This window comes from Typopeltis vanoorti, chromosome 1 (assembly GCF_054136105.1).
Source record: "Typopeltis vanoorti isolate ZY-2024b chromosome 1, IOZ_Tvanoo_1.0, whole genome shotgun sequence".
Lineage (NCBI taxonomy): Eukaryota > Metazoa > Arthropoda > Arachnida > Uropygi > Thelyphonidae > Typopeltis > Typopeltis vanoorti.
This window is the reverse complement of record NC_143549.1, coordinates 50,824,881-51,401,596: the sequence shown is the minus strand read 5'-3', so window position 1 is coordinate 51,401,596 and position 576,716 is coordinate 50,824,881. Positions and strand designations below refer to the sequence as shown.

Sequence of the window (576,716 nt, the reverse complement as noted above, 5' to 3'; positions counted from 1 at the left end):
AGGATTAGATTACTTCTTAATGTCACTCCCCAGATGAACACAGAAATCGTATTATCAGCGTATCTTAAAATACTCGAAGATTTATCTTTGGCTGATCCCGTATACATCGACTATTCTAATAGTTTTGATGTATTGGAAGAATGGATTCTGATGATCAAAGAACGATGTTTAATGCCATCCAGACTGATGCTAATATGGTGATGCATCATTAGAAGCATCTTGTAAGAAAATGTCAAGCTTCCTGAAGGTATCTACAAACATGGCCTCCCACCAAATATATGCAGATACCTTCATTTTCTAGAGGATTAAGAAGCGCTGAGAAACTTTACCATTGTTGAGTATTTCACGCGATTCCTTGATCTGTTTCAAAATTCAGTATATTTTCATAAATTATAAGATATGTCAGTAAAGGGAATATCTTAACACTTTCTTTCTGCGATGTTATTAATCAGCAATATTCAGGAACATTTATACACGTTACGTGTTTTTCTGTAGAAAATATTTCTTGTTGCATCTTCAATGTTGTAGAACTTGTTGCATCTTCACCGTTTCTTCTGATTCGGTAATTCTAACCATAATTTGTGACCATAATTTTAAATAAGATTTTTCTTATGACTAAGTACATACTTTTGTGTGAAAACATATTTTTGTTAGATATAAATATTCTTTGCGTCTTCATTAAGGTATTTCTAACTAGAGACATTTTTCGAAATTAATTTTTGTCTTCTTTCTGATAAACCATTCGTAATCTGTAAGAATATAAAGGTGACTGAATGTTTCTTAAGTAATGTAAAATAAGGAACAATGTCCTTTATCATTGCGATCACACAAAAATAGCTTTGTAAAGATTGAATTCTGGCGAAAGCATCCATAACTGGTGTTTCATCTGCTCGCTGTTCTGCAGAATGGGAAACCCACGACTTTACGAGAGGACGAATGTTGCCACCTGCTTATGAGACTTCCTAAATTATCTTCAGAAAATTTCTGCAATTAGATAGGGCCCATGATTCGTATATGGGATTCGAACCCAAATCAAAAGAGCATCGAGCCACCGACAGAATTCTGGAAATCCCAAAAGGAGGAATGGATATTTTAAAGATTGATTATATATTATATATATATATATATATATATTAATTATATATTGATTATATATTGATTATATATTTTGATTATATATATTGATTATATTCAATTCAATATGGATTAGCTAAAGAATTACTGAATTCTATCGATGAATGGACGACTCTTCGATAGATGAATTTGATGACTGATGGCGTTGCATCCATTGCTCACCATTGGATATCACTTCAATAAATGGAAGTTCATTCATCTTCAATTCTGTAGAGACTTAAAGAATTATCTGCATCACGAACTCGGTTCTTTACTTGAATTAATATTTCAGGAAGTTTCAAATTCCTCATCCCCAAATTTCGAACAACAGATAAAGTGTGCGCTTACAAAAATAACTTCTGGCATTGGTCCTTCTGTCTTACCTCGGTTCAAAATCTGAAACAGAGGATCAGCGTGTCTTGTATTACATATCTGCATCACGAACTCAGTTCTTTACTTGAATTAATATTTTAGGAAGTATTAATATTTGCTGTGGAGATACCAGGTTAAACTAAATTTATTATAGTCTATCCAAATGAAAAATGAACTTTCGACGATTATTATTATTATTAAAGCGTTCATGGAAGGCGCATTAACAGCAAGTGGTAGCAAGCACGCTATTTCGATGCTCCCATATTTTAAGTTGCAAAGTAGATTTTTTTTTCTTGTGAACTAAAATAGAGAATTTCTTTCTTCTAGCCGAACATATTGACGTAAAAACTGCATGTATCTCTTAAGTAATAAGTAAATTATAAGTATTCAAAGTTCGAAGTATACGTTGGTCAATCACGCGTGAAGAGAACAAAGGAGGTCGCCATATTAGAGATTACAACAAGATCGTCAAAAAAGAAATATGAAGTGCTGCAAATGCCATGAAGACTTATCGGGGGAAGAAAACCATATAACATGCAGGAACTGCCAGAGAAACGTGCATTTTTCTATGTTCGGGATTGTCCGAGGCCACTTGGCAGCGAAAATGAAACGCGAAGCATGACGAGTGGAAGTGTCAGCATTGTAGAGAAATATACTCACCCAGGAACATTATAATTGCCACATTCTGAAATCAATAACAGAAAGTGACTATCCCAAAAAAGGACTATCTATTCTCCACATCAACATCAGAAGCATTCCAAAATACTGGCTGACCTTGCAAGCTTATCTGAAGGAAGATATAGACAACATAGACATTTTGGTAATGACTGAAGTAACTAACGAACGAAGAGGCAACCATCTACCAAATGCCACACTTCCAACAACACAAACACTGCAGACAAACTAAACGAGGAGGTGGTATAATACTATTTTACAAACATAAACTAGAAGTAGTAACAGAAATAAACAACAAATTAGAATATGCAAAAAACATATGCATCGAAAATAAAAACATCAATCAAGAAAACTCCTTGATATTAAATACAATATACAGACCACCCAACTTAACCACCACAAAATTCCTAGATGAACTAAACAGGTGGCTTTCAGCCACGTAAGAAGGCATATCAAAATACTTGATAATAATAGAAGACATGAATATAAACATTAGGAACATAAATAACAACACAGAACAATAGCTAGACCTCCTATCAGCATATAACATAATCCCATCCATACAATCTATACACGAGAAGAGATAGTTTTGCATACCAGGTACATCTGAAGAATACTTGGATTTTAGAAAATCATACCTCCGCGTTCGTGTATGCATCACTGACAATGATAATAAACCTATCGAAGATTCTTCAGTTGGTGTTGTGAATAATTTTTCCATTCCCTGTTCAGTTAAATTGACTTTTTTCTTCAAGATAAACTAGTGAATGTGGCATCAGACACGTATCCTTATAGGGCTTATATTGAAAACCTACTAAATTATGACAGAGATGCTAAAAACAGCCAACTGAAAAATGAACTATTTGTTAAAGATGATGTTGTTAATGTTAGTGATATGTTTACCAAAAGTGAATGTGAGATGCGTAGACGACAAGCTCGAATTAACCAATCGAAAAATGTCAAGATGCTTGGGCGAATATACGCTGACATCATCAATCAAGACCGGTACTTGATTAACGTTACTGTTCGTGTTCGTATGGTTCGCAGTTCTCCCGAATTTTGTTTACTGACTGCAAATGCTGATTCTAAGGCTAAAGTGAAAATTGAAGAGGCTACACTTTCTGTCCGCAAAGTCAAAATAAATCCAAAGATTCAACTGGCTCACCTGTCTGTGTTAGACAAGTCAAACATGGTATATCCTATCAATCGTGTGCAAGTGTCTTATTTTTCGATTCCCGAGGGAATGTTAGATGCCACACGAGAGACAATCTGTATTTAGATGAAATACCATCTAGATTAATTATTGGACTGGTCGCTAGTGATGGATTTAATGGCACTTTCAACAGAAATCCATTTAATTTTCATCATTTCAATCTGAATTTTCTTGTAGGGACAGCTGACGGTATTCAATATCCCTCACAACCTTTGACTCCGAACTTCAAAGAAAGGTACAGCAGATGTTATATGTCACTGTTCACATCACTAGGCAAACGGAACAGAGATTGTGGTAATGACATTTCTTATGAGGAATACGTAAAGGGAAACGTTCTCTATGGATTTTACTTATCGCCAGATCAAAATGCCGTTGCCCCCCCCCCCCGTCAGCCTATTAAGAAGCGGAAGTGTGCGGCTCGAAGTTAAATTTGCTCAACCTCTTCCTGAAAACATCACAGTGGTTCTTTATGCAGAATTTGCGTGTACGTTATCCGTAACAAAGGATCGTTCTGTGTTACTGGACTATGAATACTGAACAATTAGTAAACATACTAGAGTTAGAACCACCACAAGAAAAGTGAGTTTAGGAGTTTGTGCTCGTGATGAATTGCCACAACATTCGATCAGAAAACAACAGTCGATGTTCGTCGTGAACACAGGTCCGAGCTGGCTGCCAGGACAACATTGGCAAGCTATCTATATTAAAGACAAACACGGTGATTTTTTCGATAGCTTCGGTCGTCCACCCGAAAACGATATTGTTAACTTTCTGAATATCAACACTAATAAATGGCATTATAATTCTGTAGCTATACAAGCTAAGGAATCTATCGCGTGTGGTTTGTATTGTGTATATTTTTTAATATTGAGATATCGTGGTCTTTCTGTGCAAAATATTCTTAGCAAATGTTATTCTAAGGATTTGTGATTAAATGCTATTGTAGTAACTTATGCTGTTACAGATCATTTACTGAAAATAAAATTAAAAAATTTAAAAAAAAATTGTTTCTTTCACTTACAATTTTTTCCACACCAGTTTCTTATTCCCACGCAGCTTTCGGGGAGATAAAAAGACGAATTTGGTACTCCTTCTTCGAGCTCTCTTGCGAGCAGGGATTGGAGTGGAAGCATTTTCCTCACTGGGACTGGCTGACGTTGATGGTTGATGGGATGGTTCTGGGTATTTCGGTTTGTTCAGTGAAGGTTCTGGACGTGGCAGTCTATGTTTCTGTTGCTCTCCTTCTGTGTGAGCCAATTGGTTTTTCAAACCTAAATACTTTTGCAGAACATTTAAATATGCTTTTACTTTTTCATCTGCATGTTTATTTCTTATTTTCAAAATGGCACTCATTTCATCATCGAGTGTGTACAATTCACGCTCCTCTGGTAATTGGCGTAGTGTACATTTTTTAAACATATTCATTTTCTAATAAGTGAACTCAATAAAGGAACAATGATACTGCCTAATAATGGGAACAGTGCTCCCCCGTGCTGTAAAACCAGTTTTCTTCTAGTAATGAAGGGAAGCGATTTGTTACTTTGTGCTCTTATAATTTTTTTTCCTTCGTAGGCGTGACTTATGATTCTGTTTTAGTGGAATATTTCCACATAAAACATTTTTGTAGATTTCACAGAGTGTGGTGATTTGGCTGGAAGTGCAGTGTTTTAAAACATCATTTGCTTGTTTGGGAGAGGAATAGATAAGTACTTGATGAGATATTCATAGCGTTTGAGTCTATCAGCAATTCAGGAATAAACACTGTATCGAGATCGAGTTCTTATCCTGGTAAAATCCGTGACATTAACCGTAAAGTATCAGGTGTTTCCTGTCTAAAGTCTAAAACTAAATATGAGTGGGGTTTGCGTGTTGCATCTTCATAAATCTGAGCTAACAAGTTCGTTTGTCCTGGAAATACTTGGGAAGCTAAATGAGAAAACTGCAAAGAATCTCGGCTATTTTGAAAAGCAATAACATAATGGCTATTGAGAGAAATTGTACGAAAATGTGTACCTTTACAGAATACATTTTGTGTCAGTAGAATGACACTGAGGTTACGGTGATGATGTGAACCTTTTATGAAAAACATCAGCTATTTCCGTGCTGTCCTTAGCCTGGTGAACCAAATCATCAATTATGAGTAAATTTCTCACATTAGAATCAAATTGAGGTAACTTGAAACGATTCACGAATTCTATGTTGGTAAATGTTTTAAATTTATCCTGATTTTCACTGTAACAGTAAACGATTCGCTTTGGTGGTGGTTTGATTAGTTGATTACAACATTCTATGAGAGACAACACGAATGTTGTTTTTCGTGACTGAGTCTCTCCCGAAATAATGCATGTAAATGGATGTATGAATATATCGAAAATGATAACATAATTAGCCTGTGATTATCTTTATATAATCAGAGATCATGTAAAAACAAATAGATACTTGCTTTTAATATCAAAAATCTCCCCATCAAGAATTTATTTTTATCACACTCACCATGTAATCATGCCAACACGAATTTTCTTTTTAAATTCTAAGAAAGAAAAAAAGGCTATTGTGGAATAATAGTAACAATAACAGTGATGTGAAAACTGACCAAGAGAATGGTGACACTGCAAATTATCGTGTTGGGAAACAATCATCGATTTTTACCTACCAGGTAGAATGTTGTTTAGTTTTCTGTCCCATAGATGGCATGTTTTGCTTATGGGGTATGTGAGTGTAAGGAATTATCCTTTAAAATATCCATAGGGAAAAGTGCATGTGTCTGTTGACACTATGCGCTCTGCAAAAGTGTATCCACATCTTTTTGTTATGGAGGTCATTTTGAGTTGATAGCTCCATTTATCTCTATAGACAGAAAATGGTACAGGAATTTGGATGTTTTGTGGCTTACCCCTTAATGCTGCTATCATAGATTCCAGATTAATCTCAGTGGCCATGCAAGAATTTAAAGTAATGCGTTTGCATTTGGTCACAATCTTACCCCCCGCCATGTTCTGTAGGAATAAGATTTGGGGCCTGTGGTAACAAACTCAACTATAAAGTCACCGTCGAGTTCATCGCCTAGCTCCCCAAGGTAGTGGGCGATTACTCACCGACCAGTGGACGGTGAGTAATCGCCCGGTTTTTCACTGAAAATGACAGAATCAGTATCTGTGTATAAAAGCCATCTTTGCAACGGTTCCATGACCTCATATAACTTTATCCTAGCGTAGGCAGCTACAAATGAGGAGATGACAGCATTCCATTTCCTATTTTCAGGCTCAGTGCCTTCAATAGGAGAGTAGGCAACCATCATCTGCTCTTCTGAAAATAACCCATGGCATCTTAAATAACTTTATTGTTATCCAAAAAAGTTCTATGAGGTCTTCATAAGAGGAAATCACCTGGGTTTGAATTCTTAACATTCTCATCCCAAGCCTTCCCCATAGAGAATTCAAACAAAGCTTAGCAAGTGAACCTTTACCAGGGTTTTTACTAATGTGTTCACTATTTAACATAACACATTCCCTTAGCAAAAACTCGTCCAGATAAGACTGTTGGTTTTGACCTTCAGGCCATCCAGATGCTTCCTGTTTCAGCTTCAGAAAGGTATCAATGTAGTGAGCAAAGAAGTTTTCTTCCCCTTCAAATGTTTGAGAAAAATGCCACACCTCATAAAATTCTATAACTTTATATCCGCGAGCACGTGATAAATCTAATTGTGGAGTGCACCAATAACCTGTAAATGATCGGTCTGTATGAGAGCAAAATGGGGCCATTTCGGAAGCACACTTTACACCAGGGAGAAGATTAATGTTTCGTTAACTCTGATAGGAAAAACCGGTAAAAAGTGATCGGTAGGTGCTTCCACTTTTGCATGGCGAATACCAAAATATACCCCAGGAGAATAGACGAAATTATCGAGAATAACTTCGTGATGCCCCATAGGAAATACCTGGTATTTCATTACCCATGGATAAAGGCTATTGAACTCCAAATAGCGAATAACTTCCCCTTCTGACAGAATTTTGTGATACATTTTGTAGCAGTCGGTTCTGCCACCATCCAGAGCACTATGAGGTAAAATGGGATCTGGAATATTAAGAGCAGCAATAAAGTTTTCCAAGGCTGTGTTTTCAGAAATTTCTGCATTAAATTGGCATTACAAATTGAGATAACGTCGAATCCTTTGCTACGAAAATAGTTTTCGCGATCCTTCATTTGCTCAAAAAGGGAAATCATGTCTGTGTTTCTGTATGGTTGGAATGTACTTGGTCTGTAGCAATTTTGACACCCAGTGAAGAAGCAACTGTAATATTCATATAACAAGCTTCCACATTTCCCATCGACAAAATAAGTTCCGATGTGGACTTCTCTCCCCACAGAATGTGCATGTTGTATGGTTATGTTGTTCTTGCCATTTGAGCCAAGCCAAAGCCTTTCGACTTTGCATGTTTGCCCCTATGTAACCCCGAGCATAAAGTATGGCCAAAGTGTTAGGTTTCAAAGAGTTTTGAAGAAATACCCTCCAACATATTCCTGCAATTGTAATGTCATGGAGAAAGGGATCAATGTCATCTTTCGTATAAGCTAAAAGTTCTGCTTCCAGACAGTATTCAGTGTCTAGCCGATTTTCGTACTAAGTCTCGAACTCTGTACGAGTTTCTTTGTTCATAAATTCCGGCTGGAAATATGATTTTTCGGGGATGACTCCACGATAATCTAGAGAATCGGATGTGTGAAACTTATGAGAAAAAATACCCTTACGAACTTCTGGGAGATCGAACATGGCTGGTAGTTTCCTAAGAGCGACACTAATGTAGGAAAACCTGTCAAGAAATATGATGTTTAATCATATTTCTTGCTATGATTAAATATGATGATGATTGTGTGTGTGTTTTGGCTCTGTTCCCTTTTATTATGCCTTCTCTGAGACCTCGAACGAAGTTTGTAACGCCCCGAAGAATTCGACATGATTCTTTCATCTTAAGTTTCAAGTTCGGCCCGCTCTTTGTTTTCTTCTGTGCCATCTTTTGATTGTAAATTGCCGACCATCGGAAAGTTGTTTGAACCTTTCTGACTGACTTCGGAGGTGTTTACATGCAGAGCTTGTAAGCCTTTCTCATACACACAAAATTTAATAAACCACCTTTCAAATGCCGCCATGTAGATCTATTACATACAGCTCCATTGAAAAACATTGCCTTTGTTTTTAACACTCTAACATATTCTTATTAAAAAAGTATATGCAGTTAATTTCCAAAGGGCTATTTACAGAAATATCTAATAGAAAATATACAGAGACAAACAAGGTTATTTTTTAAAACATTCTTATGGGACTTGACCTAAGTAAAAAATCGATGTAATGTGCCTTTGAATATTTAAGCTAGAATCGAGTTTTTACAAAAGTGATAAGAACAATAGTCTAAAAGTCCAGGTAGTCCAGCGAAAACCATCTGTGACAAAATGAAACTAATTTATTTATTTAAAAACACAAAAATACAAATTTTTAAGTATATCTTTATAGAGTTCATAATTAAAAGGACTCTAATAATAATAATAATAATAATAATAATAATAATAATAGATTTCTACAGATGTATCTCATCTTCTTTTGGTATTATCAAAATTATCAAGTTATTCTGAAGCATTATGAATTTTGCTATTTTATTATTATGCCGCTAATATTTCTTCAAATGCGGCACTTTTACAACAAAACTGGCTAAGTTATGTTGATTATATCTGTTCGCAAATATACTCAAAATCCCTTTGACCTAATAAAAAGGCAGAATGCTGATGAAACTTCATCAGCATTCTATCTGTTAAAATGCAATTACCCTTCCTCCCCTCCCTGCCATTAACGGATTATTGTAGTCATGTACACTGTATTTCTTGGATTGACCCTTTTTTGCTGCACAATTTACTTATTGTGTCTCTTTCCAAATAAAAACGAATTTCACATGTGCGAAAATAAATAATCAAAACTTTTGTTTGCATTGGAAATATTATGTCAAATATTTATATTTTTTAAATAACATTTATTGAAATAAATATGACATTTTGCTTCCTTTCCTTGCAAAATAAGATTATATGGGTCGCACATTTCAATTTTAGGAACGATTTTTTTATTTATTTTTTTTTATGAACAACAAATGGTGTTAAACTGCATTACTCGGGGTTTTCGATTGAGAGTCTTTTTAATTTATATCCAATGGATTTTATCAGAGATTCTATGCCTTTGTCTTTTGCTTAAAACTGCAACAGTACAATTACTTTGGAAAAATAACGAATTCAAACAAAACGAAAGTGTATGTGTGTGTGTGTGTGTGGTGATAATTTTGGGAGGGGGGAGTTAGCCATTAAAGGCGAATTAATTCTGTTATGAAAATTTTGGAAATAAAATTTCATTTTGGCGCATGCACCTACATATGTTTCAAATGATAAACTGTAGGGAAAATATCACTACTTCAAAACTGCTGCATAATATCGAAATTAGCCGAAAATATGTACATAACAGTTGACTTCATAACTGCCGTTTATTTTGATTTGTAGTGAATGATTAGGGGGAAAACCAAGAAAGTTGAAATGCAAAAACCTACAGATTACGTTATAAAATTATGCATTATATGATATGATTCAAGATTCACGTATGATAACTAACCTTCGAACTAAGACTATGAATAAAATAGGAAACTTAATTTGGAACAGATGGAGGCTGTATTCATTTTTTTATAAATTCGGATTTTCATGAATTTATAAAATAATTGTTTGACAAAAATACTTATCTTCAATCAAGTTCTTGGAGAGTTTTAAAATGTATTGGCGATTAAAATAATTAGCAAAAAAAAATTGATAGTGACATTGATCTTCCAAAGTGATACAATATGAAGTACAGAAAGTATGAAAGGATTTCTTATTTTACGCTGGCATTAAAAACTATAATTATATGATAAAAACAAGCAAAATGAATATAACTCATACGTATTTAGTCTGATATAACTTAGATTCCGGTTTCCGAGCAAACGCAAGCAACTGCGTTCCTTGCTGTAGGCCACAGAACGAGCTACTACGTACGCCTGGTAATGTAGTTAAGTGTTTTTTTCAGCGTGATGGATTATCGCACCTTCTAATGGACATGACGGTCAAACACACACTTCTTATCCATGTTCTTTCGGTAGGTGGACAGAATATTATCCAGGTGTGCAGGACATGCATATACGTCCAGCAAAGAAATGGTACGCGCTTACATACATGAATTTTATGGAATACAGAGTTCCTGTTAGTTTTATATTCTATGGAAAGAACAATGTATTTCAAATGGAAGCGGGAAGCCTCACAAAATTTTCAGCAGCCTCTAATTTTTACATTATGAATTTAATATTTAAAAATAAGTATTTTATTTTGCAACTATAACTACGCTGTTTTTTTATTGTTCTTTGTGAGGAGTAAAGTTTTAAAATGAGCCCTTCCCCTAGAGAGTGAGGCCCCCATCTTGCGCTATGCCCTTAATGGTAAATGCGTCCCTGGAATAGGCTACGAAGATATATCATAGAACAATCATTCCCACAGATAAATAGGCACTTAAAAGATCAACGAACCAGGTTCGGTATGGATTAAAAGACCAGCGAAACCAACTTTGGAATAACATATACATTAAACACAGAAGACCAGTCAGTATGGAAATTTACGAAGTGACTTCGCTTGAAGCACAGTATACTCACTCCTATTCAAGGTGAATATTGAATAGCCTATAAAGATGAAGAAGAAGTTGAAAAATTACAGATAGCTTAGAAAGACAGTACAGTAGTAATTATTCCTAAGGTTGACTTATGCTTCATATGAAAAATCCACACCCAAGTGCACAAATAACTCATAACGCCAAGCTCCGTTTCAACTACAAACCCACATCACCAGTATAAATATACCAAATCATAAGAAAACGTAATAAGAAGAAGGCCACAAGATCGGATGGAACCACAGACAGTGCCTCAAGCTGCTCCATCGAAAAAGCATTATGCAATTAGTGCCATCAAAAATACCATCTTACTGCTAAATCACTATCCAGAACGATGGAAACTTGTAGACATCTTCCTAATCCCAAAACCAAGAAAAAACACACAACTTCCACAAAACGAATCTGCCTAATATCATGCGTAGGCAAGATAGCCCAACACGCTAACTATACTTGCACAGATTTAAGAGGCAGCAGAAAACGTCTCATTCGAAAAAATCATTTTTCTAGACATCGCCTTCTCAAATTAACAAAGTAAACCTTTGTAATTGATTCATTTACATTGCCACACCCATTAAAATAAGCTAGATTTAGTGTTAAAAATTGTTTTTTAGAACGATTCAAATAACTGCTACCACCAAGCCAGGCCTTCGTATTGAGAGACAAGGCGGAAAGCTTAAGAACTGTCTGTTGTTTTTTTTTGACTCCTGTATAAGTAAAGAATCTTCTCCAAAAAGTAGATGATCCTTCTAACATCAGTGAGTGAACCGAAGCATTTGTTTTAATTCACAGTTCATTGCTGGCTGATGCTTAGGAGGATTATTAATAAATGCTGTCCTTCTTGACTGGTACGATTTTTACTAGCTGGATGCCTAGAAATCCATTTTTGTTTATAATTAGGTGATAATATAATTTATCAAACCTTTGTATAAAGAAAAAAAAATCGATTGGGAATTTTACCAAATTATTTTACAACCGTTGTCAGATATTCATAATGCAATGCTTAAACGACGATAATTTTGATCTTTAAGAAGAAAATTTATAAAGCAACAAAAGCATATAATTATTTGGTCAGTTATATGCTTTGTGTAATTTGTCTATAAAATTCAGTAAACTACTCTCTTAATTGTTTATATCAGTTATACGAATCAGATAAATAGCTCTGCCTTCCAATAATTGGTTTTGCCCAGACATTTTGTGATGTATTTACAGATGAGCCTTGAACAATATTATAGAGATAAAAATGGACATCATCAATTCTAATAAAAGATAATGAGTTGTATTTAACATAAAATAAGATTCATTTTCGGGAGAGGGGGGGCTATTTTCTTCCATTCAGGTTTTAATCTCTTCTTTTACAAGCATATATATATATATATATATATATATTAATTATATTAACTGTATATTTTTAATTATTTATTAATTTATATTATAATTAATAATAATATATTAATTATAATATTAATACATAATACTTAATTTATAACAGCTCTCAAATGAGGCGAACAGAAGAGTTTTTAGTTCCTCACACCAGGAAATGGCAAATCAGAACATGCACAAATAACCAAAGTAATAAATGGCAACTTAGACTTCGTTACTTTTGTCGTAATTAAAAAATCCTCTGTTTTATAGGTTCAGTCTATTTATAGGAATCCTCTGCCGTCTACTTACAAGCGGTGTTTATATTCTAATTACATAACACGATTTCTGGTAACTTTTCAAGTATTTATAGTTTCTCAATCAGACCTCATCAATCCAACTAGTTTACCGTCTCTTATTCCTCATTTTACAAGCTTCGTTTCTCACAAAAATCACTATTTTACCTCATACTTAATATGAGAGAATCATAAGCTTAAAACAGCTGTCTGAAAGTCATAAAATATTTCAAAGAAACAAACAGAAATAGTCTTATATCCAATCAACGATTCAGCCTGAATGCCCTATTCATCATCCAAAAACTTTATGTAAATTTAATTATTGTTCTCATAACGCAGTTAATTCCAAATATGGAAGCTGCTATTCAAAGATCAATCTGTGTGGTCTCACTGATTTATTTGCATGGGAAAATAAAAAAAAATCTCGAATAATTTTAAACATAAAACTCTGAGGGTCTCTTATGAGAGTTGACATCAATCGTAGACTCAAAAGGACGGCAAATTGTGAACACTCCAAAGACGCTTAGAAACAAGGTGTATTGCCGAATTGAGTTAGCCATTTCTTGTGGTATATTCTCAGGTTGAAAAAATACGGAGTTTTTTGCCTCTAGTGAAATAATTTTCAAGCTACTCCTAATTCAAGATGCCATACAAATTTCAAGAATGAGAGTTTATTATTATTATTATTATTATTATTATTATTATTATTATTATTATTATTATTATTATTATTAAGAGAGATCCCCAGCGAGTCTGAGACTCATCGAGGTAGGTCACACAGTACACACACATTGAATTTATTCACACTTCTTGCACTCACAACATCCAATGACAATCCATTCCAATCACGTTCCACCCTCTGAGAGAAATATCTAGCCCTCACATCCTTCTTATCGGCATTAATTCATATATTCCAAGGATGCCCTCTTATCATTTCTACGCCCTACATAAATTGAAAAATTTCTTCAATTGAAATCCTGTATGTCCCTTTCAGAAGTTTGTAAGTCTCAATCATATCACCTCTCTTTCTCCTGTTTGCTATTGCATTCAGTACACAAATTCTCATTCTGTCTTCATAATCAGTATTCACAATTTTCATATCATTTTTAACACTCTCCTTTGCACTCTATCCAATATATCAGGATCACAACGGAGACCAACAGACCAGACCTGCGCACAATAGTCCAAGTGAGGTATTATCAAGGTCTTGTAAAGAGGCAAAATGACATCCGTATCTTTACATGTGAACGACTGTGAACTCAAAAAATAATTTCCAATTATTTTTTTGAGTTGTGTTTGCAATCTTTACCACATAGTCCCTACAGTTCAACTTCCTATCTACTAGCACTCTAAGATCTCTAGCCTCATCAGTTTCTTCAAGCATAATCCAAACAATATAATACGACATTGGATATCAAATCAAGCAATCTGAATGATTTTTACTGCTATTGAACTGACATCCATTTTCCCATGCCAACAATTTCAGCCTATTCAAATTATTCTGCAAAGATTGCATATCAGCAGCATTCCTGATTACCCTACCTATCTTTTGCATCTCCATCATATAGCTATATATCGCTTGTCGCTTATCAATATCACTAATGTAAAGATTGAATAACAATATTACCTGTTCTGCGACTCATATTAAACAGCCTCATCAATGGATTAACCATTTCAGCTGAAGACACATTTAACCCGATGCTGATATCACCTCCGTCAATATTGCAGAATTCTTATTCAGTTTATGCAACAGTTCGAATACCTCGTCCTCATACACCTGAGTTTCTTCGTACAGTGAAGAGGTAGCAGTGAGCTCAAAGTTGCGTACACCAGGTTGACAGTTTTAACAAAATGGGCAGTGGTCAGTTGAAAAGCCTTGTCTGCGTCTGTAACCCTCATGCCGTCTGCATTTAGAAGAGTTTTTCTTTGATATTATTTCTTCTTTTTATTTGCTGCATATCGATAGAGTTCCTTTGAGTTGTCTTATAGCACGCAGACCAAGTTTATTTTCATACTCAGACTTTGCATTACCTTCTACAGTTGTGACAATTCTAGTCTGCGGCTTATAAAGTCCATAACGGGCATCATCCTTATGTACAAGGTATTCCTTCCCCAACATTAGTTTCTTACGAATCTTCTACTTAATAAGATTACGCATCCATTTGAGCCCTACCGTATTTATTCTTGGAATTCTCGGACACACTCTGATATCACATCATTTAAGTAGTGTTTAAATGCTTCCCATGCACTGTCGATATTCTTTCCATCCACTAACCTATCCCATTGCACTTATTTATTTTTTTATTCGTATGGAGTTCCCTCCCTTTTTCCCCCCGTCCCTATTGGGGCGAGTTGAGCCACCTCATGGGGGATTAAGTATTCATGACTGTAAATCCGTGTGTGTGTTCAGGGGACCGGTTTGCCTGTTTGCGGGATGAAAAACCCCAGATAAACTGGAAAAAAAACCCTGCTGTCCACGCCCAAGACCGGATAACTTGGCTATGGCTGATCATTAAGTTCCTCACGTCGGCGATGGGAATCGAACCTGGGACACTCCTTCCGCAGGCATATGGTTGCGAAGCGCACAACCACTAGGCTAACGGCGCGGACCCCATTCCACTGAACTCAGTATACTTCTCAGTTAGTCATAATTTCCTGCTTGTAGTTCCGCATGCAACCTTTTATGAATGAAACATTCATAAACTTGAGAAAATATACCGCAAATAAAGCAAATAGAGACAATGGAGCAAAATATACCTGGCAATGGAAGTAATGCACACTCCAATAACAAAAATGACATGTTAGTTCAAACTTTTATATGAATAGGACTAAAAAGGTACTTTTGCGAGAAAAAAAGGCAATGAAAATAGATGAGGTGCAATAAGTGAATGGCATTATAAAGGCTCAGAAACAAAATCATATTGTATGGTCCACACGCGTTTTCATTTCCTATGCATATATTCATCTACTTTGACTACTGTATATATATAAAGAAAACATAGAAGATTCTTAAATGCATAGAAAATGACAAAGCTCGTTGACCAGACAATATGATAGGTATGTGCAAATAATAGTGGATAGTATTGTGGTTAATTACGAAGCTTTGTGAGCAGAAGTATTTTACGTAAATGTAGAAAAGGTTTAATAACTGAAGTAGGAAAAACAGGGTATAAATATCCTTAAACATGTTATTATTTTCAATGATTGTATGAATTAGGCGGAGCGTAATAAGAATACATTTACCGTGAACAAAAAAAAAAGAAGCTCAGAATACTTAATTAAATTGGAGCCAAAAACAATACGCAGCGAAAAATAGACAAATAATTAAATTTACTTGAAACATCACCGACTATTTTGCCATGCAATTCAAAATGGATTAGTTAAAGAATTACAGAACTCTATCGATGAATTGAGAACTCATCGATAGATGAATTTAATAACTTGATGAATGGTGGCGGTGTATCCATTTCTCACTATTGTATATCAGTTCAATAAATAGACCGTCATTAATCTTCAGTTCTGTATAGACTTAGAGAATCATCTGCACAAGGAACTCGGTTCTTTACTTGAATTAGTATTTTAGGAAGTTTCAAATTCCTTATCCCCAGATTTCGCACAATAGATAAAGAGTACGCTCGCAAAAATAACTTCTGGCATTCGATTGGTCATTCGTGTCATGCCTCAGCTGAAAATCAGAAACAGAGGATCAGCGTGTCTTGTATTACATATGCATGTTTTCTTCGATGATCATCAGAACCTTAACACTGCTAATATTCTTAACCTTGTAAAAACATTTTTACCAATGATCAAAATGCCCTAATTGAATTTATCCCAACTCATCCATCTGTGCCTGTACATCATTTGAAGTGTCTTGTAAGAAAACTGGCAGCTTTTATAAAGAATTTACAAAATTCGTAGAGCTAAGGGCAGCTTTATAATTGTTGAATTTTTAAGTAACACACACACAATTTCAGTGAAAATGTTTTTTTTTTTTTTTTTCGTTTTGAGACAAATTGAATTCGTATTTGAATAATTTCTTTATCTTTTATTGCAGGTCAACATCCTTCGTCCAATATTTATTTTCTTCCTATTTTAGTATTTCACTTCTAATTCGTAAGAAATTCGTAAGGTCATTACCCGAAATTGTTTCTGTAATAATTACATTAGCTTTAATTCCATTGGTCTAAAATACAATTTCATTTTGACTGGGGCAATACCGGATGTTAATAAATGAGATTCTCAAAAGAATCAGTTTTGGATTTGTAGATTGGAATTGCTACCAAAAGAGTACTCTCTCTCTCTCTCTCTCTCTCTCTCTCTTATTTTCAGGCAATGGGACAATTTCATCATCTGTTCATCCTCGATTCTCTCACTGATCTCTCTTCGTCGTTCTCATTTAACTTTCTAGTTTATTTTAATGTCTATTTTATCCTCGATATCGTTCATAATTTCCCTGTTTTCCCTTCACTATTCACCGATATAAAGGCTACATTTATTATAGACTACGTTTTGTGATACCATCATCACCACTTCCTCATGGGAGATCACTTAGCTTGTGGAACTCGCTTGTGGAACATTTTAATGAAAGGATTTGATGTTGAGATTACTGCTCGCCCTATTTGCAAGATAGTTAATCGAATCCATGAAAGAGATATTCGGAGCAAATATCTGTTCTACGGATTTTTTCAGTACTTGGTAATTATTTAATCTCTTCTTCTTCTTTTGTGTCAATTTCTATTCAGTTTAATATGCAAGTGCCTTAGGATGTTATTTTTATCACAGTGCTGAAACTCTACCCAACCTGTAACATGAGACAAGTACTTGCACTGCAATAAGGCTTCGCTCAGTGAAGTAGCAGATTACACCTTTGAAGTACAGTGGCTTACAGTTCTTTTTGGGTACCAAGCAATTTAATTTGTTCAAATTTCCAATTCGTAAAAACTCCTGACTGAACTCGATTGCTCCACTCCAGAACCAGTTACTATCCCTCAGAGTAATTGGATCTCCTATGAATGTCTGCTCCCACCTCATAAACTCCGGACAGAACAACCAAAAGCAAGTACTACAACAAGCCGCCAGGCCCTCGGTTGGTGACACCAGGCAGAATGCTTATCAGAACAAGATCCATCTGACTGTTCTTTTGAAGCATTTTAAGCAAAGATTCAGTATGTTATTTTGCAAGGTTCAGCTCCAAATACTACATATAACGAAATTTCAATATTAATGATGATAACATAGTAATAATTTACAGTGATATAATTCAGAGTTACACAAGTTATATAATATTACATGTAGTTTACTATTTTTTTAAATTTTGTTTATTTTATTTTTTCTTCAAAGTTTGCGAAAGAGAGATTATACACGGTATTGAACACCTAAAAGACCCCGTAATAGAATTAAGCCAAAAAAATGGCGTTCCCATTGAATCAAAAGATATCCAGTCAGTGCATCGGTTACCACAAAAAAGGAAAAGAGAAAATAATTCCCTTCCTCCTCCCATCGTGGTGCGACTCACCAATAGCCCAACAACAATTACACTTATAAAAGCTAGCATAATTAAAAAACCAATAGTCAGGGACGTGAAAGTAGCCCACGACGATACCCTAATATTCTTCTCCGAATACTTAACGCCATATTATCAAAAGCTATTCTACCATGCAAGGAAAGTAAAAGCAGAAAAAAATTACCAGTTTATGTGGATAAGAGACAGCAAAATATTCTTCAAAAAAAGGGACGACGCAAAACCTATCCAAATAAAATCCGTCGAAGACCTCAACAGGCTGCCACATTAAAAGGAATATTGACGATTCGTAAAGAAGGGAACAGCACACCAACCTAGATGAATGCAGACCATCAAGCAGATGTAATCCCCGGATCATGATAATTGCCACATTCTGAAATCAATAACAGAATGGAAACAAGTAACTCTCCCCAAAAAACGATATTCTATTCTCCACATCACTATCAGAAGCATTCAGAAATATTGACCCTGCAAGCTTATATGAAGGAAGATATAGACAACATAGATATTTTAATAATGACTGAAGTATCTACGATAAACGAAGAGGCAACCATCTACCAAGTGTCATCAACCTCATCCTGTATTGACCATATAAATATACGGGCCCCTCCAAACAGCCACACAGCAGCCGTCATAACATGCAAACTTTCACAGCGTTACAGTTACACACTGAACCAGAACCCATAAAAATCACTGAGACTACAAAACAGTATTATAGCATTCTAAACGAAACAATAGTAAACGATGAAATCAGAAAAACATACTGGATGAAGATAGAATCTTTAGACCCTGGTGAAGCTGTATATAATAATCTTAAACTTACATTTAACAAAATATATAACAAAGCATGAACAAAAATAAAAATAAGCTCCCACACGAAACAGAATCGATGGATAATAGACAACATATTAACAGACATACGAAGAAAAGATGCTTTATGGAAACAACTTAAGAAGTTGCCAAAAAATCGCTTTACAAGCTGATTAGGAAAGATAACGGAATCCCCTAACAACACAGATTAGAACAAAAAGAAATTACTACAGCAACAAATTAACAACAACTCAGAACGACATAAAGAAAACCTGGCACCTGATTAATGAAATGCTGGACAATATATACAGAACCACTGCCTCAAAAACCATAAAACACAGCTTTGCTTGCGACCCCAAATCCCTCAAAAAGTTGGCAAACAACGTTAATCAGAAATTCGTGAATTCTGTCCAAAAACTATAAGAAACAACCTTTCCTCACACAAGCGAACATTCCCCACTAGTTCCACGAACAACCCAGTCGATGCGGTTCCCCACAGTAACAAAAAAAGAACTATCACTGGCAGTTCAACAAATCAACCATAACAAAGGACCGGGGATAGACAGAATCAGACCAAAAGACAACAAGAAACACTCTACCAATCTACTTCCAGTTATTCAAAAACTGTTAAATAAAATCTTCGAAACGGGACACATACCTGAAACACTGAAGACTGCATTAATCACACCCATACACAAACATGGAAAAAGAAACATTATAATTAATTACAAACCCATCGCCACGTTATCTGTAATCAACCAAATCATTTAGCGCATCGTACATTGCAAACTCCACATACGTTGAAAAATTTCAAATCATACCCAAAACACAATATGGCTTTCAAAAATATAAAGGAACAGCAACACTCTTGGAAGATTTCACACATCTAATAAGCGCTGCATTGGATAAAAACAGAATAACATTAGTCTTACTCATTTATCTAACAAAATCACTTGACACATTAACACACAAAACCTTGTTAACTAAACTAACGAATATCGCAATCGCAGGTCGACTACTCCAGTGGTTTAAAGCATACATGAAAAACAGGAAGCACATCGGATCAGCGTACAGCAAAGAGGAAATGGTAATCTGTGGAGTACCGCAAGGAGCTGTCCTATCTCCCATTCTATTTAACATATACACACTCGACATAAGCCATCTTCCCCTAAAAAGCAAAATCTTCCAGTACGCAGACAACACGGCCTTATTATCCATCCACAACAACGTAAATATCTCTTTCACAAATACGCAACCACGACATCAATCAAATCACTAACTGGTTAACCAAAAACGGCATATATATATATATATATATATATATATATATATATATATATATATATATATATATATATATATATATATATATATATATATATATATAACCTTGCCCATAGAAACTAAATATCTCACTATCCAACATTCATCCTCCTATACACAAATAAGTGAAAACAACACGCTATCTAGGACTTCACCTCGATGCTGATCAAAGTTGGAATAACCATATAAACTACCTACAGACCAAGCTTAGGATAATAACAAGCAAACTATACCGATTAAAAGACATTGCCCCGACACACAGAAAAATACTAACCTATAAAGCATTATGTGAAAACATTTTAAGATACAAAATCATATGCATCATATGCATTCTGCGCAGACAACAGACTTAACAGGTAACAATTGTTGCAAGATAAAATTGTAAAACTGATATTATATTCTCGGAACAATCCACACTTATACAGGCAGCACGAACAGAACAAAAAACAATTAAGGTGTGTGTTAGTTATGTCAAATAATTAATTTAACATAACTACACAGTCATGTTAAAACCTTACTACAGTCAACCCTATAGAGTAAGAACAGAAACCTAGGGACATGCAGAGCGCTGAAACAGGCGCTACTTAAATATAGCGAGAATGAAAACTAGAGAAATTCCTGTTTCTCTCTCTCTCTCTCTCTCTCTCTCTCTCTCTCTCTCTCTCTCTCTCTCACACACACACACACACACACACACACACACAACAAAAAAAAAAACCTATGACAAACCCCTCTCAAAAAACACCACTACAAGGACACAAACAAACACCCCATGTAAAATCTAACCCTACTCGCAAAAAAAAGTTAAACTCTGTAATAGCAGTTGAAATCTTCCAAGCACGTACCAACAATCAGTAAAATCAACACCTGGCTTGCGACCGGTATAGAAACATAACCACGAAACCACCGCCATCTTTATCTTCCTCAGATAAGCTCTGCAAAGCTATGAAGAAGAAATCAGAAATTCCTCACAAAGAAACAATTATTATTATTATTATTATTATTATTATTAATTTGTATTATTAATTATTATATATTATATTATATTATATATAATATATAATAATTAATAATAAATATTATTAATTATTATTAAAGAGAAAATAACGACCTTATGTACATTGCAATATCAGAACACAAAATACTGACAGCAAAACATTTATGTTACTATGCAGCTTTGCTAAAACATTATTTCGATGCCAACTACAGGACAGTCAGAAATACATACCGTATAACAAGACCTCAGACAACTAATTATATCATATATAAATACAATAATCACTACGGAAAGGCCACGCGAAACTTCTACATCCCACATGTAAAAGTGGGATGTAGAAGTTTCGTGTAAACAAATGGTAAACAAATTACCTTTTGAATACAGAAACCTTACAAACTACAATAGCTTGAAAAGAGCTGTAAGAACATACTATGAACAAGAAGAAACACGCACCCAAAATACCATACAAACTTAATGAAACACAATATATTCGTTCAGGCTTCCAGTTCAGCGACGCATCAATACATTCCAATTTATTGTGTGTGTGTGTGTGTGTGTGTGTGTGTGTGTGTGTGTGTGTGTGTGTGTGTGTGTGTGTGTGTGTGTGTGTGTGTGTGTGTGTGTGTGTGTGTGCGTGCGTGCGTGCGTGCGTGCGTGCGTGCGTGCGTGCGTGCGTGCGTGCGCGCGCGAATGTCTCAATCATACATTTCGTAGCTTCCTAACACAGTTAAAAAAAACAATAAATAATAACTAACTGGTATCATCCGCAGATAAGCTTATATATAAGCTTCGAGGATGAAAGCAGAGAAATTACTTCTCATCCAAGATGTATCACATGTAAACCAACGTATGTAAACAAATGTATGTAATGTAAGTATCATATGTAATCAAATGTATGTAATGTAACTAATGACTGTAACAAAAATATGCATAGAGTGATTATATCCATTGATATTGTATATATAGAGTGTAAAATTGCAAAGAAACATCTGTAATAATCATTATTATGAATATTATAAAAATATAAGTTGTAAACAGTTGTTGTTATTATTATTATTTAAAATCACTTTATGTACGAGAAAGTATTTGTTGTGCATAATTGTGTTCATATAATGTATGTACTTTATCTGAGAAATAATAATAATAATAATAATAATAATAATAAATTTAAAAAAATGTGTATATGTATATAGGCTGTATAAAAATGATATTGATACTGAGAAAAAAATGTACATTTATATTAAAAAAAATCACTGTGCTGTACATTTTGTACTGAACAGAATTTGTAATAGTATGCTTCATTGAATATATGTAAATACCCTGTATTATGATAAACAAAATGTTATTACAGCTAAAAAATTTTTTTTAATTATTGATATTAAGCATATTTATATATTTTTCATATGAATGACCATATCATGTATATATGTATATATATATATGATCATATATTATCAAACTTTAAATTTCAACATGCAATGTTAACTTTAACAATAGTACACTTAAATTATGGTGGTATTATAATTGTAACTCTAATAAATAATACATGAATTACCCTGTTATAGCATTGCACATTATGCAAATTATGATATTAATTAGAAATTGTTCTTGAAACACGTAAAAGGAAATGTAGTATCATTGCTTAAATTCCATATCTTATGTATGCAGTTTATCAGAAACAAAATAAAGTATTAAACTAAAAAAAAATATTTTATTAATTATTTAAATTAAGGGGATATTAAATCCCACATTGTTTTAAACACAATAAGAAACTCAAAGATTGGAATCAGAGAATTTCATGCCGAATATAGTAAACTATAAAAGTTTCGGCGACCACTAGCGTGAGCCAAATGCAAGTGATCTTAGTGCGAATTTTAAATAATGTTTATATCGCCGAAATGAAGCCTATTGGCTCTTTATATTTAATCTATTTTATTAATGTTGTTGCTGTATTAGAACACTTGACGTGTAATGCATCATATTATCCAATGCATCACTTGAAGTTATCTGTATCAATAATTTCACGATGATGATCATATCATCAACATAATTAAATATGAACATTACAGTAGGATTTATACAAACGGGATGGATAAAATTCTATTTTGTTTTGTATTTTGGTGTATAATATAATTTAGCAGGAATTTGTATAAAGAAATGAAAAACTCAATTGGGAATTGTATGAGATTTCTTTTACACCTGATGTAGGATATTTATCAGCGAATAATGCAATGAATAAACAACGTACACCTGATACATTAAGACGAAAATTTATAAAGAATGAAAAGTATCGTTATTTGTTCAGTTGTATGCTTTGTGTAATTTGTCTGCTAAACTTGAGCACACTACTCTCTTAATGTTATTATATCAATTACGAGACAAATAAATAGCTCTGCGTTTCAATAATTTGCTTCCCTTGAATGTATTTATTTACAGATGATCTTTTCACTACATTATGGAAATAAAAAAGCACGTCATCAATTCTCTAATAAAAGAAACTCAGTTGTATTAACATAAAATAAAATACATTGGAAAAGTGGTAACTGATATTTTCTACAGGCATAAATATGTACCATCTAAATATACTTTACCATTCAAAATGCCTAACACTTGTTGCGTCATGCGTAGCATTTTGTTTTTATTGCATAAGATCATTAATCATAATATATTAATTCATTACATTTAATTTATAGCTGCTCTCATATGAAGCGGACAGCAGCGTTTTTAGTTCAACAAACTAAGAAACGTGGCAAATCAGAACGTGTACAAATAACCATAGTAAGTATCTGCTGAAATAGAGTTAATTGCTGTTGTCGGAATTTAAATTAAAAAAAAAAAAAGAAATCCTCTATTTTACAGTTCAGGCAGCTTATTTATAGGATTCCCTTATCAATCCAAGATGTTTTCTGCGTGCGCGATTTTCTTCTCATTTCTAACGAAAATCATTACCGCAAGATCGCTGGTAAATAATATCAGAGAATCATAAGCTTAAAACAGCTGTCTGAAATTCATAAAATATTCCAAAGAAAGAAATAAAAATAGTCTTATTCTCCATCAACGTTTTATTATGAATGCGCTATTCGTCATCCAAAAACGTTACGTAAATTTAATTATTGCACTCATAGGTTAATTTTAAATGTAGAAGATGCTACTCAGTTCAATCTGTGTGGGCTCACTCCTTTATTTGTATGGGAGCATTTAAAAAAATCTCAAATAATTTTAAAGTTAAAACCGTGTCAGCCCCTTAGGAGAGGAGACATCTATCGCAGAGTCAGAAAGACGACGAAATCTTAATATTCCAAAGATGCGTAGAAACGATATAAATTATGGAAGTAAGTTAGCCATTTCATGTCGTAAGTTTTACACCTTTACAAATGCTAAATTTGTTTCTGTAAATCAGGCAAACCGGTCAAATACACACAGTTTGCAAACGTAAAACAGTAGCCTTATATTTGTAATTTAAAGCAACTACAGCTAGAGAAAAAAATTTTTCAGAATGAAGGTTTATCGCTAACAATCCTCAAAAGATACTTAGAAAAAAGCATTTGATAGCATCCTACATGAATACTCACACCACAATCTGTGTAGGCGAAAAACAGTAAAGCAAAATATTTAAACACGTGTGATGCTGTAGAAACATCTCCGTTTTTCCTCGGGCACTTAATTAATCACATTTTCCTATCGAACGAAGTCCAATAGGATTTTCCATCGAGTCCACTTATCTTCACTAATTAAGACATTCTTAAAACGGGTAAGTAATATAAGTGTGATAAGGCGATATCCCTTGCCAGATAAATCAGAGAAATAATTATAAAATTGAAATAATAATTGCAATAAGAATTGTATGTACAATTCTTCTATTTTCCCATCACCAACGGATGCTACTTCAATCTTCCTGTGCTAAGGTACCAATCTGTAACAACCATCGTTAGAATTATTTTAGAGAAGCCTTTTCTCCTTATCTCTACTGGACTGAGCAAATATATATTATAATCACTAATATAATATTGCTTGTTAAAATTTGGAATATTTAATTAAAACATACACACGAAACGAAATGACTCAATTACTATAATAGTGTGTATGCGCTCATCAGATAAACTACATTGAAAGTAACTAATAGTCAAAACCAAGCTGGAAGAAATATACTGGGAGAAATTCGAGTAAGACAAGCAATAAACTCGGCAAGCCTTGAAACAATAATTTATTCTTTACTACATTATCTCACGCTGCATTCCATTAAAACAAGATCAGTCTTTGAGTAGAGCATGCCAAAGAAACCTCTATATAATGAAAAAAAAATCAACAGAGAAAAAAACACCGTTCACCGACTAGGAGAAATAGATAACTAAGAATTCTTGGAGAAGTAGGATTCTCGAAATACTAATGTAGTCTGCCGGTACCAGAAAGAAGAAAGGTTAGTATTATCCTTTAGTAGTATTGTCAATGTGCATTCTAAGTTGTAGCTGGAATGATAACAGAAGGGAGGTGCTAAGCAATCTTAAGCTGCGAGTTCGAACTCGAGATCGAAAATTCCAAGGTTTCTAAATACATAAAATAAACTGAATAGATCAATGAATTTATCTTTGGAAGATCATAGAACCAAACTGTAATGAAAATGAAACAGAGTGCATTTTTAATCTTTCAGAGTATATTTTTCTGAGTGTGATCAATCCCTTGACTAGCAGTACATCAACAGAATAGCCAACAGTAACTGAATGATAAATATATTTATTGAAAACCGAATTGGTGTAGGCAAAAGCAATTATGATTGTATTAAATTAACACTTTATTAGACTTAAAAGAGACAAGAAATAACTTAAATATTTCATTATTTTGCAAAATTATATCAAATCAGAAATTAAAGCATAGAATTAACATAAAATAAAACAATTAAATGAAGAACAATAACAAGATCACAATTACTAATTACATTCGAGCCAACAGTAACAAAGCAACAAAGCAGACGCAAGAATTAGGGAAAATATTTCTTGAAATATGACAGAACCAAGTACCAATCATTTATCCTCGCATTTGAAATAGATCACCTATCAAATTACGGCACTATGCCGATTAATGTAGTCAAAAGATTTTGTTTGGCCGTCGAAGAACTAAATACTCAAGAGGAAGACGAAAATCCGCAGAGAGAACTACACCTCATCCGAACCATTGTGGATCTCTACAACAAGTGGAAGAATGAAACTGGTATAGATTCCGATGATGCTGAAGTTCAAAGTTTGATTTATACCCCGGCTAAGGTTTGCTTTTTGAAGAGGATTGATGACATGAAACTGGCTGGAGATGTTTTGCTGTGTTTGTACCGGTGTGATCGGTTCAAAGGGCTTGCAGAACAGACTGAGGAGTACATCTCGGAGATTAATTCATTGTGGTTATTACCTGGAAAAGCAGTTTCGAAGACGAGATCAGAGTGGGAATCCCCTTTAGCTTATTACCATCGTGCCGCTAATGCAAAGAGGTTGGAATTCGAATTCGGTAAGCGGTTCATTGATGTCCTTTGTTGTTACGAAGAGGGTTTGTTCCCGTTAGCACCCTGTAATGTAGGCTTATTGCATCTATTGCTCACCCTTGGATATCATTTAAATGAAACGAAGTTTAATTGCCCTCATTTCCACCTCGACATAGAGAATCACTTGCATTCAGAACTGGAGGCTTTTTTTCGTCTCTTATTTTATGATTATTCAGACGATGAATCAACTGACATCAAGGATGACATAAAAAGTGATCTCAAGAGAGTTGCCTCGAGGATTCAATTACTACTTAACGTTACACCCCAGATAAACATAGAAATCGTATTGTCATCGTTTCGTAGTCTACACGATAGTTCCTCTTTCTACGATTCCGAGAACACCGGCTATGAGTCTATTCTTGATCTCTTGGAAGAATGGATTCCGAGTATCAAAGAACGATGTTTGATGCCATCCAGACTGACCCATCTCTGTCGATGCGTCATTAGAAGTACATTGTCTGAAAACTGGCAGCTTCCTGAAGGAATCTACAAACTTGGCCTCCCGCAGATTATATGCAGATTCCTTCATTTTCTAGAGGATTAAGAAGCGCTGAGCAACTTTAACATTGTTGAATATTTCACGCGATTCCCTGATCTTTTTCAAAATCCCGTATATTTTAATAAATTCCAAAATACGTCAGTAAAGCTAATATCGTAACATTTTCCTACTGCAGTATTATTAGTCAGCAATATTCATGAACATGTACACACATTACGCAATTTTCTGTAGAAAATAATTCTTCTCTACTCGAACTTGTTGCATCTTCAATGAACTATTTACTTTCTACAAACGTTCTGCCGTCACCATTTCTTTAGTATTTTTACAAATTTTGCTTCTTTAAAAATCACGTGTTTATATTTTCATAAGTACAGATGTAAGTGTTTTCTAAAAGGTACAACGAACCAACGCAGTTCCACCTTCTAATTTTTAAATCTTATTTTTCATAACCACGTTATGAAAGTCCTATTTGTTTTCAACCAGAAGAGAAATTAGACTTTACACTAGAAAAAATAAAATAAATATATATATATATATATATATATATATATATATATATATATGAACAAGGAACTCTATTCTTAATATAGCAGTACTTCAACCTCAGTTTTTTTTCATAATCTTCATCCAAACCGGACTAAAGATTTGTTCGAGACTCGTTATTCCAAAAAATGTTTCTTCTAATTCGGTAATTCTAACCATAATTTGTGACCATAACTTTAAATAAGGGTTTTCGTACGACAAAATACATAATTTTGTGTGAAATAAATAAATAGAAATAAATATTCTCTGCGTCTTCACACAGGTATTTCTATCTGAAGATATTTTTCGAAATTAATCTTTGTCATCTTTCAGATAAAGCGTTCGTAATCTATAAGAATCCCAAGGTGACTCAATATTCTTGACTAATGTAAAATAAGTAAAATTGTCCTTTTTCATTGCGGTCACACAAAAATAGCTTAGGGAAGATTGAACTGATAATGGAACATGCAGGACAGATAATCTAACGATTGCATTTCTAGAATAAATAGGAAATTAAGAATTCTGGGAAAACTAGAATTCTCGATATTTGGTTTAGCCCGCCAATAATATATAATTTTGAACAAATTAAACTTCGAATTAGGTTAACATTACATTTATCTAGACCATCAAAGTGTACTCTAAATTATAACCCAGATATTAACAGGAAAGAAAATCCTAAATAATCTTAGACAGTCATGGCTATCTTGAGGTGAGAAAATCAACAGAGTGATCCCATCTAGTTAATACGACTATCATCTATCAGCAGAAACAGTTTAAGAAAAGGATAAACATATCGTATGACTTCACTACTATTAATGAGATGTAGATTGTAATCAGAGATGTATTTGAACAACTTTACCAAGCGTGGTTACTTAGAGAAAAACACTCACCCATTCATAAAGAGTGGATTAAACTCTTCGTCTGATGACAACCTTGATTACTTCTTTTCGGTTGTTGGCCGAGATCCGAATTCCAAGTCTTTCCAGTCAAACTTCATCTTCCAAACCAATAGACATGCGAAGATTCATCATATATTGAACAGCTTGTAAATTAAACTATTCAGTCCTATCCTAAAGGAAGTGTTTCACCAATCTTTATGAAATATATACACACTCATCATTTCTTTTTTTTTAGTCTTAAAACCAACGTAAAAATAAATTTTTAATCAACCAATTTCTGCAATGACCGAGATCTTCCTTTTTCCTCTAATGATTGCCCAAAGGTTTTAATTCAGCACCACTTCTTTGATATATGTCACTCTGGGAGCATATTAGCGTAGGTCACTACACAATCCAAAACTTTGTACGGATCTTTCATTTTATCACTGAAGTCAGTGCTTTTTGTAAATACAAGACCTAGTGTAGCCATTTAGGTTACCAAGACTAAAAATATATTTTACCAGATGGAAAGTAGGACAGCCAGTATAATCGACTGAAGGATGTAATGGATAACCATCTTTATCAAACGTCAGAAGACCACAGCTACCGGAATTAAACTTACTATTAATCCCTAATATTTTTAGCAGTTGAAGCATCACATGAATCTACCAGTTTCAAAAAATTATTTCTTAATGTGGCTGTGAGTCCAGTATCCGTTGTATGTTGATCTGTTTCTCAGAATTAATATAAAGTTTACGATTATACTCCTTGGTTTCCATGAAAAGTGAGAGAAACTACATCAACTGAAATAAATATTTATCTTGATGTAGTTTCTCTATTATCAGCGTTACACATCGCGACTCTTCAATTCTTACAAGTTGATTTCACTGAGGATTGTAAATTTTAATCTAGCTGTACAAGAAGATTATACAGCTACATAAAGAAGCAGATCGCGGAAATAGTCTACGTGTTTACGAGAAAGACCGATGCTTCTTCAGTTAAGGAGACATTGGAAACTTCTTCATGTCGTAGACGGCATTTGAACCCAAGTGTTTAGGATTAATTTCAGTTCTCCATCTCCAGTTAGACCCGATAATACTAAAGTTCGTTTATAGTAACGAAAAATCAAATGCTTTAATTCGCTAACCTCAAATCAGATATTTCAACCCTAACTGGCCAGAAGAATACTCATTTAACAGATTTATTGCAAAGCCCTGGAAATCTTAGTTGGGTCAGCAACTAAGATTAAAATTCAAATAAACCGAACCCTTATTTTTCATTGTAACATGACGAAGTGTACTTTTGATACTTATATTCATACTCAGACTTTGCTTTAAGAACAGTTGTGAGTGCAATACTAATAATAATGAAAACTTATTATTAGTATTGCAGTCAGAGGTCTCAACTCTAACTGGATTCAAGACATTTGATATCATTACCAGCAGACTTCCGAAGGTTTCTGAATAGATAAAATATGAGAAGTCCATGTTTTATCTTGCTATTTTTCCAGTTGTTGTGATAATTTATACACCTGAAGAAGTCGGCGTTCCGACGGAAACTAGTTGTGTTTTAATTAAAGTTTTTATGATACATTATCTCTCGGTTTTCCTAGTCAGGAAAATTATGATTTTAATATATATATATATATATGAAATAATGATCATTGACTCGGCTAACATACATATTTTTATAAAAAGAATTCAATGACTAAAACCGAGATTTAAGTAAAGTGCGTGCTAGTAGCATCTCGTGAACGCCAGTACATGATTACAGCCGAATGACTATCTGGGAGGTTGTAGCTCAAGATATTATTTAGATGAACGGGATTGAAGATGATTTCTCTAGATTCCACGATCTTTCTCTCTAGTTCGTCACTGCAATGGAAGATGTTAGTTGATAATGCACTGGCTCGCTGTCTCTTGCAAGTAATGTCCCTCGTGTGTTCTTCCGTACGCAATTCGACAGATTTGTCAGTCTGTCCAAAATAAGGAATATCACAATCACACGATATTTTATACACACCAGGGTATTTAAGATGATGATGACAAGGTTTTGAGTGGCTTATTAAGAAACGGATTTTTAGAAGTAGAGTAGAGTAAACACAGTTCTGATGTTGTATTATCTTAGAACCTTTGCTAATTTATTGAAACTGTACTTATGCAAGGAATAGATATATTGCCTTTGAATCTATTTGTATCTTCTGAGCGATGTCTAGGAGGATGTGATATATATATATATATATATATATATATATATATCACATTTTCGTTAGCCCAGATTTCCAGTCTATTCAAATCATTTTGTAATTTCTGAATATCAGTAGCATCCCTGATTGCCCTGCCTATCTTTCAATCATCAGGAAATCTGATGATAGACCCTGCTTGATGACATTAATGTATAGATTGAACAATAATGGCCCAAGGACTGAACCCTGAGGTACACCACTGGTTACCTTAAATCTGGCAGATTTACACCCTCTGTATACCACTTTTTGATATCTGTCTGTCAACCATCCCCTGACAGACAGACAGACAGGGGATAGTTGACAGACAGATATCAAAAAGTGGTATATGTGTCTGTCAACCATCTCCTGATCCAAGTCAATAGATTATGTTCCCATATTCTCCAGTTTACACAACAAACTATCGCGTGGTATCCCATCAAATGCCTTAGAAAAATCCAACATTATCATAGTGTATACACTCCCTTTATCCAACTCGGCCGTAACATTGTTATAAAATATGAACAAATTGCTAAAACATGACCTTCCTTTAGTAAACCCATGCTGTTCCCTGCATAGTATAGAATGCTTGTCTACCCATTTCTGTATGCGACTTCTTACCAACTTCTCTGAAATCTTCACTGCCACACCAGAAATACTAATAGGTCGGTAGTTAGACACATCCGTTTTTGCACCACCCTTATGCAATGGAACTATATTACATTCCTTCCATTCCTGTGATATCATTCCTGAGCTGATACTCAAGTTATACAAATGTGTGAAAGGCCTAGCCAATTCAGCTGAACATTCCTTTACCACATGGGCAGATATTCCATCTGTCCCTATTGACAAATTCTTATCCAGGTTATGCAAGAGCTCTTCAACCTCATTTTCACGAACCCGTAACTCTTCATCCAACGTAGCAGTAGCAGCATGGACCATGCTACATACACCTGGTTGATATATCTTAGCAAAGTGAGCATTCATTATCTGAACAATCTCTTTAACTTCCGACATTTGTGTACCATCTTCATTCAATAAAGTTATTCTTCCACATTCATTCTTTCTTTTGCTTGAGACTAACGATAAAATTCTTTTAGGATGCCTTTAGCTTGCATGGCCAATTTCTTTTCATACTCCGTTTTAGCTTTTCTCACAATACTCGTTACTTTTCTTGCCTGAGGTTTATATATTTCATAACTCCTCTCACTCTTATTCTCACGATATTCTTTCCACATCAACTTCTTCTTGTGGATCTCTAGCTTAATAAGGCTGCACATCCATTTCACTCCCAACCTATTTATTCTTCGAACACTAGGGATACATTCAGATACCGCCTCATTCAAGCACTTTTTCAAAGATTCGCATGCATTGCTGACATTTTTAATTACGAAGATTTATAAGCACAAGTATTTATGTAAATGAGAAAAAATTTGCTGAACTGAACTAGGAAAAAGATAGTAGAAATATTCTTAGACATTTTATTATTTGCAATGATTCTATAAATTAAGGCGAACGAAATACGAATGCAGTTACCACGAACAAAAAACAACAATATAATCAGAATAGCTGTGGTAATTAAATTTGAGCCAAAAACAATACGTAGCAGCAATATTATATTAAGGGAACTCTTTTTTAAGTAACGAAACCTGTGGTGCGTTCATAATTAGAAGAAACACACGTATAAACCACACTGAAAATTATTTAATTGTAAATACTGATGATGTCCTAAGATACTTAGGATGAAATATTTACAATTAAATAATTTTCACTGTGGTTTATACGTGTGTTTCTTCTAATTAAGGGAACTCTGTCGGTGCATGTAGGATTCATCGATACATTTTTTGATGAATGATGGCGTTGCATCCATTGCTCACTATTAGATATCACTGCAATAAATGGATGTTATTCATCTTCAGTTCTGTATAGACGTAGAGAATCATCTGCATCACTAACTCGGTTCTTTCCTTTTATCAGTATTTTAGGAAGTTTCAAATTCCTCATCCCCAAATTTCGAACAACAGATAAAGAGTGCGCTCACAAAAACAACTTACGGCATTCAATTTTTCCTTCGTGTCTTACCTCAGTTGAAAATAAGAAACATAGTATCAGTCTAACATGTATTACATATGCGTGTTTTCTTCGGTGATCTTCACAACCTTAGCGCTGCTAATATTCTCAGCCTAGTGGAAAAATGTTTTTACCAATGGTCAAAGAACCCTAACTTAACTCATTAAAACTCATCCATCTGTGACGGTGCATCATTTGAAGTGTCTTGTTCGAAAACTGGCAGCTTTTGTACGGCATTTACAATCTTCAATGAGCGATGAGCAATTTTTATGTCACACACACGCACCCACACACACACACACACACACACACACACACACACACACACACACACACACACACACACACACACACACACACACACACATGCACCAGCAATCATACTTATTCTTGAATTCATTCACACTATTTGCACTCACAACAGCCAAAGTTAATCCATTCCACTCACATACAACGTAGTATTCTGTTGTTTTTTCTTTTAGGTAAAACTTGAAGTTGTATTTGAATAATTTGTTTTTCTTTTATTGCACGATAGACGCCTTTGTCCGATCTTTATTTTCTTCCTATTTTGGTATTCCAATTTTAATTAGTAAGAAACTTATGGTGCATTACCTGAAATTGTTTCTATATTAATTATATTAGCTTCAATTGCCATAGGTCTAAAATACAATTTAATTTTGGATAAGGCAATACCGGATGATATTAATAATTTTAAATAAGATACTCAAACAAATCTCTGTTTTGAATTCCTTTGATGCATGTTTTAATCGCTCTTCTTGGAAAGTGGTAACTGATATTTTTTTCAGTAATAAATACTTAGAATCTAAATTTACTTTACCATCCAGAACGCCGAACACTTTGTTTTCCGTTCTCCGCTGCATTTTGTCTTTTAGTGCATAAGATGAGAGTAATAAACACTCTTTAGATTAATTATAATATATTAATTTATATTTATTAATTATATTAATTATATATTTATTAATTATATTAATTATATATTTATTAATTATATTAATTATATATTTATTAATTATTTATTAATTTATATTATCATTAATATATTAATTAATGATAATATTAATACATAATACTTAATTCATAACGGCTCTCAAATGAGGCGAACAAAAGAATTTTTAGTTCATCACACCAGGAAATCGCAAATCCGAACATGCACAAATAACCAAAGTAATAAATGGTGACTTAATTACGTTTCTCGTAATTAAAAATTCTCTGGTTTACAGGTTCAGCTTATTTATAGAAATTCTCTGCCGTCGACTTACAAGCGGTGTTTATATTCTAATTACATAACACAATTTCTGGAAGCGGCTCACGTATTTATAGCTTCTCAATCAGACCTCATCAATCTAATAGGTTTACAGTCTCTCAGTCCGGATTTTACAAGTTTCTTTTCTCACAAAAATCACTACTTTACCTCATACGTAATATGAGAGAATCATAAGCTTAAAACAGCTGTCTGAAAGTCATAAAATATTTCAAAGAAACAAACAGAAATAGTCTTATATCCAATCAACGATTCAGCCTGAATGCTCTATTCATCATCCAAAATCTTTATGTAAATTTAATTATTGGTCTCATAACGCAGTTAATTCCAAATATGGAAGCTGCTATTCAAGGACCAATCTCTGTTGTCTCACTGGTTGATATGCATGGGAGAAAAAACAATCCGATTAATTTTAAAATAAAAATCTGAGAGTCTCTTATGATAGTTGACATCAGTCGTAGATTCAAAAGGACGGCAAATTCTATATCCTTAGAAACGCGGTAGATTGCGGAAGTGAGTTAGCCATTTCACTGGTATGTTCTCAGGTTGAAAAAATACGGAGTTTTTCCTGTTAAGCAGCCACACCGGTAGAAGAATAAACACAGTATATAGACATAAAATTCTAGTCTTCCCGATAGACAAATGATCTTCAAGCAACTCCTAATTCAAGATGTCATACAAATTTCAAGAATGAAATTATTTTATTATTATTATTATTATTATTATTATTATTATTATTATAGTGACTTAGACTTAATTACGTTTGTCGTAATTAAAAATTCTCTGGTTTACAGGTTCAACACCTAATGATAATTGGCGACATAAACATAAATATTGCAAATGAAAACCAGAACAACACTGTACAATACCTAGACACGCTATCCATGTATCATCTAATACGAACAATAACATCATGTACTAGAGAAGAAATATTCGGAAATACTATCACTGCCTCCTGTCTAGATCATATAAACGTCCGAGCACCACCAAATAGTTACACTGAATCAGTCATAAAGTGCAAAGTAGCAGACCATCACTTCACCGGTCTAAACCTGCACACCAAGACAATATTCATCCAATGTCCCACAGAAGAAAAGCGACAGAAAATAACAGACGAAGAAATAGCAACCACGAAATAAGAAACACAAACTGGGAACACCTGACATCAGATTCAGCAGATATCTTATACTACAACATTAAACTCACACTGGAAGAAATATATAAGAAAGCTACAAAGAAATGCGAATTCGATCAAAAACAACACAAAATAATTGGATAACACAAAACTTAATCCTAGAAATACACAGAAAGGACGCTTTATGGAAAGAATTAAACCGATATCCAAATAACACAGCTTTAAAAACTGAACATAAGATAACAAGGGATCGCCTTACAACACAAATCAGAAATGCAAAAAGAAGCTACTACAGAGACAAACTTACCTCTGCACAATACATGAAACAAACCTGGCATCTGATCAATAAGATGCTAGATTTTGTTCCCAACACCACCGCCTCCGAAACCATAAAACACAGCTTCATGAAAGACGCAAAACCTATCCAAAAACTAGCAAATGATTTTAACCAATACTTTGCAGACTCCATCGAAGAACTGCACAGAAATATTCCCCCAATCATAAAATGAGACCCTCCACTTGGACCACAATCAAAACAGACATTATGGTTCCCAACCATAAAAGAAGCAGAACTTCTCTCAGCAATACATCAAATCAAACCAAACAAAGGCCCAGGAATAGATGGTACCAGAGCTAAAGATATAAAGCAACATGCAACTACTTTAAATCCTATCCTACTAAAACTAATAAATAAAATATTTAAAACAGGACAGATACCAAGTATGCTAAAGACCGCCATAATCACACCCATATACAAACAAGAAAAAAGAAATTTAATCAGCAATTACAGACCTATAGAAACATTACCAATTATCAATCAAATTATGGAGCGGATCATACTGAAGAAACTCACAGCATACACAGAGACCTTTCATATTTTCTCCAAATCACAATATGATTTTCAGAAAAATAAGGGAACAACATCTCTCTTGCAAGACTTCACAGACGTAATTAATACCGCCTTAGACAAAAACAAAATTGCCATGGTAGTCTTTATAGATCTAACTAAAGCATTCGATACACTTACACATCAAACCTTGTTAGAAATGCTGAGGCATGTTGGAATAGACGGGCCTCTTCACAGGTGGTTTACAAACTACCTCCAAAATAGAAAGCATATCACACGTATAGGATTAAATCGAAGCAGAGAGCTACCAGTAACCTGTAGAGTGCCACAGGGAGCTGTACTCTCCCCAACACTATTCAACATTTACACGCACGATATTAATCAGTTACCACTCAAAGGTAAGATATTCCAATACGCAGACGATACAGCAAAATATCCATCCATAATAACGCAAGCATAGCCCAAACAAATATGCAACATGATATAAATCTGATCATAGACTGGCTCACGAAAAACTCCAGACACCTAAACTCAGAAAAGACAAAATTAATGATTTTCAGAAATCCACTGTCTCGACCAGTTGATAACAAATATATAACCATCCAACATCCACTTTCCAACATACAAAAACACACAGAACAGCAAAACCACTACAGTCACTCAGGTTGAATAAACAATACGATACCTTGGAATTTACTTCGATGCAGATATGAACTGGAATAGCCACATAAACCATCTACACAACAAACTCCGAACAATAAGTGGCAAACTCTACAAGTTAAAAGACATAGTTCCCATACGCCTAAAAACACTAATATCCAAAGCACTATGCCAAAATATACTAAGATTCGTTATAACAATGTATGCTTTCTGCGCACCCTACAAATTAAATAGATTAATGTCGCTACCGTACAAAATGACAAAAACTGATCTTTTGGGAACAAAGAGAAAATCACGACCTTATAAACATTGCAATGTCAGTACATAAAATACTGACAGCAAAACATTTATGTCACTATGCAGCCTTGCTAAAACATTATTTCGATGCCAACTACAGGACAGTTAGAAATACATACCGTATAACAAGACCTCAGACTACTAATTATATCACATATAAATGCAATAATCACTACGGAAAGGCCACGCGAAACTTCTGCATCCCAGACATGATAAATAAATTACCTTTTGAATACAGAAACCTTACAAACTACAATAGCTTGAAAAGAGCTCTAAGGACATACTACGAACAAGAAACACGCACCCAAAATACCATACAAACTTAATGAAACACAATATATTCGTTCAGGCTTCCAGTTCAGCGACGCATCAATACATTCCAAGTTATTGTGTGTGTGTGTGCATGTGAGTGTGCGCGAGCGAATTTCTCAATCATAGATTTCGTAGCTTCTCAACATAGAAAAAAAAACATAATAACCAACTGGTGTCATCCTCAGATAAGCTTACATATAAGCTTCGAGGATGAAAGCACAGAAATTAGTTCTCATCCAAGATGTATCATATGTAACCAATTGCATGTAATCTACGTATCACATGAAAACCAATGTATGTAATGCATGTATTATATGTAAACAAATGTATGTAATGTAAATATAACAAGTAACCAAATGTAAGTAATGTATCATATGTAAACAAATGTAGGTAATATATATAATAACTGTAACAAATGTATGCAATGTAAAAAAAAATATTTTAAAAGTAAATGATGAGTTTACACTGTATGTTGTGAGAATAAGGAAACATAATATTTAGATTGCATATGTGTAAATACTGTTGTATAATCACACCTTTCGAACTTGAAAAAAAAATAGTAAACCACAACATGTAATATTATACAATTTATGTAACTCTGAACAATATAATTGTAAATTAGTATTATGATTGTTATATATATATATATATATATATATATATATATATAAACTGTTATCATCATTACTATTTAAATCTCAGTATACTGTATGTAGCGCAAAGTGCTGAACCTTGTAACATAATATACTGAACAGATGATCATTGTACATATGTAAATATTTGAAAGAACAACAAAAAAAAATAATAAGGGAGACCTCCATGAGTCAGAGACTGATCGAAGTAGACCACAAGAAAACACACACCAGCTGTCATAATTATTCTTGAATCCCCATACAACGGGTTGATAGTTTTAAAAAATTGGGTGCTGATTAGTTGTAAAACCTTGTCTGCGTCTGTATCCCTCACGCCATCGGCATTTAGAAGAAATTTTCTTTGATATTCTTTCTTTCTTTTACTTGCAGCATATCGATAGATTTCCTATGAGTTGTCTTATAGCACGCAGAGCCAGTTTATTTTCATACTCAGCCTTTGCTTTACGTACAACAGTTGTGACTATTCTAGTCTGCTGTTCATAAATTCCATACGGACATCAATCTTATGCAGAGTGTATTCCTTCCACATCATCCTTTTCTTACGAATCTCTACTAAATAAGATTAAGGATCCGTTTGAGTCCTACCCTATTTATTCTTCGAATTCTCGTACACACTCTGATATCACAACACTTAAGTAGTGTTTAATGCTTCCCATGCACTGTCGATATTCTTTCCATCCACTAAGCTATCCCATTCCACTGAACTCAGTACACTCCTCAGTTGGTCATAATTTCCTGCTTTGTAGTTCAGCATGTAACTGTATCTGAATGGAACATTCATGAACTTAGTAACTTCCCAAGTGAGTACTGTTGGATAACTGTCACCAACTGGAGGTAGAATAGTTACTTCTTTAACCGAAATCTAATGTAATCAAATATAACACCCTTTGATATGGAGTTACTTCTGTCATATGCTGCTTGAAGAAGTTGTCCAGAAACATCTATAAATGCATTTTCATTCTTTTCATGAAATTCTACTGATACTCAATCAATATTTGATTAATTAAACTCTCCCATTATGATTACCTTTTTCGAGCTCATATTTTCTATTTGACGATGTATTTCTTCATCATTAGCAACCGATCCACCAGGTCTGTAACAACACCCAACTATGTAATTGATCTTGTTAGATTCAAGTTCACACCAGATGGCTTTAAACTCACTTCCACATGAAAAATTGTTAACAGTATTGCAGTCATATATCTCAACTGGATTCAAGACATTTGATATCATTAGCAGCACACATAGTTTATTCACAACAAGCCCGACAATATACTTAGAAAAAGGCATGTGAGAGCACGCCACATGAACACTCAGATCGTAATCTGTGTAGAGAGGAACAGTAAGGTAGTATTGAAAACATTTATGAACCTGCCGAAGAATGCCCGTTGTTCAATTTCTGGCATTTAATTAATCATATCGTCTCTGAGAAGGAAGTACAATAAGAATTACCACTGCGTCCACTTTTCTTTACACTAGTATTTGAGACATTTTTAAAATGGACAAGAAATATAAGTGTGATAAGAGGAAATCCCTTACTAGCATCAGAGAAATAATTATGAAATAGAAATAACAATTACAACCTCTGTTCCGATGTCATATGGAATATGACATCGGACCAGTCATATGGAATATACTGAATAACGACTCGTGGACGAACAGGGCCATAAGGGGTAATCATCTTGATTGTAAAGGAAGTGGCATCCCGTGGATCTAGTCTCTTCTTCCTCTACTTTGAGGCAGATCCGCTAACTTTAATCTTTCCTATAAGGCCTTATCAGCCAACCCTTCTTAGTTTATGACCCTTAGGCTATTAGATTACTGGAGGGCCATGGGGTCTTTCCATTTCTGGCCTGACAACTATGCCACTCTATAAATCTTTACTATAATTCTATTCCATTCTACTATAATCTACTTTTTCCCTTTCAATATACCCTATTCCTCCTATGGCTTTTAATTTGGAAGAATAGTTCAAAAGCCATGAGGTTCCAGCCCTACCACTGAACTATTTCATCGTCAGGCTAGTCACCTGACATGGAGAACATAATTTTACTTTTAAGCTGATAGAAAAAAAGGTAATTGGAATTAATATATGGAAAACGACCCTGGAATGGAAAAGGTAAAACGAAAATGGAAACGACAAAATATAATACACGTAGAAAACTGAATGTAACAGGAATAGCATATAAAGAAATAGAATTAGACCAAATATTAAATGAAAGAAAATTTAAAATAGCAATAATCACTGAAACAAAAAAGAGATTGAAAGGAACCAAGAGAACCGAAAATTTTAATGTGATATACAGTGGAGTCGACAGACACCAAAGTGCATAAGCAGGAGTCATGATTTGGATTCATAACTTCCTTTCAAAATAGTTAAAACATTATAAATCATGGAATGAAAGAATGACAGAAGCTAGAATAAAAATAGATAGAGGTTATTTAACAATTATTGGTTTATATGCCCCAGAAGAAGGAAGAGAACAGGATAATATTGAATTTTATAATCAACTACAAAAGATATATAATAATATAAATAAAAATGATTATGTAATTTAGCAGGAGACTTAAGTGCAAGAATTGTAAACTCGAAAATTAATAATAATATAGAATATGTGGAGAACAACATATGGAGAATGCTAAATAATTGATAGACTTTGTTTTTATAATAACCTTAAAATAATGATTTTTTTCTATAAACATAAAGACATACAATGTATACTTGGGCAGCAAGAGGTTGGAAATCAATATTAGATTACTTCATATTAAATGAAAAGACATCAGAATTTTCACTAGATGTTAGAGTTCACAGAGGATATGAAATAAGCAGTGACCACTTCCTTGTTAAAATAAATTTAGATTACCACCTAAATGGCTACAAGTAACAAGAACAGAAAGAAAATTTAAAGCATTTGTATATAAAACTAGACTATTAAATGACACAAATATACAATGGCTATATGAACAAAGAATTAACCAATATCTAAATAAAATAAAACAAAATGAAGAAATTGAAATCACTTAATATAAAAACAATACTAAATGCAGCAGCAAATGAAAGCTTAGGAAAGACCAAAAATTCAATAAAAAGTAAAAAGTGAAGATATGGTATGATGCAATCAAATAAATAATCAAAAAGAAAAAAGAAGCTTATCACAAATGGTTACGCAGTAAAAACTTAGAAGATGAAATAGAATATAAAAGAATAAGAGCCATAGCTAAAAGAGAAGTCAGAAAAAGACATAGATAATCATGGAACAAATTTGTTTCTAATTCAGAAGATGATTTATATAAAATAAGACCCAATGTATATAAGATTTTGAAACACTTAAATGCAAATACTAAAAAAACATAAAATTAAACGCCAATTTGAAATTAGAAGAATTTCTAAATTTCTACACAGAATTGTGGACAGATAAATATTTTAAAAAAGACAACTAGCAAACATTTAATGAAAATGAAAAGGAAATAACTAAGAAGAATTAGAAATCAGCCTGAAAGAAACAAGAAACCGAAATTCACCTAGAGATGATAAGCTAGGTTCAGAACTATATAAATACGCAGGAACAAGATTCAAAGAAAGACTTTTATTATTTTTAAATAAAATTTATTCAACTGGTATTCCTCCAATAGAATGTAAAAAAGCAATTGTGATTCCTATGTTTAAAAAAGGTAAAAGAGATGACTCTGAAAACTATAGAAGTATCAGTATACTAAATTCCTGGTATAAAATATATAGCAGAATTTTAAGTAGCAAACTAATAAAATATTCTGAAAACTTTATTTTAGAAGTACAAAATGGATTTAGAAAGGGACGATCATGTATATAGACCTGGCCTTTTGCCTAAAATTAATAATAGAGAAAAGAAGAAAATGCAATTTAGAAACGCATATTTCATTTATTGACTTTGAAAAAGCATTTGCCAAAGTTAAAAGAAGCATTTTATTTAACATGTTAAAAGAAAGACAAATACCGCGCGGTTAGCCTAGTGGCTTTGCGCTTCGCAACCGTATGACTGGGGAAGGAGTGTCCCAAGTTCGATTCCCGTTGTAGACGTGAGGAATTTGAGGATCTTCCTCAGTCATAGCCAAGTTAGCCGGTCTTGGGCGCGGTCAGTAGGGTTTTTTCCGCCAGTTTATCTGGCGTTTTTCATCCCATACACCTCTGCAGAACATACACCTCTACAGTCAAAAATATATCCCCCCCAGCGGCAGACCAGGCGACGGGTCGGTTGGGAGTAGTACTAACAAGTAGTCGCATCTAAGTAACACGCGGACCCTGCATATGAAGCGGGAATAACGCGAAGAAGAAGAAAAGAAAGACAAATACCAAATAATATCCTAAAAGCTATCATAAGTATATATTCGAAAATAATCAAATACAAATAAGATTAAATCATGAGCTATCATATACGAGAGAGAGAGAGAGGGAGATAAACCAAGGGGGTCTGATAGGGATGTCTCAGCAACTCTTTTTAATATCTACTTAAATGAAATAATAATTAAATGGAATAAAAATTTCCATCAAGGTATTAAACTTTCTCCTACTGTGAACTTAAACACTTTCCTCTTTGCTGACGACCAAATAATAATTACAAATTTTGAAGATAACTTACAGAAAGCTATTTTAGATCTAAATGAGGTTGCCAAAGATTATGGTATGATAATATCAACAGAAAAATCAAAAACTATGGCCTTTAAAGGACAAGATCCAGCAAGAATTAAGATAGTAATAGATAACAAGATCTTAGAACAGGTGAATTCATTTAACTACCTAGGATGTATGATCACATATGAAAATGAAAAAGATATAAACGTAAAAATTGCAAAATATTTAAAAATAACAGGAGTAATTAACTCTATATTTAAACCAAACCTGGTTCAAAAACAAACCAGGCTAAAAGTATACAATACATTAGCCTTACCGGTCTTAATGTATGGAAGCGAAATCTGGACAATAAAACAAAACGACAAACAAAGATTAACAATAGCAGAAATGAAGTTTATGAGAAAAACTTCAAAGTATACCCTATTTGATCACAAAAGAAACGAAGAAATTATGAAAGAATTAAAACAAGAAATAGTAATATAAAAAATTAAAAATTATAAACATAAATGGATGGAACACGTTCAAAGAATGAAAACAAAAAGATTACCAAAAGAAGCCTTAATGTACAAGCCATTAGGGTAAAGAAAACCAGGACGTGCTCTTAAACGATTCAACGATGACTTGTAAGGCCGGAACACGCCACGCCAGGCCTAAATCCTTGATATCCATGATGATGATAATGATGAACAATTACAACAAGAAGTATGTTAAAGTCTTCTAATTTTCCACCACCCAGGGAAGCGGCTTCAATCAGCCAGTGGTTACGGTACCAATCTGTAACAAACATCGTTAGCATTATTAAGAGAACCCTTTTCTCTACTGGACTGAGCAAATATATATTACAATCAGTAATATGATTGTAATATATACATTTGTTGAAATCTGAATATTTAATTATTAAATTAAGATTGAACTCATACTCCAAAGCAACGATCATAATGTGCGTTGCTCATCAGAGAAACTACTTTGCAAGGTACTAATATTGACAACCAACCTTCGACAAATATACCTGAAGATATTCGATAAAGACGACCTTTAATCCTGCCAGGCTTTGAAACAATAATTATTATTTGACGCATTATCGAAAATACGCTGCTATCCATTAAGACAAGATCAATCTTTGACAGCAAACCATAGAAATCCCTATAAAATGGGGGGGGGGGGAAATACTAAGACAGAAAACACAACACTCCTGTTCCTAGGAGAAATAGGAAACTAGGAATTCTAGGCGAAGTACGATTCTCGAGATAATGATGTAGTTCATCGGTACGAAATGAGGATAGTATTATCCTTTAGTAGTACCGTCAAAGTGCATTATAAATTGTAGCTGGAATTGTAGCCAGAACGGAAGTGGTAAATAATTTTAGGCTGCGAGGCTACCTCGAAATCGAAAATCCCAAGGTTTCTGAACATATTAAATAAACTGAATAGATCAATGAATTTATCTATCGAAGATCACAAAAACCAAACAGTAATGAAACATCTACTGTATTTTGAGCAATAAATGGTTTATTTATCTGAGTGTGGTCAATCCCTTGACTAGCAGTACATACAAGGAATAGCCAACTGTAACTGAATACTGTTTAGATGAAACAGTGAAAATATTCATTGAAATCTGAATTGGTATAGACAAGGATATTATTATGGTATTAAATTAACACTCTATTAGACTTATTTATAAGAAATAAGAAGTAACCATAAATATTTTATTGTTTTGCAAAATTATCTCGAATCATAATCATAATCATTATCTCGAATAACACAAAATAAAACAATTAAATGGAAAACAATAGCAAGGTCCCAATTATGTATTACGTTAGTGCAATCAGTAATAAACACAACAAAGCAGACTCAATAATACGTTTACTGGAAATATGACAGAACCAAGTACCAATCATTTGTCCTTGCATTTCATATAGATCAGCTACCAAATTACAGGACAATGTCGAGTAATGTAGGTGCGAGATGTAATTTGGCCATTCAAGAACTCCTAAATACTCAAGAGGAAGATGAAAATCCACAGACAAGACAAGAACTCATCCGAACCATTGTGGATCTGTACAATAAGTGGAAGAATGAAATCGGTACAGATTTCGATAATGGTAAAGAGCAAAGTTTGATTTATATCCCGGCTCAGGTGTGCTTTTGGAAGAAAATTGATGACATGAAGCTGGTTGGAGAAGTTCTGCGGGCTTTGTACCGGTGCGATCGTTTAGAAGGGCTTGCAGGTGAGATACTGAAATACTGGAAGAACGATGCATCGTGGGGGTTATTGATGAATCACTTTCGCAACCCGAGATCACATTGGGAATCGCCTTTAACGTATTTCCATCGTGCCGCCAATGAAAATATGTTGGAATTCGAATTCGGTAGGCGGTTCATTAATGTTATTTGTTGTAACAAACAGAATTCGATCCCAATGAGAGGGTGCTGTGATGTTAGCTTGTTGCATGTAATGCTCACCCTTGGGTATCACTTAAATGAAACGAAGTTTACTCGCCCTGATTTCTACATCGACTTAAAGAATCACCTGAATAACAAACTGAATTTTTTCTTTGATCACGCAATTTGGTATGGTTTCGATGTCCAATCACCTAACATCGTCGATCATGATAAAATGGTTCTCAATAAAAGCGTTTCGAACATTCAATTACTTCTTAACGTCATACCGCAGATGGACCTAAAAATCGTATTATCAGCATTTCGTAGAATATTTTTGTGTCCCAATTTCACCGAATTCGAGAACATCGGTTATGTTGATATTCTTAATCTCTCGGAACCATGGATACCAATGATCAAAGAACGATGTTTGATTCCATCCAGACTCACTCATCTGTGCCGATGTGTCATTAGAAGTGTCTTGTGCGAAAACTGGCATCTTCCTGAAGGAATCTACAAACTTGGCCTTCCACCGATTATATGCAGATACCTTCATTTTCTAGAGGATTATAAAATGATAGAGTAATTTCAAAATCGTTGAATATTTTAAGCAATTCGTTGAACTGTTTTTTCAAAATTCATTATGTTTTCATAAATTGTAAAAAATGTCAATAACATGAGTATCGTAACACATTCCCACTGTGATTTGTTAATCAACAATATCCATTCTCATGCACACCCACATTACGTATTTTTCTGTAGAAAATGTTTCCTCTCTACGCCGACTTGTTGCATCTTCGTTGATCTGTTTGTATTTAACGGAGAAGTTTAGCCATCATCATTTCGTCAGTATTTGTTGATTTTGATTATTTTTTTATGTCTGACTTTAAATGCTCATGAAAATCACTTAACTGTAACTGCTTGAAGACCAATTATTCGAATTTCATTCGCGATCGAGAATGTGATACACTTAATTTGAGCTTCGAGAAGATACTAATGATATTCAATAAAATGCCGAGAAGACCTTTCATTTGTAATCAACTCAACGCAAGAAATTGAAGTAAGTGCTTGCACACTGCATTATATACCCAGAGATTGTAGCGTTGTAATTATATATGCCGAAATGTATACAGTATTTCATTCTTCCTTCTGTAATTGAATTATCCTTGTCCAAGTTTTCGTTCTTTAAAACCATGCATTCATGTTTTTATATGTACAGATGCTAGAAGTGCATAAATGATAACGAACCAACGCAGTTCAACCTAGTAATTTTTAATATTTTCCTTCAACCACGCAATTAAACTCCTACATCTAGAATGCCTCAAAATGGCCTAGGGAATTTTGAAATGGAAAAATTACTAGTAATTGCGAAGACTAAAGATATCAACCTTGTGCAATTGCCCAAAAACAAGAGACATTCGTTGGAATGTAGTTACGAAGTGTTGTATCCTTTCTCTTGAACCAGAATATAAATAAGACTATATGAAATAAAGATTCTTTTAAGAACCCTATAATAAATAACAAGGGAATCTTCCTATTGATATAGCAGTACTTCGTCCTCAGTGTTTTTCATAATTTACATCCAAACCAGGCTAAAGAAAGTGTTCGGAACTAGTTATTCCAAAATCCATTTCTCCTGATTTGGTAATTCTAACAATAATTGGTGACCATTATTTTAAATTAGGTTTTTATTCCATCTAAGTGCATATGTTTGTGTGAATGAAAACATTTTTCTTAGATATAAATATTCTTTGCGTCTTCACCCAAGGTATTTCTATGTAAAGACCAATTTTGAAAGTAATCTTTGTCTTCTTTCAGATAAAGCATTCCTTATCTGTAAGAATTCGAAGGTCACTGAATGTTCTCTAAATGGCATAAAATGTCCTTTATCATCGCGGTCACAAAAAAATTGCTTAGGGAAGACTGAATTCCGGATGAACATCTACGAACTGGTGCTTGTGTTGTTTAATCTGCTCGCCTGTTCTGCAGAATGACAAACACCGACTTTCCGAGAGGACAAATGCTGCCACCTATTTATGAGAATTGTTAAATTACCCTCAAAAAAGTCCTTCCCCTTAGGAATCCTCTATGATTAGATGGGATTCAACCTAATTCAAAAGAGCATCGAGACACGGACTGAATTGTTGAAATCCCAAAAGGAGGAATGCATATCTTAAATATTGATTATTTCAACAGAGTATTATTCAGGAAGGTTTCTAGGGAAAAATGCAAGAGGTGAATAAGGTGTACAAATAACTGGAGGAAAGATTTCTCAAAATGGCAGAAGGGCAAAATATACTTGGCAATGGAACTAATTCAAATCACCATATGAATAGGACTAGGAAAGTACTTTGGCGAGACAAAACGTCGATGAAAATAGATGAGTGCAGTAATTGAATGGCATCATGAAAGCATAACTCAGAAACAAAGTAAGGCATGATTCTATTTATTGTTATATATGGATGCAATGAATAATAATGATTGTGCGAAAGAATCATACAGTTACCACGAACAAAAAACAACAACAAAACGAGAATATTTAATTAAATTTGAGCCAAAGACAAATACACAGCAGAAAAACATACGCAAAATTAAATTTACTTGAAATATCATCGACCGTTTTGCCATGAAATTAGATACATAATTAGGGAAGTCTATCGATGCTTGTAGGACTCATCCATAATAGAATTACATAACGTGATGAATTATGGCGTTGCATTATTGCTCACTGTTGGATATCACTTCAATAAAAGGAAGTTCATTCATCTTTAGTTCTGTATAGACTTAGAGAATTATCAGCATCACGAACTCGTTCTTTATTTTAGGAAGTTTCAAATTCCTCATCCCCAGATTTTGAACAACAGATAAATAGTGCGCTTACAAAAATGACTTCCGGCATTTAATTGGTCCTTCGTGTCTGACCTCAGTTTGAAAATCAGAAACATAGGATATCAGCGTTACATGTATTACATATGCGTGTTTTCTTCTGATCTTCACAACCTTAGCGCTGCTAATATTGTTAACCTAGTTGAAAACGTTTTTACTAATGATCAAAGACCCCTAATTGAACTCATCCAAACTCATCCATTTGTACCGATGCATCATTTGAAGTGTCTTGTACGAAACCTGGCAGCTTTTATAACTAATTTACAAACTTCGATGAGCGATGAGCAACATTATAATTGTTGACTTTTTAAGTAACACACACGCACACACACGCACACGCACACACGCACACACACATACACACACATGGAAACGTAGTATTAGTGGAAATGTTTTTCTTCTTTTTTCTTTTAAGGAAAACATGAAGTCGTATTTGATAATTTTTTTTTAATTTAATGAAGGATAGACTCCGTCGACCAATGTTTAGTTTCTTCCTATTTGGGTATTTTAGTTCTCATTCGTAAGAAAGTAATGAATTAATCCCCGAAATTGTTTCTATAATAATTACATTAGCTTCAATTGCGATCGATCTAAAATACAATTTGGGTAGGGCAATACCGAATGTTATTAATAATTTCGAATAAGATACTCAAAAGAATCTCTGTTTCTGATTTATAGCTTGGAATTACTACGACAAGCGAAGATAAATGTATCGTTATGGTTTGCACACTTCGTCTCTCATCCTGCTTCGAACTATTGTCAGTTGTTTACTATTTGTTTCGCCTATAAAAGTACCAAGTAATATCTCGGTAAAATGAAAAGTGGAACTTTTTTTTAAGTTGCAAATACTAAATCTACAACCTTTATTTCATTACGTGCGGAATTTATGAAATTAAAATATCCAGCATTAATCTCTCTCTCTTTCTCTCTCTCTCTCTCTCTCTCTTATTTGCAGGCAATGCGACAGTTTCATCTTCGGTTCATCCTCGATTCTTTCACTTATCTCTCTTCGTCGTTCTCATTCAACTTTTTAGTTTATTTTAAAGTCTACGTTATCCCCGATATCGTTCATAATCTCGCTGTTTTCCCTTCACTATCCACAGATATAAAGGGTACATTTATTATAGAGTATGTATGATGATACCTTCCCCACTTCCTCATGGGAGATCACTTAGCTTGTGGTTATCACTTCTGGAAAATCTCAAAGAAAGGATTTGATATTGAGACTATTGCTCGCGCTATTTGCAAGACAGTTATTCGAATCCATCAAAGATATATTCGGAGTAAACGTCTGTTCTACCGATTTCTTTCAATACTTTGTAATTATTTAATCTCTTATTCTTCTAGTTTAATATCTGTTTAATATTCAAGTGCCTTAGGATGCTATTTTTGTCAAGAGTCTTTTTCCTTCTCTTCAGCAGTGATCTTTTCACCATCACCTACACCTGATTCATGCAGTGTACATGACACTACTTATATGAATTTTGGCTACCTGATACAGTTAAGATACTTTGGGATATGCAAATCATAACTCTGAATAATATGCATATAAAACTCAAATGTGGTTTCCTATATAAAATAGTAATATTGAACCAGGTAAAATAACTGATTGAACTCTAATTCGTACAACTGCAATACAATGCCATTTTACTTTATGCAAGTTTAACAACAAAGAACGTTAGTATAACTTTCTTTGTTGTTAACCGCTTGCCGAGGGAGTCCCCACTTCTAGTTTCCCGGGAGCGAAAATTAAAAAGATGACAAACGTAATTAAAAAAAAAAACGTAAAAGAAATGGTAGTGGTGGTAGGTACTAATAATTTGGTGACAAACATAGTATGAGAGAAGATATGAAAGGTCTGTTGGAAGAAGCGAGAAAGAAATGTGAGAGAGAAAAATTGTAGGATTACTACCTAGATATGATAGTACTGAATTAAGAAGGAAGGCGATGATAGCAAATGATTTCACCGCAGGCTATGTAGAAGATACTCATGAGTTTTTAGACGTGTGGGGTTGCGTTTGATGGCAGAAAAGCTTTGTGTAAGGATGATGGCCTGCACTTGAATTCATTTGGCATCAGAAGCTTGGAAAAATTACTTCTTGGTATGAGACTTATTGCAGAGAGTCAGTGAAAGTAGATCATCAGGGGAGGAATTGGAAAAATGTGTGTGAAAGTTCAGCTATGGTATACAAACATGATAAAGATATAAATGTCTTTGAACATGGTTATGTATGTGGCGCAGGAGTGGTAAAATATGCTTTGGGTTCGGACCTATTAATATATATAGTATGTCTGGAGAGGGAAAAGAGAAAATTCTAGAACAAGACCAAATAGATTGCATATCTAATTATAAGAATAGGCTAGGTCGTAATTTATTATGTCTATACACATTTGCCAAAAGCATTAGAAACAAAGTGGTTGAGTTTGTTGCTTTATTGAATACGATGTGGCCTAAGATTGTTGGCGTTAGTGAAACCTGGCTATCAGAATCAGATATGATAAGTGGGATCGAGTGTAATGGATATACTATATTTAGGAATGACACAAAAGATAGGAGAGGAGAAGGAGTGCTACTAATGATATCAGATGACTTAAGTCCAGTTAGGGTAGAAATAAGAAAACAATGATGGTAACAATGTCCCATGTAGCGATGAATTAGAGTCTATTTGGTGTGAAGTGGAGGTTAACAGAATGAAATATATGGTGGGGGTGTTGCTACAGACTTGGCGGCTCAGTTGCAGGGGACGAAGAAATGGATCTCCAATTTAGCCTTATGGGTACCAAACGAATGCTCATTATGGGTGACTTTAATTTTCCAAACATTGATCCGGTAGAAGAAAAATCTCATGATCAGAAAGAACAGGAATTTATTGAATTGTTGCGGGATAACTTTCTCAAGCAGCAAGTGAAAGAAGGAACTCGAGGTCAAAGAGTGTTGGATTTGCTCATAGTGTCAGAAGTGAACTCTGTAAAGAATGTAGCTATTTTACCACCAATTATTGACAGTGATCATGCTGTTCTTTCTTGGGAAGTATCTGCTTGTATTGAAACTCCGATTAAATCAGTCTACGTGCGGAATTACAAAGCTGGAAATTATGATCAACTTAGAAGAATATTATCTTTGGTCTCATGGTATCAGTTATAGAATGGAAAAAATGTCAGAAATGCATGGGAATCTTTGAAAACATGCTTGAATAAGGCGGTATCTGAATGTATCCCTAGTGCTTGAAGAGTAAATAGGTTGGGTGTGAAATGGATGTGCAGCCTTATTAAGCTAGAAATCCACAAGAAGAAGTTGATGTGGAAAGAGTATCGTGAGAATAAGAGTGAAAGAAGTTATGAAATATATAAAATTCAGGCCAGAAATGTAACGAGTATTGTAAGAAAAGCTAAAACGGAGTATGAAAAGAAATTGACCATGCAAGCTAAAGGCTATCCAAAAGAATTTTATCGTTAGTCTCAAGCAAAAGAAAGAATAAATGTGGAAGAATAACTTTATTGAATGAAGATGGTACACAATGTCGGAAGTTAAAGAGATTGTTCAGATAATGAATGCTCACTTTGCTAAGATATATCAACCAGGTGTATCTAGTATGGTGCACAGTGCTACTGCTACGTTGAATGAAGAGTTAGAGGTTCATGAAAATGAGGTAGAAGAGATTTTGCATAACCTTTATAAGAATTTGTAAATAGGAACAGATGGAATATCTGTCAGTTTGTTAAAGGAATGTTCAGCTGAATTGGATAGACCTTTCACACATTTGTATAACTTGAGTCTCGGCTCAGGAATGATACCACAGGAATGGAAGGAATGTAATACAGTTCCATTGCATAGGGGTGGTGCAAAAACTGATGTGTCTAACTACCGACCTATTAGTATTTTTGGTGTGGTAGTGAAGATTTTAGAGAAGTTAGTAAGACCTCGCATACAGAAATGCGTAGACAGTCATTCTATACTCTGCAGGGAACAGCATGGGTTTACTAAAGGAAGATTGTGTTTTAGCAATTTGCTCATATTTTATAACAATGTTACGGCCGAGTTGTATAAAGGGAATGGATACACCATGATAATGTTGGATTTTTCTAAGGCATTTGATGGGATACCACACGATAAGCTGTTGCGTAAACTGGAGAATATGGGATTGGAACGCAATCTATTGACTTGGATCAGGGGGATGGTTAACAGACTAATATCAAAAAGTGGTATACAGTGGGTGTGAATCCACCAGATTTAAGGTAACAAGTTGTGTGCCTCAGGGTTCAGTCCTTGGGCCATTATTGTTCAATGTATACATTAATGACTTCAAGCATGGTCTATCATCAGATTTGCAATTGTTTGCTGATGATGCTAAGATAGGCAGGGCAATCAGGGATGCTACTGATATTCAGTAATTACAAAATGATTTGAATAGACTGGAAATCTATGCAAACGAAAATGGCTCTCAGTTTAATGATGGTAAGTGTAAAGTTATGCACTTTGGCGTTATTAGAGATCCAGCGGCATATTATATTAGCGGCGTTATGCTACAAAAAACTGAAGAGGCAAGGGATCTTGGTGTATTGGTGGATAAGAATTTAAAGTTCAAAGGTCACATAGCAAAAGTTGCAAATACAACTCAGAGGATAATTGCTATGTTGAAGCGAACCTTGACATGTAAGGATAAGGAAGTGATTTTGCCTCTTTATAAGGCTTTCATAAGCCTACATTTGATTTACTGTGCACAGATTTGGTCTCCGGGTTTCAAGAGGATAAAGAAGCTGTGGAAAGGGTGCAAAGAAGAGCTACACAGATTATATTCTGATTATGGGATTTAGATCATGAGGAAAGATTGCGAGTATGTGGATTACAACTCTGGTTAACAGGAGTAAGAGGGTGTGATATGATAGAAGTCTATAAACTTTTTAATGGATGTTATAGAATTTCAAATGATGAAACTTTTCGTTATATGGAAGGCGGGGAGAGAACACGGGGACATCCATGGAAGTTAAATTTATTCACAGTCAAGAAAGGAGTAAGAGCTAGGTTTTCCTTTCAGAGAGCAGTGAGTGAGTGGAATAATTTGCCCTCAGGGGTAGTGAGTGCATCTGGTGTAAATGCATTTAAGGGAACGTATGATAGCCGGGTTGGGTAATTTACAGCCTCCCTCGATGAGTCCTTGACTCCCTGGAGATCTCAAATAATAATAATAATAATAATAATAATAATAATAATAATAATAATAAGCTTGATTCCATCAAATTCGGTAAAGAGGATGCATCTCTGCTGTTTTTTTCTTTTTTTTTTTTGCTGATTTCATATATTCCATCTATGACTATCTTAGAATCAGAAAAGATTTTCTCATTCGTTCATCGTATTGTTCTTTGAGCATGTTTTGCTGGAACAAAAACAGTAATAGAACGCTAAACAAATATTAGAAACAACATACTATGGACCATCCATCGATATCTGAATGATTGAAAGATGAAATAAATTTGAAAAATAGTTAACACAGTTAATACGTTTTTGATATATTGATTAGTTCTGTTGCATGAAAACAAGCAATGAATGATAATTACACATTTGCTGATTGGAAGCAATTAGAAGAATATGGAAAGTCAGTAAAATGGAAACCCAACACTAATATATATTAAATTAAGACGTAAGTAAATTGGCAGTAATAGTAGTTTATTTATTTTATTAATTTGTGTGAGTCTTCTCTTTTGATTAATTTATCTTGAAAGACTTCTATTCGAGAAAATTTATTTCTATTAACAAAACACCAATTTAAATTACTCTTATACGATCAACTTAACATTATGTAGTTGATACGGTTCAGCTCTTTCTAAAATGCTAAGTTTCTAAGATGTATTCATGTATGTATGTTTATATATATACTAAGGGTATATATATAAACATACATATATAAATATAAACAAAGGCTACTCACCCCCCCCGGCTCTCCCAACTCCCCGATTTCCGGGCTGGTAGGTCATGACTGATTATATGCGGTTGCCCTTGTGTGTTGCACTACCTTTAGAAGAGAACTACTTACCCAATGGTAGTGCAACACAAGGGCGACTCACAGCAAAGGTGGTGGAAGCATCACGCATTTCGTCGCCTTCCAAAAGTCATGACCTACCAAGCTGACGTCAAATCCGTTTCGAATTTTATAACATCCGTCACATAAAAACGTTTCAAATTTCGGCTTACCTTAAATTCCTGTAAACCTTTAATTAAAGAAACTTTAATGGAAGAAAGATAAATAAAGTAAGCGAAAATAAAGAAAGAAAGAATAATTTCTTGAATATGTAGAGTAAATATTTATAATCCTGCATAATCATAAATAAACTATTTAAATCTTATAGCATCTTTTTATTTTACATAGAGTAGATAACAAAAAACGTGACATAAAAACATCTGAAATTTCGTGATATAATGAAAAGGATTCCCCTTGGACGGTAATGGATGGCAATGCTGTAGCCAATGAAGTTCGAACTGAGGCTCGGTTATTGCTGTTACCCTCCTGCCATGATCAGAGCTTTAATAGCTCAATAACACCTTATCCCTACACTGTCCTCTACAGATAACGGGGAAGATGAAAAGAATTCTTGTTTCGCCCCTTTAAGCCAGTCCTTACAAGGACTATAAGGATCTGAAATTTCGTCCTATCTTTTTATTTTCTGCATGAGTACTGTAAATAGATAAGAAGTTAATTTAATGCAGCAGATAACACGTTTCGTCAATAATGACTTAGAACGTTTTAGACTTAGAATGAACTTTTTAGAAATTTAATAGAAATTTAACATTTTAGAAATAAATGAAACGTATGAACTATATAATGTTATGTTGATCGCACACACGAGAAATTATTTAAATTTTAGAAATAAATGAAACGTATGAACTATATAATTTTATCTTAATCGTACACACGAGAAATTGTTTAAAAAACTGTATGTCGTTCATATAAATTGATATAATAAATATTCATTAGAAATTAGCCAAAAGGAAAGTTTTTTTTAATGAAACATGTAATCCCAAACCAATTTAAATCTCACATAGCTGTTCAATAAATTATTTAACACTCACGATGTAACAGAAGGGATTGGACCTGCAATGTTGTAGCCACTGAAATTTAACTGAGGCTAGGCTGTTGCTGTCACCCCATGAGACGTAGAGATTCGAGAGTATGAGTTCGCTCTCTTAAGGTTTTTGCCTTAAGGGAGTAATTTGAGTCTCCGGGAAAAGTATTCTCCTGCACGGCCTGCTGAGGAGCTTTGTCGGTGAATGGTTTTCTTCGGAATATGAGCGGTTCTGCTCGGTGTGGGTGGAAGGCCATCACTGAGTGGAGCCAACGCTGAGATGGACAGTCCTTCGGCCACCGTTGAGTGGTCTAGGATCGTCTTAATTTTTAGAGATTGGCTTTACTTACGCATCACCAATGGAGTTCTAACTGAGGCTCGGCTATTGCTGTTACCCTCCTGCATTATCAGAGTTTAATAGCACAATAACACCTTACACTGTCCTCTACAGATAACGGGAAATATGAAAAGCATTCTTGCTGCGCCCCTTTAAGCCAGTCCTTAAAAGGACGTAACAGAAGACATTAATATAATTGTTATCTATTATGAAAATGAATACGGCTGCAGCCAATGAAGTTCTAACAGAGGCTCGACTATTGCGGTACCCTCCAGCCATGATCAGAGCTTTAATAGCGCAATAACACCTTACACTGTCCTCTACAGATAACGGGAAATATGAAAAGCATTCTTGCTTCCCCCTTTAAGCCAGTCCTCATAAGGACGTAACAGAAGGTGGTTTCAGGGGAGGGTAATGGATGGCAATGCTGTTGCCAATGAAGTCACAACTGAGGCTCGGCTATTGCTGTTACCCTCTTGCCATGATCAGAGTTTTAATAGCTCAATAACACCTTATCCCTACACTACCCTCTACAGATAACGGGGAAGATGAAAAGCATTCTGCTTCGCCCCTTTAAGCCAGTCCTTATAAGGATAGGACGTAACAGAAGGCGATGCTATACCCAGTGGATGCTTAACTGAGACTCCACTATATTGCCGTTATCCTGCCATGACCAGAGTTCATAGCTCAATAACACCATAACCATGCACTTTGTTCCACAGATAACGGGGAATATGAAAAGCATTCTTGCTTCACCCCCCCCAAAAAGCACGAGTTCGATAACGGTTCAGATAGATATGGCATCAAGTGTCGGAGTTTTGATTACTGGATGAATTGTGACTAGTACGTTATCAATTATAGTGATAGTTTTTGCAGGATTAAATTGTAAATTGCTTTACAAGAGCAGCTACGATGAACGCAGGTCAGGAAAGCTTTTTAATCTTAACAAATAACCATACTGATAGACATATAGACATGGAAAAACTAATAGATGAAAGTAAATCGAGGATATATCGGTAATTTATCATATTAGGGGAAGAACTTAATAATTACTGACCAGAAAAATAAACCTCTATGAGACATTCCCACCCCCACGCATATACACAATCCTGACAGAAGTTAGTCTGAAAGACCGAAAGCACGAGAACATCTCAGCATTTGTTGACATCAGACTAGTCATCAAATCCTGAGGAATGCGGAAAATTTTCAAACCAATTCCTATCTTATATCGGATACAACTAACATAGAGGAGAATTTCCAAATAGTTAAAAAGAAAAAAAAGAAAAATCTCAGTTCTAGAAAACACACCCAAACCAGTGAAAATAGAGACTGATAATAATACAGATTCAAAGGAAATAATACCCCAAGTCATCCTAAGAGATAAAATCACTGGACATCTGTTGTCACTTCACAGCGTAATTAGGAATATCATTTCAGAAAGCCAAAAATATGGAAGAAGGAATTCGCATCCAAATGAAAACTTCCACCGATTACAGAAACTTAACCAAATTACTGGATAACAGCAACCTGGCTAATCCACACATTTGCACTCAATAGTGAGAACCTTAAAAAAAGGTAAGAGAATCACTTACAGCAGATGAAATTACATAAGACATTCAAAACAAAGGCTTCGGACCTGTTAAAGTCAGCCATATGCGCAGGACAGAAAAAACACCATATGCCCTAGTACGGGTCGAAGTCAGCAAAGACTAGTAACAAATCTACTATTTCCAGACTATCTCTGACTTAGTCATAAAGACTGAATCATTAAAACACAAATCAATAATGACGCAATGTCATCGCTGCCAAAAGTTTGGCCATGTACAACGCTGTTGCAAAGCAGATTACCGATGCGTTGAATGTGGTGGATAACATGCAAGGAGCGAATTCCAAAAACCTCTCATGCAACCTGCAAAGTTTGCGAACTGTGGAGGCCCACATCCCGCAAACTATAAGGACTGTACAGCATTTCCACAAAACAAAAACGGAGAATCACCAAACAGCCACGACCTCCGCAGCAAGAAAAAATGTTACGGAGAGGCAGCTACACCAAGACCAACTTGATCCCTAGACCTTATTCCACGTTCTAAATACTACCCCCCCCACAAAAAAAAAATTCAAGTAAATCTGACTCTTTCAAACTTAACAAGCTGCAATGCTATAAGAACTTCCACAAAACAATCTCACACAAGAAGCCAAGGATTTCATCCTTAGGCATACTCAGTTATTATTCTCAGCAATCTTTAACGGATAAACACAATAAGGAACCCACCTCACGACAGATTTTCAGCTGGAACACGAATGGACTGAGAAACAAGATTCTAGAACTACAAGAATTCGCAGCAGGGACCCAAGCTGATATTACAAATAAGCGAAGCAAGGAACCGATGACACACGCTTAATTTCTTTTGTTGTAATTCAAACAATCCTGTGTTTCACAGATTCACTTTACTTATACGAATCCTCTGTCGTCTATCAACAAGAGACGGTTATATTCTAATTACATAACAAGATTCTGTAAGCTTTTCAAGTATTTATAGTTGCTCAGTCAGACCTGATAAATAATTATAGGTTTACGGTCTGAGTGAATAATTTTTCATTCCTCTTTTCTCACGAATTTCATTATCGCAAGATCGCTTTGTCTCATAAATAATATCAGAGAATCATAAGCTTAAAACAGCTGTCTGAAATATAAAAAATATATTTCAAACAAACAAATAGAAATAGTCTTTTTCTCCATCAACGTTTAGGCTTTATGATTTCTCTTTTATAATTATTTCTCTGATGTAGGCTGTACAGGGATTACCCGGTATCACACTTAGATGGCTGTGAGCCATTTTAAGAATGGCTCGAAATAGTTGTGAAAAGAAGTTGACTGAATGGAAATCCTCGTTGGAACTTCGTTCTCTAAGAAGATTAAATTCAGGAAATTGAACAACGGACATGTTCTGGCTGCTTCATAAAAGTTTTAATATTTTGTCTTTCTATTTTTGTCTCCACAGATTTCGTTTTGAGTATTTATGGGGTATGCTATAAAACGCCGTTTTTTTTAAAGTGAGGATTGTTGGAGATAAACTTTGATTCTGAAACATTGTATGACATTTGAATTACGAGTAGTTTGCAGATTATTTCACTGGTGGAAATTGGTATAAATTACAAGTATAAGGCTAGAATTTTATGTCTGTAAACAGTGTACATTTTGACCGGATAATAAATCAACGTTAGATCCTACCACATGAAAGAGCTAACTTACTTCCGAAATTGACTTCCTCGTTTCTATGCATCTTTGGAATATTAAGAATTCTATCAAAGATCCATTTGAATATGTGATAGAATTCACCTCTCATAAGGGACTGAGAGAATTTTAACTTTAAAATTATTCGTGATTTTTTTTTTATTCTCCCATACATATAAACTATTGAGACCACACACATTGATCCTTGAGGAGCAACTTCTACATTTCATAATAAGTGCGCCATGAGATCAATAATCAAATTTACATTACATTACTTATTATTTACTCCTCAAGGATCAATGTGTGTGGTCTCAATAGTTTATATGTATGGGAGAATAAAAAAAAATCACGAATAATTTTAAAGTTAAAACTCTCTCAGTCCCTTATGAGAGGTGAATTCTATCACAGATTCAAAAGATGGACGGCGAATTCTAATATAACTAAGCATCTTTGGAAAATTATAATATTATAAAGATGCTTAGAAAGAAGGAGGTCAATTGCCGAACTAAGTAAGCTCTTTCATATGGTAGGATTTAACGTTGAAAAATACTGAGTTTTTTTTTCTAAATCAGGCAATGCCTTCGAAAATACATACAGTTTACAGACATAAATTTGTAGCCTTATTCTTGTAATTTATAATAATTTCGCCTAGAGAAATAATCTCCCAACCACTCCTAATTCAACATGGAATATAGAGTTTCAGAATAAACGTAACGTTCATCTCCAACAATCCTCACAAGACACTTAAAAAAACAGGCGTTTTAATAGCATACCACATAAGTACTCGCATTGTAATCTGTGTAGGAAAAAATAGTAAGCCACAATTTTAAAACATTCATTAAACTGCCGAAACATGTCCGTTGTTCAATTTCTGGCATTTAATTAATCAAATCTTCTTAGAAAACGAAGTCCAACAAGTTTTTCCATTGAGTCCACTTCTCTTCGCACTATGATTTGGACCATTCGTAAAATGGACAAGTAATATAAGTGTGATACCAGGAAATCCCTTTCCAGCTACATCAGAGAAATAAATATAAAAGTAGAATAATAATTACAACAAGAAGAATGTATACAATTCTTCTATTTTCTAATTACCGATGGATGTGGCTTCAATCTACTTGTGCTAGTACCAATCTCTAACAAACATCATTAGAATTATTGAGAGACGCCTTTCTCAAGTTGTCTGAGCAAATATATATTACTATCACTAATATGATATTTCTTGTTGACATTTGGAATATTTAATTATAACTGAAACAAGGAACACACACTCCAAATCTACCATCATTGTTTGTATGCGTTCATCAGACAAACTACGTTGAAAAGTACTAATACTGACAACCAGCTGCAAAAAATATACTGGGATAAATTCGATTAAGACAACCATTAATTCCCCCATGCCTTGAAACAATAATGTGTTCTTTACCACATTATCTAAAATACGTTGTTTTCCATTAAAACAGGATCAGTCTTTGAGCAGAGCATGTCAAGGAAATCCCTACGAAATCCCTATAGAAACACAACTGTTCCACTTTTGGGATATATAAGAAACTATAAATTCCACCAGAAGAAGGATTCTCGAAATACTTGTGTAGTCCGCCAGTACTAGAAAGACGTAAGGTTAATATTATTGTGAATTAGCACCATCAATGAGCATTCTAAATTGTAAAAGGGAAGTGGTAAGCAATTTTAAGCAGCGAGGGCTAACTCGAGATCGGAAATCTCATGGTTTCTGAATAGATAAAATAAACTGAATAGATGCATGGCTTTGTCTTCGGAAGATCGGAAACATCACAAAGTAATGAAACCTAGACTGCATTTTTCATCATTAGACGTTTATTTCTCTGAGTGTGGTCAGTCCCTTCATCAGCAGTACACAATTAGAATAGCGACCAGTAACTGAATACTATTTAGACGTACTGATGAATATATATTTATTCACAGCTGAATTATATCAAATCAGAAATTAAGGCATAAAATTAATACAAAATAAAACAATTAAATGAAGAACAATAGCTAGATCACAATTAATAATTACGTTCCAGCCAACAATAATAAACAGCAACAAAGCAGACGGTACATTTACTGGAGATATGAAAGCGATAAGTACCAGTCATTTGTCCTTAGATTAATAATAGATCAACTACGAAATTAAGGGACTATGTCGATTAATGTAGGCAACAGACTTTATTTGGCGGTCGAAGAACTTCATGTACAGGAATGATTTGAATAGGCTGGAATTGTGGGCATGATATCGAAATGAGTGTCAGTTCGATATCAGTAAATGTAAAGTCATTCACTTCGTCATGATTAAAACTGATGAGGCAAGGGATCTTGGAGTGTTAATAGATAGGAATTCGAAGTTCAGGGGTCATGCGGGAGGGATTGCAAATACAACTCAAGAGATAATTGCAATGCTCAAACGAACGTTCACATGTAAAGATAAGGATGTTGTTTTGCCTCTTTACAAGGCCTTGATGAGACTTCACTTGGACTATTGTGCGCAGGTCTGGTCTCCTGGTTTCCGTTGTGATTCTGATACAGTGGAGAGAGTACAAAGGAGAGTGTCAAAAATGATATCAGGATTGTGGAATACTGATTATGAAGACATATTGAGAATTTGTTGACTGCAGGGACTAGTAAACAGGAGAAAGAGGGGTGATATGATTGAGACTTACAAACTTCAAAAAGGGTCATACAGGATCTCAATTGATGGAATTTTTGAATCTATGCAGGGTCGGGAAAAGGACGAGAATGCATCCATGGAAGCTGAGAATGCAGGCCGCCAAGAAGGGTGTGAGGTCTGGATGAGTGGAATGGATCAACTTTGGATGTTGTGAGTGCAAGAAGTGTGAATGAATTCAAGAATAAGTATGATTGCTAGTGTGTGTATATGGGGGGGGTGAGTGTGGGTGTGGTATAGGCCTCCCTTGATGAGTCCCTGACTCCTTGGAGGTCTCTCTTGGTAATTTTAGATGGTAATTTATAGTTGCAGTTGAATAAGATTACATTTTTTCACAGTAATTATAGTATAACAATAAGTTATATATATTTTATAATTTTTGCTTTTAACGTATTTTAGTGCTTGATCTAGGTTGAGATGTAATGGCTCAGCTTGGATCCTCGAAGCTCTTTAATATGCTTATTTGACACCGTCAGATATTTTTATTGATTTGATTGCTGTGTTAGAAGTAGGCTAATGTTTAAGAGGACAAAGGAATGATCTGAAAGGTCTGATCAAATTGAAATTGTCAATATATTATGAAATTATTACATCTGTCTTGATGGTTCACATTCATTTTTGATTTGATCTTCTTTTTGAACTAATTAAGAGACCGTTTTGTACTGTGGGAGTCTTTCTATGTCTTCTGAGCTTTTGATTTGTATCGGCTTTGAAGTTTGTGACTTCCTCAAGAATATCTTGGCATCTCTGATCCACAGAAATTGGTAATTTTTTTCTGTTTTTGCTTTTCTTGCTTGGTACAATAGATTCTGGTTGAATGGTGTTAAATATTTGGATAGGAAGATTGGTGTATTGTCTTTCAATGGCTTCAACTCCTTGGCAACTGGTTTTTTCTCTCTGCTGGCTTTTATCAGATTTTCTCTTGTGGACTTGCTTGTAAGACGAACTATGATCGGTTCTGTTCGTGACAAGCTTTTATTTCAAAACTATGTCTATGAGGTTTTCTGTAGGTGCAGTTTCTGGAAGATCGTTTATAGTAAGATTTTCTTCACATTGTTGCTGATTTTAAACGTTTGTGTTGTACCTTTAGGGAATAATGTTCTTGACGAGTTCAGATGTCTCTATAATCAAACTGTGTTGTTGCCTGTCAGTTAGTGCGTTAATGCTGATTTTAGTCTTTTACCGTTTACAAGACTTCTTCCACTGCTAAATTATTATTTTTCACCAAATCCTCATATTTGCTAGATTTTTTTTTGTAATTTGTTTTCTGTTAATTAGAGAGTTCTTGCACAGGATCTACTAAGGTGGCTTTTTAGTCTCTAGACAGTTTTCTATTAGTATATTTAAGGAGTTCAACTTATAGGACTACCACTATTTTTATTGTCTGTTCAGTTCGTCTTGTAATTATGCCTCTGCTACAATTGACTGGGCTGCGGATAGCTGCCTTAGGTGCGTTTCTTTGTTCTCCTTGCAGAATAGGCACTTCCATTCCATTCCAATTGCACTGAATTTACGTTGCCAGGTTGTTTCGGAAAGGTCAGCACATGTAAAGTGTAGATTCCTACTGCATTTCTTACAGGTTATATGATTTCCGTCGGATGATAAATTCCTTTAGGCATTTCATGCACTTTGTGACTTGCCTCTTCCCTTGAGCAACTGTAGTGTGATTGTAAATATTGCGACGTCCTTTGTTCTTTGCTCACTGTTGACCACGTCCAAATCTGATCCCTTTTCAGCACTTCAAAATTTGGTTTCTTCTTAGCCGTTTTCGATGATTGTTTTATCACTGTCTTCGGCGTGATAAGTAGAGTTACATGGGAACACTTTAAAAATAAAACTATAAAAAAAGGAAACAGCGATATGATGATGCACCCATTTTTATATCGATATAACGTCCCCTCATAATAATAATAAGAATAATAATAACAATACTACTAATAATAATAATCTCCTCAAAGGAACACGGCCTTCTCGTGGCAGTGGGGCTTGTGTGCTTCAGTGATGTTGAGAGCCATTCTGACAGTTGCATAGCTGAAAACAGGGCCACACTTGTCAGACAGGTCTCAACTCAGGAGCCAGACTAACAGTGTTCCATCCCCCATCTTAATGGAGAAAAGGAAGAAGAGATCCATACCGGATCAGTGGACGCCCGGGTCATCAAGGACTGCATCAGATGTTGGGGATCCTGGGGATCAGGCGACAAGTGGGCTACAGGACCCAGTTTTCCTTGCAGGGCAATCAGGGCAGCAAGCTGAAAAGCGACTGGGAGAAACAAAACGGGAAAAATGGACTGTGGAAAAAAACAGAGAAATTATGAAATGTTTTTACAAATCAACACAGGAAAAAGAGGTTTCAGAAAGCGTATGCATTTAATTTGGAAACAAAAATTCTCAGAATCTGTAATAACAGAACAAAGACTTATGGACCAAAAGAATTTCATTTTCCGTATCAAATATTTGCTAAACTTGAGCTGCAAGAGTTACGTAATAAACCAGCAAATCATCAGAAGGTAGCTATATCAAACTTTGGAATTCATCTCAGTAAAAACCAAGCTGACGACATACCTCAGAATGTTTTGACAGAAGGGCAGTGTAAAATGAAGTCAGAGATATCAGAACATATGAACTACATAAATCACCGTATAAGATTACCACCATTAAAAGCTTTACAATCTAAGCTAAAACAGCTCCTCTAAGATGCAAATGCTGTAATTGAAACCATCACGACCATCAGTATAAAGGAAACAAATCAGCTCCAATACAGCACAGCCTACATCATTTCAGTGAAGCTTGGTTGCAAACCGAAAGACCAAAAGCCGTGGATGAAACAATGTGCACCATGGAAAATCCGGTTAGAACGAAAGGGCAACAGGCTTCGGGCTGATCTAAGTAACTTAAACAGTTTTAAAGAAGAACAGTTGAAAAATAATAAAATCAAAAACAAACTGATTAACACATATAATTTGGCCAACAAAACAATTGCTGAAGTTACCAAAGAGCTAAAACAAAGAATTACAGTTACTGCACAGAAACGTAAAAGATATGAAACAAGAATAAACTAATATGTACAAAATATCCAATTTACAGAACCAACGTCAGTTCTTTCAGTCTCTCCAGAGAAATACAAATGCAAACCATCTTTCACCAGGAAAAGAAGAAACACTCAAATTTTGGAAGTCAATCTGGGATAATCCTATTGAACACAATAAAGATGCTTCGTGGATTAAGGAAATAGAATCCGAAATGAAACAAACAAATGCAAAATGTTATTATCACTAAAGAAATGGTCAGTGCTGAAGCTAGTAAATTAAAAAACTGGAGTGCACCTGGAAAACACGAACTACATGGATTTTGGTTAAAACATCTAACCAGTCTACATGATTGAATGGCAGAACAATTTAATTATTTGTTGCAGTCAGACTCAGTGGAAGACATGATGATAGCGGGTGCACTTCTCTTCATGAAAGATAAGGATAAGGATCCAGACCCAAGTAACTATCGTCCAATAACATGCCTACCAACTATGCTTAAGCTGTTCACTGCAATCATAGCAAATTCCATAGACCCCTACTTATCAGATAATCTGATTTATCCGATTGAACAAAAAGACAATTTTCAAAAATCTAGAGGAACAAAAGACCAGATCCTTATTAATAAAATGATTCTCAGAAACTCAAAAAGACGAAAAACTAATTTAAACATGGCATGGAGAGACTACCAGAAAGCACTTGATTCTCTCCCACACTCCTGGATCCTAAAATCACTAAATATATTTGGAATTAGCAAAAACATATGTTCTTTTCTGGCTACTGCTATGAAATCATGGAAAACAACATTGATAGAAAATAATGAACGATTTGGAGATATCAGCATTAAATGTGGAATTTTCCAAGGTAATTCCTTGTCACCTTGGAAAAGATGACAAGGAATTTTATATTACATTTAATATTTAAATGTAATATTAAAATTTCTCATCTCTTGTATACGATGACTTGAAACTATATGGAAAATCGGCCCAGCAAATAGATTCTTTAGAGAACACAGTTCTCATTTTCAGTCAGGATATCAAAATGGAATTTGGTTTATTTAAATACGCAATTTTATCTAATAAACGAGGAAAAATTAACTACAGTAGCAATTTTAATTTTTTTTTATGATCAAGAGAAATATATAAGAGCATTTTCAGCTGAAAAATACTATAAATACCTAGGAATATTAGAAGTCAATGATATTCTCCACTCGAAAGTTAAACAACAGGCAGCATCAGAATGCATCAAAAGAGTTAGAAATATTCTGTAAACAAAACTAAATGGACTAACACAATTAGAGCAATGAATTCTTGGGCTATGTCTGCGATCCGACACACATCTGGAATAACAGATTGGACAAAATAAGACCTAGACAAACTGGACCGCAAAACTAGAAAACTAATGACTATGCATCATGCATTACATCCACGAAGTGATGTTGACCGGTTGTACCTACGGAGGAGAATAGGTGGACGGGGTCTACTTCAAGTGAGACAGACTGTGGAAGAAGAAGAAATTAGTTTAACAAGTTACATCGACAATAGCTCTGAGCCAATGCTTCAAGCAATTGCACAACAGGGCCTTCTAAAAGCAACAGTAAAAATCCGATTACAAAAAGGAACAAGAAAATAACCGATATGTGCGCTGGAAAAATAAACCCTTTCGTGGCCAATTTCTTAGAGATACTGAGGACAAAATTGAGGTGAACAAGACACGGCTATTGCTACAACACGGATACATTAAAAAGAGACAGAAGGATTTATTCTAGCAGCTCAAGAACAGGCATTACAAACTAATGCTATAAAAGCAAACATTTTCATCAATAATAACAGCAAATGCAGATTATGCGATCAGAAAGATGAGACTGTAGAATATCTAATCAGTGTCTGCAGCAAAATAGCTCAAACTGACAGTAAATACCGCCAAGATCAAGTGGCCAAAATAGTTCATTGGCATGTATGAAAAAATTTTTTTTTTTTTGCATACATGCTTTCCTGCTTCTGATAACTGATGGCAGCATAAAATAGAATCTGTATTGGAAAACAAAACAGCAAACATTCTCTGGGACTTTAGAATACAAACTCATCGGCATTTGGAACACAATAGACCTGACATTACACTGTCGAACATCGACAGGTTTCGGATTATTGATATTGCAGTACCCAGTGATAACAACATTAACAACAAAGAACTGGAAAAAATATTACTAAATATCGAGATCTGGCAATCGAAGTTGTCCGACTTTGACTTAAACACACCAAAGTCATCCCAATAGTTGTCGGTGCACTTGGTGCAACTTCAAAGAAGCTGTCCGACTATTTAGAACAATTAAAAATAAATGAAGTAACCCCATATGACCAACAAAAAACCGCATTACTTGGAACAGTGCATATTTTACGACGCTTCCCGACGGAATATTCTTGGATTCTTGGATAGAATTTGAATTGTTCTAAATCACCAGTCAAATTTTTATTTATATGATATCTTCTTTTGACTGTGTATCAATTTTGTGAATAAAATAATAATAATAATAATAATTATTATTATTATTATTATTATTATTATTATTATTATTATTATTATTATTATTGCGTGCTTCAGTGATGTTGAGAACTATTCTGCCGATAGCATATCTGCCATCCTTGTCAAAGAGGTCTCAACTGAGGAACTAGACTAACAGTGTTCCATTTCCCATCTCAATGGTGAAAAGGAAAAAGAGATCCATACCGAATCACTTGATGCCCAGGTCATCAAGGACTGCGGTAGATGTTGGGGAACCCCAGGAATCAGGCGACAAGTGGGCTACAGGACCCAGTTTTCCTTGCAGGGCAATCAGGGCAGCAAGCTGAAAAGCGACTGGAAGAAACCAAACGGGAAAAATGGACTGTAGAAGAAAACAGAGAAGTTATGAAATGTTTTTAAAGATCAACACCAGAAAAACGAGGTTTCAGAAAGCGTATGCATTTAATTTGAAAATAAAAATTCCCAGAGTCTGCAATAACAGAACAAAGACTTATGGACAAAAAAAAATTTCATTTTACATAACAAAATATTTACTAAACTTGAGCTGCAAGAATTAAGTAATTAACCATCAACTCCACTAACAGCAAATCATCAGAGGGTAGCTATATCAAACTTTGGAATTCATCTCAGTAAACATCAAGCTGACGACATACCTCAGAATGTGTTTGAGAGAAGTGCAGTGTAAACTGAAGTCAGGGATATTCGAACATATGAACTCCATACACCATCGTGTAAGACTACCAATATTAAAAGCTTTACAACCATGTAAGCTAAAACAGCTCCTCTTAGACGCAAATGTTGTATTTGAAACCATCACAAACAACAGTATAAAGTAAACAAATCAGCTTCTATACAGTACAGCCTATATTCATCAACCTTCCATGGAAAATCCGATTAGAACGAAAGGTCAACAAACTTCGAGCTAATCTAAGCAACTTAAACAGTTTTAAAGAAGGACGGCTGAAAAATAATAACATCAAAAACAAACTGATTAACACATATAATTTGGCCAACAAAACAATTGCTGAAGTTACCGAAGAGCTAAAACAAAGATTTATTGCGACTGCACAGAAACGTAAAAGATATGAAACAAGAATAAACTAATATGTACAAAATATCCAATTTACAGAACCAACGTTTTCAGTCTCTCCAGAGAAATACAAATGCAAACCATCATTCACCAGGAAAAGAAGAAACACTCAAATTTTGGAAGTCAATCTGGGATAATCCTATTAAACACAATAAAGATGCTTCGTGGATTAAGGAAATAGAATTAGAAATTAAACAAAAACATGCAAAATATCATTATCACAAAAGTAATGGTCAGCACACAAGCTAGAAAATTAAAAAACTGGGGTGCACCTGACAAAGACGAACTACATCGATTTTGGTTAAAACATCAAAGTCTACATGATCGAATGACAATTTAATTATTTGTTGCAATCAGGCTCAGTGGAAGACTGGATGATATCTGGGCGCACTTTTCTCTTCATGACAGATAAGGATAAGGGTGAAAACCCAAGTAACTATCGTCCAATAACATGCCTACCAACTATGCTTAAGCTGTTCACTGCAATCATACCAAATTCCATATACCACTACTTATCAGATAATCAGATTTTTCCGATTGAACAAAGAGGCAATTTTCAAAAATCTAGAGATACAAAAAATCGAACCTTATTAATAAAATGATTCTAAGAAACTTAAACATGGCATGGATAGACTACTAGAAAGCGTTCGATTCCCTCCCACACTCCTGGATCCTAAAATCACTAAAAATATTTGGAATTAGCAAAAACATATGTTCGTTTCTGGCTGCTGATAGGAACCCATGGAAAACAACGTTAATAGTGAATAATGGACGATTTGGAGATATCAGCAGTAAACGTGGAATTTTCCAAGGTGATTCCTTGTTCCATTGCTCTTCACCATTTCTATGATACCTTTATCTATGATTCTGAACAAAACAAAAATTGGTTATAAAATTCTAAATGGAATATTAAAATTTCCCATCTGTTGTATATGGATGGCTTGAAGTTATATGGAAAATCAGCACGGCAAATAGATTCTTCATTGAACGCAGTTCTTATTTTCACACTCATGACGTCAAAATGGAATTTGGTTTAGATATATACGAGGAAAAATTAATGACACTCGCAGTTTTCATTTTGATCAAGAGAAATATATAGAAGCAATTTCAGCTGACGAATGCTATACACAGCTGGACAAAATAAGACCTGGACAAACTGGACCGCAAAACTATTAAACTAATTGCTATGCATCATGCATTACATCCAGGAAGTGATGTTGACCGGTTGTACCTATCGAGGAGAATAGGTGGGGTCTGCTGAAAGTGAGACAGACTGTGGAAGAAGAAGAAATTGATTTAAGAAATTACATCGACAATAGCTCTGAGCGAATGCTTCAAGCAATTACACTACAAGGCCTTATAAAAGCAACAGGTAACAAATCTGATTACAAAAAGGAACAACAAAATATCCGATGTGTGCGCTGAAAAAATAAACCCTTGCATGGTCAATTTCTTCGAGATAATGAGTACAAAATTGACGTGAACAAGACATGGCAATGGCTACAATATGGATACATTACAAAAGAAACCGAAGGATTTATTCTAGCAGCTCAAGAACAGACATTACAAACTAATGCACTCAAAGCAAAAATTTTGAACATCAATAATAACAGCAAATGCAGTTATGTGATCAGAAAGATGAGACTGTAGAACATCTAATCAGTGTCTGCAGCAAAATAGCTCAAACTGATTATAAATACCGCCACGATCAAGTGGCCAAAATAGTTCATTGGCTTCTATGCAAAAAATATGGCTTCCCTATTTTCATCAGGTAACTGGTGTAGCATAAAATTGAGACTGTATTGGAAAACGAAACAACAAAAATTCTCTGGGACTTTCGAATACAAACTGATCGGCATTTGGAACACAATAGACCTGACATCACAATTATCGATCATCGACAAGTTTGGATTATTGATATCGTAGTATCCAGTGATACAACGTTAACAACAAAGAACTGGAAAAAATTACTAAATATCGAGATCTGGCAATCGAAGTTGGCCGACTGTAGCTTAAACACACCGAAATCATCCCAATAGTTATTGGTGCACTTCGCGTAATTTCCAAGAATCTATCCAACTATTCACAGCAATTAAAAATCAATGAAGTGACCCGATATGACCTACATAAAACAGCATTAACTGGAACAGTCCATATTTTACGACGCCACCTGACGGACTATTCTTAGATTCTTGGGTAGAATCTGAATTGTTCTGAATCACCAGTCAAATTTTTATTTATATGATATCTTGTTTCGACTGTGTGTCAATTATGTGAATAAAATAATAATAATAATAATAATAATAATAATAATAATAATAATAATAATAATAATAATAATAATAATAATAATAATAATAATAATTTTATTTATTTATTTTTAAAATTTTTATTATTTCTCAGATAAATTACATACATTATATGAACACAATTATGAATAACAAATACTTTCTCGTACATAAAGTGTAATGTTTAAATAATAATAATAACAATAACTGTTTACAACGTAGATTATTATAATATTCATAATGATGATTATTATTACACATGTTTCTTTGCAATTTTACACTTTATATATACAATATCAATGGATATAATCACTCTATATTGCATACTTTTGTTACAGTTATTATATACATTACATACATTTAATTACATATGATACATTACTTACATTTGTTTATATATAATACATACGTTACATACGTTGGTTTTCTTGTGATACGTACATTACATGCACTTGGTTACATATGATACATCTTGGATGTGAAGTAATTTCTCTGATTTTATCCTCGAAGCTTATATGTAAGCTTATCTGAGGAAAGACACCAGTCGGTTATTAGTTATTGTTTTTTCGCCGTTTTGGGAAGCTAAATCTATGATTGAGAAATTCGCGCGCACGCGTATACACACACACACACACACACACACACACACACACACACACACACACACACACACACACACACACACACACACACACACACACACACACACACACACACACACACACACACACACACACACACACTATAACTTGGAATGTATTGATGCTTCGCTGAACTGGAAGCCTGAACGAATATGTTGTGTTTCACTAAGTTTCTATGGTATTTTGGATGCGTGTTTCTTGTTCATAGTATGTCCTTAGAGCTCTTTTCAGGCCACTGTAGTTTGTAAGGTTTCTTTATTCAAAAGGTAACTTGTTTATCATGTCTGGGATGCAGAAGTTTTGCGTGGCCTTTCCGTAGTGATTATTGTATTTATATGTGATATAATTAGTTGTGTGGGGTCTTCTTATACAGTATGTATTTTCCGACTGTCCTGTAGTTGGCACCGAAAGAATGTTTTAGCAAATCTGCATAGTGACATAAATGTTTTGTTGTCAGTATTTTGTGTTGTGACATTGCAATGTTTATAAGGTCGTTATTTTCTCTCTGTTCGCAAAAGATCAGTTTATCATTTTGTACTGTAGCGACATTAATCTGTTTAATTTATAGGGTGCACAGAAAGCATACAAATAATAATACTAATAATAATTTATTGATTGCTAAAAAATTTATACATACAATAAACATCTTGTGTGACATTGCAACTTATAATTTTACAGAATTCAGCTCTAAGTGCTGCATTTTCTACATTGATTTCAACAAAAAAAATTAATAGTATTTTTTTGCCTTTATATTATGTATTTACAACACATGTTCTTCTAATGTTAACAATGAAGATTATTCAGAATTTTTTTATATAATAATTTTTTTTTGTTTATATAATTTTTTGATTATAAGAATAATTTATTACTAATAATAATTAAGGCCATTTGGCTTTCAATTTATGTTATAATAATTTATTACATTATTTTTTTTTCATGTTACATAGTAATATTATATTAATGATATTATCACATAATAATCAGTATATTCAGTATCTTCTTTATTGTTGTATACTTTACTTACTGCTTTATTACATAATCTGATTCTTTGGTTATAAGGATTACGTGTGGTTGAGTGAGACGTGTTAATCCCACCTACTTCGATGCTTGGGTTAGCTTTTGTGAAGAGAGTGGAATTTAGGCTTCACTATTTATGTTGTTGCTACTGTTTATGTATGGAATGTTGGCATTGGATGCTGGTGATTTGTGATGTGTATATTAGTGTTAACTTTGTTGGTATATTTTCCAGTGTTCGTGTTTTAATGTTCTATAGTTATCTATGTGTTTTGAATTTCTTCGTAGGTTGTTGAGTTGCGTGGGCATCTGATATGATCTCACAAAAGAACCGTATGAATTGTTGAAGGCTGTGGGAGTGTAGAGAGTTGTTGTGGGTCGTGTTATACGATATGTGTCTCTGTTGTTTCGATAGGTGATGTTGAAGTAATTCCTTGTTAATGTCATGTAGTGTTTCAGGTTTTTAATGCTCAGAATTCGGTGTACCGCCATGTGCTTGTCGGATATTGGATGTTGTGTGTAAGGTGTCCAGATCACTGTTGACACGATTTTCCTCTGTAATGTTTCTAATTTTCATAGGTGGCTATTTGTTGTCTTTGCATAGACTGTTATTCCGTATCTGAATTTATTCCGTATAATAATAATAATAATAATAATAATAATAATAATAATAATAATAATAATAATAATAATAATAATAATAATAATAATATAATGAAAAAAGTATGAAGATAGAAAAATCACCGTTCCCCGACTAGGAGAAATAGGAAACTAAGAATTCTTGGAGAAGTAGGATTCACCGGAAAGAATTAGGGTTAGTGTTATCCTTTATTAGTACTGGCACTGTGAATTTTAAATTGTAGGTGGAATAATAACAAGAGGGTAGAGCTAAACCATGTTAAGCTGTGAGGCCTTACTCGAGATCAGAAATCCCAAGGTTTCTCAACAGATAAAATAAAATGAATAGATTAATGACTTTGTCTATGGAAGTTCACAAACACAAAAAGGTAATGAAACATATACTGTATTTTTCATCATTAAACGTTTATTTCTTTTAGTGTGGTCACTCCCTTTACTAGCAGTACACATATTCAATAGCCAACGGTAACTGAATACTGTTTTTACGTAACAATGAAAATATTCATTGGATTCTGAATTGGTGTAGGGAATGGAAATTATGATGGTATTAATTAATTAAAACATTTTATTAGACTTATGTATAAGAAACAAGAAATAACCATAAATATTTTATCGTTTTGCAAAATTATCTCAAATCAGAAACCGAAACAGAGAATTAGCATAAATTAAAATAATTAAATGAAAAACAATAATAAAGTCACAATTATTTATTACGTTGCGGCCAAACGTAATACACAGCAACAAAGCAGATGCAAGAATACTTTTACTGGAAATATGAAAGAGATAAGTACCAACACTTGTCCTTACATTTGATTTGTAATAGATCAATTACCAAATTACGGCATTATGTCAATTTATGTACGCCTCAGATTTTATTTGGCCCTCGAAGAACTTTTAAATACTCAAGGGGCAGATGAAAATCCCCAGAGAGAACAAGAACTCATCCGAAGTTTTGTGGATTTGTACAACAAGTGGAAGAACGAATCTGGTACTGAATTTGATGATATTGTAGTGCAAGGTTTGATTTACACCCCAGCAAAGGTGTGCTTTTGGAAGAAGATCGATGACATGAAACTGGTTGGAGATGTTCTGCTGTGTTTGTACTGGTGTACATCAGATAATGATGTACACCAGGTAGATCAATTCATTGTGGTTATTGCCTGGAAAAGCAGTTCCCGAGAAGAGATCAGAATGGGAATCCCCTTTAGCTTATTTCCATCGTACTGCCAATGAAAATAGGTTGGAATTTGAATTTGGTATGCGGTTCATTGATGTTATTTGTTGTTACGAACGGAATATCATACCGTTACGTTTCTCTAATGTTGACTTGTTGCATCAAATACTCACCCTTAGATATCACTTAAATGAAACGAACTTTACTCGCCCTGATTACTACATCGACATCGATAATCACCTATATAACGAATTGCTGTTGTTTTTTAGTCTCTTATTTTGTGATTATTCAGATGATCCATCGGTTGACGACGAGGATCATATAAAAGTCGTCTTTAGGAAACTGCCTCGAGGATTCAATTACTCCTTAACGTCACACCCCAGATGAACATTGAAATCGTATTATCAGCGTTTCGTAGAATACATGTGAGTCCATATATCGCCTATACCGAATACATCGGTTATTCTAATATTTTTGATGACTTGGAAGAATGGATACCGATGATCAAAGAACGATGTTTGATGCCATCCAGACTAATGCATTTGTGCCGATGCATCATTAGAAGTACTTTTGTAAACTTGGCCTCCCACCGATTATATGCAGATACATTCATCTTGTACAGGATTAAGAGCGATGAGCAACTTTAACATTGTTGAATATTTCAAGCGATTCGTGATCTGTTTCTAAATTCAATATATTTTCATTAGTTATAGGATACGTCAGTAAAGGAAATATCATAACACTTTCCATCTGTGATATTATTAATCAACAATATTCATGAACATGTACAAACACATTACGTATTTTTCTGTAGAAAATATTTGTTCTCTACGAGAACCTGTTGCATTTTCAATGATCTATTAATAATATTCTAATAATAATCTAATAAGATACTAATGATATTCAATATAATGCTGAGAAGACCTTTCATTTGCAATCACCGCAACGCAGGAAATGAAGTAAGTGCTTGCACACTCCATTATATACGTGATTAAACTCCTATTTCTGTTGAACCAGAAGTTAAATAAGACTCTATGATATAACCTGTTCTTTTAAGAACCATATACGTATATATATTTACAGTATACATATATTGTTCGGGACTCGTTACACCAAAACCCGTTTTTTCTGAATCGGAAATTCTATCCATAATTTGTGACCATTATTTCAAATAAGGTTTTACTTAGGACTAATTACATACTTTTGTGTGAGCGAAAACATTTTTGTTCCATATTAATATTCTTTGCATCTTAGAAGGTATTTCTAACTAAAAACGTTCTCGAAATTAATATTTGTCTTCTTTCAGATACGCCATTCCTAATCTGTAAGAATTCGAATTTGACTGAATGTTCTCTAAGTAATGTGAAAATGTCCTTTATCACTGCGGTCACAAAAAAATTGCTTAGGGAAGATTGAATTCCGGACGAACATCCACGGTCTGTGGTGTTTGAGTTGTATAATCTTCTCGCCTGTTCTGCAGAATGACAAACCCCAACCTTCCGAGAGTACAAATGCTACCACCTCTTTATGAGAATTGTTAAATTGCCCTTAGAAAAGTCCTGCCCTTAGGTTGCCTCCATGATTCTTAGATGTGAGTCAACCTAAATCATAAGAGCATCGAGATACCCATTAAATTCTGGAAATCCCAAAAGGAGGAAGGCATATTTTAAATATTTCAGCAGTCTGTTATTTAAAAAAGTCTGAAGAAGAGTGGGCAAAAATGCAAGAGGTGAATATGGATGTACAATTGACTGGAGGAATGATTTTTCGATATTGCAGAAGAGCAAAATATACCTGGCAAAGGAACGAAGCACAGCACACAAAAAGTGCTTTGGCGAGACAAAAAGGCAATGAAAACAGATGAGGAGCAGTAACTGAATGGCATAGGAAGGCATAGCTCAGAATGAAAATCATATTGTCGGATCCAAAAGTTTTTCATTTCCCATGCATTTAATCATCTGCTATGTCTTCTGTATATATACAGAAGTAGATGTACAAAGAAGATGCTTAAATGTGTGGGAAATGAAAACGCCTGTGGAACAGACAATGTGATAGATATGTTCAAATAATGGTGGAGTATTTTGTGATTAATTTCGAAGATTTATGAGCAGATGTATTTATGTAAATGTAGAATAGGTTTGCTAAAGTAGGAAAAAGAGGGTAATAATATCCTTCGGCATTTTATTATTTTCAGTGACTGTATGAATTGGGGGGGAGCGAAATATAAATACAGTTAAAACGAACAAACTCAACAACAAATTCAGAGTATGTAATTAAATTTGAGCCAAAAACAATATGCAGCAGAAAAGCAGACGCAAAATTAAATTTACTAGAAATATCACCGTCCATTTTGTCATGCCATTCTAAATGGATTAGCTAAAGAATTACGGTATTCTGTCGATGCATGTAGGACTCATCGATAGATGAATTTGGTAACTTGATGAATGATGGCGTTGCATCCATTGCTCACTATTGGTCAATAAATGGAAGTTCATTCATCTTCAGTTCTGTATAGACTTACCGAATCATCTGAATCACTAACTCGGTTCTTTTTATTTTGAATTAATAATTTGGGAAGTTTCAAATTCCTCATTCCCAGATTTCGAAAACAGATAAATAGTGCGCTCATAAAAATAACTTCCTCCATTCAGTTGGTCCTTCGTGTCTTACCTCAGATGAAAATCAGAAACAGAGGATCAGCGTGTCTTGTATTACATATGCGTGTTTTCTTCGATAATCATCAGAACCTTAGCACTGCTAATAGTTTTTACCTATTGGAAACATTTTTACGAATGATTAAACAGCCCTGATTGAATTTTTATCCAAATTCATCCATCTGTGCCTGTGCATCATTTGAAGTGTCTTGTAGGAAAACTGGCAGCTTTTATAAGAAATTTACAAAATTCGATGAGCTATGGGAAAATTTCACTGCCATATAATAATGTTGGCATTGCTATAGTATTGCATATTTTCAAGCCTGTTTCTTTTTGTACTATATTTTGGTTAAATATTCTCTTTATCAGGCCTATAATCGGTAACAATTTTGAAATTTTTAATTTTATGTTCTTTTTCTCCTTCATATGATATCTCACATCCATTATAACTGAAACTATTTATCAGTTCTATTATTTTATCATTAATAACTATTTTAATTGAGATTGTCCACAAAATGCCATTGTTTTAGTTTTATCTATGGAAATTTTCATTCTAAACTGTTCTACTATAATGTTTAAATTATATATTGCTCCTTGTAAATTATCTTCCTTATCTAATATTATTACCTGATCATCTGCAAATTAAAGTGTATTTATTTTGTCATTCCCGAAAATTTCTAATTTTGAATGTTTAAAGTGCTCCAGTGTGTTAATATTTCATTAATGTAAATATTGAAAGGTGTTGGAGACAGAGAGCATCCCTGTCTTACTCCTTGGTTTGTAGATTGTTTTTAAGACAACTTTTCGTTTAGTTTTATTTTTATTTCATTATCTTTATATACATTCAATATTGCGTGTAGTAAAGTATTAGGTATATTTATTCTTTGTAATATATGAAACAGTATATATCTTTTTACTTTGTGAAATGCTTTTTCGTAATCTATAAATAAAAGATGAGTTTCCAAATTAAATTCTCTTCCTTTTTTTATAAGTTGTTTTAAACAAAACGTTGCATCCATTGTAGGCGTCCTTTTCTAAATCCATTTTGACGTTCTAATAATATGTTTTCACTGTATATTTTTAGAATTTTCATTACGTATTCTGCTATATATTTTGTCGCATGTATGCAAATGGACAAATACCAATAGAATGGAATACAAGCATAGTAATACCTATATTTAAAAAACGGTATAAAACAAAACTTGCTAACTACATTAGTTTATTAGTATTAGTTCACTGAATAAAAAAATGTCAAATCAGCAGTTTATCCCATCTTCTCCTGCTGATTTGCCATTTTTTATTTTATTTAGGTTGTCCTTTAATTCTTTCATTTTAAGGTATTTTGTAAAATTCTGGTGTGATTATTTTTCATGCCAGTATTATCCTTCTAAAGATATGTAAAGTAATAAAAGAATTCTTTTACATCTATTTCACAATTTATATTTGCAGTTCTTTTATTCCTGCATTCATGTGTTTTATTATTTTGTACTCACTGGGTCTTATTTTGTGTATGTCATTTTATAGATATGATACAAATTTTTCCCAGCTTTCTCTGTGTCTCTTTCTGGATTCTCTTTTGGCAATTGCACGTATTTTTTTATATTCAATTTCATCTTCTTGTTTTTTGCTACTTAACCATCGTTTAAAATCCAGCTTTTTATTTTCAATTCTTGTTTTTATTTCATTGTCTCATATATGTAATTTTTTATTTTTATGATATTTTTGTGTGCTCCTAGAATTTCGTATGCTGCTGATGCGATAATTTCTTTTATATTATTCCATTCTTTATCAATGTGTTCATTTTCTTGTATTTTTTTTAAATAGTTATTAATCCTCTGTTAATATAAATTTCTTATTCTTGATTCATTTAGTAGTCTTCTTTATAATTAGATTTTGTTTCTATAGTTTGTTTATTTGTTGATTTGTAGCTAGTTTGGTGGAAATCTTAGTTTTGCCTGTACAAAATAGGGATCTGTGTCAATTTCTAGCCCTCTTCTAACTTTAGCGTCTAGGAAGAGGTTGTTTGCTGCTTTTTCGTTGCTATAAAGTAGTCTATTATTAATTTTTGTCCTCTTGCACACACCACGTATATTTATGTATATTTCTATGTTTATAAAATGTATTCATTATTTTTAAATTATTATATATTGTATAATCAATGAGTCGCTTTCTATTTTTGTTTACTGTTGGTTCTGAGCATTAGAATACGATTTTTACAAGTGGATGACTAAAAATCTACTTTGTTTTGTAACAAAGTAGATAATAATGCAATGATTAAATTACGATACTTTTGATACTTTAAAATGACAATTTACAAAGCATCAAAAGTATCGTTATTTTTTCAGTTTTATGCTTTGTGTAATTTCTCTACTAAACTTGAGTACACTACTCTCTTAATTTTATTATATCAATTATACGAGTCACATAAATAGCCCTGTATTCCAATAATTTTTCTTCATCTTCATTTCCAGACATTTTGTGATTCATTTACAGATGAGCTTTTCGTAACATTCTGGAAATAAAAATGCACATCATCACTTCTCTACTAAAGGCAAATCAGTTGAACTAACATAAAAGGAGATTCATTTTAAGGGGGGAGCTACAGGAAGAAGACCCTTTCTTTCTCGGTAATTTATATATTTCATTCCATTCAGGTTTTAATCTCTCTTCGCAAGGTGGTAACTGATATTTTCTTTCGGCATAAATATGTAGAATCTAAATTTTCTTTACCATGCAAAACGCCGAACACTTCTTGTGTTCTGCGAATCATTTGTTTTTATAGTGCATAAGATTAAACTAATAATACTTTTAATACATTAATTATAATATATTAATATATGTATATATCATACTTGAATACCTGCTATTTTATGAAGCTAACAGCAAAGTTTTTTGTTCATCAAACTTAGAAACGTGGCAAATCCGAACATGCACAAATACCCAACGTAAGTAACTGGTGACATAGACTTAATTACTTTTATTGTAATTAAAACAAAAGCCTATGCTTTACAAGTTCAGCTTATTTACAGGAATCCTCTCTCTCTCCCATTACCAAGCGGCGTCTATATTCTAATTATATAACACGATTTTGTAAGCTTTTCACGCATTTATGGTTTCTCAATCAGACCTCATCAATCCAACAAGTTTCTCTGAGTGCTCAATTTTACAAACCACTTTTTTCACTAACTTGCTTTTCGTAATAAATAACATCAGAGAATCATAATCATAACCTCTGTATGTAATTCATAAAATGTTTCCAAGAAAGAAATAGAAATAGTCTAATTCTGCATTAAACGTTTCAGGCTTAATGCTCTAATCATCATCCAAGCCCTTTATGTAAATTTAATTATTGCTCTCATAGCGCAGTTAATTCCAAATGTAGAGGATGTCACTGAAAGATCAATTTCTTTGGTCTCACCGGTTTATATGTATGGGAGAATAAAAAAAATCACGAATAATTTTAAAGATAAATCTTTGACGGTCCATTATGAGAGGTGACATCATTCGTAGAGACAAAAGGACGGCAAATTCTGAATATTCCGAAGATGCGTAGAAACGAGGCATATTGCGGAAGTCAGTTAGCCATTTCATGTGGTAGGTTCACACGTTGATAAAGACGGAGTTTCTTTCTATATAAAACGTAGTCAAACTGGTCGAAGAATACACAGTTTACAGACATAAAATTCTAGCCTTATACTTGCCTTATATTTCCCGTTAGAGAAATGATCTTCAAGCTACTCGTAATTCAAGATGACATACAATTTCAAGAATGAAAATGAATTGTTATTATTATTATTGTTGTTGTTGTATTATACAACATGGAAAAAGAAATTTAATCAGCAATTACAGACCCATAGCAACATTACCAATTATCAATCAAATTCGGGAGCGGATCATACTGAAGAAACTTACAGCGTACACTGAGATCTTTCATATTATCCTCAACACACAATATGGTTTTCAGAAAAATAAAGGAACAACATCTCTCTTGCAAGACTTTACAGACGTAATTAATACCGCCTTAGACTAAAAACAAAATTGCCATGGTAGTCTTTATAGATCTAACTAAAGCATTCGATACACTTACACATCAAACCTTGTTAGAAAAGCTGAGGCATGTTGGAATAGACGGGCCTCTTCACAGGTGGTTTACAAACTACCTTCAAAATAGAAAGCATATCACACGTATCGGGTCAAACCGAAGCAGAGAGCTACCAGTAACCTGTAGAATGCCACAGGGTGCTGTACTCTCCCCAATTCTATTCAACATTTACACGCACGATATTAATCAGCTACCACTCAAAGGTAAGATATTCCAATATGCAGCCGATGCAGTAATAATATCCATCCATAAAAACGCAAGCATCGCCCAAAGAAATATGCAACATGACATAAATCTGATCATAGACGGGCTCACGAAAAACTCCATACACCTAAACTCAGAAAAGACAAAATTAATGATAATCAGAAATCCACTGACTCGACCAGTTGATAACAAATATACAACCATCCAACATCCACTTTCCAACATAAAAAACACACAGAACAGCAAAACCACTACAATCACTCAGGTCGTAACAATACGATACCTCGGAGTTTACTTCGATGCAGATATGAACTGGAATAGCCACATAAACCATCTACACAACAAACTCCGAACAATAAGTGGCAAACTCTACAGGTTAAATGACATAGTTCCCATACGCCTAAAAACACTAATATACAAAGCACTATGCCAAAATATACCAAGATACGCTATAACAACGTATGCTTTCTGCGCATCCTACAAATTAAATAGATTAATGTCGCTACAATACAAAATGATAAAACTGATCTTTTGAAAACAAAGAGAAAATCACGACCTTATAAACATTGCAATGTCAGAACAAAAAATACTGACAGCAAAACATTTATGTCACTATGCAGCTTTGCTAAAACATTATTTCGATGCCAACTACAGGACAGTTAGCAATACATATCGTATAACAAGACCTCAGACTACTAATTATATCACATATAAATACAATAATCACTACAGAAAGGCCACGCGAAACTTCTACATCCCAGACTTGATAAACAAATTACCTTTTGAATACAGAAACCTTACAAATTACAATAGCCTGGAAAGAGCTCTAAGGACCTACTATGAACAAGAAACACGCACCCAAAATAACATACAAATTTAATTAAACACAATATATTCGTTCAGGCTTCCAGTTCAGCGATGCATCAATGCATTCCAAGTTATTGTGCGTGCGTGCGTGTTTGTGTATGTGTGAGTGCGTGCGCGCACGCGAATTTCTCAATCACAGATTTCGCAGCTTCCCTACACAGCAAAAAAAAAAAAAAATCATAATAACCAACTGGTGTCATCCTCAGATAAGCTTACATATAAGCTTCGAGGATGAAAGCAAAGAAATTAGTTCTCGTCCAAGATGTATCATATGTAACCAAATGCATGTAATGTACGTATCACATGAAAACCAATGTATGTAACGTATGCATTATGTGTAAACCAATGTACGTAATGTAAGTAACACATGTAAACAAATGTAAGTAATGTATCATATGTAATCAAATGCATGTAATGTATATAATAACTGTAACAAATGCATATAATGTATATAATAACTGTAACAAATGTATGCAATGTAATAAAAAATAAAATTCTTTTAAATGTAAAAAAAAAAAATTAATTCCCGACACAGCAAAAAAAAATGTGTGTAATGTATATAATAACTGTAACAAAAGTATGCAATGTAATAAAAAAAATATTTTAAATGTAAATCATGAGTTTACACTGTATGTTTGTGAAAATTAGGAAATATAATATTTAGATTGCATATGTGTAAATACTGTTGTATAATCACACCTTTTCAAACTTGAAAAAAAAAATAGTAAAATACAACATGTAATATAATACTACTTTTGTAACTCAGAACAATATAATTGTAAATTATTATTATGATTGTTATTTAAAAAAAAACTGTTATCAGCATTACTATTTAAATCTCATTACATGTAGCACAAAGTGCTGAACCTTTTAAAATAATATACTGAATAGATGATCATTGTACATATGTAAATATTTGAAAAAAATTATTATGTATATTCTATATTCGAAAATTCTGTATAATCTTTATTGTAAATATTAGAAGAACATGTGTTATAAATACATAATATAAAGGCAAGAAAGTATTTTTAAAAAATTTAATTGAAATCCAATGTAGAAAATGCAGCACTTTATGCTGAATTCTCTAAAATTATAAGTTGCAATGTCACTCAAGATGTTTATTGTATGTGTAAATATTTTAGCAGATCAATAAAAATATTATCATAAAAAAAAATTATGTATATTCTATATTCAAAAATTCTGTATAATCTTTATTGTAAATATGAGAAGAACATGTGTTGTAAATACATATTATTGAGGAAAAAAAGTATTTTTCAAAATTTTAATTGAAATCCAATGTAGAAAATGTAGCACTTTGTGCTGAATTCTGTAAAATTATAAGCTGCAATGTCACTCAAGATGTTTATATTATGTGTAAATATTTTAGCAGATCAATAAAAATATCATAAAAAAAAAATTATGTATATTCTATATTCAAAAATTCTGTATAATCTTTATTGTAAATATGAGAAGAACATGTGTTGTAAATACATAATATAGAGGAAAAAAAGTATTTTTAAAAATTTTAATTGAAATCCAATGTAGAAAATGTAGCACTTTGTGCTGAATTCTGTAAAATTATAAGTTGCAATGTCACTCAAGATGTTTATAGTATGTGTAAATATTTTAGTAGATCAATAAAAATATTATCACATAAAAAATTATTATTATTATTATTATTATTATTATAATTAAAAAAGAAAAAAAATTAAGAGAGACCTGAAGTGAGTCAGAGAGTCTCATCGAAGTAGGCCACATACTACACATACACCAGCTATCATACTTATTCATTCGCACTGGTTGCACTCACAACATCCAATGGCAATCCATTCCAATCACGTATCACCCTATGAGAGAAAATCTAGCCCTCACACTCTTCTTGACGGCATTCTTAGCTTCCAAGGATGCCCTCTTGTCCTTCGCTCACCCTCTATAAATTCAAAAATTCCATCAATGATCCTCTTAGAAGTTTGTAAGTTTCAATCATATCACCCCTATTTCTTCTGTTTGCTAGTGTCTGCAGTCCACAAATTCTCAGTCCCACAAACACCCACACCAATATATAAGAATCACAACGGAAACCAGGAGACCATACATGCGCACGACAGTCTATGTGACGTCTGATTAAGGCTTGTTAAGAGGCAAAATAACATCCTTATCTTTACATCTGACCGCATTGCAGTTATCCTTTCAATTGTTTCTTCTGTAGAAAATATTTCTTCCCCACGAGAACTCATTGCATCTTCAAAGAACCGTTTACATTCTACAGAAGAAGTTCTGCTGTAGAATGTACATACATATATATATATATATATTCTTTGCGTCTTCACCCAAGTATTTCTACGTGAAGATCTTTTTCGAAATTAATCTTCGTCTTCTTTCAGAAAAAGCGTTCCTAATCTGCAAGAATCTGAAGATGACTCAACGTTCTCGACGTAATGTAAAATAGGGAAAAATGTCCTTTTCTATTGCGGTCACACAGAAATAGCTTAGGAAAGATTGAAAAGATTGAACATGCACGACAGAAAATCTAGCGATTTCATTAGTAGAAGAAAGAACAAATTAAGAATTCTAGGAAAACTAGAATTCTCGATATTGGTTCAGCACGGCAATAATATATACTTTAGAACAAATTAAACTTCGAATTAGGTTAACATTACTTTTATCTCTACACCATCAAAGTATATTATAAATTGTAACCCAGGTGATAACAGGAGGGAAACTCCTAAATAATCTTAGACAGTCATGACTATTTTGAGGTAAGAAATTCAACATAGTGATCCCATCTAGTTAATACGACTACTACCTTTTCCTTTATCAGCAGAAACAGTTTAAGAAAGGAATCTCATGACTTCACTACTATTACTGAGATTAAGATTGTAGTCAGTGATGTATTTGAACAACTTCACCAAGCGTGGTGATTTAGAGAAAAATACTCATTCATTTTTAAAGAGTGGATATTAAACTCTCCTTGTGATGAAAATTTTGATTAGGGTTTTTCGTTGGTTGAGCGAGATCCGAATTGGAGGCCTTTCTAACCAAAATTCATCTTCCAAACCAATAAACATATGAAGATTCGTCATTTATTGAATAGGTTGTAAATTAGATTATTCAGTCCTATCCTAAGTGAAGTGTTTTACCAATCTTTCTTAAATATACAGACTCGTAATTTCTTTTTTTCAGTCATCAAACCAACTTAAAAACAAATATTTTGTCAACCAATTTCTGCAATCACCGAGATCTTCCTTTTTCCTCTACTGATCTCCCAAAGTTTTAATTCAAACCTTTCAATACTTCAACACTTCTTTGGCATATGTCACTCTTGGAACTCAGCATATGTCACCAAACTCTGCAAAACTCTGAACGGGTCTTTCATATTATCTCTGAAGTCAGTGCTTTTTTTTTAATTTAAGAACTAGTGTAGCCATTAAAGTTACAAAGACTAAAATATATTTTATCAGACGGAAAGCAGGATAGCCAATATAATCACTAAAGGATGTAATGGATAAACATCTTTATGAAACGTAGGAAGACCATAGCCACCGGGAGGGTGCGTACTATTAATCCCCATTTTTTTAGCAGTCGAAGCATCATATGAAACTACCAGTTTCAAAAAAAGCATTTGATTACTAATTATATGAAGAGCCAAAGGCTTCAATTCGGCGACGTGAAATTATTTAAGTTAAGGGATATTACATCCTATATTGTTTCTTAGCCGAATAAGAAACTCAAAGAATTTCATGCCGAATATAGAAACTATATAAATTTCGGTGATTCCAAGCGATAGCAAATACCTGGATAGTGCAGCACCTGACCCATTTGGTAGTGCAAACTGAGGCAACTCATAGTAAGGGGTGAAGCTAGCTTCGATCGCTATTCTTGGTATTTACCAAGTCTTTGGCTCTTCATATAATTAGACACCTTCTTGGCAATTCTCTTAGAAGGAATGTAAGTTCTGTTCTCTATAAACTTGGTATTACTTAGGTCTACCTACTCACTGATGAGACCTCAATAAAGGTTGAAACTGGTTTGGGTAGTGACCTTCTCTCATAATGTAGAACAGTAATACAGCTCCTAGGAGCTAGTTCACAATATGAGTAAATACCAAGAATAGTGATCGGCGCTTGCTCCACCCCTTACTATGAGTTGCCTCAGTTTTTACTACCGAATGGGTCAGGTTGCTGCACTATCCAGGTATTTGCTTACGCTTGGAATCGCCGAACATTATGTAGTTTCTTTATTCGGCATGAAACTCTTTGAGTTTCTTATTCGGCAAAGAAACAATATGGGATGTAATATCCCTTAACTTAAATATGCATTTAATTATTTCTTAATGTGGCTGTTAGTCGAGTACCCGTTGTATGTTGACCTGTTTCTCAGAAATAATATAAAATTTACGATTATACTGCCAGATATCCATGAAAATGAGAGAAACTACATCAACAGAAATGAATATTTAGCTTGATGTAGTTTCTCTGTTACCAGCATTCCACATCGCGACTCTCTTCAATTCTTACAAGCTGATTTCACTGACTATTGTAAACGTGTTAACAATCTAGCTGTACAACAGATTTTACAGCAACATTAAGAAGCAGATCGAGGGAACAGCTTACGTGTTTACGAGAAAGACCTTGAGGAGACATTGGAAACGTTATGTCGTATACAGCATTTGAACGCAAGTGTTTAGGATTAATTTGAGTTCCCCATCTCCAGTTAGACTGTTAATAAGATAATACTAAATTCGGTATAGTAATAAAAAATCAAACTCTTTAATTCGCTAACCTCAAATCAGATATTTTAACCCTAACTGGCCAGAAGAACACTCATTTAACAGACTTATTGCAAAGCCCTCGTAATCTTAGTTGCGTCGGCAGTAATTCAAATCAACCGAACTCTTATTTTTCATTGTAGCATGACGAAGTCTACTTTTGATATAACTGATATCAAAAGTAGACTTCGTCATTTTTCCATATATACATATAGACATTCTATATGTCTATATGGAAAAACTAATAGATGAAACGAAGATTGAAGATATATCGTGAGTTTGTCAGATTAGGGGAAAATAATTAATAATAACTGGCCAAGAAAAATAAAGCTCTAGGAGAAATCCCCCAACCACAATCATTACAGAAGACGGTCTGAAAGACCAAAACCACGAGAACGTAACACCATTGAACAACATACCACAGAGCTAAGACTAGTCACCAAATCCTGAGGAATGCGGCAAAATTCCAAATCAATGTCCACCTTATGACACGCAGGAGGATTTCCAAATAGGTAAAAATAAAAAAGTGAAAATCACCCTTACTGGAGACACACCCAAACCAATGGAAATGAAGACGGATAATAATACAGATTCAAAAGAAACAATACACCTACTCGTGCTAAGAGATAAAAATCGCTGGACATCCGTTGATACTTCACTCCAAACATTAGAAATATCATTTAAGAAAGCCAAAAATGTTGAGCAAAAAATTCCATCCAAACGAAAACTTCCACTGATTACAGAAACGTAACCAAATTACTCGATAATAGCAACCTGTCCTACCACACATTCGCACTCAATAGTACTTTAAAGTAGGGTAAGAGAATCACTTGAAACATATGAAATACAACAGACATCCAAAAGAAAGGCTTCGGACCTGTTAAAGTCATCCGTATGCGCAGGGTTGACAAAACACCATACCCCCTCCCTAGTAGTAGTAGAAATCAGCAAAGATCAGAAACACATCTACGATCTCCAAATTATTTCTGACTTGGTCATAAAGACTGATTCATTAAAACACAAATCAATAACGACGCAATGTCATCTTTGCCAAAAGTTTGGCCAAGCACAACGATATTGTAAAGCAGGTTTAGGATGCTTTAAATGTGGTGGCAAATATGTAACGACTGAATGCCAAAAACCACGCACGCAACCAGCAAAGTGTGCAAACTGTGGAGACCCACAGCAAATAAATTACAGGGACTATATTCCACAAAAAACAGTCCACCAAAAATTAGTAAACCTCCACAAGAACATAGAACCACCATGCAAGCCACGACTTCCACAGCAAGCAAAAAATCTTATGGAGAGGCAGCTACCCCAAGACCTTATACCACGATCAAACAAACCCAAAATTCCAGTAAACCTCACTCTTTCAAATTTAGCAAGCTGTATTGGAACAATGCTATAAGAACTTCGACAAATCAATCTCACACAAGAAGTCAGGGGCATCATCCTTAGGCATACTCATTTATTGATCTCAGCAATCCTCAGTGGATAAACACAATAAGAAACCCACCTCACGAGAGATTGTCAGCTGGAACACAAATGAACGGACAAACAAGATTCTAGAACTAAAAGAATTCGCAGCAGGGACCCAAGCTGATATTATCCTCATCAACAAAACACATCTGCGCCCAAGGGATAAACCAACAATCAACAACTCTGTCACCTACACCTACCCCACGACAGCTCCTATACAAGACGAGGAGGCTAAGCCATCTTCATTAAGAAGGAATAAACATAATGAAATCGATAAGCTCCAAACTGACACATTGAAACAACAGGAATCGAAGTCAACATGGAAAACACAAACAGTCTCAAGATATTTGCAGCCCTCAATCCCCCAAATAAAAAAACTCCTAGATAAACTACTAAACAAAAGTAGAGCAGTGATCATAGCCCGAGATCCTAAGGCTAAACATCCAACTTGAACAGCATAAATTCAAACTTTAACGACAGAACACTCAACTCATATGCTACTACAAGAAATGTGATAGTAATAGAACCCATAGAGCTCATATACTATGGAGACACCGCCCGTCAGGTGTATTTGATATATTGCATATAAATATTGCAACTAGGCACCCTACATGACTCACCGAAAAAAACATCATCTATATAGAAACAACTCCCTTCTAGGAAAATCTAGGCGCAGCACCACACATAACAACTGAAGAAATAGAAAAGGCTGCGGGATCCCATTAAAAACAAATATTAGCAGCAATATCTTATGTAACAAACACAACCACACCTGCAAAGCTAAACAGACTCCCAGATGAAATGAAAACCATTTATCCTAGAAAGGAATGGGTTACGAAGACATATCATAGAACAGCGGACCCCATAGATAAATAGGTACTTAACAGAGCAACGAAACGAACCAGGTTCGGTATGCATTAAAAGACCAGCGAAACCAACTTTGGAACAACAAAATATAATATATACCTAAGTACAAAAGACTATTAAATATGAAAAATTACGAGATCCCTTCACTCGAAGCACAGTACATTCCCTCGTGTTCAAGGTGAATATTGAATAGCCTATAAATATGAAGAAAAAGCGTAAACATTTGCAAATAGCTTAAAAAGGCAATGCAGCCCCAATTATGCCCAAGTAAACTTATCCTTCATAAGAAAATTCCACACCCAAGTGCGAAAAATAACTCAGAATGCCAAGCTCCATTTCAACAACAAACCCTTATCACCAGCAGAAATATACCAATTCATAAGAAAACGTAATAAGAAGAAGGCCACAAGATCGGATGGAAGCACAGACAGTGTCACAAGCTACTTCCTCGCAAAAGCATTATGAATCTAGTGGTCATCACCAATGCCATCTTACAGCTAAATCACTATCCAGAATGATGGAAATTTGCTAACGTCTTCCTAATTCCAAAAGAAGGAAAAATTACACAACTGCCACAGAAATATCGACCGATCAGCCTACTATCATTCTCATTCGGCAAGATAGCCGAATCCGCCATACTTGCACGGATTCAAGAAGCAGCATAAAAGAACCACGTCTCATTCCAATAAATCATTTTTCTATGCATCGCCTTCTCAAATTAACAAAATAAATATTTTTAAGTGATCCATTTATATTGCCACACCGATTCAAATAAGTCTAGATTTAGTGGTAAAAATTGTTTATTAGAACGATTCAAACAAATGCTACCACTGAGCAAGGCCTTCGCTCGCTCAGTGTGACCAGGCAGAAAGCTTACGAATTGCCTATTGTTTTTTTGACTTCTGTATAAGTAAAGATTCTTCTCCAAAAACAAGATGATCCTTCTAACATCAGTGAGTGAACCAAAACATTGGTTTTAATTCACAGTCCATTTCTGGCTGATGCTCAGGAGGAATATCAATAAATGATATCCTTCTTGACTAGGCTGACAAGCGATCCAATATGGAAGAATTCTTTTATCTATTCAGCATTTTAAATGGAGTGAAGCACATTTAACCTGGACCATTAAGGCCTGTCCGGCCTTGGACGTCCCGTTTAATAATAATAATAATCCCCCGAACGAACGGCCTTGTGATGGCTGAGGGGCTTGCATGCTTCAGTGATATTGAGAGATATTCTGGAGGTAGCATAGCTGCCAGCAGAGCTACCCTTTTCAGACAGGTCTCAAATGAGGAGCCAGACTACCAGTGTTACATCTCCCATCTTAATGGTGAAAAGTAAGAAGAGATCCATACCGAATCAATCGCCGCCCGGGTCATCAAGGACTGAGACAGATGTTGCTGATTCTCGGCATCAGGCGACAAATGGCCTGACCACCAGAACCCAGCTCTCCTTGTTGGGCAATCAGGGCAGGAAGCTGGAATGCGACTGGAAGAAACAGAGAAGGTATGGTGGACCCGGGGTTCGATTGATCCGGTATGGATCTCTTCTTACCTTTCACCATGAAATGTTTTTACAGATAAACTAGGTTTTAGAAAACGTATGCATTTAATTTGGAAACAAAACATTCTCAGAATCTCCAATAACAGAACAAAGACTTATGGACCAAATGAATTTCATTTTTCGTAACAAAATATTTACTGAACTCGAGCTGCAAGAGTTACGTAATAAACCAACAACTCCACTAACAACAAATCATTAGGAGGTAGCTATATCAAATTTTGGAATTCAATTCAGTAAGCATCAAGTTGACGACATACCTCAGAATGTTTTGACAGAAGTGCAGTGTAAAATGAAGCCAGAGATATCAGAACATATGAACTCCATAAATCACCGTATAAGATTACCATCATTAAAAGCTTTACAATCTAAGCTAAAACAGCTCCTCTTAGACGCAAATGCTGTAATTGAAACCATCACAAGCAACATTATAAAGTAAACAAATCAGCTCCTATACAGCACAGCCTATATTCATTAAAGTGAAGTTTGGTTGCAAATCGTAAGTCCAAAACCCGAGGATGAAATAATATCCACCATGGAAAATCCGGTTAGAACTAAAGGTCAACAAACTTCGAGCTGATTTGAGCAACTTAAAGAATTTTAAAGAAGAACGGCTGGAAAATAATAACATAAAAAACAAACTGATTAACACATATAATTTGGCCAACAAAACAATTGCTGAAGTTACCGAAGAGCTGAAACAAAGATTTATTGCGACTGCACAGAAAATTAAAAGATATGAAGCAAGAATAAACCAATATGTGCAAAACATGCAATTTCGACAGATCCAACTTCAGTTCTTTCAGTCTCTCCAGAGAAATACAAATCCAAAAAAATCATTCACTAGGAAAAGAAGAAACACTCAAATTTTGGAAGTTAATCTGGGATAATCCAATTGAACACAATAAAGATGCCTTACGGATTAAGGAAATAGAACCAGAAATGAAACAAAAAGAAATGCAAAATAGTCTGCATCTAAAGAATTGGTCGGTGCACAAGCTAGAAAATAAAAAAAAAAAAAAAAAAAAAACTGAAGCTCACCTGGCAAAGGCGAACTACATGGATTTTGGGTATAAAAGCATCTAACCAGTCTACATGAACGAATGGCAGAGCAATTTAATTATTTGTTGCAGTCTGGGTCAGTGGAAAACTGGACGATATCTGGGGGCACTTTTCTCTTCATGAAAGAAGGATAGGGGTATGGACATCAAGTAACTATCGTAGATTAACATTCCTACCAACTCTATTTAATCTGCTCACTGTAATGAAAGCAAAAGCCATATATCACTATTTATCAGATTTATCCGATTCAACAAAAAACATAATTTCAAAAATCTAGAGTAATAAAAGAGCAGACCCTTATTAAGAAAATGATGCTCAGAAATTCAAAACCATGTAGAAGTAACTTAAACATGGTATAGTAGGCTATAAGAAAACATTCGATTCCCTCCCACACTCATGCTTCATGAAATCACCACAAATATTTGGAATTAATAAAAATATATGCTCGTTTCTGGCTGCTGCTATGAAATAGTGGAAAACAACTTTAATAGTGAATAAAGAACGATTTCGGAGATATCAGCATTAAACATAGAATTTTCCAATTTGATTCTTTTGCACCATTTCTCTTCAACATTTCTTTGATACCTTTGTCTATGATTCTTAATAAAACAAAACTTAGATATGAAATTCCTAAGTGTAATATTAAAATTTCCCATCTGTTGTATATGGATGACTTGAAGCTATATGGAAAATCGGCCCAGCAAATAGACTCTTTACTGAACACAGTTCGTATTTGCAGTCAGGACATCAAAATGGAATTTGGTCTAGATAAATGCTCAATTTTATCTATTAAACGAGGAAAAATTAATGACACTAGCAATTTATATTTTGATCAAGAGAAATTTATTAAAGTAATTTCAGCTGACGAACATTATAAATACCTAGGAATATTAGAAGCCAGTGACATTCTCCACTAGAAAGTTAAACAACACGAAGCGCCAGAATACACCAAAAGAGTTAGAAATATTCTGGAAACAAAACTAAATGGATTAAACACAATTAAAACAAAGAATTCTTGGGCTATATCAGTGGTCTCATATACAGCTAGCATAATAGATTGGACAAAATAAGACCTGGACAAATCGGATCGTAAAACTCGAAAACTAATGACTATGCATCATGCATTATATCCACGAAGTGATGTTGGCCGGTTGTACCTAGCAAGGAGAATAGGTGGAAAGGGTTTGCTGCAAGTGAGACAGACTGGAAGAACAAGAAATTAGCTTAAAAAGTTACATCGACAATAGCTCTCAGCAAATGCTTCAAGCAGTTACACAAGAGGGTCTTCTGAAAGCAATAGGAAACAAATGCGATTACAAAAAGGAACGGCAAAATAACCGATATGTCAGCTGGAAAAATAAACCTTTGCATGGCCAATTTCTTGGAAAAACTGATGACAAAATTGTCGTGAACAAGATGTGGAAATGGTACAATATGGATATATCAAAAAAGAAGCAGAAGTAGGTAAGCACTGGAACAGGCATTACAAACTAATGTAATGAAAGTAAAAATCTTGAACATCAATAATAATAACAAATGTAGATTATGCGATCAGAAAGATGAAACCCTAGAATATCTTATTAGTGCCTGCAGCAAGATAGCTCAAACCAACTATAAATACTGCCATGATGAAGTGACCAAAATAATTCATTGGCATGTATGCAAAAAAATATGGCTATCCTACATCTCATAACTGGTTGCAGCATAAAATAGAGACTGTATTGGAATACGAAACAGCAAACATTCTCTAGGATTTTCGAATACAAACTGTTCGGCATTTAGAATATGACATCACAATTATCGAACATCGACAGATTTGGATTATCGATATCGCAGTATACCCAGTGATAACAACAGTAACAACTAAGAACTGGAAAAAATTACTAAATATCGAGATCTGGCAATCGAAGTTGGATTAGGCTTAAACACACTTCGGCGTAAACAGGCTGTGGCTTAAATACAGTAAAGTTATCCCAATAGTTATCGGTGCACTTCGCATAATTTCCAAGAATCTATCCAACTATTGACAGCAATTAATCATCAACGAAATGATCCCTATATCACCTACAAAAACAGTATTACTTGGAACAGTCCATATTTCATATTTTACGACGCTACCTGACGGACTATTCTTAGATTCTTGGGTAGAAGCTGAATGAATTATTCTATATCAGCAGTAAAATTGTTCTTTAAATAATATTTGTTGTTTAAATAATGTTGTTTAAATCTTGTTTTGACTGTGTATCAATAATAATAATAATAATAATAATAATAATAATAATAATAATAATAATAATAATAATAATAATAATAATAATAATAATATTATTATTATTATTATTATTATTATTATTATTATTATTATTATTATTATTATTATTATTATTTCTCAAATAAATTACATACATCATATGAAGACAGTTATGCATAACAAATACTTTCTCGTACATAAAGTTTTTTTTTTAATATTAATAACAATAATAACTCTTTACAACATATATTATTATAATATTCATAATGATGATTATTTAAGATGTTTCTTTGCAATTTTACACTCTATATATACAACATTAATGGATATAATCACTCTATATTGCATACTTTTGTTACAGTTATTACATACATTACATACATTTGATTACATATGATACATTACTTACATTTGTTTACATATGATACTTACATTACATACGTTTGTTTACATATAATACATACATTACATACATTGGTTTTCATGTGATACGTACATTACATGCGTTTGGTTACATATGATACATCTTGGATGAGAACTAATTTCTCTGCTTTCGTCCTCGAAACTTATATGTTAGCTTATCTGAGGATGACACCAGTTGGTTATTATTTATTGGTTTTTTTTGCTGTGTTGGGAAGCTACGAAATGTATGATTGAGAAATTCGCGCGCACGCACTCACGCATGCACGCACACGCACACGCGCACACGTGCACACACACACACACACACACACACACACACACACACACACACACACACACACACACACACACACACACACACACACACACACACACACACACAACAACTTGGAATGTATTGATGCATCGCTGAACTGGAAGCCTGAACGAATATATTGTGTTTCATTAAGTTTGTATGGTATTTTGGGTGAGTGTTTCTTGTCCATAGTATGTCCTTAGAGCTCTTTTCAGGCTATTGTAGTTTGTATGGTTTCTGTATTCAAAAGGTAATTTGTTTATCATGTCTGGGATGTATAAGTTTCGCGTGGCCTTTCCATGGTGATTATTGTATTTATATGTGATATAATTAGTAGTCTGAGGTCTTCTTATACGGTATGTATTTCTGACTGTGCTGTAGTTGGCATCGAAATAATGTTTTAGCAAAGCTGCATAGTGACATAAATGTTTTGCTGTAAGTATTTTGTGTTCTGACATTGCAATGTATATAAAGTCGTTATTTTCTCTTTGTTCCCAAAAGATCAGTTTTATCATTTTGTACTGTGGCGACATTAATCTATTTAATTTGTAGGGTGCACAGAAAGCATACGTTGTTATAGCGTATCTTAGTATATTTTGGCATAGTGCTTTGTATATAAGCGATTTTAGGCGTATGGGAACTATGTCTTTTAACCTGTAGAGTTTGCCACTTATTTTTCGGAGTTTGTTGTATAGATGGTTTATGTGGCTATTCCAGTTCATATCTGCATCGAAGTAAACTCCAAGGTATCGTATTGTTTCAACCTGAGTGATTGTAGTGGTTTTGCTGTTCTGTGTGTTTTTCATGTTGGAAAGTGGATGTTGGATGGTTATATATTTGTAATCAACTGGTGGAGTCAGTGGATTTCTGAATATCATTAATTTTGTCTTTTCTGAGTTTAGGTGTATGGAGTTTTTTGTGAGCCAGTCTATGATCAGATTTATGTCATGTTGCATATTTGTTTGGGCTATGCTTGCGTTATTATGGATGGATATTATTGCTGTATCGTCTTCGTATTGGAATATCTTACCATTCAGTGGTAGCTGATTAATATCGTGCGTGTGAATGTTGAAGAGAGTTGGGGAGAGTACAGCTCCCTGTGGTACTCCACTGGTTACTGGTAGCTCTCTGCTTCGGTTTGACTCAATACGTGTGATATCCTTTCTATTTTTAAGGTAGTTTGTAAATCACCTGTGAAGAGGTCCGCCTATTTCAACATGCCTCAGGTTTGCAAACAAGGCTTGATGTGTAAGTGTATCGAATGCTTTAGTTAGTCAATATAGATTATCATGCCAATTTGTTTTGTCTAAGGCGGTATTAATTACGTCTGTAAAGTCTTCCAAGAGAGATGTTGTTCCCTTATTTTTCTGAAAACCATATTGTGTTTTGGGGATAATATGAAAGGTCTCTGTGTATGCTCTGAGTTTCTTCAGTATCATCCGCTCCATAATTTGATTGATAATTGGTAATGTTGCTATTGGTCTGCAATTGCTGATTAAATTTCTTTTTCCATGTTTGTATATGGGTGTGATTATGGCGGTCTTTAACATACTTGGTATCCGTCCGTTATTAATATTTTATTTATTAAGTTTAGTAAATACAAACTAAACAAAGGCCCAGGAATTGATGGTATCAGACCTAAAGATATAAAGCAACACGGAACTAGTTTAATTTGATTTGATGTATTGCAGAGAGAAGTTCTGCTTCTTTTATGGTTGGGAACCGTAATGTCTGTTTTGATTGTGGTCCAAGTGGAGTGTCTCGTTTTGTGATTGGGGGAATATTTCTGTGCAGTTCTTGGATGGAGTCTGCAAAGTATCGGTTAAAGTCAGTTGCTAGTTGTTGGATAGGTTTTTCGTCTTTCATGAAGCTGTGTTTTATGGTTTCGGAGGCGGTGGTGTTGGGAACAAAATCTAACATCTCATTGATCAGATGCCAGGTTTGTTTCATGTTGTTTTGTGCGGAGGTTAGTTTGTCTCTGTAGTAGCTTCTTTTTGCATTTCTGATTTGTGTTGTAAAGCGATTCCTTGTTATCTTATATTCAGTTTTTAAAGCTGTGTTATTTGGATATCGCTTTAATTCGTTCCATAAAGCGTCCTTTCTGTGTATTTCTAGGATTAAGATTTGTGTTATCCAAGGATGTTGTGTTGTTTTTGAACGAATTCTGACTTTCTTTTTAGCTTTCTTATATATTTCCTCCAGTGTGAGTTTAATGTTGTTGTATAAGATATCTGCTGAATCTGATGCCAGGTGTTCCCAGTCTGTTTTTCTTATTTTGTGGTTGACTATTTCTTCGTCTATTATTGTTTTCTGTCGCTTTTCTTCTGTGGGACATTGCATGGATATTGTCTTGGTGTGCAGGTTTGAAGCGGTGAAGTAATGGTCTGCTACTTTGCACTTTATTACTGATGCAGTGTAACTGTTTGGTGGTGCTCGGACGTTTATATGATCTAGACAGGAGGCACTGATAGTATTTCCGAATATTTCTTCTCTAGTACATGATGTTATTGTTAGTATTAGATTATACATGGATAGCGTGTCTAGTACAGTGTTGTTCTGGTTTTCGTTTGCAATATTTATGTTTATGTCTCCAATTATCATTAGGTATTCGGTTGAGCATATTTCTTGGTGTGAAAGCCAGCAATTGAGTTCGTCCAAGAATTTTATCATGTTTTCGTTTGGTGGCCTGTAAAGAGCATTTAGTATTATGGGATGCTGTGTGTTAGTGGTATTAGTGATTTCGAGGCAAAGGGTTTCAGCATGCTCAAACTGATAGGCCGTTTCTTTTGCTATTAATTTTTGTTTCATAAATATTAATATTTCACCCCCTCTTTTTTTTTGGCGGAATGATCTATGTTGTTGGAAGCCTGGAATTTGGAAAGCAGTCGCTTCGTCGTTAGTTATGGATACTTCTGTAAGAATCAGTATATCAATAATAACAGTGTGATTCCTCAGATAAGCCTGTAACACTAACCAATGTTTTCGGATGCTATTGATGTTAATATGCAAGATTGGGAGACCTCTTGCTTGTACTGTGTGTTGTTTCCATGCATCAATGATAATAATAATGCTATTATTGTTGTTGTTGTTGTTGTTGTTAGAACACTTGACATGTAATGCTATCGTATTATCCAATGCGTTACTTGAAGTTATTTATATCAATAATTTCACGAAGATGATTATTATAATAATTGGAGTCTGAGCATTAGAGTACGATTTTTCCATACTGGATGGCTAACAATCCATTTTGTTTTGTAATTAGATGAATAACATAATATATCGGCAATTATGTAAATAAACGAAAAACTCATTTGGGAATATCAAAAGATTTATTTTACATCCGCTGTCGGAGGTTTATCTGCAAATAATGCAATGAAGAAATGACGATACTTTTGATACTTTAACAAGACAATTTACAAAGCATCAAAAGTATCGTCATTTTTTCATTGCATGCTTTGTGTAATTTCTCTACTAAACTTGAGTACATTTCTCTCTTAATTTTATTATATCAGTTATACGAGCCAAATAAATAGCCTGCATTCCATTAATTCGTCTTCCATTTCATTTCCAGACAATTTGTTATGTACATATATACAGATGAGCGTTTCATAACATTCAGGAAATAAAAATGCAAATCATCACTTCTTACTAAAGGAAAATCAGTTGTATTAACATAAAATGAGATTCATTTTAGTTGGGGGGGAGGGGACTACAGGAAGAAGAACGTTCTCAGTGATTTAGATATTTCATTCCATTCAGGTTTTAACCTCTCTTCTATGGAAAGGTGGTAACTGATATTTTCTTTAGGAATAAATATGTAGAATCTAAGTAATGATACTACTTAATACATTAATTATAATATAATAATATATTAATACATAATACTTGATTTATGCCTGCTATTTTATGAAGCTAACAGCAACGTTTTTTTTATAATGATGAAAAGGTTATTTTTTTTTTGACCACGAGAACTATAGGAGAGATTGATGACCGACAAGTTTCGCCAACTTTAGCTGTTTGGCTTCGTCAGGGTAAAAATAGATGTAAGACAACTTAAACGCTAAAACTGTTACACTAAAACTATAAATGAAGGAAGAACCGGATACAATTGTATTTTTACAAAAAACAGAAGAACGCGTACTTCACAAGCATCGAACGTGTATGATCTCACTTGTTGTTATGTAGGAACGTTCTGTAATTGGAGCAAGATTTAATTCTGGCATGCTTAAAGATCTTATGAGGGTCTTCCAAACCTCAGGCAGAATTAATCCTTGGTTTCTATTTAGGTTTTGTTCTAAACCGATCACTGTTATGGCTTCTTTTTATGATTCGGGAGTGGAAATCCTCCTCTAAGTAGGGCATGGAGCTTTTGTCCCATTCTATGATATGGTTTGTCCTGGAGAAATGAAAAGCTAACCCTGATTTGTCTTCTCTATTATTGTTTACGTCTCCTACGTATTCTTTTTCTGATTTCAAAACTTCTAGAGGTGTGACCAATGTAGCTTAAGCCGCACGAACAGGGGATGTTGTAGACTCCGGCATATTTGAAAAAAGGATGGCTATCTTTTGGAGATCTTAAGAATTGGCGGATGGTCTTTGAAAGTTTAAAAGCCACTCCTATTCTATGTGGCTTGAGGAGTGTAGCAATCTTATTGGAGACTGTCCCCGTATATGGAATCACGATAGTGGAATTATAATGTATATCTTCAGGCTGTCTTTGTGGGTGTGGGGTCACAGAAAAGTGTCTTGTGGATCAATTTTATAGGATAACCATTGTTTATAAGGTTATTTGATATCATGGATAGTTCATGGTCTTTATCATCTGTAGTGATGAGAGAGACTCTATTTTTTTAGCATGTGTCAGATGCTAAGTTTCTGGGAAATGTAGTGTGAAGAAATGAAGTGCAAGTATCGACCAGTGTTGGTTGGTTTGCGATAGACTGTAAGGCTGATGCGTCCATCTATTTGTTTCTTAATTAAAGTGTCCAGAAATTACAATTGTTTTTATTTCTCTAGTTCTAAGTTGAATTTAATTTTGTGATGCAATGAGTTGCTCTTGCTGAGAAAATCGAACAGATTCTTTTCTGTGTTTTTTCCAAAAAAAATAAAAATGTCGTTCACATATCTCCACTACACTGTGGGTTTAGGGTCTAGTTGAGATAAAATTTTACTTTAAAGTTTCTCCATGAAGAGATCCGCACAAGGCAGTGAAAGAGGGCTTCCCATTGCAAAGCCTGTTAATTGTTGATAAATCAGGTTATTCCATAGGAAGAAATTAGATTTTAACCAATGATAGAACAGAGACGTAATGTCTTGAGGGAAAAGGTTTCTTAAAACGTCGATTATTTCATCTACTGGAATATTGAATAAAGATGTAACATCCAGGCTTGCCAGAAGGTCTGTATTGGAGATCGAGATGTTACTTAATTTCTCAACGAAATGTTGTGAATTTCGTATGTAGATATCCGAGTATTGCGAATATGTGCCTTAAGGAGATCTGCGAGGTGTTTCGATAATAAATAAGTGGGTGAATTAATTCCATGAACAATAGGGCGTATCGGTATTCCATTTTTGGGAACTGTGGGAGAGCCATATAGTCTCGGCGTTAGTGGATGCATTGACTTTAATCTTAGTTTTAAGTGTGTTGTCCAGCTATTCATATTACGTAACAAGTCGTTGGTATCATTGTGATTCTGTAATGTGGGGATCTGAATCTAAAACACAGTAGGTAGATGTATCAGAGAGTAAGTTAGTGATCTTTTCTTTGTAATGTCTGGTGTTTAAGATCACTGTAGAGTTTCCTTTATCTGCTTTTAAGGTGATGATTTTTTTATTTTTCTTCAACCTAAACATAGCGCTTTTCTCTAGAGGAGTGATATTCTTATTGGGAGCTCTTGAAGAAGAGAGAACGATAGTGATTTTTAGTCTGAGATCCGGTAACGATGAAACTGCCTTTTCTATGTTGCATATGATGTCAACTTTAGGAATTTGGTCAGGGATAATAGCAAAGTTGAAATCTTTTTTAAGTATACTAATTTCTGGTTTTGTTAAAATGTGATCGGAGAAATTGAAGATAACTGTCTTATCCGGCAGATTACGTTTTGACTGAAAACGTTTTTCATAAAGAACGTTACATTTTTTTTTAATTTGGCTTTGTTTGCTGATTGAAAAGGCCTTCTCAAAACTATTATTTATCCTTCTGTCTTACGTTCCTACATAACAACAAGTGAAATCATACACGTTCCATGCATGTGATGTTCGCGTTCGTCTGAAAATACAATTGTATTCGATTTTTCCTTCATTTATAGTTTTTGTGTAACAGTTTTAGCGTTTAAGTTGTCTTACATCTTTTTTTTTACCCCGACGAAGCCAAACAGCTAAAGTTGGCGATACGTGTCGGTATTTTCTAACTTATTTCTAACTTAATTTGAAATAAATTTTGACCTATATAAACTTAAATAGAAGTCAATCTCTCCTATAGTTCTTGTGGTCAAAAATAATCTTTTTATCATTAGTAATAGCCTCCATGGGGAAATAAAACACCGGGTACGTCGTTTGGAGCTACTTAAATACAAAAAAAGCCAAACTGTGAAATTAAAAATTACCTTACTTTTGTGAAAAAGATGCAGGAACCATAATATCATTACTAAGTTTTTCATTTTGAAAGAATGGTTCCATTCACGAAGAGCTAAGCATATATATTTTATATGCTTAGCTCTTCCATCCTTGGCACTTTTACTTGAGCGGATACAACATATTAGATTTGAATTAAGCCAAGCAGGTATGCAATGCTATCAGATTTACGAACATATCTCCAGCAATTTAGACCAAAACCTATGGTCACTTTTAGACAGAATGATAAATAATAGTTTTGACAAGGCCTTTTCAATCAGCAAACAAAGCCAAATTAAAAAATGTAACGTTTTGTATAAAATGTATTTTATATAAACATTTATATAAAATGTTTTCTTTAAGAAACAACTTGAAGTCCGAACTAAAATGACCTGCTTATCTTCTATACAGGAAAGGGTTTGCATTCTTTACTTCAATACTCTTTGATTGCTTGCTGTTGTATTATTTCTCCTCTGACTTATATCATCTAGAAACATCACTTATCAGAAATTGTTTACAGAAAAGGAATTTGACTTTTAATCGCGATCGGCAAGAATTACATTTTAAGATGGCGAAGGGATACCTGCAGGTGTTGAAAATATTCAAAAATGATACGGAAGTGACATTTTATTCTGGATGTGAAGTGAGTGTACCCAGACAACAATATTCTGTTTACAGAAGAGAGATACATTATAGAAATCATGTATCTCCATTTTACCTACTACATCCTCCATCCTGCTTGCTATTGCCTATTATCCAATTCTGGTTATTTTCTAATTGTACACATATAGAAGCATAATAAACAAACCCTTCATTTTTGTAGTTTCACCTTCTACATCACGATGGTTGTTTTTTTAATATCATCAAGCAGAAGAGAAACAGGCCTATCTGGCGAATTATTGTGCACTGTTCTCTACCATCCTCCAAACAGACCTGAAGTAAGGATTAATGATACGTTTTTCGAAAAATGTAGCCTTTGATTCAGTCTATAATTTCTGGTTTCCTCCAGAACATCGTTTTTCTAATACAGAATATTGTGTTTTATTTTTCATCCACTGTAGGATATTTAGAAACGAATAATGCAATGACTAAAAGACAATAGTTTTGGTATTTTAAGAAGACAATTCACAAAGCATCAAAAGTATTATCGTTATTTCTTCAGTTGTATGCTTCGTGTAATTTTTCTGCTAAACCTGAGTACACTACTCTTTTAATTTTATTCTATCAATTATACGAGTCAAATAAATAGCTCTGCATTCCAATAATTAGTTTCCTTCTTCATTTTTAGACATTTTGTGATGTATTTACAGCTTTTCACAACATTATGGAAATAAAAATGAACATCATCACTTCACGTATATAGGAAACAAAGCTGAATTAACATAAAATGAAATATTTTTAGGGGGAGGCACATTAAGAAGTCCCTTCCTTATTCAGTGATTTATATATGTACTTCTATTTAAGTTTTACTCTCTCTTCTTCTAATGGTGGTAACATGTACTTTACTTTCTTCAGGCATAAATTTACTTCACCATCCAAAACAACGAACACTTTTTTTGCTCTGCATAGCATTCGTTTTTAGTGCATAACTTTACAGTCACCAATAGTGGATTAGTGACTTGTAAACTATTCAACGGTAGGATATGAAATATTGTTTAATGTGCTAAATACTTATCACCCAACAGAGAAATCGACTTAAATACACTAATCACATTGGGGTATGATTGGTATCTATGCTTATCGTCTACTAACAAGCGTTGGTTATATTCTAATTATATAACAAGATTTCTGGAAACTTTTCACACAGATGTATTTGCTCAATCAGACCTCATCAATTCAAAAAGGTTTACCACCTCTGAGCGCGCTTTTATTTTACAAACATCTTTTCTCACGAACATCATTAACGCAAGATCGCTTTACCTCGTAAATAATATCAGAGAATCATAAGCTTAAAACCACAGTATGAAATTTATAAAAATATTTGAAAGAAATCAATAGAAATAGTCTCATTCTCCATAAACGTTTCGGGCTTAATGCTCTAATCATCATCCGAACACTTTATGTAAATTTAGTTACTGCTTTCATAGCGCAATTAATTCCAAATTTAGAAGATGTCACTGAAAGAAAAATCTCGGTGTTCTCACGAATTTATATGTAAGGGAGAATAAAAATATCTCGAATAATTTGAAAGTAAAACTCGAGTAAAACTCTGACAGTTCGATATGAGAGAAGATTTCAATCTCAGAGTCAAATCGCAGAGTCGAATGCTGGAAAATTTTGAATATTCCAAAGATGCTTAGAAACGAAGTAAATTGTGAAGTCATGAAAGAACGTTCACAAATACCGAGTGTGTTTTATGTAAAGAAGGTAAACCAGTCGAGGAATATATATAGTTTACAGACAGAAAATTTTAGCCTTATATTTGTCATTTATTCTAATTCCGCTAGATAAATGATCTTCAAGATACTCCTAATTCGACATGTCATACGATTTTTCACCATGAACTTGAACACGCACATCGTAATCTGTGTAGACAAACATAGTAAGGGAAAATATTAAATTATTTATGAAGCTGCAGAAATATGTCCGTTGTTCAATTTCTGTCATTTAATTAATCGCATCATCTTAGAAAACGAAGTCCAACAGGATTTTCCATTGAGTCCACTCCTCTTTGCACTAGTATTTGGGCCATTCTTAAAATGGACAAGTAATATTAGTGTGATACCAGGAAATCCCTTTCCAGCTACATCAAAGAAGAAATTAATTGAGAAATAGTTATAAAAGAGAAATAATAATTACAACAAGAAGAATCAATCTATCAATCAAAAACCAATCTATAAAAAACAACGTTAGAATTATTAATAGAAGACTTTTCTCCTTTTCTCTATTGGACTGAGCAAATATATATTACAATCCCTAATATGATATTTCTTGTTAAAACTTGGAATATTTATTTATGCAAGATAAAACGAACATAAATTCCAAAGTTATTATCATAATGTATATGTGCTTATCAGAAAAACTACATTAATTGCCAAACTAATATTGGCAACCGAGCTGCGAAAAATATACTGGGAGAAATTCGATAATGACAGCCAGTAGAAGCCTTGAAACAATAAGATATTCTTTACCACATTATCTATCGCTGCTTTCCATTAAAACAGCATTAATCTTTGAGTACAGCATGCCAAAGAAATCGCTATATAATGAAAACAAAATAAGAGAGAATAACCACCGTTTCCGGTGTAGGAGGAATAGGAAAATAAGAATTCTTGGAGAATTAGCATTCTCGAAATATTGGTGTAGTCCACCAACACCGGAAAGAAGTACTGTTAGTATATCTTTCATTAGTACTTCAATTGTGCATTCTAACTTGCAGGTGAATAATAACAGAAGGGAAGTGCTAAACAATCGTAAGCTGCGAGGGCTTACTCGAGAACGGAAATCACCAAGTTTCCGAATAGATAAAATAAACTGAATAGATCAATGACTTTTTCTATGGAAATTCACAAACACCAAATAATAATAACATATACTAAATTTTTCATTACTAAATTTATATCAATTTTTCATTTATCTTCATTTATTACTTTTAGTATGTCAATCCCTTTATTAACAGTACACATAGAATAGCCAACAGTAACTGAATACTGTTTATAAGTAACGATGAAAATATTTATTGAAAATTGAATTAGTGTAGGGCAGGGAAATTATGATGGTATTAAATTAACACATTTTATTGGACTTATTAATTAGAAACAAGAAATAACCATAAATATTTTATTATTTTATAAAATTATCCCAAATCAGAAATCAAAGCAGAGAATTAACATAAAATAAAACAATTAAATTAACAATAAAAGTCACAATTATTTATTACGTTCCAGCCAACAGTAATACACAGCAACAAAGCAGACGCAAGAACACATTGGCTGTAAAAATGACATAGCTAGTACCAACCATTTCTTCTTGCATTTAAAATAGATCAGCTACGAAATTACGGGACTATGTCGATTGATGTACGCCACACATTTTATTTGGCCGTCGAAGAATTTTTTGATACTCAACAGGAAGACGAAAATCCCCAGAGAGAAAAACTGCTCATCCGGACGATTGTGGACCTGTACAACAAGTGGAAGAACGAAACCTGTATAGATTTCGATGCTGCCCTAGTGCAAAGTTGGATTTACACTCCAGCAAAGGTGTGCTTTTGGAAGAAGATTGATGACATGAAACTGACTGGAGATGTTCTGCTGTGTTTGTATCGGTGTGATCGGTTGAAAGGGCTTGCAAATCAGATTCGGGTGTATACCAGGCAGATCAATTCATTGTGGTCATTATCTGAAAAATCCGTTCCGGAGAAGAGATCAGAGTGGGAATCACCTTTAGCTTATTTCCATCGTGCTGCCAATGCAAAGAGGTTGGAATTCGAATTCGGTATGCGGTTCATTGATGTTATTTGTTGTAACGAACGTGATTTGATCCCGGTAGATTGCTTTAATGTTGACAGCAATATTCATGACTTGTTGGATCTAATGCTCACCCTTGGATATCACTTAAATGAAACGAACTTTACTCGTCCTGATTACTACTTTGACCTCGATAATCACCTGTATAACAAACTGCTGTTTTTTTCTTGAGCAATTATTTTGGGATCATGAATGATCCCAAAATAATTTTTGGGATCATTCACAATAATTTTCTCAATTGATGGATGTTCTGAAGAACATCCATCAATTGAGAAAAAAACTTATAAAAAGTAATCTGGAGAAAACTGCCTTCACGATTCCATTACTCCTTAACGTCACACCTCAGTTGAACATAGAAATCGTATTATCAGCGCTTCGTAGACTATTTGAAATTTTCTCTTTAGCCGATCCCAAATACATCAGTTATTCTAATATTTTTGATGTCTTGGAAGAATGGATTCCGATGATCAAAGATCGATGTTTAATTCCATCCAGACTCACCCGTCTGTGCCGATGCGTCATTAGAAGTATCTTGTATGAAAACTGGCAGCTTCCTGAAGGAATTTACAAACTTGGTTTCCCCACGAATATATGCAAATACATTCATTTTCTAGAAGTTTAAGAAGCGACGAGCAACTTTAGCATTTTTGAGTATTTCACTCGATTCCCTGATTTGTTTCAAAATTCAGTATATTTTCATTAATTATAAGGTACGTCAGTAAAGGGAATATCTTAACACTTTCCTTCTGTGATATTATTAATCAGCAATATTCATGAACATGTACACACATCACATATTTTTCTGTATGAAATATTTCTTCTCTACGAACGTGCATCTTGTTGCATCTTCAATGAACTGTTTACATCTACAGGAGAAGATGTAACGTCACCTTTTCTTTAGTGTTTGTTCCATGTTTTGCTTCTTTAAAAATCATGTGTTTATATTTTCGTATGTGCAGATGTTAGAAATGCTTAAAACGTATAACGAAACAACGTAGTTCCATCTACTAATTTTTAATTCTTCTGCTTTAACCACGTGATGAAAGTTCGATTTCTCTTGAACCAGAAGAAAAATAAGACTTTATGGTAGAAATATTCAAAATTTTAGAAACATTATATATATATATATATATATATATATAGAAAATAAAGATTGGACGACGGAGTCTATCTTGCAATAAATTATCAAGATAGACTCCGTCCATCTTGATAATTTATTGCAAGATAGACTCCGTCGTCCAATCTTTATTTTCTTGCTATTTTGGTATTTCAGTAAGTCGTAAGAAAGTTATTGAACATTTCCATAAATTGCTTCTATAGTGATTATATTAGCTTCAATGTGCGATCGATCTAAAATACAATTTAATTTTGGCTAGGCAATACAAGATGTCATTAATAATGCTTAAATAATATAGTCCAAAGAATCTTTATTTTGGATTTGTAGATTGGAATTACTTCCAAAAGAGACCATAAATGTATCTTTATGGTGTGTACACTTCGTCTCTCATCCTGCTTCGAACTATTGTACATTGTTTATGATTTGTCTTATGATCCGCCTATAGAAGTACCAAGTACTGTGAAATCTCAGTGTAATAAAACGTGGAACTTTTTAAGTTGCAAGTACTAAATCTACATCTTTTATTTCTTTACGTGCGGAAGTTACGAAATTAGCAATGATTATTCTCTCTCTCTCTCTCTCTGTCTTATTTGCAGCCAGTGCAACAGTTTCATCTTCTGTTCACCCTCGAATCTTTCACTTATCTGTCTTCGTCCTTCTCATCAACTTTCTAGTTTATTTTAAAATCTATTTTATCCTCGATATCTTTCATAATTTTCCTGTTTTACCTTCATTAATCACCGATGTAAAGGGTACATTTATTATAGACTACGTTTGGCGATACTTTCATCAACACATCGCCACAACTTCCTCATGGGAGTTCACTTCGCTTGTGGTACTCACTTCTGGAAAATCTTAATGAAAGGATTTGATATTCAGATTATTGCTCACCCTATTTGCAAGACAGTTATTCGAATCCATTAAAGAGATATTCGGAGCAAACGTCCGTTCTCCCGATTTATTTTAGTATTTTGTAATTATTTAATCTCTTCTGTGACAATTTCTATTCTGTTTAATATCCAAGTACCTTATTATACTCATTTACTATACACGCTTTATTATATACTCACAATGGATATTTTCAGAAGCATTAAAAATGCTCGTCATCTCATCGTTTTGTATTTTGAGCATATGTTACTCAAACGAAACAATAATAGAACGTATAAAGAAAAATTAGAAAACAACATGCTATGTTGTTTTCTAACAACATACTTGGATTATACGAACCTAACAACAAACCATTGCAAGAATCTCTTGTTCTCCTATTGCCTATTTTTATCGTACAGCCAATAGAAAAAACTGAGGTTTAATTCCAGTAAGCCTGTTATTAGTGCTATTTGTTACAGTATACGGATTCTTGAGTGAATAAACTTACGTAGTTATCTTAATCGTGATCTTTTTTTCTAATTTTAAATGAAATCCTGCCTAATTATTATTCCTTCTCTGCTAGCATACGGAATCATTTTTAAATGAAATTCCCGTTTTCTATCACGAGAATTCTGAAGTAATTTGAGAAATATAGCAACTTGTGTTAAATGCTTCTTTATTCTTTATTTTAAATTCATCTGTACAGATACGTCATCAGACGTCATCAGGAGTCGTTTTCCATGAAAGCTAGCACTACAACGTGACCTTCCTCAAAGTGTCTTGCAGATATGTTGACCTTATAAACGATTAAGACGTTCCTCATGCCACAACTGTCTTTGAATTAGTGTGTGGTAGCTGATCTGTTTTAAAATTTGTCTTCGTTTTTCTATTATTAAGTAATGACAGAAGACGATATTAAAATGGTTAAATGTACTGTGCTGTGAATCTCGTTTTATTTCATGTATCTCTCATGATAAATCTGTTGTTTCTACTCAAGAATTCCAGATGTATACATTAATATTCGTTTACTCATTATCAACGAAAGGGACAATTTTCGCTAGTGATGGGGGATTTTAATGCCAAAATTGGGAAGTTCACGCCAGGCATGGAGGATGTGATAAGCAGGGTTCGGAATTGATAACAGAAATGAAAGAGGAGAAAGAATATTAGAATTTTGTAAAGCAAATAATCTATTTATCTGTAATATTCTTTGTTTCCATAGACCTTCCCACAAATACACATGGACCTCATTATTATTATTATCAATTATCAATAATTGTTAATATCAATACAATAAAGAACTGTATTGATTACATTCTAATCAAACGCAATTGGAAATCATCAATGCAAAATGTTAGAACTTTAAAAACTTCAGACTTCGACACTGACCATGAACTGATTGCTGCAAAAATTAAACTAAAATTCAAGTAGCGTAAATCACGAGCTCCTATCAACAAAATGGACCTGTCAAAACTGAAACGAACTCTATGCAAGACAACTATCAGACACCAATAGGAAATGAGTTTAGAAGATTATCCTATGAAAATATACAAAATGCATGGAATCAAGGTAAAAAAATTACAAGTACTGCAGGAAACATACTTGGTAGAACATCAAGACCAAATCATGAATGGATAACCCCTGAAATTCTAAATACTTTAGAAGAAATAAGAGCAGCAAAGCATATATTAAATATACCAAATACAGAGGGAAATAAACAACATCATAAGAATCTTAAAAACAAAATTGATAAAATGGACATTTCTGCCAAAAATAACTAGTTGGAGGAAAAAGAAAAACTGTGCGAAGAAGCTAATAAAAGAAATGATAAAAAAACAGTATACAAAATTATCAAAGAATTAACTAATATCTATAAAGATAAACCATTAACAATGAAAGATAAAAACAATCTAGAAACTGTGTCAATACAAAATATATTAATGTTTGATAGTAGTCCTTCCAAATATTAAATTTGGAAGGACTACTATCAAACATTATTTCAAAAAGACCAAGAGGAGGAAAGTATAACAGAAAAGATGATATACGAAAAGGCACCACCCATAACTCCAGCAGAAATTATAAATGCAATAAACCAAATGAAACTTTCAAAATCTACGGGTAAAGATGAAATATCTATAGAACTATTGAAAAATATGGTGGCAAGGACGCCATTAATTTCTTAGTGACTTTATTTAATCAAATTCTTTACACTGAAGTAGTTCCAACTGACTGGAAAACAGGAATTATTATTTCAATTCACAAAAAAAGGAGACAAAAGAATATGTGAAAATTATAGACCCATAACACTCTTAAGTCATAGTTATAAACTATTCATTCGGATTATAAAAAAGCGAACACAGGTGCTTACAGAATAATTCATAGAAAAAAACCAAGCAAGATTCAGGCCACATAGATCCACTGTAGACCATATCTTCACCATTAATAATATAGCAGAAAAATATTGTGAATACATCCTGCCCATATACTGTTGTTTTATAGATTTTAAGCAAGCCTTTGATTCAGTTAATAGAAATAAATTTATCACTATCCTAAAAAAGGTAAAAATAGATTCTAATATTTTAACATTTGTTACAAATTATTATGGACACATCAAAGCTTTTGTTAAAACGAACAACATTAAAACCGAGGATTTCAGAGTCGAGAAAGGTGTCACGCAGGGATGCCCTCTCTCACGTCAACTCTTTATCATCTTCCTAGAAGTCTATAAAACCATAGCTGATGAACCAGGTGTAAAGATCAATGGTACCAACATTAATCACATAAAATACGCGGATGGGTATCATTATTTTAGCAGATTCTAAACCACAGCTAGAAAAAAGTATTAATATTTTAAATGACTCTTGTAAAACTTAAGGTATGAAAATAAATCTTCATAAAACAAAAGTAATGAAGACAGGTAGAGAAGAAGAAAATATTTCTATAAATCTCGAAAATCACCTGATGGAACAAGTTAATAAATATGTTTATCTTGGCAGTCTTATATCCAATAACCTCAACAATAAGGAAACAGTAAAACACAGGCTAAACCTTGGACCAAAATGAATAAACTAAACAAAATACGAAAAAATAAAAATATCCCAACAAGTCTAAAATTGAAATTATATAAAACAATTATTATCCCATCGGCTACCTATGCTTCAGAAGCCTGGCGATTAACTCAACAACCAATCAAGAAACTTCAAGCATTTGAAATGAAATGCCTCATAGAAATTAATAACACCCACTGGATGCAACACAAGACTAATGATCAAGTCAGAACAGATTTAAACTTCCCAGATAATATAATAGACACAATCATTAAGCATCAACTGAGATGGTTTGGTCATATTCAGAGAATGCCCCCCCCTCATAGACTACCATATTTAGCTCTGAATGGATAATATATAGGAAGAAAAAGACCTAGAGGCAGACCAAGAAGTACTTGGATAAAGTTGCTGAAAGAACATTCCCATCTACCCAACTATAGAGTTATGATCGAGATGGCTAAAGATTGCGACAAGTAGAGAACCTTTCTTCTTAGTGGACTCAACCCCATTATCAAGTGGATGAGATGGATGAGATATTATTACTGTTGTTGTTGTTGTTATTATTATTATAATTAATATACAAACACCACCGCCTCCGAAACCATAAAACACAGCTTCATGAGAGACACAAAACCTATCCAACAACTAGCAAATGACGTTAACCAATACTTTGCAGACTCCACCCAAGAACTGCTCAGAAATATTTCCCCAATCACAAAACGTGACCTTCCACTTGGACCACAAGCAAAACAGACATTATGGTTCCCAAGCATAAAAGAAACAGAACGTTTCCCTGTAACACATCAAATCAAACCAAACAAAGGTCCAGGAATTGTTGGTATAATACCTAAAGATATAAAGCAACATGCAACTAGTTTAAGTCCTATCCTAATAAAATTAATAAATATAATATATAAAACAGGATAGATACCAAGTATACTAAAGACCGCAATAATCAAACCCATATACAAACAAGAAAAAAGAAATTTAAACAACAATTACAGACCCAGAGCAACATTACCAATTATCAATCAAATTATGGAGCGGATCATACTGAAGAAACTTACAGCATACACAGAGACCTTTCATATTATCCCCAAAACACAATATGGTTTTCAGAAAAATAAGGGAACAACATCTCTCCTGGAAGACTTTACAGACGTAATTAATACCGCCTTAGACAAAAAAAAATTGCCATGGTAGTCTTTATAGATCTAACTAAAGCATTCGATATCCTCAAACATCGAACCTCGCTAGAAAAGCTGAGGCATGTTGGAATAGACGGGCCTCTTCACAAGTGGTTTACAAACTACCTTAAAAATAGAAAACATTTCACACGTATCTGGTCAAACCGAAGCAGAGAGCTACCAGTAACCTGTAGAGCACCACAGGGAACTGTACTCTCCCCCAACTCTATTCAACATTTACACTCACGATATTAATCAGCTACCACTCAAAGGTAAGATATTCCAATACGCAGACGACAGAGTAATAATATCCATCCATAATAACGCAAGCATAGCCCAAACAAATATGCAACATGATATAAATCTGATCATTGACTGGCTCACGAAAACCTCCAGACACCTAAACTCAGAAAAGACAAAATTTATGATATTCAGATATCCACTAACGCGACCAGTTGATAATAAATATATAATCATCCAACATCCACTTTCGAACATACAAAACACAAAGAACAGCAAAACCACTACAATCACTCAGGTTGAAACAATACGATACCTTGGAGTTTACTTTCATGCAGATATGAACTGGAATAGCCACATAAACCATGTACACAACAAACTCCGAACAATAAGTGGCAAACTCTACAGGTTAAAATACATAGTTCCCATACGCCTAAAAACACTAATATACAAAACAATATGCCTAAATATACTAATATACGCAATAACAACGTATGCTTTCTGTGCACCCTACAAATTAAATAGATTAATGTCGCTACAGTACAAAATGATAAAACTGATATTTTGGGAACAAAGAGAAAATAACGACCTTACATACATTGCAATGTCAGAACACAAAATACTGACAGCAAAACATTTATGTCATTATGCAGCTTTGCTAAAACATTATTTCGATGCCAACTATAGGACAGTCAGAAATACACACTGTATAACAAGACCTCAGACAACTAATTATATCACATACAAATACAATAATCACTACGGAAAGGCCACGCGAATCGTCTACATCCCAGACATGATAAACAAATTACCTTTAGAATACAGAAATCTTACAAACTACAATAGCCTGAAAAGAGCTCTAAGGACATGCTATGAACAAGAAACACGAACCCAAAATACCATACAAACTTAGTGAAACACAATATATTTATTGAGGCTTCCAGTTCAGCGACGCATTAATACATTCCAAGTATGGACTGTATTGATGCATCGTATTGACACACACACACACACACACACACACACACACACACACACACACACACACACACACACACACACACACACACACACACACACACACACACACACACACACACACACACACACACACACACACACACAGTGGTTCTCAGATAAGCTTACATATAAGCTTCGAGGATGAAAGCAGAGAAATTAATTCTCCTCCAAGATGTATCATATGTAACCAAATGCATGTAATGTACGTATCACATGTAAACCAGTGTATGTAATGTATGTATTATATGTAATCAAATGTATGTAATTTATGTAATAACTATAACAAAAGTATTCAATATAGAGTGATTATATCCATCGATATTGTATGTATAGATTGTAAAATTGCAAAGAAACATCAGTAATAATCATCATTATGAATATTATACTAATATACGTTGTAAACAGTTATTGTTATTATTATTGTTTAAAAAAATTGATGTACGAGAAAGTATTTGTTATTCATAATTGTCTTCACATATAATGTATGTAATTTATCTGAGAAATAATAAAAATGTTAAAAAAAATAAATAAAAATAAAACAAAATTATAACAACAACAACATACTGGACTCTGACTAATTCTGGAGACACAATTTACTGGATAACAGGAAAGAAATTATATAATTTGAACATTTTATTTAGTAGAGGAGATCTAGGAGATTAACATGGAAGGAGTTACATATGCACAGAGATAAAAAGGGTACACAAGAATGAGAGGCCATCTTTGAGACTCCTGTAAAAATGCACCGAAGAAGGGAATGTGGAATTTGCTTACATTGCTAGTAATGGTGAATGCATTGCATGAATAGATAATGTAAGGAGGCGATAGGAGCACTGTGTTAGGCCTTGAAGAGATTACTCGTGTATGATTTACAATAACCTTTGTAATTATTTGACAAATAATTACAATGGATATTGAAATTATTTGCCATTATTTGTCATGTACTGATATGGGCTAAGTTTTGCGTTGTCACATAATCAACTGTAGCCATTTTCTCGGCCGATATTTGAGCAGTAAGCAATGTTTCAGTTGAATACAGACATTAGTCCTCTTGACTATAAACATACCATGAGTTAAAATTGTTCATCGTAGGTCCAACAAAATTCTATAAAGGGTTTCGGGTCAGTCAAATTTGGGCGCAAAATAAAGACATAACACTGCTGTGTGTTACGACCTTATAATAAGTAACAATTAATGTTACTCCACTTTTGAATTGTCAATGTTTAATTACAAAAAAAAAAAAAACAACCAACAATGAAGCAGTTGCAACAATAAAATTAGCTGAAATACAGCACATCACGCACAAATATATTCCATCCTTAGCCCAAATGGATCAGCTACTAAGTTATGGTACTCCATCTACCAGTTTAGACAGAGAAATTTCTCCCGCCATTGAAGATCTTTTAAATTATCAAAAAGAAGCTGAGAAGTCCCAAAGAGTTAAACAAACCATCCGAACCGTTGTGGATTTGTACAACAAATGGAAAGAGGAAACAGGTATAGACTTCGATGATGCCGAACTACAAAATATGATTTATATCCCAGCTAAGGTGTGCTTTTGGAACAATATTGAAGATCTGAAACTTGTGGGTGATCTTTTGATGTGTTTGTATCGGTGTGATCGTTTCGATGGAATTGTGGATCAGGAAGTATTGTATCCACAAAAGATCCTTCCATTATGGCAATTACCAGGATTAGACGTTCCCGAATGCACACCAGTGGAAGAGTCTCCTGTTGCTTATTTCAATCGTGCAGCCAATGAATGCAGGCTACAGTTTGAATCTGGTGATCGATTCATTGATGTCATCTGTTATAGCAGACAGCTTTTCGAATATGTAATTTCTTATGGTTATAGTAACCTTGATCTGATTTTTCGAATACTCAGGCTTGGAGGTCACTTAAATGAAAACAATTCTGATCATCGTCCCTTCTTTGTAGACCTACGGAGTCATGTGCATAATGAAATTATGCGTTTCCTCGAGGCCTTAATGCGTCCTGGAGAAACAGTCTTTCTATTGCTTGATGGTGCTGAACAAAACAAAAGAAATCATTTGAATAAAAGAGCTACCTGCATTCGGTTTCTTCTTCGTGTTATGCATCAGATGGACATCGAAATCTTGGAATCCGTTTGCGCTGACCTCAATAGAAGGAATGAGTGGAATGGAGCTCATCAGGATTTATCTACTATGGATATTCTTGATCAACTGGACGAATGGATACCGATGATGAAACAGCGATGCCTAAACCCATCCAGTCTATTCCATCTGTGTAGATGCGTTGTCAGACAACATTTGCATAACAACTGGCAGCTTCCAGAAGGCATCTATAAACTTGATCTTCCCCAGAACGTCTGTAAATATGTTGATCTTTTAGAGGACTAAGTAATAGTATTCTGACATTTACCTTAGAAGACGAAGGCTACCAAAAATGAATCCAAGTTTAAGTGGCTGATCCGTTTCGAAATTGAAATATTCTGTACTTTCTTTCTGATAAAAATATATATAACACTCAGTTAATGTAGAATGAATTAGTTAAAGAGCATTTTCACTTTTTATATAATTCAAACGTTGAATATTTGTATTTCAACAGTTAAGTACGAATGTATACCAAAGATAGTTAATACACTTTGGCTATTGCCCTTTTAAAAATGATGGGTGTACTGATATGGGTACCAGTGATCATAATATCTAGGAAATCATCTGCTGTGGATTGTTGACAGGCTGTCGCTCTAAGTTTAGGAACCAATGATCCCTATTAGTCAACTTGTTCTTTTCTTGAATTGGTCAATATATAGTCTACTAGTATGACTAGATGCTGTGGTGTACTCTCTCGCGATCTTATTGATGCGATATGGGTTTACAGTCATTATTTAAGCTGTAAATCATTATCATTACATTTTATTTTGAAATGTTTAATGTATTTCTGCTGTTCCTAGAAATAGAATGTCGCAAAGAACTATATATTAATTCTTATCTCGAATTCATAATTTCGCAGTCTCCATATCACAGTACGCAACATATTCTTTTTGCATGAAGGTAAAAAAGCGTGTAAACATTTTTAAATCAAAACAACCGGCAGGACATGCGTGAAATTGTCCAGCAGGCATGTTGAATAACTTTACAATACTTTATATTTTACTGACATACAGAGTGAAACATTCATCTATCAATGTTGTACATAACATACTACTTACTGAAAGATCTGAAGTGACTTAAAAGGTATGTTTTATCTTGAGTATACAGCATTTTCGTATACAGTCCTAAGGGACGGGCGAGGAACGGGAGCAACCCTGCACGAATAAATAAAAACCGATTTAACAGCAACCATCCCTTGCTAGTTTCAATACTAATATTGAAGTCATTTTAGTTTCGCATATTTTAGTATAGGTATAAAATATGATATGATTGGTGCCCACCAGAGGGCACACTGTCCATATCTCTCTCTTGCAATTTATAATTCTTTATAATTCTTACGATATATATATATATATATATATATATATATATATATATAAAGCGTATATTTACCGAATGAAGTCTTTCTCGTAAATCCAAGAAAGTGCAAGACTCAATTGAGAAGAGGCGACGTTTTCTTAATTTTCAGACAACGGCCAAAAGTTTTGACAGTTTTATAATGTGCAATCTTACGATCAATGATCATTAGTGAACATTGAACAATAAAAAACTACTCTCCCTCTCCACACATGATGGGTTTGGAGGGTAACTATGGGGGAAAAATCGAGAGACATATGAAATTGCAGACAATAAAACAATGCTATCAACTCATGGTCGCTCAGCTGCAGAAACAAGCCGTGAACGAGATTAAGAAGCGAAACATTTGTCATCCTTTCTTCGTGTGGGTCGTTAACATTATTCTAATTGAGTTGGTAGAAGACTTTAAAAAAATAAATTGACATTCACTGGAGATAGAATGCAGTTCAGATACACACATAGGAACGCCGTTTCCATCTTCGACACTCTGCTTTTATTTTTGCTTTCAGGAAACAGTGAGGCATTTTTTCCCACCGTACTGAACTGGTAACGAGATTAAACCCTAACAATGAAGCTATATATCACTTGCCTGTCTGCTGTTAGCCTGTCAAACTTGTTTTTACGCCACTTCCCGGGTACGGCTTTAATATACTAAAGCAATGTTGCAACAAAACTTTCTGATAACATTTAAGTGGATTGAAAAGAAATCCTGCTGCTAAATTCTCTGTTGGATTTACTTCGAACGACATTTTTTCTTCTTTGCTTTCAACCTCCTAGTGAATGACGCCTTTATGTTTTTTTAAACGTCAGATATGAGTTTCTTAAATTAAAATGAAAACAACAACAAAAAAAAAAAAAAAAAAAGCGCACAAAATACGGAAGATTTTAAATTAGTCTCTCAGAATTATCTACGCCTGTATATTCGCGCTTTCGAATTATAAAGTCAGTTGATGTCGGCATTGTATAATTGATAAAAGACCGATGGGCAAAATTAAAAGTACCAAAAAAAAAGCGTAAATGTAATTAATTTTGAAGAATTCAATGTTTCTCGAAAAAACGAAACGGCAGAGGGCGCTCCGAGTCAGACGAAAATTTGTCGGAATTCATCCAAGTATAAGTACTGATAAAAATAGCTGATTGTAGGTCTGATTTCAGTTAATTTATAATAAATGTCAAAATACACTTTTACCTCGAAATTAAAAATAATTATACTATCCGTAACAGAAAGAGGTAGATTAGATTTAGTTTATTTTTATCTATAGATAGATAATCATTAATTAATTAATCTCTCAAAGTTAATCATAGATAATGATAAATATCTGTTAAATTTATGTTCATTGAAATAAACAGAAATCAATAAAAAATAACAAATCAGAATTAAGAACTATAAAGACTAGCCTACTGTTGGGATAGCAATTCATGTAATATTCCTTGCACAATAATTATAATTCTAGTTATGCGCGCAAAATGTTTTATGTAATTCCCACTTACGAAATGTAATAGGCCTAGGAGTGAGTGGATTAAGGATTTGTTTTTCTATTTTATTATTTTATAAATTCTTTTTTTGTATTTTTATTCATTTTTTATAGTCCAAAATCCCTGCTCTAGAGCAGTACTGTCCAAACTTTTTTGATCGCGTACCCCCAAGAGAGAAAAAATAAATAGCGCGTACCCCCAATTGATTGAGCAAAAATCTATTGTAATAAGTATTATAAAGAGGAAATATGCCTTGTATCATTATATAATAATTAAAAACGCTAGACATTTTTACACATTATTTTTATTATTAACAGCTTACAAACATTTATTACAATACTTAATGTGAACAATGGCCTTGCATTTCTTTCATAATTTCTTGATATTCTGGTTTGATGGCTTCTGATACGGCGATACGTTGCTTCTTTAAATTATCTGCAATGATTTCTATACGTCTACCAATAGTATTTCCTGATAAGGGAATACATTTTAGTTTATCCGCATATTCTTTTCCATGGATTATTTCTACCATTTTTATGGTGGTTGGGAGTACAAGTATTTCTCCAATGGTGTGTGGCTTTTGGTCTTTTGCAATTGAGAATGCAATCTCAAGAAATGCCTCCAAATATTTATGGTTAATTTTAGTGAATTTTTTTTAAGTTGTTGAATTGAGAACTGCATGCCTTCAAACATCGTTCAAAGAATTGTAAAGATTTGTGTTCATGTTCAGGATGTTTAGATTTTAAGTGTCTTACTAATAATGATGGTTTCATACTACCATTACATAGCGTCTTGTGACACAATACACATGTAGGACGAGGTTCATTGTTGAATATCGTCGATGTAAATTCCCATTTCAAGTAGTCTTCTTGATGATTTCGAACTTTCTTGGGCAAGGTTTTGTTAAGTTTCAGATTAATGTCTTTATCACTTAATTTGACTGATAACGAACTTGTCTGAATAGAAGAATCAATCCTATCTTTTCCTTGTTGTTCGTCTAATGTAGAAGTACAATCATAATTATCTTCAATTCGCGGTTTCTTTGGAGGAAATTTTTTTAACCATTTATCCATTTTGTGAGGGTTAATTTGTAAAATTTAAATATAATTCATTTACTATTGATAATATCAAACACTTTTAAAAAATGTAGGCAATTTTGATAATATTAATTCACTATTTCTAGTGTAAACGTAAAAGTAAGCACAAAAAGACGTTGGAATTGCACAGAAACAATATATACTAAAAAACCGTTAAACTTACTACTAATAGTCAAATAATTAATACAACTGTGGTGTCATCTGTAGATGGCAGGCTAACTAAGCAGTTTTCCTAGTTGGGCTTATCAACACTAGGATGCTCTACAAACAATGGTAATGATAAGAAGTAAGAGATTTACTCCCTAGTTTTAAAAAACATGACAGCTTTGCTACGGACGATTACGTGTGCAAAGTCGCCCAATGTGTACGCTACTCAAATTTAAGTTTACAGGATCTTTATAACGTCTTTGTCTATATTATATATATATGTTTAATTGATGGAAGAAAGTAATATTCTTTATCTTTAATTAATTACTTAATCTTTTCCTATCAATATAAAACTTTTTTGACGTACCCCCACGTATCGACTCGCGTACCCCCTGGGGTACGCGTACCACACTTTGGAGATCGATGCTCTAGAGACCAAAAATGAAACTTTTTCCAAGCCACTTCAGTCCTCCAATAAACAGAGCGGTCATCATAAACCGGGCAATGAAATTCATCTCCCACCTAAAGACAATCGCTAACGTCCATGCCGTGAGTTCAAACCCACAGTCTGTGACAATTTACAATTTTTACAGTTACAAGTGAAAATTTATTACTTTGCGCTATAATGAGTACAGTTCAGCTATTATTATTATTATTATTATTATTATTATTATAAATTTTTATATTCTGTTAACGGTGTCGGAAGATGAAAGTAATTAATGTCTTCAAAAAAGCAATAAGTAATATTTTAAACAAAATTATATTATTTTTGTACGTACATATGTGTGGATGTAGATACATTCGTTATATTTGAAGTAATTAATTATACCTTTTATTAAAATAGCTTTTGATTTGTTTACAGAAGGAAAAGATATAAATAGCTTAAAGTAAAAAAAAAAATACATATATACTTTTTATTGAAAAAAAAATTTTAATTATAATAAAATTTAGAGTACTAAATAATACTTGGGTACTCTAAATTTCCTGAAAAATCACGATGCTCCTAAAATAATTGAAGTAGGAAAGAAAAAATAATTTATTTAAGGTTCAAGAGTTAAACTTAATAGTGGTGTAATTGAGGGATATCATCTGACATATCTGCATAAAAGTCTTAAAGATAATTAATTTATTTTTCCAACACCTTTTAGGAAATATCTGAATACCGTGATATGCGGTGATTGATTCATTCAGTCCAATACCGTTTGAGGGTAATGGATGGCAATGAAGTTCTAACTGAGGCTCGGCTATTGCTGTTAGCCTCCTGCCATTTTCAGAGCTTTAATAGCTCAATAGCATCTTATCCCTACACTGTCCTCTACAGATAATGGGGAGGATGAAAAGCATTCTTGCTTCGGCCCTTTAAGCCAGTCCTTATAAGGACTAGGGTGTTGAATTTTTTTTTCTATTTTCTATTTATTTTCCGTAAATTTACATGATATAATTTACCCTTGAACAACATGGATTTGAACTGCACAGGTACACTTATACTCTGATTTTTTTCAATAAATATATTGGAAAATATTTCGGAGATTTGCGACAATTGAGAAACTCGCGACGAAACGCGTAAGTAGTAGGGGTCTCACTCTGAACCAGATCAAGATCAAGATAAGATAAGGAATCGTGAAGTGATTGATTGTTGTTTTGATGACGTCATTGTGTGTGATGTCATAGGATTGGAATGTTTGGAATTTCCCTGTGGGCATAACTGTCAGTGAGGTGAGTTCTTGTGTTTTGGTTCGCTTATGGGTGATTGTAGAGATAAGGATTCGTGTTGTGATTGGTGAGACACTTTGAACCAGATCAAGATCAAGATAACATAAGGGTTGTGACGTGAATGTTTGTTGTTATCAGATGAAGATAAGTGATGTCATTTGTTAGTTGTAAATAAGTGATGTTATTGCTTTGAATGGAAAGGGAGATATATTACAGATAAGGATTTCTGTCGTGATTGGTGGTGCACTTCTGACAAGATCAAGATCATGATAAGATAAGGAATCGTGACGTGAATCTTTGTTGTTATCAATTGGAGATAAGTGACGTCATTTGTTAGTTGTAAATAAGTGACATTGTTGTTTTGAAAGGATACGATAGAGTGCCAAGGCAAGAAGTCTGGAGGTGTCTGAGGGAGAAGAAGGTGCCGGAGAAATATGTCAGGTTGGTGCAGGAAATGTACAGAAATGTGAAAACAAGTGTTCGGACCTGTTTGGGACAGACAGAAAGTTTTCAAGTAACAGTTGGCTTGCATCAAGGGTCAGCATTAAGTCCGTTTCTGTTTAATATTGTGATGGAGGTGGTAACAGAGGAGGTGAGAGAAGATGCACCTTGGACAATGTTGTATGCAGATGACATCTTGCTGTGTGTAGATTCAAGAGAAGAAGCGGAAACTAAACTGGAAAGATGGAGAAAAGTACTGGAAGAGAGAGGTATGAGACTGAGCAGAAGTAAGACAGAGTATATGTGTTGCGCAGTGGGAGGTGGCCAGGAGACAGACCTGGAGCTGGAAGGAAATGTCATCAGGAAGGTGAGAGACTTTAGATACTTAGGTTCGACAGTGGAAGAAGATGGAGGAGGTGAGAAGGAAGTGGGATGCAGGATACAAGCAGGTTGGAGGAACTGGAGGGAGATGGCTGGAGTGTTATGTGATAAGAGGGTGCCGATCAATCTGAAAGGCAAAATTTATAGGACAGTAGTGAGGCCAGCTATGACATATGCTATAGAAACTGTGGCCCTGAGGAAAAATAACATTAGCAGGATGGAAGTAGCAGAGATGAGAATGCTTAGGTGGATGTGCGGTGTGACCAGAAAGGATCATCTGAGAAATGACTATGTCAGGGGAACAGTGAAAGTTACGAACTTAGGAGCGAAAATACAGGAGGCAAGGTTGAGATGGTTTGGTCATGTGATGAGGAGGGAGGACGGATATGTGGGAAGAAGGGTCATGCAGATGGATGTGCAAGGAAGGCGGAAGCGTTGGCGGCCAAAGAAGAGATGGAGGGAGCTGGTAGAAAAGGACTTGAAGATGAAGAACTTGGATGTGGTGACAGCCCAAGACAGGAAGGTGTGGAGGAGACTCATAACAAACAGTGACCCCACTTAAGTGGGAGAAGCTGCAGAAGAAGAAGAAGAAGAAGAAGTTGTTTTGAAAGGAAAAGGAAGATATATTAGTGTATAAGGAATCGTGTCGTGATTGGTGGGACACTTCTGACCATATCAAGATAAGATAAGGAATGGTGACGTGAATGTTTGAATTTAATTATATGCTGATGTCACTCAAGCATACAGTTTTTTTCTTCTTCTATAGATGGCTGTACTAATTTTCCAATACATTTTGGGGTATTTCTTCTTTCCTGATAAAAGGTGGGAATTCTTAGAGAAAGTCGTGATTGCGGCAGTGTATCGAGCTTTTCTGAATAATTAATAAATACTGTTGTTACTTAAACACACACTTTTTTTTCCATAGCTCATCTGTATTTTCTTCTATATTCATATTCTAATTCAAGTTCATATTTTATTCATAATTTATCCAAATATTTTGAGTAGCCTAAATTAAGATCTTAAAGTTCAATAAATAAATAAATAAATCTTATGTGAATTCATGGTGATTTCAAAAGTGATCTTACTTAAACATACATAACACATAAACGACACTGATTGTATTGTATTGCAGTCTATTGTATCATTTGCTACCCTAAAATATACGCAAATCTATTATAAGAAGTTAAAATTTATCAAAGCGTATGCACAGAAATACTTTCGCTCATGGCTATTCGCAGACGAGAGAAATTTAAACAAATATAAAGATGCAGTAAAGCATAAAATTAACTGTTATCAATTAATTCGTTAGTTAAATTTAATTCATTAATTAGCATGAAATTAAAATTGTGTATCGAATCATTCTTCAGTGTATAGGCTAGATTACTACCATAAAGCAATCATATTGCTGCTTCTTCGTTATCAAAGCATGGATCGTTATACTTGTAAATAAAGATGAATTTCTTTTTTACATTATCTTTTCAATTTTGATGTCTAGTGTTAATAATATGTATAACATGTACTGGGTTTTGTATCATGTAAGACAATATTTATGTAGATATGGACAGACACACAGACAGACAACGATAAATACAGTAAAGTACTGTAGATGTATTTTCTCTTTCTGATGATTTTCTTTATAACATTTTCTGTTCTATAGCTTACTTTATTGTAAGAACACATAAAACATACCAGATATGTGTTAATTGACTGTCTATATTATCGGGTCAACTGTATATGGGAAATAATATATTGAATTTTCTGTTATATACGGAATATAGAAATGAAATACATTAGATATAATAAATATATGAATTTTGATAAACTTATTACTATTGAATTAGGATTTAGGATCTAAATCAAGAAATATGAAATTGTGTACAAAAATTGCTTATTTCTGTTAATAAATTATCGTGTTAATAATAAAAATAGAATGATATAGTGCTAAATTCAGAATTAAACCTCCAATCATAATAAATAAACAAAGTTGATAATCAATGAATTATATATCTGAATTACCTCAGCCTAAACTTTATTATAATAGATTTCATTTTCGTTCTTATTATTATGGTTCAAATAATATATTATGGTTATATTATTTTCCCATTCGAGATAGAATGAAAATTTGAAACCATTTCCACCAGTCCAAATAGAGACATTTTTAAATACAAAACTAACTGCTCTTTATAATCTGTTAAGGTGTGTTCGAACAGTTAGTTCCTGCTGTTTAATTAAGTTTGCGAAGATGAAACAAACACTCTTAGTTTCCATTTGCTATCACATTCATTTAATTTGCGTGTTTGTCTTGAATTCTACTCCCGTATTTTTAAGGTATAAGTAAATAAAGCAAAAAACGTGCACGTCGTTGGGCTAATTGTGAATAGTAATTAGAATCCTTCGATGGTTTTTCTCTTTATGTTTCTCTCTCTCTCTGGTTAAAAACATCCTTGCGTCAGAAGTTTTTTTTTTTTTTTTTTGTAGTATATCTTAATTACCTTTATTTGTTTCGTTAAAATGTGGGGAATAAAATGTGTTCACAAAAGATAATTTTCGCTCATTTCTAAAGCAAAAAAAGTCAATGGGGAAATAGAAATGAATTTTTGATATATAATATCGAGGGCATAATTTAAGTGGAACGCTGAAAGTAAAATTGAAAATGAACTGCCATCTACTGTAAAGAAAAAAAACCCAGTAAATTACACATCCATTATTTATAGATATAAATGAATTACAATTGGCATATTATAAAGTCTTTAAGAGAAGTCGAGTTGAGTTATAATTCAAATTTAATTATCACTGCATTTTAATTTTAAAAAATACAGTTAAAAAAGTTAATCGTCTTGTAAATAAATACAATCTAATGTATTCGAACTTACTCTCAGAAAGGAAAGAAAAAATAGCTAACTAAAATTGTCAAAATTATCACAACACAGGTACATTTGGCTATTTTTTAATGCTGATTATTAAAACAATGTTTCTATGAGCCCTTTTTATCATCTCAGCAATTGAATGGAATACCAGGGTGTATTTCGAAGTACTTCGAATACGTACAATTTTGGAAACCATTTGAAACCAGGTGAAAATGATGGAATGCAAATACTTCCAGAATATCATTTACGTTTTTTATCTTTTATTGCAAAAGATGAGAATAAAACATCGTAATATTCTATTGATGATTTCTAATATTTATCAAAAAGAAAAACAGCAGAAATATCAACACGTAATTTAGTACTAAACATCGATATACTATCTTGCTAAAAGTCACGAACTACATGCATATATCTAAATGTATCTTAAAAGATACATCTATACTGGGCTTCACGCATCCCTAAAAGTATTTGCCAGTTCCGCTACTGAAGAAGGGAGTCCTGGCAGTTCATTCAGTTAATTATGTATTTTATTACATTTCATCCAACAGATGATATCACAGTTAAAGTTGGAAGACTGTCGCAATCTTCGGATATTATTTTCTTCAAACCATCTGCTTACAATATTACAATCATTGCTCTGTGAAGTCAACCTTTATTTGTTGAGTTCTTTGATGAATCCATTCGACTATGATTTCTCTCTAAATCTCTATCGGTGTAAACCATCTTTTCGCATGTAAAATAAAACAGAACTGAGAGAACCACTGATTACTTTCATTGGCTCCAAAATTTGAATGTTGAGTAGTTGAATGTTGATTTGTGGTATAATAGTGTACACTAGTGGTTGTGCGCTTCGCAACCATATCTTTGGAAAGGAGTGCCCTAGGTTCGATTCCCGTCTGTGAGGTGAGGAGTTGAAGGATCTTCCTCAGCCATAGCCAAGTTAGCCGGTCTTGGGCGTGAACAGTTGAGTTTTTTTCCTCAGTTTATCCTGGGGTTTTTCATTCCGCAAAGCAGGCAAACATGCCTTAAGAACTCAACACTACAGACATAGGATACACAGGGGCATAGAACTGGCCACCTTATCCTGTGAAAGGTTTGAGGTCTGATGATTAATAAACCCTCGACACCGCAAGGGAAAGAGGGTAAAAGGAAGATGAGATGAAATAGTACACAACTTTACTAAGAAAAAAATCGGTGTACAACTTTTTAGATTATAAGAGAGTTAGTGAAACGATAGTATGGAATTGTATTTGCATTTTAAAAACAATCTATAGGGACGATGATCACACACACATATACACACAGACAGAGAGAGAGAGAGAGAGAACCTCCGTAGTGTACTGTTGAGATCATCGTGATATTTTATCTTCTGTTTGGAAGCTCTTGGTTCGAATCCCGTCTCGTTATCAAAAACAATTTCATCTGTAGGTGTGGGTTGTTCATCCCCACAAAATAGACAAACCGGCCAAAGAACACACATAAATTAACAGACATAATACGTTGTCCACTCCTCATATCTTTTGTATCGATCGTAATTCCGATGCACCCAACATACCGAGAATCATAAAAATCTGAAAATAAAATTATCTTCAAGTTATTCAAATCATTGAATCGCTATCATCATTCATATAAAGCTGTTGAAAAATTGATTTCAGTTATATATATGAATCGACCATCTAAATTTAATCCAACTATGGAATTGTATTTGCGTTTAAAAAAATCTGCACGAATGATGATCGCGCGCACACACGCACACACTTAGATGGCAACTGCACCCATCTATTCTACACTTTTTCAATACTCATACACATCACTTAATTTCCGTTAGAATATCAGAAAATGTTACACATTTCTGGCTTTGTTATGAAAAATCTGATGGCTCTAAGCAGTTATTCTTGCTAGTATACAATGCTTATCGAAATTCTGCAAAGCTTTTTTTGTAAACCTTACTATCGACCAGCGACAATGCCCTCCCACCCCCAAAGTGTCACAAATGTTATACGCGAAAATCCGACATGGCTCTTTTTTTTTTCAATCGTTACTGCAAATATTGACAGACATCTGCGATTTTAATCTGAACACACGGCAGCGGATGTGTATTTGATATCACTGGCATCTGACAGCTTTCGGAAAGTAGTTGGATGCTGAATGATCATAATGAAACCGGTGACAGACTCCTAGAGATGAGATGCGTTCAGCCTAATGAAATTCGTATTCGAACTGCTGTAAGAAAATAAGCTTCGCTTTACGGCATAAGGCAATGGATGTTTTTAGTTCGAATCAATGAATATATATGCGTGTACATACATCAGAGAGAGAGAGAGAGAGAGAGAATTTCCATGTGAAATATTGATGTGAATAATATGACAATATTTGTCATATAACGCATGCAATATTGAGTAATGAAATATAGTTTTCCAATAATTTTAAATTAACATTATTAATTAAAATGTGAACTGTAAAAAAACTTTTGAAAATACTTTTAAAAATTCGATATTTCAAAAATTAAAAAAATATTTCTAAATATTTGAAAGACACCATTTATTTCTGAGAGAAATAAATATTTAAAATAAGAACGAATGTCTTAAATTATATATATATATATATATATATATATATATTGCCGTTATTCAATCAGATGAAGGGATAAAGAGTCAAGGATTCAGTCTATTCCCCACCCCACCCCCAAAAAATTACATTATCTATTTTAATGGAAAGAAGAGTATGACAAGCCAGTAGACGGAGAAATAATTTCACAGGGAAGATGATAAATATTAGAAATGCTATAATTTAAAAGATGGTTATTTCTGACAAGTTTAGATATTTTGATAACGATGTGATCACATATATCCGTTTTTTTTTTGTTTTTTTTTTTAATTATATCTAAATTTGAATTTTCCTGAGAGTTGTGACCTTTGAAACAGTTGTAACCTTTCGGACCAGTGAAATCTAAAGTAACTGCTGACAAGAGTTTATGTCTGTTAGGTAGTGCAAACCAAGACAACTCATACGCCAAAGGTTTCATTTTCGCAAGCTCTCAGGAAAATTTAAATCTATCTATAATAAATACATGGATGTATAATATATTTATAAATAATCTAATATTTTCCAGAAAGAGATCTCTTTAGTTTTATATTATAGAATTTTATATACACACCTACTAACACTTTACGTATAAATATGTAACTTTTTGGCATTGAAAATTGATATTGTTGAGAGCAAATCGACCGTGAGATGCGGCGATTAATACCCTTGGAGGGTAATGGATGGCAATGCTGTACCAATGAAGTTTAACTGAAGTCTGTTGCTGTTACCCCTTTGGGCGCAGAGATTCGAGAGTTTGAGTTCGCTCTCTTAAGGTTTTTGCCTTAAGGGAAAAACTTTAAGAGAGCGACTGCTTCTCCGGCACGGCCCGGTGAGGGGATTTGTCGGTGAATGCTTTTCTTCGGAATATGAGCGGTTCTTCTCGGTGGTGGGGGAGCCCGTCACTCAGTGGAACCAACGCTGAGATATGGAGGGTTTTTCGACCACTATAGAGTGGTCTAGGGATCGTCCGAAATTTTAGAGTTCGCCTTTACTTAAATATCGGTAATGGATGGCAATGCTGTAGCCTATGAAGTTCTAACTGAGGCTCGGCTATTGTTGTTACCCTCCTGCCATGATCAGAGCTTTAATAGCTCAATAACACCTTATCCCTACACTGTCCTCTAGAGATAACGGGGAAGATGAAAAGCATTCTTGCTTCGCCCCTTTAAACTAGTCCTTATAAGAACTTGTTATTGTTGAAAATTGCAGAAAAGGGTTTGTGCTTTTCGGTTCATAATGTCATTTGTTAATGGAACAGTTATCAGGGTCTAATCAAAGGCAGATTTATGGACTCCTATGGAAGAGTTCGTGTGTTTTAATTGGTGTAAATCAAGACATGTATACTGAAAGTTGTATTTTCTCAAGCTGTCAACAAAATTTCAATTCAATCTGACTAAAATAAAAATGTATATAGAATATTTTTTAAATATATTTGGATTTTTACCTGATTCGGAACTGTTACAGTAAGTTGATCTTATTCTCATTAATGGAAAACTGAGTTCAACCTGTTACATTAAAAATGCCAAATAAGCTATGATGTTCTGTCTGTACCTTCTTCCTTGAAAGGCACATCCACAGATCTTCCAGATTGGTCTGCGTAAGATAAACTACAAGACCATGAAAAGTTAAAGAATGTGAACTTCTAATCTCCGAAGAACAGCAGAGGGCATTGCTAAATTCTTAGCACGGTTTGGCTGTCAATTTGCATTCTATTTGATCCAATAACTTCCTTCAATTTTAGTTTCTACGATAAGATAAGCTTCCTTCTCTGGCATTTTATAAATGAGATTTCTTGCGCCTGTGGTGGCTGATTTTATATCTTACTTTGGTCAATCTGGAACATATACGCCATATTTGCATGAAAAATATATAAAGTACCATGAAGTAGAACATCTTGGTGAAGAAAACATATTGCTTAAACACAAAGGGTGAGTGTTGGATAAAGTTTAGGTTGGTGATTAAGCTTGTACGATCCTCATGAAAGACGTGTAAGAAAGGGTGTGAAGTTTTAGGATTAAATATAATGTAAATTGACAGCCAAAAGTTCTAAGAATTTAGCAAAACTGTCTTGTCAAAATCCGATACTACTCATATCTATCTATTGTAAAAAAAAAAAAAAAAAAAAATATATATATATATATATATATATATATATACAGTATATATATATATGTATATTTAAACACTTCTCGTTAAGATATAGTTTAATTTTATTCATTTATTTTGATAAAATCAGATATAGAATCACAAATGATGGAATCTCGGCTATGATATCTCATCTTTAAATCGGTCATTTAATTCCACTTTTTTTTTATTTTTTGAACACTGTCGACCTGACTAGCCGAGAGGATGACTTCGTTGCTCTACAACATTAACATTAGCTTGTAAAGCAACGGAAGTCTTTAGGTTAGATGAATTTCATTAGCGATAGATTATCTTCACAATTTATTGGATATCTGAAATGGTTTTAGTGCATTCTTCCCATATGCACACCATTCAAAGTTTTAATTATAATGGTGACTTAATGTTCAGTGACATTTCTGAAGGGCGTTCTCATCATCGTAACTTAAGAGAAATGAAGACATTGTGGTATTCATTTTAGATACATTTCGTAAAATATATAAGAGAGGTTTTGTCCATCTAGTTATTCCAGAACTATGGCACCACAGATTTTACTAATATCTAGCGAATCCAGTTTGTCTTTAAAATATACCATTCTGGGGTGTAGGGTGTATAGGGATACAAACAAACGTAAAAATTATATCTCGGTTATTAAAATAGCTATAATCATTGCTGTAGCTTGTAAAGCAACAGCAATAATTATTGAATTAGATTGAATGAAATTCGATATAAGTCTCTATTCATTTCCGGCTTCCGCCGAACCATTTATAGTGGGAAAATTAATCGAAATAACTAATAACATGATACAGAATTGCAAAGAATTAATTATCAGATTACATAAAAAAATGATTTAATTTAAAAACTCGGACCACATTTACTCGTCGGCCATTATCACCGCCATCATGTACTTCAAGGATTTATCCTTATTATCACTTATTCCAGCCTCAGAGGGCATCATCCATAAATCTCTTCAGTGGATGATTTATCTTTTCCTTAAAGTTTATCATGCAGTACTTGTAGTGCATTCCTCAATATGCTCCATCCAGCTGTGCTTATATTGTTTATTTTTTTCTATTACTGTTTCCTAGTCTAATTATTTCATTAGGGTGTTATTTGAGAATATTTTGCTATTTTATTCATATATTCGTTCAGCTGCTATTAATATTTCTTTATCTTTTTGATTTGTTGTCCGAATATCGCTTCCATTATAGCAGAATTGATAAAGTTAGCGTATTATAAACTTATCTTCGAATTTACTTTTGTACCATGTTGGATTAAGCACAGAAGTTTTTATGTTGTTAATGTTTTAGGTGAAATCATGAATCCTAAGAATTAACATGTTCTAAAAGTTATTTATTTATTTCTATTTTTACTTTTCGAATTCGATCTTGAACTTTAAAATCCATTGAATTGGAATTTGGAATTTTCTAATCTCATTAGAAAATTCCAAACTCTTCGGCTATTTCTTTTAGGTTTGGCATAGCTTTCTGAAGATTATCTGCAGAGTCTGTAATTACTACGTAGTCATCAGAAAAGAAGTGTTTAAATTCCATACTGTGATAATTACACCTTGATGGTTTTTCTATTCCATTTTATTTATATGTTACGTAAATAAATAAAGTTGTAAATAAGGAACATCTCTTTTTAAGTCTTTGGTTTATTTCTCTCCATGTTAACAAGTTGAGAGTTGAATGACATCGCGATTTCATTACTTTCATATACACATGTGGATCGCCGAATTAGAAACCTTTGGTAGATGTACGTAAACGTCACTTACGCAGCGTCAGTAATTGTCAATATTGTTGAACAGAGTGAGAAAAACAAAGGATATTTACGGTTTCAAAAAGAGCTGATTGTTGGTGTCGTCTGGTTGAAGCGACGATTTTGAAAATAGCAGAGTTGACTGATTTCTCAAAAGGTGAGATATCTGAGGTGTTTAATCAGTGGAAACATAACCCGCCTTACTTGTCTAAGAAGTAATTGTGGTCCTTAGACAGTCTGTCAGGAGCAGGATCGCTGTCATTTGAGAAGGTACAAGAAGTTATGTTTGGAAAAACAAAATTTCTTGTGTAGCAACAGTTGACCGAAGCATTTAATGAAGCCTGATCCCGAACCGTAACTGATCGAACTATGCACAGGGAATTGAAGAGGATCGGTGATGGCATGCTTATACGTAAAGTAAAAATTTATAATTCAGTGGCGGGGTATGCGTGTAATAGTTCTTATAATACTATTTAATATTTATCTTCCTTGTAATATGTTAAATAAAATGTGCCTTTTAAATTATACATTTTTGGTCGTTTTATAATAGAAATACAATTTTATTAATACAGACCAGTATTTTACAATAAAAACAATTATTCAAACCTGCCAGTAAACTGTCTGGCTTTTTTAAGGCATTACGGAGATATGAAAGTTAGTAAATGCAAATTAAAAGGAACATAAAAAACGTTGTAAACCAAACTATTATCTATGGTTACACGTTTCGCGTAACAGAGATGACTTATTGTTCTTATTCATTATCACGCATGCGTGTTTGTTGTAGATTTGTAATGTGATTACTGGCTAGTTGTAGTTCAGATTGATTGAGAGAGAGGATCAAGTTTTTCCACGAACCGTTTAGAATTACACCCATTTCTGTTGAGGTTTCCACCAGTTATTAGTACTATTGTGGCTTCCTTAAATACACGATGCCTGTAGTCGTCATCGAGATATGGCATGGAGCTGTTTTGCAAATCTATCGTGTGGTTGGACGTGCAGAAATGATGTGCTAAGCCGGAAGAGATGCTTCTGTTGTGGTTTACATGACCAACATGTTCTTTTTGTATAATTTCTGAACTTCGTGAAGTTTGTCCGATGTAAGCAAGACCACAGGAGCAGGGAATGTAATATACTCCTGGATATTTGTAGAACGGAACTTTATCTTTTGGAGATCCTAAAACTTGTCTGATGTTGGTGGTTGGTTTGAAGACCACTCTGATGTTGTGGACTCTTAGTATTCTTGCTATTTGATAAGAAATTGACTTGATGAAAGGTATCACTACAGTAGAAATGTGCTGACGGTGGGATTCTTCTTGTCTGGGGTTGTCATTGTATAGATATTTTTTGACGATGTTTTGAGGATATCCATTTTGTGATAATGTGTTGGCTATTAGTGAGAGTTCATTCTGTGTATCCTCCTCTTCTGATATAAACTATTTGGCTCTATGTTTCGACATGTGGATAATACTCAGTTTGTGTGACGACTACAGGCATCGTGTATTTAAGGAAGCCAAAATAGTACTAATAACCGGCGGAAACCTTAACAGAAATTAGGGTGTAATTCTAAACAGTTCGTGGAAAAACTTGATCCTCTCTCTCAATCAATCTGAACTACAGCTAGCCAGTAATCACATTACAAGTCTACAATAAACACGCATGCATGATAATGAATAAGAACAATAAGTCATCTCTGTCACGCGAAACGTGTAACCATAGATAATAGTTTGGTTTACAACGTTTTTTATGTTCCTTTTAATTTGCATTTACTAACTTTCATATCTCCGTAATGCCTTGAAAAAGCCAGACAGTTTGCTGCGAAACTGGTAGGTTTGAATAAACGTTTTTATTGTAAAATACTGGTCTGTATTAATAAAATTGTATTTCTAAAATGTGCCTTTTCAAATATTTTAAATGAGATTCGTGTTTTTTGACTATTGAAATTCTTATTTCTGTTATTAATTTTTAGCAGATTGCTGTATATATAAATGAATCCTTTTTTTAAAAACGACCTGTGTTTCCGAACAAAGTCTTCAGAATATTATGTAATTTTAAGGTCTTCATTTTTCTTAAATTTTATTAAAGATGGTTTTTTTCATTTTTATCGCTTACCACTTCTATTATTATTATTATTATTATTATTATTATTATTATTATTATTATTATTATTATTATTATCCATCGTGCATCGTGCATCAGAAACTCTCCACATACGTTGAAAAATTTCAAATCATACCCAAAACACAATATGGCTTTCAAAAAAATTAAAGGAACAGCAACACTCCTGGAAGATTTCACAGATCTAATAAACGCTGCATTGGATAAAAACAGAATAACATTAGTGGTATTCATTGACCTAACAAAAGCATTTGACACACTAACACACAAAACTTTCTTAACGAAACTAACCCATGTCGGAATTGGAGGTCGTCTACTCCAGTGGTTTAAAGCACACACGAAAAACAGAAAGCACACCACACGTATAGGATCAGCATACAGCAAAGAGGTACATGTAACTTGTGGAGTACCGCAAGGAGCTGTCCTATCTCCCATTCTATTTAACATATACACACACGACATAAGCCAACTCCCCCTAAAAAGTAAAATCTTCCAGTACGCAGACGACACGGCCATAGTATCCATTCACAACAATGCAAATATCGCTTACACAAATATGCAACACGACATCTATCAAATCACTAACTGGTTAACTGAAAACGGCATATATATAAACCCTGGATAAACAAAGCTAATGGTATTCAAAAACCCCCAAACCCTGCCCATAGAAACTAAATATCTCATTATCCAACATTCATCCTCCTATGCACAAAGTGAAACACAGTTGAAAACAACACGCTATCTCGGACTTCACTTCGATGCTGATCAAAGTTGGAATAGCCATACAAACTACCTACATACCAAGCTTAGGATAATAGCAAGCAAACTATACAGATTAAAAGACATTGCCCCAACCCACATAAAAATACTAATCTATAAAGCATTATGTGAAAACATTTTAAGATATGCAATCACATCATACGCATTCTGCGCAGACTACAGACTTAACAGGCTACAATGGTTGCGAGATAAAATGGTAAAACTGATATTCTGGGAACAACCCACTCTTATGCAGGAAGCACGGACAAAACAAAATATTTAAGGTGAAACACTTATGCCACTACACAGTCATGTTAAAACATTACTACAGCCCAACCTATAGAGTAACCAGAACAACATATCAAATAACAAGACCACAGTCAACAAACTACATCACATATAAGTACAACAATCATCACGGCAAAGCCACCCGAAACGTCTACGTAACTGACATGATAAACAAACTGCCGTTTGACAACAGAAACCTAGGAACATACAGAGAACTGAAACAGGCGCTATATAAATATTATAGCGAGAATGAAAATTAGAGCAATGCCTGTTTCTCTCTCCCCACACACATGCACACACACACACAAACCTATGACAAATCCCCCTCTCAATAACCATCACTACAAGAACACCAAGAAACAAACAAACCATGTCTAAATCCAACCCTATTTGTACAAAAAAAGAGAAAAAAAAAGTTAAACTGAAATAGCAGTCGAAGTCTTCCAAGCACGTACCAATAAACAGTAATATCAAGACCTGGTTTGCGACCAGTATAGAAACATAACCATGAACCCACCCACCATCTATCATCTATTATCTTCCACAGATATGCTCTCTTAAGCTTCGAGGAAGAAAATTATTAACTTGCAAGTATCTGTTATTCACAATTGTAATGTGTTATATATATATATATATATATATATATATATATATTATTATTATTATTATTATTATTATTATTATTATTATTATTATTATTATTATGTATATTCTATATTCAAAAATTCTGTATAATCTTTATTGTTAATATTAGAAGAGCGTGTGTTGTAAATACATAATATAGAGGCAAAAAATTATTTTTTTTAAATTTTAATTGAAATCCAATGTAGAAAATGTAGCACTTAGTGCTGAATTCTGTAAAATTATAAGTTGCATTGTCACTCAAGATGTTTATTGTATGTGTAAATATTTTAGCAAATCAATAAAAAATATTATCATATCAAAAACAATTATTATTATTATTATTATTATTATTATTATTATTATTATTATTATTATTATTATTATTATTAAATATTCCTCTTTAATAATTTTGCGCCTGATTTTTCATTAAATAAACTTTATTTAAAATAATGTCCTATCTCTCTCTCTCTCTGTCTGTCTCTGAATTCTTATTTCTGCAAATTTATATAATTCTGAGCTTAAGCAGATATCTTTTACTTGTGTGGTTCCAATTTTTGTTTCTTACAAACTATTTCCCGTTCTTCCATGATTCCATCATTTCCATTAATTGTTACCATGTGTTTTGTAATTATTATCAGTCCATAATTGTGAATAAAAATTTAGAAATTCCTTTGTTTAGAGTTCACCGTTTATATATTAACTTCTTCTCTAAGATTTGTATGGAAAGGCGTCCAAAGTTTATAAGTATTGGGTCTTAGTTTTATATGATGTTTTAAATGATATACAGTCTGTTCTGTGAGTGTATTTGTTTTCTGTTCCCTTTCCGTCTGGTTATGGCTTTTAATATATTGTATTTTATGTCAACTTCAAATCTTTCGCTGCTTAACCATCCTCGGGAGATTTCTTTTTTTATTCTTTTCGATTATTGCTTTAATTTAGCATCCCGTATTTTAAATTATTTCTTTCTTTTCAATATCCTTCTAGACACTCTCGTTTCTAATTTTTTTTATTTTGTTTATTAATTTATTTTGATTCTTCATTAATTTATTGCCCTTTAATTGGCAATCTTAATTTATATCTTGGTAAGGAAGTGAGTAAAACCTTCACAGTTCAGTAAGCTACGACTATACTCTTTAGTTAGAAAGACGTGGATTAAAATCCCGTCCATTTTACATTTTTCATGTAAAATGGACTTAGCCGGTCTTATACATTGGTAGCAAAGGTTTTTCTCTCAAAGAAAGTCCGGCTTTTCATTTTATCTACAAAACAGTTAAATAGGCCAAAAGAACACAATTAACTGTTTATAGATTTCAAGGTTATCATCTTCTCTTCCTTTATATAGACCATATAATTCAGTTATTGTTAAATAACTTCTATTTATTTTTAACTTAAGTTCTATTATTTTTTATTTCCAATTGTTTTACAGATTAATATTTTGAAATAGATTTACGCAAACAAATCCTAATGCCATCTGTTTTTTCCTTTGATTTCCACTATATATTATATCATAGTCTCAGTTTTCATAGTTCTTTTAAATTTCATCTTTGATTGGATAATTATTCTAATGTTAAAATTTCCTGTATTTAATATTGTATCTAATTCTATTTCTTTACAAGGTGTTCCTTCTACGTTTGAAGTTGGATGTTCAATATAGTTGGTGGTCTCCATTTTAGGGTCATTTTCCGAAGAATTTCTGTGAATTTTCTTCTTTATTGGCTTAAAGTAAAAATTCCCATGTCAGTTTGTTTTCCACTACATTTAATCCTTTAGGAGAGATAGGGTATATGATTAGTATTTCATTGAACTAAATATGTTATTCTTGTACAAGTAATACTCAATGATCACAACTCCTTATTTTGTGAAACGGGTAATACCGCAAAGAAGATGGAATTGACAATTGATAGAGAATGGATAGATTTTGCGCATCTTCCAACACGTTTAACATTTTGAAGCCCCTTAGGACCTCTCAATAAGCATGGAGGGAGTCTCACACCGGGTGATGAATTTCATTTTCTACATAAAGAAAATCGCATACATACATTCCGACGGCTAACCTGCACGTGTTGGCTGGAGAGGGACATGTTCACCACTCTGTTAACCGAGCCAGCAATTGTGAAAAAGAAATCATACAAGGCTTCTATTACAAACTGTGCATCTATTTCCTTTCCTATATTCTTTCTATGACGATCGTTATTATTATGCTGTAGCTGACTGGCATGTCTCTGATTGGGTGGTACTGAAAATTCAGCAATACTCGCTAGAGATTTCAAGAAGCACAAGAGGATATAGGATCTATTTATATTTATGTTTATATTACTAACAATCGATCAGCAAAATAAATTCGGAATAAGTTGGAATATTTTATTTTTTACTTCAGCCTATTCCGGAGTCGATCTCTGGCACAAAGATAGCAAGATTTTCTTTTCTCATAACACCCGATGAGAATACACTTGGCTTCGGCAATAGTGAGAGGTGTGGACTAGCCGCTTGCCATTTTCCAAAAATAAGATAAATAAATTACTGGTTAAATCTGGTTTCTCCCATTAGGAATGGCGAAGAAGGGATTTATTTTATTTTATTAACATCTCCCTACCTACTAAAGGTTCTGAACTTGTTTTATAACTTGCCTTAATATATCCATGCTGTGGTTTTTTATTCAGTGAAACATGATTGTCTATATTCATGTATGAACATTTAAATGGTTATATTTTGCTCTTTTTTGAGATATTACTAATAATTTTAAATCAATTAAAATATTGATTGAATTGTCTTGTTTGTAAATTGATGAGAAAGTCTGATATCTTAAAGATTAATTCACAAGAATATTATATGAAAAGAAAAATCAGGAAGAAAACTGCATATAAGAAAACCAATTAAACTTAAATGTGTTCAAGAATCACCTACGGGCTGATTTCTTTGAAGTGCAGCCCGCACTTCAAAGAAACCTCATTCGATTCATTTCATGACTAGAGGATCTTTATATAAACTCCTTCAGTCGAAGGTCGGTTATACAGACTCATACGCAAGAGTGAAAAGATAACACAAGCAAAGACGAAAATGCTGTATAAAGTGGTGAGTGTGGATTGTGTATTACGTAATGTGTAGTGACCCTCTGAAATGCGTCCTTGAACTCCATAGACGTGGCAAATAATGTCATCATGCAATAATAATAAATAATCGTATATATCTTAGGATGGTTATGATGTTGTAAGAAAATTCTTGCGTCAAAGTTTTTTTTTTTATTCTGTTTAGAAATACGTTACAAAACTTTATTTTCACGAATCAGACAACCAAAAATATTTCATTATCTGCTTCAGATTTTTTCCAGTGAATAAATATTAATTTGCTAAATTTATATTAAAAAATTCTCGTAAGGGATCATTTAAGAATGATCCCTTACGATCGAGTATAGAAAGAAAAACACTTTTTTTTTATATATTTTTTTCTGATTTTTAGTTTTCTTGAAAAAAAAGTTAGAAACGGAGGGGGGGATGACATATGCTTATTGTTTCGTCATGCACTATATAATACAATACCAAAGTCGTGAATGAAAAATATTCCCGTAAGCAACTGGACAAGATTACTGAATTTTGAAATATGCAGAAATGTTTGCATTTTATTGATTTTCGAATATTTTAACCCTTTGCTAGGTCACTGGATAACGTGCGATGGATTTCCAACCTTTGTAAAATAATAGTTTCTTATTAGATATATCTTGCCAATTTATGGCAACCACAGCTAAATGACCGTGTGTGTGTGTGTGTGTGTGTGTGGATTTCATTACAGTTTAGTCCTCCTAACCTGGTTAGCATCAGAAAAGATGCCCTCCTAGCTATCTTCGTTATTTTATATTTCTTATTTTGTGAAATAAGCTGATATTACTTGAATTAGACTTTTAATGTTCTTTTGCAAATTTGACATACATAATTTAAAATAATAATTTTCTTTTCGCTTTACCACATTAAATAACGTTTGTCATTATATCAAGCTTTCATAGAATAAATTACATTTGTCATCAACAGATTTAAATCACAGTACGAATAAAATAAAATAAATAAAGCTCTGAACATGGCAGGAGGGTAACAGCAATAGCCGAGCCTCAGTTAGAACTTCATTGGCTACAGCTTTGCCATCCATTACCCTCCCAGGATGGTTTTTTCTCATTTCCACAAATCATAGCACACCTTATAAGGACTGACTTAAAGCGGCGAAGCAAGAATGCTTTTCATCTTCCCCGTTATCTGTAGAGGACAGTGTAGGGATAAAGTGCCATTGAGCTATTGAAGCTCTGATCATGGCAAGAGGCTAACAGCAATAGCCGAGCCTCAGTTAGAACTTCATTGGCTACAGCATTGCCATCCATTACCCTCCAAGGGTATTAATCTTCGCATCTCACGGTCGATTTTCTTCCACCTCGCCCACTACCTTATAGTCCTTATAAGGACTGGCTTAAACGGGCGAAGCGAGAATGCTTTTTATCTTCCCCGTTATCTGTAGAGTACAGTGTAAGTATAACGTGTTATTATGTTATAAAGCTCTGATCATGGCAGGATGTTAACAGCAATAGCCGAGCCTCAATTAAAACTTCATTGGCTACAGTATTGCCATCTGTTACCCTCCAAGGGTATTAATCACCGAAGTTTAAGTAAAGGTGAACTCTAAAAATTCGGACGATCTCTAGACCACTCCATAGTGGCCGAAAGGCCGTCCATATCTCAGCGTTGGTTCCACTCGGTGAAGGGCTCCCCCACCACCGAGCAGAACCGCTCATATTCCGAAGAAAAGCATTCACCGACAAAGCCCCTCAGCGGGCCGTTCCGGAGAACACTTTCCCCGGAGACTCAAATTGCTCCCTTAAGGCAAAAACCTTAAGAGAGCGAACTCAAACTCTCGAATCTAATCTATCTACGCCCAAGAGGTTATCCCCTCAGTTAAACTTCATTGGTACAGCATTGCCATCCATTACCCTCCAAGGGTATTAATCACCGCATCTCACGGTCGATCATTAAATCATATCTTATCTTACCCTCGCCCACTACAGTTAACCACGCTCAAATATATATTAGCATTTATATAAAAATGAAATGGTTTTTGTTTTAAATTATTACTAAACTTCGGAAATTTAAAGTTATTTAATTACCTTTTATTAATTTACATAGAATATTATAGTTATGATGATTTTCTTATTTAGTTTTTTAATAAACTCCAAATAAGCATCAAAAACGTGATATAAGAAATCTTTTATAAATCCTGAATCAGATAATAATGGAATATTTCACACATCGTAAATAATGCATATGTCTATTGTCATTCCTCAAGGTGGTTGAAAAAAAACGATTAAACACATTTGATGGACATCTTGATTCAGTTCATAGTTTATGGATGCGTCTGTAGGAAAATAACTTGCTTCGATACCGCTAGAAACAGTCGAAAAAGAACATCTATGAAAGGACTGTTGCGTCTTATGACGTATGTAATATGTGTTTGCAAATTGGTAAACGAAAAATTCTATTACGGAAGAAAGGTTTTGTGGATTAAATGAATTTTCAGTATGCCAAAATAGGACACAAACCATCATGCATAGAATATTTGATGTTTCTGTATGCCTGAATGGATGGAATGTTCTAAACATATTACATAAATCTAGCGGAATAGAACCCAATATATATGTAAAGCAAAAACGAAAGAATATTTTTTTTTTAAGAAATTTCGATTGGTTTTAATAATTTTATTTTTCTGAAGATGTGTGCTTGGCATTATTCCATCTAAAGGAAGTCCATCATCTCATAATTTTGTTTACAATACGATCAGAAACAAAGTGATTTATCAAAGTCTTGATTGCTTTTGATAAAACTTTCTTTAAACGAGTTTATATGTTAATAGAAAATTTAGGACAGAACGTCAAATATTATTATTGAAAAGAACAATTTTAAAAATATAAAGAATTTTTTTCCCATTTTCTTTGAAGCATAAAGTATGGAAATGTCTGAAAAGTTGTCTATTTTATATCTCACATGTTTTTTAGTATAAATCACAAATACATTGTTTATTTTTAATAAGAAACATTTCTTCTTTTAAAAATCGGCTTATATCGTGAAGGAATGCTGCAGAAAATTGAAACAAAAAAAAAATATTCGTCCCGGTTTTTGTCTTTTATTTCTAAGACCCTCTACAAAAGCGGCTTATTTCTGCGGAAGACAAACTATCCCTAATGACCGTAGCCTCCAACACGTTAGAATATTAATTAGTTAGGTGAAAAACGCTACATCCATTACCCCTACTCTTAGTGTATTTCAAAATCATTAAAGGAACAGAGTCTATTATTGAGAGTCATTAGGGCTTCATCGCTACCTGTTTTCTAGCGACTCGTTTTCTTTTTTGGCTACAGGAATATTTGGAAGTTTGTACATAATTAGTGTTGGCAATGAGCAAAACATTTTGCACTTGGCAAACCGAAAATAGCTTTCGTTTTAAAATGATTCTCATTTGAAAGTAATTTTTTTTTTGTCGGTGTTTTTTTAAATCATTTTCTTTAGTGTGAGTGTGCGCACGCAGTGTCGCAAACTTGGTTGTTGCACTTTTTATATAAGAAGCTCGTTCCATTTACACCGTATCGATTTCCAATACTTTCTCTAAAAGTATGAAAAAAAAAACTTTATCGGCCTTTTTTTTCAATAGCATTTCTATTTCGCTTCTTTTAACACGTAGCGAAAACGAGGTTTATTACAAAGTAGTTGCCTCTCAGAAAACTATATCATAAAACAAGAGTGTTTTATTAAATTGTAGATCTCGATACTTCATAATTTTTAGCTAAAATGTGTTTTGACTGTAATATTATGTTTAAACGTTTTACACCATTTCATTTATTAAACTCAAAATCTATTTGTGGACGAATTAAAGAGCAGAAATCAAGCAACCAATAAAAAGTAATTACTTTTATTTAGTTGGCATTTTTTTTTTTTTATTTCCCCGTTGCCTTGGTAATCGCGTGTACGAATGCAATTGTCGGCTTGACTTCCTCATTTCGTATTGCTTATCGAAAATCGCCCTCTATTGGGTTACAGCAATCAATTTAAGAATTAATATTAAATTTCGGTGAAAGCGAAATATACAAAGTTCATTTGGTGATGATTTATATTTTTGAAACAAAATAAGTATATAACTGTAATTATAATTAATTAATTAACATCATTCAAAGAACTTAGGATTTATGTTCGTTGCTGGTATAATATGACGCAGTTTACATGCTATAATTAAAATGTTGAGTAATTATCGTGAAAGGCTTTTATTATGAATTCACATGTGATGAATTTCATGATCTGCTTAGTTAAGCAGAGTGTAATAAGTTAAATAATCGATAAGAAATTCATTCTTCTGTAAGCAGGCAATCAATTGTAACATATATCAGCATATTATTTGTGTATAAAGCATAAATATGGACCAATAACGTGATCTGCGCACTCGCATATATACAGTATTGTACTTTGATGCGCATTTACCATTCAGTCCGTTAGGTGGCACTTGTAGTTCCTTTTGTAGCACAGGATACTTTTTGCTTACTGTTTAAAAATAGCATATTTATTAAAGCCTTTTATAATTGCAAATTAGCTTATTAACTATTAAAATTATGTATCCACAATAAAAACAACGATACGAGATGTATGAAAAATTAAATATCAGAAGGTAAGAATCCACGTTCAGATAAATATTCTGAAAAAAAAAAATTACAATTTCTTGCCATATATTTAAGCGGCAAGAAATTATAATTTTTTTTTTTCAGAATATTTATCTGAACGTAGATTCTTACCTTCTGATATTTAACTTTTCTTACATCTCTTATCGTTGTTTTTATTGTGGATACATAATTTTTAATAGTTAGTAAGCTAATTTTCAATTATAAAAGGCTTTAATAAACATGCTTTTTTAAACAGTAAGCAAAAATTATCCTGTGCTACAAAAGGAACTAGGAGTGCCACCTAATGGATTCCCATTTGTCACGCGTTAGCTAAGCTTTCGCCATGATCTTACGATTTTGATTTTGAAAACTTTATTAAGCTCTAAAATTATACCTAAATACATAAATATAATAAATAAATAAATAATATAAACATAAACAAAAAATATAAATATGAAAATAAAAATATAAAAATATAAATATAAAAATAAAAATATAAAAATAAAAATATAAAAATTGTAAATATAAATTTAAGAAATATAAATAAAAAATATAAATATAAATATAAATATATACAAATATATCTAAAAAATAGTATCCACCCAGAGTACTAAATTTTGAAATAGGATCACAGTTTTTCATAGTTAGGAATTTAAAAAAAAAAAATAGAAGGTTCCAATTATATCTTTATATCATGCTGTTCTATTGAACATGTTTCAACGTGAGATTCTCTTTTATTATCAAGATTCGGTTTATGATTTATTATGCTGCATCATCATCATCAGCATTTTCTTCAATGTTTACATAAGTCAGCGCTATTCTAATGAATTCCCCCTCAAACTCTTTGGTTATCAATTTAATCGCATACTATTTAATAATTTAAAACGAGAATCCTTAAATGCAGTGATCGCCTAATTTATAATAACATAGCTAATTAGATTACGACACTAAGAGTGAAGTCATAACAAGTCCAGATTAAGGTACGTAGCTCCCAGAATCCTTTCGTTAATCTGGTGAATTCACACTTTAGGGGAGAGGGAATCAACATTATAATTAATTCACAAATTGGGATAGTTAGCCTGGAACGCTAAACACTGAACTAAAGTACACTATCTAAAAGAATTCAGAGACAAATGAGACAGAGAATGGAAAAGAGACAACCATTTGGCGCTATATAAAGTTAGCAGTTTTAGATGATTTTATGATCAGCGGCCATTTAAGTCAAATTTCGTTAGTTCTAGAGTAAAACAAATATACCTTCTTAAATCAGTTATTACTCAGTGGTTCAAAAATTACGTATGATGAAAACTACACTTTCATATAACGACCAAGGAGGCTATAAAGAGATGATAACATTATGACAGTATTTACTCTGCAGACACAGAAGTCCTGCCTTCCCTTCAAGTTTTTTTTCATAATCATCGGGAAAAGAATTTGAACAGTTCTAAAGAACCACCGAAGAAACAATAGACTTATTAAAATAACAGATGCGATTGCAATTTCGCTAATCAATGTTTAAAATCAATGATTGGCAATTTCTAACACCGAACTTGTCACTATGGGGAAGAGCAGGGGAGAGAATCAGAGAGTGAAACTGGTCATTTATTGCGAATCGAGACGAGCTCTGAATGACAAGCTCTGCATGATAATTTAAGTAATCCGATGCTGCCTGCAATAGCTATTCATATACTAACAAGAGATTGCTCCTTGTTGTATCAGGGAACAATCTCTTTAAGACGTTGTATATTGGCAGAACGGGGACTTGATTTCATCGGCAGTCTGTAGAAAAGCTGCAATACTAGAATAAATACACCTCCTTTGCTTATGGGAAGAATCTTCATGCGTCCCTTTTGTTGGAAAGAGATATCAATTCAGATTCCAAAAGCAAACATTTTTAGCTATTTTAAGTGAATATCAGTAGCTATTAATGAGTATACTGGTCACCTCTTCCTCCACAACGATCTCTGGGAATGATTACTGCACTGTAAGAAACGTAAAGCAAAAGTCGGCTACTTTAATGGATGGAAAGTTTCCAAATGGATTATGAATATGGTCAAATTGAAATGTGGATTAAATGTTTTTAAGAGGCGAAATATTTCTTGAGATGAAGATCCATATAAAAGATACGTTCATAGATAGGAAAGACGCCTTTACACTTTTCTTCTGCTTTGTTATATTTTATCAAAAATCCAGATACAAATCACTACTTTCTAAGAGGTTGCAGAAGAAATAGGATCTGGAAGGTTTGAAAAGTAATTCAAACACCACACCAGTCATTGCTGTATTTTTTTGTTTAAAAAAAAAGGTACATTGCCACGACGCATGCGTAAATTGTTTGTCTGTGAAAACATCTCAACAATGATGCTAATTTGAGAGTTTTTTGATCACATTAGATTTGGTGTGAGGTGTCGGATGTCATCTTTTTGAATATAATCTTCCGTCAAAAAGTAGTTCCCATATGTGTTTCTTATACATAACGCTGTGTTAATGATTTACAATGTGTGATACAAAATTATACATTCTTATCTTTAATGTAATATACGCCATTTAGCGCATATATTACAACATATGTGCTGAATATTCAGATGAATTTCGATAGAATGAGATCTCATTTCCTACAGCAAGAGCATTGTGCATCAGAACGACACACAAAACACTTTTGACCGGAATTTGCTGCTCTTAATGTAAAAGACTTCAAAACATGCGAATCCATTTTAGCAAAAATAAACAGAAGAGGTGTAGGATTGAGAACAATTTTTAGTATATAGTACTGAAAAAATACCTTAAAAATTATTTCTTTCTGTTTCGCTCTTCGCTTCGTGTAAAAACTCACTTTCTCATTTTAGAAAATATTTTACACACAACACAATCTAAAGTATCAGTAAAGATTATTTTCATTATCTTACATTTTTTATATTATGCGAAAAATTATTTTTAAGTCATACGCTGTTTAAAAAATAGATTTTGGTATCTTTTGCAGTATCCTTCTATAAAACGTTTAGGAAAATAAACAATATGTCGTATTTTATATTTAACGACCATAATTAAAAAAAAAAAACTTAGAGTGAAATCTTGCTAATGGACTGCAGGAGATGCGAAAACAGAAGCTTTGTTCAATTGTTTAAATCGAAGTATTGGCATTTATTTGCTATATTTCGAATCACTTTTTCTCTAGAGATTTCATAGGTGTGACTTGTGTTTCGCTATTTTACTTAAACTACTTACTTCACTTTTACTAGCTTCCCTTACAAAGATAACAAGACAACTAACTTTTACAGTAGCTCAATTAATCTGGGACAAAATGATCTCAACAACAACGGTTTTATTTTCCAAATAAGAGCACCGTGACCTGAATAGAAGGAATAATTGCAAAGGTTACAGCGGTGCTTGATAAATAGTACTGCGATTTCCACAACTAACCCACATAGTGGCGATAAAGAAAAAAGCATATATTTAGCGGTCGTCTACCCTTCGCAAGTGTGCTAAAGAGGCTCCATATTGTCTCGCGGACAGACCTTAATGGACCTCTTACCTTTAGTCGTCAGTCTAACAGACCGTAAGCCACCCCTGGTAAATGGGTTTTCCAGTAGCCTCTAGCGCGCCACCTACACATCGCTATGATTAATGATGTTATTACTGACATAAATATTAATGGCGTTTGTTCGGTAAGAGAACCTAAAAAAAAAAATCAAGTATCCTTCGTTTTCGCATTTCATACGTTTCTTCTTCTAACTTTTGACAACCATTTTTTGTTCAGAAGACGATAAAAAAAAATTAGAGAATGAACAATGCGTAGAAAGAATGCTAAACCGTGATGCTGTGGTTGTTTAAGGTCATTGAAAGATGTAGTACTTTTAAATTAATGATATAAAAGAAAATGAAGAAAAAGTTATTTTATTCAAACCTGTTTGAATAAAATAACTTAATAAAAGAATATGTTTTATTTATATTAATTAAATTGCTTTCAAAAAACCTTTTTCTAGACTTTAAAGCAATATTATATATATATAAACTCTAAATTATTCTTCTGAAAAGTTAGTAACAACTCAAAAAAATTATTAAAATAATAAACGTAATTTATACACCATATTTTTATTTAAATAATGAACTTCCTAAAACTTCAAACGTGGTATGCAAAGTAGGGACGAGTGGGATGGATGAAACCCTGGGAGAGTAATGGGTGGCAATGCTGTACCAAAGAAGTTTAATTGAGGTTAGGCTGTTGCTGTTACCCTTCTGGGGCGCTGAGATTCGAGAGTTATGAGTAGGCTCTCTTAAGGGAGCAATTTGAGTCTCCGGGGAGAGTGTTCTCCGGCACTGCCCGCTGAGGGCTTTGTCAGCGAATGCTTTTCTTCGGAATATGAGCGGTTCTGCTCGGTGGTGGCGTGTGGGTGGAAGGCCATCACTGACCGTCCATCTCAGCGTTGGCATCACTGAGTGAAGCCAACGCTGAGATGGACGGTCTTTCGCCCACGATTGAGTGGCCTAAGGATCGTCCGAATTTTTAGAGACGGCTTTACCTTTAAATTTGAGTCTCCGGCACGGCCCGATGAGGGGCTTTGTCGGTGAATGCTTTTCTTCGGAATTTGAGCGGTTCTGCTCGGTGGTGGCGTGTGGGTGGAAGGCCATCACTGAGTGAAGCCAACGCTGAGATGGACGGTCTTTCGCCCACGATTGAGTGGCCTAGGGATCGTCCGAATTTTTAGAGACGGCTTTACCTTTAAATATGGCAATGCTGTAGCCAGTGAAGTTCTAACTTAGGCTCGGCTATTGCTGTTACCCTCCTGCCATGATCAGAGCTTTAATAGCTCAAAAACATCTTATCCCTACAATGTCCTCTACAGATAACAGGGAAGATGAAAAGCATTCTTGCTTCGTTCCTTTAAGCCAGTCCTTATAAGGACTATAAGGCAAGTAAGTAATTTCTTCAAATTTAAAGTTTGGCTTCAGTAACCTGCAATAGCAATTTGTAATTCCTTGAAAAAAGTGAAATGTAAAGATATTGTAATGCTTATAGGCGCCACATAATTTCCAATCATTGTACTTGTCTTGCTCTATAATTTCAATCTTGTATAAACAACTTTTGATCGTTTTACCGATCATATTTTATCAGAAAAAAAACCTCATGAAAGAGAGTGACAAAGAAAAAACACCAACTTTACGTTAGACGAGTCGAATCAAGCTACAGAAGACATCTATCAGTTTTATATCGTCATCGATTTTCTACGTGGACCTACGCATTCCTTTGCAATCCGCTCAGTACTGCATGGAATAAAACTATGTTAAGAGACAAGACGAGAGAAGAAGGTTCTTCTATAAAAAGTAACATCCAATAACTTGCGATGTGAACATGTTATCGCGTTTTCTTACGTTCCAAAAGATTGTAAGTAGCGCGTGGCATGCACAGTTCTGAGACTCTTTAAAAGCTTTTGAAGATGAAACTTTAAGATATTTCGTATATCGACATGTAACTAATCGGGCCTGTTTTCTATCATATAAAAGTTCTTTGATATTAGATTCTCTTGTTACTTGTATAGGTTTATTTTTTATTTTGTATAGTTGAATATTCGTCTTGTTAAGAAATATTCTCAAAGTGGAACATGTAAGCTGATTTTTCTTGAAATATTCAAAAATCTTTTTCTACGTACTTCTCCCCTATCGTATTTTTTATACATACCACATTTTAAATGCCTCGATTCACATGAAAATGCAACAGTATCGGATATTATACATTTGTTTGTATCCAAAAACCTTCCTATCGATATAAACACACATTTTGAAATGGTAGTGTAAAGAAGCAATTAGGAAGATCATTGATAATTTTCTCCGTGTATTGTTAGTTTATCTCAAAATTTCGTTAAAATCTGTCCTGAGAGATGTGATTTTCACTTATGTTTATTTACTAATGAATAAAGTGAATCTCATAGGTGTCAGAATTGAAGATCTGATACATTGAAGCAATTCTTTATGAAAAAACAATATAAAGATTCCTAGTTTCCATACACATGACGAAGACTGAAGAAAATGAATAGAATAAATAAACAAAATCGTTTACTTCCAGTAAACAGAATAAATATTAACACGTTTTAGTGCAGATTTCATGACTTACTTTATTTCTTCTTTCTTTCATTTTTTTTAAAACCATCTGAGAGACAATTTAATATTTTCAGAATTTGTATGAATCTACTACACGCGTTCTTGTCCCTCTCTTTCCTCCCAAGTCTATCTGTTCGACAATAATACAATAGTGTAAGCCAATAGAAGACTATACTGCTCAAATTAGTAATTGTCAAGTAGAGAAATCTGCAATGAGCTAGCAAATAATCACGTTTCCTTATTTTTTTTTTCTACTTCAGAACATTTTTCATCTTTTGTAGCACCTTTTGCAATTGGTTAAGCAGTGTGGTTGCATAATGCAGATTTCATTTGCGTTTGGTCTTTGTATTTCAATGGCGACCATCGTGACGAGGATGGAAATAAAAACTTGCTGTTTTGAAAAGGTCGTAACAAACAGCTTTCGTCCTAAAAATCAAGATGCCTTTATACCAAGAACATCAGTAAGATATCACGATGTCATTATACCCAGAAATATAATAACTTAGATTGGTTTGTATGCAGTTATGGTCACACCTCTCTGGATTAGAGGAGAAATCTAAAATACAAGATAAAAAAAGTATCAAACTATTGTTTATATTTTGAAAGAAGAACATTTTGGTCTCATAAATTATATAATTAAGTCATTCTAATGGGCAAAAATATTTTAAAAAAATAAAAACAATTCAAACATAAAGAGAGCTTTTCAAAGTCGATCCTCTCAAGAAACTGGAGGATGATAAATCTTGAAACGCGAATTAAATGTGATTTATCTTCATAAAAAATATCAGTCAAAATTTTTGACTGATAAAAATTTTGAATGATAAAGTCAAAATTTTTGACTTCATAAAAAATATCAGTCAAAAAGGCCGGAAAGATTTGAACAGACCTATTCGAACCTGTGAATAAAGAATCAAAGAAGACTGGTTCGGTGAAGAAGAAAACAATCATCATAGCTAAACACCCTGAACAAGTCTCAGCTACATCACACACACAAGATAATTAATTTGAATCAAGTGTAAGTTAACTAATCAACCATTTCCTTCTTAAGTTGCCAGGAATAATTAGGATTAATTACTTTTGCAATCCATGATCTATACAAACGTCGTTTAAATAACAGTATCAAATATATTATTAAGAAAGATATCAAGATGCCTTTCTACCTTTATTTTAATCCTAACCTATAATGTAAATGAGAACAAGTATTTTATAACAAGTCACTCAAGAATATACTTATTTCCAATAAATATCTCGAATACTGAATTCTGTTAGTCTAATTGATCGATTTTAATGTATATAAAAATAAATTTAAAAAAAATTATGTACCGATGACTTCTGATTAGCCTTACCGCTTAACAAGATGGATGTAGTCTTTTAAATAAATGTAAATTAGATGCAACTGTAGTCTTACGTTACACCAAATTCGAACTCATGTAGATTATTATAAAATAGATTTCTTTGAATAGGCATTGGCTTTGATATTAAAATATACTGAATGATATCCAAACAAATTTCAAGTATTTCAAAGGTATTTCAAATAAAATATTTCACAAACCACCAAAAAGTATAAAAAAAAAGTAGAAATGAGGTTGTCCCTCCGTAACTCAGTCGGTTTCGACGAAACCATTTGATTTGGAAAGACCTCGATTCCAATTCCTTTCTCGGGTCCGAGAAAGGAATTGGAATCATACTTTGTTATTGAAATCAGAATTTTTATCAGACTTTTCATTTGAAGGTGAATTAGTCTTGAACTCATATGGAGATGATAAGTTTTCCTCCTGAAATCTCGGGGTTTTTCAACCTGCATCAAGGTCAGGAGAACACAAGTAATTTACATAGGCATAAAACTAACCATCTTGCCCTATTATTATGGTTGTGTAATAACCCAAATATAGTTGGCAAGTTGTGGACCTTAAGGGTCTTTAAGTACCGCGGATTTGTAATATTAGAAATGAAGTTGTTGTTTGATAGAAATGTATTTGCGTGATTATTCCATAATATTAAGGCTTTCAAGAAGCCTGTGGAATGTTGGCTGTTAAATTAGTGACAATCATCATCTGTGGCAATAGTCACGTGCGAAATACTTCGTTTGGAATTCACTCATTTGTTTTTTCAATACAGTTAGTTGAAAATCATGCGATTTCTTCTATGAATTGCTGTTTTTACCACTTATTGAATTCATTTCTTGTAGGAATTCGTTTTCCATTAATGAAAGATAAGACCATTTCCGGAAAGAAGTAGTCTCACCTTCCAATACAGTTCAAGGTTCCGTATAGGTTTCGTTTCCGACTGACTAACCAATACGGAAATGAAGCCATCTACTTTTTTGGTATACTGCTTTGCTTGCTACGTATTTTATTTTATTTTATCTATTTATTTTTATATAAATAAACAAAACACGTATATTGTATTTTAATTAAATTCCGGATTTTAGGTGGCTACAGTTTTTTTTTTTTTAATTCAGCAGGGTAAAATATGTGCTGTATATACACGCATGAAGAAATGTAGTAGTGCATGCATATTCATTAAGGTATAGTATGCCTACTATGCCCTCTCTGGAATGCTCGCTTTGGTCGCGAGCATTCTGGAACGATGCCCAAACGACATATTTCTAGTAAAAGGAAATGCCAGCTAGATCCATTAGTTAGTAGATTACCTTCATCGGCAGGCAAAAGACTGACTGCAACCTTGCTTATTGGATTGATTGGTCCCATAGCAAAAGTTTCAGCGTCTTTTCCTCAGCCTTCAAATGATACTGAAAGGGAAACCAAACATACTGTAGACATCAAGAGTTTTCAAGGATACAGCAGAAAAGCGTGTCCTCAGGCAGTGAATAATAAATTGTATAGAACCTGACTGCAAGAAATGGGTGATGGCAGTGTATAATCCCGCTAACATGAATCCTACCAGATTGTTCCTGGAGTGAGTTCGAGTAATCACATGAATTTTACACTTGAAGCACCACAATGTCTGTAAATCCAAATACATGCAAGTGCAGGTAAGGTAATAAAAATAGATTCCTTGAAAAAATCCAAAAAGAAAAAGACAACTCAAACATCTCTTCTACATTCACTTCACCGATATTTGTGGCATAAACATCAACTTAAATGATGTCAAACACCACTTGAACACGTCCAAAGTTCATCACCTACTTTTGATTGAATCCCAAATTACAGTACAACAACCATGGTCTACTTCAGTTTTTCCAACTTACATTGTGTAAGTGTTTCTGTCACGAGGTACCCTTTTTTAAGTATACTATTCATTACAAAATATAACTAACAGTGAAATTTTTTCTTTTTTGATCATCTCTATCTTAGCTTTCCTTGACTCGGTATTACCATTCATATGCTGCGTCTACTGGCCCCTAATTAATTCAGAAAATCAATCATCTGCACTCTTTTATCTCTTATCACTGAAGCTTAATTTTCTGCAACTATCCAAACAGTGAAGGCATCTTTCCTGGTGACATTATCCATCTGGTTCACTTTTTCCACTTCTTTTGATTTTTCTGTAAACAGTACCTAAAAGAAATTATTAATATGCCAACCAGAATATCCGACAGCCTACTCCACTCGTACAGTAATGTAGATTTTCTCTTAACCTGCCAAAGTTCTGGGTATACTGTTGAGATTATTTCTCCTCTCGGACGTTTAGATCCTAATCTCATATTACTTCTTTCATCTACAGAGGACGTCCTTCTCTCACTTATCCAATCATCAGCATTAGAAAACTGTGAAACGGAAAGACCTCCGGAACTTGTATTCCTCATTTTCATGGTTTCACCACTGCTTATCCCTGCCCAGATTAGGATATTTGCCGTGATCGTGTTTTAAAAAGTATCCATGTTAGAATAAGGATCTTCATTCCCCCACTCTATACTGACAAGAAATCTTCAAACCAAGTATACCACGGCAGTAGGAAAGAAATTAAAAAACTTGAAATTAAATCTCCAGTTTATTTCTTAGCCAACACCAAAGTGCTCACAACAGTTAAAAAAAAAACTGCCTTTTACAAAGACTATCGTGCATAATTTCTGTCCAGCTGTGTTTCCACCTCTCTCTCTCTCTCTCTCTCACACACACACACACACACACACACACACACACACACACACACACACACACACACACACACACACACACACACACACACACACACAGAGAGAGAGAGAGAGAGAGAGGGAGAGCGAGAGAGGCTCTCTCCAGTTACTGTTTCATCACAGAGGGCGGACAGTTTCGCTTAGTTTCTGTTCTACATTTCTTTCCATTTTCGTTAAACCCACAATGACACCTATCATGCAGAACGCTGTTCTTTGGAACAGCGTTTCTGCATGAAATATTATTTAAAAAACTATAACTTCCTGTTATTCAAACAGAACATAAAATTCAGTTTATTTATTTATTTTTACGTAGTCCGATGATCATGCTCTAGAGACCAAACATGGAACTTTATCAAGCCACCTCAGGCCCCCAGTTTAGGGGAACAGTGGTCTCACACCTAAACTCTATCACAAACATCTGTTTTCGATGCGGGATTTGAGCTCGAAGCCTGTTGGCTCGTGAGTGAATAACTTAACCACTCTGCTAGCTAGACCAACTCATCTCGTGACCATGCAAGACAACGTTTACTATGAGTTCTGTAGCCTCCCAGAGTAATTAAAAATTACTGGGAGTAATTAAAAATCCACACATCCGTAGAAGAATGAAAATGAAATACAGTAGTAAGCTTTTCATGCAACAAATTAGTATATTTGTTTTCATTTTCATATTATTATGTTATGCTATCAAGTTCAAAATACTTTATGTATATATATAAATGTATAAATGTAATGTTTACCCTTAAGCAAGTATTCGAGATGCAATTCATTCCAAATGAATTCAAAATCAATTGAACCAGATGAAAGTAGCTTATTAAATTTTTGATATAAAAAATAAAATCGTGTATAATTTATTCTAAATTAATTCTCGAATATTTTGAAAAATTTTGGAAATTAATTTCAATTTTCACAGTATATTATTAGTTTCAAAGATGATTTCTTTAATTTAAAGGTAGTCAGACATTCATTAGTCGATCAATCAGAAAAACAAAACAAAACTCATTACTGTATTTGTCGTATGCATACCCCAAGAAAATATGTGTACTTTTTTTTTTTTGATACTTTCATATTTTATTCACAACTTGCAAAACGACGATGTTGCTTTATTCACTTTCCCTGCTCAAACGGCTAATATTTCTTCTAATACGAGTTAGAAATTACGAGTCACTTAAATTTGAAATAAGGCAGTAGAATTTATTACGTCACAGTTACGTCAAGAGAAACTGATTTACGGCAGAAGTATTAGTCTAGAACAATTTCCACAAACAGCTATATTACAGAAATGTCATTAATAAACCTAAAAAATCAGTGAAAGTTAAGTAATATTTCACATTGTGGTGTAATATTTTGAATGTTGAGAATTTCTAAAGAATATAGTAAGAAAATTATTGACTAAACATTTGCGCAATGAATAGTACAATATGAGATTCGTTATATTAATAATAATTTTTATATTAATAATAAATTGATTGAATAAATAAATAATTCTTCTTTTAAAGAGAAAGTTAAGTTTATCTTTCCAATATGAATGATACAAAAAGATTTATTTGGAATTTCGGCCCAGTTCAGAAAGACATTGAAATAGTTTAATTTCTTTAGAAAGAAACTGTATCTTATATTGTACTAATCCAAAAATAAAAAAATAAAAATAAAAATAAAATCTAGTGGAGTTACGTGATGCATCATCCATCAACTGTTGCAAGTTGGTCTGTTGAAACTTAGATCACGTTACTTATTCAAGACAGTGGTAGCCCATAACCTATTTAAACACAGACGAATAAATGCGGTTGCTTTTTAGTGGTCTCCGGTGTCATCTAAAATGAATATCACAAGCATAAAACTGAGGTTTGCCAAAATCTAAAGCCTCTGTAAATGGAAGGTATGAGTCATTTGCGTCAGGTGGAACTACTAAATATTAGATATGTCTGTTGTTCTTCTAAAATACTTCATGTAAATGGAGGAAAAACCATTGTAGGCTGGTCTATATGGTATAGAGTCAAACTGGACGTCACTCCTGGTGTCAATTTATATGTGGATATTTCGTTTCAAGAAGTGATACAGTCCTATTTATGAGAACCCTGAAATGTCATCAAAATTATTGATTTCCACAGCAAGATTTCTTATTTTTTCTTTGGTCAATCCAGGAATGGCAGTTACATAAATAACACAGAACAGTAACATTTTTCAGCGTAAAGGTTGGACGAACTAAAAAGCTGCAAGGAACAATATGTCCACGCGATAGCCTTCCTTGCACGTATCAATTAATTTTACAAAAATTAGAGCTGCAGATATTATGATTTCTAAATGGGGTATTTGCATCTTTGTTATTCCTCAGCAAGAAATTGTACCTCACACAAAGGATTAACATATGAAGCAAGATTTACAATAGAGCATAGTATTCGGATCATTCGTCTAGAATGGATGTCAAATCAAGTTTATTTTTGTTATGAAAGAGACATTTATATTAACATTGGAGTAGAGGAAGTTTTCTATGTGAAAATAGAAAGGAACCCAACTCCATTTGGGATTTTGCAGGTAAATTTAGTTTCCATGTTAACAATGACATCAAGACATCGACCGTGATGAGGTTGGGTGGATATCTGCAGCAGCTGGCATGGTGCCAATAGCAACAAGTCTGATATCGCTTGTAGAACCATCCCCAGGGATCGTCCCTTAGTCTACTTAGCTCACTAATAAAGGTGGTATGTTGTCACTGAGCAAGATTGCTAGTACGTCTCATCTCTAGATGATGGCGCCGCCTAATGTATTTCTGTATGCAGTAAAATACCGAAGGTTGACTAATCCATCCAATAATTCTAAGATTTTATTACATCAAATGTATTGATTGGGAATAACAACACGATCTTAAAATTTTCCTCATAGCAGTCAGAGTTTAAATTATCCATGTGGAATAAATATATCTGTATTTCTTTTCAAAACAAACAAAAAGGTGAAATAAACGAGTAAAACGTTTTATTTTATATAATTTTTATCAAAATAAAAAGCATATACCACATCCCAATTAAACTCTTTAATTTCCAAAAATTAATGATCTTAAAGTTCTTAAAAGCACTGGGCGATGGACTGAGTCCTTGACTCTTTATCCCGTCATCTGAATGAAGATAATCTGTGTGGATGGAGTGTTATTGAGCTAAAAAGCTCTAGTCATGGCTGGGTAACGGCAATAGCCGAGCCTCAGTTAAAACTTCATTTCATTGGTACAGCATTACCATTTGTTACCCTGGAAGTCCTCAATTTCAAAAAAATAAATAAAATAAAAAAAAATAAATCCTTATAAGGACTGGCTTAAAGGGGCGAAGCAAAAATGCTTTTCATATTCCCCGTTATCTGTAGAGGACAGTGTAGGAATAAGGTGTTATTGAGCTATTAATTAAAGCTCTGATCATGGCAGGAGGGTAACAGCAATAGCCGAGCCTCAGTTAGAGCTTCATTAGCTACAGCATTGCTATCCATTACCCTCCAAGGGTATTGGATTGAATGAATCAATCACCGCATCGAATTTATTCTGTCTTTTTTATATTTTTTATTTAGTTTTATAACTGGTGTATTTATGTTTTTGATAAGTAATATAATAAAATAGTAGTTAATTATTCATTTCTTCTAAATTTCTTCTATCATTTTTTTCTATTCACTTTATTGTAGAAGAATAAAGTTTCAAAAGATTATATATGTGAAAAAAAAGACATATTATCATTATTCCCAGCCCAGTTGAACATACCTTGAGTGTTGGTGTCTCAGTAGTAATTAATATTGCTGTGTGATTTGAGTGAGAGTGAGTGAAAACAGCTTACTTCTAAATAAGAATATCATTAAAAAGAGACAAGAAAGAAAGAAAAGAATAAGGAAACAACCTTATCATTATTTATTCTGTAGAAAACTGAGGTCTCAGCCACCATAGTAACTATGTAAACCTTTATTGATTTATCCATATCCTAATACTTCTTCACAAGCCAGGTAGGTGGCAGCACCTGTAGCCTACCTCAGTGAAATACCACCATTGTCAAGCATAAAGACTGTGAAAACTGTGACAAATATGCCATTTGTTTGGCTCTCGTTTCTCAAGAAATATGAAGTGTCGGCTACTTGAGTGCTTTCAAGTGATATTAAAAACAGGTCTATGTTTTTAGAATATTTGTTTCTTGTCCGTAATTCTTCTTCATCTTCTGCTTCTTCTTCTTCGTAATCAACGAAATTGTAACATTCTACTAAACTGACTAGCACACATGGCTTTTGAATTGGACATGGTGATTTAAGTAAACCCGCATCTTGTAGAGAGAGAGAGAAAGAAATTGTCATCTTTGATATTAGCATCACCTTTCGTAACACAGAAACAACTGGCATGGAGTACCTTATTTTATTTATATTTATTATTATTTGTTGTTGTTGTTAAAGAATTTGTACAGTCACCTATTGGTTAACTACAAACTCCCTTCATCCAATGGAACATGTCTTCTAAAAACGGTATTTTGAGAGAGAGATAAACAAAGAGAACCACTGATGTACTTTGATGAGAGAGAACAGAATGGCTGCTCGGTAGACTATGGTATTCGAAGTGATTGAATCCACAATTTGGCACCTCCATTACTCCGACTGACATGAAATAAAGGTTAGGGTAATCCTGTAGGGTTTACTAACATCACGAAACACACAATATTCCTCGATCTGTTGCCGACTTCGTAAGTTGCAGACGAACACAAAGTAGTGACCACCAACGCTCTCGGCAGGTGGTAACAGATTCGGGCGGTAGTAGTAGTAGTAGTAGTAGTAATGAAGGTCGAGCAGTCGGAGGAGTGGTTGTGTTCCTCCGGAGTCTCCGGTCACCCCATGTCGTCGTCTTCCTCCTGATCCTTTATGATGCCAATCCGACGACCACAATTGCGCACCTTATGGATCACCTCCTCCTGCATAAGGTTGAAACACATCGCAATCAGAGCCATGCCGAACAGAAGATACAGTGAACACATCACCAGCTTCTCCTGCGAGCCGCTGTCGCTCACTACGGAATCGCCCGGAACCAGATCACCGAATCCGATGGTGCTCAGAGTGACGAAACAGAAATAGGATCCGTCCAAAAAACCCCACCCTTCCCACAGAGAAAACAAGACGGCCCCTCCAGAGATGTACCCCACCAATATCACCAGACACAGAGTAATAGGCACAGACACGCGGGGTTTCTCGTAATCGCTGTCTTCGTGGATGTCGTCGGGAGCGGTCTCGATCCGTACTTCGTCCTCCGTCGGCACCTGGAGTTTCTCCCCGAGGGGTGGGTCGATAGAGTTTGCCCGGTTGGTGGAATTGTGCGCCACGATGTGGTGGACTCGATAATTCTCGGCATGTCGCCTGCGTTTGTAGTGATCGTTGGGAGCACATGAGCACATTCGTCCGTAGACGTAACGGAAGGACTTGGCCAAGATGTCGCCGATATTGGTGAGGTAAAGAAGCATCAAGGGGATGCCGACAATGGCGTAGAGGATAGTAGCGGCCTTCCCCCAATCGGTTCTTGGAGCGATATTACCATAGCCTGGAAAGATAAGAAATACAATTGATAAGATAATTAATTAAAAATAAATAAAATTGGAATTTAGTTTTAATAAACATTACGAAAACTTGTTTAATTAAAAAGATTAAAAATTAGTAGTTTCCAATAATAGCAGTCCGAATCTTTTGATTTCTATATAACCTTTCTCTGAGGAGTTCTATAAGTATGCAATCATGAAAAAAAAAAAACAACGAATAAAAGGAGGACATATCTGTCTATTTTGAGGTCACGCTTTTGCGTATACAATATGCTCTTTTACTGAAAAAAAATGGAATTTTATTCCTTTTATAGTCTACTATGCCGATGTCTTGTAAGGTACATTAATCGAATAATTTCGCTTTAAAATTACATTTAAATTTCAGTCCAGTTTTCTAACATGTAACTTAATGTTTCTAACATTATTACATTTCTCTATATAAAAATTACACAAGAAAATGAAACATTTCTGGATGAAATAAGAAATCAAGTTAATTGTTTCTCCCTTTGTATTATGGAATAAAATGTATCCAGGAAATAATAAGAGAAATTACGAAAAGCATTTATCCCATCAATCTGACCTTTACAGAGAGACAGAGAGAGAGAGAGAGAGAGATTAAATTCGAAGCTAATAATACTAATGATGAACTTTTAAATAAGAAGTGCACAAAGAATAAAGATGGAGAATAGAGATCCAAATCTTCTTGCATTGGATTATCTATTCTATCATGATTGCAGAGTTCCTTTGAATACTCTACCCATATATCCCTTATTTTATCTTTCTCCATTAAGATGTTTCCACTGGGTCTTCAATGCAATGAGAGCCTACCCTTTTGCGAGATTTGCTAGTTAGCTCCCTAACTTTTTCGTGATACTTGTTCTCAGTATCTTGCCATTCATCCAGAGTTTACTCATCTTCTTCTCAATTTGGGAATTGTTTGTTTTACTGCCTTTTTTATGCTTTCTTTAAATTTCTGCCATCTATCCTCAATCCATCTTTAGGGTAAGGATATTTGGTGGAATCAGGAACATTAACAGCAGTGGATTGTGCCAGTTCCTTTAAACATTTATCTTGTATTTCTTGATTTTTAATGGAGCGAAGATCATATTTTTCTATATTTATAGGTTCCATTGTTTTCTTTAATGGCTACTAACTCAGCCATTCCAGTCTTCAAGTGCAACAAGGAGGAGACACAATCTCCTTCACTACAGCATAAAATGCTGATATCCGCACTTAGTTTTGAATGCCAGTGAAGGCACGGTCCCAGAGTGTGGCCGCTGGTGTACTCTGCCAGCTACTTGGAGCCATAAGTGAGAGTTGCATGAGCAGTGAGGACCAATTCCACCCAGCCACCAAATATTTTGATGCGACTGCTGAGCAGGCAGAGGTACTACCCCTACTACCCATACCTTGCACCCCATGCCTTACATACCTTACACACCAATTAACTATAGTGCAATATTAAACAGTTTGCAATCTTCATTATATAATATGTGGAATTATATCATATATTTAAATAGTATAACAGAATTTTGCCAGTATGCAAAATGTGGTTATGAGATCCCATTTCACTGGAGTTTAGTTTAACCGAAAATTGCTCTATTAATGTACATTTAGTGATTGTGGGTTTCTACAGAAAGAAAGGAATATCTCATGAATGTCAGACAGTAGCGCATAGGGGAAAGAGTCAAAGAGAATGAAGATGAAAAGTAGGGTCATAAAGTTCTGCTCTTGGGGCTAGACCTATTTAATTTGTATATTGAAGGGATTATAGAGGGTTTCAAAGAGGTGGGGGTATGCAAGTGTTTGCTAATGATACAAAGGTAAGAAGAATAATAAACAAACAAATGACTAGGATTATCCAGGACTTGAGTAATTCAATAGTGTAGACAACGGAAAATGGATTCTAGTTCAATGCTATGAAATATTTATAATTTAGTGAGTATACACACACACATATCTTCACTCCTTAGATGCCTTGTCAATTTTATACAAGCTGTAACCGTTAATACGGAATTATAAACTTTAATGTGAAACCTACCACGGATATATTTCCACAGTGACCTTTATAATTTTCGTCGACATTGTTGATGAAAACAAAGATATGACTGTAAGATAAATCAGTGAATTGTTAAAAATAGTGACGCATTTTAAACTTTTTAGAGCAAACCTAAAAGAAGGAATACGAAATGAAATATTGTAAATATTGATCAAAAAAGGAATGAGTAATGTGAAACTCTTTTGAGTATAAAACAAATAAGACACCAATAATAATAATAAATTTAGTTTAATACTTTATCCAAGTGTGAGCAAACAGAGTTTGCGCCTAAAAGTATGTTCAGGACTGAGATAAGGTAGTACAACACCGGGAAACTAGTTGCAAAGGTGGAGCAAGCTTACATCACTCCTATCTCAGTATCTCCCATAATGCAAAACACATCTCCTTGCGGATATGTATAATATTATGCATTAAGGGAAGGGCCACTACCCCCAGGAAACTCCTATAGGTAGAGATGGCCTTGCTATTGCTTCTGCCTGGTATCTCCACATCTGGGCCTGGCTCCCACCGAAGAGACCTCAATAAAGGTCGAAACTAGTCTGGGTAGTGGCCAATCCCTATCGCAGGATAAAACTCAAATTCTAAAGGAAAAAAAAGTTATGTTATAATTCACTGAACCAATAAAACGGATGGATCATTTTGACGAATCATTATTAAAATTTGCTTGAGAACTAATTGTAATTTCTCATGTTCTGCAATCAGTTTTGTACAGCGAAATGATTTATTACCACTAGGTGGAGCCATTATTGTCTATACACTAAGCTTACTTGAACGATAGTTTTAAAATGTATTATCAGCCAGATAACGGCGACTTCATAATTAATGGTTCCTTGGATAATAATTTGCACAATTTCCTTTTCTCTCCTCGCCCAGATTTGGAAGAGCAATTACGCAGATGTGTTTACTTTGGATACTGTTAAATCACGTGTTATCCTTTCAAAGATTAAACGCACTCTACTTGCACCTGGACGGTTTTACCAAAACGAGAATAGCAATAATAGCGGACGTGCAGCTGCTCGATGCAAAGATTGTCATGTTAAGGAGATGAATCATTTAATTTCCTGATATTTTAAATTGGGTAAATTTCGAGTGTCATTCATTCTCTTAGAGAAACGAGTTTGGCATATTATGAAAGAATTATTATTATTATGATTTCAAATAGATGATATTATGTAATAAATTTATTGCTCGGTTATTTCATAGAATGAATGGTTAGAATACTTTCACCTGAAATAAAATGTCAGTTTAAAGTGCTTGTAATGCTGATGGCACAAAAATATAGTTATCAAAACCGGAAAAATGCATATGCACCCTACATAGTTTATGGAAATCTGAAACGCTTTAACAGTCATAAATAACACACACACACACACACACACACGGTATGCATGAAAATAGCAACTGTGTTCCTGTATTAGGAGCAGATTCGTTTCAGCATATCGCAAATTGTTTTTCCCAAACTAATAATTTATGGTGTTTTGTATCATTAGAATTATGTAGCAAATTTGCAATCGAATATAACGATGGATTTAAAGAGAAATACAAATGACAGGTGGCGTGAGTACATAAGTAGCTTGAACATCGCTGGGTCGTTCGTGCCATTATTTTCTTCTTATTTTTTTCATAGTGCAGACATTTTTCATTACGTTGTGGTATTTTAATAATGTTAAAAAAAAGATCGGCGTTACAAAATTTGTCAAAATGCGCCCTATTACACTAAACACACTGAGAGAGAGAGAGAGAGAGAGAGAGAGAGTGTGTAATTGTCGAAGATGATTTAAGAAAGAGTTGTGAATATATAAATAAAGATGAAGAAATAGAGGAAAGGACAAAGATAGATAGAAAATGCTGGAAAGAAGGATAGAGGTATTTTATATGAGTTCACCCTGAAAGTTTGTCAACCTGTGTTACATTTGTACCGGAGTAGTCCCCTTTTGTACACAGTCAAGCCACTTCAGGTCTTCATAGTAGGATAGTCGCAGGAATAGATGTTGAAGGAAATTTCTAGAGACATAGTGCTCAATAGTATGCTAGTACATACCTTGATGCAAGCCACACATCACATCACATTCTAAATGATTCTTAATTGTATTTTCTAACTTTTCAATGGAAAGCCTATTAAATTAGAATTGAATGCATTACAGGCATAAAACTGGGCATTTTCGAACTAATTGGTTTTTGATTTACAAACTAAGTTTGTAGCAGAATCTTTTTATATCAAGGTTATATCTCGTTTATAGCAAGTTGTAGTAGAATCTTAACTTTAAAATATTTATTCAAAATAAATATATTAAAGTTTACGGTTTTAGAAGAGGAATTGAAATTATATTATTAAAAAGGACAACTATTGGTATTTTATCCATAAACGTTCACAGCATTAGTGACGGCTCGTAAGAATTTGTAGTGGTGGGGCTGTAGCAATAAAAATTAAAAAAAAAAATGGATTGAAAAAATTATATAATTAACAAAAATAAAGTATAACAATATTTAACAGAATTCTTCTTTTTGTTGATTTCTGCAAAGATATAAATTAAATGCTAGAATTAAATAGAAAACAGAAAACCCGCACAAGATTTACCTATGATAACAACGTAATTTCTGTTGCTTGTGCTCGTCTAGTAGCAAAGTATCTTGGTCTGCAATGTTATCAGCCCAAACTGCACGAAATTCACGCGTCATCCCCACTACGTTATCACCCCACTATGTAGCGGTTTGGCGCGGTCTGCATTGAATGCAGCTCCAGCGTTCAACTATTATATATAAAAATACAACTATTGCTACAAAATGAATTATGTAAAATACGGTACTGTATTGAAAACAAGAAAATAACGGTTTTTAGATGAATAGATAAAAATTTAAGAACGGCGATAATAAAACAGGAACTTTCCGTTTACACTGGAGGGGTTGCAGCCCTTACCGACGAGCCGCCGCTGGGGTTGATCAGTGCAGGTGTAAACATTTTTGGGGTCTTTACTTTTATAGAAGCAATTTTTCATCACAAGCCGCTTATACCAGGAATAAATCCACAGTGAATTCTATTCGAAATCGTGTTTGAGTAATCAGAGATCCAAATTAATGAATCCACAAAATACATTGTACTCCCCGTTGCTGTGCTGTGGCAGCAACGCTGAACATAAAACCGCAATACAATATTTCTGAGACCTTCCTCCAGTCGTCTATTCAGTCTGATATTATTTCCTACCACTTTATTCATAGCCTCTTATATTTTGTTAGACAGAGACATCTCTTTGATTGTATGATCCTGTTGATTCTTTGTCTGTCTCTCGTGTCCTCCAGCTGGTTCTTTCCACATATCAACGTTTGATTTTATGTTTTCCGCACACACAAGACATTGTTGAAAGTGGTCATCCCCCAGTTGAAGTCGCAAAGGTCACGTCCTTTACCCATTATCAATCATCAACACTTGAAAGCAGACTCTCGTGGTTTAATTTTATTGTTCACTTATTGTGGTGGGTTAAGAGTTTCTTAGGGGTTCATTCCATTTTGCATAGAGATGTTTCTTATATTTTGGCCATTGAGTGTATTGCACTGTCGCCTAAAGAATATCATAAGCAATAGCAGTAAACATCAACAATTTATCTATTTAGCGGTCCAGCGTGATGAATGAGAAAATGCTTAATATGAAGAAAAATTTTACCGAACTCACTAAAATGTTGTTCAATTCTCTCACTAGATGGCTAAAAAGAATGGGAGATGGACTCTTGAGATTTAATCCAAAATGTTCGCTACAAGTTTTTTTTCTCTGTCTTATAAAATAATAATTTTTTTTCGTTAGAAGGAAAACTCACAAGAGAGAGAGAGAGAGAGAGAGAGAGAGAGAGAGAGAGCTGATGTACAGCCCATATATTACATATTCTAACGCTCGAAAACTTCGACCAGTGACGTGGGATTATTTCTTATGTTTGCGTAAGCCATTTTTCTAAAGTAATCACATTGAAGTTGTCAGGTGTGGATATCGTAGCCACTTCGAACGACATCTACCAAAAAACACGGGAGATTTTTTTTATATATTTTAGCTGACATGGTGACAAGGTTAAAATGAAATATGACTATCGTATTTTAGAAAGGGAAAAAAAGTGCAATTTAACTCCACTAGTAAAACTCTCGCTAGCGTTCACGCATTCCTGAAATTCCTATTAACACGGTGACATGTTTTCTTCATCTCATTACACCTTGAAAAATCCGAATATGTTTTAGAAGCTTTTTTCTTTTTTTTTTTTTAGTCTATAGATATACCGTCTGCTTTCACACGATTCCCCTTATTTTCTACCCACCCTCGTTGTGTGTATGTGTGGTAAAAGGGTCACGGCAGAATTTTCGATAATAATTCACAATGCTCCAGCAAGACGTACAACATATTTCCTGCAATCAAGTAACCTAGCGTGCCGCTGGCAAAATAAGCCTGATTATAGAGCTACGCACGTGATTTGACGGTCATCTATGCAACGAGAAATGGGAGGAATAAATGGAGCAACACCACGCAAGGCACACTTGCAACGAGTGCAAACATCGTCTTGTGGCGGAGGCACTTGGGCGGTGATTTAAACCTTGGGTGAAAATTTTGAGAGGTTATTAAGGGTAGCTGAGAGGAGGGTACGGCGTGGACAACAGGTGAGGGGAGATTGGGATACGATACTAAAGGTGATTACTAGTGATGTCAGTTGACTGTGGTGAGGAAACTCAAGAAAGAAAATGATTATTTGATGGGAATAGAAAACAGAGTGTGTGTGTCGCAATGAGAAAAGTGCAGAAATCGTTAAAGGAAAAAAAGATAGAAAGAAAAAAAAAGGATTAGTGGACTACAAATGCCACAGAAGAGAAAAACGAAGTGAAGCAGAAATCATAGATAAAGATGCAGAGAAGAAGGATTGAAGGTATAGAAAGAAACGGTCAGAAAGAATAAAAGCAGAACAATAAAGAAAAGAAATAAATATATAAGATTCACAGAAAAGTGTAAAGAAGAAACAAGAAAAAGTAGAGGAAAAACAAAGGAAGAAATATACAGAGAATGAAGAAGAAACACAAAGTAAGCAATTTAGAAAATAAAAACAAAAAAAGTTGCAAAGAAGGACAGACATAAGAAGAAAGTAAGAGAGAAAAAAAAGAGACAAAGTTAAAGAAGGAAAACATAAAACAAGATGAGAGAGGAATTCTAAGAGAAAGAGAGAGAGAGAGAGAGATCATGCAAACTTCAATTAGAAGTTAAAAATCTCTTAACTAATTATAAGAGCTTCCGTAGCTCACTTAGTATAGAAGAGCCTTTAGTTGGAAATATCTTGATTCAAATTCCATCTGTGATGTGAGGAACGTTTATCAGACCTTTTCAATCAAAAACACTGACAGGTGTTTACTCGGAATCACTAGAAGTTTGTTCCTCAAAAGTATTCCGGTGAACACCAGAATACTATTGAGAATTTTAATAAATGACTTCATTAATGCTATCAAACTGTGGAATAGCGTGGCAACCTAAATTAAGAAAATCATAAATTCACTAGAAACAAATAAACGTTTAGAAAAGAGAGTAATAACATCAAAACCAGGCTAAACACAATGTTCCACAAGGTTCTATCCTTGTGGAAAATTGTGTTTAGCATACGTTTAAAGACTTTAACATAATTTTAAAGAGAATCGTGTAGTGAAAGGTGTAAAAAATGATATCAACCTTAAACATAGCTAGGGGATGTAAACATAAATTTGCTTAAAATTCTAGAGCAGTGAATAAATTCGTGATATTTAATGCAAGCTGTTCTTTACACAGTATGTTTTACAACTGACCAGAAAAGTGGGAGATAAATATGATGATCATGTTCTTATTATTAGCACAATTGATACCGCTGCAAAGAAGTTAGAATATGTGAGTACCACATAACCGATCATTTCTCCATAGTCAAACTCATTATACACCAGAGGACAGAAACAATAATTCCTACAACAAACAGAAATAGAAATCTACAGAAATCAAAGACTGCAGCAAAAAAAGTTAATTGCACAAAATATGACTAATATATCAGGAGCGCAAACTCAATTATTCATCACATGAACAAGTGCATGCTCATGAGCTCTATAGGAAATGATTTGCAAGTTTGCTCTAACAGAAACGCGATCAACAATGGAGACCTTAAAGAGTGTGTGTGAGAGAGAGAGAGAGAGGGAGAGAGAGAGTTAACAGAAAACATAAATTACTAGGGACCTAATTAAGTTAATATAATAACTGGAAAGAAATACTCTGTAAAATATAAAAATAATATCGGAAATTCACAAACTGAAACTAAATTCAGATCTTTTAACAAGCTTGAGAAGAACGAAATCAAACAGGCAAGGGAAATGTTCTTCCACACCAAATTCGTGAACTGCGGCAACGATCCAAGAAAACAATAGAAATCCTTGAATTAACTTTAGGGTAAGCAGCGTGGATGACATTCCGCGATTACACCCATCTGAGAACAACGCAAACGAAATGAATGAATTCTTTATTAGAAGTGGAACGTCAATGTGGAAAATTAACAAAGAGACAGCTCTCAAACCTAATCTTTCGTTTGTAAAGATACTTAAAGTCTACATTCCTATAAGAAATCTCAGAACGAAACAAAGAAAGAAATCTCGTGAATGAAAAATTGTGATCAATCCTTGAAAAATGTTTCGGCGCGTTTTTCCCCGTCGATATTCAATGTTAAAAATTATCTAATGTGTAATCACTTTCTCTAATCATTTTGCATAGCAAGTAATATAAAAGAGCACAGATTTTAGATATATTTATGTGTATTTACTTTACTAAAATCTTGATTAATTATTATTATTATTTGACATCTCCAGGGAATCCATGACTTCGAGGGAAAACACCTACTCTACAGCTCTCCATCTTCACTACTCAACCTCATCCACGTATCCTCTACTCCAACGCCATCTACTGTTCCCCAGATTTTCACAAAAATGTTTATTCATTTATATATTTTTATAAATATAAATAATGTTTATTTAAATATATATATATATATATAGTTATTTATTTATTTGTTTTATTTATTTATTCATTTAAAAATGTTTCGAATGACAGTTTCCATCAACAGATATGAGTGAAAAAAAAAATAGAAATTGAAAATAATGAGAAAGATAAAACGAAGAAAATGTAAACATAAACAATAGAAACAGCCTTATATAAATTAGGGGAAAATACAAAAACACAAAATAGATGAGAAGTAAAAAAAAAAACGTTTTGTAAATAGTAGAGAAAGAGAGAGAGAGAGAGAGAAAAGGATAAGAAATAACGAATGAAAATAAGATAGAAGAAGAAAGCAATACAGTTGAAAATAAAGATGAAAAACAACGAGCAGTGATTCGAAAGGAAAACGTATGTTAAAAGATTACATAAACGAATGAGCTTATGAAATAGTGAACTCAATAGACCACGTGACTCACTCACACCTCTCGCGTTCTCGGAAGGTTTAATTAGAAATTGAGAAACGTCACAGGGGCGGCACTACTCACGCTACACTTACAAGCGATAAATCACTTCTGCCTTTTCTAAAAGGGCCGAGAGGCTTTTTGCCAAAATTTCTATAGATTATCTATAGTTCTCCGGAAGTACTAGCTCTATCTGGAACTTCTTTTCTTAAATACAGCTCCTTAAATCTCGGCTGTTCACAACCGAGTGTCGAATGTAAATATTTACAATCCATTAATCTTTCACTCTCTCTCTCTCTATCTCCGATGATTCATTAAGCTGCTCTCTCTCTCTCTCTCTCTCTCTCTCTCTCTCTCTCTCTCTCTCTCTCTGCTGGCTTTATGTCTAATACGTATTTTGTTCATCCAATGACTACATGATTTTGATTTCTATGATTTATGATGGTCTCCTCTTTTGATTAATGCCCAAAGTTTGCTTGGCCATGATTAATAGCTGACACTAATCCAGAAGGGACTTGTTAAATATTAGTGGACTCTCTATTTTCTAGTCTCCACCTACAAATAAATAAAAAAATTTGCATCGGCAATTATGAATAACCCGTTGTCAAGTCACTCTATATTTAGTGAGCATCAAACATCACAGCAGAGCCTTTACTGTTGAATACAATGACCGGTTTAATAGAAAGTTACAAGCTTTCGCGAAAATACGGTGGCGAATAGGGAATAAATAAAGCAAAGACCAATAGACTTAGCAAGCCATTGAAAACAGGATGAATGTTGCTCAACAAAAAAAAGAGAGAAGAATAGAATTTACAACAAGAAGAAAAGAGAAGGAAAATGAAATATGGAAATAATGAAAGAAAGAAATATAAGACAAATAAAAAAGTTGGGAAATAGATCAATTTAAAAATATACAGAACGAAGAATAGAAATAATATAGAAAGAAGAAGAGAAAAATTGAAGAAGATAAGACGAGGAAGAGTGACAAATAGAAATCAAAAGATAGAAAAATAGAGAAAGAGACTTACAATAAAAGGCAAAAAATAAGCAATCAACAATAATAGAAAGTAAACAGCTAAAGAGATAGCTGGAAAGAGACAATAATAATAATAATAATAATAATAATAATAATAATAATAATAATAATAATAATAATAATAATAATAATAATAATAATAATAATGAGCATAGATAAAAAGAAACAAAGATAAATAAAAATAAAAAAGGAAAAACCAAGAAAGTTTTGGGGAGAGAGAGAGAGAGTATAAGATGTTAAAATGTGGAAGAAATAGAGTTTTCTTGGAAATATCTAAGTTCATTGCTATACTACTTAAAGAAAATAGCCGAATTATTTATTGATAGAAAGTTTCGATCTCCCTTGAGTCTCATAAATAGCCATCAACTTTGGATTAGATCCCACGTGCCTCTTTAATATTCTATTGGGTCAATGACTTAGCTAAACAGATCCAAACTAATGTGCAAAAACTTTCAAAGAACCCATTAGATGAAGCATTAAGAGTCATCTTAGATGGTCATTTTATTTTGTCTTTGAATTACAGAATTTCTTTTAAAAGTTTACTAAAAACTAAGCAAAAAAGAACACACACACACACACACACACACACACACACACACACACACACACTTCAGTCTTTCAGTCTGGAATGCATCTCATCGCACTGACTACCGATGACCTCAGATATTCTTCATCATAGATATTTTGCATCATATTTCACGTTAATATTAATTCAAAATCCCTTTAACTAATCCATTTTAATTCAATTAATTTTAAAACTAGCATTCTATTGCCATTAAATAGTTTAATTTAAAATTCAGCGTCATTCTAGAATTGCCAAGTCCTAAAGTTCTTTAGCGATATGGTTTACAACAACCGACTATGTATGAATGGAAATTGGATGTCAGAGTAGGTATGCCATCGAAGTATTTTCATGTTCTTGCTTGCTTCTTCCTGCTTTCTTCTTTCCTTTCTGCATATTTTCCTGTACTTCCGTGCATCCTCTCTTTAAGGAACTGTTCTGAATTTTTATGTAAATTTTTGCACAATCCACGCCTCCTGAATGCCATAGTGAACATCTTAAAGTCATATGGCTACCTTTATCAACAAGGCAGAATGCTGTTCGACTTCAGTAATGTGAAGTTTCCACAAAGATTCACTTCGAACCTTCGATGTCATCAGCATTAACGACACTGACATGCAATGGCACTCCACCCCTTTTCTACATCTTGCACACAGAGTCTACCTTCTAGCCTCACTCTCTACTCCAGATTTTCCCCTGTGTTGTGAATGTTGCTTCACTGCATCACGTAGGAGTTCTGCCAAGTAACACTAACTGCTAGCTTACGGTGGAGTTGGCAAATAAACTCAAACCTTACCTTAGAATCTAATAACATTCACACCACCCCCAAAGTGCACTTACACAAAGTTAGAAAATATGTCATCGTGTTCTTGTTCCTTCTGTGTTTCTCTTTATTGAAATTCTAATAAGCTTTTTTAGAGATTCATGTATGGTGATGATATTCAAAGCGTTCACGTGCATTTTTACCCTTCGACCTGGTTGAACGCATGTCACAGAACCGCTAGTTTGGGACCCACAGTTAAAGATTTGCATTGCTAAATTTCAGGATGTTCCTTTTGTGTTTTTATCTTCTCGGTCGCTACTTTTCCATCTTCCAGTGACTGCTCATGGCTAGTGTTCTTGCACTTTGTCATACCTAGTTCATTGTCTTTTACATGATGGAAAGTTTTTCCATGCGAAAAACACTCGCTCAAGAACTATCCATATTGAGCATTTGTTAGGAGAAGAGACAAAGAAGATCTCAGACTGCAGTTGAGAAAGATAGCAGTTTATTATATGTCTAGAGACGCTATCCAACTTCTATTATCATGACCATACTTTTACAAAAAAAAAGTTTTCTATATTTTTATATAATACATATTTATCGTTTTAACAAACACTTATCATTTTCTATTTATTGATTTTGAATACTTTGCTATTGTTGCGATCAACATTTATTCATTCCTTTAGACTAATGCAATTCGACAGAATAGGAATTAGCAATTCACTCAAATATAAATGAACTTATGTTTTAGTACTCTAAAGGAAAATCATCCCTATATACACGTATATATATAAACTTATATGTTAAAATAAAATGAAAAGTATAATCATTAATACTATATAAAGGTTTATTTATCGGATAAAATGTTTATAAGTTATTTTAGTATATTCCAACACCTATTTAAAATTTAAATAATCCACACCTTACATTTAGATAATTTAATTTTATTCTTGCTTCGATGGAACACTTCACCCGTCCTTTTTAGGACTTACAGGGTAATGAATGGCAATGCTGTAACCAATGAAGTTTTAACTGAAGCTCGGCTATTGCCGTTACCCAGCCATGACTAGAGCTTTCAGCCCAATAACACCCCATCCACACAGATTTTCTTCATTCAGATGACGGAATAAAGAATCAAGGACTCAGTCCATCCCCCAGTTCTTTTAAGATAACACACACACCCCATCCACACAAATTTTCTTCATTCAGATGACGGGATAAAGAGTCAAGGACTCAGTCCATCTCCCAGTTCTTTTAAGATAACACCCCATCCACACAAATTTTCTTCATTCAGATGACGGGATAAAGAGTCAAGGACTCAGTCCATCTCCCAGTTCTTTTATGAACTTTATTCTTGCTTAAACTTCCATCTGTAGTTGGTTTGGTTCATCAATGTCGACATTAAAAGGGTTCAAACATAATGGCATTTCGATGCTAGTTTTATGAAAATCAACGAGATTTGTTGTACGGGCGATATCACGAAGTATAGCTATAAAATTATTTTTAATTTATTATTCATATTATGAAATGCATTATTTAAATAATTCAACATACCGGCCACATGCCATGTAAGTATGATCAACCTTTTATGGGTCGCCAAAAGTGCACGCAGGGCCGCCGGTTGCCGATCCGTGATGTATACCATAGATTGGACTATTTGATATTGAATAAAAATGTCGCGAATGAATGTTTTTCATCCAAATTTAGAAATAAATTGTGAACTATCACAAGGACATCTTTCAATACACCCAGTTTCTGATAAGCAACATAAACGTTACAGTAGGAACATACAGTAAGCCTATTGTATATTCCACCCTTCAGCGAATAAAACTTAGATTTATTTACTCTTATAGATCTTTGTAGTTATCTAGCCTAACGTTGAATATATGTTATTAATCTATATAAGAAAATTAGAAACAACAGTAAAATTGTGTTTAATAACTATATTTAATATTAAAACTAAACATTAGCAACTTGAAATCAATTTGATGAAGGTAATTATCCTATTTATAACATAAACAACATTTCAACTCATTATAACAACTAAAACCAGCCGACAGCTGATTTCAAAGATGAAACATTCTAAAAACATTTCGGCCGATACTACTAAATGATCTTAAATATTGCAAGCAGATTTCGTTTGAATTTTACTTTCTTCAAATGTAAAATAAAAAAGATATTCATAGCTTGAGTGACACTAGAATTGCAGATTCTTTCGTTTATACTTACATCGATCAAAATGTATATAACTTGTTATGAACGAAATTTTCTGAAGCGTATATACACACACAAAAACGCGCAAAAGATATCTTAAAGGATAGCATCCTTCTTAGAGTTGGTTGTAAACTTAGATATCTTTGTACCTCTACAAACTGTAATGTTCCAAAACAAAACATGCCTTCTTATCTCAGTTGTTTCGCCGTATATCACTTGTCTGAAAAATGGACCAGAATTTAAATCTTCTCTGCATGATTGGAAATGTATTGAGCCTTTTTATCTAGCTACGATAAGTTATCCACTTGAACTGAGATGGAAGTTTTTTAGGTTTGGTTTCCTTCCCATACAGAGCTGGAAATATACGCAGTTGACAAACACGTAGAAAGTAGGGATAAGGTAAACCCATATCCTATAAGAGTAACGATTATAAAAGGCGAAATTAGTTGTTCTCCATTAATCACAGGACCTCATACGACAATGCCATAAGTCTGTGCAGAAATATTCATCATACTTTTATACTTCCTTGTGAATTTCTCACTCTCTTTCACTAGAGGTCTCTGAATGCAGCAAAAAATTACAATCTGTAAAGAAAGTGATGTCAGTACGTTCACGAAACATCATGCAGTAGTTTCAGTCCCTGATCATAGAAAACATTCTGCCGATTGACATTTATCGGGCGAATGAAAGTTATTTATGGGAACGAGTTTATGCGTATCAATATTGTTCGACCTTGGGCTGCTTGTGTTCGGCAATGTAAACTTCGGTCACACTGGCATGAATACGAATCAAGGGAAACGTTATAGACTACAAATAACATCCGATGTCACTTACAACAACTGCGTAGATGAAATGATTTCTAAGTTCTGCAGTAGAACTCAGATATCATTTTTGTTTTCTGCTGATATTTCAGATGACAGTAGAAAAATCGAAAGTTTATTTTATACAAGCGATAGTTGCTGATCCAGAATATTCAGCATTTTTATAAACTTCAGTATTTCATTATCTCTAAGAGCTATTGGAGCAATGGAGAACCCAAAAATAACGATTCGATGATTGTATATGCAGCAGCTTTTCTATCAACAGCAAGAATTTGAGGACAACAATAACAACAACAACTGCAGAATTTCACTGCCTCACCCGAACTGACATGGGAACCATCAATGAAACTTAGGTGATAAAACTCTGCATTTGTTTTCCAGTAACTCAGACTTTATTCCATCTAACGTATGTCCATTCTCGCCTATAAAAAATGAAGGAATACTTTAGACTACATGTGATCTCTCTCTCTCTCTCTCTCTCTCTCTCTCTCTCTCGCTCTCTCTGATGCCGTATGAAAAAGTTAAGCAAGGTGAATGCTGAATATGAGTTTCCGTCAACCTGATTCTCAGTTCCATCATTACAAACTTATTTTTAAGTTTTATTATTCAAACATCGCATGTTGAGTTGTAATTTGTACAATTTCTGCTAATTTTGATTTATTTATAAATTGAAATGAAGATTTATGTTTCTTCATAAAAGCTTTAAAATAATGACGGACATTAATTGTAATGTATTAAGAGCCATTTCAAATATATTCCAAAGAAGTTAGCATGAAGAGTTTGGCAAGAGGATTATTTCTAAATGGTATTAAACGAGAAACCTAAGTAATGTAATATCCAAATGGTGTTTCATTTTTAAAGCGGTTGTTTTTTTTCTTCGAAGAAATAATAGTAAACTGGTCGTATTTTTTTCTACCTTTTTTCCAAGCTACTCGGTATATAAACGTCTATTAAAATATGTCTTGTGAGTTATTATTAAGTTTTTGCTGTGCCAAGAAAATCTTTAAAAGGCAATGTATTAACCATTTATCGAGTTGGTATTCCATCAGACCCAACACGCACGCACGAACACACACACATATCCCCAACCCTATATTTGATTCCGGAGTTCATTATATCTGCTTACTTTACTTAGTGTTATTCTTTCATTATTCCAACTGATGATAAGCTTTCTGCAGGCAGCTATTCTACAGACCAAGCTCACTTCCTGTGCTACTACAAACAGAATTTGGTAGTCATGGAAACGAGCATGGACATCCTTTGATCTGATTTGCGATCGAGTTCGTCGTAGTTGTCTGAAGATCGTGTGGATCTCAAAGAGCATCCCCTCCCCCTTTTTCCAACGAAAATATTCATTTATTATAAAGGGCTATTAGAATTAAATATTTTCACACACGTCTTTTTGTATATTACCTGCCTTTATTAATATAATCTACATCGGAATAATATCTTCTCATATTTACATGTAGTGCTATCAAACATTCCGAAAATTTAAATCGGATAACCATTTCTCTTTTTTTTTCCCCAGACATAAATAACTAAGATACAGTATTTGCTATTCAGATATGCTTTATCGTTTTGAACAGTTGATGTCTCAATCACCTTGGAGGCTGACAAGTGCAGACGTCTGAAGTTTTCTTTATCGAAATTTGGGAGCGTTTCATCACTTATTTGAATCATATTTAAAGACTTAGTTGAAAATAAAAGTATTATAGTATGTGACAGAAGGAACTCGAGGTCAAAGAGTGTTTGTTCTGATTATAGTGTCAGAGAGGATTAAAGTTAAAGACGTGGCTGTTCTGCCTCCGGTTGGTGACAGTGATCATGCGGTACTAACTTGAGAAGCGCTAAGTTTGGGAATATTCCATTCAGAAAAGATAACCTGCTGAATTACAAAGCAAAAAATTATGACTAACTGAGGAGTATGCTGGATTCTGTCCCACAGTATTAGTTGTGCACGGGAAATATCGACAGTGCAAGGGATGCATTTAAAAAATACTTAAATAATGGCATATGTTCTTACAATTCGAAGAATAAATAGATTAGAAGCTAAATTGATGTGCAATCTTATTTATGCAAGAAATTCTAGGAAAACGATTATGTAAAATGCGCACAAGGATGACGTCGGTTATGAAAATTATGAGAATCAGGCTACAAGAATTGCGACTGCGGTCTCAGAAATCTAAGTCTGAGTATAAAACGAAACTGACTCTGCAAGCTAAATCCCAACGAATTCTATTTATACTGCAAGCAAAAGAAAAAAATGAATTTGAAAAAAATAACTCTTCTGAATGCAGATGGTGTGAGGGTGACAGACGCAGAAGAAATTGTTCACTTAATAAATAGCCATTTTGCTAAAATCTATCAACCTGGTATATTAAACATTTAGCTACCTTTTTACTGGATGAAGAAACCCCTGTGGATGAGGAGGAAGTACTAGAGCTGTTGCACAAACTGAATAAGAATTTTGCAGGAGGAACTGATGGGATATCATCACGGATGCGAAAATAGTGTTCAGCTGAACTGACCCTTGAAAAAGCTATATAATTTGAGTCTCAAAACAGGGAAGATTTCACAGGAGTGGAAAGAATGTATCGCAATCCCATTGTACAAGGGTGGTGCAAAGACTAATGTATCCATTATTGATCTATGAGTATCTTTTTCGTGTTAAAAAAAGATTTTTGAAAAGTTAGTAAAGACTTGCATACGTATATATAGATTATAGATTAACCGATATACGTAGAATGGCAGGTAATGAAAACGTTAGCATTTTAAACCAATTTGATGGTTTTTATTAAACCAAAGTTAGTTCTTAAAAGAACTGGGCGATGGACTGAGTCCTTGACTCTTTATCCCGTCATCTGAATGAAGTAAATCTGTGTGGATGGGGTGTTATTGAGCTAAAAAGCTCTAGTCATGGCTGGGTAACGGCAATAGCCGAGCCTCAGTTAAAACTTCATTAGCTACAGCATTGCCATTTGTTACCCCGGAAGTCCTAAAAAGGACTTTCGGTCCATACGTGAGTAAATTAAATAATTTTATTTACAAAAGAAATAACTGGTGTATTATAATTTTCATCTTAAACTCTGAAATCGAGAAGTTTCTGTAAGAAATTCTAATTAAATAAGCAATATCTTATATGTTACAAGAAATATGTTTATCTTTATTACATTATTATTATTATTATGTTATTATTTTATTATTACCGACATAAGGGGAATATGGATACACCATGATACTTTCGGATTTTGCTGAGACTTTTGACAGAATACAGTTACATAAGTTTATACAATATTTTGAAATATTAATTTGTTGCAAAACACTCTGGTTTTATTATATTAGCGAACTTATAAAGTAGTTATATTAAAATTATTTTAAATATAAAATTATTTCTAAAGTAAATAAAAAACAACGCAGACCCGTTGTACACGGGCCGGCGTTGATTAAAGCCAAATAATAATAATAAAAAAAACTTTCATTATATTTATTATCTAAACACTAAAAATAATAAAAGCAGAATAATTGTTTTTGGTAAATATTCCCATACTTTATTCTGTTTATGGGGCGTATCTATCTTTCACTAGTATCTTTCTGAAGAATGTATTTGTTTTCGATATAATCTTATTATTTTTTATTTTTTTATGACACTGCTTGCAATCTTCTTCAAAATTGCATTTCATTAATAAATTTGAAAATGTTGACATTTTCAATTGAATCTTCTCTGCTGCAAGGCACCAGCGCCGAATTTTTCTCTCACCACCTAAAGGAGTTGGCTATCCCTAACCGCTCATGTTTGAACTTTAATAAAAAGCAGGTTCGTTTTATCAGCAAGAGCTCTCCATGCAAAACGAAATGTTAGTTACTTTACGCCGGGAAAATGTCATATATATATATATATATATATATATATATATATATATAAATATGTATATATATATATATATATATATATATATATATATATATATATATATAAATATGTATATATATATATATATATATATATATATATATATATATATATATAAGTTATATAATTTATCGAACCTCAATCGAATCGAATCTGAATCTTTCGATGCTGAATCGAACCTCAACATGTAAAAATAAGGATGTCCTTTTTTCCTCTTTACGAAACCTCGATGCGACCTCACGTGTATTATTGTATTCAGGTCTGGTTCCCTGGTTTCAGTGGTGATTCTGATACGTTGCAGAGAATGCAACGAAGATTGTTAAAATGATATCAAGATTATGGAATACTGATAGCAAACAGGAGGAAAGGGGGGGGATATGATTGAGACAAATTTCTCTAAGGATCATACAAGGATATCAGTAGATGGAATTTTTCATTTTATGTCGGATGAGGAAAAGGCATCCATGGAAGTTGAGCATGAATGCAGCCAATCAGGCAATCGGAGTTGTATATAGATACAATTGTATATATACACTAATGTGTAAAGGTTTACCACTGACAGAGCGATGCGTAATTGGAATGGATCGCCACTGGAGGTAGTGAGTGTAGGCAGTGTTAATGAATTCAAAGAAAAGTATGACAACTGTCACTGCTGATGTGTAACCTCTCTCAATGATTCCCTGGAGGTCTCTCTTAATAGTAATTATAATAAAATAATAATAATAATATAATAAAGATAAACATATTTCTTGTAACATATAAGATATTGCTTATTTAATTAGAATTTCTTACAGAAACTTTTCAATTTCAGAGTTTAAGATGAAATATTATAATACACCAGTTATTTCTTTAGTAAATAAAACTATTTAAATTACTCACGTATATCATGACTTTGGAAGGATTGATTCATCAATCCAACAATAACCTTTAACCTTGGAGGGTAATAGATGGCAATGCTGAACCAAGGAAGTAAACTGAGGTTCGGCTGTTGCTGTTATCCTGGGTGTGAGTTTTTGAGTTTGCTCCCTTAGGGTTTTTGCCTTAAGGGAGCACCTTGAGTCTCCGGGGAAGGTGTTCTCCGGCAGGGCCCGCTGAGGGGTTCTTGTCGGTGAATTATTTTCCTCGGAATTTGAGCGGTTCTGCTCAGGAGTCGGGGTGCTAGGATGGGGCGGCCGACACTGAGTGGAACCAACGCTGAGCGGTTCTGCTTAAACGGGGAGCCCGTCGGGGTGCTTGGACGGGGCGGCCGTCAATGAGTGGAACCAACGCTGAGACATGGACGGTCTTTCGCCCACTATGGAGTGGCCTAGAGATCGTCCGATTTTTTGAGATTTTACCCTTTACTTACTAATCAGGGTAATGGATAGCAATGCTGTAGCTAATGAAGCTCTAACTGAGGCTCGGCTATTGCTGTTACCCTCCTGCCATGATCAGAGCTTTAATAATAGCTCAATAACCTTATCCCTACACTGTCCGCTACAGATAACGGGGAATATGAAAAGCATTCTTGCTTCGCCCCTTTAAGCCAGTCCTTATAAGGATGACTTTGGAAAAGGATTTAAATCGAGACTTCCAGGGTAATAAATGGCAATGCTGTAGCCAATGATGTTTTAACTGAGGCTCGGCTATTGCCGTTACCCAGCCATGACTAGAGCTTTTTAGCTCAATAACACTCCATCCACACAGATTTTCTTCATTCAGATGACGGGATAAAGATTCAAGGACTCAGTCCATCGCCCAGTTCTTATAACAACTATGACTTTGGTATAAAAAAAATCATCAAATTGCTTTAAAATGCTAACGTTTTCATTATTTGCCATTCCCCAATCGTTTGCCTAGGCGATTATTGTTTTTAAATATTTAGAGTGAGAAATACCGTAAACTATTTCTTCTACAACTTGCAATAAACAGCCAGTTTTTCAAGAACTAATTCCTATTCCCGCAAAACCAATAAAAGCAGCTTATGAACACACAGTTCTGCGATATCTCACCGCATTAACTCTAATCAAGATAACACATTCAAACTTCTACGAAAGCGAACAGACGTCCAATAGCTACGATACTACTGTATCATGACTTTTATTTCATTATAAACTACACATAATAAACAATACAAAAAAGTGCAAAGTGATATATTTATATATATATATATATATATATATATATATATATATATATATATATATATATATATATATATATATATATATATATATAGTGTAAAGAAGACAAAAAATGAGAAATACTCTGACACTAAGAACATAATTAAAACAATTCACCAGAAAATTTGTTTTAATTTCTCGAATTATGTTGTCTGTCGTCGTTCATTAAGAAGCGCCGCCTGGTGTTCGTAGACTATATCAAGTGTGGGAAGCCCACAGGCCATGATGTTTCCTTGCGTCTATTTTTAGCCTAGCAAGAGCAGCCGACAATCGTGTCTTGCGTCGTTGCTATTGATCTAGCGCGCGCACGCGTGTGTGTGTGTGTGTGTGCGCGCGCGTGTGAGCTCTTGGAGTTATCGAAACTTCTATTTCCAAAACATATTTCTTACGGATTTCTCATTTCTTAAAGATTTTCAACGTATGATCTGTAAGAACTATGCAATTTGTTCCGGCGTATACCAAGGGATATTTCGGGAAGCAAATAAATTTCGTCCTTTCCTATCACCAAAAACGTGAGACAATTTATTCTGCATAAGGATTAGGGATGTGAGAGAGAGGAAGAGAAAAAGGAAAACAACTATTGTATCCCGCACCTATCTGTCGCTATAGCAACTATCCAAAATCTTTCGTTTAGATCCGAGAAACTGCATACAAATTTAAAATTACTCGAAAGTTCTATTGTTGGAAATATAGTTTTTAACTGAGAATTGCAATCTTCGGAATCGGAATTTTTTTTTTCTTCTTTGTAAGATGCCGACTCTATTTAAGCAGTTATTTATTGGAATGCACAGAAGAAAGGTCTCGCTGTTTGATCTGCCTTAGTGGACTGAGAAAGTTTTCGGATTACATTATTTCATTAATGTAATCGGCGTACAGTACCTGCAATAATATTTGCGACTAATACGAAAAAATGCAATAATTAAGAAGATGCACACAAAAAAGAAATTGAATAATAAGAATAACAAAATGGGATTTTTGGAATTTTACCAAAATGTTGACGAATAGATGAAGAGTTGGAATTGTAGACAATCTAAATGGAGACAAATGTAAACAACCCAGAACAAACAATGACCCCTTCGCCGATGATAAATGTAAAGATTCAAGTTGTAAATCTTCTGTGATGAAATATACAGAGCAAATCCTTTTGAATAATAGCACGCTATGAAAAACGGTGAAATAAACTATCCACAATAAATTATTCGGACAGTATTTGGTAACTAAAAGCTCGCAATGAATTAGAGAACTGAATAAATGAGACGTTAAAAAAATACTGTAGTAGATAATAGGAAAACGTAACCGCATAAAAATGCAGTAACTCTATGCACATTTTGAACAAACGCATTGTTTGGTAGAATTTATACACGAGTATAAATATAGATGGCGAACGTACGTTTCTAGAGATTTATATTGTTGAGGCTTGTTCAGAAAGAAAAATATAACAGAGCAAAAAAGCAGACGATAAGTAACTGGCATGAAATCTGAATGTATATTTCATTTTTACGTTTATACGATTGGTCGTATACTTTTCTCCATGATCCTTATATGGATCATGGAGAAAAGTATTCTCTCAGATTGTATTATATTTTGATTAGAATCATGACACGCTTTTTTTTTTCCATTTCGTTCGTACTTTGATTTCATTTTCCGCTTACAGTTGTGAGCGGTATATGCTAGACTGAGTGCATTGACCTAATGAACCGGTAATATAAAATGATAAGCGGGAGATTATAATATATTCAGTGATATATGTAATTTTACTAAAGAAATTTCATGTTGCGAAAAAAAATTCGACTGAATATGTTTGAATTTAGTTTATTGTATCATAAAAAGAGCAAAGGTTTATTTTTTAAAAACTTATCTATGAAATTAATAAAAACACTGACTTAAAAGAATTGTAAATTGTTTAATTACTTTTTACATTTATTTACAAAAAAAAACTTTTATATATTTTCTGCTTATAAAAAGAATCAAAATACCCACGCAAGAGCTATGACCACACCTAAAATGGGGATAACTGACTTTCCGATATTATTATTATATGACACCTCCAAGGAGTCCAAAGACTCATCGAGGAAGGGCACCTACTCCACAACTCTCTGTCTCCACCAACCGGACTATTATCATGTCTACACCAACGCCATCTACTGCCCATCACTAGATTTTCGCCGACAATCACAAACATCCATGCCCACGGTGGGATTGTAACAGAAAAGTTACATTAAGAAGCAGACATGCTTTTCATCAACGGAGAAGAGAGTCCTTATAAGGACTAGCTTAAAGGGGCGAAGCAAGAATGCTTTTCATCTTCCACGTTACCTGTAGAGGACAGTATAGGGATAAGGTGTTATTGAGCTATTAAAGCACTGATCATGGCAAGAGGGTAACAGGAATAGCCGAGCCTCAGTTAAAATTTCATTGGCTACAGCATTGCCATCCATTACCCTCCAAGGGTATTGATCACTGCATCTCATGGTCGATTCAACACCAGAATTCATTTTCCAACCCCAACATCAAGACGCTTCTGACTATAAGGATGAAGCAAAATGCTTTTATAATCCCTGCTATCTGATAGGGTTGCTGTGTAGGGAAAGGTTTATGAGTTAAGTGCTCTGCCCGAGTGGGTACGAGTTACAGATCCTCGTTAGGAATTAGGATGGCCTTAGGTCTCCTATATTTGGAGATGTCTGTTTCATCATAATTTGCTGCTTGTTTCACTAATTTATTTGGATGTGAAGAGGATGCTGAGAAGAACCTTACTGCTGAAGACCGCAGGAAAGAGTAGATGTAGGGGATATTTGTATCCCCGTGGAGTTGGACATTTCTGATATACCATGGTGCGTTTAAGATCATGCGGAAACATTTGTTTTGCACTCTCTGTAGTTTGAGGATATTTGTACTTGAGGTGTGGCTCCAGGCTGGGGATTCATAAGTAATAATGGGTCGAATCATCAACTGATAAAGGAGCAGTATTATTTTGGTATCCAGCTTGCTATTCCTATTGATAAGAGGGTAAAACTGTGCAATGATTTTTTGATGCTTTTGTACATGAGGCTTTTGTATGTGAGCTGAAGGTTAGTTTTCTGTCCAATCAGTACACCCAGATACTTGGCTTCTGCTTTCCAGGGAATCTTGATATTAAATAGGAAGATATCTTCTTTAAGAGATATTGAGTTTTTAATGAAGAACATGGCGATACTCTTCTGTGGGTTTACTTGCAATCTCCATTTCGAGAACCAGCGTTCTAATCTCTGTAGGTTTTCTTGCAGTTTGTTGGTGATAACGTACGGTTTAATAGATCTGGTTAGTATAGCTAATAACTAACGGAAATACTGGAACTCGTTAATAATATCAAATATATAATTTATCTTTTGGTGTCTATATATAATGAACATTTAATTGTTTAAAAATGAATAAATACTCAAATTTATTTTATTATTGAACTTCTAAATTTTGATTATATGTTTACTTATAAAACTTTATTGGTGTTTTTTGGAAAATCTCTGTTATCATAGATAATTATTATATTTAATAGCATGTGATATTTTTAGATCCATAGACACGGAGAAAATGAAAAATGAAAGTATAAAAACACGACGAATAGAGAAAAGGAGTGAAAAAAAAAAGAAAAAAGAAAAGAATCCAAAAGGATTAAAAGACGAAGAGAGTGACCAAAAATGCTAACCTTAAAATGAAAACAGAATACCAATGCAGACAACGCTAAGGAAACTGAAGGAAGAGAGTGAGGAAGACTAGACAAGTAATCGATTTCTTACACATCTTGCTCGTGCCAACAGAGCTCCCCGGACGATCAGCTAAATAGCCTCTCAAATCATCAGATACACAATAATCGATTATTCGTTCTTTGCGACTCTCTCCGGATGGGAAACTTTTTTTTTTTTTTTTTTTTTTCATTCTTAGAACTTAAATCCAACAACGTTTCCTTGCGAAGATGGTTTCACCTGGGTATCCTCTCGGAGAAGAGCTTTGAAAACAAACCTCAGAAGAAGGAAAACGTAACAGCCAGCTTACCGTTTTATTCTATAGAAGCAACTCCCAAGGATTTCAGTAAGTGCCAAAGTTTGGAGGATTGGTTTCCCCTGGTGTTCGGAATTTTTTTTTTTTTTTTTTTTTTTTTCGCCGATGCTGCCTTCCATTGATTTTTTTTTCCACCCGAAAAATGAAAGAAGGAATATTACTGGATTTAAAAAAAAATATTTTAATATTTCTATCTGAACACTGAAAACTTTATTCAGTAGAGAAATTATATACGTAAATATACGCGAAAGAAAAGAATGGAAAAGGAACAAAATAATTTAAATAAATTCATTTATTTGTCATAAAATGAAAAAAATATTTTGTTCAAGGAATATTTGTGAACTACTACCAATTACAACAATAAAATTTAATTAATAACTCAGTTATTAATAGTTTGCATAATCTGAAGAGTTTCAGCAGTCGCAGTTATCCTTACACTAATGAAATCCAAAGAACCCAACCAATTCCAAAACGCTCAGATTTCATATAGTAATTCCATTTAGTAATAATAGCATAGAAATAGCATTTACTTTCTGCATGAACTAATGATTCTCCATACCTTTGACAAGTCGAGAATCATGAATTATTGGGGATGTGACGTATGTTTGTGATCGAAAATATTATAGACCTAATAAAAATGCAGAATATCAATACCCCCCCCCAAACACTTCCTTTACATTATTCTGATATGTTATATATTCTGTAATCTCTGAAAAGTGATTAATATATTAAAAAAAAAACAAGAACGATAGGCCTCGTATGAGTATATAAATGGGTCCTGTATCGCTAGGATGTCCGTTTGGGTACCATTTTTTGAATTGAAACTTATTTTTGATTTTTAAGTTTCAGTTATTAATCATATCCTTAAGAGCCTGTGTAAATATTCCTGACATCTAGTTATATTTGTGGTAGTTTAGTAGTGAAAACAGGCAAGCAATAATATGTTCAAAATATTTATAATACATATTTTTGGATAAATCTTGGGAATCTAGATAAACTGTAGGTATCATATAAAGTTTGACACGCACGTAACAAATTGAGGAAATTAACCCAAATTGACTATAAGTTCCTTTCTCTTGGCACTGTCGTAGTGGAGGAGAATCAAAAAATAGCACCGAACAATATTCATATTTTCCCTAATCAACGGCAAAGTTGTAATACCGGCAATTTTGGGAATTTTATCCCATCTCATAAGGAAGAACTAGGTATTTTTCTTCCGTAAAGCAGATAAAAGAAAACATATAAAAATAGCCCCGTCTACTTTAATATCAGGCATTACTAATGCCAGGGTTGAGTATAGGGACCACAAGGCACTATTTAGTGTTTTATGGTCCCTATAACCAGTGGCGGCTCGTGGCTTGAAATTGTGGTGCTGCAACTTTCGAAATATACATACGCACTGTAAGTAAAGTGTATCCGTGTTTGGATAAAATATCAAAATTATGGGAAAAATTCCAAAAAAATGAAACATGAAAAAAATGTTGTTTATTATCGATAAAATTATACAGTTTGGTATAATTCAAAATGACCTAAAAATAAAATCCATTCCTTTAATTGTAATTAAAGGAATGGATTTACAATTTTTGGACATTACAATTAAATCCTTTAATTGTAATATCCAAATATTTAAAGAGAAGGACTAAACACGATAAGCACTACGAACACTCTACTACTGGCACAAACTGCATATAAACAACAGTGGAACTGCGCGACGGACAGTGCCGCAGTGCGCTAATAGCTCTCATCTCACTATGACATGAATATGCTTGCGGGCTTAGCAATATTTTTATTGCGACGCGCAATAAAATTATTAGAGTCTATGGATTTTTCTCGTTATGCAAAAATTAGAGAATTGTTGATGATAAAATTAAATATTACAAGCAAATATAAATAAATTAATAAATATATTTATATATCGAGAAAAATTGGGGGTGCTGCAGTTCCGCAGTGCCTATGCACGAGCCGTCCCTGTCTATAGCATATGAAGGGACCTTGCAGCAGGGATCACAAGGTTCCTGCAGCATATGAAGTTAGGTTCTACGTACTGTATGGAAGCTTATTTAACAGGTCTGGTAAATAGAAATGACGGGTTGCTTTTCCGTATGCATTTTTATAATTAATTATAATGTATGTTATTATGATGAAGTTTTATTCGATATGTAATTCTTACTCTTGTTCTGTATTTTTTGGAAAAGTAGTGTCTTAGCATGATTGGATAATGTCTAAAATTTGTTATAGTCAGAAGTTTGTTGTAGAAGAAAAACGTATAGAAGAAGATTGTTGTCATTGATGGACAAAAAAGTTTTTGACACTCCGAAGCTGCTAATACCATCAACCTGTTTAGGAATGCGTTTAGTACTGCGGACGGAAATATAGCGACATATGTACTATATCTCAGTATAGCCTCGCCATGGGAGCAGATTATATTCCTAGTATTTGTAGGTAAAATGTCTTGTAAGAAGCGAATTTTAAAGTGTAATATGCACACTGTTTTGCGTATATAATAATAATAATAATAATAATAATAATAATAATAATAATAATAATAATAATAATAATAAACATGAATAGGTAATTTCTGAATATTTGCTTCTGAGGCGTTTTTCAGTCGTACATTTTGACATTACTATAAGTTACTATTTATTATCAATTTACTACATTTATGTATAAGTACTGTCTGATATTCTTTCGTAATGAACAAAATTATTACTGTAGTTGTTTGAAATAATTTAATTGAAATAATTGACTCAGTGAACTTACAAATGGAGGAGATGCTACACAAGATTTAAAAACCCACATAATCTTTGATTCTAAACAATCAGAAATATGTAATTGTAAATGTAATTGTATTTACCTAATTTTTATCTACTTATATGGATTTTTGTTATTATTCTGAAGTGTAAATTAAACAAATAATCATAATGGATATTTTTACATTGTTATCGGAAAGTGCATCCTTCTGTTATAAATGAGTTCGTATGTTAAATTTGTTTTAGCAGCTTATAATAATACATTCATTGTAGCTAATAATACATTTGTTGCAGCTAATAATTCGTTTGTTATATATAGAGAGAAAACATCAGTGAATAATTGACATAACCCTACTTTTTTTAATAAGTCAAATGCTTCTTGGCTATGATTCAGTACTATCTTAGTTTTCATTGCTAGTTGATTATCCATATTTATTCATATACCGTAATTTGGCTATTTGGAAGGAGAGTACAAAATGATTATGAAAAATATAACATAATCTAATAAAAATTTTGATAATGCATATAAGAAGCCCTCCACAGTATAAATGTACTATAGGTTAAAAAAAAAACTAACGTGGCAAATAAAATAAAATTTATAAATGTTTTCGCCTTTAGAATAAGTCGCTTCCCGTAATAGTATTGACTAGGTCTCGCGATGTTGACATCAATTAATTCTAGTGAAAACACGCAAAGCGTAAGTTCAACCTATCAGGCATGTGGGCAGGGGAGAGGGGGGGGGAGAGGGGCAATAGTTGCAAAGTACATTTTTCGAACGAAATAACAGCTAACTCAAACAAGCATATAAACTTCGTTTTGCAACCCATAATGGAAAATTTCTTTTTAATGGATGGAAAAGATGAAGTGTTTCTCTTAGGGAGAATATATTGGGAGTTTTGCCCAGCAGCCACTGAGGTGCAAAATGACAACATCTTGCTAACCTCCTGGAAAATCAGGATTAAGTGGAATTTTTATCTTTGTCCCTGAAGCTCCATTTGCTTGCATTCCGGCAACCCAGTGAAGGACTGCTATCATTCTGTTAATGGGGATGGGTTGCCATAGGCAACAAATAAAAAAAAGTTCATACACGGATACATGCATAAGAATAAATGCGAAACAGTAAATTCTTTGGATACAAAAGAAAACCTACATGTTCGATTTACTGAATGAAGCTGCAGTCTCTGGAGACATAAAACATGAACCACTTGGTTATTTTCATCTAGCTAAAAGGAAACCAGTTGAAAAAACATTTTAATTTAGTGTAAATTGAAACAAGAATTATTACGCATTCATTTTATATGTGATTCTCTGTTCAGAATCGACTATATTCATCAGCATTACCAATTGGGACCTTATCAATGTTTTATTACTATGAATTTCCACCTTGCTTTAATCTCTGAACTTAAAACCCGTTCCTCTACTGTAGAATACTTATTATCTATAGAAGAAATTTGTCTTGCTCATTTGATATTATCGAATTAAGTCTAAAACCGATTTCTCTCTTTATTTTCTTATTTCATTGGAAATAATCGAACTCAAATATGGTGCTCCGTAATCATACTTGCAAAAGATTAATTAAATGTTGTTTGAATCGCCGCTAATGGAGACACAAAACCTCTTACTATTTACAAATACTGAACTAGTGGAGAAAACCTTTTTCTTCTTACACCTTCATAAAAACGAAGTACCGCAACAAGCTTAATGCAAGTCCGGATTTAAGACTGTATCTTGCATCTTTTGAGCCTGATTTATTTGTACTAATAATACTAGCACAAAAATGACTGATTTGCACTAATACATTCTTATAGTCCTTATATAATGACTGGCTTAAAAGGGCGACGCAAGAATGCTTTTCATCTTCCCCGTTATCTGTAGAGGACAGTGTAGGGATAAGATGTTTTTGAGCTATTAAAGCTCTGATCATGGCAGGAGGGTAACAGCAATAGCCGAGTCTCAGTTAGAATTTCATTGGCTACAGCATTGCCATCCATTACCCTCCAAAGGTATTAATCACCACATCTCCTTCCTCGCACTAATAATTTACATCTGCAAATAGGTTTTGAAATTCATTCATTATACTTTTTCATAAATGGTTTCTTCCAAAAAAAGCGATCTATTAATTTATTTCAAAAAAAATATTATTTTGGTACTAATTTTCAAGATTATTTTATTGACTTTATCTTTTTTATAATTTTTTTTCGTGAGGTTTCTTTTCGCTGTATACTTTTATATTTCTACATATTGTAATAAGCCAATAAATTCATGGTTGTCATTTCTTGAATATGTTTGTCCACATTTAACTATTCGCTGAATTTGGGGCATATTTGCATTACTTGATTCTCTGAAGATTTTAGTAGCAAGATTCAAAATTCTTTTTATCGTTTTCACAAACACACATTATATCAACTTACTTTTCGTTTGTATACTATACTAATGCAGTAGTATTATGTTCAACAGTCACACTTCTACAAATAACTACAACTAAACATTTTATTTCGCTGAAAATGATATTTAAATAGTTTATTTAAATATCATTTTCATATTCTATTCATCTATTCATTAGTTAATAGAATTGATATTTAAATATCATTTTCATATTCTATTCATTTCTATTCTATTCACTAGAAGTGATATTTAAATAGTTGTATCTATTTAAATATCAATTTAAATAGATATTTAAATAGATATTTAAATATTGATATTTTGATATCAATTTAAATTGATATTTAGTTCTTAAATTGAATTGAACTAAAAAGCTCTACTCATGGCTGGGTAACGGCAATAGTCAAGTTACCACGGTGTCCTTCAACTATTTTCCTTGATTTCTTTTATGGATTTCTATTTTTAGTTCTTAAAGTTCTTAAAAGAACTGGGCGATGGACTGAGTCCTTGACTCTTTATCCCGTCATCTGAATGAAGAAAATCTGTGTGATGGAGTGTTATTGAGCTAAAAAGCTCTAGTCATGGCTGGGTAACGGCAATAGCCGAGCCTCAGTTAAAACTTCATTGGCTACAGCACTGCCATTTGTTACCCTAGAAGTCCTAAAAAGGACTTTTTTTCTATTCCTCTCTAATAAGTTCTTATAAGAACTGGGCGATGGACAGTGTAGGGATAATGTGTTATTGAGCTATTAAAGCTCTGATCATGGCAGGAGGGTAACAGCAATAGCCGAGTCTCAGTTAGAGCTTCACTGGCTACAGCATTGCCATCCATTACCCTCCAATGGTATTGGATTGAATAAATCAGTCACCGCATCTCACGGTCGATTGATTTATTCATCCTTTTTCTCCTCTCTAATAGTCCTTATAAGCACTGGCTTAAAGGGGCGAAACAAGAATGCTTTTCATCTTCCCCGTTATCTGTAGAGGACAGTGTAGGGATTAAGGTGTTATTGAGCTATTAAAGCTCTGATCATGGCAGGAGGGGAGGGTAAGCAATAGCCGAGCGTCTGTTAGAACTTCTATGGCTACATCATTGCCATCCATTACCCTCCAAGGGTATTGAATCTACCAAGATTGCATTCATTCAACAACCTTCTTTTGACTTTGACAATTGACATTTATGTCTTTAGGGGTGAAGCAAGATGCTTTTCATATTCCCCGCTATCTGTTGTGGTTGCAGTGAAGGTAAAATTTATGAGCAGAATGCTCGCCCTGATTGGGCATGGAGATTATGCATCGCTAAAGGAGGCCAATATAGCTTTTGGTCTTCTATATTTGAATATGTCCGTTGGATCGTATGCTGTAGCTTGTTGAACCAAATCGTTGGGATGTGTGGACGTCTTTAGGAAAAACTTGGTGGCTAAGGATCGTAGAAAAGAGAAGATATAGGGAATATTTGTGTCTCTGTGGAGTTGAGTGTTTCTAACATACTACGGGGCGTTCAAAATCATTCTCAGGCATTTGTTCTGCACTTGCTGTATTTTGATGATGTTAGCATTAGAGGTGTGGCTCCAGGCCGGAGAGGCATAGGTGATTATAGGACGAATCGTCAACTGGTATACCTAATTTATGGAAGCTTTGTGTATCCGCATTAATAATGTATGGAAGCGTAATTGGTGAAGGCAGCGATGAAAGTAACGATACCTTCTTTTAAATAGATATAGATACAAACTATTTAAATATCAATTCTATATTAATTTTTGTATGGTGTTAGAAGGTTCTACCAAGTTTTTTAAATAATGCAAAATATAAAATAAAAAGAAATACATTTTTTAAATATGATATCTTTTTCTAAATAATAACTGATAAAAATATTTTAACATATTTTTATAATGGATCTTTGATGGAACAAATATGAACAATGAAAGAGACAAATAGATTTATGTGTTGCGTCCCTAAAATATCCAAAATATACTTAAAGAGTGTAATCGAATTTCTTCTGACAAGGAAATTTTTCATCTATATGTGGTAATAATGAGCAAGCACTATCACCCAGATTATATGTTTATATATACATTGACTATCTGGATCTTATTCGCAGCCTTTCAGTCTACCTTTCACTAATAGCAACATCTTAATATGTAGACGTTACGTAACTCTTGCCAAGTGCCACCTGCAGGCCAAATCTAGAACTAGTAAATGAATGTCTTTTAATTTTCTACAAGCACAATGTGAGTGTAGCATCAATATTCTTTCCTCTTAAAAAAGTTTTGGCACTCTGTAGTGGAGACAGCAAGATATTTATTCGTTTAATCTGTCTAGTACTGTTGAGAGAGGCAAAGCACTTTATTTCTGTCAGTGTTTCTAAGAGGAAAATGTTGACAGTGTGGAATGGTTGGTATCAGCACTAGAGGATTATGTCAGTGATGTTATTAGTGTTATTAGAAGATAGATGAAATGACTCCAAGTTCCTCATCCTTTCAGATGTGAAGCTGCAGTTTTTCATCCAACACACAAACATAGAGCCTTACTTCTTTTTAAACCTCGTTTACAATGGGTCTTTGATGGAACACAGCTGAGCAAGCGATAAGACGAATAGATTTATGTGTTGCGTCCCTAAAAATATACTCAACACCATCGCATAAAAAAAAAAATTAAAAAAATTACTTTCGGGCATCTATTGTCTCAAATATATATATATATATATATTGTATGGATCATGGATAACAAATTTAATATGGCTCAAATTAATTGTTTGAAACCGTATTTTATGAATTATCGCTTGGTATTCATTTTATAAATATTATATAATTACATGAACTGCACGGGAAAGATGTTATAGTTTTAATACTATACAAATTTCAAGTTTTTATGAAATCACCTTATTTTTATTTAATATTATATCTTTTATTATTTTTTTCAGACATGCAAGATTCAAGATTGAGAAATGAAGTAGAATGTCTTTATCATTCAATGCAATGATTATTTAAGTATTCAAAAATAATAATTTAAGTAATACAAGTGATTTGTCTGATCGTTAATAGAATAATAAAATTAAGCATATTATTGGAAAATTCTCTTACAAAATGGTCTGAAGAGCCACTATCTTAACATAAGGTAACTGTATATTAAGTCAATAAAAATAAAACACTGCTGTTTAAAATAAAACTAAATAATATACAATTCGTTTAACAGAAATAAATAGTGAATATCAACATTATTAGAATAAAAAAGAGTAAAAAAATTATTGATTTATCAAGGAAATCATATGGAATTCATAATAAACTAAAAATATATTTTATTTTAAGAAATTGTTCTTTTACTTCATAAAATATTTATTTTATAATATATGTTTAGTTTACACTATGAAATGTTTATTTTAAAATATTAACAACTGCTTTCAATTTCGAAAATGTAAACTATAGAAGAGCATTAAATTTAACGTATTCGAAGTGTTTCGGAAACCCCGAAATATGTTTTTGTATCGCAAACGTACAAACTCTCATCTTCGACGTCTGCATAAATAAATTACTCCACCTCCATTACTTTGACATTGCACATATTGTCAAGCAATGTCCCACCCTCCCGGTTTTTTTTCATATGCTTCGCTAACCGAATGGTGAAGCAAGATATTCCCTTACTTCCACTCTCCAAATGTTCTTTCAAACTATCCAACAGCTTCCGCTACCTGATTTTGGGGGAGGGGATTGAAAGTGAAAGACAAAGAAATCTCCCCTTCCATACTGGAGAGTTTATATGTTTCCCTCGGTAATTATACTGGGCTCAGATCGTGTGAACTAGAATAAAATGGCGCAAAAACTCCCATCCCCATTACTCCCTGTACGTTTTACGTCCTCCGAATGAGAAGTACGTAAAGCTTAAGTGCACCAGTTGAACAAGGACGGTAACTTTAGTGGCAAAAAATAAAAATAAAAAACTTCAAGAGTAAACCACGTCTGGAAGAAGGAAACACGTTCGAATTATGTTTTGTTTTGTTTTTTGTATGTTTTTTATTGAGATCCACATACACCAGGACAGATCCAAAGTCTCTTACCGCTTACCGTTTAAATATTTAGCTGTGCTGGTCTTATACATTCAATGTATACATTCAAACTTCTAATAACTTTCCAGAAAACTGTTCAAGAAAACATAGCACACAATTCTATGCGAACGATTTGCTATGCTTTGTGGCTAGAAAGAGAGAGAGAGAGAGAGAATGTGAAAACTTTTGATGTTTTTTTTTTATTTATTTTTTTAACTGCGGTCTGTGGAATAGAATGAGTAAAATTGTGTATATGGTCGGTACTTTTTCTTTGTTATTTATTAATCTAAAAGCTTAGTTCTTATCTTAGGTGTATGATGTCATGTATGCACACGTGGTGGAAAGCAGGGCTGCCGAATAAATAAATTATCTTTCGACTGTTTATATTACTGCACATAAAAAGGAATTCTCACTCTGTCGGATGAGATGCGTAAATATCTTTTACAAGTGTGATATTAAAAAAAAATGTGTACATAAAATATTTTATTAATTAAATTTTGTTAACAAAATTCCTTTCCTTAAAATTAAAATTGAAATAATTTTAATATACTAAATATTAAAATATCTAGTATATTAAAAGTTGGATTAATTTTGATGCACCGTATTGTCTGTACCGAGACACAAAGATACGAGAAATTCGAGCCCACCTAAAAGCCTCCTTTGAAGTATTATTCACAAATGCCAATAGCTTCTACAACTTTCACAAATGCCAATAGCTTCCATGTGATCGAAGACCAAATCCTTGCAAATTCAACAGCACCATCTACTACTGCTACAAGTTCACAAAGAGAGGGCCAAATGTCCACTCTCCCCCTTTCGTTGTCATCAATACAGACAATGGAATTGAGTTCATGACTCAATCCACGAACCAAAGAAGTTAACAGTTAACGTAACAACATTAAATAAATAATATGTAAATTAAATCTATTCAAGTTGGCTTAGCTCAAAAATATAAAATATTAGAAACCATTGCGAGATTAACATATTCTAGTGTTTAGTTAACTTATTTTTTAATTAATCCTAGGAAAGTCCCAGAAACAGTATTGAAAATTTAAATAATTCTCCAAATACTTACTTTACTACACTCATGAGTAGTAAAGAAAAAATCTACCAATAGCTTATAGTTCGAATCGGTAGTAAACGATTTTCGTGACCCTGAATGCTGACACCACTTCGCTCGTTGGAAGTCTGAGTAGCTTGTAAAATACCATGTTTGGTCTCTAGAGTGAAGGTCATCGGATTATCTACTCTCTGTCCATCCATGGTATTAACGCGCTATAGTTTTCTTAACTTCATAGTGGGATAAACGTAAATATAAAATATTTGTTTCGTAATATATGTTTTTATATGAAGGTATTTATAAACAATCGAAAAACTTTCATTATAATAATCTAATTAAAGTTAAATGCTCAAGAGAACGTAATATTTTATTAAAAACTAATATTTTTAAAGTTGTAATCAAAAATAAGTAATTGCATGCTTGGTTCTAATATTTAATTAGAAGCAATTTTTAATAAGTGCATTTAATCTAATTCAATTTTTAATAAGTAATATAATTTAATCTAAACCTATAGCGTATGTTTACATTCGAAATGTTCAAATGTATGGGTGATTAAAAAAATATCACAAATCACATCATCCAATAATTTTAACACGAACACCATAAAAAGGTAATCTCTCAAGATTTTTCCAGTGCGGTCAATAATACATATATATAGACGTAATGGATACGAACAAATTATTAATGAAAATAATCTGACAGAAGTCATTCAATCGGTGTGTAGTTTCATTGTACTTCCATATGTTAAAAAAAAAGGTGTCAACTAAAAAAAGAAAGTTTGATTTAGCAGTATTAAAAATAAATTTAATTGTAAACAATTTTTACTTCTTAATATATTTTCAACTTTTTTATATATGATTTTTGCTTGTTTATCTGAAATCAAGCCGCTGACAAAAAATTCTTGCAACTGATACAATTCTCAGCATGAGTACTAACATCCGTATTAAATTCATTCGTAATTGCAGCCTAGAACTACAATCAAATTATAATAGTACTACTCACAAAAGAATTACAACTAATGATATTTACAAAAGAGTGAGTATTATTTTAATATCTTGCTTTGTATTACTTAATTTGTATTATTGTCTTACTTTATCAATATTATGCATATTGATCTGTCCACTGAATATTTAAATAGTTATCTGGTAAATATAATATTGGTAGAACCACCAGGACCATCACACATTCGCAGCTAATCATGAAAATTACAAATTCATCATAATGACGTCCTTCTAGAGATCACGTTCAGATAAGAATCTTTTTTATTGAAACAATATCAGTGGGTTTCACTTTGGAGTTGATTTTAGAAAAATACATGCTGTTCTATAAGTTAAGGCTAACCATCTTATCCTAAAATTATGGTTACGAAATCCAAGGATACTTGGAAGGTCGTCGGCACTTAAGTATTTCCTGGAGCCACTGATGATGATGATGATGATGATGATGATAGTCTATAAGTCAGGATAATATAATTATCATACTTCGTTTTCTGTATTTCAATATGTATGTATTGAAATTGATATTTCTATCGTCTCTTTATCAAATTTCTATTCTTAATTTCTTCATTATTAGTGTGCAGAATTTTAGAACACTAATTAAATAGTCAATATTTAATTTAACAATCACTGTTTAATCAGCTCGTGAAGTAAAAGCTTAGACTTAAATGAAATATAAACTATGCTGTTATTATGTCAAATGAATAATATATGTTTTTATTACATAATATTATGAATAAGTTCCAATGGATCCTTATATAACATTGCATTTGATGCGCTTTTGTAATTATCTCGAAAAAAAACGCCAAATTATTTTTTCAATTTTCGAGTTTACTTGAATAATATTCTTTCGATTTTCATTATTCGAAAACCACATTCGTAAAATATATTAATGATTTAAAATATCAAAATCATTAATTTATATTAATTAATGATTTTCACATTTTCTTAAAATGTGTATATATATATATATATATATTGATGATATATTGATGATAGATAACAAATGAACAAATTGTAGTTCATGTTATTCATTTTGATGATAGATAACAAATTCATTTTCCTTATTATCAATAATTTGTATTGTTAAAATAAATAGGTGTATAAAATTTAAACAAATAAGCCAAAAAGAAAATAAAACTTTTTTGTAATATTTTCATAATTTATATTTTAATAATAATATACATGAATATATTATGAATAATTATCTAGAAATTCACATTTATTCTGGTAAAAAAAAGTAAAGCTATGCTAACTACTATGTTATATAATTTCATTTCGATTTCGGTTTTACACTGTGGATATAAACTGCTAAAACAGTTTATATATTTTAATATAAAACGTCCAGTTTTTCTCATTTTAATTTAAAGATTATTTCTTTCAAATAACTCTTATTCTCTGTTAGAGAGAAGCAAAACGTTGATTTTAACAATGAATTTTCCTTCCAGAATATATACACTGAAGATTCACTAAACCATCCTCCCAAATGCTTATTTAATATTCTTCTAGGAAATCTTTAAAATGGCCTAGTAATACAAGATGTTTCCGTCTGTGTCAACCATTGCAGTCTCCAGTGTGTTTTTTTTATGTAGTTTCTCCGTTGCAGTGGTAGAATGTGACGGTAAATAACACTAAGAAATTGCTGGCAACATCAATTATTCAAAAGTAACCGCTATACTGATGGTGGTATCTATTATGTGGGTCTCGTTTTGCCCAAATAGTGAACAAAATTTCTTAGTTTGTTTGTATCGCATTCTCTACACGTATCTTTGGTGACATTCAAAATCTCGCTTTAAGCTGGTGCAAATGCGTCCTTTGAACAAGTGATGCGTGCGAAACTTTGGGAAGCCATAAATATTCATTTGGCTTTCTGTCCGTGTTCTCCGAGTTGTGCCTTGAGTTTTAAAATTATGTTCTACTTCGAGTTTTCTTAGATAGCAAAGGCATTTTCGAGTGCTTATTTTTTATTATCAACGCTACTTTTCTTTACCAAATTTTATTTTTCCATTCGTGACTTTATCTGATGGAACTGTAGTTTGTATTCCTGGTGTTCCTATGGATGTGAAGCCGTTTGTAATTAGATTGTGAAAGAGGATTCCATGACTTTGGAGGATTACCGAGCTCTCAATGGCTTTTGTGATCATTGTATTACGGTGGCCTAGTTTAGTACAACTTACAGCGCATACAGAAAGGGACACACACACACACACACACACACACACACACACACACACACACACACACACACACACACACACACACACACACACACACACACACACACACACACACACACACATTCAAGCTGTCAAGGAACATGATCAACTCTCATTTTCGCAGACCTTCAAATAGCGGTTGGAAGAAGCAAATATCTTGGATGCATTCTAAGATGTCGCAAAATTTTTCCTGTTGATCTTGATAAATCGCCTAAGAACATACATGAAAAACAGTATGTAAGAACAACTTATGTCTTTAAATAATACATTTAAAAAATAAAAATAATAATAAGCTCTAGCAAGTGCATTTGGAAGAACCTGTTTCTACCTTTAAATTCCAGGCCTACGCTTAACAAAGATGTGAAACAGAACCTCTTAAGGACTCGGTGAACATTTTTAAAAGTTTTAACTAAATGCTGAATTATCCGTTCTCATGAGAGGTAGTAAAGTGTTCTCCATCATAAACTGGCTTACTTTTTCACTTTTGTGTAGCTCAGTGGGCATCGATGATCGAAAAGACTTGGGTTCAAATTCCATCTGGAATGCAAAGAACAGTTATAATAGTTTTTTGGGTTTTTTTAAATTGAAGATGATTTAGCGGAACTCACACGGAAGTAGAAGGGTCCCCGCCCCCTTTCGGAAACTCTAGTTTTCGAAGTCTTAGTTGCTACTGCTATAATTCCAAAGAAACAATCATTTTCTATCCCCAAGCCGCACTGATAACTTTCTGTTGGATTTTGCCAATCGGTTGATGACCTGTGTGGATTTTGAAGTTGATGTACCCTTCCATGTATGCATTTAACGGTAATCCTACATAGTCAGGAAATAGTCCGATTCGTCCTCCAGATTTTACGATAACCAAAGTCCTTCGTATTATGAACTAAGCCAACATGTCACTTGACATATGAAAAGTTTTCCTTAGGGTTCAAATGTTTTAAATTTTACACAATTTTGATTTTGTTTATTATAAGCACAAAAGTGCGCATTCACTAAAGAATACTAATAATTAAGAATAATTTTAATGGTCTTTGGACATTTTATTTGACAATGTGAACAGCATTTTGGATTATACAAATACAGGATGAACTCTTAATGTGTTTGTCTTTTTAAATCGCTTTTGGTGGCAGCAAAATGACATAGTCGCGGCATACAACATTGCATTTCTTCTGTAGATAGCCAAATCAGAGATGGAATGAAACATTGTTCAATTTTGGATTCGTTCGTGTTTCATTTGTATTTCCGTTCATATCAAAACTATGTACTAAATAAAATGTAATATTATATTTTATACCTTATATTTTGGGTCTAATTCCAGAATAGTATTCTCTACGATAAACAAATTTTAAGAAGAGAGGGCTGAACGTTGAGATATTAGCACTACCATTAATTTTTATATATGCATTCATGAATGTTTAGCAAACTGCTTTTTTATCTCTAGAGTGCGAATAATTTAACGTACACAAAACGCTGTATGAATCCAAACCAGTTTTATTCGATAGACCAGACGAAATGGCAAAACACACCTAAAGCGATACATTACAGTCACGAGTCGGTTATGAACAAAAAAAAAAAAAAAAAACAGAACAGTTAAAATTCGACTCCATCACAACCCTTTACCATTTATTTAAACAGACGTCATTGGAATAATGTTGATAATCAGTAGATATTTGTACATGTACTTCACTATTTTAGCAACTAATCTTGTTATGCAGACGACTAGAAATCTAGATGACAATAGAAATAATAACGATCCATAAATTCAATATTCGTTATCTATTATAAGATGAAATGACTGCGTTTAATCTATGACGTCACTGCACTGAATAAGATAACAGAGAGGAATTGGAAATATGGGATTCGCAACTACATGAAGATTTCGTGCACTTCCAATGATTACATGGTTTTGGGTTTAAGGCAGCGAACAAAAGCTTCGTCTTCCATCAGTTGTATTTTCATAATTAAATCGGGTGTGAATTAATTAGAAGATGCTCATATTCCGAAAGCTCTGTGTTCTCTGGTCCATGTTAATTGTAATGAACTGCATTTGAAGAGATCTCTGAATATTTATTTACGATGACAACAGAGTTTACATTTTAATAATATAATATGCTGCACTAGAATAAATTTGGTCTCTAAATAGATGTGTATTATTTAAATATACACTCATGGGCCAAAACATTATGGCAATCCAGTCTGTTTCCAGCCAACTAGGCTGCACGGTTGGCCAGAAATAATCGGTGATGTGGGTGTCCAGGGAAGGCGGTTGCTCTGTCATTGTCATCAATAGATCCTTTCATCCCCCACTGAACATACCTTGACTGCTGTGGGTCTGCCTACGGATTGTTTGTGAGTAGGTTTTGTTCTACATATCGACAATGTTGTCGAATGGATCTGAACTCTTCTCGAAGATAATGCCTAGTTCACAAGGCTAGCAACATGCAAACATGGTTCGAAAAACATATCCAAGGATTATGGGTGCTCCATTGGCCGTCTAATTGCCTTGATCTGATTTGAATTCCATCGAGCATTTGTGGGATCATATAGATTATTCTCATGAACATTACTTGTTCCTCTCATATCCAAAGAATACGTCTTGACCGCTAATTATTAACTGTCTTTTTTCGGACTAGATATTTCCCCACATGATGACGAAGTGTCCTAATGATCGTACTCTTACAGCCAGACAATGTCTCGTATCATAAGGCTAGCACTCTGCAAGGATGCTTTGAGGAGTATATTAGAGGAACGATTAACTTGAGAAACTGTGAGGTGCGGAAGTGACCATACAGCGTCCAGTGACGTCAAATATGAATACTAACTAAAGAAAATATCCTTATGTATTAATGCCTGTTGATGCAAGCTTTCCTGGCTACAAATCAGGGACGATAGTTACATTATGGATACTGTAAGAGTGAGGCTAAGGGACTCCATCTCGTAAACAATAATTATGTTATTAGAAAATCTGAAGCTTTAAAAGTGGAGAGCAACACAAAGCATGTAAACTTAAGAGTCGGAATAATAAAAATGTCAGAATAACAGCAGAAAAAAAAACATTCTTAGGAAATAATTACACTGCGCTGTTTGTAAACGTAAATTACTCAACGATTATTTTAGGACTTTCTCCTTTCGACCTTCTCAAGAGGCTAATTCATTCATTACGCTTGAACCTGACTTTATAATAAACAATGAGAGACCACCAAAAGATAACATTATCCATGCAGAGTGAAGAGCGCTTAAGAATAAAGACAACACTAACACAGTTATTCCCAGCCGATAAAGTGAATCCCACACTATCCCTCGATACAGAGAACTGTGATTATAAAATGATTCAATTCCTTAATACAAACACTTATCCAAAAACTCGAATAAGATCGTATACTAGAGTTCCAAACTTGGTATCCACAATACACTCAAGACGACAGTAGAAATCTCAAAAGATTTAAGACTGTCGTAGCGATCTCTTCATCCATTAATTCCTTGTCTGTATGATGTGCCCAAAATATACAACAAAACCACTATATTCTGAAATCAAATGTAGGAAATATGACTCGCCTACTTATAGGTTTTTTAAAAACTTAGCTAAGTTATTAAAATGATTTACACTCTCAACAGTACTGAACATTTTGCGTCTATGATCAGGAACATCAATTTGACAGAGTTGAGATCAAGGAAGATTCCAATCTTCCTTGATCTCCTATCATTTCACAAATGTTCTCGCTAACAATTACATTGGAATTGGAGTACAAATTCTCCAGAAACGTCACTCCTAGAGCATCACTTAAATTCAAGTATGTGTATGAAAACATTCAAATAAAGAGCCATAACAGTTATCCTTTACAATCTAAACTGTGGAACAAATACACTGTGGATGTTTTCTTTGTATGAAATTAAGGTAGGACACCCTGAAGAGTTTTATAACAACCAAAAGACCAACATTCAAAAAAAAGAAAAAAATCAAGTGTACGGCTGACCTAGAATGTAATGGTTCTCTTTCCCTTCGAAAAGTGAAACGTCTTGGTCTTCAGAAAGGCTAAACTTACAAATCACAGAAAACCAATTCACACGAACAAATATTTACATGCGAAGGTTCATCATTAAGTTCCTCAAAAGGTAAGGATCGTGTCAACATTGGAGTAGCAGTTCATTGTCTCATTAATGTCAGCAAAGAATTTGAGTTTGTGACACATTGAAGAAGACTACGTATAATGAAAGAACAGTCACAGACTTTCATTCCATCCAAAAATAGATCATGAAATTGATAATGGTCAAATAAGAAAATTCTTTCCCTCCCTCCCGTATATCAGCTCCATTACAACCAAATTAGCTAAAATTCTCAAGTAAAAATCCGAACTATATTCACACTTCTAACCAAACCACAATGATCACTTGGTCCCATTGAAACCGTAATTACAAAGGGAGTAAACCGTGTTTACTCCCTTTGTAATTTTCAATGCCCATATTACGGCTGCAAACTGAAAATGCCTTTGAACATGTATAGTAGAATACGTCAGATATATCGTATGAGCTTCCGTGCTTCATTTGTACTGTCTTCTGAAAATTCAAACAATAGCATTCTACATGTCATGAATAGCACCGAAGATCATCAATGTTATAATAAAATTCAAAGTTTAGGAACATCAGAATCCACAGAAATGATACTCGTCAAAACCATCTAAGCACTTCAGTCTTTAACAGCAATCCTTTTTTAAATATATTTAAATAATTACTATATTACTAACAAAAAAAGAAAATAACTCGTTAGTCACAAAAACGAATGAATTAACCTTAAAGTTCTTAAAAGAACTGGGCGATGGACTGAGTCCTTGACTCTTTATCCCGTCATCTGAATGAAGAAAATCTGTGTGGATGAGGTGTTATTGAGCTAAAAGCTCTAATCATGGCTGGGTAACGGCAATAGCTGAGCCTCAGTTAAAACTTTATTGGCTACAGCATTGTCATTTGTTACCCTGGAAGTCCTAAAGGACTTTAGGTTGTGAAGAGTTCTTCTCAACCGAAGTCTCCATTTCAATGAATTAACTTTATAAGGACTGGCTTAAAGGGGTAAAGCAAGAATGCTTTTCATCTTCCCCGTTATCTGTAGAGGACAGTGTAGGGATAAGGTGTTATTGAGCCATTAAAGCTCTGATCATGGCAGGAGGGTAACAGCAATAGCCAAGCCTCACTTAAACTTTATTGGCTACAGCATTGCCATCCATTACCCTCCAAGGGTATTGGATTGAATGAATCAATCACCGCACCCCTCACCACTTCCAGCGTCGTTACGATTTATTATATTATTATGATTTAAAAATAATAAAGGTGTTTGATATAATTTTAGAAAAGTTAAAAAGTTTTAGACGTTTTATTCAGATTACTAAACTATTTATTTAAATATTATTTTTTAAGTAAAATAAAATGTATATGATTATTATTTTGAAATATATATATATATATATATATATATATATATATATATATATATATATATATATATATATATACAGAGAGAGAGAGAGAGAGAGAGAGATTGTGAATAAGTGTATCATAAATCTGCATTTGCGCACATTTCTGATACCAGCTCTCGCGCGGTAGACTGATAAGATGATATTAAAACTGTATTATATATTATTAGCCTTTCCGACTACTGAAGTCACTGGACACCTGTGCTATAATTCCTGTGATGAACAGCAGTAGCCCAATGACTGCATTAACAGGAAAATTAGTGACTGAGGATGTGTTTATCTCTTGCTCATTAGCAGCACTGTAACAGATAGGAGATCCACCTACTGAATGCGTCTTGCTTCATTAACAAGATAAAACGAACTTGACAATGGATATGCGCTGATCCGTATTGCCCACAGATTTGATCGCATACAGCAATGGCTGGGCTATCTGTATGATGCTATCATCTTCGCTTGGAACTGGGCAAAACGGATTTTAGTCTGTCGTTTGGTCGCAAGCGAAAGTTTAATAAGCTTAAAGAGCCGACTGCTTACGTCACTATTCCTGTAACTGAACTTTGGATTTCAAGTAAGTCATTAATTAGTGATAGCAATAATAGCTACCTTTACAGTCTTAGTAGTGTCCAAGTTAGAGCCAATCTGGCGTTTCTGTATTCCTGAATTGTTCATTTGGTCATACGATGCTGTATTATCTTGCCTTATGTATTCATTTTAGGATTACGTTTAATAGATACGTATGTAGCCATCTTCGCAATATTTTACAAGATGGAACAAGCGTTTGTACATAAAGTTTTGCATCAGTCTAAAACTAACTAAATAAATAAATACGAAACAATTGCGAATCTGTAGCGTATTCATACAGAAAGAGGATGCCTTTTAGCTCATTCTAGAAATGTTCAAATTCCTACTATGTTCATCAAACTATTAATCCATAGTTTGGGCCAGTGTGTGGTAACATTTTGGCTCTATCACTACCTTACTACAATGCAAACATCATGTGGTCTACTTAATACTGATGCTCAAATCACTAGTAGAATTAAGTCTGGTTTCTTGTTAGATTTAAGATGGGTAACATCTGAGGGGAAAAATAGAAATAATAATGACAAAAACCTTTAAGCTATTCCCTCTCTATTAGTCTGTATAATCAGTGCATGTGTATGATGATGGGTTAGTATTACGTCTGAAGAAAGAATAAAGTGACCAGTCTAGTGTATATGAAATGTCGATTGCTTATATTCTCCTTCTTTGCCAACAAAAAAAAAAAAAAAAATTGCCACCAGCTTATAAGACATGTTAAATTTGACTTTAATAAAATGCCTGTATAAATGTAGATTTTAGTGCCCAAGACGAGATTCAGGTTTAGTTGAAAGGCCCGGATCTATCCGACCAAAGAAAGAGTAATTGTGGCAATGTATCAGTGTGATGGATGCACGTGTCGGATGATGAAATAAGTATCGAATTTCTTCCTTTGAGCTGTTGTGCTACTGTCTCCTTTTACAGTTGTGTCCAATACCCCACTGTAACCAAATATTATACCAGTTTACAAGTTTCGATATCATTACCTTCCTTATTTCCTATCTAATGATGCTGCAAACATGTACGTTCTAAACTTAGTCAATGTACAGTCACATGCAACTACTCATAGTAAATCTAAATAGTATAAATAGTGATGAAGAATTGGTGTCATGTGTGAAGTGAAAATACTAAATTATTTTAACAGGAAGAGATTAGAAGCAACCAATTGTTTTAGCAACTATTTCACAGGTAACTCTTGAGGCTGGTTCTTTTCTACATATATGCGTGAAAAACGATGGATTTATATCAAAATTCAAACGTGAAAATATTCTGAGTTTGATTTCTAGAGCAACATTTCTATTAAGTAACCATAAGCCCACTTATAAGTTTCTATCATTTTCCTTTTATCTATTGGATCATTAAAAGAGACTAATCGTAATCTGTGATCTTTTACGTGCTTCTAGCGACTAATATTGAATGCACCGAAAAGTTTGATTTAATATTTACCTCTAAAGACTTTAGCTATTAATAATTTCCAAAAGCCATGATCATGAAAAGATATCCGTGACTTTAATCTTTGTTTTTTTTTCTGATCTTTTCTTTTCAAGAGAATCTACAACTATTCTTAGCCAACACGTATAATTTTTATGCAGGTAGTAGTGTTTCTTATGTGAACCATTCCCGCAAAAAAGCTGTAAACCTATGTTAGTACCATGGGTGGATTAAAGATTACATAAGCAATACATGTTAATCCTTGTTTTACGGATCAAATGGATAAATGTTCAATAAGTTTATAGCCTCGGTTAATCGGGAAGCTAGTCTCATACCGAGATACTAAATTCATCTGGTATAAGCAAGCATTATACCAGATGAATTATACATTGAAATTCAATCTGAGATTAAAAATTTGAAAATATTCTAGATGAAAATTCTAATAGTGTAGTCCCTGAGACTGTCGCACTCTCCCAACACCTGACAATTATTTCGTTCTAAATCATGTTCCATCACTTGAGTTAAAATTAGACCATGGTATATATAAATAGACAGATAGATAGAGCCTAGCGTTACTAAAGTCAGCTTCTTAGCCATCCACTTACTTGAAGCATTCTATTAAAACGGAATTCAGCTACCTCTGGTCATTCAAGCATCTCCGAAACGTCAATCAAGGGTAGAATGTCTGATAAAACTTATTTTAGTGGCCTTTACTTTGATATAACCAATATCAGCTAGAATGCATGAGGAAAGTAAAGATATTGATTTATGTTACCTTACAGGCGACTACCTAAATATTTAATTAAACAAATTCCCGCTAGGAATTTCTGCACTTTTAGAGACCACAATCCGATGTCTCGTCAAAGTGATTAATTATACAGCTCTTTTCAGGTATGGAAAAAATCTATACAAAGAAGAGTGCAGTATCCTAGTTGAGAAGTATTTTGGGGACTACCACTTACCGTGCATGTTTAAATATCGATGGTGAATTGCAGGTCCATATAACAATCTACACTTTTCGTGTGATTCTTACTGCAGACTATTTCTTAGCCTGAGTCGTCAAGAAATTATTCAAAATACTTGAATACATTCGTAAAATCCGTTCTTTTCCCAAGAGACTGATGAATAAAAGTATAAAGAAAATTGTTAGGTATGCACCAGACTAAAGAAATCCTAGGATTACATAAACCGCTGTTGCATAGAAAGAGATTTTATATTGTTGCTTGGAACAATTCATAATTTATCCGCGTTGCTATGGAAACCAGAATAGGTAAGACTGAGAGATAATGAACAGGCATACAGAAGCAAGTAAATTACTACTTTGTTTCTGCTACACTGAAAGGCTGTAAATTTGCAGAAAAATAAAAAAAAAAGGAAGTATCGACTGAGAGAATTCCTAATATTGACTATAAATCAAATAAGACGACGGGGAAAAAAATTGCAAACACGTAAAGAAATAAAATCGAAAAGACTGATTTAGTTTGACAAAAATGCGTTTAGTTCTCCTGTTAACAATATCTTTTGCGCAATAAAGCACTCACTGGGGGAGGAAACAAATCTTTGTGATGAGTATGAGAAAGGACACTCATCCTCCCATACATACGTATGTAGGATGAACAAAGCTGTGAATGCAGCGAAAGACATTTCCGATTGCTCTTACATATTGAGATAGTGTCTGAGCTTCGTTCTACATGGCCATTGAGACTAGCATAAAGATCCCCGGTGTTGCACAGATAAGCGAGCTACAGCTATTCTCGATGTTCAGAGTCTATGGCTAGTCTGGGCTGTCCTGAGCCAATGGCTTTATCAGAAGCGAGAGAATGTCACTTCGCAATGGTGTCTAATTTATCTTCGCCGCCAAATGCCGTGATGGGCGATGCCATGACGGTAACACCTTCTTTGCTCTGTCCCAAGATGGCTCAGAAAAGTGCTCCGTTTGTCACGACATGGAAGTCCTATACCTATGCAAGGGATTAACTTTGGTGCCGTCGAGCAAATTCGACAAGAACATCTATCGAACACTCAGAATCATCGGGGTAGCTTTGCTTTCTTTTTTTCATCAAAGAAAAAGTTATTTTCGTTTCTGTTTTACCAGTAATCAAATATAAACCTAAAGGCAGGAGAGAATCCTGTTTCTAGGATTCTTAACACTTTATCATACACATCTAATTGCTTAATACTTTTATTTCATAATTTATTAAATTAAAAATAAATAAATAACTCTATTAATTTTCTATATATTATATTTATTACTTAATTTATACCTGTATCCTCAAAATTATATTATTATTCATATTATATTATATTATATTTATTATTTTAAATTATTAACTGTATTATATAGCTACTATATTCGTTTTATATCCATAATAAATTTGATTAATTATTCAAAAGCTATTTTAATTTTGATTGTTTCAATTCATTCAGTTAATTTCGAAACACATATCCTCTCTCTTGTGCATAATCTAAGTTTAAACTTACATGTATTCATTTAAAATAAGAAAGCCATGGTAATCAGATAGATAGAATTTAGAACAAAGGTTGGCAATCGTTTCTATTCTTCTATTTTAGCTTATTAATTTATTTTATACGTGAAAATACCATCTGCAGTATAGTTCTACGTAAAATTTTGTCATTTTCTCGACACTAACGTGCGATAGATATCTGAAACATCTTTGCACGTTGGGAGGAGATTGATATAAATATTACAACGAATAATATTTGTAAATGAAAAGAATATTTATTTAGCTGATTGGCTTAGTTAATAGTGTATGGTCTGTAAGCAACAAGCTGCAGGTTCGAATTGCAGATCAGAAGTGCCTTGGAAGTATATAACGCATGATCACCAGAAAACAGAATTTCGTAATTACACAAAATTGATTTAAAAATTTTAGTAAGGTTCGCATAAAACAATAATAATACCGCTGATAGAAATCATCATAGCTATTAAGTTTGCAGTTAGTAGATATATTCGTAAGTAATCCGTTTATCGTACGTATAGCGTAATTATAATGTTACGAATACAAAAAAAAAACCCTGAAAGGGTATATTTAATTTCACTAATATTAAGAGATCTATTGTAAAAATTAATAAAAATATTTATATTTATATAATTTCATATACATCATAGAAAATTTTATAATTAAATTTATAATGTATTATAAAATTAAATGAACAAAATATAAAATATTTAAATGATAAAGAATGACATTTACGAATGCACATTTTTCTCGACTTGCTGGATAAAGGAGAAGACGGATAAATAACTTAGTTGGTGTTATTTCCTGCACTGATCTTTGCAGATGTCAGTTAATTAGAAATTACACCGAATATGTGAGTTATATTTCATTTTGCAATATAACATACGTATTCATTGTAATTTCTAATTAATGATTTTGTGTCTTTTTCATGTGACTTCCACACATGAAATGATGTAAACTTATAGTATATCATTGCCGTTAACAGGCTAAGGATTCTTTGTTTTTGTAGATTTTAAAGTTTTATTCAACATTTAAAAACGTTTATTCCCCTCCCACTATGGGTTGTAATCGCCAGGAGAACAATAGAGGCGATAGCTGCGCATAGAATAATGGTGATGGAATTTTGGTTGTCTCTTGCGTAGAGCCACTTAGGAAACACTCTGAAACATGATTAGCTTGTCCTGTTTGCTGGAGGAAATACTGGAGTTTCAGGAGAAGATAGTAATGCCAGTAATATAAACAGCGAATCCCATAACCATATACACATAAAAATAGTTTATGTACATGGAATGTTTCACTAAATTAGGGGTTAATGCATAAACTTACTAGGGTGGATACATAACGAAATTAACTAAATTCTGACAGCAACTATTTAATGTTCAACTCTTTAAGTACATCAAAATATTGTGGTATCTTTCTGTTTTGGACAGTTAACATTATCAGTGTGTGGATCACTCATACATTTTACAAACGCTCGTGTAAAGGTTATTCAAAATAGAGTGAAGACAGCCAAAGATCTGATGTTTTATAAGAACTGACCAATCTTTTTTATAACATATCTATGCTGAAGTAAGTATTAGGCTTACAAGATGTACAACAGATATCTGTTGTACATCACTAAAATTTGATGGTGGAGGAGTGTTAGTCTGGAGCTATTTCTCCTTATAGATTACAGCCTCTGACCTCTTTGGTTGTGATACCTGGAAGAATAAACGCCAACGGATTCATCATTTGTGGAAAATGCAATATTACCATGCAATGGGACAAGATTGCGTGGTTCGTGGTCTGTTTGCCAGTAAACTGACTGAAAAATCCGAGCTTCTGGTATTAAAAATCTTTCCCACCTTCATATGAGATCTGCTAATTCACCTTCATTTGAAAAGACCTGACTGAGGTTCTTATCGTCCTATATGGTATTCGAACTAGGTTTATAAATCGAAGGGCATCGTCGAAACCAAGTCAAGTCTGGAGGCTGTTCATTCTATCATACTTCATATAATATTGTAACATGGTTTGAAGAAAATGTTTGATTCTATCATATATATAGTGCTATTTCTGTACTTATTTCAACATAGCATATGTAGCGATAATGCCCACATCGTAATATTGACTTAAATCACTTATCTCAATAAAGAACAGTAGTTACATAATTCAACGCAATATCAATAATTTTCTTAAATCTACTTAACGAAAATTATAAACGAAGGAATTCCATTATAATACAGTAGGTAATATTTACATTGGAAATGATTTTTCCACGTTCATCCTTTTCAATTTGGAAGATTACTTTTTAGTGTTTTATTTATGCTGCTTTCTTTATTATAAAGGTTGAACTATACTTTGTGATCTGGCAAGAAGCGACCTCTCAAAAATCTATAATGTTATATAAGCGCGTATGATTAGTTCATGAATGAATAATAACAAGAATCAGGCGGGATATACAGAGAAACATGATTTACAGGGGTACCAAATGTAATCACAAGAGGCAAAAAATCCAACTGCAGTGGAAAAAATTCATCGAATGGTTATTCCTTTAAGAGTACTTCGTCGTCTTGGCTATGCAAGTGTATGTATATCGTAAATACTTTATAGCTTAATGCGATCGTTTCTTTAATTATTTATAAAATTCATCTTGGGTTCAACAAACTCCTTAGTAAGAAACATCTATGGAAAGGGCTCGGGGAAGATGCACAGAGAAAGACATGATTACTTCGAATATGAAAGAAATGAGATTCTCTAAGGAAATAATTTAATAAAAGTCCCAGATAGGGTCCCTAATAACTAGCGAAACACGAAATTCAGAGCAAATGAGATTAGGTTTTGAAGCTTTGATTATATTATAGTTAAACGACAAAGATGAACTTGTTAACTTAGCTAATCTGTAAGAATAGTAATGGTCGCAGCCTTTTAACAGTTACGGTTATCATTTATTCATTTCAACTTTGGAATTTCTTGTTACGGAAAATAATTCTTATAGAATGCAACTAATATCTCAGATAATACCTAGGTTTTCGTTAAGATAAAAAAGTTAGAAAATATTATGTGCTACAGTAAGAATTATATCACACAAGAAAAATAATTTCAAAAGACAATCTTCAGTATAAAAAGTTCGATAAGAGGTATATAAAAATTATTAATTCGTTTTGCTTTGACTAAACGGAAGTATGAATTTTTATGCTTAAAAACCCATGAAAATCATGAGTTTAAATTTAAAGTTATTGTAAGATATATCTTTACAAAATAAATTCTGATCAGATTTAGTCGCATTTAATAATTACTTCCATGGATTAGTTACTTAGCATACATCGAAACATGAGTGACAACTAAAATACTAATATTCGTAAATTTTCACTTTTTTTTTTTTTATTTCGCCTGTGTATCTATAAAATGGAATTCTCTTCCATGCCACTCTGCAACCGGAAGAGAGACCGTTATGAGTTCGATTTTAGTCGCCGATTAGAGAAACTTCTTCTAGGCTTTTTTTTTTTTTCATTAGTCACTTTTTGCGGCAACTAAGGGTTTTTTTTTTTTTTTTTTTTTTTTTCCGGACGCTCGAATTTTAACCAAGTGACTCAAGAAATCGAACCTTAGCACTCACATTATTTCAGATGATACACAATATAACAGGGACAGAAAACCTTTTCAGACTCGCGGCCCACATTCAACTTTTATTTTTAATAATGGGGCCGCAAGCGTTTAACTAAGAGAAAATAATGAATCAAAAAATACTTAAGTTATCGATTTTTATTATAGCAATCTTAAAAAACACAGAAATATTTAAATTACAAGATTACGAGATAAAGTACGACATTCTTGTAATGATGTCTGATATTATATTCTTTCATAACAACAACACTCTTTATGACAAATAAGACAAAAGGACTTACTCCCATTTTCAGTAAAGAAGTACTTGCTGTTCCATTCAGCATTAAACCTTCTTCCTTCATCTGCAATTTTACATTTTCTTGAACCAATTTTTGACATTATTTTTAAGAAATATATATCCTCCGAAAATAATAGTTGATGTTATTGAATTATATTAAAAGATAGACGAGGAACGCGACTGCAAAAGTGCGCCAAAATCTCGGTTGTCGTTGGATGCAGTTGCCTTTGTTATCCCCACTCATAATGACTCGCGCTAATTTGCATATCAAGAAGTATAGGTATAAAATTATTTTTAACTTATTATTCACATTATAAAATGTATTATTTAAATAATTCAACATACGGGCCACATGCCATGTAAGTATGGTCGACCTTTTATGGGCCGCCAAAAATGCACGTCTGGGCCGGTTGCCACCCCTGCTGGTTAGGGTTAGATACCATGACATGGCGTTAGTTGTCTGCTGTATTTTCCTGCCCTAATGTCTTTGAAAATCATTGATAGCCTTGAGTTAGCTACTAGTAACAGCTAAAGATGAAGATTGGATGCCAACTAGTCTTTGTAAAATTATTTGAGCTAATCGGCCTCGTTTATCCACTTTGGAGAATAAAAGGCATTTTTAATTTCAAACATTATATATATTTTAAACGTTTTTTAAATTATTTCACAATATATATATATATATATATATATATATATATATATATATATATATATATATATATATATATATATATATATATATATATATATATATATATATATATATATATATATATATATATATCAGAGATAACAGATAAAACTATAAAATAAGAGAGAGAAAGAGGAAGATTGAAAAGGATAAATAGAAAAAGATAGAGCGGAAGAAAAAGAAAGAAAGTGAAGGATATAAACAAGAGAGAAAGAGAAAATAAAGAAATAAACAAAGTGCATGAAAAGGACAATATGAGTGAGAATTAACGTCCGATGGATAGTGAAGTAGTATATTATTGACAGAAAGTGTGAGGAACAGAAGGGAGTTAATACTCTTAATTTGGTGATAATAGAGTTTACTTACATAGTGTCATTTGATTTCCCACGAAAGAAAGGGGGTGGGAGGGGAAAAGATAACGCGCGTGCGATCCGCCTGCCCTGGCAAAGTGAACAGTACACATTCCCACGACGCACTTCGTGAAAGAGTTGTTTCTTAACCGAGTGCGTAGAGCAGATGCCAATACTTGCAGTCAACTCCAGGTTAAGGAGATTTTAAGGGTGTTGTATATGGAAGATAAAAGCATCGTAAACCCTCCGATAGTCTCTTGCAAGCAACATTTACAACTGCGGAGAAGATGCTTTGGCTCATTTCCTTGCCTTAAGCGAGCTTTTGCATAGTGTAGGTCATATAGGGCAGACGTCCTTGCTCGTGTTTTAGTGCGTTCGTATTATGATGTACATGGTTACCGAGATGGGCCATGTGTCACCCCGCACAGCTGCACATGCGGGCTGGCGTACACCGATCGCCTTATAAGCTAACTTCTGTTTACTTATGCATAACTGCAAGTATATCCAAAGGAAAGTTTGCTCCGAACCTATAATTTCTACGTAATTGTGTTTATCTTTAAGAACCCTCGCTTGGGTGTTCTGCTTTGAATAAATATCACCAGGTGGCAGTGTATTTGAAACGTCAAAGAAAAGTGTGAAGATGAAAAAAAATGGTTTTAAGAGGTTGACATTGGCATGGTGTGTGTGTGGGGGGGGGAAGCGGGGGATGACTGCCGGAAAAAAGAATTGACTTTACTGCTATCCCCCTTCACTTATTGTTCATCACATAATTTTTGCTTCCGTGACAGTTGCATCATCTTTTTACCCATTCCAACGTTCTTGGAGGTCAGGATTTGCCACCTGGTGATATTTGAATAAATATCACCAGGTGGCAGTGTATTTGAAACGTCAAAGAAAAGTGTGAAGATGAAAAAAAATGGTTTTAAGAGGTTGACATTGGCATGGTGTGTGTGTGGGGGGGGAAGCGGGGGATGACTGCCGGAAAAAAGAATTGACTTTACTGCTATCCCCCTTCACTTATTGTTCATCACATAATTTTTGCTTCCGTGACAGTTGCATCATCTTTTTACCCATTCCAACGTTCTTGGAGGTCAGGATTTTCCAAATTACCACAATTGCACAAACAAATACACATGGCTTCTTGTGGAATCACAAGAAAGGCTGTTTATTGTGACGTATTGCTAATAAATCTCTTATAATATACGTAGAAACGTAGAAACGTGAATGCATTAACAATTCATTTCAAAACCAAAATGGAGAATGTTATTAAAATTTTAGTTAGTGTTCCAGATAAATAGTAAAATTTCGTCTGATTATAGAATCAGTGGTATGGAGAGACACCGATAGGGGTGTGGGAGCTTAGAAGCGTCTGAACATATTTAACGATTATTACTATATTACTATTATAAATCAAGCTTTTTGATTTATATGAACCATTATGTTAACATGATTAACAAAAAATATTCTTTAAAACACTCTCGCAATTTTAGACTATTAGAAGAAAATATAAATATCTAAAACCGCTCTGTTCTATTATTTTTACTATGAAATGGGGTTGGGCTAAGAGTTAGATAATCCGATATCCCTGTTATAGAGACCAAACATGATACGTTTCCGAAGCCACTTTAAGCCTACATTTCTCCAGCGCAGACAGGTAGTCTCACAACGCGCGATTTAAATCTATTACCTTACTACTAGACATCTATATCGGATAGCATGATATTACGTAATCAAAGAAAGAGAATTTGTATTAAGTAACCATTAAGTGGAAAATACCTGGAAAAGTTCCTAAGATTAGAACCCTCTGGAAATTTAATATATAACCTAGCCTTTGTCTGCGGCGACGTCATAAACGTTTCTTAAAAGCAATGGAATTTTGATAAATTATTCTATTGAAAATTTTTATATTCTCCATGCAGTCGATTCTAAACGGTGTTAGAATAGGAACTGTTATTATTTTTTTTTTTTTTTGCTTTTATATGATAAAAACCAAAAAATTAAAGTATAACATGTTTTTTTTTTTTTTGTATTATAAATACTTTGATAATTATCAAATAAAACTGTTTGTCGTGACACTAGTTTGAAAGACTAAGGCCTGTTATTTTTAAAAAAAACTGTTTCCTTTTTTGGTGCTGTGTAACGTCAGTAACCTCTCGAACATCAATACAGAATACAAAACGTAACACTCGATTATATTAAACACAACCATCAATTTCTTAGTGCAAACATTACGTTTTAATTTGGGTGAATTTGCCATTGATGATACATTTTCACACTTCTCCAATTTCGAATTTAGAATCAAATCCTTTGGTGCTTTACCTGGGTGTATAATCGGAAAAGATTTAAGTGAGATCGTAAATTATGCACTTAAATACTCTCGTTGCATGGATAAGTACCAGGATTTAAAAGACAAGAAAAATAAAAACAAGGTTATTCACTTATATTAGCTTATTATTTTACCACCACACTACCAGATGGAGCTGTTGTCTCTACTCTGTGTGTATGTGTGTGTGTCATAAAATAAATATGTTGCAGAATATTGGAAAAATTGATGGAAATTTGTATAAAATCCCGAGAGCTGTTGGGTGCAGGCCAACCATCTTTCTTTGTGCATTAGCTATGCGAAGCACAAGTATTGGAGACTTTCTCTTGAGTTCACTAATCATTGACGCAGATTGCTTCCCCAAGCAGTTTTACGCTGGTCGGGTTTTTAAGGCCAGCAAAAACCTTAGAAACAGCATTTTGCCTTTACCATCCCACAGAAAGAAACACGCAAATAAAATCAAAATTTTTCGCATTAGAAGCCACTCCTGTATTAACCGTAATAAAGGCAAAAAAAGAAGAAAAAAAGAGGGTTATTTTCCCCTTACGTGCATGCAAGAACTGATGACACTGTGGTGCACACAGAAGCGGGAGATCAATACGACCGACAGTGAATGAATGTAAAAGAGAGAGAAAGCACAGGGGGAATTGACGGAGTGGCGGGGGGGGGAGACAGAGAAGAGATAGAGATGCGCGCTAGTGTTCTTGGCCTGAAAAGAGTCTGTAGAGTCATGGTCGTATATACGATCGTTTGTTGAGTATAAAACCGTTGTGGCTTCCGATGGTGAAGGAATTTAACTTTCTAACATTGGTGAGGCGTAACAAATGGCACGCGGACGAAATGCAAGCTGCATTTAGCACCGTTAGAGTGTGAATTTCGCATTGACGTCAACCTACACTCGGAAGTTGTGTTTAGCTTTCTTTGCAATCCTAAAGGATCTGCTAGAAATTGATATTTTTCACTGCTGTCGTCTGTATACGTGGTGTTAAGAGTCGTTTTAGATTTGGTAATAAGATACAATACTCTGGCGAGTTTTAAGATGGTAATAACGCAACGGTCATAGAAAGTTTGTTTTGGAAATTGTATTCGCCACTTGTAATGAGAAAACATACGGACAGATTTTATTTGTGTAAGTTTTCCCATTTCGAACTTCTCCAAAGTTTGTTTGTAAGCAGATGCAATTATGTATTAATTCTCATCTGTAGACGGGCATGAAATTGCAAAGCGTTTCGCACAGATACCAGAATAAGTTAACAACCAGGGTTGTTAACTTATTCAACAATACTCCCATATACAAATGACACTAGCAAGCGTGTGTTGTGAATTAGATAAAAGAGAATGTCTCACTGACTATTATTACTCTTAAGAGATAAATTTAATTAAGTTTAAATGCATAATTTACGGTATAACTTCATGACCGAAGTTGAGTTTAATTTCAAATTCAAACTTAATGAGTCTTGTATTAGGTACGTACGAAATATAAATGTAATTGAGGTTTAAAAGTGTCTAACTTTCGTTTTAATTATAAGATGTTCAGGTAGGCCCAACTCTATGTACCTAATCAGATCTACTTATATTACCTGAGGGAATTAAATATTACATATTATGTATCTAATAAACTAGGAATAGTGGATTTATGGTTCTTTCACATTGAATGTGAAAGCAGAAATGCAAGACTCATCTCTATCTAAACCCTTTTTCCAGTGACAGAGTAGGATGCAATAGAATCGAGGTTAACCTGTATCTGCTCTTTTTCGAAAGTTTAGTCTCTGATTTAGAGGCCAAAATCAGATCCCTCCTCATTAATTCACTACAGAAACTCTCGAATGGGGATCTCATTCAAAATCGTTTTTTGAACTACGAGTCGCTTCGACTCAAAGCAGTAGTAACATACGTGACGCAAGATGACGTCACTATCGATATCGTAAATATTGTAAATTAAAGCAATAGTAATATTACATTAATTAAACTACTGTGTAATTGCTATATAAAAATTAGGGTGTCGCATTGAACATAAAATGTTATATTTAAGGATCATTTTATTTTATTTTTTTATTTTTATTTTTTTGGAGATTTCAATGTTATGTTAATTTTATTAACAAGACTTTTAAAAAATACGGCTATCCTGTATTCTGTATGAATTCTTGACTTGATTTAATTCAATTACCTAATTTTCAGTGTGAGTAATTAAAACGCTTGTATATGATTTAAAATGAATTATAATTATAATTTGGAATTATAATAATATACACTATGATAAGTATAACCTTAATTTAAAGGATACGTTTTGAATACTTAATTAATTAAAATAAAATAAACACAATCTAAATTGAAACAGAAAATATAAAAAGCAATTTCTAATAACTGTTGTTTAAACGTAATATTTTAAACATTTGATTTTATTTATAGCATTTGTTTTAATGATTAAATAATTAATATAAAATAAAATTTAATGTAAACTAAAATAGAAAATATTTAATGGCTTTATTAAAAATTAATATTACATATTTAGCTAGCTAATGCTAAATGTGAAAAATATACCATAAAAAGATTTAGTTGCAGAAAGTAGAAGATAAATTTTAAAAGAAATATCAATTATTCAGACAAGCTTCCAGTTATAGTGAACATGACTATCACAAACAAATATAAAAGACCCAAGGCAATCCTGCTCTCAGCAGAACAGAGCTAACTCCATAGTTCACAAAGTGCGAGCATAAGGCTCACAACCTCCCCCCTCTCATCAAGCTTCTCGACACAGACAAAGGGGAAAACAAAGAGCATTTTATGCTTCAGCCAGTAACGTTGTTGTTGTATCAGTTATTATATATTCTCTGTAAGCTACTTGATTATGAGAGGAACTATTAAACTTATATATATATATATATATATATATATATATATATATATATATATATATATATATATATATATAGCAGTTTACGTCACCTATTCTTTGCTATAAAGGAAACGTATACCAAGTACCGTGAGCTTAACGAGATACTTCATATTGCAATACTTCTTTCTATGACTTAGATTTCGTTTTAATATCACATGAATTACGATTAGAGCAACTATGCTCATCTAATGAAGCGTTAGCAAATGATATAGCCGCCATTTCAAAGGATTGTGACTAATTTCCAAACAGAACACAACTTGCTTATGAACTCCAATAATTAACCGATCGCTAGGTAACAATTATCATTTCATAGTATTCCGGTTGCCTGCTAAAGTTTTCCGGCTCGCCAGCCTCCAAGAATCCAGAATGAGTTGCGCTGAACTAAGCAATGGGTGGTTCAGTTCAAAGCTATAATATGGATCCTCGCTTAACGCTGAAAATAATGGGTTTGGCAGTAGATAACCAAGTTTAGAAACCCTATTCATATTATTAACGTCAAAATGTTCATGGTTTCATACGGATATACAGAGGAATAAGATTATGAAGCCATATAAGGTTCGTGGTCTCAATGTAGTTTGTTTTGAGGCTAATAAATTCGAGTTTTTAGAAAGGGAAGTCCTATTTGCAGCCAATCCACCTAGAAACTCTTATTAAGATTCTAATTCCTTCGACTGGAAATTCCTTATAAGGCTTTTTCAAACGCGAGAAACAGGATTGTTTATAATGATTCTAGGTTGTTTGTCTTATTGATGAAATTTGATCCAACACTCTTTCTAACCAAATGTCAAGGTCGTGACAGCGGTAAAAAAATCTTTTTATGTCAAACGTGATCTCCATTAGAACCTTTTAGAGTCCTATATATTTTTCTTTTTCTTCGTATTCAAAACAGCAGTATATTTCTCCATCTCAAAGGGAATGGAAGATTAAAATACTTTAACAGACAAATATTCAGGTACAAAACAAAAACGTATACTATACCAATCAAAGTGAATTGAATTAAAATATGTTCTTAGTTTTAAAATTTACGTATTTTGTTTTTTAAATTTAAATTCGTGATTTCAATTGACAACACTTACGTTGACAAGTGAAGGACTTAAAACAAACAACATTCGGAAGTATTTTCGCATACTTGTTTCTTCCCAAGAAATAGCAATAAAGAAACAGTTGTCCTAAGAAGAAGTAACAAAACAAAAGTCAATCAACAAGACTGCTTACTGTGAGGGAAAATTCCTCACTCCATGAGGACCTTGGGACGTTCCGTACCATCTTTAATCATTCTTCGCCCGTCAGTTACCCAGAAAAAAAAAAAAGAAGAAAGAAAAAGAGGTCGTGACGGGCAACTTCTTCGCATCACTAGGTAAATGTCAGTGCGTTGTCGAACACTGAGAGACGATAGCTGCTCGTTCTGGTTGAACACTCCCCAGTTAGCCTAAAGTCAGGGTGTCTTCCTTTGTCAATGATTCTTCCTCATTCATCAGCGTCACTAGATCGATTGATGTGCAAGTTGCTTCCTCCCCCCCGCCTCTTACTGTGTGTGTGTGTGTGTGTGTGTGTGATACGTATAGGAAGTGTACAATCAGAGCGCTAGAGGTGCCAATATTGGTTGTCATGACGTCTTGTCTCATTTCCTGTTGAGAAAACACAGTTTCTGTAGCCTGCTTAAAAATCTTCCATCCTTTCTTGACATGCATGCAAGGATGATAAAACGACAGATAAGAACTGAGGAGGGTTTGATGCGCCCACTTGAAAACGCAGAAAAAAATTTGGGAGATATGCAAGATTGATCTAGAAATCCACTGACTATGCACTTGACATATCACTCCTTAATGAATTGTTAATAATCGAAACGTCACATATAACGTATAGACTCAGCAGTCTAACTTGTAGATTTTCCGATGTATCAGCTGGTCAGAAAATGCACAAATATTTTTGTAGTATGTGCAAGCTGATTATATTTAATCTTATAAATGCGGATGACTGGTTAAAAAAAAACATAAAGTTCGCTGTACGACTAAAATAAAGGAAATATGTTCATCTTTCGTATCCCAGAACCACATTTTGCTCAGAGAGTTTCGTGTCATTAAAGATCTATCTCTGTGTAGCTAATCAACTTACGATTACTGACATTTGGTGTGCACCTTATGAGTTGTCATTAGATAGGAGATGCTACGGGGAAGTCTCATTAACACCCACCATCGGCGTCATGGAGATAAACAGTGATGTCTGGCAGACATTAATTACTTAAGATAGCATAGAGATTGGTTTGGAATTTCGCCGACTTTTACTTTTGTTCTCTTATTTATCTGCATCTTCCAGGAAGAAGCGATCATTACAGTGGCTATCCCGTCTTCTCTACACTCCCACATTCCCTCTATAACTGGTGAGTGAGAAAGAAAAAAAATCTAGTACAGACTAGGTTCTTAAGAACTTTTTCTTCGAGACTAAGTGAAGGTAAGAATATCGTAAAAAATGATAATTAACATCCTACTTCTGCATTTCTTGAAAGTGTTTCGATTAGCTAAATAGCACATTATTTGTATAAAAAGAAAATAATTTCTAAGTTTGTAAATATTACTCTTGCATTTCCTTTTTTCTTATTTTAATTTTAATCTTTTAGATAAAGAATTACAAGTTTCTTTGTAGAGAAAAAAGTGGTTTTCTCCGTTTCAAATAAACCCTTCATTAAGAAATAATATGAAAAAACGATTAAATTATAATTTTTCACATTACAATGAAAAATTAATTACATTATTGTTTTTGTCAAGGTAAGTAAATAAGGGTCTAAATGAATCCACTAGTAATGGTTTTATTACTTTTAATTTTAGTTTAGTTATTCATTAATGGTTTCTATTTCTTTGGCTCATAACAGTGATTTATAATGAAAATTTGTATTACAAGCTTTGAGATAATGACACCTAATGAGAAATTGTCGTTAGGTGGCGTTTCATATTAATTCTAGTCATGCATTTAGTTCATAGGAGCCTATCACTAGTTTACATTATAAGAGTAGGTATTCTTCAAAATAAATACAGAACAATGAATAACAAATGAAAAGGAATATAAAATAAAACTTCGTTCGTCGTTCTTTTAAATGTTCATAGAAATCTTAATATATTTCTGTTTTATGACACTTTTGAATAATAATTAAGATTTCTTCCAAATTTAAATAATAACACTTATGATGCTGCAAAAGATATTATTCGATTTACATTGACTCTAAGAGTAATTAAGTTAAGAGTTTATATTATATTTTATTTCATATTATGACGTAATATTATATGTTATTATATTATAATACAAAATAATGCAATAGTATAACGTAATATATACTCGAAAAATGCATTATTTCAGTAATGTCTTACGAATATTGTGCTAAATAACATTACGTCAACTTTTAGTTGCATTTCGAATTACTCTTTCAGCAACAGATAGAGGGTGCATGACCACAACCTTACATAAACGCACTGACTTACTCTTAATGACTTCATTCTTTTGCTACACAAGGAAGGAAACGAAAATTTTACAGGGCCATTGAGTGGAACAAAGAGTCACTTGTACAATGCCAAGATACATCAACGGTACGGTGGTAAAGGCAGACACGTCTGACAGCTGATTATCGCTATACTCTCGAAACCAGAGCTGGGCGTTTTGCTCGAAATATGACAGGATAAAGTACGAGCACTGAAAATTTTTCCACAAAGATTCCCTTAATAGTTCCGCTTGCAGAAAGGAAGATACAAATCTTAGGTTCTTCAGAACTGATTATAAGTTTATTATTATACGAGTAGAGCTACATTCTTTTGGGGACGAGAGTTTAATGACTAAGGTTCACCATAATTAGAAAGGGTATTTGAACTTTGCTAAATGTTTATGCGTTGGATTAAACTACAACAGGGTTAACAGACGAAATCACATTCGAGGTAATTAAAGTTTAAAAAAATAATCCAGACAGCCTCATCAAATATTTTACTTTCTTCAAGTCTGTTCTTAGATAAGTATAGAAAGAAGAATAAAATAAAACTTTCATTGTTAAATGGATCATTCCATCCACCCCTGATTTTAGCCTCACTGGCGTCATTTTGTTACAGTTTTTTTTCCCTACAACTCATTTTTTTTTTAAATAAAATATACGTCACATAGCGTACTTGGTCACTCTTTAACACCATCAAAATGGATGGAGGAATGAGAAGCTTCAGAAAGACTTATCGATCAGTTTAGTTTTGTCAGTTCCCGGCTTTCTGCTGCCACATAGCACATAATCAACACTTCTCCGTTTCGTCAAAGGAATATCATCTATACGTACTAGCCTGACGGTCTTCCTGGCATCAGATGACCTCTGACATCGATGCTGACAGCAGAGGTCGGAGCAGGCAATGTTAGTGTACTGGATCTTATCAGCGAGCCTTGGCAGCTGGCCTTTAAGTAGAGACATCACACTCGCACATACCCATGCTCTACAGTAATGAACACCATTTCTTGTAAGCCAAGAAATGAAATCCCATCACCAATCCAACCCTCTCTATTTCTTTCACTGCTAAAAAGTTTCTGTTTGGTGTTTTTTTTTTTATTCCTCCCGGCTAAAAACACGCTGGCAGATTACAACAATGGATGAATGATGTGGAGACTTCCTCTTCTTACCGACTGATGGAAGGACATTTCTCAGTGAATCCCCATTTTCTCTTTTAAAGGACCACATTTCAAAGGAAAAATAATATCGGATGATAGCAGTTTGTAATATCGTTGCAAGGATTATTAACACTACTGGCTACCATCACAAATAGATTGCAGGTCATTCGTCTGGTTTTATTACCCTGAAATGTCGTAAAGAGATTTTTAGTAATGTCAGCAATCCCGTGAAGGATATTAGTGGAATAAGATATTATTTGCCTTAAAAGTACAAGATAGCCTATGAAACTAATCTACCTCGAATAAAACAAACCAAAATCCCCCCCCCTCCTCCTTTAATCCATAATGTTAATTATATTGTACTCTGCTATCCACAATGTCTTTATCTAAGTAAATTAAAAACAGTAAATTACTGTGTATTTCAATTAGTGCTGTGAAAAATAATATTTTCAATTTTTTTATTTTATTTTATTTTTTTACTTTACTCCTTCAATATGCTGTTCTTATCACTTTTGGATTAACGATTTCTTCACGTTAACGCTCTATCTTCTCTGCATTGGCCACTATAGGCGAAATTGCAGGAGTTAGCTTTAATGCTTTACGAACCCATCAGAAGCTCACCTGATTCTGCATGTAGAATCACTTCCATTTCCCCCTTAATTTGTTGTGTTTTTTAGCTAAGGAAGATTTTCAATAGGCTCTATGTTTAGACATTTTAAATTTATTGTTTAAATATTACCATTAGTAAAAGCTTTCACGTTTTTGTTGACCTTACACGGGGAATCAAAACGTAAACTGTTTTCTAATATCTACTATCTACTTTCTAATATCTACCTATTCTATAGCATTATTGCTAATGAATATGAAACAAATTGCAATTACGAAAGCTGCCAACATGCTGCGTTTATGCATTTGTTGTTTATGTTGATTTTGAAATGCTCGTTAATTTAAATATTTTTAAATAGAGGAAACGTAACATGAAGTCTTTAGACTGATTATTCTAATAATCATTAAGCAAGAACATGTTTTCTTATCCTGGTAAGCCTGAATACGAAAATAAACGTCTAATTACTACAATTAATTATTAATAATTGAATATTACACTTCTTATTTGAAAGGGTAAAATTATATATATAACTAACAATTGCTACACACGTGTACATACATTTGATAATTAACAACGCTATTTAAGACATACGTCGTATATAGCTTGTTAATATTATTAATAAATGTTTATGGCTACAAACTAACGCATAAGAATTACCACTAATTCATAAGCTCGATGGGTATTCTGAAATGATTTTTTATATGCAAAAGTAAAAAGCGTGTGTTAATATATTCTAATTTATCTCTCAATTCACACAAAGGTTCTGAAATAGCTTTTGCATAAATAATATATTATAATGATAATTTATATTATTATAATTACATATTTACAAAATTGTATTTATATTTATAAATACATATTAAGCTATATTTATATAATTTACATTATTATAATTTTATAATATATATTATAATAGCTAATTAATTTTTAAAATATGTTGACTATTTAATCTGAAAGGAAAAAAAATCTGTATATGAAATTTTTGGTAGGCCTTGGCTATATGAAAATGACAAAGGGAGAAAGAAGCTGTTGATGTTCTTTTTTTGAGCATCAGGGGTTGTAGACCTTGAGGAAAAGAGGTTAGTGGGATGAAAGACGAGTAGAAGCAGGTCCGTAGATTAGTAGCTCTACTGTAAATTGATGTTGATAAGCTGTTTGCTGGTGTTATTATAGGCTTAGCAGAAGCGCGGATGGAAAAGGAGATAATGGATTTCTATTTTGTGGAACAGCGCCTATGGAAATAGCTGCAGAAAGAACAATGAAGAAGCATTCGTTCTACAGTGAGACACGGGTTGGTGTGTGAGAGGGATCATCTTTCATGGAATAACTCAGAGAACATTTAGAGACGTTTAGAATACATTATCACAAATGTTATAGCAGTGTTCTAAGTTTAAATAGATTTGGGATTTGTATGGGGGGGTAAGCAAGTTGACAGATGAAAAACTTTAGTGAGAAAGAACACAACACTTTTAGAAGAAGAAAGACGTTTATGCCAGGAAGAGTACAATTAGAACAAGAAAAAAATATCTGGTCTTGCTAAATAGTAAAATATAATTGAAAGGGAAATGAGATCTTTTTTTTTCTCGAAAAGATAGGATTAAAATGTTGTGTTCTTTCTCATTAAATAAACTTTAGTGAGAAAGAAAGAAACTTCATCTGTTGTGACGAAGTCATCATCATCATTCCATTGTAGGATGATATGAATATCGGTGTTTAGTACACAGATTGTAGAAGATCTTGAGGCTTGGGTATGTTTGAGCACTATGAGGTTTGTCACTTTGGTAGAAAGAATGATCAGCGAGTGTAGATCATTCATATATATAGAAGAAAGTGGGAGATTCTAAAACAAAAACCCTGGAGTACTCACGCATTGAAGAGGAAGTGCGAAAAGAGAAAGCCACCTGTGATGACTCGCACTTGTCAACCAGAAAGAACAACAGCTACAAAGGATAGAAAACAGACCATACGATGGTAGTTTTCTGAATCATCTAATGCGGCCTTATTGAAAGTCTTGGAAATGTCAGGAACAACTGACATATTTCTGCAAACGTTTGTGGAAGGATTGCAGAAGTCGTTGATTTAGACAACGAGATCAGCTTTTAATCTTTAATGACAGATACCGCACCAGTAGTCATTGATTAACTAATGAGTATCAAGCTGATGAAGAAGTTGACCATCTCCATTATTTCAGATAGAATTGGCTTGGGGCAGTTCGACAGCAGACTTCTATTTTATTTTTGGAATGGGTCTGAATACGAGTTTTCTTTCATGCTGTGGAGTAAATAACAGATGATATAGAATAGATAGAAATTCTGGATCACATTACTTTCAGGTTAGAAAGTAATTTACTTCAAGGATATTACTTCAGATCAGGCTAGAAGCCATCTTTGTATCGGGGTTGTTCAAGATTTTTCTGGTGAAAGGCCACAGGAGGAATGTGTAGTATAATATTCCTAATATAGTTGGAGATTATTTGCCTTGTCACCACTGAAAAAATGGGGGGAAGGAGAAAAGATGAATGATTCTAGGAGATGAATTTTGTGTTTAAGCATTGCTACTGTAATATACTGTACTTTCTGATCCCTTGCAGAGGCCAAGATGTAGCTATCACTTTACAGGGCTGATAAATAATTTCTAACACCATTTGCTTTTAATCAGGAATCTTTCCTGCAGTTTAATCAGGAAGTTCTTTTTGTCTTTTTTTTTTTAGTCCAAATCCACCCATGGTACCAGCGCACTTGTATGTTCTTAAACTTTCGTGAGTGGTATTACTGAGTTCTACTGAACAAACAACAAAACAGTCACTAGGTTCTTACTTAGTTCTTTAATATATTCATTAAATCGACAATAACTCTATCGAAGGATTAAAATCACACATTGTGTTCATAATTGCTTCGTTAACCGTAACAAATCTGCTGTTATTCAGCCTGATTCACGCTGTAAACGATGAGGATCTTTCTACGACTAGCAGTTACCAAATGTTTTGTATCCACATTTTTTCATTCATTTCTAATCCCAAAATGATGGCGTGGGACCAATGAGGTCAGCGCAAGAATATGAAAAAACAGATGAGTTCACACGCTGCCTGTCATTACTTAAAGAAAGCACCCATATATTATAAAACGAGATTTTCTTCCTCTCAGTTGTTTATCATCTCTCTCTTTTGCTTTCTTCATTTTTTTCTTGTAAATCTTTTATTTTTCATATATATATATATACAGTATATGCACAGAATAAAACTAATTCAACACTATTCATTTAACTAATCTACTTCCTATATTTATTCATTGTCAATAATTAAGAACAATAAATATTAATAACACACAATACACATGAATATGTTAAGTAGTAGATTTTATGATTATTATTATTTATGAAGCGCGCTTGACTATAGAGGGCGTCACTATCTCTGGCTATTTGCGTGCTTGCTTTGGAATGTGGAAGCTGACTAAACTCTTTTGTTTTGTGGATATTCAAATGACTGTGTAAATGGAAGTTCTAATGTGACAAGTTGTTCACACTTGGTGGAAACGTCTCTGACTTCTGATCTTCAGGTGAGACCATATTTTAAATTAATTTAGACTTTATTTTGGATTATGGCCGTGTTGTTCGTAATGACATGACTTGAATTATATTCTACTTAAAATGGAATATGAATAAATTTGTTTTAAAGGAAAGATCAATAAAATTTAGACGTGCAGATTTTAACTTTGGCATTTAAAAGCATAAAATGAAAGCATTTTTGCTCCCTTGTAGAAATCATTTCTGACAATTGTTAAACAATGGATGGTGGTATTTCTTCAAACAAAATTGTCTTGGATAGAATGACAAAAGGGATTAAAAGGAAAATACAAAAAAAAAAGTTTGTAGACGGAGGGCAACAAAGAAAGAAACAGAAAAGGCAATAGCAAAGAGATCAATATCAAAAACAAAATATAAAAAGAATGCAGAATGTAGCCTTCGATATGATATTTAAATAAAACTTATTCTTTAAGCAAAATAAAGGAATGTTAAAGAATTAAATGTTAAGTTAAAGCTTTTGCTCTCTTACATTTTATGTAATGGGAATACTTGTACTAGCTATTTGAATAATGGATTTTATCTATTGGCGGGATTACTCGGACAAACGTGCTAAGGTTATTTGCATAAAAGTTTAAGACCATTCGGCAATGCAGAATTAAGGTCATTTTAAGTGCGGTTTTTTTTATTTTTTTTTATTTTTTTAAATGCTTACTCATCTATTACTTTTGTTTTGTATATATCCGCAGCACCAGTTATTCCAAGACTCGGGTGGGGGAGGAAGGGGGTGGAAGATTTTTTTAATTGAAATTTGGTATGTGATGCCCTTACAAAATTTTTTTCTTGCTATCCCCTTTTTTTCTGTTGAACAATTTTCAAGAAAATAAAGAGGTCAATTATATATAGCGATAACTCCGACCTGGCTAATTGAATTTAATAAAATTAGGGAATTTAAAATGCACACAAGATCCAGTGGTAAAAAATATTATTCTGATAGCTGCAATTACATTGTTTTAAACATCTCAAGATATGCACGAAAGATACGCTACAGAATTTGCTTTAGATAGACTCTAAAGATGTCTCTAGGGTATTTTTTAGTCGAAACTAAGCATTGTTGGGATGATATTTGGCTTGACCTAGCATCCTTTTCATACAAATTGAATCCGATTAGTAATTTGGCACAAATCTCTCTAGTGTTGAACTCTATGAACTTCACACGTGAAGAAAGAGAGAGAGAGAGAGATAGAGAGAGAGAGAGAGAATGCAGTGATCCACGACTGAAGGAGAGCATTACCTTTTTTCAGCCTTCATCTTTTATTAAAAAAATAACTGTTTTCCTTTAGTTGTTTTCACCTTTGTGTTTCTTTCTTTTAATTATGTTACCTTATAGGTGTCCTGGTTCAAATTGTGTTGCCATTGTATGAGAAATGGTGACTAATGATAGTCTATGAAAATACTCCACTGGATTGTAACTGTTACCCAACATAATATTTCAAGTATTTTACCAAGTACAGATATTAGTGGTGTACATGCTATTAGAGGTAAAAGTATTTCATGAATGTGCATAATTCTTACATTGAAGTAACTAGGTGCTATTTAGTTTAATCAGAATGGTGAATAGAAAATAGCCTATTCAAATTCCTGAAGAAAATATATTAATATAGTAGACAATCAAACAGAAGCGGTAATCTGATATTTTCCGTCATATCTTTAGTAGGAAAACAAAAAAAAAAGAAATTGTATGCAACTCCCAGTTACATAAAAATATAAGGCACCAAAATAAAACCTAAGAGGAAAAAAAATTGTTTCTTAAAAGTTACTCTGTAAAGCGTACAAATGTTGAACAGAATTTCTACATAAAACCTACCAGCGGTGGTGCAGAAAAATCGCACTTTCATGTTCTGTGTGCGGTTGTCATGGAGACAGTCATCCAGTCATTAAAAGGCGGCTTTAAATATCCCTGTGTGTGTGTGTGTGTGTGTGTGTGTGTGTGTGTGTGTGTGTGTGTGTGTGTGTGTGTGTGTGTGTGTGTGTGTGTGTGTGTGTGTGTGTGTGTGTGTGTGTGTGTGTGTGTGAAGAGTATGCATAGTGTGTGCTTGAAGTTCAGAGGAGGTTCAAACCTAACTTTCCCCATCATTCTTGATTCGTGCAAATTAGAAGTGGCGGGACTACGTTTCCAGTTAGTGCCTGATAAACAACTCGGCGACTTGCACTTGAAGGCAAACTCAAAGGCGTTCTGGATGTAACCAAGCCAATTTCGTAACATCTAGATAACAGGAGAGGCTGCATCACAAGGCGTTCCTCTACCACACTCTGCCGGATGGTATCACTCCATCCATCAAGAATGAGGTCGATAATAACATTGAGTAGATAGTGCGCGCGCGCGCACCTACACGTATGTACACCAATCCACGCATCACATATGCAGACAGAAAAAAAAACAAAAAAAACAGGCGAAGTATTTGGAGAGAGAGAGAGAGAGACGTGGTCCAATGAAATTCCCTGCACTTTAACTTCTACAGTAAGAAAGATGCGATACCGAAGTTGCACTAGATGGGCTTCAGTTTCTGTAATCTCGTTTATTCTCCTCCCCAGATATTGTTCGTGTCTCTAGTGTCCTTTTCTATCTTTTGCTTATCAGGTAAACACTAAATGGATTATTTTTCGAATGGATAGTTTCTTCCGCAGATTTGCACAGACCTATAAGAGACGGAAAGGGAGAAACTCGTAAATATTACAACCATATTTTGATACTAGCATAGAACAATCGCAAAAATGTGTGTGTGTGCGCACATTAATACTGGATTCTTTCTTAGCTTTCCTAGTATAGTGATTTGAATTAATCTAGTATTACTTTTGTGCAGCAGACCTTGCTTAATCGTTGCATTGATGGGAAGTCTGTTTTATATCTGCTTCAATAACGGTTAGCTAAAACACGACATAGCAAATAGAATTAATGGAAGAAGCATTAGCACAGCTTTGCAAAACGATATTAGAAACAGTATATAAAATATTTCGAGAAATAAAAAGAAGCAACTAACATTCAGCTCAGACAATATTACACTTTCCTAAAATTTAGTCATTGAGACAGATACTAAACCTGAAAGATAAATATAGAAAATCGGAGACAATCCCATAAAAGCACCACGCACGCACACACATAAAAATAATAGATAATAAATCTTGAATGCTTTATTATGTCAGTCAATGCGTAGTTAGGAGATCAATGAGAGGGGAGAATACTGTTTTTTTTTTCAATTACGTTTCAGTACAGTTAGCTACTCATTTCATTAGTTATCATAGTTAGAACTGATAACTATTAAGAGAAACTTGAAGCTCTTTGCAAGCGTTTGTTCTTTTTCCGACGCAACCTACATTATTTCCACATGCAATCGAATTTTCCTAAATATTCAGTCCAAGTGTTTTATCATTCAAATTTCTTTATCACATAAAAGCCGAGAAGATGTGAAAAATATTAGTACAAGGAGAGTGAGTTTTTGTTTCCTTCCACAAGAAACCTCTTTGAAGTACTTACTTCTACACCTATGTATTTCGCCATCTGTCACCAGAGGATGCAAGGTGCTATTTTATTGGCATATCGTTGACAAAAGCATCAACCAAATACAGTAGCGGTGAAACAAAATGGGCCGGGAAATATTCACCGATCTAAATCAAAAGTTATCGCAGGTAACGCAACTTTAGCTCTTTTTATGGCATCTGATTTCTTTTTTTGCTCAGATTTGCAAAAAAAAAAAAAAAAGCAAAGAAAATCTTTGAATTTTTAATGCTTCTATTTATAACAAGCTATAGTTCCAGTTTCGTCAAGAAAAGAAAACGAGACTTTCCATATTTCTGCCTAGAGAAGCGTATAATAATATCGCTCCATACGTATTCGTGTATGAGATATTATCATTGCTGTCATGCGTTCGAGGCTACACGTTGCCTTTTGCTTGAGCGCATGACAAGAATGACAAACGTCATAAATCTCGCGTATTCTTGTCTCGTGGTTGAAATCAGCGTAGAATACGTCATCCATGAAGCAAAATACAAATAACGGTCTACAGATCGTTTATAATCGAAATGCCGAACTCAGATATTATGAAATTATCTGATATCCATATAGAATATATATATAGCAATTTATAAATCTGATAGAATATCTAATATAATAATTTTACAGTCGAATATAACTATATTGCACTAGCATAATAAAAGAAAATAAATATAATAATAAATTATAAATAAATCTATTCATACGAAATATCACAATATTTATATTAAATAAAAAATTAGTATCGATTGTTGATAATATCTTCAAATAATTGCTGGAATTGGTTAATTAATTTATTTCAGATTAAGTAATGAAGAATTTCGATGCAATTATTAACTTCAGTTATTGATATTAGATTTTGGGGAATCTTTCTTGAGCACATTTTTCCCCCTTTAGACGGCATTCGATTATTTGTACGCTTCGGGGAGATGTGAAAGCAAAGTTAAGGAATGAAAGATGTTTGAAAGCAACGATTGGCGGCTGGTTCTCAAAATAGACTCCAGTCCACACTGCGTAAACTACATACATCGGTGTTTACCAATACTTTATATGAAAAAAACGAGTAGGAAGTGGGCAAATAAAAGGAACGATAGGGTTCATTGTGTAAGGTTCTGAATGCGAATCCTTTACAAATGGCAGTGGCAAATATAAATGACTAAGAAATTCAATACGATATTATGTGCATATAAATTTCGTGTTGGATTCGGTGACAATACAATCAAGCAACATTTTTTCCCCAAAAGTATGCGATATAACAATATTCAGACACAAACATGCATTTGTCAAATAATATAATAGAACGAAAAACGTAGGAATTAGTTAATTAGTTCTGATAAAACTTTCGATATCAGATAATTTGTGTGAGGACTAAATTCTGATTAAAAAAGTAAATAAACAAGATATACGTTTTATTGCATAAATTGATATAAATATATTGTATTTATTAATTATATGTAAGGACGTGCTGCAGAAGGATTTAAATCATGCTATAACACCATTTTAAAATCTCAAAAAATGATATAAATTTAAGAGTTAAAAATTAAGTGTGAAAAAGGGATTTATTGTAAAACATTTCAACTAATATATAATATAAATAATATAGTCTGATGGATAATGTCTCTTCTTTCCACCCTGTAGGCCGTGGACTCTAATACCAGTGTAGTATAGATGTTTATGATATTCATCAGATGGTATAGGATTTCGTTTAACTACTGTTAAACTACCGCCACAACTCGGCTTATTCTTGAAGGTTTCAAGTAATCTTGGATGAAATGAATCCTATCGTATTAGAGCATGGTTCCTGGATTATCTAACCTTATAGATTACATACGAATGCCACCTATAAAAGTGTGAATCTTTTTTATACATGGCATTCACATAAAAATACACAACTATTGCTTGATTTCTGAAAGCCTTTCCAAGATGCAGTCAGCTTGTCAAGCAAGTTTTCAAACTAACGGACATTTGAAAATACTAAAGAACAAGACGTCCTCTCTAACACTCCAATGACATCTCAGGAAAAAGCGTCTTCAGATATAAGAACCGAATTGGACATCATAAAAGCTAGAGACAAGTTCCTTGCGGGTATTCAGAAAACACTGCATTGCGAATAGAATTTGCCGATTTGCCTGTGAGAAAAATTTATCCGGATGTCCGTGATTATATTAGATGAATTTAAGCTATAAGTAGTATTTACCTCTGTCAGAGTATTTGTCCCGCTATCCATATCAAGAACAATAAACATTACATCAGATTGTGAAGAACAATAATCGGCTAATGTGTGATGTTCTTACAGAACTGTGTGTATTACGAATTAAATGCATACATGCATCCAGAAGAGCGCTTTGGAGGCAATAATGTTTAACTTGTTGTTTAAATACATTGAAGTTATAATATTAGCGCTCAGAATGCAAACCTTCAATCTCAATACAAACCGGAACACATGCAAACTAGTTCGCATTAATGCTAATAGTCACACGACGGTAGATCAGGCGGCTAAATTTTCGCCATTCTCTACGGTGATGCATACAGAGAGAGAGAGAGAGAGAGAGATCTATTAAATAGCATCACCTGGCTACGCAAAACAGATTCCCAAGTCCTGGTCGTTAGTGGAATTTATTTTTCCGCAATAGATGTCACTTAAGTAGAGGGAAAGAGAAAACAAGCTCTTTTACATCGTAAAGGCGGTGAGCTTTTATTACAAGGGTTATCACGTGGCCGTTTCTTCAGTCCGTCATTAGCAGGTTCGTAGCTCTGAGATCGCAGATGAATTCAATCATATTAAGCATTGATGAGGTGTTTAGTCCACCTCAGCTAAGCCTTTCTCGTCTTCCATTACCTAACATTAGCTTACCCTTCGAGACCAGCCATTTGAAGGCTGGAGGAGTTTAGAGAGAGGGGGGGAGGGGAGAATACTTAGAATGGTCATTTGCTGAACTCGCTCGTTCATTCACGCTAAGCAATGTGAATTTCAAATGGACTTAAAATGCTCGCGAGCTCCCGCGCACACACACATACACATGTGCCTACCCTCTATTCTTTACGACCCTTGATTCCATTTTAGACTGTGAAATGTAAGCACAGCCCTTAATGTGCTTACATCACATTTCCGGCTGAGTGTTGGTGAATAGCATGACGGGAAACACACACACATACACACATTTCATTTAGTATATCGTCTTTACGTTAACAACAAAAGTGAGAAACTCCATTAGTTCCTATAGCAACTGTCAAAGGCATTGCTGTAAATGATGACAGACTGTTCAACCCGATTGGTATTTCTAACAAACTGAACTACATGGCAAATATGCCCAGTGACGTCACCATGACAAATATGTCTAGTGACGTCACCATGGCGGGAATACCAAATAGCTGAAGGAAGGGTTGTATACAACTAGCACGTTCAGTAATGATGGCTTTATTATATATTTATATATTCATAAATATTATCCTGTTAATAATAACAATAAATAAATAAAAAGTTCGTTTTTAGAGCAAATACTGTGCTAATCATTATCTTCTCTAAAGGAGTTGTATATCATTTATTACTGAAAAAATCTAATCATACTGGAGCGTGATTCAGTGCTTTTACCTTTCACATTCGAACTGGATAATCAGCAATCAACAACGTAGATTACTGGATGCTTTATAATTAAAGTGAAGCACAAGTATGGGCAGTCCCCCCCCCCAGTTATAATATAATGCGGAAGTTTCGTTAAAGTAGCTAAATAATCAATGTAGTATCTGTTCTTTAGGGTGGAACGTCCGTTTCCTGCAAAAAAATTCAAGTGCAACTCTCTTTTAAGAGTAATTAAAAACAGCTTTTTCTGAATAAGCATAAATGTGATTACAAGTTTAGTTAAAAATAAATACATAATCTGAGTTTGATCCAAAATTATATTCTTGGCTGAATCATGATTCATCATAGGACTGCAATCGTATATGAAAGACCATTAAAAGGTGGATCATTAAATAGTGGAGACAGTGGGTTGTGTGGAGTGGAGTGCACTCCCACATAACATTATTCCTAATGCATAATTTCTCATGATATCATCGAGAGAATATAAAACCATTAGTGGATGATATCAGCTTAAATGGTCGTTCGTGAGGGTTTGATTATACCGATTAGTTACGGGAAAGCAATGAAGAAAACAGGCAAGTATATTAAGTCTCTAAATCGTGTATGTTCTCAAAAGGATTTGTATGTTAAGTTCAAGATTCCGGGAAAAAAAAAAAACACTTCTGCTTCCCTATGAGAATGACTTACTCATCTTTAATTGAAAACCCAATCAAAAATTTTTCCTGTTGGCAGTAAGAGAGAAATTAAACTTGTGTGTCTGTTATGATGGTGGTTATAGACAAAATGAAAGAATGCGCGTTTTATTTTATGGCAATTACCACAAAAATAGTTTATTGACAGTACACCATCTGTCGGGTTTAATGAGATGCACATATAATGAATAATAGTTTATTATACGAAAAAAAAAAAAAAACATGTGCCCTGCCATCTAACAAAAGGAAAAATATTCCGCAGATAAGTAGGGCGTATCTTGAGCGTATGCAAAAAAGGAAGAAGACAATTTTTTACCACCCATGACGGGACCTCATGGGTTGAATATACAACGAATTCAGTAACAGCAAACGTCGCGAACCGTAAATTTTAGTTTTTTCTGTTAATTATGATGGAAAAGTGAGTGTCATTTGTTCTCATTAAACTACTTACATTGACAATGGTATCTCAGTTGCAAGAACAAGTTATTTATTTGCATCTGTAAACTGAACGAGTATGTTCATTGTGAAGGCATTGGTACGTAAATTAAAAAAATATTTTCAGAAATATCTTTCAGGGTTTTTATTATTGGTCAAACAGCGGAGGTGATTCATGGGAAGGTACTTCAGCGCTTTACCGCCGCAAAACGGCGAATTTTGAGTAATAAGTGGATTTTTATAGAAAGTGAATTTTAACATTGAAAGAGAAGTCGGATATCGAAATGTCACAGAATATTCTTTGAAAAATGGAACGAATTTATCATCGTTTGCTTTCCTCATCTCTCTCTCTCTCTCTTTCACTCGCTCTCTATCCCTCACGAGTTGGCTTGCAGTCGTTGTCATCAACGTTCTATTTGGACTGGGTCCAAATGTTCGCACAAATGACCACCAAGAAAGCGCAAAAAAAGAAAGAAGTAAAAGAGAGAGAGGGCACGCCACAATCAGCTGAAAACAACGGTGACTCGTCATTTGGGAAGATATTTGAGCAAATCACGTCTTCAGCTGTGCTGACAGAGGACATCTCTACCTGCGAAACGATTGTGAAACCTTTGGCGTTCGACTTTAAGCCTCATGTAGACGTCAACTTTGATTAAATGCGACCTCAGTCACTTCTTTTTTTTTTTAGAGCTCAAACCGACATGCATTTGTTGATTTCAACTTACAATCACTCGTTTTTTCCTTGATCCACAAATACTTGTAGTCAATTTATACATGGCGTTTCTTATAGGAAATGTTCAAGAAGTATTGTTGCAATCGTGTAGTATGAGAAGTAACAAACTCGTAAAAATTATCCACTTTCATTTCATACAATAGGTGGCGCTTATGAAGGATAAATAGCACTACATTCAACATCAAAATCCAACATCTTCTTTCAGCTAATAAAGAATCTATATAATAATAATAAAGAATGTATATTTTGAGAAAAAAAATCCTTAAAAGGAGTCGCCTCGTACGACATGCATGAGCTACATTGATGCTATTCTTATCCCGGCAATCACACGGGTGATATTTTGAGATTGCGTTTTGTTTTATTATATAATGATTTTATTAGAAAAATATATGGGTGTTTTAAAAGAAAATATGCATTGCTATGTTTTACTGATTCTTATTTAGAGAAATCACATAAAAGATTTTCAGAAATATAGCACATAAAGTTTTATTATTTTTTAATATATAATCGCCTGCCATCAAGCAATTGCTATTAGTTTACATCTACAAATAATTACTTCCTTTCATATCGTATTAGCACATTTTGGATTGTTGATAATCTTCTGAATCGAAAATCGCATTCACCATGGCATTAATTGGAATGTGTAAAGTTTTTGGTTTAAGACGCGATTGCATTCCATAGTTATAAATTAGAATTTAATCCAAGCAGATTTATGTGCACGATGTTAATAGTAGGGCTTTGGTTATCCAAAGTGATACATTTAGAGATAAGAAGCACTTTACGATACCTGTCATTACCGTGCAATACTGTTAATTTACTAATTATAGTCGCCAACTGGAGATTAATGTTAGAAGTTTGGTTAACAATGAGATTACTAAATGGGAATTCAAACCGAACCACTTTGCTCTGTCATGATCACAGCATACATTCGGTATTATTGAATGTATGATGTGATATGCAATATGCAACACTGAGGTCAGTAACATTAAGATCAGTAACTACATTTAAGTATTTCTAATAAATATTATGGGTTAAAATAGTGTTATAAATATTGTATGTTGTAATAGTAATAAAATTGCAAATTGATTTGTACTTCATCTGTACTTCAAATATATTGATCATCTTTTTTTCTTTTGATGAATTTTCCATAAGGAAAGCTAAACAAGGGTGTGTAAAGTATTTATACATTTAAAATTGATTATATAAGTATATCTCCAAGTTTCTATTATTTAAAATATTTATAAAAAAATTATTTAATTTCTTTATACCATTATTTTAAATATTAATGACAACAAATTAGAAAAGTCAAAATTTAACAGACTCATTTGAAAATGGATATATTATTTTTATTGTTATCTTCTAAATTAATAAATTATTTATCAAATACTGTGCATGAGTAATAAGCATAACTGTGGGAGATTACAAAGAAGAATTTTTAAATATATATATATATACACGACAGAATGATCATTAACTCGGTTAACATACATATTTTAATGAAGAATTGAATGACTAGAACCGAGATTTAACTTATAATATATATATATATATATAGCAGCTTTTTTCATGTGACATTATAAAAGAAAGAAAAAACACTAAACATTGAAGGTTAAAAGACTATGAATAACATAGACAGTCTCTATACATAATTAGCATGAAACGTTGTAGTTGTATTTGATACATATATATATGTATCAAATACAATATATACATGTTACAACAATATATATATATATATTGTTGTAATTAGGATTGACTCGGGATGTATAGATTTATAAAATTAAAATTTAACTGACTAAAACCCGAGAAAGTATAATAAAAAACTTTAATAAATCACGGCTAGTTTCATCGGTGTTCCGACTTCTTCAGGTGAGTAAGAAATAGCATAAGACTTATAAAAATAACAAGGTAAAAAACATGGATTTTTCAGCTTAATAAAAAGAAGCAGAATAATAGTAACAGTCGTATTTGAATAGGTGACCGCGTGCTACTTATATATATATATATATATATATATATATATATATATATATATATATATATATATATATATATATATATATATATATATATATATATATATGAACTAGATTCTGCTAGATATAGTTTTCAGTGGTAAATATAATTATATATGTACATTATCGATGATTTCTTCAGGAATTTACAATTACTTTATAGTACTCTTTCAAAAATACTACTCTCGATCTCAGTGCACAATGTTGTTAAAGTAGCTTGCAATTTTAAAACAAAAGTAAACGTTTATCACGCTTCAGTCAATCCAGTTCATTGTAATGTTTCGTAACCTGCAGTTCATGGAAAATCCACCTTCCACCACCACCACCCCCGCCTTCTACAAAGGAAATAGAATAAAATCCATTACATATGTCTATTAATGTGAGTTATTGATTAAAATAGAAAACATTCGTTAGTCCTGTGATGGTACTAATATACTATAGATTTACAATTTTTCGTTGGTGGGAATTACATAAAAAATAAAATAAAAGCAGTTGTTTTTCGGTAATTGATACAACTGGATGAATATACCAATCGCATTAGATTCAGATCTTAAAATGCGCATTACCCTGATATTGAATTGCTTTGTGGGAGCAAATATCAGATTTATTTCAATTAACGATTTGGTTTGCCGAGTGCATAGCATTATATACATAAGCTCTAACCAACAGGCCATGGGTTCGAAACCCGCCTTAGTCATGTTGGTTTGTAAATATCTTTAAGTATGTTTTTTCTCATGCTGGTGGTTGGTGGAGTAGCAATGCTACATTACTAGGGAATTATCATAAAACAAGGTCGTTTCTGTAGCCTTTTTTGTTCAACAATATTTTATATTTGTAGATAGATATGTCCAGGGGGCCGGTTTGCCCTGATCAAAATCTTCCACTTCTATATGAGATCGGTTACCTCACCTTTGACTGAAAAGCCCTGATAAAGGCTTTTTGCGTCATAGAAAGGATTTGAATCCAGGTCGTGCCAACCAAACACTGCCGTCCAAAGGGCTCCAAGTTCCAAGTAAGTTGGTTTCGACGTCTCCAATGTGATAAGTTTATGACATTTCTTGAGGTTGGGTGTATATAAAAAAAATCGCTCCGTTTGCAATTATAAAGAATAAGGAAGTTAGAGAGTACACCCTTTCCCACTTCTAACTGAAGTACGTAAACAGAATAGACTGTATTTTATCTCTTAAATGTTGTGAAAAAACTCCTTATCTTTTTCTAATTCACTGTTGTTGACGTTTTAATATTGTCGGTTAGAAGGTGTAAAGTTGTCCTAAAACAGAAGCTATATTTGAAACCCTTGTATAATATTATTCAAATACTTTTCACCTTTTTTTTTTTAAAGTCCAAGTGCCAAAATTATTAGCATACTAATAATTTTTCGTTTCATAGCTTGGTGGCTATTTTCTACAGTATTGGATTAATATCAGAGTTTCTTTGTATCCGGAAAGACAACCTTTTATAGCCTTCCATCCTATCTGTTACTCCTCCAACAGACTTTATGTATATTTTACAGCCTTTGTCTTCCCGTTATTTTGTGATTCTTGAAGGAAATGACTGCACCTATAAGATTCGTTTCTGGTAGGGTTTCCTGTAATCGTGTTGTACATCGTTTGTTATCATCACACACAAATAAACAAAAAAATCATTCTTTATTATCCATTTTAATGCCCACTTGGACTTTTGTTGATGGCTAGCTAAGCTGTTTTTTGTCCTTCGCACAAGTCTCATATTTATGTACTCACCTTTAACATTGCTTGCCTTCTACTACCTCTCCTTCGAGGTGGTAAAGTTAAATTTTATTGGCTGTTATCTCAGAACACTGAAGCCATCGAATTCCGGTCCACCAGTGTAACCTCCATCCTTACTGTTGTCCAATGGCTTCTGTAGTTAGTCTTAAACCCACCAGGCGAAGGAAGTAATTTAATTGCCTTTTTTCCTTCGTGTCCCCCCCCTGCCTTCTTCACCCACTTTCTCTTGTAAGTAGTAAGACTCGTTGACTTGCCCGCAGGGAGAAAGTACCAGCGAGGATTCACTTTGGTTTGATGAAGCCATTATAACAAAGACAGAAGAGCTGGGAATTTTTTTTTTTTGTCTCTCGTGTTCACAGATGATGGCAGTTGAACACCTTTTTCTTCTACGAATTCCACGATATTAAATATTTTAACGGGTCTTATGTGACTGTGTGAACAATATATCATTCAATCACATTCCTAAACTGCAACGAATTTATATTAACAGATTTTTTTATGTGACTCCCAATCGTAATGGTATACCCCTACGGCGGATTAGTACCGTGAGGGGCTAAGATTTTTTCTATTTTTATTCATTATCTGGTCGTTGGAGAACTCTATATAAATAGAATTAGATATAAATATATCTAATATATTTATATAAAATCTAAGCAAAAATAAATAAAATGTAACCGTTCGTAGATGAGAGTCACACACACACACACACACAGTATACAAAGTATTTTCGAGCAATATTTAAATACTTCTTTTGATGATTTATTTAAACATATTTTATATATCTTATCTTTTTTATTATTTATACATTTTGCTTCGTTACCTCTCACCAAAATTCAGAATATTGAGTATTCTATTAGAAAGTAAGAGGACGGGATGAAGGTTTTAATATTGAATTTCAAAATGTGAAAGCAGCATGTTTAGAAAATGCAGATAGACCGCCGTTTTTCAAGAACCACATATGGATATGAAATGAAGTGACGGAGAACAGAGACAAATCGATGAGTTGGCAGTTGAACTGCGAATACACGCTTGTTTGAGCAAGTTTTGAACAAGCATAGAGCCACGGATTTGAAGCTGCCAACTTCCATAAAAAAACATCTAAAGTGAAGTGCGAAGCCAAAACCGAGAACGCGTACAAGGAACGGAGGGGGAGAGGAGTGTAAAATAAATCAAGTTCGGGATCGAGTCAGAGATTTTAAATCAGTACATTTCAGGAGAAGAGAGATAAACATCCCAATTCCATTCCTCCTATTCCTTTTAAACTACTGTTTCAGAAAGGAAAAAAAAATCGCAAAAATGGATAAGTAAAAATTGCAATTGCGTGTTGTACAAAAATATAACTTTCATTGAAAAGCTGGATATAAGAACGAGTTGATTGTGTGTGTGTGTGTGTGTGTGTAATAAATATGTTGAGGGAGTGTTAGTGAAATTGAACAGTTTAGCTTTTATCACTATTACTGGATCATTATTTATTAGATAATAAAGATATATAAAGATAAAATTTTACTATGATTGTGTTTCCATCCTTATAAATCCGGTCTCAAATACATTTCTGTTGCGTTATTTTTATTTATTATAATCATATCGCTGTGTAGAAGAGGATACAAATAAGATAATTCACAGAGGTTCAAGCAGCTGTTTACGCGCAGTAATGTTCATTTTAAATCACACAACAACACTTTATTTGAATTTCTCTTGAAAAAGGATAGTAGGTCATTTGTATTTCCTTTATGCACGGTAGTACGCCATGTATAGCATTTCTTTAATAGAGTCTGTTAAGACATAGAAGATTTCCTTCTAACACACATTTTTTGTCATTGAAATTCTTTTAAATTTTGAAACGATTCGATTGCCTTTCTTCTTGAAGGAATGTTGGTTAAAATAGGCGATGTCATTTTCCTTCTTTTTGCTTTGTGTAGTGGGCGAACATCTAGCATTAGACCTGAAACTAAAATTTAATGTACCTATTATTCTGTTACGAGATTAAACTATTGCTTCATTTACCAAGCTACAGTCAGGTTTTCTTGAAGTGTCCTCTTATTGCGTCTTTAACATTAAGTTGTGCTCCTTTTGTGTTACCCTTTTCTTTCTGAGCTTCTAGTATATCCCTGTCTGTACTATATCCATATAAAAATCGCTGTCTTGAAATGTCTGCTAAATGGATATATCCGTGTAATACTAAACTCTGCTATAATGCCTTCGGTGTTATTGCAAGTGGCAAAGCAATATTGGCTTGTGTCTGGAATGCCGAAATGGTCATTGTTTTCTCAACGATGATTTGTCATCCAGAAGTCGCGTATAGTGTTGGTATTTCTTCAGACGAGGAAATATAGATACGTTTTGCGCAACAGCAGGAGTACAATAAGGGAGAAACAGAAAAACCAGACATCTCTTTTGTTATATTCTATTGCTTCATTGTTTTATGTGTCTCGTATCCACCAAAGATTTTGAACCTATAGTACATTGGCAGTGTGGGAGTTCGAAGGTTTCTTATCTTTTATTAGTCTGTAAAAATAATTTTATTCATTTTAGAATAATACGGAAAATAACCCCTCTTATAGAGACTAAACACGGAAAAATGTCAAGCCACTTTAGGCCTCCAAATTTTTCTTATTCTTTTTTGAAATAATTGTTCAAAAAATATATTTTTAAAGATGATTGTCTGATGGTGGCCTAGTACTAGCTTTTTTCGCACGCCAAAAAAATCGATTTGTGATTTTTTTCAGAGCAAGCTTTGGCAGCAAAATTAATTATCCATCTGAATCGAGGTTTAAAGTCTACTGATAGCAATCAACAAAGCCCTCTCGAAAACAGTAATTTTATAATTCACAATTATATCCGAAAAAGTTTACAGCAAGCCAACAATCGCCAATTTACAGCAAATCAGTTTGCGGCATTTATCATGACCTATAATCAAAAACAAGCACACTAACTACACTTCTAAATTGCAACAAAAACTGGAGCATTTATCTTCAATTATCTAAAGTAGTGTGTTGTAGTGCAGACAGCTTCCCTCTGCAAAGGCGCAATTAGTAAAGAAAAATCACCTACCAGTGCTGTTGTATGTAGTTCATGAGTTTCCATGCAGTTGCCATAGCAATGTTGATTGAAAACAATTATTTAGCGCTTTCATGCAGATAGAACATAAATGAACAGCATAGCACGAGTCTACAGCTTTGTCCCCTACAGGAATGAACACAACTTAATCATTTATCTCTTGCATGGCGAACTCTTACGAAAGCGTTTACTTGAACATGCCTAAAATAGAGTTTGTTGCGTCCATACACGAGTCCTCATTCACGCTAAGTGGATGTTTCACTAGATGACTTGGAATTAATCAAGTGAACTAGTCAGATTTATAACCAGCTTAGTTATTCCAACGAAAACAATACAGTTCACTATTGAAGTAGTTTTAGACTTGGTTTATTCATAGCTGAAACACTTATCTCTAATATGACTTCTAATCCATGGCTTAGTAATGTTTCAAATAACATCTGAGCATTTCACATCCTTTTTTGATTTTTAAGAACGGAATGGGAATATACACTCATGAACAAAAACATTATGATCACCCAGCCAGTTTTTTGCCAGTATCCTGGTATCGAGATTGTTCTCGTGGACATCGCTGGGTTCTCTCATCCATCATGAACATCACTGGGTCCTTTCATTGTTGCAAGACTACAAATCCGATTGATCTGTACTCTTGCAACAACACAACATCCCCGTGTCATAAGGCTCGCATTGTGCAACCTCTTAGATACACTCTTGTTCGAAGTTATCTCAGCCAAGGCGGCCCAACATGCTACCAGGTAGGTGGTCATAAATGTTTGGCTCATGAGTGTAGGTTCTTATATAATATCCCTTTTTTTTTGTTTAGAAGAATAATGAGTACATTTTTTCGTTATATTTTAAAAGCAAATATAAATAATACTTAACAAACTGTTAATATAGATAAATAAATATAAATATAATAAGGAAGTAATGATAAATACTATTTTCACTATGTTAATAAGAAATGTTATCAGGTTGGTTTCATTGCATCTTCCACCCCTCTAAAAAAAAAGGAATCGATTTTTTCCACTGTTCCGATACATTTCCCTTAGTTGCAATAGAGCATGCGTTTCCTAGCAACCCCCGGACAGTGAGCTGTTCTGATGATACAGATATAAAGAGATTACCAGAGCCCAATGATCATCTTTTTAGGTATGATGATAGTCAAGGGGGATGGTTCCATGTTGGAAGTAATGGCTTTATCGACTAGAAGAGGCTCCAGTGTGGATAATTTGCACACACTTTTAATGTAAAAAGCAATACACAACATAGTGTCTTTTGCACACAACATTAGGTCCTCCAACTCACTATAATCCTTTTTACGGGTTTTTGTTTTTTTTTTCTTTCTGAAATGTAATGTTTTCTTTTCCTAGTGTTTTCAATAGATTAAACAAAGGTGTAGCAGTTAACTTGAGAAACCCTTTATTCTAGAAACAAAACTTAAGGTATAAATAATATATATCCATAATACTTACGTATCTCTCATTCTGTCTTTTCGCTCTTTTCTACGCGTGCGTGTGTGTGTGTGTGTGGAGAGAGAGAGAGAGAGAGAGAAATATGCTTTTTTCATGCCATTTCAGTAGCTTCTAGTTAATCCGTGACAATTTCCGAGTTTATTATAAAAAGTTTCTTTATTATTATTATTATTATTATTATTATTATTATTATTATTATTATTATTAAATATTTCGTTAAGTATTACTATTCGATACTTAATGACTGTTTTAATTCTGACTATACCTCGATTACTTATAGCACAACATTGTATTGATATATATTTTTCATAAACTGATATTTGAATGTAATAATGCGTAAAACTCTGTGCCTGCCAGATGTAAAATGGTTCTTTTTTTTACAGACAATTTAGTGATACTTTTTTTTACCACCCACCCATCTACACAGTAATACAATTTCTTTTCCCCATTTCCTTTTCTATATCTTATTTTCTCTTCCTCCATCTAGTGATGACACGCTGATCCCACATCTGTTATGTGATATGGAACGATACTGTTGTCAAGTTGTTTCCTACCATCTCTGCTCGCGCACATGGTAGGGGTAGGGTATCGCGCTATAAAAAGCGAACCACGCAATGTGAAATCCCCGACAAGAAAAGAGAAGAAAAGATATTTCTTTGGATGATTAGAAAGTTTTCTCTTGTGTATCGGGAGGGTGGACGATGTTGCAGAGTTCTCTAGAGTATTTGATGGCAAAATGAGATTTAGGAGACTTCTAAATTACAACACATAAGCGCGCGCGCGCACGCACACACACACACACACACACACACACACACACACACACACACACACACACACACACACACACACACAGAGTGAGCGAGATAAATAGAAAGAGAGAGAGAGAGATGAATTAAAATAAGAAGATAGAATAAAATACTAAGGCCAAAGAATAAAATAGGCGAAATTGATAACACAGTATTATAACTGTCATGCGTTGAGCAATTAAATATCCCACAATTTATATTGCCAGGAATATTTATAAGGGATTTTCATGCTAAAGTGTGTCAGTTCAAGGCACACAGAAATTGGCCGATGCGGTTAACAAGCAGAACGTACCATCCCCATAGCATTAGCTGCTTCTGCGTGATTAACAACATTGGAGTTTTCAAATGAATGCTATATGTAGTCATCTACTGTATTTTTTTAGCATTATACTGAAAACTAGAATGTTTCAACGTCAGTTATTTTTTTCCAGTAATTCCATTATGTTTTTCATTTGCCTTTTTCGAATTGATTATTTTCACTCCTTTTAAATGAAGGGTAATTTCTGTTGTTTTGGTTTGAATTTTTAAACATATTTCTATTCGATTTCTTCGTGTGAATTGTCTTTCTTCTAAACATGTTAGGACAACTCTGACAAATGACTGCACTCCATTAAAATCCAAAGAAAAATTTAACGAATTAACCACTCTTCTGTTTCCATATGCTTTGGAATAATTTCTTTATCCACATTTACGGAAAACGCTTCGTAAGTCTGAATTCGAATCCTATCGCAAGAATCCCTGTGCCTTTCAACCAATGTAGAGCAAACTAGTCTCGGGTGATGGTTAGACTATACAGATAATATTTTAATCTCAAATGTGAGGGGATCCCTTTAGTTATGATATTTCATTCACATAATTAATTAATGGAATATTAAAGTTGAATTTATGGTAAGACCAAAGAAAGTGTCGTTTTCTTATATTATAAAAGCTATGAAATCGATTATGTACGTGATTGTAGCTACAGGTATTTCGGACGTGAATTTCTCCACAAAGGCATTTTGCTTTTCAATCAGCACAAACTATGCCAGTTTACAAGCATATGTGACAGCTCGTATTTAAGCCTTCACAAAGTACATACTCATGCATTTCTGTGTTAGCGGCAATGGGTTTCGTTGCTAAGAGACAACACGCATTGTTGTACATTATCTGAATAATCAGACGCGCATGTCTTTAATCAAAAGATCTCTTGTAAGAAGACACTTGAGAATACTTTATAAAGAAAAGAAAGCAAGTCTTTTGTTGGAAGATAAAGTCTAATTGTGATATCTACAACTGCAGGCAATGTTGCAGAACAATGTGGAGCTCGTTACCTTTCTTGAAGTTTTATTTGAATACTAATACAGCGTATGTATGTGGACCAATCTTTTAAACTATAAATAGCCTTCTTTCGCAAGCAGATTTTGTATTTGATTTTAAACAAATTAATTGTCTTGAAATTTCAAAGAATTCCAATTAATTTGTCACAACCATAATTTTTTTTAAAATTATGATAACGAAGAAATAAGTTAGTTTGTGAATGATTTGAAATAATGGCCCTGTTTGCTTCTAGGAATTCAAAAGAAACGTTTCATTAACATCGCAATTATTTTATTATTTTATTCAGTTACTCTAACAAGTTACCATCCCAAAAATTTGTAGACCAAATTTTTATTTAGTTATTTATTTTATAATTAATATTTTGGAAATAAAATAATCTTTGAGAATACTTTAATAAACAAATAAAATCTTAATTATTTTGAAATTCGAAAGAATTGTATACATACACCTTGTTGTATTAAGCATAATGATAATACAAAAAAATATGTGGATATCCGAATGATAAAATATGAGGAGCAGTACAAAAAATGCTCTGTTTCGGCTGACTTTCGTGAATTGTGCGAAAAAATATCATTTCCCCCCCCCTCACACACATACACTCACTTTGAATAAGGATTGGTAAATACAATCTCAAGAACCATAATGATCACAAGAAAATCTCCGTGTGATACTGTCTTAAATGAGAATATGAGGGGAGGTAAGTACAACTTTTTTTTTTCTCAGAAAATATAATTTATTTAAGATGAGCTTTTACATGGATTAATCCTCCATTTTTCTAGAGTATTCTGTTATTTTTCCACAAAGTGTATATCATTTTCTATACACTTTTGCTATTATTGAGCGAAACGCGTATGCCAACCCCGTAGCAATGGCTTATTTCAGCTGGTCATGTCTTCCCAATAGTATCCTCGGAGCTCCTCCATAGGACTAGACTGGTAGCAGTCAGAGGATGCCAGAAAGTCGGCTATGGGGGAATAAGTCCCATGTTCTCAAATATTTAGTTGTTTTTTTTTAAATTCCACATGATTATTTGCCATGATGAATATTACTGTCTGCGAAGTACACAATTTATTAGACATGTCAGATTCGGATCATCCATAAATTACGGATGCTCTTAAAAAAATAATCTTGCTGGTGTGTCTGTGTGGGAGGGGAAAGAGATGATTAGCATTTTGTGGTTGAAGGCGGACTCCATTGTAGTACGTATATAGTAGTTTGTGTCGGGGGTGGGAGGTATAAAAATTCGATATCATTGCTTGATTTATGGAACCCTTCCGGGAATCTCTAAACAGATTACTTATCTAGAATCTCTTGTCACCCACATACACAGCGCAGATCTCTTCTGTCGGAGGGAATTTATTTAGACGTCCAGCCAGTCGTGTTGATGAAATTCCTAATTAGCGATGCCTTTTGAATGAACACCTCTATAAAGCAACTCAACACGCACTCTTTGATTTCAAAGAGTGCGTGTTGAGTTGCTTTATCAGACGAAGATGAATTACTGATCTCACATGGAGTGATTGAGTTCAGCACCCAGACAAAACTTGAATTTCATATCATTTTCAATTTTTTCTCAGCCTGCTGTTAAACACTTGAATATTTCATACGAAAAAATATAATAAAACAACTTCTATATATCAACTATTTTTCAGCCAACTATGTTAGTTTCACAATAACTAAGCGAGAAAAAAATCCAGGCCTACCTATATCTCATTATTCAACTTCAAGCTATTGTAAGCTCTGAAGTATTCAAAACCTCCTGGCTCCCATTATTCTGCAGAGCTTCTTGAAGCTCAAAACAATTATCAATTATATGCCATAGTCTCCGGTTTTATGATTAATATAAATGTTCTTTCGGAAACCAATTTTCACATCAACTACTTCATTTAAACACGTATTCTTTGTAAACTATTGTTTTTCGATATCTCTGCTAGACTATCGTATGTGCCTGTAGGTGTGATTAGGGAGAAGATTCTATCGAGCTTTATGCATTTTTACTGAGCAACACGCCTGTTGTGACATTTATTCGAAATATTTGGGATTAATATTTTATCAGCTAACACCTTCCCCAGCATCTGAGATCAATATTTCGGTTAAAAGTGGAAATATTCAGTCATTGCACAGTTATCGTTCTACAAGCTGTAAAACCTGATTTTTGCTCCCATTTTTTAATTCCCCAACGATTTCCATTGCCTTATGATGTAAGTCACAACATTCTATCCTTGCATGGATCCACTCAAGGGACTCACTAAAACGCGATGGGAACAACACTGAACGAAATATGGTATTTCATCTGTACTAAAAACTACATGTTGATATACTTCGAACAGAAGAATGAGACAGTAAAAAGGCTATTCTCATACGGTAGATATTAGGCTGTAGGTGATAGAGAAAACCATTTCTAACTTTATGATGACTGAAAGAGGCCAGATACGGACATAGAAAAGAGTTCGTCTACCCATCAAATTCCCAGTTAAATAATCCCAATTTCCCATAAAACAGAAGACACTCTCTAGTACCCGAATAAGATAAATACAGTAGGGAAAACACTTGGCATTAAAGCTGACACAAAAAAAAAATAACAAAATAGGCATAATTATCGCGGATTAAATAGTGAAACCTTGATACACTCGCGCCATCTTAACACAAGCGATCAGCCACATTATGGTTTTAGTGATAGGCGATTTTTATTTTATTTATTTATTTTTTTGCTATATGGGCGAAGCAAGAATGTTTTTCATATTCCCGTTATCTGTAGAGGACAGTGTAAGGGTAGGGTGTTATTGAGCTATAAGTTCTGATCATGGCAGGAGGGTAACAGCAATAGCCCAGCCTCAGTTAAAACTTAATTGGCTACAGCATTGCTATCCATTACAATCCCTAGGTACCCAGTTTCGTCGTCTCCTACGACATGCATGGGCTGCAGTGGAACTATTCTTATCCCGACCACCACACGGCGTGTGACACTTGTTATTTGTCTGAGTAATTAATATAAAAGTTTTATACATAAAAATTAATACTGTGGTTTTTATTATATATGTTTTGCTGGTTGAACTATAAAAAACAGTAAATGTTTTTCCAAAGTTAAAACTAAAGTTATAGTCTTACTTACTTTTATAAAAATAAATAAATATTGTAGAATAAATAAAATTTTTAAAAATATATTATTTATGAAATGAGAAGTTCGCGATATAAAATTTAATGTAGGTTAAAGTGTGTATTGTTAAATTAGTTTTTCAGCAGTTCTTATAAAGAAATTATCATATGCTAAAATTTTGCATAAATGTTTTCACTTTATATATTTGTCTTTATTATTATTATTATTTTCTTTTTTTCCTGTTAAGATTTCAGTAGTTTAAATAAAGTTTGGTAACACAAAAGGGCTAGTTTCATTTCTCTCTCTCTCTTAGAGTTTGACTAGAAGAAAAAATATTTCTTATTGTTTGAAACAAATTTAAACTAATACTGCAGCAGTCAAACTGAATTTACCCAACATGGCAAACATTCATTTATTTATAATCATCACGAGAACTTTATGGAGAGTGGATGAGCGATGAAACTAATAAGACACTAGGCGCTCTTTAGCACTTACCCCCCTATCAAATTTTGCACTCATCTCTGTTGGATTATGGAACGACTACAAACTGTATTGCGATACAAAATTTTGATCCTCTTGGGTAGATTTAATTTTGGTCTTGTAGCTTCTCTGTAATAATCACTTAAAGCGAATTACCTTTTAGGTAAATTTCAGCTTTTAGTATTCAAGGAAGGATTGTAGGACTTAGATTATGTTAAAAATGTTAATTAGTATGCACTTTTTGACTTCACAAGACTTTTCTGAAAACAAGTAATTTCAAGTACTGCAATATCTTTTGTCGTTTTCAAAACTTCATAGGAATTTTCCTAGAATTAATTTATTCTTCTTAAAATAAAAAAAATCTTAAGATAAAAGTATGCATCAATTTCAAGAAGTAAAATATAGTTAAAGAAATCTTCAGATACTCTATATTACTTCGAGTATTACATTAACACCATAAATTAATTTTAAAATAAACATTTAAAAAAGAAACTAAGTTTGGGAGATAGTATAGTATAGTATAGATCTGATTGTCCTCAGATACGTGAGCTTTGGTTTGTTGATGTTGAGAAATTCGTACCGTAAGTTAGATGAAATTCAGTGGTGATATCTGGTCTTAGAGCTATCGTGGGAACATGTAAAGACTTCATTTCTTATGAGAATTCGTAAAGTCTATATATATTTCCAAGTCGCGCTGTTTATTGTCATTCGAGTGTGTTTTGAGTGTTGATTGCGGTCTCACGGTAGTCCTTTAGTGTGATGTATTTTGTGTTTATACGATATACGGAAGTTCTTGAGATCCAGCTCAGGTAAGCATATATTTGAATATTTTAAACATGAACAATTTAAGTCCCGATGACTTTATCCAATCGTTGGATAAGAAGCTGGCGCTCGACCTCCTCAAAAAACTGTTGAAGAAATTTGAGGTAGAGTGGCCTGGGTTTCTAAACCTATATTCAGCGACAGACGACTCCACAGAAGGGGACAACTCAACACCAGGGGAAGAAGGGAAGACGAACCTGATAATCTCTGCTCCCACTCCAAAACATGATACAGAAACCCATGCTCGGAAAAAGCGTAAAACAGCGGAGACTCAGATAAACGAGGGCATGGAAGAAGATAATCCTAACACTGACCTCTCCACACCCAACAACGAAAAAGTTCCTCCAATTGTTTTACGGGAAAACGAACGCTGGACGGCCCTTAGGCCTGTTATGCAAAACCACCAAATTGCCTATTCATGGGCAAAAAACGTAGACGACGGAGTTAAAATCCAGCCTGCGACCACAGACTCCTCACAAAAATCATGGATGAGTCAAATATTAAATATCATACTTCCTCACTGAAGTCGGAGAAAAACCTAAACCTTGTACTCAGGGGAGTAACAGAAAACATCTGCACAGGTGAAATAACAGAAGACCTCTGCCACCACGATCTCCCACCTGCCAAGGTTAGCAGAATGCTACGGGCTGACAAGAGTCCAATGCCCATAGTACTCGTTGAGATACCCAAAACACACAAGAGCATATACAACATAACAACGATCTGTGGTCTGAAAATCACAACAGAACCACTAAAGAAAAGAGCCTCATCGGGCCAGTGCTACAGATGTCAGAAGTACGGACACGCACAGAAACTCTGCAGAGCAGACTACAAATGCCTCAAATGTGGGAAAAACCACCCCACAGCAACCTGCTCAAAACCCAGGACCTCACCAGCCAAATGTGCAAACTGCGGGGGGCCCCCACCCGGCAAACTACAGAGGCTGCAGTCACTACCCTAAGAATAAAACAGACAACAAAAGGAAACAGATCTCTCAACCCTGTCCACAGGCACCAGAGTTGACGGCTCCCCAGTTGCCTGACACCCAACAAAAGACAACAAAATACCAGCTCTCACAAATGGAAAATACCAACAGTCTGGAAAGCCACCGTCGAAACTACTCAGGGCGAGCTAAAATAGCTCACAAATCTCTCTCATCACTGCTCCCGAAACAGACAACAGGGAATATGAAAAGCGTCAAGCTTCACCCTCTGCGCCACATAAATCCTGTCTTGTCCTGAGATAGTATAACTCACTGTCGAATGTTTTTTTTTCATTTCATTGCAGGAAATGTACATACAGTGCAATATCAAATGTACTCTCCAAAATTTGAAGGTTAATGGGAAGCAATAAATATGACTTCGTTTGACTGGAGTCATTAAACATGAAAGAGACTCGGGGATGATGCATTTCTGTTCAGTGCGAATGCAATTAAGTCTTCCAATGAGGTAATCGTTCAGTCTAACCATCATCTATAGTGTATGGAGATTGCAACAACATTCGTACCTCTATACAACTTAGTGATAAATATTCTCCCATGAGAATATTCCTTGTGATCACTGCTTTACACTAGGGAATTAAACAGAGACATTTAAAGGAATGATTCCTTATCACTCTTTATTCACTCGGGAATTAACCACAGAAAGACAGCCAACAGAACGCCTCACAAGTTTTACCAACAAAGGAGTTCAAATGCGAAATGTTTGAAACTACCGTTTCACTTGTGTTAGCCAATTAACAGATTTAAATGGGGTTTCAGTAATGGATAGGTAGGCACGAAGTGAACAGCCATCTGCAAAATTTCTCTATCAGAACAGAACTTGGCGCAACTGCTACATCGGTACACATTATTCAAACGGAATATCACTGAAGTATTTAATATTTTAAATCACGATTTCATTAATACTTTGTGCATAAATGTATTGTTTTCATTACACAAATGTAGAAGATATTCTTCGTCAATTTGGTGCTTTTCCTTTATATTAATCCATTATTATTTCGTAACTGATTTTTATATTTTAATAATTAATATTAATATCTAGTTGCACTTAGTGTCCAATTACTCAGATGGTGAATTATACGAAACATCCAGTACACCATAGTCGATACTACTTGCTTGTCACGTGTACTACTGAATTTTCGTTCTTAGTTTTTAATACATGTTCAAAATTTCGTATTCATACATTTTATATGAATTTTATATTCACACACTTGCTCTTCCATTTCCAATTTCATTTTCCTGTGATCATATTTCTAATACGAATTTTATTTTTAATGATCTCAACTCTTTTAGTTTCGTACTAAAATAGATAAAGAAAAAATACATAAATGAATATTCTACTATATTATTAGCGTTTTTTCGTGTATATTTTAAATTAAAATAAACCTTATAATTTAAAATTAATATATTTATTTATTTGCCTTGATGGATTGGTTAATATTGAAGAGCTCCATTTCTATCAAATATATTATTTTTTTAGATGAAAGCTATATAAAAAGTTATATTTCGTAAATGATAATTAATACAATGCATGAATAGTTTCTTATCTGTCATAATTTCGAAATTTATTATATCTTTTTTTTAATTAAAATTTTATACACCTATATATTTTTAGATTGTTTTTTATATAAATTATACCAACGTCATTGCAAAATTGTTTTTATTGTCTGCGACTCTGATTGTTGGCGTGTAAATTGAGTTTTGTAACTATTGAATTAAATCACGCTATCCACAATTATAAGATAAGATAAAGTATACCCCAATCAGAATGTTCAAAATCCTTTGATGATATTGATAACAAATCTCTTTGAATATATTAACTGCAGATTAATTATAGGTATATATTTAGATCAAAATAAAGCTAAGAAAAGAAAAGATAACCACAGAGAGGACAATTTTTTTATTTATTTATTTTAATCAAGCCGTTTGCAAATACAGTAATACTCCACCTTACGACAATCCGCTCATATTATCATACTACGCTTTTCAATTATAACTAATGCACATTCATACGACGCTGTATTCACTCATACGACAATTTTCGATTATGATCAATGCCCAATTAAATGAAGCTACCATATTCTCTCCTACGATGATTTTAACGACGTGACCCTGCCTTGAATCAACCGATGCTCAGCATTCGTGAACTCAGTTTATTTACGACGTCATTACCTGCTGCATCTCTCTCTCTCTCTCTCTCTCTCTCGATATTTAGATGTTTCGCCGCTGGAATTATAAATTATAACTTTTATAACTATTATAGTTATATTTTACTGTTGTTAATAATGGCAGATAAAATTCAAAGTAAGGGTATAAAGAATAAGACGCGTAAAACTATTAACATGACATGCGAAGTTTAAAATGATTACAATTAGTGACGATGGTATATCGAACACTGAGATAAGCCTCCGGCTAATCTTACCTTCCACTACCGTTGTTGTAGTTGTTAAAAGCAAAGATAAAGTTCTAAGTGAAGTGAAAACTGCTACACATAAGTAAACTGACAGTCTTATTGCGAAATAGAAAAACTTAATGGCGTGGATTGATGATCAATCTGGTTGGTGTGTTCCTTGAAACCAAGCTATTCAAAATAACGTTTGCGAAAATTATTCTAAATTTTCGTGTGCTTTATTCACGTTAATTACGCACATATACAACCGCTTAAGAACGTTATTAAACCAATACATGCAACTAGAAGCAAAAAAGAAAGAAAAGAAAAAAGAAAACAGTGATTCGCTACTCGACAAAATTCGTTATACGATGCTGGTCCACAATCTTTTCTCGTGGTATGACCGGACTATGCCTGTATGTTTCACTATTTGTATTCACGGTTTATGTACACTGCTCAAAACAATTAGAGGATATTTTAGTTTCTGTCGGATAACTATAAATTTCTGCAAATAATTATAACTATTCGGTATTTCATACATTAATAAATATTCCTTACTTATGAATGGGGGTAATTGATGAGATATTGTTTAAATACTTGATATTTATTACAAATTGTGTTACATTTATAAAATATTTTTATAACTTTATAATTTACAAGAAAACCAAAATATCCTCTAATTGTTTTGAGCAGTATATATAATGTTTGAACATTGCTTCATACGTTATACTTGTAGATAAATGCCTTAGCTCTATCTTAAATGAAAATGAAACAGTAATACAAAATTTGACTAAATTTCAAACGCGCAATTTACAATAATGACACCTTTGTTGCTCACTCAAAGGAGATTATTGTCTTGATTTCTATCTGCGTATTAACAAACGGACAGCACAAGGAGGGAAAGAAGTTGTGATGCCGATAGTACTGTACCGTATATATTGCAAGAGAATGTCTTCATTCTGCGTACTCTTAAAGCATCATGATTCACCGAAGCAAGATGCTTTAAGAGATTTATCTACAAGTATAACCATCTCCCAAAAAAGAGAGTTGACGGGATTCAAGCCCAAATCTTTCCCATTAAAGGACAGTCGCTATCGGCAAAGCTACAGAGGTTCATTTAGGAAATATTAAATATTTCTTTTCAACAGCAGTATTATTGTGAGATTCTCATTAAGACGAAAGAATGGTTATTTTGAAACTTTATAGCCTAAAGTTAGATTGCATACGTCGTAAAAAGTTTAAATTTCATATCCTTATTTCTAAATGCAGTAGTTATTCATTTATTCTAGTTTTTGTAATAAAATGATAATTACAATGCTTCACCGTAATTATTAACGTATGGGTTCTTGAATAAATAGTCACACTAATCTCCTGCCATCATTCGGAATAAATAAAATCGTTCCTGTCCTTCGAATTGTTATGATAATCATCAGTCTTCTTCGCTTTCTCCCGTTGCCTTCGAAATAAATTTTATTCTCTACAAAAGTCAAATAATAATGTTCATTTTGTGAAGGCTAATTCTGCATACAGTCAGTGTTAAAAGTATTGTTTATCTTTATCAGTTCTACATCCTCTCTGCGCTAGAGTTATTTAGAAGAGAGTAAAAGCATCTCTTCTACCTGCGCCATTTCCTAGCGAACAACTTTTAATCAAAGAATGAAATGACCACATTTAGAAATTATTATGCAGCCATAATCTTCATGACTGGTGTAGGAAATAATTTGTGGCTAATCTCATGAAAGGGAGACTATCATGTTTCCACATTCTGTCTCAGTTTTGACCTTATCACTGGGAAGTAATTACCGATCTCTTCTACCGTCATCTTGCATATTTGTCTAGTGCATCAGACGATGATACATTACAGCTAATGTTACACATTTAGAATGCTTCATTAATCTGAACAATTGGGTCGGGGGGGGGGATGCTAAGATGTCGTACTTGAGGTAGCATCAGAATTTGCTAAGCCTTTTCAAATGAAGTTTTCAAGACCTGGACGGAGAGAGAGAGAGAGTAGTTGCCTATATTATTGAATGCTTTTAGCTAGACGATCTTTTAATACCTCAATTAGAAATCAGAGACAGTTATTAAATGATCTGACTGCAGTTAAAGTTAAATAACTTTAACTATTTAACTATAATGATGGTTAAGGGATTAAACTGTAAAATTAAATAAACTGTTCAAATAAAATAAAATAATAAATAAGTCAGTTTCGACAATGTCCTTTAATTGGAAAGACACCGGGGTTCTAATCCCAAATAAGATATGAAAAACCTTTATGAGACTTTTCAACTAAAGGTGAGTTAACCGGTCTCGTATGGAAGTGGAAGGCTTTCTCCCCCCCTCATGAAATCTCAAGTTTTTAATCATGCATAACAGACAAACCTACTAGAAGGACACAAGCAATATACGGATAAAGGAAACATCAGAAATAAGCTTAATCGCCATATTCTATCGGTTCTACTTTCGATAGCCTGCACATGCATGTTGCGGTATTGGTCTACGTTTAAGCGTAAAACTGAATAGAATTTGAAAACGCAAAGAGAGAGATTTGTTAAATAGCCGATTGTGAGTTGTAAAATAAATAACATAAAATACAAAATTTTACTACTATCAGGTGCTTCTTTGTAACCAGAGGGCTATTTAATAAGTAGGCTATTCCGAAAAACGCAATCTCAAGTGGCTTCCACTTTTTTTTTTTACTTTTTTAAAAATCAATAACAGGACCATTATGAGAACTATTTTTGTCTAATAAAAATTTTAAACAAAAACTCTTCTTAAAAGCAATTCAGTAAAGACTAAAATAACAGCATGGAACAGATAAATATTACAAAAACTTGGCCGATGTCCCAATGTTTTTTCTTTTAATCTTTTCTTTTACTCGGATGTAATATTGATACTAGAAGGTTGCTGAGCAATCTACTTGGGCGTTCTTTTATTTTACCTTTCCCCTATTTTTCCCAACTCCCCTAGAGAAACGAAGAGTCGAGTTCATCTACTAGAATGAATCTTTTAGAACATCACACTGGCTCTCCGGCAACCATCTCATCAAATAAGAGGTACAACATCTTTAGCAAGAACTCGCTCTCTCTCTCTCTCTCTCTCTCTCTCACACACACACACCACTTCTAACACGACATAAGAACAGCAAGATACAATAGCTAACAACGAAAAAAAAAAAGAATAAAAAACAGACGAATTCGTCTTTTCTCTACACAACACTGAATCCCGGATGGTGCAGCTAAATATCCCTCGCGACATCCAGTGACAGTCCGACTTCTCATCTGTCCGTTTGCAAAAGTTTGTCGCGCGGAAACAACATATGCGTCTTGACTGAGAGAGCTTTTCTGCTGTGCATATTTACATGAGAACGCAGAAAAGGCCTTCGCAGGACTTGTGATGATGTCAACGAAGTTTTCCGCCTACACTCTCGAGACTAGTTAAGAAAATGCCTTCTCTGTAAGGGTGTTTAGTGTCTGATGGGATGCTCGGCCTCGTTTCATAACTTTCTTTACTTCTTGCTTTTGGCAATAAAGGCACCGTCAAGTTATTCGCTGCTTTCTCTATCTCTTTCCACGGTTTCCTCTTTATTCAAACTATTTATATATTTTGCTTTCTCTCTCTCTCTCTGTACATATATATATATATTCTCTCTTTTATTTGTTTTTCATTTTCCTCTGTGCTCGATTTGTCTAACATGAGTCCCTGAAAACAAGTCCTTGTTTTTGTGTTTCCATCTTTTTACATTTTATTTTCTTTCTGTGATCTTTCTTTGCATATTTCTGTGACTGGGTAGCATCTTTATACATTATTTAGATTGATAAAGATACGTGTGTTCGAATTCTATACCTAAATTTTCTAAGCTTTTTCAGACAGAAGAAAGAGATGTCCATTAATGATCTTTTGTTGGTTTTGGTAACCACCAAGGCTGAGTGGGCGAAGCTTTTACTTTGCAAATAATAAGATAAGTTCGTATATTTCACTTCAGTATGGATATCCATGAACGTCATTACGAAGTAGATGTTTTTCATATAATTTATAGACTTGTAAGGAATCATGTCGTTTATATTTGGTGCTAGCGGTCTTTGTAAAAATTCTGTATTAAGGATAAGTCGTAGAGCATTTTTCCATACTTCTCGTACTGCAAATTATTTAATTTTCTCTATTCTTATTTGTTTATTTAATGTTCTCTTTTTCATGGCATTATTTTAAATATTCGTGTTTATCTTCTATCTGTTAAATGGTGGTTCAAATGAAAATTGAACAACTAGTACATTTCGTAACTAAGCGTACAGTCGTTGTTCCTCACGTAGAAAAATAATCGAAATAAGGCGCTCATCAAAGGTTCATTTGTAACTCTCGATATGAAATTCAGAGCCTGTGTGAATTGCAGTTGTCGAAATGTCTAAAGTTGAACAATGCATGGTAATTTGCATTTTTGATGACATTCATACAGAGAAAACATATATCGAATACTCTTTGGATAGTCCTCATCTTCCCATGTGTGAACAGGAAGATGACTACTTTCACTGTTATCCAACGTGGAGAATCAAGGTGCTGTTCATTTAAGTCCACAGACAAAACAAATAAATAATGGAAATATATACTAAGTAGCATGCACGAAGAAACAATGAATACCTGCAGGTCGAAAAAAATTATCACGATACTTTTCTCTAACTATCAATATTCGTGCAAGTTTCTGGATGCTAACATCATCGCGTTTTAACGACTGTGACAATTAATTGTATAAGTTAAATTGAGGGTGAGTCAACCGGTCTCATACGGAGGTGGAAGGTTTTCTTCCTAGAAACTGGGTCAACAGTCGAAGGCAAATAAATATACACGCAATTAAGAGCTTTGATCTTAATTGCTCGGACAGTAATCCAAAAGAACGACAAGTTAAAAAGAAGTAGCTGGAAGTGCCTATTTGGTAGTTCAACGATCGTGCACTGAACTCCTCCCTTGCCTACCAATGGAGGAGTTCAGTGCACAATCGTTGAACTCCTCCCTTCCCTTCTTCAGACTTCATTCAGCAGTATTTCAATTAAAATGGCGAATTCCTAAAGATAAATAAATGTTTTATATTTTCTTTCCGATTTATTCACTTTTCATTTGAACAGTCGTGTTGCTTATATATAGTATATACTGTTTTTCTTTCTTTCTATCTATTTCCGCAATTTTTTAGCATTGGTTTTTTTTTCGTGACTGTTTAAATTAAATTTGCCATTTCTTTCATTCTTCTTTTTTTTTAAAAAAAAAAAAAACTCATTTTCTAAATGGTTTCTTTGTATTTTTTTTCTCCTTCCACATTAGTTATCCGTTTTATTTTCAATGCATAAATTTTTCTGCGGTTATTAGAAACATCTAAACAAATTCAAAACAGAAACAGAGTAATTTATCACGCACAATTCCGTAGAGAGAGAGACAGCCTACGAATTTTAAAATAGCGAATTCCAGTTTCACGTTTCATCAGCATAGCTCTACAAAAGTCCGTTTTGTCTTAGCTTACATTTCAATCGAGACATCAAGTTCGTGTCAACAATTGTTGCCTAAGTAACACATTTTTGTGCACACTTATCTAATACTTTTTTGTCCTAACAAAACTCCCTCACACGTTTTCCTTGCTAACGCTTCATTCGTAAACCACTTACGTCCGTCTCATCTCCAGTGCGATCGCTAATTATCGGCCGACTTTCTTTTATCCTAACGATGCTTTCAGTCTTTCTTCGTTGTTCGAACTTTGTCATTACTCCTAATATTTATCCCACCTGAGGCTCACTCTGAGAAACGGTGTTCTTTGGATCATTATCACAGCAAACACACCCATACAGAAAAAAAGAATAGATTATCAGACATCCATAAAAGCAAACGGGGGGTAGAAAAAAAAGACAAGAACTTCTAGTTATTATGGAACCTGGGTTTTAAATGAGAAAACGCATTCAACTGAATGACTAAAATAATGTAAAATAATGAGATCCAGTTAAGTCTTCTGCCAGCTGATAACACTGCGTATATATTACTGTGTGATTATACAAGATGAAACTCATGGCGCCCCAACCACAGATAATAAGAGTAAGCAAATAAGGAAAGAATTAATGGCGAATTGCATTCAATAAAAAAGCAAGCAGCTAAAACTTACATTTGGAACATATCAGAGATCTCATCCGCATAATGTACTCGTTAGCTAATGAGAGTGAACAAAGTTCCATTTAGATAATCGTGAAATGGTTTATTTAAATGAAAAGACGAAGGCCTCGCTCGTATATCAATCATCAGTTAACCTATGAACTAAAAGACATTAATTTCGAAGACGCTGTTACTTAATAGAGATATTCAGAACTTTTATATAACGATAGGCTTAACAATAAGAAGTGCATAAAATCGTTTTTTATTCATTTTAGCAGGACAATTTAAATAATATACAATTCTAGATTGAACAATGTGGTACTTCTAATGTTTATTATATTTTCTAAGCGAAAGTATATTGCAAGGCATTTTGCTAATCAATATCTGATCTTATTTTTATCTTTAAAAAATCGATGCATAATATAAATGCTAGAAAAAGTCATAAAAATAGTTTCAGATTTGCAAAAATTAAAAGCAATGCTTAATTTTTTTGAATACACCTATTAAGAACTCATAGAAACTTTATTTATATAACTCAAAAAAAAAAAAAAAGCCGAGGAGATGTGGTGATTGATTCGTTCAATCCAATACCCTTGGAGGGTGATGGATGGCAATGCTGTAGCCAACGATGTTCTAACTGAGGCTCGGCTATTGCTGTTACCCTCCTGCCACGATCAGAGCTTTAATTTAATAGCTCAATAACACCTTATCCCTACACTGTCCTCTACAGATAACGGGGAAAATGAAAAGCATTCTTGCTTCGCCCCTTTAAGCCAGTCCTTATCCTTATAAGGACGTGCAATAATGAACGGATTGGGAGAGTTAATCGACCGTGAGATACGTTGATTAAAAATACCCTTGGTGGGGTAATGGATGGCAATGCTGCACCAATGAAGTTTAACTGAGGTTCGGCTGTTGCTGTTATCCCCTTGGGCGCAGAGTTTCGAGAGTTTGAGTTCGCTCTCTTAAGGTTTTTGCCTTAAGGGAGCAATTTGAGTCTCCGCGGAAAGTGTTTTCTGGTGAGGGGCTTTGTTGGTGAATGCTTTTCCCTGTAATATGGGTGGTGGGGAAGCCTGTCACTGAGTGGAGCCAACGTTGAGTTGGACGGTCTTTCGGCCACTATGGAGTGGTCTAGGGATTGTCCGAATTTTTAGAGTTGGCTTTACTTAAACATCACCAATGTAGGTAATGTATGTCATACGAGGCGACTAAAATTGATACCCAGGGAGAGTAATGGATGGCAATGCAATGCTGTAGCCAATGAAGTGCTAACTGAGGCTTCCCTATTGCTGTTACCCTCCTGCCATGATCAGAGCTTTAATAGCTCAATAACACCTTATCCCTATACTGTCCTCTACAGATAACGGGGAAGATGAAAAGCATTCTTGCTTCGCCCCTTTAAGCCAGTCCTTATAAGGACGTGCAATAATTTAAATAAAGTTAGATTGATTAATTTATTTTATGAAGGTTTTTGGAAATTCTGAGAGTTATGGAGCTATACAGGCATACGTTTGCGTTGCTGTCGTCATCCCTCAAATTAACCACAAGTGTATACCGGAGGTTCTCGTTTTCCTGTGAGAAATAGGTTTTCAATACTGTTATACGAAACTACAAATAGAGAAGTATATTGATAAAATTCTTGAATTTTTCAATTGAAGTCTGATCTTAAATATTCAGCTACTTAATCAAAATAAATTAGTTTGATTCATTAGCTGGAGATTATAATATGTAATCAGGCTATTTATTTTAATGATTTTTTTTTATGCAATTACGAAATCAAAGTCGATTTTGAACCGAAAAATATTCTGATAACAAAATACCAGAATTTGGTATTACTCTTGGGATTCGTATCAGTTTACGTGAGAGGCCAATGACCTGTCTTATGAAGGAGAGGAGACAAGCTTCAACGGCAGAGGATCTGTTTTGTTTATCCTGACATTCAAACATAATAATGGTTGAATGAAAATGCATGCGCTCGAAAAACAATTCTAGAAAACTTCCAGCCGATCACACCGTAGTCATTAACTGCACGTGTCTGTAAAGGAATACAAGATAAACTACTGGTGTATTTGACAAGGTAAAATTATCCGACTTAATAACAAGGACGGCTGTCAAATTCAAACTAGATGCTGCAGCATTATAATGAGTGGCTTTCATTCTATGCGAAGTGAGACTGAAACATGCCATACTCAGCCTCTGCTGTCACTAGGTAGAAGTGTGGGCGGAGTACGCAATAAATGATGGTAAAGTTTGACTCCAATTGAAGAAGGGCCCACATACGAAGGAAGAATAACAGTGTATGTGTGTTTGTGAGAGAGAGAGAGAGAGAGAGAAAGAGAGACAGTACTGAGGATGGACCAAGGGTGAGATAAGTTGGGAACTTCAGTGACTGCCCCGTTTTTTTTTTTAAGTTATTTATATATTGCTTACCATCAGTATTGTTGCCAATATCATTATTTTTAGGATTTCTATAAGTAAAGTTTATAGGAAAATTCATTTCTTTAATTATTTCCGAAATAGACATAATTGAAAAATATAAAAATAAATGAAAGAAATATACATGCAGAGGAGAGTTTGAAATCCACTCGGTGCAAAGTAAAGTTATTATCCACTTGGGCTCCAAGATTGGCAAATGTTTTATACATATCTTAATTAACACCGAATTCATTCGCATGTTTAATATAAAATAAATTATTTTAAAATATAAATGTGTTTAATGTATTAAATTTAATTGCCGGTCTGACTGACCGAGTGGTTAGCGTATCCGCTCTCCAGCCAAAAGGCTGCAGCTTCGAATCCTGCCGTGGGCATAAATATTTGTTTGTCTTTCATCTTCATACATTCATTCATACAAGTGAATAAACATCCTCTCAAGATGAAATGAACCACTATGGGAGAAGTAGACCCAACCCTCACGCAATGGGAAAGGCCTTTACCCAACAGTAAAGAATACATAGGCTGAGAAAAAAAAATATATTAATCAGTTAACTTTGTATTAATTGGTATAAAAGCTATCTGGCCTAATGGGCTGCATGTATTGTGCTCTGTCTCTCTCTCTCTTTCTTGTAGTTAAGTTACGGGTTCGAATCCCTGCCGTTTAGTGGAAGCCTGAAGCATATTGATTTTTGAACTGTATTGAACCTTAGCTCAAGATCCGGACTATATCCATTATGGTGAATAGCAAATGTCCTGGGCTATTCACTTCCACATCCGTTTGAATAGCATATGTCTGTTTGGCACTGCATGACATCGATTACATCAATCTAATCTGAATGGGAATGACGATATCTATGTAATTACGTATAATAAAATAATCTTCGTAATGATTTTCATGATTGCAATGAACTTATCTAACTCTTACTGCAACTTTTTAATCTTAACTCCGATGTGTGGATAATAAAAATATAAATAACAGAAAATGGGTACAAGAATCAATTCAGAATTCTTTTCTGTTCCACAAAATGCATATCAAACTCCGTCTTGATCACCATTAACATTGCTTATTAAATAATTATATCTAATCGATGATCTCGTATATTCATTAGCCAGAGTCGATCCGAATTATGTAACAAACTAATGGAACTTAATTGCACCAAAATCTATGCGGATAGAAAATGTATTATTATATTCTATTAAACAGTCATAGTGATGTTGTTATGTTTGTTACAAAAGGTGCCTGTGAATATATACCGCGCTTTAGAATTTTTCAAATGTTATAAATGCTTATTTTCTGTTAAAGTTTAATTTGATCGTTCATTGCAAGACAATTACCCTGCATGAAGGTACTTTGAGCACGGCTTGATTATTTAACCTTACCCATGCACCATACTGAATACAGTATATCACAAGTTTACAACCTTTTGTGAGTGTGATTCATATAAAAAAATATATGAAGCTACTTGTGTATTTTTACTGATAAGATATGCGAGATTTAATCAACATTTGTGATCTGGCATATAAAAAATGGATGGAAGTTCAGTATTTACACTAATAAGCATGTTAAGAATAAAAGCATGCAAATTTCCATTTCTCTTGTCTGGTATACCTTTTCATATCTAAAGATCAGATATACAAAGTTATAGATGGTGAATAAGTTTATATATGTTTAAAATTATATGCAGAAAAGAAATATTTAAATTTTTTATATAAAATAATATGAAAATTATTATTATTATTATTATTAAAATATAATGTTTTTAAGAAAATATACCAAACTGTGCAAAATATTATAGAATAAACTATACAGTAATAAAATTTTAGTATACGAAACTTTAAGTAATAAAAATAAAAGGCGAAATTTAGTACATAAAATAATAATAAATGTAGTATTTTAATTGAACTATTAAGATGTGGGGTCTGTGCGGTTAGCCCAGTGACAGTGCGCTTCGCAACCATACGCCTGGGGAAGGTGTCCTAGGTTCGATTTTCGTCGGAGACGTAAGGAGTTCAAGGATCTTCCTCAGCCATAACCAAGTTAGCCGGTCTTGGGCGCGGGCAGTAGGGTTTGCCCCCTTCCAGTTTAACTGGGATTTTTTCATCCCGCAAACCGGCCTCGTGAACACACAAGGACTACAGTCATGAATACTTCCAATAGGATGCAGCAGAGGATTAGCTGCATTATTTCGCCGTGACTCCTCATTAGGAGGAGACCCAACCCGCCTGAATCAGATGGAAGGGAGAGATAGATAGATTAAGATGTGATTTACGTTGACACGATTACGTTGTTCATCAGTTTCTAAAGGAATTTGTGATTTTAAAGTGAATGTTGGTGTGAAAGTGGGCTAAGATTGTTATTCCCAATAAGTTGATTTTAACGTTACTAATGCAGTGTAATGTAATTGCATAGATAAAGCATTTTGCGCATACTCACCTTTGAAATTAGACCAGTAAAGTTTTCGTATATATTTTCCCGTTAGGTAACATTTCGATTGGAGCGAAGAAAAAGATTAAAATTTGGGCATTACGTATATTTAAAGATTCAACAGAGACATTTTCGTAGAATAGAAGTGAGAGTCGGAATGGCTGCAATAAATTGGAAGTAGTGCAAAACTAGTAATCTCTTTGTTAGCATTGATGAACACTTTTAATAGGAAACTGCACTGAATGTATGGGGTTTACTTAATCCTTGGCCAGCCCATCAAAAATTACGGTTCACTTGTCCAACATTAGGCGTGTGATATTAATCCTCATCAATCAATTTGGATGACCTACTAGCACGCGCTCCGAACTATATTTAGTACCTTTTATGCAGCGTTCGCTATGGCCAAGAGAATTTGCTTCGTCAAGCGAAGCATCCAACCGTGTCTAATTTGGCGCTTCCCACTAGCGTTGTTTTAATGGCGAATTTTAATCCTTCTTGGAGTGATGGAACTGATGTTAGGCTCGTGTGCCTACGTAGGCTATTTGCGCGATCGGGAACATCTTGTGCGGTATCAGTGTATTATCTGCGGACTTAAGGTATGGAAATAATACGATTATCTCTTGGCTGGTATTTGGCTCTGTCTTCGAGTATGTCGGACGCTTTTCCCTTGATAGACAACTCTGCGTAGCAACAATAATAGGATAGAGAAGAGGATTACAGTAGGATTGCTGTATTAAAGAAGTATTTGATGAAGATCATGCTATGAATAGACTTACATTGACTCTTGTCAGTGTCTCGTTATGTTCCGTTTTTGAATGACAGAATAAGAGACGTCAGTGAGGCAAAATTCCAAGTTTCGTCATATTTAGTATGATGCAATGATGGATTTAAAAAAATTTTAAATACTTATTATTTCTAATCGTACGTAATACAGTATATTTATAACATTTCTGTGAAACAAAATGTTTGATCATTTCATTTGTACAAGCCCAATATATATATTTTTTTACATACTCCAAAAACCCTGCTTAACATACCAAACATGTAACTTTTTTTCAAGCCACTAGCAGCTTACTGGATGGAGAGTGGAAACACTAAGCCAACAAGTTAAACTTGTAAATAATATTATGACATTGGTGTACGTCCGTCTGATCTATTGTTGTTTTATGTTTTCGTAAGTTTTGTAGTTGGTTGTTGATGATGAAGGCAATTTTGTATTTACATATGAAGTGGTTGAATATTTGTATGCGTTAACGAATTGTGTTATTACGTTAACAAAGACAAAGAATTACACAAAAATGACAGAGACATGATAAAATTACATCAACAGATCTAGTATAAAAGACAATAGTGCATTTTAAAAACAGGAATGCGAGCTTGAGTTCCAAATTAAAGTTGACTACGTGCGTGAGCTGCCACGAGTGCGCCAATACTGAAATAACAAAACACAAAGGCAATGTGTGCGTCAGAGAGATTGAAGCTAAGGCTGTTGTTAATATGGGATGAATCTATTGAAATTTCTCTAGATTCGATGATCTTTCTTTCGAGTTCATCATAACACGCATGGATATTAGAAGTTTTTGGCCAGTTTACGCTAACTTCATCCGAGTTAACTCGGATGAAGGCCGCCAATACCTCGTTGACTGGCCAAAAACTTCTAATATCCATGCGTGTTATGATGAACTCGAAGTTCTTGGAGTTTTTTTCAGAAACAAGTTATTGATTGCTCTCTCTCTCTCTCTCTCTGGGGACTTACAAGCAAATGACACAAAAAAAATAATAAAAAGCAGTAGTGCACGTCAAGTGGCTGTAAGGCAGTAAATACTACATGATTATTACCGTTCGTCGAGACTTGACAAGAGTGGAGTTTAAGAATAAGGCACAGCGTCCCGCTGGAAACTTGGAGGGAGGGGGGGGGGAGTGCATGAAGAGTTGCCTGTAAAAGAACGCGCACACCAAGACTTCAACACACTTTGCATGCGCAAACAGGAAGAAACACAAACAAAAACTTCCGTTTGAGGATTTTCCTTTCAGTGAGCAGTAAGAAAGGCAAATTACGAAGCGGGGACACAATGGATTTCACTTTCTTTCCTTAGCTCCCCACACGCACGCACACACAAAGTTCTTTCTGGAGTCGCTGAAGTGAATCGTGATGCGCAAGGGAATCGGAATAAAAAATTATCCGAAATCCCTTGTCTTCGATGGACGTTTTCGTATAACGATTGTATTATCATAGACAAAGCAATAAATTGACTTCGTAGATCACACAGCTTTCATTTCAACTCCGGTTTAGGAACAAGGGCAGAAATCGTACATTTTAATTGGAGCGGGAATGTTAATAAAAATAGTAATATTTACATAGAACGAAATAATTCTCATATTTCACTTCTTATCCCTATAAGGACTAACTTAAAGGGGCGATGCTTTTCATCGTCTCCGTTATCTGTGGACTGTGTAGGGATAAGGTGTTATTGAGCTATTAAAGCTCTGATCATGGCAATAGCTGAGCCTCAGTTAAAACTTCATTGGCTACAGCATTGCCATCCATTACCCTCCAAGGGTATTAATCACAGCATCTCACGGTCGATTATACGCTCACCGATCTATTTTCTTAAGTCCTTAAAAGGACCGGCTTAAAGGGGCGAAGCAATAATGCTTTTCATCGTCCCCCGTTATCTGTAGAGGACAGTGTTAGGATAGGGTGTTATTGAGCTATTAAATTAAAGCTCTGATCATGGAAGGAGTGTAACAGCAATAGCCGAGCCTCAGTTAAACTTCATTGGTACAGCATTGCCATATTTAAAGGTAAAGCCGTCTCTCAAAATTCGGACGATCCCTAGGCCACTCAATCGTGGGCGAAAGACCGTCCATCTCAGCGTTGGCTCCACTCAGTGATGGCCTATAACATTTCTGTGAAACAAAATGTTTGATCATTTCATTTGTACAAGCCCAATATTTTTTTTACATACTCCAAAAACCCTGTTTAACATACCAAACATGTAACTTTTTTTCAAGCCACTAGCAGCCTACTGGATGGAGAGTGGAAACACTAAACAACAAGTTAAACTTGTAAATAATATTATGACATTGGTGTACGTCCGTGAAAATGAGCCACCCACCCACATGCCACCACCGAGCCGAACCGCTCAAATTCCGAGGAAAATAATTCACCGACAAAGCCCCTCAGCGGGCCGTGCCGGAGAACACACTCCCCTGAGACTCAAATTGCTCCCTTAAGAGAGCGAACTCAAAAACTCTCGAATCTCATCACCCAAGGGGGTAACAGCAACAGACGAACCTCATTTAAACTTCATTGGTACAGCATTGCCATATTTAAAGGTAAAGCCGTCTCTAAAAATTCGGACGATCCCTAGGCCACTCATTCGTGGGCGAAGGACCGTCCATCTCAGCGTTGGCTCCACTCAGTGATGGCCTTCCACCCACACGCCACCACCGAGCCGAACCGCTCAAATTCCGAGGAAAATAATTCACCGACAAAGCCCCTCAGCGGGCCGTGCCGGAGAACACTCTCCCCGGAGACTCAAATTGCTCCCTTAAGGCAAAAACCTTAAGAGAGCGAATTCAAAACTCTCGAATCTCAGCGCCCCTGGGGGGTAACAGCAACAGCCAAACCTCAGTTAAACTTCATTAGTACAGCATTGCCACCCTGATTAGTAAGTAAAGGGTAAAATCTCAAAAAATCGACGATCTCTAGGCCACTCCATAGTGGGCGAAAGACCGTCCATGTCTCAGCGTTGGTTCCACTCATTGACGGCCGCCCCGTCCAAGCACCCCGACGGGCTCCCCGTTTAAGCAGAACCGCTCAGCGTTGGTTCCACTCAGTGTCGGCCGCCCCATCCTAGCATACCGATGGGCTCCCCGACTCCTGAGCAGAACCGCTCAAATTCCGAGGAAAATAATTCACCGACAAAGCCGCTCAGCGGGCCGTGCCGGAGAACACACTCCCCTGAGACTCAAATTGCTCCCTTAAGGCAAAAACCCTAAGGGAGCGAACTCAAAAACTCACACCCAGGATAACAGCAACAGCCAAACCTCAGTTAAACTTCATTAGTACAGCATTGCCACCCATTACCCTGATTAGTAAGTAAAGGGTAAAATCTCAAAAAATCGGACGATCTCTAGGCCACTCCATAGTGGGCGAAAGACCGTCCATGTCTCAGCGTTGGTTCCACTCATTGACGGCCGCCCCGTCCAAGCACCCCGACGGGCTCCCCGTTTAAGCAGAACCGCTCAGCGTTGGTTCCACTCAGTGTCGGCCGCCCCGTTCAAGCACCCCAACGGGCTCCCCGACTCCTGAGCAGAACCGCTCAAATTCCGAGGAAAATAATTCACCGACAAAGCCGCTCAGCGGGCCGTGCCGGAGAACACACTCCCCTGAGACTCAAATTGCTCCCTTAAGGCAAAAACCCTAAGGGAGCGAACTCAAAAACTCACACCCAGGATAACAGCAACAGCCAAACCTCAGTTAAACTTCATTAGTACAGCATTGCCACCCATTACCCTGATTAGTAAGTAAAGGGTAAAATCTCAAAAAATCGGACGATCTCTAGGCCACTCCATAGTGGGCGAAAGACCGTCCATGTCTCAGCGTTGGTTCCACTCATTGACGGCCGCCCCGTCCAAGCACCCCGACGGGCTCCCCGTTTAAGCAGAACCGCTCAGCGTTGGTTCCACTCAGTGTCGGCCGCCCCGTTCAAGCACCCCAACGGGCTCCCCGACTCCTGAGCAGAACCGCTCAAATTCCGAGGAAAATAATTCACCGACAAGAACCCCTCAGCGGGCCGTGCCGGAGAACACACTCCCCTGAGACTCAAATTGCTCCCTTAAGGCAAAAACCCTAAGGGAGCGAACTCAAAAACTCACACCCAGGATAACAGCAACAGCCAAACCTCAGTTAAACTTCATTAGTACAGCATTGCCACCCATTACCCTCTAGGGGTATATAGGATTGAAGGAAACAATCACCTCTACTTTCATACTCTCCCTTTCATGAATGATGTCTTGATATTTTCTCAAATTTTTGGTGTTTGAAATTATTTCAAGTTTTTGTAAAAAAATATTTAAAATTCTTTTATTTTTTGAAGAAATTTCTAAAATAATTTCAAATCCATTATAATTTTATATATAAAGTTTATTTTTCGATGATTATTAGGAGAATTAACTCTAAAGGTGAACTTGTTTTTAGAGAAATTTTAGTCCCTGTTTTGTGTTGCTTTCTCCACCACTCAATTAATAGTAACTTTTCTCATTTCGAGAAATTTTATTTGGTCCGAAATTTCTTCATTTCTTTAGAGATCATCTTCGTACTTGCGTTAAGAGAATGCTTTATGATATTCTTTTTAAAATCTTATTGTTGCTCCTAAAAGAAAATTATCGAAATTATTACCCGTGATTATTTATACCGAATAGTGAAGACTTGGTTATAAGTGAATGAATATATTCTGGATTTATAAAGAAAAATACTAAACTGTGATAAAACTACTAAATATGATAAAACGGTACCAATACTTTTAATTGAGAGAGAGAGAGAGAGACTTCTTTAAAACGTTATCGGTCCAAATCAACGTAAAAATAGGATTGACATATCTTTAAGTTTAGTATGAGTTCTATCAATTTATGAAACAACTTTCAAACAATCAAAAACAACTTTCCCAGAAGCAAATCTGCAAACATTCAGATTAAGTCAATATCCTACATTTTCTATATATTTAGCACCTATTATACTGTAGTCATTGTACTATCGAATAAACCAGCGTTCTGAATACCATACTTAAATAATATCAGCTCTATTTTCCTGTGAGCTATTACGTTGTAGATGCCCCCCCCCCCTCCTCCCGCCATTAGCATCCGTACTTCAACCCATGGTATTCAATAGTGAAGTATTATGTTTCTTAAACCGCCAATTCAGTGGGCTAGCTAAAAAACCTGTCTTGTAATCTTGCGGAAAGCAAGATTTACATGAATTACAGCGAAAAGTTTTAACTTATCGCACAAGTAGAACCCAGAATAGCATGAGTTAAATTCTTGGTAAACGAGACCTAAGCATAACGGTAGTGTCATTCGCCACTTAATTCAAGAATTTCATAATCGGTACTCACGATGGTATTTAAACCCTCAGCTTGAACGTTATCCACTAGGCTAACCCGATTAACAATTACGACGATACTTTTCGTTGAATGGAAATAATAAAAAGCTAGATCCGTCGCTCAGGAAGAATGCCTACATTCCTTTAGAGTGAAATGGGGAACATTTTCCTGAGCACAGCACCTTTGTGACAATCGGTAAGAATTGACATTTGAAGTCAGGTTTATTGGCTGCGTATCGTTATAAAAGTCCTTGCTGTTGCAGTGTCGAGCGTAAGGTATGTATATTTCCACTGTAGTACAGGGGCTGCTATTGCACTACTGTTCTATTTTAGTTTCTGTTCTCTATGCAACGAAAATCTATCGAAGAAAAAAAATCTTTTTTTTTTTTTTAAAATTCAAATGAAGGATGAAGTTATGTCTCCCTATGACACGTGATCCCTCACTCCAGCTTACTTGTACAAATAAAACATAAATGTAGAGATAACATACAGACTGCCTATTACTTTATATTTATTATTTTAGTCAGATGAATAATTATTGTTCCTTTTATATTATTAAAACTCTTAACATCCATTGTTAACATCCTTAACATGAGCAGTGGCATAGAAACTGATCCTTTGGAACTCCTTGTAATCGTTTAAAATTTTCTTCAAGTAAAACACACGAGAAATTTAAAACGAAAATCCCAAGAAAAATAAAATAGAAATATTAAAATATTATTCAACTAGAAGGCAACAAATTTATGCTGTTACTTTCTTCCAGATTTAACGAAGTTAAACTGGAAATACGCAGAACCTTAGTCGTCAAAGATAGACAATAATGTGAAGGGCTGTTGAGAGACATAATTTGGGGAAAGGAAAGAGGAAGGGCGTCTAGTTTCGAAGTTGAATGAAACGAGACACCTATTGAGAATTATCTGTATTAAAGATCTTTGTCATCTCTCAGAAGCACTTCGCAAACAAGAAGCCATCTTACGATGAAAAAAGAAACTTGGAAAGAGAGGAGACTGAAAAATGACTTTGCAAGAAGAGATGCCTAAAAGACACTATAGAACTCTTACCAATCAGTCAGTCATTATTGATCTTTATGCCTACAGGAAAGAACAGCGAGGAGGGGCGTAGCGAGAAAGTCGGCCTTGAAGTACTGTTTATGAGGTAAATTTGAGTTTAAAATATAGTATAATAACAATCGGCTTTCAAGTAACAAAAAAAAAGTGACAAGAATGGCTACGTGTCATTTCTGGGAAAGAAACAAGCGAATAAATATATTAAAACATGTGGAACTTAAATGTTATAAATAATGTTTTTAACAGAAAAAGATAACAGAAATTATTATCTATTCATTTTAAAGTTTATTTTCTTTATTATTTAATTGATTTCCATGTTTCTACTCAGTTTAGCTCAAAACAGACCAGAGTTTAATCTTATGCATAAAATTCTTTCTAAACGGGTTATAACTGCAGTTTAACAACAATTAAGCTGCACGCGCTAAAGTTTTCATGTATTGTTAACCGGTCAGTTTACAATAATCGAGTCTCATACACGCTAAGTTTCATTCAATGTAGCTGGTCAATTTCAACAATCAAATTGCACGCGAAACTTGCATGCGTTGTTAGATGGTCGATTTCCTCTTTCTAACAAGGCTTAATTCCCCAGTCATTTCTGCTGCTTCCAGTATACAATATAACAAAACAAGTCCGGTTTACTTAAACAATGAGTGGCTTGGCGTCTTGCCACTAACTTCGGTACTCGTTCAAAACACGTAAGAATGGCAAAATTCTGCTCGTGTCTAGTAAGAAAGTCGGATGTAACTTTATTGACCTCTTGAGAATAAGTAGAAGCCATGTTGAGTAGTCGCTGGGACATAGTTGATCCCGCATGACAGAGTTCGAACAAAAATATGGCATTTATTAAAGTCGCATATTAAATGAACCTTAACAGAATAATGCAATAAGATTCAGCATAATTCTGACTCGGCAGAACTAATCTTTTTATTTATTACTTCTAGTAACTTTGAACAACTTCTTTAAGTTCAAAACAAACGAAATATGAAACACGTTTTTGATTTTTCAGCAAGAACCACAGATGACAAACATTCCTATTATTTGGGAATCTAATAAGTTTTTTGTTTTGTTTGTTTGTTTTTGTTTTGTTTTGTTTTGAGTCAATAAATAATATACATTTGAGTATAAATGTAGATATTAAAAGAATTGCATGTTAAAATAAATTTATAAATTTATTAAACAGATCTATCCTGCTCTCAGTTATACATCATTAAAAATCTAAAAAAAAAATCCTTTCCATCACTTAAAAAAATAAACACAACTTAATTGAGCTAGAACACATTACACGTACTAAACTTCGTCGGAAAAAATGTTCTTCTTTTTTTATCTTTGATGTAGTAAAGAATCAGTATAAAAAGTCGCATCTGAATAAGTGCAACATAAGAAACTTTATTTTTCTTGCAGAAACTGTTCCAATGAAAACAGCTGGGACCAACACGCGTACAAAAAAGAAGAAAAACTGACTATGAATGTCCCTTAATCCCTAGCCATATTATTTATATGGATGCCTTCTAGATGCACATCCATCACTCGATAGCGCCAGATTGTCACCATAATCCTGGCAAGACAAGAAAATATTCAACAGCTACTCCATTCAGAGAGAGTAGCTAGTGCGGGATTATATTAAGTTGCCTTTGAAACTTAACATAATCTGAACTATTAGCTGAAAGTTGTTTGACTTTCGACATAATATTTTATTATTCTTAAGCAATTATCGATTATGTATAGAATGTAATATAAACAACAGCCGGTTGATTTATCACGTCACTACAGATAATGTAATTAATTTAAGTTGAAAACATTAAATTTTAGAAACAATAATGTAAGTAATATATAATTGAGAAATTAAATGGATAAATTAATTATTATGAAATATTTTATAAACTTTTTGAATAAAATACAACACACCTTTAAATTTTATAAATTAACCTATTATATATAAATAAGGTCGAGGTTTTGTTATGTTGTTTTTATTTTTATAATTACTAGGAAAGTGGGGTATATTTTCCTTGATAATAGAAAGCGACGCAGGGTATACTTTCGAATAATAACAACAAGATGCGAGTTAGACGTATGAGTTTAATATTTTTCTCTCCTTATTACTCCCATTCAGCGACACAAACATGATTTCTCTTTTTTTCTCCCCTCTCGCTGTTCGCTAATCTTCTCTTTCCCCCACCCACTGATCCCATACTCTCGCAATCCGACTGGCATTAGCGAATGAAAATATATTCTTCGCTATTCAAACACATCTCGTGCGTTATAAGATTATTACAATGATCTTATAATGAAAACAAGTACAAAAATTAAATATTTTAATATGAGTAACCACTTTTTATTGAAGCACAGCATAATTTGGAGCCCATTGAAAAGATAAATCAAGTCGACAATGTCAGTTTTCAGACGTTGAAAATGTATATTAGGGGCGTTATGAAGAGCTTGATAGAGAATGGCAACTATTGAAGACTGTAGAAGCATGGAAAAAAGTCAAGAATTTATAGTGTTTCGGAATTAAGTTTGAAATGAAAAATGCTGTAGGAGAACAAATGTTTACTAATTTAATAACATTAGTTAAAGCTGTACTGTGCCACCCTCATTTATCGGCAGCAACTGAAAGAATATTTTCAGCAGTGACAATAAACAAGAATAAAATAAGAAATCAACTACAAACTCCCTTGATGAATGGACTCCTTTTGACAAAAAAAAAAAAAAAATTGAAACATTCATCACTTATTACAGATTTTACTATTTCTGAAGAGTTAATTAATTTAGTAAAATCTGTTAAAAATAATTAATAAATACTTCCAGTGTTTTTCTTGCGGGTGGAAACCCCTGTATATATGTAAATAGCATATTAAATAACTGAAAATTTATTGTTACATTATTTTAAACACTGAAATGAGGCAAAACTGATATGGTAAATTAATACACACATGTTAAGTGCTCGAGTTACAATTGGGACTTCTGTTATGATAATTGACAACTGCAGCTCTTGGACTCATAGATGACTACAGTAAAGTGAGTTTGACTTTTTTTTCTTTTCATATTTGTCGTACATGTGTTAATTTAACAGTTTTACATTGAGTTCATCTATGATAATAAGGTAGTAATATAGTAAAATACCTAAATAGAGTGAAACAAAGCAAATAAAAATTTAATACTTTTTTTTTTCAGATCTAGTACCTTTTTCCTGCATGAGTTAGTACGAAATATTTTTGCTCGGTGATCACCCTGGTGTGACGTGATTTGAGCAATTCATTAAATTAATTCACTTAAAATACAAATGAACTGAGCCTTATAAAAATACGTGCCAGTTCACCTGACCAATAGAGTCGAGTACAGTGAGAGATTGGAGATTTGAAGTGGCTTAGGTTTCTAGAGCAGGATTCATGGATCAATTAACGATGACAAGTTTCGAGGACTGAATTCGCTAAATTTGCTACTAAAAAGCGTCAAATATGGCTTTAGAAAAATTATTGCTACAAAGAAATCGAAATGAAATGTGTCTAGTTAAGATATTAAGATATGGACAATAACAATTTCTGTGTCCTAATATGGAACTCAAAATAATAATAATAATAAAGATCTGTAAGACACTTTGATGTGTGATTCATTGGGAAAAAAATCCAAGCGATAAGAACTTTTCAACTAAAGTAAGAGTTGTCCGATCTCGTACGGAAATACCAGGGTTTTCCTCCTTGAAACCCAGGTTTCTCTTCTCTCAAAGAGGAAAACCTGATAAAAGAACAAACGCACGATTGACAGATGTAATACACTTCCTCATAGCCTTTGCCGCTTCGCACTTCTTTCTTTCCAAGATTTACAAAAGGTTACTTAAGTTGTCCGAAGATTGTTGAAACATCGGACTTTCTCCCTCCTAAATACTAATGTTATCGCTCTCTGTGAAAGTATATCTAAAGTTGATTCAAGTTTGCACTATTAGAGAAGTACATATAGTAAATAGCTTAATCTCAGATATCCGGTGATCTACCTATACAAATATATGACTTGGAATTTCCAAGATTTGAATTAATTAATCATTGCTAGTATCGATTAGATTCTGATATTTTTTCTCTTGTACACAATAATACCATAAAGTAAGCTACACCTACCGGTCGCTGAATTAGAAACGGATTTAATACAGTTTTGGATCTCATTTAGCCTGAATTTGAGCACATGTACAGTTTGGCATAGATTCCACAAAGTATTGGATTTGGATTGTATCTACGTCTACAACATAGCAGGAGTTCACCACAGTTCTTTAACTGGCTCAAATTTGACGGAAGAGAGTTTTTCTCCTAGATCTGTTTTTCTAACACACATTCTCAATGGGGTTCGGATCTGGGCCTTGTGGTGGCCAGGGAAGATGGTCGAAGTCGCTGTTATGCTCGCTAAACCACTGCTGAACAATTCCTGCTCGATGGACAGTAGCATTGTCGTTCATGAAACACCCGCCACCTGCTGGATAAAAAGTGAACATTGCAGGATGGACTTAATCAGCAGCAATGTTCAAATATTCCTTGAAAGACAGCCAACCTTTCAACAATATCAGGAACACCCGTTACCAACATAACGTACCCCACACAGGACACTACCTCCAGAACCTTGAACTGTGTTTACAAGGTAAGTTGGGTTCATTGCTTCATGGAGCTCTCGGCAAACTCTTTCTCTGCCTAGCCACATGACTTATCCATTCTTCCATTGTCTAGTCACAGTGTTCCTGACACCACTGTAGACGAACTTGTTTGTTTTTCGCAGAAATAAATGGTTCCGTATAGACATGCGACTGCCAATACCTATACTCTTCAATTCCTTGCGCATACTTCGGTGAGATATGGATCGGGAACAGCCTTCATTAAAAGCTTCAGTCAATTGCTGCTCATAGAAAGTTCTGTTTATCCATAGTCTTCTGAGATGACGGCGATCTCCTTCCTGACAGACTGTCTTAGGACCACAGTTGCACCTCTTAATTCAAGAAATGTGAGTTATTTTTTCCCTGAATAAACGCCCCGGATATCTCATCTTTTGAGAAAACAAGTCAGCTCTGCTATTTTCAAAATCATTTTAAGACGGGCACCCACAATAAGCCCTTTATCAAACTTATAAAAAATCATTGCGTTTCCCAATGTAATCAATGCCGCTGATGATTGTTGATCAGCAGCATTCTTAAATAGTTGCCAAAAACACGAGGTGACTTACGAGACCATGTATTTCGCACATACGCTGCGTAAGTGACTTTTACGTGTATCTGCATAAAGGTTTCTAATTCAGTGACCGGCCTGTGTAATAGAAGAATATCTTCACTCAGAGAAGCTGAAAAAAAAATTGCGGAAGACATTATTATAAAACAAATTCTGAACCATAAATCCATTCTTTGGCGACGTTTGGTGGCTAGCTTAATATTACCGAGTTCGTGCAAAGACTAATTTTTATTTTTAGTTATTCTTTTTTTTCGACAAGTAAATGAAAAATTAAATCCGTTTTTCATTTCTTTTGCTCGCGTTAAAGAGAGCCTATTAGTGCTCTAAGTAGCGTGAATAATTAATCTTTTCTTCATTGCCTGAATAACTGGATACCCGTAATTAATCCTTTAGGTATAAATTAAAAAGCAGAAGAACAAAAAAAATCTATCTGCAAAATGTTTTCTGAACCGAATTATTTTCGAAATTCAACAGATAACACACATTCACTTCCAGAAGAAAAATTTATCTGTCAACAATGAAATAGATGAAACAAGCTCACATTCACCGAAATCTGGCACGCGGCACGCGTCGGCTGCCAGTAATGAATGTTTGAAATGTGAAATGTACAATTCTCGTGTCTTTACTACAGAATGAGTGGGTTTATAAATAAACAGATCTGCGTCATATTCATGCGTTTCTTCTGTCTCGATTTTTTTAAATTTAGATTGTGCAATTCGTTGGATATTTTAGGTGTAATTACTTTGGGCGCAAACCAGAGGCATACCTAATATATCATGTCATATCCGCTGTGGAGGAGGATAGTTTATTGGTGTTTACCTTGACGTTTGACACTTGCTCTGTCATTCTCTATCTTTACTAAATGAAAGGATCCTGTACATATTCCAAACCTCTCTCGCACGTAATATTAGCAGACTGATAACAGAACCATGTGTGAAAGCACACGAAATATGACGGAACGCAGCAGGGAATTGATTAAAAGCATTTTCTCGATTAGATCCATTTAGACATCGCTGAGCATGATAGCATTGATGGAAAACTCACTGTACTGTGTAACGCATCGTTCTGTTTTCTAACTCATAGCGCTCACAGTTTTCCTATGATGCTGAAGTACTTAAGTAATTTTTATGCAACATAAAAAAAGGGTAGTGATGCATAGCCAAAGTAGAATACTAACATTGAAAGTGGTTTAACGACTACTGAGCACACACACACACACACACACGTGACATCGATCATAATCCTAAACAATCGTTTAATAATAATAATAGTTCTGGATTAGTAAACTCTGAATCCTCCACATTGAATGACTGTGGATATGTGGTTTATTAAATAATCAAATCCGTGTCATCTAAGTGCGAACCATGAAATTCTTTATGATTAATTTTTGCCAGTGCGGTGATTAGCAGTGATATTTGCAAATCACCTCATTCTATCACTCACTAATGCCTTTTCCTGGATCTATTATTCAACGGAAGTAAATGCTCGAAATAGCGAGTTCGAGAGCTTACTCGTTCTTCTTATTATTATTCTTCCTCTTCCCTCAAACATGTTATTGTTGAATTCACTCGCTATACAATGAACATCCGAATTCGAAAGTGCAACTTTGAGTATCCTTGGAGTTATTATTAGGGAAAATGATATTCGAGCGAACGTTCACCATTGTTAAGTGATACGGAGGTTACTATGGCAACAGTACAGTCCTAAGGTTGCGAGTGTATTGTATCAGATCGCTTGGGGTGTGTTCAAATCTCAACAAATACACTGTGGAATTGCAGGCTAATGCCCGGTCTACATCGTAAAGCTTAATCCAATTTCTTTTTACAATTATACGAACACAGACTCGTTAACCAGAATCAATTAATTAATGCATTTCAATCAGAATATTTCTGACAACACACAAGCGTGATAAATTCTCAACAGGTTAGCGCATGTAATAGTAATCTGTATGAGCGTTACAAAATCTAAACCTCAATTCATCAAAATACTTTGCTAATTTAACATGCTGCATGCGTCAGATTTGCATACAATTAACACATGTATGTATGTATTCGTTAGTTTAGTGTCCAACTTACCAAAGAGGAAACAAGTTAAACCATATTGATTATATTTTTCCTGCAGCAGAAGGGCTATAAGAGCAAATTCAGCATAACATGTATATCTTTCCTACAAGTACATCAGTGAAAGTACAATATTGTTGTCGATAGATGGATTTAAATTTACAGTAGCATCATCGATGCTACTATAGATCTCAAATAGTACTACTTTGTTCCTCAAAATTATTCACTTGTTATTATAGTAATAGAAGTTTGAAGGTCCTCTTATAATTAGTTGTGTTCCCATTGAAATCACGTGCTTCATTTGTGAGAGATTTGAAATATATTTCAATCTTATGAACTCTAGCCTGTTCCGACCAATCAGGTTTCATTTCCTGGTTAGCCGGAGACAGATAGTTCTATTGCTTTCTCTATGACAGACTGTACAAGCTATGATATATTCAAATATGATCACGATTGAATTTATAGGAGTGCAAACAATTAATAAAATATCTAAAAACAAAATGAAATTATTATTTTTCTCAATGCCAAATTAAAATATTTTCCTTATATAAATAAATATTATAAAAATATACAAACTTTATAAAACACCATAATATTTGTTTAATAGAAAATATGGTAGTTGGCAGAAGAAGTGTTATTTTTCTTTATAAGTCCTTATAAGGATTATAATGACAGTATTTTAATTAACAGTTTAGGATAATAAACCAAAACGTAAAAAAATTTTTTAAATGAAACCATAGACTTCAATGTACAGAACTAAGGCATAAACAAGAATACGAATGGTATGTTTTGTGCGTCAAGTTGTTTTTATTATCAGGCTTTATTGGGTCCATGTACGAACAAAAAACGGAGTTCTCGCTGAGAACAATATAACTTTACCACTTCTAGGATGGCATACCTGATCCAAATTGAAAGAAAAAGGCCTAGCAATATTTTATGAAGCATTCAATTCACTTCGAACTCAAACTAAGACTTCTACTGCCGAAAGGCATGATTCCTATCGATCGTGCCACAGCATCATAAGTTACCAGTTGTTTTCTGGAAAGAAAACTTAATATGACGTGTGCTATCATTAATTAATTATGAGTGATGAAAAGGATTTCAATTAGTTCCATTAGAAGTAGATAATTCAATGGATTTCAATCAACCTTCGAATGCTAATATCCCGAGATCAATATAAGATATTGAAAGGGCAAAGTTTTGCTCGTATAAGAAAGAAAGATCTACGTAGCGAAAATTATCGATCGATTTCGTACTATTCATGCGTGTGCAAACATGCAAAAACATCCAATATTTTGATTATTAACATTTTCAGAAAATTAGTCGGTTAATTAATTTCTGTGAGGAACTCATAATAAATCTTTCTACTCTCTCGGTTCTGAAAAAACAACAGCTATAAATCAATCGCTCACAATATGTTAATTATTCAACTAAATTTAATTCATATCGACCTGCTAGTTAGTTTGTTTCCCAGCATCTGAACATATTACACGATACGTATTGATCTTGTAACGATTAAGACTGGACATTTGCAGGAGTACAACAGTTAATAAAATATTTTAAAATAAAACGAAATTATTATTTTTCTCAATATTCAAATAAAATAATTTCATTATATAAAAAAAATTATAAAAAGTGCAAAGTTTATAAAACACCATAATGTTTATTTAATAGAAAAATTATAATTGGTAGAAGATTTGAACAATCTAAAAAGGGGAAAGAGTGGAAAACAGAGAGTCTTTCTTAGGATTCCGAGGGTAACGAATGGCAATGCTGTTGCCAATGAAGGTTTAACTGAGTTCAACTATTGCCATTACCCAGCCATGATTAGAGCCTTTAGCTCAATAACACCTCATCCACACAGATTTTCTTCATTGAGATGACGGGATAAAGAGTCAAGGACTCAGTCCATCTCTCAGTTCTTTTAAGAACAGTCTGAAAAGTAAAAAAGCCATTTTCTATTTTTTTATATTGGTATCAATATAAAAAAATAGAAAATAGAAAAATAGCTACATCGCCCATGAAATGCGGTTAATACTCTTGGAGGGTAATGGATGACAATGCTGTAGCCAAAGAAGTCCTAACTGAGGCTCGGCTGTTGCTGTTACCCCCTGGGACGCTGAGTTTCGAGTTTCGCTCTCTTAAGGTTTTTGTCTTGAGGGAGCAAATTTGAGTCTCCGGGGAGGGTGTTCTCCGGTACGGCCCGGTGAGGGGCTTTGTCGTTGGATGCGTTTCCCTGGAATATGAGCGGATCTGCTGGGTGGTGGGGGAGCTAGTCACCAATTGTCAACTTTAAAAAACAAAATATTGAGTTGTTTGATAGTTTAAATCGGAGTTTCCATGTATGTTATTTTAATGAGTTCACAAATACAATGGAATTATTTAATCAGTAAGGTAATTTAAATTTTACTTTTTGTTTATTTTATTTCTATTTTTATTTTTCTGATTTTTTTTTTAAATTTTAGAGTTGCATATAAAACATTTGGTAACGCAGAACCCGTAAAAGAGAGGCTCACGTAAGTTCTGTTTTAGTTGCCGATGAATATAACTTTTTTTCCTGCCATTAGGTTCTTGATTAGTTTATCTTTATTGCTAGTAAGTAGAGACTACCCCCCCCCCCTTCCTGGTAAGTTAGGGTTTTAAAATGGCCTATAGAACTCAGTTTAGATCTGTTTGACGCATGCAAACAGATCTAAATTTAAGGAAATGTGCTATTTAAAAAATAGTAGCTAAAAAATATATGTGAAATAATGCTGTATTAAACAAGTTATAATACGACTTCTGCAAATATATATATTTTGGAAGTCATCTGTTTTATTTCATTTATCTTTGTTTATTTTTTCAAAAAGTTTTACAAACTAAAATTCCAGTTAGAATATTTTCCATTTGTCTGGTAATCTTTATTAAAAAATAAAAAAATACTATCATTATAATTTTAAAAGTCACACTATTTTTGTTATTTTGATGTGCACTTTTCAGTCCAGCCGTAAATTCTTGATAAGATAGTACAGAAAATGTTATCACGTAGTGAGTGAAGAAGCCTGGCACATGGAAGCATCATGGTAAGTTATTTAGATAGGTACTCTCGTAGCAGCAAGACGGCGGCAAGTAAAGGAAAGAAAAATGGCCTCCACGTATGAATTAACCGGACTGAGGGAAGGTGAAAGTTAAAAGAAAGAGTGGAGCAATTTCGTAGTGTTCACTCATGCCTGGAACTTGAACGATGCGACTTGTTCGTGCTAACATATCTTGTGATGGCGGAAGAATGTATTAAGAGGAGACTAAAAGTATTACACAGGACTAGAAAGTTATGCATCCGTATCCTTGCAGATGCTGAAGATAAATGATGCTCAACTACCAAGTACATTGAAACGAAGTTAGAATGTTGTCCTAACCTGCTTCGCTGGAAGCTTGGCTTTTTCTGCTACTCGAAGACTTCCCTACCGAGTTTTTTTTTTATTCCCCTCTTACTTCCATCTTCTCCATTTTCCATTAGGCGATCATTATGTCTTCCATTATCTTTTAGTTTTTATTACAACCAACAGCGGATTCCAGGCGGTCTCCAGTATAAAGTGTGTGTGCTAATGCTTTGGGACTTTATTAAAACTCCTTTTCTTTACAAAGCATTTTACCATCCTTCTGCAGAAACATAGTTCAGGAACAGGTTAACGACTCTGTGTCTAGGCTATTTTTTTTTAAACTGCTCATTCTTCTTGCTCTCTCTACCCCCCAATTCCCCTTCTTTATCAGTCAACCATCGAGGTTATATTTGCCTGAGAGACAGCCGCTTGCCAAACATTAAAGAGCATCGCATATATTTATGTACTGTCCCGGATAGAATAATGAGAATTTTATGAAAATATTATTCCAAAATTATTGGCCTTTTTCCATGAATAATGTACGACTTACTAAATAGAAAATTGAAAATAGCCCGTAGTTAACATCGCAAAGAAAACATTCGAAACCAAGTTATTAATTGTATTATAAAAATATTCAGATAATGGCATCGGTGTCAAGACGTACCTTTCGCAAATTGTCATACAGATAGCAGTTTTCCAGTTTGTTGCAAATTTAGACTTAGTTATTTTTCTTAAGTAAATTTATTTTCCCAAAACTAGTATTCACATTCTCCAAAGGAAGGAATTTTCCTGTGTAATATGTAATTGCCTAATTTTGCAAAGGAAGTTCCTATAATGTATAATATAATAACATAAACTAATACAATTGAAAATAATAACAATCTAATACAGATAACAACTAAATTCTCATTCATCAAAAAAAAAGAAGCAGCTAACCGACATTTTTTCAAGACTAACATCTGCTATTCTAAAGTTAAAAAGATTATTACTGTAGGTTGTAAAGTTATTTTATTTATTAATTTTTCTAAGTAATTATTTCAATAATTAAGACGTTTTATTATTATATTACATTATATTTATATTATATATTTATTATTATATTAAAAGTATACAGTATATATTTTGATCAAATATAATTATTAATAAAAAAGCAAACTTTTTATTGGCGTATTTTAAATATTTACAATTTAGAATTGTATTATATTTATCAGCAGACTATGTGATTGTTATACCATTCTACAAAAAAAATTAAATAAAATAAAAATGAACTTATAATTCGTTGTGTTATATAGTTCATCTGCACGTATACGAGGAATGTTCAAAAAAAGACCGAACGTTTTAAATAGCGCGCCAAATGGCACATAGAGCGCGCTGCGGTCACTGCGCGCACCTAGCGGACGGTTTTGACAACAAACTTCCATGTGCCCCATTCTGCTATGTGTATCAGTCGTCGAGTTACGTCCGCCGAAGTGGGCACGTGAACAAGCTGTTCGTCGGATGAGTGACAAAGAGCTTGAAGAACAATGTGTGTGAAATTTTGCTACAGACTTGGTAAAATTTTTACGGAGACATTTCAATGGCTTATCCAAGCATACGGGGAGGACTGTATGAGCCGAACGCAGTGGTTTAAGCGTCGATGGATAAGTCGGTCAAAGATCAAGATGATGTTGGTTCTGCTTTTATATTGGAAGGGCATTGTCCGTTAGGAATTTGTACCACGTGGTCAGATGGTAAACAGTGAGTTGTACCAGGGAGTTTTATAGCGTTTGAGGGATGCTGTGTGCAGGAAGAAACCTGAACAGTGGGAAAACCAGACTTGGATGTTGCACCACGACAATGCGCGGGCTCATGCGTTGCTCCTCATCCGCAGTTATATGACATAACATCAGACATCCGTTATGCCCCATCCACCCTATTCTTCGGACCCAGCAGACTTTTTCCTGTTTCCCAAACTTAAAACCTTTGAAAGGACGTCGTTTCCAAACCATAGAGGGGATTCAGGAAAATGCGATAAGAGAACTGCGCGCCATCACAGAAAGTGCGTCTCATGAAACATTTCAACAATTGGAAGAAACGTTGATCGGGGTATCGCCAGAATAGGGGAACTACTTTGAAGGGGGGACAGTGCTTAAAATGTTGTAAAATGAGCAATAGTCTTTACTGCAAAATTTTTTTTTTGAACTCGACTTGTATTTACATATGAAATGGCTTTAAATTATTTTGCTCATTTTGTGCTTAGTTTTCTTCTTCTTTTTCTTCTTATTATTATTACTGGCTCTGCAACAAAGTCTAAATCTTAATTCGTAGATTTGATTATTTCAAGCAGGCCACAAAAACTGATTCTGGACACCATTTGCGTGTCCAAGTGAATACTTTTCACTTGGACGTTTCATATGTAGAAACCTTATGTAACAAAATAAAGACATGCAAATTCTGACGAAAATGATGAAGTAGAAGATTGACACTAATCCATCAATTTTTTTTTTTTTTTTTTTTTGGCTAGAAGGTTGAAGCAAGAATGCTTTTCATATTACACTTTATCTGCAGAAGAAATTGGGATGCGGTGTTATTCAGCTATAGGCTCTGGTCTTGGCAGGGTAACAGCAAGAGCCGATCTTCAGTTAAAACTTCACTGGTTACAGCTTTGTCATCCATTGCTACCCTCTGCATCTTATTCCAGAGCGACCATTAAATCCTTAAAGTCCTTAAAAGCACTGTCTAGATGGCCGAAGCAAGATTTTTTTTCATATTCCCCGTTATCTGAAGAGGACAATGTAAGGATAGGGTGTTATCGAGCTATGAGCTATGATCATGACAGAAAGGTAACAGCAATAGTTGAGCCTCAGTTAGAACTTCATTGGCTACAGCATTGCCATCCATTACCCTCCCTGGATACCTATTTTAGTCTCCTCGTACGACATGCATGAGCTACATTGGGGCTATTCTTATCCCGGCCACCACACTGGGTGCGACCATCAAATACTCTTTCATCATCAACAACCATGGATGCAATGCCCGTAGGTGTCTGCTGCCATCTTGATATGATTCTTCCATTACATTCTATTTTGTGCAAGATGACTCAGTTTGTGTATAGAGTTTCCGCACCATTTGACGATGTCATCGCCCCATTCGCTGTTTGGTCTCTTCCTCTTTTGTTCTTTCCTTCAATCATTCCAAACAGCAACGTTTTTAATTTTCTCTCATCATTCATTCTACGTATATGGCCAAATAGATGTAGTTTCCTTTTGATTATTTTCTGGATCAGGTTTTCGTTTGGTTGAATTCATCTGTAGATTTTCTCATTGTTCACTTTCTGTATCCAGCTTATTCTCAAGATCTTTCTATAGCACTTCCTCTCAAATACTAATATCCCCTTTCAGATTCTTTCAGGAGTGCCCAGTCCTCGCATCCATAGAGCATGCTGCTGAAGACACAGGTTTTTACAATGTGCAGTTTAGTTTGCATCTTCGTAGCTCGGCTCTTCCATGTTTTGTCCATGGCTTTTAAAATAGTTGTTGCTCTGGCTATTCTAATTTTTATCTCTTTTTTTTGGGTCCGCGTTATGTGGCATCCAAGATGTGTGAAGAGTTCCACATTTTCCAGTTGAAATCTTTCTATGGTAACTCTGTTCAGTAACTCCTGTTGTCCGAATATCATTGTTTTAGTTTTTTTCAAAATTGACATTTAGTCCATATTTTTTTCCTTCTGTGTATAGTGTTTGCAATATCCGTTACAGCCTTGCTGCGTCTTCTTCAATCAGGACGATGTCATCTGCAAAGCAGAGGTAGTTTATTGAAATGCCTCCACCTTCTTCTTTAATCTTATCTAGTGTTCTTCCCAGATGTGTGATGAAGATGATTGGTGATATTGGGTCCCCTTGTTTTGTGCCTTGACTAGTGGCAAACCAATCTCCAGTCTCATCTGCTATTCTGTTGTTTGCTTGTGCTTGGCTGTTTATATCTTTCAGCAGGCGGATCAATTTATTGTCCACACCATAGGATTCCAAGACAGTCCATGTTATATTTTGGTCAATATTATCAAATATTTATAGCTCTTATAAGGACTAGCTTAAAGGAGCGAAGCAAGAATGCTTTTAATCTTCCCCGTTATCTGTAGAGGGCAGTGTAGGGATAAGGTGTTATTGAGCTATTAAAGCTCTGATCGTGGCAGGAGGGTAACAGCAATAGCCGAGCCTCAGTTAGAGCTTCATTGGCTACAGCAGTACCATCCATTACCCTACAAGGGTATTATGCAGATCTCTAATATTATCAAAGTTCTTAAGTTCTTAAAAGAACTGGGCGATGGACTGAGTCCGTGACTCTTTATCCCGTCATCTGAATGAAGATAATCTGTGTGGATGGAGTGTTACTGAGCTAAAAAGCTGTAGTCATGGCTGGGTAACGGCAATAGCCGAGCCTCAGATGAAACTTCATTGGCTACAGCATTGCCATTTGTTACCCTGGAAGTCCTGAAAAGGACCTTTTGGGAAATCACCAGACATTTCCCTCCCTCGACCTACATTTTCTAATATTATCAAACACTCTTTAATAAGCTTTTAATATTATTAATTAGTAAAACATTTATTGGGGTCTTTAAATTAATATTAACAATTTCAAAATACTTAAAGTACTAGAACTTTTGAAATAAATTTTAAAAAGTTTATTTCATTTACTATATAAAGATATATTTATTATTATTATTATTATTTTAAATTAGAGTAGTTAAACTATTCCTATTCAATCACCAGCCATATTGATTACTTGAAGTGAAAGATTGATGAAATTTGAGACTACTGAATAAGAGTTCAAGTCTATCGCTTCAGTAAGCTGACAGTCGCGGTGGGCGAACTCAGTGAGATAAGTATATACCTGGAAATATTATTATTAAAGAAAAATAATAATAATAATATGCATTCGTATATTGAAAGGTAAATAATTTGTGCTTTTAAATATCATCAATTTTAAATTGATATTTAAAAAATAATAGATTGATAAAAAGTAATACGAGAAAATATTAAAAAATACATGAAACATTTCATATAGTTTTACATTTTGAAGTTATTGTTTGTTAAGTGAATCATGAAAACGAAGGAAGGAACATAAACCAAGCATACAATTAGGCAATCTGATAAATTTATGCTTTCTTATGAAAAACTAGAGCCGTAGTAGAGTTATGTATTTCAAAAGGTTTCTGAAAATATACTTGCATCCACGATAAAGTAATTATCCTCTTAATTAGAATATACCCACTTATCATTTTGACAGAGCCTTTAAATATCGTTAGTTCATTAAAAATAAAGTGCCATCATAGAATACAGATTGCCCTATCTGCTGCTATAGCTAGGATGGTTGCTACAGTCAAAGAAGACAAATAAAACGAGGGAATAAATCCACAAGTATGATAGTAAACCCCCAATGACAAATACAGTACAAAATACCACAATGAAATCAATAAAACACTGCCTATTCCAAGTCGTTCTAAATGATACTGGCTTTTTTTAAACCCTTCTCTCCTGCCTCTGCCACATTGCTTCAAATATTTTTCTAATTTTATAACTTCCATAATTATAAATAATTAGGATTCTCTCCTGCATGCCTACTTCTTATTAAACATTTTTTTTAATAGACAGTTCTGCGCCTGACCCACTAATGGCTATTTTTATTTTTCTCCGAAAGGATTTATATTTCTACACAAGTAGGAAAATGTTTGGAGATTTGCTTCTAGTCTTAGATGGCACTGGAGTAATTTTATCTAGAGAGCGATTATCGATCGAAAATTAGTGAGTATTTATTTCCCTATCAGATTTGAAGGCAAAATGAATCTAATCTTGAAATTAAATATATCTGGAAATGGTTGGCACAGACATTTCAAACATTATCTCTGGTTTTCGATACTGATTTGAAATTTTAGATGACAGATGGTTTGCAGCGTCCAACATGAGACCGCAACCATTCTTATTGGAAGCTTGAAAAGAATCCTGTATGGTTTTTAATACACAAAACAAAACCATTTATGGTCCTTATAAGAACTGGCGAAGCAAGAATGCTTTTCACCTTTCCCGTTATCTGTAGAGGACAGTATAGGGATAAGGTGTTATTGAGCTATTAAAGCTCTGATCATGGCAAGAGGGTATAGCCGAGCCTCGGTTAGAAGTTCATTGGCTACAGCATTGCCGTCCATTACTCTCCAATGGTATTAATCATTAATTACTGCATCCTTTAAAACAAAACCACCTTTATAGTCCTTATAAGGACTGGCTTAAAGGGGCGAAGCAAGAATGCTTTTCATCTTCCCCGTTATCTGTAGAGGACAGTGTAGGGATAAGGTGTTATGAGCAATTAAAGCTCTGATCATGGCAGGAGGGTAACAGCAATAGCCGAGCCTCAGTTAGAACTTCATTGGCTACAGCATTGCCATCCATTACCCTCCAAGAGTATTGGATTGAATGAATCAATCACCGCATCTCACGGTCGATTGAAACCACAAACCCATTCGTAAGTATATATTTTTATTTTATACAAATATTTTATTAGTTTCTTATAATTTATGTAAATAATTTAAATATTTTAAAAATAAATTTTATATTTTATATTAATTATTCTCTATTTATTACTTATAACTTTTTTATTAATAAATAATATCACACAAAAAAACCTATCAACCAGATCAAGGTAAAAACAACTGTTCAGAAACTAAATATCACAAAACTTATCTAAACTGAACAGTGGATACTTCTCTAGAAATTCATGTGCTTTTCATCTCTTAAAAACTTGAACATTTAATTTCGCAAATAGATGATAAACCATCCGCTTATACCTCTCTCACTTGTGACTATTACATATTCGAAACCAATAATTACAACTGCATTATTTCTCTCTCTCTCTCTCTCTCTCTCTCTCTCTCTCTATTCCCGTCTTATAGTCGTTTATTTGCTTACCTGCTTGGCTGTTTTCATTTAATGCACTGTTTAAAGACTTCATCTGGTTCATTTAGCGGTCCCGTTGTTCTCTGGAGTATGGATGCGTATGTTATTCGCCATGACAGGCGAATAATTTAAATAAATATACGTCTCCTTTGGGTACCGCATCATTATCTCCAACATTCTTATATTTTCTCGGGCCCGTAATGGCTACTCTACCATTAGATAGGCGCGGGATGTAATTATGCGATACTGGATGACGCAGTGTCTTACAAAATAGACCCTGTAAGTGCCGGGTTTAAGTGAAGGATTCTAATTCTGTGTTAGGGGACTTTAGTCAAGAAAGCAAGGATGTAATTTAGCGCATCACTTCAACATCTTCCTTCCCCCGTTCTCATCCCCCAACAGGAAGAAGGCTAATGTTAATTATCCCTATGATGTAGTGACCCATTACAGATTGCTTTATCTTTTTCTAGTTTGTGTCCATGGTTCCATAATTATATCCGCTTGTTTAAGTTAAGGGAGGTATTTGACAAAAGATAGCTTTTGTGGAGGGCTATACAACTGGGAGGAGTTAAACGTGTTCGATTATTATAGTTTCACTTTAAAAACAAAGTGATACTTACCCTATTTGAATATCGAGTGTCATTAAACTTAAGTTTGATAGAAAAATGATAACTGGAATTAATAATGTCAAGTACTGAAATTATCTAATTTCGATATATATATATATATGCTGAAAGTTTTTTACCGTGGTTAGAGGCTAATGACTTCACATCACTTGCCTTAATACGTATCCCATAATGCAAAGCACATACATTTCGTATGTGTAAAATGCTATGCGTGATGACAAGGACCACTACCCAGACCGGTTTCCACCTTTATTGAGGTCTCATCATTGGGAGCTTTCCATTATGGGATGCATACTAAGGCAAGTGATATGAAGTCATTTGCCTCTATATACAAGTAGCTCAGATGTGAATCTATTTCACGCAAGCACAAAACATTGTTTTTGTTTTCTTGGGTAGAGAATTAAATCAAAGTATATAATTTCTTGGTATCTTTAACGTATAATAAAACCAAGGTAAAAAACTTTTAACATCTTGTCTTAGTATGTATCCCATAATGCAAAGCACATACCTTTCGGATGTGGAAAATGCTATGCGTGATGCGTGATAACCACCCGAAGTTATATATAAATAACTTCAAGTAGTAGATCGAGTAAGAAAGATCCACAGGGCAATGGTTGGAAATGCTGTAGCCAATAAAGTTTTTACTGAGGCTCGGTTATTGCCGTTATTCCACCAAGACCAGAGCTTATACCTCAATAACACCCCATTTATACATTTTCTTCGACAGATAAAGGGGAATATGAAAAGCATTCTTGCTTCACCCGTCTATCCAAAAAAAAAAATAAATAAATATATACAGGGTGTCTCAAAATTCACGCAAGAAGTACTTTTGATAGAAAACACAGATTTTTAATTAAAAATTGTAATTTCTTATTGATTCATAAAGTATAGGGTTATGCATGGAATAGCATATCGGGTCAATGGCCTCCACGGCTTTGCTGGCACATATGCACTCTTTTGTCGAAATTTTCCATGACCGTTTTGCATAAATGTGGCTGAATTTCGTTGATACAGCGCTCAATTTCCTCCTTCAAGGCGTGGGTGGTCGTGGGCTTGTTGGCATAAACCTTAGACTTCAAAACACCCCACAGAAAAAAGTCCAACGGCGTTAAGTCACATGATCTGGGCGGTCAATTCTGATCACCAAAACGGGAAATTACACGACCAGGATATGACTCATGCAGTAATTGAATTGTTTCTCGGGCTGTATGGTATGTGGCACCGTCTTGTTGAAACCACATGTCGTCCACATCCATATCTTGCAATTTAGGCAAAAAAAAAAAAAAAACTGGATTATCATGTCGCAATAGCGAGCACCATTAACTGTTATTGCAGTACCAGCCGCATTTTCGAAGAAGAGGAATGGACCGATGATGCCGCCAGCCCAAAATCCGTACCAAACAGTGACACGTTGTGGATGCATTTGTTTCTCAACAATCACTCGTGGATTTTCAGAACCCAAAATGCGACAATTTTGTCGATTAACGAAGCCATCAGGATGAAAACAGCCTCATCGCTGAAGATGATTTTGTTCGAAAAATAAGCATCCATTCAACGAACTCTCTTCGCTGTGTGTGGTCAGTAGGCTTCAGTTCTTGAGTCAATTGAACTTTGTAAAAGCATAAAGATGCAAATATTTCGTGAGAATACGCTGTAGAGAGCTTCTCGAAATGCCCAATTCAAGACCACGGTGCCTAATTGATGTTCCTGGATTCTCAGCAACACTCTCACGAACTGCTTCGATGTTTTCTGTTGAACGACTTGTTGAAGGAATGACAGAGTGTATAAGATCACTAATTGATCCAGTTTCCTTGAATTTTTTAATTAATCTTTTCACAGTTGATGAAGTTAAATTACTATTCTGACCATATTTTGTACGAAAATTGCGAACTGTAGGTGCCAAACCTTCATTATTTTTAAAATATTGCTCAACAATGAAAATGCGTTGTTCTCTCGTGTAGTGCTCCATTTTTAATAACCCTGAACTGTCAGCTGTCACGCTGTCTTTTTTATTCTCGTTGGCAACACTTTACTTGTATATATATATATATATATATATATATATATATATATATATATATATATATATATATATATATATATAGTAGAATCTCTCTTAACAGGTAACAACGGGACTTCACCGATATTCCGGATACGAAATTTTTGCCGGATAATTGAATATATATTTCGAGAACTTATCTGTTCATGTTTTGTGATGCCATGTGGAGAAATTCCAGCAAGCATGCGAAATTCGTTGGTCGTGTTTTCCGATCTGCCGGCGATAATTAAATAAATAACATAAAAAATCATGCGGATTTTTTAAAATTTAAAACACATACACATAATTTTATATTTTACAAAATCAAATTTAAAAATTACAGTACGTATTATCACATGAAAGTTGCTGTGAATTTCTTTCGCCCGAGCTTTAAAAATTCACTCTGTATACAATGAAGTTTCACAACATGATGTACTGACATACATCAACATTGCTCGGCAAATCTCCAGAATGCAAGCCCATTGCATATTTTTCTTATCTCATAGGCTTAAATTTCGGGGTTAAATTTAGACCCTCGAAAGTGCTGTTGTCTTGGTATTGCCGTTAATTGAGTGCCGGTTACGAGAGATTTTATTATATATATGTGTGTGTGTGTGTGTGTGTAGAAAGTTTTTTACGTTGGGTATAATATACGTTAAAGATACCAAGCTATTTTAAACCTGGTTTTAACCCAATTCCCAAGTAAGTCAAGTTTGCGCCTGCACATATTGCAAGTCTGGGTGACCCGTACGTAGTGCAAGTCTTAGGCAACTCGTGGTAAAGGTGGCATAAGCTGTGATCACTATTCTTAATATTTACCCTTAATGTAAAGGACATCTCCTTGAGGAGATGTGTAATGCTATGCATTAAAGGCAAGGGGCCACTACCCAGACCGGTCTCGACGTTTATTGAGGTCTCATCAGTGGGAGCCAGGCTTAGAAATACCAAGGTTTAAGTAATATAGATACCCAATTTATTTATTTATTTATGCTTATAGCTACATGAAACTGGTAAGTGAAGAGTGCAATCACAATTTCCAGAAACAAATGATGAAAATCTTAACATATAAAAGTTCATTACATAAAAGGCACAACCTGCTTACTAAGTCTTTTTTTTTAAATATAAAGCAAAAGTAACTTGTCATAATTAAGCCAGGGACAATTATCGTCCTGCTGCACCAATTATGACAAGACTGCATGGTCTCACAACACTTCACAACATAAAAGTGGCTGTATCCGACGTTTAAGTAGAGAGCAGTTGTGAGAAAACTTGATCCATTAGAAGAGGCCCATTTCACACTGTGTCATCATCTTCTAACATGAGGAGGAGTTCTGCTGATACTATGACGAGGACTATGAGAATGACTACAAGAATAACGTCTTCGTGGTGAGACTGAACCGTGAACTTCTGTTTCCTCCATAACCACTGCCACCACCATACCAACTACAGGTCAAGGTCCAGGCTAGAAAGCCAATTCAAGGCCTCACAGTCACCTTGTGGATGTCCTGTAAGCCACCACCGTGAAATTGGCGCCTTGGGCAGTCGTACACAATATGAATAATCATCTGAGCCACGGGAGAACAATCACAATAAGGGTGATCTGACACCCCCATTTATGTAGAAGATAGCCACATCTGCCCTCACTAGTTCTGATCCTGTTTATGGATGACAGATACCCAATACAGATATTATACCCAAGGTAAAAAACTTTCTACATCTATCTCTCATTCTGAGATTTTTATTTAATAAGGTCAAAGCACCTTATGGTAACTTGTTTTGGTAAAATACTTATAAGCTCTGTTTTACTTAAACCTTGGTATTTCTAAGCCTGGCTCCCACTGATGAGACCTCAATAAAGGTCGAAACCGGTCTGGGTAGTGGCTCCTTGCCTTTAAGGCATAGCATCAGACATCTCCTCAAGGAGATGTGCTTTACATTAAGGGTAAATATTAAATAATAGTGATCAGAGTTTATTCCACCTTTACCACGAGTTGCCTAAGACTTGCACTACGTACGGGTCACCCAGACTTGCAATATGTGCAGGCGCAAACTTGACTTACTTGTCTGTCTTGTCTGTTGGCTTACTTCGGAATTGGGTTAAAACCAGGTTTAAAATAGCTTGGTATCTTTAATATATATATATATATATATTAAAGCATACCTTTAGTAATTCAAAATTAAATGGATATTGAATACCAAATTATTTCTTAGCCGAATAAGAAACTCAAAAATAGGAAATATAATCTAAGAGTATCATGCCGAATATAGAAAATTATATATAAAGTTCGGCGAGTCCAAACGTAAGCCAATACCTGGTAGTACAATGCTAGGCAACTCGTAGTAAAGGTGGAGCAAGACCCGATCACTGTCCTTAATATTTTTCCGTAATGTAAAACACAGCTCCCAGGAGATGTATTACTGTTTTGCATTATGAGTGAAGGTCACTCATAATGCAAAAAAAGTCGAAACCAGACCGGTTTCGACCTTTTTTGAGGTCTCATCAGAGGTGAGACCTCAAATAATATTTTATATTACAATTATAAATCTTATATCTTACATTAATATTAATAACAATAATAACATAACAATCATATCCTTACATGCAATTTTATATTTTTTATAAATATATTTGATTAATGTTAATATATATATATATAATATCTTTAAAATATTGTCTAATTCTAAACATTATATTTTGATTTTCATATTTTTATATTAGTTTTAATTTTTTGCTTTCCTCTTGAATGAGAATAATTGTAGAATATGAGAGTAATGAAACAAATAAATTTACTGATTGATCCCATACCCGTTGAACTCAACTTAAGTATTCAAATAAGCAGACCGTTAGAAAGCCTTATTATTCAAAGCAAATAAATAAATAATTGTTTAGTCCATCCCAATTCCCTGACTCATGAAACCGTATTCAGAATAAAGTGTCCTTCTCAAGATAAAGTGTTCTTAAAAAGAGCAAACACAACTGGCTGACGGTTGAACCCTTACGTGTAGTGTATTCTCTAAAACACAGGCAGTTGTTTAGGGAAGAATAGCAGCACATAAAAATAAAATCTCAGATATATTCAAAGACCTCTCTCTCATTTTACATCTATTTTCTTAAATACATTAGACTATATTCTGTGAATAAGTCACTATCATTTTCTCCATTTTCTTCCAAAACTCTTTAATGTACTAGCAGTTAATGGTTACGATTCGTTTGTGGGCTTTTAATATAAAAATAGGAATCGATATGCATCTGTATATGTGTTTATGAAAGGTGAGTTTTAAAATACATTTGAATCTTTGCAAGATGTATCTGCGATTATACGTATGTATGTTTATGTATATAAATATGTTGATATATACTGTATGTTGGCGTATTTTCAGTAGATGTACGCCCCTAGTCACTTTCTTCTTTTTCTCCTGGATTTTATCTCAGTTATTTGGAAGTTCGTGTTTTCTAGTTTTTTCCTGAGCTTTATACCTTCTTTAGTTCATTTACTTATTCCAATTTCATGTCTATTCTCATCGCCCCTAACCATCTTTCTTGTTCTTCTGTTTCTTCATGTGCACCGTCATCAGGTACTGATCGGATTGGATCTGTCACTAATCTCTTCACATGAACAAACCATCTTGGACGGTTTCCTGCATCCTTCTTGTAACTATCTTCGTTATTTTTAATCGTGTCTTTCTTTACGACTCCATGCATCCAGCTCAGCATTGGCATCTCCGAAGCTTTCAGGTTTTTACTAATGTTTTTTCTATGCTGCCCAGCATTCTAGTTCGTACATTACAACTGGTTTTGTCACATTCTTACGAAATATTTCTCTGAGTATTTACTAAAATAAAGAGCCAAAAGACTTTACTTCAGCGATGCAAAATTTATAAAAATTAAGTGGATATTACATTTTTATAAATTTTGCATCACCGAAGTAAAGCCTTTTGGCTCTTTATTCTAGTAAATACTTTTACGCACCGACTGAGAGTTCGCTTACGAATAATACACCTCCCCGATGTTACAAGTTCCTTAGTACTGAGAGATTTTGCTCTCTCAAGGTTTCTGCCTGGTCAGTCTCTGACGAAAACCAACCAGTTCGAAACAGCTGTCAGGCCAGTAAAACTTTATCAAAATGGACCAATAGGAGGCGAATATATGGATGCTGTCATAGCGGTCATGTCTCCTATTAATGTCCGTCTAGGGCATTTCGTAAATACCGGCGAGTGTGTTCCCCAAAGCTCTCTGGTCAAATTTCATACAAAACTTCTATAGTTTCTGTATTCGGATTTGAAATAATGCTGGATTTAATATCCACTTGCTTTTTATAAATTTCTCTGAGTATTTGTGGAATTTATGCTCACATAATCCCTCATTGCCTCGTCTCCATTTAGTCCAGCTGTTCTCAATTCTAGTTTTAAACCATCTTCCCCATTCTCTTGCAAAATTGAACGAAGACATTTAAATCGATTCTTCGTAGTATGTTCAAAAATATTTAAATATCATCCAAGTCTTTTCCATCACAATGTATTTGGTTTTTTGTTGTCACCGCCAGAATGGTTACTCCTCCCCCCCCCCCAGCGACCATTCTGTTCAAGAGAGTACGTCAGTTCTTATGCTATGTTACTTTATTGACTTCAATCAACAGACAAAATGGTGTCGAGATATTTCTGCATTAGCCCAAATCCCCCGTATTTGCATTTCTTTATGCATAACCTTTTTTATATTTCCCTTTACTTAATCCCTCGCGCTAACAATTCCCTAACAATAACCCTATCCCTTCTACTGCACTTACCGAAATCAGAGCTACAGGTGAGTGACCTTTAGATGATATAATTCCAAATTAAACCTTGTGTTTTATGATCTCTGAAATAAATAGCCATGCTATTAACGTATGTAGAGTAGATTGGCTCTGCTAGAACCTGCTACTGGAAATTAACATATTAAACAAATACAATGCAAACTTTGGAAATTACTTTTAAGATATAATCTGCTGCTTTAGAATTGAATAAAATATTTAATTTTAGTTCACCATAATCTGTGAAAGATTTCATTCTACTTAACTAAGATGAATACGTATTATTTATAAATATTTGATTATAAGCTATTAATAAACTTCAGATTATTACTTAATCAATACTTTTTTCCCTTAATCATTTTGAAGATGTGTATAACAATGGAAAGAAAAACATAAATAACATAAGTAATGTAATTATAAACAGGTTTCTATTTTGTCTATCGTCGATTCGGGGGTCATACTGATAGATCTTTAAAGGTCTTGAGGTATTTATTTCTTAATGTAGCTATAACGCCAGAAGGAATTTAAAACTACATCTTTCAATTTCCCCTAAAGTACATCTGTAGTGTTTCTGCCTTCTTTAAACCTCTCTTGTACTTAACGCCGTTTTTACGGAAGCGAAGTTGAGAGCAGCCAGTTGGTCTATGCAATATTTATATCGGCATGTAATGGCTACAGAGTAGACCCAGAAAGTTACATTGGCCTCTAGTCTTTCATCAGAAATGCATTAACAAAATTGGAGCAATACAATCCCGAGTTTTTTTTTTTTTTTTTTTTTAGGAATCGAAAAGAAGATTTCATTTATGGAAGTGGAAGGTGCACTTAAAACACTTTCTTTAGTAGTTAGAGCCCTTAGTTTGGGTAAACAACTGCAAATGCATGATAGTAATTGCTTTACTCAGTACAAGAATGTGATGTTTGCTTATGCTAATGTGGTCTCTTTCTAATTAGTGCGATCAGGGATTATTAAATACTCCAAACTAGTTTCAAAATTCTGTAGGCGTACAAAATACACACAATGGAAGTTTGTTTTCTCTTAAATCACGTTTTAGACTTTGCTGTAAAAAAACAAAAGAGACATTTTTTATGAACAACCAAGGTGTACGGTTCAATTTTTGTTATCCACTTGTTAATTCGTTTGTTGAATTTTCTTTCACTCTTTAAAATGTGCACGTATTTTCTTTATCCCACTTGTTCACAGGAACATTAGTCTAAAGATATTTTAGGTAAGTGAATATATTTCAGTTGTCACTTCAACAAAATGTGAGAGGAAGCAGCAATCTCAAAACCTCCACTGACATTTCGATCACAATTCCATATTAGCTTAGGAAAAACTAAGGTTCTTAAAGAAATTAATAATAAACCATTTTTATAAGACGAAATGCAGCGATGTGTGATTAAGTTGCTTGAGAGAGAAGGAGTTGGGAGGGGGCTGATGCGTGCTCATACTAACAGAGGAAGTCCAATGCTAATAAAAACAGCTACAGATAGGAGGCGGTTGTTAAATAAAATGATGTATGTTAATTAAAACAGTTCATATTTTAATATTGAAGTGTATCATATAATATATTTGCCTTAAAACTTACATCTTTCCAATTTACAGTGGATAATAGAAGTTGCAAATGAACAACGTTATAAACATGAATTGAGTGCGTCGATATACCAAATTTTTCCCAGGTCTGAAATCAGAAAGTAATTATATTTTCCACCTCAAATAATATTGCTCTATTCATCTGCAGTCCGACTACTGCAGGTATGACGCAAAAAAGTACCTTATCTTTGACACTCCCTTCGGTACACGCGCAAAGAGATATCCCGTTCGACTACATTAATAGAAGAGCTCGTGTATAGTCTACGCCATTACATTTAGCTGTAACAATGGTGTCGACGTTGGAAGAAAAGACATTTATTGTTCAGCATTATTTTAGTTCATTAGATAGAGCAAATAGTCCAAGCCAACGACATCTTTGTGAGTAGTGTGTGTTCGTCGTTTCGGTAAGCCTTCCACAAGTAATAGTGTCATCATCGCCTTAATCGAGAAGTTCCGACGTACAGGAAATGTTCTGCCGCAATGCAAAGGGCATTCGAGGAGATTACGAACTGTTAACACGAATGAGAATCAAGGTAGTGTGCTGGAGCAAGTGCTACAATCTCCGAAACGCAGTCAACGCTGAACTGCTGTAAAACTTGGAATACCGAGGCATCACTACAGAGAATCAGTAAGCTGTTTAGTGACTTTTCGTACGTCATTCAGCTGGGTCAGTGTTCAACACCGACAGATTACGCTGCACGGCAGGAATATTGTGCACGCGTGCTGGCCAGTGTGTATGAAGGTCCGTGCTTCTTCCATAATGTCTGGTTGTAGGACGAAGCGCATTTCCATCTAAGCGGTCATGTAAACATACGAACTTACTTCAGGTTTTCCTCGAGACCTGAATTTGTCCAAGAGAAACCTCTTCACAGCGAGGACACCGCATGGGGTGCGGTTTCAGGCCATGGTATAATCGGGCCCTGCTTCATTGAAGAGGACGGTGTAACCGTGATCTTAAATAGCGAACGCTACATCGAGAATATGTTAGTTCCTTTCACCCAGGATTTAAGTAGAACGTGTGTCGTGCAAAAAACATTACATTTTATGCACATGTATTCCAACAGGACGGAGCATCCTATCGCACATCATGCTTTGATAGAGCCTACTTATCACAAACACTTTCCAGGGGGAGGCTCATTTCGAGGTTCACAGAATTCCCATACCCTTCACGTTCTCCTGATCTCCCATCGCTTGACGCCTTCATTTGGGGGAATGGGTATTCCATCAAGAAACTCGCCTTTAAGCCTTGATCAAATAAGGGATAAACTTACACGATATGTCCAGCAGATGATCCAATCCTTGTTCTCCAAGAAGACAGAGAACTTTTGCATGCGCTACGAAACCTGTCTTGAAAGACAGGGTGCTCATTTCCAGCAAGTAATCTACCCTCGTTATTGCTTTATTCGACCAAGATTCCACCGGTAAGTGTGAGGAGCTGTACATGCCATCATGTGTAAACATATATTTATTTTCTAAAATAAAGAGTCTAAAGGCTGCAATTCGGCGATTCAAAATTGCATACGTGAAGTGGATATTAGATTCAGCATCATTTCAAAGCCGAGTGTAGAAATTATGAAAGTTTCGTAAGCATTCTGTAGCATATTGAATCATCTGTTAGAGTTCTTGGCATTATGATTGCAACGACGAGATACATTGTGTAGTCCTTTGTATACGCACTGAAATTTCGTCTCGTTACTGAAATCTATATTTCGATATCATGGGTACATTCAATTACCGCTTTGCAGAATAGTAGGTAATTTTTATTTCCTTTATAATACCGTTACCACTCCTATTGGAGGAGTGTATCCGTAGATCACGCTGAAGCTCCAGTGTTGAACACGAAGAACCTTTCTAAGACTGAAGGTGATTTTTCCAGTCTCATACGGAAAAGGATGGTTTTCCTCCCGATGACTTTGGTTATCACCCCTCCAAAAAAACAGGCAAAGTGGCCAGTAGAACACGTGCAAATAACAAACATTAAACAGTCTATATCGTTATTTTAGTAATTTTATTATTTTTTACGTTCCTTATTTTATTCATAGTAACTAGTTATTTAACATTAAAACGGAAGCAACTAACTCAGAATTAATATTAATTTCTTATAGACTTTCTTGTGCTTGATTCATACAATAAAATAAATAAATAAATACCACTAAATAGGGAGAAACGTGGAAATGAATTTCGACTACACAGTGTATATTCACTATTCAATCTGTTTTGAGCAAGAAAAAACGTCTGAACTGATAATAAAAATTGTTTTGAGCGAGGAAAAAGCCAGACGTTTTTTCCCTCGCTCAAATCGATCTTTATTAGCATTCGTTTCCAGACGAGGATTAGGAACGGATATAACATGCGATTTTCAGCTGCCTCGGATGTCGCTAGGTAAACAACCTGTAACATCTTAATGGGAACACTTCTTTATTTTATCAAAGTAAAACAAATCAAAAATGTCGTAAATGAAATTATTATAAAATTTTTGAATAGTCGTAAAACGCATTACGGTAATTAAATGCGTCTTTCCTCATAAAAATAATGAAAATCTTTAACGCTAAGTAATACAATTCCAATGTCCGAGTGTATCAAAGAAAACGAAAAGTAGAGAAAATTGAAGAGAAATTGGAAATTGACAGAAAAATAATAATAATTGAAACAGAAGAGGAAATTGAAAAAGAAAAAATTGAAAATTGAAATTGAAAAGGAGAAAAAAAACAAAAAGCGAGATCATAAATGACAAGAGAAACGGCATGTACAGCATATTATTTTAATAATATCATGCAAGAGAAATCGAGTTCTAGAACTCTGTAAGGCTTAACATCCCAAATGCAAGACTATTGTGTTTCTTTCTTGTTTTATTGTTTCTTAGCAAATACATCGATGTTTTCGTATAGGTTTCCTCTTTTCTCTTGCTTGGTTGTCACCCTTCAGGAATAGATGAAATAAACAAACGCTTTCCGACTGTAACACCCCCTTTTTCCTTTCCCTTTATCCGTCCGTAACCTAACACTACATAAAAAAAACCAGTCGCAGCTGGCTTGTGGATGAAAAAATCAGATTGACAATCTCTACACGCTCCAAACATATGGCGTACTATCGACCACAACGTCATACCGTTGGAAAGGTTGGGGGGGGGGATGAAAGTGCGAGAGATAACAGACACATCGAGGCATTACGTTGAAGAATTCCGTGAGAGAGTGATAGATATATAAATATCCAGTACATCTATGTATGCATTTCTCGAGTTACGATGACAGTTGGCACTATGCAATAGTTCACTAAAGAAACTTTAGTTAGAGAGTTGCAATAGCTGTTGCAGTCAGTTCTCCAAACACAACACTCAAAAGTTGAAAAATACACTCATAGATAGGCAATGCGATTGACTAGACAGAGCCTAAGAGAGAGAGAGAGGTTGCTGGTGAAACTGGTGGCATGTCCTCCAGCGTTTCTATGGTAACAAATAAAATAAATTTCTTCCCAAGTTTGGCGAGCTATTTCGTTTATCTTGGGAGCGAGGTGGGAATTAACACCTGAAGACTGAAAAAAGGCGGGATATTCAACAAGATCAAGATGAGGTAAAGTAATTAAGCTGGCCAAAATCCACACACACACAGACTCACTACTGGGTAGGAGAAAAGAGTTGATTGTTAGCGTCTCCTCGCGCGCGCACACACAGGGCACCAATAACGAAGTAAGATCTCTGGAGACACCTGCCTACCTTTCTCAGAGAGACTTGGACACAGGATTGGCGGTAGCAGTGAAGAGAAGGGTGAATTCCTGCGGCTGTTGAAGAAGCAATCAGACACTGAGTACACTTTCATCGGCTTGTAATGAAGAAACTCCGGATTGCACATGATCGCCATCCCCGAGGCCACACCACTCGTCAAATCATTGTTCCACGGAGAGGTTAGAAAGTAGAAGCTAAAAGAACGAGACTTAGATTGGTGGCGCAGCAAAGAACACAGATTGCTCGGATTTTATTCATTTTCGTAAAAGTTCACTGCAGAGAAATACTCGATACAGATCCACATAGTTTGTTCTTTATTTTTCTCTCAGCTAGAAAGATTTTAACTTGGGTATATTATGTATTCAAGATACCAAATAATTTTATAGAAACTTCGTTTTTAATCCTATTTTCCAAGTAAGCAAACAGAGAAATATGTCAAGTTTACGCCTGCATGTAGTGCAAGACTGAGGCAACTGCTGCAAGTAGTGCAGGACCGAGGGAACCCAAGTTAAATACTTTCTACATGTATCTCTCATCCTGAGATTTTATTTAATAAGGTCCAAGCACCTTGTGGCAACTTGTTTAGGTAAAATTCATATAAGCTCTGCATTACTTCAACCTTGTCATTTTTAGGTCTGGCTCCCACTGACGTGACCCAGTAAAGATCGAAATCGGTCTAGGTAGTAACCCCTGCCTTTAATGCAAAGCACATCTCCTCAAGGGGATGTGCTTTGCATTAGGGGAGAAATACTAAGGAAAGTGATCTGACTTAATCCACCTTTACCACGAGTTGCCTCGGTCCTGTACTACTTGCAGGAGTTGCCTCAGTCTTGCAATACGTGCAGGCGCAAACTTGACATACTTGTCTGTTTGCTTACTTGGGAAATAGGATTAAAAACCAAGTTTATATAAAATTACTTGGTAGCTATACTTATTTATTTCATAGTCTACTTTTCTCTTATACTTTATCTGTCTTATACCCGTCAATATTTCTCTTCTATCAATATCTATTCGTTATGTTTCTTTTACTTCGATTTTCTTCTTTCTATTTTTTTCTTTTCTTTTTAATAGCTTCTCTTTCCCTGATTTCCCTTCATTTTTTTTTTTTTGGCCTTTATATTTCTGTGAATCAGATTTATGGCAGTTGCATTGTGCACATACATGAAATAATTGTCTAGACAGGTTAATTCGAGTTTATTTATTTATTTTTCCCTAATATTTCGTTGATGTAAAAACACATGACCTTCTTTTCCTTTATAAATATTATAAGAATTCGTTTAGATTTTTTTTTTTATTGATGGTGTGCTATGAGTATACTTAGGAAAGAAGTGGAGCGTCTTACAGCAGACAGCTGCGAGAAAGAATGGAAGAAGCATGCCGTGAAAAGTGTGTATGTGACAGCGCTAAGGGAAATTTCCGAGGCTCTCGATCATCCCGGCATTAATGTCTAGAAACGAGAGTGATCCGGAAAGTTGTTAGCTTCACATTCTGTTTATTCTACTCAAAAAAAAAAAAAAAGTTTTCCCAAAGATGCACTACTCAAAACGGTATTTTATGTTTCCTTCCAAGCTGTGTCAAGTTTCCTTGCATACTGTAAGCATTAGCATTGCTTATGTGTCCACAGTCCATTCTCGGATGAACCTGAATTCAAGTTTGCTATCGAAGGAAATACTTGGATTATTTAAGTTCATTAAACAAAGGATTTTTGCATCAGATGGCTGATGCAAAACTCACTGATTCGAGGTTTTACGTAAAACATTATTAATAAATCATTTAATTGAAAACAAATTACATAGATCTTTGTACGTATATTGCTTTTATCTCTTTTATCCGTTCAAAAGTAGATAAAAATAATTCACTTAGCTAGTTTTAATGTGTTGTAATATGTTTTAATGTTGTAATATATTGACCTGCATGCAACATTTATTGGTAAATTTACCTTTTTCAATCGCCAGCGGTGTTAGTCCAGATGATAATAAAATTTGAAATTTGCGAAATGAATCAATAATTTATAATACATAAGTTGAAATGCACTGATATAGTTTTCAGGACAATCTGGCTCATTTGCATTTAATAGCCGTTTATATAAAGAAGCTCTTATCACTATATTCATACTTCTGTATATGTATTCATATACAGTATTCATATATGTATACATATTCATATACATATGTATTCATATACATATAAACAGGCCAAGCTTATGATAATCATAAGAAAATAAAAGAAAAAATAAAATAATAAAAATATTTCTGATAGCTACCTTGTATAATTAAATTTTATTTGCGTATAATGATATTTTATCTATACACCATTTATTAAACAGTATCCAAATAAATTTATGAAAAGATGGCGCATTATTATTTTTATCTAACGAAGTGGGAGATCGACTGTGAGATGCGGTGATTGGTTTATTAATGCCCTTGGGGGTGATGGATAGCAACGCAAAGCTGTACCAATGAAGTTTAACTGAGGTTCGGCTGTTGCTGCTACCCCTTTGGGCGAGGAGTTTTTGAGTCCGCTCTCTTAAGGTTTTTGCCTTAAGGGAGCACTTTGAGTCTCCGGGGAAAGTGTTCTCCGGCACGGCCCGCTGAGGGGCTTTGTCGGTGAATTATTTTCCTCGGAATTTGAGCGGTTCTGCTCGGTAATCGAGTTTCACTGAGTAGAACCAACGCTGAGATTTGGACGGTCTTTCGCCCACGAATGAGTGGCCTAGAGATCGTCCGATATTTTTGAGATATCACCTTTACTTACACATACGGTGATTGATTTTATATGAGATGCCCATATAGGGTAACGGATGGCAATGCTGAACCAATGAAGTTTAACTGAGGTTCGGCTGTTGCTGTTATCCTGGGTAAATGAGTTCGCTCTCTTAGGTTTTGCCCTAAGGGAGCACTTTGAGTCTCCGCGGAAGGTGTTCTCCGGCACGACCCGCTGAGGGGTACTTGCCGGTGAATTATTTTCCTCGGAATATGAGCGGTTCTGCTCAGTGGTCGGGGAGCCCGTCACTGAGTGGAACCAACGCTGAGATTAGGACGGTCTTTCGCCCACTATGGAGTGGCCTAGAGATCGTCCGTATTTTTGAGATTTCACCTTTACTTACATAGTCGGTGATTACCCTTGGAGGGTAATGGATGGCAATGCTGTAGCCAATGAAGTTCTAACTGAAGCGCGGCTATTGCTGTTACCCTGCTGCCATGATTAGAGCTTTAATAGCTCAATAACACCTTATCCCTACACTGTCCTCTACAGATAACGGGTAAGCTTACCCAATATCCTTATAAGGATATTGTTTTTATCTAAAATTTCGATAGATGCTTTCTCGTTACGAATCGTAGGACTTTTATATGCAAGCTAGCAGTATTTTGTTCATTAATTAACAAATTATGTATCTCAAATATCACATTTCATAAAAAATTTAGGGAAAGTTCCCAGCACACGCTAAATTTCATGAAATTCCATCTAATTTAAAGTGGATGTAATTTTTGTTCCCACATTCTACATAATGCGTTTCCACTATTATATCTGATTAAATGAAACTAGAAATACAAGAACAAACATACTTTATTCCACTATTTCGAGCCTTGAAAGTGAGAACCATAGAAGTGTTTCGCAATTACACCATATTTATGGTACTTCAAGACAACTTCATAGCACCATAAAGCTTTATATTGACGTAATTAATTTCTTTAATATTTAATTAAATCTCGTAAGATCGCCACCTCCAAAGCTTTAACGTGTCTATGCTATTTCTGGAAACTTGTAGTAGCATTTCCGCCATTAATACGTCTCACTAAGTCTATTAACACAAAAGTAATAACTTTTACCATACATCACACAACGAAGTAATATTCTTAGCCCAGTACTTCCTGGCTCTGCTATTCTGGTCATTTATATCCTCGATACCAAACATCTATTCCGAAAGTAATGAATCATTAAACATATTTCCACTTCAGGTAGCGAACTTTGGCTCAGAAACTTGTTCAACGGATGCCGTTACTTTTTTCTTTGATTCTTTTCCAAAATATAAAATAGGAAAGCAATTTATCACTACAGAATAATTTATATTTTGTTAATATTCTTACTTTTTAAGATAAAAATCCTATTTCTTTTTAAATGAAATGTAAAGTGATAAAATATGGTAACACCTTTTAGTTTTATAAATAATTTAATTTGATAAACTTCCCTATATTTTAATTGTTAATTTTAAAAATAACGCAGGCTGGCAAACCTTGCAATAGAAATGCTATTCAATTTTAAGATAAAAGTGTTTTATAACAGTTACGTATGTTCTGTTTTCAACAGATAGTTGCGATTTTTATTTTATTTATTTATTTATTTTTATGATAACCGAAATGCAACCATCAGTTGCATTTCAAGAATAGGATATATTTTTTAATTATATAATTATAAATAATGCACAAATTGTTCATCTTTTCACAACGAAGGGCTATATATATAGCCAACAATTTAGTGTAAATCTAATAGCCATTCGACTTTTTTTTTTTTGCGAAATATGGTGATCAAGAAATACTAAGACTGATAAAAAGCTGCCTGAGACTTAATCATTCGCAAACACATATTTCTATTGCTTACCCTAATCAAATAGTCTTTAATGTTTTAATTCAAAAAGAATAAAAGAAAAGAAAAAAAAAACAATGAAAACGTATTTTAATGTTTTATTTGCATAGTTTATTCATTTGGCAACAAGTAATTCTTGTTAAATTAATGAACCGATGTCTCAACAACAGGTCGTTCGAGAGTAATTGCCTTTGCTATCATCCTTAAAAAGACATCTCATTCTGCTACAGGAGAAAGAGATCTTCCTATTGAATGAGGAAAGCTTTGCCATACTTCATTAGTCTGATTAGTCACCTGAATCTCAAAACAACTAAGCATTCTGTGAATTCTGCGATAATCTCTTCGCAACAGAAATTTGTTACGATCTAGCCTTAAACAACTGATGGAGGCTACTGATCCCGCATAGACAAACATTTCTGTTGAATACTTTGATTAGAAAAAAAAAAAAAACATGTCATAGTATATTTCACTTACAATAAGCAGTAAGATAAAATTTGCTTATGTTTTCGAGATGTTTATTAGGATTGCTTCATTAGTCTGCAAAAATAAATCTGTTTGCAGAGAATCCATGTGGACGCTGTCCTATTTTTTTTTTTTTTTTGTCTAAGTAACTTAATTATATGCTGAAATGGGGTATCACACTGTTGTTTCAAAGCTGCAGCTTTGTAAGCCAGAATTCAACAGTACACATATTTCATCAGTTTGCCTAATCTCAATCCGTCCAAGCATTTTGTGAAAAATGTTCGGATTAATTAAAATTAATTGAAAGTTCAATTAATTTTAAAACAACCTTCAATTAAAACAAAAGGACAAATCAAATAATGCCAAAATTGAAGAAAAAAAAAACTAACAATAGACATAAAACTAAGATAATTAAATTAAAAAAAAAGGAACGGAAACTGCTCAAACAAAAGAGATACATTATGTCACCAAGAGATCGTATTTGAAGGCAGTGTGGATGGATTAAGTATTGCCGGTGTTACGAATTGAGTGTATGCACACTACAAGTTGGAAAACAAGCAATAAAAATATTTTCGTCCATCCAGTGGAACGGAAGACAGTGCAATAGTTGTCATACGCATCCTTGTCACGGTTGTAGTCAGAGCGTATCAAAAAGTAAAAGTTAGACGACCGGTATCGTCAAAGAACATAGCTGAAGTAAGTCTTCTGAAAACACCATTAACGCTCGGCTTTGAAAGATAAATTAACTGTATAGCAATAGCAAAACTACCGAAAATACGTGGAGTTCTGTAGAATCACTGGTAGTGAAATATTCAAAAGATGCAAACTTCACTCGTGTATATGTAATTGCACTTCATAGTTCTTAAAAGAACTGGGAGATGGACTGAGTCCTTGACTCTTTATCCCGTCATCCCTGAATGAAGAAAATCTGTGTGGATGGGGTGTTATTGAGCTAAAAGTTCTGATCATGGCAAGAGGGTAACAACAATATCCGAGCCTCAGTTAAAACTTCATTGACTACAGCACTGCCATTCGTTACCCTGGAAGTCCTAAAAAGGACTCTTGCACTTCATAGTCCTTATAAGGACTGGCTTAAAGGGACGAAGCAAGAATGCTTTTCATCTTCCCCGTTATCTGTAGAGGACAGTGTAGGGATAAGGTGTTTTTGAGCTATTAAAGCTCTGATCATGGCAGGAGGGTAACAGCAATAGCCGAGCCTCAGTTAGAGCTTCATTAGCTACATCATTGCCATCCATTACTCTCCAAGGGTATTGGATTCTTCTACCCCCCCTCCCCTGCACTTCATATGAATACTGTACACATATTTCTAAGATATCTATATAAAAGACTAAATGGTGTGTTAAATTTTTGCAAATAAACCATGGTAGTTTTAAAGTGTAGTTTAATTTTTATATTTACCTTTGTAAAATATAAGATAAAACATGAAATATTATTGTGGTCTATAATTTAAATATTAGTTTTAGTGGGCTTAATTTTAGTGAGTAAAGAGTTTGTAGTCATTTATGCGAAAAGCCAGAGTTCGGTAGATATTTTGTGAATGATGCTGAAGGTGAAAGATTTTATATATATATATATATATATAGAGAGAGAGAGAGAGAGAGAGTCAATCATATTCTGTTGTCCCTCAACATTTTTTCCCCTTCTTCTTCCTCTGTTGTTCTCTCCTTCCGTATATTGCATTGTAGTTTCCTAAGGATACACCTAATGATCAACGCCTTAACATTTGCCATGAACACAGCTGTAATGCACTCTCACTCTTCCCCCCCCCCTCCCCCATCTGTTGCCATGGAACACATGTCCCTCGAGTGTGTTGTACTGAAACGTTAGGACAGAAACGAAGTTCGATGTAAGAAGTCATTAGTTTCATACTCCGTGTTGTAACGTTGGATCCCCTCTGTCCTCACGCAAGCAGGTTGTCGGTTTGAGCACCAATCTAACAACGGATTCTGTTGTGTTCAAACACTGTCGATTTTATTAACTTTCTACGAATGCCTGAGTAAGTCTGCGTTCCTATAAATCAGAAAAAAGGCGTGGCTATTAAGGATTTTTTTTCTCGCATCTTCCGTAATATGTAGTTCAATAAAGAACTTTATTTGTCATATTTTAGCAAGAAACATCTTAGATCGAAAGAAATGCAAACAATAAAGAAAACAAATGACGCTTGTTAAAGTGAACCATTCACATAAATGATTTTTATTTTTTATTTTTTACAAAGGAAACTTTATTATTATTATTATTTCCCTCTGTGACACGAATAACCTTTATCAGAGCTTTTCAACCATAATCCTGAAAATTGGAAGTTTACTGAAAATTGGGAGACCATACCCGTCAACAATCATATCCATGAACATTGGATACCACTGGATGAGAAACCTCCTTGTTCTATAAAAATTCACTAGTAATGTAGCATTGCTCTCCTATCACCGATTGGATTAAGGGGGAAACGCAACAAATGATTGTTGTTAAATTGAAATCTTAAATGTGTCAACGTGCTGTTAACCCTAAGATAACATTCATTTTAGCGAACATTGCTACTCATATGTTCAGTGAACATCCACAGATGCAGTATGGTCACTCTGATGCACCAAGTCATTGCCATATGGTCCTGTTTATGCTTTTTCTGGTTTCAATCCTCTGAATATCAGTCACTCCGCACACACACCATCCATCCATCTCATTGATGGTACACCCTTTCTCATTTTTTTAGGAACTTTACCTTCTAGTACTGTTCTGAGAGGTCCTCATTCCATCCTTTCAATGTGTCCAAAATATTTTAACATCTCAAAAGCAGATATAATTTTTCTTATCTGTCTTTAGGTTCCAGGTCTCACATCCATAAGTCGCTGTTGGAAAAAACTTTATCCAGAATTCTCAACTTTGTTCCCATGGAGATAGATCCATCCTTTCAGATTTTAGACAAGTCTCTGACTGTTGTTTTAGCCATTCCGAATCTTCTGAACACAATTCTTCACATTAATAATGGATCCCAGGTACTCACACTTGCTGACTTCCTCAATTCTCAAGAGCATCCCTGTTTGTATTTCCTTTGAGAACCAAAATAGTTGTCTTGCTAGGATTGAGTTGGAATGAAGTCCAACCATTGAATGACGTCCTCTATTATTACTGATCTTGTTAACTTTGTCAAGCATTTGTTCTGGTTCTTCCTTGTCATTACAGAGGAGTACAGTATCATCAGCATGCCTCAGGTTACTGATCAATCTACCTCCTATCCTAATTCCTGTCTTGAGTTTATCCATGCAATGCTTCACGCATGATGTCCTTCGCATATATAATAAACAAGTGAGGAGAAAGTAAACATCCTTGCCTAGAAGCCAATCAGTCAATTTTACACTTGTTCTTACCGTGGCTTCTTGCTCCCTGTACAAGTTGGCTATCAACCTTATAGTGTGTTGAGGAAAACCCATTCTTTTCATTACATCACACAGTCAAAATCACAGTCTATAAAACACATTCCCATAGGGAGTCTAATTTTTTTTCCTTTTCTGTGATCTGTCCAAGGCAAAGGATCTGATCTCTGGTGCCCTTGCCTTTCCTAAAATCTGTTGCGAACATTCTCAATCAGAAATAATAAATAATTATCCTCCCAGCTAAATGGATATTGACAATGTCTTTGGTTGGAAAAAATCGGGGTTCGAATCCCGCGAAGAATGTTTAAAATTTTTTTCAGCTGAAGAGGTGTTCGTTGTGCTTATACAGAGGTGGCAGGTTTATTTTCTCAAAGTTTTTTTTATCTTGAAAGACAAACAAAATCGGCCAGAGAATACGCTCAAACTGACAGACACCGCAGACTATGCACATGGAATTAACCACCCTATCACACCATTAATTGGATTTCTAAGAAACCGAGTTACTTGGCCTTGATAGACCATTAAGCTTAGTGGAAGGGAAATATGAAATTACTAAATAAACAAACAAAAAATGTAATTTCCTACAACTTAAATTATCGCTATTATTACTCACGTGATGTACAAAATAACATCAACAAGTCTGTAGGCTAACATTTCTCCAGTTATCCTAAATTAGGAGCCTCTGATATGAAAACCAGGTATTTTCAATTAAAGCGCTTCTCCTAATCCGACTGGATAAAGAGGCTCTAATCGGACACATTAATTATTTAGTAAAACAGATCCTCTCCTTTAACAAACATAGCGCAATAATATTATTATTCATTTTAACTTTATTAATAATAACAACAATAATTATGTACTCATCGAAATACTGACTGTTCCTTGCCTTTGTATGTGGGGGGATGCGGAGAATGCACCCCCCCACACACATTTCAGTAAGGCACGGTTAAGTAACGGTTTTATTTTTTTATTATTGATTTCAGTAAGGCACGGTTACTTAACCGTGCCTTACTGAAATCAATAATAAAAATAAATAAAAATAATAAAAAATGAATAAAAAAGCTAACGAAATAGAAGGAACACTGTCAAGATTATAACTCAATAATATGATTTTAAGGATTGATGAAGAATTAGCCAAAAATTGTATTAGATTGAGAAAGATATACTATCATATGTTTGAATAAGTCTTTTGATTAACATTTTAATAATCTTGCCCACAATTAATAAAATAAAATCGATATGATTTAAGTGATTTTTAAAGTGAAATAAATAAATAAATAAACAAACCATGATAAAATATAAAAATATATAAAATATTATTTCACAATATCTCGGAATTCTGCAGGCCTACCCAGGGTATAATTATGTAAATATCAGGTACACGTGATTTTTATTATCATCATTTGCAAAGGTGAAATGCTGGAATTAGTCAGTAGCGCTGTTATAGCTGGCTGTTTTTGAATTATGACATCTAAGTAACTTAAATCTATGAGGCAAATGTATTATGTCTCTTAATATATTCTTCTGACTGATTTCAGATGAAAAAAAAAATCGCGTTATGCAAGACACAGAACGCATAGAAAAAGTACGGTTAGGTTCCGAAAGCGCATTTTTTTAAGATTAAATAAACAATGACATATCCAACAAAAATGTATTTTAATTTAATTCAGGTAATTCAAGTAAGTTAAGAAAACAAATAAACTATGAAACAAATACATAGTATAAACTTATAAAATTAAAACTTGTACGTAAACTTCATTGCACATAATGCATACATATTTTAGGCAAAATAAAATAAAGCGTTATATTTTAATCGTCATCGCTCTCTTCGAAACTAACATTTCGTAAATGGTCTTTATTTACGAGTGGCCGGACGTCGTCATCACTTGAAATCTCTTGGACATCATTTGCATAATTCTCACTGCATACTTCGGCTGATTTAGTTATCAAGAAGTCAGTAATAAGATCTTCCTTACCACTATGCTGCAATTTTTTTTATTAAGCTCATAATATGGAGCTAAACAAATATCCCATTGTCTGGTGAATTTTCCGGAGCGCTCCATTGAGAGATCATTATCCGTAAAATAACTTTCTTTTCAATCAGTTTGAGATGAACACGCTTATGATTTTTAATCCACTTTCCTGGTAGAAAACAAACACAATTTTCAACAATAAATAGTTTATATGGTAAATAAACCATTGACGTACATGCGTGCTAAAGGGTATTTTTCCCCTAATATAAATTTGCTACTTAGAACTACATGCGCTATACGGGCAGACGCAAATTTAAAGAAGATAAAATTTGATTTTTAAGTCGTCCGTTGAAAAATATATGAAAAGATAAAGGGTTACTACAGTTTGTAGACCGTCTTATATCGAAACCGTGTTGTATAAGTACCGCGTTATACGAGGGTTACCTGTATTTTCACTGGCATAATTTCTTATGAATAATATAATCCCTCTTAGCAGTTAAAGTGAAGAGAATAAACGATATTGCCATTCTCAGCCATCTTCAATTCAAGATAATCAATTATTATTGCAACGTTGAATTTCAGGGAAATACAATATACACAAGTGGACAAAATTGTGGAAACCTTTTGGAAAAAGTGCATTACTGAGGTTTGATGGTTTATAACACCACTTTTTTTGATGTAATACCATAAAATTATATATCAATGGAGAAAGTTAATTTAATAATAGTGTAATGCAATAACGTTTATGAAGGATTTTTTATTAGAACAGCAGTTATAAAGAAGAAAAGTGAAACACATAAAAAAAAATGAGATATACTAAAATTCTCATAAGGTGAGTTAATACTTAGTTGGGTAACCTTTAGCGTTAATTACGGCCTTACAACGCCTTCTCATGGAGTGAACCAAGTTTTAGTTCTACAGCTGTTATAATGAGAAACCAAGATTGAATTATTGCTTCTATTAATTGGCTTTTATTGGTGGGTTGCTTCTGACTAACAAGTGTTTTTAGTCGGCTCCATAGATTTTCGATTGGGTTAAGGTCTGGGCTATTCCCAGGCCATTCCAGCAGTGGAATATGGTTATCTTGAAACCACTTTTTGCACACAGCAGCAACATGACATGGAGCTGAATCCTGTTGAAATATTAATGCTTCGTTATCTTGGAAAAGATCACATGCGGAAGGCTTCAGTTTGGGCTCAAATATTTCATTCATGTATTTTTGGGCATTTACATTCCCATTAATCACGCAAATTCTGCCAACACCTTTTGATGTCATACAACCCCAGATCATAACACTAAGTGGGTGTTTCACGGTAGGTGTAATGCAATCAGGATGCAAATCTTCTCCGATTCTCCTCCTTACGTATTTTATGCCATCTACCAAACAGGGAGATTTTTGGTCTCATCACTCCAAATAACACTGTCCTATTGTTTCTCTGTCCAGTTAACATGGGTTTTAGCCCAGTTTAATCTTTTCAACCTTTGTTTGAGAGATAAAAATGGCTTTTTTCGTGGAATTCTAGCATTTAGATCAAATTCCTGCAGTCTGCGCCGAACAGTCCTTGCACTCAACTTCACATTGTATTGCGTCATTTCATCTTGTATACATCCAGATGATTTTCTTCTGTCACGTAGGTACAGTCTCTCAATTCTTCTATCATCATTTGCTGTTGTGCATCTTTTCCTGCCTTTACCAGTCTGGTTTTGAAGTGACTGAGTCACCTTATACTTCTTCAAAAACTTAGAAATGCCACCTTTAGTTACGTTTGCACCAATTTTTCTTCTAATTTCTTCATAAATTTAGCCTTGTTCACTTAATAGCACTATTTTACATCGCTTTCTGAGTGAGAGTGACCAGTCAACTCTTTGCACCATTTCTTTAATTTTATTACGTTTTACAAGCTCACTAAATGAAAGAACACACACAAAAAAAAACCATCTTGATAGCAATCACATAACACACTGACAAATGTCCTACTCTCAGCTCCAATACATGACATCAATAGCTGAATCCTACTGTTACCTTATTGGCTCATCTACAAAACAAGATGACACCTGATTGGCTCTCTAAACACTCATGCTCATTGGCTATATTCAAATGAAGAAAAGCTACTTCATATCAACCTAAGCAAGTTGTGTTTCTTTTTTCTGGTTATTTGGCTATAACGTTTCATAGAATACAGATAATTGAACAATCTTTGTTGCATTACATTCTTGATTAAATTATCTTTGCACTGATATATAATTTTATGGTATTACACCAAAACAAAACAGTGGCGTTATGAGCCATCAAACCTCAAAAATACACTTTTTCCAAAAGCTTTTCACACTTGTGGCAACTAGTACGAAAAACAACATTCCAGATTTAAGAATATCTAAAAGAAAACAAACAGCGTAGTTTCTGTTAGCACTTTAAATATAAGAGTAATATATAAAAAACAAAAAGGTGTATTAAAAGTTGTTAATTAATAAACAAAACATTTAAATTCTTTACAATAAATAAAAATATATTACGTAGTTATTTATATAAGATAATTTTATATCAAATGAATTTTATTGCATTAAACTTATTTATTATAAGTAAATAAACATATTCACTCCCTCTAAAGATTATAAACTTACAGTACAATGGGCATGCTAAGAATTTGATATTTTTAATAGGGTGTATCTGTAATGAACCCCGAATAACAAACATCAAGTCTGCACGGTTAACCTAGTGGCTATGCGCTTCGCAATCATATGCCTTGGGGAGGTGTGTCTTAGTTCGATTCCCGTCGACGACGAGAGGAGCTTAAGGATCTTCCTCAGCCATAGCCAAGTTAGTCGGTCTTGGGCGTGGACAGCAGGGTTTTTCCACCAGTTTACCAGGGGTTTTTCATCCCGCAAGCAGGCAAACCGGTCCAGTGAGCACACACGGATTACAGTCAGGAATACTGACCCAGCCATAGGTCTAATTCGTCAGCTATGCCGGTTCCGCAGCCCTGATAAATTTTTTTTTTTGGGGGGGGGGGAGAGATGGTTCCGTACCATCATCATACGATTATTATTATTAAAAAACATCAAGAGGACAATGCCACTTTTAATTTTCTTAGTTTTTATATTATTCATTAATTTGCATAGCGCGGAAACCCCGCTCTATAGAGACTAAACGTGGAAATTTTTCAAGCCATTTTTGAACTCCAATTAAAAGGCAGCGCCCCCTGTATTAAGCTACGAAATTCATATCAATTTATTTTTCCGCAGATATACTGAAACTTTTTAAGACATTGACTAGTACAAAAGCAGAAAAATGTTATGAGATGTTCTGTAGTATTTTCACAATAAACTGAAATGATATATTTGATGATGATGATAAAGATTATTATCATCAGTTGTTAGAAACCTCCAGGGACTCATTAAAGAAGGTTACACATCACTTCCACCAGTAGTCGTACGTTCTTTTTCTTGAATTCATTCACACTACTTGTACCACCTCAATTACGACCTCTGTTTGAAAAAAAATCTAGTTCTGACCCATTTCTTGACTGAATTCTTTCTAAACTTCTGTGGATGCCCTCTCATCCTTTCTCCACCCTCCTAAAAACTTCCTTCAACAATATTTTGCGTGATAATTTCAAAAGTTTGTTAGTCACTCTATCATATCGCCTCCTTCTTTCTTTTGTTAGTACCAGCAGTCCACAAATTCTAACTTCATAGCCCCTATATCATCTTTGACGCTTTTCTTTTTATCCTCTTCGCTGTATCTCTATCACATTGGAAACTACGGGACCAGATCTGAGCACGATAGTCCAAGTGGGATCGTATCAAATCCTTGTAAAGAAGTAAAATAACTTCCTTATCCTTACAAGTGAATGTTCATTACATCATTGTTATTATCATCTACAGTAAATTTGTAATCTTTTCTATATGATCCTTGACCTGCAGCTTCTTATCAACGAAAAATTTCAAGTTCCCTAGCACGATCAATTTCTTTTAGAATGAAACTTACTACTGTAATATTCCACTGGATATCTCATTACACTAAAATGCATAACGCTATTCAATTGCTAATATCAAAAGTCCTATTCACTTGCCTACAATTCCAGCCTATTCAATCTATGCTGAATGTCAGTTATGTTCCTGATTACCCTGCCCATCTTTGCGTTATCACCAAATACCTGTATTTCTCCTGTATCCTTTCCAATGTAATTAATGTAAATAATGAAGAACAATGCTCCCAGGATGATCTGAGGGATGTACCACTGGTCACCAAAAATCTGGCAGACTCATCTTCCATATCACATTTTTCACTGATCGTTTATACCGGAATCTAGCATTCTTAAACTTATGCAACGATCTTGAATGCTGTAATGTTAAAAGCCTTGACAAAGTGTAAAAGTATCTGGCGCATACATTCCCCTGTCTAATTTAATCATAACATAATTATAAAATATGAGCAAGTTACTAAAACTGGATCTTGAGATTGAGGGAGGAATCAATCGACCGTGAGATGCGGTGATTGATTCATTCAATCCAATACCCTTGGATGGTAATGGATGGCAATGCTGTAGCTAATGAAGTTCTAACTGAGGCTCGGCTATTGCTGTTACCCTCCTGCCATGATCAGAGCTTTAATAGCTCAATAACACCTTATCCCTACACTGTCCTCTACAGATAACGGGGAAGATGAAAAGCATTCTTGCTTCGCCCCTTTAAGCCAGTCCTTATAAGGACTATATAAACTGGATCTTCCGATAATAAACCAGCACTGTTCTTTGCAAAGCATGGATTAGATTATCTGTCAATTAATTTCTATTTGCTATTTCTCATTATCTTTTCCAATACCTTTACTGAAGCTCCGTAGATAGATGGAATGGAATCAGTCTTTGCACCAACCTTGCGTAATTGAATTATCATGCATTGTTTTCTCCATGTGGAATCTTCCCTGTTCTGAGACTCAACAGCCAGGTCAAGAACACATCCATTTCTGCTGAGCACTCCGTAAGCATCTGTGCTGAAATTCCATCAGTTCTTATACACTTTATGCAACAGTTCTAGTACTACCTCCTCTTCATGCACCCGGGTCACATCATTCAATCGGGACGTAGCACCGAGTTCCATGTCACTTACTCCAGGTTGGTAACTTAGCAAAGTGAGTAGTAACTATAGCTGAGTAATGTCTACTGAATCTATAACCCGCATACACTCACATTCAGTAGGACTATTCTATCACAATCACTCTTTCTTTCTTTTACTCACAGCTTAACGACTGGGTTATTCTGGATCATTCTTAGCGTGCAGAGCCAGAATGCATTTCGTATCAGGTTCAGCTTTCCGTGTTAAAAAAGACGGTTAAAATAACATTTTGGCTGAGCTTTGTAATTTCGTAACTCAAGTCACCCTTATACTCACGATGTTCATTAGAAATTATCTTTCTTTCTTGCGATTGCCTTGCTTATATAAGATTACATCCCTATTCTTATTAATTTATGTGTATTGTATAGTATTGATCAACTAAGGAAAGAGTCTCTATATGCTTTGGTTCTATTTAGTGAGAAAAGACGGTTAAAATAGGATTTGTATAGTAGGTTTACTGGATTATATAATAAAATAAATGTATAAACACAAGAAAAGAGAAAGAAATAATAAAAGAATCCCTAGGGTGCTCACGCAGCAAATGTACTACAGGTGTTTATAACTTTTAACGGATAGGGCAGGTAACAGCAAAAAAAAAAAAAATAAATAAATAAATAAAATAAAAATACAACTATACGCTCAAACAGTTTATTTTGACACGCTCTGTGCATGGAATTTAATGAAAAAAATAAGAGTATAAGTTTATTAGGTTATTCTAGTGAACTTATAATTACCAATAATTAAATTTATATATATTATTATTATTATTATTATTATTATTACTATTTCATCACACCCTAGGGAGTCCAAAGACTCATCGAGGGAGGGCATCCACTCTACAACTCTTCGTCGCACTACTCCACCAAATTTATTTCATCATCTAACACCATTTAATTATTGGTAATTATAAGTTCACTAGAATAACCTAATAAACTTAAAATCTTTCATTCATAATTCATTCGACTCAATACTTTTTTATTTTTTAAAAAAAGTCTTTCATATTTCCTTTCTCTGGAAAATATACGCTGTGAATTATAGAAAAACCCAATTTAAACTTTGAGTAAGCCTTGCCTAAAATGCTACACCAAAGATTGTTTCGGATTGTGCTTCACAACATAATTTTATATTCCGAATGCTTATGTTTGTGCATCACAAAGAGTGCAACATTGGTCAACAATAAATAAACAGAATAAAAATAGAAATCAAAGGAGAATCTTGTTACTTTCAAACAGAAATGAGTAAGAGTCCTGTGTTTGAATAAATGCGTTTTATTTTTCTCGTTCTATATGGAAATGAATTTTTCTACAATGGCTTCCAAGAGACAATTTTGTTGAAGGAGATTTCATACGGGATACGTTGGTTTTAATATGGATATCTGACGCAACAATACAACTCTGATATTTATGGTGATAGGAAAGAAGAATACTCAAACCAAATGAATTAACAATAGTTTTTCATCATTTCACGCCTATGCTTGATAAATAATCATTTATTTATATAAACGCAGCCTGTTTTGTACTTTCCCAAGTAGTAGCAGTTCCAAATGACGTCACAGAAAATAATACAATAAAAATTTCAATGCGATTCTGAGCGAACTTCCTTTAATATTTTCATCAGATGTTGATTTTTCAAGTACGTTTCCTTTTGTATGATTTCTTAAATTCAAAGAATCGTTTGCATAATGTAGCCTAGTTTCCTAAATCGGAAACAGATGAGAAAAATGAAATATATCTATTTATTTAGCATATGATGATATGACGGCCCCTTTTACGAGGAGTACAGCACCTTCTCAATCCTCCCAAATTTTATCCGGGTTCGCAACAGGCATAGCTGACGAATCAGACCTAGGCTGGGTCTTAAGTATTCCTGACTGTCATCCGTGTGTGTTCACAGGGCCCGTTTGCCTGCTTGCGGGAGGAAAAACCCCAGAAAAACCCTGCTATCCACGCCCAAGACTCGTTAACTTGGCTATGTCTGAGAATGAGTCTTAAGCTCCTCACGTCGGCGACCAGAATCGAACCCAGGACACTACCTTCCCAGATATATGGTTGCGAAGCGCAAAGCCACTAGGCTAATCACGCGGACATGAAATATATCGAGTAGTAGTTACTACAACCGCTAGTTTACAAACCTATAGGCTCTTTGTTAAATCCTTTTGTCTACACTGAATCAAAAGCACGTGTGATTGCTCGGGATTACGAAAAAGATCGTCATAATACTTTCTTAAAATTATCTTATTTCTAATTACAATGAATTTATGCTAAATTTATATCTTCCATTAACTGATTTAATGATCATACAGACAGTGCTGTCGCCAGATTACATCGCGCTCTGAGGCAAACAATTAAATATCCCCCTGATGGATTATAAGACAAAAATATAAGAAAATCTCCAATTGCTATTTTGTTTTTATTACAAGCTTGGTCCCCATCTATCGATAGACGTGCTAGATCAACCAATCTTTCTTCGGTCATTGCTATTCGCAAATAATTTTTAATCGGTTTAAGCTTGGAAAAACTTCTTTCCGCACTTGTTACGCTAACAGGAATTGTTAGCGTAGCGACGACGCTTATAGCAATATGGCTGAACGAGCGCCCTTATTAAGTCGAGCCGTGAGGCACGCTGCCTCTATGCTATATCCTGTCGACGGTACTGAATACAGACCAGTGTTGGATTGTGCATGCCATTAAATCAAAACGTCTTTGTTTGCGAACTGGTTTCGAATCCGGTCTAAGAAACCAAGACCATTTATAAGAAGGTTTCTAAGCATGAATTAGTTGATATTATTCATGAGTGGTAGGGATTTCTCTCTTGAAAATGTGTCATTCCGCAAAACAGATAAATTGGTCAGAAGAACACACGCAAACCGTTATAAGAGATTTCATTCATAGGTGAGTTAGAAAGATTTCTCCCCTCCTCGTAATAGGGCAAACCGGCCAGAAAAACCCTCAGCTAAGAGAGATATACTTATTTGTTCCGCCGTAATTCAACAACATTCTTCTAATGAAAAATATTCCAACTACCAAGCATTCAAATTCGTTGATGCATTTAAGATCATCACCAAATCGTATAATACCTCTGTAATTGACAGTTCTTCCCCAAGAACTCATTATTAATAAACAAAAGCACAGACCTAAGTATACATAACGAAAGTAGGCTCTTGAAACAAAGCCTACTATTTCTCAAGTTAAGTACTCTTGCAAATCGGTTACTACGGAAACACACGAACAGAACAGAACACTCTAAATAACTATGGAAGCCTTATACTGTTTGTTGCGTGCGAGTATACTTCCACGTAAACTTAGAGATCTCATGAAGTATCTGTTGCACTCGACGAAACAAAATGATGCTACAGAAAGTCAGTCTTTTCATATAACAAAGTATACGGATGGTTTTAATGAGGGAGTCTTAATAGGGTTGGATTTTTGGGCTTCTTCTAATGGGCACGAAATTTTAACAAGATGCCGGTAATGTAAAACGGAACTTGTGTAACAGTACACCCACCAGAGCAGTCCACCTCGGATTCGAGGATTGTTAAGCAAAATCGCTCATGTACGGCTTATACAAATGATAAGATGCAACAAAACACCGCAGTTCGCTTGGGAAACTAAAAATTGTAGCCTTTTATTTCGAATAAAATGTGTTTTAAATAAACTTTTAAGAATACGTCTAGCATATTGTTATAACGTGACCACCCAGCAAAGACATTTTGTACCAACTTATTCAGGAAAAAGGTACTAGATCTGAAAAAAAGTACTAGATTTTTATGTAACATTTTATGTAAATAATGTAACATTAAATTTTCAGTTATTTAATATGCTATTTACATATATACAGGGGTTTCCATCCACACGAAAAACACTGGAAGTATTTATTCATTATTTTTAACTGATTTTACTAAATTAAGTAACTCTTCAGAAATAGTAAAATATGTATCTGAAGAATGTTTCAATTTTTTTTTTTTTGTCAAAAGGAGTGCATTCATCAAGGGAGTTTGTAGCTGACTTCTTATTTTATTCTTATTTATTGCCACTGCTGAAAATATTCTTTCATTTGCTGCTGATGAATGAGGGAGGCACAGTACAGCTTTAATTAGTGTTGTTAAATTAGGAATTCCAAAACACCCTGAATTCTTGATCTTTTTCCAATAATTCTACTCTTCAATAGTTGCCATTCTCTATCGAGGTCTTCATAATTATTTTCTTCAATAACATTAGGAAAATTTACAGCAAGTGACATTTATACTGTAAAAACAGTCTGATTTGTACATTTCAGGATTCAGCATCGCTAAACTTTTTAATACAGGATCTTTGAAATTTATTCATTTAAAAACTTGACTACAGAACTCAACATAGAAGGACAAATATTGTTAGCATTCAGGAATGTGCTAGCAGAGCTAATCTTAGGTGGTATGGTCACTTAAACTTCACTGCTAGAATCTAGAAGAAGGGAAGAGATGTATGGAATGTTGATTTCTCTATGGATCTGGGTGTTTCTGATAAACCAAGGGGCATCCAGAATCATTCTGAGGCACTTATTCTGCAATCTCTGTAGTTTTAGAATATTTGTATTTGCGGTGTGGCTCCACCCGAATCACCTTCTTGTAAATTGTTAATTTTGGTTTGTATCCAATTTGCTTTGTCTGTTGATTGCAGGGGAGTTGGGCTATGACCTTGGATGTCTTTGAGGTAATATGTCTTATATGATTGCTGAATAGAAGTTTTCTACCCAGCATCACTCCGATATATTTGACTTCGCTCTGCCACGGAATCTTAACTCCCAAAAGATGAATGTCCTCCATTTTGTGGATTTTCTTCCTTGTAAACAGTATGGCTGAACTCTTCTGTGGGTTAACTTGGATCCTCCAGTCCACCAGCCATCTCTCTAATATATGTATACTGGTTTGCAGTCTTTAAGTTGCCAGTTTTGGGCTCAGAGATCTTGCCATTAATGCAGTATCTGCATATAATGCAGTGAATGTTGTTCTCGGGTTCAGAGGGATATCTACTACGTAGATTGAGAACAGGAGAGGGGATAGAAGAGAGCCCTGAGGTACTCCTGCGAACACCCTGCGTCTGGGCGAAATCAATTCTCTGACCCTGACCTGCATATATCTGTCTTTCAAGAATGAGTGGAGTATTCTTATCAACTTGATTGGAAAGCCGAACTTCATGAGTTTGTAGAGAAGGCCTTGATGCCACACTTTGTCGAACGCCTTCTCTGCATCGATGAGGATGGCAGCAATACTGATTTTCCAATTGAAACCTTTCGTAATGATTTCTACTAGCCTGTGGATTTGTTGAGCTGTACTATGGGCCTTGCTGAAGCCAAACTGCTCGTCAGACAAAACTCCTAACCTATCCGTTTCTGCTTGGAGTCTTGTGAGGATCACTTTCTCTTTCTGAGGCTGGACAACAGGCTGACTGGTCTATAGCTCTCGGGAAGATGAGGGTTTTTTCCTGGCTTCTTCAGTGGCATGATGGTGGCTGTTTTCCACGCAGTGCGAAAATGCTGGAATCTGAAAATTGCATTGGTAATATTGAGGAGATGAACTATGGCCTTTATTCGGAATAGTTTTAAACAAAACCCAGCCTTCCTTATAAGGACTGGCATAAAGGGACGAAGCAAGAATGCTTTTCATCTTCCCCCGTTATCTGTAGAGGACAGTGTAGGGATAAGGTGTTATTGGGCTATTATAGATCATGGTAGGAGGGTAACAGCAATAGCCGAGCCTCTGTTAGAACTTCATCCGCTACAGCATTGCCATCCATTACCCTCCAAGTGTATTAATCACCGCATCTCACGGTCGATTTGTTTTCCCAAACCAGCCTTATATATCCTTATAAAGACTGACTTAAAGGGGCGAAGCAAGAAAGCTTTTCATCTTCCCCGTTATCTGCAGAGGACAGTGTAGGGATAAGGTGTTTATTAAGCTATTAAAGCTCTGATCATGGCAGGAGGGTAACAGCATTAGCCGAGCCTCAGTTAGAACGTCATTGGCTACAGCATTGCCATCGATTACCCTCCAAGGGTACTGCCCCAAACCAGCCGTGGTTGAAATGATGAGTTATTCTATCAGTTAACAAAAAATAAAATGGAGTATGAATATACTTTATATAAATTGAAACTATTTTTTTTTAATTTAAGATATATTTGTATATATTTCAGTATTATGTTTTACTTAAAATAAAAGTATTTATGATTTCTACTATAATTTTGATAGCAAAGAATTGAGTTGGAAAGATCTATTCAAGAGTACGTGAATTGGATATTATACGATTGTAATATTTTTCGTACAGCAAAGCTGGTAAACTGCTTAGAAAAACACTCAGTTCTTTCTTATAATAATAAAATATTAAAAAAATTATTTATTTGTATAAATTATATAAATTTGCATCTCCGAAATGAAGCCTTTTGGCTCTTTATTTTAGTAAATACATTATTTATTTACTTTTATTGTGCGTGCACGCGCGCACATACCGCAGTTAGTACATATTTTGTAATTATAAATTTTTTTTTCAGTTAGATTCTAAAATAATAATAGACTAATAATAATAACAGACACAAATGCCATTCTGTGAACATTTCAAGAGAAGCTCAGTATCAGATAAACCATACCCAATAGTCACAATTTTGGTCGGTATTTTTCCTCCTCTGTGGATACCCGGAAACCACATTTATCCTTCGCGTGACAGTTATTTCATACCATTCGCGATTTTTATTTCTTCTCTTTACTCGAATATTTTTCCTTATCAGATAATCGATCGGGCAGAACATATTTCCCCCAGTCAACTTTCCAACAAATATCAACAAAAATACTGCAGTAAGTTCTTTGGCAAGAACCCACATCTTCTTTTGATACAGGATACATTGCCAGTACACTAAACTAGAACTTATTCTCCTATTATTATTTTTCCTTATAGATGTTCATCATTTTTGCACAACATTTGCTATCACTTCAAAAATATATCCCGAAAAGAATTAGAAAAATAATAAGCAAATTGATTATTTTCCATATTTATTATTTGTTTATTTCTTTTTATTTAACTGAATTCAAAACTGACTTGGAAAGAGTGGAAAATGGCTATGAGTATTATCTAGTCGATAATAGAATGTTCAAAATTAATAAAAGAGAGATCTAAAAGTTGCCCTTTTGGTTGTCCCATCTACTGGTAAAGACACGTACAAGATCGAGTGTGCTATCTGATTATAAACTTTTATTTTATATTTTTTATTCGACAAATCTAATTATTTTACCTTGTGTGACTTTTACTTATTACTCAAGCTGAAGTCTGACTTGCAAGGCGACCGTGTTTTTATCATAGACAATATCAAGATGGCCGCCTTTCAAATCTTGCATGATGAATCATTCAGATCACATGTTAAGATTTATAAAAAAAAGGCAAGCACTAAAATAAAACCTTTGAAAAGTTACACTATTTTACAGTTTTTCAATTTCCGATTATATTAAAGCAACTAAAACTGTGAGGCGAATTGTATTTTTAAATTGAGATTTTTTTTTTTTTTTTTTTTTTTTTGCAGGTGGTGGCTAATGAGTTCTGAAAAGAATTATCGCATTACATTTTAAATACCCTTCAGTATCTCATCAATTACCTCTTATTGGTTTTTCTATTAAAATCTTATTTCTACTATTTGCTGAGATATACGGAGACAGTGATAATTCCAACTATTAAAAGTCGATAATATATTTCCTAAAAAAAATTCATTTTTCTTTCTTTTTGATTCTTTAGAGTATCTAAATTGTGTAAGAAAGAAATGAAAAGAAATTTTCAATTTTTGTGTTTTAACATTGAGAAGTTGATTTAAATTATTTCGCGGATGTGTTTGCAAGCATTGCCTGCTCCATGTTCCATTGCTTCTTTTATCTAACAAAAACGTTATGAAAGGAAGCTATTATAAGTAAAGCGAAAGAGCACAAAAATGCTTTATCTTTTCATAAAAATACCGCACAACACACTTACGGAGATGTCGTCAGAGTATACAAAAGATAGTTTTCATCTACATAAGTCTTAGCTGGGTATTTCGGCATTCACAACGAACAACAACAACAAAGCATAGATATGACGTCATTGTTTATTATTTTCTTCTTTTAAGATGAGGTACTGAATTCCAATTGGTATCGATTGCTTCTATTTAAGAAACTATTTTAAAGTATGATATATCACGTATCCGCAGAGTTGTTATTTTTCTAACTTTGTGGAAGATTTACGAACGTATCAAAAACAAACAAACAAAATCTATGAATACTTGATAATCACTGAGTTCTTCATCAATCACAAACGTCTTTCATAATACAAACAGCAGAAACTTTAAAAAAACATGCTTCAGTTTTGTTGATAAGTTATTTTATCACTAGCTACCACGTGTTAACATAATGCGTTACCTAGCGTTAGTTTTTAGAATCTGCATATGAATCACAAAAACTGGAAACGATTGTTCTTTTGTAAATTACCACTAGACAACAAATGACTGTTGTCTGTTATCAGTGGCGCAATCAGGATTTTATCTTGCGCGGGGGGGGGGATTGAGTAGACGATTTGAAAATACACACTACACATTCCATACGGCCTATGACTCAGCATCTGCAGTGATTGCCAATACATGATACCCGTGATCTACTCTGGTCCGGCTTGGGCAAACGAAGTAGCACTCGGAACGCCCAAGCACTACTTCGTTCGCCTTGAGTTCATAGCGGCCCTCATTCCCGACAGCTATAGGGTATTCCAACCTTATGTGACCGCTAATTCATAAGCAGTATAGAAATAGAAGACACGACACAACATAAATAAAAAAAAAATTAATTTTAATTAGGAAAAAGATTTTTGGAAAATTTTCTAGTGTTTTGTTTTTCCTTTTTCTTTTGTGGGGCAGGGCCCCTTGCCTCAACTGGGTGCGTCACTATAATATAAAATACCAAAACCCTTTAGCGTATAAGTAGAACATTCAATAAACAGAATTATGCGCCATACGAAAATATGTTTTCAAAACCTCTGTCAGTGTTTTGTATGATGCATACATGAAAGAAGTTTGCAAGAGTATGCGCAGGCGCACTCAATGCTATTGTACCAAATAGTGTTTTCTATAATTCACTCCGAATAGGTTGTTGGCGTGTTAGACACGGAAAAAGAGGGCTGACGACGTAGTAACTGTATCAAGTGTTCATCGTGAGCATGCCTGCTATTGGTTATTGTAAAAGAAAGCGAAATTATAATACGGGAAGAGTGTGAGTATCGAGAATTCATTTTCTTTTTAATGATGAATGTATGTTTTTCTGTTTTATCATTAGCTACAAATGCATTTAAGTAATGTTGTTTGCATGCAGCAAACAGAATTGAGGCCAAGCTAATACTTTGGCAAAGACCACTGGTCAACATCATGTACACTAGTCGTGAAGATAGTACACGCGCAACACTTTGTTTGCTTACGCTGGAGTAAATAAAGAATAAAAATAAGAATATAATTTCTTTGCAACTATAATATACTTTCTACTCCATCGGTAAAACTTTCCACAGGTTAAAATATTTCCTAAAAAATAGTGTATTTTTATTTAAGTGCTTCTACAGGAAACATAACTTTAGGCTTATGATATGAAAGCGCCATCTATTGTAATATAGCTTTTTTGCTGTTGTTGTCGTTAAGAAAGTCTTTTGCGATGACGTCACTCAGGTAGTTACAATGTCGATTTCATTAAGTTAATTAATGCAGGTCTATATAGGAGCAAACTAAACTTGCTTCGGCGAATCTTTTTGATGCGTAAACTACCCTGCGTGTATCGTTAAAAACATGCTTGTTTACGCGAATTAGTTTAATTAATGACCTCGTTTGCATATCTAATTAACAATAGCATAGGCGTTGCATTGTGTTCTTTGTAAGTGAACTTGGTTGTAATAATCGGTCCGGTGACAAGAAACTAAAGAAGGACTTTTTTTTTATCGTTCATGTTGTTGACAGTGATGATTAGCCCCTGCTTAAAACATGCACTCGATATATCGCAGCATATTTACACAGCACGTGATTGATGGTTTATGGTGGGCAATGTTCCACGAGTTGAATACTAAACTTTCTTAATTGCCGTTCGATATTTTTTTTTCCTAATTACCCAATGCTTCTTAGCTTAAATTAAGTAACTTGCACTCCCTGATCCTTCTATGCATTCCCATCACGACAGCTTGTGCAAGGATGAGCTCATTGCGTAACAAGAAATATTCTAAAACGATTTAAATTTGACAATGCACTCATATAAAAAAATAAAAATAAAAATATAATAATAATAATAATAATAATAATACATTTTTGCTTAATGAAAAAACCATCGCGATTTATCAGATGGGCGCGGATTAATTATGTCCTTAGATAATCAATACTGCTTTCTGTGAAGCGAACTTGACCGTAAGTGCCCTCTGGCGACAACTCCATAGTAGGTGGTAATTAAACTACAGAATTAGCCAATCTGGCAGGGAAAAGCACATCAGACGGAAATTTACCTTCAATTCAAAGATTTAATAATCTTTAAATGCACTGAAATAACGCAGAAACATAAACTATATATCATAGACATTTTCTCAAGTGTTTAGGATTTTACATACAAAAATACATGACATATTTATAAATTTATTTAGTCTATATATGTATCATTTAATTTTTTCCTACAGTATTTTATATAACAAAACCACATTGTCAGCAAGATGCTATGAGAAAACAAGAAATCGGTTGGCGGGCGTCTTGAACTGAATGCTGTAGTATTTAAGAAAGACAAAGCGATGAAAAATACTCAAAAAAAAAAAAAAAAAAAATTGGAGATTATACCATGTCATAGCGAGGAGACCTCACTATAGCATAGCTCGTATTCATAGCTCAATTATATTCACCAGAGCTGCAATTAATTTTCAGACGGTTAGAGCAGAGTATTATTATTTCTGCACGCTCTAATATCTCACTTTCAAGTTCATGAGAACATTGCTGTAAAATCGGTAGAAGTGTTGGTAGAAGTGTTGGATTTTACTACGTGTCTAGTAGATTAGTTGTCATTTTCATTTACAGAATTACATGATAATACATGACTGGATAGAGATGAGGCAGTGGAATTCCCGTATGAGATAACACTCTCTTGCATATTTCTCTATACAGTACACTATTCTATAGATTTTTATTGTCCATAAGGTGCATATTAACTGACATACACGAGTGTATATACACTCTTGAGTCAAAACATTTTGACCACCTACTCAGTAGCGTGTTGGGCATCCTATTACAGAGGTAACCGCTTGCGCTGGTCTTGGCATAGATTACACTAGACCAGGGAAGGTGTTCTGAAGTATTAGATTCCAATTAGGCAGAACAATGTCCGGGGGTAAGTGACCGAACGAGGCACTGGCGTTGAATAAGAGATGATGCATTTCATAAGAATATTTGATGGGATTCACATCGCGGGAATTAGGCAGGCAATAGAGCACACTGTAACTTGGTATGCTCTTCGAGCCATGCTCGCCTAGCGCGAGTCTTGTGATACTGGGAAGAGTCCCTGTGTTGGAAGAGTCCAGATCTATCGGCCGTGTACGACCATATCTGGCCTGAAATATTTTTCCCCAGCTAAACATTAGGTGCCAATATGTATTTAATGGGACTACGAGGACCTATGTCCACAAGAACGATCTCCAAACCAGGATACTGTCACCCTCAAACCTGCAGTCTAGTTGGCCGGATACAGGCTTTTGTCATCATAATGTTCTGGATCGTGTGTGTGTGTGTGTGTGCGTGTGTGTGTGTGTGTGTGTGTGTGCGTGCGTGCCAAATAATTTTGCATGCAATAAGTATATAATTAATTTTAATACCTATTAATTATTTTTCCATATACCTATCAGCATAGGCGCCGCAGAAAATTTTCCAGGGGGGAGAAAAGCTTGGAGACAAATATTACATCAATAAATTTTTATTTAATTATTTAATTTTTTGGGCTTTTTTTAAAAAATTAGATGGGGGGGTAAGTATCCCTTTTGCTCCCTCTGCGGACGCCCATACCTACTAGTCATTTCATACTATAATTATTAATTTTTTATATGAATCCCATCGTAGGAGGCCTATGTAAGGGTTAGATAATTGGAAACCCTGTTTTAGAAATCAAACATGGAGATTTTGCTCCCTCAGATGGTCTTTCTTCGCATATTTTACATATACGCACCAATTAATTTGCATATGCCTTAATTAGGTTACACCCAACAAAACTAGCTTATTTATAATTATTTCCAGATCCAAGGAAGTTATTAAAGTAATGCTTATTTGATAAAATAAGTATGTTATAGCGTAAAACAAAATGTCATATTTATTCTATACAATAATCACGTAATGAAAGAAATCTAAAAACGACACGAAGGTCGCAACGTGCCGAAAAATTGTCAAATAAAATGAATATAAAATCTCCTTAGTATACCTAGATACGATGAATTCATATCTTCACCTACTTGATGTGCATTTATCATCAATTATTAAAAAAAAAAGTTTTATAGCATTCTTAATTCTAACCATCTGCTATTCATAATCTTCAGTGAGAATATCACTCGATAAGCAGACATTTTTACATAAAATATTATATTTCTAATAAAAATAAGCAATTACTATATTTAGTTTTATATGCAATTATTCTAATGAGCTAATGTTAAAAAAAAACAGTTTATCGAGTTACATAAAAAATATAATTTTCTTAAGTAGTTCGAGGCATTTACAATGTTTGTATATAATAAGAGAAAAAATACTAATTAATCAGTGGAAATTACTTCAATAGGCTTAGAAATTCTCATTAGGAATGGGAAAAGAAAGGGAGGAAAATCAAGAATTATGGCTTTAAATTAAGTACGTTAATTGCATTCAATAGCTGGAATTACACAAGCAGAAAACAAGTTATGTACATTGATGAGCTCAATAATTATAGTCGTGAATTATTTGAGTGACTCTGCTAATTGTAAAGGAAATGCCTGCATTGTTACTTTTAACATAAATCAATTTTTTTAGTTATTTATGCAGATTTTTGTTAATAATCTGCATAAATAACTTGGCAGATAAAGTTGTTTATTTCAACCAAACATTCAATGAAAAGTGCATTCAGAATAAAAGTTAACAAAACTCTTTGTTAACAATGATGTTGCATTGTTTGCGCGTTGCAAAATGGAAGCATCTAAAATCTACAGATGAATGGAATGCCTTGTTAACAATGGCTTGTAATTGTTTTCTCAGTGTAATTGAAGCTATTGTATTGCCATATACTATTGTAGTGCAGTTTCTTTATGAAACAGTATTTTTTTTAAACGATGTGAATACCAATCGATCAGTTAATGACAACTACAGAGAAATGGTCATTTATTCTATATATTTATGAAATAAAACTGTATGTTAATTTGCTAGAAAGAATTCTGGGAGAGCCTGGGATCACAGCGAAGAAATTATTTTTATTTACTTTATTTTTTTTTTTCCAAGTATTGCTTTTTTTCTGTATAATGGGATGCTGAAGCTATGACATTATTCCGACCTCTCACTTTTAAATTTCATTTGCTTTAGTAACAACACAGATACTGGAATCCTAGTAGTAGCAGTAGATTAAAAAATGGTTCCCCTCCATAATTTGCACTGAATCGTCACCAGCCCCTCTGCATTAAACACTGATTCGAAGTCCATGTTCTACTAAGTCCAGCATGTTGGTATCAATGCCTAGATGTACTGAGACAGATAAGAAAGAAAGAAAGATAGAGAGAGGAATAAGAAAAAAATGCACGCATCTTTGTGCTTACCTTTTACTGTACCATTCCCTCTATCTCTTGTCTCTTTTCGCTCCCTACTGTTGGGAATTAATGAAAACAAAGCACTCCTGACATGGCAGACGATCAATCTTTTTTATGAAACACGGAATTTTACTCTGTGCCTCGTGTACAAAACACACATACACACGCACTCCCTCCCCCACACACTTTGTCATCATGGCGTGTAAGAAGAGATCATCAAGAGATTTTGAGAAACAGCGAAGCCTCACTCACACAGTCCGCTGTTGTTCTGTTTGTTTGTTTATCATTGTCATTAGTTTGTTCAGTTACGGAACTTAAAGGGTTCATCGCTTTCATCGATTCTAACAGCTATCTTCCGGAGGGATCCTTTTTGTTGCGATAGTGGTTAAAACAGTGAAAGATGCAACTGTGCTTGCAAATTTTTCATTTCTTAAGCAGACCGACGAATTTTGATGAAATTTACCTAGTAGATCTTCACTGAAATATATTATTCAAATATAATTTTTTAATACATCGCCAATTAGAATGTTCACATTTTAAGCGATTGTATACGATTACATACGACTAGAATAAAAATAGAATTAAAATAACCTTGCAAGTGTCTTATGAGTACCTCATTCTTTCTTACTTACATTGTTTGGAACATACACACACTGTTGCTAATTTTAAATGTTTAGAATACGCAAACGTTTACTGTTGACTAATTTAAGCTTGTGTCCAACCCTTTCTACAATGTCTGATATTTTATTTCCACTGTTTATTTACTTATTTTTTTAGTTTCTTTCATCATATTTTTATTATTGTTGTATACGTACGCATTTCCAGTGTATATAGTGTATGTAATACATTGTTACTCTGAGAACATTTTTATGTATCCAGCAAGGACAGCCCTATGATAAATTTTGTCTCCTTTTCAGTTTGTTCCACGAATGGTTAAATAAGTGGTTAAAATAAATAAGTGGTTTTAAAAGTGGTTCCACTCGGTTAAATGCAGCTGGAAGAATTTTTTTCCTTCCATTTGCCTATGACATTCTGTATTTTTTTATTATTATTATTATTTGTAAACCCCTTCAAATTTCACCTGAGGACGCCTAAAACGTGATAACAAATAAAGCATTCAGCAATTTCATCCACAGTTTTAGAAGAAAATGTGTTGTGAATTAATAAAATCGAACCAAACACTTAAAGTCAACTCAGACATTTTGCAACTTTTATGAGGAAGTACAAGAAGAGGCTAAATTTTTCTTTAGAACACAGCCTTATTTCTTTGTTTGAGAGATTTTATTGTGTTTCCTGAGTTCTTTTCCTCTCTTAATAAAAATGCAGGACAATTCAGCAATCCAATCATAAACAGCGTTGTTCTTTTTTTTTGTCCACAAAAGTTACGTTTTTTTTTACTCATATAAATAGTAGAAAAAGAAAAAGATGAGCAAATATAAGTAGAAAATGTACTGTATAATACTTTAGCACCATTAGCAACTGGTGGTATCTGAATCATAAAATATTTTATTATTATCATTACGTGCCTTCACGGAGTCCAAATGCTCATCAGGAAAGACTAAAATTATCAATACAATATCTATTAATAAGTCTCCTTGAACTCATTGGCAGACAAACCAATGCCGACTGACTTTGGCAAACCTATTCCATTCATTAAATGACTCTCTAAGAGAAACTGTAGTCCTCACAAGTACGCTAACAAACTCCAAAATTGAGGAGGACCCGCACTTGGCTAGAGGGTGTTATAGTCAAGTGCTGGAATATTTCCTCCGTATTAATCCTACAATCGGGTGGGTAACGTACGTACTCTCCAGCCAACAGGTTGTGGGTTTGAATTTCCCCCACTATGGGCATGGATGTTTGTAATTTCCTTAGTAAGTCTACCACTTCTTACACACCTTACCACTTCTTCCTCTAAGAGGCTTAAGCGACCATACGGCGTCCAGTGACATGAAATGTGATTAATTAAATGACTCCAATATAATCATTTTAGTAACTCAAATGTTGCCTTGTATCCACTCATGTCCACCTGTTAACCAGATTTTACACCCACAAAAACCCTTAAATGATGAAGGATTTGGGTTTTTTTTTTAAATACTTATTTTGTATCTACAAAGGAAAGAAACGAATAGAGCGAATAGAGGTGGTTTTTACAGGGTGGTTCACCACTGCTTTCCCCAACCCCCCAATTTTATTAGGGCTCCGGACTGGCATATGGCTGGAACGTATTCATGACTACAATCCATGTGTGTTCACTGGACAGTTTGCCTGTTCTGGGGAACGAAAAACCCGAGTTTCCGAGTGAAAAAAAAACCTATCCCCGGATGAGACCGGCTAACTCACTTTTAGTCGAAAGAGACCAGATAAAGGCGTCATGGACGGGAATCGAACCCAGGTCTTTCCGACCAAAGGGGTTCGTCTATACTGACTGAACTACTGAATAGAATGAGTAGTTAACCCAAATAACAACAAATCAAAAACTCTAATTGTGTTTTAAAGTGTAATTATGATTTAGTATATTCGCAACTTAACTGACGTTATACGAATTTCGCAAAAAAAAAAAAAAAAAATGAGCTTTTTTTTTTTTTTCCCCCAGAACCTATCTTTCCATCTTAAAGGAATAAACTATTTTAATGTGTTTAGTTTAAAACTCTATTCATCTTCAGAAATACTTAATTAGAATTTAGTTGTATTTAAAACTCTTCTGATAATTCAACGATACTCAATTAGAAAGATGAAATATTTACATAGAAACGTACTGCCGATTATATTTTCTACATGAGATGATGCCAAAGAGTTTTTAGTAGGCAATATTTGAAAATTATTGAGCCACTTGAAGAGAAAATGCGTCACTGAAAGAATTAACCAACGCACACACTAAGTTTCCGATATGCCAATTACACATGCTCGCTAGATAAGCGCTGTTTATCTTAAAGACCAGACTCTATCGTTAACACAGCAGCTGCGATATTCATCACGCACACACACACACACACACACACACACACACGCTCTACCACTGTAATTAAGTTTCTTAGCCCGTGTATTGTTTGTCGATTAATGTAATTCGTAGAGTGGGTCGAAGACTATAATAAACTAACATTCATTCACCGGAAACGAAGCATCATTGGATTTCTCCAATGCGGATTTTTCAAAATGCGTGTAAGAATTCGACAAAATAATTTTTATAACTGGATAATTTATGGAAACAGAGGAATATTACTTACACTAGACAGTTCTTTTCAACTGACGAATGCAGATTTTAGCTATTATTTTTAAAGATTCCTTATTCTTTTTGTTTTGTTAATTGCTCGCGGCAGCTGCAGTTTCTTAATGGATGTTTAGTTGCATGTAACGAGAGACTACGCTAATAACACGCTTTGAGAACCCTTCTTAAGAAAAAGGCAGTTTTCTAAACGAAATAACCTTAAATCGGTCAACTGAGAAGGAAATATATACTAAGCATATTTGAATAATTTTTAAAACAGTAGACTACATGAGGTTTAAGAATTTAATCGCCCTGTATTTTTAAGGATAATCCCACTTACAAATGGTTGAAATCCTACAGCATACAATAGACGGTCCATTGAAGGTTATCTAATCCAGTCACGCAACTCCCTACACCACACACATTATTTTTCAGACCACTTAATCCCCCCCTCCCCCCCCCGCTTCCAACACAGTTTCATCGGTAAATTGTCATAAAAAGTGAGTCTGACCTTTGATGGGTCAAGTGGTTACGATATCCATCTTCAACCAAGAGGCTGTAGATTCGAATTCGTCGCGTGAATAGATGTTTCTTATTGTCTTTAGGTGAAAGATGATTTTCATAACCCGGTGTGAGACTATCTCCTCGCTTATTGGAAGCCTGAAGTAACTTGATAAAAAAGGTTTCATGCTTGGTTTCTGGAGCTCAGTTTCCCGACCATGTAAAAATAAATAAATCAAAGGGAAAAAAAAAAGAAAATTAATAAAAATAGAAAAAACTCTTGGCCCACGATACTAATATATTACAAGCTTACAACCTTTCGTGGATAGGAGTCTTCTAATACACACACACACACACACTTTTATATTTCGTACCATCTAATAATTATTCGCATGTTTCCCTTTTTTGAAAATGTTAAGAAATCGACTGATTTCTTAGCCAAGTTTGTAGATTAGATTAGATTACAGACATATCTTAGTCATTTGTCTTTTAATGAAATACATTCTTTTTTCAAAGAGAGAGAGAGAGAAGATCGAATTCCATTAATCCATACCTGTGTTTCACCACTAGGTAAGCCTATTAATATTTGCGTACACAAGTGGGGGTCCCTCTACATGGATTTTTGTACAATTTGATACTTAGGATCCTCATTTAGAGTTCATCAGTCCATTCCTGTAGATAAATTTTATCTATACAATATGCTTTTGGCTTAAAGCGGACAAATTTTAGTACTAAATATGACAATTATGTGAAATTATGAGCTTAGAAGGTACCGCATTACTGGAAACACTAATTACTGTTGAAGCCGTTTTATAGTCGTTCGAGAGAACAGGTTTCCATGGAAACAGTAACGATTGTTGTACAAAATAAGGAACACTCTACCATTTGAGTATGGATTGTTATCGTAGTTAGCAATATTCAGTATTGTTGATATAGTGCCGGAATGTAAATGTTGATTATTAATGTGTTCTACGGCCAGTTTGTCTGTTTGCAAGAGAAAAGAAAGCATTTCTTCCTGAAAAATTATAAATTTTTTTCGCCATGAAAATTATCATCATGAAACTAGGAATCTTCATGCGTACATTTACAGTTGGAAAAATAGCCGGTTCGATACAGAGGTAGCGAATGTGGCATAGAGATGGTGAATTGTCTTGGTGTACATGATATGTAGTGCAGATTGGGCTTCCGCGATATCTCGAGGGACTTAGATGTCATGTAATAATAATAATAATAATAATAATGAAATTATTGTAATATGGACGCGAGACTGAACTTAAAATTAGTCGTCGGGTTATGATCTATGCCTCGCAGTTAGTGCATGAGAACTGCACTTTTTTAATTTCTTGGTTATACTCTTTAACCAATAAAGTGAAAGAGAAAAAACACATGAATACTATAATTGTTTAAGAATTAAAAATTAACAGCAACCTAAGCTGTAAATCGAATATTAGAAGCACGCATCAAGATTGGATTTATGCTGTCTAGAGTTTTATTTATTTTTTTTAATTTCTTACTGTTAGAATACTAAGAACATTTGTTTCTCGTAGAAACAAACTGTTATAAAATACAATATTGTAAGCTAAGGAGGCACTTAGCACACTTCACTGATATCTCTAATTAATAAATGCTCACTCTGTCAATAAAAATAGTGCCACTACATTGAGCTGCAAGTGTATATTAAATACCATTCCATTCAGACAAACGCATAGTTATCAGACACTGCTGTTCGTAAAATATTATAATCAATATGTAAACATTACACAAGTGGGACTGCAAAGGTATAGTAAAAACGCATACAAAATGAAAAATCACCTCAAAAAAATATTGAATTAAACAATAAGCATTATCTCCACATAAAAAAGTAACATTGTTCTTATAAGAACTGGCGATGGACTGAGTCCTTGACTCTTTATCCCGTCATCTGAATGAAGAAAATCTGTGTGGATGGAGTGTTATTGAGCTAAAAAGCTCTAGTCATGGCTGGATAACGGCAATAGCCGAGCCTCAGTTAAAACTTCATTGGCTACAGCATTGCCATCTGTTACCCTCTGTTTAAGTAAAGGGGTAAAATCTCAAAAAATCAGACGATCTCTAGGCCACTCATTCGTGGGCGAAAGACCGTCCAAATCTCCGCGTTGGTTCCACTCAGTGAAACTCGACCACCGAGCAGAACCGCTCATTCCGAAGAAAATAATTCATTCACCGACAAGAACCCCTCAGCGGGCCGTGCCGGAGAACACCTTCCCCGGAGACTCAAAGTGCTCCCTTAAGGCAAAAACCTTAAGAGAGCGAACTCAAAAACTCATCACCCAGGATAACAGCAACAGCCGAACCTCAGTTAACTTCCTTGGTTCAGCATTGCTAATTGTTACCCTGGAAGTCCTAAAAAGGACATTTTTCTCCTTCTCCAAGCCAAGTAACATTGTTTATCATTAATTCATTAATTTATATTAATATGTTTAATTTTTTAGAAAGGTGTATTTAATTCTATTTCTAGATTAATATTAATTTTAGAAGTTATTTTGTATGGTATAATATTTTGCTCTACATATTTACAAGTAACTTTTATACATTTTATATTAAATTATATTTATCTAAACTTTAAAAAACTGAATTTGAATTAAAAGATTGTCTAGCAAAAATGGTTTTTTAAAAAAAAAACTATAAAACAAAACAGCACGTATAAGCATGTATATTTTAGGATGTTGTATTATTTATAATTAAATTTCAAAACCAATTAAAATTAAAAAAATTAAAAGCATTTAAAAAAAATTAAACACAAGTTTTCTTTCTATCTTTTTTTCATCGTTAATCTTAGTAAATGTCCTAGTAAGTGTAGAGTCTCAAGTGGTCAACGCCTGAAGGGAGGAGCCTTCTTTCCGAGCCTCTTCAGAGTTTATTTAATAATATGCATGTCACGTATCGCTATGTTAGCCTTTTCTCTTCATTGCTAGCCAGAGATACTAAGATGAGAGTTAACAAGCTATCTATAAGAATAAAGCGGAGCGCGGGGGGGGGGAGAATAATGCTCTCGTGCTAGTATATTTTATGCCTCACAACGAAAGGTAATATATCCACTCATTATTGATCACATTTTCTCAGTTACTGTAAACGCCATTCTTCGAGGGATGCGGTATTAGCTGGCGTTCCTTGAACGCTTCCTTAATCCTTTTGGCATCAGGCAATGGGGATTAAAAAGGATCAACTGTTGCCTAGTACTACAGATGCTCTTTTCTGTGCTATTGCGTATCCGCATGTTTTCTCTTTCAAAGAGGCGATAAGCGCCAATGGTTTAAGGCGCATGTGCAACATTTTTAATATACAAATTGATTCAATGAGTGCGTAATTTAAAACACTCCAGTCTTTAAATTGATCCCCCAGTACTGGAAAATTAAAAGAGATTTAATAACACAGTGATGAATGAAACGATTATAGTTGGAAAGCGTCCTTCCTCCCACCCCCCATCCCCACTTTGTTAATGTTATTCTTCATTTTTTGCGTTGCAATATTTTACCTGTTAATATGTCCACGTAAAAAAAAAAAAAAAAAATTCAAATTATCGCTCGATGTGCGCATGCGTGAAATGTGTCTCGCTAACGGCGAATGATGGACGATACATGTAGGCAATATTTGTAAGTAAACACCAGGCTCTTTGTGAAGTTCACAGACTGACTTTGATCCTTTGCTAAGTATAAGTTATGGAATGTTTGGGAAGGAATGCTGGCGAATTTTTGTTGTCGCTTATTTTTTTAAGTTCGTTTCGGCTTACACGACATGGTTTAGTGCGTCAATTTTTTTTTTTTTTTAGTGTAATAAAAATGAATGTGCACGTTTTTTTTTTTTTTAAATTTTATTTTGTAGGTGGGGTGAGGCTACTAAGCAAGAAATACTTGGATTAATGCTAAATCTGAGTACGTTATTGGAAAGATTAGTTTATATTAAGAACTCATAATATATATACAATTAAGGGAAGAACAGGAACACTAAAATATGAAAAGGAAAAAAAAACGGGAGAAAAAAATTCTTCGAAACGTTACAAAAGAGGACAGGAAAAAAGGACCACATAAAGAAATAATAAATCAGTTCGGAGAAGGATATACAGTAAAATTATTTAAGATGCTTTCATTTATCTTCCCTCTCATACTGCCATCAAAATAGTACATTCTACGCCTAGTACTGAGTTTGTCGTTTCAGACTACACAACACCTCTCAGGTATTCGATGGTTGTACATCTCTCTCTCTCTCTCTCTCTCAAATGATCTCTGACATGCAGTTCTAAACACGTAAATATAAAGCATTCCGAATTTATCCGCTGATGTGCCGTCAAGATCCATAAAATATGTTTAATTGCCCGACATTCTTGATGCACGCTACTAAAGGAAAAAAGAAAAGGAAAAAATAATGAAATACAAACGTAACCTTTAAACAGAGCGATAAATGAAGAAGGTATTAAATGTACGAATGAACCAGTTTAGTAATTATCCGTAGGACTTTCAATGTCTCCTTAAAAAAAAAGGGAAAAAAAAAGTGCAATTCTTCGAAATCCGACACACGTTTAGAATGCAGAGTGACGGCTATGCAGTTGATATGAAGTCCATATCGGAAGGAACTGCGGAATGGATGGTGCGACGTGATATGTTTATACAACCTCAAAGGATGTTTCTGTGTGACATATTCGCATAAAGAAAGGTGGAAGTTGAAAATTTCGCTGTAAAAACGTTAATCTTACGAAGAGATATATCAAAGAGCATTATCTACGAAATTCTTCGTCTCCATTCTGCACGTGGCAGCTGTCCATGGCGATGATGTACAGAGAACTTCATATCCTTCCGCCATAACTTCCTGAATTATCGATTGGGACTGCAAGGGATCAGCTATGCGAATGGCCAATCCGGATATTGAAGTCTAGGGCGGTAGACCTCTGCAAGATTGATCTTTTCCTTTGGTGTGTGTGTGTGGGGGGGGGATAACAGTTAACCAGGGGAAAAAGCTGTCGGATGACATCAGAGAATTTTTCGGAAGAAAGAGGGCGGGGCAGTGATGACTGATTTTGACATGACTTACGACATGGCCGATGTTACTTTTTGATGCTTACTTGATTCCATCTCAGACCTTCCATACGTAACATTAGTCAAGATTTTTAACTAGATAACTGAATAAAGAATAACTAGATTTTTAACTAGATCATCGGCTCCTAACCGGTGGTACGCGTACCCCCTGGGGGTACGTCCTGGGCCGTTTTCAGGGGTACACGAAAAATAATCAGTAATGACGGGAAAAGACTCATTTCCACTATTTTATATTAAGATAGGCTCTGAACAAAAGTGTCAGTATTTAAAGCCAGCTATTTTTAAAAGCAAGGGGTACAATTTATAGAAATGGGTTTAAAAGGGGGCGTACACAAGTGGGAAAAGGTTGGGAACCAGTGAACTAGATAACAGCATAAAGAATAACTAAATTTTTAACTAGATAACTGCATAATATCAAGAATTTCTGGGATCATCGGAGGTACAGTTTGCAAAGCACTTCCGAAATCTTAGCATTCTCCTTAAATTCTCTCATTTCCAAACGTAAATTTATCCCATTGCATTTCTTAAAGAGATAAAGACGGGATTAATATAATAAACTCAACTCAAGACTAGTTTATTAACATAATAAACTAGTCTTGAGCCTAAGTATATTAATTAGTCGAAGATTAGCAACTGCCAATAACCTGAATTTGAAGATAAGACGTTTTGGTAGTTCGTTAGGCTTAATCTTTCTTAAGTTAAGCCTTAACACAATCAGTGCACAAAGATAAATTAAGATGCGTCAATTACTTCCCAAACTTTGGCGTTCCAGACCTTTCCGGTTTCCGTCAACCCGTTCGCTCGAGTGCGACGAAGAAAGGCAGTCAACCCCTCCCGTCCTTCCCCCAGTGCCTGGAGAAACTGCATTTCCCGTTGTCAAGGGTGCATGAAGACATTCGCTATAGATAATCAGGTAATGGAGCCGAACATGGTAACGTCTGCAATTCCAGCTCTGGCCTATCGTTCGTTGCCTGGAGATATAAAAGATATATGTCTCCTGTTAGGTGATCCTAATTGTAAACATGGGCTGGCGGCCGAAGGCCCGCGAGACAGCAAACTAGCGGCAGGTCACACTGGATCATTAATTACAACGGTTGTTCAGAAAGAAGATCGTATGAGGACGAACCGTTTTGTCTGCTCATCAGACGCGGCTAGTTACTGGTCATTAGACAATAGAAAGGAGGAAGAGGATCAGTTGCACTAGGAATAGCTTGGATGTTATTTCATCCGAATTCTATAATATCCCAACTGTGTTCCAGTAATTATTCAATCTGAACTGTGGAAACAAGAACACAAACATGATCAATCACAGCCTAATTAATAAATATTGACTTATATTGTCAGTCGGTTACCATGGTAATCCAATGGTGCCAACAATGAATCAGGACGAAAAAATGCCAACAATGGATCATGGCGAAAAAATTTTTTTTCGTCTGTTTCATGACTTGAAATGCTTCAAGTCATGAAGCTTTCGTCTGCTTCATGACAAAATTGAGTTACCATGGTTACCAGTGAAACTACTATGGGAGAAAAATTTGTCAGTTCGTAACTAGTAACCTTCGCATTGAAAAGAATTCTAGGACAGTTTGTCAATTTCGTGTCTAATTCAGTTTGGTAACCATGACAACTGCGATATTGTAAATAGTACTGGGAGAAAAATTGTCAGCTTTGTACCTTTTTTTTTTTTTTTTTCTTGGCAAACAAGAAGTGGTAAGGTTTGTGTGCAAAATCCAAAAGTGAAAACTGTTTGAAAACACGTGCAGACGAATATTGCAACAATATTGTATAGCACGCTTTTAGCAGAAAACAACTAATTTTCCTTATTACACTGGTTTGTAGCTTCGCTCTCAGGAAACTAGCTCCGGTTCAAAAGAGTAATCAAAAATAAAACAAACAACGTTTCTCTCACCCCCAAGCCAGCTGTGATTTATTACAGTATGAGGCTCACTGTTGGTTTCGTATATACGAACTCGCACAGTTATAAATATGCCTAATTAGAATATTCGATGCTTTGTGTGAGAACTCCAACACCTGCTCTTCTTAATAGACTGACGTTTGCGTTGGTTGTTGTGAGCAACGCTTCATAAAAAAGTTGTAACATAATGTGATTAAGGCTTCCAGATTACTCTGCTTGCTACCACCGCCATCTAGCGAATACTTAAAGAAACACTTAATGAGTAGCAGCCTTCTACTTCTTTTTCAGACAGAGTCGGTCCAGACAGTTATTATGGAAGAAAACGAACAAGAAAATTGAGTGGATGCTTTTCTTTTTTGTGTTGTTTAAAATGACCTTGCAGTCACTTTTCATTTACTTCAGGTCGCAACATCATGTTGCAAACTGGAAGTACTTTCAGTTATTAAATAAAATTAACATTTTCGTTGACGTGTAGATGAAAAGTCAGTTTGTTTTAGGAATGGATCGATCCTTTTATAGATTTTAGTGATACATTTATCTAATTATTTCTGCTCTATTTATTTAATCTCTCTCTCTCTCTCTCTCTCTCTCTACTTTTGTTTTAATCGCATCAACTGGCTCAATCACTGCACATGAATTCACAAATAATAAAATCGAAAAAAAAAAAAAAACGCTTGAAAGTTTTTGAAAAAAAAAAAAAATTCGAAACCAGTAGTATTAATTCGAGTAATGAAAACAAATATAAAAAGTTTACTCGAAATTTAAAAAAATAAATAAATAAATACGAGTGAAAAATCTTTCCACCATTAAAAAAAAGGAATCAATGGCTGCAGTTACGCTTAAAAATGTTTCCAGACATAGTTAGTTTATTACGTTTGTTTGAGACTGACGTGACATTACACTCCAGCATTTTCCATGGTAACAATAGATGTTGCTTGAATCTACATTAACGCAGTCAAGAACGAAATAGGCGCATTGCCGTAATTGAACAGTAAAATGCTCCCAACTTTAACATTCTATATTCGAGTATAGCTTACGTCAAATATGCTGAACGACTGGGAATAACAGAAATTCTCTAGAATGTCACTCGGTTTTAATTGAGAAGAAAAACATAGCAAAAACAAAAGCATTAAGAGAATAGGCTATGGTTTTCCACGCTACATGCACCAGTATTCTTATCCATGTGTCAGTTTAACTATCTCTTTTTACACCATTTGATGCTAACCATTCTGAAATAATATCCTATCGTTTCCATCGAATTTCTCTATTTAATTCTCTCTCTCTCTCTCTCTCTCTCTCTCTCTCTGTCTCTTTCTCTTTTCTACCACTATCGATCGAGGCATCCTTTTATATCTATCATTCTATCTATGCTTCACATTTGATATCGTTGTGTCCAAAAAGACACACCCGTCATTCTGAAGTACTAAAACCAATAGCTTCGACCATACCGAATAGAAATAGACTTATGCAGTAATAGCTATGGACAACTTAAGAAACGAACCTAGGCCATCGACCCTTCTTTCTGACCGGAATGTATTGGCTGTCACTAAAATGACAGGCTAAACTGCAAACAGTCATGAAATTTGAAAAGAAAGATTAAAATATATATGTTTTTCCGACGAGTTTTAGAAAAACTCATTTTTAACTTGGACATAAATGTTGGGCAATCAGTTACATCGAAAGGGGGAGGGGGGGGGAAATGGTAGTTTACAATAGATTCAGCAACAATATAACCAACAATGTTAGTTATTAGTAGTGCGTTGAGTTCCATTGTTACAATACGCTACGGTAATCTCTTCCTTATGGCAACAATGGACACACACGCACACGACTTCCAATACAGACATCAAACAAAAACATAAATCGAAGGAATATTTTTTCTTTCTACTTCATGTCTATTTGAACAAAAAAAAAATCCATCTCAAGCCATTAAGGACGATATTTACTGAACAAACTGATCTCCTGTAGACAAAACGATAGGCATAACTCTATTAGGGACTACGTAACAGTCAATATTTAGACAGATACCTACAGAAACACAGAAATCATAAAATAGGAACTTTGTGAGAATATTTATCGTATCGTATTACCAACCAACTACTTTTTTGTCTTATTTTATGCAACTTCCGGTAGAATTCGTTCCCATATGTTCTCATAAAGCACGACTAAAATGGCTCCATTTGATACCAAACTCACAAAGAATGCACAATAAATCAGAACAACTGCCTATTGCAGCCAACCACTGTATTACACTCCATTCTGTTACCTAGGTAACAACGTACTTGCTAGTGTGCGCTTGATTTGACATAAGACAGTGTGCAGTGTATCTCACTGTCTTTGCTCCGGTGACTGTTCTAGGGCTTAATTATTGAGGGGCTGTAAATCGAATTGGATGTGAAATGAAAACCAATTATGTTTTATTCTTGCTTCCAAAATGGCATGTTCTGATGAATGCCAGGTTGTCATTAGCAGGGAGAGATAGGATACAGGCACGTACTTCATCCCTTAATCTATAGCGGACCTGCAAAAGTGTAATTTGTTTATAGTGATTGTATGGTCAAATATTCCATTATATCTTATGGCATTTAGGCCTAGTTAGGCCTAATTGAAATTAAGCCTAACTGCTATATGGATGATGTAGTGTCCGAAGGCATAACAACTTAGAACAACAATTTTTTTTTTTTTTTTCTTTAGGAGCAGGGAAGGGGATATCGTTGCACAGCTCGTGGGGAGAGGGGATAATTTGAATACATTCTCGTTATGCAGAAAATGACCCCAAAATAAATATTTATGAAGATTCATTTAATGTTGGAGAAGACGCAAACCGTTAAAGTTGGTAATTTAACGGTTATTTTGCTGGCGTTTTAAAAGTTGCGTTGCCTTCATGCTTTATTAGGCGTCAACAGCGGAAGGTATGTGTTTAATAATCGTTAAAGTTTCTTTTTAGTATCCCAATTATGCTCGCTTTTCTAGCATCCGACACGGTTCAGAGTGATGGAGAATTACAGGGTGAAGGCGAGATAGATGAGGATAAATGTGTTAGTTTTTAATTTGGATCTTTTCGTAATTATAGGTTCACAGGGAGCCGACCGACCGACACAACCTGGGATCGAGACAGAATACGATGCTGCAGCAACCAAGTCGATAAGCAAGTGATAAAAATGCAGCTGGTGGACGGAAAATGGAGGAGGGGGATGAAGATGTCATCAAAAGGATCAATATGCAAAGAAAGCACTGATAGAGAGATTAATAAGACGAGTGATTAAGGAAATGTTGTGAACAGGGAGACACGGAACAGTATAAAGAAGGTTGATGATGTGGAAAAATGTCCTTCATCATATTATAACCATGATATGTGCCTTCTTGTTTTAAAATGGTTTTCTAATAAAAGAAATAAGAAATCGATTCTCTCTCTCTCTCTCTCTCTCTCTCTCTCTCTCTCTCTCTCCTTAGGAAACGGTAATAACGAAACCAGTGTTGGCTTTACGTTCCAAAATATGGCCATAAATTAAATTTTTATATATTAGCATATAATTTTGATAAACTGATGCCAACCAATCCTGGCATCATGATTGGTTGACACGTTGCATTCATTTCAGTTATTGCAGTAAGCAATAATTAGTAGCAGGTGCTGTATTACTGTTATACAGCACCTACTAGTGGACCAAATTGATCTTTATATTTCTAATAAAAATTACTACGATAATTCCTGTTAGCGTAGCAAATGCGGAAAAAAGTTTTTCCAAGCTTAAACTGATTAAAAATTATTTTCGAACAGCAATGACTCAAGAAGGATTGGTTAGTCTTATAATTTAAAGCTTTAAATTTTAATTTTAAGTCTGGCTTATAATTTAAATTTATAAGAGCTTATAAACAGATTTATTGTGCGATATCTCAGTAGAGCAAAGATTTAATTACTATTATTATGTAACTGTTTTGCATTAATGTTTCTGTTGTGATAAAAACAAAATAGCAATTGGAGATTTTCTTATATTTTTGTCTTTTAATCCATCAGGGGCGATATTTAATTGTTTGCCTCAGATGACGGCCCTGCATCTACCATGTTTATTTGCATTTATTGCCTATCTTGTTGGCGACAAATGATTAGAGTATACGTTTTCAAAACCAACATGTTGCTGTTCGAAACCCATCGTGGATATGAATGTTTGTAAATGCTCCTTTAAGTGGGAGATAAATATCATTGCCCGATGTCAGACCACCTCCCCCCTTATTGAAGGCTTGATATGGCTTGAAAAAGTTCCGTGTGCAAGGTTTGTCAGGCGATGTAAAAAAATAAATAAATATAAAAATATATAAAATTAATTTTAAAAATTGAAAATCCATAGTCTACCCACTGCACGCATACACTATAGATTTACAAAAAGATTTCGCGGGTTGGAGCCACATAAAAATAGCCGTAGATTTACTTTTATAAAATAAAAAGGTAAAAAAAAATCATTAATGTTGTTTGTCTCTTATTTAGAAGATAAAACGAATAATTAGAATTATGTTGTTTATTATAATAATTTATATTATATCTTCTATTTATTTAAATAAAAGGTATTTAAATGGAAGCATAATAAATTTTAAAAAGCTGCAGTGTCGAGTTTTTAATATCATTATTCTCTTCTACTCCTTGTATCTACTTGCATTTTCCCTAATAGACAAAAAAAAAAAAAAAAAAAAATGAACAGAAGTCTCTTCACTCCGTTAAGTATTTTGAAATGTCTGCTGCGATGAATGGTCACCTCATTCGCTGACAGGTAACGCAACAATACACAGCCATCGCTATGTCAATTCAAAAACGAGCAGTTCTCATTGCTTTGTTTGTTTCTTGGCAACCATTGTTGTTTTCAATTGTTTACAAGTTGAGTTGACACGCGATTTATCAATGTTTATATTATTCACGAACACAGAAGCCAATGCGTGTTAAATGCAGGTTTGCTGACAGATCAACATGATAAAAGCCTTGTTGAAAGCGCATATATTTCGTATCCATACTAATATAGAAAAAAGGTTAAATACACGTATTTCAAAAGCATGCAATAATAATAATCCTTCATTCTTTTTTTTAACTTTTTTAAACAATTCGAAACATTTATTTACAGGCAGCTTAGAGAAAAACAAACCAGCGATGTGACATAATTTTAGTCGTGTTTATATCCAAGGCGTGCGGTTGCCATAACAACAGGAAGGGTCGATTAATGGCCAAGAAAGATGCATCGGCATTCTGATTTGTAACTTTTAATGTTCCAAACCCACGTAATGAGCTTCGTTGATTGCATATTGTAAGAAAATTTTAAACAACATAAAACAAAGTACCCGTACTGATCACTAGAGGGCGATATCATCGACACACGGACGTAATGATTTTACACTAACACTATAAACATACTTTACTGGTTTCTTTTTTTATGAGTTCAGAAATGGCACTTGATTCATATTTAATGAACCTTAAATATGGCTCGGACGGCATAAAAACAGGCTGATTTCTGAGGCGACTGAAAAACAAGTCCTTTATGGAAGGAATTAGGATCCATTTTATTGTCGTAAGTGACCGTAACGAGCCAGTTTTAAGCGCCTGAATTCCACTCTAGCTGCATATTTGTCGTTTGGTGAATTTTCCTACTTTTTTGATGCTTTGGACGCGGTAATATGAAATAAACAATATCAGATCTCTGTCGGTAAAGATAGTTCTTCTAATACTGTGGTTCTCCCTTTTTATACGCGTTTGCAAGTGGAAATTTTTGTTGCTTTTCTTAAACTTAACTAAATTTCCACGAATAGGGACTCGATTCACCCGTAATGCAGTCCAAACTTAGCTAGTGCGGTGTCATATTTCCTAAACATGAGATCAATTCCTTGATTAAGAAATAGGACACTGCATTGAAACTTCACTAAGCCTAACCACATAAAAAGAACAAAACTGTCCTTGATGAAAGTGGGTGTTCGTTTTTAGGTGACTGCCTTCAACGAATTGTAGCCAACCAGTAAGACTATCAGTAATGTGGTTTGGCTAAGGGTTAGATGATTAGAAAACCCGTTTTAGGAGATTGGGTACGCTAACTAGTCGGCTATCTAGGGTCGGCAAACCACTGCATTCATATTTTAACACTCTTCTTCTCTTTCGCTTCCATTATCTTTCTTTCCATCTATATTCCTCTCTTTCTTTTTACATATGCATGCATATTTTAATCCATATCTACACCTGCGACTGAGCTTTTAGTGAGATTCGTTTATATTTAAGCCAGTAAAGGAAACTCCGATGAAAGATCAGTAGACGGCACACAGCGAAGGTTGTTACAACAGCACCTCAACTAAGGTACAGAAATTCAAACCAACAGAATAATATAAAAAGAAAGAAAGACAAATTTTGTTTCATATCATTTGACGTCTTTATATTTTATATTTCGTAAATCCTTTCTCTCTTTTTAAGATATATTTTATACACAAGTAAATTAGTTTCTTGTGCGGATTATTCCAACTTTCATTTCGGCCAATTAAATTTTAAAAAAAATTAAATTTTAAAAAAAAATCTATCTCTATTGTTTTCATTTTATTTATTTCAGTCAACTTTTTATTTTTCTCTCTCTCTCTCTCTCTCTTTCTCTCTCTCTCTTGCTGTTTCCTTATGTGTCTGTTTCACTTTGCATTTTTAGGTTTCTGTATTCTTTTCTTCAATTTATAATGTATCAATCTTGCTTACTCTATTTTCTTCTTTCTATTTTTATATATCTGTCTCTAGAGTAGCATATTTCTTTTTTCGGTTGTATGTAAAACATTTTCACTCTGTTTCTCTCTCTCTCTCTCTCCATCCCCCTTAAGTTTATTTCATCAGTTGTTCAAAATTTCTTTCATTCTTTCTCTCTTTTCTTTCGTTCTTTCACGTTATTTCTTTCCCTTAATTTTCCCGTTCGTAATCTATTCTTACATCTCTGTCTTTAAATACTTTCTTTCTATCTTTTTCTACTGTCAACTTTAAAAAAAAAAACCTTGAGAAACAAAACAGAATAATGTTGTGTCTTTTATTTTTGAATCGTTATTACACCTCTCTTTCTCCCCCCCCCTCTCTCTCTCCTTCATTCGTTATTATTTATTTACGGAGTCGGAGATGAGTTCAGCAGCAACATCTTTGTTTTCCGAAGCTGTTTACAATAGAAGCAAACGAAAGGCGACAGTTTCCTAACATTGTGTTGATCAGGTTTCTTATTTATAGCTATGGCCGTAATAGGACTGCTAAGTTTTCCCTGCAGACAAAAAAAAGAAAGAAAGTGAGACGCCCGTGTATGCAATTGTAACTTCTCTCGAGTGTGAAGGAAAGTTGAAAAGAGAGAAAATAAAGACTTATGGCATCAATAATGGGAGATAGCAGAACAACTTAAGAAAGTGATGGGCGAGAGAAACACTCCGACAATGAAGCGTTCGTAGAGAAGAAAGATTTGCAGAACAATATGAGGTGCTTAGAACGCAGAGAAGGCGTTGCAACTTTCTTTAATGAAACAAGAAACTTCATAAGTTAACTAGGAAGTGAAGTCGCACACATTTCAGCTAGAAATATGTGCGACACAAGAAAACAGAAAACTGCACTGACTGCGATGGAAATACGAGGTCATCAATTAATTAATTTAATTGGTTTGTTTTTGTACTTGAGGCAGTACCGCTAATACGCGTCAAATACGATCGAATGAAGTAGTGAGCCTCCGTAGCTCAGTCAGTTTCGACACCCTCCCCCCCCCCTTGGATTTGAAAGACGTGGGTTCGAATCCCGTCCGTGAAGTGAGGAACTTTTATCTGGTCTCTTTCGTCTAAAAGTGAGTTAACCTGTCTCATACGGAGGTGGAGGGTTTTTTTCTCCCGGTAACTCGGGTTTTTCAAACCTCAAAACAGGCAATCCGGTCCCGCGAACACAAACGGCTCCAGTTATAAAATATACTATCGAGGAAGGCAACGGGAAACCACCTTGCTCATAATCATCTCCCTAGTATGGTAGCATATAGCTACCTCAGCGCCGTCTGGCCGAGGGAATAGAATAAAAACCTTCTTCCAGATTGTTATCGGATAGTATGTGTACGCATATTTTGCGTACACATCATGATTTCGTTTAGGGTTCCGAGTTAGTGCAACCTTAAAATATGTATTATATATATCGTAATTAAAAAAAACCCAAAAAAACTCATAGTTTGTATGAGTAGAGGAACATGAAATCATCAACTCATCTTTTCAATTGGGCCGTGAATAAACTCGGTGCTAACATCAGATTTTGTGGTAAGAGTGGGGTCAACCCTTTCTAGATTGGTAAACGAATGTTGGTATCGTATGGGAAGAAGTAAGTCAAAGAACAGGGAACGAATGGACAGAAAAATTTAAAAGAGAATTAGAAATCTTTCCCTTACTAAAATGCGTCATTTTGCATTATTTCAATGCTTGCCTTTATTCGACCGATGGTAATTCTTCGAGTAATTTGAAATTACTCGAAGAATTGAAATTTAATGTTTTTCCTCATTAAATCCTTACTTCATTTGAAGTGATTATCACCTTTCTGGTCGAACATTCCTTACAATTTAATCTTCTTTCTAATCCCACCCACAAAATATTATAGATCTATCGTGTATTAGCCCTTGGTCAGTATTACATCATTCAATAACCCTTCTCTAGAAGACTAAACGTGGAACTATGAAACTATTCAAGCCACTTCAAACCTCCAATGAGCAGGACGATGTGATCACACGTCGGGGAATGACAATAATCCACCACCTAAACACTTTCTCATCCATTCTCACGATGGGATTCGAACCCGGAGCTATACTAAATGGAAAGCAAACTCTACCTACTTCAACCAGCTGGAAGATGGCACACTAATCCCCGTATGATCATTTTTTATCCCCTAATCTTTCCTAATGCTATCTCAATTCCGGATTACATCATGTACCAGAAAAAATTCCAAGTAATTCGGATTAAAAGTGGTGCTTTTGATTGCAGTATCTGATGAATACTTTTGTAGCAAATAGAGTCACAATTTCCTCCCACTTACAAAGTGTTTTTCACCCCCACCTTTCCTCCTCTTAGCATTTGAGGACTTCATTTAACTTTAAAAATAAAAAATCAAGACTTAGGCTTCACATTCAAAGAGAGAATACTTCTCAATCGATCTTATCCCTAACCTTCAAATCCATCTGCCTCTCTTTCTATTCTATCGTGTTTTTTTTTCTTTATTTCTTATCCGATTTGGTTAAATCACCTTGAGAAACTTTCGGTTCAAATTGATGTCTTTATTTTCATCCCGTGTCACTTTCTCTATGGAGATTGTTATAGGAGTGGCTGCTGTCATTTGGAAAGGTTTTTGTACTTTGTCACTATAGCAGACGATTACTTGAGACATACAGACAGACACGTTCTTACACAAGACCAGTTTGGCAGCGAACACTGCAAAGCTTGTACTTTACGGAAATCTAAAAGATCACTTGCATCCTTCCGCGCATGCGTGTTTTTTCTATTTTCTCCTCTTTGTTTATTTCTACATCCTTTTCCATCTTCTAATCCTTATTCCTAACCTTACATTGAACGTCCTTCTATAGTTCGAAACGAAAAATAATCGTGAATAAATATTGGTTGCGAGCACTCGCTTGTATGACGAGAATAAAAGGGATGATCGTCACTAGCGCGTGCTAATTAAAATGATGAAATAGAGGATTTCAATTTTGTAATCTGGACTGTAAAATAAATATTTACACGCTGATGCGAAACTTTGTATTTGAAATGTTTTAAAACCTTACGGTAATTTGAGTATGAAAATGGCGAGAGAAAAAAAAAAAAATGTCAACACGTAGCTCTAGATTTACTGCTAACAACGCACACTTGCCCAAGTTAGCAATCTCGAAGACCAGCTGTTGTTCGTTGTCAAACTTAGCCCACTCATTGTGTAAATCTACGAATTTTAATTAGCGATATCCAAACTACATGCAGATAGTGTTACTGAGAATAAAAACAAAGCAATCTGTCTTGCGTTGTTAGAGGGAGGGGGGGAGGAATGGTGATATTTATAGCAATTGTTAATACAGAGATCTTAACTATGAACCTCTGTGATCTCCAGAAAATACACACACTCAAGGAGAAAATAATTATTTCAACACTTGAGTATTAATTCAGTACCCTACTAACCTTTTAATCATCAACGGGTTCTAGTCATGCAATTGTGTTGTTGTTTCGACTAGTTGGGTAGTTGGGCCTCATCAGGACACGAGTTCCAAGAGTGTTCGTTTTAGCTACATCTCAAATCGTTTTGACTGTTTCTGAAGGGGGGGGGGAGAGATGTTATTCTGTATATTCCTTGGCACGTTCATTCTCAAATTAAACAGAACGTTGGCAGGTTATGTTTAGTTTGATTACGAGCGTGTCAAAGAAACTATATGATGTAACTAGCGAAGGGCACTAACTCCATCAAAGGAGATCCAGAGACGAAGCAATTTACATGATCATTCATAAAAATATTTTTTTACTTGCTGACAATTATTAGTGCATTGTCTTGAAAAAACATTTAAATAAAAAAAAAGAAATAAAAACTAAGACATTTTTTCAATTTAGGGGACAACACTATACTAGTTAGTTGCCAAACATTGCAATTTAGAGCCATGATATCTTAATATTCTAATCATATCTGAACGGTTTAAAAGCCTATTTAATAGGCGATCGTGTACGTGTTTTGATTCTCACTTAAACGAGTACGGTTCATCGAACACAAACACTGATTATGTTCAATGACTACTTTGTTTCCAAAGACAACTATAATGTTTATTATAAGTATATACGTTTTTTTTTTTTTTACTAAACCCACTTATGTATAGTAAACGTAGCAACTCTTCTTATAAGGTTAATTTAATTAATCTTCTTTACCAGTAGATGACGTCCAAATATGTTACTGAGTTTCCTTCATTCTTATTTCAATAGTTTTCTACCAAAGTAATGTCTAAGATATTTTATATCTGAGATATAATTCGGTAGGCCTCATATTTATGCATTGTTGCTTTTTAAGTTATCCAGCTGTCGTATTTAAATTTAATTTATCTGACTGTCGTATTTATCCATTGTTGCTTTTTTAATTTCAATTAAAAAGCAACAATGGATAAATACGGAACAATGATAACAATAGATCAGTTTGCATAACTGTTGAATGTCCAAATCCATGGGAAAGACTGAATAAAAAAGAATGCAACAGTAATCCTCTCTTCTATCATTTAATATAATGAACGGTAGACAAGAGCGTTTACACAACATGGTGGAAATGAACATTTTGTTCTACCAAAAGGAAGGTTTAATATAAAACACGTTCTACACAACTAATGCTCCGAAATCTTATTCGGTTGTGCAACGATTTCCTAAAAAAACATAAATGTGGGCTTCTGAAGTAACTCCATAATTAAAGAAAGAAGCTATAAGAAAGGAACAAAGAAAAAGCATAAATCTTCGTGCATTTAAGAAAACTTTCTACGCCAGCCTTGTAAGGATAAAAAGACACTTAAGGAAAGATTTCGAAATTCTTCTTACGACTACTAAGAACCAGAAATGGAAGCTGTTGGGGCGTAATTTTTCCTTCCCCTGCTATTCCGAAGAATTCATTACCTGAGCTATTGGAAATGGAGAAGAAGAAAGAAAAAAAAAAGAGCAAAGACATTAAGGATTGGTTGGAGAAGTGCAAGACAGATGAAAATTAATCCCAGGTCTTTTCGGTAATATTACAACGTGATGCGAGAGTCATTAAATGCTAAATTTTCTACACGGCGCCATTAGTATCAAAGAGTAGGCACTTCTTGTTACAATAAGAATACAAATTTGGCTGTTTGTGGAGGAGGTGAAAGAGAGAGAGAGAGAGAGAGAGAGAGAGAGAGAGAGAAAGGAAGGAAGGAAGGTCCCGGTGGAGTTACTCCTGATGTGTATTCACAGTAATGAAGGTCTGCCGTATCTTGTTTTCGTCAACTTGCTTTCGTTTTGCATTTGTTTCTCGAAAATTGCTTACACAAGAAAACATTTTAAATGCACAGCTGCTACGAACCCATAATGCAACAATATTGGGCGGAATGCTTTTTACCTCTTCTTGAATAAACAGTTTTAATGGACTTTTATGTGCAACAGTTTTATTTTGTCCTTTTTATCCAGGTTTCATTACAGGTTTTAAAACGTATTGGGATACTTCATTCCCAAGTGCAAATTACAGCAGGAGTTGATTGTTTCATATTGAGTTAGGCAACTAAGGTAGCGGACCGTATGTGATGTGTGTACAGGAAGAGCAGAGGGAAAATCTTGCCACCTCCGTACGAGACCAATCTTCACCATCGCGTGAGATATCTTTGTAGATCTCCTCACCTCCTATTCGGTAAAACTATCTACAGATGTTTGTTTACTAATTCCTAAGCACATCGCATGTTCAGAGTACCTAGGATACATTCATTGGACTAAAATCGAGTGGACAAAATGAAGTATGTAGTAGTCACAAAGCAGTAAATTGAGAAAAATTAATACTTTGAAGAAATAAATAAATAAATAAATAAATAAATAAAATAAAATAAAAAATGTGCGGATAACGGCAAAGAAAAGTCACATATTAACACACTCCTTTGAGTAAAAACGTACATTTGAATTAAAAATGACAATGAAATCCATGAAGTTCATCACGATAAAATCCCAGAGAATTACTCAATAAAGAACAAGAATCCATTTTGTTTTTAGACTTGTTGTTATTTTTGGGGTAAATGTCATTTAACCGATTTCAAATGTCCTTGAGATGCTTAATTCTACGAAGAAAGGAAATAAAAAATAAAATAAATGTCACAGAGTAATAAATCATTTTAAGGTGGATGACCGATTGTTACATCGTATGTTGGAGCAAAAAAAATTGCGAAGAGCAACAGCTACACTATGTGAGCAAGAACCTTGGCAAAAGCACCGGTAATCAGATTCCCCACAACAGAGGTCCTTTGTTCGATAGTGATGACGTCACTTAACATTGTTTATATAATTTCGTATTTGTACAATTCACTATCAGCCATTGTTGCGAATGATTAGGTGAGGAAATGTGCAATAAAACTAGAAAACCGATGATAGACGATATTGTCATTGAAGAAAATTCAAATAATTTTGTTATAATTATTATCATTCTTCACTAAGTGGCTGATCTGCTTCACAAACAGGCTGATCTGGTTGGCTGAATGGATATCGCATTTTTTTTTTTTTAAGCCAACAGCCAAGGGAACGGTTCGAATCTCATCTTGCGTATGGATGTTTGTGAATATCTTTAGGTGTTACAGCAATTTTATTGAGGTTTGAGAATACTATTCTGCACATAAAGGTCCGAACTCGCATAAAAGCAAATTTTGTTGTGTTTGGTGTATAGAACAGTATTTATGGAGGATCGAATTCTTCCATCCACGGTAGGAATATACTAGACTTCAACATTAAAACATTTTTTGAGTGAAATAAATATAAATAAATTCGGTACAAGATCTTGAAGTCTTTAATCAGCGGTTTTCACATGCAATTAAGTGCCCAAGTTTCCTGGGATTTCGTAACCATAATTCGTGGATAAGATGATTAGCCCTATGCCTATTCTTTTTTGTATGCGTGTGTTCTCCTGAAAGGATTGCCAGGTTGAGGGTTGAAAAACTCGAGTATCCGGGCGAGAAAACCCACCACCACCTTTATTAGGACTTGAAAAGTCCTAATAAAGGTAGTTCGCGTCTAACTAAAAAGCTACGTCTATACCTTCTGAGCTACGGAGGCTCTTTTCAATAGAAGATCAAAATTTAAAACCTGATCAAACCAAAGACTTATATTAATGGGAAAAGAATGTCTCAAAAAGTCATCTATTTATATGGACAACTCTCTTAGAAATTCGCTAACTTCTAATTGTTTTAGAATTAGTTCGAAGACTGAAATAACAATTATAAAAATGAATGCTTAGAAATATCAGCGAGAAAAAAAAAATTGAGAATAAATGTAAACAATTCTTTCTGAAATTATGTTAATCCCTCTAGAATAGGATAAATGCTATTTATAGCAAAATCAAATATTTAGTTTAAAACATGGGATCTCCAATAATAGGTCATTTCTATGCTTAACCTACCTTTCTTTCCTCAGTGGATCTTTTCTGTAAACAATGGCGGATTCAACTGCTTGCTGTTGGAACACACACACACACACACACACACACGACGTGCGCGCCGTATTATGGTCACGAACTAGAAACAAATATATCAGAAAAAGCAATTCTTCTTTGACATTTCGAGGGATCACTGCGTCTGTATCGCATTTGGAAGACTTTGTAAAGAGTGATGTAAAGTAGAAGTGATCAGAGAACGAAAAAAAAAAAAAAAAAGAGGTCAAATCATGTTTTAAACAAAGTATTGGAACAGACTAATATTTCGGCCATCACACTCAGACTCTTATAGCTCATCCTGAGCATTTTTTTCTTAAAATAACAGAGAATATTGGCGTTCCATATCAGATATCGCAGTACTCTTCCACACAAGAAAGTGTCTCCGTTGGTCGTTTCAAATAACAATAGAGAATCGCGTGCCGTTGTCATAGTAACTGCAGCTATCGGCTGGCCACAGATATTTATATATTTGAATGAAGTTCTACTATCGCTCTTTCGTTCCCTCTCTAAGGAAGCAAAGCTTGGTGGAAATCTCAAAGTGAACAGAAGCGAAGAAGTTGTATGAACTGAGAGGAAGAGCTGAAGGGATCAAAGCGGAAGGAAGATAGAGGGAAGGAAAGCATCAGGGGAGAATCGGTTGCACGATTTAAAATCCTGTGAAACACTTCTTTAGCATGTATTTGCGAGTAAATATTGAGAAACGTGTCTTTTGGTCCATTTCCTCTATTTTAAGGGAATAAAACCATCTCGCATAATGACTTTTATTTATATTTGTCATAATTTCTAGCGATGATGGTATAAAAAACCATTTAGATTTCTAACAATGTGGTCATTGGTTATTCTGCGTCGTTTTGTTTCTGTAATTGATTATTGCACTCTGAATAAGAAGGTATTTGCTATTCTAATACACAGTTATAAAATTGTCAATATGTGTACTGAGTATTCTAATATTATCAGCAAAATCTTTGACAAATGCATTGTTTTTCAAGAATAGCAATAAAAGTGTTATAATTGTTGAACGAATATATTGTTGGAGAAAATAACAAAATAGACACAAGTATCTTATTGTTGTATTATTAACATCAAACGACGACAATAGATTTTGATGAATTGTTGTCAACACAAACCAACTGATAATGTAACAATGCGTTGAATTTCACAACAATTACTCACTAACAAGGACATAATTCTATATTACATTTCACATGAAATGAACACTAATGAGCCATGTGAAATGTAATATACAATGATACAAAACAGTGCTAAAGAATACTGTTAGCGCTTTGCTAACGGTATTCTTTATTTATTTTATTCATTTTGTGTTTTAAAAATCTATTCCACTAAATATAGCAAGCCTATATGTTACTCGAATTTCTATATCTTTTCATATAGCTTTTTTTTAATGCCTATTCTAAATTGTAGAAGCCTCGGAGAGATTTCTATTCTCCTTTTTGACAGAAATAGCGCATTGAGAATACCTCAAGCGAAAATAAATGCAGTTTTGAGGCCAGCAGAGAAAAATAACGAACCAGAGATCCGAAAGTCCATAAATTCCTTAGAGGAGAATGCTGAGCGAAGAACGGCGCTAAAATAAGGCTTAGAGGAGTTAGAAGAGAAAGAAAAAAAAAAGAAAAAATAGTAGTAGTAGTAGTAGTAGTTAATAGCTTCTTCCAATGAACCGCTTAAAATCATAAAATACGAGGTTGGCAATATCATCAGCGTGTGGTATTGTGAGAAGAAAGCGTAAACGCATTGAACAGCTGCAAAAGATCTCAAGAGAAGTAAAGGTGGATGCTTTAGAGTCTTGCGACTTCTATGAAGGAGAACAGAAAGACATCACGAAATCTCTCTAAGTAGAGAAATTCACTCAATTACAACTAAATGACTGAACTTTGAATTGTTCCAATGGCAAAGGAATATTCGTTTGTGCCTAGTGGGGATTTCTGAAGGGGGGGGAGCATGAATTTTATAGAGTATTCTTTTTTGTTTCATTTTAACATTTTATTCATTAATCATAATACTGGTAAGTGAATAGAAATTAAAGATGGTGGTAAATTTAAGAATGAGTTTATGGTGAGAAAGAGGATTAATTTTTAAAATATTAAATTAAAATTTTAAGTTAAATTAAAAAGACGCCAATGTACAGAAATAAATGAAAGTTAGCTTAGAAAAAAATAATAATTTAGAAAAAAATTATCAAAAAAAGAATCGGAATGTAATTATCAGAAAGCTATCGTTTATCGTCGGCAAGAAATTTAAAATAAATGAAAGTCAAAATATAAGCCGAATAGCGTTCATTTACAAAAAAGCAATTTCCCCCCCCCCACACACACACACCACTTCCTACTCTCAAACTCTGGTCGCAAATGACTAAAGACATACAAAGTGACCGTATCCAACCCACTCCATTGCACAGTGTCTATACCAGAGGAGGGAAAAATTCTATTTCGATACTAAGATATGCTGAAGGGCAAATAAAATCCTGTTTGAATTAAAAAAAAAAAATTGTAATATAGAACACAGAGTAGGCAATGTTGATAACCTGGAATTAATAAGTTTCATCTGGGAGCCAATGTTTGCCATAAAGAAAAGCGAACCTCAATTAAGGAGTGAAACAGTGAAGGCAGCGGATACTACTTTGCAAAGTCATAAAGATAATTGGAATTTTTATTATTACGAATAACTTTGAATGACTTTTCATTGAATGTATAAAGGATAGATAATACGGTAACATAAAGTTCCCTCTGCTGAATACTTCATTTAATCATTTCATTTATTAATTAAAATCAGGTAATTTAGAAATCTAAAATAATTTTGTTGTTAATGAAATCTATATAAATGTGTTGTTACCTTTCAGTCAGACAAAGCACACTGATATTTAGTGATATAGTATAGCTAGTATTCGCTTCAAAAGACCATATTTCATTTTTGAAACTTTTCTTTATTATTCTTAACAGTAAACTCAATATAATATTTAATACAGAATATTAAAGATCCAGTAATATTTTATATCCAGATATGAAATTAAACGTAATAATTTAAAAAACAAAATCTGTTTAATAAAATATAATTTAAGTATTGAACTTGTCTTGGTTTGTACTATTTAAAAGATACGGACTCTGCCATGAACTTATATACTATATTTGCCTATTAGTGCTTAGATCAGGTTTCAATGAAAGTCCTATATACGTAGAGTCCGTGTCTATTCAATAGTACACACCACGCAAATCCGATGCTTAATGTGATAGTCTCACGTGCTTAGTTAAATTCTTTCTATAATTTCTCAAGTTTTTCTTGATTTTTTTTCTATAATTGTTCATAAAATATGGATGGATCCATAATATTTTCCATTTTAATATCTTTTTATGCCAAATTGAAGCCTTTTGTCTCTATATTTTAGTTTCCTATCTCAATATACTTAATAACACCTCAGGTTGGATTTGCTACTTTTGATGAAAATATTTAACTAAAATCATTTAGAAAACGTATTAGTTATTAGAAAATTATGTTACAAAGTTATTTATTTATTTTGCGTTTGATATATAATTAATGTTTTAAACTACTTTCCATAGCAATATTATATCTTTTCTTTAGTAACTCTGTAACCTGCGAGTTCGTTATAGATACTTCTTACTGGCTTTTTTTTTTTCCCTAACTGATAACCTTTAAATTAAATTGTGCCGTTTATTTACCAGTAAGTAAATAACGCTCAAAACTCTTGAATGCTTTTCTAAATTAAGTTTTGTATATGTGTGTGTGGACAGGATACGGACCCAGTGTTTTGATCCCTTGTCTCTAACGAAATCAGCTTGTGTCCTATCTTGCTTTCGATATCACCTTCCTCTTCAGACAACACTAACATCACATCAGCTGTAGTAGATAGTATCCGCTGAATCTCTCCGAAAACACATCCAATGTTTATTTTACAAGGGCAGTAATGGGAAAAATGCACAAAAACAGAAATTGATTTTTAATCCCCCATCACTTTTTTCATTCCTTCCCCTCTTCACATGACAATGTCTGTTGTTGTTATTGTAAGGATGGCTTGACTATGGTTATGTCGGAAGGTTTATATAAAAGCTGAAGAAGAAGAATGCAATGAAGAAGGGAATTCAGGGGAGAGAAGAATAGGGGGAAGGGGTGAATCCATAGGTTGTCAACATTAAGGAATTTGTCACCGAGAAGTTGACAAGTGTTCGGAGCCTGCTCAAGCGGAAACAACAAAAGAACTTTTCGATTCATCGTTTTTTTTTTCTTTCTTTCTGATTGGGACGTTGTCATATTTTATGCAACTTCACAACAATAAGCACAAACTTCGATGGAAATGTTTTGTTTGGAAGTGTGAGTAATTGATGTAAACAGGATGCCAGTTCCTGTTCTTCACGCAAGATTAGAGCAGAGAGAGAGAGAATTTAAAAGAGGAAAAAATGCACGAAAAGAACAAGATTGATAGGTAGACACATATAAAGGTGGAAAGACGGATAAATATGTAAAGAGTGATAGAAAGAAGGAAAGTGAGTAATATCAAAGAAAGAAAAATAAACAACAATGTAGATAACAAAGAAACAGAAAAATAAATAGAAAAAGATATAACGAACCTAGAGTGAGTGAAAGAGAGAGATGCAGATAATGGCTACCGATAGAGTAAAGTAATGGAATGCGAAAACAGACATATAGAAAAAGACTGTAAATGCTGTTTCGATTTTTTTTTTATATATTAATTTACATTCTGAAATGAATAGTAATTTTAAGCCATATGCAACATAGTTATATACTAGTAATATAATACACTGGTCAATAAAACCGTAATAATAACTATTTTAGACATATTGTGAATATTCAACAATAATTTAAATAATATTTGCTTATCTTTATATTTCTTTATCTTGACATTGTTGTCAAGATAAACAAATATATCTACAACCAACAAGTTTTCTCTATACCTGTTGTAAACTGATCGAACTCTTCTGTAAATAATTAATTGTTTGCCACGTGTAGCAATTAACAATTCAGTTGGTAAGTGACGTCATTTATTGTTGCAATATCTAAGCATCTGATTATACGCGCACACGCCAACGGACAGATCGCCAAAGCAAATCCAACACCAGTTTGAACTGTTACGAAACGCTCGTTGAATCTACGTCCAAGATGACGTTGCATCTCAACTGCAATCTTCATTACTAATTTGCCATCAATCAAGACCTTGGAAATTATTTCCTGTTAGGTTCTAATTTGATCTTTCATCCGTTATTCACACTTTTAATACATTTAAACTAGAGAGAAAACTGACTAGGTAGTAAAGCTTGAAAGATCTGTGCTGTGTCCATCTTCTTGTGTATATTTTACCTACTTTTGAACTGAAATACACCATTTCTGTTCAAGTGGTTTACACTGATTCACTGCTACCTAAAACCTTTTAATAAACTGTTTTTATAAGCCGTTCCACTTTGATGACGTTAATGCTGACTTGGCTTTTCTCTACTAAGCAAGAAAACATCTCTATTATTATGGTAATCGTCTAAATTAACTTTGCTAGTTTATTGCGATCGGTGGATAACTCAAACAGTTATTCTTTATTGAATTTGTTTTATAGCTCATACTGCAGTTCCTTTGTCTAGCCTAGCGATAGTTTTTCAGAAACTAAGAATAATAAAATATATATATATAAAATGAAAAAAAAAAAAAAAAAACCGTTGCAACAGCAAGATTTGGTCTATTCCTAGAATCGTTCGTGTTTTTGCTTCTAATTTTATTAGATCCAGATCGTTATTACACTAAGCCTGTTATTTTACGATCGTTTTTATGATTTTCTGCATCATTAAGAATTATTATTGTTGATGAGAAAAACTTTGCATGACGTCAGCAACAGAACACGCATGCTTCCATATATTCATTGGCTTGTTGGCAGTTCTAATTGTTTAAACTTCTTTCGCTTCGGAATTTAAAAACAACAGAGCACGCGAATAAGTTATGATTTTTATTGTTGAAACACGAGCCAACTTGTAGGTTTATTTTTATTAATCTTAGCGCGTGACAGATGCTAAAAACTCATTAGTCGGTTGGAGTTTTACGCGTGCAAGTAAATTTCACTCTATACCTCCACATATTGTTTATTTATTATTTAAAAAAAAATTAACTATGCATTGCTTTTATTTAGATTATATTCAAGGAAATGAAGAAACGAATACAAATGAATACAGATTTTAAAGACCAAATTCTAAAGATATGTATGAATTCATGAAGAATTTAAAAACTGATAAATAAAAAAAAAAAGATTGCCTGCACATAATTTCATCTTTTTTTTTTTTTTTTTTTTTTTTTGTCTTCGGAAGCAGTGGAATGCTTCTTAGCACCCACATAGTTTGGACAACTTAAGATCTTGGATTATTGCCAAGATGTTGACAGATGACCTAGAAGTATTTCTTCATCATTTGGCTAGGAGACGAAGAATAATACAGTCGCTTCTAACGACAACGCCCTATTGTGGCGGCTAACGAGGATCGCAATTGACGTGTAGACATAGGCTTGATAAAGAAAGAATGTACAATTAGCCTGTCTGTGCACGACCTTTGCCTTTGTCTTCTTGTTGCATAAGAAATGTAGGCACTTGCAGCTAGCCTTTAATATGATGAGAACCTTCTGCTGGCGCTCTCAATTGTAGTGATGAATAAGATAACAAAAATATACGGAGGAAAGCAAAATTTGAGAAAGATGGGAGTAGTTAGAAGGAATTTTTTTTCCGTGATGTCAGTTTTAAATTTTTGGATTTGAAAAAGTTTTTTTTTTTTTTTAAATCCAGTATTTTTTCTTTTAATTAAATTAGTTTCAGAATCAAAATCTGAATTCTGTATTTGTATGAAACAAGTATATTCAAATGGCGATAGAACTATCTAAAAATTGTATGAAAAAAGTGTATTTAATATTTATTCAACATCTAAAAAACATTAAAACATTTTAAGCGATTTACTTTGAAACAAAACTATTGTCCATTTTATAAATTTTGTTTATTAATTTTTAAAGGTGTTCTTATTTCAACTTTGCTAAAACTTTTGATTTTAAATTTATTTAGAAAATATTTTAATTATTGTTGATATATTATACTTGTCATATTTTACTTAATAAGTTTATCAAAAAAAAAAAATATTAATTTCAATTTTGTTGCTATTCATTGATTTCACTACCTATTTTTAATTACAGTATTTATTATATATTATTTAATTTTGTAAAAATGCTTTGTTCAGTTAACTTTCTTTTGATCTTTAGCAACTTTTGCCTAATTTCTTCTGTCAGTTGAATAAACTGATTCTCTAATAAGACTTATAAAATAAAGCAATAAACATTGTAAAGAAGAAATATATTACTCATCTGCAATTGCTATATCTGAGTTAATATGAAATCACTTTAAGTCGAAATGGCACAGAACAAGGATACGTTTGGATTGTTTGAATTACTGCCGAAGCACTGAAGTTGTCTGGTTAGTGTATTCATGTCTGTTAATTTTTTGTGTGCGTTCAATGGGCTCGTCCATTTTGCGGACGAAAATAGACAAACGAATTTTTGCGCTCTGTACGAGATCGGTTTACTTATCTTCACACGAAAATCCTTCATAAGGGGTTTCGCGTGCGAGACGGGAATTAAACTTAGGTCTTTTTTAACCCAAAAGGTATTGTCATTCGACCCACCTGAGTTATGGAGAATCTTAAGCAGATATATCTGTATCAGTGAATTATCTGAAAAAAAAATTGATTATTTTATATGTTAGATACAATAAAAAAAACGCGCTTTTTTGTGTGTGTTTTATAAAATGTGCAATAGATAATTACTCCGCTTTATAATTACATTTAATATAATTATATAATAATTAAATATGACATTTTATTTATAAAATTTGAAAATGAATTTTAGTAGCAGATTTCGCAATACAATACAATATAATGACTATAATACATAGTGTTAAAATAAAGAAATAATAAAAAATAAATCAATAAATAAAACCTAGGTTCAATTGTTGCGTCATTGAGTGATGTCACAACACAACGTTGAGTGATTGAGAATAATAATAAAATTATACAAAACTCGTATAAACTAACATTTCTAAATTATTTTAAACATCACTTAATATTCAAAATTAATCTATACTAAAAGTAATATTATTTTTAAATAAATTAATTTCAAATTATTTATGTAAAATTTAAAAATAGATTATTTCTCAAGTGCGGATAGTACTACGTACTGCTTGGTTTCTGTCTACGCAATGCGTTACAGAATTATTTATTTACGTAGTCTGATTACCGATCACCAGAGAACTTCTCAGTCCATTTTCATCTAAAGATAATATTAGACAGATTGCCTGAGTCGACTAACGCGGGTTAACGCTATCATTACAGCCGTACACACGCACTGTAAGACGTTGTATATGCACGTGCCAGTTCAATGATTACGCTCTCCTTTTGCACGCAACATGACAGATCGGAAGTTTATGGAAACACACAAGCTTTATATAAACGGTCGGAAACTCCATATCGGTATTGAATAAGTAGACGCGTGCGCTTTGTGTGTGTGTAGTGGGGGGGGGAGGGTATTGTATGGGTGGTATATTTTACCCCTCGATGTGGATGACATGCCCCTGATACCAAACAGAGTTTTGCGAGGAAGTAATTAATAAAATGAAAGAAACTATTTATCAGAAACTTTCCTTCTTCAGTTCATTATGAGCAAAGTTAGTTTAAATAAAGAGGAATTTATTTCAGTAAATGTTGCAGTTTCAAATAATTACGGAGAGATTTGGATATTTAATTTGAATTTTTTCAAATTATAATTGTTTAATGAATCCAAATTTGTAACAATATTTCGTTTCTAAATTATGATTTTATTATTTTTATCATTTATTCTTTCTTTCTTTCTTTTAAATTCATTTATCGCAGATTGGATTCTGTTCATAATTATAGACGTCTCTCTCTCTCTCTCTCTCTCTCTCTCTCTGATATACAATTCCATTTCATTATTCTCTAATAATAGCATTTCATAATCCGAATATAATTTTGTGTTGAGTTTTTTCTTGACTATTATAAGACTATTACACTTTTTTTATATAATGTTCGTCAAGTAGCTTTATTTTATTATCCTACATGTTTCACCAATTTTTTTCTATCGGCATCTTCAGGGAATACAAACTAGTAAGCTATATGAAGGTAACAGACTAGGTTATAACTTCATATAGCTTACTAGTTTGTATTCCCTGAAGATGCCGATAGAAAAAAAAAAAAATGGCGAAACATGTAGGATAATAAAATAAAGCTACTTGACGCACATTATATAAAAAAAGTGTAGTAATTTTTCATTTTTTTAAGTTAAGGTGAATGCTATGCGAGGCTAGATTTACCTGGAGCTATTCGCAATTCTTAATTCACTTAAACTGGGACATAATGATAACGTGCATGCTTTATTTTTAACGCTTTTATTTCTCAGCAAAAGTAAAAAAAAAACATTTTTTTCACATTCTACCAATCGTGTATCAACATATTTTATTAGAATCATCCATTTTTCTAGAATAATGCGTGCCATATGGCAAAATTTAAATTATTAAATGAAGAGAAAAAAAAATTGATCTGTGAGTTTGGAGTTGAATGGTAAGGTGTGCTGAATAGCCATACAATTTAGGAGATTCAGAAGAGAAAGGCAAAAGGGCTCGTATTAATCCTTCGTTTATTCTCTCCACATATTATATTCATGTTTTCATATTCATAAGTAGCGTTTATTATTTCAGACTATCTTGGTTCATTTAAAGTACTTTTTCTATCTAATCCTGAGATGTGCTCGCGATTATTTCATTTCATTTGTTAGTTTTCTATTTATTACGCTTATTTCATACATCACCTATGCTTGATAATATGTACTTAATTTCTAATTCTTCAAATTCAGTGAGATGTGAAAGTAAGTCAATTTTATACACTATCGTTACGAATTAAATGGAATTCCATTTACTCGGGTTTTTTTTTAAAACAAATTTGTTGTATTTTCATTTCGAAATATGTATGATGTCGTAAATATTTAAATATGTATTGTTCAGCAATTCCAACTACAGTTACTATTTTATTTATCACTGCATTCGTACTTTTGAATGGATGTCATTACTTTTAAGTGGTGTCATAAGAAAAAAAAAAAAAAACATTTTACATTCAATTGCGAGTAATGCAACTTTAAATAAAAGTATACCATTTTGTAAGTGATGCAATTGTCTGTTAATCCATTAACCAGCCTGTAATAATTTACGTTATGTTTTCTGCTATTTGAATATCATCTGAAAATAATGGCATGCTTTTAAACCTACTTTACCGAGTGTTCTTCCATTTTTGACATTAGCTTGTCAATTTTTAAAATATATTCACATACGCTCTGTCTATTTTATACTTGAGCTGAATTATAATAATAATAATGAAACAGCGCATTTAAGAGCATAAATATGTACGTAGTTAACCATTGCCGTAATAGTTGGAATATAATTTAGTTTCAATCTGCTAGTAGTTTATTAGGAACGTTGAGTTCTTTATTAGCTAAGACGAGTTTTAATTAAGACCTAGCAATTATTATTTGTAAAATTATTTCTTTTGAAATCTTAAACAAGATTTCATATTGTCTTCAATCTTAAAGAATAACACTCCAAATATCAACGTGGTAACATCCACTTCTAACAATAATGCATTGGGATATTTGCACCTTTAAAGTAACTGCTTAAATCCTTGTCTTTGCATTGTTTGAATAACAAAAAAAGACAGTAATTTTCCTTTAAAGTTCTTATAAGAACTGGGCGATGGACTGAGTCCTTGACTCTTTATCCCGTCATCTGAATGAAGTAAATCTGTGTGGATGGAGTGTTATTGAGCTAAAAAGCTCTAATCATGGCTGGGTAACGGCAATATCCGAGCCTCAGTTAAAACTTCATTCTATAATAGTCTGTTTGAGAACTGAGTATATATTTTTTGTGAGTTAGCCAGGTAAAAAATCCACCTCCATCTATAGACACGTACAACCCTTTTTTAAATTGCTTTAAAAAATTCAAAGATTCTATAAAATATCCTTTAAAATTAATTAAATGTTAACATTATATTCTTTAAAACCTTTAAATTTCTTAGGAAAATTTGACTTTTGTTCCTACACCACTTATTACTTTACATATTGAAAATATCTTCGACGAAAGGTGGCTCTTTAAAGGAAAATTAAAAACAATGAAGTTTTTAATTTTCCCTTCTCGGCCTTTTGGCTTAGATCAAGTGAGTAGTATACTTCACAGGATCATTTCTGTAGTATGGTTAGCTCATTTTTGTGAACTTCCCCATAAGTGATTAGCAAATTGTTTAGCTAAGCGCAAATTATAGTATATGTTAGCTCAGTTATTATCGGCAAAGCGTCTCATAGAGACACTTGATAATAAACTACAGCAGCAAATACAGAATAAACCCCAGACTGGGGCAACAATAACACACTAGGTGGTGGGAATAGCTTAGGCCTCACCAGCATGGCTTTGCCGCGTACGCGGACCCTTGGAATCGAAGTGAAAGCTGATGTACGACCTCGATGTTTGGCCAAAGCCCTCATCGAAAGCGTCGGTGCTGAGCAGATTTTTGGGTTTACTCCCTTTGGTGGTGGCCGCTTCCAAGTAGTAGTAAGGAGTGAGCAAACAAGAGACAAACTACTTGCAGGATTCGAATGTAATGGAAAAATAATAGTTCCATTTTTGGTAGGGAGTATTACCAAATTACTTAGAATCCCCAGATTCCCTTTAGAATATATTGAAACGGAGGTAAAGATCATCCACGAAATATTCGGGAAATTCGGCGTTATACACAAGGTGGAAGTCCTAAATGACGCAGAAAACCCCAAATGGAAGTCGGGTGAAGTCCACATCTCCCTCGAGATGAAAACGCCCGTTCCCAACTTCATTTTTATTGGATCCGCCAGAGTAATGATAAATTACCCTGGTGTTAAAAAACAATGTTTTAGATGTGGTGCTTTCACTCACCTTGGGGCAGACTGTCCTAGAGTGAAATGTAAAAACTGCCTCAAAGCAGGCCACAACCAAGACAACTGTGAGTCAGCTTGCCTGAAATGTGGGGTAATTGACCACAAAGTGGACACATGCCCATCCAGAACCCTTGCTGAGAGGATGGGTGGTGCAATCACGCCAGCAACTCCACCAAGCAATGGAAATGACACAGCACAGGAAGCTTCTCCTCCTTTCGAGGCTGCTCCTGATCCTGATATAACAGAAATCCATACCTCCACTTCTAAGAAAAACCGAAAGGGGAAAAAAACTTCCACAAGCAGTAAAATCCAACAAGAAGAAACAGTGGCTATTGAAACCATCAATACCAATATAGATATTAATACAGATGAAATAGATACAGAAGAAGGAAAGATGGAGGTGAACATCAACACCTCCAAACGGCCATTAAGCCCACAGGAAGAAGAGTTGGTAACGCCCAAAACAGCAAAAGTAGCTGAGACCGCTCACCCAGAAGTTCCTCATGCAAAAGCAGGGGAGACTCTAAGCCATCTTATTAGAGGTATCCCTGGGGTGGCGGATAAATTCAAAGAAGCGATGGCAAAATTAGGAGAACCTGAACTCCTCCTTACAGGGAAGCATGGACCTGATGTTGTCAGTGCAAAATGGGGTGACCTTTTCGTGGATGACATCAGCAAAATCAGCCCTGATCAAGTAGAGGTAGCAATGGATTTAGATGAGGAGGCAGTTTCGGCGTTTTTTATAGCTCTCTGCAAACTGGACATGGTCAAGGGAAGTGAAGTAGCCAAGAGAATATTAACAGCCCACAACAAAAGAAAGACACAGTAACCAATTTGTGGGTTTACTGTACTCAGCTTCACTGGTTTTTAGCTCCCACAGGTGGGGGAGGACCTGAGAACCCGAGCGGCGAAGGCTTACAGCGAGGCGGTGCAGTTCCTTGTGAGCTGCATCACTCGGGCCAGATCCTTCCTCCACCTCTAAGTTTAGCTTTCAATTTTTGCTTTTCTGTGTACGTTTTTGTTTTGTTACATGTTTCCTTTTTAGGATTTTTCCTTTTTTTGTAAAGTGAAAAATCAACGACCGTTTTAGAAACGCCCCTGGGGGGCAAACAGCTAAAACAGGTCAACTGAGGCCTCTTTCACCTACTCTACCACTATGCACTCTATCTTTATTTCCTCTCCTACTATCTGCTGACTCTCAGCCTATCTTACTCTACAGGCCGATAATGAAGATTTGTTGAACTCACAAATTATTTATTATTAAAGAGCTACCTTTAAAAAGCCACCTTAAAACAATGAAGTTTTAATTTTCCTTTAAAGAGCTGCCTTTCGTCAAAGATATTTTCAATATGTAAAGTAATAAGTGGTGTAGGAACAAAAGTCAAATTTTCCTAAGAAATTTAAAGGTTTTAAAGAATATAATATTAACATTTAATTAATTTTAAAGAATATTTTATAGAATCTTTGAATTTTTTAAAGCAATTTAAAAAAGGGTTGTACGTGTCTATAGATTGAGGTGGATTTTTACCTGGCTAACTCACAAAAAATATATACTCAGTTCTCAAACAGACTATTACAGATAGTATTATTATTTTTAGTGTGATCCAACCCAAGAAAGGTTGTAAATCTCTATTATCAATGGAACCCTAGGTCAGATGAGGAATTTCTATTCTTATTATTTTTTTAGATTTTTTGTATATTTTATTTATTTTCATATAATTTTTAAAAAATATCTCTATTTTTAGATTTATTTAAACTTATTTAAAATCTTATTTAAACTTATTTATACTATTTTTAAAATCTAATAAACTGAATAATAATCTTACACCTGTCTACGAAATTCATACTTTTCACCTATAACATTAATTAGGTTCATAATGACCAAGTTAAGGTATTCATCGACCGTGAGATGCGGTGATTAAAATACCCTTGGAGGGTAATTGATGGCAATGCTGTAGCCAATAAAGTTTTAACTGAGGCTCGGCTATTGCTGTTACCCTCTTGCCATGATTAGAGCTTCAATAGCTCAATAACACCTTATCCCTAACTGTCCTCTGCAGATAACGGGGGAAGATGAAAAGCATACTTGCTTCGCCCCTTTAAGCCAGTCCTTATAAGGACTATATTAATGACCAAATTCTCTCATGTGGTTGCCGGGATAAGAATAGCGCCGACGTAAATCCATGCGTGTCGTAAAAGGCGACTAAAATGGACGTTGAGTTTCGAGAGTTTGCTCTCTCAGGTTTCTTCCGGAATTTTTCTCCCTGTGAGGGGAGCTGATTTCGGGGGGGTTTGCCCTGAGAGAGCATTTTGAGTCTCTGGGGAGGGTGTTCTCCGGCGTGGATCGAGAGGGGCCTTGTCGGGGGATTCTTCTCTCTGGAATATGAGAGTTCTGCTCAGTGGTGGGGATGCCCGTCATTGAGTGGATCCAACGCTGAGTTGGACGATCGTTCGGCCACTATGGAGTGGTCTAGAGATCGTCCTAATTTTTAGAGTTTGCTTTACTTAAAAAAAAGTAAAATGCAAATCCAAGAATGTCGTAAAAGGCGACTAAATGGACGCAGAGATTCGAGAGTTTGAGTTCGCTTTCTTAAGGTTTTTGCCTTAAGGGAGCAATTTTAGTCTCTGGGGAAGGTGCTTTCCGGCACGGCCCGATGAGGGGCTTTGTCGGTGAATGCTTTTCTTCGGAATTTGAGCGGTTCGGCTCGGTGGTAGTGGTGGTGGGTGGAAGGCCATTGAGTGGAGCCAACGCTGAGTTGGACGATCTTTCGGCCACTATTAAGTGGTCTAGGGATCGTTCTAATTTTTATACAGGGCTTTACTTACGTATCAGTCCCAGTGTAGCTCATGCATGTCATACGAGGCGACTAAAATGGGTACCCTGGGAGGGTAATGGATGGCAATGCTGTAGCCAATGAAGTTCTAACTGTGGCTCGGCTATTGCTGTTACCCTTTTGCAGTGATCAGAGCTTTATAGCTCAATAAACGTATCCTTACACTGTCCTCTACAGGTAACGGGGAAGATGGAAAAGCATTCGCCCTTTTAAGCCAGTCCTTATAACGACTATAAGATGACCAAATTAATTGTCTGAGATAGACATCGAAACCTGGCACTTTAAGACGATTCTCCAGATAATAAATGACTTTTGACTGGAATAGGGGGATTGTTCGATGGCGGAACATGAAAGAATACCTGACTTTATTACTATTTAAATAATATAAAAATTCTGTACGATGAAGTTATTTATTATTTTTAATATATTTCTTTCCTTATTTTTTGTTTCAATTTGTAATGCTCATTTCAATAGATTTCAATTAAAATGATCGCGTATTACATATGAACTGCTTGACATCTTTATATGGGCGTTGTTATTATTATGCACATATAAATTGATATTATTATATTAATCATCAGGATTCCATACTTATTCAACTACTACACCTAATTCTTCATACTCACCTAGCGTGCCTTTAAGGGAATCATTGGCAAAGGGGGGGAAAACCAGCACCTGCATTTCCTAGAATCAGTTTCTAATGTTTAATCAATTAGACTACAGAAACAGTCTGACTGGCTGTCACCCAATCGTTGCCACGCATTTCATTGAAGCTAATCTACACGGAAGGCTTCGTGTGTTCCAACTTTGTCATGCATCCGCAACAATGGGTGGTTACGTCCATGACAATGGTAGCTCGCGCAAGGTAACGCTAAATAGCGTGCGGCGGTTATCAGTGTCACTGATGTGTCACTACATTTGCAGATGAACTCGTTAATAACATCACGAACACAGGATGACTTTAGTAAGCTGAGAGTGACGTCTATAAAAAAAAAATCAGCATTTGCTGAATGTAAATGACTTTAATGAAGATAATAAATGATACGAGTCATCTGCCAACATCTTAAACACCGCATTAAAAAAAAAAAAAAAAAAAAAAGTCAATAGTCGTATTTGCCTAGTGGGGTAGGTGGAATGTCACATTTTCTGTAGGATCATCTGGGTTCTAATGTCCTATTCAAGTAGAAACTTTCTTATACTCTGTTCATAATATGTTTGCCATGGTGTAAGTTTGTGATTTGGTGGAATGCTAGCCGAAGCATTAGTATTTTTATGGAAGATTGTCAAATTTTTATGTATCGTCTTAAGATCGTTCTCATATGCACGTTAAGTTGCTCATGAATCTTCTACCATAGTTTATACACAACCAAGAGGCTCCACTTATTTATTTTAATATCTCCTCTGGTCTCAGCTTTCCAGACTATATATACGTTAATATCCTGCACTCGTGGTCTGGAATTGTCCATTCTTTCCATATATTAAATCCATTTCTATCTGCACTCGTGTATGTTATCAATAGTCTATTGTTAGTTCTTTACGTATTTCTCTGTTTTGTTTTGTTTTTTAATCTCCAGAGTCGACACTTTCCTACTTCTGCAGATTTTATTATTCACATTTCACTTCCATACACTACATTGCCCAGAAATGGCTTAGTTATCTCTCCGTGCATTCTAAATATCTTAAACCAAGCAACCAAATGCAGACAATTTCACGAATCCTTTATATTATAACAGTCAAGTTCCTTTATTTCCAAATGACTCTTTGTGGACACGAACGAATGTAAGTAAAAAAAAAAAAAAAATCAAATGTAGTTCTTCCGAAAAACAAAAATAAAAAAGCTGTTCGCTTTTACTCACGAATGCTTCTGTATCTAAAATTATTCTGATTTTAGTTTATTCCTTGAAAGATAATTCATTTTTGCTCTCCAATTAACGCGCTCTTTGTGATTTTATGCGTATCTTTATATCTTTATATATATAAATATATAAAGATATATATTTATATCTTTACTGGGCCTCTAATGTATCTGCTGCTAACAGACCTATCATCAATCATCACGTATACAACATACGAAAAATTCAGACTCATGCTGTCACACTCCCAAATTATTATTATTATTATTATTATTTGGCATTTTCACACAAAAGTACTGCCTTCACACTTCTCTGATTGCTCAGGATGATAGTTCCTCAGAGCACTTGTCTTGACAGAGTCAATAAAACAAAACGTGGTCCAGCAGTTTCTCCCTCGGCCCCTTCCTTCTTCTTCATTGTCATTGGTATCTCTGTTGACAAAAAGAGCAGCTAATGATGAAGTAAATATGTCATTTAAAACAAAAGAAAATGGGGTAGGACAGTAGCAAACGAAGTGCAATTTCTCACACTGTTCGGATACCTTAGCTACTGATTGTGATATTTTGCCATCGCCTGCTGCGAAAGGTCCCTGTCAGGCCGCTGGGAACTGGCACATGAGTGTCACTGTGAAGCAGGATATCTTTCACAGCTGGAAACTTAATGCTACACGAGACAGCGCTACAACAGGGTAGGAGAGGGAAGAAATTTTTCTAACTTTTTTCTGTTTTTCACTATAAATAAATGTATCAATTTCGCACGTGATGTTTTATCCTTGGTCAGCTAATGGAAGTCTGAGAAGATGGCAGTTTATAAAAAGAAAGTGAGTATAAAAAAAAAAAAAAATGTCATGAGAGACACGAATGTGGATATTTTACTCCGATTTCGTAAACTATTAGTGGGTTAAATATCACCACATTTATAAATTCTTTATCATCCCACTCGCCCAGTATTTCAGTTTTTAATTATATACATTTTTGTCAAGATTCCAGCAATTTAAATATAATTTAATTAATTTATAACATTTATAAAAGAAAAAAAAAATGAATCGATTTGAAAAAGTTGAAAAAGTCTGAAATTTATTAGTAAATAATATTTTATTATTATTTTTATTTTAAGCAGTGTGAAAGTCTGTGCGAAAATGAATGGAGGATATAGATTTCTACAGTTTATTACCATTTTTTTTTTTATTTGGAGTCAAGTAATAGAAAGCACTTAACTGATCGTTATAGTCAGTAATGTTATGCATTTTTATATTTGATATGCATTTCCAACACTTAAATTCGTTATGCAACCCATGGTGCTTGATGGTGTCGTCATCGATGACGTCATATTCATTTATTCCAGTATTTTACGGCAGAGTTCGCCAAAACTGTTAACCCCCCCAATCTCTCACCAAAATGTGAGTTATGATCAAGTAATAAAAATAAAATGTTTTGTATTTTAAAAATTTATTTAATAGATGGGATTAGAAATTATAACTGAATTGAGCATGATTATCAAAGAGACAAAAGATCATACGTATCACGTGTATGCATTCAAGATAAAATATTATGAATGAATACATTAAGAACCAATTGTAATAGTTTTTTTCCCTGTACATTTTTAAAACATCAAAATGATTATATATATATTGAAATTTATTTTTACAGATGCGCAGTAATAAATAATGAATGACATAATTATTTTCATATCGATTAAAATCGCAATATATTAATACACCTCTTTTTCTTTGTTATATAATAATTGAAATAAAGAAAATTTGATGTTTTAGTCAATTTGTATATCAATATATAGCAATAGTAAAAATAAATAAATAAATAAATAAATAAATAAATAAATAAAATATATATATATATATATTGCAATAGTAAATTTTGAATTTAATATATTGAAATTTCAATAATAAATATATATATATATATTGAATTTAATATTCCAATAATAAATTTTGAATTTAAACGACATATATTGAATTCATTAACAATTAAATTATACATGCATGCTACCATGCTATTTTATCATCATATTGATAATGACATTTATTTTATTAGCTTCTTAAAAAAAAGGTCGTTGTCATGTTGCATTATATATATATTTAACCAATTCTTGTTGATTCCGGCATTATTTCTACCTATGCTTGGAAAAGTTTATTTTATTTACTTTTTAAATATGTCTTGTATTCGTCTAAGCTGTTCTCAACGGCTGGGTAGACCGAGTTGCTGAGTTGTGTAGCATGTGCTAGTTCTTTTCACAGCGGGCGCATAGACTAATAATCTTCGTGCTTTGCACTGGAGCGGTACGTTCATAGCAGAGTCCAGAATGAGTGTTATCTACACGTGGGCTTGTTACCATTCCTGTGGAGATAGTTGCGGAGTACGTAAACAGATACATCATTTGTGCTTGAACAGTGAAAGCCTTGGGCAATTTCACCTCAGGTACACATTTTGCGCTGCCCGGAAAAACTCACAGGGGACCTATATTGTCACGTTCAAGCAATTCTCTGATCTGCGCAGAGCAGTTGGAGTGCTTCTGTACTTGGTCTCTGGATATCCTTGATGCGGATGGTTTAAGAAGATGAATCATGCCTTCTTTCACTCGGTGAGATGTTTGTTTTTCCGCTAAAATAAAACATAAAAAGCTCCTTAGGCACTTAAAGTGCTTGTAGTGAGATAGATTTCCTACCTCTGTGCTTGATGAAATATAGGATAAGTGGGAGCTGATTGATGGGCAACTTGAGTGATGATGATGGTGGAAAATAACAGATTTTCATGATCATGGAGGTATTATTGTTGTTTCTTCCTCATTTTTCCAAATAAACGATTATCAGCGCGGTGATCATTGAATATACAGGACGCTTTATGCTATGAAAGTAAATTAATGTTATATATAATTTAATTTAAGAAATACGAAATAGCAAGAAATTATACGATGGAGGCAGGTAAAGTTGTAGCAGAATCGTCATAAATCAATAAAGGCGATAATATGAGTGCGCCGCGTAGATGGCAGCAGTGGCGATTGTATTGTTCAGCCTCATTTATAATTCTGACAAATGCACCAAATATACGGCTATTCAACAGTCTGGAATATTTTACAAAACTGCAACAGCGCCTGGGGATCAAGATTACGATCGTCCGGGTTGGGAAAACTGATGAATGTGTGGCTGATACACATAAGGGTATACATCAGAATGAAACGCGTTCAAGCGATGGTAATGATCAGTTATTAAAGAATGAATGGTGCAGCATTTTGCAAACCTTATTGGTACGGAAGTCATCAGCTTGTGTCTAGCATGTTAAGATTTTTTTTTTTTTTTTTACTTATTATTTAAGATTATATCTCCAACACTTTTGTAGCAAAACACAAGATCTAAATGCGTGGTTAAAAAAAAGGATGTGCGGTTTAGAATTACTAATGTATAGAAGGACAGTCAGGAAGTTGATACGAAAGAGAAAAACCCAACCGGAAATTGCGAACGAATCTACAATACTGTTGTCTGCACTTTCAGTATTTCAAGAAACAAAAACATTTTGAGAAATTGGATGCCGAGGGGTATATTGCCAGAGGGGGGGGGGAGTTGAGAAGAAAGAAGGGAAGCGATATGACAGAGATAACACGATATGAAGCAAGCTTTTCAAGCGGTTCACTCAAATAATAATAATAAAAAAAAGCGTGCAAGGTTTTCTTATTTTTCATAAAACAAAAAGATACAACGAAGGCTTCAAACTTTACAGTTTTACACACAGTTTAAAGTAAAACGGTTTTCAATCAAAACGAAAACTGAAAGTCTCACATGAAAAATGATACGGATGGCGGCAAAAACACCGACCTTCTTTGGAAGTAGAAAACAAACACAAATTCAAAATGTTTATATTTTCGTTTTCGATGGCTATTTTTTTTTAATAAAAAGTATGGACCAGACTGTGGTCTATACTTTTTCTGATGTTTCTGAAGTTCTGATTTTATAGATTCGCTGTCTTCCTTCTGATCAGAGATTCTAAATAATGGATGCAAAACATTATTTTTCCCCGTATTTATAATTTGATCATTTAATCCACTAAATTCAGAAAAAGCATTCCGACACAAAAGTTGCGTTTGAATGCTATTCCTGCTGCAAATCTTTTCCTCAGAATGAATAAAAACTCATCTTAAGCACTGACAAGTTCTGTCGATGAAAGAAACTAAGGCGAATGCATTCTTAAGAAGTGCAAAAAGTGATTTATGGAACTTTTGTCTCAGAACTTAGTGAGAAGCTGTCGTATTAAGACGATCGTGTATTTTCATGCTTAATTTTCTTAGTAATTTTTATTTCACGAGGTTTAATTATGCTTTTCTTTCAAAACTGTGCGTGTTCAATCTGCATGTTATCCTTTCTCTATCCCTGGTGGGGTTGCTAATTCTTCCCAACGAAGACCCTTTTGCTTTGTCTGGCAGGTTCATTACATTTCTTTATCTCCGATAATATAATTTGAATCTTTGCTCGTTATCTTCATGCAAAATTTTTCTCGCTGCGGTCTTCGCTTCTATCAGCTTCTCTTTTTTATTTTTTTTATTTTATTTTAGTTTTCTATTCTTCCGCTATCACGTGCATACTAAGGAAAGTTTGCAGGCTGTCAAAAATCTACAGTCACATCTTCAAGTAAAATAATAAAAAAATAATCCCCTCTTGGTTAAGACAGTCATTCGGTGCAGGCTACATAATTGACACCTTCCCCGGAGCAAAGATGTGCTAGTGTTTAATTACTTTACGGACAAGGTTTTTTTTTTTTTTTTTTTTAATCTTAGCATGGGAGGACCCATCTATTGTCACAATGTCACTGTCGACTTGAGCCATTAAGGAACTCCGTTAGCAGACAAATGAATCGTTTTCATCCCGTGCGTGAGAGTTACACAATTACTTCGGCCTTTCAATCTGCTCTCGATGCTTCAAGTTTTGTGTTTAATTTTTTACCAGGATTTATGAATCGTCCTTAAATGTTGTTGCACTTATTTTTCAATCGTCGTATCAGAATATTTTTAAAAGAAAAATTCCGAAATTTTTATCATTTAAAAGAACAACTCATAAAACAATAGATGCCGCATCGTCCGCTATGGGGCAAGCACTCTATTTATAAAAGATCCGAAGTGAGGGAGTATTTAAAGCGAGATTTCCAAGTTATCTAACTTCTGTCTCTCGTGAGGCAGCCAGACACAATGGGTTTAGAATTTTTCGTGTCGGATTCACATAAAAATAATGAATAAACTGACATATACAGATTATAGCCCAAAGGATACGGACTCCTCTTTAAATACATTCCTTTAACAGTAAAAAAAGTGGATTTAAATAATGTCAGATCTTAAGAAAATCATGAAATATCTATGTTTAAAAGAAACCGAAGAGTTTGGAAAATCTGATCGGAAGTCAATATCTTCTTCTTCTTTCTCATCAGTCAGACGACTGGTTGAGTCCCCCATGAACACTGTGATCTTCCTTTCAAAGATTGTAGCCAAGTTCTTTTGGGTTTGCCTTTTGATCGTCTTCCTCCAGTGATTCCACTCAAGACTATATTTGGCAATCTCTGAAAGGGCGCATGATTTGGATACATCCAGAGAATGTGGCCAAACCATCTCAATCTGATCGAATGTCAATATCTTCTTCTTCTTTCTCATCAGTCAGATGATTGATTTAAGATTGCTGTTTAAGAATTATAGCTCCGATATCTTCTCTATAATTTAATTTGTGTTTGACTTGCTCATTTGTTTAGTGTTGTGACCAGTGAGCCTTATTATTTTTCTTGAGCATTTCATTTCAAATGCTCTGGTTTTCTGTATTTCTTTCTGAGTCTCCATGTATCAAATCCATACGTTGCTGTAGGTATAATAATGGTTTTAATAGAGCTTTAGCTTGAGGATTTTTGAAATGCTATTATTTTATCCATATTGTGTTTAATTAAATGATATTAGACTATTCTTTGTTAAGTTTATATTGTACTGTTTCTGTGTTGTCGAGTTTGTGGATAACGAGACTGCCAAGATAGGTCAATTGGTTTACTTGTTCAAGTATATGATTTTCTTAAGTTTATTGAAAAATTTTCCACATCTCTTCCTATTTTACTTGTTTTTATTTTACTTAGAATGATTTTCATATTTTCATTAAAATGTTTCAATATTTTCATAACAGAATGAATCGTAGGAAGAGGATGAAGTTGGTTTCAGATTTGACTATCTTAAATCATAAATGAAACTATTTTTTAAATTTTGAATTATTTTCAAAATTTAAAATTTTAATTTTGTTAAGGTTTTATATCGTCCACCTTTTTTCCAATTCATTCACCCCCCCCCCTTAAATAATACTTTGAGTTCTTTACAAATGACTTCATTCTTGAAAACACCCTCTTCCTAAAATGTCACAGTTTTGATCTCAAGCTGTGATCTTATTTTTTAAGAATAATCCCGCTTAAGAATTCTTTTTATTATTCTTATTTTTCATGAACCACTAACTCTCGACCAACATCAGCGATTCATCTTTGTGGTTTAAAAGATAATCGACCTAAGTAAATGCGAATTTCTTCACGCATTTTTTTTCTTCTGTCCAAGAAGTTCAAAGAACTTTTTTAATTGATTCCCAAACTCTTCATCATATACCTGACTTATTTCTTTCGCAGAGCTGATTTTCCAGCGTGCATTTATTGATTTACTGCACCGACTCTGAATAGTTTTCTCTCATCCTCTTTAGTTTATATTTTTATTTATTTATTTGTTTAGAATGAATGGTTGTTTTCAGATATTTGTAGTATTCTTTAAAGCCTTATGCAAATACCAAAGAGGTTTTTCTTATACTAAATATATCCGCTTGAAAATATCACGTAAAACATTAATAATAAACTCTTTTAAAAGAGTTTATTATTAATATTCGAGGACAATATCCAGTGGTTGGCAAATTGCCAAGACTCACTTCTAAGTTCGAGAACTGAATATTGTCTTTGATTGTTTTCGAATAGCAAGGTCTGGCTTACAGACATCAATAGTTTATAGAGATTTTTGGTAATCTAATTTAAGTTGATAGAGAGAACAAGTAATCTTTAAATTCTGATAACATTTAAGATAAAGATAAATTATAAAATGCTATTTAATATCGAGCATATTAATATAGGAAAATAGATCTGGGTAATAATAATAATAATAATAATTTTATTATTATGCTTTTATATTCATAAATAAATAAACTATATAAATTGCTTGCTATTCGTCAGCAAGTTGTGGGTTCGAATCCGAAGGAGTATGGATATTTGTGAAAATCTTTAGTTGGTAGCCTATTCTTACTGGGATTCTACCGCCGCATTGGAGGCCTGAAGTGGCTTGGAGAAGTTCTACGTTTGGTCTCTAGAACAGGATTTCCACACTATTTAATCCTTAACCTACCTACAATATTAAAATTAATGTGCTGTGGGTTTTGTAACCGCTCGTGGGTGATGGATTCACATATTCCATTGGATTCCGCCCACGTACTTGGCATTCACTCAACTTTTACAGTTTATCACACCGTTATCGATATAACTGAGACGTTGCGCGTGCTTGTTCCTGGCAGGGAAATGATTTCAAAAGTGCTCTCGATCCATTCATCGTAATTCAGGTTGCAACCTCTGCTCATTATAATAGAAACATGCACTTGAACGCAGACACTGTCTCCTGCAGGCAACTTTATGAATTATTTATAACTGTGGTCTATTATGTATCATTTGTTGCATTTCACTTATATATGGCAATTCATTTAGCAGGTTTAATCCTAAATCAGAATGAGTCATTTTACTCTTCTTAAGTTTTATCTATTACGTGATTTTTTGGAAGGTTTCTAAGGAAGATTTTTACAGAAAAATCTACCTTAGATTTTTCTGTAAATTGGATCAGTTTAGAACATTTAAAATTAAACAAGTATGCAATATTTCAAGTTTCTCCTTGATCCTCTTCTTGTATAAATATTTATATTATACATACATATAAATATTATACTCTTCTTGTATAATATTTGTAGCCTACGTTTAAAGAATAGTTGGCTGCAAGGATATTAAACATATGAATATGATAATGGAAAAACAATATCATAATTGTATTTGATATTAGAAAAATCTTCAAAACATATTGACCAGAAAGCTAACGTGGTGTAAAGGAAGAAAGCCTGACTCCCATTTATACAAGAGGTGAGGGCAGATGCTAATGAGCCACATGTCAATTGATTTTACTTTTAGCATAGGTGCCAGAACCAAGGGATAAATATAACATCTGTGTAAAATGTGATGTACAATTATTCATTCCAGTAAAATTAAACCTGTAACAAGAATCCACCATCTTGTCAATATGAAGTAAGTAGTTTGAATAGGGGGGAAAAAAGGAAAAAAAAAACCGAAACATGCCACTGTTGTCTAAACTCATTTCTCTTGTATTTTATAGTATTGTCATCTATATTTTCTTACCTCCATTCTATTGATTTTACTTGCCTGATTAAATTTATATATTTTAATCATATATATATATATATATATTGGTATAGTTTATATATATATATACCAATATATATATATATATATATATATATATATATATATATATATATATATATATATATATATATATATTAGGATAACCAAGCAATTTTATATGCTTGGTTATTTTAGCTCCTAATCCCAAGTGTGCAAACAATTAAGTTTGCGCCTGAAACAAAGTTCAAGTCTAAAGATGGTACAACACCAGGGCAACTCATTGTAAAGGTGGTTAAAGCTTTGATCACTATTCTTAGTATTTTCCCATAATGTAAAGCACATCTCACTATAAGATGTATACTGCAATGCATTATGGGTGGGGTCACTACCCAGACCGGTTTCGACCTTTTTTGAGGTCTCCTCAGTGAGTAGCTAGACCCTAAATACCAAGGTTTTAGTAATACAAAGCCTTATCAACTTTACCTATATAAGTTGCAACAAGGTGTATTAAGTTTTAATAAAAATCTCTGGAGGAGATATTGATGGGAATAAATTTTTAACTTGGGTATATTGTATATTAGGATTTTTTCAGGCGCAAACTTAATTGTTTGCACACTTGGGATTAGGAGCTAAAATAACCAAGCATATAAAATTGCTTGGTTATCCTAATATACAATATACCCAAGTTAAAAATTTATTCCCATCAATATCTCCTCCAGAGATTTTTATTAAAACTTAATACACCTTGTTGCAACTTATATAGGTAAAGTTGATAAGGCTTTGTATTACTAAAACCTTGGTATTTAGGGTCTAGCTACTCACTGAGGAGACCTCAAAAAAGGTCGAAACCGGTCTGGGTAGTGACCCCACCCATAATGCATTGCAGTATACATCTTCTAGTGAGATGTGCTTTACATTATGGGAAAATACTAAGAATAGTGATCAAAGCTTTAACCACCTTTACAATGAGTTGCCCTGGTGTTGTACCATCTTTAGACTTGAACTTTGTTTCAGGCGCAAACTTAATTGTTTGCACACTTGGGATTAGGAGCTAAAATAACCAAGCATATAAAATTGCTTGGTTATCCTAATATACAATATACAATATACCCAAGTTAAAAATTTATTCCCATATATATATATATATATATATATATATATATAGGAAGAAATCCTTCTTTTTTATGTTCTTACACCTCTCTTACATCCAAATATTTCCGTTGTTTGTAACTTCGTTATTATGATGCTAGGAGGTCAGCATCATTCCTGTCTTCGACTCTCCTGTATACACAACTAAGACAGATTTACCTCCAACTATACCAAGGACAGCTCATGGCACTTTCTTGATCTCTCTCCAAACAGATATCAGAAGTATTCTGAATAAAGAGGAAACCAATATGTTTTCTGATTCCCTATGTTGTGCTTGAAAACGTCTACAGTTTCATCTTTACATTTTGTGATATTTATCTGGCATGAAGGCAGATTATAGCTGATTATCCTTATCTACTTTCTCGAATACAGCAGGAAATCATCAACCGTGGTCTCCTTTCTCACCTCAGAGGACTACAATTTAATCAATGCTCACTGGCATGGAATCCATCGTTCATGATTTACCACTGATCTACTTACCAACATCACTCAACTTTGGGTACAAGCAATGGAAAGATTTAGCGAAACTCATATGTTCACTTTTGCATACGAGAATTTCTTGGACCTTAGAAAATTATTATGTTATGGTCTGCCTTGGACTATTTGCAGTTTTTCACATGAAGCTCAATAACTAAAAGTTCTTTTTGTATCGTAGGCTAAAGATAAATAATTCAACAATCCTGGTCTAGACTTTTCAATGCACTCTGAGACTCATTTAATACCTAGAACTTGACGAACATCGATAAGGGTCGCACTTAGAGCTTTTTACTCCAGAAAAGTACAAAGGTGGTTTCCTTTCATTCTTTGAAATATTTTATTACAAAAAATTAAATTAATATTAAAGGTGTAACTAAAATTAAAATTTCTGATTGATACAGAAAACATATTAGTTCATTTTTTTAATTTTTTTTAAAACTTAGAATTTAACCTTTAATTTATTTAGATATTAGGTTTAAAGTCAGCATTGTCTCGGGTTATCTGCTATATATGTTTATTGCTTTAAACACTGTTGAATGTCGGCTCATTGACATTGATTAAATCTAAAATTCCCCGAACATCTCAAAGTGAAGACTCAGAGCGCGAGTCCATCTTGGAGAAATAAAGTACAGACATGGGAGGCCCATCTATTTCTTGTTGTCTATTTTTTACCACACAAAACTAGTCGACATTCCTTCGCATTTTCACTTCTATTCTAGAAAAGCAAATGTTTGTTGAGCATCTAAATCCGAACCATAAATAACTTCCCAAAAGCCAACCAACCCAACTTGCATTCCCTAGACTACAGTGGCCTTAGGGGTATTATTTCTTCCCTACTTGTTTTCCCCATCTTCAATTGCTAAGTTACGCTACAGAATGAGTGAAAGAGAGAGAGAGAGAGAGAGAGAGAGAGAGAGAGGCGGGAGGGAGGGAAAGTTGACATCTGGGGAAAAGGGGTAGGATGAGGAAGCGGTAAAGGGGACATCATTTGCAAGAGTGAGCGATGCGGAATGTCCCCAGTATGCAGGTCACGTGTTACTCGTTCGACAAAACAAAATGGGAGTTCGCCAAGCTTTTACGATTGCAGTGTAGTGGGCGGGCGGCGATATGTCTTGATTTAAACACGACATCCGGGGCAAATCACGTGGATTTGTACGTCGCCCGAAGGAAGTCATGCGCGTACCAGCGTCGTCCTCGGTTTGTTCAGATCCCTTTTACCGGGTTAATTACCAAAGTGGGCTAATTCTTGGAAGCGCAGTCAGATTAGCAGACGACAAATAATAGGGCGTGTCTGGATGCGTGTTTGCAATCACTCATCGGTTTGAGAGTATACACACTCTCTTCCTCCCCCCCCCCCCTTCTCTCTTGCTCTTGTACTGTTTCTAAATGCTACAATTGTACTCTGCTGACGATGCTATTGTCACGCCATAATAAGAACAGCTTGGCATGGTGTAAGAGGCGTTTAAAAGAATTTTAAGACATCCAGTGATCTTTTTGAATAGCCCAGACAGAATTATTAAACGCTTGTCGCTATGGGGAAAGTAATAGAATTATAGTTGCCTTTCTCTGCTAATGCATAACTCGATAATTCAGAGGAGTTGCCAGTTCTGTCTGACTTTTATTGTTGAAAGTACCTCTGGTGTAGAGAGTTGTATCAAAAATCAGTCATCAGCTTTTTGAAAGTGCCATTTTGTAAAACTCTAAAGTTAAAAAAAAAAAAAAACGTCCCAACGACATTTCCTTACGAACCATTTTGCACTCAAGAGGCATCTTTACTGTTCTAAGAATCGAGGGATGTAGGCGAAGAAGCAACACCTAATTCGATAATAAATTCCTGTTTTCCTGTGTGAGGTTATGTATTTTCCAAAAGTAGTATTTTATGATATTTATAAGAAACATCAGATACTTTTGATTTAACCTCACAGGAAAATCCGTTAATAGCTATTACACGAAGGTAATTAGCAAAAAGAAATATGAAATAAATGACTTATATATTATTATTATTATTATTATTATTATTATTATTATTATTATTATTATTATTATTATTATTAAGAGATACCTCTAAAGAGTCAGGAACTTATCGAAGGAGGCCATACTATCCGCACCAGCTCTCATACTTATTCTTGAATTCAATCACGATACCTGCACAAAACATCCAACGACAATCCATTCCAATCACGCACCATCCTATGACAGAAAACTTTAGCACTCACCCCATTCTTGACAGCATTCATTCTCAACTTCCGAGCATGCCCTCTTGTTCTTTCCGCCATCCTCCATAAAATGAAATTCCATCAACTGAAATCCTGTATGATCCTTTCAGAAGCTTGTAAGTCTCAATCATATCACTCCCCTTCTTTCTCCTGTTTGCTAGTGTTTGCAGTCTGCAAATTCTCAATCTGTCTTTGTAATCAGTACTACGCAATCCTGATATCATTTTAACAGTCTTTTGCACTCTCTCTCCACTGTATCAGAAGTACAACGGAAACCAGGAGACCAGACCTGCGCACAATAGTCCAAGTGAAGTCTCATCAAAGCCTTGTAAAGAGGTAAAATGACATTCTTATCTTTACATGTCAAAGTTGTTTATTATTTTTTATTATTCGTTTCAGCGTTGCAATTATTCTCTGAGTTGTATTTACAATCTTTGCTACATGGTGTCTGAACTTCAACTTTCTCTCTCTCTCTCTCTCTCTCTCTCTAATAACACTCCAACTTCTCTGGCTTCATCAGTTGCTTCTAGTGTCATTTCACCAAAAAGGAGTGTCCTAGGTTCGATTCTCGTCGGAGACGTGATCTCCGACGAGAATCGAGCTTAAGGATGTTCCTCAGCCATAGCCAAGTTAGCCAGTCTTGGGCGTGGACAGTCGAGTTTTTCACCCAGTTTATTCTAGGGCTTTTCATCCCGCAAACAGGCAAACCAGACCCGTGAATATACAGGATACAGCCATAGGACATAGCACAGCAAGGAAGGTAACGGGAAACCACCTTGCTCATAGTCACTTCCCTATTATGGTAGCATAGCAGCCTCTACCATCCATTAGGATGAAAGGGAAATCATTCCATAATATGGCATTGGACACCTAATCATACCCAAGTGCATGACGTTACATTTATTAACATTGAAATAAACAGCCATTTTCACATGCCCAGAATTCCAGCCTATTCAAATCAATCTGCAAGTACTGCATATCATCAGATCCTGATTACCCTACCTATATGTCGCCAGTAAAATCCTTCCCAATGTCATTAATGTACAGACTGAATAACAATGCACCAAGGACTGATCCTCGTGGCATACTATTGGTTGCTTTAAATCTCAGCTTCACGTTCCCCATATACCACTTTTTGATATCCGTCAGTCAGCCATCCTCTTATCCATGTCAACAGTTTATAATCCAATCCCATATTCTCCAATTTATGCAACAGTCTACTATGCTGTATTCTGTCAAAAGCTTAAGCAAAATCCAAAAGTACATTGGTGTATCTATTCCATTTGCCTAACTCAGTGGTAACATGTTTATTAATGGGTTGACAGAGATTCTCTGTCAACTCATTTCTGAATGCGAGCCCTAACCAACCTTTCGAAAATCTTCACCTGAGATACTGATTGGTCGATAGTTAGTTCGATACAATGGTCGTTGCACCACCCTTGTGCAATGGGATTACCATACATTCTTTCGACTCCTGTGGAATCTTCCCTGTTCGAAGACGCAAATTATATAGCCTAGTGAAGGGAATAGCTAGTTCAACTGAACACTCTTTTAGCACACGTGCTGATATCCCATCAGCTCCTATTGCTGAATTCTTATTCAGTTTGTGCAACAGTCTAATGCTTCCTCCTCCTCCTCATTCAATTAAGTTTTTTCATACAGTGAAGAAGTAGCAGTGAGTTCAGTGTTGCATATACTAGGTTGATAGCTTTTAGCAAAATAGCCACTCATTAGTTGAACAATCACTTCTGCATCAGTAACACGCATGCCACCTGCACCTCTATTTATTCTTCGAACTTTTAGGACATATTCTGATATCGCATCATTTAAGTATTGTTTAAATGCTTCCCATGTACTGTCGATAATCTTTCCATCCAGAAGCCGATCCAATTCCACTGAACACAGTACACTCCTCAGGTCTTCTTAATTTCCTGCTTTGTAGTTCAGCATGTAGCATTTTCTGAATGGAAAATTCAAAAACGTAGACACTTCTCTAGTGAACTCTGCATGATCACTGTCTCTGACTGGAGGCAGAATAGTTGCATCTCTAACTGAATCCCCCCCCACCCTCTGACACTCTTTGACCACGAGCTCCTTCTGTCACTGCTGCTTGAGGAAGTTGTCTCGCAAAAGGTCAATAAATTCAATTTTATTCTTCACATGTGATTTCACAGCTACCCAAGTTATTACACGAACTCATTTTCACATGTGAAGAATGAAACTGAATTTATTGAGCTTTTGCGTGTAATAACTATTACACGAACTTCACGAATTCCAATGAAGTTAAATCAAAAGTACACAAATTTTAATATAAACACCTTAAAGTATAACATTTGGAATATACAAGAAACCATCTCCTCACAGAGTACAACAGAATTCTTAACAACATAATTATCGAGTGTAAACGGTATAGTAATATTATAAAGGATAGGAGAGGAGGGTGTGTGTGCGTGCTGCTAATGATATCATATGGATTGAATCCAGTTAGAGTTAAGGCTTATGACTGCAATATTGTACCAGTGACAGTTTTTCATGTGGCAGTGAGTTTCAAGCCATCTGGCGGAGTTAACAAGATCAATTACATAGTGGGATGTTGTTACAGACCTGGGTAGTAGCTAGTGACAAAGAAATGCATCACCAAATAAAGACGATTGGTGCAAAAAGAGTAAACAATCACCATGTATTATCTGAAGATAACTACTCGAACTAACAAAATTGTTCTTAAGTTCTTAAAAGAACTGGGAGATGGACTGAGTCCTTGACTCTTTATCCCGTCATCTGAATGAAGAAAATCTGTGTGGATGGGGTATTGAGCTAAAAGCTCTAGTCATGGCTGGGTAACGGCAATAGCCGAGCTTCAGTTAAAACTTCATTGGCTACAGTATGGCTATTTGTTACCCTGGAAACTAAAAAGGACTTTAGTTTGTCCCAAGGCAACTAAAATTTCCCCAGGCCACCCTAATAAAATTGTCCTTATAAGAACTGGCTTAAAGGGGCGAAGCAAGAATGCTTTTCATCTTCCCCGTTATCTGTAGAGGACAGTGTAGGGATAAGGTGTTATTGAGTTATGAAAACTCTGATCATGGCAGGAGGGTAACAGCAATGGCCGGGCCTCAGTTAGAACTTTATTGGCTACAGAATTGCCATCCATTACCCTCCAAGGTTATTCGATTGAATGAATCAATCATCAATCACCGCATCTTACGGTCGATTGATTCCTCCAATCATTCATTCCTCCTTGGTGATTGTAACGCATTACGCATAACGGTACTGACTTAATGGGTGAAGCATAAATGCTTTTCATATTCCCCTCCATCTGAAAAGGAAAGTTCTTTGGGTGGATAATTATTGAGCTTTAAGCTCGCCCTGAAAGGGCAGTGAGATTAACTCTGTTCAGCTGAGCATAGAATTGACTTGGGTCTCTTGTATTTGCAGAAATCTGCTTCATTATAGTCTGAAGCTTGCTTGATCAGTGGGTTCGGATGATTAATTGTCTTATTGAAGAACTTTTCAGCTAGGTCATGAAAATTGTCCTCATAGTCCTTATAAGGACTGGCTTAAAGGGGCGAAGCAAGAATGCTTTTCATCTTCCCCGTTATCTGTAGAGGACAGTGTGTAGGGATAAGGTGTTACTGAGCTATTATTAAAGCTCTGATCATGGCAGGAGGGTGACAGCAATTGCCGAGCCTCAGTTAGAACTTCATTGGCTGCAGCATTGCTATACATTATACATTACCCCCCAAGGGGATTAATCAACAACTCTTTTCGACGCCTCTCTACCCATAAAGATTGTCCTTATAAGGACTGGCTTAAAGGGGCGAAGCAAGAATGCTTTTCATCTTCCCCGTTATCTGTAGAGGACAGTGTATGGATAAGTAAGGTGTTATTGAGCAATTAAAGCTCTGATCATGGCAGGAGGGCAAGCGCAATAGCCGAGCCTCAGTTAGAACTTCATTGGCTACAGCATTGCCATCCATTACCCTCCAAGGGTATTGGATTGAATGAATCAATCACCGACTATGTAAGTAAAGGTGAAATCTCAAAAATACGGACGATCTCTAGGCCACTCCATAGTGGGCGAAAGACCGTCCTAATCTCAGCGTTGGTTCCACTCAGTGACGGGCTCCCCGACCACTGAGCAGAACCGCTCAAATTCCGAGGAAAATAATTCACCGACAAAGCCCCTCAGCGGGCCGTGCCGGAGAACACTAACCCCGGAGACTCAAAGTGCTCCCTTAAGGCAAAAACCTTAAGAGAGCGAACTCAAAAACTCATCGCCCAAGGGGGTAACAGCAACAGCCGAACCTCAGTTAAACTTCATTGGTACAGCACTGCATTGTTGCCATCCGTTACCCCCAAGGGCATAAATGAACCAATCACCGCATCTCACGGTCGATCGATTCAACGTTCCCCATGAAAATTGTGATATTGACCATTGACGTTACTGACAGGATGGGTGAAGCACAAGTGCTTTTCATATTCCCCTTTATCTGTAATGAGAGTTATTTGGGAATGGGAGATTTGTGAGCAATTAAGCTCGCCCTCTAAGGGCAGTAGTGTTAGCTATGATCAGTTGAGAGAAGAATAGCCTTCGGTCTTTTGTGTTTGTAGTAATCAGTCTCATTGTAATTGACAGCTTGCACGATTAGTGGGTTTGAATGTGAACTTGACTTCACGAAGAATTTTTCTGCAAGATCACGAAGAAGAGAGGAGATGTATGGAGTGCCGGTTTCTCGGTGAATTTGTGAATTTCTGATGAACCACGGTGCATCCAGGATCATCCTAAGGCATTTGTTTTGGATTCTCTGTAATTTTGAAATGTTTGATCTTGAAGTGTGACTCCATGCTGGTGAGGCGTAGGTAATGACTGGACGTATTACCATCTGGTAAAGAAGCAATTTATTATGTAGGTTCAATTTGCTCTTGCGGTTGATCAATGGGTAGAGCTGAGCTATGACTTTGGAAGATTTGGAACAAACGAGATAAAATTGTGATATAATATATATATATATATTTATAACTATATTATTAAGAAAAAAAATGGTGTATTAATAAATTTTATTTTTATTTTTAAAATGTAAAGAAAATTAAAATTATTTTATATGTATTTTATATTTATTTTATTTTTATTTTATGAGCTAAAATTACACATACATGCATTAATATATTTTGTGTTAAAAGTTCAGAAGAAAACAACAATAACAACAACAACAAAAAAAAACTCATGAACACTGGACTTTTGTAGATGCCGTTTCGAACGAAGAATGGGAAAATCTTAGTCTTAAAATGACTAAGATTTTCCAGGTGACGTAAGTGACTAATTTGTTACCAACATCCGAACTAGCTGGTGCAATACGATAATATGCGAATAATTTCTTGGGTCACGTACTTGGAGAAACAAGCGGTGATATGCTTGCAGAATTTTTCGTATTCACTAATTGCCCCGCTCTCCTGCCACGTCGTTCTCTTGACCATAAAAATTATTATTGATAAAATAATAAATAAGCATATGGTGATTTTAAATATAATAAAAAAAAACGTGTTCGAATTAAAACCGATTGTGTCTCTGAAATATATTAAAATTCAGGTGAATATGCTCGGTGAACGCATGAATAGCTTCCGATGTGACAATTTTAGGCTTATTTTATGTGTGATAAATTAAAAATTAAAAAAACTATTTATATAATTAACATTAATAAGTTATATCGTAAATATGTTTCACTTTTTATTATAAAACAAAAAAAGGCCTTGTTATGAAAATATTACAAATTCACTGCACAGATACACTCCTGAGTAGGTAATTATTTAATATATTTATTTAATTATTTACTTAGTAATTAGCAGAAAACTGTTGAGAAAAATATCACACTGGGCTTTTGATTTCATGAAGTAGTGGTCAATTCTGTTATATTATTTTGATTCGACGTGAACGTATGCAAAAGTGCAATTGCCCTTAATACCAAGAGTTGCTTCCCCTCCCCCCTACTTTCTGACCTAGACCTTGTCACACAGACGCAGAAAAGGCAGAATCACAGCTTATACTGCTCTTCTAAATCACAATTTAGAAGAGCAGTGTAAGCCTGCATATGAAAACTTAAACTTCAACCATTTGTATAAAATTCATAGATAGGTTAGACACTTATTAAAACTCCCTGATACATGTGCTGACCAAATCTCACCCACATCAGCAGCTGAAATATATGATATTATTAAGAATTTAAAGAACAAGAAACTCCTGGACCTGATGGTATCACAAATAAAGTGATTAAGTTGCTTCCCCGAAAAGCTGTAGTGCAGATGATCATAATAACAAATGCAATCTTAAGGCTTCACTATTTTCCTCCAATTTGGAAACTGGCTGATGTAATCCCAATGCATAAGCCAGTCAAGGACTCACCCTGCCTCAAAATTATCGTCCCATCAGTCTCATTTCCAACTTGGGTAAAATTGCAGGGAAAGTCATCCTCTCCAGACTTCAAGCTTCAGTAAATGAACTAAACATCCTTCTAAAAGAACAATTTGGTTTTGGGCAATATCATAGTACTACTCAACAAATCCTCAGATTAGTTAAATACATCACTACCAGCTATAACTGGCATTCAATATACTGGAGCTGTTTTTCTTGACTTAGCCAAAGCATTTGACAAGATATGGCACTTTGGATTGCTGCACAAACCTATCTCAGCCGGTATCTCATTGAAAATGGTACACCTAATTAACTCATATCGTCAGCATAGACGCATGCAAGTCAAGAAAAATGGTACAACATTGGTACAACCCAATCTTGTCCATCATGGCCTTCTATGCAGACGATACAGCAATATTAGCCAGATCTCTTCTGCCACACCTTGTCACCAGAAAACTTCAAGAAAACCTCCTAAAGCTAAGGCAATGGTTCTCCAAATGGAGATTACAAGTAAATTCCCAAAGGAGCACAGCCATACTCTTCTCTAAACGATCGATATCTTCTGAAGGGGCGTCTTCCTGTTTATTACCAAAATTCCTTAGCAGACAGAAAAAATATACCTTGGTGTAGTGCTGGACAAAAAATTAAATTTTAACCAGCACATCAAGACTTCGTGTGCCAATCGCCAAGTTCGTCTCCCTAATTAAGAGGAACAGCAAGCTGAACATCAGAATCAAAGTGCTTCTATACATACAGATGATGATTCGTCCAATAATTACGTACGCCTCTCCAGCCTGGAGTCATACCTCCAATACTAATATCCTCAAATTGCAACATGTACAAAACAAATGCCTACGTATGTTTTTAAACGCTCCCTGGTTTGTCAGAGATATCCAACTTCATCGAGACACAAGTATCTCTTATATGTATCTTTTTTTTATGGTCTTTAGCAACAAAGTTTTTCTTAAAAACGTCTGCACATCCCCAATGATCTGGTTCAGAAAGCTGTAAACTAAGATGAAACGGATCTATTCAAACACAAAAGACCAAAAGCCATTTTAATTTCCTGTAACGATGTATTATCTTCATGCTCTTTCAGGGAGAGCAAACTGCTCATAAATCTTCCCCTCACTGTATCCCTATCAGATAGCGGGGAATTTGAAAAGCAGATTGATTCACCCCTAAAGCCAGTAAAGTTAAAAGTTAATGTAATTAGTAAACACCATTGAATCCAAGTACGCAACCATAAAATTTATGAATTTAACAACAGCAAACAGAAACTGCACAACAAAATCAGTAATGCAAATCATGCATCTACTCTCCGGATACTGGATCTCTTTCTGACGTTATCCATCTAGATATACTTTATAAGTTATCTCTCCTCTGAGCAACTCAGACCACAATCATGAACGAGTCTCCTCTCCCATAGAACGTCCTTCCTCCAACCACTCCCTCCTCGCATCCTCTGGCACTACAAAGGTGCCCATTGCGATTAACCGAATTTCTACTTCTCCTCTACTTGGTCTGACTATTGTCTCGCTCATTCAACTCTAAAATCTGCTCCGAACGAGTCACATAAATCACACTTACTGGCATAAAGGCTTTCTTCCACTCCCTCCATTCAATCGAAATTCCTCGTTCGCTTTCCAAGCCTTTCCAGATGGCTCACATCAAGAACTGCAACTTCGTACTCGGTGATTTATACCAAAGAAAGCAATATATGCACTAAATCAGATTTTATAAATACGAACAGCAGAAAAGTTGCCTTCTGTTCAAATGGAAGCCGTGCCTTCCGGTTGCTAAGGCCATTAGATGCAACTTCTGCTCACCTGCACTACCAACTATCTCTCATCCTGATGATACTTCACCCAAAGATAAAACTGACCTCCTTGCATCACTATTTTCCTCTGACTCCTGCATAGATGACTAAGGAAAGTCGCTTCTTCCGATATCATAATCCAAACACTGTATGCCTCCTTTAGTCTTTCGACCAAAACATATCAGAAAACTATTAAATAACTTGGACATCAAAGTATGGTCTTCATGGCATCTCTCCAATTGTTCTCAAATGTGCTCCAGAGCTAACACTCCTACATCGTCTCTGCAATCTCTTATATATAACTCGTACTTATCCCAATGCGTGGGAGCAATCTCATATCCATCTTATTCCAAAAAATAAATAAATAAATAAATAAAATAAAATAGGAGGGGAGACAGAAGTCTACCGTTAAACTACTAACCGAAAGGTTCGGAGAAACTTGTGCTGCCACTCTTGACATTTCTAGCGCTTTTGACTGTCTCGCATCGATGCCTGTTAAACAAATTGCCAACCATCGGTCTCACTAACACCATCTGTAATTGGGTTGCCAGCTTTCTCTCTTGGTGGTTGTTTGTAAGTTATGGTAGATATTTTCCTCTTTTTGAGCTTCAGCAGCAATGCTGGGGGGGGCTCAAGGGTCTGCCTATCAGCTTCTGTTTCTATACATAAATGACCTGCTCACAATCATCACTAATCCTACCCAGCTTTGCAGAGGATAGTACTCTCCATCCATCCTACTCATTTGACAAACCATACACTATTCTGATATCCCAGGCTAGAAGATCATCTGCAACTAAGGCATTAAAGATGGATGCATGGGATGAGGACAACCTTGTTATGTTCAATGCCACCAAAACATAGTCTTGACTTTTCTCTCGTAAAACAGATTTCAGCTCACCTACCCTTTTCTGTAGTAATACACAAGTCGCCAGACCTCTTTGGTTGGACTAACGTTTACCTCAAGTATCTCCTGGCATAAACGCATCACATCACTAGCTTCCTCGGCATCCAAAAAACTCTTTACGATATACAAATCTGTCCATGCTTGCAGTACCGCTCATGTTTTTTTTTGTTTGTTTGGGGAGGGGCAATAAAAATCCTTGATGTTGTCCAAATGTGAGAACAGTCATCACCGCCAAATGAGGCGGTGATGACTGTTCTCATGTTTGGAAGAATTTGGTCCTGCTGTGTATCTTTGGATGGGCGGGCTACTTCGGCGTATGTTCTGCTTCGACGGTGGCTTTCCAGACTTTTAGAATTTTCCATTTGTGAGAGCTGGTATTTGGTTGTCTTTTGTTGAGTGTCAGGCAATTGGGGAGCCGTCGACTCTGGTGCCTGTGGGCAGGGTTGAGAGATCTGTTTCCTTTTGTCTGTTTTATTCTTAGGGTAGCGACTGCAGCCTCTGTAGTTTGCAGGGTGGGGGCCCCGCAGTTCGCGCATTTGGCTTGTGAGGTCCTGGGTTTTGAGCAGGTTGCTGTGGGGTGGTTTTGCACACATTTGAGGCATTTGTAGTCTGCTCTGCAGAGTTTCTGTGCTTGTCCGTATTTCTGACATCTGTGGCACTGGCCTGTGGTTCAGTTGTGATTATCAGACCACAGATCGTTGCTATGTTGTATATGTTCTTGTGTGTGTTAGGTATCTCTACGAGTACTAGGGGCATTGGACTCTTGTTCATCTTTGACCCATAACATTCTGCTGACCTTCACAGGTGGGAGATCGTGGAGGCGGAGGTCTTCAGTTATTTCATTTGTGCAGATGTTTTCTGTTACTCCCCTGAGTACAACTTTTACGTTTTTCTCCAACTTCAGTGAGTAAGTATGATATTTAATATCTAACTCATCCATGGTTTTTGTGAGGTGTCTGTAGTCGCCTACTGTGGCAGGCTGGATTTTAACTCCATCGTCTACGTTTTTTGCCCATGAATAGGCAATTTGGTGGTTTTGCATAATAGGCCTGAGGGCCGTCCAACGTTCTTTTTCCCGTAGAACAATTGGAGGAACTTTTTCATTGTTCATTGTGGGGAGGTCAGTGTTGGGGGCTTCTTCTTCCATCCTCTCTCGTTTACCTGAGTCTCTGCTGTTTTACGCTTTTTTCAAGCATGGGTTTCTGTATCATCTTTTGGCGTGGGAGCAGAGATTATCAGGTTCATCTTCCCTTCTTCCCCTGGTGTTGAGTTGACCCCTTCTGTGGAGTCATCTGTCGCTGAATATAGGTTTAGAAACCCTGGCCACTTCTTCTTCTACTACGCGTTATTCCCGCTTCCCATGCAGGGTCCGCGTGTTACTTTAGATGCGACTTCTTGTTAGTACTACTCCCAACCGACCCGTCGCCTGATCTGCCGCTGGGGGAGGGAAATTATTTTTTGACTGTAGAGGCGTATGTTCATGGGGCCGGTTTGCCTGTTTGTGGGATGAAAAACGCCAGATAAACTGGCGGAAAAAACCCTACTGACCGCGCCCAAGACCGGCTTACTTGGCTATGCCTGAGGAAGATCCTCAAATTCTTCACGTCAACAACGGGAATCGAACCTGGGACACTCCTTCCCCAGGCATATGGTTGCGAAGCGCAAAGCCACTAGGCTAACCGCGCGGTCTTTAGAAACCCTGGCCACTCTACCTCAAATTTCTTCAACAGTTTTTTGAAGAGGTCAAGCGCCAGCTTCTTATCCAGAGATTGGACAAAGTCGTCTGGACTTAAACTGTTCATGTTTAAAAGTATCCAAATATACTTACCTGAGAAATATTTAAAATGGCGAAGAGAACGGGCAAGGGCAGGAAAATTGCATCAAATGTTAAAGTCTTACGTTGTATTCCGCTATCAAAGAAGATTCACAAAATCTAAAACTCACTAATCACCACTGAAATCAAAAACATTCTTCGCAACAACAGCCATCATGCCAGTATTCATCTTCCGCCAATTCAGCCAAACGAAGTCTTACATTTCCCCTTTTCAAGTTCTTTGTTACAAGTGATCTTTAAATGCTATTACAGCAACGGATCACAGTAAAGAATGAATTCAATTCAACGTATGGTAGAAACTAGAGATACGTCACACAGCAATCATGGTAGTTAATATTTTTATTCTAAATTATGTATATAAAAAATAAATAGGTGCAGCAATTCAATTTAACTAATTTACACTTGATTAAAGCTTGTAATGTAAATTATTCCTTGCATCTACTTGAATTATTATCAAACTAATTAATTAAAGCTAATTACAGTTAAAATTAATGAAATATGGCAAAATATTGTTTAAAAATTAGCCTATTTGAATAAAATAACAAAGGAAAATGTATATTTATAACGATGCGCAGAAATATGCGCAATTTTGATATATTCTTTGTTAGCAGAATAAAAATTTATTTAAATAAAAGACATTTAAATGAATTTTGCGAACGATGGCCTATGTAATAAATTAAACTCTTTTGTTAATCTTCGCATTAAATTATTGTTCTAAATGCTTTAGAGTTTTTAAAAAATAAGATAAATATAATTTCTGAATGTACTTAAACCAAACTTCGCGAGAAGTCTTTTTATCCCTTAGAAATCTTTTTTTTCCTCTTTTTGTTTGCATTTGTGGCTAACGATGACCGCTTGTAAAATCCCATTTACTGTATTTGTTTACGTGCAGTTTCACCTAAAAAAAAAAAAAGTTGCTTCCAAAGATAATCTTTGAATACTAGAAGAGATGGCTCGAAACTTCATCTGGTGTCATTTTATAGGGCTAAGATGGGCTTGTGCTTTACCACACATACACACAAGCACTTATCGTTCAAAAAAGGCGATAGGGTGCAGTACGGAATAAAAGTTTAATTTTATCCTACCACGGTGAATAACGCTGTTTGAATAAGCTATCAAAGGAGCCATGTAATTACTGCTTCCTTTGATCCATCTACCACATTATACGGCCATGGACCTTTTTTTTTTCACCACACGCTTCTAAAACTGAATTCTCTCTCTCTCTCTCTCTCTCTCTCTCTGTGTGTGTGTGTGTGTGTGTGTGTGTGTGTGTGTGTGTGTGTGTGTGTGTGTGTGTGTGTGTGTGTGTGTGTGTGTGTGTGTGTGTGTGTGTGTGTGTGTGTGTGTGTGTGTGTGGTTACAAGCACTTTTCTTACCAAAGGTTATTATCGATTCGTTTCTGTTTCTTCTGGTTTTCATTTCGTTCGTTTCTTTGAAGGGAAAAAAAAACCTCAGCTGACTGTAAAAATATTCTTACAAGAAAAGTAGATGTTTATAAGTAAAGAAATGTATCCAAAAACGACATCTATAAAAGATGTCTGCATAATGGCTAAAAACGGGAAAGCTTATCTTATAGAATCCGGCACGACATTTGATATTTTCCGATATGTAATAAGATTGGATCAAGAAGAAAGAAGCAGTTTTATAAATGAGGATGCAAGTTTAATACAGTGTATTAATTCACGTTTTGATCGCTAGGTGGCGCATATATATTTATTTTAAGAAGTCTTCATTTAATTTTTTTCCCCCTTTTCTGGTGACGCTCGTTGCCTGAATTGTATTAAAAAAAATAACAATAATCTTTATTTTCATAAAATATAAGCATCGTTTATTTTTTTTTTTCGCTTTAAGATTTTTGTGCTTTGAAAAAGTATGTGAACTCTCATTTCAAAGAATCACTATTTCCATTTCAAAAGCTTGTTGGAATTAAAAATTAAAATAATTTAAAAAATGGCAGAATTCTAAAAGTGAAGTTCAGTAAATGGAAATTGGGAAGAATTGGATTGGACATAAAATCGATAGCAGAAGGATAAATGAATTTCGTCAGTCTGTCCGAGTCTACTTGTTGGGGCAAAAAGTGTCTTTAAAAGCTCAGAGTTCGGTTTCTGGAAGAGATTCTTTTTCTACCGCAGATACTAAAGAGTTAATAATTATATCTTTATAATAATATGATTCTTATTAAAAATAATGTAAAATAATTAGTTTATTAAAAATATTCATTAATTCTTAAATATTTTGTAAATTTTTAAGTACACCAAAATATTAATAATATATATGTCCATGTAAAGCGTTATTTACTGAAGGTATGTTTTTTTTTTTTTTTTTGCATTGATGATCATTATGGTAGTGAATTGGTAGTTGGGAGGGTTAACTTGTTAGTTTTGGTATTGTGGTGCGTTTATTACACTACGTGTCTTAAAGATCATGAAATGTTTGATTCCGTGCTCTTACCAAATCAGTTCAGAGTCCTGCAGTGCCGGTAAGACTACAACTGCACGGTAAGCGTTTAAAAATTAGAATCGGTGCCTTCTACTCCTTCAGACTGTAGAAGTGCGTGCACGCAAAAAGCGAAGAACAACAGAAGAACCGCACAATGATAACGAAATGGAACAGGATTCTCAGAGTTCGGTCGCCGCTATTTCTCCTAAAGAAAAGGTGCCTCCGATCATCTTTAGAAAAAAGCAGAAATGGGCAGCTTTAAGATCCACAATGTCCAATCTGCACATTGACTTCATTAAGGCCAAAAACATGGATGAAGGCATAAAGATACTGCCAGCAACAGTGACAGACTATAGAAGGTTGACCAAAGAACTGGTCGACAGAGGCATCCAGTATCATACCTTTGCGCTCAGCTCGGAAAAAAACTTAAAAGTGGTCCTTCGCGGTATCTTTGAAGACATTGCCACTGCAGAAATAGCTGCTGACCTTTATTCTCAGGATCTGCCTCCAGTCAAGGTCAGCAGAATGTACAAAGCAGACAATTAGTCTGCTTTGTACATTCTGTGCCATTAGTCCTAGTAGAGATTCATAAAATTTACAAGAATATCTACAACCTAAAAACAGTCTGTGGACACATCGTCACACCAGAACCACTCCGGAAAAGATCATCTTCTGGGCAGTGCCACAGGTGCCAGAAGTTTGGCCATGCCCAGAATCTATGCAGAGCAGAATATAGATGTTTGAAATGTGGGGGATAACCACCCAACCAATACCTGCGCAAAACCGAGGAACACCTCGGCCAAATGTGCCAACTGCGGTGGCCCTCATCATGCGAACTACAAAGGATGCACCCAAAGAACAGACGGATGGAGGCAGTCAATCAGTCCTCCTCCTACAGTATAAGAACTCCAGAAGCTCAGGCATCAAAACTGGAGACTCAGCGGCCACAGGCGGAAACCTCCAAAAATAGAGACACCCAAAAGCAAACAAGAAGTTATGCCGATGTGACCCGTACAAATAGACCAATACCAGAACAAAATCAACCAATAGCACCTAAAAACCTAACAGCTGTTATTACGGCCTCACTAGCAAACCTTCTACAAGATTTCAGCCTGCCAAACCCTACTTCAACCTCCACTAAAAGATTTCTTCGTGAAACTTAGGTCATCCTCACAGCTCACATAAATGAACAGTAACAAACTCATTCCAGCATCCCTTCAGATAGTACTTTGGAACGCAAATGGCCTCAAAAGCAAAATTCTGGAACTCCGAAATTTCACATATAGGTATCAAAAAGATGTTTTATTAATCAGTGAAACTCATTTAAGGCCCTCAGACAATCTTACAATAAGGGGCTATCGCCTATACAGAAACGACAGACTACTCTACAGAGGCGGCGGCACTGCGATCTTCATTAAAAACTACATTAAGCACCACTCTGTGAACAATCCTTCAACCACTAACCTTGAGATTACAGGAGTGGAAGTAGTCACCAGCTCCACTGGTAAACTGAAAATCTACTCAGCTTACAACCCTCCCCAAAAATCTCTACTTCACTCTGACCTAAATGCCATCTTATGCGTCAGAGAGCCCACCATTATAGCCTGGGATCTGAATTCCAAGCACCCTGCGTGGAATTCCACAACCACCAACAAGAATGGTTGCATCCTTTCCAATTACTTAGGATCAAGCAACGCTGTTGTGGCAGGCCCCACCGAACCAACTCATCTCAGTACGTTTGGCACTGCTGACATCCTCGATATAGCTATCCTGCAGGATATCAAACTTCAATAAAGCATCATATCTATGGATGAACTATCATCCGATCACAATCCAAGTCTACTACAGCTGGGAAATCAAAAATACCTGTGTCCTCCTTCTCTGACAACAGCACTCAAGGATTATATTGGACCTGTTTCTCACATACGCACAAAAGAAGAAGTAGAAACTGCAGTTACAAATCTCACACAACAAATTAATTCTGCTATAAAGGTAGCTATCTCCTACAAATCTGCCCGCAAGCCAGATCCTTTGCCGGAAGACATCATGAACTTGATCAGAGACGAAAACAGAGCTAAGAAAAGATTGCGTAACACGCGTGCACCACACGATAAAGCAGCTCTAAACAGGATAAATGGGGCAGAAAGAGATGCACTTAAAACTCATAGAAACCAAGTTTGGGATAAAAGTTATCCTCTATCTCACCTATTGATCACTCTATCTAGGAGTTACTGAGAAACATCAGAAATAAAAACAGTTCCCTCCCCAATAATCTCAAACCAGGGCTTAGTTCACATAGATGTAGATAAGGCAGAAGCCATACTAAAGAATCTAGAGGAGCAGTGCAAACCCTCTTATAACAACTTAGATTTCAATCACTTGTACAAAATCCACAGACAGGTCAGATACGATTTAAATCTCCCAGATACCAGCGCTGACCATATTGCACCCACATCACCTGTTGAATTATATGATATTATTAAAAAACTTAAGAACAATAAAGCTCCTGGACCAGACGGCATCTCAAACAGGATGATCAAGGTGCTGCCTCGGAAAGCTGCAGTGCACCTGACCAGTATAATAAATGCAATCTTAAGATTTCACTCTTTTCCTTCCACCTGGAAATTGGCTGATGTAATTCCTATACATAAGCCTGGCAAAGACCCACACCTACCGCAAAATTATCGTCCAATCAGGCTTATCTATAATCTGGGTAAGGTTGCGGAGAAGGTCATCCTCTCACGACTCCAAACCTCAGTAAATGACCGAAACATCCTTCCTAAAGAACAGTTTGGTTTTCGGCAACACTATAGAACTACCCAGCAAATCCACAGAATTGTGGAATACATCACCACCAGCTATAATTGGCGCCAGTACTCAGGAGCTGTTTTCCTAGACCTATCCAAAGCATTTGACAAAATCTGGCATTTTGAACTCATACACAAACTTATCTCAGCCGGTACCTCACTAAAAATGGTTCATCTAATCCATTCATATCTTCAGAATAGATTAATGCAAGTAAAAATCAACGGTTCTACATCGTCCCAGCGCCATATCTTTGCTGGAGTGCCGCAGGGTTCCCTACTGGATTGCTGTTTTCTGTATACATGTCGGACATCCCGCATAATCCGATGTCTTCCATTTTGGCCTTGTATGCGGACGATACAGCAATATTAAGGATCTCTCCGACCCCATTTCGTTACCAGAAAGCTTTAAGAAAACCTTCTAAAGCTGGAGCATTGGTTCTCCAAATGCAGATTGGAAGTCAACCCCCAGAAAAGCTCAGCCGTTCTTTTCTCAAAAAGGCCAATGTCTCCTGCAGGAGATGTGTTACTATTCAATACTAAAATTCTCTGGTAGGCAGAAACAAATTACCTGGGTGTAATTCTCGACAAAAAGCTATCTTTCAACCAACACATCAAGTCTACGTGCGCAAAGGCATCTAAAGCCACAGCTCAGATATATCCGCTAATTAATAGAAATAGCAAGCTCAGCAACAGAATCAAATTGCAGCTACACCAGATGACGATTCGTCCTATAATCACATATGCCTCTCCAGCCTGGAGCCACACCTCTAATACTAACATTATCAAGATACAACGCGTGCATAACAAGTGCTTGAGAATGATTCTGAACGCCCCGTGGTATGTTAGAAACAATCAACTTCATAGAGACACAAATATTCCTTATATTTTCTCTTTTCTACAATCCTTAGCATCCAAGTTTTTCCAAAAGATGTCCACACACCCCAACGATTTGGTTCAGCAAGCTGCAGCATACGAGGCAACGGACATATTCAAATATAGAAGACCAAAAGCTATATTAGCCTCCTATAGCGATGCATAATCTCCATGCCCATTCAGGGCGAGCAAACTGCTCATAAATTTTACCCTCACTGTAACCACAACAGATAGCGGGGAATATGAAAAGCATCTTGATTCATCCCCAAAAACATAAATGTCAATTGTCAATTGGCATGTTTGTGGAGTGTGGTGGAAGACTGATCGACCGTGAGATGCGGTGATCAATACCCTTGGAGGGTAATGGATGGCAATGTTGTAGCCAATGAAGTTCTAACTGATGCTCGGCTATTGCTGTTACCCTCCTGCCGTGATCATAGCTTTCATAGCTCAATAACACCTTATTCCTACAATGTCCTCTACAGATAACGGGGAAGATGAAAAGCATTCTTGCTTCGCCCCTTCAAGCCATTATGCTTGAAGGGGCGAAGCAAACATGCCCTTATAGTCCTTATAAGGACTATAAGGGCATGTTGTGGTCAATAGCACAGTTGTATCCACTTTTGGCAAACCTCAGTTACGCCGTTCAGATAATCAAGACCTATATGTTAGGAATTAGAGAAAAATTCTTCATAGATAATCACCGAAATCAGCTAATTCGGCAGGCAGCGAACTACAAACTCTCAGATCGTTTCAAACATAAAAAACCGAAATCCTTCATCGCAATAGAAAGCTAATACAGCTTACAATGCTCACAATGGGCGGGTAAATTACCCACAATAATCCCCTCAAACACAAGCTAAAATCAGATGAAGGGATAAAGAGTCAAGGACTAGGTCCATCTCCCAAAGAAGTTCCAAGTTTCCATGTTTGTGATGAGTATGTATGCTTAATATTGTTATGTGTTAGTCTAATTAATATTTTAATAAGGTTATGCTTGTAAAATACAAATACAGCGCTTTCCATAGTAACTAAATTCTTAATATTTCATATGCATACTTTTCTTTAAGATAAAAATGCAATTTAGCTTCAAGAAGCAACACAAAAGCTTTTTTTTTTTTTTTAGTCTTTGGACATTAAACACACAGCTATTACTATCATTCAATTCTTATATTTGCCTTCTTTCCTACTCTCTTCCCTCCACCCTATTCTTTCTTCATGTTCTTTTCTTTCTTCCATCTCTAATCATAGCTACATTGGATTCATTATGTGTAGAGAAATGGGAAGTGTTCTAATGCAATCCTGCTGTTACTGTCTCTGTTGGATGCTTAACAATTAATGATCTTTCGCACAATGGACGCTTTTCTTGTTGCAAGGATGTACAGCAGAGGTCGCCATAATAAGCGTATCGATTGCTTCTCCGGGAGATGGAGAATGCAAGAAATGATGAATAAGTGAAGTATATCGGAGGAAGAAGCTGTACCTTCATTTGTGGGGAGAGAACTTTGGAAAACAAATACACGCTACAAAGAGACACGGAAAGCAAATAAAATACGGAGAATGGAGGAATAATATTTATGAGCGAGAAAGGCAAAAGAAACAAATAAAAAATAGTCATTAGGAGAACTGAGACGCAAATTCACACCCAGCAACTATTACTTTGTTCTTATGACCGAAGGATGTAATCGCAGTTATTATGAACTCCTATATACCAAACTTAGAAAAATTACACGATAAAGAATCGTGATAAATCGAAAGAATATTTGATTGTCCGAAAAAAAATCAGATGTAAATCGATATATGTAATTAACCTAGTCATAAATCGAAAAGATTAAAGAGAATTGATCAGTAAACTTCGAAAAATAATTTGATAACGTATCGTAATAAATCGAAGGAATATTTGATTTTATAACTGAAAAAAATCGAATATAAATCGATATAACTAACGGGAATCGATCAACTTTTCGATTGATTCTGATAAACATAATCTTTAAATAATGATCTTCTTTGAAACTGGAGAAATAGAATACATTTGAACATCAGTTTGATTGCACTTTTGGGAGTGCTATTTATTTATTACTGTCTTGCTTGAATAATCAAACATTATACGTAAAGCTATTTCTGTATCTAATTTTCCTTTGAATTTCCATCACATCCCAGATAATTCTAAAAATAGTATATGCAAACGGTGGAGCAAAGACGCAAAATTAATATTCACTGTTTTCTACTTAATTATGCCATCAGATGACTGTAATTCTTTTGATTTTAAATCGGAATCTGCAGAACGTTCTGAAGAATTGTTTTAGGAAATAATGTATAGACCGAAGTAGGGCTTTTATTCCCCTCAGAATTCATTAATGTATTTATTGGAACCTAAAATACAAAATGGAGTTATTCTAATTGGTTACGTATTAACATTCCATCTTCAGTTAGGTTTTTCAAAAGGACAAGTTCTCCCTAAGTTTATTGATAGGATTTAGCTAAAAATTCATCGCAAAATCCTGTTGATAAGTCCAATAAGATATTAAGGGAAAGAGTAGCTAATTCTTTTTCACACACACACACACACACACACACACACACACACACACACACACACACACACACACACACACACACACACACACACACACACACACACACACACACACACACACACAAATAATAAATAAATAAATAAATTTACCATAAAAATGACATTTAAATATTAGCTGTATAGAGCTACGTTATAATTGAATGAGACTTCTAGGTTTAATATTATTCCGGGTTAATATTTAAATCCAGTACTGGATATGTTTATTTGTTTTAAATATTATGTCAAGAAGTGACAGGGTCAAGTTTTCTACATTCTACCACCTTTAAAGAAGTAGAAGTTCTTGACGGCATTTTCTTGACATAAATCTTGACTCTTTAAAGAATCTTCACGACTGCTTATGTAATTCTCGCCGATAGAACTATAGATGTTCCAGGAAGTTCATTATTATTCATGAGATGAAAGGCGCCACAAATAAAAAAACAAAAACAAAAAAAAAACAACGCAACAATCATTTTTGATATCTCTTTAATACCATCATTTGGGTAGCGTTGAATATTTTCTTTACATAGATCCCTCACTCGTTCCTAACCATGCATGCTTAAAGACGATGAGCTTCCCTACCCAGCATGACGGCTGACAGCTCTCCAGTTTAGTCTAACAAAAGCCGCGCCGTTTTAGCGACAAGTGTCGGGGTTGTATGGAACCATGCCAACTCCTTTTGCCGCTACTGGAGATGCGTACTGCGTTCACTACGTCTATCTCCGGACATCCCTCTCTCTTTCTCTCGTTTTCCCGTTTCTTAGTCCTTGTTTTTCTTCTGTTTCGCCAACTCACACAAGCCCTAATACTTTCAAAACGTCGGGCAATGTCATCTATCTCTGTCAGTATTGTTACGTCACTAGAGCGTAATCCACGTGGCCTTGCGCTTAAAAGATAAGAGCATGCGTGAAGAATAGAGTGCTGTATGCATCGGCTGGCAAAGAGAGAAAAAGAGAGAGAGCGCATATGTTACGAGCTTTTTTTTTTTTTTTTTTTTTTTCTTCTTCTTCGTTCTTTCTCTCCTCGACATTACTATTCCTTGTTACCTGAGACACAACCCAAGTTGTTCTGGTCGTTTATTATCGGCGGACCCCATCTCATAGGTGACTGAGTGTTTACATGGTTCCTGGTACGGTTTTTTCCGAAACCTTACGACGGTACGGACTAGGAATGTCAAAGGTGAATGATTCCGTGTATTAATTCTGCATCGTCGGACTAGAGTCTTAGTCGGAGTGGAGAATCATCAATGAAGTATATAAATGGATTCGGAATAAAACGTGAGCGCTAAAGAAGGACTATCTGATCGCACGAGCCTACGATGTGTGTGTGTGTGTGTGTGTGTTGGGGAGGAGGAAGGGAATTTGCTCCGTATAAAAGCACTTCCGCCGCAAACGACGGATACATTATTATAAGGAAAAGCTCCATCAATTATGCGAAATGGAGGTGTGTCCGAAGATGTTCGGCAAGATCGATGCGGTGCCGTAGATGAAGCCGCGGACAATACGGAGCACGCTCCACCTTTCGCTTGTCCCTAGCCGATTATTGGAAGCTTTCATTATTCGATGATTGCCTTTCTTTCTTTGGTTCGGTTTTTTTTCCTTCTTTTTCTCCTCACTCGCTTGCCATTATTAGCCAAATAAGAACAGGTTTCGGTCCTCACACTGAAAACCCGAAGAAGCGTTCAATACTTCCGATACCTTTCTCAGTACTCGAAGGCAGAAGAGGAAATGGGAGGGGGGCGAGCACGTGAATAAAGAATAGTAGTTTACACTTAAACAAGGGCTTTTCGATAAGTCATTTCACATTATGGCTGTAAGAGAACCCATACAAAGCATTTTTTTTTTGTGTGTTTGTGAAAATAACCGAGACCTTTGTGTTTTAGAAACAATAGGTAGCAGTTATTAAATTCTCTTAGCAATATGCTTTCTGAATAAATTATAATTATCATTAGAATTGTATAGTATTGTAAATAATATATTTATTTTATTTTATTTTCCTCAGATATTGTTTACGAAGATGATTTAATATTTTCTTCCCTTTAGTTTGACAATTCTTTTCCCTCTGCACCATAAAGAACCACCCGGGGGGGGGGGATACCATTAGGCAGTATATTTTGGTTTATAAGATCTCTCATGATGTGCTCATTTTTCCCGATATTTGTAAGTTTAGTCATAACAGAACACCACAAATTTATTCTGTTTTTTGACTAAGTTACCTAAATAGTTTAATTTTTAAGTGGTTCAAATTATTTATTTCTACTTCCAGGTTTTTTTCTTCTTCTTCTATTTCTATTTATAACATTTTATGGGAGGGAGAGCAAAAATATGGCTAATTTAACAAGCGGAAGGTCTCCTGATTAGACTTTATGGATTAAGTCTCATTTTTCCTATAACTACACTTTTCCCCATCCCATTTCCAATGAGCTAAGTAGGCTTTTGAGAACATTAATTATGAATCTTATTTCCTTAGTCACTTTATCTGCCAGTGTGTCTTTTCTCTGGAAGCTTTGTCTGTTTCTTAAATTTAGAAACACCGCCACTTCCGTAAGAGATTGAACACTTCACCTTCCGCGGATGTTGACTCAATCCCCCCCCCACACACACGCAAAACTATTGCATAAAAATCTACATTTTCAGTTGTATATGCATTACGTTAATGACCAAGTAACTAGAAATATTATCACACCAATAATTCCATAATTCATGGATATATCAATGCATATCTGAAAAAAAAAACCTGTCTAAAACAAGTGAAAAGCATGAATAAGGCATAAACTTCCACTGAATTGAATTAAATCTAACTTCTGTTAGAAACGAAAAATCCCTCTGACTTACAAGTGTATGGGCTTAATAAGTTATTAGGGGAATATGTCCACCACGAACTGCGATGCAGCTCTCACAACATCGTGCCATGCTTAGCACAAAGTGATTCACGAATTCTTGAGGCAAACTGGCCCACTCGTCTTTCAGAACAAGGATAAGGCCTTGTTTGCATTTTGAAGGAGAATTTCGAGCAGCAATGCTTCTCCATATTGTGTATTAAACGTATTCTATGGGATTGAAATCTGTGGATCGTGCTGGGTCTCCAGAAGAGTTTCCACTGCTCGTGTACGAAGTGGTATAGCATTCTCATTCATAAAATTGAATTCTTCGCCTCCAGCACCACGGAACAGTCGAGCATGAAGTTGAAGAACTTCGTTGCAAGATCGCTCACCAGTCATTTTTCATTTTTCCGCACTTGTGGCTCGATGCTTCCATTAAGCATAATGCCCCCCCCCACCCACCCACACACACCATGATCCCAGCACAGCCGTAGCTATCCCTTTCAAGAATATTCTCGCGGTGGTAGGCAGTAAAATTTCTAGCCAGATCAAGTGGCATCTAGAATCTCAAAATCATAATGTCACTTTTAAATATATACTAACGAATTACCTCTGTAAAAAAATAAAATGAATGCCCTTTAAAAACGGATATTCATTTGAAAAGCTTATTAAAATGATTTGTTATTCTCCTTTTTCAACACGAAAATAAAGTGTTTTAATTAAATTATTGCAAAAATTTCAAGATAAAATATAAATATCATATAAATGACTCATTTATATGTGGTATGCGTGGATTTTTAATTTTTTTTCCACTCAAATATCACAGCCAATCACTGTACTTTTCTAGAATTCACGCGATTTCTACAGCCACTAATTCTCCGTAGAAAATATTTAAAAAATACAAACATAAATGGGTGGAACACGTTCAAAGAATAAATATAGAAAGATTACCAAAACAAGCCTTAAAGTGCAAGCCATTAGGAAAACGAAAACCAGGACGTCCTCTTAAACGATTCAACGATGACTTCTAAGGCCGGAATAGGCCATGCTAGGCCTAAATCCTTGATATGCATGATGATGATGATGATGATGATGATGACTAATTCTCCATCTTTTATGACGCTCGATCATTTGTAATATTTTATTCTACTTCATACTGAACTATTATTATATTATTATTAAAATTTAATGGGATATTTGATAGTTGACGGAGACAACAGGACAGAATTGGTGAAATCATTACTTTCACTCCAGAATAGTCATACTCAATGGATATTAAGTCAACTAATTTCTATCTTCATTTCATTCCCACTACATTTTTTCATGCAATCATTTCTACTCTTTTAATATTGCTTCTATGATTCTATATGAATCACAGAAGCAATTCTTGATGGCCATCACTGGAGAATATCAACAGTTAGGTCCAATTCTCTAGATCTCTCTCTCATTCTGAATTCTAGCATGCAAGCTGATAATTATTTCATTGTCCATTCCCAGTAATATGCTATTCATTTTCCAAGAAAAAGGCTAACTTCATGTGAGATTGGCTAACTTGGCGTCGGGTAGATTGTAATGGAAAACTCAGTGAAATGTCTTGAAGCATGTTGTTAACAAATTGACTCCGCTAATTTAAAAAACGTTAAATGAAATCATGTTGTCTTTTCATATATTTGTTTGATTGCATTTTAATTGCCTAGTATAAAACATCGGACTTAATCGTTTTATTTATGGGTCATGTTTCTTTTGTCAAAATATGATAATCATTGTGCTGATTTTGTTTGGATAGGATTACGATAATACATTTTATAAGGTTAGAATAACGTACCTATAAAATAGCTGACAGCATCCAGACCACTGAGAGACTCGAGTCTTTCACAAAACGGGGATCTACCAATCTGTTAACATGTTCTTAATATAACTATAACTAATTAAACTAGAGAGTAGTCCTACATGCGAGTAGTTCTTCGACACAATAATAATAATAATTTTAGTACAAAATGCTAATCAGCATTTACGTAAATTTTTATTTTAAAAAAATGTATTCATTATAGTTTAAATTTACAAACATCCATTAGAAGCATGAATTTTTATTTTCCTACAGTAAAAATCCTACAACTGAATTTTCTGGAGTGAAAGGCGTTTCTATGCAAAGAATAAAATGGTGTATTTGGAAATTATAAATAAACTTTATATTTATTTCTATTTCTCTTTTATATTTATTAATTTAATACTAAATTATTAATTACAAACTATTACTTATTTTAATTTTAAAAATTTTAAAATAACTTTTGCTTCAGAACAGCGAAATGCACTTTGGTGTTTACTTATCTTAGTTAAATAAAAGTTTCAGAAAACTATTGGGCATTTCGGATGTATTAAGTCAAATTAAATCAGATCCCGAAATTTTCTCAAGCCTGTTCAGATGATGCTGATTAAATTTCATATAAATTTATAGACATTATCATTTCAGCGAAAAATATGATTCGGAAGAAAATTAAAACGAAAAATAAATAAATAAAATAATTCAAAATAAATAAATAAATAAGTCATAATAAAGAGACAACGACCTCAATAAATTAAAGAGCAGGTTAACATGATCCCACATATTTTCTCGATGAACCAGCTAGTACATAATCCTAACACGGTCAATTGCAAATAAAAAAAAATAAAAAAAAATTCTGAATGGAATTTGCTTATACAAGCTCGTAGAAGGCTGAAAGCGAATGAGGCGTCAACACGCGCACACATGCTGTACAGGCATGTTTCCCGTTCAGCGAACTGCTAAAGAAGCAGGTCGCATTATGTGTGCCTACTTATCCTTACTCGAAATAAAAAGAAAAAAAAATTGCAAACAGCCGTCTGTTAGGTACAACTGACGCTCCGCTCTTGGCACTAGCTGTAAGTCAAACTGTGTTTTCCATCCCTTAGGCACCGTGTCCCAGTAGGTAGACAAATAGAGGTGTCAGCTGGCTCCGCTGCACGAAGACATAAGAACGGAAATAAGAACTGAGTGCCAACACTTTTGCTCCTTTTGTGTTTTTTAAAGACAAAGACTTAGGAGCTTTGAAAAGCTAGAAGCTAAAGGTGGATGTCATTTTACGTTTTATAAGCCACTGTTCCTTTAAACCTTACCCTTTTTTATTCGATTTGTACAAAAACTACAGCCAATTCATGTCCCCGTTACTTTTATCTGTCCAGAGTATTGATCCGGGTACCTCATAAAGATCCCAAAATATATTGCACGCTCTTTAAAAAGACAAAATGGTACCAAAAAAAAAAAAAAGTATTAAGAAAAATGTTTGGAATTTATTGTTTATTTAGTTTCATTCGTCAACATTCTTGGGTCTCTGTCACTTAATATCAATAATCCAACCATTTGTATTTCCTAATTTAGATGGAATCTTATATTTGAAAGGAATGGAAAATAAATGTAACGCAAAAATTACAAAAAAAAATAAATAAATAAAATAATAATAATAAATAAAATAAAAATAAATAAATAAAAAAATATAAAAAAATCCAGAATTTTTTTAATTAGAAGCAATCTTAAATTTCACATCTCTTTTAAAAACATGATTTGAACAATAAAAAATATTGCCGTTTCTATGTACATTTAGCTGTATAATACACAATCCACATCATGCTTCGGCCATCTAACTTAACTGCTAGATAAGCATTTGTTTAAGGGATGATCTTACAACCTGCTATTTTTAGCCACCCTCTGCTGTTCGGGATTGCAATTAGGATCAGCGAGTTTGCTCCCTGCCTGGAAAAAAACTTTATAAAATATTTCCAATCATAGTTGGGATTTTAATTTTGTTCTTTTGCCTCCCCCCCCCCCCCCGATGCTAGTTTTTTTTTTTTTTTTTTGGAAAAAAGACAAAAATTTTACAGAAAGCTAAGATTGAAGATTCTTAGCAGTAAAAAAGCACTTTAAAAAACCTAAATCTTCGGGTATAGTTTGCTCCCGACAACCACGAAACCCCTCATTTATATTTTAAAATGTAGAGAAATAAACAGTATGCAACCACAGAGGCCCAACAAAACCTTTTTTATAATCACATGTAGACCACTCTGACCATATACAAATATTTTATTTAATTATAAGTTATGTAATTATATTTGATTGGCTGAAGCACATAACAATGTCCCTCCCATTCTATACCTTCCCTCCCTCCCTCCCTTTTAACTAAATAGCAAGTTCCATTTACACCTGCGTTCACTGTAAACATTAAATCAAATGAACATTCTCGCGCGTATGTGAGTTCACGAGCACTATTGTTAAAAATTTACAAACTAGCTGCATTCTAAATGCTATCAGTTACCTGAAAGAAATGGGAAAAAATAAAAAAAAATGAAAACAATAATGAATGTTTTATGAGCAAAGTTTCTTTACAGTGAAAAAAAAAAAATCTTGCAAGTTTGTAGATTTCTGTGCAGGGTTTCATTTCGACGAAACCTGCAATGCTTTTCATATGCTAAACAGGAATCCATAATTTATAGCTTGCATTTCATCATCGTTTTTATGGTGAGAACTTGTACGTACTTATCTTTTTACGTAAAACTTAGCGAACAATCCTTTGAAACAGAATTTCTTCGCACTTCGTCTTTACATCACACTGCAATTAATTGGAATGTTACCTAACTTAAAGACTTAGCGTACTTAAGAAGCATTATGTGAGACTTAAAGATAAATTAGTAGCGTTTTAAATTTATCCTTTCTTTCTTCCTTTCTTTTTTCTTTTTAAAAAGAACGATGAAAAGAGCTTTGTTTAGTTGCTAATATTAGCTGATGTAGCTAAAGACGGTATTTGTTCAGGAAAACAGCCATCAGCAAAATAAGATTTGTTAGTAAAATCGGTTGTCAGAATCCATCGAATAACAAGAGGATTCTTTTTTAAAAATATTATTTGTTTGGCTGGCTATGACGTCAACCTCTTTGCTTCTTATTGGGAGTTCGTCTTTTTAGCCGCCCAATGCATCCTATTCGATCACTAAGGCAATCATTCACCTTCTTCCCCCCCCCGTCTTCAATCTCTCTCTCTCTCTCTCTCTCTCTCTCTTGGCCTTCTGATTGTGGTGAGTTCGTCGATCGGAAATGTAGGCATTTTCTCTTGAATCTGGAGCTATTGGGGCCGGAGTTTGAGTCGTCATCAGTAGCCATACTACGATCGATAATTTGGTTGAGCTCTAATGCAACTTTTATGTTTCTTGGGATGCCGTCTTCCCATCTTACTACACTCCACACCGCTTCGGCCTCATAAATTCTCTGCTATTACTGAATTTTATGGAAAATGTGGATATAAATCAGAGACGTTTATGCTGTTTGAGGGGGACTATGGAAATCATCATTTGTGTCATAGCCAGAGTTTGAAGAAGGAATCTGATCTCTTTTTTCTTCCGTCGAGAGTCTTCTTAGAGGTTATTCTTTTTTCATTTATATAAAATTCTATAGATTTCTTTAGAATTAAACATTTCTGGATTTTATGGAATGCTTTTTTCCCCGATTATTCTTTGATTTTTGCCTTTTCCTATGATTCTGCTTCTGTATGCAACTATTTTAAAGAATTTTTTTACTTGATTCGTATTAATGACTACTTTGTACCTGGCGATAGTTGATTAGCATCGATGTCACAGACGTTAGTGATTTTGAGCATTTCTGATTCTCGAACAGTTAATCGTTTGAGCCCGTATTGATATTCCTAAAGACTTTCATGATGGTTTCAGAGGTCCAGAATGCTAGATAGGATCGTAAGGGTATGAACAGTTATGGCTCTTGTGACGTGGTTCACAGTGACTTTTAAGCGCGAACTGCCAGCAATTTTATCCCTACAAAAATCTCTAGGGATTAAGTACGTCCTATTGTAACTCTGATCCTAATTCGAGTATTATCGGTTTGCTACTTTGATTCCAAATATATAATAAAATACGGTCTACAAGGATCGACGTTTCCAATTCCAATAATCAGAAATCCCCGAAAAACATTGTTCCCCTCCCCCTCTTTTTCCGAAGATTGTTTTTCGGATCGAATGATTCAAGCGTTTCGATAATTAGAATAATTTCTGCATGGTTTATAAATATGTAAACCATGCAGGCTTTGGAAAACTGATCTGACGTTAATCCTTATTCCAGTAGTCTCCTGTGTCTGTATATTGCGTGTGTTCTTTTAGCCGGTTTGCCTTTTTTTTTACAGAAGGAAAAACCTTCCACCTCCATATGCGACGGGTTATTCACTTTGAGATGAAAAAACTTGATAACGGGATTCGAACCCAGGTCTTTCCAACTAAATGTGTATGTGTGTGTGTGTGTGTGTATATATATATATATATATATATATATATATATATTTTTTTTTTTTTTTTTTTTTTAAATGTTGGTTGAGGTGTTTCCGAAAAACTTCAACTCACTCTCTAAACTGAACGGGACGATGGTGTCGCTTTTTGCGTGGTCAGCACCATTGCATTGTTCAACGGTTTATCCCATATATATGCCGGCTTGATTGGCCGAGTGGTTAGTTCATCCGCTCTCCAACCAAAAGACTGCGGGTTCGAATCCCGCCGTGAGCATTGATGTTGTGATTGTCTGTTAAAATACTAGTGGTAGTGGGTGGTATATATATATATATATATATATACGTATTCCATTCAGGAAACGGTAAGAAATTTGATTGCATTTTAGAAGCATCGATCTGGTTGATATTAACTATGTGAACTGCTAAGAATTTTGATTCTTCTTTGAAATTCGAGAAATACCATAACAGCAGCAACAACAAGCAAAATACCGCCAATAACGACAGTAAAATAGACACAGATTGCAGATACATTCAGCTATTGTTACTCGAATTAATTTTCTTTACGTAAAGAATATTTTATGGATTTTTTTAACAGAAGGCACAGGTCTTATATACTAAAATACCATGGATTTGGATAATCATGGCTCTAAAAACGAGCCGATTATTTTCCATCCAAGATAATAACACTTCTTTCTAGTTAGTAGTAATGAATTAATGTTTGGGATATCTTAAAAGAAGTCGATTGGCTAGAAATAAAACCTATATCCTCCTAATCCAGACCAACATAACTTTTTATAATTCCTTTAGTTAGCTCGATGATTAGTTACATCCATTGTCGCTTTATTATTTATAGGAAAAAAAGCAGAAATATTTTACTTTAACAATACATGAAGAATTAATTGAAATCATCTTAAGACAAATGTCTTAGTAATATGGAGAGATCTATAATTAAACCCGATGTAATAAAGATTCATTTATAGCTACCTTTAAAGCATGTCCTTATGTCAATCACCCGGTTATATGCAGTGAAAGTTTTTATCTATTTATTTATTTTGAAAAAAACAACAACAAAAGAGTCATAGAAGGTAAACGCTTCCTTCTCCTAATCAGATAGCTTAACTTACATTTATTATGTATTCACAAGTATCGTCTTATTAACGACGATTTAATCCAAGTTTCAATACTTATTATATGCAACAAAACCACTAAACCACAGACAAGTCATAAGTTCTCTTTCTCTGTGTTAGATTTTGATAGAAAACAGTGTTATAAGTAATCTAATAACATGATTTTGACTTTCTGTTTACTCGAATTATTGATTACGAGGAAGATAGCCACTCAGCTGTCCAACTTGCTATTGAGTAGACTGCACTCTCTGAGCGATCAACGACCCAGTAAGATTATGAGCGAGTAAAGAACAGAAAGTAGTACATTAACAGATGTAGAGAGAGAGAGAGAGAGAGAGAGAGGTGAGGATGATAAATTGATGAAGCAAAAGGTGTTGACAGGAGAGTGATAAAAACTATTCGGAACAAAGGACGTAGAGAAGATAGGAAAGAGAGAAAGTAATGAAGCGAATTATACGAAGAAAGGCAAGTAGGCGGGAGGGACGGATGGGAAGAGATGGGGAGGAAGATGAAACCTGGATGAATAGAGCAGCTCTTGATGTAAAATGAGAAGAACGAGATCACGAAGGAAGAAGAAATGTAAAAGAGAAAGAGGATGAGAAACCAGATATTGCAGTCTTGGAAACAAAAAAAAAAAAAATCGAATAAAAAAAGAAGCTCCGGAAATACGGGATTGGTGACGATTCGCGTGCGCTATTAGGGGACAGATCGAAGCCTACCTTCATCGGGTTTGTGGAACCAATCAATGAGCGCTTTGTCGTTGGTCATCCCCGACATGGAACGTGGCGACTCGGAGAAAATTAAAAGCATAGCTTAAGGATAATGGAGCGGGCCCTGTACAAAGACGCGTATTGATTGGAGAGAGGAGTTGATGGGACTGGCCGGAGGTCATTAGCTAGAAAAAGTGATTACACCCAAGCAGTTCTGTGATCACAGGATGGCCATAGGGAGTTCTTGGGGATGTCACTCACTAACAGAAACAACAATTTCCAAGTGCTTACTTAAAAGTAAGTGGGGGATGCCGAAAGAAGCTTTCATTTTAACACGGCAGTTCAATTCTACCCACGATTTTTGAAAGTGTAACGTCTTTGGGCATCGATCCCCCCCCCCCCCCCCCAACAGAACTGAATTAGCAGTTTGACCATTGAGATACGGGTTCGCTTAATTAAATCCAGCAGTAGTTCTTAGCAATAAAACCTCAAACTCAACTTAATGAAAATCGCAGTGAATTTTATCCAACCAGTATATTATATATATATATATATATATATATGTGTGTGTGTGTGTGGTGTGTGTGTGTGTGTGTGCGCGTAATGAAATATGGAATGAAAATAGGAAGATGAAGATGAAGATTGAAATTTGCTTGGGTTCATTTATGGCTACTATAAGAGAAGGAACCGTCGACCTGCCAGATGATCAAAGGAAGCAGCAGATGGCAAAAGAAATGAAAATATGAAGATAATGTAATGACTGAAAGGGTTGAATGTAGAAAGATTGTTATCAAGTCAAATGACTTTTGCCAAATAGTTTTAATTTGAAAATTTAAAAGGCGTCTTAAAACATTTTCAATTTTAAAAATAATTTTAAAATATTCAAAAATGTGCATTACAAACAGAATCTAATTCTTGAATTCTTTTATTATGAAATTTGGTATTGTGAATATTATATCTCTGATCACTCAAGTTACAGAAATAGAAATCGATTTATCTAAATATTTCCAAAGCAAAACTTATTTTGTTAAAATTTGTGACAAGATATGGAATAGGGAGTGAAAGTTCGAAATTCAGCATTTCTTGGTGAAAGAAGACGGGTCAATGATTTTGCGAAAATTTGATTTTTTTAGGGATGATCTCGCAAGGAAGATGCTTTTCATATGAAGTGCATGGAATTGTAATACGATGAGCAAAACTACATGAAATTGAGATTAGATGATAATTCCCTTTATAACAATTCCAAGCCATGATCGGATCTGTTATAAGATGAAAAACTGCATGGAATTGTAGTAAATGAGTAAAAAGTCAGGAAATTGTCATGGAAGAGCAGCGAAGATAAAGACGGACAACAAAGTGCATGAAATTGTTAGAAGATGGGGAAACATGCATGGAATTGTCATGAGATGAGCACAGGTGAAGGGAATTTCATGAAAAAGCAATATAGTACATGCCATTGTCATAAAATGGACAACGAAGTCCATGGAATTATCATGGAAGAACATATAAAGATGATCACGGGAGAGAAGTATCATAAGACCGTGTAAAAGAAAGATTTTACCGTAAGAAGATGGAAGCTAGCAACAGAGAAATTATATAATTTAAAATGTAAGAAAAACAAAGTGAATAAGATTCGAAAAATAAATATTAAGTGGTCAGAAAGAGGATTAGAAAATGGGGAATGCTTTTAAGAATACATGAGATAAATAGAGAAAACTGGCTTATGAAGATAACGGAATCAACTACACTAGTATCAAAAAGCTAAGAACGAAACATTTACCTGTATATGAAAAAGGTTTCATGACCACAGCCAAATGTGGACATAAATTTATTGCCAGCATACTAATGAATTATATTGCCCAAATTTCCTAAGAACGTAGTTAAGGAATCAATGTACGGTGCTTACAGAGCACATTTATGCGGAGAGACATTTCAGTATGGAATATGCCCACCCTGAACTGTGATGCAGCTCTCACAACGTCGTTCCATGCTTAGCACCAAGTAATTCAGGAGTTCTTGAGGCAAACCGGTCCATTCCTCCTTCAGAGCAAGGATGTTTTCCTGGAGGGAAATTTCAAGCAGCAGCGAGTCTTCCTATTGGGTCCCAAATGTGTTTTAAAGGGGTTGAGATCTGGGCAGCGTGTCGGTCACTGAAGTCGATTAATATCCTTGGTCTCCAGAAATATCTTCATTGCTTGTATGCGATGTGATGTTGCATTATCATCCATAAAATTGAATTCGTCGTCTATAGCACCACGGAACAATCGTCCATGACGTTGAAGAACTTTGTTGCAGTATCGTTCACCAGTCATATTCCCTTTTTCCAGTATTTATAACTCGGTACATGCATTAGGTATAATGCCTCCTAACATACTATGATCAAAGCACCACCGTATCTCTTTCAAGAAGATTCTTGCGATGGTAAACGATACAACTTTTTCACGCCAGATCGTGTCGTCTAGAATTAGAGGAAAGACTAAAACTGGTTGTAATCTACAAAGAGTACATTAGCCCATTGTTGTCCTGTCCAATTTTTATGGATACAACACACTGAAAACGTGCTCCACAATGAGCTGCGAATAAAAGGGGGACGCAGATTACCATGAATCGTATTGGCCTACTTGTCGCATATGTCTTGCCACAGTTTGTCGAAATATCCGCCAACCTGCGCTTGAATGGAGTCGGCATGCAAGTTGACCTGCAATGGTGAGTCGATTGCGTTTTACTGTTATGAACAAAATGGTGTAGCGAGGGCGATCTCTTAGCCAACGTTTGAAATACATTCCATCGGTTTGGAACACTGCCTGGAACCAGGATACAACGCTATGTGATATTCCAAACTTTCTGTCAATATCAATAATTCTGTGGCCCTCTTCAGTTTTTCCGATCCTTCTTCCTCATGTGAAATCATCTAGACGATGTCTTTGAGACATTACAAGACATCCAAGTTTGCAAATTTATTCCTTCACGAAATGAGCTTCTTCAAACACAATTCGCTTAGAGCAGCTTTTTGACTTTTATCCTGTTGAGTGTTTGCGTGCGATTCAAAAATTTTAATGCGTATCCATTTTCTACTCGAAATCGTCAATTATACAAATTTCCACAAGCTTATTCGTTTGAATATTCGGTTGTAATCTTCACAAAATAGCGTTGGTCCTTAGGTTTTGGACACCAGTGTATCTGTAAATGCAATTGCAGCGCTCTGTAAAAATGTAAATGCAATTATAGCTCCAATTACACAAACATTAGACAAATATTTCTTGCTGATGATTTGTATTGAAATGGAACAACAAGAAAACGCACACCTGATTTTCGGAGACTTTAATTTTCCATCGGCTATTAATGGAAAAGAAATTCTTAAGTGGAATGCTTTGCTGTCAAGGCTTGCTAAGTAGTTCTAATTAATTTCTCATGTGGAATTCGGATCCCTCTATAAAGTTCAAGTTAAGTCCTTAAATTAAGTTGAGCTCGTCGGACATTAATTAATTTTACGCAGCTAATGAGTAAACAAGTGATTTTAGTGAAAGTGCGCCGCCTACGTTACGTATTGACGATTTGCAATAGCTCCTTTGAGGTCTGCATGTTCCCGGCCAATTCTATTGAATAGAAGACACCGTTCTTAGGATTCACTTGTGCATGTCGGTGTTGTTAAAGACAGGTGGAGCAAAGGAAAAGGTCACAGCATTTTAAGGAGGAGAACAAGAAGAGAAAGGTTGATCAAGTACTAAACTATTTTAGTACTTGATCAAAAAGAATATTCAGAAACACTCCTTGATTGTTAAGTAAAATTCCCGAGCGAAAGAGAAGAAAGTTGTATTAGATCGGAAGCTTTAGTCAGTGCACAGATTCTTACTCTAAGACAAACATCTTAAATTAAAACACAAAAAGCAAAACAAAATGACACTTTTAGACTTTCGATATGACGAAGTGTATGAAAGGAAATTGAAAAAAAGAAAAGAAAAGAAAACGTTGAACACACCTCATTGGGGAAAAGAGGTCTGTTCAAGACGAAACTGACGATTGTAAGATTAATAAGAAATTGTAAGAAAGTTTAAATGACAACTTCTAATTGAGATCTCCTATTTAAGAAAAAAAGGGCACAATTACTATCATTTGGTATGAATACACACACACACACACACACACACACACACACACACACACACACACACACACACACACACACACACACACACACACACACACACACACACACACACACACACACACTGATCATACTATTACTTGTTATTATAGTAAATCATTAATAAAATCTGTCCATCTGTAGAGATAGATATGACGCCATATTACATAAGTGAAGAGCAGATCTCATCAGTGGCACCTCCATATATCACAAGTTCGTGTGTAGAGGCTTAAGTGCTGTGAGAACATCATGTTGGAGGCTTAATGGATTTTTTACAACACTCAAAAAGAATTAAAATAGAATTTAATACTTCCTATATTTCGTCCTAGTCACTAGGACATCTACGGGGATTACAAAAACAGTTAATGTAACATACACACAAATAATAAACAATACTGAGCCCAACCACGTGGGTGACACTAAAGTCCTATCTAGTTGGAGCGCCCTCTAAGGGCAGTAGTAGGTGGCCTGGAATGTGGGATCTCTGGTGATGAGTGTTTCCCAAATCTTCGGAAGCTTAATACAACCGTATTTATTCAGATTTGGTTGGTTTTTGAGTTGGTTTTTTTTCCAAGATACCCTGTGGGTATCTTGGTTTTGGATACCACCCACAGGGTATCTTGGAAGAAAACCACCATGCTCCACCACAGCAAATTCAAGAAAGAGAGACTTTTCTTGGAAGCAGCAGCAGCTCTCAAAAACCAACCAAATCTGAATAAATACGGTTGTATTAAGCTTCCGAAGATTTGGGAAACACTCATCACCAGAGGTCCCACCTTACATTCCAGGCCACCTACTACTGCCCTTAGAGGGCGCTCCAACTAGATAGGACTTTAGTGTCACCCACGTGGTTGGGCTCAGTATTGTTTATTATTTGTGTGTATGTTACATTAACTGTTTTTGTAATCCCCGTAGATGTCCTAGTGACTAGGACGAAATATAGGAAGTATTAAATTCTAGTTTAATTCTTTTTGAGTGTTGTAAAAAATCCATTAAGCCTCCAACATGACATAACTCACAAGGTATCAACAATGCCCTTTGTTGGGAAACAATGTGCGTTCGAATCCCGTTTCGAATAATCTTTCGAAAGGATTTCAACTGAATTTGGAGTGTTTCATATGGAGTGCAGACCTACAGGAAACTCTGGTTGTTTTATTTCCCGCAAAAATAGGTAAACCAAGCAGAAGAATGCACTCGCAGTTAACATACTTTGATCATAAATATTTACTTGCCTCGGCCGTAATTCAAATCCTTCAATAACACTCCACGTCAACTATCAACTTATCTGAATTTCGTTTCATTTTTAGTCTTAAAATCTGAATCATACACCAATATTATCATATATTCTGAGCTTCAATCATCCATAAACTTATTAGAACTACAACTATGGATGGATAGACAGTAGGATTTAGCAATCAGACAGAGTGTTCTGTTCAGTAAGCCATATTGATGGCGTAACTAGGTATTTTTTCCCATAAAGAGAAACTGGTGATTGTATTTTCCCTTCCTCTTAACCTTCCTATCGCCATGCGCTTATTTTTACTGAGAAGTATTCAATATGCACCATACTACTGCACTGAGTTGCGGCAAGGAGATAGAATGGAAACATTCGCCACTAATTGGAGTAATACTCTTGTATTACTCTTTCAATACGAAAACACCACCATGAATTATGCGTTTTACTCAAACCGGGTTTTATTTTTATGTGCGGTTTATTAACGGCAATACTTCTTTGATCGAAGTATGAACAACAAGATTACGATTAAATCTGTGAACACATAAAGTCGTGGATTAGTCCAATTAAAAGATGCCATTTGGATTATGTTTCTAACACATTTTACTTGTTTTGTTATTTAATATATTTGATAAAAACCTGTACTAGTCAACCTAAAATTCGAAATTATAAAAGAAAAGCAATAAATCCTAATAGTATTCTTTTTAGCAGGTATATATTACAACAAAAAACTGACCATCCACGATTCGGTTTTAACCCCAATTGTTTTGTTTATCCTCGGTCCGTACATTCTATTTGATGTCTATTGACACTTTGCAAAGACCTAGAGCTTTTCCACAAGAAATAAGATGTTTATAGAAATGATTTATCTTGTTCCACTTGATTACCTTTCCTCTGTTCGATTATTTTCTAAGGATGAACGTAGATCCTGATACTTAACTGTGCGAACTGCCTAAAGAAAACACAGTTATCGGTTTTACTGAGCAAAGAGGTTCAGGGGGGTAGCAAAGAAATTGTGCGATGACATTGGAGAGGCTTCCATCTACAGAGCAATCTCTGGGGGACCACTCCAAGACTGTCATCTTCGATGAAAACCTGAGACTGTATCGATAGCTTAACATCTTCATTTGTCTTTGCTGTATGTCAGAGCAAAGGCTGTTTTTATAAGAATTAGAGATAAAAGAAATTATTGCTTCTATGGTTGTCTCGACTTAGCATTCGTTTTTAGATTAGATGGAAAGGTTTTGAAAAAAAAAAAGTGTGAAAAGAAATGTTTCTTATACAGAAATTTACTAGAAAAAAAATCTCTCTCTAAATGACACTATTGTTTGAGTGACAATACTTAATCAACACTTGAATGGAGCCCGTTTTATTGTTGAAATAGACAATTGAAAGATAACAAAAGCTGTTTGGAATTTAAAATAAACTAAATCACAATAAGGACGATTGGAAATAAAGTGTGTGCGACAGGGATGATTATCAAGGGGTTGTTTATCAATGTACAAAATAATCGAGCCAGATAACTAGAAGAAATAATATCTAGAAACACATATTATTAATTCTTTCTTTGATTATTTCTTCTTTTCATTTTTTTCTCACTTCTATATTATCAAAATGAAGAATTTTTCTTCGTTATTAAAACATCTCAAACTGACAAAATGTTCAACAGTTGTTTCTGATGTTTTTGAGAAGATCTTATCTCAGTTTTGAGATGTTTATCTAGACTGAGCACTCTAACATAGAGATACAAAAACATCGTAAAATTCATTTGTCATTTCAAAGCCACCCCTCCTCCCTTTTTCTCAGTTTTCTAATAAAAATTATTTCTCTTCTGACAACCGCTAATGATCCAGAACTGTCAGTGTCTCCGTAACATCATCAGTCTTGCTTTTTTATAATCGGGTCTACTATATCTGACCCTAACAAATTAGCACAGCAGCAAAATTATATATTTTTATATGTGACTGAAGATAAAATGTATAGCACGCAGATAAAAAGATAATACTAATAAAGTAATGATTATTGGGTTGTGGAATTTTATAATATGAGCTGAGAAATGTTTAAATTTCGTATTCTAATATTCATTTGAAATAACTTGGTTTTAGATACAGCTTGTTTGATAGTCGTGTCAGAATAATTTAGATGAAATATATTTTGAAATTATAAATATATTCCTGATACAATATGCCATTCTGTGTAAGAAAGTGGCGAAAAATGATACTTTCTTGTAGTTACACTGGTATTATTGCTATGAATAAATTATTTTTCTTAGAAATATTAATGCCATTTATAGGTGGCTACAAATTTAGAAACGGTTGCATAAATATTGTAATATATCAACATAATAAATATCAATGAACTTTATTTTATGATGTACGCTTAATTTGAACACCCAATTAACTTTCCATATCAAATATTATAAGAATAAATTTCTGACAACTTAAGGTGTTATTAATTAGCCAGATCCCTCCGTCCACACCTGGCCACAATCAAGCTGCAGAGAGCAGTCAATGTATTGGAGGATTGGTACACCAAATGGCGTATCGCAATCAATCCAAACAAAAGCTCTGCAGTACTTTTCACCAGACGTAAAGCAGAACTGAATACAAGCATACAAATGTTTGGTAAAATCATCCTTTGGTACAATTCTACCAAATATCTGGGAGTTCATCTTGATAGACGTCTAAACTTCAAGTCACATATGGATAGTGTCGCCACTAAGGCAAATCAGACCATAGCACAGCTATATATCCACTTTTGAATAGGAACAGCTTCCTAAGCATAAACAACAAAATCCTCCTTTTCAAATCGGTAATCAGACCGCAACTAACTTACGCCTCTCCAACCTGGGGTCACACAACTAAAACCAACATCAACAGACTTCAGATAATATAGAATAAATGCCTAAGAATGGCATTTAATGCCCCATGGTTCGTCAGAAACATCCAGTTACATCAAGAAGCCAATCTTCCAGATATTAAGATCTACATGACAGGCATTGCCGAGAAATTCTTCACAATCACGGATAATCACCCAAATCAGCTAATTCGACAAGCAGCGGACTACAAACCCTCAGATCGTTTCAAACATAAAAAAACGAAATCCTCCATCTCAAGAGAAAGCTGATACAGCCTCAATGCTCACGATGAGCGGGTAAATTACCCACAATAATCTCATCACCCACAATCTAAAATCCAGATGAAGGAATAAAGAGTCAAGGACTCAGTCCATCAACCAATTAAGTTCAAAGTTAAGGTGTTATTATATTACTGTGATAAATTCAAAAATATTTCATTATTATATTATAAATGATATAATTATAATTATATATTACATAATTATAATAATGTCATGTTATTATTAAAGATAACATATATTATGTATATTAATTATTATGGTTCATATAAAATGGTTCATAAAAAAAATAAAATAAAAATAAAATAGAGATACCATATTTGCTTCTGGGCGTCCATGTTTTATTTTTCCTTTCATTATCAATTTTACAGTTATTTATTCATTTATTTTTTTGAACGTTTCAATTCTGAATATTCCAAGAAGACGTAGTTGGCCTTTAATTAAAAACCGCGAAGTAAACAAAATAACAAATGAATCACCGCATATGTTTCTACATAAATGGGTGAAATTCAGTTAGCGCGCACGCTGTCACAACAACAACAACAACAACAACAACAACAACAAAATAAATTATTTCTCTTTGCTCTCATTTTTCCATTTCTCTGTTTACAAACTCTTTCACACATATTAACAGTGGTAGCAACATTATTTACATAAAGAATACTTTTCACTGAAACTCCGCAGAAGACTTTGCAATTCAAATTACGCTGCGAACGTGTAGGGAATCAATCAAGTTTAGTGATTTCTTCTATATTTGGAAAACTTGCAGAAAGTTTTTAATTTCGTGGGAGACTTTCACGCACTATTTACTTTGGAACTAATAATACATATGAGTTACAAATTAAAATTTACTACAATATTCAAACTTATAATATCTGCAAATAGAAGGAAAAAGAAAAACTGTAGATCTTATATTTCGAAGGAATTGCAAATAAAAAAAGAGGGGGGGGGTTGCGTTACTCTTGAGAACGTAAATTCTATTTTCTTTGGTAAAGTGAAATCGTAGATACGAAAATATATAAGCACTATAAAATGTCTGTATAATGAAAAATATATACTACCGCTTTTTTTTGGACAACCTAAAAAAAAAAAAAAAATTGAGAACTTTGCAAGAAGTAGATGATGAAAGATTTCTTTGGTTCCAGTTGAATTCTCCGCTGTGATCGGATTGTATGCTCAATGTACCACATCTTCTTTCTACAAATACGTATCGAACGGAGAAAGCAAAAAAAAAAAAAACATTTAAAGTATTTGAGTCTAAATTAAGTTAGAATTTAAATTCAGTTTCCTAATGTTACTCTGATTGAAAATGAATTGAGTTCACCAAAGCATGATATGGAATAGCGAGTCAATTGTAAAGTCAGTTTTCCTCTCCCCCCCCTTTTAGATTTTGTTCTCTTCTGATGTCTTTCTCTATATTATACGTATAGATATTAATGCGCTGTTAGTTACAATATTGGTCGTTGTAGGTCAATGTGACGTTGATGGATTGCGAATACTCTGAAATGGACACAAAAAGATAAGAATTTATGAATGGACTCTGAAATATATCTTCAATTCAATTTGGGACTGCTAACACAACAAGCCATTGTTTTGAGGGGAAAAAAACTTGCCCTTAACATATCACTTTACTAAATCTCATCCGCGTAGATTTCATCTGGATATATATAATAAATGATTTGTTTTCGTTTTACTTAGCCAGATGGCTTTAAATTCGTAGTTTAATGTTCATATTTATTTATATCGGTTATGTTAAATAAGATATTATTATATATTATTTATAATATATTATTATTAAGTACAGTATTATGCAATATTTTAAACGTTTTTCTAAATTTTGTTTTATAAATGAACCTCAATTCAGAATTTAATGTAATAATACACCATTTCATTTTTTACATACAAATTTTTAAAGGCTTGCACAACGGAAAAATTTTCGTATGGAAGGAATCCCAAATTGCAGCATTTTAACCGATCTCTACGTGCTCTTTCTTTTTAAATGTAAACGAAATCAAGTTTTTAATTTCGAAGATGGTACGGTTATTTATGTAAATCATATCTACATTAGGTATTCCGATACAGTAATATATTAGAAATGATTTCCTAATAGTTTTGCGTTGATGTAGAGCTTTTTATCTAATCTATTGAGATTTGCATACATTTTCGTTATTATTACAGATTTTATAATGTAGTGTAGGAACGTGTCTGTTTATGATACAAAAACTGCGTTGTGTTCTATTAGAAAAGTTGGACTTCAAAACATTAAATGATTTAAAGAAAGGTCACAATGATACTACAAGAATTATAGAGACAAATGAAGAAATAAATAAAATCAGTGGAAGAGGGAGAGAAGACAACCACTAATCTTGAAATCACAGGTATTAATGTCATCACAAACTCAGTCGGAAACCTAAAATTCTACACAGCCTACAACCCCATCAAAAACATGGCTGACCTCACGTCTAGATGCCATCCTCAGAGTTTAAAGGCCGGTCATTATCGCCGGAGAATTAAATGCAACATATCCTGCCTGGAGCAGTAAATCTATCAACAAGAATGGCCGCATCCTGTTTAACTACTCAAGTTAAAATTGCGCAGCTGTGGCTGGTCCTTCAATACCAACTCATCTCAGTCAGTCCAATTAGCTCCTCCGACATCTTGGATATAGTTATCCTCCAGAATGTTAAATTACAGTACAACCTGGAATCACTGAACTAATTATCCTCAGACCACAACCCTATTCTGCTCCAACTGGGTTAATCAGAAGGGACCGCCCCCTTTACCTCACACCTTCATACCTTGGGAAAAATTATCCAAAATGCTCCCAGACTGCATTGGCCCTGTTCCTCATATTAATTCCAAGGAAGAAGTCGAATCTGCAGTCAATAAACTTACTCCTCAAATTAACGCAGCCTTATCATCTATCACCTCAAATTCAACTGCTTCTAAACTCAAACAACTATCATACGATATCATGAACTTAATCTGGGAAAAATATAAGGCAAGAAAACGATACCATAACACCAAGGCACCCCAAGACAAAACGTTTCTCAACAAACTGAATAGTGCAATGAGAGATGCACTTAAAGCCCACAGAAACAAATTATTGGAAGACAAATTAGCCTCCATATCATCCGGCGATTAAACCATCTGGAAACTGATGAGAAATATCAAAAACAAAAATAAATCCCTTCCCCCTCTCAAATCTGATCTAGGCGTTGTTTTCACTCAGATGCTGAAAAAGCCGAAACTATAGTTCAAAATTTAGAAAAGCAGTGGAATCCTTCATATGATAACCTAAACTTCAATCATATTTATAAAATTCATCGCCACGTCAGATATTCTAAAACGGTCTGATACCTGTACCGGCCAACTCACACCTACTTCTCCAGCTGAAATTTATGATATTATACAGAATTTAAAGAATAGAAAAGCTCCTTGGCCTGACGGCATTCCTAACAATGTTTTACTAAATGTCCCGAAAGGCCATTGTACATCTTACAACAATAATAAATGCCATGTTCAGATTCAAATACTTTCCCTCTGGAAGTTGGCAGGCGTGGTCCCTATTTATAAGCCTGGCAAGGATCCACATTTGCCTCAAAGTTATCGTCCCATCAATCTGATTTCTAATTTGGGCAAAATTGCAGAAAAGTTATTCTTTCCAGAATTCAAGTCTCTCTAAACAAGTTATATCCTTCATACAGAACAGTTTGTCTTTCGCCAGTTTTAGAGCACTACTCAACAAATCCATAGACTGATTGAGTTCATTACCACAAGCTGTAATTGGCATCAATACACCTGAGCGGTTTTTTTTTTTTTTTTTTTTTTACTTAGAAAAGGCATTTGACAAACTATGGCACTTTGGAATACTATACAAGCTGATTTTAGCCGGCATGCCATTGGATCTGGTCCACCTTATAAAGTCATTTCTTAGTGGCAGACGAATGCAAGTCAAAGTAAATGGCGCATTACCTACCTGGAGACTGATCTTGGCAGGAGTGCCTCAAGGAGTCCCTCCTGGCACCAATACTTTTCTCGATTTACAAGGCGGTCATCCCGCACAATCCAGTGTTCAATTATCATTGCATTGTGTGTCGTTAGCATATTAGCATACGCTAACGACACACACAATACTAGCCAGTCTCTTAAACCGCAACTTGTCACCAAGATATACTGCAAGAAAACCTGCTGAAACTAGAGCACTGGTTTTCCAATTGGAGATTGGAAGTAAACCCCTCAAAAGAGCACTGCCATGCTTTCCACTAAAAATTCAATATCTCCTAAAGAATACATCTTCCTATTTAATATCGAAATTCCCTGGAAAGAAGACAGAAAACTAACCTTCATCTCACATACAAAAGTCTCATGTACAAAGACATCAAAAGTCATAGCACAGCTCTATCTTCTTATCAATAGGAATACTAAGTTAGATACCAAAATCAAATTGCTCCTCTCCCAGTTGATGATTCGTCCTATTATCTTAGCTACACTCCAAGCACAAACATCCTTAAACTGCAGAGAGTGCAAAACAAATGTCTACGCATGATTTTAAATGCGCCATGGTACATCAGATATTCAACTTCATCGGGACACAAATATCCCTTATATCTACTCTTTCCTGCAATCTTTAGCAGTAAAGGTTTTCTCAAAATCGTCTTCACATCAAAATGAACTAGTTTCAACAAGCAGCAAACTATGATGAATCGGATTTCTCCAAATATAGGAGACCTAAGGCCATCCTAGTTTCTAACAAGGATCTGTAACTCGCACCCACTCGGGCAGAGCACTTAGCTCATAATCTTTCCCCTACACAGTAACCTTATCAGTAGCGTTCTGCGTGAAATAAATTTTCGTTTTTGGATTTTTGTCTGATTTTTATCTGTAAGGTGCTTTCTCTGAAGTACGATTTTATTAACCTTATTTCATTGATTGACATGTTTGCTTTTATGCTCAACCAGGTTCAAATTCCTAGCATTCTACAGGGTTCCCTGCTGGCCACCCATACTATTCGCAATCTATATCGCGGACATCCCACAAAACCCGAGGACAACAATCACAGCCCTATACACAGACCACATGGCAATACTAGCAAGACCTCTCACTCTCACATGGCAATTCCACGACTCTGGAGAACAGTATTACCACTCTAGAGCAATGGTTTCGGACTAGAGGATCCAAGAACTCCCCTCCACAAAAACACAGCCATACTATTTTCTAGAATGCCAGCACTCACTAAAGAAGATATTAAGTACTTCGGAGAAAAGATCCTGTGGCAGACAGAACCCAAATATCTCGGAATACAACTCGACAGAAGACTTCCAATTAACAGCCACATCAAGCTCATAGGTGCAAAGACATCCAAATCCATAGCTCATTTCTATCCCATGATCAACCGCCGCAGCAAACTAATGCGCGAAACAAGCTACTATACGAGATGGTGATACGCCCTGTAATCACATACGTCTCCCCAGCATGGAGCCATACCTCTAAACCAAATTGCAACGAATGCCGAATAAGTACCTTCGGATGATACTGGACGCCTCATGGTTTATGAGAAACACCCAGATCCACCATGAGACCAGAATCCCATACACCTGTTCGCCCTTCAAGACCTAGCTGAAAAAATTCTTCTCAAAGGCAAGCACGCACCCAAACTCACTAATCAAACAAGCTGCCAATGAAACCGAACACTGCAACAAAAGACAATCCTGCTCCCAGCTAACTCCACAGCCTTAAATGGCGAGCTTGAAGCTCCCAACCCCTCCCCAGGTTTCCCCACACAGACAAAGGGGAATATGAAAAGCAAGTTTGCTTCACCCATCTAGCCAGGAATGTTGTGTTGTTGTTGAAATAAATTTTTAAGAATGGATTTCCTTCTCATTTTAATATTTAATATTCTAAAATTTCGTAAGATACTTATGTAGTTTTGAATTGGAATTTACAATGCTTAATATTATTTAACGACGTGTATAATAGTATATGACGTATTTGTGGTAAAAGTATCGGTATTAAAAAGAAATAACTATAAGCAGGAAAATAATCTGAAAAGCAATAAACTGTTACGCACGTGTATCATGTACAATTCACTTTAAGGAATTGCATTAACCGCTTGGTAATTCATGTTATAAATATCTCAAAATATCTGGGACTAAAGCCAAATACTGTTTTCTGTTATTCAACTCCTTTTGTTGTTTTAATGAATACACTGTTACGAGCGGAAATATGTTCCGAGGAAAAACCTTAAGAAGAAACAAAGCACTAAGCAAATCACACAGGAAGTGGAGTAAAAAACAAAAGAAAAAAAAAGTAGCGGAGATTCATGGATAAAAAGGAAAGGCAGAAAGAAGCTCGAGGAAGCAGCGATGCAGAAGAAATAGTGGATTAGATAAGATGGGAGATCAGAGAGCACAGATGAAGTAGAGCAAGGAAGATGAACGATTCTTGGAAAAAACCTATAATGTTTAACCTTTTCTTTCTCTCTAGCATAAAAATGACATCATCCCAGATTCGGGAATTGCTTTCTCTCATTCTTCCACTACATAGTTTTTCATCTGGTAATTTATGACTCAAATATCTGCCACGGTTTAATATGTCTCCTGGATGAGCCACAAGTTGATTCATTTCTTTACTCTCGCTCCCAGAGACCCGGAGGACAAACTCTCACCAAACAAACTCGATGTTGGTAATCTGTATACGTTCCACAGTTGGAACAAACACCAATCATATTTTTTGCAGTGGATTAAGTTTAGTTTATGACACAGAAAATAAATATTTGGATAACTAGAACGTGAACAATCGGGTTCATTCTTTTGATAGGAAAGGAGACGGAGACATCAAAGAGGTAACGTAATTTACATATTTTGCGTTTTGAAAATAGGAGTTCCGAACATTCTCTGTCAATTTCAAAACTTGGGGATATTCTGTCATCTTTCCAAATTTTAAAACTTTAATTTCTGTTGAAATGGAAATTTTCATTTTTTTTTTAATTTTAAACTTAAGGAAAAGCTTTTTTTGTTATTTTCTGCTTTTTTTGTTATTTTCTTTCGTTTTCTTTTTTTTTATTTCCTGATTTTTTTTCCCTAAATAAATCCTTTTCCCAATGGATTCTAAATTCTTTCGCATTCTGGATAACTAATTAAAACAGATTTTTTTATTATTAAATTAGATTTTATTAAAACCCAGTTTATTCAAATATTGCATAATATATTACAAGATTAATATGCACATTCAGTTATTTCCGGGCTGGTTGGATGAATGGCTACCGGGGAATCTGCCCCTGATGTTCAAATAACAGACTATAGGTTCGAATCCCAGAATGGATATTTGTGACTCGGAAAAGTTCCATGTTTGGTCTATAGAAATTGATGTTCGGACTATTTACACACACACACACACACACACACACACACACACACACACACACACACACACACACACACACACACACACACACACACACACACACACACACACACACACACACACACACACACACACACACACACACACACACACACACACACACACACACACTCGTTATCTCCACTCATATATATGCATACTGTTTTTCATGTTCAGCAGTTCTCCATTTGCTATTATTGCGTTTTCTCGTCATTCAAACATATTTCAAACATATAGGATTCATGAGGGATACACAAGTACACTTCCAGAATGGCATGAACGATTTACAAACTTTCAAGAGGAAAATTTCGACCAATACGGGTCGTAAAGCATTTAATAGCGGTGCTATTCGCTGGTCCGTCTTTTGTAACCTATATGCCGGACAAGCTGTGAACTACATCCGTCCAAAATATGTATTATCAACATGAAGTAGAAAGAAGGAAATACACTGAAATCAATTAATTTATGAATTAAATACTGAATTTTGATTTAAGAATGGGAAAACATATTCGGTGTTTCATCTTTTAACATACAAACGGTAGTTTCGAAGTTTCTCTTTGTAATTAGACCACCATCATATCGACTATTTAAATTGGATCTCCAAAGTTGGTTAGCAGCCCAAGTTGTGCTGCCGAAATATCTACGGATTTATAAAAATCCACAAAGGCAGCCTTTGCGCATTGGTTTACTTAGACATCTTCTCCCAGAGGGATCACCAAATCTCCAAAAATGTACTTCCTTACAAATAATTTTCCAAATATTTTGCTGTACTCACCTCTCTACCAGATAATTCGAAGCGTAACAAACTTGATACAAGTTTCCTCTCAAACGCAATATCTTCTTATTACTGCTACGTTCAACATCCTGTCCTTTGGCACTACAACGATGTAAAGTGGAATCTTTCCGCAATTTCTATGCATATTTCTCTGCAGCCAAAGTACTGTTTTCAGTGATCAGATTCATTAAACATTGGTTTTGATAGAATCACTAAAATACTGCTAGAAGAAAGACCTTGATTCGCTCTTTTAACACATAATTCGTGCCCATTTTCCAAACATTAGTTCACTATCAAATGAAAAAAAAAAAAAATCATTCAAGAAATAAATAAAAATGAAAGCTATTCCATCTGCATATAGAGACACTTTCAATAATTACAGGCTCGCTCTGACTCTGATGGCATTGCCGAAAGAAAAAGCTATTTCAAAAACCACCCACACACATTCCTTGCCATCCTTGATTTTTTCAGCAGAGAGATATCAGAAGAATCTTCTAGTTTGGCAGCAAAAAGGACTAGTTTCAATGTTACAACTCCCCATTGTGTGATCAAGGATAATCTTTCTACTATGTGATCTCTGTTACTCTCTTATTTTATACTCACTTATACACTCCATCTTGGAAATTACTCCAAATTTGATCTCATCAGTTGTTTTTACCTCCATCCAGTCAAAATTGGGCGCCTTCTTCCGATTGGAAACCACTTCATACAGAGTGGATTCCCATACATACTGAAGATTTTCTTGCATACATCACAAACATCTAGACAATACCATGGTAAGGTTAAAGAAAACATACGCAGTGGTTTTCGATATTTCTTTAAGACAGATATCCAATCTTGCCTAGAGGCCTTCTCGACAGACTTCATTCTTGTGGCTAAGTCAATATCGATGCTGACCTTTGGTTAAAAAGACCTAGGTTATAATGCTGACTAGGATTGGAAGAGTTTAAGGGGTTATCAAATGAAGGTAAGTTCGCAGGTCTCATAGGGATAGTATTTCTTTTTCTATAGAAAAACAAAACAAAACAAGAACAAGCGCAATTAACAGACAATAATGTGTTGTTAAAAATAAAATTCACACAACAGTAAATAACAGAAATATCACCCCAATGTAAGAAACAGTATTCAACGGTTGATAGACAGCTTCCGTAGCTCAATCGGTATAGACGAAGCCCTTTGACCGGAAAGACCTGGGTTCGATTTACGTCTATGAGGTGAGGAACCATTATCTGGCCTATTTCGATCTCATACGGAGCAGGAGTTTTTTTTCGCCCAGAAACTCGGGTTTTTCGTCATAAATACATACTTAATCCCTCATTAGGAGGGCTCAACCAGTCCTAGGAGACGGATGAGGAATAAAGGGAAACCCTTACGATTAAAATAATTAAATTAACTCTATCACAAACGTCAGTGGTATATTATAATATATAAAAAATTATACAAACATAGTTTGTGGAGGTAAATTATATCCACTTTATAAAAATAGGCTTGTTCATCTATTGTTTCTCTTCCAACTTTCTTTTTCTTTTCGTAATCAATACATTATCTTAATTTATTGAGTTATCATAATATCTATTTTTTTCACAAATTGTAACTAAATTATGAACAGAAGAATGGATGCATTTTTATCGAATGGGATCAATGCACTCATCATGTCCAGTTATAAATGACATACAACATTCCAGGGAATAAATTATTACGATAAATCAAATGCTATACAGTAGATGAGTTTCATTACAGCTAACAGTGTTCCTCATTACCAAATGATGCATTGTTTCCATGCATTATCATTAACATTTCATTATGTGGTCAATAAACTTCACCCCTGTGGGTCTGTTGTATTTATAAAATAGCACACAACGGAATGAAAACTAATGATGCCTTGTATGTTTAATTGTATTCTTTTCATTAGGGATTAAATAAATGCTTCTTCATCCATTGCAAATTAATTATATTTATTGGATAACAGAAAATTAGTAGCTTAATATCATGGAATAATAGAAAACTTTGAATAAGGATGTTTCAGTGGCACACTATGTAAAAAGGACTTAAAAAACAGTCAATTAATAAATTTTATTTTTGTTTTCCTTTTGAATAAGAATAACAAGTAGAAGTAAACAGTAGAAAATATCAAAATGCCGTATTTTGAAAGTAATGTCGAACATTAAGTATGCTTTTTTGATATCAAACTTCCAATCATGGAATTCTTTCTTTTAAAAAATGTCGACCTTTGAAATTCATCCATTTGTTTTCTGGAAAAATAACTACTTCTTGTTTACATCAACGCAAACAGTTTCTGAAGGATTTCCTTCGTTAATTTTTTTTTTCCAATGTAGGTAGAAGATCGTTAAAAATTTTCGAAGCCTTCCCAATAGCCACCCTAAATGTTTCCATCGATGTGAATTGTGCGTTTTTGTGAAAAGCAAATAAAGTTAAGCCTTGGTATTAGAAATTATATACTTGAAATTATACAAGAAATTATACACTTCATTTAATCTCTTATCCAAATGTAAGCAAACAAAGTTTGCGCCTGAAGTATATACGAGTTGCCCCAGTCCTGAAAATATTTCAGGCTCAAATTTTGCTTACACTTGGATAAAGGATTAAACCAAGTATATAATTTCTTGGTATCTTTAATTTATAGTATAACCAAGTATAAAAACTTATATAAATACTTTTCATTTTCCCTATTGCGACTTCATCCCTAAATGACTACTAACGGTGATGACACTGAGAGGGCCATGTCCGTACCTAAATGGGCACAAGTCCAGCGTATTAACATTACAACTATATTCACTTAGCAATAGTCATTCTTCTTGTTGGCAGCTAGTTCCATTCTAGAAATCACATATTTCCTACCAAGAAAGAAAAAATAAAATAAAATAAAATCTTTTTCTTCGTTTCATTTTAGCAATGCCTTTCGAGATTGCGATGTCAACCAACAATACAGTGAAACAATGATTCGCCATTCGGTTACTATAGTTACGTAACGCTAGTCCTATTAAATTAATGAATTGACTCCCAACGATATCTCCAAGCCAAAGTTTTATTTGGAAATTTCACTATTTTTATAACCTCCGTCCTACTTTAATGCGATGCAACTAAATGAAGCCAATTACTCACCTTATTTTAGAAACGCTTTTCTTTCTTTTGTTTGTTTTTCCCTTGAAGGAATTTCTTTTCACACTTGAAATGTAATCAGCTAATTCAATTTTAGATATTGCGTTAGAAAAGCAGAATAATTTGGAGATTGTGTCGAAGAAATACTTTTTTTTGTTGTTCTGTTTCTCTTCTTATCTGACATATTGCTTTGTGTTGGCATCTAAGAAACTCAATGGAAATGAAGAGTTCAAAACAATTACTTAAAACTTATTTCTTTCGACGTGCTTGTCTGAAGAAATTAGCTCCCGACTAATCAATGCTTTATTCAGGAAGGTGACAAATAAAATTCGTAGAAGGGCGACAGGCACGTGCTTAAATGGGAGGCCAAATAAACTCACTCTTAATTGTGAATGAGAAAGAGAGAGAGAGAGAAAGAGAGAGAGAGAGAGAGAGAGAGAGAGAGAGAGAGAGAGAGAGAGAGAGGCTGACAAGAAACGGATAGACCGCATTCTTACGGAGAATAGGAAGAGATAAAAAAAAAAACACCCACATCAAACCTTTCAAGAGAATAATATGATAAAATGAAGAGGAAAAAAAAATAGACAGATGGAAAGAGGTTAAAGAAGCAAACACGAAAGTGTGAGCATCCTCGTATATTCCAGAACTCGGATAATAAAGAGGTCAGATAGAAAAATGTCGATTTTCCTTCTCTGGTTAACCCCACTGCCTATTGGACTTTTATTACACATTCCGAGAAAAAAAGAAAAAAAAAAGAAAAGGAAAACATGAATGAGAATATACGAAAAGCAAGAACTACTTTGGGAACTGTTCTTCTTGCGTGAGCTATTTGCAGTATTTGAACGGTGCAGTCAGATCAGCTCTCTCGGTCGTTTCGTGTGCCACAAAAAAATAAAAATAAATAAATAAATAAATAATAAAAAAAGGCTTAATTCTACACCAAGTTTGGTCAGCTTTGATAAAAAATATACCTCAGTCAGACCTCGCACATTATGAACGTGAACAACTGAATGTGGCATCATCCAGCATTTTTTAAACTTAGCACTGCTTTGAATCTGCATTCTGATATTTTCAATTTTATGAACAGTCAGACGGCTACAACTGTATAGTATGAACTATTTTTGAATAATTTCTCTTTTTTTTTTTTTTTTAATTTTAAGTTGCCTTTTACCCCTGAAGATGTAAGTCAAACGACTTACGAAAATTGTCGGATTTTATTTCTTTATTGTGCTTTTAGCTTTATACAAACATGTGGTCCAATTACCGGACTATGCCTTATGAACCTCTAAACCACAGAAACCTCCACTTACAAAAAAAAAAAAAAAAAACAGTAATGTTCTGTGGAATTAAAACAAGACATAAAACTTTCTACAAATATGATAGACAAAGTTCCAGTAAAAAGAAATAGATAAATCCTCTAATACATTTTTGTCATTTCGAATAGGCCGGCACTTTCTTAGTAACATTTTTTGTAAATCGGTAGGCAGCCGGTTTTATCATCTCCGAGGATGAGAGCCTTCTCTCCGAAAGTAGCTGAGAAGAGATATTCATAACGCTAGGTAGTATTTCTTTTATACTTGTACTTCAATTTTGTTGCGTTGCTGGATTAAAAGAATACTATAAATGAGTACGGAATTGGCTGAAATACTCGCAAAAAGTAGTAGAAACGAACTAATGGCTCTGTTAGGAAAACAGAAGTTACTGCTATAATTGGCATGAAAACAGAAACAACAAGAGATAAGCTAAAATAGTTCTTTGATTTTGATTACTGTTTTCATAGAATCATCGGACAATATAAGATCCATATGTTCTGTTACACACACGACTGCAGAGAGAGAGAGAGTTTTGTTTTATTTTATTATATATATGCATGGGCTGCATCTCGTAAGAGGCGGGAAAAACTTTTTATTTTTTTATTATTAATTTCCGCCTTCATAAATAATCGTAGTTGCTTAATACTAATTAAGGTGTATAAATTTAAATGCAGTTTCAAAAATTAATAGAAAGAAAAATATAATTTTATTCAAAACTTCAATATATATATATTTAATTTGCATATTTGTTATATATAAAATTTCAATAATAAATGAATGTACAGAATAAATTCTTGATCGAATTTAGTGACAGCAATGAGCTTTCATCTTAATGTATTTTTGAAGAGGCGCAATTAAAGATCATTCTGTGGTATACAATGTAGAACTTACTTAGCAGATAGCGAGTAATCTATCTTTTTTCCGATTTTATATACACTTTTAGGAGAGAGTAGTGATTAATAGTTCAGCTATTTTGACAGTTCTTTAATTTTATTCTCGGCGACATCAAACAAAAGTATAATTAGTAAAATAAAGAGCCAAAAGGCTTCACTTCGGCGATGCAAAAATTATTTAAATTAAGTGAATATTAAATCCAACATCATTTCAAAACTATAATTATCGAAAATAAGCGGTATATGTGCGTACCACGTGACTTGACCTTTTGAAACTGGTTCAAAATTTTTAATTTTGTTTAATGATATTTTAATTTATCGACATAGGCATTTTAACTATTTTATTTTTATTTTTTTTGATTATTTATCGGATACTTTAATTACGATTACTTGAATCATTTATTCAATGCTTTAATTTAAAAAGGATATGACGTAGTAAATGAAAAAAAAGAGAGCATTTGATTACTTCCTCTTCTTAAAAGAATAAAACGAGTTTCACTTTTGACCAGACTTCTTTTTTTTATTCCTCTAATTATTATTTTTATGCAAATTATCCGGATGCAATCAACGCTCAGGATAATTAAACAACTGAACTCACACACTTACTAATAATAATTTAAAAAAATCTTGAGCGAAGGCAGATTCCGCGAGCTCTTTTTCTCGTAATAGATGCAATTAGAGAGATTCTTGCATATTTAATCCTTACAGGTATGGTAACACAAATAAAAAGAGCGTTCTGTACAGATGGCGGTCTACTCTCGACCAAATTAAACAGAATGGCGACAACTTATAAAAAAATGTATCCTTTCAAGACTTTTTTTTTTTCTTTTAACCATACGAGTCTTCAAGAATCGGCTTATATTCACTACAAAGACCATCTACACAGTGCACTAAAGGACTAGTTTCCAATCATAGTATGACAATACACTTTCCGGTACTGCTGTCCACAATATCTGCAAGGTAGGTATCCCCCCTCCCCCTCCAACCCCTTAGATCTTCTCCGGTAGCGTGTATGTTCGAAAGAAAAGGTGATAAGCATTAGGAGGAAATAGAGTCTTATCCCAGACGAAGTAAAAAAAAAGAAAGGAAAAAGAGAAGCGCCAACAAAGAGATGACTATGACATCCAGAAAGACTAATGATAGTGCAACTCCCGATAGAGCAGCGACCTCTGTAGTCTTCCAGTGGTAATGATGTACGTATGATCGATAGGGTCCTAGCCGTGAAGTTGACTAAGGGTAAAAACATTTTGTGTCAAAGTCGGAAAAAGAAAGACCAAGAGATGGGAAAGAAATGAAGGCAGAGGTATTTCAGCGTGCTATCAACCCTTAGTTCTCTTATTATGAACCTCTGTTGTTTCTTAGGACTTTAACGTTATCTGTATCAATATCTAATTGCATTATTAAGAGCATTGTTGGTCTGTGTATTCTTTCAGTGAGTATTAGTGCCACCAGGTTGAATTACTGATACATTAACGTATTGTTGCTAGGAATTACAGTAATCTATTGTTGCCAAGGGTTACAGTAACATATTGTCGCTCTGCGTATTGTTGTAAATATTTGTTATAAACTGCAACAAATATATCGACAGCATTTGGCAGGAGCAGTCAGGCTAGTTTCATGATAAGGGATTACTTAGATATCAAAAAAGTTCCAGCTGAGTGGAGAATTACGATTGTTCTTAAAATAGAGGAAAGTTTTACGTCTATGTTCCCCCGGTAATCGAGTCGATTTCTAGTGCAAGCAAGTAGTGTTTTTCATTATTAAAAACTCTACTTTTTAATTCCGCAACTTTAACAAAAATCATCGAATTATTTCAGAAGGTATGATCACTCAGGGTTCAGGAACACTAGATGACATACTCTGATCTCATGAGCTTATTTATTGGTAATGGTTAAAGACGGAGACGAGCTGCTTACCGATTTACAAAATATAGGAATACAAGGGTTATGCCTACGAAGAATAAAAGACGCTAAAGAATTTATTTAATTTATTTTATAAGTCAAAATGTGTAGATAATATCATAGTAGATGGCATAATCAATAAATAAAAAGCAAAAGGCTGTGGAATTTTTCTAAATATATTTCATGTGTCTGCTATATTCGGATAAGAATAAACTCAAAGCAACGGAAAATTCAGGTTAATATGAAATTTTATAACGAGTGTAGTAAAGCAGTAAGAATAGTAAAGTGAATTCTTTCATTAGTTTGCAGGAACTTTGCGACTAACAGGTAAGTATTTTATAGTATAAATAGAATTCGGAGTACTGAACAGATTTGAATTTCCTAAAAAATAATAATCATAATAAAACATACCAATCAAATTATGTAGTGTACACAGCAGCTTATAGTAACAGACCGCAATTGTTGTAATATTGTTTTGTTGCAATAATGATAGAAGTTTTGTCTCATTATACACACTTTGAATGAATGTGCATTTCATTATTGCACACTTCGTATTGTTACTAGCTTATGATTATGCAATTCATTTACATACTGCATCGAATATGATTTTGAATGAAAATGTATTCAATTGCAATTTAGTGGGACTTCATTTCCAAGCGGGACTTCATTTGTTTAAAATGATATTTTGCATTGTTCACGCTTTATTGTATTTGTTAACGTTGTTTTATGCATGCTAATGGTATCAATTCCGACATTGTTTCAAGTGCTCTGTAATGGTAGGTAGTTTTTTTTTTTTTAACATTTCTTCTAATAACGCTAATCTCTAATTGTTATAATGTAACTCATATTTAATTATTGTATTTTTAATTGTTGAGGTCAAGTAACACAGTTTTATATAATACTATTTACTTCACTACGAATTGTTGCCAGTTTGAAAGTCTTCAATTCTTGTCAATTACATACCTTTTTCATTGTTTTCAATTATTTCCTACGTGCTGTACATATTCATTGTTTCATTTTGTTCAAATTGTTATCAATTTCAATGTTTTTTCAGCCTTACAATTCTTTTTCTGATGATATTGCCACGTAACATGCAAAACAGCAACCAAGAACCAAGCATTTCATAAGCAACGTGTTATTTCTTGTTTAATGCCTCACTTTTAATGAAAAAAGATGGATGTCTTGGTGGCTAAACCACTTCCTCAAAACTCCTTCAATACACACCACAGTGAAACCGGCGTTTCTTGCAGTAGCAAGTGTGCTAACCTCTTGCACAGGTTCACGCAACAACGCTAAAAATAGGCGCTATGTATAAACACCGCAGATAAATAATGTACACTGGAAACGGTCAATATTTAAACAACCTACCGTTTGAATACCGTAAAAGAGTACAGCAGTGGATCGCTTGATGTTTTCATTGCGCTTCTACTCTCTTAACTTCCTTCTATTTTTTGTTTTCCATCTTCCTCCAGTTACTTGATTTAGGCGTTATTTTCTTGCAGGGTGGTGCCATGGGAGAAATTTCCTGGAACGGGAAAGGAAGTCTCCCGTTATAGCCTCTGCTCAGATCTTCTCCACCAATACTTGTTTTGAGTGAAAGAGATTTCAGGACGGATGCTTTTCGGAAAGAGATTGAGACAAATTTGACTCGAATTCATGGAAACGAACGAATTCGTTTATATCTTGTCTGAACAAGGTTACGCTCTGCTCACTGGAACGTTGTGTTAAAGATTCATTGAAAGAAACGCAGTGTATGAATATAGGTAGACGAGTAAAATTCCAAAATAAAACAGCCTGGTTTTAAAAGTTTTTAAATCATAAATAAAACTCAAAATTAAAACTACATTACAACCAGTAGCATTAAGATGGCTTCACAGGTTTCAAAAGATGGTGCCGTATCTGCCAGTAGACCTCTCACGACCATTGTGTCATTATAAGCTAAATAAAGAAAGCAATATTCTCTCTCTCTTTCTCTCTCTCTCTCTCTCTCTCTCTCTAGCTTCTACCTCAAGCACACAAGAAATAACCAGCACCCATCCATCACCGAATCGGCACAAACCCCTCATGTGTAGCCCACGTCGGAAACTACAAAGCAGGACTGGAACTTGATTACTACAAAGAAACAAGAACTGTCGCTAAATTCATAGAGGAGTGGAATCCAACTGGTACCCTGTACTGGATTGCCGACGACGATACACTTCAACTGAAAGATAACTAAGAGTGATACTGAACTGTAATGTTGACTCTTACTAAAAAGACAAATCCTCTCTACCACTGATGAATCTTTTCTCTCCTTTCTGTTGTATATCCGAAAGGAGAATCCTTTTTTTAGTCTCTCTGTCTTATAATATGTAAATAGTCTTTTTGTTGTTTATTTTTCGATGTATATTTTACCGAGTTAAATAAAAAAAAAATCTCCAGTCGACCGGAGATATGGCACAATGTGGAACAATACATTACCCACCCCACTCCAACTATATTACGGAAATTCAACCCGGACGTTTCAGATAACTACCTGTTCTGCTACTAATCAGGAACAGTTCGACATATCTAGTTAGAATTCTCCTTCAACACCCAATTAATCCGTTTGCTTTAGGAAACGGCAGCCTTAATCTGATGTTGTCTTCATATAGCAGAGGATTATCTCAATCTTGTCCATGCAGAGTCAAATAATCGTTCGATCTATCTCTTCATCACTACGAAAGGGGTAATATAAAACTTCTGTCTTCGACACAAGACCAGACAGCATAACAGCGTCGCCGAGAGAGGCTGCTGACCATCTCCTTGCAGCCTTCAAACAAAAGTTAAGAAGTCGTATCCTACATGATCATCACCAACACAGGCAGGCAGAACAACCCCATAGACCTTTTTCACCAAGATTGGAATCCACGGAATCAACTCCTTACTGCACATCACATTTCACTTTCCTACATAGAAGTGTCATCATTGCCCTCCCCCCTCCCAAAGAAAGGGAGAAGAAAGAGATTTTCGTACTAAACAATGTGAATGACGATCATCTGTTACTTTCATGTAACTATATAATAGTGTCTTATAGCAACTATTATTTTCTTACAAGATAGAATATCATGTCACAATAACTGTTATTGGTATGTAAAGTGTAATATCGTCTTACAACAACGGTTATTCATGTGTAATTTATCTGAACAAAGAATGAGCACGTAACGTAAAGAACTGACTGTAAAGAACCAAAACTGGTTTATCCTGTACATAAGATTGTTATTTTTATATATAAAAAATAAATAAAATATATCTCCAGTCGACTGCGTCCAGTCGCTTTTTCATATATGATATATATTATTATTACTATTATGTGATTAATCTATCTATGATTATTTTTTTCTCCAATCCCCTAACAACAGAAAACAAAAATCTGTTCTATGTCAAATATAAGGGCTGCGCCTTGCCACATACTGTTGAAAGTTCATGGTCCCATAAGGCAAAATTTTAGTATTTCTATAGTGTTGGTTGTGGAATAATATTTGGATGTTGCTCAAGTATTATTGGGCGATGACAGTGTATCCATCTCATTGAGGATCTGGAGCTTAATCTTCCCCCCAGGAAATTTACCTTCTATTAATGTTTTGAGAAGTCATCCTTTCAATGTGTCCAAAGTATTTCAGCTTTCTTCACTATAAACAAGGAAAGAAAGTGTGGTGCTGACATTTTTAATATGTAAATGCCACACTCTAGAGGTCACAAAACACTTGTAACACAAAAGTCCTTAAGAATTCTTGAAGTTCTACCGATTCGTTCTTAGCATCCATTCATTTGTCAGCATCTCAGTCCATGTGATCCTCAACAGTCTTCTATAACCACATCACAAAGCTGCTATCCTTTTCCCATCAACAGTGGTTTATAATGGGAATTCCTCAACGAATTAAAAAATACTGTTTAAGCCATAACAGTTAATACCTTACATAATAATATATTAGCGTTTAGTTGCATAGGTGCATGCCTCTGGTGTTGGAAAAAAGGGATATTTAAAGTTTTTACTGTATTAATCTAATTTTTGATTAATAATTGTTTTTATTCAGTTCATTGTATTATCATTATTATGTTATATATATAAATGAATAGATAAACAAAAGAATGAAGAATACAAGGTGATTAAATTCTTTGTTTTTTATATAACGAAGTCATAATATGAAACATTCAAATCCAAAGGACTAAAAATTTACAGCGTTATTGCATGAATTATGCTGATATCGACATACAACAGAAATACGAAAAAATATTAAAGAGGTCAACTTATTTTTTATGATCACTGCACGCGTGATTGTCAAGAAGAAGAAAAAACAGTTATTAATTATAAAAAATTATATCTAATCAGGTTTTTCTTCATCATTTATGTTTATGTGATAAAAAGTGTTTTAATTAAACTGAAATACAATTAAATTACTCGAATTTCAAAGTACAAAATAAAGAATATACCAATTAAAAATGGAATTAATTCGGATATATTTTTAAATAAAAATAATTCGAAACACACAGAGGTTTATAATTAAAGCATGCCTCATAATAATAAAATATCGATTTCGAACTATGCGAGGATCATTACCATCGTTTTTAAGCTGTGAATGATTCTTAAAATGAGGGATTGTGTTAATAGTTGATAAGAAAACAGAACTTATTCAGATGGTTTTAAATGAAATAAACACTGAGAGAGAGAGAGAGAGAGAGAGAGAGAGAGAGAGAGAGAGAAACTGAAGTCAATCAATGTGATCGATTGTTTTTTATCGATCACAGAAACTCTTGAAACGAAGGGTTTGATATGTGAGAGGCGAGAACGTAAATTGCCCATTTTTCACCAAAACTTACAGCCCTGCAAAGGAACCTTTGGCGTCTTGTGTAAGAAGTGAAGTAGAAGAACCGTGAAAAGTGCGTTGACTTGAGAAATTGTTTAATTCTGTCGCACACATTCCAGCCCTCTAGAGAGAAAAAAAATTCTAGACGAGACCGATAGGCTTAATGACACTAAGCCCTAAGGGACAAACAAACAAACAAACAAAAAAAAAGCATTTAAACAAATTCGGAGAAGACAGATGACCTATCATTGAGCACAGACGCATAAAGAAAACATTGGTAAGAGCACAACGAAATAATTCAGGGTGTAGACACCGTTATAGAGAGAGAAATGCGAAGTGATCTGAATGGATTACTTTTATAGCCGTGCATAATGCTAAAGCAAGTCCATTGGATGAGTTACATCTTATTAGCCTAATTAAAAATTAAAATGACTGAGCAATTTAGATTTACTAGAATAAAACTCGCATTAATTAGTTGCTAGAGTAACGAATAACAAACTAATGACATTTTAAGCATCAACAATATGAATTGCAACCTTAATAGCGCGATATCTGAATGTGGTATATTTGTTTTTAAAATAAGCTAACGATTTACATCGGCTCTTCAAAATGTTCGCAAGTATTCACGAATATATCTCCCCTACGCACACATAAAGTATTAAAGAGAAAATTTTAATTTTTGACATTGTACGAGAGCCAATCAAACATTATGGTGTTCCGTGATGTTTAACTTGGCATCAGACTTACCCAACAACTCAACCACAATAACTAGACAGCTACTCAGCAAAACTCTGCTTTTATGACATTCCCTGGGGAGAAAGGAGCTCTATTTCACAACCCGTTCTGGTTACGATGTACAAGGGGATATAATAAAACTTACACCAATTCAAATACGCCGCAGTATCCTAATATAGCTATTAATTATATTTTTTCCCTTTTCATTTTTAGGCCTTCTGAGGCAACATTTACATTTAAATCCATTTTATTTCCTTACCAGCAAATCCATATCATCGGCCTTTATTTGCCTTTTGTCACATATATTATGAGAGTTAATGCATCACTATAATATTACTCACAACAAGTTGCTAATTTGCTATCAGGTGCTTTCAAGGTGAAAAATTATCTGAAGTTTTTTTTTATTTTTTTATTTTTATTTTATTTTATTTTTTATTTTTAACGTGGTTGTCGGTTGTAACCGAAGCCGAAATAACACAAACCTACTTTGGATCGCTGCCAACTTGGCTATTCGGTTAAAGCTCTTTGATTTAATGCTGTGTGTGTGTGTGTGTGTGTGTGCGCGTGTGCGTGCTAAGTTTACTATTGTTTCAACAATAGCAACTTATTAAAGCACATGCACACATGCTCGTGAATATATATTCTATTGTTTTCTTTTTTTCCGGTATGAACTATGAACTATTTTGTTATTGTTTACTGCAGTGACAACAAACTATTACTTCCTGCAGTGAACAGCGAACTTTGCTACTGTTTGCTGCAATGTTTAACAAACTATATGTTTTTTTTTTTTTTTTTTTTTGTTCATGCAGTTAACAAACTACTGTTTACTGGAGGGGAATATTATTTGTTTATTGAGAAAAACTAAACTATTTGTTATCGATTATAGTCGTAAACAATGAACCCTTCGTTTATTGTAATGAATAATGAATTAAGAATTATTCCATATTCTTTGTAAAATAAAAATAATGACATAATCTGCAATAAATTATTTTTAACTAATAATAATAGATTATTTTTGAATATTTTTAATAGCTAATAGTGTATTGTTTTTGATTTTTTTAAAAATACACTATTACACCATTTATGAATATTTATAACTTTCTACTTAATAAGTTATAATAAGCCACACATAAGATGGCTGGAGATGCGGTGATTGATTTTCAATCCAATACCCTTGGAGGGTAATGGATAGCAATGCTGTAGCCAATGAAGTTCTAACTGAGGCTCGGCTATTGCTGTTACCCTCCTGCCATGATCAGAGCTTTAATTAATAGCTCAATAACATCTTATCCCTACACTGTCCTCTACAGATAACGGGGAATATGAAAAGCATTCTTGCTTCGCCCCTTTAAGCCAGTCCTTATAAGGACTATAAGGACACATAAGATTTGTTGTAGCTTGGTCATTGTTTTTTTCCATTGATGCCAATTCACTCAAAAAGCTAGTAGTAGGATTCGCAGCTGAACAAAATGAACAAAAAAATAGTTTATTATTACGCACTTATTTTTTCATTGATTAAAACAGACAATAATTGAAGTGAGAGACTTTTTATTGCAGTGAATGCCATTGCCATTAAACATTATTAAATCCGATAATAATGAAATATACATTGTTGTTTATTGCAATGGACTACTTTTTGCCATATTTGTGGTTAACACACAGGAACAGCGGCACTATTTTTATTTGCTGCTAGTCACACACACATTTATCGTAATCAAACCACACTGCTTTATTTAAGTGAACAGTCATCGGCACTCTTTTAAAAACTTTCTAATTTCTTTCTGTTATCTGATTGTACGAGACAAAAAGGCTAGCTCTGAAATAATGAAAAAGAGCAAAATGAGAGTGAATCATACAATGCCCTCTAAATAACATCCAGAAATAACCGCAAAGGCGAAAAATAGCCACTACAATTCTTGTCTTAAATAAAAACATTGAACTTGACCCATTTCAGTAATGATCGCAGCTATCCTCATGTGTTAGTGTTGGCTGTGTGTGTGTGTTAGTAGCAAAACCACACAAGCAAAAGAACCATTTTAACTTGTCCCATCCATCTTTTGTTTGGGCATGCGCTGAAGGTTCTGACATTTGGGTCCAGAAGTACAAGACAAACATCAGCTATTTGCCAGAATAGAAATATTTGCTTTTGTGACCATATCATTTCCTATAAGTATCTAATTTCATATTAATTTGAAGCGATATTAACAATAGAAATCGAGTATCAGTCGATTTCTCCATTGTAACAAAATTGAAAAAAAAAAAATTAAAAATTAAAAATAAAAAAGCATGACAGTTTTGTACTTAAACAAACTTAACTTTAGTCACATGGCATAGAAGTATTTATAGTAATACAAGCTGTCGTAGAGATTCTTTAAGAGACATGTGCTTGTTAATGTATATTTAGAATTTGAGATATGTCACCTTGGTATATTTTCACTTCGTCCTAAGATATGAAAAGCTATTACACGCCTCTTTCACTCAAAAGCACTAACAATCAGCAACTGCAAGCATTGTTGACGTAATGGGGGACGAAACAATCAGTCGATATTAATGATAAAAAATTACGACATCACTGCTGGAATAATTTTAAACAACAACTTTATTGGTGTTAAGTCTCTGTTATTAATTTTAACTGAACAAAAGGTAACTGCAAATAGAAAATCGACACTATGTACTGAGACTGAAAGAGAAATCGATCGATTGAAACAGACAATAAAAAAGAGATGCTTTCTATGCAATACAGAACATAAATGGTACTACTCTGAGTAAATCACAGGCGCTTTTGATTTCAGGAATGATTATCTGTATTATGATGACAGATGTGGGTTCCGAGAAAGGCAGTGAGGATGTTCATTGGAATGAACATTATGAACATTCGTTATTAACAATTTAATTTGCATGATCTGCAAGCAAATTACGCTTACTAAGTTCAGGAAATGACAGCGAATTTCCTTTATGACGTTCTTATGTTGTAAGTACCCATATTTTAAGACTTCACTCCTACAGAGAACATCTCCATTTTCATCACAGTGAAATAGAAACAGGAAGGCAGAAAATCCAATAAGATGGAAAAAGAACAACGCATTGATGAACACAAACTACTTTGATTGTGATTCCTTTCAGAGATTTAAAGAAATTGCTTATTTTCGATGAGTAAATAAGAAACAATTTTTGACTCTTTTTTAGCATAAAATGTAAATACTTTTATACCTTTAATTATGCTGCAAATTTGCTTATACAAATATTTATTTCCAATTAGACAAATTTATAATGAAAATAAAAATTAAATCTTTAATTGAAATCTTTTTTATAATTTAATAATTTCAAAAATTAATTAAATAACTTAAAACACCATTTTATTTCTTATATATAAATTATATTAGAATTGGTCATTTTAGGCGTAATATTATTCTATCTCATCCCAATGTAATAGAGTGTCACATATCAAAATATCTTTACTGAATTTCTGCGATTCGGTGTTTCAATGATGCTTCCAAAGTGGTTTTTGTTTTACTAATATTAGAAAGCTCATTCAAATTATGTTGGTTTTAATGTATTATCAACATTTTTATTAACATTTATCCATTCTAGAATTTCATAATTAGAGGAATAAAAAATCACAAAGAACTCTAATATCCAATGAATACAGGAAGGTTGTTGCCCTTCCTAATGAGTAATTACTCTGTGTTGCCAAAAGTTGCTCGGAATATTTAGAAGCGTTGTTTCGACAAAGTGTCCATTAATCGGATGTTCACTTTAACGGTTGTGGGTTTTAAAATGATCTACTTTTATCTGGAAATTGAAACTTCCTAATGCAAGTTGAAGTGCACATCTTTTTGAATAAATATTTTGATTACTTTCTGTAGAAAATGGGTTAACTTTGCATTCAGTTTAACCACTCCGCATTTTTGCAAGATTTCCTTTCATTATTATCGATTTTACGCAGAACTTAATGCCCAAGTATGAAAATGTAAGATTTAACAAGAACGACTTTATTTTATTTCACATGTCTTCTAATATCTGTATTTATTTTATAGAGTAAACGAAAGTAAGAGAAAAGGTAAAAAAAATTTCGATCTTCAATAGGATCAAGAATTTTTGAATTGCGAGTTTCTGATAGGCGCATCTAAGTTAAGTAAAAACATTTCGTCGTGTTCAGGGAGAAAACAGCAAGGAGATGGTAGGAGAACATTTTCTGATTACCTACTGTAAAAGATTAATATATTTTATAGTATTTTATAAAGTTTTGAGTTATCTTGAAATAAATTAAATTAATTGAAACAAAAATTAAAATAAAACTTCATTTTGTTGAGAAATTTTAGTAAAGATTTTAGATACCATTTTTCTGAAAAAAATGAATATTTATATTAGATGTTACCAGATTGCATCCGGAAGTCTTCTGATGATAACATAACACCCTTGGAGGGTAATGGATGGCAATGTTGTAGCCAATGAAGTTCTAACTGAGGCTCGGCTATTGCTGTTACCCTCCTGCCATGATCACAGCTCTAATAGCTCAATAACACCTTATTCCTACACTGTCCTCTACAAATAACGGTGAGGATGAAAAGCATTCTTGCGTCGCCCCTTCCAACCAGTCCTTATAAGGATCCCTGAGTCTTCTAATGCAAGCTATAGGTCCTTGGGTACTTGCATAAAATTATTTATACCGTAAGAGGTTACGTTAGATTCAATGTCGTTTTTTTCAATTTCTGAATAATGGGCTGGATAAATTCATCTTAAAGGGAAGCACAAATTCTAAAACGTAGCAGACGGAAGTCAGAGTTCCGCTCTGTGCATCTTTTTATATTTATATTTTACTTCATCTATGTACTAAGAATCACAATTAAAGGTAAATTTAATGTTCATTTCTTAATGGATACGTGTGGTGAATACAAAAAATAGAGCAGACATTTAACACTATATTGGAGCGTAATCAAAAATACTGTCCCTTGCCTACTATCATTGTCTCTGTGTATTTTCCCCTCAACTTGATGGTTTGTGGGGTAGCAATATGCTACTATTCTATACTGGGAGATGATTATGAAGCAAGGTGGTTCCCATAGCCTTACTTCATCAAATTCCTGACGTATACCCTCAAGGTGTGTACATGATATGATAGTACTACATGAAAGATTTACATCATTACTAACTTCCTATCTACATTTTTCCTTCAAATAAGTCTGTTACCTGTAAAGGCTCCACTATTATCATGTCTTATATTTCTGTCTTCTAAGGCACTTTTTACTGTATCAATCCACCTATATCTTCCCCTAGGTCTTTTTTCTGCCAACCTGGCAGAGAAAACTTGTTTTGCTAATCTTTCCTCTCCCATTCTATTTAAGTGACCATACCATCTGAGATTAGCTCTGCTAACACATTCCTGGATGCTGACAATGTCAAGTTCTTTCCTAATATCCTCATTTTTAATATGATATTGCCATGGATGGCATCTGTTCATTCCCCTAATCTTTCTCGGGACTCTCATATCTGCGGTCTCTAGTCTTTGGTGTCAAGTGTTTTACTTCTGACCCAGCTCTCAGATCCATAAGTTAAAACTGGTTTGAACACTGTCTTGTATACAGCTAATTTAGTGTTTTGGCTAATTTCTCTCTTATTCCATATATATTTATTCAGTTGACTTTCTACCATACCAGCTTTGTTGATTCTGTTGTTTATTTAATGTACCATCTTCACTAAAAATCGTGCCTAAGTAGCTGAAATGTTTTACTTGTTCTATAGGTTCTCCATTCACAATACAGTCTATTTGCAATGCTTTTGCCTATTTTCATTGTCTTTGTCTTGTTATTGCTGACATTCATACCTTATTTATTACAACAGTTATTCAATTTAGTCAGGGAATCTTGCAGACTTGTTGCGGATTTATTTAGAAGTATAACATCATCCGCATAAAGCAACGAGCTGAGATTAACACTTCCAATTTTGATATCATGTTTAATACCACTTTCCTTCATAATGTGATCCATATAGATAATGAATAACAGAGGGGATAATGTATATCCTTTTCTGACACAAGATTTAACATTAAACCATCTTCCTGTACTTCCTTCAATTCTAACTGCTGACTTACAACTCAAATAAAGACTAAGTATTGCTTGATATAATGCCCCATTAACACCATAACTGTTAATGTTTTGAATAGTTTTCCTCTTGTCACCTTATCATATGCCTTTTCCATACCTACAAAACTTAAATACAGATCTTTGTTATATTCCCACGATTTATTAACTATTTGTCGTAAAGTGAAAATCTGATCCTGACACCCTCTATTTAGCCTGAATCCAGTTTATTCTTCACCAAGCTTCGTTCCACAATCCTTCTCAACCGATTCTCAGGTATACTTGGAGTAATCTTACCAGGAACACTCAGTATGGAAATACCTTTGTAATTCTCACATTCAGTTTTATTTCCCTTTTTATATATGGGTACTATGAGAGCTCTACTCCAATCATCTGGAATTCGTCCCCCTGTCCAAGCCTTCTGAACTATGTAGTGCAGCTACTGTAAGACTTTTATACCACAATACTTCAGCATTTCTGGTCGAATATCATCTACTCCTGCTGCCTTTCCACATTCCAGGCTTTTGATGGCTTTTTTCTACTCCAAGTATGGATATGTATTCCTGACTGTATGCTTGTTGAGTGTTTTTTACCACTGTGCTGTCATCACTGCTTGTTTCATTTAGCAATTTTTCGAAGTAATTACTCCATACTTCAAGGATATCTTTTTCTCCTGTTTTCATGCCACCTTTATCATCTGTATTTCCTTTTACAGCAGTCTTTCCTCCATTTCTAAGCTTCTTCAACAACCTCCAGAATATCTTACCACCTTCTCGATATTTATTTTCTATGTTCTTGCCAAAGTCCTCCCATGACTTTTGTTTAGCTAGTTTTACAGTGTTTAGCTTTCTTACATTTGTCTCTGTATTCTCTAAGAACACAAGCTGACTTATTTGCCAGGAGCTTTTGATATGCTTTCTTCTTTTCCTTCACTGGCTCTTTAACGTCCTGTGTCCACCATGGAGTTCTGATTTTTCTATCCTTGCAGACCACCTCACCACATGCTTCTCTGTCTGAATCAGTGTTTTCTTCAGGGCTTGTCACAGAATCTCCAAATTTTGGTTCCTGTTTTCAAACTCTTTCATTTTTCTTGAATAATATTTTTGTATTTTACTCTACAATTTATATCTGAGAGCTTCTCAACTTTTATTCGCTTTAAAACTTTCTTATATGTTATTCTTTTCAATATGAAATTCAATTTTATCCTGCTCAAGACTAAATAGTGATCACTTCCAATTTCAAATCCTGTGTACATTCTGGTGTCCTGCACCAGGGAGAAAACATCACTATCAACAATAACATAGTCAATGACACTTTCCTTATTCCTTGCCTCTTCTCTCCATATGAAATTGTGCACATTTTTATGTTGGATCATTGTCTTAGTAATAACCAGTCCATGTCCTGAGCAGAAATCCAAACGTATTCGCCATTATTATTAGCTTTGCTCTTTTCTCCAAATTTTCCCAAAATATTTTTGTATGTCTGACAATCATTTCCTACTCTGCTATTTAGATCCACAACAAGGACCCAACTTTTCTTTTTTTTTGTTGTGTCAGTTGCTTTCTCTAAAGCCTCAAAAAATCTCTCCACTTCTACCCTAGTAGAACCTTCTGCGGGACCATAGGCACAAATAAGTCTCATTGTCCAGTTCCTCATTCTGATATTTGCCCACATTACTCTACTTAAGACTGCCTGCCGTTCAAGAAGATTAGCCTCGTATTTTGTGTTGAATACTATGGCTACCCCTGCTTTTCCTTGATTGTCATTGCCTGAATATAACATTTTATATTTATTGCTCAGAAAGATCTCACCAGATTTTGTCTTTTTTTTGTTTCAGTCACCCCTATTTTTTGCGATCTGGTACTTATCGAATTCCTCAGCCAGCTCCATTTCTTTGCCATTCAGGCTTCTTATGTTGATAGTACCAATCTTGAACTCTGGTGATATTGAGTTGGGGTGGGTTTAGGATTTTTTGCCTTACTTATCGTAGTATATTTTATGACCGTAGTCGTGTGTATTCACGGGACTGGTTTGCCTGCTTTGAGGGATGAAAAACTGGAGTTAACGGGAGAAAACCTTCCACTTCCGTATGAGAACGGTTTCGCCTTTAGGCAAAAGAGACCAGATAAAGGTTCCTCACATCATGGACAGGAATCGTTTCCTACCTGGGATTCGTTTATACTGTCTTAGCTACGGATGCTCCACCACATTCATTATTACGTCATAGAAAATTAAATAAAGTATAGATGCTAACCTTTTGGCCGAAATGGATAAAATACCATTCTAATAGACCTGCTTTACACAGTAATGTGCATCTCTTTTAATCCTTGGTATTTTTAACAACCACACCGTCGTGCTACCTACGTTACTGCGTCATTCTTTCTATATTTGATAAACAGATTAGAAATTTTGTCATCAAATTGCATCTGTGATCACCAACTTAATAACATAGCGCTTAACTTCAGTCTGTAATATTTGGAATGATTCTAACGTAAAACTAAGTGAGATATTCTTTTAATGAAGAGAGATCTATGTATTGAACTCCGTTGTAATCTAAGTAAGAAAATAATGAAGTAATAAATTCAGCCAAAAATATTTTGTTAATTTGCCTGAAGTTCCATTAGGACGAAGACAATTGAATTACTTTATGAACAACAGATTGAAGAATCTGTCTAAAGAATGAATATCTTTCTGTACTTCATTTATATTCTCGTGCCCCGTGCTAGGAAAAGGATGAAAATGGGAACGTACAATAAGTGTTCACTTGATTAAAATGAAGAAAAAACTTTCACTTTTTTTCCCCTTTTGTAACTCAAGAAAAATTCATTACCTCAAGCGCTAACATTTAATGGGGTAAGGTGAACCATTCAATAGTCTTAGCTTTGATAAGAAACAACATAAAGAAAGAAAATAAGTACTGGAAATTAAGATGTACAATTTCATCGGGAAGATTAAAAGAAAGCAAAAAAATATGATGAGCTTTCAAATGACTGAAATATCATAAAAAAGTTATTAAAGATGTCTGGCTCAAAATGCCTCAAAGAAAATCGCTTTATAGAATCACTCTTAGCTAAAATGGATGGGGGGGGTAAAAATAAAAGAAAGAAAAAACGTTCTCGTTATAAGAAATAAGAGTGTAAAGATTCTGGGCTTTCTTCCCTTACAGAGTTCTTGGATTCAGCACAGGATCCTATTTCCATTTCAATTTCCAACTGCACGTCAGAGAACAAACAGCGACTTTTTCTGAATTGCTATCCACTCTATAGCGAAAACAGAACTCTCTTTCTCTCTTGCATGCGTATATCCATGGTTATACAATACATCAAAAGCACTAAATACTTCTTCTAATGAGAGAGAGGCCTGGTATTATTGTTAAACTGTTGTGTTGAGAGAGCTCTGAAAACGAGATTAAACAGAGCTCACGATTGTGACTTTCCAGAGATCAGTCTAGCGTAGTTATATTATTAAAACGTATTAAAAGAAGAATATGAAGGTCTTAACCAAAAATTTTAAATAAGACATTATTTTACCTAATTTTTTTTTATAAAACTAAAATACTTCTGTATCATACAATAGTTTATCTTAGGTGACGTCACACTAGCATGTTTCCATAACAACAGTATCTTCTGTATATTCTCTGATTGGTCAATTTTCTTCGTCCTCGGAAGAATTGTGATATTTTTATAGTTATTGAGTAGATCGTTTGCTAATTAAACATAAATTAAGTAATATGCGTGTATTGGATGAACACATTCATAGATATAAACGAATATGAAACATTAGATACAGAATTGTCATTTTGGCTCAGTATGAATGTTAATGATAAAATCGGTTCCAAAATGTCATCATCATCAAATTCCTGTCATGTACCCTCAAGGGGTGTACAGGATATGACAGTACTACATGAAAAAATTACATCATTACTAACTTCCTATCTACAATTTTCCTCCAAATCAGTCTGTTACTTGTCAAGACTCCAACATTATCAGATCTTATATTTCTATCGTCTAAGGCACTTTGTACAGTATCAATCCACCTATATCTTGGTCTTCCTCTGGGTCGTTTTCCTGCCAACCTGGCAGAGAACACTTGTTTTGCTAATCTTTCCTCTCCCATTCTATTTAAGTGACCATACCATCTGAGATTAGCTCTGCTAACGCATTCCTGGATGCTGACAATGTCAAGTTCTTTCCTAATATCCTCATTTTTAACATGATATTGCCATTGATGCCATCTGTTCACGCCTCTAATCTTTCTCAGGACTCTCATATCTGCGGTCTCTAGTCTTTGGTCAAGTGTTTTACTTCTGACCCAGCTCTCAGATCCATAAGTTAAAATTGGTTTGAACACAGTCTTGTATACAGCTAATTTAGTGTTCTGACTAATTTCTTTCTTATTCCATATGAATTTATTCAATTGACTTCCCACGATACCAGCTTTGCTGATTCTGTTGTCTATTTCTATATTTAGTTTACCATCTTCAGTAAAAATTGTGCCTAAGTAGCTGAAATGTTTTACTTGTTCCACAGGTTCTCCATTCACAACACAGTTGACATTTTCAATGATTCTGCCTATTTTCATTGTCTTTGTCTTTTTATTGCTGACCTTCATACCATATCTATTACAACAGCTATTCAATTTAGTCAGAGAATCTTGCAGACTTGTAGCGGATTTATTTAGAAGTATAACATCATCCGCATAAAGCAAAGAGCTGACATTAACATCTCCAATTTTGATATCAGGTTTAATACCACATTCCTTCATAATGTGATCCATATAGATAATGAATAACAGAGGGGATAATGTACATCCTTGTCTCACACCAGATTTAACATTAAACCATCTTCCTGTACTTCCTTCAATTCTAACTGCTGACTCACAACTCAAATAAAGACTAAGTATTGCTTGATATAATGCCCCATTGACACCATATAACTGCAGCGTATTGAATAGCTTCTCTCTTGGCACCTTGTCATATGCCTTTTCCAAATCGACAAAACTTAAATACAGATCTTTGTTATATTCCCATGCGTTCTCGACTATTTGTCGTAAAGTGAAGATCTGATCCTGACAGCCTCTATTTGGCCTGAATCCAGCTTGTTCTTCACCAAGCTTTTCTTCCACAATTCTTCTCAACCGTTCCTCAAGTATACTTGCATAGATCTTGCCAGGAACACTCAGTAGGGAAATACCTCTGTAATTCTCACATTGAGTTTTATTTCCCTTTTTATATATGGGTACTATGAGAGCTCTACTCCAATCATCGGGAATTCGTCCCTCTGTCCAGGCTTTCTGAACTATGCAGTGCAGCCACTGTAAGACTCTTATACCACCATACTTCAGCATTTCTGGTCGAATATCATCTACTCCTGCTGCCTTTCCACATTTCAAGCCTTTGATGGCTTTTTCTACTTCAAGTATGGATATGTATTCCTGACTGCATGCCTGGTCAGTGTTTTTTATCACTGTGCTGTCATCACTGCTTGTTTCATTTAGCAGTTTTTCAAAGTAATTACTCCATACTTCAAGGATATCTTTTTCTCCTGTTTTCATTTCACCTTTATCATCTCTAATTCCTTTTACAGCACTCTTTCCTCCATTCCTAAGCTTCTTCGTATGAATATTTTTTTACAGAAGGAAATACGAAACGTGTGAGTAAAATGATAGTCGACATCTAAACACACACACACACACACGTATACATGGCTCAGACTTCACAGTTCTGCCTCACTAAAAGGCCAATTCATGACAGAGAAAATAATTCTCCATAAAAGCATAAAACACAAGTCTTGCAGTCACACACTCGCGTACACTTTTCATTCCTCTTGTCACTCGAAATAGAAAACATACGCAAACAGTCGTGACAGAAATGAAAGAATTTGATGAGCCATGAAAGGAAGGCCTTTCCTTGTGCAATGAAAGACATAGGAGAGTCAGATGGAGAAAGAATAACGTACATAGCTATAGAAGGAATAAGATTAATAGAGAGCCGTAAAAGCAGATAGATAAAGATAAAAACGAGAGAGAGAGAGAGAGAGAGGAAGCGAATAAAAAAGACCGTAACTAGCCGTCAAGATGGATACATCGAGAGAGGTAGATTGATCTTTAATATAATTAACCAGCTGTACAGAAAGTAAGACAGAGAGAGACACACACAAAAGACGATGATGAAAAGGAAGGAAGGAAGGAAGGAATAGAACCATTACTAGCCACATAGGGAAGTAAATATAATAGATGGGTATTTATTCAGAGACCAATCTTAAGATTCTTAGATTTGTTTCCGTTTAGCTAAATGTATGCCATTTATCAACACCTAAAACATCAGGCGATAACCACACACCATTTTAGATGCGGTTGTCAAAATGCGTTCACCCATTTGACTTATTTTGTATGTTTGTGGACGTGTTATTTTTCTGGTTTAGCAAACCTTATGGCATTTTATTAAAATTTAGCGTTTGATTAAATGTAACCATTTCATTGGTAAACTTAGAGTAAATATAACAATATATATGTTAAAATGACAATGAATAAAACGTCTAAAATAGTAAGTTATGAAGCTTGAATTTCAATTGTTTTTTTTTTTTAATAACGAACGCGATAATAGAAAGCTGTTGCTAAGCAGAGCATTATGATGTGGCATTCGTGTTTAGAATTCGTATCAAACTATTTCCATGTTTATTGTAATGGAACAAAATTCTGAAATAATTTCGGAATATTTGGATTTTAAGAAAATTAAAAATTCCATTGACTATGCTCGGTTTTATTAACGAAAATTGTATCGAAAAAAAGATCGCAGCGAGAGAACCATTGTACGAATTCACTGTCCTCTAGGACCCAAATTATGGGTATATATCAGTGTATACAAACAGTGTTTTAGTGTTAAGATCTCTAACATCTGTTGATTCAAAACTCATGCTCAAAATTAAACAAAATGTAACTTTTGTGAGGTCAAGGAACATGTACGAAATATGCTAATTACTTCTTAGTGTTAGCAATATTTTTGTACATTTTTGGCAATCATAGACTTACGTTGAAAATTTGCAATAAAGATTTGAGTTTGGGAAATTCTCCTTGAATAAAATTTTAGAAGAATTTAGACATATTTTCATTATACAGGCAGAGAAACAAACTATCAAGGAAAATTATCAAATATATGTGTAGAGAATTGCAAGATAAGAAACCATTATTAAGACCACCGATGTTATACTCAAGTTTCGAATCGCATTTAAATATCTAAAGTGGCTCTAACATAGCGCACATGGACTGATATTTAAAATAACAAACTCGGAAGCAATTACTTGAAATAGAATGTGTTCATAATCCTGGCGTTCTACTCCATTAGCCTTCTAGCAATAACAAGAAATATTCCTCGTCGTAGAACTATCTAAGTAAGAACTATCTTATTAACCACACACCAATAAAATTACATGTTATTTTAAAATATTATATGGTATTCAAAAGTATTTGGAATACTTTGAAATTCCTGACTTTGTAATTACATTTTAATCATAGAATATGTTGAATCTAAAATTTGGCTTGGCTCCAAATCCAAACTTGTTTGTGAGATCGATCTCTCATCTTTGGTCTTTAAAATACAGAAAGAATTCTGAAGGGGTAAAGGAGGGAAAAAGATATAATAGCATGATAAAAGAAGAAAGAGGCCACAGTCGATCAGTTTTCCATTTGACCTAAAGGGTATTGAATTTATCGTCAAACTCCTCACATCTGAGACTGCGGAGTCTCAAAATATTAAACATAGAGGTATATATCTGTAGCTCTGAAAATAAATAGTAGACATTCTTATAAAATATCACAACTACTAAAAATAAAAAAAAGAGGAAGAATAACCTTCCAGTTGGTCTGTGCCTCCAAAATTATGCATAACTATTCCAGCGTTACCATAGAGAAAGCATTCCATAAGAATCAGAATATAATTATATAAATGTATTCCCATAACAAAATGGCGTATGCACTATTTGCGTAAATCAATGATGGCTTTATTATACAAGCTCTGATAAGATGATAAATTGGCATTCTTTTGAAAAAAATACGGCAATTTTCTATATTACAATAGTTTCAGATGAATTATCTCTCTTTCTAATCTAATTTCGGATTCTAGTCTTTGAATTGTTTAGATTACGCAATCCCGAAAGCTTTTATCTTGTGTTGAATGTGTCACCAAATCTTTCTCTGCGAGATATCATATCTCATTAAATCATTGAAATATACCATGACCTTTTACACCATGACCTTCTAGAACTGAAATACTATGACCATCTATAACGCATCTAGAAATTTAATTTTCAAAGATAATTATTATAAAAAATAAAAGGTGTATGAACATTTTAATCAATTTATATTATAAAAGAAATTATTTGTTTCTTATTTTTTTAATTTACACATATATACATATATTATATATATTTAATATATAACGCGAAAACTTATATGCATCTCGAATGAAAATACTATAAAAATACTTTTTAGTGAACAGAAATCAAATTATACTATACTATACTGTATTGTACTCTGCTGTAGTGTAAATTATTTTCTTCGTGATTTTAAGAACTCCAAACCTAAGATCAAATTTATATTTAATGTGTCAACGATGGATGAAATTATTATTAGGAAAACGTATTGATACCTTTATCTTTTTTTAAAGGCAATTCTTTAAAAACCACTAAAATCAGTAGTACAACAACCACAGCATCATGGGTGGGCAAGATAAGGTAGGAGAACTCATCTCTGGAGAATATTTTTTCTGTCTCCCTAAGCTGAAATTGGTTGATAGCTTCAGGATGAAAGTCTGTTACCAAACAGGAAACTGTTTGCTTTTGATACAATAGGATTTCTAAGTACATTTGGAATTTACGTTATTTATACCTCGTACATGTTCAAAATGGTTCAGGTTACCTAATAAACGATTAACATTTGTTTCCTGTTTTGTAGTTCAAAATTCGAATTTCCGTTTCCTGTCTGAGCATCTCTATTTTCCATTGATAATCGCCATTTTACTTTTAATATTTATATTTAGATCGTCAAGCCAAACAAAGGCAATCTCGGGTTTTAAACTACACGGCTAAGAACAGGGGAAGGTTAGCTACACAGCTACCATAGTAACCGACTGGATAGACTGTATCGGGAAAGCTGCTGCAAGAAACGAATACCTTGATCCTTTCTTAAGTCAAGAGACAATAGTGAGACCCGGTAGGGCTGACGATTACGGGTAGCTAACACACAAATGTTTTTTTATGAAACACCAGCTGAGATATATTTATAAAACTCCTGGCAGAATGTTATCCCAGATGATGAATTGATGCAGTTTAAATGATAGACGAGGGTGCCGGTAACCGCCTCTTACGGCCGCACAATAACCTTGCGTTTTTTTACTCTCTCCAACTGAGAGTGAACAAAAATTTATATATTTTTTAAATTTTATTTTTCCGAAATAAAACCTAGCATAGTTCTGTTGACGTTTTATGAAGTACTGTGGTATTGTACACCTTCATCCGTATCGTAACTACTTTACCCTATTTGTTCCAGAATCCCATAGTTCTTCCATATTACAACAGTCTCAGATGAACTCTCTCTCTCTTTCTCTTTTCTTTCTATTTGGGATTCTGGTCTTAGAATTGTTTAGATTTCGCAATCCTGAAAGCTTTTATCGTGTATTGAATGTATCACCAAGGTTTTCTTTACTTTATTTTCCATTTTCGTACGTCACTTATTTGAGTAAATTCTACTTTATATGCGCTAAACAAGTCATCATTACCATCGTTGTTTACATCCCATACCCTCGCTTCTATGAATTCAAAACGTCTCGTTTGGTAAACGTCTTTGATAGGATCGTATTTTCCATGTTTCATTTTTAGAGAAAATAGAAATACTTCATTATACATGTTGCGTGTCATGCTGTTAATGTAGAACGAATCTCATTTCGAAATTTTGTGGACACTAAGGCTAGTTGGTACTAATGGATATGTATTTTTAATATGCGACTTTCAAAGCTATCTTTAATAATTAAAAACATATTTAGAGAGAATATTATTAAAACATCATTCATAATAATTTTATCTATCATGAAGTGTAGATATGTCAGCATTTTATGGTATACCGTTCCTATCATTCTTTGTTCTTGATTCTCTAAAGTTTTACCGAACTTTATGATAGATTTAAATATATGAAAATCCATCAGTTCATCTTGTGTGATTAAATATACTTTCCAATCAAATTGGGAATACTTTATATTAGACATCTTCAAACTACAATACATGCGGTGAGAAAAGAGAAAATTGAAAATGCATACATTATTATCTGTGAATTATCAATGACTAGAAAATGGTAAAAAAAAAGATTTGGTGATATCATCATCATTCATCATTATGCATATCAAGGATTTAGGCCTAGCATGGCCTGTTCCGGCCTTAGAAGTCATCGTTGAATCGTTTAAGAGGACGTCCTGGTTTTCAATTTCATAATGGCTTGTACTTTTGGTGATATATTTTAATTAATACTGAAATATTCAATTAATATATCTATAATAAATGTCAGATAATCTGTTCTCACCTCCATCATCAATGTTTAAGGGTATATTTCTTCCGAATTTAAAATAGACATAACTTTTCTCTAAGACATGAATGTTTCTATTTATATATGAATTTATATATTAAGTGTATTCAGTAGCATGAATACACTTAAAGAGTTATAATACTATTTTAAATACAGAAATTTAACACGGAAGAAAGCAAAACAAAGAACTAAATAATGATTATTAAAATTAATGCTTAACACATATCGAAATTAAAATATAATATCTTTTTTTTTATTCTGAAACTAATAATAAATACAAAAAATTGAAGACCTAGAAATAACCTATTAAGGAAAGTAATTATAAAATAAAGATCCTCGCTATGAAATCAGTAAGGGATTGCGGAAATACACACATTTCTTTACTGGTTATGTGAAACTTGAGTGGTGAATGTTCATGAAATCATTTGGATGACTTCTATTTTAAATTTATTTATACATTTATTTATGTATCTTTATGCTTCTTATATGCGATACAAAAATATATTTATATATAAGATTATTTGGTTAATATTTATTTAAGTTAATTATAATATAAAAATAGTATTCATTTTAACATTACAGTATTTATTTACTTTATTTATTTAACATACATATTTATATTATTTATTCATTACATCAATTTACTATTATTATTATTATTATTATTATTATTATTATTATTATTATTATTATTATTAGAGACATCCAGGTGCACTCACTGTGTTGAACAGGAAAACTGTTCCGCTCATTCACTTTTGAGAGAAAAAAACCTAACTCTCACACCTTTTTAACTGCATACAACTTAACTTCCATGACGTTCTCCTTATCCTCTCCCCACCTTCCATGTAACGAAAAATTTCACCAGTTTATAACCTATAGGCTATCAACACCATTTCAGATGTTTACAGAGCTCTACCATATCACTCTCCTTTCTCTTGTTAACCAGTGTCTGTATACGCACGATGTATCTACATCCCATAATCTTGATATCATTTTGGTTACTCTTACTACAGCTCCTTTATCCTCTCCGAACCCATGAGACCAAATCTGCCCACAAACGCGGGCATATTTAGTCTCATGAGTTCATTATTTTAATTTTTTAATAACAAGTAATTTCTAAAATAATGAATTTTTTAATAGATTTGCCATCCATTACCCTCCAAGGGTATGGTGGTCAATATATACATGTCCTTATAGTCCTTATAAGGACTGGCTTAAAGGGGCGAAGCAAGAATGCTTTTCATCTTCCCCGTTATCTGTAGAGGACAGTGTAGGGATAAGGTGTTATTGAGCTATTAAAGCTCTGATCATGGCTGGAGGGTAACAGCAATAGCCGAGCCTCAGTTAAAACTTCATTAACTACAGCATTGCCATCCATTACCCTCCAAGGGTATTGGATTTCAACCATAACTTCTCCTACCATATATACATGTATCTATTTATAATAAATAATAAGTTTATTTATGAAATATTGTAAAAGGTGTTTCAGCTTATTTTAACTTTAATTCATTATTTTGGAAATTACTTGAAATATTTAATAAAATTTAGTTTACATTTTATTATTTCATATTTATTTTTATAAGATATATTTAATTACTTGATACTAATATTAAAAGTTAGGAAAGATATTAATTTGAGAAGAAAACCCAACCTAATATTGAAAGGGGCATTATTAAAAAGTCCAAAGGTTTATTGAGTTTTGGAACATGAAAGAAGTGACAAGATATTACTTCATTATTTTTATTTACATGGTGATATTTCTTCTGCTATTATTTCTACTTTCTCGGTTCTCTTAGAAATGGAAAATCTGAGAAAATTTAATAGCGTTTGTTGTTGTATTTATTTGTTTGTTTAGCGTAATTAACCTTCTTTTATGTAAACGAACAAAATTTCGAAATGACGTCCAGTTTTATTCTTAGCTACCGCCACAGATTTCCCCCTCCCATCGTAGTTGTACATTATCCAAGTTCGGGAAGGTTTTATTTCCAGTCTTTGTGTACATTAGCGACTGCCATGCTTACTGAAATAAGTATTCCTAGAAACCACTGTCGCAATGCTGTTAACTCTCTCTCTCTCTCTCTCTTTAAACGTCTTATTTTTTTTTATCTCGTTTGTTTTTGTTTTATAAACACCCGCATTCCTTTATTTAATTTAAAAACTTCTAGTCTAGTTTCATCATTGTCTAATTTCTCGTGAACTCTTGTTTTAAACAGATTTTTGTTTCATTTTAAACCCGTATACCATCAGATTAACTAAAAGTTTAGTATAGTTTCTAAGGCTTTCGCATGCTGATAAGTTTACATCATACGAAGCCCGAGCTACTACGAGGTGTTTCCAGAATACTAATATTTACCTTAGATAATCTGATCGCCCGCACTTAGAGGCATTCGTAATGTTAACAGCCTTTCTTTATGGACTCTTTTAGATAAGGCATCTCGTTGAAGATTATCGAACAAATGCTATATTTCTACATCAGTTGTGTTCTAAAATAAGCGCTTCACATGTAGAGTTCAGTAATCACAGAGAAAAAGAAGAAAGAAGGAATTGCGTGCTAAACTGGGAAGTTTACGAAACCATACCAATAAAGAATGCAGGAAATTGAATAATAGAAATATAAATTTTTTTACATTTTATCAGTTATGCAAAAGTCACCTACATTTTTCAGTAATATACAATAATATATATATACAATTATATATATATATATATATATATATAATTGTATATATATATATATATATATAGTGTATTTATAGTGTATATATTATGTATTGCGACTTCTGTCGCAATACATAATATATACACTATAAATACATCTTCACGAATGAATATTTTATTCAGTAATAATTTCATACTACAGCTATAAGCTCATACTATATATATATATATATATATATATATATATATATATATATATATATATATATATATATATATATATATATATATAGTAATATATATATATATATATAGTAATATATATATATATATATAGTAATATATATATATATATATATATATATAATTATTACTGAATAAAATATTCATTCGTGAAGATGTATTTATAGTGTATATATTATGTATTGCGACAGAAGTCAATGTTATATGTTATATACGATACGAAAAAATGAATTAATTTTTTATATAACATATGATACAATAAATAAAATTTCACGCGAATTATGCAAAAAAATAAATAAGTCAGAAATCATATATAAACTAAATAAAAATAGATAAAAAATCTCCTTACTCCACTCGAGGCTAATATACTATATGCCATATTGTGTAGTGGAAGTCACAAAAAACAGTTCATTGATAAATAAAGATGCTATATTATATAAGATTAAATAGATATACTAATTTCATATCTGGTACATCTATTTAATCCTATATTTAAGACTTTAACCAGATTATAACCTATTCCAGTCTCAGAATTATTGGCAAGTCTTCCCAGTAGACGGATTTTTTTTTCCCGATCTGTTAAACTGAAGCACTTGTTTGAGTAATCTTTCCATTTGTATTGTTGTAACATGCTGCATCCAAATGTATTTAAATTTCCTTATTACTTGATACAATGTCATTCATTCTTATTTTTTCATTTCCTTTATGATCAAATAGGATATATTTTGCTATGCTCTTAAATTTTAATCTGACCGCTTTAATTTTAACGTAATTTTTATTGTTCAAATTTCCTGAGTTTACTAGGTATATACGATTCTAAGATATAGATATTATGTCCTTTTTCAATATGAAATCATTCCTCCTAAATAAATTAACTTAGATTTTGGAAAAATAATTCTTAAACAAAAACTACTTTTTTCAAAATATTTAACAAAAATATAATTTCTTGGTAAATATAATTTAATATAAAATATACAAACAACTTTTAATGTTTTCTCTAATTCAGAGCATTTTAATACTAAATTTATACAGCGTTTTATTATTTTTATATAAATAAATATATAAATGAGTGAGAATATATATATGCAGTAAGAATAATCTTTGAACCCCGTGCGGTGGCGGGATAAGAATAACCCCACTGTAGTCCATGCATGTCGTACGAGGCGACTAAAATGGGTACTCAGGGAGGGCAATGGATGGCAACTGTAGCCAACTGAGGCTCGGCTATTCTGTTGCCCTTATGCCATGATCAGAGCCTATAGCCCTATATTACCCTATCCATACGTTTTCTTTACAGATAACGAGGAATATGAAAAGCATTTTTGCTTCACCCACTAGACACAAAAAAAATAATTTTTGGAATTATATTTCAAAATTTATTTGCTTCTAGGTCGATTTTAGTGAAAATGATTTTTTATTATGTTGAGAATTTAAAATAAGGCATTAACATTCTAGCGCTTTATTGTTTCTTATACCATAAATATACTATAATCACATTGTAAATGTTCAAACCATAACTATAGCAAATATTTCAAAAACAGAAGTGATTCTCTTGTAAATGAAACAATTTCAAGTTCTTATTTTAATCACACATACATATACTATATTGAAATCATAAAAGAGTAAATATTTCGAATATAAATATATTGTACGTATGTTATATATTTAATAATGAAGCAAATTTATAGTCATTTTTGATCAAGCATTTTTAAAGTTTCGAGAACTTGAAGGTAATAGATAACGATTTAAATTTTATGCTTCAGAACTAAGATTATGGTTATGAATTAAGATATAAGTTAATATTTCATGCACTAAATCATTTCGCAATTTTTGTTTTGCCTAAAAATACCAAAATTGCATTTAAACTACTACTACTACTAAATTATAAAGTTAAATTCTCAATTTAATTTTATAATTTAGCAATTGATTTAAGTAAAGTTTCAAATTCATAATTTGCTTTAAAATGAAATAAATACAAATATGAAAAGTACACTTCTATTTCATTTTTAACTAGCAGCTGCTACTTGTTATTGATTGCGATGAATACAATACAGGGGGGGGGGGGAAGAGAAAGTCGCAGAATAAAAATCGTCAGTCAGTTGACATAAAAAATTCAAGCAAGACATCAAGAAATCCCTTTGATCCGAAACACATATGTATGCGCTCAAAAATGGATACAAACTTAGTCTGAACAACTTGCTGGAGACAGTGCAGCCAATAATTTAGAATGGAACATTCCCCTATTTTTAGCAACATAATAGCAAAGTTGTCGTAACTGTCACTAAAATAAAATGCTGTGATAAAGATTGGACATTGAGAAGATTTATCTGTGAGTTATTGTTCAACGCATTGCCAGCAATATCTTCTGTCTACTTTAACGCAAAATCCAGTGTTTTCTCCTTTTTTTGTGGAGTGAGGGAGATATTGAGTGAGTTCGTTTATCTCATGGGATTCAAGAGAAAACATTATTAGTCTGGAAATGAATCATGCAATTTGAATTTATACGTGCATCCTTTAGCAAAAATGTTCGACCATAAACCAGAAGGTGTTGTCCCACGGTATATAGAGAGATTAGTAAATAATCCAACGTCAGCACCACAATGAAATCTGAGAGTGGTATTTGAAAATCTCGAAATTGAATTAGATTCAAACATTTTTGATGATTCACAGATTTTAATCGATCCGTTATTAATAAACTAGCGATACTAATCTCAGTTCAAGCACAAATGAAACATTCATTTATTCAAGAGACATTAAGATGACTTACAGCCACCGCATAATATAATCCTTATATAATATAAGGACTGGCTTAAATGGGCGAAGCAAGAATGCTTTTCATCTTCCCCGTTATCTGTAGAGGACAGTGTAGGGATAAGGTGTTATTGGGCTATTAAAGCTCTGATCATGGCAGGAAGGTAACAGCAATAGCCGAGCCTTGTTAGAACTTCATTGGTTACAGCATTACCCTCCAATGGTATTAATCACCGCATCTCACGGTCGATTATTAAAAGAACTGGGTGATGGACTGAGTCCTTGACTCTTTATCCCGTCATCTGAATGAAGAAAATCTGTGTGGATGGAGTGTTATTGAGCTAAAAGGCTCTAGTCATGGCTGGGTAACGGCAATAGCCGAGCCTCAGTTAAAAATTCATTGGCTACAGCATTGCTATTTTACCCTGGAAGTCCTAAAAAGGATTTTTCTCACAGTCGATTTCCACACTCTGCACCTATTTATAAAATTACCTTATTTATTTTTTTAGGTGTCTAAATATTATTTACATTATTTTAAAAAGTTTAAGTTATATATAAAAAGTTTAAGTGATATATATATATATATATATATTATTATATTATATGCCATACTTACTAATAGTATACATTAACTTAATAGCTGGATATTAAGTTAATTGGATAGTCAGGAAGTAAAATTATAGTAATGCTTATTGTACGGTAACTTTCGTAATACAAAGTAGTTAATGACATTAATTTCTCACGATACCGAAGAAAACATTTGCAACATTGGTAATAAGAGAAAAACAAAAGAAAAATGATCTGCAATCCTTATTCATTTTATAATTATTAACAGTAATTGTTTATATTCTGAAACGACCTCATAAATCTAATTGTATGTGCGTGCATCAGTAATAACCTCAAAAGGTAGATTAGTTTAAATTCCATTATACTTTTAATGACTAGATCGTTAATGCTAGCTGTGGAATGAATGTGATAATTATCGTTGGGCTTACACATATTTCACAACATAAAAATAAGCACGCACGCACACGAACACACTGCAAATATCTCTAATTAACTAGTGGGCCATCCTTCTTGTTTGTATCCGGCGATGTATTAGGATTTACTTTTCTCTTTTCTTTCTGTTATTCGAGTTTCAAACGAATAATCATAAAACAAATGAGACTTGACATTTGTATAAATGCAAACACGTTGTAAGCTGTTCATCATCAGACATACCATAGCATGGGTATTATGGGATTTATCACATTTGTTTTTTGCAAAGTTCTCATACATAGCAAGCCATTTCTTTAGTATTGGAAGTAATGTAAAAGCCAGCTTGGATTTCCAAGACGTTAAGTGTGTTGCAATTAGTTCTAATAGTCTAGATTTTTTGTTATTATTTTAAATTACCTTTTGCATTAAGTAAATAGCTTGGGATTTTTTAAAGAAACAAATATTTGAAATTAAAAAAATAACGATTTTTGTGCAGAGAGAGAGAGAGAGAGAGAGAGAGAGAGAGAGAGAGAGAGAGAGAGAGATTACAATCTTTGACAGGGTTAGATTCGGAAAGACAAAAGTGAAGTTACATCAGTAATTAAAGCTATTATGATGGAAATAAGGTCAACAATCAGATAAACGAATTGTGGTTTCATTGGTGTGATTGTTGGCAACTGTTTCTCTCCCTCTAGTGGTTAATTATGACAAACAATTGCTGATTTTTGAAGAAATGATAAAATAATAATAAAAGGACAAAGATATTAAATAAATTATGGAAGAAACACGCAACACTAAAGCTTTTACAGGACCAATGAGAATTCTAAAGGGGTGGACAACAAACTCTTAGGATTTCAAGAGGTTCAACAAAAGATTCAGGATAAACTCTTCCTCATAGGATAAAAAAATTCACCACAAGATAAACAAGGGGAGTGAGTTAGTGTGAGAGATTAGAAGAAATAACAGCGCATTTCTTCTAGCCAATCAGTAAATCTTGAAAATGAAAATGATAAAAAAAATTTTTTTTTTTAAATGACAATTTTGAGAAACATACCTTTCAGGTTTTATATTTGGATTTTTAGCAGTAGACTCCTAGTCACGTTTTGGACATTAGGTACTTAAAATGCAAAAGCATCTTTGATTAAATGGATTAAATGAATTCAAATATTCTACAGATTTTTAAATCTAATGTCATTTAATTTTTCTTACTTTCAAACCTCCAACCCATCCCCCCTATTACGCTGAGCAACACTATACGCAATTATACTGGACGCTAATATAAACTGATATTTAAAATCCTAATACAGAGAAACAAAAAGGAAATATTTATGATAGGCAAAGTAAATACGATAGAGAAAATCATAATTTCATGTCAAGTACTACAAAAGTAAATCATAGGAATCAAAGTTAAAAAAAAAAAAAGTACTTTTATGTAAAGGAGATGAATCCAAAGGATTATATATTAATATATATTAAGAATGTTTAAAGATTAATTTACTAAAACGGATTAAGGATACTTATTAGAAACGATTATTAATGTAACAAGGAAGAGTTACTAGGAAAGAGGAAGGCTAAGACGTCTGATGCTGGTGGTCGTAGTCTTTGGATTAAAACGAAGCAATTAAAACAAAGGCAAACGTATTCTATCTGATCATTTCGTGAATTGCGTTCTCGCTTTTTTTGTAATATGTGGAGAAAGTAACTCAGTTTCCCTAAAGAACACCCTTCCATCTCCGTGTGGTCGTCGGAAACCTCAAATTAGCGAACTTTAAACGCGAAAGGGTAGTCACTTGGGTAGTCATTCAAAATATGAAAAGACAGACACATAAGGTTAATTAAATGTAGTACTAATTAATTAAAACATTACAGTTCAAATTGTTACGAAGAATAAAAAAGGTAGATGTAACAGGGAAGTACATCTACATTTTTTATTCAAATAATGCAAATATAATTTACATTACCTGACTAATGTAAATTATATTTGCAAAGTTGTAGATGAAATGTTCTGGTACGGCATTTGAAAAGCTAAAACAAGACAACAAAAAATAAAAATCATCATGATGAAAAGCATTTATCACTGCTACAAACCATTTACAGATGAAATGTGGAAGGGAAAACCTACAAGCTAAAGTCATGTTACGATACCCGCTTAAATATGAGTTTAATCGTCAGAGTGATAAATTTAGATAAAGCGAGAGGGAGGAAGGCTCATTTTCAAAAAATTTGTTTATAGCCAGTATTTTGTCGTTGGAGTAACGGCGGATCATCCTCGGGTGACAATGAGGTCTCATCGTTTATAGAGAAAAACATATTCGTGGTGAGAGTGTTTGAACCGGACTCACTTATTATGGAAAAGAAGGTAGCTTTGGTCATTAGCACCAATGACTGCATGTAAATCAAATTTTCGATTTTCGTATAAAAGAAGAGTTCGAGTATTTATTTTTAAATTTAAATCAATTTTATAAATATCAATTTTTCGTTATAGTTATAATGCATCAAATATACTGAAGGGCATCAATCACATATGCAGTTTGATGTACGTTACTTAACAGCATACAATATAAAAGAAAATATATGGTTTCTGAAGAGAATATAAAAATAATTTGATTAATTTCTAATTTAACGTAAAAGTCAATTCAATTTAAATGTCATTTATTAGTTTTTCCTTTTTAGTAAACGAAATGTAATAAAACTTGGTAAATTTAGAACAAAATAAAGCAAAACCATTTTGAATAAATTGTTGAGATGATTGGAGTGTTTTTTAACTGACAGTCTGTCCTTCGCATGACGCCTGTTTTATTTTAGCTTGTTCTTTTGTTCCAGGCCCTTTCAGGAGTTTATTCTTGACCTTTCGTTGGCAATGGTCGTTCCTGTGCTGTCCTTGCTCATAGTTACAGCTATTCTTATCCTTCCGTTGTTAAACAAATTCCTACGAAAGCAATTAAAATTTCTTTAACTCCACGTGCCTACAGAGATTTTTATCGTTTTTTTTTTACTTATGGAGCCTTTACGGAGCTCAGAGAGGAAGAAAAACAGGTAAACAGATAAACCAGAAAAAAAAAAAAAAAGGTGATTCCATTATTGCTCGAAATAGTTATAGTCAATCGACGCCCCCTGACGGTAATTTGGAAAAACATATAAAAAAATTTATTGTTATATTTAATTTATCATTAATACACCAATAGACTGATATTTTCCTGCTCTTGAAATATATATACATATATACAGAGAACGTTTTTATTTATTTTTCTCGCCAGATTTTTTTTGTAGAGTTGTCTCATTTTAGATGACTTTTCTCCCGCAGCAATTGAACTCCTGGCATTCCTTGTGTGAAACGCACTCTCAGCTTCAGATAACTACGGGAGTCAAGACGACCCGTTACTGCAGCAAAATTGCATCAAGAAATGCCGAATCTTCCGTGAGAAACCCCTTCAAGTGAAATGTAATTTCAGCTTGTGGTAATATACCCAGAATTTCCAACTGATATATATTTGGTGCGATTTCTATTTTTTCATCTCTCTCTCTCTCTCTCACACACACACACACACACACACACACACACACACACACACACACACACACACACACACACACACACACACACACACACACACACACACACACACACACACAAACTGCAAAATGGGTTCCAACTCAACCGAATTATTGTAGCGTCTCTCTTAGGGTGCCACTTGGTCTGCCCCAGAGCTTGAAATTTAATTTTCTTTCCGATATCGGTTAGTCGAACTTCTAACACTAATGGGAAGGATGTAGGGTGAGACTTCTATTTTGTCTTTCTGTCTGTTTCGGTTTTTATATTTCTTTTCTGTGCATGCATGTGTATTATTATTATTATTATTATTATTATTTCAGCTTTCTCTATTTCTTTCTCTCATTTTCATCTATTTTTCTATCTATTTCTCGTGTATTTCCTGTCTTTTATATGCCAGTATCCTCTCATTCTTACTTTTCATTCCTTCAAACATCGGCCAGTGAGACTGATAGGAATCACGCCTCCTAGTTGGAAAGACCTGCATTCGAATCACATTAAGAATGCATGAAGTTCTGTCGAGGTCTATTTTCAATCGCAGCCGAACTGGCCGGTCTACGTGGAGAATCAATTCGAAAATTGATTCTTGAAGTACCCTATAATTGAAGCGCAATAAAGTATTTCTATTGACTGTTATTGAGGACAATCCATCTACAATCAATCGCTCACCTATATAATAAACAATACTTTAGAAACGTGAAAAGAGAGAGATAGGAATAGTTAAACAGTATTTAAGATGAAGCTTGATAGAAGACGACCTACAGATAGCACTACTGAGGAGAGGAAAACATCCTAAAACTCTTGGATGAAAAACGCATCCTGAATTGTACTGAGCGAAGAATGGAATAATCTTAGAGGTTCAACAAGCTAGAAATGAGTTAATGAACTAATTTTCTGTAGATTCATATTATAAGGATTAAAATAGTCTTCATTACATCAAAACTATATTTTATCGATAGTTTGGGTAAAATTATTTCCTCCTTCCTTAACAAAGCATATTTACATTAAAACTGAACTTCATCCAAACATTAATCTTCACAAATGAAAATTTTAATTCCACAACTTTCTGATGGAACTAAACCATGCTGAAATAAATTTTAGGACAGTATTAAATTTCAAAGAAGAGTCGACTATGAATGCTTCAATGACGTCAGCCATCTTTAATTCATGATACTAGTTTTTGATAATAAGGTTCAAATATTTTGGACTATTTTCCTTCAACGCCAGTCGGTGTATGTTCTGTTGTTGAAGACACTAGGCTAGTCTGCACTCGATGCTCTGAGTTAGCTCCGAAAATTCTCTATCGGTTTAAAATTGAAACTCCTCGCTGAGTAGTTAAGTTCCGTTACATCGTTTTCGTCAAATAGTATTGCAAGAGAACAATTAACATAATTTATTATCGTCGTGAAAGAAACACCTATATAGTCCGTAAAACTGCCATAAAGTAGCTAGCATTGTATTATTCCGAAGTGTTGTATATCTGTCGGCGTTCATCCTTCCAAGAACACAATAACAATTCTGAGTCTATGCAGAGAGAGAGAGAGAGAGAGAGAGAGAGAGAGCATCTTATAGCACAGTTGCAAAGACTTAGTAACATTTGCTTTTTCATTAGAAAGACCAGAGTTCGAATGCAGTCTGGAACGCTACGAAGTTTTCAAAAGGTATTTTGAAATTATAGTAAGTTAACAAGTCTTATATGGATTACAGCAGAGTTTTCCCTTCGAAGAACATTGGTTTTCATTTTATAAAACGCCAATTAATGGAATATACTGACCTCAGTAGGCCATAGTTTAAAATAACTCAATCCAGCTCATAGTAAAAGAAAAAAAAAGTTGTACATCATTATATATCCTTGTCACTTGACTTCACAGTAATCAGAATGATGCAGTAGAAGCATACAATCATCCTACGCACATTCGATGTCTTGATTTCTTGCTCGATATGATGGATTTCACATAATCAATGAACCAGTCACGACATTCATTACACCAGTGTAGCTTTGAGTTGAGTTTTTGGATTCTGTTGTTAATTGGTTTGCTTTATGTGTATCTGTCCCTCCGTAGATTCTACGTGACTCTGCATTGTCTATCTTACTAATAACTGCGCTTGGCGTGAGTTAGGAATTCATTCTTAGTAGTTTATAATTTAAAATGCGAAATTTTCAACATCACTTTTCAGACCACCCACTGGTTCCTAGTCTCGTCATGTCTGCCGGATGATAATGTTACCTACAGTTCATTATGGGTGATGTAGGCTTTTTTATTTTATCAACGTCGCTGTCCGTTTCCACTAATTTAGCATCCTGTGATAACGGCCCTTGAAGTTTGTAGATTCTTACCTAAGTGTCACTGATCTAAGTGTCACTAACACAGGGATTTCTGTATTTATTTTTACATAGCACATATGTATTGCAAATTTAATTATAAAAACAATTAATAGTTATGTCTGCTAATGAAACAAGTGACACATTGCATCTTATGCTTCTTTACAATGATGGGCATGTTTTATGTTATGTAGCATTATGTAATCTACTTTACACACACACACACACACACACACACACACACACACACACACACACACACACACACACACACACACACACACACACACACACACACACACACACACACACACACACACACACACACACTAATGGTCTTAATACATTTCAGACTATTATTCATATTTTGTTCATTCTTATAAAATTGACAATAATATTATATTCAAGAGATATGATTATATGCAGATTAATCATATAGCGAACATATAAAAACAAAGCTGAGCCATCGGACACACGCACAAAGTTTAAAATGTTTTTAACGTTAACACGCACCATTTCACATATGCACAAAGAAATGCTGGTTCTAATTAACATGCAAAGATATTCCCAGTTCGTCTTCAAACGCTTTGAGTCTCTGAATGTATCCGATAAACTAATTTTCCACCTTTCATTCAGGTCTTTCATATTGTCTGCTAGAGGGTAGAAGTAAATTCTAACGAAACACAGTTTGTTAAGTCCAGTAATCTTTTTCAATGTCTTTACTGTTCGTTAAGATTTAATGAAATGTGCCAAGCACCATCTCTTTACTGCTACAATTGATTAAAAGTATTCTCCGGAGGTGAACTCAAACTACGAAAGAAATCTTTGTTCTCTAACTGATCGTCCAAAGACGTAGTTCAGCGAAGTAATTCTCTCTTACTTTCTCTGTGTTTTTATTTTTCCATTTAGTCTTCCTTGCTTTGATTTTTTTTCCCATTTCTTTGTTACCGCTTTCGAAATGCTTGTTTTCTAAATAACGCATATGCTATTACTGAGAAACAATCATTAAAGAAAACAACGAAAATAAATCATTCAGAACAAAGGAAAGGGATTTAGAAAGAATTTACTTCAGCTTATGCAGAATGCTCCATTGATAATTTTCCTAAAATCAAATTTCTTAATAAAAATATATTTTCTTAACATTGTTAATTTTTCTAATAAATATTATATAAATAAATGTAGTTTTCTATACATATGCATTCCCCTAAATTTAGATGCTTATTTTCGCAATAATAACGTATCAATACATGTTTCGCTATATCCACTTAGTAAATATTCCGTTTAGGAGCTAACTTTAAAATACTCTTATATATAGTTTTTAAAGGTGGATTATATTAATACTATGAATTTTAGAAAATGTAAAAAATTTTTTTGAAAAATTTAGTAAATTTTATTTTATCATTAAATTATGTATCTAAAAAATATGACTTATCTGACCATAGATTTTAAATTCGTACGTATGTTCGTACAATATTACCTACCTGTTTCGCTAGTAACTGACTAGCTTTTTCAAGGTTTGCACAGTACAAAAAAAAAAAAAAAAAAAAAAAAAAAAAAAAAAAAAAAAAGATAAATGCAAAAAAGGTTTAATAATAAAGAAAAACGTTAGTACCTGTTAGGTAGCAAAGGTAGCACGTTCGCGTGACATTTCTACTCAGTATCATGAACACGCGTTACATGCAAACGCGTAATATGATTTTTCGCGCACTGTAGTTCTGTTGAACTGAGGGAATTAATTAGATTTTTCCAAGTATCGTTCAGTTTATCGGCCCTTGATTTCTGTTTAGGTTGCTGCCTGTACGTAGCACTACTGCTGCTGCTTCTTTAAATAATCGATGTCTGAAATCTTCGTCTACGTAGGGCATAGAACTGTTATTCCAGTCTATAGTGTGGTTTGAAGTTGAAAAATGATGTGCTAACCCACCCGGAGGTGATCGTTCTGTTGTGATTTACATCGCCAACATGTTCTTATTTCCAGGCTTCTCGAAGTTTGTCCAATGCAGGAAAGACCGCACGTGCATGGAATATTATAGACACCTGGATATTTATAAAATGGAACACCGTCTTTAGGAGATCTTAGAACCTGTCTGATGCTAGTAGTTGGTTTAAATACAACCCTAACGTTATGGGCCTTTAACAATCTCGCAATTTTGGTGGAAATTGAACCCATAAAGGAGATGAGTGCTGTTAAAATTTGCTGCTGGGAGACTGTTCTTTCTTGTTGGTTATCTTTGTATAGAAATATGTTGATGATGTTTCGAGGATAACCATTTTCCGATAGTGTTATAGCGATTTGAGACAGTTCTGTTTGAACTTCTTCATCGTCGGAGATAAAGTTTCTAGCTCGATTTCTCAACATGTGGATGATGCTCTGTTTATGTGACCTATGACGGTTTGAAGAGTAATGTAGATGGTGTCCGTAGGTGTTTTGTAAATGGACAGTTTGAAAATGTTACCTCCTCTTTTAACTAGTATGTCCAAGAAGTGTAGCTGTTCGTTGTTTTCTACTTCTAGAGTAAATTTGATTTTCTTGTGGAGTTAGTTGATTCTATTGACAAACATATGTAGGTTGTTCATGCTGTCCTGCCATATGATGAAGATATCATCTACATATCTCCACCATATTGAAGGTTTAGGAGTAATGTTGGTGAAGATTTCATTTTAAAATTTCTCCATGAAAAGGTCTGCACATGGTGGTGACAGAGGGCTGGCCACGGCTAGGCTTGCTAATTGTTTGTATACCTTGTTGTTAACTTTGAAGAAATTTGATTGTAGGCAATGCTTGAACATCTTTGTGATATCAGCAGGAAAGAGATCTTTGATAATGTTCATGACTTCTTCTACTACATTCGTGAATAAGGATACTAAGTCTAGACTGGCCATTATGTTTGTTTGTGTTATCCTCGAAACATCATCAACTAATTTCTATACAAAGATAACCAACAAGAAAGAACAGTCTCCGAGCAAATTTTAACAGCAGTCATCCCCTTTATGGGTTCAATTTCCATTGAACCCATAAACGGGATGACTGCTAGGGGACCAAAATTACGAGATTGTTAAAGGCCCATAACATCAGGGTTGTATTTAAACCAACTACTAGCATCAGACAGGTTCTAAGATCTCCTAAAGACGGTGTTCCATTTTATAAAAATCCAGGTGTGTATAATATTCCATGCACGTGCGGTCTTTCCTGCATTGGACAAACTTCGAGAAGCCTGGAAATAAGAACATGTTGGCGATGTAAATCACAACAGAACGATCACCTCCGGGTGGGTTAGCACATCATTTTTCAACTTCGAACCACACTATAGACTGGAATAACAGTTCTATGCCCTACGTAGACGAAGATTTCAGACATCGATTATTTAAAGAAGCAGCAGCAGTAGTGCTACGTACAGGCAGCAACCTAAACAGAAATCAAGGGCCGATAAACTGAACGATACTTGAATAAATCTAATTAATTCCCTCAGTTCAACAGAACTACAGTACGCGAATAATCATATTACGCGTTTGCATGTAACGCGTGTTCATGATCATACAGACATGTCACGCGAACGTGTTATGTTACCTTAGCTACCTAACAGGTACTAACGTTTTTTGTATTCTTAAACCTTTTTTGCATTTATCATTTTTTTTTTTTTTTGTACTGTGCAAGTCTTGAAAAAGCTAGTCAGTTACTAACGAAACCGGTAGGCAATATTGAACGAACATACGTACGAATTAAAAATCTATGGTCAGTTTAGCAATAAATCTTATATTTTTTAACATTTTACGACCAAAAATATGTATAATTTAAATTATGTATCTATTTTTATACATTATTTATGAAAAATTTAAATAAAAAGTAAAATTACTTTTACATTGTAACGTAATATTAAAGCGAAAAGATAAAATACATTTCAAATTATTTGAGCATAGTATACTCATAATTTTGTATATTCGAAATGTGTTTCTCGGTTGGTCAAGTCATGGATTCTCTGCATTCTTCGAATAGAACAATCATGAATGTGAAAAGAAGAGAAACAATGAGTAGAAAAAAAGTGCAAAAAAAAAAGAATATAAAAAGGAAAAAAAAATATAATTGAGATAAGAGACGGATGAAACATGAAAACGAAAAAAAGGGGATGTAAAATTTAAAATTTTAAACATTTAAATAAATGTAGAGATAAAGGAAATTAAAAAAGAGTGATACAAACAAAGGAAAAAAATCAAAAGCTATGAAAAGAGGGAAAGGAGGAGATAAACAGAAATGATAAAAGATGAAAAAGTAGGTAAGCACTGAATAAAGAATTTGCCAATGTAGGATTGTCTCTGAATCATGGTTCTGGTGTTTAGTACATGCGCCTTATAACTTGAACATTACGGATTGGATTGGTGTTCTAAATAATAGTGACTATAGCATTCATTATTATTACTACTGTCCCAAACTGCTGAGTATTAATGATGATACTGCAAAGCTTCATTTATAGTCTGCTCGTAGAGATGCTGCCTTATCGCCTCAGTGCATCTACTCTGATAATGAATGTTGTTAGTCTTCTGAAGCGACAGCATTTTATCTCAGCAATTCTTCATTATTTTTATTGCATGCAAATGCTTCAGGAATGCCCCACTATACTGGGACCACATAATTATAAACTGCATTAGCATCATTTAGGTATTAAAAAGTTTCCAACTTCAACAGAAGATTGAAGTCATATTCAAAATGAATGAAACATTAACGTGATAGAAAGTAAAAAAAAAAAAAAACAGAGAGAGAGAGAGAGAATGCAAGTTGAGAAAGGAAGTTTTTTTTTTTTTCAATAGCTTGAAAAAGAATCAACGTTTCCACACTCATGTCACACTACCTTTCTTTTCTGCTCAACAGATGTCGCTGGTGACAATCACTTCAAAATGAATGGGGATTAGAAAATAAAAATCCTACCAAGTGAAAGTAATCTCTTTAAAGGAATGCATTCTGGGAAGAAGACCGATACAAGTTCTTTTGGAAACTTTAATTACTTTTGCTTCTTGTCGACATTTCCAGAATCTACATCCATTGCTTTAGTTGTTCTCTTATTTCATCCTTTTTTTTTTCCTGCTGCTCTTCTGTACGTTCATTTTTTTTTTCGCTGCAATATGATAATAAGATTCGAGCAGGGGGTGCATACAACGCCCATGCGGGAGCTTGATCTTTCGGCACGGCGAAAGGGAAATTTAAATGGTTTTCTTCCGTGCTTAGTCAAATTAATTTTTGTTTGCTGCTCCTGGACTTTGGTTAAGGAAAAGGAATTGAGTAATGGAATTTAAAACTCGCTCACCCCCCCCCCCGCTTACCCTTCCTTAAAGGATTTAGTGGCTGGAAATGAAGGGGAGGTAGAGGAGATGAAAGAATCTCGGTCCGAATATAATAAACTTGACCGGGCCGCTAGGCATGTCGGGACTTCTCTAATCATTAATAGTCACTTGCGTGCCGGCATTCTTAACAGCTGTTAACGCGGGATTCGCTTCTGATTTTTATTTTTCAGGTAACAAGAGAGAATAGAATTTCTTTTCTACTGAAATACGTCACGTGCTTCGGGGTGGGGGGGGATGATCCAATTCCCGGTACTGAAGGAATGCTATTGGATTTTCATTTTGATTAACTGAATACTTCGTCACACAACATTTTCTTATGAAATTTATGTTCCCAACGTGCACTTTTTCTGATTGCATAAAACAGTTCTTTTTTAGTACATTTAATTTTTTACTTTTTCCGTTACTGCTGGAATACGTTAAGATAAACGATATGCGTAAAATATTCGATAGCTGGTTTTGAGAAGAAGTAAGTGGATTTATGTCTTAGATTGCAAGAGAAAAAAAAATTCTCTACAGAAATAAAGAAGAAGATAAAATTTAGTAAGCTATAGTTATCGAACTTTCGTCTGATATATGATCTTCTTAATATTATACGAATATTCAAATGACACCTATTATTTTAATTCATAAGAGAACTAAAATAATAACGCTAAAACGAATTAAACTAATATTATATTAACATAGATAATAAGGCATTAATATTAATTGTATTACTTAAACTAGGCAAATACTTTTATCTATTTTCTTTATTGTCTATGAGAGGGCTGTCCAACCTTAAGTAATCTGAGGGCCGCATTAAAAAAAAAAAATATTATCCGATGGCCGCATTAAAAAAAAAATATATTATCCGATGGCCGCATCATAATGCGTATCTAGTAATTTGGTGAGCAGCAGCGACACAGCCTCGAAAGCTGAACTAACTGCGCGCTCACGTTCCCCGTCAGCGTCCGGAGCATGCGCGTTAGAACAAAACAGTGTAAGAACGCGTCTTTGACACATCTAATATTTGAAAAACACGTGGATATATAGTAATGTAAAAACACTAAATAAAATTATCAACATTGAGATTATCGATTAGTGATAGAATTAAAATATCTAATACGCATTTCGATTCAAATTGTAATTTTATTTTTTCGATCGTGAAAATCAAAACCCACAGGCGGGCAGCACAAAGCTGTGGGTTCGAATCATACTGTAAAATGGATGTTTTTAAAAGCTGTTAGGTAGCAGACAATTCTTGGTGTCTGATATGAGACCATTAGCTTCTTATTGGAGGACTGAAGTGGCTTGGAAAAAAAGGGGCCATGTTTGATCTCTGATTACTTAATCATCAAACAGTCTTATAAAAGTTGGTCGGACTCTAGAAGAGGGCTTCCCGATTATTTAACCCTCGTTTTCTATACTAAAAATATGAGCGATATATTTATAATCTTTTTTTTTTCTTAGTGGGATTCACATAAATTACAACGGTAACTTATAACAGATGAGTACGCATTGTTGCTGCGTGCATAGTTTTCTATAATAATAATATCTCCATATTCTGCACTTATAAATATGCCCCTGGCGATAAAATCCGAAAGCATCATTGCTTATCAATATTATTCAACTGAGTTATAGTGAATTTAGTAACCGTAACTAGCATCAACAAAAAAGCCCCTATTTCAGCGATGAATATTGACTTTCTTTTCCATCTATGCGACAAATATTGTCTCTTCCTGAATCTACTTTATGCGTTTGCATTGAGCAGTGAGAAAATGTACTGAGATCCTTACATAAATGGGAAGAAGATGAGATAGGCTCAAAAGTAGGTCGCCTTTTAAAATGCAAGAAGAAATTCCAAGCTACAAATCAAGCAGGTAAAAAAATAAAATAAATAAAAATCGAAAGAAACGAAGTCGTAAGAGAGTGGAAAGAGAAAAAAAAATAATTCGCTAAATCGGGGTCTCTTGTTATCGACTTTTGCGCCAGCATTTAAAATAATACAGGCTAGTATCAGCACAGTGAGAAGAGCTGGAAGGAAATGGGCCAACAAAAATCAATACCCGGTAATATGGCGGAAGTGTTAAGTTATTTGAAATTCAAGCAACACCCGCTATGTGTAAATGAGAGCTTTTCACTGTTGCTTAAAGCGAACCGGTGAGAAAATTGAAAAGAATTCGTGAGAAATAAAAAAAAAAGTGCAAGTTGGAACGTTTGAAGAATAGATGAATAAACAAAGGACTTTATTTTTGATGAACGTCTGCTTATTTCACGTTCTACAGAGAGTGAGTTTGTTTCACGCGCTGAAAAAAATAAAAATAACGGAAGTTGTTGTCTCGTGCTAAACAGTTCATTTGAATGCGTTGCATGTTCCGTGTAAACAGGAAATTATGAAACTTACATGAATTTATTATCGATGATCCTTGCACGTGCTAATAGAGTTTAATTCGAGCTCAGCACGTGTCTCCTATGTCTGCAATGTGCAACTGTGAAATGTGCATGATTTGGAGTGATGCATGTTTTTACGTTGTTTATAAATCAAGTTGAATATTGATTACAAATCATGAGATGCAACAGCCAATTAAAGGAAAATTATTGACACGGAAAGCATTATATAAGACACGTAGATATCGAAAATTTATGGCTACTAAACATTGCGATTTCAAGACCTTTGAAACTCGTTTTAATTATTAGTGCAACATCTTTGCTAAATACTACTAAATCGCAGTATTTATTTTAAGTTCATTAAGACTATTTTTGATAATTTTAGATTATCTATCTAAAATTAGATAGATAATCTAATATTAGATAGTTTTTTGGACGTTTATAAACGTCCAAAAAACTGAACATTCGATAAACTCTTCACAAATTATCAATATATCCTTTTTAAATGCACTTTTAGATATATTTTGAAAGCGTATTAAATATTAAGGAAATTATTATTTGAAAAAAAAAAATGACTTGCATACTAAATGTCTCCAGCCATTTAGTATGCAAGTAAGTAGCTCTTTCTTTCATTTTATTGAAGGAATATAGTTGAAATACAGCTGAATATATTTCTTCAACTGTAATCTGCATAATAATTGTCAGATATTTTTGTGTTCTTACACAGGAGTAAAGAAAAATAAACTGGAAGTAAAAGGGTCAAAGCTCGGTTTTAATTATAGCTTTATTTTGAATAAAGCGAAACATTTTGATAATTAATCAGATAAATCCTATTTCACGATAAATAAAGTTGGTTTATTTCATTGTAAATAACATTTGAAAAGACAAAGTTCTCGCAGCAGAAAATTGCGAATTTTATCCTAACATTAAATATGATTATTATTTTTTTATTTTTTTAAAATAAACATTTTTATATTACTATATTTATTATATGGTATTATTTTCTAAAAAAAATACTGATTGTATTTTTAATGTCGATGCTATAGAAAATAGGCTTAGTCAATATTTGTGTTGTCGTGAGTCTGTCCTACTAGATCAATTGTTGCTATGCATCAGGAATTGGTGGCACAAGGCTGTAATGTACCATTCTTGTAATAATCTACTTTTATGGCTCAGTTGGGGAGAGAGAGAGAGAAGAGAAGAGAGAGAGAGAGAGAAATTTTCAACTGAGTGGGTAAGCGCTAACTTGTAATGATGAATAAATTGTATGCTTTCCTGTAAAGATTTAATATGAGGTTTAGGTACTGGTGGGCCTTTTCAAACTTCGAAAATTTCCTATCATATCAAACTTGACGTCGTATTAGTACAATCAGATCTACACAAGTGGTTTTGATGGCTGAAAAATCAACGTTATTATGTTCGATGTACCGAACTTAGAAGGTCATTTTAAAATACCATTTTCGTGTCTGAAAAAGACAAACAGAGATGAAGGGAAAATGGATGGAAAGTTGGTTTTGATTTTCAGTAAAAAGGCAAAATTGACTTTTTGAAAGTTAAGCAGAATTTGAAGAATTAAGTCAGATATTCGGGATCTATCAGATTCGGTTTTCTCTTTTCCCATTTCAAAATAAGCTCTTACAACTCGCTGAGAAATGATAATAACCTAACGTTAACCTTCCCTCGTGACCTTTCTATTTCTAGTAGTCTCCTCCCCCTCAAACTTTGACATAATCACATTTTTTCCCTTTTTTTCCCTCCAAACAGCGAATTAGATGACTTTAAAAACCTTTAGAGTTTTACTCAACTGAGGCGATATGACAACCACAGATTTTTTCCATTTACTACACAGATCTACACAGGGGAAATAAGCGTAAAGAAATAAGAAATTCTACCAGAAGCTGTCAGTAACGGTTGTGTCCTAGAAAGTTCTTGCACGCCAAGAGCATTGACTGCCATGCTAGATGACATAGAATGGCTCTAGAGAGAACTACGGACGATGGTAATGTGTAAATATGCCTTCTAGGGTAAAAATGAAGGTGGAAGATGGGACATGAATGTCAGCCGGAAAAAGAGAAGAGGAGAAAAAATGCACTCTGCCATCCAATCGGAAGCTCTCTTGGGAGCATCTCAGCTTAGTGGAAGAACTTTGACCTATCAACTCGTGCACATACCAACACTCTCATCTTCTTCTTTGTAAGACTTTATGCGCATGCACGTTTCTTCGTGACCTACCCCCCCCCTCTCTCGAACTTTCTACTTTGATTTCCCGATGTGTTCGAAGTAGTGATTTGTGTTAGGATAATTTTTCTGTGGGCAATCTCAATTGAACACGGTACAATTTTCAAGTCAGTCAACAACCTCTTGAAGATTGTTTAGCCACACGCAGCGTGTATAGATCTTACCAAATTTTGCTATTGGTCACTGAATTGGAAACGTGTTGAGACCATTGCACTCCTGTGAGAAGTTCAGTGGTGTGGAATTTCAACACGTCCCCAATATTACAAAGTTAAAAGTGCGGAAAATGCTTCGTTGGGCGTGTCGTTCTGTGTAACAGATTTTTTTTTCTTTTGTGTGTGTGTGTGTGTGTGTGTGTGTGTGTGTGTGTGTGTGTGTGTGTGTGTGTGTGTGTGTGTGTGTGTGTGTGCGTGCGTGCGTGTGCTGTTTCTCTTATGAAAAAAGAACCTAAAAGAAAACTCTGATTTACACTCAAATATTTTTATTCGATGTATTAAAAAACTTTGTTTGTTATATATAAGTGCAAACGAGAATCATGTTTTTAAGTTCCAGCTGAAATTTTCTTTGAATTATTACAAACACGCTATTTTACAAAGAAAACGTAACTTTTAGATTCGATTAAGTCGTAAAAATGTATATTGTAGAAAAGAAAAAACTTGTTAGTTTCCAATTCGTTAACTCTCTAGGGACGTCATAACACTCGATCAGAGCCAACAATACTTTAAACAGTCGCGGATCCAGTATTTTCGCAACAATGGAGAATAGTAGACATAAATTAAATCCTTAACAATGAGAAATGAACATCCACATCGTCTGCGTTACTGAAAAAGTTAAAACAATAAAATAATGAATACCGACGTTAACAGTGCATGCAATTTATGGAGATTTCTATAAGATAACGTCAAAATATCAATAATTATCGAACGCTTTCTTCTATTTGTTAAACAATGTACTGAGAAAGAAGAAATCAATGGACACGGCATTACCCTTGTATTAGAGTGTGCGTAACCCAATAGATGCAGACGAAGAGATAAACACTTTCACTATTACCCTCGATGTAGTGGACATTTCAAAGACAAAGAGGTGCACCAAATCGAATCTACTCCTTTGCCAATGAAGTAATTGACACTAAAGGATAGTTTCCGTTCCTGTAACTTGGTAAACACCCCTTATTTCTAGCTACACATCGAAACATTAAGAAGGAAAGAAGGGACGATGTATTAATCTTCACGTAGTTGCTGAATTCGGTTTATTAATGGAATTAGAGAGTGAATTTTAAGCTTCTTCAATACTTCCAAAACTTATTCTCGCAGAGAGCAAATATCTCCACGCCCCCTGCTTCTTTTAGCCTAGAATTTCTTATTTATTTATTTATTTATTGACTTCTTCGATTTGCCCATTTGCTCAGTTGCAATCATTATTTCCGGATGTAGACTTCAGAAAATCACGAATAAGAATAGAATTGACATTTTCAGTACAAATAAGGACTTTTTGGTCAATGTTTTGATGACATGAATGTGATCTAAATCTGCTCTGTCTACCACAAAGCACATTGAATAGGTTATGGATATCATCGGATAGCTAGTATTTTTAAGTTCAGAAAGCAGAATTTCCATTTCTCTCTCTGTCTTTTGTTCCCATGCTCTCTCTCTGTCCTTTTTTATATTCATACTTTTTATCTCTTGCTTTCAATGATCTCTCTCTCTCTCTCTCTCTTTCGCTTTCTAAATATTTTCATATATGTTATGTCTGTATTTCGTGTCTAAATCCTATCGCCTCATCACTGCATTCAACGTTCTCTCTGCAAAAAGGAATTAAGAGCGATAATTCCATCCAGTAATCATACGTTTGCTTTTCCTAAGCATAAAAAAATAAAGTATTTCTTGCACACCAGTTTTGCAGGGATTAATTAGCCCTGCAATTAAGCTGAATGATTCTCTGTAGACGCGTCCTAATAACAGTTAGACACTAACAGCCATAAACTTTGTGCTTTCTTTTCCCCTGAGAGCAACCATTAAAGTCAGCACTCCGTTCGTGTATTATTGTACACTATCACTCCAAAAGTAAATGGAATAACTCTGAATATACGTCGAAGGTCTGTAGAGCACAATTGAAGATAATTGCTTTTGTTATGAATGCTACAATAAACGTCTAATAGAAGAACTAATGCTATTAATGTAATTGTTTGTTATGTTACAACAATCTAGAGAAACTTGTGTTGATTTTCCCATTCGATTAGATAACAATTAAACGTCCAATCAGTTGTCAATTTCATACTTAGTTATGCAACAATTAAAATCTCCAGTCATTTGTCAATTTCGCCACGTGACAGCGCATTCTTAACAATATTATGTATCTTGACAACAATTATAACTGAGCCATTGATTAATATTGCACATTACATGCCTAAATGATTATTCCTGCTCAAATTCTAGACATTCACCCACATAATTTCATTTACATAAATACTCATTAGTTCAACTTTTCTAAATAAACGGAAATGCAAAGCAGCAAAAGGTATATAAGTATTACAAGGAGATTATCGGTATAAATTTAACTCGGTTAAAATTGTGCAAATAACCTTAGATGTGGTTAAAGTAATTTAAATACGATGCCTTAATCTCTAAACGTAGCGATTAATGAGCTTTTTAAATGATAAAGAAGGGTACAATTTCTCTTAAGAAGCTAAGGCCTGAAGGCAGTAAGAGGTTAAGTATTGCAGTAATATATTTTATGTTTATTGCACGATGGCTACCATTGGTGGTAGTAAAGGGATGTTTAGCAATTAAAGATGAATGACCTGGAAGTATTTTCTTTCTTAAATTCTACTAACTTTGCCTTTAAGGTTTGAAACTAGCACATCGAACTCGACAAGTGCCATAAATATACGGATAATCGTGACGATAAAAATATTTCTGGTTGTAAATTAAACTCTTAACTACAACTACTAGAAGTGTATAACTGAAACGTTTGTAAGAAATGTCAAGTGATATTTTAACCGACCAGGAAACTGAAATTTATGCACTATATTTTCAGTTTAAGGAATATAACATCTTAAATATCGTTAAGTTTTAAAATTTTTTTATAAAATATATTTTAAACTATAATATAATATTATATTTTTAAAAGATAACGCATATAAATTTAATATATTGAATATAAATTGGAAATCTAAAATAAACCAATATATATATTAAACTTAAAACATATAAATAATTCGATAGCAGATGTGTTAAACTTAATGTTTAATTTTGATATAAACTCAAGTTGTAGCAAAAATAAGTGGTAGATACTAACGTGAGATTCAGTGTACATGGCATGCTACGGTAGAAACTATTTCGAAGCCTTTCCCCCCCCACCCTTTAAGGTTGATAGAATAAAACAGATTACAGTGCATTTACTGTTGCGGAAATTGATTATAGGAACATACGCTGTAGTCAGAAGTTGTTTGCCCATCCCATGCTGATTTATGGTTAAGTTTTTCTGCACTGAAATCAAAAAAGTGTGATAAATTACCCTGTTTTGTGGTCTACCGTATGTCCCATACAAAATGCACTTCATCAGACGATCATTTCGAGCTACTTTGAAGTAAATATGTTGTTCTGCAGAAAATAGATCAAGTTAATAACAATTCGGTTGAGAAGCTTTTGACTTCAATACGAGTCCTCATGATCGCAACTACATCAGCTGCAAAAAAAAAAAAAAAATACTTTTCCTAAACCCCTCTGGCTGTAAAAATCGCTTTCATCAGTTGAACCTTTAAAAGGATTCCATTTTTCATTGAACGGTAGTGTTCCTACACGTATTCTCTTCTCTCTTTCCTTGTTGGACGATGCAGAACTTGGAAGTGAGGAGTGATTTAGTGTGTCACAGAGGGAGCATATTTATAGTACCCACAAGCATTTCCCTCTCCCTTTAGTGACAGACACTTTCAACAACAATCCACACTCCCCATCAACGAGTTTATGAGACAGTTGCAGCTGAGAGGTTGGCTGCAATCCGAAGAATCCTTTCATCTCCATGTGCTCCTACTAACCAGAAAGCACTCCCTATGCAAATCGAATTTTTTTATTACTTTGGGATTCTTGCTTTAACGGAAACAGAATTTTATTTAAAATATGTTTCTTTCTGATCGAGTTCCTTAATGCGCTTTTCACGAATTAACTAATAAAGAAACTGATTGATACACTATCCATACAACTATCAATCTTTCTTTCTCTCTCTCTTTTCTACCTATATCTATATGCATCTTAATCCTTCTCTCTTTTTTTTTATATTTTAATTTCCTCTCTCTCTCTCTCTCCCCGTATCTATCTACTATTTAACTCTTCTCTATTTCTTCGAGAATATTAACCTCTCCTCCGTTTTACAGTTTAAATATTTCTTTCTATTTTCCTATTTCTATGTTACCTTTCTCTGTAATGTCATTTAGTCCGCTCTTTCTAATACGGGTCGCTCATCCATAATTTATTTCATTAAGTTTGGGGACTTTGGATATATAGCTCGTCTCTCATCATAAAATATAAACTTCCTCTCAATATATCATTTCACACACGAAAGTATTCAGAACAATTGAAGATATGCTAATTAAAATCTGCCGCGGATAATTTTCCCCTTTCCACTCAAAAAAAAAAAAAAAAAGCCGCAGTGATCAGTACTAGTAATCAGCCATTATAAAAACCATTCTAGATATTGAACAGCACAAAGTGTCCTACACTGATGCTAGCTAAGGACTGTGTATCATTGCTGTCTATGTAGACGGCATAGACAGCAATGGAGGACTGCGATGGAGGTCTACTCAAAGACGTAGGTTCGAATCCCTTGCATTTGTTAACCGATCTCATGCTTTTAAGTTGGTATTGTGTATAATCCTTGAAACTCGGGTTTTTCATCCCTACAGAGAGACAATCAGGTCAATGTAATTAATAAATATAACACACTGATCACATAATCTTAGATACTTTCATTGTAATTTAGATGTAACGTCTGCTTTCTTTGAATACGGAAACCTTCCTTGCATCTTCCTCTTCAATCAATGAAGCCTTTCCCGACTTAACAAGAAGCAAAAGTTCTGATGCAGACACACTAAGCTCCACTAATTCTACAAGCGCGAATATAATCGGAACTCTGCCTTCTTCGCGATATTCCAGAAACACTAATATGTACATAAATATCTAGTCTGAGGATTACCAGATATTCACTAGACATTCTTTGCCGCCTCTATAGTCATATGTAACTAGTATAACTACGCGCTTCAAAGAGATTATTATGTTATGTGGTAGAAAGTTCTACACTTTCTACCACATACATGCAAGAATTGTCGAACCTCCGTTAACCACTGCAACCAAACAGAACTAGCATGAGGAGCTTACGTAGACGACTGTACAATAAAATGTTGCTTGAATGTCACCATAAGGAATCAAGGAAACCAGATAGGTGGAACACGACTAGAATTTTCCTATGGATTATTAAAGATGACCTAGAGTCATTATTGTGCGTTAAAAAGCTTAATCTACACCACGAACTATTGGTATATATTATCCAAGATAGTGTGTGTGTGTGTGTGTGTGTGTGTGTGTGTGTGTTTGCGCGTGTTTGCGCGAGCTTGCTGGAATTTTAGCTTTTTCATTTTCACTTCTCATTTATTCTGGTTATTTTCATTTTTTTGTATTAAAGAAATAAAATATAGATAATAAATAGCTAATGTACATGACATTTTGTGTATAGGTCCCACTTAAAATTAACTTTTCGTTGATGTATCTTCTCTTTTACATGTTAAGTCTCTCTCTCATGTTTTTGTTATTGAGTCTTCCTTTCATCATACCTATTATTTGTATTTAGTGATAACGAAATCACTGTTGATCATTTCAAATCGTTGGTTGGTTTCTTATCCTCAGAATTCAGTAGTGCTTATTGCCTTTAAGATGGTGAAGAAGTAAATTGGTTTTCTCAATCTAATCCAAGTAACGAATTCAATAAAGCATATCAACTGATTTATTTTTGGAAGTCGAAAGTGGGAAACTGTTTGTAAACTAATTTACGAGATGAAAAACATTGCAATAGTCACACAGAGGACCTGACAATAATGAAAAGTAACGAACTCAGAAATTCCATTCCCAAGCGTTGACCATAACGTCAATTATTTAAGCTCAGGGAGACAATTATAGCAATGTTTACATATAAATGAATCCTGACAAAAATCCACACGTTAAATATGCATTACGTTAATAAGTTCCGCACTTATCAGAGGCTCGAAATGAAAGACTTCATTAACTGTCTCTTTCTCTTCCCCTTCTACCCTGCTGACCCCCCGTACCTTGTCGGCCAAGCTTAATGATGTTTTCTGCTTCCATTGACAACTCCAAAAAGATCATTAGTGGTGGCGCTAGTGATGCAAACGGTTATGGTAAGCATTCGCCCTTTTTTTTCAGTGTTACCGAATGGGATATAGAGTCACGCCCTCTGACGGAGGAACGACTAACTAAACTTTTTTTTTTTTAATGAAATTTTTGAGTAGTATTCTAGTCATTTCAAGAAAGTATCGATGACTGAATAAAGACGGCTCGCCTTTCAGCGTGCATTCAACATTGGATTTCAAGCATTACTGGAACAGGACTTTAAATGCAAATAGCGAAGGGATTAATGTAGAAGCGGTACACCGAAAACGCACACTTTATAATAGAATCAGAGATAGTGCCAGAAGTGCTAAATGAAGGCAGGAGATATATTACTCTTAGAAGAAAAAATCGATAAAGAAACAGGGTAGAATAATTGCAAGTTAAGAAATCTCCTATCTTTCTGCAACAGCTTCTTCCATCCAATCTTGTAAAGGTTTTTGCTTCTTGGCTTAGTCGGCAATTATGATAGAAGCAAAAGTCCTCGGGGGTTGAAAGAAATTACATTATCCTTGTAATTTCTCAGCACTCCTTATCTAGAAAGTGGAGACTCGTAGTACTTCTCTAACTTCATTAAATCTCTTACAAATTAAAATTTATCTCCGAGTAATTTGTGCGAGCCAACTTTTCAAAACAATAAACAGATATTTTCTCTTTTACCACCGACTCTATTAAGAGTAGGATCATCATTTCGATGTTGGCGTAAGGCTTAAATTACATTTTTAATTGCAACGGTGTCTTATTACCCAACTAATTTTGAATACAACGACGCTTAAGGGAAGATATCTAACTCACAGATGAAACTCTTTAAAAGAGAAGTCTAATTGTTCAACTTCAACAATTGATTTTTAAAGGTTTGTTTAGTGGTCGCCATTTGCCTATTGTTACGTAATTACAGTCATAGACATTGTTAGTTTTGAATGATTTTATTTCACTGAATAAAAGCTGCGCTGAACGGTATATATCTAACTTAGCATTTCGTCCACACACACACACAGAGTTAAAATAACACGTCCGGTATTGTTAGAGACATTAGTACTTCCCTAAATGCCTTCGGATTACATCGGATGCTATTTTTCACTTTTAACTAAGGAGAGTAGAAGCCAGTGTAGAAGTGTTGGTAGTAGAACGGGTAGCGTAACATGCTGATTGAGCAATAAAACAAATAACAGAGAATTAGTTAAGTCGTATTGGTTTCTCACGTAACAGTAGAGTAGCCAATTAACACCCATCTGTTTTGTGGGCTTTCAAATGCCGTAAAGGGCATTAAAAGAGGTCATATCTAGGTTTTATCGGGAAGCTAGTGGCTTTTAGGTGCACGTTGTTTAGATAAGAACTAGCTCCGATGGAAAAATAGATGGCCCTTGCAGTTGAACAAAGACGAAGTAAGGTAACCTGGGGCCAGTAAATGAACTCCACAACTCCGGATAAATCAATCTGTTCTGGATCAATAGAAACGAATATCTGATAAATTGCTTTTCAATTTCATTGTAAAGATGTCCTTAAATGAATAATTGATAATACGTTGAAGTTATGTGGTCATATTTCAATTTTCTAGTTCCGTTATGCGGCTAAATATTTTTTTCCTGATCTATTTTCAAGTGTTGCGTGCAACATAATGTCATCTGCGGATCTACTACGATACAAACAGTAATCTCATCCTATAAAGAATATCTATCTATAGGACATGTCTCATCGTTTTAAAGAAAAACTTCTAAAGTTTAACGATATGATATTAAACATCAGTTAAAAACTGCACGTTGTTACTTTTATCTTTCTAGTTTAAAAATATATTTTTCTATCAATATATGCATCCAATTTTGCATTTTCTTTTCTTTCTTTTTTTGTAAAATGTGCATATGTCCGTAAAGTGAAATATGTCCAATTTAAAGCTGCAGTAAAATAAATCGACAATAAGTATCAATTCGAAATATTGAATACAAATTCAATAATTTATGTGGTTCAATATTTGTTGGCATTAATTAGCCCTCTGCTGTGAGCATATGCATTTTATTCAAAAGTACGAAATTTGACTGTTGTTCGTTTTACTGTGTTTAGGACTACAGGTATTACATTCGATGTTGAGCGAAATATAACGACAGCCTTCACACGAAATCATTATCAGCTTTCTACATTTTGCTTCATTCTAACTTACTTCAAAGCAATCATTGTTTTTTTGTAATAAGAACATTAAAACCAATTATGAATTTCAAATTCTCCAGTGAATTCTACACTTATTGGAGAGTGTAACTCATCCTTATATCCTTATAAGGACTGGCTTAAAGGGGCGAAGGAAGAATGCTTTTCATCTTCCCCGTTATCTGTAGAGGACAGTGTATGGATAAGGTGTTATTGAGCAATTAAAGCTCTGATCATGGCAGGAGGTTAACAGCAATAGCTGAGCCACAGTTAGAACTTCATTGGCTACAGAATTGCCATCCATTACCCTCCAAGGATATTGGATTGAATGAATCAATCACCGCATCTTACGGTCGATTACCACCTCTTCTCTATATATAATATTTTTGAAATAAAAATAAAAGGGTGTATTAATATATTTTTAAAATATTCAGAAATTTTCAAAAATAACTAAAATATAATTTAATTTTTGTTAAAATATTATAAAGCATAAATACTTATAATCTTAAATTTTAATTATTTTCAAATAAATATATATTTTAGTTTATTTGTATTAAACTGAGAATGCAGTACTGTTAACGATGAATAAAAAATTTAATATTCCACAAAAGTAAAGACTAATAAAAATAAAACCAGTCTAATCTTCACTTGTCCATTCTGATCAACTCAGATGAGAACAGATTGAGCAAGATTAATGAATAAATATACTAACAGCAACATCATTGTTTACAAATATCTAAATTAAAGATTTCAGTGTTGGATTAAGATCAGCCCAACATTAACTCCAATTGTGTACTCTACTTCTATTTAAATTACACCAAACGGATCGATTTCATTTTGCTCTTTTATCCCAATTGCTCTCTGAGACTTTTCTTGTTAATTGCATGCATCCTATTTTCCACATGTGTGTGCGTGTGCGTGTGGCAAATATCTGCAAGCCCATCAAACGTAAACTAGGAATGGTCATTACTGTAAGAAGTGCGTCAAGTGGAGAACATAAAGGAACATCAGTGTTTGGGAGCAAAGCCTCTTTCTCATCACCATCAAGAATATTCTGTGAGATCTTTCGTGGACATCAAGGCTGTAATTGTCGCCTTTAATTATATCCAGGGCGTTTAGAGAGGGTAATTTCCAAGCCTCTTACCAGCCAAATGGAAAAGGGGGAAGAAACTTTGCTTTGTGAGTGCAATACTACCAGAAATAAATGTACAGTCGCTATCTTAAAGGACCTAAAAAGTACCCACAAAGTAGTTAGAAGAAATGGAAGCGGCCTTTGCCACTTGTAGAAAATAGGCAGACTACAATAAGATGATAACAATGCAAAGGAGAAGAAGAAAAGTTGAATAAAAGAAAAATTGAATACGCAGAAGTGACGTTTCATGTTTCTTACGTGCCTTTTTTCAGAGAATGAAAAGAAGGTAAGATAAGGACGAAAACAATAAAAGGAAGAGAGTTATTAAAAGAAAACTCTTACCCTTTCTCTCAGGCACCCTACTAACGTTATCTTTTCTTACCCAAACTATGACGTCGGCAAAATAATTAATATGTTAATGACTGAAACATTCTGATTGATTCAATATTTTTATTCTTCCTCTCCGAGAATATTCTTAAAGATTTCTTTACGAATTCTCTTCTTTTTCTTCTTCAGAAATCCTTCTTCTTCCTCTGCGCTGCTTCAACTATTATTTTTTTCCTGTTTCAACCATTCTTCGTGTTCCATTCTTCTTGTTCTTCATGATTTAATTTTTCTTGTTCTTCAGAATTCCTTCTTCGTTTATTCTACCACTTCTTTGAAGATTTCTTCTTCTTTTATTCTGTTACTTCTATGAAGATTTCTTCTTCTAATTCTTCAAAATTAATTAAAAACAGTACTTTATGAAACAGGATGACTTGGGTTTCCTGATTCTCATCTAAGTCTTCATGATGAACACAAAGGCATCCTTCTAGCTCAGCAACTATATGGCACTTTCTCCAATGTATATTAGTACAATATTCGCAGGCAAAACTCTTCGAGAAAGTGGTTAATGACCCTTGCAAAAGCGCTAATATTATGAACAAAACTCCTTATCAAATCCTTAGAGAAAATAGGATTTCACATCCCAACTAAAAACCCACATGGTATTACCTCTAGGTGACATGTTCAACGAGCCATCAGACACGTGTAGAATTTTGGTTACTTTCAAATTAAAAAAAAATTAACCTAAAACATGCAAGACAACAAAGGAACACAATCAAAAGAAGAGATCAATCTATTTAAAATTTCATTCCAGGTCATTTTTGAAGTTATTTCCCTTAATGTTTGACGTCACTTCCCCTTTATTAGCTTATGACGGCATTTCCTTTAATAAATGTTTGCGCATTACCGATCGTAAAAAGGGGGTAATAAACCCATCAAAAAGATGAACACAGTCGTGGAAAAAATGCTAATCAGAAGCATCGCATTAGGCAAATATACATCATAAGAGAGTTCTCTTTCCAGTTGCATGTGCAATATTTCATCGCTCATCCGTGATTGTAAAAGACTGCTATGAAATATACATTGGGACAGAGGGGATATCAAGGAAAGCATTCGTTAATGTCTGCTCGGGTGAAGGTGTACCGTAGACATCACATGGGTAGGAGGGAGGGGAAAAAGTCACGCAGCTACACGTAAGATTTTGTAGTGATTTGGAGAAACACGTCTTAGAAAGCGCTGTTCAGATCCGAAATCAGTGAAGCACCACCAAGACTACAGGAAGTGCATACCCCACTCCTTATCCGCCGCCTCCTCCTCCGTTGCTAAAAGATCGATACAGCGGTAGGAGCTTTAAACGCCACCCCACCATCTGAGTCGCAGGCGCATTCGACTGTTGGCCGCAATAGTCGTAAACCCTGCACTTCGGTGTGATCGCTGTTACTGTAAATTTTCAGATTACGACAACCGACAGTTCATCGCTTAGTCTCTTGTGGTCTTGGCAAATGTGGTGTTGCAGGAAGAATATTAAACGCTAACAAAGTGGCCGTCGATGCTAAAGGTGGCTTCTCCACACAGTTCCGATGCTTTACAGGTTTCAGACACTCTCGATGTTACTTCCTTAAGGCAAATCGGGCCCTAACGTAAACTTAACACATTTAAGCATTCGCGTCGAATTTTAATTGGGCATTTAATGCTGGCGAAGTGATCCCACTATAATTACACGCTATGAGCGAATAATACGTTCAATTATTGCGTATCGCTGAACACAACCAAATTTAGTAATGAACATGAACCTTATCTTACTACTCGCGTTTATTCTTGCAACCAAACAATTTTCTTTCCTCTCTCTCTCTTTGTCGTTGTTTCCATATTTTTATATTTTTATTCTATTAATATAATTCCATAAACCGATGGGTTTTGAGTATTACATTCTCTTCTATCTATTTTTACTCTCTTCTATGTTTATTTTTTATTTTCTTTCTCTCTTTCCATATTTCTAATTCTCTCAGAAGCAGCAAAGAGTTCTGAGATAGATCACCAGATGCACAACTTGTGGAAAGTCCAAGTTCATCTTTAAGAAGTAAGATGATAACAGGTGTGGGCTTTGTTAAAAATTTCTACTTAGTCTGCATAATTTCCCTTTTCTTTTCTGTATAAATTCCTTGTAGCTTGCATAATTCTATATACTTTTCTAAACATTTCTGTTTGGATCCATTTCCTCATATAACCGAACTGTTTTAGTAACAGAGGTAAGTTTCTGATATTTTCTTTCATTATAAACGTTTTGTGATTGTGTTTCCTATTCTTGTTCCTCTGTTGTAACGTTTCCTGCATGACTTCCAACCAAATGAGCTACATTAAGTTGAAAGCCGTTTTGCCGCAATCTCCAACTTTAATTCTTTAGCTAACCGCTAAAGAATTAAAGAAAAAACTAAAGAAAAATTGTTATCAATCTCTTTAAGATATTGTCTTTGTTAATTCTGTGAAGTATATATCCAACAAAAATATCTATTTTTATCAGCTTCTTCCAAACATTATTCATAGACTCTATTATCATCTCACTCGATGCTGCATTTACGTTTTGTTTTGTACAATGAAAGATATTACACTCCTTTCAAAAGTATCTGAGAGTGTTTCACCTTGATGTATGGGAATGAGATGGTATTATGTGAATGTGTTAAAAAAACGCAATCTCATGCGTCCTAAAATCATCTATGATACAATTAAACCAGTTTTCCGAACACACAATCGAACGAAGAATGGAAAACATGGACGATTTACATGTATATTTTATTGGAAATATTCACACTAAAGATTGTAACCCCTATCGTACAATTAGTGCCGTAGATAGGTCGATAATCCCCCTGCCCTGGAAACTAAAATTAAAATTTTGGAATCCATTCCAGGCTTAACACTAAGCAGGGTGTGGTCTAACAATAAGCGATGAAATTAATTTCCTATCTAAAGACGTTCACTGGCATATATGCTACCGTATAATTAGAGTCCTTAAATGTTAGTTCGAGAGCTAAGGAGCTATCAAATAGACTAACCACTTCGTTAAATCTTTCATAAAACATAATAACGTCTACAAAGTGTCCTAAAAGCCCTTATACATTTTAAACATTAAAATGATTCATTATTGGAGATTTTATCTTTAGGTTTATTCTGGCGTTCGAGATAACCCTCATCACGTGTGATACATTGTTCAAGTCGAATTTCGAACTCGGTGAAAATATTCATTAACACAGTAACTGAATGAATTGCATTTGTAATCCTAACCTAAAGATCATCCAACAAACGAATTTTTGATGGATGGAAAACTGCTTTTATATTACATCACAAAAAAAGTCCAACGACAATTCGATCATGGGAACTCGATGGCTAAGAAAGAGGACCTCTTCTACCTATCCACGTATATAAGAAAGTGTTATTCAGAAACTGCTGCATACTCAAAGAATAATGGTCGGGTGTCCAAGTTTGCCGGAAGATGATGCGATTTGAAATATTTAACTTCTTTTGTTCAGGAATGAATAATGCCTTAATCATTGAAAGGTAAGATTCACCATTTACTTTTGACTTTTTTTTTAAAAAAAAGCAATGGACCGAAAATGAAAGGCATCCTGAGGACATACCATACTTTTTTTTAAAAAACAAATATTAATTATTAGTCCTCTTTCGAATAATAGCGTTTACTGTAAGTTTGTAACCTGTATACATCTTATTATTCAAGTTTAAAACTTGAATAACACTACTTTTAGGTCACCCTTTTATATCCATTTGTTCATTATCATCCCTTCATAAGAGAGCAAATTATGCAAAATATTTTATTCTTTTTTAACGTAGTGCAGTTCTAACTTCTGTACGCACCTATTCAAATCAGTCTGTTTGCCAGATATCAGTGATACGAAAATGAAAAATTGTCTTACGATTTCTTAACCCAGGCTAAGTGTTTTATAGAAAAGAAAGACCACACACATACACATAGGCATTTTGTCAATTTCGATATTTCTTATCTCAATTTCGATATTATCTACCAAAGTGACATTTTTTTCATAAGCAGAATTTTTTACTGTAAAATAGCTTTTATTCCTACAAAGCAGTAACTTTGACGTAAACAGAATTTCGTCTATTTTAATAGTTTCGGTATTTGTTCTAGGTCTGTGTTCATTACAAACAAAAAGGACTTTCTCATAATTTGCTTTGAATATTTTGAATATGTTGAGACAACAAGGAACATACAAGCAGCTCCCATTTTAGGTTATTTTCTGCGAGTAAAAACGTAATTAGTTCTTAATTCTTAGACCTTCAAACAATTAGTGTCCTTTTTACGCTATTGAATAATAATCCGACGCGATTATAATACCACTTGATCTAAAGCATTGATAATCTCGAAACTCCGTTCAAGAATCCAAACATTTTTCAAACTAATTAAGTCTTCATAAAGAAGATGGTTGCCTCACAGCAGCAGTTAAAAATTTCACGCCTTTCATTTATTTATCTCTTACTAAATTATTCATCTTCTTTTAAGTTTAAAAGTTTAAAAAATATAAATTGGCGTAGTTTGAATGGATGCTTTCTTCCTGTTCCCATGTTATAATGACATCACTTGCATATATTAAAATGTATCTTTTATGTAAACAGTGAATGATTTTTTCTTTAGAATTATTGATTTATAATTCGTTTTTATTTTTAAATCATCTATCATACCGTTAAATTATATAATAAATCAGTAAGAATGTTCATATATAACAAAAGTTTGAACTGTTTTCATAGATTTTTAAAACTCTTGAAAAGTTTGCTTTCTTTTGATTTATTTAAAACATCGCCTTGTTCTGAGTAGATTTCCTTGCATAATTTCCTTCATCTCCTTTTCTAAAATGTAATGCTTTAAGCATATGTATTGAAGAACTACGTCAATCTCAATCATAGCCTCATCACACAATTATGCATCCTTATTACTTGCTAACGACAGCACGGACATTGAAATTTCTTTAAATAAGGGTGTAATTTTAAAAATTAACTATGAATATAATTTACAACTTTTTCTAGAAACTCTTGAAGTTAGAAAGAGGCGACTTTGTCATGTAAATACAGCGTCATTACATATTATTGCAGAGAACACATATTATCTCTGTGTAGATAGCGCTCATTGTCACGCGCGCACACACACACACACACACACACACACACACACACACACACACACACACACACACACACACACACAGTGTGTGTGTGTGTGTGTAACAATAGTAAAGAACGATAGGTAATCAACCCCCAAAATAAATCATATGATGACAATCCATTTATATTGATTGTCTCATCAGCGACCTCTATGTAGGTCTAATAATATCAAAGAAATATTACCACAAAACAAGGTCGATGATAAATTATTCATAAAGGGTCCTGTTAAGGAGGAGATGCTAATGTCTAACACATGCAAATAGCTGGTGAAGCGATGATTGCTAATAAATAGGTCGTAGTTGTATAACTGTTTTTTTACTGGTTAATTACGAGGTAAGAAACTAACCGAATAGCAACACAGCTGCCTTTCTCCCGTGCTTTTAGCTGACAATAGGGAATTGATTGATTACATTAGCCCAGAATTTATTTAATTACTTTAGAATCTTAGCAAAATGTGAATTTTTTTACAGAAAGATTCGCAGTATTTTACTGTGATCAACGCAATCCTAGATGTGCCCAAAAGATACATTTGCAAGAGTAGATTTTTTTTCTTTCTTAGTTATGTTATTTTTCAGCGCATTTTTGTATAAGAAATTTCTCCCATCTCGTCAAACTAGGACACTACCGGTATTTTACGGAATTTATAAAGAGAATTAAAATGTAAATGGATTTACTAGGTCACACAGGTATGCTAACTATTTTCCCATTTTAATGGTAGTGGAGACTTGTGGAAAGAGAAAGTTTGCACCTCTGTGTTTTGATAAATATTAATAAGAGCTACAGCCAAGAAACATTATCTGGTATGATGCACACAACCATTCTGCTTATATAACTACACAGCAAACATTTCAGCACATGTTATTATGTGGAATGCTTGGAAAAAACCAAACAGTCAGGAAAATGAAAGTTTTTTTTATCATAAGCAAATGGAAAATAAAGCACTACACACCGAAACAATTCTGAATTTAATTCATCCGAGGTTTAGAGAAAGAAAATTAAACTATATATATATATATATATATATATATATATATATATATATATATATACTGTCGTGTTATGTTCAAAATACAATAATTCTTAGTATATTGTAACAAGTAAAAATGTAACTCAAATTATTGTATTATTCTCTGTCACTAAAGAAATAAGGAAATAATTCAGATATATCGTATGATCTGAAACTTCGCGGGGGGGGGACTCGTTTTATCATTCTAAGCCTTTCATCTGCAACTGGTTATTATCAGGCTTTTTGCATTCAACCCCAATGAAAGACGATCCTGGCATTATAAGTAGATTTATTTATTTGTCATCAGTAGAAAGATACTACAATGAAGCCTCCGTATGTATATTCAGTGTTTGATACGATGTCATATACGAGAGCATCACGTTATAAATTTGACGTTTAGGAATAGGGGGGAGGGTAATAAATCAAAACATAGTGATAGATGAAGCAGTAGTCGAGCAGTGTGTATGTGTCAGATAGTGTTATTATTGAAACTGAATCATGCATGATAGCGATAAATCTCTGCATCCTGTTAGAGATGATGATACATAAATGGAGTTGTAGATATCTATTTATCTCATGTTTTTGCCGTAAGACAGAAAAATTACCTATTTAAGATCATCATAAATATGCCAAGATCAAATTTAGTTCACAGCACAAGAAACAGAAATAATGCACTAATTTATCTCAATCTAACTAGAAGTTATCTGCTTGATGTATAAACATCAATAGTATTCGTTAAAATCCAATTTTCGGGTTAAATTCGCATGCGATGTTCTTGCTTTTATGTTTTTACAGGCTCTATCCCTATGCCTTATCCACCAATTTTTCATTCATAGTACTACATTCATATGGCTAAATACAATCACTACGTATTGTTAATTCCTACTAATATTATATTATACCCTTATTATTACACTCTTTGTTATATTCAGAGGATTTAAGTGAAGTACTTTGTATCATGCTTGAATATATTAATCATCCAAAGCACGCACGCACGCACGCACACACACACACACACACACACACACACACGGTACAACATGAAATATTCCGGCTGTAATGCCGAATAAGCGGTTTCACCAGACCATAGTATTTATCGATAAACTTATTTAGAAACTAAATCACACTTTTCACTATGTTCGCTTTATCTAAGTAAACAATCAGTTAAAGTAACAGAGACCAGTATATACAGTTTTTAATCACACATTTCAAGGAAATCAAAGAATTATGGCAACAGAGACTATTCTTTTTGAGGAAATTTATCTTGATAGTACACAGTAAGATATGCAGTAAGGGAGCATGTGAAAATGAATACTCCTAACTCTCCATGAATAACAAAAAATCATTCACATCTCCACATTTAATGAATAACGTATACCTTCAGTATCTATCTATCTACTCTAAAGTCCATATACATACATAATCGTTATATTTTATTACATTATGAATTACAGAAAGAGACTGTGCAATCGTGAATATTAACAATATATCATTTATATAATATTATGATACGAGATATTTACCTATGTTCCGGATAAACTTTATTAAACATTCAAAATTTCAAGAATTTTAAATTATTTTATAAAAGTTCTTTTAGAATATTTCACCTTACAAAATATGCATAATCATTTTTATGATTAAAATTGAAATAATAAACTCACTTTTTGCAAAATTTAATGAAATCACAACCACGTAGAGTTGACGTTTTTCATTGTAATGAGCATGATCTATTGTTATAAATATACATTAAATTTATATTTCCTTTAGAAAAGTATTCGTGGTTATAACTGCCGTGCATTTTATGATCATGAGGACAAATAGAAACTTGAGTAGGAAACAAGTAATGCATTAAAGAGATAAGTTTGTTTTAAGTGAACGTTATGATTTGAATCACAGCAATTACAGGAAATACATAAGTAAGATATACTGAATACTTTCAAACGCTAAATTATGTATCAATAACATCATTTGCTATCAGACATCATGCAGATCGACGTCAGAAACTGATGGTAAATGACATATGTTTTTATGGCACTACTCTGGTGATATGCGAGGAAGCCGAACTTTCAGTAGCAATAACAATATACGAGCAACCAATATTAAAATCTCACTTACCTATGGTTGTAATGACAGTGAGGGAGTAAAGGAATGCCCCTGAGAAGGACCACTGCTGGCTCGTGCCTTCCTTCCCATCGTAGCCATCTTTGACGGCAGCGATTAAGTCCGTCTGAAAGCGTTTGACTTCGACGGCCACTTCACGGGTCCAGTTCTCCTTGTAAAGTATATTCAGTTTGTCAGTGATCGCCCATAACCTTTGAACCGTATTCTGTCGCATGTTGATCACCTCACTGGCTTTCTCTTCTTCGTGCGGAGCTTCTAGCGCTCGGAACGCAAAGGCTCCGAGGATGCTGTAACCCACCACTAACCCACACAACCCCACATGAGAGAACATGAAAGCTGTAAATTTACGGCAGCATGTCTTGCATTTATTCTCCGGTGGCCGCTTGCGGTGACCGTGCCGCGAGGCACTCCGTCTCGACGAACGCTTCCGTTCCAGCGACATAACCTCCCGCTGCTGCAACCGCCGATGTGTGTGTAGGTTTGACCGGGCGAAAACGCTTGGCTGAGAACGCCCGTAGCTGTCACCGGTATCATTGGGTCGCTTTCCGCCCGGAGCGCGGACGGAGGCTCACATCTTCTTCGTTCCCTTCGGCAGAGTGGTAGTAACAGGCGATCAGAAGTAGTACGGCAGGGTCGGAAATCATGTTTGCCCTTTGACCTCCCTTTTCCGATAAGAATTTTGAATTCTCTTTACAAGTTGTTATCCACGATGCCTGTTGTTGCCGACGAACTCAACGGACACACACTCCGCCCCACACGCAATCACACGTACGCACACAAAGGATAGCATACAGGCAAGCTGCGAGAGACAATGAGAAACCCTCCCCCCACTTTCTGAAACTTCCCCCTCTCTCTTTCTCTCTCTCTCTCTCTCTCTCTCTCTCTCTCTTTCCCTTTTCTCTTTACTCTTAGGAAGACTACTCACAGCACTAGCGCCCCCACTCGGTCGTGTTATTCCAAAATGCCTCCACCTCCAGCGGCCGTGAACGATGAGGATGTTACAGACAGGTTCAGCATCCAATCTGGACCATTCCACCACTATACCGAGATGCACACATCCCCGTGACCTAGCTGTATTCTCTCCCGCTGTCGCTCTGAGCGTTACAATGACGCTACGATCATCCACCACAAGCAACTGGAGTGCAGACTTTGTCGACGTATGGACGACTGCATCGCAGCCCGGGCACAATTCCAGAGGCTGACTGCAGTGCCTAACCACACCACCAGCTAATCGCTGGTAGTGAATAGAAGCGACGTCTACAGGCGCAAAGCAACAGTGATGCAGTGACTTACCTAGAAATTATCGAGTGGACGAACTGGGAAAGCAGCTCCCCCTGGAGGCAGAGAAAAGAAACAAAGCACGATCACTTTGGAGAGAAAGAGACAAGGAGAGAGAGCGAGAGAGAGAGAGAGAGAGACTCTCACAAAATGTTGTTTGTTGTTAAGCAAGTGTCTGTCAGCTGATGTTTCGGAGTAGTATTTATGAACTCAGCGATTTATAATTATACTGCATGCTGTCTGCATTTACTCGATAGATAATTTGATTAATGCTTTGAATAGCGCTTGTATGCGTTTCTTTCCTTGGATTTTAATCCAAAACAAAGTAAAAAAAAAAAATAATGACAGATCATTAAAGCTGAAGAAGTAATCTTCACTATTTCCAGATTTTAATAAAATCGTTAAGATAATTTGTTTTGTTTTAATATCGGTTCTAAACAACTGATATAAAATCGACTCATCTCTAAGACACTCATCTGTTAATTAGCTTTTTCCCAAAGGACGAAAAAAATAAAAATAAATAAATAAAATCCATTACATATAACATAGGCATAATCAGTCGGCAGAGCATTTGTTTTACTTATCATTATAATCTTATTCGGAAAAATGGTCACTAACTAACATTAGATAAAATCTTAATTTTTTAACAAGACAGATGATCAAAAGTTTACAGTTTCCATTTCTGGTATTATATGTTTCAAATGATTAATGAAAATTAATTGAATAAGATCTTGTTAGAGTTAATGAGTGTAAAACAAAGATCAAAGGAGCCATTGTCTTCAGGAAAAAAAAATCACATTCATAAAAAAGCAGTTCTGAATTGGTTTTAAGTGTTCCTTAAGGGGAAAGTTATTTGCTAAATCAGCGACTCGATATTGAATGGTTATGATTAAATTTAATTATGATAAATAAGACGGTTATATAATTAAAGAAAGACGAATATATTCACGTGATATAATACGTTGTTGTTCGTTATATTTTAATAAGACTGTATTTCAAACTGCAGTTGTATAATACGGAACAGTTTATTAAAATCATCTCCACTTTCTACATTTAAATAAACTGCGTGTTTCAGAACACAAATTAAAATTATTAGAATTTAGAAATAAAAATTCGAAGGTTGTCCGAAATATTAACCGGAATTCTGATGATACAACTAAACTAATGTTTAAACTAATTCTAACTGAATACGTATACAACAGCTTTGGATTATCGTTTTAAAAGTAGCCAGAACTATTAATCCACTAAACTAATTATTGAAGCACAGACAATTGATATTATTATTAGACCTTGTTTTGCACGTTTGCAACTTAGTGTTAATAGAAATTGCTGATAAAGGTTCTTAGTTCTGAGCTACAGAGCTCCTTGGGTTTGAATCCAGTCTAGGACCTGAAGAACTTCTAGGAAGGCTTTTCAGCTAAAGGTAAGTTAGCCAATCTCATACGGAAGTAGAAGGGTTCTTAATCAGGTAAACCTCTCATGAGAAAACAAGCGAGTATTTCTATTTCCGGTTTGTACCAAACCGGAAATAACTTTTGCTTCCGATTTTTTCCATATCGTAAGTTGACTCAAAAAGATGTTGAAAGATTCAACTTCCAGTTTAGAGATTACAAAGATTATCGTAGTGTTAGTAATTCATATTATTAACAACATATTCAGCATGTCATCTACAGCTGTGCCAACCAATTATAGACAAATAACAAATATATAAATAACAAGTCATCTATCTTTACGTGCATTGTTCTTCCCCAAGCTGATAAAATCTGAACGACTGAATACTTTTTCGCGCCATTTTATTAAACCTTTGATTGCCTTTATAATGACAACAATAATTAAGATCAAATAACCCAAAAATCAATTTCTCAGCAGGCTAATGAATCCAGAGTTGCATTTCATTATTTGTATGTGTATTTATTTAATGCACTGTATAAATTATACGTAGAAAATAAAAGAAAGGGAAAAAATACGTGTTCCGATACCATCCTATTGTTGAATCCAGTCGTCACTGAGATTCGCTGATCTGAACGGACGGTATTAAAGGCTTAATTACTTCACAGACAAAGTAAATCAGCTAATGAAGAGGAAATGGGGACATGTTTCCAGTCACAGCCTATTCTGCCAGCGGATTTTTTCCTGAACATCCTCAAACTGAAAGTTCTTATGAAAACGAAATGCAGTGGAGAATAAAGTAACTGAACAAGATGCTGGACAGGTCTTTTTGATGGAAATAAATTACATACAAGAGCAAATAAAGTGGTGTTGATGCTATCCTAAGTGACATTCAATTTCTTATAGCAATAGAAAGTTGATAAAATTTTGCAAGATATTAATTATTATATTTATTAATTATAAATTATTATGATTCTGTATTATATTGGGTGAATAAAAGGAAGTGACTATCAACTTCCTGTAACAACTGAAGTTGTCCAATGCATATTATTAATATAAACTGTCCTCCCTTTTGACCACCTTAACTCAAAGCACTTTGGGAGTAAAGCAGCTGCTAAAATGTAGACGTAAACAATGTATTCTTCAAACACAACCACTTCACTCCCTTTACCGTTGGATTTATTAAGAGGATCACAAACGTTCATGCCCTTGGGGGTATTCCAAACCGCAACCTGTTGATTGTATAGGGGATACATTACCATCCGGCCATTCAGGCCAAATAGTTTATGGGATATCATGTTGTAACTAAATGAAAAAATAGAATGAGACCATACAATGGGTTTCTCATGCAGTAATCATAAAACACAGTATAACGTGCAGGAATACGAGGGTGGTCTGAAACGTTCTCGGCCTAACAATGAAAAAACGAATTTATAATTTCAAAATTATTATTTTTCAACATAATGTCCCTTAAGACTAATACATTTATTCCAGCGATGCTTCAGCGCCATTATCCCGTCTCTGTAGTGGTTCTCATTAATGTTTTCAAAATACTCCTCTACAGCTGCAATCACCTCTTGATTCGAAGAAAAACGCTGACCAGCGAGGAAGAGTTTTAGTTTTGGGAAGAGATAGAAGTCAGAGGGAGCAATATCTGGGGAATAGGGTGGATGTTCCAACATTTCATAGTACAGATCCCTTAATATTCCCACTGCCACAACACCTTTGTGGGCACGTGCATTGTCCTGAAGGAAGATGATTTTTTTCTTCAGCAAACCGGGTCTTTTCTCACGAAGTTTTTCGTCTGGTCTGGTTAAAAGATCGGAATAATATTTACCGGTTATTGTTTTACCCTTTTCAAGATAATTAATAAACAAAATGCCTTTAGCATTCCAAAACACCGATGCCATGACCTTTCCTACTGATGGAACCGACTTTGTCTTCTTTGGCGCTGAACTGGCTTCTGTCCAATGATTTGACTGTTGTTTGGATTCTGGTGTGTAATGGTGAATCGAAGTCTCATCGATAGTAATAAATCGACGCATAAAATCACTTTTATTCTTGTTAAAACGCTCCAAGCACTGTTCAGAGATTTTCATGCGAGTGCGTTTTTGATCTGCTGTGAGCAAGCGCGGCACCCATCTTGCGCAAAGCTTTTTCATTTGCAATTCTTCATGAAAAATATATCCTGCACGTTCTTTTAAAACGCCTATAGTCTCAGCAATTTCATATACTTTGGCTGGCCGTTCATCTAATACCATTTCGCGCACTTCAATGATTTCTGGTATTGTTACACGTTTTGGACGTCCTCTACGTGGATCATCTTCAAGGCTGGTACGGCCACGTTTAAACTCAGCAGCCCATTTCTTAATTGTTGGAAACGAAGGAGAAGAGTGCCCATAAACTTTTATGAACCTTGAATGAATTTGTTTTGGCGTTAAACCTTCTTTTGCAAAGAATTGTATAACAGAATGATACTCAATTTTGTCAATTTCAAGGGATACAGACAACACTTTTGCTTCCGACTGTAGAAAACAAAATATTTGATAGAATGACATGCAATTTCACGGGGATGCTTATAACAGATGTACAAACTTATAAAAAAAATATTACCGATAGTTTTGCCTTCTGTTTTAGAGGCCGAAAACGTTTCCGACCACCCTCGTAAATATGTTTCTAGTTCATATGAAATTATGCATTAATAGAATGGAAATCTTCAAAATGTCACCAACTTTCACCATCTTAATTTTTGACTTGTAAATAATGAGTCTTTTTTCTTGTAATAATATTCTTTATTATGCAAGCATTTTAACTACAAAAAAGTTTTTAAATAATGAGTATAAATGGCAGAAAAATTATTTTAACTATCTGATTATTTAAAACTATGAAGTATCTGGTCATTTAAGAAGCAAAGAGCATTTATACAAATAATTATTTTTCAAAAATAATATAACTGGAGAAATATTTTTAAAATTTCCAAAATATTTAAAAAATAAAAAGTATTTTTAAACTTTGTTGCTACACCTATTTATATTTAGAATTCTATGACTATAAATTTTGATTACTAAGATAATCCAATACCCTTGGAGGGTAATGGATGGCAATGCTGTACCAATGAAGTTCTAACTGAGGTTCGGCTGTTGCTGTTACCCCCAGGGGCGCTGAGATTCGAGAGTTATGAGTACGCTCTCTTAAGGTTTTTGCCTTAAGGGAGCAATTTGAGACCCCCGGAGAAAGTGTTCTCCGGCACGGCCCGCTGAGGGGATTTGTCGGTGAATGATTTCCTTGGGAATTGGGAATATGAGCGGTTCTGCTCGGTGGTGGTGTGTGGGTGGAAGGCCATCACTGAGTGGAGCCACCGCTGAGATGGACGGTCTTTCGCCCACGATTGAGTGGCCTAGGGATCGTCCAAATTTTTAGAGTTGGCTTTACTTACACATCGCCAATGAAGTTCTAACTGAGGCTCGGCTATCGGCTTTTGCTGTTACCCTCCTGCCATGATCAGAGCTTTAATAGCTCAATAACACCTTATCCCTACACTGTCCTCTACAGACAACGGGGAAGATGAAAAGCATACTTGCTTCGCCCCTTTAAGCCAGTCCTTATATAAGGACAGAATCCAATGCACTTGGAGGGTAATGTATAGCAATCTGTAGCCAATGAAGTTCTAACTGAGGCTCGGCTGTTGCTGGTACCCCCTGGGGCGCAGAGATTAGAGAGTTTTGAGTTCGCTCTCTTAAAGTTTTTGTCTTAAGGGAGCAATTTGAGTATCCGGAGAAAGTGTTCTCCGGCACGGCCCCCTGAGGGGCTTCGTCGGTGAATGATTTCCTTCAGAATATTAGCGGTTCTGCTCTGTGTGGGTGGAAGGCCACCACTGAGATGGACGGTCTTTCGCCCACGATTGAGTGGCCTAGGGATCGTCCGAATTTTTAGAGTTGGCTTTACTTACACATCGCCAATGAAGTTCTGAGGCTCGGCTATTGCTGTTACCCTCCTGCCATGATCAGAGCTTTAATAGCTCAATAACACCTTATCCCCACACTGTCCTCTACAGATAACGGGGAAGATGAAAAGCATTATTGCTTTGCCCCTTTAAGCCAGTCCTTATAAGGACCCCGTGTGGTTGCCTGTGAATGAGAATACCACCAATGCAAATCCGAGCATGTCGTATAAGGCGACCAGTTGGACGCTGAGATTCGAGAGTTTGAGTTCGCTCTCTTAAGGTTTTTGCCTTAAGTGAGCAATTTGAGTCTCCGAGGAAGGTGCTTCTGGCACGGCCCGATAAGGGGCTTTGTCGGCGAATGCTTTTCCTCGGAATATGAGCGGTTCTTCTCGGTGGTGGGGGAGCCCGTCACTGAGTGGAGCCAACGCTGAGTTAGATGGTCTTTCAGCCACTATGGAGTGGTCTAGGGATCGTCTTAATTTTTAGAGTTTGCTTTACTTTTTTAAAAAAAGCACCAATGTAACTAATGCATGTCGTACGAGGCGACTAAAATTGGTACCCAGGGAGGGTAATGGATGGCAATGCTATAGCTAATGAAGTTCTAACTGAGGATCGGGTTGCCCCTCCTGTCATGATCAGAGCTCACAGCGCTATATTACCCTATCCATACATTTTCTTTACATATAACGGAGAATATGAAAAGCATTCTTGCTTCATCCATCTAGCCAACAAACAAAAAATGTTAATAGCATAAACGAAATCGTCTGTATTTAGTTGCAGTGTGTACTTTTTATCTTTGCTATCTACAACCTGTTCAGCCAGTGGCCAATTATAGGCTATTTCCCAGATAATGGTTCGTTTTTGGCGAAGATGAAACTTCACCATTAACTACAATATCGCCTACGTCTTCTTGTACAAGATACGGCTAAAAAGTCTGGAAGAAAACACATACATGCGCTCGTTCGCCAATAGGAGGCAATAAATACAGAACTCATTCGACGCAAATGTCTAAGCATTAATGCTGATAGATGCAAATTACGCTCTTAAAAATATCCCTCAACCAATAGGTTCGGAAACTCCGTAAAAAAAAGATGCACTTTTCGCAGCGAATTGATACACACATTAATTAGCTGACACACACTTTTATCAGTGGATTGGCGTTTCTTGGAAAACGCGAGCAGTATTCACTGCACAACCCATAAAAACACGAGTAAAGTGTAATCGAAGGATGTAAGCCATTTTTATCTCTGAAGTTTGTAGGCAGCGGTCTCTAATCTCATATTTGAGAGAGAAAATTCTTTTTATAGATGCTGCTGACGAGCGCATTTTAAAATGTCCATGAAAGTAATGTGTGCAGGTGTATGTGTGTTGCTCCGCATTCGAAATGACGGTTTCTATTCTTCTTATTTCTGTTGCTTCCTATCATACTTCAATAAGATTTTCGTTCTTTTATTCCGCTTTTCACTATACTTTTGTTTCCTTCATCTTTCTTTATTTTTTATATTTCTCTCTCTTTTTCTTAATTCTCTTCCTCTTGGCCATCTCTGTGTTTCCGTCTATTTGAATCCTTATTTGAAAGTTTTCTGTTGGTTGTCTAATTACTTCTCCTCCTCCTCCTCTTCCCTCTCTCTCTCTCTCTCTCTCTCTCTCTCTCTCTCTCTCTCTCTCTCTCTCTTTCTGTATATTTATTATAGTTTTTTTTTCATTTCTCTGTCTCTTTTCACATCTTCCCTCGTTTGTTTACTTTTCTTCATGTCTCTTGCGCCGACTTTTCACATTTTCAGAAAGGAATTTTATAACTAAACTTCATCTTTGCGTTTCTCACAAGTTCATTTAGTTTCTTTGCAGAAACGGGAAGTTCTAGCATATTAACATATCTCTGTAGATATGTTAATTTATACTCGATATAATATTTATATGTAAATTACGACTGGAAAATATTCTTCAATTTTCAGTTTTATTTAATAGGTTTTCTAAGTCGATACCTTAATTTTCACGCTACTTCATAAACCAGAACCTATGCTTAGAGGGATGATTTCAAATTTGACGATGTATACACATTGTACAAGGAATTCATGTTTATGTACTCACTGAGTAAATTGCGACCAAACGTTATGAAACGGGTCTGTATCAGAAATCTCTAGTTTGCTGACAGAAACGAAGGACTCCTAGTATTAGTTTAACTAAATAAACATTACAATAGTCCTCAAGTCTTTAATGATTGGAATTCAAGGAAATACGCAAAGATATCAAAGAGTACAAATAACGATAGAGTCTATATAAATGCACAGAAATTTAAAATATATATATATAATTTACATAATTAAATAAATACTAAAAGCAATGTAGACAGGCGCATAAAAGGAGGGTTAAGATAACCACAGATAATGCTCTTATCAATAGCATATTTTCTCTCTCTCTCTCTCTCTCTCTCTCTCTTCCCCCCATCATTCCTTAATAATGATAGACAAGCAACATGACCAACGGCAATACGATTGTCGCATTGTACTTAGTTGAAGGATCTACTCCGGACAATTTCGGATTTTAATAATACTTCATCAACTTTTATCAAGTATGAATTAAACAAAAAAAAGAAAGGAAAGAAGATATGAAAAAAAATAATTTTTGCTAATATCCTTAATATAAAGGATTATTCATCATCTTGATTTCAATAAAACATGGCCACTGAAAAACTCGTTCTTCTAACATGCTTTCCATTTAACATTTATAAGAAACAAACAAACAAAAAAATTAATAGAAACTCGTATTAAGTTAACTACATGAAGTACAGTTATATAAAGGGAAAGTCCATCCTGTCGTTATAAACATTAAAGGCATCTGTCCATACGTTGATGAACGGTAGTTGATGTCTTTACTGAATAACTGCATATAGAATTTATTTGGCCGACATGTGACTTTTGTGATAATTGAAAATACCAGTAAAAAATCACACCAGAGAGAGAGAAATCATCAGTCCTTCACACACTGTTGTAGAAACCGTTGAGAAAATACCAACTAACGATGACAACTATCTAGTAAAAGTGTTGAAGCTGGTTCAAGCACTTTTACTAGACATGGTATAGAAATGGTATGGTAAAATCAATTTTCGTTCCAGTCCGTCCGTACAACTGCTTGGGAAGTGCCCACTCTCACTACAATTCTCATATGACAATATTCTAATTCGATGCAATATATTTTCTGCATTTAACAGTAACCTCAGGATTATTTGCCCTAAATTTTATGGTGCAGAAAACGTGGCTGAAAAATGTAGTAATAAGGATTTATGAACGATTGACATGGAACTAAACGACCAGAGAAAGCTTCTTAATAAATTTCAAGTTTCGTATGTATTTCCGTTCGCATGTCTGCAATAAAAATTCATATCAGCCAATTCCATAAACGAGAACTTACCCTCGTTTGCAAAATGCCGACACATGACTTAAAAACGAATAGCAGTAGCCATTTTCTCAAAGAAAGTGGCCCTTGATTCATCGAGTTGGGCCCATCTATTCTGCATAATGTTAGCATTCGTGATAGTACGAAGGGATTATCTCAGAATTGCAAAGTTTCCAGATTCATGTTTAACGGGAGCGTTTCTTCAGTTTTAAGGAGCAGAATATGTCTTTTCAGATCCTGACAGAGGTGTGGAATTCCCACAGTGGGAATATTACACAAGATAAACCGTATCTGCAATAGTGAATATTAACTTTTCTTTTCCAGTACAGATTAACCAATTTTAGTGTGGTCTTTTTCTGGATACTTCGGCATCCTTCTTAAAAATAAATATAGGCCTTCAGCACATTATGTATTAATATTATACGAAATAAAAGCACATAACACAGGCAAGTTACAAAGGGGAATTGCAAGGTCTATGTGTTTTTTCTATACAGGAATTTGCAGTATTCTGATGGGAATAGTTTGTGCACGAGAGAGAGAGAGAGAGAGAGAGAGAGAGAGAGAGATAAACAACCATAAATTCATGTTTATATATGATGCCAGCTAAGGGGAGAAAATATTCATAAAATTTAGATGTTCATTTTGTTGTTTCACTGCCCCTCCTTCTGTTTGCAAAAGAAGTTTCGCATTATTAGCATCTTATTGATTGATTTACGCGATAATGAATTTTGAAGCTTTTTCTTCCAAAACTCAGGCTAAATTAGGCTCCAAACACTTTACGAGTTTTTTCAGGTGATTTCCATACTTTTTTTTTATTCCTTATAAATATCTTCGTGCTATCTTAAAGCACTCGCAGTAATGACAGAAAAGCAAATAACATCTGCATTTTATGGGCATTCTAGATAATATTCGAACAGATTCGAAGTATGCAAGTGAACAGTTACTTTGGCATCTGTAGTATACAACACACGAAATATACAACTTAAAAAAATGCCTTCTTCTATCATTCGCTTTTAAACATTATGTAGATATTTGGCTAGTCAGAAGTATTTTCATTAATATGATATAAAAGATAAGATCCTTTTTCATATGAAAAAGTCATTTGACTGGTTTCTTTCCGTTTTTTTTTTAAATGCAGTTTGTGTATATCTCATTTGTCATGTAGTCCGTCTGCCGACTAGAAATGATTATTTTAATACAAGATTGGTTTCCAACTCTACTGAATTATATAACGAGCAGATGTATTTTTCTTCTATTTGTTTTCTAAATAATTCAAGTATTTCGCAAAACTCTTAGAAAACTAAGTCTGATAAACAAAATCCTTTTAGATTGGACCTCATACTTATTATAATACGGACTTGCAGCTGAAGCCTCTTTTAAAATGTATATGAAGGCTTAATATTATTCTGTTTTATTTTTATATTTGTCTGAGTATATGGATTCTGAATTTAGAAGTGTTCTAAATTCTCTTCTTATAATATTTATTCCTGCATCTTTATCCTTCCCGTCGTTTCGTTTTGGAGGCTTTTGAATTTTCAAGTATGTACGACCGTACAACACAAAAACATAATACATCTGGGTAAATATAAGTTGCAGCGAACAATATATAGGGTAGTGTATTGTGATGTTTACATTTGTTTGGAAAATAGGTTGCAAGTTATACTTCTTATGCCTACTATTTTGATCTCGATGTCATATAGTAATAAGTATTTTGTTTGTCATCTTAAACTTTTTATATTATTTTAAAAATATTCTACTTTATTCAGTTAAACTTTGATAAACTTGAATTTTTTTTAAAATAAATTGAATTTAGCTATAAACCATTTTTTTTTCAATAAAATTATTTGTTATTTATTGATGTTAATAAGCATTTGAAAATTATTATAATTTGCTAATAAAATAATATGCCTTTAGTTTGCATTGCATTTTTTATTCTGTGATAACTGGTAGAGCAATTAGTATTTAAATATTGAGAATTTTATCATGATAAAAATGCATGATATATTCTATCATATGCATGATAGAATATATATGATATTCTATCATATGCATGATAGAATAGAATATATATACATATGCATATATATTCTATCCCAATAACGTGTATCACAATGTATCCTAATATAACAGACATTTTATTAAAAAAATATTCTGATATAACAGGCATGATATAAAAATATTGTGTGACGGTACTATGAACATAAATGAGATTAATATAAATATATTTAAATGGCAAACTTCTGTATATTTTTAAATATATGTATATGCCATAAAAATATATCAGATGGCCAATGGCTTGCCTATTTTCAAATATATTTGTAGAATATTTTAAATATGTTTATATACTGTAGTATATGTGTATCTAATAAAATGCTTGCTTGTTTTTAAAAATATTTATAAATTTAAAATTCTACTAATACACCATTTCTTGCCTATTTTTAGAATCATATGATGCTAAAGAGTATTCACCTTTCTTTATTTTATATCTAAGACCGCAACTCAGGAAACTGGTAAGTGATGTAACTCAACAAAGGTGTCAGCCATAGTATATGTTTCCGTGAAAGAACGGAGATTTGAACCCCCCCCCCCCCTAAACTGAAAGGTAAGACGAATATAAACATTCGAAGTACGTGAGACAGTTCCTTTCCTATTTCATAACTTAATTTTACCCTCTGTCTTTTTTTTTAATTATATTCAGATCAATATAGTTAAATAGGCGACATATACTAAATTTTTGAAAGAAAACTATTAATGTATAGTGGATTGCAAATACCGTTTGGCCTTGAGAATTAATGGTAAGGCCGACATGTTGGTCTGAAGAGATTCATGCCATGTGGAAGATTTTCGCGTAGATAATCTCTTCGAATACTGTATTGCTCTTAGAATATAATTAAATAATAGCTGAATAATAATAATAACGCGTAGGGAATGTGAAATATAGCGTAAAATAACTCAATTGAACAATGATATTGAAAAGCTTTATATAATGAGTGAGGATGATTTTTAACATAATTATTTAATTTTACAAATAAAAAATGCATTTTTATTTATTTTCATTTAATTTGACTTAATCAATTGGTTATTTGTTTGCTTAATTTATAGTTTTAATGGTTATTGCAAGTTTTCCTTCCATTCTTGCTTTTATCTTTGTACCTTTTCTTTTACTGAATTAAAAAATAATTATTTGGATTTCAATATATAAAAATTCAATTATGAAATTAAATTGAAAATTAAATTAAAATATGTAGGCTTATATTTCAGTGGCAGTGCATGATTCTTGACCATTTGTAATTCATACATTTTCTATAGTTGGTTGATTTGCGCGACATTTAAATCGAGGCATAAACTTTTCTAATAGCAAGATTGAGTTCTTGGAATTATTCTTATCTTCCTCCCCAGTATTAAAGATAAGAAGTTGTTTAGTCATAAATCGACCAATGGTCAATTTTAAATGCAGAATTGGCAACAGGGAGTTATTGAATAATCGACAGCGACAACGTCGTTTTCGCGAAAATCAATTCCTGATGACATGCAAAATATGAAACAGCATGAGGTGGGGAACAATCACCAAAGAACTGATATAGATTTGACTGCCAGGATAACGTGTAAGAATTAACAGAGGAGGGCAATGAAGAGAATCAGGATGAGGAATTCCCTAATAAAAATTTACAATTAAAAATGGTTCACTTTTTTTTTTGTTAAATTCTAAGACGTGGTTCTAAATAAAGCTCAAAAAGTAATAAGTGAACACCAAATTATCGCGAAGATAATATGGTATTAGAGAGAGAGAGAGAGAGAGAGAGAGAGAGGGGAGAAAGAAAGAGAGGTTATGAAAAAGATGCTTACATGAATTCATCGTCAGACAACCAATTTAGGTGGAAATGTCTTCGAATGGGGGAAAGTAATTGCGCTTCTTGATTCTCAGTGCAACTTGGGACAGTATATTCATATTTCTGACTAATCCACACCTACGTACTGGCAGCTCTATAAGAAAGAATAATCCGGTTTCAGCAAAATACACTTTCGTCCTATAAAGCCAGATTTGAAAACGTCTAATTTGAGAGAAATGCATATCTGAGTTAGTTTACAGGGTCCTAATTTCAATATTAGGAAGTCTTACTTTTGGAAAATACATGCTGAACAAGGATGAGGCCTAATTTGTCCATTTGCCATAGAAATAGCAATATTGCAGAAAATATTCATTTCCCAAAAATGCTTATCATCATAAACCACCATATTCCCTGAAAGGTCACTTCTAGAAGTTAAGTCAAAGATGGTCCTGTGCATTATTAGTTCCTTATTAAAATAAATATTTTCTTCAAAATTCTTTACACTAATAGTTTTGGCAATCGATAGTCCGATCTAAATAATAATAATATGGCATATAAGCAATAATCACATAACTTCTGTAGTTCAGTTGAATGTCTACTGTGACCTTCGAGTGGAAATACATCATATCAATTCCGTATTAAGACCGGATTCCTTCCACCACCGCTTTCCTACGGTGGCGGAAGGATTTTTTTCTTTCTCATAATTGTGTTTGTCAAATACGAAAAAAAAAAAAACAGGAAAACTGGCCAGAAGAACACACGCACTTAAGAGACATCCACTACTTTCATAGCCTTACTTGCTTCATCCATAGTTCAAACAACAACAATCATTCACTAATATCTAAAGATATTAAATTTTCAGGATCCATTTCTTTAAATAACATAAATAAAGTGAACTATTTAATTACTGGATTGTCCTGGATTCTTCATCCTACTTCTCTCCTTGGACTTGACTATGGTAGCCGGTGGGATAGCAATGCTAATTTTATTATGGAATTATTACAGAAGAGGACCTTTTCCTGTTATCTTCCTTGTCCTGTAGTATCCTATATCTGTTCAATGGGTCAGTTTGCCTTTTTTTGAAGGTCGATAAACTTGAGTTTCCAGGATGAACCTTTTCATTCCTATACGAGACGGGCTAACTCACCTTCAGACGCTAAGAATCCTGATGAAGGTTCTTCGTGTCCAAGACGAGGTTTTCACCCAGGTATTCTTAACCTGGGTGAAACTTGACTTCGACTATGGATTAATGCAAACTGCAGCTGGTAACTGAGCATTATCATTTTGCCGGAGTGTGAAAATAGTTTGCAAGTTTCTCCTCGTAAATAAATCATCACAATACGAAAATAAAATAATAATATAATATCAATTTTATTAGAGTCTCTGCATACGAAAGCCATTTCACGCATGCGCAAAATCATCTACAATGTACTCGTATTGTTATAATAATTTGAATTTCTTAAGCAATAATTTCAATTGGCAATTTCTATATTTATTCTTAGCGGATGACCATTTTCAACTGGTTTTTGTCTTACATCGAAAGGAGTTATTTTGGGAAAATCTCTTTCTCGCGTGCTAGTAAAAACATCCTGACGGCTGCCTTTACACTGATGCTGCAGTACATCCTCACCTTCTTTCCTAAAATTTTATTTCTGTTTGCGGCTCTTCTGATATTGAACGCATGCGCATTGGATGCCACAAGGTAACCTGAATGTCTAGTCACGAAACTCATGTTTGTTTGAGGAGAATGCAAAAATAATAATAATAAAAAAGATGCGATAGATCGATGGATTAAATATTTACGAATGATGGCAGATTTCATCGCCACCTTCTATTAATGAGCATCCCCTGAGGCAAAAGTCAAAAGGTTAACCAAAAGATTTAAAAAATGATTATTTGCACCAACCGTATTTTTAATTAATTGCATTAAACTGAATAGTGTAATTTGTATGTGTCTAAGATGAAATAGAATTTAGTCATTAAATTCATAATTATAACGAAAGAAGAAAAGTATTTAATTAAATATTAACGAAGTTACAAAATTTACATTAACTGAAAGGTTCGGAAAAAATTGGTTAAAAAATTAAGAAAAATTTAAATTAAATGTTAATGAAAATTCAAACTAATTTTTATAGGTAATAAAAGATATCACAAATCGTAACACGAAATTGGGGATAGCCTGAATATTATCACTTTAGCATTATAATGTTGTTTTAAACAAATTAAGAATACAATTAGACTATTGCTATAACAATTAAAATGATTAGGCCAAAACAGTGCGAATATATTATAGAAGGAATTGCTATAATTAAAGTTCGTTTACCTCTTGACTTCTGGAAACAAAATTATCAATAAGTAATCATATTTGGTGATTTTAGGAAAAGAGCATCAGTAAAAATACTACATTAAGTAAAAGTAAATAAATAAATATCACCCTGAAATTATCATCAGGATGCGCAGAAGCTGTTCTTTCAAGGTTGTTGGTATTTTTAACAATGTTCTACATTATTCATAATAGTAATAAGCAGTTTATAAGTTGATAATTTCAAAATACAGTTCTTTAAAACTACTTCGTGTCAGAAATATTTCTCAGAGAGACGCAATATTTCATGAAATACAGCACGCTTATGAAGCATGTCCTACAGTTCACTATTCCATAAATCCTAATGAATCAGATTTGTGGGGATTGCATATTACTATATCAATGGTATGCACAGTATTAGTAACATAGGTTGTTACCATATATATACACGAGTATATACATATATAAACGCCTATTTCGCCATCCTAAAAATTATATTTTCTTTCTATTTCTAGGTCTTCCTATGTCTCATTTTCTCTTCGATACTTTTTTATGTAGCCTTCCCTCCTCCAGTCTTTGTATATGTTCTCTCCGATTCATTTGGTGATCTTTTATTTTATCTTCTATTGTTTGTATTTTTAATTCCCTCCTGGTTTCATCATTTTGTGTACTATGCATTCTTGCACATCCTTTAACTGCTCTAAAAATTGAATTTCAGCTAATTTTATTCTACTTTTTTTTTCATCTTTATTCATCTTTTTTCTCTTCATCCAATTTTCTGAACCCATATGGTATTGTCGGTACTACCATGACTATAAAAATTTAATTGTGTTTCTTTGTTTTTCCTTTTGTTGTTCATCTTAAAGTACCGCAGATTGCCTGAAAACTGTGTAATTTATTTTCTATATCAATATTTCAATATTTATATTGAAAATGTATTATTTGTTGTAGAGCTTGGTTTTCAATTACTGTTTTTGTTAGTATGGGATATTTACCACAGAATGCCATAGTTTTAATTTTCTTCTTATTTTTGAATAATTGATAATATGCAAAAATAGTGCACGTACTGTTGTATGTTGGTTGATGTTTATTCCTGGGTTTACTACAAGTTTCCACTTTCCATATCAGATCATCTATCTATATGTTAAATAAGGTAGGAGAAAGAATACATCCTTGTCTCACTGTCTGATTAGTTTATATTTCTTCTGTTATGTTTCATTGATATTTATGATTGCAGCTATATTGTTATGTGTTTAATAACTGTTTTGGATAGCGTAGGTCTTCTATTATAGTCCATATTTTTTCTGTTAACTCGTTCAAAGGCTTTTTCATAACTTATGAATGCATCATCGATGCAACTTCTACCTTCCTTAAATCCAGCCTTTTCCTCTCATAACAAACCATTCACAATAGTGGCAAGTATTTAAAATTTTACTATATAATTTATATGCTGTATTTAATAAGCTAATACCGCTATAATTTTTAAATAACTTGTATTTTCCTTATTTATTTATTAATGTATTCGTATGGGTTCCCTCAGTTCCTCTACCTTCCCTTAGGACTGGTTGAGCCCTCCTAATGAGGATTAAGTATGTATTTTATGACTGTAGATCCGTGTGTGTGTGTTCACTGGCAGGTTTGCCTGTTCTGAGAAACGAAAAACCCGCGTTTACAGGAGAAAAAACCCTCTACTGCTGTATGAGACCGACTAACTCTAACCCACTCTGGTCGAAAGAGACCAGATAAAGGTTTCTCACGTCATGGACGGGAATCGAACCCAGGTCTTTTCGACCGAAGAGCTTCGTCTATACCGATGAGCTATGGAGGTTCCTCTACTTTCCTTAAAACTGATATTATTTATCTTTTTTCCATTCTTAGAGATATTTGTATTTAACATGTTGGTATTGCAGGCAATCTAGCAACTATTTAACAAGTTGAGGAATCTTTTTTAAAAGAGATATCACTATAGTTAATGAACTCTGAAGCAACTCCGTCTATTGCTGCTGCTTTTTTATTTTTGTTGTTGATAAAGGTTCTTTCAATTTTCCATCATTTCCAATAAGTCTATTCCTATACTGCTTACGTTTTTATTTTCTATTTTTTCCGTTACTTAATTAATTAAGAAACGATTGTTTTATTAATTACTAAAATAATTAACTTAATTAATTATTTTATTAAGTAATGTTTTGGTGACCATATGAATTATTTTCAATATTAGTGTCATATGTGACTTCTGGATGCCAAACATACATTTTCAAGCCAATCCCCAATAATAAGGGTGAAAATCACACATTGATAATAAAAATCATCTTCTACCATAACGTATTCATAAACTTTCATACTCAGAGGGAGTTCGATAACGGAAATACTACCCGATTTTATCTCATTGCCAAATTATGATTCCCTTTTTACTTATTCTCTTTTTAAATGAACGCGTATGATGCACACTGCTTCTTACAAAATTTCCTCATTATAGTTCAAAAATATGAACAATCATTCAAAAGTTGCCACAAGTATACTATTTTGATGACTGACAATAACTTCTGGAAGTTTTTGCCTAACTCAATGTAGTTTAAGACGTCACCACTCCGAGTGGCTCATATATCTTGGTAGAAGATGGTCATCCACATCCTCTAGAGACTGAAAGTATGCAGCGTATAATGGGTATGCAGCGTGGGCATGGATGTTTGTGATTGTCTGTGGAAATACTAGTGGTGGTGGTGGCGGGCGGTAGATGGCGTTGATGTAGTTGTGATTAGTTGTAGGTAGTGCATTGAGGGGTGGAGAGAGAGATGTAAAGTACGTGTGCTCCCTCGATGAGATTTTGGACTACCTGGAGGTGTCACATAATAATAATTAAACATGCACAACTAGCGATCCAAAACATAGGGAATTTTATTACAAACGGTACAGTAACAAGTTTTTTTTTATTATTTTTCCATCCTCATTTCACCTACCATTTTTTGTTATTTCCAATCCATTTATTATTATTATTATTATTATTATTATTATTATTATTATTATTATTATTATTATTATTATTATTATTATTATTATTATTATTATTATTATTATCGGGCTACTCCAGGGAGTCCTTAGACTCATCGAGGGAGGCCTAAACATCATGTCCACACAAATATACGACATTCTCACAGTATCTATCACACCTTGCCTTGAACTCGCTCACTGTCATAGCACCCACAACAGACTCTGTCAGCTTATTCCACTCATTTACCACTCTAAAAGTAAAGAACCCAGCTCTAACACCACTGTTAACCACACTCTTGCCCAGCTTCCATAGGTGTCCCCTAGTTCTCCCACCACCACTCCTGATCTCAAAAATATCCTCTGAATTAATTTTATAGAATCCTTTTAGCAATTTGAATGTCTCAATCATATCTCCCCTTTTCCGCCTATCAACCAGTTTCTGCAACCCACAAATCTTCAACCTGTTCTCATATGGTTCATTCCATAGACCTGCTATCATCTTAGTCACTCGCTTCTGGATCCTCTCCACCTCCTCCCCATCAAGAAGGAACCGAGGTGACCAAATCTGGGAACAGTACTCAAGATGAGGTCTTATCAAGGCTCGGTACAGAGGTACAATAACTTGCTTGTCTCTGCTCGTTAAGGTATTTTTCAACAACCAAGTGAGTTGATGAGCTGATTTAGCTACTTTCGCAATGTGCCCCCTAAACTTCATCTCCCTATCCACCAACACTCCCAAGTCCCTGGCCTCATCAATCTCTTGGAGTACAGTTCCACCCATGTAGTATACTGCTGCTAATCTTTTCACCCCAAAATGCATAACCTTACATTTTGTCACATTAAATTGACATCCATTCTCCTTAGCCCAGAACTCCAATCTATCTAAGTCATCCTGCAAGACTTTGACATCTTCTTAGATCCTTCCCTATATCGTGAATGAACAGATTAAACAGAAGTGGTCCAAGAACAGAACCCTGCGGCACACCACTAGTCACAGGCTGTCTTTTGGACTCCACTCCTGAATAAACCACTCTTTGATATCTCTCCATCAACCACCCACCTATCCATCTCACCAACCCTATATCCATTCCCACATGTTGTAGTTTACGGATTAGAATTCCATGTGGTATCCTGTCAAACGCCTTTGCCAGGTCCAGCAGTATCACTGTAAACCCATTTCCCTTATCCAGTTCAGCCGTCACCTTGTTATAAAACTTGAGCAAGTTACTCAGGCATGATCTACCCTTTACAAAGCCATGCTGTCCCCTGTACAGTATCTCATTTTCATCAATCCATTCCTGTATTTTTCTCTTGACTACTTTCTCCAAGACCTTGACAACAACTCTTGATATGCTGATCGGTCGGTAATTTGCAACCATAGTCTTGGATCCTCCTTTATGCAGTGAAACTATTTTCCCCTCTTTCCACGCCTTCGGGACTAAACCAGACCCAAGACTCAGATTAAACAACATGGTCAAGGGCACTGATAATTCCTTAGCCGCTTCACGCAAGACCCGTGCCGGTATACCATCCAATCCCACAGATGTATTCACATTAAGGTTCTGTAATAGACTATTCACCTCCACTTCATTCATCACAATTCCCGTATAAACTAATTTTCCCTTCCTTGTTTTGTTAATTTTGTATTTCCATTTCACTTCTATTTTTTAATTCTATTTCAGCCAATGAAATTATTTATTTTGTGCTAATCAAGTTGAGAGATCTTGCTTGAATAAATTATGTTACAAACCACTTGGAAATTCTGTTTTCTGTATTAGTTACATTTTTATTTGTACTAATTTTCCCTTTAAAATATGCAACTGAAATAAAAAAAAATGAGCTGATTCGATGAATAAAGATCCGAATACTAGATATCGAAAAAATCCATACAACCACAGGACAATCATTATGTGAGTACATGAATAAGGATACAAACTGATATAACACGAGCTTTCACTTTGTAAGAAGAGCAACTAAAACAGCCGAAATATAATTTTGCTCTTATAATCATCTTCAAAGGTTTTTTGAAAACACTTCAACCTTGTAAACAGAGTTACAAAGAACTATGATTACATTCCTGTTGGTCTTTTCGCTATCTCGCAATACTCGTTTGGTGAAATCCCTAGCTGAATTCAAAATTTAATATTCACACTAATCCAACATCTGCCAGTTGTCCCTAGGCAACAGGATACTCTCGTACACATATCGTTTCTGTGTTTTCATATTTATATTATTACAAGTATTGTAGTTCATAAATTATAAATATTATTAGTTATAAGCTCTCAAGTAATGAAATTAGTCTTTCATAAAGATATGGTGTGTGTGTGTGTGTGTGTGTGTGTGTGTGTGTGTGTGTGTGTGTGTGTGTGTGTGTGTGTGTGTGTGTGTGTGTGTGTGTGTGACAAAAAAGAGACCTTCTAGAGTGGTAATTGAGATTACAAAAACACTTCAAGAAGAAGTCATCTCCTCCTACTATCTCCACCACCACGCTGCTGAAATTAGGCTCTGAGAGATGTTAAGATAGAACATAGAAAACTTAAAAATTAATTTCCTTTTTAATTTAGGTATACGTCGGCATCAAAGAAATATAGGAAAATCTAAATGACTGGATTAATATAGGGATAAAAAAACAGGTCAAGTAGCTATAACCAATTAATTCGTGGAAGAGATCTTCTTACCTTTTATTATATTTCATATTCTATGAAACTATATTTATAAAAGTTTATCAGACTAGACATATATAAAAATTGCATATAAAGAAATATGCGCATTTCACCCAAAATGTTGAACTTTTAATTCTAAGTCAAATTGTGAAAATTACTTAAAATGCAAGTGTTCATATTTAATAAAAGTGTTAATATGTGCACTTCTCCAATTCAATTATTTCTGCTCATAAAATTTTCCTTTGACGTTGATCAGCTGGATCGCTTTTCAATTTCTTTAAAAATATTTACCACTAATATTCTTACCACTAAGGAATATTAGTGGAAAGATAAATGGATTTACTGATTAGTGTTATTGTAACTCAATTTCGTCATGACACAGGAACGTGGGTATGAATATTTTTTTTAATCGTGCGCCCTACTGTTTTCTGAATGGTTTGTCTGTTCTACCTTAATTAAATCCGGATTTCAGACAGGCAAATCACTGCCACCTTTGTATGAGAGTGGTTAATTCGTATTCATTGCAAAAAAGCTTTATAGGTGCTGTGGTCATCTTCAATGGAATTTCAACTTAGAGCTTTCGATATCAGCGAAGCAACCATTTGTTATATTCATATTCGTACAACGTGTATCGTGTATTCCCACAGTATAAACATTAGTAGTCTAAAAATTGTTTGTGGTGAAAGAACCTTTACTAGTTTTATGAATTTTGGCGATGAAGTCATGCGCACAAAAGTACTCATGTTCATAGCCAATAATGATGCAATGTTTCCTAATTCCCATCGATTGTCCTAACAATATTTTTATTGAATTTTTAAAAGTAGCTCTCTTCCCCTCTGAATAAGTTCATATTTTTGAAATACTCCGCCCTCTCTCTCTCTCTCTCTCTCTCTCTCTCTAATAATTATAAAAATTCTCTCGAATTAAATTTTTATAAGCAGAACCTTATAATTAAATTGATATTAATTTATATAAAACTTTATATTTTATTTTAAAATATTTTAAATTTTAATTATGACATTGATATACATATCTGAATTTCTTTGTCTGGTAAGCCGAACACCTGGCGTTTTTTTTGTTGTTATTTTTATGAAAAAAAATTACATCATCCATCTAGAATGTTGATATTGCTCCTAATATGCCATTCCAGAGTCAAGCTTCTTCTTCTTGCGTATATCTTGAAAATAGAGATCTGATTTTCTTCGCATTGTAGTTTAATTATTTCCTTTGCTTTACTTATCTGGTCACTTATTTAGCTCTCACTGAATTCCATCTAGTGAAAAACAATCACCTGAAGCATGCGAAACGGGAAGAGACGTTTTGGAAGTATAAATATCACATCTTTCTCAAATAAATAAGAATTTTAAACAATGGAAATATCAACAATATATGATAAAGATACCAAGAAATTTTATACTTGGTTTTAATCCTTTTCGCAAGTAAGCAAAACAAAGCTTTGCGCCTGAAATATATTCACGTCTGAGCTACTTGTATATAGAGCTGACTTCATATCACTTGCCTTAGCATGCATCCCATAATGCAAAGCACCTCCCCTCCTTTCGGGCGTGTATAATGAAATGCAATGCATAATGTAAGGGGGCCACTATTCAGACCGGTTTCCCCTGTTTAAGTGCGGGGTTACCTTTCCAAACAAATCGTGAGCTTCCCTGGATCACCCAACAATGAGCGACCCGCAGGATCAAAAACTCAGCGGTGTAACAGGCTCACCTTGCTACCGAGAAGAACTCTCAGAGATGGCTATACCCCGTGGCAGACTCACTCCACCACCGAGCAGAGCCGCATATTTCATCTGGAGGGGTAACATCAACAGCCGAGCCTCAGTTAAAACTTCATGGGGCTACAGCATGGGCTTCACCAAGCTTTCAACCGGCTTCAACCTTTATTGAGGTCTTTTCAGTGGGAGCCAGACCCGGGAGAGATACCAAGGTTGAAGTAATGCAGAAGTCATATATATCTCATATAAAATTAGACCAAGGTTCTCGACCTTCTTAATAATGAAGTTTACTGAGGATGGCTGTTGCTGTTACCCTCTCTGAAGAAATATGAGCGGTTCTGCTTGGTGGTAGGGTCATCCTGCCACTGGGTAGAGCCAAACGCTGAGAGTTCCTCTCAGTGACAGGGCGAGCCTGTTATTGAGGAGAACAACGCTGAGTTTTGATCCTTCGGGTTGCTCATTGTTGGGGGATTTCAGAGTTTTTGGAGAGCTAACCCCGCACTTAAACAGGGAAAGCCGGTCTGGGTAGTGGCCCTTCCCATTATGCATTGTATTATACACGCCTAAAAGGGAGGGGGGGGTGCTTTGTATTACGGGACTGATACTAAGGCAAGTGATATATAAAGTCATTAGCTTCTATGTACAAGTAGCTCAGAAGTGAATATTTCACGCGCAAAACTTTGTTTTGCTTACTTGGGAAAGGATTAAAACCAAGTATAAGATTTCTTGGTATCTATAACGTATATTACATCCAAGGTAAAAAAAACTTTCTACACACACACACACACACAACACATATATATATACTCTACTAATTAAAATATTCTCACCCCGCCTCATAATTTTGGGATCCTGCATGATGATTTATGGTTTTGCGCCACTTTTGCCAGCGTTGCCTGTATTACAATTCTTGACAGATGAGATTCCCAATGAGAAACGTATTCGTGTTCACTAGTACTCCTTTCGTCTTTAAAAAGAAAACACGTTTTCTTTTTTAAAGATCATACCGTATTTCGATATCACTTCCACACGATTTTGTATTACAATAAGTTCGAAAGAAAATCAATTTTTTTTTGCATGTTTTGTTGTGATTTTTTTTTGTTCTAATTTTTTATTTGTGAATGTTAAAGGAATCGATTCTATAACTCGCATGCACGATACATTTCATGTCTTGATGAAAATTTGAAACTGAAATCTCTCTTTGGATTGTCGCAATATCTTCAACAGGTGCCCATTCCGTGGTTCAGAAGTTGCCCATCATATACTACAAAACAAGCATGAATTTAAATATATGATCTGTCGGAATTTTTTCGCTACATTTTTTTCACTTAAATGATCTCCGAATTTTGTCTTCATTGACGAGTATGCCTGTAGTTTTATTAACATGTTTTAGACAACCGAAAAGCAATTTTATACTTTCAGTAACTGGTTACACTTGTCACATTCACAAATGTTTCTAAACAGTATAAATGGTCACTAAGCGGCTTGGAAATGCATATTAAAGATCATACAGGTACACTGCATTATCACAAAATGTTTACGGAGATGGAGGTCAATCGTGATTTAAGAAGTGACGCAACTTAACAAAAAACGAAACTCATATCAGTAAGGACAAAATCTCTTCTGTTCAAATCACAAGAGTCACAATAGAGAAGATGTCTAGTCAAGGATTTAAGAGGAAATGGATATAACTGAAGAGCACAAACTCGTTTTCATGTCAAGTCAATGAGTGGCAGATGCAGAAAAAACGTTCCAGATACCAGAGGAGCATCGTTGTCCAATGACTTAAGCTGGAAACAGTTGACATGGTGAAAACACACTGCAACCGTCTGGCACTCAAAGAAAAAGGCTCCCCTACCGAGCAAGTTCACAACACATTCAATAATTGACAGTGAACTATCAATAACCGGACATATTTCGACACCTACGACTAAGTAAAGGGACGTGTTATTGGCAGTCAGGTGTCACCGCTAAAGAACACTCTGCTGACGTATAGGGGAAAATTTCCCCTGCAGAGCCTCGTGCTGCGAGCCAATAAAGGAAGTCAGGTTACCATGGTGATTGCATCCGTATCCTCAAAACTGATCTCTCTCTCTCTCTCTCTCTCTCTCTGTGTGTGGTTTCTAATACAGAGATGCTTTACTTCCAGTGAATCCTTGCAGCTAAAATAACAGAAGTTACACACCTCTCCGTCAGTATCTCCGTATCCAAAGCTATCGTTCTAACGCTGTGCAACGGCACGCAGCATTAGCTAAGGGATTTAGTTGCTATCTTCTCCTCAGATCCAAGGTTTGATCCCTGGCATCGTTCGCAGACTGCCACAACCTTTTGTTTTAGCTTTACCTGATGTTAGTGCAGGATTTTCTGTAGGTTACTCGCCTTATTTCTCCCGTATTTTGTCGCCAGCGGTGTCGTCTACTATTTCTTTATCTTTTTCCTCTTGTGTATGTGCGGATGTGTGGTGAGTGTGTGTGCGTGATAATCTCATACTCTTACTTTTGATAGACGATCACACATCTTCGCTCTTGGGAGAATTCCTGAGGTTTCATATTACCTCAAAAGAAAACTGAAATAAACAGCTGATTTTTTTTATCTCATAATGTTCGAGTTGATTATTTGTATTCAGTAAAAACTACTGCATTACATAAATATATTTATTCTAGCGTTAAATTTAAATTAACGTTTTTGTAATAAATTTTCAAAAGTACTTGCATTGATATACGGTATAATATGCTTAAAGCAAAAATACATTTGCTTTAAGCATATTATATAAATAAATACGTTGGTGTTCATGATGAGGGGGTAGTTGCGATTGGAAGAGATGGAGAGTTGTCGAATTGGTGCCCTCCCTCTCTGAGTCATTGAACTCCCTAGAGGTGTTATGTAATAATAATAATAATAATAATTTTCACATCTAAGGGTGGGTATGCTATGAAAACTGACTAGCAGGTATTAAACTTATTCATAGAGAGTGAATTCATATAAGTCAAATAAAAAGAAAATCTGGAGAAAAGGTTATCAATTATATTTGAAATAGTTCATAATAATACAGAAGCTGTTCAACAGATGTCAACAATTTAGAAATTAAAAATTAACATCCCCGCTATCATCACTGCGGCAATAGTCTCCTCATGAAGAAGATTGATTTCCCTTTTGGATTGGATTTTTCAGCTCTTTTATTATTATTTTATAGAGAAAGGTGGTACTAAATAGTCACTGAAATTTTATCGGTTCAAACACTTAAATATACGCTACCTGATTCCCATATTTTACTAAGCTGCATTCCATCAGACTTTAAAGTTGCATGAATCCTTCTTCTAAAGAAATGTAGCTATTTCTGTATGAAGAATCGCAATGAAATAATAATTATGCATGCCAAACGATTACACATATATATTATATTAGTCCTTATAAGTACTGGCTTAAAGGGCGAAGCAAGAATGCTTTTCATCTTCCCCGTTATATGTAGAGGACAGTGTAGGGATAAGGTGTTATTGAACTATTAAAGCTCGGATCATGGCAGTAGGGTAACAACAATAGCCGAGCCTCAGTTAGAACTTCATTAGCTACAGCATTGCCATCCTTAAAGGTAAAGCCGTCTCTAAAAATTCGGACGATCCCTAGGCCACTCAATCGTCGGCGAAAGACCGTCCATCTCAGCGGTGGCTCCACTCAGTGATGGCCTTCCACCCACACGCCACCACCGAGCAGAACAGCTCAAATTCCGAAGAAAAGCATTCACCGACAAAGCCCCTCAGCGGGCCGTGCCGGAGAACACTTTCCCCGGAAACTCAAATTACTCCCTTAAGGCAAAAATCTTAAGAGAGCGAACTCAAAACTCTCGAATCTCAGCGCCCCAGGGAGGGTAATAGCCGCACCTCAGTTAAACTTCATTGGTACAGCATTGCCATCCATTGCCCTCGCAGGGATTTTTCGGCTCAACCCCGTCTTAAAAGAACTGGGCGATGGACTTAATCCTTGACTATTTATCCCGTCATCTGAATGAAGAAAATCTGTGTGGATGGGGTGTTATTGAGCTAAAAGCTCTAGTCATCGCTGGGTAACGGCAATAGCCGAGCCTCAGTTAAAACTTCATTGGCTATAGCATTGCCATTTGTTACCCTGGAAGTCCTGAAAAGGACTTGAAGTTATCCATTTCTTACCACTCCCGCTCAGCCACATTCTTCTAACTGTCATAAATTAATTGTAATAATATAAAAATGTTTAAATGTGTATTATCATATTTTTGGAATTTAAAAAAAAATTAAAATATTGAAATATTCAATTAAAATTTTATTTAAAATATAAGTTACATAATTATTTCTATGAAAGTAAAATAAAATTTATAATTTAAGCGCAAACACTTAATGTATTGATAGATAGAGGAAAAAACTCTTAGCTGACAGGATAATTTTGGATATAGACGAAAATATATATTTTGAAGAAAAATTGGAAATTTTCAGTGTTCTGTTTTCTATCTGCAGTGTCACCGCTTTTGTGAATATTCAATTACGCTAATGTAGCGTTGTGATTTCAAGGTGTGTAACTCAGTTTAGAAGCATTACTAAAGTCCATTAAGGGAGCGATGCAACGGACGTAAGCTGTCTTAATTTGCTTGCATTAGGTGTTTACATAAATACACAAACATTACGGTATGCGAGTCATTATTTACTAGATGCGCATTGAAAGAGAAGTGATTATTGACAATTCGTTGTGTACAGTGAAATTTAAATTCATTGTTGTTAGAATTCCATCCACTGATTTTCTTTTAGGAACGGTTTTATATGACAACAATTAACAGAAGATATATCGAATAATGTACGAAGTCATTAAATTTTATTTAATTCTCAGAATCGAATCTAGCTTATCATTTCACCTAGATACATGCAAGAGAGAGAGAGAGAGAGAGAGAGAGAGAGAGAGAGAGAGAGAGAGAGAGAGAATGTGTACAATGAGAAAGGAAAGAAATTGAGATAGAAAATTAAGAAAAGGAATAAAAAAAAACAAAATCAAGAGAGTAAGAGAAGAGGAAAAAAAAAAAGAAAGTTAAAAAAGGAGACAGGAGGACATCACTACTTAATGCCATAATATCATCAAAACCATACTCTTAAGTTAGATTAAAGGAATCATACGTAATCATGAAGATTATGAGCCTTTCTAGAATCACCAGGATTAAGCCGAGAGGAGTTAACTTCGAAGTAATACTTATGAGTCTGTTTAGAGCATTGTGAATTAGAAGTCATATTGCGTTAGCCAGGATCTACGCTATTCGACCCATTAAAATGAATGATAACCTGGGAAAGCGATGCACATCCGGTCACGTGCACGGCATTTCCGGTGTTGTTCCATTCCGTCTACTTACCGAACAGGACCGCGATGCTTGCAAAGAGAGAGAGAGAGAGAGAGAGAGAGAGAGAGAGAGAGAGATTAACAGTTATATGATGTTCGAACTGGTAGCCACTTTCCCTGAAATTTACAGAGTTAGTAAGATCATCATTCCACGCACGTGCAGAAATATATTTAAATTAAACATTCGAGCAGTTTAAAAAAAAAAATCGATGCGTTTTTTCTTCTACTCAAAAAGTACAAGAATCGCCAAATCATTGGAGACTACATCCGTTAGATGTATAATATTTCACCAGGAAGTTATGGTGTGTGACGTAAGGAACGCTTGGATAAATAAGTGCTAACATTTCCTGTACACGACCAATGTCAACTACTCACACATGTCATTGCAAATGATTCATATGGCATCGCAAGGCCATGAAACATAGATAATAAACTCTCTTATTGCCCTCATACCCCACGTCGGTACTCTCAGAGCCAATAACCTGTAATCCGTACATGAAGGTGGCCTCTACGGTGATAATCCATCCTACGGTGTCAATAATGAAAGCAAGACCAAATGTTCTTAGTCTATATGTTTTCCCTTACTAAAACCTGGAGCATGCACGTTTCGGATAAATAGATCTCATCAGGTTACCTTGATGAAATCTATTTGTTCGAAAGTGAACTGCTTAAAAGTTTTCATGATTAAATACGAAGTCTAATAACAGAAAGAACACTCAAATAATATTAAATCTTGACCTCATTTGCCTTTTCGTTATATCTGAAATGCGGATTTTGATTAATAAGAAAATCAGTTTAAAAATTGGATTTATAAAACTTTTCTTTACTGTCTCAAGAAAACACATCAAATCGCTAATCCGAGAAGTGGGAAGTTTTTATTGCAAAGTGTGAGTCCAACGAAATATATAAAATGGGACTGCAAAAAAACAGAAGTTTAACAATAAAATGTGGTGAAATAAATTTGAGAGGTAGGTTTGTTTACATCGGTCTAGCAATCTGGGCATTAAATTAGGCAGAAAATCGTAAAGGGAAAAAGTCTATATTTTATGGTTCGTAAACATAACAAAAACTTCATTTTAATCATCTAAGACTTCAACCACACTAATAACAAAGTTCAATTATGTAATATCATGTTGCAGACGTCCTAACCTTATTATTGCAAAAGTTTGCAGTTGCCTAGCAACATGTTTTGGATAATATAGAAAATAATGTCGCTTCTCCTGCTACTGCTTTTATACACTTGCGTTCTTTTTCTGCTTTTTGTTTTCGAATTCATTTTGAATTTTGGATTAGTCTGTTATTACATTCTGAAAATCAGGATATAAAAATATTAATATCTTGTACCGAAGTTAACTGAAGAAAATGATATTTTTAGCAACGCGTTGTCATCTTCAGTTTTGAGAATGGGCAATTAAGGTATGCTGGATATCTTTACTACTTAAACCACTGTTTAATATAAAGGAAAATACAGAAACCTATCGAAAACCTTTAGGGGACCATGCCATAATAGTTTGTTAATGTTTTTACTAGGATTACGCCAAATTTGAACAGATAAGAATTAATCAAAGAGCGTCTGGAACAATTAATGTTTACAATAGATGGCAAATCTCTCTCTAGTTCTCCCTGGTCTGACAACAGGGGCTAGCAATTATTTCATTTCATACATCATATTCTTTGCTTAGGCCTATCGCATGCAAACATGCCTGCATAGTTGATACTTGGAAATCATTATTACTGCTCAAATAAAGAGAAAAATTAAATATAAAACTGGTATCACAGATAATACCTTCATACAACTAATGTTTACTGATAAAATCTTAAATGATGAAACCCTAATTTTGAAAATATAATTCTACATGTATTAGACATATAATTCTAATATATCGTGCATACTTCTAAAATAATACTTGTAGTTCGCCCTGTTTTGATTGATGGATTGACTCTTTTATCTCTTTACCTGTTTGGTGTTTATGATGGGAGGAATGAGTTACGTGTATTAGACCATTCACTGAGAGCATACAGTAATATATAATGTAGTTAATCAATGAGGAATAATTTGATTCTTCTTATCTTGAGATGTCTCGTTCACTGTAATTGGCCTCTTGGCGGATTGGTTTATTCGGATGAATTTCGGCATTTACGAAAGACTCCTCTGCAGAGGGGGCTGTATGCATGTCTTGGGGGTCTGCTTCACGGAGCACTGAACGTCATCCGCAGGCATTTTTGTACACTATTTGTAGTTTCTTAATGTTTTGATCAACTGTCTATCTCCGGGAAAATTCTGGGGATATGATTCATGTGCTCATATTGGTCGTCACTGATTATTTAAATCAGTGTCTTATTCCTTGTATTCAAATGGCTGCTTTAGTTTATGTGCGAATAAAACTGAGCTATTATCCATTAGCTTTTGCGATCACAAATTAGGTTATGAGCTTTAAATCAAAAACCTTTATCTTGCTGTGTTCCTAATTGATTAGCTCGAAGTTGCTAAGGAATGAGGGTATGGATATAACCACTTCTCTCGAGCCCTAATTTCCCTCTGTTGAATTTACGATTAGAACTAGGCCTTCTTGGAAAACAATAGGATATTTCCCCTAGTTAACGGAAGAAGGATAGTTAGGAATAATTCCGTGTTTTGAGGCCCAGCTGAAGTATGATAGTGTTTGTAGTCAGAGCTGAGGTTGTCTACCGCAAACGTTTGACATTCATATGCCACCTCTTTAGCACGAGAATGTCCAGGACGTCTAGGCAATCGTTTTCACTGAACTGTATGGGTTCGAGAAGGGTAATGGCTGTTATAATCATAGTAAGGTCAAAAGCATCGAAACATTTGCTGTTGCTGTTGATCAATCTATGCGTTCACGTTAGTAGCATTTAAAATCCTTGGGACTAGCACTTCCTGGTATGCGTCTAACACCTCCTTCATATTAGACTCAAATATTCATGGGATTATATAGTGAGTAAGCCTAAAGACTGCACGCGTTTATCTGTAATCTTAATAGCTGATAGTTACAGACGTTACAATTCCTTGAGAGCTGCACTACTTCTGATAAAGATGGTGGTTCAACCTCTTCTGGCATTTCGTCGACCATTGCGATTAAAGGGACGATTCTTGAGTTTACACATTTCAGCAAGACGGAAATGCATTTCATTAAATAGGAGGATATCGGACATGGTAACTTTCTGAGTTTCGTACAATTCGAGTAATTTATTTTCTAGTCTGTTGATATTTCAAAAGATTATCCTGTTATTGAGATTTCTGATGGATTTAGATATAAAGCAGTGTGCAGAGCAGTATTGAGTATACTTTACATTGATCGGACTTGTTGGATTCTATTAGCATTTCTCTTTAAGTGGCAGCCGCTAAAACATGATCATTAGGTTTGACTGAGTACTGCAAATCCGGTCGCACTGTTTTCATGAGTGCTAATAATTTTGCATATGACATGCTCGCTTGTGTGATTTTCAGAGATTCTGAGGTTGCTTCGGTGTCATCATCATCCTCATAAAGAGGTTTTTTGTTGGCGAGCTCTTCGCAGTCTGTGTTATTTTTATGTTCAAAGGGAAGTGGACATTCGCTTTTGCACAATTAGCTGGCTCCTTAAAAAAAATATACAGGATTCAGTTGCATTGTTATATCCGCATTTCACAGTGCATTTCTGCCTTGCTGCAATCCAACTGATGTCTTCTCTCTCTCTGACAGAGGAGACATTAGTCGGTCGTTGATTTGCACCTTAACGGATTTGGGTTAATGACTAAATAGCAGAGCTTTTAGAAATAATAAATTTCGCGCTGTAGTTTATTAATTTCAACGAATATAAGCGGAATTGGTGTTTATTCTCTTTTACATGTTGCTAACTCTGGTGAAAGTGATTTTGAAAGAAGCTTTGGTAGGATGCCATGTTGCAGGCCTATCTGATCTGCAAATTGTGGACAAATTGGACCATCCCAGGTCAACAATGAGTAATACAGTTGGACTTGGAAGCTGTGTTATTTATCGATCACGCTATACCTTTTGCCGAGCTGATGGACAGGTGTGGGTGCGGCAACAGGTCAGGACCACATTACTTGCCTACAGGAAGAATGGTGCGAAATTCCCATCGATCGCTATCTTACGCCTTTGGAAAGCATGTCCCGTAGGATTACTGAACTCATCGTAGCAAAAGGAGGTCCTACATCTTATTAAGGTTGGCGCCATGGCTGTTTGTCCCTCACACTGTGGTGTTCGTTGACTTCTTTCAAAGCAATGTGTGTGTGCGTGTGTGTGTGTGTGTGTGTGTGGTGCGTGCGTGCTATCGTTGTTATTACGGAATTCTGTATGGCCATAAGGGTCGGTGACTTTCTGGTTGGATGCCATCAAATTTGTCTGTGTTGTGTTGTACTTTTGAAAAAAATTAATCTTATGAATCATGAGATTTCATGGCAGTTGCGACTAGCGTCCACCATTGATCTTTATTCCATAGGATAGCTGTGCTTACTGACTGTTTCCAGGAGGAATATATTTTCCTTTTTTTTTTTTCAAGTACAGTTGTTGGAATCCTTCATGGCCTATCTGTTAATACCTTTACGTCCAATGTCTGCAGAATTGACGCAGTTTAATGAAACAATTTGCACTCGATTTGTTCGAAGTATTTTAACCAGCGATTGTAATAGGATGAGAGCCTGATCAAAGTTTTTCTAGCAACTATGGTCACTCATTAGAAAATTCAATCGCTATCTTTGGCACGAATAAAATCATGCGTCTTAAAACTCTGAAAAAAAAAATACTATATCCTGTCAACATTTTTCATCATGTCATGTCCTGTTTATAATATAATATAATATAATATAATATAATATAATATAATATAATATAATATAATATAATATAATATAATATAATAAACAAATTCAGAACAAATTCCACGAAAAATTACAAAAAAAAATTTTTGCTAACTAATTATCCTCTCCTTTATAGAAAAAAATAAAAAGTGTATATTAATTTATTCCAATTATAATTATAAAAATTTTCAAAATTTTCAAAATATTTTATTAAATTAAATTAAATATTATACTTTATATATAATTTTATCCAAATATAGTAAAATTTAAAATATATTAATTTAAATATTTAAATTAATGATATTTTAGAGAAAACAGTGAGAATCATCAAACAAACAAAAGCAGTTCACTACCTGATTACTTAGAGAGTGTGGGCCAAAAGATATAACAATTTCCTTCTCTTAAGCATTGACCACTGTCATCATGAAATTATATTCAATCTCTTGATTCGTATCACATGAAAGACCTTAATCAAAATATTAATAATATCTTAAATGAAAAATGTATCAGTTCCAATTTTTTTATTTTAAATTAAATTTTTTGTCACTTTATATGGATTTTATTTAATGGCTATCTTATTTACATTCATACTTGAGTACTTGTCAAAGAGTATTAAAATATCACACTAAATATACGGAGATTGATTCACATATCATTGCGTAATAATGATTTAATTACATTATTTGTTTATGTAATCTATGTATATTTTTATTTTAATCATTGCAACATTTTTCCAGTTTATATAAATTTAAAGTAGAATATGAAAATTGGTATTTTGCTATGATACGAAGTGCTACATAAATAATGCAGTTTTATTAATGTTTACTCACAACAATGAATTATGGAACTAAGCCATCTTGTGAAGAGAAGAATTAAAAATAATTCTAAGTGTAATATTATCGAATCTGCCTTTCAATAAACTGAAGCCTTAATTAACTAGTTGATTTAGATGTATACGCAAATGTTTAGACGGCGTGTGATCATCATGAAAATTTAAACATCCCCCCCTCTTAAAAAAAAAAACTAAGTGAAAAGCAGGTAAATAAACATCCCTAATATCCCCAAGCTGCGTTTGAACAATGTAAACACGCATGAATTAAATTCGCCTGCATGGATAGTTGAACAGCATTCTTTGAGAGATGAATTACGTATTTATAAGTAGCCTCCACCATTCCTCTGTCTCCGAGACCTTCATTAATGAAAGTACGTTTTAGACATCCGGTGTTTATTTTTTATTCTTAAGCTAAAGAGATCTATTCCGGGTACACTTAAGAGATCATTCATCCTGTATTTCGAAGCGGAAATAACTCGGTTTGACTTCCATTTATCTTTGATATTTGGTAGCTGTGTACTTTGCAAATGGACTTTGTTTTTCTCTGCGTGTGGGAGTTCACGCATGTATTTTATACTGGTTTCTGTTTGATTGATATGTTCCAAAGGATTATTCTATTATACATTTGAAATCAACAAAGCTGTCAATGCTTGGTTGTTTATACTTCGGTTGCTTGTACATTGATCAAAGAAAATGTTTATAAAATATGATTACGAGACAATTGATTGGATATAAGAACTTGTATATTAATTGTCTCTTTGCTAAAAAAAAAAAAAAAAAAAAAAAAAATTAAAGGATTTCGCAAACTTCTTTGTACTCTATTGAGAAACTTTCTTCACTCTTGATGTAAATTATCCTAAATATTTTCAATTAAGAGATACATCATCTGATTGTGTTGAATTGCTCGCTGAGAATAGGCGTGGTTTTCGGCTTTTCTTTGAAAATTTGCTAAATCAAATCTTTAGTATGTAAAAAAAAATAAACCATATTTTAGAAAAGAATATTTTAAAATGTAAAACAATAACTAATATTTGTATATCACTAAATTCTAAAATATATAGCTAATTTTATTCTTATACCTTTTATTAATATAAATGATATTGTTAAATAATATATAAAAATTGGATGAAAATTATGTTCACTGTCTGTGAATATCATGTCATGTCTGTAAATGTCTGTATCACATCATAAGTCGATTTCCTTTTTATTTTTTATTTGTGTTCGAGTTTCATCTGGTATGCAGTGATAATATTTAATAGTGCAAATTTGTCTTTGGGTTTGGAATGGATTAAAGGGTTCTGCTCCGTGGTTGGTTTTTGCCTATCACTCACTGTGGGTACCATTCCATGTATCGGAGTCATGAGTTTAGTAGTAAACCTTAACGGTCACTAATACTTTAGATAGTGATATGGAAGATCACGAAGAGCTTTTGGAAAGGCACCCACGAAATTTAACTGTACCTTCATTTGGTTTCGAGTCGGAGGGGGGACATAAAATTCCTGTTTACTAGTTAACAACCTCCATAATCCATAATAGCAAGAAAACACATTAGAAGTCATATGGTAAGATTAGTTAAACACGAGGAAATTAAATAGCAGTCATCATTTTAAACCAAATAAATGACTTTTTATCAGAGCTTGAATTTTTATCAGAGTATTTGTGAGAATAAACTTTCAGTAAAAGTGTTACCTTGACTTGCAAGTACTAGCGCCGATAGCGAAACTAAAGAAGTGAAATTTCGTACGGTTCTGCAGAATGACCTCAGATAATTAATGATCCATTTAGATTGTTCATGGTACAGAAGGGACCGGTATAAATTGGTAACTCTGAAGAAAATAAATTTAATTTTCCGCAAGACAGTCGTGGTCACCGTTTCAAACCATCATATTACAAAAAACAATTACATAATGGTGAAGTAGTGCGAAGGTCGTGGTTAATATATTCCCGTAAAAACAATACGGTATTTTTTTTAAACTGGTAGAATTAATAGCAAAATTTGATTCAATATTGTAACATATATTGAGAATTCAAGGCAAACAAATCATTCAACATTATTTGGGCAAAGAGATACAAAATGAACTCATTCGTTTGCTAGGAAAGAACATAAAAGAATGTATTACGTAGGGTAAGAAACTCTATTTCAAGTAATAATCGAACAACTGGAAGTAAATGGCTCGTCAATTGATAATTTAAGAGGATACGGTTATGACAATGGCTCAAACACGAAAGAGAAAATTCTGGCGTTCAAAAACGCATTGTTGATATTAATTCTCGACCCTATTTTTATTCCATGCAGTTGCATTCTCTTAACCTGATAGTAAATGACGCAGTAATGTCATCAAAAGAAGCGACTTCATGTTTTAATCTCATACAAAAATTATATGTATTTTTTTCTGGTTCTACGCACAGATGGAATGTATTAAAGAAGAATACTAAATTAGCATTAAAACCACTATCTGCTACGCTGTGGGAAAGCCGTATAGAAGCCATTCGTCCCATTCGTCATCAACAGGGAAATATTTATTACTCTCTATTGGAAATCGCTGCTGACGAGTGTATCGATAAAATGACTAGATATGAAGCTGAATGTCTAGCATTGAAATTGCAGAATTTTCAATTTCTCTGTTCTGTTGTTACTTGGCATAACATTTTAAACCGTATTAATACCGCCAGTCAAATGCTACAACAAATTAATATCGATATTTCGGCAACTGTATGTGAGTTAGAACAATTTTTACATTTTTAAATGTAAAAATTTAGAAAGTGCCTCATCTGATTCCACCAAAAATGTAAAAGACATAGATGCAATAGAACTGGCAGATGAATTGGATGTTTTATCTAGCTCTGTTAAGAAAGGAAGCACACCCTTAAAAAGTGTTGAGTTATGTAAGTCAACATGATTTATTCCCGAACATGGCAGTGGCTTTGAGAATTTTATTAACATTATCAGTAAGTGTTGCGAGCTCTGAAAGAAGCTTCTCCAAATTAAAATTAATTAAAAATTATCTTCGATCGTCGATGTCTTGGTGACTTGGCATCCATTTCCATCGAACACGAGCTTGCCACAAATTTAGATTTCAAGAACATTGTTAAAGAATGTGCAGGCGAGAAATCTCGTAAAGTACATTTTTAACATCTCTTAGCAGTGTCTTCGTTTTCGTGAGTGAAAATAACGAACAGTGAAACCACTGTAGTATTGTAAGTCAAATTAAAATATTTTTTAAGTAAAATTAAAATTTAAAAAACATTGGAAAATTTCTTCCCCTTCTAATAGGTAAGGCATTTCAATTTTTTTTTTTTTTCATTTTATGTAGTGGGAAATAAGTAGCGTAAAATGCATTTCTTGCCCCCGGACGACATAAACTCTAGCGCTGGCCCTACCTATAAGGAAGGTGGATGGGGAGAAAACACGGGGCATCCATGGAAGTTAAGTTTGTTCGTGGTTAAGAGCGAGATTTTTCTGACACAGAGCGGAATAATTTGCCTTTAGAGGTAGTGAGAGCATCTAGCGTGAATGAATTTAAGGGACGGTATGATAGCTGGTTTGGGTGATTTATAGCCTCCATCGATGAGTCCTTGTCTCCCTGGAGGTCTCAGATAATTTATTTTTTTAAATTTTAGATAATAATAATAATTTCATTTTATTCATTTTCATTTAGCTAGTAAATTTAATGAATAACATATTACAAATATATTTTTTAAATATATTTGTGTTGGAAGTAGGCTGATGTTTGGGAGGTCAAATGAATGATTTGAAAGGTCTGATCAAAGTGAAATTGCTGGTATGTTCTGGAGTTATTGCATCTGTCTTGGTGGTTCACATTCATTTTTATTGTGGTCTTCTTTTTGAACTAATTAGGAGGCTTTTTTTTTCTGTCTTTCTATGTCTTCTGAGCTTTTAATTTGTATCGGTTTTGAAGTTTGTGACTTTCTCAAGAATATCTTAGCATCTCTGATCCACAAAAAGTGGTAATATTTTTCTATTTTTGCTTTTCTTGGTTGGTACAACATATTTTGGTTGAATGGTGTTAAATATTCGGATAGGAAGATTGGTGTGTTGTCTTGCTGTGCGTTCAAGTCTTTGGCAACTGGTTTTTTCTGTCTGTTGGCTTTTATGAGATTGTGTCTTGTGGACTTGCTCGTAAGGCGAATTATGACTGGTGCAGGTCGTGGCAAGAATTGGTTTTTGCTCTTCCTAGGAATCCGATTTACTGTCTGAATGTCATTAAGCTGCAGGGGGGGCGGTGTCAATTGCATGGCCTAATTTTAAAACTACGTCTCTGAGGTTTTCTGTAGGTGCAGTTTCAGGGAGACCGGTTATGATAAGATCTTCTTTATATTGTTGCTGATTTAAACGTTCGAATTGTAGTTTTAGAGAATGACGTTCTTGAGAGAGTTCGGGTGTTTCTTTCATTAAATTGTGTTGTCTGTCATTTAGCGTGTTAATGCTGAATTGATGTCTTTTACCATTTGCAACACTTCTATCACTGCTAAATTATTCTTTGACCAAAATTTTCATATTCGCTAGATTTTTTTTAATAATAATAATTATATTAAGAATAATATTATGTATTATATGTTAATATTATTATTAATAATATCATTAATAAATTATTAAAATTTAAAATTATTAAAATAATTATTAAAATTAACAACAACAACAACAACAACAACAACAATAATAATAATAATAATAATAATAATTATTATTATTTTTATTATTTCTCAGATAAATTACATACATTATAGGAACACAATTATGCATAACAAATACTTTCTCGTACATGAAGTTTTTTTTAAATAATAATAATAATAACAATAACTGTTTACAACGTATATTATTATATTCCTAATGATGATTATTACAGATGTTTCTTTGCAATTTTACACTCTATATATACAAAATCAATAATATAAGCTAGTATGCAATATAGAGTGATATAATCACTTGGATGAGAACTAATTTATCTGCTTTCATCCTTGAAGCTTATATGTAAGCTTATCTGAGGATGACACCAGTTGGTTATTATTTATTGTTTTTTTTTTTTGCTATGTTGGGAAGCTACGAAATCTATGATTGATAAATTCTCGCGCGCGCGCACGCACGCACGCACGCACGCACGCTCACACACACACACACACACACACACACACACACACACACACACACACACACACACACACACACACACACACACACACACACACACACACACACACACACACACACACAAACTGGGAATTTATTATATATTAAATTATTAATTATATTAATAAATTATATATTAAATTATATATTAAATATATTAAACTGGAAGCCTGAACGAATATATTGTGTTTCATTAAGTTTGTACGGTATTTTGGGTGCGTGTTTCTTGTTCATAATATGTCCTTAGAGCTCTTTTCAGGCTATTGTAATTTGTAAGGTTTCTATATTCAAACGGTAATTTGTTTATAATATCTGGGATGTAGAAGTTTCCGGTGGCCTTTCCGTAGTGATTATTGTATTTATATGTGATATAATTAGTTGTCTGAGGTCTTGTTATACGGTATGTATTTCTGACTGTCCTGTAGTTGGCATCGAAATAATGTTTTAGCAAAGCTGCATAGTGACATAAATGTTTCGCTGTCAGTATTTTGTGTTCTGACATTGCAATGTATATAAGGTCGTTATTTTCTCTATGTTCCCAAAATATCAGTTTTATCATTTTGCACTGTACTGTAGCGACATTAATCTATTTAATTTGTAGGGTGCACAAACAGCATACTTTGTTATAGCGTATCTTAATATATTTTGGCATAGTGCTTTGTATATTAGTGTTTTTCGGCGTATGGTAACTATGTCTTTTAACCTGTAGAGTTTGCCACTTATTGTTCGGAGTTTGTTGTGTATATGGTTTATGTGGCTATTCCAGTTCATATCTGCATCGAAGTAAATTCCAAGGTATCGTATTGTTTCAACCTGAGTGATTGTAGTGGTTTTGCTGTTCTGTGTGTTTTTTATGTTGGAAAGTGGATGTTGGATGGTTATATATTTGTTATATAATAATAATAATAATAATAATAATAATAATAATAATAATAATAATAATAATAATAATAATAATAATAATAATAATGATGATGATGATGATGAATGCTAGTTCACTGTTTGATTTATTTATGTATAGCTGGCCAAAGGATATTGATGAAGTTAATAGACATTCGGGAAGAAGCGTACAGACAGCTGCTGCCATCTTGTAGTTCTTAACCTTAACACTATGAACTATCTAAAATAATGTGAGCTCTACGCTCCATTTTGTTGAAATGTGGGATTCAAAACTAGAGTTTCCTGACCCGTGGAAGGAAAAATAAGTAAAAAGTAAATAAATAGCCGACTTGCCCGTTAAGAGAGACGACTAACTCGGGAACCGGCTTAAGAAAAAGATTCAAAAGGTTCCTCTAGTTGCAACTAGATTAATCGAACTTATAAAGTTCTTTCTTCGAGCGGCCTACCGCTTTGTAGGCAAATTATTTCCACAGGCATAATTATTTCATTTTTCATTAAGCAGAATAAAAGGCGCAGCCTAGATATGGTTCTGTGATTCAATATTAATAAAAAGTTATGAAAATTATAATCAAAAGTTTTAGTGATGAGCCAGCTGATAAAGGTTTCCGGGAAGCTCACTTTAAATTAGAATCAAATCTTATCATTCTTACCTTAAGTATGTCTCTTTAACCGGTTTAAGTGAAATTTTATTAATTATAATATGTTTATAGTATAGAGTAAGTACAAGCCTCTGTAAGTCAATCGGTTGCCATGAAATCCTTTCTGGAAAGAACTAGGTTCTAATCTTTTCTAGCACGAACACTTATCAGGGCTTTTTCACTGAAGATGAGTTAGGCAGTTATATCGAGGCGATAGCGTTTTTCTCCTCTAAAGGAAGTTTTTATCCCTCAACCACGAAAACCAGCTGAACCCTTAATTTACACACACGAATATATAATTAAAAGAAACACGTATTAACAGCACTGAAAATTATTTACTTGTAAATATTTTATCCTAAGTATCTTAGGACATCATCAGTACAGTAGTTTAAACAATAATAGGAATAACATACAGTTAGGGCTCATGATGACAATAGAATCCCATTAAACGTGCGCCCTAACTGTATGCTATTCCTATTATTGTTTAAACTACTGTACTGATGATGTCCTAAGATACTTAGGATGAAATATTTACAATTAAATAATTTTCACTGTGGTTAACACGTGTGTTTCTTTTAATTATGATCTCACCACAGGTTTCGTTGTTTTTTTTTAAAAAAAAGACTTATGTTTAGACATAAGACTAGCAAATCACCTTAAACTAAAATTATTACGAAAACCAATCTAGATAGTTTATAGGCTTTAAGGCCAGAAGGAACACTGGATTATTATTATTATTATTATAGATTTCGTGCACAAATTTTAATGGACACTGAATCACGCAGCTACTCACAAATTTTACATAAGCGGGGACTTTTTAAGCGCAGTCTTTGGGAGAATCCATGAAGTTTACTAAATTAAACATGTTGATTAATACAGTGATTTCCAACGGACCAAACTGTGATATTTTTCAATACATCGAAGGAAGTGTATATGCATTTACACTTATATGCGTGTATTTTTAAATATTTATTCATGGATATCATTAAAGTTGAATAAACAATTGTTAACATAATTATGTAGTAGTTCTATTATTATTATTTTTTATATTTTTATAGCCAAATTTAATTTATCGACATTTTTGCTAAATTTGAATTTTAATATTTTCTGAGATCGTTTCCCAAGTGAAAAAATCTCAAGTTAAATATATTGTCAAATAAAAGTATTTCGTTAATGTGAAATTAAAAAAAAATACATGAAAATATAATACAAAAAGATAAAAACTATATTTAAAAAATACTTTGTTCTTTTGAGTGAAGGATGTATCTTTCGTAAACATGTAAGGGGATTTCGTCCTCTGATTTCGTTTTGAACATTTCTGGAGAAAGATAGAACACGTGACCGATGGATTTACATGTGCAGCGTTTTGCTTGCTGTCTAATACAGACCTGGAACTGCTTTTCCATTTACTCTATGATACAGATCAGACGTAGCACAAGTCATTTATTGTTTAACTTACTCACAAAGTTCGGAATAGTTTCGCAGCTACCGTAATTGCACTTGTCACAAGTATTAGTTCAGTCGAGCGCTCCTTGAGAAATGAAGTTGTAACTTTTCCACCGTGGAGCTGATGCGGGGTGAACACAGCACCAACATGTCTCACCGCCTTATGAAAGGTGAACTCAGAGAAACAAGTAAATAACCGAGTCTCCTACATACGCATCTACAATTTAAATGTATCCCATCAGATGCATCCCCGAATAGTGCCAAATTAAACGTGGGTCATACGGGCATTGCACCAAGCACTCAATTTATAATAAGGCTTTTTCTTTTCTAAAATACTCCCAGTTACCCATACCATCGGATGAAATTGCTCTAAACATAACTGCAAGTTATTTCAAGAATATATGAAACATATGGGATTATACCGGGAAAGCTGTAATTTATTTGCTCAAGATATTTTCTCGTTTTCATTAGTATCAAAAAAGGTACTTGAATTTGTCCAAAGCATTCCACTCTTCCGGCTTGAATACACAACTTAATTATTTCTTCCATTTTTTTTTAGACAAGTCTTGAGAATGGTTTCATAGTATTGGGTAGATCGAAGTCACAAGTTTCGGAGAGAGAGAGAGAGAGAAAGTGAAAATGAAATACGAATAGTAGACAAAGTAGTGGAATGTTGTGTTTTATCAACCTTGAATGTGAAGGATGAGTTTGCCCCCTTGTTTTCAAGAAGTAAGGTTTGATTATTTAACAGAATAGAGTAATTACATCTTCTTAAGTTATAAATATTGTTGTGAATAAAAAATTATATTTAATTTATAGATAATTATTATTTTTTAAAAAACAAAATAAAGAAATTATATATATAAACTTTTATTTTCTTAAAATTATTTTTAAATAAATGACTTTTCCCTATTTTTTTTTAAAATTCAGAATGATAGAATCAGTTTTATAAATACACCTTTTATTTTTTAATATAAGATTTGTTGGGTTGTAATAGGTAAGACGAAAACTACGGATTAATAAGGTTAAAACAACTTATGATAACTTATTCTGGTAAAATACTTATAAGCTCTGTATTACTAAAATCTTGATATTTCTAGCCTGGCTCCCACTGATGAGACCTCAATAAAAGTCGAAACCGGTCTGGGTATTGGCCCCTTGCCTTTAATACAAAGCATCATACATCTCTTCCAGGAGGTGTGCTTTGCATTATGGGTAAAATAAAAAAAATATTAAGATTAGTGATCAGAGCGTATTCTACTTATACCATGAATTACCTTAGTCTTGCACTACGTGCAGGATCAGTTAGACTTGCAACACTTGCAGGCGCAAACTTGATTTGTTTGCTTACTTGGGAAATGGAGTAAACGAGGTTTAAAATAGCTTGGTATATATATATATATATATATATATATATATATATATATATATATATATATATATATATATGCGTGGTGTGCAAACGCCACGGCGCTTGGCCGCACGAAGAAAGACTTGGTTTCGAGTCTAGTCGGCGACTAGAGGAAATTTTTCTAAGCGCTTTTTCGACCGGTTCCCGAATTAGTCGATCTCTGCCACGGGCAAGCAGGTTTTTCTCCCGGAAACTCGGGTTTTTCGTCCTGTAAACTCAAGAAAATCGACCGTAGAACCCACATTATTTCAGACATTAAATATATTGTGTTAGGATTAGGGACCACCAGATGGCGGCACATTTGAGCCGTCTCTCTTCACTGCGTACCGCTTAAATAGTGATAGCCTTGGGCCATCTATCTCTGATTGGGTAGCAGTGGTGATTGAACTGCCCACTCGGTCTCAGTCTTTTAGCATTTTTGTGTGTTCTTTCCATTTTGTTTTGAATGCAGTAATTTTCTCAGTTTTAGCTGGCATGTACAGAGTATTTCAAAAAGGGTATATAGAACTCTTTGTATGAGTTCTCGGAAATAACTCGGAAAACGTACAAAAGCTGAGTGAGTGTCATAATGAACTGTCCGACAACAGATGAGAGAACGTTGGATGGCACAGTTCCAGGAGGAGGCAATTCATGTTGAAGGGTAGAAAGGAATAAGGCGATTTTTTGGTCACGTAACTTTATTACCAAATAACAACGCTTGTTGGCGTGATATATCACACCATTTGAAAATGGCGACTTTCGACGATGCACGTTGTATGCTTTAGTTTTAGCAAATGAAGTCTGAAACATAGGTTCAGAGTAATTTCCGCACGCAATACGGCAAAGAACCTCCTAGTAGGTGCACGATCTACACGTGGCACGAGAATTTTGTGGAAACAGGTTGTTCTGTGCGTCATCCAAGGTCAATGGGAAGACTGCGTGCTGCGATGCTGCTGTGAAAGAAGTTCGGGAAAGTTTCGAGAGAAGCCCTGGAAAATCAACGAGACATGCTTGTGGTCAAATTGGAATTCCACATGTGACTGTGTGGCGTGTTTTAAGACAGAGTGTACATGTAAGGCTTTACATTTACCTTAGCGCAAATTTTGAAGAAAGACGATAAGAAGATATGCCAGGATGTCTGTACGGAAATGATCAGTATTGTAGAACAAAATGAGGACTTCGAACACGATTGGTTTTAGTGACGAGTGGACTTTTCAAGTAAATGGGCAAGTAAACATACAAGAAGAAAGTTCTGTGGAACATTTTTTTTCGGAGTCTACCGATACTGGTGGTGTGTATCTGGACATACTACAAGGGACCCTAATGCCACAATTAGATGACGATGGATGCTTACGTTTCCAGCAAGACGGAGCACCTCCTCTTTACTAGACAGGCGCAAGGCTGTACCTCGACACCATTTTCCAGTCAGATGGATTGGTAGAGAGGATGCCTGTGGCATGACCACCGCGTTACCCTGACCTTACACGATTAGGATTTTTTTGTGGGGCTTTGCTTTGCGAATGTTTGTACTACCATCACCACCACCAGCAGCCAATTTAGATCAGTTGTGTTTCCAGAATTACTGCTGCCATTGATGAAGTTATGCCAGATATGTTCTGCCACGTGTGGCAAAAAATCGATAGGATGTTGCAGAATTACAGCAATATCAAACTTTAACTATCTATATTGAAACTTCAAGTGTTTACGCTACGTTTGCACGGTGATAAAAATGTTTCATCTATCGTTGTTTACTTTCTATTGTCATTCAAAGTTGTATACCCCATTTTAAAACGCCCTGTATGTAGTTCCTTTGTAACATTTATATATTTTAACTGTACAGTTTTTCGCATTTCTGAGAAAATACATTTCATTTGTGTGTATATGTCCATATAGTCAAAACCATACAGTCATGTAGTTATTGCTATTATTTTGTAAAATTTATTCTGTGTTCCATTTCTTTCTCTATTTTCATATTAGATTAATAGATATATTCTTTATCTAGTAATCTAATAATACTTATAATATATTTTCCACGTTATTACGATAATCGCATGAGATGCTTCAACCCAAGTATTAGAAGAGTGACGCCCATCATAAAATTTCATTATGTTTCTACCCTCTCTCCTGCGTCCAGTATATTTTCGTTTAAATTTCATAGATCTGGTTTTTGTTATAGAAATTTTCATATCATATTGTTTTGCAATTTTATAGAGTTGTTAAGTATAATCTGGTTATCGGCAATGTATTGTATTGATTCAGAGAAGTTAACTTCGTATTTCCTATGGGTTGCGTTTTCCATTTTCTTATGAACAGTATCAATGTAGCTAGTGTAATTAATAAACTGAATCACCTACACTCAGAACTATTTCAACAATTTGTTTCTTCTGAAACCCGTTGCTTTTCTGAAATATGCTATTTTAGTGCTGTTTTTGGTACTTTCATACTATTTTAAATATACTACTTTCACAGTATGTTTTTTATTATTATTATCATCATCAAATGACTCGTCGCGGGAGATGTCTCACTGTCATACACATACACACACACACACAGCTCACTGTGTGTGTGTGTGTGTGTGTGTATGTGTGTGCGTGTGTGTGTGTGTTATATTCCATCTAGTCGTTTTCAATTTCTGATGATTCTATGAAATTATCATCACTATTCAGATCTGTTCCTAGCCTTATCTTTCAGAATTTCCAGGCGCATTCCAGTTGCTTCTTTAACTCCATCCACCCATCTAATTCTTGGTCTTCCTCTTCTCCTGCTTCCGTCAACTTTAGCAAGCATCATCATCTTCTCCAGACTGTCATTTGCTCGAACATGTCACACAATAATTCATTATACTGTGCCTTAAATATATTCACCGCCTCCCCATTCACAACACCCTGAAGTAATGCGTTCTAATCATCCACCATTCTCCATGAAAAAAAAAAAAACTGCTCTTTACTACCTGCTCACGCCCTCCTTGTACAACTTTCACGAATGCGTTTTGTTTTTCCCCATTCGGTGTAAAACATCCTCCACATTAATCTAGTAACAACCTCATAACAGCTTATATGTCTCAATCATATCCACCCCCTCCTCTCCACTTCTCTGTATATTGCATTTTCTCAATCTGTCTTCTTACTCAACGTTCCAAAGACCAGAAACCTCCTTAATCAACCGTCTCTCGATCTTTGCCAATATCTCTTCATCTGTTTTAAAACAAGGTGACCTGTTGTGCACATATTTGTCAAAGCCTTTTATGTGGAATCATAACATCTTTACTTCTACACGTTAGTGATCACTGCCTCTCTGCCATAATCCATTCTGCTGTCTTCACGATTCTAGTAATTTATTCCCAATATCTTAGGTCCTTATCCACAATTACTCGCAGATCCCTTATTTCCACCAATTCCTAAGCTATTGACACCAATTGAATACTTTGCATCTCGTCTTTGCTTCCCAAATTTGAAATATTTACATTTTTCAACATTGAACTGGAAACCCCATCACTTGCCCATTTATCCAGCTCATTCAAATCCTCTTATAAATCCACGATATCGTCTGCATTCCTCATTGTTTCTCTCCAACTCTGCCAACAACTGCATATCACAAGTTTGACCCCCCCTCGATATCATTAACATACAAATTAAAAGAGCAATGGCTCCAAAACATACTTTTGGGATACACCACTAGTAACTTTCCTCTTCTGGGATAATCGCTCCTCTATACACAACTTGCTGATACCTATCAGACAGAGAATCTCTTATCCGATGTACTAACCTACTGTCCAACCCCTATATTTTCCAGTTTAATCACCAGCTTATCATGTTGCAATTATCAAAGGCCTTTGAAAAATCTAAACATACCACTGTGTAAGCATCACCTTTATCCAATACGTTGCTCATCTTACTATCCATTATTTTATCCTTATTGTATTTTTTTCTTTTGGAGCGTATACTAAATCCTTATAATATTTTATCCAATCCACTTCAATTTCATATTAGCTAAATCACAGAATATACTGGTGACGTATTTCATGAGCCCATAACGTGTAAGAGCCATGAGTTCTTACACGCTATTGGTCTGTTGTTCATGGAGATAATCTATCTTCTACTAATAAATATATTCTAGGATGATTTACACGGGTTCTTTTTAATAATTGATACTTCAGTAATTGGAGCGTCAATTAATAATTCATTGATGTTTTCAATATCATTCAATTCTTGGTTACTGTGTCCTTTTTTTAATTTCGTAAGTAATCTTCAACATACAACATTCTTCATTTTTTCATTTTGTTAATAAATTACTTCTCAAAATAAGAGATTAATCTATAACAATTCCAACTATCTCTGTTACAGGAGTATTTCTTCCTTACATTTAGTTCACAGATTCATACAGTCGCTCCTCATCTCACAGACGTTCTGTCTCTTCTGTACATATTTCCATGTTTCTGGTATTTTCATACTATTTTAAATATACTACTTTCCCGCCATGTTTTTATTATTATCATCATCGTTATACCTGTTTTCTGTTCTATGGGACTATCTCTTTCATTCTGTCTTTCCCAAGACTACTGCCTCAGCTGTTCAAGAAACATCGGTAGATTATTTCTCTCATGTTGTTCAAACATAGCATCCGTGTACTATATAAGTTTTTAAACCTTGCTTGAGGGGTTTAAACTATGAATTCTAGTCTGCCAATTTCTTCTCTATCCAAATGTCTATTCCACTATATTTAATTCCATCGTGCCATATATTTTTCTTTTTCCTTCCAGTAATGATTGCTATATTAATCATGTTTCTTTTTTAAATGCTATCATAGTTCTGTCTTTATCAGTTTAAGCTTTAAATTCCATTTTACCAATCTTCATGTTTTTTTCTAGAATTCAAATACTTCTTGCTTTTTTTTCATTTATTCCAATATGACATCCGTTTTTTACGCGTGACTACAAACCCATCCTACTGCATCCAACTAACCGACCAGGAACTTCTCTTCGTCTTACCAAACTGGCCCTATTTAAAAGTATATAAAAAATAATAATCAACACATTAGAAGAGAAATGGCCAATTCTTCCATCTAGAAACCAGACGTAATCCAACAATAAACAGGACTTTCACTTCCGGTTACGTCACATCCCGTTAATGTAAAGCTATGGAAAATGGGGCGACCACTAACAAACATATGTTGTGTTTAATCCACAAACGCAGTGTGGATGTCAACCTTTCTTTATTCGATTCAGGGACAAGTCCGTAAATGTAATGTACTAAAGACTGGTCATCGCTGTCACCTCGTTTGCCACAGCCGATATCGGCAGAAGGACGTGAAATAGTCAGTTGAAATAGACCTTAAGTCTTGAGCCCCATCATGCGACTCGACAGCGTTGTGTACGAGCTGCCCTGGCGAATCTGGGCGGTGTAATAAAAAGCAGGAGCTACTGCCAGAATTAGTGGCTCTTACGTCAGTCTGTCTACACCTTCGACAACCAACAGTGACAAAATGTTCGGTTCATTTGCTCCAACTAGTTACATAAAAGCTCAACAACAGCCCACCTGTCAGCTGGTATTAGTTTCCTGCATCAAACACGCTCCCATCACAAAGCGTGATGCCTCCAGTTATCTAAATAAAACCTCTTGGTTCAAAGATCTCCGTACTGTAAAAACCATTGGTGGTTCACATTTTTCTGGTATCTCACAAACGAATCAAGTTCCCATCATTTGATGAAGACCTAAATGAACCTGCACCATCTATGCTGAATTCTAAGAAATTAAAAAATCTCTCATCCCCCCAGTATGTTAAATCACTGCTGATTACAGTGAGTTTTGAAGAGAATCTGACAATGCGAGGTGCTCTTTGATATCTCATGTTTTTCAGTGCTAAAATAATTAAATACACTTCGAAGCGAGTCGGAATACAAATGTTATGTATTTACATAAAATATTCCTTTTTAATCATAGCATTTGTGGCTTACACAGAAAGATATACACGTCTAAAGAGAGTGGAACATCTTACGATCAATATAATGCATTTTTGTTAAAATAATTCGCCTGTAAAAGTGTCCAATAAACAGCTGCATGATGAGTTGCAACTTACAGCACGTGATTTCATTTGAATATTTGAATGCCACTATCTATATCCTAAAGTTAATATGAAAAATACGCTATCAAAGCAGAAAAAATATTTTACCCACAGCTGGTAATGAAAGTGAGCGCGAGTTGCCCGATAACCATGTTAACAGATTGGAATTCTTAGCATTATACGTATAGATAATTATGACCATAAGTGGTAAAAACTCAAGACAAATCTTTAAGCTTGTATGATAAAAGAGTTTTACTAATTCCATTTCATCCAATTGATTAGTGTAAGCTAAATACTTCATTATATATAGGTATAACGAAGGAATATAGGGCCAAACTACTATGTATGTTAATTGAGTATGTCCTACAATTGCTCTGTCTGTTTTGTGGAAGAAAAACATTGATATATAATGATCAAGCAAACTAACCTTAAGTTAAAAAGCCCTTATGAATGTTATTAAAAAAAAGCCCTTATTAAAATGCTCTTCTTCGCTAGGTCCTAGATTGGATTTGAAGCAATTCTTTACAACCAAAGGGCAATCGTCAATAGCGAAAAAAGAGATTACGAAATTTCAAGTAATGAGTTAAACTACTTGAGCTGCCATAGATTTCCATTTGGATAGTCGTTTACATGACCTCCAGTACATTAGTGGGGCGTTGAATGAATTGCTGCTACTCAAAAATAAGCTTGGTCACAAAAAAAAAAAAAAAAAGAAGAAGAAGCAAACTCGTTACGGCAATGGAATGTTTACGGGTGTTAAATCTGAGTTTGGTACACGTAACATGTCTCAGCTTGCCCAGTAAATTTTCATTGTGCTCTTCGAAATTGCATATACCGCAAGAGGGCACTATGTTCACAGACAAACGCTTGTTTCTGTTCCACTTTGTTACAGACTTTACTTTTATGGGTCTTGTCGCGTCATTGTGATAAAGACAGACACAGCCCAGGGGGCATATATACAAGTCTCTGCCATCAGCCAATACAACCAGCGGTATTATTTCAGGAGAAACCTCAAGCAATAGATCTGCCCAGAGGTCAGCCCAAATGTACGCATGTCTACCTTACTATAATCAAGCAAGGAAAACAGTTATGCTGGAATTTCTCATTTAGGCCGTTAGTTCATTAGAATTCATTTTTTCTCCTTAAATCTCTCTCTCACTATCCCTCCCTTGTATTTTTGCTATTTATTTTTGCAATCACCTTACTCCGGTCGATTTTGTTCTTTGTCTTTCTATCGATTATTTAACCTTCTTTCTGAACCTATTTCTCTTTATTCCATTCTCTTCTCCTGCTCTTTCTTCTCTCTCTCTCTCCATTTCTTTATCGTGTTTTTAATTTCTTTCTTCTCTTCTTCTTCCTCCCACTTTGTCTGCTGGATAATTCTTCGGTTTGTCACTGTCTTAATGTGCAAGTTGTCTTTTATCTAAGATATTTTAGGAAATTAGTGCTCTATTAATTATATTTTCTTACTAAGATTTTCAACTACAAAGTGAAGCCTACTTTAAAATGTACAGTTTATCCCCTCTCGACTATCTCACACATTTCTACTTATAATTGGGAACATGAAGTAGTGTCAAAGATTAATATAAATATTCGCTTTCATTCCAGCACAAATCTTGCCTTTTAGTGATCCTCTCTGTTTAAACCTAAAAGAGGTGATGGTAGTTTGAGCAGTGTAATCTTAATATTCCTAATATAATTTTAGTTTATTGGTTGGAATTACACACAAACTAACATTATCTGGCTTGTGTTAACGTCTATACAATTCCGTTTACAGATAACTGTGTTAACATTATCTGGTTGTGAAAAAGTTTAGTTTCTGACAGCCACCATATAAGAGACTGGCAAACTGACCTTCAGTTTGAAACCTATCATTAATGATTCTTGCTTTCTAGACGGGATTCGAACCCAGATCTTGCCAATGTGAGAAGAGGTTTTGTCGTCCTCTCAGCTGCACTATGGAGACAATGGCGAGAATGTTGTTATACCAGTAAATACCCGTCCACAGACTCGACAGTAATCCTACTAATACATTTACCAAGCAAGTACCACCCACCTCTCCTGGGGACCGAAACGAAAAGTGGACGAATAATAAAGAAAATGACAATCATCCCCCCCCCAAAAAAAAGAAGGAAACAAAAATGAAATGAAATGTAAGAGATTTGCATATAAAGAAGATTAAAATAAAATCGATATAAAAATAACAGAAATATGTGAATAGCAGAAACAAAGAAAAAACTTAAAAGATACAAAATCAAAAACATAGCTATATAGACAAATCTATACTGGGTTTAAACAGTTATAATTGTGACATACAAAACTAGAGAATATTGTAAACTATAATTAGTATGGCAGAAGAATATTGGAATAAAACTGAGAACTGAAGAGGCCATATAGCAATAACTTGTTCTCGTGCATACCGAAAGAATGGAGAAAAAAATCCGTTCTATAAAGAATTATTCTATTTAGATTTCAAGCAGATCTCTGCTTCGAGATATAAATTAAGGAACGGGGAACTTAAAGTTTAAATCAAATATGAAAACTTAAAATAAAGTCATGTGATTTCATTATTAACTGGCTATATAAAAATCGTATAGAGGATGCCACGAACATTCATGTGATACTTAAGGGAAATAGAAAATTTGGAAACAAATTATCGAAGTATTTAATAATCTGAAACAAAATACCGACAAAAGTTTAAAACGTAGAAACGGTTTAGATATTAAATGCTAAAGAAAAACAGGACTCCGTAACTGGGATAAAGAATAAGGAATTTTATAAGATAAAAGCAGTTTTCAGATATGGCTAAATTCAAAATAATACCAAATTTAACATATAAGTATAAAGTAAATGGAAAAAACAAGAATTAGAAACCTAATGAAGAAAAGACGCCGTAAGACTGGAATGGGTTATGTGAGATTACGTTAGGAAAAAAAAAAAGAATTATAAAATGAACAAACATTTATTAGAGAACGACACATTTTTGATTTATTTATTTGCCTATTCTTAAAACCTTCGAAACGAATGTGCCACTAGTTTTGGAATAATGATTTCTGGTTGATTTTGTTTTCAATTAATTTACAGGTGTGAAGCAAATCTAAGACACGTGAAGATCAGCATTCTTCGTCCGAAGAAAGGTTAGTTAACCGGCCTAATGTACAGCGGCACGATGTTGTTTACATTGGCTTCGCAACCTTAGATGATTCTGCAGTAGTTCGTAACAATAACAACATTCTGTTATCTGAATATGCAAATTATTTATGGATGATCGAGCTCGTTCTTCCAACCAATATCTCCTAAATTGATTGTGAACCAAACACCATCGACCTGAAACATATCATCATCCTTATACATTGACGAAAAGAAAACAATATAAGTTCGCAATTGATTATTGATTATATATATATATATATATATATATATATATATATATATATATATATATATATAGAGAGAGAGAGAGAGAGAGAGAGAGAGAGAGAGAGAGAAAGAGATGAGCATTTCTGAAACCCAGCTGTTTTTCGCAAACAACGCCATCAATGTTTAATCTGATGAAAATGACAACATAACAAACGAAACGTCACCTTCCTTTGTTAAAAGGCACAGTTAATTATAATAACGCAGCTCACGCTTACAAATTAAAAAAGACGCCTTTATCTGGAACTTCTTAAACGAGATTAGACGATCAATTAGATACCTCTGATGCTTTCTCTTTTGTTCGCGTATTCATAGATCAAAAGCTTTACCGACAAAGGAAGCATTTTTGATTGGATAGAAGGAGAAAGTGGTGTTGAAATTAATTTCTTTCCATGCGGTTGGACATTTCTCGGTGTCCATCTCAATCACGTCTTCATTATTGTTTTCGACATCGCCTTAATTTTTATTAAACACTCTTTTAATTACTTAAACGAAGCGCAAATTCTTTGAATCATTCCAAGCATCTCTATATCATCCAACAATCTCATCTGTTCCTTTACACTAACCAATTAAAGCACCTGGAATTTAGCGTACTGTGGGAAAAGAGGGAAAAAATAAAAAAAAAAGCACGAGAGAGAGCAACATCTTAGACGTGAAGGATAATTAATTGTACCTCAGAAAACAAGATTCTCCTAAGATGGCCACAACGCACCTATTCCGCCGAGATTATTGCAATCTCCGTAGCATCATTAAGAGTGGAATTTTCCAATTTGTTTTCTTCTGTAGCAGGAAAACAAGGATGCCTTTCACTATCACTAAAGGGGAAGGATAGCACTTAGCTTTAAGCAAAACCAAAACCGACCGAAGGAGAGAAAGATTAATGAATTTAATCCAATAGCAGAAATCAGGTAACAAGCTTCAACCATAAAATAATAGACTTCCGTTCTTTAATTGCTTAAACTCCATTATTTTGTACAAGTTTACCACTAGGCTTAACAGTTAAGTTGGTTATTTTTTCCGGAAGTCTTAAAAAAAAAATAGTAAACATTACACTACTACTTCTCTACACAGCTTTTTCAAACATTTTAATTATCACTCACTTTTAATAATCAGTTTATTACTTTATAAAGCAACTTCGAATAATTTTCATGAAGTACTTCTTTGTAGAATTAAATCATATATTATTCCTGTTTTTTTTTTTTTTTAAACAGAGATTTGTTAGTTGCTTTCAATCTCATAGGAAGGAGCTAAATATAATTGAAATAGGAAAAAATAACGATTTTCTTCAAGAATTTTATAAAAATTGTTTTTCTTACTATATTTATCATAATCTCAACTTTTGGTTTCGTAAACATTTAAGAATTTTTTAAACAAGATAAGAAACATTGAACTTAATTAAACTACTTTGGCCGTAAAAAAAAACCTTATTCACCATTGTTCCAAGAGAAGAAGCAATCTTAATTTTAGAAGACAGTTTCCATTTAAATTTGAAGAATGTGTTCTGTGGGCAACGTTTGCTGAACTTTTCAAACGTTGCCCACAAAACACATTCTTCAAATTCTAAGACCGCTATTTTGAACAATCCGAAGGGTTAGCAATGAGTGCAGCAAGTTCTGCACGTCTAGTGGTGCACGTCACATGGAAAAATCTTGAACAATCAGCTATTGAATATGATAGCAAACCGATATTATGGGTGAGACACGTTGAAGATATTTTCATCATTTGGACAGGTTGAGAAGAATCTCTTCAAAACTTCTCTGACTTCTTTAATGGTTTAAATCAAAAAATCCAATTTACATTAGAGGTAAAAAAGATAGATCCATTTCCTTCCGAGATGTTCTCGTCTCCTTTGAAGATCATAGTGATCTTACTTTTGAACTACAGAAAAAGGTTTAACACAGGTCGTTATCTGCATCTCCACCACCCGCACAAAAATCGATGTATCATCAAAACATTAAAAGAGAGAGTTAAAGACATTCTTGAAAAAGGTTACAACATCAAAATTATTACTATCATATTTAAATAAACCATCATAGGTTTCAATACAACAACCTGACTACAAGAACATAACTTAAAAGTTCCCTTTAGACCTCTACAAAATATCTCCATCATGATTAAGCAACCCTAAACAATCCACATCAGAGAGCTCAGTATTCGAAACATAAAAATTATACTTACATGTGTAGTTATATAGTGAATATGGATAGCGATATGGCACGATGGGTTAAAGCACAATGGCCTTTTGTTCTCAGTTAGCTGAAAAGACACCGTTTATTATATGATATAACTTGCAACTGTGTTATAGTAATGTACAATGTACATTAGATCACATAGACAGAGCGATGGATTCATTCAATCCAATACCCTTGAAGGGTAATGGATGGCAGTGCTGTAGCTAATGAAGTTCTAACTGAGGCTCGGCTATTGCTGTTACCCTCCTGCCATGATCTGAGCTTTAATTGCTCAATAACACCTTATCCATACACTGTCCTCTACAGATAACGGGGAAGATGAAAAGCATTCTTGCTTCGCCCCTTTAAGCCAGTCCTTATAAGGATAAGGACTAGATCACATAGTCCTTATAAGGACTGGCTTAAAGGGGCGAAGCAAGAATGCTTTTCATCTTCCCCGTTATCTGTAGATGACAGTGTAGGGATAAGTTGTTATTGAGCTATATATAAATAAAGTTCTGATCATGGCAGGAGGGTAACAGCAATAGCCGAGCCTCAGTTAAAACTTCATTGGCTACAGCATTGCCATCCGTTACCCTCCCAGGATGGAGATAGATCTCATCTCTCTCCCCGACCTTTTACATCACATAGCATGCATTATATGTAGTAAAAGTCTTACTATACGAGTATTAAAAAAGTGTACAGTAAAATGTATGATTTAATTTAGAATTTTAAAGAATTTTCAAACATTTTATACTCCTGAGTTTTATTGCCACAATGCTGGAATATACTTAGATATATATACTTTTTGTTATCCTGTACTGTAGTCCTTATAAGGACTGGCTTAAAGGGGCGAAGCAAGAATGCTTTTCATCTTCCCCGTTATCTGTAGAGGACAGTGTAGGGATAAGGTGTTATTGGGCTATTAAAGCTCTGATCATGGCAATAGGGTAACAGCAATAGCCGAGCATCAGTTAGAACTTCATTGGCTACAGTATTGCCATCCATTACCCTCCAAGGGTATTAATCTCCTCTACTGTAACGGAGGTTCTAAACTTTTATACTGACTGTAAGTTAGAATATTATTAAATTTCACTCTTTCCATCTTCTCTATCAGAACAACTACATATATATATATATATATATAATTAACATGAAAACTACTTAAACGTATACACATTAGTAGATGGCGTATACGCATATCATAGCGTGCTGTGTAGTTGATGGATTATGGTAGTGTGGATAGTGCCGTTGCTATAGAGTGGGCTGGATAAAATAGACCTTTCTCATGAGTACTCTGATGCCTTGAAGATATCAAATAATAATAATTATTATTATTATTACTATTATTATTATTATTTACGTATAAAATATTGTAAAAAAGGATCTGATTTTTGTTTGTTATTCTCACACCAAATTTATTTATCTCTATAGCTTATATATATAAAGAGCTGAAGAGTAGTGCTACAGCATTGAGTTCAGATGCCTGAAGTGTGGCGAGAAGCATCAAACCATTACATGCACAAAAGCAAGAACCACACCAGCCAAATGTGCCAACTGTGGAGGTCGCCACCCAGCAAACTACAAAGGATGCAGCCACCATCCCAGAAATCACGGAACTACAAGACCCGTCCAACCTCCCCCAATCTGGACCACCACTCAAAGCATCTCTGCTGCACAGTCATCAAACCACCAAAACCCAATCCATAAAAGTCAGGAAAGGGCTCAACCTTCCACCAAGACCTATGCAGAAGCAGCCCACCCAAAGGACACAATACAAAGCAATCAGATAGGCTCCAACATCACAGCAATACTGACTTCTTTGCTAGCCACTATGCTGCAGGAATTCAGCAGAACAAACCCAACTCCATCCTCCACAAAGAGATTCCTACAAGGAACCCATTCCATACTCACAGCACTCAACTATGAATAAAACAAAAGTAAAACCTAACTCGCTTCTAATTGCAGCCTGGAATGCCAATGGCCTCACCAACAAAACATTAGAACTACAGGAATTCGCACAAAGACACAACCCGGACATAATGCTGATCAACGAGACCCACCTAAGACCTGCCAACAACCCAAAAGTGAGAGGATACACAATATACCGAACGGATAGACTCAGCTCCAGAGGGGGAGGCACTGCCATCTACATCAAACCATACCTCCACCACAATGCCATATCCAACCCACAGACTACAAACCCGGAAACCACAGGAATACAAGTCCACACAAACAATGCTGGAAGCCTCAAGATATTTGCTGCCTACAACTCACCAAGCAATCCTCTACTGACAACAGACCTGGATGCAGTCCTCGGCACCACAGACCCCACCATCATAGTAGGTGACTTGAACGCCAAACACACAGCATGGTTCAGCACCACCACCAACAACAGAAGTGGTCGCATACTACACAACTATTCAACACTTAACTCAGTTGTGGTAGCAGGACCCACTGAGCACACTCATTACAGCCCTCATGGCAGATCAGATGTACTTGACATAGCTATCCTTAGAAACATCAGTTATCAATACAAACTAGAGACGCTCAGTGAACTATCATCCGATCACAACCCAATCCTGATCAAACTTGGCACGCAAGACCAACTGGCCCACCAGCACACCTTCATATCGTGGGATAGGCTAGCTAAAATCCTACCAGAATACATTGGTCCTGTACCAATCATCCACAAAAAAGAAGAAATAGATGAAGCAATAAGCAATTTAACAAGCCAAATTAAAAAAGCACTAGAAAAAGTCACCAAAACCACAACCAACCACCCATCCGGTAGGCTCCCAGAAAACATAATGGACCTCATCAGAACAAAAGACAAAGCCAGGAAAAGATACCACAACACAAGAGCCCCACAGGACAAGAAAACTCTGAACAAGTTGAACAACCAAGTCAGAAAAGCACTTCAAATCCACAGGAACCAGGATTGGGACAATAAACTCTCATCACTCAACCCAGAAGATCACACAATATGGAAATTTCTGAAGATTCTGCGCACTAAACACAATCCCCTACCGCCCATGCAAACTGCTCATGGAACGGCGCACACTGATAAAGAAAAAGCAGAAGCAATAGCAGAAAACCTAGAAAAACAATGCAGCCCGTCATATGATAATATAAACATCACCCACATATATAAAGTCCACCAGCAGGTCAAGCGTACCTTAAGTCAGTCCGAAGACAAACCAGCCAGCATGATTCACCCCCACTACTCCAGTTGAAATAACCAACATCATAAAACATCTAAACAACAAAAAAGCTCCAGGGCCAGATGGAATTACTAACAGAATAATCAAATTACTTCCTAGAAAGGCTATTATGCACCTGGTTAACATAACCAATGCAATATTGAGGATACAACACTTCCCCTTTGCAAGGAAAACAGCAGACATCATACCAATAAAAAAGCCAGGAAACAATCCGCAACTCCCGCAAAGCTACCGTCCAATAAGCCTGCTTTCCAACCTGGGAAAGATTGCTGAAAAAATTATCCTTTCAAGACTACAAGAAAAATCAGACCAAATAGGAATAATTCCAAACGAACAATTCGGCTTCCGCCGTATGCACAGCACAGTGCAACAAATACACCGACTAGTGGAGCATATCACTTAAGGATACAACTGGAACCTTCACACAGCTGCAGTTTTTCTGGATATTGCCAAGGCCTTTGATAAGGTATGGCATCAAGGATTACTCTATAAACTCATTCAGGCCAACGTTCCAACAAACCTTACCCGTCTAATAAAATCATACCTCACTGACAGATCCATGCAGATAAAAATAAATGGCACCATCTCAACTAGGCGCAAAATCCTGGCAGGAGTACCACAGGGATCTCTTTTGGCTCCTTTACTTTTCACAATCTATGTGGCTGACATTCCACAGAACCTGAGGACTTCCATCACAGCCCTATATGCTGATGACACAGCCATAATGACAAGATCTCTCCGCCCACACCTGGCGATCAGTCGTCTCCAGGATACTATCACAAAGCTAGAGAAATGGTTCTCCGACTGGAGGATACAAGTAAACCCCGTCAAAAGCTCAGCTATACTGTTCACCAGACGCAAAGCCTTCATCCAAGATGATATTAAACTTCTCGGAAAAAAGATACTATGGCAGACAGAAGCCAAATACCTTGGAGTACAGCTAGACAAAAAGCTAAATTTCAATAGCCATATCAAGCTCATAGGCACAAAGACATCCAGAACCATAGCCCAACTCTATCCCCTGATCAATCGCAACAGCAAATTGGATAAACGCAACAAGCTGTTATTATATAAGATGGTAATTCGACCAGTAATCACATATGCATCCCCGGCATGGAGTCACACATCCAAATCTAACATCCAGAAACTACAGAGGATACAAAACAAATGCCTGCGGATGATCTTAGACGCCCATGGTTCGTCAAAAACACGCAGATTCACAGAGAAACCGAAACCCCTGACATCCGTTCTCTCCTTCATGACCATGCGGAAAAGTTCTTCAGCAAGGCACACTCTCATCCCAATCCACTAATCAGACAAGCTTCCAGTTATAGTGAACATGACTATCAAAAACACAAAAGACCCAAGGCAATCCTGCTGTCAGCAGAACAGAGCTAACTCCATAGTTCACAAAGTGCGAGCATAAGTCTCACAACCTCCCCCATCAAGCTTCTCCACAGAGATAAAGGGGAAAATAAAAAGCATTTTATGCTTCACCCAGCAAGCCAGTAACGTTGTTGTTGTTGTTGTTGTGCTACAGCATTTATTACTATAATGATCTCGTTATTTTGTTAAATGCATGAATTTATAGGATTCATCGAAGCTGGTTGACAAAATCTGATTAACATCGTTTATATAAAGAAACAGCTTTACTTGTAATTGTTTAATTTATTGAACATGTGTTATCTCCTACTTACGAGAGTGGTCTGAAACGTTCTCGACATAACAATTAAAAAACAAATTTATAATTTCAAAATTATTTTTATTTTTCACCATAATTTCCCTTAAGACCAATACAGCGATGCCCCAGCGCCATTATGCTGTCCCTGTAGTGGTTCTCAGTAAGATCTGCGAAATACCTCTCTACAGCTGCAATCACCTCTTGATTCGAAGAAAAACGCAGACCAGCGAGGAAGAGTTTTAGTTTTGGGAAGACACAGAAGTCAGAGGGAGCAAAGCTGGGGAATAGGGTGGATGTTCTAACAATTCATAGTGCAGATCCCTTAATTTTCCCATTGCGAAAACACCTTTGTGGGTAGGTGTATTGTCCTGATGATTTTTTCTTCTGCAAACCGGGTCTTTTCTCACGAATGTTTTCTCTAATCTGGTTAAAAGATCAACATAATATTCTCCGTTTATAGTTAATTTATTATTATTTATCATTAATTATCTTTTCAAGATAATTAATCAACAAAATGCCTTTAGCATCCCAAAACACCTATGCCATGACCTATCATGCTGATAGAACCGACTTTGTCTTCTTTGGAGCTGAACAACCGGCTTCTGTTTTCACTGCTGCTTGGATTCTGGTGTGTAATGGTGAATTCAAGTCTCATCCATAGTAATAAATCGATGCACACAATCAGTTTTTATTCTTTATAAAACGCTCCAAGCACCGTTCAGTGATTTTCATGCGAGTACGCTTTTGATCTGCTATGAGCAAGTGCACCCATCTTGCCAATTCTTCATGCAAAATATATCCTACACGTTCTTTTGAAATGCCTATAGTCTCGGCAATTTCACGCACTTTGACTCGCAGGTCATCCAGTAACATTTCGTGCACTTGTCAATGATTTCTGGTGTTGTTACACTTTTTGCACGTCCTTCACGTGGATCATCTTCAAGGCTGGTACGGCCATGTTTGAACTCGGCAGCCCATTTCTTAATTGTCGGAAACGAAGGAGAAGGATGCCCATAAACTTTTATGAACTTCGAATGAGTTTGTTTTGGTGTTAAACCTTCTTTTACAAAGAATTTTATAACCGCACGATCCTCAATTTTATCCATTTCAAGGAATATTTCAAGTGCCTCTGTAACGCAATTGGAAAAACCATGGTACGTTGCTCCCTTCGATTGGAAAAGGCCTAAGTTCGATTTTCGTCATAACGGGAGGAATCTTTATATGGACGTTTTCAATCGAAGGTGAGTTAGTCGATCTCATACGAAGGTATCAGAGTTTTTTCTCCCGGAAACTCGGGTGTTTCATCCCGCATACAGACAAATCATCCTTTCAGAACACACGCAATTTACAGACAAAAAAATACTAGCTGTGGTTGGCCAGTGGATGGCGCTGATGATTCGTGGTAGAGGTTCAGTGTAGTGGTGGAGACGGAGAGTTGTACAATAGGTGTCCTCCCGCGATGAGTCTTCGGACTCCTAGGAGGTGTCACGTATAATAATAATAATAATAATAATAATAATAATAATAATAATAATAATAATAATAATAATAATATAGACAACACTTTTGCTTCAGACAGCTGTATAAAACAAACTACTTGATAGAATGACTTCCAATTTCATATGGATGCTTATGACAGATGTACCAACTTAGAAAAAAAAAAAAAACTTGCCGATAATGTTACGATCTGTGGTCGAGGCTGAGAATCTTTCAGACCACTCTCATATTAGAGCAGTTTGGCGTATGTAAAATAAAAATATAATTATAAAAGAAAGGGCTATTGTTGATTTAGAAAGTTTTTTTTTACCTTGGGTATAATATACGTTAAAGATACCAAGCTATTTTATATGTATATAAATATAAACTTGGTTTTAATCCATTTCCCAAGTAAGCAAACAGACAAGTAAGTCAAGTTTGCGCCTGCAAGTAGTGCAAGTCTGGGCGACTCCTCACGTAGGGCAAGTCTTAGACCACTCGTGGTAAAGGTGGAATCCGAAACCTGTCTGGGTAGTGGCCCCTTGCATTTAATGCATACCATCATACATCTCCTTAAGGAGATGTGCTTTGCATTAAGAGTAAATACTAAGAATAGTGATCAGAACTTATTCCACCTTTACCACGAGTCGCCTAAGACTTGCACTACGTGCGGAGTCGCCTAGACTTGCACTACTTGCAGGCGCAAACTTCACTTACCTGTCTGTTTGCTTACTTGGGAAATGAATTAAAACCAAGTTTATATTTATATACACATAAAATAGCTCGGTATCTTTAACGGCTATTGTTGATGTTTAATTGCATGGTTGGCTTGTTGAATTCTGCGTATCGCATATTCGACATTATTACCATCTGTGTAAATCTATCATGTTTTTTATTCCATTTTTTTATTGTTTACAACTAATTAAAACACCATGTTTTCATCAAGGAACATGTCAAAAACGAATCAACCCTATTGATTAAAAGCTTTTGAATGTAATCGAAAAAAATTACTAAAGTTTCATTTTACAAATTTGTTATGGTTTAATGTATTAGAAAATTTCAAGAAAGAAGTTCTTTCTAAAGTTCTTAAGTCATAATGTTCGTTCCTTCTCGGTCTCTCTCTCTCTCTCTCTCTGTATCTTTAGCTCTTTAGAAAATCAATGTTTTTAAACTTCTGAACGTGGGCATTATTTACATATAAATGATTAACCTCGTTTTCTATTTATATCAAACATTTATAAACAACTATCCAATAATATAAAGAAAGACCAGCAAAACATGTTTTCAGGTGGTTCATTAATTTTGAAAGTCTTTTAGGAGTTCCAATTGCGATTACACATAGAGAATAAAGATTAGAAAAAAAATTCCTTTTAATTTCAAACTTCGAGATATTTTAACTTGTAAGTTGATGTCGGTTAATTAGAAAAGTTGAAGTCACCGTATTCGACAGAATTGAAAGAACTCTTTTCTCTGATATGTTTACAATATTTTCAGTTAGTCGAAACAGTTTATTTAATTTATCCGAAATCATTGTAGCTATTTCTGTACCTATGAATACTAAAGAAACTAGAAAAAATATACTTCAGCGGTAAGGATGGCTGAAATTTCTTGATAGAAGTCCTTCATATAATTAGTTTTAAGGAGTTATATTAAAGTACCAAAAATAAGACGAGTTTTTTTTTTCCAGTTATTAATATGCACCTTCTTCCAGGATGAAATTCAGATAAACCAGCATTTATATGCACCAATGAGATACAATACTGAATGTGGTCGGTCTCGAAGTCTTTTCAACGGCAATGCATATTTTTTCATGCCATCCAGGAATCAATCGATTTCGGCTAATGTAGCATTTAGTTTACTGGCAGAATTTATTTATTTTTTTTTCATTTTTGTTGTGACTATTGGTAGTACCTACAGCTAGGACGGGCTTCTTGCGCAAAGTGTCCGTAATCGTATTCATGCCAGAGTTAAAAAGTAGCGCCCACTTTGGCTGCGAAGTATTTTATTTCGGAGATGTTCAGTGAATAGGGTTTTACTCCCCAGTAGCGAAAGAATTTGAGGATCGTGAGCCCCAGCAATTAACAATAATTTGCTCGTAAAATGTTTATAACTAATTATTATTCTTATAATGTCTATAATTTGATTTTTTCTTATCTTAATAGAATATATATCTTAATATTTTTCTTTCTTTCTTAATAGAATAGTACGTAAGAGATTTCATCTTGTAGGAAATAGCAATTAGAGAAACTGATGGATTTAGTTAATTTTCCTGGTTTGATTTTTTTCTGAAAACGTTGTAATGTCTTCGACAGGATTAGTTTAAAAAAACCTTGCAAATTTTACACACATGCGTTAATTACTTATTCATATTACATGTCAACAGAAGCCGCATGGGCCTATCGCACTTCAGAAGGTTTTTTGATGCACAGCCATCTACTAGAAGAAGTGACAGGATGGCGCAGATTTCCTTTCCACACATAGCTAGTAGGACAATCACAAACATCGGTGCCCATGGTTGGATTCGAACCCGTAGCCCTTAGCTGGAGAATGGCTACGCTAACCATTCGGCCGGCCACACATTCCTGCCAGCAGGATTCTACCTTCACATCAACTAAAAGTGAGACTGAGCGAAAACATCATGCGCTCATCTTTTTCTTCATAATGTTCTCTGAATATTCCGTGACGTCGATTGAAGAAGAGTCAGATCGAGATTGGATATCCCGTATTTTCATGGCAATACAAGGTGACGTGTTCATCTCAACTATTTTATCCTATAGAACAATCGATAGTAAGTCTTCCTCATCCTGAGAGTCCTGACATGAGTTCAGATTTCGGAGAACAGGAAGACGTTGCCACTGACGAGGTTTCTGTTGGCGTGAACTGACGGATCAGACACGTTAACATAAAAGATTTGTTGACAACGAAACACAAGACCTTACCATCGGAAAGTACTGATAAGATAAAATGAAGACTATATTGGCCTGTAAATGTATTTTGTTACATAAACATTTCGTTTAATAATAAGATACTGTGCAGAACGTTTTCAAACAATACTCGTATTATGAAGTATTATAAAAAGTATTTAAGCAACCGGTGAAAACCAACTTTCTTACTCGTTCATGTCACGGCTTTGGGTCATTTTTCAAACAATGAATTTTTCATCATTCTTAAAGTCTTTGTTACATTCCTTTAAGGCTATTTTAAGAAGAAAAATAGTCCCATAGAACAATGTTAACAGGCATCAATATAGATCTGCAGCGCTAATCACAAGAAATAAGAGCATAACAATCAGGTCAGTTGATTACTGCAATGTGATTTTTTATAGAAACAAAATAAGTTCGTTTTTGGTGACAAAAATCGCTATCAAAACTTTTATGGAAAAATAAAAACTTATAATGAAGACCAAGGACATGTTTCAGATTATACGTGAAGTAGTCTCAAAATATATTTTATTCTCTTTTGACACACACACACATCAAAAATTATTATTTTAAGTAAGGTACTTAGCAAAGTATTTTATTTTTTCTTTATTGTTTAATCTCCAGCATTCTGATTTCTCATAGAAAGAACTTGTGTCGTATCAGAAAACATGTTTATAATTCTTTGCATGGTAACAATTTAAATGAAATATAAATCCTAATTGAAAATATTATCTAAATTTTATAACCACAAAAAAGGGGGCATTAGTTTGATATATTTATTTGGATAACTTTAGTTATGAAACTGAAGAATGAGTATGTATGCAAATACGCAAGATCCATTTATTACACTTGCCTGATTTAAATTGGGAAAAAAACGTGATTAAGACGTTTGCTACATTTGGTAAAGAGTAGTGTTCTTACTACAGCGTCCTCTATGAGTGTATTTTTGTAATTTAGAAATATTATTAACCACTTTATAAGAAATGGAAAAATAAACCATCTGGACTGATATAATCATGAAGCTTATGCCTGCAAGTATTATTTCGAGAGATTTGTTATATCAGGGCACACATGACCGGAGAAAATCTTCCAAAATGTGTTTATGAATTTTGGAAGTTTTACTTACCTATATGCGTCCATCCGAATTCCTCACATTTCTATTTCGAACCATTAACCAGATCACGTAAATGTGCTTAAAAGCGAATTAGTATACCGATGAATGTTTTAGCCAGAGATAAGTGTTTAAAATTAATTAACTGCATCGCTTCTAAAGAGAGTATATGGACACTGTTTTTAGCGCCACCTAGATAAGAAGCCTAGTTGGAAAGTAACTCTACATTTTTGTACTCTTCTTGTTGCTTCGAGATCTTCGTCTAAGACACTAAATCTCGATTAAAACAGTCTTATGTAGATCACTTATCACAACAGGCAAAGACGCAGTTTAAAAAGATGGGAAAAATTCTTTCGACCGGGCCAACGCCTTTAATAACTTAATCCGAACCATCAACAACGATGCACTATCACCGAGATATCGAACGCTACGCTAGCAAGCCCATAATCCTTCGCGAAGAAAAGTCTGGCAAACAAACTAATTAACTATATCTTCAAACCTCTTGCGTAAGTAAGAAAAAAATATATAAGGAAAAACTCTCTCCTTACAAAACCCGAAAATAATTTGCATAAATTGCAATGGTCATCAGAATTTTGCATTGCAAATCAAGAAAAAACAGCCTTCATTTGGGGGATTACGTTGCCGCTTGTCAAGGAGACGATGATCCTTCCTGGCAGCATTCGCTATTGGTAGCAGATCTTAGTGAAAAGTCTTCTTTACACTTCTCTTGGTGCGTTGGATTAAAGACATTCCTTTCTGTTGGACAAAGCCCGAACGAAACACGAATACATGTGTGTGTGTGTGTGTGTGTGTGTGTGTGTGTGTGTGTACCTGTCTATTTCTCCAGCGAGATGACTGCTATTTTCTAAAATCTTCCCGTCTCTTTCTGAAGCCGTCTATCTTAACGATATCACAAAGATGACAAAAATACCAACAGTTAAACAAAACTAATTATTTTGCATTTTGTTATTATTGCATTATTGCAATAATGATGCAATAATAACAAAATTTCTGCCTCTGTTGGTTGACATGGGAAATTAATCTAGACACCAGTGAGGCTGTTACTAGTGGCTGTAGCGATCAGAAAATAAAGTACTATCAAACTTTTCTCTTTTTATTCGTTTTTCATGCCCTTATGTTATATTTCATGAACTTTATTCTAGAAAAAAACTATACTCGATACAAAGCAGAGAATCGTATGTAAATTTTAATCGTTCTATGTTAGGTTTTTCTCTTATAATTTCAGATAATCCCATCAAGGATCTATGTTGAACGCCTTTCAACTGAGTCGAAGTATCTGGTTTCCACCAAGAAGTCAAGGTTTTTTTTTTCTCTTTAGAGATTTGGATTTTTTACATCCAATGCAGAGAGAGAGAGAGAGAGAGAGAGGAGAATCTCTGAATTTTTGAATTAATTCTCACTAACGACCAGTTAAATATTGTCTTAAAAATGCAACCATTCCAAGGCTCTTAATGTATATTTCTACATATATTTTTCGTTTAGTTTTCATTTAGAAAAAAAAAAAAAAAAGTTTATTTCCAATGGCGAAATCAAATTACATTAATTGATATTTTACACATATTTGCGTATATTTACATTTACCTTTTAATTTTTAATACAAAATTTTGTACTGGATGAGTATTGCATGAAAGGTTATTCAAATTTCATTCTAATTGTGAGGTTTGCGTTACACAGTGGTGTATGTGTGTGTGTGTGTGTGTGTGCGTGCGTGAGCGCGCGCGCGTTCTAGAGTGTCACAATATGAATTTAAGCGATAAATGTTTGTTTTGATGGATTCTGCTATCTATCTATCTATCTTCGGTGCAGTTAATCGTCATTTATTTCAATTTGTGTGCATTTTTAATCTCTCTCTCTCTCTAAGACTTTCCTAGTGCATTCCAGAGGATGACGCAATTTTTACATTCTTACTGTTTTCAGCTGAAGGTGAATTAGCTTCATCAAAACAAACAAACTAGACGAAGAATATACACTCAAACCTGAACTCTTCTCCTGCTGTCAATCTCTCTCTCTCTCTCTCTCTGGATTGTTTTGATCTCCATCAAAGTAATCTATTTTTGTAACAGCATACTTCACCGATCATTTCTGTCGCTGTTCGATATCCATTTTTGGGATGTCCAAAAATTTCTTTGTCGCATTTAATTTCACAATATCTTTCATTTCAACCTATTCTGCTTTCTCCGGGACAATTAATTGTCAATTATTTCAAATTCAGCACATTTTTACATAATTTCATCATCTGTAAAAGTTTCCGACAGAGAAGATTTAACCCTGCTGAGGTCGCAGCTGATCTGACAGATACAATCATATTGTTTAATATAAATATTCTTAGACATATCCAGTGTATAGCTTGGAAGTCATAAGTAACTGCGCATACATATATTACGAGTGATATTCCACACTGTTTATGCGGCGGTCAGTTTTGGTTTAACACGTGTTATGTAAAGGTGTGTGATATTTTATAGTAAATTGTATCTGAGATACCGCGACCTCTGATGTCAGTATAGTATTGGTTTAGTTTTTGTTTTTTTACCGTTGAAACTGGCTGGAGAAATATATCGATTGGATAAGCCATCAGATGTTAAAGAGATTCAGCGATTTTGTTACTCGAGTCCGATAATGAGAATGATAGAATCGAATGAGAAAGTGAAAGTGATATTTGATAGTACAGTAAATTATATCTGAGAGATACCGCGAACTCCGGTGTCCGTATAGTATTGGTTTAGGTGTTGTGTTTTTTTTTTGTTCAATAATTTCTAGATTGTAACTGAAAATAAATAAACCATCATGTATTATATTTGCAGTGTTTTTTTTAAGTTTTATCGCATTTTAGCACATACTAGTAATGAATGTATCTCTCAGATACACGCGACCTACGCTGCAATTTTTTCGACCGCGACCTCCGCAGGATTAAAATCAAATCATCTTCGAATGCAGAATCCTGTCTGAATTGACGGAACTACCGAAAGACTTGGCCTGTGTACGTGCGATTGTAGCATACACTTTTTTTGGAGCCATATTACGACTCCAAATTAAAAAGAAATCACTAAAGAAATAGCGAACAAGATCGTACTTGTTCTACATACAGTCAGCAGAACTCTGTGCTAACCAGCAGTATTTAGATCATTAATAACATCATGTATACTAAATAAACAATATTTCTTATTACTAAAGGAAAAATATCTTGGGAATCATTGTATACTTCACACTCATATATCCGTGCAGATTCCAGGAGTCTGTAATCAATTTCATGGTTGAAATCACACGGAAACCCTTCCCACAGTGGAGAAAATCAAAACACAGTAGATCGACCCTTGAGTTATTTGTACAAACTCCAAGTAAACCATCGGTAGATAAGCAATCTACCTTTCCCCTCAATCATTTTCGTGATATCCAAATAGAGCATACTGAAAGGTCAAAGTGCACTCGTAGAGTTACACACCAAACCTACTTCGCTTTACTGCTGCTACGGAAAACCCTTTTACTAGGTTTACTAGAAGAAAAACAACTTTTAAAACGGAAACGTCACTAAAAAGCACTCACTATTTCCCTGTCATCTCTAATTAAATTGTTCCGTCCTTCTTTAAAAGAGTAACAAGGGTTAAGGATTTAAATCGTAAGTACTCGTCATGTTTTTATACTGACAAAAAACATTGCTGAAAAAAGCTATAAGTCTATGCCCGTCTAATTAATAATGCAGACTTTTTAAAAATGATGGAAGATGCTACTCAAATATTGCTATCTCTTAATTAGGTTAATGTCTCAAGCAATCTGTGATGAAAGTGGGTAACATTGATTAATGCCCGAAAATGTCTCTCTCTCTCTCTCTCTGTCTCTCTTTTCAGAACATCTTCCATAAGTCTGTTTTATGTTAATTACTCCAGTTAGTGTGATAATTAAACAAATTACCAACGAAACCGCCTCCCAAAGGAAATATGCATCAGATAAATCTCTCAGAAATTACAGAATTTGGATGCGGAGGAAGTGGGGGGGGAGGAGATTGATTTTCAGCATTTCCCTGAAATAAATGAACGTCGAGTTTCCTTAAAACAAAGCAAGCTCTGCCTCGACAGAATCAGACCTTCACATTGCACAGTCACGCATTACGCATGCGTAGAAGATGTTTACATAAAGACCGATATCAAGGTGACTCTTCAAGCTTGTTCCCTTGCTCGTTAATAATGCAGTTAATTTATGAAAGAGAAATAAAATTATTCGGAATAAAATATCACAAATAATTAATGGACAGTTCGGGTAGCTCAGGGCATCACATAAAAATTTCACGTTGCTCTAAATGAAATAATATTACTTGTTAAAGATTCAACCATTATAAATTTATTTTTTTATTATTTTCCCCTTTTTTTGAGATGATAAATTTATTTTATATTTAATCTTGGATAATTCCGATGTTTCGTTTTTATAATTTTGGAGCTATTTTTCACTTTAATAATTGTTATAAAATTTTGTATTTATTTTATAATTTTTTAATAATCAGTTCAGACCAACTGAAATTGTGAAAGTGAACTTTAGTTCCGTAACGATTTTGAACATAATAATTAGCGCAAAAGGTACTAACTAGAAACTGGAATATCAAATACAAGACTTTTAGTATGGAAATTCCAGATTGCATCAATGCAACCCTATCGACAACTTCCACTTCCAAAAATGAATTTAAAATTTGCGCCTCGAATATATTTACATAAGCAATCACATGGTATTCTATAACTGTGACGCAATTCCTGCAGTCGTCATAGCAATAAATCGGCCAATCACAGAATTTACATGAAAATTGCATAAAATAACATACAGCATTCCCTCGAATAATGCACCCCTGATTAGTATGTCGTTTATTAGTCCGTCATTTTTTTTTTTGATACCCAAATTCGATTAATGCGCCTCTAAAATTCGATTAGTGCGCCAATATACATCTCAAAAATAAATGTTACACATTTTAAAAAGTTTCGAGCTATACATTGTTTATGACTAACTATTTTAAAAATTCACTCACCAGGATGAAATAATTTAGTTACCGATTTGAAACGTTTTACAGAGTTATTTTTTAATGGCATACTATTGTTAATAACATATTTCCATGTACACTATGTTCCAAATTTACCGCCAAAATTTATGTTGTTTGCTTCATAGCATTTTGCTGATCAGATCTCGTGCAATTGTTTTCCTTACTTTTTTTTATTTTAAATTATTTTCCTAACCTTTATTCATGAGTAAAAGAATTAGTGAGCAAAAACCAGAAGTGTGAAAATGATTCGAAAAGTAATCTGATTGGTAGAAAAACTTGAAATAATAAAGAAAAATGAACAAGGTGAATTCCAGAGCAAGGATAGGGCAAGAACACAAAAATGGGTGAATCAACTGCTGAATACAAAGAGAAAGGTAAGGCTGCTTCAAGTTCTTCATGCATGCACTCGAAATCAAAGTATTATAATGATTGACTTAGAGAGAACTTCTTTTTACATGGATCGAAGATTGTAACCAAAAACGGATCCCGCTAAACATTGGCCTTATTAAATCATGCATTGTCTCTTTGTAACCTGGAAAGAAGGGGCTATTAATGATGGAAAAGAAGAATTCCACGTTAGTGCTGGGTGATTTGAGCGTTTCAAAAAGAGAAATAGACTACATAATGTTTTAAGCACAGGCGAAGCTGCAAGTGCAGATAAGGAGATATCCAGAGATTTTGAAGAAAAATTGTGTAAGAAGGGGATTATTGTGATCAACAAATATTTAATATCGATGAAAACCGGCTTTTTTTTTTTTTTTTTTTTTTTTTTTTGGAAGCGAATGCCTTTCAAGACTTTTCTAGCCAAATCAGAGAAATCTCAGCCTGGTTATAAAGTCGCAAAGTCGAATGAAATTACTGCTAGCAATATGCGAGCCGTTTGGAAGCCCATTTTTCCATATTGTGCAAATGCTTTTAGAGGCTTTTCAAATAAATCTAAGTTAATTAAATCTCATTCTGAGAAGTTGAGTGATTCCGACCTCTAAATTTAGATGCACAGAGGGAAGATCCTGAAGAATATGAAGAAAATTTAATCACTGACAAACCCAAAGAGGTTTCACAGAAACAATTTGAAAATAGTTTTCGTACAATCGAAATTTTTAAGCAGCGATGCTTAGAGACTGACCCTGGTGAATAGAGAACCAGTAAAATTTGCAGAAGAGGCAATAGGACCATACCGTCAGTTGTTTAAAAAAAATAAACAGAATGCCCGCCAAACTACGTTAGCTCAATTCATAGTTAAGAAGCAGAATAATAAATTTATATTCTGAATGTTTTATTTTCTTTCAGCTTCGTGGTTTTCCTTTAACTAGGCCCTGAGACATACCCTAATACTTTCATAAAAAAAAAAAAAAAAAAAAAAAATGCAGGGTCAAAAAATAAATCTGAGGAACGAATTATATATTGTCCTATAGGTTATTATATTCGATTAGTATGTTTTCGATTAATGCGCCTGTTTTAAAGAATGCATTAGACGCAATAATCGAGGTATTGTTGTATAAGATAGTAATGTGAGGTAATAATATGGTACAGTCAGTCTCCATGACAACGCACATGCCACTTAGAACTTGATGTACAATCTAGACATGAAACATACAAAACGTTTCTGTAAATGCTACTAAGCTTAGAAATATTTTGAGCGTAGACAATTAACGTAACGTAGGCTTCGTAATACTATTTATTATTGTAATAGTTGAATTATTATGAATTATTTACTTTGCAGTACATAATTCTAAAACAGATTTGAATTTTAAACAGTTTTGAATTATGTAGTGCAGAGTTTACAGTATTTATTGTTATTCGTAAACGTATAATTTTGTTTAGTTTCGAATCGTTTGCCCATTAGGTCCGATTTAAGGGAAAATCTAGAGGACAAATTTAAGTAAAGATCCGATATGCAATTTATATACAAATCTTAAATGCTTTCCACTACATGACAATTATAACATACCTATGTTATATATATTTATATAAATAATTACATTCTGCAGAATGCATGTTCGTATTCAGAACAATTATACGAATTTTATTTAACATCTGTTTATACAAAATACTATTAATAACTAATATTTGGGAATTATTTAATAGTGGAATGTATATATGTTCCAATTTATATATACTGGAATTGGATGACGTGTTCCAGTGTTGGACTCAATAAATTTGGGATTTAAAAACTGGATTTAAATTGCGAGAGCCACACTGTCTATAAAATAAACTATCTCTCGACTAAACGCTTTATTCTGAGTGACTGTAGTCGCGAACCAGTCACTCAGAATAATTTATAAGCTCGCAATATTAATAAATGCGAGGTTTGTTTTCCTCTTCATGTAAGGGGAGATAGGGTGATATTCGAACGGATCTTAAAGACATTTAAAATAAGATAAAAGCTACCCATTTGAATCTAATCTCGTGTAATATTCCTTTCCGATTGGATTAAGTGGAAACAAATCAAGGTGCTTGTCAGGCAGCTGAGATGGTGTTTGGGGGTTCATTTTCAGGAGAAGGAAGCAGAAACACAAGCCATGAAAAATGAGGACAGTTCTATTCAGACACTGCACTCCTTAAGCGTAGAATGCTTAAATTCTCATCGCTTCCCACCCCACACCTCCGATTTTACTCCGACCCACGCCTATCCATTGATACGATTATGGGTTTTGGTCGCCAGCCTGTGCTATTATGTAGTTGCGTTCGTCCTAAGTGCAGTCCTAGATATACGAGGTTAACAGGTGGGTCTGAGTGGCGCGTAGAATTGCGACGCTATTAAATCTATGCATAAAACATGAGGGGCGGATTGCAATACCAGGACAGTGCTTCGAGGAATGCATTTCGCATGGACTGGCCTGTTCTGTACGGAAACAGCTCCACACTACAAGCGCAGTCCACACCACCAAGATAAGATTTCTCTCCTTTCTCTCACAGTAACAAACATTACTACTTACTTCTCTCTCTCTTTTAACTTGTCTTTCTATCTCTTTTTCTTTTTCGCATTCGCGTATTGTTTTCTTCTCTCTTTCGTTCTTCTCTTTATTTACTTTCTCGTTTTAGTTCATGATGTGCTTATTTTTCTCTTTTCTACTTATTTTTTGTCTTTTCTTTCTTTCTTTTTTTTTATGTGAACATTCACCCACGAAAGTTTGTGAACTAATAGTACAGTAGTATCAGTATGATCTCTCTAGAGACAAAAATAGTCCTATTTCAAGCTAATAAAGGTGTTGTCTCTCTCTCTCTCTCTCTCTCTGTCTTTCCCATAGCATTTTAGTTGTCTTAATAAATTATAAATATACTTATATATTCTGAAGTTAGGGTGGTTTGGTTGAATGGACAACGCTGTTATCCATTCATTACTTATAACTACAGCCGTGAACCGCAAAAGAATGTAAGAATTAAGGCAGGGGATAGAGAAAGTGCTTGGAGAAGTAAAGTGAGAATTGCCTTTTTTTTTTCTTAATATTAACTGGAAACTACATACTTTTACTGGACATCGCTTCTAATACATCTCAACCACATTTCTTTTGCTAAAGTAAATTTAACCCTTTTCTCGAGGATAACAAACTCGTCCTTAGCAAGTTGTGCATAAACTTAAATAGGCATATTCTAGGCATTAGGCCTCAACCTGATTGTAACGGCACGTTTAGTCATGCGTGTGTACCATCTGCAGTTCAATAATCATCAGGCATTTCAATAATAGCTAATATTATAGGATTAAACGAACTGAAGGAATTTTAGATACACACATATGAGCAGTCAGAATGCTTTGTAA

The 576,716-nt window shown here is 34.4% G+C and overlaps 2 protein-coding genes and 1 long non-coding RNA gene across 3 annotated transcripts; 2 read left to right on the top strand and 1 right to left on the bottom strand.

Moving 5' to 3' along the window:
• The first annotated feature begins 114,306 nt into the window (after window positions 1-114,306).
• LOC150109970 (uncharacterized) lies at window positions 114,307-115,359 on the top strand. Its single transcript, XM_090400588.1, has one exon. It carries the CDS (start codon window positions 114,307-114,309, stop codon window positions 115,357-115,359), a length of 1,053 nt encoding a protein of 350 aa, XP_090256714.1.
• A 41,271-nt stretch (window positions 115,360-156,630) lies between these two features.
• On the bottom strand, window positions 156,631-503,020 carry sand (potassium two pore domain channel sandman). The gene is made up of 2 exons (XM_090416103.1): window positions 501,803-503,020; window positions 156,631-158,254 (listed from the first exon to the last, which is right to left on the bottom strand). The coding sequence occupies exons 1-2, from the start codon at window positions 502,248-502,250 to the stop codon at window positions 157,551-157,553; spliced, it is 1,152 nt and encodes a 383-aa protein (XP_090272229.1). The 5' UTR covers window positions 502,251-503,020; the 3' UTR covers window positions 156,631-157,550.
• On the top strand, window positions 325,817-344,591 carry LOC150109969 (uncharacterized). Its single transcript, XR_016550671.1, has 2 exons — window positions 325,817-325,947; window positions 344,260-344,591. It is a non-coding gene; the product is annotated as an uncharacterized LOC150109969 (long non-coding RNA).
• Window positions 503,021-576,716: the final 73,696 nt, after the last annotated feature.

What these genes read in the sequence shown, in the direction of transcription:
- LOC150109970 (XM_090400588.1), top strand. Translation starts at nt 114,307, where the DNA reads ATGGATCAGCTACTAAGTTATGGTACTCCATCTACCAGTTTAGACAGA.
- sand (XM_090416103.1), bottom strand. Translation starts at nt 502,250, where the DNA reads ATGTCGCTGGAACGGAAGCGTTCGTCGAGACGGAGTGCCTCGCGGCAC. An exon ending in CACTGTCATTACAACCATAG is followed by an intron (nt 158,255 to 501,802) that starts GTAAGTGAGATT and finishes TTATCTTTCCAG; the next exon opens with GCTATGGTAATATCGCTCCA.